Genomic DNA, 515,691 nt, shown 5'->3' with positions numbered 1-515,691 from the left:
GGGATTCACCCGAGACCCAGGACATGGCTGTCCTCTCACCCCAGTTTTCCTGCCACATCATCAGGGAGGGAAAAGCAAACCTCCCCTATGTCCCCTTAGAAAAAAAGTGTTTTCTTTTTCTAAGGAGGTAGCTTATGTGCTGGAGGGGGCATTGCTGGACATTCTGGAAATTATGCTGGTTATCCATCACACACAAAGAACAACCCAGGACAAAGATAATTGCAGCATGGGTTGACTTGTGTCCCTGCAAAGGATGTATTCAAGTCCTAACCCCCAGTCCCTGTGAATGTGACCTTATTTGGAAACAGGGTCTTTGCAGACGTGATCAAGTTAAAGTGAGGTCCTACTGAATGAGGGTGGGCATAGTCCAACGTGACTGTCGTCCGTGTGAGAAAAGGAGAAAGAGTCACTCGCAGGGAATGCCAGTGATGATGGAGGCAGAGGCTGGAGGGCTGCAGCTGCCAGGCAGGGCACACCTGGAGCCACCAGAAGCTGAGGAGACAGGAAGGATTCTTCCCGGAGGCTTCAGAGGGAGTGTGGCCCTGCTGACCCCTTGATTTTGGACTTCTGGCCTCCAGGACTCTGAGACAACAAATTTCTGTCATTCTAAGCCACTAGTTTGTGGGACTTGGTTATAGCAGCCCCGGGAACCTAACAGACATAATATTTAAATATCTAGGCCCTCGTAGGGACATCAAGGGGTTGTCTGTACCCTCCTCTGGGCTCCGGGCATCAGGTAGGAGGGCAATCAGGTGGAATTCGTCTTTACCCCAGGCCAAGATCACGAGCAACCCTCGGGGAGGGGCAATAGAGTGTAGACATTAAGTGCCTGGACTCTGGAGCCTGAATTCAAACTCCTTCTCTGTCCCTTCCTGGCTGTGTGACCTCAGGAAAGTCACTTAACCTCTCTGTGCAGCAGTAGCCTCATCTGTAGAAAGGAGATAAGATTGGGTTGTTCTGAGGGGTAAATGAGTTCACAGACATAAAATGCCTCGGCGATATCGGGCACACGGTAAGTGTTTGCTGAGGATAGTTGTCCTCTCCTCCCACGTCTTGTCTGTCCCCTTGTTTACAGCATGGCTACGAGGGGTCACCTAATGGCCTGTATTGAAGTGAAAGTGGGGGGACTCAGGGCCAGAAGGAACAGGCCAGTACCTGGAGTTATGGCACGGTCAGGAGTCGTGTGCAGAGTGAGGACAAGGAAAAGCAACATGCCGAAATGCCAGCGGACGGCTGGCACTCAGATGCAGGGAGACAAAACAGGTGGCTGCCAGTCCTGGCATGCGGGCCCTGGAATTGGGAGGAGGGGGAGCTCCTGGGTGGAGGATGAGAAAGGAGGTGCTGGAGACCCAAGGCAGCCCTGGGTGGAGATGGGTGCACAAGGAGACCCCTGACAAGCAGGGGTGGCGAGGGGACCACTGCCTACAAGGTGCCTGTGTAAGATGTGGCACCATTTGTCCCACAAACTGGGAAGCGGACACTGGAAAGGAAGAGGAGCTTGCCTGGGTTCACAGGGCCGTGGGCCACAGGGATGTGAGTGCCATGCAGCGCCTGTGACTGGCTCCCGGGTGACCAGCTCTTCTGCCTCTGTGCTCGGCAAGATCTGGCCCAGCGCCTCCCAGGTGCTCGCCAGGCCACAGCCTTGCAGGAAGGTGCTGGGGCCTGGGGACAGCCAGCTTGGCCCTCGGAGGGCAGCTAAAGCTGTGCCCAGGCTTACTTTCCCCGACCTGAGCAAGCAAGAAAGAGAAGGTAAACATGCCCTTGGGCAAAAGGGCTAATTTGAGAAGCTAAACCACATCTAATTTGTGAAGATACACACAGCTTTGTGATGGTTACAGCAAGACAAACAGGCCCAGAAAAATTTCTAGCAACCTCTAATAGCTCAAGGAAACATAAAAACTTGTGTAAATGCCTCCGGAAGCAAATGGCAAAGGAAAAAAACAAAACAGCACAAAACTGTCCAGAGGCGATAGGGCAGCCAACCCCACACCCCAACCCCAGGGATTCTGGGTTAAATGACGTCTGTGACATAGTTCTGCAGTTTGGGCCTTGTTTCCATCCTAAAAAAAGAATCCATTCGTTCACCATCACAACTCTTGGCAGTATGCTGATATCTTTACTTCTTCATTTGTCATTTTTAGACAACCTCTACTGATTCTACAACTCTTAAAAATGAGAATTTTACCTTTAACCCCACCTCCTCCAAATCATGATTTTTTATTTGTCATATTTGTTACATTTGCAGCTATATATATATATAGCCTTGAAATGCACTGCTTTTCCGTCCACTGTAGGCAGTGTTGAGTTTTCACCACATAACAGAGGCCACGGCAACCCTGCTCTTTCCTCCACCTCCCTTCCTTGTTGCTCCCTCATCAGCTGGGTTTTCCTTTTACGGCATCAAAGATTTATAACATTTTGTTTGAAAGCCATAATTAAGTTTTCTGTTCTTTGTTAAGTTTTATCTAGGTATTGAAAACAAGTAAACAACATTGGCATTTTTACAACTCTGTAAACTATTCACAATATTGTTGATTGAGGAAAAAAAAAAGCACAACCTGAAAGCTGAGAATTATGTTTTATTTGGGGCATTACTGAGAACTATAGCCTGGGATGACAGCCTCTCAGGTCCCTCTGAGGGACTCTTCTATTACTGCTAATCACAAAAAACAGACATCTCAAGTTAATGATCTAATGCTTTTTTTTTATGTTTGGGAAGACCCGAGAGTCTGGACTCATTGAATTTATTCCTTTGATATACACCTTAACTACTTAGGGCCAGTATCCTGTTTTTCTCCATCCCGAATCCCCACAGGGCACATGGTGTGGGGCAGCTGCAGTGCTGGTGGCTTTAGGCTTGGTGGCCACAGCGACATCCTCTGTTTACTGAAATGGCAGGTGACATTCTCTGTCCACAGCAGTTACGTGGTTTCCTTCTCTATAGGTTGATGGCTTTCCCAAGTCACACAAAGGAGGACGATTTTAGCCTCAAGGCCGAAGGATTCTTCCACACATTCATCTTGCTCAAAATCCGGCCACATGTTCAGTTAAGAAGAACAGAATGCTCTGGACATATTTCAGAATGGCTACTTTTCTTGCTTTTTTTTTTTTTTTTTTTTGGCTGTGCTGCACAGCATGCCGGATCTCAGTTCACCAACCAGGGATCGAACCCGTGCCCCTGCAGTGGACGTGCACAGTCCTAACCACTGGACCACCAGGGAAGTCCCCAGAATGGCTACTTTTCTAATCCCCCTGTTGGAAGCACAAGGGAAGATTGTGCTCTGATCTTCCCTGTAGGTAAAACTCATGAAAGTGTGGGCCCCCCACCTAAGGCTGGAGCCCCCTCAGATGGTCCACACCAGGGCTCCAGCCCTCGAGGGACAGTTTGGGTCTTTCTTCCCTGGCGCTGGTCCACAGAGGCTTTTGTTTCTGGGCTTCGCCTCCAGTAAGCTGTGATTCTCCATACCTACCTGTCTGTCTCTCCAATATTTGGGGCAGTGGTTTACCTGTGACCCCAGTTCTGTAGATCTAAAAGGAGTTGTTGATTTTCAGTTGGTTCAGCTTTTTTCTTGTTGTGAAGATGAGAGCGATAACTTCCAAGCTCCTTACATGTCAGACCAGAGACTGTGAGTTGCTTTCAATATGTCTTAAAGCAAGTTCCTGATTTCAACCCCCTCTGTTGGAAATATCTAGAGTTTCTGCTTTCCTGACTGGACACTGGCCGATACACTATCCTGCCGCACTGAGTCTTCCCTGCCTGGGGACGCCCATCCCAGGGCCTCCTGAAGGCTCACATCCTGACCCAGGGGCCCCAGGCCGGGGCATCCGTGTCATCTGGGGACTTCCCTCCACCTTCAGGGTAGAGCGTCTGTTTCTTGGATTCCGTCCTTCTTGGTTTTTCTCCTTGTTTTGCTGGAGTACTTCCTCAGGAAACTCTATAAGAAAAGGTGGCAGAATTTCTAAGTTTCCAGATGTCTGGAAACTGCATTCGTCCAAATCCTTTTGAGAATTGTTTCACTGGGTATAGAATTTGTTTTTTTATACATTTGTTTTATTTATTTTTGGCTGTGTTGGGTCTTCGTTGCTGCGTGCGGGCTTTCTCTAGTTGCGGCGAACGGGGGCTACTCTTGGTTGCAGTGCGTGGGCTTCTCATTGCTTCCCTCAGTATCCTCTGCTTGTTCTGCAGCTGTAACAGTCAAATGTTGGACATCCTGACTTGAACTGCTATTTCTCTTTTTTTCCCTCTCTCTCATGTTTTTGGTTTCTTTCTCATTTTTGCCCTACCATCTGGGAAGCTTCCTAATTTTCTTTTATTGAAAGTTTTATTTAAAAAATCATACTTTTAATTTCTAAGATTTCTTCTTGATTATGCAATTATGTCCTTTTCATAGCATCAGTTTTTGTTTTACAGATTTAATAACTTCTCATATCCTTCTGAGGATATGAGAATTTTTAGGAATTATCTTGTGATCCCTGCATTGTTTCTTTTTCCTATAGGGTTGGTTGTTTTGCTTGCTAATCTTCATATTTCTCATTCACATGGCTGGTCTCCCTTATGTGCCTGGGGACCCTTGGTCCTCCTTTCATATTTGAGAGTGAAGCTCCAGGCCAATGGTCCTGGGTGCCTGCTATGTTGTTCCCCTGTGGTTGTAGTCAGTCTGTACCCCATGAGGCCTCTCCCTTAATGGGGAGGGTGACAGTGAGATCTGATTAAGTGCACAGGGCTTGTGGCCTAGAAGCTTCACTGTGGGATGAGCAATTGGGCTGATGGCTGGTACATGCTAAATAGGAAGGCCTTATTCTAGACCAGTGGTTCTCCATCCTGGCTGGACCTGGTGAAGGTCTTAAAATCCTGATGCCTGGGCCACATGCAGAACCCATGAGGTCAGAATCTCTGGGGGATGGGGCCCCAGGCATCAGCATTTTCTAAAGTGATTTCAGTATGCAGCCTAGGTTGAGAAGTTCTGTTCTAGATCAGGGACTCTCAGCCTTCAGTGTAGCCTCCATCTCCTGGAGGAATGGTTAAAACATGGATGGATGGGCCCCAAGGCCAAGAGCTTCCGATTCAGCAGGTCTGGGGTGGGCCTGGGAATGTGCATTTCTAACAAGTTCCCAGGTGATGCTGCTGCTGCTGGTGAGGAACATATTTTGAGAAGCACAGCTTTAGAGTAGATTCTTCCACATTGGAAGTCTAGTTCGTCTTGGGAAGTTTGTTCAGTTTCTCTAAAAAAGAGCCCCTTTTTTGGCTTGAGGTTTTCATTGTTCTGTGCCTTGGTGCAGGGGGGCCTTAGACTGAGCCACTTCATAAACAGATTTCCTATCAGTCCTGCACTTTTCAGCGCTCCTATCCCTCCCCCTCCACACCTGCCAGCTCGCAGCCTGTGCCCCTCTGGGTTCGGGTAGGGACTGGCCTGCCCCTGCAGCCTCCCTCTGACAATGTTCTGAGAGGCAGACTCTGCCTTTCTTTCTCCTCCGTTCATACCCATCCATTTGCTTTCCAGCTTACAGAATCATTTTTTGTTGGTTTTTTTCCCCAAATCTTTTGACTGCTGATGCCCCTGCCTCCAGGCTGGCCTGGACCACGGCAGCCAGTTCATCCTCTACCGCTGGCTCCTGTGTGCGGCCCTGGATGCTTCCCGCTTGGCCCAGACAACACTTCTTTCCAGCTGGTGGTCATGGCTGTATCTCTAGCACGTTTGTTGTTGGCTTACCATGTTCAGGCACCACACTTCACGGACAGGGTCTACAGTGATCTCTGAATACTGTGAGGTAGATACTATTATTTTCTCCATTTAGAAATGATGGGCATGAGGACTTCCCTGGTGGCGCAGTGGTTAAGAATCCGCCTGCCAGTGCACACGGTGCGAGCCCTGGTCCAGGAAGATCCCACATGCCATGGAGCAACTAAGCCTGGGTGCCACAACTACTGAGCCTGCGCTCTAGAGCCCGTGAGCCACAACTACTGAGCCCACATGGCACAACTACTGAAGCCCACACGCCTAGAGCAACAAGAGAAGCCACAGCAACGAGAAGCCCGCGCACCACAACGAATAGTAGCCCCCACTCACCTTGCCGCAACTAGAGAAATCCAGGCACAGCAACGAAGATCCAATGCAGCCAAAAATAAATAAATAAGTAAATAAATTTATTTTAAAAAAAAAAGAAGAAGAAATGAGGGGCATGAGAAGCAGAGAGGCCGCACAGCTGGGGACCTGTGACTCCCACGCAGGCTCGTGGGCTACTGGCTGCAACTTACAACAGGCTCCGCCAACGGGAAGTGGCCCCAGGACGCAGTGATGCCCCACCTGGGCCAAGCCGGAATTGCAATTTGTGACTGTGACCCCCTTCTCCCTGTTTAAAAAAAAAAAAGGTGTGTTTTTTTTTTAATGTATCTATTTTAAAAAGACCATTTCTAAATTAAAGTAAATTGAAGTTCATTTTACTCTGAGAGCTTCACAGCTCTTGAGATAAAATGGATTTCAATTAGTTTAGCTTTGAGAAGATCTCAATAGCTTTTAGGATATATATAACTGTCACGGGGTCTCACAAATTTAGGTGAGGAATCTCCAGCCCAAGCTGGAGAAAGATAATGTCTTGTCTTCCACCGATGCTTCCGTAGGCTCCTGGCCAGGGAGAGGAGATCCCAGCTAGGGGCCAGGCAGCACCTGCCCTTTCCTCCGAATTTCCCGACATTTCTATGGAGACCTTCAGTGGTTTCATTCCCAAACTCCAGCCAAGGAATGAGAGAGCTAGAGAAAGTCATTGCCTCGTGGTTCCTCCATAGTGCCCGTTTGGGGCCAGATCCACTGAAGTGTCCACAGCTGAGTCCACATAAAGCTGTGGTTTCAGGGATACTGTTCCAAGGTGTGTGGTTATGACCCGATGCCACGCGGACACGGTAACACCCAGCGCAACCCCAGCTCCCAGGAGCCCCGGGCTCCATGCCCCCCAAGGACGGCGCCTCTGCACCCCTTCTCCCTGCGGGGAGGCCGCGCAGCTTCCGGGGCCGAGGTCGCTATCTGAGCTTAATCCTCTTTCCTGAGCTTCACAACGAGCCTCCAAAAGAAAACCCACACGTCTCACACGAACCCTGATGTGGATGAAGAGCAAACAAGAGGATGGCTTAGAAGTCCCAACGCGACGGCATGGCGATGCCCCAGCCACGGGCCCCAAGAGTGGGAGCGCGCACCCCAGATGTGAGAGGGAGGAGGGGTGCGCCCTGGCCGCACACATCTGACCCAGCGCCTGAGTGATGGATGTCCAGCGAGAGAGAGAGAGAGAGAGAGAGAGAGAGAGAGAGAGAGAGAGAGAGAGAGAGAGAGAGAGAGAGAGAGAGACTGTGCGCGCGCAGGGGCAGGGAGTGAAGAAGAGGAGAGAGAACAGGAGCTTTGACACATCCAGCTGCTCCATAGCCAGGGAGGCAAGTGCAGTGACAGAGCGGTTGGAGCCAAAGTCACTCAGGGACCGAAAGGCAATTACTTAAATATTTAAAGCAGACGCCCTGCAAGCGGCTGCGGAGGCAGCTCTTTGTTAATATTTAACAGGATCTGGGCAGTCACTGGGAAAACAGCTGTTTACAGGAGAGATGAACAAACAGCCCTGATTGCTCAAAGCCAGTGGGAGGCTTTAGGGGACTAGCAACTGCCAGGGATTCCAGATCCAGCGGCTCTAGATCCAGGAGGCCCACAGCTGTCCCAGGGGCACAGTGAAAACCATAAACACGCATCATCGGCTTGGCGGCCCTGCTCCAGAATCGTGGTTTGCAGGAAACCCAGCCCTGAAGCTGGGCCTGGGAGGTGGCTCCTGGCTGGTCAGCTGGCCTCTCGTGTGGGCAGTTGCACCCTGCAGCCCTGGCTGGGCCCTCCTTCTGGCCTCATGCACTGTCCCGGGGGGGATTCCTTGCAGAACTCCCTGCGCACAGCCGGGGACAGGTGCTCGCAAGTGGAGAGGCTCTAATTTGTGGAAAGAATCACAAGGTTGCTTGAAAATCCTCCAGCTCACACTTGGGCCTTTAGGGACGCCAGACCAGACTGCTTCCCGGAAACGACAAGCTAGCCTGTTTTCAGGAGTGTTCTCAGGATCGCTCCCACCTTCTGTGTGCCCGGCCTCCGTGAGCCTGGTTCTCTTTACCGAGTCTGGATAAATCAGGCCAGGAGTGAAGGATCATGCACTCACCTCCAGCCTTACTCCCCCTGGGCCTATTTTCCATCACCCCTAACGCCCTCCCACAGGGACCTCCTGGAGCCCGTACACACGGGTCGCTCTTGGGGTCACCTGGATGTGAAATTCCAGCTCAGGACCAAGGGCTGCTGCCATAAGCCCCATTTCATCATCCAGGGCATCGATTGTGGAGTTGCCCAACTGTAGACCCATAACCCTGGGTACCTCCCGGCAAGCCACTGCCCACCCCGCCCAAACCACGGCTGACCTTGACCCCCGGACAGCTCTCTGACGGCCGTTTACACAGCTGGGCATTTATTGCAAAGGATGAGGCGCTGAGCAGTGTCCCATTGTGACACATCTGTACGTGGACTGGGGCCCGCACATCAATCTTTGTTAAAATAACTTTTCGTTTGTTAGAGCCAGCGTTTGCATGGATATTTACTCCTGGGTTTCAGGGAATTAATACATTTTTATACTCTGAGAAAAAGGCACAAGACTGTCTAAGGTGCTGGAAGAAACTTTTCTGTGTGTACAGCACGGTTCTGACAACTGGAAATCTGAAAGAACACTGGCAGGGGTACGAAGAATCAAAATAACAGCAATCACTCCACTTCAGCAACAGAGGGGCCCATAGGGTCTAGAAATATCCAGGACCACTGAGCCATTGCTGGTCATTTTTGTTTTATGGTTGTCCAGCATCAGAATGGCCTTCTCACCTCTGGGGAATCAGCCATTCTAGTGGGAGGCAAGACCCTGCCTCCCTCTACGAAAACCTAGAAGGCCAGAATGTGCTCTCCTTGAGCCCTGCAAGGGAGTGCAGGGCTAGGCAGGAGTCCCAGCAGGGCCCTGGGCACAGACAGCAGCGGCCCAGTTACACATCGGGTGGGATCTGGGCTGAGGTTGTGGTCACCCATTACCTCTGGGTTCCTGATCATTTTCCCCAAGTGATTCTCCAGCCACTTGGTCTCCCTTTAATAAGTGCCTCTCCTTACCATCACCCAGGGCTGTTCTGCAGCCAGGAGCCCTGATGGGCGTCGTCGTCGCCTTCAGCCCTATGCTGCTGCAGAGGACCCCCCTTCTGTCCTGGCAGCTCCAGGTCAAAGCCGCCAACAGCCTGCTCAACGGAACCCTCAGCTTCTCACCTTTGCCTTTGCCTGCCCTGCCCTCCTCACCACCCCCTCCTCACCCCTGCGCTGCCCCCACCCCCTCCTCACCCGCTGTCCCCACCCCCTCCTCACCCCTGAGCTGCCCCACCCCCCTCCTCACCCCTGCACTGCCCCCACCCCCTCCTCACCCCTGCGCTTTCCCTCCCCCCACCACCTGGGCGTTCTGACGGACTCAGTTTTTCCCCAAACTGCACACATCAACCAAAATTTGGGAACATGCTGGTGAGGGCTGGGTGGCACCCCCTATCTGTCTGTCTCGCTGGTTGGAAACGGGATTGCAAGCCTGGAAGGGCTCCAACAAAGTCCTGTTTTCGCCACTGTATACACACGGCTCCGAAGGCCGAGTCAGGGTCAAAGGTCAGGCTGCCTGGCTGGGAAGCAGTGGTCCTCAGGCTTAGCTGAGTGACTAAGCACGGTCACGTTACCCAGGGCAACTCTGCCCCCGTTGGGCCTCGGGGAGCAGAGTGGCCATTCTCACGCTCCTGAGTCTGGGAGTGAGGTTTATCCCACCAGGCTCCTTGAATGGAAGCATCCTGTCATTTTTCCAGGCCAAGAGAGCTTGCCCGCTTTTCCCTCCCCATCATTCACTCTCACCCAACAGAAACGCGCTGAGCACCTACTGCACGCATGAGCCTGGCTGTGGGCCCCCGCACCCAGCAGGGGCATAAGCTGGCCATGGCCGTGGGTGTGGGGGGAGGGGTGGCCGCGTGGCCAGCAAGGCGGGGACGGGTTTCAGATGCAGCCGAGCAGAGGAGAAGGGGACCCCGGGACAGTGCTTTGGGAACTGGAGTTTGGAAGGGCTGGTGGCTCTGCCGGCGTGGGGAAGCCCCTGCCCTCGGAAAAGCGGTTCCTGAGATAATCCCGTCTCTTGACCTGCCAGCCACTCCTTCCCTGGCCAGGATGTGGGTGTCATTCTGTGGACCGTGCAGAGGTCACCGTCTGCCCCACACCGCAGCCCTTTGGCTCATCTATCTGTTTATCCTAGTAGACTGAATGTGTGTCCTTTTATTGGTATCTGTCCTGTCCGTGTATATAACAGTGTTGTTTTCATTACCTTCATTAGATTTTATTTTTTTGTAGTAAAATATATCTAACATAAAATTTACCATTTTAACTATTTTTAAGTGGACAGTTCAGGGGCATTAAGTACATTCACATGGTTGTGCCATCATCACCACCATCCATCCACAGAGCTCTTTTCATCCTCCCCAAATGACACCCTGCGCCCATTAACACTAATTCCCTACTCACCCGTCCTCCAGCTCCTGGCACCCACTATCTGCTTTCTGTCTTTGGGAATCTGACTCCTCTGGGGACCTCACATGAGTGGAGTCACACAATATTTGTTCTTTTGTGACCAGCTTATTTCACAGAACACAATGTCTGAGGGTTCATCCACATTGTAGCTGGTGTCAGAGTTTCCTTCCTTTCTAGGGCTGAGGAGACCACATTTTGTTATCCACTCATCTGTTGACACACAGTTTCATATTTTTAATTTAATTTAATTACTCTGTTGGCCTTGTTTGTTTTCTTATTTCCACTCAGCACCATCACCATGATTCATTCCTGTTCTGTGTGCATCTAGGCCTTTGCTTCTAACAGGGGTCTGGAGTCCCAGGCACACCCCTCACAGTTGGCTCATCCCCCAGCCCCAGACCATCCCCTCCCCACTGCACGCAATCCTACCAAAACCATCTGTGTGCAGGTCCCATCTACCATTACTCTTCTTTCCATGGTTATAGTTTCCACCCTTTGGTTGTTTTTATGACTCCTTGTTTCTGTTTAATTATTGATACGCTCCCTTGCCTGAGAATATTTATTGTACTTATTTTAAATTCTGGATCTGGGGACTTCCCTGGTGGCACAGTGGTTAAGAATCCACCTGCCAACGCAGGGGACACGGGTTCGAGCCCTGGTCTAGGAAGATCCCACATGCCGTGGAGCAACTAAGCCCGTGCGCCACAACTACTGAGCCTGTGCTCTAAAGCCCATGAGCCACAACTACTGAGCCTGCACTCTAGAGCCCGTGCTCCACAAAAAGAGAAGCCACCGCAGTGAGAAGCCTGAACACCACAACGAAGAGTAGCCCCCGCTCACCGCAAACAGAGAAAGCAGGTGCGCAGCAATGAAGACCCAACGCAGCCAAAAATAAAATAAATAAAATAAATTTATAAAAAAAGAATTCTGGATCTGCCTGAAAATTCTGCTTCCCGAGGTGACTGTGGTCCAGGGCATACTCTCCATATGAGCTGCTGTACTCCTGGGTCTTCTGTTCGCCCTTGGCTCGTGGACTCCTGTCCTCCTGGGGCTGTTGTCACCCTGTTTGGGGACAGGTAATGGGGGACTAGGTGAAGCCCAGGCCTGACCTGGGTTTCTGTGTCCCTCCTGGAGGGGCTGACGGGAGAGAGGGATGAGCCCTGAGACCACAGAATTACTGCCAAGCACCCTCTTTGCTGTTGCTCCACCAGAATTTTCCTTAAACTCACAGATGTCAGTGGCCCCAGGAGGAGGTTGGCTTTCCAGGTTGCAGCCCACCAGCCCTGGGGAGCAGAAGGGGAGGCAAGGAGAGGGTGTTGGAGGGAAGCCGATCTGGCAGGGCCGCTTCCATCAGCTCCTCACCTGGCAGGACTGGGCCACCCCAAGCAGACCCTCTCCGATAAGAGGCTGTGGGATGGGCTGCTGGTCTCTTTCTGGGAGAACAGGCAGAGACAGCAACAGAATTTCCCAGCTCTCCTCTGCCTCCTGCCCTAGTAGTGGTCCCCTCACCTCCACGGTCCCAGCTCCCCCATCACCACCCCCAGTGTTCCCACCAGCCTGGGGTCTCCACAGGACTTTGCAGTTTTGTGTCCCTCCCTCTCCTGCAAGGCCTCCAAGGTTGCTGCTGGTGGGGGTGAGGGCAGCCCTTGCTTGTTCTCTGTCTTGTCCGGACCCAGAAGCCTGTCATCCATCCTTCTACCCTCCCCCAAGGCCCGCTGGATTCCAAGCCCTGGCAGATGCACACAAACATGGCTGGATGAATTCATGGATGAAGCTGTGGATGGCCACCCTGGAGCCCACCTTCAGCGCTCCTTTGTGGACGTCTCGTAATGAGCCTCTTCACTCCCCCAGCCCTGGCTCTGCCCTCTCTGGAGAGCACACTTCCCCCGTCAGTCCCTACTGGACCTGGATAAAGTCACTTTAAATCCACTGAGAGGGAAACCATAGGTCACAGTCAATAGTGGAAAAAGGGGGCTTGGTTGGAACCTTCTTTAAAAATTTAATAGGGCATCCCTGGTGGCACAGTGGTTAAGAATCCGTCTGCCAATGCAGGGGACACGGGTTCAAGCTCTGGTCTGGGAAGATCCCACATGCCACAGAGCAACTAAGCCTGTGCACCACAGCTACTGAGCCTGCCCTCTAGAGCCTGAGCGCCACAACTACTAAAGCCCCCGTGCCTAGAGCCCGTGTTCCGCAACAAGAGAAGTCACCACGATGAGAAGCCTGTGCACCACAACGAAGGGTAGCCCCCGCTCGCTGCAACTAGAGAAAGCCCATGCGCAGCAACGAAGACCCAATGCATCCAAAAATAAATAAATAAAATAAATTTATTAAAAAAACAATGAAATAAAATTGTGAAAATGTGTAAATATTCACACATGTGAAGTTCATTTTGTCCTATAATTTAAAAAAATTACCTGATATGCAACCATAAACTACCTCTTAGAGAGATGAAGGAATCTATTGTTAGGTTGGGGGCATAATTTCATATGCTTGACAATATTAATAGCAAACATTTCTATAGCGTTTACTAAGTGCCAGGCACTGTTCTGAACTATAGACGTGTGTATGTATTTAATGTTCACAATCATGAGAAAAACAACATTACTATCCCCCTTTGACAGATGAGAAGACAGAGGTGCAGAGAGTTGAAGCGACTTGCCAGCCGCATGGCCTGTGCTGTAGGGCCACAGTCCCGTCCCCTCCCCACTGGGCTCGGTGCGTGTCCCTCACTTCCTGTGTGACGTCTGCATCCTGGTCAGGGGGATGGTTGGCCTTGCAAAAGCCCGAGGGCCTCCTGAATGCTGTGTCTTTGGAGACTTTCTCTTTGGAAGTGGTTGTTGGACCATCCACTGTGTTTGTCAGTTCTCTCCTCATCTGTGAGAGCGGGCCCACCTCACAGCCCTCACTGTGGACGGTTCTGTGTGACTCAGGAGGTCAGCACACCCCGAACTTTGCTCTTCAGGGCACCCACCCTGAGCTGCATGGTACTTTTCCACATGTGCGACCCGATGGCTCCATCCTATGGGGTTGGGCAGGGGGAGGCCGGCGACACTGCTGTGGGGCTGACATTCTGAGCTGTTCACTCCCTGGCAGAGGGAGGTTTTGTGTCCAGCCCGGATCTGGGCCCTGGGGATGCAGGGTGGGCAAAACAGACACAATACCTGCTCTGTTTTTATGGAGTGGACATTCTGTTACAGCCTAATGGGGAAGGCAGATGTAAACAGGACAGTTAAATAAAATACACACAGAGAGAAATGTGATAAGGAGGAAAATGAAGCAGGAAAAGAGGACAGGAAGTGATCCCCAGGGAAGCTGCAATTTAAATAAGTGTGTGTGCTGGGGTGTCTCCAAGATGGTGAGATCTGAGCACACCCAGGAGGACTGAGGGGGAGGCGCAGGCAGCCCTGGCAGGGACAGCTCGGCCCTGAGATCAGGAAGAGGGGGATACATCGGGCGGGGAGGTGTGGGCAGAGGTGCCGTCACCATCACCAGGGAGCAGGGCTGGGTCAAGGGGGCCTCCTTCACTGCAGGGGCTTTGGCTCTGTCTCTGCGTGAGGCTGGAGGGGACCCCGTTGGCCTCTGTCTGAAAGGGTCACTCTTTTATGTATTGAGGCGAGACTGCAGGGGCCACGCAGGGACTCAGGAGGGGGTTGTTTGCAATAATCCAGAGGCAGTGATGACAGGGACCAGGGTCATGCAGTCATGGTGGGAACGGTGGCCCCCAATAGGTGCTCTTCCAAGTAATAGGGTACAGAAGGAGGGGAGTCCAAGGGACTCGGATGTGTGGCCTGTGCTGTGGGGCTGCCACTTCCTGGCGGTTAAGACTGGGGAGGCGCAGGGCACTGGGACGCTCCGTGCTGACACGCTGGGCTCAAGCTGCTTTTAGACTTGGTGCTGAGAACCGGCAGCCCGGGCCGTGCAGGAGAGGCGGGTGGGAAACGTGTGTTTGGGGGTCCTGACATTTAAGGCCAGGAGACCAACAGGCCATCAAGGAGGATGCGCTGGTGGGAAGGGGCTCAGGACGGAACCCCGGCCTTCCCTGGGGAGGTGAGGGTGTCTAGCCGTGGAGGCGGGGCAGGAAGCCCAGGGGAGGCCGTGAAGAAGGTGCTGCGGAAGAAGCCGGACAGCCTTGGAGAGGGAATGGCAGAGGAATTGGAGACAGCGAGTGTCGACAGCTCGCTGATAAGTTTCCTGGAAAGGGAAAGAGAAATGCGCAGTAGCCGGAGGGAAAGTGGGTTACGGAAGGATTTTTTTGTTTGGTGTTGGTTGGAGGACATGATCCAGGAGGGAGATAACCTTGCTGGGGCTGGACCAGGAGGTGCTTAGGACGGTGTCCCGGCGCAGCCGAGATGCAGTGGGTGCGGGGTGGAGTGCAGGGCCGCGCATCTCGGACGCGGTAGCCGAGGTAGAGCCGCGCCGGGACTGAGAGTGAGGGTCTTGGCCCAGCACCCGGCTCTCAGCCCCACACACCACGCTCTGTCCCGTTGCCGTGCTGCCCATGACAGGCTCTCCCTGGGGCTGAGCTGTGACGGGGCAGACCTGCCCTGCGCTGAGCAGCGGGTGAAGGGGCGGATGGTGCCCGCGCGGAGGTGTCTCCTGCGGGGGACAGGAATGTAGGTGTCGCAGCGGCGGTGGGAGGGGCGGCGGGTCCCGTGGCGCCAGTGCTATGACCCTGCACGGTACAGCAGGCGCCCCCACGGGATAGTGGCTCCGAGGCCTGGGCCCAGGGCCACGTGGCACGGCAGCTGCTCCACTCCCTGGATCCCAAAGTCATTCTCTCCTGCTCCCACCCCAGCTCCGGAAGGTAACGGGATCGTTGCTCTGTGTTAAAGACACTGTCTGCGGATGCCCTGCTTGCATATCTGCATGGGCTGGGGTCAGGTTTGAAATCTGCAGACTTGCTTTCTCGCCGGCCGCCGGTTGTTTCCAGAACATTCCATCAATCGGGCCTCCTTTCATGCTGGTCCCACCTGTGCCCCTGAGACAGCAGCTCTAGACTGTACCTCCATCCCCACCACCAGGGGAGCCTGACAGTCCGGAGGGGGCTTCTGAGGGGCTGCCTTCAATGACATTTAAATGGGGGAAGGGGTTTTCTCTTCACTTTCTCTGTCACATTTATGGTGTTCCTTCCCTTTACAGGACGTTTCCTCTAAGCTTGGCTTCAACTTCAATGGATAGCTTCCGATCCTATTTAAACTTTTAAAAAAGGGACTCAAACTCGACACACAAATGAGGAATGTAGCTAAAAATGAGAGATGTGAAGAGAAACTTTTTTTGACTCAGTGCAAATATTTTCGGAATTTAATTTTCCTGAGAAAAAAACGATTTGCAGACAGAAAGTGCATCCTGTGTTTGAGCACCAGTGGCCTCTGGTGTCTTTGTTTGTAAACATTAACATGGTGATATATGACTCCACAAACCACGCTTCCCTCCCAGGAAAATTAGAACGATTATAACAACCCTTTCCCTCTTCCTCCCTCTCTTTTCTTCTCCTTTATCTTCTTGGATGATTGTGGACAAATAAGACAACACCTCCTAGAAAACAGAGCTGTCAGACAAGGAGAGTGTATAAAGCAAGATGCTTCCACGTCACTACGAAGCGTATTTCAGCAGAAGCCTCTGACAGTGATGCAGACAAGTGCACATGCCGTCCTCTGTGAGAAAGCAGAGCAACGTGGAGAGTGAGCACGAAAAGGGAACAGGAAGGACGATGTCAGTGTGTATGCTCAGCCTCCAGGCACGCTGTCACATGTCATAGATGTTCACGTGGTGACAGAGATGTAAATCCTCTTTCCGAGCCATTCGAGCCAACCTGAGGATGGTACCCCCGTGGCTGAGGGGCCCCTCTCCATTCATAACCACTGCTTCTCTGCCTGCCCCGAGAAGTCGAGAACAGCCCCTTTGACCATGTGACAGAAGGAAACCCCAGACAACTCTCCAGCCCCCAGCCTTCTGGTCTTGCAGCTGAGGCCCCAACATCACGGAGCAGAGGCCAAACATCCCCACTAGGTCCAAATTCCTTCCATGATCCACAGAATAATAAAGGACTGCTTTACGCCACTAAGTTTTGGGGGTAATTTGTTACACAGCTGTTTTAGTCTGTTCAGGCTGGTATAACATTAACTGGCTGGCTTATAAACACATTTATTTCTACATTTCTGGAGGCTGGGAAGTCCAAGGTCAAGGCACTGGCAGAGTCAGTGTGTGGTGAGAGCTTCCTGGGGCACAGACGGCACCTTCTCACTGGGTCCTCACATGGTGGAAGAGGTGGGGAGCTCTGGGGTCTCTTTGATGAGGGCACCGATCCCAGCATGAGGGCTCCACCCTCATGACCTCATCACCCCAAAGCCCCCACCTCCTGATACCATCACGTTGGGGATTAGGTTTCAACATATGAATGTGAGTGGACAAGAACATTCAGACCATAGCAGAAGCTGTCATAACCAGAAATGCAGGCTCACGTGTATGTGTGTGACTGGCGGCAATTTCTGAATATCTGAAGAGAGGAATTGGAGCTGCCATTCATTTATTGTTTTCCCATATTTTCTAATGTTTGTACAGTAAGTTAGTATATTGTTCAAACTATGAAAATAAAACTTAAAACGATACGGGGTAAGCTGGGACGAAGTGAGAGAGTGGCATGGACACATATACACTACCACATGTAAAATAGATAGCTAGTGGGAAGCAGCCACATAGCACAGGGAGATCAGCTCGGTGCTTTGTGTCCACCTAGAGGGGTGGGATAGGGAGGACATATGGGGATATATGTATATGTACAGCTGATTCACTTTGTTATAAAGCATAAACTAACACATCATCGTAAAGCAATTATACTCCAATAAAGATGTTAAAAAAACAAACAAACAAAACCGATACGGATGAATCCCTCAGACGGAAGGAAACAGGACCACAGCGAGTGTTCAAGTGTACTGTGCCGGGTCAGCCGGGGGCCGGGGTGGGTCGGTGGGAGGGTAGAAAGGGCTCCGGTGGAGGGGTGCTGCTGCTCCCACACAGGTAGCTTCGGCACCTGTGTTTCTGGGTGGGCAGGGCAGTGGTCAGCCTGCAGTGGACGGGATTGTGTGCTCGGAGGCCATGGGAGGGGCCCCTCCCGGGCCAGTCATGCATTTCTGGCTAAACTTTTCCTCCCCAAAATCTAGTTCATCAAGGGGCCTCACCTCAAACGCTTCATCTAAGAACAGTTTTAAAAGATTCATCTACACACCCACATTCTGAGTTTTAGGAATGCAAAATGGCCAGGTGATGAGACACACAGACTTCAACACAAAGACAGTGGGTTCAGCGCATCTCTGCTGTGGAATAACCACTCGAGGCCAGGGCCTGCCCTGCAGCGTCTGCAGAAGGAAGGGGGCAGGGGGACCCTTGCCCTTTTTCTAGGGAAGATGTTGCATACCATTTCTTTCCCCTCCCCCCAGAGCATCCGTCTATGTTCAGAGTTTGTTCCAAAATCACTGCTGCTTCAAAGTTTGTTCTTCCTTTTTTTATGGTCCATACCTCAGTAGAAAAAGGGAAGTTAAGCCTTTCTTTTCTCCCCCTTTTTCTACCCTGCATTATTTATTTGCCATGGCTTGACTTTCCAGGGAACCTGAACCAATCCATGTGGGCTTTGTTCTTGATATAAACACCTGGTTTGAAACATGGAGTCCCGGAGGGTCCTCTTACTGTTGGTTCCACTGAGGCTCCCAAGGCAGACTTCAGGGACTGACGCTGGGGTTCGCGGGAGGCAGTGAGGGCTCAAGGGGGCACCTTCCAGCGGGGCAGCTGCCCCGACTGCTGTTCATGAAGGACCAGTGGGGGCAGAGGGGAGAGGCCAAGCAAGGGTCACGGCTCCGCAACACAGAGGGCAAGAGCTGGGACTGTCAGGGGCTGGCCTGCAGCGGATGAGATCTTGCCTCGGGAGGGGCAGTGTCAGGACCAGCCTGGGGGCAGGAACACAGCCGCTGCTGAGCCACGAGAGGCCAGCTCGGGGGCTGGGGGCCAGATCCAAGCAGGCCTGGATCTGGGGTGGCTGTGCTACTCCTCGGACGGAAACTGGAAAACCAGAGTGGACCAGAACAGGGTTGGCCTGCCAGGGGAGGGCCAGGGGAGGGCAGAGAGGGGAGAAGGGTTTCAGGGACAGCTGGAGGACCAGCTGATGGGGGACGGCCCACCAGCGGCTACCTGCTCAGAACTGGAATTCCAGGACCCTTGTATCCCACAGAAGTCCAGTGGCTCCGACGGGGGAGCTCCCAGGGCATCCCGAGAGCCCACCAACAGTCTAAGGAAGCAGCCAGGGGTCTCTTGGGACAGACTGGGTGAGAACCCCAGGATCCAGGCTGCTCTTTGGGAACGAAGAGCCTGCTGGAGGGGCGTTTCCCTGGCACGGAGAGACCGCTGGACCCTCGTGGGGCCTCGAGGCTGAGGAGCAGGGAGGACAGAGAGAGGCACAGGAAGAGGCAGGCTTGCGCAGGGCTGGGTGTCTCTGAGAAAAGACCGCCTAGATGCGCTGGGGCCCCTCCCCAGGACAGGACTGGGCAGGGTTTTCCCTGCTCGTGTACGGTCACCTGTGGCATTTGGAGTCCCCCTCCAAGTCCCCTGTGAGGGACCACCAGCCCCACCCAGTCCCCATCGATAGGCCCACTGGGCTCAGTGCGGTGTGAGGCCCGCTCCCAGGATGCGAGCACCGTGTCCTGAGAACACCTGCCCTCCCCCTTGGTTGGGATCGCGGCTTCCTGTACCCTGTGGGGGAGCATCTGGCAGGTGCAGGAGGAACAGGCCAGTTCCTAGCCAAAGAGCCGAGGCTCCAAGTCCTGCCCGTTGCCATCGGTTCCCCTGCATCCATTTACCCAGCACCTCCTCTGCCTGTCCACCAGGCCAGGCTTAGCCCAGGACAAACCTGCCCGCTCAAGTCAAAGTCACCTCCACCCCGCTGTCACATTTTCTGTTTCTCATTCTTGTGGCCCTTCCCACGCTCTGGAATCCTCTGGTCCACCTGTCTGGTCCACGTGTCCACTGTCGTCTGTCTCCACTCTGGGATGTCGGGTTGGCGAAGACGGGGACCCGCTGGCAGGGTCGCTGCCTGCCTATCGGGCTCAGTGCCTGCAGCCTGGCAGGGCTCAGGCCGCCCTTGTGCAGGGGGCAGGGGAGCGAGTGGGTGACCCAGGCTCCCGGCTCTGGGGGGGGTGCTGGGGACGGGGGATGAATAACACACAGTCACAAAGCCTTAAAGGGCTTGGATAACTGACAGCAGCACCGAGGGGCCTGAGGAGTCCCAGCCAGATTACTGGGCCTCGGGGGAGGGGAAAGTGCCCACCTGGGCCGGGCGCAGGGGAGGCTGAGGCTAGCTGCCGTGTTCTGGCTTATCTGGGCCTCCTTCCTTCCATCGCTGTTTTCCCCGCACACCCCCAGGCCCCTTTTATGTCCCCATTCTCCTCCCAGGCCCCCTCCCTGTCCCTCCTGACCCCCTCCCTTCTGCCAGGCCCTGGGCCCTTGCCTAGACCCCTGAGGGCTGCCCCCGTACAGGACCAGGTGGGCACAGACCCCATACCTATGACCCCTGGGTTTGTGCCCCGTCTGCTGCCATCAGCCCTGGGGCCCGACCGTGGTCCTTATCCCCACACACGGCCCAGCATCCCAACCCCACCCCCAATAGTGCTCTCCCCACCCTTCCTCCACCCTGCCCAGCACCCAAAACTGGAGCCCTGGGCTGGGGAGGCCAACTTGGGCCAAAGCCCAATGTGGTGTTTGCGATGACGGCAGGGTATGGGCATGGGGTCTGGTCGGCACCTGCCTTGGCCGGGCTCTGTCTCTGTCCTGCAGGGCCCAGAGTCTTTCCTCCAGGTGCAGGCCAGGCTCATCCACATCTGGGGTGTGTCTGGGAGCCGTGGGCAATCGAAGGGGGTGGCTCTGGCCTCTGGGGAGACTCCGTGAGCCAGCCCTTCCTCCAGTCCACGACGCAGACTCATACACGTGTGCGCGGTTGGGGGAATGGGTCCCCTTGCCAGAGCCCGGGGTCCTTGCCTTGAACAGTAGACCTCCTAGGACCTGCAGCCGGGGCCGAGGGGCAAATGTCTGCCAGTTGGTCCAGGGGGTTCTGGAAGCTGGAGGTGGAGGACGGGGCAGCTTAGGACTGCAGGGCCAGTGTTGCTGGGGCCCCAGGGCCGGGGGCCTGGAGGGACTGGCCCTCCTCACCCGCCCCTCCCTCTGCTCCCAGGAGCAGCCTCCTGGTCCGGCCTCAGTGGCGCCTCCGTGTTGGTCCTGCCTGCAGACTCCCTCCATCGGCTCCCCTCCTCCCGCCTCTGGAGCAAATCAAGTGTGACATTCATTATTCACAATGAAGAAGCAAAATCCTAGCAGCAGCTCAGGCTTCTGGAGCACATCTCGTGTGCTGGGCCCTTCTCCTTGCAGCAAGGGCAGAGCCGGTGTCGCCCTTGTACAGGAGAGGCGCTGAGGCCGAGAAGGCAGCTGGGGCTCAGGCCCACTCACCAACCCCACTCCACACTCCCGAGAACTTCGCGTTTGGTATTTCTTATTTTGCTCAAAAAAGGAAACGGTCTAGAGGTCATGACTAGTAGCCTTTGTAGTTTCATGAAGTCCCAGGGGGTCTTCCCTCCCCAACCCCGGAGCCCCCAGCAGCACAGCCAGGATTCGGTGTCCAATAAGAACGGAGGATTATAACCATCACTTGGGGCCCGGAACCTGCGGGCAGGGGAAAGCTCCCATTCACGCCCCTGTCCCTGGAGAACAGGGAAGGAGTCTCTTTAGAGAGTTTCCACAGCCACGTCTGAAGCCGGAAGCAGCTCCAAGGACATTCTCAGCTGATGTGAACGTGTCACCGCCCAGGGGCCCACATCCCCTCCCCCACTAGACCTGCAGGCCTCGTCCATCCATCATCTACCCAGGCCACCACCCCAGCTCGGCCTGAGTTCCCAAGTGATTGCCACGCAGGGTGAGAATGGGTGACACAGAACCTTCTCCACTTCCTGATGCCCTGCAGTCTCCACCCCCACCCCCTGCCCGTCCACAGGACCCAGGGGCATCTGTGCTGCTTGCACGGCTTGGCCACTGGGGCCAGAGGACCCCCTGCCCACCACACCAGGACCATCTGGACGGACAGTTTCAAGCACCACGTGTGTGGGTGGAAGGGAGTCTGCGGCGAAAGCTAGTCTCCAAATAACAATATGGAAAAAATGTTAAAGAGCTGAACTAACGTGGGATGGCTGCAAGCCTCATTCATTAAAGTAAAAAATAAGGAAAACTGGCATGAAAGTTAGGAAAATTACAGGGTATTTCCTACAAAGAATATATGGGACATCCTTGGAAATTTCTTGAGGCATGATAAGTTTACTGTTTCTCTTCTTTAAAAAAATATCTTGCTGTGATTCACCTGTCCCCCTGCTCCCCCCTCCGCAGGAAAAGCAGTTATTTATGGCTGTAAAAGAGCCCCCGTTTAGAGCAACGTCAGAGAACAAACACTGCTCTTGGAGCCTCCGTAGCAGCGAAGAATCTGGCACTGGCTCCGCATCTGAGGTTGAGTGTCTGCTTGCAGCCATTAATTGCTGTATAAAACCTTTGAAAAAAAGCCCTGGGTCTGGAGTCTCAGCCATAAAAGCCCATTTAGAGCCAGTGGGAAGCTGGTCTTCAAGTTCTCATTGACAGAAAGTCTAGTTTCCAAGCAGGAACTCCCAATTACTCACTGACTGGATGGACATCTGAGGGCCACCTGGGGGATCAATTAACTGTGAAAATCCCTCCTGGAACCCAGCACCATGGGCTGCCCAGATCTTATCCTGGAACTGCCGCCTATGTGACCACAAGGGAGCCCAGAGAGAACTGGTGTGGGATTGAGGAGAACAGGAAGGTTTTCTTCTCCCCTCCTAAAATGAGCATGCTTGGCCCACTCCTTTATTTTATTTATTTATTTTTAAAAATAAAGTTATTTTATTTTTATTTATTTTTGGCTGCATTGGGTCTTCGTTGCTGTGTGCAGGCTTTATCTAGTTGCGGTGAGCAGGGGCTACTCTTCGTTGCGGTGCATGGGCTTCTCATTGCGGTGGCTTCTCTTGTTGCAGAGCACGGGCTCTAGGTGCGCGGGCTTCAGTAGTTGTGGCTCGCAGGCTCTAGAGTGCAGGCTCAGTAGATGTGGCGCATGGGCTTAGTTGTTCCGCGGCATGTGGGATCTTTCTGGACCAGGACTTGAATCCGTGTCCCCTGCATTGGCAGGCGGATTCTTAACCACTGTGCCACCAGGGAAGCCCTCACCCCCTTATTTTAAAAATGACTAATTAAATGCCCAAGTCCCGTTGCTTTGGCCCATGCCAGGGAAGTTATTTAGAAAGCAAACACCTATGCCCAAACACAAACCCTTCTCTGCTGCAGAAGATGACACCTACGTGCTCTTCACATGAGAGCAACCGTGAGGGCTGGGGTTTTCGAGACAGTAGATCCCAGGAGGGCTGCCCGGCACACAATGTAGCCAGGAGTACAATGATTTGCAAAAGCAACACTCTCATTTGCCCGTTGTGACAATGGCCACTGAAATGGAAAGAACAGTGGACACCGGAGTGGCTGTCCGTTCCGAGCTTGGGCATCTCTCTTTTCCACGGGACTGTGAACTCTGACCATGCTTCTCCCTTCGTGACTGCATTTGTTACAGAGCCCTCACCACCTCACGGCCCAAACGGCTTAAGTAGGAAGTGGCTCCCACCAGTCGGGAAACTGATGTTGGAGTCTTTAAAAAGGAGCCAGCACTGATAGTTTGGAGCTCTTTTAATTGATCGGGTCACTGGGTGAACTTGTGACAGAGATACTGCTGTCCACAAACTCATCCACAGCTGTGTCTTCCTTTCCCATCCACCAGATCTGTTCAGCAATGTTCAATATACATGATCCAAGTGAAGGTTTACACTGAAAACATTCTTTAGAGTAAATATAAATGGCCAATAAGCATAAGAAACAAGGCTCTACCTCACTAGGGATCAAAGAAAGGCGAAAACTTAAACTCCACACCATCCAAAAGGTTTATACTGAAAAGATAAAAAGATAAGTTCTCTGGTAGAGATGGCGACACCCAGTAGTGTATGATGTGGGGAAACGGGCTCCCTTGTCCACAACTAAGAGCAAAGATTGCTACCTTTCTGGAAGGCATTTTCTCAATATTTTCCTTCACAATGTCCAACATTCAATCAAAAATGACCAGGTGTGAAAAAATAACAAGATTGGACCAAGAGAAAAAAATTGGACAATAGAAGCTGAGCCACTGGAGATTCTGATATTGGTGTTGTCAGGCTCTTAAGAACTTTAAAATACTAGAGTCATATGTTCCAGAAATTAAATGACAAGATGAATATTTTCACTAGCAACCTGGAAGCAATAAATGGACATTGTAGAACTTTAAAATACAGTAACTAAAATTAAGGCACTGATTTTAACTAAAATGAAGTTCAACTACAGATTATACAAGGTGAAGAAAATAAGTAATCATGAAGGCAGATTAGAAAAATATATCCAGACTGAAGCAAGAAGAGAAAAAAATTAAACAGTTAATTAAGAATCCCCCTGCCAATGCAGGGGACACGGGTTCGAGCCCTGGTCCAGGGAGACCCCACATGCTGCGGAGCAACTAAGCCTGTTCACCACAACTACTGAGCCTGTGTTCTAGAGCCCATAAGCCACAACTACTGAGCCTGCATGCCACAGCTACTGAAGCCCAAGCGCCTAGAGCCCATGCTCCGCAACGAGAGAAGCCACCGCAATGAGAAGCCCGCGCACTGCAATGAAGAGTAGCCCCCGCTGGCCACAACTAGAGAAAGCCCATGCGCAGCAACGAAGACCCAATGCAGCCAAGAATAAATAAATAAATAAACAAATAAGTTTTAGAAAAATACAAAAAGAATGTAAAAGAAATGTATGTGATTAGAGTCCCAGAAGGAGAAAGAGAGAACGGGGGCAAAAAGTAATATTTGAAGAGACAATGGCTGAGAATTGTCCAGAAATGATGGAAGACAGAATGCCTCAGATTTAAGAAGAGTTATAAAGCCCAAGAGGTATCATTGAAAAAAAAAAACACATCCAGACAGAGCCTGGTAAAACTGCTGAAAACCAAAGAGAATATCTGAAAAGCAGCCACAGAAAAAATTAGAGGGCTTGGAATATGAGGCTTGGATTCACTGAATTTGGTGCCTGAGCTAGAAATGTGTGCTTTCCATCCAGCATAGGGCTGTCAGATAAGATACGGGACGCCTGGGTAAATCTGAATTTGAGATAAACAACAAATATTTGTTTTGTATAAGTATGGAAACATGCATTATTTGGACCATACTTACACTAAAAAATTATTCATCATTTATCTGAAATTCAATCCAAAGCAAATTTAACTGGGTATCCTGTTCTGTCCTTGTTTTTTTCTTTCCCTAAATCTGGCGACCCTGTTCTTTGGGGATGCTAACGTCACCTCTTGTCAGTTCCCCCGGGGAAGAAAAAGCCCACCTGCCCTGGAGGCACCAGGAGGCCACTCGGACTTGACCTTTTTGTACTTCCTGTGTGCCCCTGCCTGATGGATGGCGACCCGAGATCTGAGGGCCCATGACAGCTCTCTCTGGAGGCTGTGGCCAGGGAGACCTGCTTCCCTTCCACGGCCACGGGTGGGAGGCTGCTGAGAAACCTCCCGTGAGACTGAATCAGACTCATCTCCCCCAAGAGATGGCGGCGGAGTCACTCAGCCCCCACTTCCTTTTTAAATGGAGGCCTCAGTGCACACCTAGCAGCTGTCACAAGTGCAGTTTGGGGTCTGTAAGTCCACAGAGCCACGTCTGGTTCCACGGAAGATGCGCTAAGCTGGACAAAATGGCAGCCCAAGCCCCTGCCTCCATGGTCGGGGCATCCACACCTGACCCAGCTCAACAGCTGCAATGGAGGGTTCCCTAACCCTTCACAAACACTGTGGATTAAACACCAAGTAGGCCAGCTCAGTGTTATAAACAGCAACTCCCCAGAAAGTTCCGGGTCTCTGGTAAGGTTTCAAAGTTGTCTTTAAATAAATAAATAAGCAAACAAACAAACAAATAAATGGAGAAAGCTCACAGTTCTCACTGACTTGTGTTACTCATGAGAATTAACCTTGACTTTTAAATCACTGCTCTCAGTCTCGGTTTCCTCATCTGCCCAGTGAGGATAATAGTACCTGCCTCATGGATTTGGGGCTGGGTTAAATGAGATAACACCTGTAAAGTGCTTCGTTCAAACTGACAATAACAACTACTCGATAAATGGTAGCTAATGTCATGTGGTGGACAGAGTAATGCCCACCCCGCCGAGATGTCCACACCCCCATCCCTGGAACTTGTATGTTCTGTCACAGGGCAGACAGGATTTTGCAGGTGTGATTAAGGTGAAGGACCTTGAGATGGGGAGATTATCCTGAATTTTCCAGGGGGACCCAATGTAATCACACAAACCCTTAGAATCAAAGCAGCTTTTCCAATGTAAATTGGTGCAGCCATTATGGAAAACAGCATGGAGGGTCCTCAAAAAACTAAAAATAGAGTTGCCATATAATCCAGCAATCCCACTGCTGGGCATGTATCAGCAAAAACTATAATTAGAAAAGATACATGCACCCCAATGTTCATAGCAGCACTATTCACAGTAGCCAAGACATGGAAGCAACTTAAGTGTCTATCAACAGAGGAATGGATAAAGAAGATGGGGTACCTATATACAGTGGGATATTACTCAGCCATAAAAAAGAATGAAATAATGCCATTTGCAGTAACACGGATGGACCTAGAGATTATCATACTAAATACCATATGATATCACTTATATGTGGAATCTAAAATATGACACAAATGAACTTATTTACAAAACAGAAACAGACTCACAGACATAGAAAACAAACTTATGGTGACCAAAGGGGAAAGGTGTGGGGGAGGGATATATTAGGAAGTTGGGATTAACATGTACACACTACTGTGTATAAAATAGATAACCAACAAGGACCTATCATATAGCACAGGGAACTATGTTCAATATCCTGGAATAAACCATAATGGAAAAGAAAAATAAAGAAACTTTCCCAGTTGTAATCAGAGGAAGAAGTGGCTATGGGTGGGGGGTGCAGAGAAACACAGCACTGCTGGCTTTGAAGGTGGAGGAAGGGGCCATAAGCCAAGGACTGTGGACAGACTCTCAAAGCTGGAAGAGGCCAGGTAGTGGATTATACCCTAGAACCTCCAGAAAGGAATACAGCCTGCCGAGACCTTGGTTTTCATGCATTGAGACCCATGTCAGACTTCTGATCTACAGAACTATAAGATAATAAATTTGTGCTGTCTTAAGCCACTATGTGTGTGGTAATTTGTTACACCATCAACAGGAAACTAATACGATCAAAATGATTGTTAATAGGATTGTGTCTCCTTTGAGATCAGAGCCACATATATGTCTTTTGGGTCTTCCAAGGACCATGGGCATCCGTAAATATTTGTCTGCCTGAAAAACAATCAGCTTCATAGCACAGTGGTCGGGGCTGCAGTGGTGCCAGGAAAACAGTGAAATAATCAGAGTGTTTACGAGAAGATCAATTTTAGAAATATTACAGGAAAGAACAGACTGATTGTCAATGGCAAAAGAATTTTCCATTTAAATGCCCAACAATAGAGTACTTGATCAATTGTAATAATCCAGAAAATTGAATACTGTGCAATGGCAAAGGCATTGAAGAATATTTAATTAACATGGAATTTTCACCCTATTGAGTGAAGGAAACAAAATACATGACTGTACGCTGAGAATAAGCTCTTTTTTCTTAAAAAAAAAAAAGTACCTGTATAATATGTACCTGGGAATAATCTCTGGAAGGATAAATATCAATGCAAGGTTCCCACTGGCAGAGCCCTGGGCCCTTCAGGAATAGAGGTGTCTGGTTTCCAGCCACCGAATCTCCACAGTGTAAACCTTCCTTCATTCCACTGCTTAGCCAAGCCTGCTCTACAAGCAGGGACCCCCGTGGGTGAGGGAGGTCAGACAGAGGAGCTGGACTTCACGTCCTGGGCCTTGCAGGGCAGAGGGAAGGACAGGCCTACAGGGTACAGGAGGGATCACAGGTCAGGGTCAGGAGATGGGGACCCCGTGAGAAAGCAGGTGCAGACACAGCATCCTGAGGAGAGTGTGGGGTGGGGGCACAGGTTATGTGGGGAATCTCAAAGGACAGGGTGACCTCAGCTGACACTCAGGCTTCACAGAAGAATGCACTAGGTGCTTCAGGCATAACTCTATGCCCAGGGAGTCTGAGGGGCTCCTTCCAAAGCACGGTGTCAGAGGAGCTGACGGGTCCAGGGAGTCAAGAGGGAGCAGGTGGGGGTCTGGGGTGGCGGGGGGAGCAGATGGGGGGTCAAGGGGGTGGGGGGAGTTGGTGGGGGGGTTGTGAGGCAGTGGGGCATGAAGGCTCTCACATCATGGGCACCTCCTGAGTGGCATATAGTCCCATCAGGTGGGCGTGCAGCCTGCACGGGAGGATGGGGATAAGGGCAGGTGTAGACAAGTGATTGGGTTGAATCAGCGTATACAAGTCATTTGTGAAAGGCCTTGAGTTCCCTGCTGAGATACTTGGACTTTGTCCTGAACTTTCCGGCCAAAGGGTGGGAGTGTGATCTGATCAGTGCTCAAAAACCAAACCAAACCAGACGCCTCTGGCAGCGAGCGGAGGACTCCATGGCCGGGTTTATGTCAGCAGCCCGTGAGGCAACGTGTCAATTTTCTCCCAGATCCTCACTTCCCCAGCTTTGGAAACCACAAGGAGTGGAAACTGAAATGACTAAAATGCCTATGGGTTTAAATTATTGGATTTTGCATGCCATTTGCAATTCTTCTCCTCCTAGGAAGTATTTACACTTGAAAGAGGAACTTCAGTCTTATGTCACAGCAGCTGGTCCTACAAGAGGTTGTCAAGAACTAGTGAACTAGCAAGTGTGTTGACTGGACAAGCCCAGCTTTCACTGTGAGGAAGCAGCAGGAATTTCCAGGACGAGCAATGAGGGCAGAGTGCCTCCATTCCAGGAAGGGCCGGGGAGCTGGGGCTTGGCCAAGGAGGAAACCTGATTTTGGATCATGAAGAGCCCCCCACTAATATTTGAAATGGGAGCATGTTCCTAACTGGATTGGGTTACCCATGAACATTACAAGTGTAAGGATGCTGCGGAGGGCTGACAAATGCTCATACCTGGAAAGAACAAGACAGACGCTCGCAGCTCAGCTGTGGAGGGAAGCATGTCCTGTGCACAGAAGCAGGCTGAGAGATGTGTGGCTGAAGCCCACTGGCGCTCCCCTCACTCATCTTGAAGTCTCTCGGGTTCCCTGGGTAGATGGGTCACTCTGCCGGTGTGTTGTTCTGTTAGGGAACCTTGACCAAAACCGCCCGCTTTGGCCAGGCACGATGATGATAACCGCTTGCCTGAGTTGTCTCACAACAGTTAGTCCTGATAAAGGACACAGTGCTGCCACCGAAAACTAACGGGGAGAATTCGGGAGGGGCCGAAAGGAGGAGAGAAGAGACGCCAGCCCATAATATGTCCTGAAAACCTCCCAGAGTCCTTTGCGCTGGAATCTGTCTTGGTTGAGTGATGCGCGCACCACCAGGAAGGACCCTGAGTCACCAAATATGGGCCACGCAAGATGATTGGCCAGAGACAACCAGAAACTAACCCCGTCTCCATAAACCCTGAGACTGCGAGCCACGTGTACAGCAGTTCTCCTGGGTTCCCTTACCTTCCTGCTCTCCGCCCGGGCACCCCTTCCCAATAAAGTCTCCTGCTTTGTCAACACGTGTGTCTCCTTGGACAATCATTTCGAAGTGTTAGACAAGAACTCACTCTTGGGCCCTGGAAGGGTTCCCCCTTCCTGCTACAGTTCTGTGAAAGGGCTTTGCTGCTCCTCGATGTACAGAAGGTCCATTCACACACCCCAATGCAGCCACCTGGGTTCTCTGTGGATGTCTCTTTCAGATGCAGCATCTTCTCCCTGGCTCTGCTACAGGCTCTGGACTCATGACCAGAAGCCAGGTCCTCAACTACACAGAGAAAGCATTAGTTCTAGCAGGTGGAGGGGGTCCTTTCAGACTTGAAGCAACAAAGTCCGGGCTGGGCAGACCCTCTTTTCCCAGCTGCCTATTAAAGAGCTGTAGCAACTTTCATTGAGGAACCAGCAGTCAGATGTCTTCAGCTTTAAAAATATTCATCCTCCCTGAATGTTGCCATGGCACAAGAAAGAAGAAAGGAGAAAACCGTAATTCAAGAAGATATGTGCACCCCAATGTTCATAGAAGCACTATTTACAATAGCCAAGATGTGGAAGCAACCTAAATGTCCACTGACAGATGAATGGATAAAGATGTGGCCCATATATACACAAGGGAATATTAGCCATAAAAAAGAATGAAATAATGCCATTTGCAGCAACATGGATTGACCTAGAGATTATCATACTAAGTGAAGTAAGTCAGACAGAGAAAGACAAATATCATATGATATCGCTTATATGTGGAATCTAAAAGAAAAAAAGACATAAATGAGCTTATTTCCAAGACAGAAACAGACTCACAGTCATAGAAAAGAAACTTATAGTGACCACAGGGGATAGTGGGGGGGGGGCGGGGGGGAATTAGGAGGCTGGGATTAACATATACACACTACTCTGTATAAAACAGATAACCAACAAGGTCCTACTGTAGAGCACAGGGAACCATACTCAGTATTTTGGATAACCTATAAGGGAAAAGAATATAAAAGATACATATATATATATATGTCTGAATCTCCGTGCTGTATACCTGAAACTTACACAATATTGTAAATCAACTATACTTCAATAAAAAAAAATTCATCCTCCCTGAATGTTGCCATGGCACAAGAAGCCAACTTTTCCAGGATTATACTAGTGACCATCAAGGATAAATATGCTCTCTCGTGGGCACATGAGGGATGCTGCAAACACAGATTCTTTCATCCTAGTGGAGCCCCATGAGTTAGGCAGGAAATGGTTAGGGTTTACTTCAGGTGCACTGCAGTTTTTATTTATTCACTGCAACTCTTCAGAAAGAGCTGTCTGGTCTGATTCAGCCAACCAACCAGCTATTTTTGAAAACCACGTAACAAGTGATGGCGATGTGTCACTTGTTTCCGTGGGCACACCAACAGGTGGGAGCAGATGAGGGCACCCCTGTCAGCCTCTATGGAAATATTCCCTGGAGTGTTTGAACTTCAGCTAAGACCCCAAAGCCGAGGACAACAGCAAAGAAGCACCTGCCACATTGTCAGAAGAGCACCAGCAGAAATCCATTCTGGGCTTTGCTAAGAAGTCTAAACCGGTTCTGAGGCCCTTACCCCAGTGGCCCCTGACAACCCACTGTAGAAACTCGAGACGGATGGGGTCAAGTGGGAGTTCTGTAGAATCAGTGGGGTCACTGCCCAGCGGGGAGCACTCAAACCAGGTGAAGTGGGGCCCAGAGACCCCTTTAGAGATGGGGCGCCCCCCAGAAGGGATACTGGGCATCAAATTTGCACTTGTCTGCAGTTTGCTCCTTTTCATTTCTGGATAGTGTACCCTTGCATGGATGTACCTTTGTTTATCCATTCTCTGTGGAAGGACATTTTGTTTCTATTTTGGGGTGATTATGAATAATGGGGCTATAAATGTTCATATACAGATCTTCGTGTGGACATATGTTTTCATTTCTCTTAGGCAAGTATCTAGGAGTGGAAGAGCTGAGTCATATGGTAAGTGTGTGTTTAACATTGTGAGAAGCTGGCAAAATTTTCCAAAGTGCTTGTAACGTTTTGCATCCTCGCTGGAAGTGTACAAGAGTCCCACTTCCTCCACATGCTTACCAGGACTTAGTATTGGAAGTCTTCTGAATTTCATCCAATCTATTACGTGTGCAGAGGTATCTCGGGGGGTTTTAATTTTATTTCCCTAACGACTGGTGCTACTGAGAGTCTTTTTATGTGCTCATTTGCTGTCTATATATCTTTGGTGAAGTGTCTATTCAAATATTTTGCCAATTTTTAATTATTTTTAATCTTCTTATCAGTTAAAAGAAGAGCACATTCTTTATGTAATCTGAATAACACAAGTGCTTTGTCAGATATGTACTTTGCAAGTATTTTCTTCCAGACTATGGCTTGTCTTTCCATTTTTTAAACGGTCTTTTGAAGAATGAAAGTTTTAAAACTTTGATGAAGTCCCATTTATCAATTTTTTTTCTTTTATACTGGGTGCTTTTTGTGTTGTAACTTGTAAATCTTTGCCTAACACAAGTGCACATAGATGTTCTCCTATCTTTTCTTCTCAAAGTTGCACAGTGTTAACTCTTACATTTAGGACTATGATCCACTTCAAGTTAATGCTATAATGTGGCATGAGGTAAGGGCTGAGGGTCATTCCACACGGAGATCCAAGTGTTACAGCACCGCTTGTTGAAAAGAACAAAGAGAGTTTTTTTTACTGAAGTATAAAATACTTGCAGAAACATGTATGTCCGTGTACAGCTCAAGGAGGTTTTGCAAACTGAGCACCTCCGTGTTATCAGCCCCAGATTAGGAAACAGACCCTTTCCTGCCATTCAGACACTCATACTCCCCGTCTGCCCCACCCCACCCTTGATAACCATTACCTGGACTTCTAACAGCTGAGAGGAGTTTTGCCTGCTTTTAAACTTTCTGTAAATGGAATCATATAGTGTGTCTTCTTTCAACTCTCTGTTCTTTCACTCAACATTATATTTGTAAGAGTTGTACGTTGCATTTCCATGTAGACCACTGCTCCTCACTGCTGCACCACGATTCACTGATTTGTTCAGTTGTTAATACGTATGTGTGCCATGTTCAGTTTGGGGCTGTACCTGTCTTTTCGTGATCATTGGGTGCTTTCCTGGGAGTGGTACTGCTGGAGCATCAGGTGTGTGTATCTTCAATGTCAGTGGACACACCAAGGACCTTTTCGAAACGCTCACACCCCTTCCCCCTCCCCCAGCAGCATGTGGGAGTCCAGGTTGCCCCGCAGCCTAGCCAGCACTTGGTATTGTCCATGACTTCCCCTTCCGCCACACGAGTGAGTGTGCGGCCATATCTCTGATGACCAACAAGATCGACCCCTTTCTGTCTGTTTATGAAACTTATGAAAGAGGATATTTTGATTTGTTCTTTTGAGACGTGCCTATTCAAGTCTTTTGTCCATTTTCATGTTATCTTTCTCTTGTTGGCATGTAGGAGTTCTGTGTATATTCTTTGTGCATGGCCTTTGTCAGACTTACACATTGTCGATAAGTGTTTTTGACATGGAACTCTATGTGCTGCCTTTTGACGAATTTTTCTTTAACTTTTATTTTTCCTTTTTTTTTTTTTTTTGCCCCTCCATGCAGCTTGCGGGATCTTAGTTCCCTGACTAGGGATTGAACCTGGGCCCTGGGCAGTGAAAGCACAGAGTTGTAACCACTAGACTGCCAGGGAATTCCCTGAAGAATTTTTCTGAAGGTGCTACTTCAGGTGGATGTCAAGGCTCTTGGGGACTAACAACATCAGAGAGCCATTCCCGCTCCAAGGACAGAGGTCAAGGGGACAGTGTCGCCTGGTGCTGGGAGGCGGGGTGGCCCAGCTCCCACCCTCCTGTCTCCGGCCAGGGCCTCCATGGGCGGAACCCGGAGATCAGTGAGCAAGGAAGCCCTGGAGGCACAGTCCAGAGGGTTCAGGCTCTGGGGGCACAGAGAAAGAGAAGGGGGGGGCAAGGAGATGAAGACGCTGGGGGGCGGGGAGACGGGGTGCAGCGGAGATGAACCAGAAAGGAAGGATGTGTTGCGAGAGATTATGCAAAGAATGTATCTCCCAGGTTAAGAAACTCTGTAGTCTGCATGGCCCCAGGGGGTCTCCAAAGAATCCACAAAATGTGGACCTTGAGAGGGGCAGCATTTGGAGGATTGCCAAGTGAGGGCGACAGCCACAGGACTACTTAAGTTAAAAAGAAAAAAGATGTTCTGCTCCCTGCCTCTAATCTCCCATGCCCTCGCCCCAGAGAGGAAGGGAAGAGTGAGAGAACCAGGAAAAGGAAAGGGGCGCGAAGCCCCTCCTCCATCACTGGCTCAGCCACAGGGCCTGCCTGCAAGTTTGGCTTGGATGTAAGAGTGGATGTGAGATTCGAATTTCGATTGAGACTGGATTGGACTCCTTAATGCCTGGAAGTGAGTCATATTTATAGAAATGGGGCTTGTTCTTGTAGTTAAAACTGCCCCATGTGCTAAGGGGAGCTGGCTTGCTGAGATGTTGTCAAGGGGCAGAGAAGGAGATGTGGAAGAACTTATTTGAAGCCCAGGGTTGGAGGAAGATCAAGCCATTTCCTGTTTGTTCCTCACTTGTTCAGACTGTTCAACAAACCAGTTGTAAATAACTCAAATCTCTCTCTCTTTTTCAGTAGACACGGGGCTACATGCTTTTAATGCACTGTCTTGTAACACTCACAACCACTCTATGGGTCAGGACTGTTATTATCCCTGCTTTACAGATGTGGAAACTGAGGCACAGAGAGGTTAGGTAACTTGTCAGAGGCCACATTAGCCTGGTTTCAAGTTCAGCAAATCTGATTCCATAGTCGGAGCAAGATTCTTTTTTTTTTTTTATAAGACTTTTTTTTTTTTTTGAGTGGTTTCAAGTTCACAGCAAATTAAGAAGGTATAGAGGGCTCCCCTGGTGGTGCAGTGGTTAGGAATCCACCTGCCGGTGCAGGGGACGTAGGTTCGATCCCCGGCCCAGGAAGATCCCACATGCCGTGGAGCAGCTGGGCCTGTGTGCCACAACTGCTGAGCCTGTGCTCTAGAGTCTGTGCTCTGCAACAAGAGAGGCCACGACAATGAGAGGCCCGTGCACTGAAACAAGGAGTAGCCCCCACTTGCCTCAACTAGAGAGAGCCCATGAGCAGCAGCAAAGACCCAACATAGCCAAAAATTAAAAAAAACAAAAACAAATAAACAAATTAAAAAAGAAAGGTATAGAGATTTCCAAGTACCCCTGCCCCCTCCCACCCCCCACATATAGCCTACCTCACTATCAACATCCCCCCAGCAGATTGGAACATTCGTTACAACTGAGGGACCTACACTGACACATCATTATCACCCAAGGTCCAACAGGGTTCACTCTTGGTGTACATTCTATGGATTTGGACAAATGTATAATGACAGGTATCTGCTGTCATAGATTCACACAGAGTATTTTAACTGCCCTAAAAGCTCTCTGTGCTCCACCTGTTCATCCCTCTCTCCCCTTAACCCCTGGCAACCACTGATCTTTTTACTTTCTCCATAGTTTTGCCTTTTCCAAAATGTCACACAGTTGGAATCACACAGTATGTAGCCTTTGCAGATTGGATTTTTTTTTCACTTAATCACATGCTTTTAAGATTCCTCCATGTCTTTTCATGGCTTGACAGCTCATTTCTTTTTAGCACTGAGTAATACTCCATTGTTTGGTTTTTTCCACAGTTTACTTAGCCATCCACCTATTAAAGGACTTCTTGGTTGCTTCCAAGTTTGGGCAATTATGAATGAAGCTGCTATAAATGTCTGTGTGAGGGTTTTTGTATAGACATAAATTTTCAATTTTTTGGTTAATTAAATACCAAAGAGCATGATTGCTGGATTATAGTAAGAGTATGTTTAGTTTTGTAAGAAACCACCAAACTGTCTTCCAAAGTGGCTGCACCATTTTGCATTCCCACCAGCAACAGAGGAGAGTTCCTGTTGCACCACATCCTCACCAGCATTTGGTGGTGTCAGTGTTCTGGAGTTTAGCCATTCTAATAGGTGCATAGTGATATCTCATTGTTGTTTTAATTTGCATTTCCCTGATGACGTATGATGTGGAGCCTCTTTTCATATACTTCTTTGCCATCTGTATGTCTTTTTTGGTGAGGTTTTAAGGCCTTTGGCCCAGTTTTTAATTGGGTTGTTTCTTTTCTTATTGTTGAGTTTGAAGAGTTATTTGAGTTTCTTATTGTTAAGTTTGAAGAGTTCATTTATCAGATGTTTCTTTTGCAAATATTTTCTTCCAGTCCATGGCTTGTGTCCTCACTCTGTTGACATTGTCTTTCACAGAGCAGAAGTCTTTAATTTCAGTGAAGTCCAGCTTATCAATTATTTTGTTCATTGATCATGTCTTTGGTGCTGTATCTAAAAAGTCATCACCATACTAAGTCATCACGTCATACTAAGTTTTCTCCTATGTTATCTTCCAGGAGTTTTATAGTTTTATGTTTTACCTTTAGGTTTATGATCCATTTTGAGTTAATCTTTGTGAAGGGTATAAAATATGGGTCTGGATTCATTTTTCACATGTGGATGTACAGTTGTTCCAGGACCATTTGTTGAAAAGACTACCTTTGCTCCATTGCATTGTCTTTGTTTTTTGTCAAAGATCAGTTGACTATATTTATGTGGGTATATTTCTGGACTCTCTGTTCTATAGCACTGACATAATTGTTCTTTCACTGATACCATGCTATCTTGATTACTTTAGCTTTATATTAAGCCTTAAAGTTGGGTGTGTCAGTCCTCCAACTTTGTTCTTCTTCTTCAATATTGTGTTGGCTATTCTGTCCTTTTGCCTCTCCATTTAAACTTTAGAATCAGCTTGTAAATATTTAAAAAATAACTTGCTGGGATTTTGATTAGGATTGTATTGAATCTATAGATCAAACTGGAAAGAACTGACATCTTGACAGTATTGAGTCTTCCTATCCATGAACATGGAACATCTCTCCATTTATTTAACGCCTTGATTTCCTTCACCAGCATTTTGTAGTCTTCTTCATATAGATTTTGTATGTATTTTGTTAGATTTATAACTAAGGATTTTATTTTTCAATGGTATTGTGTTTTTAATTTCAAATTCCACTTGTTCACTGATGGTATGTAGAAAAGTGAATAACTTTTGTATATTAACTTTGTACCCTGCAATGTTGTGGTAATCATTTATTAGTTCCTGGAGTTTTTTAGTTAATGCTTTGTATTTTTCTACATAGATGATCACGTCATCTGCAAACAAAGGTTGTTTTATTTCTTCCTTCTCAATCTGTATTACATAAAAAATTTTTTTTCTTGTATTATTGCATTAGCTTGGACTTTCAGTACAATGTTAAAAAGGGGTGGTGAGAAGGAATATCCTTGCCTTGTTCCTGATCTTTGCAGGACAGTTTTGAGATTCTCACCATTAAATACGATGTTAGCTGTAGGGTTTTTTTTTTGTAGATATTCTTTATCAGGTTGAGGAGGTTCCCCTCTATTCCTAGTTTGCTGAGGGTTTTATCATTAATGGGTGCTGGATTTTGTCAGATGTTTTTCTACATCTATTGATATGACCATGTGACTTTTCTTTTATAGTCTGTTGATGTGGTGGATTATATTAATTAATTTTAAAATGTTGAGGCTTCCATATCTGGGATAAATCCCACTTGGTTGTGGTATATTTCTTTTTGAACATTGTTGGATTCAATTTGCTAATATTTTGTTGAGAATTTTTGCATCTGTGTTCATGAAAGTTATTGGTCTATAGTTTTCTTTTCTGGCAAAGTTTTTGTCTGTTTTTAGTATTAGGGAAATACTGGCCTCAGAAAACAAGTTAGAAAGTATTTCCTCTGCTTCTATCCTCTGAAAGAGATTGTAGAGAATTGGTATAAATTCTTCCTTAAATGTTTGGTAGAATTCACCAGTGAGCCCATCTGGGCCTAGTGCTTTCTGTTTGGAAGGTTATTAACTATTGATTCAATTTCCTTAATAGATATAGGTCTATTCAGACTACCTATTTCTTCTTGAGTGAGTTTTGATAGATTGTTTCCTTTAAGGAATTGGTCCATTTCATCTAGGTTCTCAAATTTGTGGGCATAGAGTTGTTCATAGTACTCCTTTTTAAAATCTTTTAATGTCCATAAGATCTGTAGTGGTGTTCCTTCTTTCATTTCTGATATTAGTACTTTGTGTCCTATCTCTTTTTTTCTTGGTTAGCCTGGCTAGAGGCTTATCAATTTTATTGATCTTTTCAAAGAACTAGCTTTTGGTTTCATTGATTTTCTCTATTGATTTCCTGTTTTCAACTTCACTGATTTCTGCTCTAATTATTACTTTCCTTCTGCTCATTTTCAATTTAATTTGCTCATTTTCTAGTTTCCTAAGGCGAAAGCTTATTGATTTTAGATACATTCAATGCTGTAAAATTTCCTCTAAGCACTGATTTCGTTGCATCCCACAAATTTTGATGAGTTGTGTTTTTATTTTCATTTCATTCAAACTACTTTTAAATTTCTCTTGAGATTTCTTCCTTGACCCGCATGTTATTTAGAAATGTGTTGTTTAATCTCCATGTGTTTTGGGATTTTCCAGGTTACTTTCTGTTATTGATTTCTTGTTTAATTCCACTGTGGTCTGAGACCAGACACTGCTTTATCCCTATTTTTTTCACATTTGTTAAAGGGTGTTTTATGCCCCAGAATGTGGTATGGCTTGGTGAATATTACATGTGAGTTTGAGAAAAATATGTATTCTACTGTTACTGGAAGAAGTAGTCTAGAGATGTTAGTTAAATCCAGTTGATTGATGGTGTTATTAAGGTCAACTATGCTCTTACTGATTTTCTGACAGATTTGTCCATTTATTATAGAGGGGTGTCAAAAGCTCCATCTATGATAGTGGAGTCAACTATTTCTTCTTGCAGTTCTATTAGTTTTTGTCTTGTGTAGTTTGACACTCTGTTGTTAGGTACGTGCATACTAAGAATTGTTATGTCTTCTTGGAGAATTCTCTTTATCATTATGTAATGCTCTTCTTTATCCGTGATAACTTTCCTTGCTCTGCCTGAAATTAATATAGCTACACCCACTTTTTTTTTTGATTAGTGTTAACATAATATATTTTTACCTCTATCCTTTTAGTTTTAATCTATATGTATCTTTACATTTAAAGCGGGTTTCTTGTAGACAACAAATAATTGGGTCTTGTGTTTTAATCCACTCTAACAAATTCTTTTAATTGGTGCATTTAAGCTATTGACATTGAAAGTGATTATTGGTATGGTTAGATTAATATCTACCATTTGCTACTATTTTCTGTTTGTTGCCCTTGTTCGTTGTGTCTATTTTTGTCTTCCACTCTTTCTGCCTTTGTTGTTTTTAGTGAGCATTTTATAATTCCATTTTCTCTACTTTGTTAGTATATCAGTTAGACTTCTTTTTATGCTTTTTATTAGTGGTTGCCCTAGAGTTTGTCATATACATTTACAACTAATCTAATTCATTTCAAATAACACTATACCTCTTCACAGGTAGTGTGAGTACATTATAATTTTTGCTTCTCTATGGATATGATGTTTCTTCCCCTCTGGCTTCTATCAGGATTTTTTTTTTTAATCTTTGATTTTCTGTATTTTGAAAATAATATGCCAGGATATAGTTTTGTTTTTGTTTTGTTTTGCAGGGTAGGACTGATGTTTTGTTTTGAGGGTGTTTTTGTGTGTGGTGTAGGGTGTTTTTTGTTTTTTGGTGTTTTTGTTTTGTTTTGTTTTTTGCATTTATCCTGCTTAGTGTTCTCTGAGCTTCCTGGATCTGTGGTTTGGTGTCTGACATTAACTTGGGGAATTTCTCCATCGTGATGGTTTCAAACATTTCTTTTCTTCTTTTCTCCCTTTCTTCTCTTTCTGGTGTTCCCATTCTGCATATGTTACACCTTTTGTACTTGTCCCACTGTTTTGGATATTCTGTTTTCCTTTTCTTCAATCTTTGTTCTCTTTGTTTTTTGGTTTTTGAGAATTCTGTTGATATATCCCCTAGCTCAGAGATTCGTTCCCAGCTGTGTCTAGTCTACTAACAAGCCCATCAAAGACATTCTTCTTTTCTGTTACAGTATTCTTGATCTCTAGCATTTCTTTTTGGGTTTTCTTGGGATTTCCATCTCTCTGCTTACATTGTCTATCTTTTCTGCAAGCTGCCTACTTTATCTCTTACAGCCCTTAGCACCTTAATCATAGTTACTTTAAATTCTCAGGCTACTAATTCCAACATCCCTGCTATGTTTCATTCTGAAGCTTGCTCTGTCACTTCAAATTGTGGGTTTTGTTTGTTTGGGGTTTTTCGTTTGTTTTGTTGTTTTATTTTACTTTTTGATATGCCTTGTAATTTTTTTTAACAGTTTTATTGGAGTATAATTGCTTTACAATGGTGTGTTAGTTTCTGCTTTATAACAAAGTGAATCAGCTATACATATACATATATCCACATATCTCCTCCCTCTTGCATCTCCCTCCCACCTTCCCTATCCCACCCCTCTAGGTGGTCACAAAGCACCAAGCTGATCTCCCTGTGCTATGCAGCTGCTTCCCACTAGCTAGCTATTTTAATTTGGTACTATATATAAGTACATGCCACTCTCTCACTTTGTTCCAGCTTGCCCTTCCCCCTCCCCGTGTCCTCAAGTCCATTCTCTATGTCTGCGCCTTTATTCCTGTCCTGCCCCTACGTTCTTCAAAACTTTTTTTTTTTCCTTAGAGTCCATATATATGTGTTAGCATATGGTATTTGTTTTCCTCTTTCTGACTTCACTCTGTATGACAGACTCTAGATCCATCCACCTCAATACAAATAACTCAATTTTGTTTCTTTTTAGGCCTGAGTAATACTCCATTGTGTATATGTGCCACATCTTTATCCATTCATCTGTCGATGGACACTTAGGTTGCTTCCATGTCCTGGCTATTGTAAATAGAGCTGTAGTGAACATTGTGGTACATGACTCTTTTTGAATTATGGTTTTCTCAGGGTATATGCCCAGTAATGGGAATGCTGGGTCATACGGTAGTTCTGTTTTTAGTTTTTTAAGGAACCTCCATGCTGGTCTCCATAATGGCTGTATCAATTTACATTCCCACCAACAGTGCAGGAGGGTCCCCTTTTCTCCACACCCTCTCCAGCATTTATTTTTTGTAGATTTTTTGATGATGGCCATTATGACTGGTGTGAGGTGATATCTCACTGTAGTTTTGATTTGCATTTCTCTAATGATTAGTGATGTTGAGCATCCTTTCATGTGTTTGTTGGCAATCTGTATATCTTCTTTGGAGAAATGTCTATTTAGGTCTTCTGCCCATTTTTGGATTCGGTTGTTTTTTTGATATTGAGCTGCATGAGCTGCTTGTAAATTTTGCAGATTAATCCTTTGTCAGTTGCTTCATTTACAAATATTTTCTCCCATTCTGAGGGTTGTCTTTTGGTCTTGTTTATGGTTTCCTTTGCCGTACAAAAGCTTTTAAGTTTCACTAGGTCCCATTTGTTTATTTTTGTTTTTATTTCCATTTCTCTAGGAGGTATGTCAAAAAGGGTCTTGCTCTGATTTATGTCATAGAGTGTTCTGCCTATGTTTTCCTCTAAGAGTTTTATAGTGTCTGGCCTTACCTTTAACCCATTTTGAGTTTATTTTTGTGTATGGTGTATGGAGTGTTCAAATTTCATTCTTTTACATGTAGCTGTCCAGTTTTCCTAGCACCATGTACTGAAGAGGCTGTCTTCTCTCCATTGTATATTCTTGCCTCCTTTATGAAATATAAGGTGACTATATGTGCATGGATTTCTCTCTGGGCTTTCTATCCTGTTCCATTGATCTATCTTTCTGTTTTGGTGCCAATACCATACTGTCTTGATTACTGTAGCTTTGTAGTATAGTCTGAAGTGCAGGAGCCTGATTCCTCCAGCTCCGTTTTTCTTTCTCAAGATTGCTTTGGCTATTCTGGGTCTTTTGTGTTTCCATACAAATTGTAAAATTTTTTGTTCTACTTCTGTGAAAAATGCCATTGGTAGTTTGATAGGGATTGCACTGAATCTGTAGATTGCTTTGGGTAGTAGAGTCACTTTCACAATGTTGATTCTTCCAATCCAAGAACATGATATATCTCTCCATCTGTTTGTAACATCTTTAATTCCTTTCATCACTGTCTTATAGTTTTCTGCATACAGGTCTTTTGTCTCCTTAGGTAGGTTTATTCCTAGGTATTTTATTCTTTTTGTTGCAGTGGTAAATGGGAGTGTTTCCTTAATTTCTCTTTCAGATTTTTCATCATTAGTGTATAGGAATGCAAGAGATTTCTGTGCATTAATTTTGTATCCTGCTACTTTACCAAATTCATTGATTAACTCTAGTAGTTTTCTGGTAGCTATTTTAGGATTCTCTATGTATAGTATCATGTCACCTGCAAACAGTGACAGCTTTAATTCTTCTTTTCCGATTTGGATTCCTTTTATTTCTTTTTCTTCTCTGATTGCGGTGGCTAAAACTTCCAAAACTATGTTGAATAATAGTGGTGAGAGCGGACAACCTTGTCTTGTTTCTGATCTTAGAGGAAATGGTTTCAGTTTTTCACCATTGAGAATGATGTTGACTGTGGGTTTGTCACATATGGCCTTTATTATGTTGAGGTAAGTTCCCTCTATGCCTACTTTCTGGAGGATTTTTATCATAAATCGCTGTTGAATTTTGTCAAAAGCCTTTTCTGCATCTATTGAGATGATCATATGGTTTTTCTCCTTTAGTTTGTTAACATGGTGTATCACATTGATTGATTTGCGTATATTGAAGAATCCTTGCATTCCTGGGATAAACCCCACTTGATCATGGTGTATGATCCTTTTAATATGCTAGTATTTTTGTTTGCTAGTATTTTGTTGAGGATTTTTGCATGTATATTAATCAGTGATACTGGCCTGTAGTTTTCGTTTTTTGTGACATCTTTGTCTGGTTTTGGTATCAGGGTGATGGTGGCCTCATAGAATGAGTTTGGGAGTATTTCTCCCTCTGCTGTATTTTGGAAGAGTTTGAGAAGGACAGGTGTTAGCTGTTCTCTAAATGTTTGACAGAATTCGCCTGTGAAGCCATCTGGTCTTGGGCTTTTGTTTGTTGGAAGATTTTTAATCACAGTCTCAATTTCAGTGCTTGTGATTTGTCTGTTTATATTTTCTATTTCTTCCTGGTTCAGTCTCGGTAGGTTTGCTTTTCTAAAGATTTGTCCATTTCTTCCAGGTTGTGTATTTTACTGGCATATAGTTGTTTGTAGTAATCTCTCATGATCCTTTGTATTTCTGCAGTGTCATTCGTTACTTCTCTTTTTCCATGTCTAATTTTATTGATTTGAGTCTTCTCCCTTTTTTTCTTGATGAATCTGGCTAATGGTTTATCAATTTTGTTTATCTTCTCAAAGAACCAGCTTTCAGTTTTATTGATCTTTCTATTGTTTCCATAATTTCTTTTTCATTTATTTCTTATCTGATCTTTAAGATTTCTTTCCTTCTGCTAACTTTGGGGGTTTTTTTGTTCTTCTTTCTCTAATTGCTTTAGGTGTAAGCTTAGGTTGTTTATTTGAGATGTGTCTTGTTTCTTGAGGTAGGATTGTATTGCTATAAAATTCCCTCTTAGAACTGCTTTTGCTGCATCCATGGGTTTTGGGTTGTCGTGTTTTCATTGTCATTTGTTTCTAGGTATTTTTTGACTTCCTCTTTGATTTCTTCAGTGATGTCTTTGTTATTTAGTAGTGTATTGTTTAGCCTCCATGTGTTTGTACTTCTTACAGATTTTTTCCCTGAAATTGATATCTAGTCTCATAGCATTGTTGTTGGAAAAGATACTTGATATGATTTCAATTTTCTTAAATTTACCAAGGCTTGATTTGTGACCCAAGATATGATCTACTCTGGAGAACTTTCCATGTGCGCTTGAGAAGAAAGTGTTATTCTTCTGTTTTCGGGGGAATGTCCTGTAAACATCAATTAAGTCTATCTGCTCTATTGTGTCATTTAAAGCTTGTGTTTCCTTATTTATTTTCTGTTTGGATGATCTGTCTATTGGTGTAAGTGGGGTGTTAAAGTCCCCCACTATTATTGTGTTACTGTCGATTTCCCCTTTTATGGCTGTTAGCATTTGCCTTATGTATTGAGGTGCTCCCATTTTGGGTGCATAAATATTTATAATTGTTATGTTTTCTTCTTGGCTTGATCCCTTGATAATTATGTAGTGTCCTTCCTTATCTCTTGTCACAGTCTTTATTATAAAGTCTATTTTATCTGATATGAGTATTGCTACTCCAGCATTCTTGTGATTTCCATTTGCATGGAATATCTTTTTCCATCCCCTCATTTTCAGTCTGTATGTGTCCCTACATCTGAAGTGGGTCTCTTGTAGACAGCATATATATGGATCTAATTGGTTTTGGATCCATTCAGCCAATCTGTGTCTTTTAGTTGGAGCTTTTAATCCATTTACATTCAAGGTGATTATCGACATGTATGTTCCTATTACCATTATCTTAATTGTTTTGAGTTTGTTGTAGGTCTTTTCCTTCTCTTGTGTTTCCTGCCTACAGAAGTTCCTTTAGCATTTGTTGTAAAGCTGGTTTGGTGTGCTGAATTCTCTTAGCTTTCGCTTGTCTGTAAAGGTTTTAATTTCTCCATCAAATCTGAATGAGAGCCTTGCTGGGTAGAGTAATCTTGGTTGTATAGGTTTTTCCCTTTTATTACTTTAAATATGTCCTGCCACTCCCTTCTGGCTTGCAGAGTTCCTGCTAAAAGATCAGTTGTTAACCTTATGGGGATTCCCTTGTATGTTATTTGTTGTTTTGCCCTTGCTGCTTTTAATATTTTTTCTTTGTATTTAATTTTTGGTAGTTTGATTAATGTGTGTCTTGGTGTGTTTCTCCTTGGATTTATCCTGTATGGGACTCTCTGTGCTTCCTGGACTTGATTGACTATTTTCTTTCCCATATTAGGGAAGTTTTTAACTATAATCTCTTCAAATATTTTCTCAGTCCCTTTCTTTTTGTCTTCTTCTTCTGGGACCCCTATAATTCGAATGTTGGTGTGTTTAATGTTGTCCCAGAGGTCTCTAAGACTGTCCTCGATTGTTTTTATTCTTTTTTCTTTATTCTGCTCTGTGGTAGTTATTTCCACTATTTTATCTTCCAGGTAACTTATCCGTTCTTCTGCCTCAGTTATTCTGCTATTGATTCCTTCTAGAGAATTTTAAATTTCATCTATTGTGTTGTTCATCATTGTTTCTTTGCTCTTTAGTTATTCTAGGTCCTTGTTAAACATTTCTTGTATTTTCTCTATTCTATTTCCAAGATTTTGGATCATCTTTACTATCATTACTCTGAATTCTTTTTTAGGTAGACTGCCTATTTTCTCTTCATTTGTTTGTTCTGGTGGGTTTTTACCTTGCTCCTTTATCTGCTGTGTGTTTCTCTGTCTTCTCATTTTGCTTAACTTAGTGTGTTTGGGGTCTCCTTTTCACAGGCTGCTGGTTCATAGTTCCCATTGTTTTTGGTGTCTGCCCCCAGTGGCTAAGATTGGTTCAGTGGGTTGTGTAGGCTTCCTGGTGGAGGGGACTAGTGCCTGTGTTCTGGTGGATGAGGCTGAATCTTGTCTTTCTGGTGGACAGGACTGCATCTGCTGGTGTGTTTTGGGGTGTCTGTTACCGTATTATGATTTTAGACAGCCTCTCTGCCAATGGGTGGGGTTGTGTTCCTGTCTTGCTAGTTGCTTGGAATAGGGTGTCCTGCACGTAGCTTGTTGGTCGTTGAGTGGAGCTGGGTCTTAGCATTGAGATGGAGATCTCTGGGAGAGCTTTCGCCATGTGATGTTACGTGGAGCTGGGAGGTCTCTGGTGGACCCATGTCCTGAACTTGGCTCTCCCACTTCAGAGGCACAGGCCTGACACCCACCCAGAGCACCAAGATCCTGTTCGCCACATGGCTGAAGGAGCAGAGAAGGTGAAGCCTAAGCAAGAATGCCTCCTCAGTGCTTCTTAGGAGATTTCTGCAAAAGCATAAGCATCAAATCTTTCACCAATGCTATTTAGGAAGGATCTGCTCGTTTTGGAGGGTCTCCTGCAGAGGCAGGGTATGGCTGTGGCTCACCGCCTTGTAATTTTTTTTCATGACAGCCAGACTCGATGTACTGGGTGAAAGAAATTGCTATAACAGGCCTTTATTAACGTGGAGGTGAGCTGTCGCGGGAGGGGAGGTATTCTACAGCCGATGATCAGGTCTCAATACTTAGTGAGCCTGTGCCTCTGGGCAGTGACCCTCACAAGTGTCTTAGTTTGTTTTCCCGCTTATGTGGAATGGGATGGCAAGAGTGGCGTGGAACTGAGTGTTTCCCTTTCCTCAGGTCAGTGAGGCTCTGATAATACCCCAGCATGCTAGGTCTGCTTAACTAGTTTCCCCCCCAGAGCAGGTTTTGTTGAGAGCAGAATGTTCTGCACATATTTCAGAATGATTCCTCCCCCGCTATCCCCAGAAGCAGGAGGGGATGTTTTTCTGTTATTTACTGTGAGATCCTGGTCGAGCTCCTGTAGGCAGATTTCACAAAGTTGTGGAGAACCTCCCGTGACTGGGTCCCCTGGAGCTTTTAACTCTCAGAGTTGTCGGCATCAAGCCTCCAACAAGTCATCAATTACACTCCAGGTTTTCCCGCCCTGGCCCAGGCTCTGCAGCAGCTTCCAGCCCTGCATCTCTGCTCTGGGAAGCTGCCTGTCTCTCCAATCTTGGGGGCAGTGGTTGGCCATATGCCCTCCCCTCTCTCGGGGACCCAAGAAGAGTTATTGACTTCTCAGGCTGTTCAGCTTTTTACTTGTTAGGACAGAGTGGCAACTTCCAAGCTCCTTACGTGCAGAACTGGAGAAATCCCTACGCTGAACTCTGTGCCTCATTCAGCAGCCTGAGAGGGTTAGTCTATCTGGTTAGAAGCTGTACAGGCTGGTCTGGTCACCAAAGTTCTTTCAGGCTGGGGGAGAAGCTGGGCAAGCAGGGGCTGGCTAATGCATCAGACCTGGGCTAATCGAGGGGCAGGGGAGGCCCCACATCCCCAAGGGGCTTGGGAGGGAAGACAGATGGCAGCCTCTTCATACAAGCATCTCCACAGAAGCAAAACCACTCCTCCAGCCAATGCTTCCAGTCCTGGGGTCCAGGAACCCCAGGGACTGACCCATGGAACCCTGTCTGGACCCTGTCACAGTGCAGGCTATGCCTGCGAAACTGCGGGTCAGGACAGGGAACAGGTGCAAAAATTCTGGGGTTGTGCCACCCAATGTGGTGGGGATGGGAGAGCAGACAGAGGAATCATTATTAGATGATTAGGCCATAGAGGCTCCATTGCAAGGAAACTGGAATGTGAAAACAGACATGATGGTGGAAGCCAGAGAGGCAGGCGGTGAGTGGACTGGAGGGCAAAGGAGCAGTGCACATGGTGTGGGCCATGGCAATGGGGAGGTCGCTGCCCCTCGCCTGTCACAGGGTGGCATTTGCTGCCCTAGATTTCCAAGCACAGGCCAGCTTTCCCTTCCTTAGGATGTGGTTGTCTGATGGTGCAGAGCTCCACCCTGGTGGGAGACGTCCGCTAATGGCTTTATCACTTGGATCAGCTCCCTGAGGGCCACACCACATTCTCCACTCACGTGGGCCAGCACTCCACTGAAGAGGCAAATTTTCTTACACCCGAGTTGCCAGTCACCTAGAGAGCCTGGTCATGTGTCATCCATTTTTGAACCCAGTCCAGAACCTGGTCTTGGTCGACCTTGCCTTCTCATGCAGCTGGTCATCTCTGGACCGCCAATCTCCCAAGACATCCCTGGATGACTTCCTGCCACTCTGCCTCATCTTTGCCCCAGAGGCCCTGATACCAGGCAACCCACACGCAGAGCTCTCCTATCTTGGGGTGTGACTATGCATCCCACAGTGAGGCCACCTACCCACAATGTGTCTCTATCCTGTTCACAAAAGAGTACAAACGCACGATTGCAATGACGTGACCATAGGTTCACTGGGGAAACGGCCTTCCCCTGGGGCCCCTCTCTTCCTGCTTTCCATCTGGTTACTGGAGTCCCTCAGATGCGGCTGGGGATGGAAGGCTCGAGTTTCTGGAGCCCACTTTCCCCTCTGTTTTGAGAAGTGGATAACATTTGCTCTGCTGCAGGCATTCACTCCACCTCCTATCTGCCAGGATTCTCCTCAAGAATCAAGAAAAAGTGTCATGTGTCACTTCAGAAAGTTCTCAGAAAAGCAGATCAAAGCCACAGGGACACCCCTTCACAGCTTTCTGGTGTGGCTGTGGAGAAATGGGAACCCTCGTACGTCACTGGCAGGAGTATGAAATGACGCAGCCACTGTGGAAAACAATTCGGCAGTTCTGCATAAACACAGAGTTACCACGTGACCCAGCAATTCCATGATTAGGTATAGACCCAAGAGAACTGAAACACCACATCTTTTGGGGTGATGAGCACATTTTGGAATGAGACAGAGGTGATGGTTGCATAACACTGTGAATGTACTAAATGCCGTTGAATTGTTCACTTTCAAATGGTTAATTTTATGTTATATAAATTTCACCTAAAATTTAAAAAATTTCCAGTAGTGGGTTGACTCTGGAGATCTCAGGTCATCTGGAACCTCTAGGTGTTCCTTTATCATCCTTTCCTCCTTTAAGCTACTAATCGGGTGCTTGACTAGATTTCTCCATTCCTGTCTTTCCAATGGGCCCCTCTCAGGATGCCATGGAGGGACCACTGCATCTGTAGTCTAAATTCCACAGTCTCTGGAGCATGTATTGCCAGCTCATTTTGCACACAGGGGAGAAGAGGGCTGAAGTGGCTTGCCCAAGGCCATTGTCTGGGTGACAACGGGGCTGATTGTCAGCTTGTCCAGCCCCGCTGACTTGCCCTCACCACCTGCTTTGCTCCCAGCAGCTATGATACAGAAGAACAGTGAATATACAATGGTGTGAGAAACTCACGCTCCCATCCAGCAGGGAGACAGAGCTAGACTCAGCCAACAGAACCTGAGGGATGAAGTTGCTTCAGCAAGGATTCTTGCCTTCTTGATATCGTCTGGTTTGCCCAGACACCCCACTTCTCCCCTCTGCTACTCTTTTCTGAAAATTATTTTCTTTACTTCCAAGAGAATGGCCGTTTGGTGCACTCTGGCTCTGTTCCTGTCAGAAGTGGGCAGCTGACCCTGCCTGGGTCCACCCATCCCTTTCCTAAGGAGGATGGAAATGGGACTTAAGACCCCTCTGGGGCCTGGACTCCAAGGTAAAGTTCTGAAGCTTCTGGAGGCTGTGTTACCTGTAGGTAGCAGCAAGGCAGAGAGAGGCAGAGGAAACATGGAGACAGAATTTTCTCACTTCTCCAGTGTCCAGTGCCAGCCCTTTTGCTGAGGCCAGCTCTTTCCTGCCCAGGAATGTCCTGCACACTGCTACCCCTCCTGCCCAGTAATTCGAGGGTGGGAAGCTAAAGCCTACATTTCCCAGACTCCATCGCAGCAAAGGCTTCATGTGTGACCGAGATCCCACTAGCCACACATCTGCAGGACACTGGCAGGTGGAAATGAGCCCACACTCAGGGAAACTTGGCTTCTTCCAGGCAGGACGGACCCAGTGCTTGGCTCCCCCACCTAAGCAGCTGCGGTGGAGCGTCTGTTGTCCCGGCCCTCAGCTGTGGGCTGGGGCCAAAGTCACTGTGGGGTTTTCAGAAGATGAGTCCTGTAGTCTGACAGGTGTCTCTCTGGCTGTAGGATCTAAGTGTGTGTCCTTGACCTACCCAGAAATTCTATAAACCACATAACACGTTGTAATAAATTCCTTTCTCTGAAACAAACTGGAGTGGATTCTGTTGTCTGCAACAAAGAATCCTAATTTATACACATGACAATAAATTACTCTTGTGGATGGTTTCACTTGGGTGTTTGTCACTTGCAAACAAAACTGTCTTAATCAATATAATAGCCAACTGATCATTCAAATTGTCTGTTAAAAAAAATACAACTCTCTAAAATGGATTAAAAAAACCTTTTTTATCCAAATAACAGATGTCTCCATTTTCAGGCAGTTCTGACAGTACCCTCGAGGGTGAGGCATCAAGACATGAAATTTCATTTTTATGGAATGAGAAATGTGTGAACATTATAAGTTAACTGGCTTGTGAGGAACAGTGAACAGTTGAAATTTTGTCTTATAAGAGATTTTAAATTAAGATGCTCACCTTTGTTGCTGTTGTTCCAAGTTCCTCTGTTACTGCCTTCTTTTGTGTTAAATCGATATCTTATAATGTGCCATTTTAATTTTCATGTTATTTGTTTACTACAATTTTTGAGTTATTTTCTAAGTGGAGACACTGAGAATCACCATTAATAATGTAATTTACAGGAATCTAGTTCATATTAATTCTCATCTTCATTGGGTCATTGGTTCTAATTCCTCCTAGAGTTCTGAGGACATAAGGTCCGAGTGTCACTCAGTAGACACCTGAATAACAGGACTGGAACCAGAAGCCACATCCCTTGACACTGGTCTGGTCTCTCCGCCCCAGCACAGTATCTTTGGAGGCAAAGATTTCAGAGCTTGTGACTTGGTCAGAAACGACAGAGGAAGACAAGAGAACGGGGCCTCACATATTTTTCATTTATGACCATACCAGCAGAATTAAAAGTCAGAAGGTCGGAGTTGTGAGAGATGTATTTGGCTGAATCCTTGATTGTGATTCCCTCTCTACAGGGAGCTATCAATTCACAGGGGAAGAGTGTGGGTTCCTGGCCCGCCCCACCTTCTTGCCTGCCACCTGCATTGCCCTCACCGATTCTTCAAGCAGCCTGCACACAGATTGGACTAATGTGTCTAATGGGCTCAGGAAGTTTCTGCCAAAAGAAGCTTTGCTTCTTCCCCAAAGACACTCATTCCAATAGAGGTTTCCCTCTCTCTCTCTAACAAAGCAGGGGAAGAGTCTGCAGCAACTGTCATAAAGCAAGCGATTGTCATGGCAGGAAAGGGGCTGCTGAAATGGATGGGGAGACTGAAGTCACTGCTGGCCTCGCCATGCTGCCTCTGGGAAGCGGTGTAGACACAGGGGAGAAGACTGCCTCTGGGCATCTGCCAGGTGCTTCCAGGAACTTCAGTGTAAGGAGGTCAGCCACCAGCCAGAAAGAGTGACCATTCCTGGTGCAAATGCCATTGAAAATTCACTTGGAAGACAGGCAAGAGCCTTCCCCAGAGTAGAAGGAAAAAAAGAAACAATGACTTTGACTTGGGCAAATCACTGGAAAATGAGAAGAGCTGCTTTGTTCCCAGTGTCTTCTAGAGACAGTACTTCATGGAGTCAACCAAACAGGAATTGAATCCATGTTTGGAAGAGCAGTAGCTACAGAAGATTTTTCTTATTTCTCTCCACACTCAAGAACAATAACAACGTCAGCATCTGGGAGATGGAAGTTCTTCGTCATGTGTGAGGAATCACACCAAGAGGCCGTGAAACTGGACGCTTTAAAAGCAGTGGATCGCACAGCTGAATGCAAACCATAACCACCCATTTCTCTTTGCCAGAAAGACCCAGGGTTGCAGAAACTAAAAGCTTTGCCTGGGACATCCTTTCTTAAGAGGATGCTGGCAGCATGGCCCGACCATTTCTCCCTGATGTGAGGATGGACGCATCTGAACTTCTGCCCCCAGAGGATGGATGCGCTTTCCCCCAGGACTAGACCACCCTTGGCCAGCAGGCTGAGAAGGTACCTGCGTGCTGGGTGGGAAAGCTGGGGCGTGGCCGGGAACCACCAGAGCCACCACAAAGGCCACCAGCAGAGAGCCCCACCGTCTGTGCAACCATGAACACTGCTCCTAAGGGCAGAGTGAGCCTGAGGTGCAGAAGGAACATGTAACAACAGCAGCAGGGTTTGCCGCATGAAGAACAATGGAAGGCAGAGCAGAAGGGGCAGAGAAACAGGACTGCGAGCAGGGCTGAGAGGCCTGAGGCTCCTCAGGGCGGAAATGTCCCCGGAGCGGAAAGGCTCGCAGGCAAACCAAGTTTCTCAAATCCTTCTGGTATTGAACGAATTTAAAGCATATGGAGATGAGCCAGGGGAAGAAGAGATGGGGAAGGGTAACAGGCTTAGGACAGGGTGGGGGAAGGGGGCGGGCAGGGGCAAACCGGGCGGAAGAGCCATACCCCCAACTCCCGGGGATGCAGCATCCCCAGGTCTGAGCCTCTCTGCGCCTCGGCCTTGCTGCTAACAGAGGTGGTGAGAACCATACTTGAAGGCGGGCGGGGGGCTCAGCCGAGGGAAGGTCCTGAGCCAGTGCCCCTCCCTCTGTCAGAGAGAATGCCGGGGAAGGACGCCGGCCGGGCCTCAGAGGAAGCCCGCCCGTGACCGTGGAGCAGTCTACACTGCATATCTCAGGTAACCAAATACCCTACACGGGGCAGCTTCAGAAGAAATGTATTTTTCTCACAGGTCTGGAGGCTGGACATCCAAGTTCAAGGTGCCAGCAGAGTGGGTTCCCTCTGAAGGAAACAGGAAAGGGTCTGTTTCAGGCCAGAATCATCACACTATTGTTTAAAAAAAACAAAAAATCAAGAAACAAGAAAAAAAAACTCTTGGAAATTACAAATACAGTAGCAGAAATTAAAAACTCAACAGAAGGCTTGAAGGGTCAAGTGGAGAAATATTTCAAGAAAAATAAAAGTAGAGAAGCAGCACACGGGAACATGTGGCCGATTGCAAAGACAGCCACCATGCTCCATGCTCCCTGCGTCCACGCTGCCTCTGTCAGCTCGGGCCACTATAGCCAAAATGCCACAGGCTGGGCAGCTTAACAACACTTACTCCCCACAGTTCTAGAGGCTGGACATCCAAGACCAAGGTCCCAGCAGATCTGGTGTCTGGTGAGGACCCACTTCCTGGTTCGTAGATGGATGTCTTCTCCTTGTGTCCTCACGTGGCAGAGACAAAGCTGAATCAAGATTCCTCATGTCTCTTTCTATTAGAGCACTAACCCCATCATGAGAGCTCCACTCTCATGACCTAATCACCTCTCCAAAGGCCCATTTCTAAATGCCATCACTTTTGGGGATTAGGGTTTCAACATATGAATTTTTAGGAGGATACAAACATTCAGGGCAAAGCACATGCCCTATGCAATGAGACTGCAGCTCCAGCCTACAAAGGTGGCATCTCTTCCCCCTCCCCTTGAATCGGGCTGGCCTTGGAATTTGCTTTAGCCAGTAGAATGTGGCAGAAGTGACATACAAGCCTTGTACACTCCTCCTTGTTTCCCCCGACCCCTACGTGGCTGCCATGTGAACAGCCCCAGACTCACCGTCTTGAAGACTAGAGAGGATGTGGGGGAGGAGCTGTCCTAGTTGAGACCATCTGACACCAGCCAACCACCAGCAAGCCCAGAAGCTGACCATAGACGCATGAATGAGCCCAGCCAAGATGAGAGAGACTGCCCAGCGAGGCCCACACCGAACTGCTGACCTCCAGAATCTTCAGCTAAATTAGTGATGGTTGTTTCACACCACTACATTTGGGGGTAGTTTACTACACAGCTAACTGACACAGAGCATCAATCCAGGAAGTCTAAAACCTCAGTAATTAACGCATCAAGAAGTAAGAATAAAGGAGAAAAAGAGGAGGAAACTGCCAAAGACATAGTACAGAAAAATTTCCCAGACTTAGAAGATGAGCCTCCAGATAAAAAGTTTTCACTAAATTTTCACTATAATAAATGGGAAAAATACTACACTAGGGACATCACTGGGAAATATCAGAATACTATGGGAAAAGAGAAGTTTTTATAAACTTTCAAAGATGAAAAAAATGGTCACATAAAAAGAATCCGGAATAAAAATGACACTGGACTTCTCAGTGGCAACACTGGAAGGTAGAAGGCAATGGAGAAAATGCCTTCAAAATTCTGAGGGAACAGTTTCCACCTGATAAGTCTATACTCAAACTATCAACCAAGGGTAAGGGTACAATAAAGGCATTTGCAAATATTCAAGGTCCCCAAAATGTGCTGCTATTCATCCTTTCTCAGGAAGCTGCTGAAGGATGTACCTTATCAAAATGAATAAGTGTATACTTACACTTACTTGCAGGTCAAGTATACTTGGGTTAGTATACCTATACTTACACAAAAGAATAAAAAAACATACATCCACACAAAAACTTGCACACAAATTTCATAGCAGCATTATTCACAATAGTCAAAAAGTGGAAACAATCCCAACGCCATTCCACTGATGAATGGGTGAACCAAATGTGCTATATCAATTCAATGCAGTATTATTCAGCTATATAAGGAATGAGATACTGATCCATGCTACAATATAGATGAACCTCAAAAACATGCTACGTGAAAGAAGCCAGACAAAAAAGGCCACATATTGTATGGCTCTATTTATTTGAAATGTCCAGAATAAGCAAATCCACAGAGACAGAAAGTGGATTAGTGGTTTCCAGGGTCTGGAGGGAGAAAGGAAAGGGGAATGACTGCTGACGGGTGTGGGGTTTATTTTGGGGGTGATGAAAATATGCTGGAATTAGACAGAGGCACGGTTCTGTGAATATAATAAAACACTGAATTGTACACTTCAAAAGGGTGAATTTTATGGTATATGAACTATATTTCAATTAAAAAGGGATATGTAAGTTGAGAACATAGATTTCTGGAGATTCAGAAAACAGAAGCTTCAACATAAGAGAGAGTCAAAGGGAACGCACAGGATGATATTAAAGCCCCAGGATGACAGCTGTGCAGCGGCTGGCGGTGACAAGGCCAGATTAGAGCAGCAGACAGGGCCTCTGAGAAAGATGTCGCCAGTTTGAGAATGGAGCTGGCGTGGACGGTCTGAACATATTCGAAAGAATTTTATAATCATTTTGGTGATAAATTGGTGATTACTATATAGAGAACAAATGCGAAAGCAAATGGAAACATTCAAAAAATTTTAAGAGCTTCCCTGGTGCAGCAGTGGTTAAGAATCTGCCTGCCAATTCAGGGGACACGGGTTCGAGCCCTGGTCCAGGAAGATCCCACATGCCGCAGAGCAACTAAGCCCGTGCACCACAACTACTGAGCCTGCGCTCTAGAGTGCGCGTGTCACAACTACTGAAGCCCGAGCGCCTAGAGCCTGTGCTCTGCAACAAGAGAAGCCACTGCAATGAGAAGCCTGCATACCACAACGAAGAGTAGCCCCTGCTCGCCGCAACTAGAGAAAGCCCAGGCGCAGCAATGAGGACCCAGTGCAGCCATAAATAAATAAATAAATTTATTTAAAAAAATTTTTTTAATCTAGAAAGAAAGCTCAGCAAAGAACAAACAAGTAAGCATAGAACAGTACATGACTCGTTGTGAATAACAGTTGCAGGTTCATAATGTGAATATAAATATACACATATCTAGAAACTGATATCACAATATTGACATGTGTGTCTGTGGACAAGGAGTGGAGAAGGATTAATTATCAATAAAAAAAATCTAAAACTAAATACTCAAGAAATAGCAGTATGATCAAGTTGTATAGAAATATGGATATAAATGCCAGGAAAAAAAAAAAGTAAGAGTTAAAAACATTTGCCTCAGAGGAGTGAAAATTAGAAGTTTCACAGATGAGGCAGGAAAAGGCTGTTTTTCATTATTAGCCTAAGTAAACTTTTTGATTAAAAAAATATGCGTAGTATTTTGTTAGAAAAGTGAGAATTATCCCATGGTCATATAAAAGAATGCATAATCTTTATTCAAAGAATCTCAGGTTCTCTCTCATGCTCTCTATCACTCTATAATCAAGTTCAGGTATAGTACTTGTCAAAAAACAATACCAGAGAGTGTCCTAGAGTTATAGGAGACAAGAGTTCGGGGTGAAACAGCTGAATACCCGGTTATCCAGGGGTGAGTCTCACCACAGAGCTCTCTGAAGCCAGCTCAGGAAAATTAAATCAAAAGGCCTAAGGGCATTTGTTCCTCTTGAAGAGTCACCCCCCAAATTTTCAGACTGAAACAGTTTAACCACCGGTAACAAGAAGGGTGCCCCTTCACCCTTGAGGGTATGTGCACAGCAGGGCTTTTCTCCTTCCGAGGCACGGATGCACTGTGTGGGGGTCAAGCTCAATGTCCCCTCCCCCAAAGGAGCCGGGGTCAAGCTTTCACAACAAGAGCAGACACATGCGAGCAGTGAGACCTGGTGCTCTGACCACAGACAGTGCAGGCCCTCGTGGGCCTGAGGTAGAACCTTATGTTCCTCAGTTTGAAAACAGAAAACTCTTCCCACTGAGCAATGCCATCCTCTGTTCCTGTTAAGGGTACAGAGATGGGGCAGATGAATTAACAGTGATGCACTTACCACTGAATTGGTTCTGGGTCTCTATTATCTGTCTGTCTGCATATATGTCTATATATACCTCTCATCCAAGAAAATCATGTTATGTTAATCACTTCATTGTTTAAAGAATAAAAACTCAAGAGAAATGCTTATAAACATTTTGGGTTGCTTTGCATGGTTTTGAGATGATTGGTATCAGAATCTTAAATTTTTATATTTGAAAATATGTAATAAAAATTGAAAAAATAAAAGAAGAAATGGCCTGTTACTCGACAGCCATTCCTCCCTCTTTCTTCTTTAGACCAAATCATTATTCCTTTTTTTTTTTTTTTTGTCTTTATGTTCCTCTGTGCAGCCCCAGCCCCAGAGACTGGCTCTGTATTGGTCTAATTCAATCCTGCTAATTCTCATCACAGGCACAAGGAGAGGCATGTGACCCGATTCTAGCCGATGAGATACAGGAAAAATCTCCCAGGAGGGAGTCTGTGATGGATTTCTTAGTTCTTAAAATAAGACACAAGGATAAGAGTGTCCCTCTCCTGCTCTGAACACTGCAGGGCAAGGGGTTGCCTGGAGTCACTGCAGCCCTTTTGACGTGTCGAGGTCAGCAGAGAGAGAAGATGGAGTGAAGATGGGGCCCTGATGAGCCAACTCTGGAACTGCCCCACTTTGGGACGCGTTATTATATGAGCCAGTACATATCCTTACCTTTCAAGTTGCCGTGTGTTGGAAGCCCTATTCAGGGAACTGAAAGCATCCTGAATGATACAAAGATGCATACCTAACCACACATGATGAATTATTAGAATAGCCAGGATCAAGAGAAAATCCCAAAAAGCTTCCAGAGGGGAAAAAGAGATGGTCCTCAAAGGAATGAGAGCCAGGCAAGCAGTGGCCTGGCAGCCCTGCAGGATGCTGGAATACCACGGAGCAAAGCCTGCCGACACTGAGGGAAAACGGCTTCAGTCTAAAAGTCCAGCCAAAGTGACCCTCCAGTGGGAGGACGCACCAAAGAAATTTCTAGATACCCGTGAACAAAAAGTTAAGCTCTCATTCATTTTTTCCTTAGGAAATAATAAAAGAGAATACTCCAGCAAAATAAGAGAAGGAATCAAGAAAAGGGAAAACAGAGACTCCAGGAAACAAGGGGTCCAAACCCAGAATTGCAGTCAGGAGAAGCCCCAGGACCACATTTGAGCAGTGAGCTCTAGGCTGGAGCAGGTCAGAGGCTCTGGGAGGGAGGACCCGGGAAGAATGGGCACTGCACACCCAGACACTGGAGCTGTGACAAGGGTACAGCATGTGAGGCGGGAGCAGAGGGGCATCCAGGTGCTCCACGGATGGCCAAAGGGTGGAGAGTTGCAATCTACATATGAAGCACCTGATTCAAATTAGCATAGGATTCAGGTAGGGCTCGAGGATAAGGATGAAATGGACTAAGCCAAACAGAAGTGTAGGAAGCTGGAAACTGCAGGCGTTTGTTGAATGAGGCGGATGTGTCTTCTTTCCAAAAGAAAAACAAACTGAACATAAAAGATATGATCCAAATATGAAACAGACCAAAATATCTATCATGATTTCGAGTAACTCATAGCGTGAAACACAGTCCATGTGAAACTTGTTCTTTCAAAGACCCGAGGATACCAACAGTAGACCGCTAAAGAAGGAAACATAATTCTGGCACATTACTTGGCTTGGTGTTTTTGCTTGTCTGTTGGTTTTAACCTCTGAGAATCAATCTACAAACAAAGCAACAGATAATCTTTATCAATCTTGACAGTGTAAGTGGAGAGACGCACTGACAGAGGCTGGGAAGCAGAACTGGGTGTAAGCAGAGGTGTGACATCCTCTTTTCAGAGTAAGGGATCCAGAAACACAGGTTACGTTTGCTAGAACAAGAAATGATATAGATGAGGTAATGATGTCACTTAAATTTCTGGTTCTGATTTTAATGAGAATGCTTACAAAGTGTCACTACTGAATATGTTTGCTGTGGCTTGGTTTTTTATTTTATATGTTTTAAAATTTTTAAGCTGTTTTAATTTTTACAGAAAGAAAACTGAGTGGAAAGTACAGAGAGTTCCCACAAACCCCTCGCTCTCCACCAATTCCTGTATTTTTAACATTTTGCATTAGTGTGGGGAACATCTGTGACAATTGATGTGGCTTTTTTTTAGGTTGAGGAAGTTTCATTGTATTATTAGCTTACTGAGAATTTTGATCAGGTTAGGTGTCAGGTTTTTTAATTTAAGAAATGTACCAAGGGCTTCCCTGGTGGCAGAGTGGTTGAGAGTCTGCCTGCCAATGCAGGGGATACGGGTTTGAGCCCTTGTCCTGGAGGATCCCACATGCTGCAGAGCGGCTGGGCCCGTGCACCACATCTACTGAGGCTGCACTCTGGAGCTCGCGAGTCACAACTGCTGAGGCCCACGCGCCTAGAGCCTGTGTTCCACAGCGGGAGGGACCGCCACAATGAGAGGCCTGCGCACCGCAGCTGAGAGTGGCCCCCGCTGGCCGCAACTGGAGGAAGCCCATGCACAGCAACAAAGACACAATGCAGCCGAAAATAAATTAAAAATGAAATAAGTAAATTTTAAAAAAAAGAATTAAGCCTTTAAAAAAAAGAAGAAATGTACCAAGATAAATATGTATCTTCCCCTTCATAAGATAGTAAATTTTTACATTAATAGAATTCCAATATTGAATAACAGTGAGAAGAAATGGACTCATCAATAGTGTTCAGATGTTTTGTAGAAAAAATAGCTTTGATCCCTACCTCACACACCATACCCCAAAGTAAATTCCAGATAGATTAAAACTCTACATGAAGAAATCAAAACCACAAAAGAATCAGAGGAAAGTATATTTTTATAATCTTGGGATTGGGAAGGACTTCCTAACCAAGAGCCAAAACTCAGGATTCACAAAAAGAAAAGATGGAGAGATTTATATATCGAAATATAAATCCGTTTACTACCCCAAAAACCCTGTCACTAACAAAAAGAAAAAGATAAGAGACAGGCTGAGAGAAAATATTTGCCATATGCAGTAGACAAAGGGTTAATGCCCATAACATATAAAGAGGCTCTGGGTATCGCCAAAGAAGAAACAGCTCACTACAAGATGGAGAAAGGGTATAAACAGGCAATTCACAAAAGATCTCCAACTGCTTATAAATGCATGAAAAGAATCTCAGCATCAAAATGTAAGTGAAACTCCAGACACTCATCAGATGGAAAAACCGAAATGGGCGGTGGGACTGGAGGGCGACAGAAAGGGTGGGACAGCCAAGGAGAGACCCTCAGAAATGAAATGGGAGCTGAAGGGCTCATCTGGCTGCTCTGCCAGCTCAGCACCGGGCGGCAGGGCTGGCGAGAAGCAGGCCTGCATGGCTCTAAGCCTTCCGGCGAGGAAGGCTGGCAGCAGGCTCAGGTGGCAGGACCAGGGGTAGGGGGGCAAGTGGGGTGGATGCTTAGGACAAAAGTCGTCAGTCCTGCTTCCTTCCCAACCCTCCCCACTCCATCCTTAACCACCCTGCTCCGGAGGCAGAGAATCCCCATCCTCCAGCTGTGTCCCAGCTCTCCTGACCCTGACCCGGACCCCCCTCACCCAGACACACACGCCTCCCACAGAGCACCAGCAGGTGGACCCAACAGGGATAGGGCAGTAACAACAGCACCATTTCTCCCCACCACATCTTGCCCTGCAAAAACTTTTTTAAAAAATCAGACAGTGTAAATTCACCAGGAAGAAAAAAATTAACAACAAATGGAAAAATGATGGACGAATTTAATCATCTATAATTAACCATAGGAGAACAGCAAGTGAAACCATTTCCATTTCATTTTATTTGAGGGCTTATCTATTCAAATTATGCATGGCTGGGCTTATTCCCAGCCCCAGAGCTGACCTCTAACCAGCAGCTGGCAGAGAACCATCCCGAGCACAGACAACGCCTCTGTCTTCATTATCCTGGTCCAGCCCCTGGCTGCACCATGGGGGGGCGCTGCAGACCCACGTCTCCTTGCTCCCAGCACCCACCCAGGTCCTTCCACGAACCCTTCCTCCCTGGCCTGAACAAGTCCTGTTCGGTGGGAAATCATCTCCCCTCTGCCCTCAATCCTTTCTCCTCAGCCTCCTTCCACTCCTAGGCCTAAACAAGCCCGAGGTCTCCCCAAGATCTCCACACTGCACTGTCTTCTTGGATGGGGGCTGCTGTCTCCTCCAAGTTCAAGGGCAGGAGGAAGGGGCAGCCCACATCCTGGGGCTGCACCCAGAACATGGTTCACGGTCATCTCTCCAGAACTGCTCTCTTTGAAAGGCTGCACCATCTACCTTTCCCCGTCAGCATCACCCAAGGCGCCGCCAAACCCGCCTGGATTCTTGCTCGTATGTGGTCCTTCAGAGCTCCGAGTCCTCTGAAATAGTTCTTTCCCTCAAGTTTAATGGCTTCTGCATCGTCCTTTGTGTGACCCCACGACAGGGCTCAGGTGTAATCACAGAAAACACCCTCACAGGTTGACACAGAGGGGAGTTCAGAGGGTGTCAGGAGAGCACAGAACCCTCTGGGCTAGAGGCGTGGCTTTGGGGTTCATTCTCCCCGCGGAACTGGACGCCAGGTGAGCTCCACCTCTGGCACCATCGCCATCAGGAAGTTGGGGAGGGGGAGGAAGCCCACGTGCCGCTCGGCTCTCAGCCACGACCACACCAGCTCCGCGGATGCCCTCTGCCTACCTCTTGCAAGCATGAGGCCATTGCTTCCACCGATGCAGAAAACCCAAATGCCTCTTGTACTGTGCTCACCAGCAGATCAGAACGGAAGCAGCAGCAGCCGGGCCTCAGCCTCACCTTCCTTTCCAGGTGTCATGCACTGAATTGCCACACCCTTACTGACCATCAGAAGCAAGTGAGCCTGAGAAATGCATCCCCAAGAGGCTGCGATGAAGAGGAGGCAAAGGACATGTGCCACTGCCCCACAGTGCCCACCCTGTCATCAGCGGCTGCCCCCCTTCCTCACCACCATCCACTTCTTTGAATCTATAAGTAATTTTGTACGATGCCCTCCCCCTCCCAAGTGTGTGTACGTGTGTGTGTGCGCGCGCACACACACGCACACGCGCACAGGGTGGGGGGAGGGGGGAAGGAGAGCGGGAAGGAGAAGTCGTACTGGTCATAATAACTAGTAACTTGTCCTTGAAGACAGGGACAGATGCGCTTTCCTGTTCAGGTGTGAGCCTCGGTTACTTTGCTGAGCGATGCAGAAGCCACAGGGGCCCTACAACATTAAGCACACAGGAGTGCATCAGCGTGGAAGAACTTTGGGGGGAACCCAAGGACACAAGAAGCCCCAACGCAGGGAAGGGAGCTGACGGTCATAGACTACAGACAGCCTCGTGTCACTTCATTTCTCACCTCACTCCCGCACATCTCCAGGGTAGGCAGCTCGTTTTATATAAGAGAAAACTGAGGGGGGTGGGGGGTCAGGAAAGATCGCCCTTGTGCGGTGCTGGCAAGGTGTGCGGTAGCAGGGCTGAGAAGTGGCCGCCAGCCCTTCAAATGCCGCCCCAGGGGGGCGGGGGCCAATGTTGATGCCCTGGGGACATCAGTATCCAAAGGACTCTTTCAGTTGCAAGAGACAATACCAATTCCAAATACCTTTCAAGGTTAAAAGGGGGCAGGTGGGGAGCTTACTGGCTTGTGTAGCAGGGCTTCGGTGGGGCATCTAGCTTTGGGCACAGTTGCACCAGGGGATTTGCAGCCTGAAGCCCAGCACCTCCCACCAAGGCCAGCATTTGGCCCAGCTTCCTTGCCCCGCCCCTTACACAGGGCTGAGTCCTCTGATTGGCTGGGCCTGGGTCACGTGTCAGACCCGCAGCCCCAGGGTGGGCCTCCCCGCCCCACCAGGAAGAAGGATCCCGGGTAGCGTCCTCCACTGAGCCGGCAGATGAAGCGTCTGCACCTGCAGCCGCAGTCCACACACAACTTAGTCCCCAAACTGGCTGACACCACGAAGGGAGAGGAGCTGTCTCCGAGGCTGCAGATCCCCCCCATGAGGCAGAGGACTCCTCTCCGTAACCTGACCGTAAGGCCTGGCAAGTCCGCGGGGGCACATTAAAGGATAAATGCCACAGAAACAAAATTGAAAATAAAATTTATGACCCTTTTTCGAACCAATATCCTAAAGCTGGCCGAGACAGCCAACCAGACGTGGTCCCTGAATTGCAGGAGAAATCTAACGGGCACTTATACTATTAAACCACACGTGCGGGATGAACCTGGCCGTTTTCTAGCTCCCTGGGGGACGGATGAAGAATGAAGGAGGGAAGGCGGACTTGCCAACAATCAGCTCGCGCCGTCCTCATGCTGCTCATCTCACGGATGCTCATCCGTCACACGGTCCTCAGGCCACCTCACAGGCCCCTTATTGCTGCATAACCTTTCTGAGGAGCCGGAAGCATCTGTCTCTTCGGCTGAGAGATGCAGGTGATGGGCAAATATCTGGGCCAGAGGTCGGGCCGAGGAAGCCCCAGACACCCCATTTTCATTTGATGGAAACACTCTCATTGGCTGGATGGATAAGGGGCTGTGGTTGGGCCTGCCCACCAGGCCCAGCACCCCCCAGCCCCCTTGGAGAGGTGCTTCCAGGCTGGAGAGCCAAACCTGGAGCAGCACAGAAGCCCAGAACATTCCATGGGCCAGGGGCCAGCTTTCCACCATAGCAGCCTGCTGCTGGGCCATCCAACATCCCTCTCCATCCTTCCTTGCTAACTGAGTTCCAGCTGTTCCTGGGTGGCGATGGGCCCAGCAACAGGGAGTGAATCACGAGTCCGTCTACTGGTCATCAGTGGTAGAGGCAGGCATGTGACCAGTTCTGGCCAAAGAAACAAAAAAGCCCACTAGGAAATTGTGTGATCATTTTCCTTCTCAATTAGCAAAGGACATGCAAGGGAAAAGTTCCCTGTTTGCTATCCCCTTTTCTTTGCTTTGCACACATGGTATCGGGTAGTGTTGCCCTGAGTTGCTGGGACTGACTTAGGGAATTTCAGAAAGGCCAACTGAGCGCTGGTGACCCGCCTTGCAGCTGCCCACCTCCCTGCTTCCTGTTGGATTAGGTAACAATACTTGTGTCAATGAGATGGTGTCATATTCTGTCACTTGCTACTCAAAGCAACCAACTACTATATTCACAGTCACCTAGTGGGCTTGAGACAGAACCAGGATAACATGCCAGGCCAGTGCCCATCATACTTAACTTGGAATCCCACTTGTAAAGGTTTTCCACACCTGTTTGGAGCATGCAGCAGGTAACTGATACACACTCACACTGGGTCACATCTGGAATTCTCAGGGAGAATTCCTACTGTCAGCCAGTGGCCTTGTGTCTAACATGGTTTAGCCTTATGAATTTGCATTCTTCTTGCTTTTCAGAAATTAAACTTTTAAATTTGAGATAACTGCAGGTTCATCTGCAGCTTTAAGAATAATACAGAGAGATGGTGGGAATGTAAGTTGGTGCAGCCACTATGGAAAACAGTATGGAGGCTCCTTAAAAAAAAACTAAAAATAGGTTTACCATATGATCCAGCAATTCTACTCCCAGGCATATATCTAAACAAAATTATAATTCGAAGATATACATGTACCCCAATATTCATTGCAGCCCTATTTACAATAGCCAAGACAGATAGATGGATAAAGATGTGGTACATATATACAATGGAATGTTGCTCAGCCATGAAAAACCATGTAATAAGCCATTTGCAGCAATATGGATGGACCCAGAGGTGATCATACTAAGTGATGGAAGTCAAAGACAAATACCACATAATATCACTTACACATGGAATCTAAGATATGACACAAATGACCTTATTTATGAAGCAGTTCTCCTGGGTTCCTTTACCTGCTGCTCTCCGCCCGGGTGCCCCTTCCCAATAAAGTCTCTTGCTTTGTCAGCATGTGTGTCTCCTCTGACAATCATTTCCAAGTGTTAGACAAGAGCCCACTCTTGGGCCCTGGAAGGGATCCACCTTCCTGCTACAGTTCTGGGAAAAGCCTTTGCTGCTCCTTGAGATGCAGAAGGCCCATTTAGGGGCCCCAATGCTGCCATCTGGGTTCTGAGTGGATGCCTCTTTGAGAGGCAACATCTTCTCCCCAGATCTGCCACAGGCTCTGGGCTCATGACCAGAAGCCAGGTCCTCAGCTACACAGAGAAAGCATTAGTTCTAGCAAGGTGGGTGTTGGGGGTGGGGCGGGGGCGTGGTCCTTTCAGGCTTGAAGCAACGAAGTCCAGGCTGGGCAGATTCTCTCTTCCCAGCTGCCTATTAAAGAGCTGTAGCAACTTACATTGAGGAACCAGCAGTCAGATGTCTTCAGCTTTAAAAATATTCATCCTCCCTGAATGTTGCCATGGCACAAGAAAGAAAGGAGAAAATGACAATTTGAAAAGATACGTGCACCCCAATGTTCATAGCAGCACTACTTACAGTAGCCAAGACATGGAAGCAATCTAAACGTCCATTGACAGAGGAATGGGTAAAGAAGAGGTGGTCTGTATATACAGTGGAATATTACTCAGCCATAAAAAAGGATGAAATAATGCCATTTGCAGCAACATGGATGGACCTAGAGATTATCATGCTAAGTGAAGTAAGTCAGACAGAGAAAGACAAATATCATATGATATCACTTATATGTGGTACCTAAAAGAAAAAAGACACAAATGAACTTATTTCCAAAACAGAAACAGACTCACAGAAATAGAAAACAAACTTATAGTTACCAATGGGGAAATGGGGTGGTAGAGCGATAAATCAGGAGTTTGGGACTAGCAGATGCAAACAATTATATACAAAATAGATAAACAACAAGGTCCTATTATAGAGCCAGAGAACTATATTCAATGTCCTGTAATAAACCATAAAGAAAAAGAATATATATAAGTGAATCACTTTGCTGTACAGCAGAAATTAACACAGCATTGTAAATCGACTATACTTCAATTAAAAAAAATGAAGATTGAGCTAAGTTTCTGTAGTCCCTGTCACCTTCCTCAAAAATAGTGATAATAATAATACGGAGACACAATGTATCCTTTACACAGTTTTCCCCAATAGTATAATATCACAACCAGAAAATTGACATCGATCCAGTCACGATTAGAACTTTTCCATCACTACAAGGACTGGTCCAGTGGCCCCTTTATAGTCACAGCCACTTCCCTCATGCCTCCCACCCCCAGTCCTTCACCCCTGGCAACTGCTAATCCATTGTATATCCACCATTCATATAATTTTGCCATCAAGAATGTCATGTAGGGCTTCCTTGGTGGCACAGTGGTTGAGAGTCTGCCTGCCAATGCAGGGGACACGGGTTTGTGCCCCGGTCTGGGAAGATCCCACATGCCATGGAGTGGCTAAGCCCATGAGCCATGGCCGCTGAGCCTGCGTGTCCAGAGCCTGTGCTCCGCAACGGGAGAGGCCACAACAGTGAGAGGCCCGTGTACCGCAAAAAAAAAAAAAAAAGAATGTCATGTAAATGAACTCATACCAGTAGGTAACCACTATGTTTTTCCATTGAGCATAATTCCCTGGAGAAACATCCTAGTTGTACATGTATCAGCAGTTCCTTCATTTTATTGCCAAGCAGCATTCCATAGGATGCATGTTCTGTTTACCTGTTGCTCACAGAACATCTGGATGGTTTCCAGTTTTTCGCTATTATGAATAAAGCTTCTATGAACATTCTTGTACAAGTTATTGTGTGAACCTAAGTCTTGATTTCAGGATAATTGCCCAGGAACACAATTACTGAGTTGTATGGTAGTTGCATGTTTATCTCAAGAAACTGCCAAACTGTTTCCCAGAGTGGCTGTTCCATTTACATTCCTGCCAGCAATATATAAGTGAAGTGATCCAATTACTCTGCATCCTTGATAACACTTGGTGTTGTCACTATTTTTCATTTTAACCATTCTGATAGGTGTGCAGTAATATCTCATTGTAGTTTCAACTTGCATTTCCCTAGTGACTAATGATATTGAATACCTTTTCATGCATTTATCTGCCACCTATATACCCCCTTTGGTGGAATGTCTGTTCATGTCTTTTGCCCATTTTATAAATGAATTGTTTATTTTTTACTGTTAAGTTTCAAAAGTTGTTTGATTACAGATACTACTTCTTTGTTATTTACGTGGTTTGCAGTGTTTTCTGCCACTGTAGAAGCTTTCATCCCTTAACAAGGTCTTTCATAGGACAAAAGGCTTTAATTTTGATTAAGTCAAATCTATTGATCTTTCCTTTATGGATTGTGCTTTTGGTGTTAAGTTCAAGCTCTTTGCCTAGCTCTAAATCCCAAAGATTTTCTCCTATGATATTTTTCTTAAAAAAATTTATAGTTTTACACTTCACATTTTTAAAAAAATATACTTTACATTTATATATGAGCTATTTTGACTTTTTTTTTCATAAGGTATGAGGTTTAGGTAGGTGCATATTTTTTCCTACAGATGTGTAGTTTCTCCAGCACCTTCTATTGAAAAGGTTATCCTCCCCTTGTTGAATTCTTTTGCACCTTTGTCAAAAATCAGTTGGGCATATTTGTGTGGGTCTATTTCTAGGTTCTCTTTCCTGTTCCATTGATCTTTGTGTCTGTCCCACCACCGATACCACAGGGTCTTGACTCCTTTAGCTATAGTAAGTCTTGAAATTGGATAGACTGATTCTCCCAATTTATTTTTCTTTCTCAAAATTGTTTTAGTTCTTCTAGTTCTGTTGTCTTTCCATAAATCTTAGAATATCTGTATCTACAAAAACCTCCTGGGATTTTGATAGGAACTGCATTTAACCAATAGATGAATTTGGAGAGAACTGGTATCTTTACTATATTGTGTCTTCCAATCCATGAGTAAGGTATATCTCACTATTTATCTAGAGCTTCTCTGAATTCTATTATCACTGTTTTGTAGTTTTTGGCCATACAAGTTCTGTACATGGTTTGTTAAATATACACATAAGTTTTTCTTTTTCTTTTTTTAGCAATTTTAAATGATATTGTATTTCAAATGTTGGCATCCATGTGTTTATTAATATTATAGAGAAATACAATTGATTTCTGTATGTTGATCTTCTTGTGGCTTTGTATGCATTTACTAGTTCTATCATTTGGGGAGTAGATTTCTTGGGATATTTTACATAGACAATCATACTACCTGCAAATAGGGACACTTTTAGTTCTTCTTTTTAGAGTTGTATAATTTTTTAATTTATTATAATTAATTTATTCATTTATTTTTAATGCGTTGGGTCTTTGTTGCTGCACGTGGGCTTTCTCTAGTTGCGGTGAGTGGGAGCTACTCTTTGTTGTGGGGCTCAGGCTTCTAATTGCAGTGGCTTCTCTTGTTACAGAGCATGGGCTCTAGGAGCGTGGGTTTCAGTAGTTGTGGCTCGTGGGCTCTAGATCACAGGCTCAGTAGTTGTGGCGCACAGGCTTAGTTGCTCTGCAGCATGTGGGATCTTCCCGGACCAGGGCTCAAACCCGTGTCCCGTGCATTAGCCGGCAGATTCTTAACCATTGTGCCACCAGGAAAGCCCCTTCTTGGGAATTTTTAAACAAACAAACAAAAACTCCTAGAACCAATAAGCAACTGAGCAAGGTTCAAGATACAAGGTTACTATACAAAAAAATCAATTGCTTTCTTATATACGAGTAATGAACTGTTGGAATTTGAATTAAAAACAGCACCATTTACATTAGCACCAAAAAATGAAATACTTAGACATAAATCTAATAAAATATGTATAAGATATATATGAGGGAAATTATATATCTTTAATGAAAGGAATAAAAGAAGACTAAATAAGTGGAGAAGTATTCCATGTTCACGTATAGGAAGACTTAATGTTGTTAAGATGTTAATTCTTCCCAACTGTAGTTGATGTGTAGACTCAATACAATCCTAATCTAAATCCTAGCAAGGTATTTTGTGAATACAGACAAACTGATTCTAAAGTTTACACAGAAAGCTAAAGACCCAGAATAGCCAATACAATATTGAAGAAAAAGAACAGAGTCAGAGGACTGTCACCATCCAATTTCAAGATTTACTATCAAGATACAGTAGTCAAAGTGTATGGTATTGGTGAAAGAATATACAAATAGATCAATGGAACAGAATGGAGAACTCAGAAATAAATACACACAAATACAGCCAATTGTTCTTTGACAAAGGATAGCAAAGGCAATTAAATGGAGGAGGAAGTCTTTTGAACAAATAGTGTTACGTAAACTGCATACATGCAAAAAAATAAATAAATAAAATAAATGAATCTAGACAAAGACCTTTTATCTTTCAAAAAGTTAACTCAGAATTATCTCAAGCCTAAATGTTAAGACACAGAACAATGAAACTTCTAGGCTATAACATGAGAGAAAATGTTTGTGACCTTGGGCTTGGCAATGACTTTTCAGATATCACTCCAAAAACATAACCGTGAATGAAAATACTGATGAGATGGAGTTCATTAAGATAAAAGAACTTATCTGTGAATGGCATTATTAAGAGAATAAAAAGATAAGCCACAGACTAGGAGAAAATATTTGCAAAATATATAACTGACAGAGGAATTGTATCCAAAATATACAAAGAACGTTTAAAACTCAACAATAAGAAAACAACCCAATTGTTTGCCCAAAGAGGGGCAGAAAACCTGAACAGGCACCTCACCAAAGATGATATACTTATGGCAAATAAGCATATGTAAAGATGCTCAACATCACATATCATTAATTTCAAATTAAAACAACAATGAAAAAAAACCCACAACAGTGAGGTACCAATACACACCTATAATCCGAAACACTGACAATACCAAATGCTGATGAGGATGTGGAGCACTGGGAAGTCCCATTCATTGCTGGTGGAATGCAAAATACTGCAGCCACTTTGGAAGACAGTTTGGCCATTTCTTAGAAAGCTACACAGTCTTATCATTCACTCCAGCAATTACACCTCAAATGAATTGAAGACATGTCCACACGAAAACCTGCATAAGGATGTCTATTGCAGCTTCATTCATAATTGCGAAGACTTGGAAACAACTAAGATATCCTTCAGTATGTTAATGGATACATAAATTGGGGTATATTCATATAATAAAATATTATTCAGCACTAAAAAGAAATGAGCTATCAAGTCATGAAAAGACATGGAGGAAATGTAAATGCACATTACTAAGTGAAAGAAGCCAATCTGAAAAGACTACATACTGTATGATTCCAACTATAGGACATTTTGGAAAAGGCAAAACTACGGAGACAGTAAAAAGATCAGTGATTTCCAGGGGTCATGGGGAGGGAGGGATGAATAGGCAGAGCACAGATGATTTTTAGGGGAGTGAAACTATTCTGTGTGATACTATAATGGTGGATACATGTCATTATACATTTGTCCAAACCCATGGAATGTACAGTGCCAAGAGTGAACCTTTATGTAAATTATGGTCTTTGGATGATAATAATGTACCATCTAGTGTGGGATGTTCATAGTGGAGGAGACCAAGTGTGTGCAGGCAGAGGGTAAATGGGAACTCTCTGTACTTTGTGATCAATTTTGCAGTGAACCTAAAACTTCTCTAAAAATGAAAGTGTACTTAAAAAAAACCCCGTAAAACTGAATAACACAAAGAGTGAGCCCTAATGTAAATTATGGGATTTAGTCAATAATAATGTATTGATATTGGTTCACCAATTGTAACATACATATCACACTAATGCAAGATGCTAATAATGGGGGAAACTGGGAGCAGAGAGGAGTAAATGGAAACTCTCTGTACTTCCTGCTCAATTTTTCTGTAAACCTAAAACTGCTGTAAAAATGTAAGACTGTTAATCTTTAAAAATTCAATTTCCTTAATAGTTATAGGGCTATTCAAATTACCTAATTAATATTGGGTGAATTGTGGTAGTAGTTGGTACATTTCAAGTAACTGGTCTGTTTCATCTTAGTTGTCTAAGTTATGTGTATAGTTGTTTGTAATATTTTTTAATTCTCTATTTATCTACAGAATCTGTAGCAATATCAACTGTTTCTATCCTGATATTGGTAATTTGTGTTTTCCCTTTCATTTTTATTTTGTCAGTCTTGCTAAAAGTTTGTCAGTTTTATAGATCTTTTATTGATTTGGGGGGATACATTTTATTGACTATTTTATTGATTCTTTGAGATGCATTTTATTGATCTTTTCAAAGAAACAGCTTTTTGTTTGACTTTTTTCTATACTTTTTCTGTTTTCAATGTCATTGATTTCTGCTCTTATCTTTATTATTCCTTCCTTTTATATGCTTTGACTTTATTTTGCTCTTCTTTTTCTAGATTCTGAAGTGGGAGCTTAGATGATATATTTGAGACATTTGCTGTTTTCTGATGTAAATATTCAGTGCTATATATTTACCTGTTAGCACTTATTTAGCTACATCCCACAAATTCTGATATGTTGTATTTTCATTTTCATTCAGTTCAACCTTTGAAAAAAATTTTTCCATGGTAACTTCTTCTGTGACCCAAGGATTATTTAGAAGTATGTTGTTCAGTTTCCAAGTGTCTAGAGATTTTCCTGTTTTATGTTGTTGATTTCTAGTTTGATTCCACTATGGAAAGAAAAAATACTTGGTATGATTTCAATTCTTTTAAATTTGCTGAGTGTTTATTGTAATGCGCCAGGATATGATCTATGTTGGTATATGTTCTGTGGGCACTGGAAGAGTATGCACTCTGCTGTTGCTGGGTGGGAAGCTCTATAAGTGTTGATGAGGTCCTGTTGACTGATGGTTTCAGGACTTCCCTGGTGGTGTGGTGGTTAAGACTCCACGCTTCCAAAGCAGGGGGTGAGGTTTCGATCCCTGGTTGGGGAACTAAGATCCTACTTGCCAGCACGGTGTGGCCAAAGAAAAGAAAAAGAAGTTACAGTCAATGATTGATGGTGTTGCTGAGTTCCTCCATATCTTTCCTGATGTCCTCTATAGTTGTCCTGTCAATTGTTGAAATACGGGTGTTGAAGTCTCCAACTATAATTGTGAGTTTGTCTATTTCACCTTTCAGTTCTATCAGTTTTTGCTTCACGCATTTTTACAGCTCTGCTGTCTGGTGCATTCATGTTTAATTTGCTATGACTTTTTGGTGGACTGACCCTTTTATCACCATAATTTCCCTGTCTTTAATAATTTTCTCTTTGAAGTCTATTTTACTTGATATTAATATAGCTACTTGTGCTTTCTTCTTATTAATGTTGTCTGGAATATTTTTCCCTATCCTTTAACTTTCAACCTACCTATACAATTGTATTTGAAGTGAATTTATTTTAGCATATATTTGGGTCATGTTTTCTAATACACTTTGCAAATTTCTATCCTTTACTCAGTGTATGTGTAACATTTACCTTTAATGTGATTGTTGATATGTTTAAGTCAGTCATTTTATTTTGTTTTCTGTTACCTCTGCTTTTGGTTTCTCTGTTTTCTTTTTCCTGTTTTCCTGTGGGTTACTTAAATGTTTTTTTTAGAATTCCATTTTGATTTATAGTGATTTTGAGTGAATCTCTTTGTATACCTTTTTTAGTGCCTGTAAATCATATATACATAACTTATCAATCTACTGATGTCAACATTTTACCATTTTGAATGAAGCATAGAAATCTTATCTTCCCTTACATCCCTTTTCCTCCTACTGTTTATAGTACTATAATTGTCTTAAATATGTCTTCTACATACATGTAGGACTTCATCAAACAATGTTATGATTTTTATTTCAACTCTCAAGCATAACTGAGAAAACTCAAGAGGTGAAGCAAAATGTATTATATTTAAGCTTATCTTGACTCATTCCATTGTTCTTTCTTTATTCTTGATGTTTCAGGATTCCTTCTTTTATAATTTTCTTCCTGTTATAGATATTCCTTTAGCCATTCTTTTAGAGTAGGCCTGCTGACAACAAATTCTCTTAGCTTTTCTTCATCTGAGAAAGACTCGATTTCCTCCTTCATTCCTGAAGAACATTTTCTCTGGATACGGAATTCTCGGTGGACAGTCCGACAGTTCTTTTTCAGCATTAGAAAGTGTTGTGCCACTTCCTTCTGGCCTCCATGGTTTCTAAAGAGAAATTTGCTGTCATTTGAATTGATTTTTGCCCTATAGGTGAAATTTTGTTTCTCTCTTACTGCTTTCAAGATTTTTCCTCTCTTTGGTTTTCATGTTTGACTATGATGTAATATGTATAAATATTATAAATATTTATAAATATATTGATATAAAGTTATATATTTATATTAAATATAAAATGTTAAATACTATAATTATATAAATATTAAAAATCTTGGCATGATTTCATTAGATTCATCCTATTTGGAATTCATTCAGCTTCTTGAATCTGTAGGTTTATTTCTTTTGCCAAATTTGAGGTGTTTCCAGCTATTATTTATTCAAATCCTGCCCTTTTCCCCTCTCTTTCTGGGGCTCCAATGACACAAATCTTAGTTCTTTTGTTATAGTCCCACGGGTCCCTGATACTCTGCTCATTTTTTTTTTTAAGTCTATTTTGTCTCTCTAGTTTAGACTGGGTGATTTTTACTGCTCTACCTTCAAGTTCACTGATTCTTCCTTCCTCTCCATTCTGCTGTTGGGGTCACCCAGTGAGCTTTTTATTTCCATTACCGTATTTTTCAGTTCTAAAAGTTGCATTTTTCATCTATATATCTTTTATTTCTTTCCTGAGATTTTCCATTTCTTTTCTGAGACTTTCTATTTTTCATTTGTTTCAAATCTGTTCATAATTCATTGAAGCATTTTTATCAAGACTGCCTTAAAATTATTGTTAGATAATTCTAACATCTCTGTCATCTCAGCGTTAACATGTATTGATTGTCTTTTTCATTCAAGTTGAAATTTTCCAGGTCCTTGGTATAACAAGCGTTTTTTGATTAGAACTAGGACATTTGGATATGATGTTTTGAGACTGGATACTATTCAACCTTCTGTTTGAGCTGGTTCCATGATACTACTCTGGCAGGCGAACAGAAGGCACTGCTTTGTTACTGCCAAGGGGATCGACGCCCAGGTTCCCCACTTGGCCTCCACTGACATGAAGGAAGGGAACGACCCCTTGTGGCTGGTGGACGGGATGGCAATTCTGGGGTGCTTCACTGCTGTCCCCACGTGACCTCTACTGAAAGAGGTCAGGATGTGTGGTGCCTCATAACTGCCTGGCGTCGATTAAAGTCCCAGCCCCCTGCTCAGCCTTCTCTGACATTGTTCCATCAGGGAAGCTGGGATACCCTGCTACACAGCCTGGCGAGGGTGGAAAGCGAGGCTCACCTACTTGCAAGGGTAGGGATAGTGCCATGGTTTTTCTGGGGTGTCTAGCTGGAGTAGAGCAGTTACTGACTAAATGTTTTCTGTCTTCCTGGCCCTTTGGCTAGAGATAGCAGGCTTCTGTAGGGACTTTTGTTTGCGCGTATTAGTGTTTTGCCTGCCTTTTCAGCTCTAAGTCTGGGCTACGTGAGGCAAAAAGAATACTCAGGGAACTCATCCCCATGTAGCTCCTTGGGTCCTGAGGTGCCTAGCCAGTCTGCCGCCTTCTCTCAATTTATCAGAGCCTTCTTTATTTCTTTTATTTTTGGCCGTGTTGGGTCTTCGTTGCTGCACACAGGCTTTCTCTAGTTGCGGCGAGTGGGGGCTACTCTTCATTGCAGTGCACGGGCTTCTCATTGTGGTGGCTTCTCTTGTTGTGGAGCATGGGCTCTAGGCATGTGGGCTTCAGTAGTTGTGATGCACGGGCTTAGTTGCTCCATGGCATGTGGGATCTTCCTGGACCAGGGATTGAACCTGTGTCCCTTGCATTGGCAGGTGGATTCTTAACCACTGTGCCACCAGGGAAGTCCCAATCAGAGCCTTCTTATATTGCTTTAATATATAAGGTCCAGTGTTTTAATTGTACTGAGAGAAATAGAGGAAGTGTGTATATGCCATATTCCTGGACAATGTGCATTTTTAGGTGAAAATTTTCCTTCATTTACCTAGGATCAGGAACCTAAGTTGATTTACCATAGTACAAAGAGGCTACCCTATCCCCCTTTCCCCTTTGGTAACCATAAGTTTGTTTTCTATGTCTCGGAGTCTATTTCTGTTTTGAAAATAAGGAGGGATAAATTAGGAGTTTGGGATTGACAGATACACACTCCTATATATAAAATAGATAACCAACAGGGACCTACTATACAGCACAGGGGACTATACTAAATATCTTGTAATAACCTATAAGGGAAAAGAATCTGAAAAAGAATATATGTGTGTATGTTTGTGTGTGTGTGTATGTGTATAACCGAATCACTGTGCTGTACACCTGAAACTAACACATTGTAAATCAACTATACTTCAATTTAAAAAAAGAGTCTACCCTCCAAATACTCTGCAAATCTCCAAGGGCACATTATATTGCTCTGCTTCTGAGTCGAATGTACAAGACAGAATGATCCTAATTCTGTTGTGGAGTTAGGATGCAGTACAATGGTGTAAAGCCCATGAAAACGTTAAGACAATTTACTGAGGATTTCAGGATATTAATTAGCTTTTTGTGACTTGGCCCTTACACAAATCTGAGACTAAATAGCTTTATTTTATTGTTATTATTATTGGACACTGAGGCAATGCCAGTCACCCTGCATATCCAGATCCCCCACCAGCATGGGCCCTTCTAGGATCCCTAGAAGGGATCCTAGCCATGTTCACATGGTTGCACATTTTATAAAATTTTCGGGACTAAGGGATTTTAACTGTAATTGGCCCCGAGCAGTCTCTGTCTCCACTCTGATTTCCCCGCCACTATATGTCCCCTCTTATTGGGTTTTGGGGGTGCCTATGGACATTTTGGGGTGGTTACAGATATGAAGAGGAAGTGAGCTGAGGATATATTAAGTCTGAGTTTTGTGGGATATATTTATGTGATTCAGAGTGGCTTTGGTGTATAATTAAATTATTGGAAGTCATCTGGTATAGGAATGTCTTCCAAAAATTTGCTTACTGTGCACTGTGTCAACTCACCTGGCAAGTGACAAGAAAATATTGACTAACTGCATAATGAATGTTATCAACTGAAAGAATATTTGATTGTCCATTGCACAAGAAAACTTGAAATGCCTTGTAATCTCACAGCTCACATATGACAGGTACTTGATAAAGATTTCCTCAAATTGGAAATAATCCAGAATTTTACATGACATTTCATTAATGACAAGTTGTAAAGTTGAAAATAACTTTTCTAAACTATCAATAGGAAAATCAAATTTTAATCAACAGTGCTAAAGGAAAGCTTCATTTCTCTTTCGATTCTCTTTACAGAAAATGCCATTACAAAGTTACTGTAAAAAAAAAAAAATATATATATATATATATATATATGGCAATGAAGTAACCTAGAGGTATGGTAGGGCATAAAATTAATTTTTAAAATTATGTTATTTTTCAGAATGCTGTGATGTTTAAATTTTTACTTTCTTGTGATTTTTTTTCTCATTAAATATTCACCTTTGTACTTAGTTTTGTTTGCATAATTTTATGTTCTTCTTCATAAAGTGGACTCCCAATTAGATAATCTTTGAGTCCATATTTCTGACCCATGACCACGCACAAAACCACTCAGTTTGGTTGAGGTGGGAGAGGGTTTATTGGTGGGTGTGAGAAGTCTCACAGCACCTTTCAGGAAGAGTGAAGAATTCGACTCGGGCTGAGCTCCCAGAACCTGAGTGCCGGACTTGCTGACCCGATGCCACCCTGCCTTCACCGTGCTGGGGCTGGGGGGTGCCCCCAACGTCCCTGCCCCTGCTCCCACATGCTTCATGCAGAGGCCACCTTGCCTGAGGCTTCCTGGGCCCTCTCCTCAGTCACACGTGTTTGGCGTCTCATGGGAGAGGAAGTCAGTGTGGAAGGTAGGATCCACAAGGTAGGGGATGGTGAAAATGTCCAGGAGGTACTGAAAAGACTATGGGCATCCACAGTGACCGATGTCCACTCCCTCTGCTGCAGGACAAAGACCCAAGGGGTTCCAGATGCAGACAGGTAAATAAGGCTGGGCCCCGACTTCCAGGACTCCCTGGAAAGTGGGGGAGAGACTGGTGTCCTAACACCCCAAAGCAGAGTGTAAGGCTCTGGTCACAGGCGCCCTTAATAGTTAATTTCCTAAGAAGGGAGGACCACTGACCTTGACAACCCCCTAAGTGGCTTGTTCAGAGGGAGCAGCGCCAAGGCTGACCCCTGACACCCTGAGACAGACAATCTCCTGCTTAGTTTATGTGTTGCTGCTGCTGCCTCAGGAATTCTAAGCTGCTAATAAATGTTAATCTCATCACATTACCAAAAAAAATGAAAGGAAGTTTAACAACCTAAAAATATAATATAAACCAAACAGTTTCTTCTTCCCTCACCCACACAGTTAAAGAATGTAAATTAAGGTGTTCTTTTAGTTTCTAAATTTCCATGTAACAACAGGATCAAAAAAAATGAAAGGATAACTAATATTTCAAAACATAATCCTCCAGCAGATGAAATGTAAAACATTTGTTTGCATCACTGCTTCTATAGTCCAGGATGCGGAAAGGTGTCCTGGGACTAGACAATAGTAACAATTATTTCAAACATAAAGACCACAAGGAAGTCCGAGAGGGCAACATAGGAAGATCCTGAACTCACCTCCTCCCAGGGACACACCAAATCTACAGCCACATATGGAACAATTCCCTCTTCGGCTGCCCCACCAAAGCCGGCAGCCACGCACTGACGACACAGGTGACTCTCCTTGATCACCTGGCTCTGGTGGCCAGAGGGCCTTGCATCCCTGAGTCCCGTGGGACTGTAAAAATCGGGGAGACAGTTCCTGGCAGGCTACCTCCCCAGAGCACCACACAGACAGCAGACTAAAACACACCCCCAGTCTCCCTGTGAAAAGGTCCTATTTACTTGTCCTGGAGCTTCAGCCTGAGGGCAGGACTCAGGTTTGCCACATGCTGGAGGTTCCAGAGGTGCTCTGAAGGAGCACAGAGTGGGGACACCAGCTTCGTGCTCTGTCTAGGCCTTAGTGCCACTTGCCAGTACCTCCCAGAATAAGCTTTTACACTCACTCATCTGGAGCCCCAGTTTCTGCAACTGTCACCCAGAGGACAACCCCAGATCCCCTGGTCTGGAGGCCAGAAGATTTATGGGTTTATAATTGCAATCCCACAGGACTGTACATATTTGCATACTTTAAAAGCTGCAACCTGAGAGTCTGGCTTCCAATCAGCCTAAAACCTGGTGCTGACTGAGATCCCTCTCTCTAGAATGCTGGCAAGTCTCAGCACACCCTCAATGACCAGGACCTGTCATGGATAAATCAGGCTGCTTAGACAATCACAAAGATTCAAGAGACAATTCTAGGACAAGGTTGAAGGACAAGGTTCATCCCCTACACAGGCTACTCCTTCAACCGGAAGAGGTAGCTGTTTCTGAATACATGAACAGAGAGATTCAAGCAAAATGAGGAAACAGAACAGTATGTTCGAAACAACAGAGCAAGATAAAAACTCACAGAGAAACTTTAATGAAAGAGACAAATAATTCACTTGATAAAGAATTCAAAGCCATGGTCATAAATATTCTTACCAAACTTAAGAAAACAATGAATGAACACATTGAGAACTTCAACGAAGAGACAGAAATTATAGGAAAGTACCAGGCAGAAGTCACAAAGCCAAATAACACAATAACTTAACTAAAAAATACATTAGAGGGGTTCAACAGAGACTAGATGAAGCAAAGAAAGGATCCGTGAGCAGGAAGACAGGGCAGTGGAACTCACCCAAACAGAAAAGCAAAAAGAAAAAGTAATTAAAAAAAAGGGAAGATAGGGCTTCCCTGGTGGCACAGTGGTTGAGAATCTGCCTGCTAATGCAGGGGACACGGGTTCGAGCCCTGGTCTGGGAGGATCCCACATGCCACGGAGCAACTAGGCCCGTGAGCCACAACTACTGAGCCTGCGTGTCTGGAGCCTATGCTCCGCAACAAAAGAGGCTGTGACAGTGAGAGGCCCGCGCACCATGATGAAGAGTGGCCCCTGCTTGCCACAACTAGAGAAAGCCCTCACACAGAAATGAAGACCCAACACAGCAAAAATAAATAAAAATAAATTAATGTCAGATGCAGGCTTAAAAAAAAAAAAGGGAAGATAGTTTAAGGGACCTGTGGGACAACATCAAGCAGATAACATTCAAATTACAGGGGTCCCAGAATAAGAGAAGGAGAAAGGGACAGAAAACTTAAGAAATAATGGCGGGACTTCCCTGGTGGTGCAGTGGTTAAGAATCCACCTGCCAATGCAGGGGACATGGGTTCGATCCCTGGTCCGGGAAGATCCCACATGTCACAGAGCAACAAAGCTTGTGAGCCCCAACTACTGAGCCTGCGTGCCACAACTACTGAAGCCCGCGTGCCTAGAGCCCGTGCTCCACAACAAGAGAAGCCACTGCGATGAGAAGCCTGCACACCGCAACAAAGAGTAGCCTCCACTCACTGCAACTAAAGAAAGCCCACATGCAGCAACGTGGACCCAATGCAGCCAAAAATAAATAAATAAATAAATTTATTTTTTAAAAAAAGAAAGAAAGAGATAATGGCTGAAAGCTTCCCTAACCTGGGGAAGGAAAGAGACATCCAGGTCCAGGAATTCCCAGAGAGCTCCAAAGAAGATGAAGCCAAAGAGATCCACACCAGGACACATTATAATTAAAATGTCAAAAGTTAAAGATAAAGAGAGAAACTTAAATGCAGCAAGACGAAAACGACTTGTTATCTATAAGGGAATCTGCATAAGACTATCAGCATATTTTTCAGTAGAAACTTTACAGGGCAGAAGGAAGTGCATGATATATTTAAAGTGCTGAAAGGAAGAAACTTCCAATTAAGAATATTCTACTCAGCAAGGTTATTACTCAGAATTAAGAGAGAGAGAGAGACTTCCCTGGTGGTGCAGTGGTTAAGAATCCACCTGCCAATGCAGGGGACACGGGTTCAAGCCCTGGTCCAGGAAGATCCCACGTGCCGTGGAGCAACTAAGCCCATGTGCCACAACTACTGAGCCTGCGAGCCACAAATACTGAGCCCATGTGCCACAACTACTGAAGCCCACACGCCTAGAGACCGTGCTGCGCAACAAGAGAAGCCACCACAGTGAGAAGCCCACGCACCGCATCAAAGAGTAGCCCCCTCTCGCCACAACTAGAGAAAGCCTGCGCGCAGCAATGACAACCCAACGCAGCCATAAATAAATAGATAGATAAGATAGAAGGAAGGAAAGAAAGAAAGAAATAAACAGAATTAAGAGAGAGAAAGAATTTCCAAAAATCAAAAGCTAAAGTAGTTCATCACCAATAAATCAGCCTTACAATAAATGTTAAAGGGACTTCTTTAAGCTTAAAAGAAAGGGCACTAAATAGTAACAAAAACATATGAAAGTATAAGTATCACTAGTAAAGGTAAATATATAGAAAATGTAGTGAATTGATCACTTATAAAGCTAGCAGGAAGGTGAAAAGACAACAGTAGTAAAAATGACCATAACTATAACAATTAGTTAAGGAATACACAAAATAAAAAAAACATAAAATGTAGTGGGTAGGGAAATTTTAGAATGTGTTCAAATTTAAGCTGCTATCAATTTAAAATAGATTGGTACCCATACTTATATCTGATAAAATACTTTAAAACAAAGACTGTAATAGAAGACAAAGGGCATTACATAATGGTAAAGTGGTCAGTCCAACAAGAGGATACAAAATTTGTAAATATTTATGTGCCCAACATAGGAGCACCTAAATATACACAGCAAATATTAACAGAACTAAAGAGAGAAATTGATAGCAACACAATAATAGTAAGGGACTTTCCCCACTTACATAATGGACAGGTTATCCAGTCAAAATCAATAAGGAAACACTGGCTTTAAATGACACATTAGACTAAATGAACTAAACAAGATATCTCAAACAAACAATCTCGCTTTACACCTAAAGGAATTAGAAAAAGAAAAAACAAATCCCAAAGTTAGTAGAAGAAAGGAAATAACAAAGATCAGAGTGGAAATAGAGACTAAAAAGACATAGAAAAGATCAATAAAACTGTTTTTTTGAAAAGATAAACAAAACTGACAAACCTTTAGCTAAACTCACCAAGAAAAAAAAGAGGAATCAATAAATAAAATCAGAAATGAAAGAGATGTTATAACTGATACCACAGAAATACAAAGGATCATAAAAGGTTACTATGAACAATTATACAGCTACTGGACTTCCCTGGTGGTGCAGTGGTTAAGACTCCAAGCTCCCAATGCAGGGGGCCCAGGTTCAATCCCTGATCAGGGAACTAGATCCCACATGCATGCTGCAACTAAGAGTTCACATGCCACAATTAAGGAGCCCATGTGCTCCAACTAAGGAGTCAGAGAGCCGCAACTAACGAGACTGCAAGCCACAACTAAGGAGCTCACGTGCCACAACTAAGGAGCCTGAGAGCTGCAACTAAGGAGCCCACCTGCCACAACTAAGACCCGGCACAACCAAATAAATAATAATTTTTAAAATAATAAAAAATAAATGTCAGCTCTCAAGCCTTTAAAAAAAACTGTACAGCAACAAGTTGGACAACCGAGAAATGGAAAAATTCCTAGAAACATATAATCTTCCAAGACTGAATCATGAACGAAATCTGAATAGACCAATTACTAATAGGGATATGGAATCAGTAATCAAAAACCTCTCAACAACAACCAAAAAAAGCCCAGGACCAGAGGTTTTACTGCTAAAGTCTACCAAACATTTAAAGAAGAGTTAATACCTATTCTTCTCAAAACTTTCCAGAAAATTGAAGAGGAGGAAACACTTCCAAACTCAATTTACAAGGCCAGCATTATCCTGATATGAAAACCAGAAAAAGATACCACAAAAAGAAAATTACACGCCAATATTCCTGATGAACATACATACAAAAATCCTCAACTACATATTAGCAAACTGAATTCAACAATACATTTAAAAGATCATACATCAAAGTCAAGTGGGATTTATCCCAGGGATGCAAGGATGGTTCAACATCCACAAATCAATATGACACATCACACTGACAAAATAAAGGATAAAAATCACATGATAATCTCAAAAGATACAGAAAAAGCATGTGACAAAATTTAACATCCATTTATGATAAACACTCTCAACAAAGTGTATAGACAGAATGTATATCCCCATAATAAAAGTCATATATGACTAGCCATATATGACACCTAACATCATACTCAACGGTGAAAAGCTGAAAGCTTTTCAACTGAGATCAGGAATAAGATAAGGATGCCCACTCTTACCACTTTTATTCAACAAAGTATTGGAAGGCCTAGCCAGAGTAATTAGGCAAGAAAAAGAAATAAAAGGCATCCAAATTGGAAAGGAGGAGGTAAAACTGTCACTATTAGCAGACAACATGATTTTATATATAGAAAACCTGAAAGACTCCACCAGAAATCCGTTAGAACTAATAAAATGAATTCAGTAAAGTCACAGGGTACAAAATCAATATACGAAAAGCTGCTGTGTTTCTATACACTAAGAACTATCAGAAAGACAAATTAAGAAAACTATCCAATTTACAACGCATCAAAAAGAATAAAATGCCTAGGAATAAATTTAACCAAGGAGATGAAAGACCTGTACACTGAAAACTACATGACATTGATGAAATAAACTGGGGAAGACACAAATAAATGAAAAGATATTCCATGCTCATGGATTAGAATGTCCATATTACCTAAAGCATTCTATAGATTTATTGCAATCCCCATCAAAATTCCAATGGCATTTTTCACAGAAACAGAACAATCCTAAAATTTGTATGGAACCACAAAAGAGCCCAAACAGCCAAAGCAATCTTGAGAAAGAACAAAGCTGAAATCACTCCCTGATTTCAAACCACATTACAAAGCTATATAATCACAACAGTATGGTACTGGCATAAAAACAGACACATAAATCAATGGAACGAAATAGATGTCCCAGAAATAAATCCACACATATATGATCAATTAATTTACAACAAAGCAGGCAAGAATACACAATGGGGAAAGGACAGTCTGTTCAATAAATGATGCTGGGAAAACTGGACAGCCACATACAAAAGAATGAAAAATCTTACACCATTCACAAAAATTAACTCAAAATGGATTAAAGCCTTGAATGTAAGACTTGAAACCAGGGCTTCCCTGGTGGCGCAGTGGTTGAGAGTCCACCTGCCGATGCAGGGGACGTGGGTTCGTGCCCCGGTCCGGGAGGATCCCACATGCCGTGGAGTGGCTGGGCCCGTGAGCCATGGCCACTGAGCCTGTGCTCCGCAATGGAAGAGGCCACAACAGTGAGAGGCCCACGTACCACAAAAAAAAAAAAAAAAAAAGACTTGAAACCATAAAACTCCTAGAAGAAAACATAGGCAATAAGCTCTTGATATCTGTCTTGGCAATTATTTTTTTGGATCTGACTCTAAAAGCAAAGGCAACAAAAGCAAAAATAAACAAATGGAACTATATTGAACTAAAAAGCTTCTGTACAGCAAAAGAAACCATTGACAAAATAAAAAAGGCAACATACACAGTGGGAAAAATATTTGCAAATCATATATCTGATATGGGGTTACTATCCAAAATAATTAAAGAACTCAAACACCTCAACAGCCAAACAACAAATAATCCATCTAAAAAATGGGCAGATGATCTGAATAGGTATTTTTCCAAAGAAGACATACAGATGGCCAACAGGCACATGAAAAGATGCTCAACATGACTAATCATCAGGGAAATGCAAATTAAAACCACAATGACTTCAGACTATACTACAAAGCTACAGTAATCAAGACAGTATGGTACTGGCACAAAAACAGAAATATAGATCAACAGAACAGGATAGAAAGCCCAGAGATAAACGCACGCACATATGGTCACCTTATTTTTGATGAAGGAGGCAAGAATATACAATGGAGAAAAGACAGCCTCTTCAATAAGTGGTGCCAGGAAAACTGGACAGCTACATGTAAAAGAATGAAATTAGAATACTCCATACACCATACACAAAAATAAACTCAAAATGGATTAAAGACCTAAATGTAAAGCCAGACACTATAAAACTCATACAGGAAAACATAGGCAGAACACTCTATAATATAAATCACAGCAAGATCCTTTATGACCCACTTCCTAGAGAAATGGAAATAAAAGCAAAAATAAACAAATGGGACCTAACGAAACTTAAAAGCTTTTGCACAGCAAAGGAAACCATAAACAAGATGAAAAGACAACCCTCAGAATGGAAGAAAATACTGGCAAATGAAGCAACTGACAAAGGATTAATCTGCAAAATTTACAAGCAGCTCATGCAGCTCAATATAAAAAAAAAAAAACCCAATCCAAAAATGGTCAGAAGACCTAAATAGACATTTCTCCAAAGAAGATATACAGAGCGCAAACAAACACATGAAAGGATGCTCAACATCACTAATCATTAGAGAAATGTAAATCAAAACTACAATGAGGTATCACCTCACACCAGTCAGAATGGCCATCATCAAAAAATCTACAAACAACAAATGCTGGAGAGGGTGTGGAGAAAAGGGAACCCTCTTGCACTGTTGGTGGGAGTGTAAATTGATACAGCCACTATGGAGAACAGTATGGAGATTCCTCAAGAAACCAAAAATAGAACTACCATATGACCCAGAAATCCCACTACTGGGCATATACCCTGAAAAAACCATAATTCAAAGAGAGTCATGTACCACAATGTTCATTGCAGCTCTATTTACAATAGCCAGGACGTGGAAGCAACCTAAGTGTCCATCGACAGATGAATGGATAAAGAAGATGTGGCACATATACACAATGGCGTATTACTCAGCCATCAAAGGAAACGAAATTGAGTTATTTGTAGTGAGGTGGATGGACCTAGAGTCTGTCATACAGAGTGAAGTAAGTCAGAAAGAGAAAAACAAATACCATATGCCAGCACATATATATGGAATCTAAGGGAAAAAAAGGTTCTGAAGAACCTAGGGGCAGGACAGGAATAAAGACAGACGTAGAGAATGGACTTGAGGACATGTGGGGAGGGGGAAGTGTAAGCTGGAAAGAAGTGAGAGAATGGCATGGACTTATATATACTACCAAATGTAAAACAGATAGCTAGTGGGAAGCAGCCACATAGCACAGGGAGATCAGCTCGGTGCTTCGTGACCACCTAGAGGGGGTGGGATAGGGAGGGTGGGAGGGAGACGTAAGAGGGAGGAGATAAGGGATGTATGGTATATGCATAGCTGATTCACTTTGTTATAAAGCAGAAACTAACACACCATTGAAAAGCAATTATACTCCAATAAAGATGTTAAAAAAAAAAAGATGTCAATACTATTCAAAGTGATCTACAGATTCAATTCTATCTCTACCAAAAAAAACCCAACAACAAACCACAATGAGATATCACCTCCCACCTGTCAGAAAGGCCATCAAGCAAAAGACAAGAAATAACAAGTGTTGGTGAGGATGCAGAGAATAGGGAACACTTGTGCACCGTTGGTGGGAATGTAAATTGGACAGCCACTATGGAGAACAGTATGGAGGTACCTCAAATATTAAAGACAGAACTACCATATGATCAAGCAATTCCACTAGTAGGTATTTATCTAAATAAAATGAAAATACTAGTTCCACACGTTATTGCAGCATTTTTTACAATAGCCAAGATATGCAAATCTAAGTGTTCACTGATGGATGAATGACTAAAGATGTGGTATATATATGCAATGGAACAGTACCCAGCCAGAAAAAAGAAAGACATCTTGCCACTTGCAACAATATGAATGGACCTCAAGAGAATTACACTAAATGAGAAAAAGAAAATACTGTGTGATTTCACTTATATGTGGAATCTAAAAAAACAAAATAAATGAACAAACAAAACTCATAGATACAAAGAACATATTGGTGGTTGCTAGAGGGGAAGGGGGGTTGGAGGGTGGGGCAAATGGGTGAAGGGGGTCAACAGGCAGGCTCTCCGGCCTCCTCCAACCATCCACCTGTGGAAGGGCTAGGAGATGCAAAGCTGTGGATGAGGAAAGCTAATCGGCGTGGCCCTAAAAGGGACACGGCTAACCAGTCCTTAAAAACACAAAGTGGAAAGTCTACTAACAGAGACGCTTCTCAATATTGCAAACAAAGGAATAACTAGAAATTGTCCCCTCCTAGCCACAACGAATCAGGAACTAGCGAATTCTGAGGTGCTCTCAAGGGGCTCCAGGGTCACTGCAGCCAGCTGCCACACAACTTCCTTTCCTTCCCTTTTCCCTCATCTCTTGAACGACTTTGGAAATGAATTGCAGGAGATTATATTTTCTAAAAATGTCCACCGAAATATTTTAGTTTTACATGCTTTTCTCGTGAATCTCCCCACTCCCCTAATAAGAGCTGCATTTACGTCTGTCCCCCAGATGTTGAGGGGCCCCTGTCACTGACTCAGTGAGGGGACTGTGGTGGACATGATGCTGATGGCTTCAGAGCCAGGTCAGGACAGGGAACCCAGGTCCATGCGGCCAACCTCCACGCCGTAGGAAAGACCCCCAGAGACCACCCGGAGGGACTTGTGGAGAGGACCCACCAGGTGTGAGAACGAGCCCCCAGGTGGCTCTGGTCCCCACTCCTGAGTCCCACTGGCAGACAGGACAGACAAACCGTTCTGCTGTGCCTTGTCCAAATTCCCAATCCACAGTATCTGTTAAAGTAAGTGGTTGTTTTATGCCACTAAGCTCTGAAGTGATTAGTTACACACCCACAGAAGCTGGCACATTAAATAATCACAAAAATGTCTGTCATTATGTCCACATTGCAGAACTCAACAGCCCAGATAAACAGACCTAACACAAAGGAAAAATAAATCAGATCATAAGGTGTATTACAGTCCACAGGAGATACTATCCTAATTGGTTACAGACAGTTTATATAAATTTAAAAGAAGATGTCGGCATACGACCGACCTCAGAGATATTGCAGGTTCAATTCCAGACCACCGCAATGAAGCAAATATTGCAATAAAGCAAGTCACATGATTATTTGATTTCCCAGTGCACATAAAAGTTATGTTTACCCTCTACTGTAGTCTGTCAAGTGTGCAACAGCAGTATGTCTAAAAAAACAATGTACATACCTTAAAAATACTTCATTGCTAAAAAATGCTCACCATCATCTGATGACGCAGGGTTGCCAGAAACCTCCAATTTATTAAAAAATGCAGTAACTGCAAAGTGCACTAAAGCAAAGCACAATAAAATGAGGTCTGCCTGTAACTCAAGAATTTTCAAAGAGAAAAAAGTTAACCTTCTATATGTTTTTTTTGTGTGTGTGTGGTACGCGGGCCTCTCACTGTTATGGTCTCTCCCATTGCGGAGCACAGACTCCGGACACGCAGGCTCAGTGGCCATGGCTCACAGGCCCAGCGCTCCGCGGCATGTGGGATCTTCCTGGACCGGGGCACGAACCCGTGTCCCCTGCATCGGCAGGTGGACTCTCAACCACTGAGCCACCAGGGAAGCCCAACCTTCTATATGTTGACTCAAATTTTTTCAAACGGAAAAAAACTTAACTTTGATATTCATTAATAATGTTGGTTACTAGGTTACAAAATAAGAAAAGCAGATCATTCACAGCTTTTAGCTTCTAAATGTGGCTGGGAAACTCTTTGAAAGTCATTTTATAATTGGAAAAAAATTCATGCAATGTTCTTGATAAATGCAGATAAATGAAGGTGAGTTTGTAATTTTGATTTAAAACATCTAATTTCTGCTTCCATGTAGGAAGTAGAAAGCTGCAAATAACAATGAGAAAAATCTGGTGGTCTACAAAAATGATCATCTTTCTTGAATCTATTAGAGATGTGAGGTTGCGTGACAACCAAATACGGTGATTTCCAAAGGAGGGGCAGAGCCTCCAGGGGAAACGTGGCTGCTACCTGTTCCCTTATGTGAAGACCACGAGAAACACGGGGCTGCCTTGGGGGATGGAGATCTCAGCTAAAACGTTAGCAAATCTTTAAAGGCCAAGTGTGGGCTTGCATGTACGTTTGGAACAGCTGAGGAATCCAGCAAGAGTGCTTGCAACGGAAATACTAGGAGCAGGGCAGGAGCCGGGGAAGGATGGGCATGGACCCACCCCTTCCCTGGATCCATCCCTCCTATGAACTGAGGGAATGGCACCAAAGCCACCCACAGGGCACAGGTAAAAATCCATTGCTTTCGAAGACAGAGAGCTAAAACCCATCTGCCTCTGGGAGAGAAGTCAGAAACCTCTTGCCCCAAGGACACAGGGAAAGACCCATTACTACTGCGGGAGTAAAACGTCCTACTTCTGGGGAAAGACAAGAAACCATTTAGGGCCCAGGACCTTAGATCAATACCAGGCAGAGGGAGGAGGAGCAGGAAACTCCTGTCCAGAATCAACACAGATACAAGGCAGATTTGGGTTGCCATGGGAAAGAGGGGCAGGAAGCCCCACACTGAGATTTAGGATCTAAGAATGAGCTGGACCAAGACATCAGAGGAATCCCCCTCTCACCATAAACTTCATGCTGAGAAACAAGTAGTGGCCCGCTATCCCTGAAGAAGAGGCAAGTGCTCCCCTCGGTCGCACAGAAATTCAGGAACATCTACAGGTGAAGGAAGCATCAGAACCACTGAGAAAAACCACCTGGAACCTCAGCACCCCCGTAAGCACAAGGGAAAACCATCCACATTTAGAGAAAGTAGAAGCCTTAGCTGCACTGACAGTAGCAATGAAACAACAAAACCTAAATCCAGCTCAACCCCTAAATAAATTGACTCAACGTCACACACTAAAACCCAGACAGAAGAGGCATGCTAGCACAGGTGTAAATACAGTTTACCTCAGTCTGTACTGTCCTTGTACACATGAGGTCTAGCATACAATCAAAAAAATTACAATTTCAAGAAAGTAAAAAATAAGTATGAGAAAACAATCTAGAGATAAAGCAATCAATGGAAATAGATTTGATGACCCAGATAACTGAAACTGTTGGGAAATTTCACCAGAGAGATAAAAACTGTGAGAAAGAGTAAAACAGAAATGCTAGAAATGAACTATATGATGGCAGAAATGGAAAATTCTTGTGACAGGCACACGAGCAGAATGAATATCACTTTGGAAAAATCAACCAGCTTGAGCATGGGTCAATAGAAATTAAGTGAACTGAAACAAGGATAATGACGTGGCGAAAGCAAATCAGAGCACTCCAGGCCTGTAGGAACCGCCAGACGGTCTAACATACACATAACTGGAGTGACAGAAGAAGAGGGAGAATTTGAAGAGAAGAACTATTTGAAGAAGGTAACAGTCAAGAATTTTCCAAAAATAAGGATAAACATTAAACCACAGCTCTAAGAATACAGAGGACTCTAAAAGGAACAAGTACAAAAAATAAAAAGAAAAAAGAAAAAGAAAACTCAACACCAACCAAAAAAAGGCCCACATACACCTATACACATCATGGTCAACCTGCTGAAAGATGAGAAGAAAAGCTTTATAATGTGATGACTAGAAGTAACGTTGCTTACATTATAAGCGAAAGTTGCTAAGAGAGTAAATCCTGAGTCATCAATCACAAGAAAATTTTTTTCTTTTTCTTTTATTTTGTATTTATGTGAGATGATGGATGTTCACCATACTTATAGTGGTCATCATTTCATGGTGTGTGTGTAAGTCAAATCATTATTCCATATACCTTAAACTTATACAGTGCTATTTCTCTATTATATCTCAATAAAACTGGAGGAAAAAAACTGTTTTAAAGAAAACAGAAGGAAAAGCTTGAAGGCAGCCGGAGGAAAGAGGGAACATTACACACAGAGGAGCAAAGATAAGAGTTACAGGACACTTCTGATCAGAAACTGTGCAGGGCAAAGACAACAGAGTGGCTGAAAGGAAAACCCGTCAACTCAGAGTTCTACACTCAGTGCAAATATCTGTCAAAAATTACGGGAAAACAAAGACATTTTCAAACAAACAACAGCTTATAGAATTCACTGACAGCAGACCTGCATTACAAGATATGTTAACAGAGTCCTTGGGGCAGAAGGAGTGTCTGACAGTCACCCCACAGAGGTGGGAGAGCTGAGATGTTGAGACTCGTAAGGCCACGGGCACCAAGAAGATATGGGAAGATTTATTACCCATGAGCTTTCCTGAGGAGAGGAGGGCAGGGGCCAGCCAGCCAGGCCAAATGGCACGAGCAGTGCAGGGCTAGTGACGCTGGGCCGAGGAAAGGGCTCAGGTCCTCGGGCTGGGGCTCGCACACTGTGAACTTCCTGCTGGCACTTCTGGAGCAAGTAACCAGGTTTTCTCATCATTACCTTACTGGCTTTTCCTCAGATGTGGAGCCAAAAGGGAAGAAAGAGGAGTGGGGCTTGAAAGCTGGAGATAGCCCAACATCAAAAATGGAGACTTACTCTTTATTACATGGATATGATGACAGAGAGAAAATCAATCAACAAAGAAACGAGGGCCACCAGAAATGGCAAAAATGGAGGTTAACTACAGAAGACTTTTCTTACTTTAAGTCACAATGAAAGATAATCCACAGCTTCTGTGAATTCCAGACAAAATACACATTTCACCCTATTCCTCATACTGTCTGCAAATAAAACTCTCCACAGATACACAGAGCAGCTGGCAGAAGACTCTGAGGGGTGCAGAAGAGAAGGTGGGCGGCAGGGACCTTGACTTGAAGACCAAGCAGGCAGGGTGTTCCTCCTACAGATTCTCGCCCAAGAGTTGGAGGGGTCCACAACCCAGAAATGCCAGCAAGCACAGACCAACAAGCTCCAAGGAAAGCCTCTTCTCTCTGGCCCAAAGCCTTGATAAAGGGCAGCCCTGCAGGATGGAACCCACTCTACTCCAGATGAAACCTCAAAAAAGCTACTCCATCCCCCACCCCTACCCAACACTGTAGCCACAGGGACGGCAGGCAGAGCCCTGTGACCATCCCTGCCCTATGCTGACCAGGAGGCCCCCCTCCCCAGTGGGGCAGGGCTGTGGAAACTGAGGGGGAGCCCTGTGACCACCCCTGCTTTCCATTAGCACAGTGGGACTGTGGGCAGACTCTGGGGTGAACCCTGTCGACCATTCTGTCCCACACTAATATGAGCAGAGGCGCAGCTCCCACTCCATACCCCCCGCACTGCACACACTGTGGAGGGGTCCCCATTACCATTTCTGCTCTGCACTAAGCAAACGCCAGCACACAAGTAGTCTCCTCCCCACCAAGTAGCACATCAGCTGCAGAGACTGTGAGAGCCCCACGTGCACTAAGCAAACAGGAACAAGGAGGCAGCACCTGCTCCCCACCCCATCAGAGGGGGTGAGGATTACAGAGAGAACAGTGCAGGAGACAGGGATACTTAAATCTGTGCATGAAGTCCTGGGCAGACCCCCAAGCAGCCCATGCATGACCAACCAGAATGAACACATCAGAAGACTGGAGAACTGAACTCAAGGTCAAATGCTGCTCTCGTTTCAGGTTGGCCTCTGGGCAGCACATGGCTGGGCAGGACAGCACTACAAACCACACTGGCATCTGAAGCATGACCCACAGAAGTGTGCCAGGACATGTACTTGGAACCCAAAGAGGCTGAGAGCCTGCTGAAAGCAGACTGAAATGCAAACCAGAATCTCATAAACTCACACTCAATTTGTCCTGGCACATTCCACAATTACTCATCATACTGAGACCCAGAAAATCTCAACTCAAATGGGAAAAAACAATCAGCAGACATCAACATCAAGATGATACAGATGCTACAATTACCTGATGAGAATTTGATAGAAGCTCTCGTAAAAATGTTCCCAAACAGATACTAACACTGAGAAAAGAGAAAAAACAGAAACTCTAGGCAAAGAAATAGACTTAAGAAGAACCAATAAAAACTTGAGAAATGAAAAATAAGTGAAATTTAAAAACTCAATGAATGGGCTGAACAGCAGGTGGATATGACATCAGAAAGAATCAATGAACCTGAAGACAGAAAAATTGAAATTATCTGATTTCAACAGAGAGAGAATAGATTTTGAAAATGAATAGAATCTCAGAAACATGTGGGACAATAACAAAATAATCTAACATTCATGTCATCAGAGACCCAGCGGGAGAGAAGAATGAGTGTAATGCTGAAAAAGTATTTAAAGAAATAATGACTGAAATCTTACCAAATTTGAAGAAGCAAACCCTAAACAGGATAAACCCAAAGAAATCCATGCCTGGATACATCATAATTAAATTTCTGAAAACTAGAGACAAAGAAAAAATCTTGAAAGCCACCAGAAAAAAATGATGTGTTACCTGATGTGAACAGTAAAACTATTCCTATGACAGTATGTTTCTCATTAAAAATCATGAATGCGAGAAGGAAGCATTTTTCAAGTGTGAGAGAAAAAAGCTGTCACCCAGAATTCCATATTCAGCAAAACTGTGTTTCAGAAATGAAGGTGAAATTCTCAGATGAAGGAAACCTAAGAAATTTGTTGTCAGCAGACCTGCTCTAGTGAAAAAAAAAATGCTAAAGGAAGTTCTTCAGACAGAAAGGAAATGACAACGGAAGGAAACCTGGAACATGAGGAATGAGAAAGAGCAGAAAGGGCGTGTCAGTTTTCTGTGGCTGTAAATGTGGATAGTTTAAAACAACATACGTGGATCAGGAGTCTGGGGTGGCTTAGCTGCACACTCTGTTTCAGGCTCTCACCAGGCTGCAATCAAGTGCCAGTGGGGCTGTGCTCCTTTCTGGATCTTGGGGCCTTCTTCCAAACTCACATGGTTGTTGGAAGAATTCAATTCCTTGCAGTTATAGGACTGAGGCCCTCAGCTCCTACAGGCTGCCCACTGCTCCCTGCCACATGGCCCTCTACAGGTAGTTCGTATCACAGCAGCTTGTCCTACCAGGGGTCCTGGGATTAGGTTACATCCACCTGCAACGAGGCAATGAGCCAACACTCCACTGTCAGGGAGGAGTCAAAAAAGCCCTGCAGGAAGCTTTGCATGCACCCCGAGCTGGACCTGCACACCACACCCAGAAAGAAAAAGGATTTAAACAGGAAAAAGATCAAACAGGTCTTGCAACACAATACCAGAAATGCCCAGGGTACAAATTTACTTGCCACACCAAGAACTGGGGCAACCACAACCTGAATGAGAAAAGGTAATCAAAAGGCACCAACACTGAGATTACTTGGAGGTTGGAATTAACCTGACAAGGATTTAAAGCAGCCATGATAAAAATGCTTCAATGAGCAATTATGTACACTCTTAAATAAAGAATAGGAAGATTCCAACAAATAAATAGAAGATATAAAAAAAGAACAAAAGGGAAACTATATAACTAAAAAATATAATTGAAATTAAAAACTCACTGGACAGGCTCAACAGTAAACTGGAGATGGTAGAGGAAAGAATCAGTGAACGCAAAGACCAATCAATAGAAATTTCCAATCTGAACAACAGAGAGAAAATAGACTTAAAAAAAAAAAAAGGAGAAGAACAGTGCCTCAGGAACCTGTGGGACAATACCCAAAACATCTAACATTTGTATCACTGGAGTCTCAGAGAAAGAGGAGAAAGAGTATGAATCTGAAAAAATATTTGAGGAAAAATGGCTGAAAATAATTTTTTTTAATTCAACTAAGCCAAAAGTAGGCAGGAAAATATGAAAAAGAGGACAAGGAACAGATGGAACAAATGCAAACAACTAACAAACTGGTAGACTTAAATCCAATTCTATCACTAGTGATATTAAATGTAAATGGTCTAAAATCCCCAATTAAAAGGCAGAGATTGGGCTTTCCTGGTGGTGCAGTGGTTGAGAGTCCGCCTGCCGATGCAGGGGACATGGGTTCGTGCCCCAGTCTGGGAAGATCCCATGTGCCACGGAGCAGCTGGGCCTGTGAACCATGGCCGCTGAGCCTGCGTGTCCAGAGCCTGTACTCCACAATGGGAGAGGCCACAGCAGTGAGAGGCCCGCGTACCGCAAAAAAAAAAAAAAAAAAAAAAGGCAGAGATTGTCAGATTAGATGAAAAATCAAAACCCAACATATGCATCTAGAAGGAATTCAATTAAATATAAAGACATGGATATGTTATAAAAGTAAAAGGATGGAAGAAGATATACTAAGCAAACACTAATAATAAATAGTATAACATTAGTATAATAGTGGTTATATTCATATCAGAAAAGTAGACTTCAGAACAAAGAATATTACCAGGGATAAAGAGGAACATTTCATGATAATAAAGGAGTCAATTCATCAAGAAAACATCACACATTCCTCAAAAATTAGACATAGAACATATGATCCAACAATCTCACTTCTGGGCATATATCCAAAATAATTCAAACAGGGATTCAAACAGATGTCTGTATACTAGTGTTCACAGCAGCATTATTTACAACAGCCAAAAGGCATAAACAACCCAAATTTCCATCAACAGATGAATGGACAAGCAATGGACAGCCTTAAAAAAGAATGAATTCTGACACATGCTACAACATGGATGAACTTTGAAGACATAATGGTAAGTCACAAAAGGACAAATACTGTATGCTCCCTATTACATAAGGATAGAATGGTGTTTGGCAGGGAAGGGGGAGAATAAGGAGTTGTTTAATGGGCACAGAATTTCATTTTGGGAAGATGCAAAAGTTCTGGATTGTGGTGAGAGTTGCACAACAATGTATATGTACTTAATGCCACTGAACTGTACACTTAAAATGGTAAATTTTGTATTATGCATATTTTATGACACCTATAAAGTTATCACAATCCTAAATGCATATATGTAACAGCTAAGTATTAGAATACATAAGCAAAAATTGAGAGAATTGAAATGAGAAATACAAACCTATCATTATAGTTGGAGACTACAACACTCTTCTGTCACTTCTGACAGAACAAGTGGATAGAATATTTGTAAATATATAAAAATGCTGAAAAATACTACCAACCAACTTGATCTGACATTTATAAAACACATTACCTGGAACAGTACACACTTTTTTCAAGTACACATGATATTCAGCATGAAAGACCATATTTTGAGCCATAAAGCAAACTAACAAGTTTTTTAAAATTAAAATACAAATTTTATTCTCTGACCACAATGAAATTCAACTAGAAACTAATTACAAAAATATATCTTGAAAATTCCCGAATATTTGGAAGCTAAACAGTACATTTAAAAATGATCCTTGGGTCAAAGAGGAAGTTGAAAGAAGAATTATAAAATATTTTTAATTGTACACAATGGAATTCATGAGATGTACACAAGTTTAGAGGGAAATTTATAGCATTAAATACTTGTATTAGAAAAAGACAAGTGTCTCAAATCAATGACCCAAGCTTCCACCTTAAGAACCTGGGGGGTGAAAAGGTGGTAGGGAGGAGTATGGCTTGTATTCTGAGCATTTTTTATATTTAGAGGTTAAAAATCACAGCCTGGTTATTACTGGGGCCATTTTTCCCTTTCTGAGCATGACCTCACACTTGGTGCCCCATGTGTTTTGCTGTGAAATGAGTTCTTTGAGCAGAAGCAATCTTGTGTGAAGCAGTAAACAAGGCTAGGGAGACAAATCCACATCCAGAGTATGTGTCTATTCCATGAGGATGAATTAATATCCCTTCCATGAGAGAAGAGGTCCAATGGAATCAATAGCCTTGTACTTACACATTTAAACATAAGAATGGAAGCTCTGCAACAGGAAGAACTTGCTCCCTGCTCTATCTCCAGTGCCCAGAATGGTGCATGTCATATACTAACACCGCAGCATCTATTTGCTGAACAAAGGAATACGCTTATGTGCTCTATAGCACAAAAAATTTGCAGGGGCTTTTCTTCTATTTCCTGGGTCATGTTTTCTTCAAGATGGGCTCTTCCTCTTTTTTTGAAGCCTATGTTCCTTCCTCTATTTCTTCTGTATTCTCCCATTCCCCCTGCAATAGTATACACAGTTGCTGTGCCAATTGTTGAGCTTTATTGAGATAATTTACATACCATAAAGTTCACCAGCCTAAAATATACCTTTTTCACTTAGCATCAAGTTTTTGAGGTTTATCCATGTTTTAGCATGTATCAGTACTTCATTCCTTTCTACGACCGAATACTGTTATATTGTATTGATAGACCACATTTTGTTAACACATCAGTTGATGGATATCTGGCTTGTTTCCACTTTTGACTATTATGGATATTGCTGCTATAAACAAGTTTTTGTGTGTACATATATTTTCATTTTTCTTGGGCATATATCTAGAATTGCTGAGTCAAAAACAGTAATTCTATGTTTAAAAATTTTTAAGAACTGCCAGACTGTTTTCCAAAGTGGCTGCATCATTTTCCATTCCCACCAGCAGTGTATGAGGGTTCCGAGTTTTCCATATCCTAATTCTTGTTATTGTCTCTCTTTCCTGTTACAGTCATTCTGGTGGGTGTGAAGCACTGTCATTTCTTTTTATTGTGTTCTCTTATGTGGGCAACTTCATGATATCGGGTGAGCAAATTACCCTATTTATTTTTTCTCTCTGAGCAGTTTGAAAGCTGTTATTTTGCATCCTACTGAATGTTTGGGAGCGTGATAGCCAGAGGCGAGGCAGGGAAGAGCTCAACTATTTTTGCTAGAATATCTGGTCTCCGGCCTCTTCACTAAGGTTTTCAAAGTGACCTCAGCAATGTTTCCTGTCCCCTGGGTAGGAGGTGATGTCATGATCCCTGGGGGCCATCCTGGGCTCTGGATCCGTTCTCTGGCTCAGCGTGAAACCCCCACTTCCATCGGAGAGTCAGTCCTCTCATCAGTTTCTCCTCAACAGCCCTTTTCACACACCCTACCCCCTGAAGTAACTGGAAAAGATAAGGATATCCCTCTTCTCCCAACCAGTCACTCTTGTGAGTCAGAGTTCCTGGATTTTGCTGACTCACCAAGGCCATTTGCAGGAGTAGCCTGGCACACCTGAGCAATACTTTTTTTTTCTTGTCATTTTTGTATGTTTTTTATTTGGTTGCCTTTTTCCTTGTTTGCTGCTGGGCTTATTCATTTGTTTGCTTGTTTTCTGTGGCAAGGAGGCTCCAGTTTAACTACTGTGTTCATGTCACTGAGTGTTTGAAAAGGGAGATGTTGCGACCCAGCTGCTCTCTCCACTCTACCAGAAACTCTTAGCAATACGTTTAGGTCTTTAGCTTACTCCAGGAGATTCCCCATTATTCATTCATCAAACAGTCACTGTGCACCTACTGTGTGCCCACCTACTGTGGGCTCTCGCAGTTGGGGTACAGCAGAGAACCAGAGTCCTGCTCTCCTGGAGCCTCTTAGTAAATTACGCCCAAGTGTCTCAATCAAGGCTTCATTTCACATAAAAGCATGTTTATAGAAGTTAATTTCAATACTTTAAATCCAAGAATTTATACCAAATTGCAAACCCTCTAACATCCTTGTGACACTTCACACTCTGTAGCCTGGACAGAGGGGAAGCTTTAGAGCGTGAGTGAAGGAATCCGCCTGCATTTTAAAGCTCTCCTGATGTATTTGAAAAGTAGAGATTGTTTTCCACTCATTGCTTACGGGATGAATTAGAATCACTTGCAAATTCCTTACTTGATGATGTGCCAAAAATAAATAATATCAATTCTAGCACAAAGTATTTAAAAAGGATAGGGAAACAAAGTTGTGTGGCACAGAGAAGACAATTTTACATTTTTAAATCCTGAAGCACAAAACCTTTTAAAAATCTCTTTTTATAAGCACCATAAACCAGTTGCTGCCCAGCAATTTGCAGGAATCGGATTCACGTGGTGCTATGGCCAATATTTAGTTAGAGCCAATTTCTGTATATTACCACCCTGCAGCCACCTCAACTGCCAGGGCCCAGAATCCCACTCAGGTGCTTCAGTACCTGCAAGACTCTCATGGCATTAACTCACTCAGCAAATATGAGGGCCACTGTGTGCACAACACTGTGCTGGGGACGACGGGGGAGAAATAAATAACAGCACCTGCCCACCAGGAGTTACTGGGGCAAGTGGAAGAAGAAGGCTAACAAAGCAAGGCAGCCATTCATAAGACAAAGTAATGACACACAGCATGCTGCAGTGATAATTCTCAATTTCCAGAGAACCGTCAACAGAGCTTGGTGACTAATACGGTTCCCAGCCTGTGACGAGCTTCCCCATCTCACAGCCTCTGATCTGAGCTCCCAGCATACGGGAACAGAGCCTAAAGGTCAGACCCAAACAAGACAGTTTGCAGCCAGCAGAGGCTCATGGAACTGGCTAGAGATTACATCCACCTCTCTGGTGCCCTTTGAACATGTAGCTCTGTTACACTTCCTTTTAGGGACGCATGTATGAGTTCCTCACTCATAAATTTGGGAATCTCTTCATCTTCCTGCTAACTCTCTGAGGCCATCAGCTCCATCAAATCCTTGACAGGAAGAATCCCTGATTTGCTTACATCCTTTAGGTTCCAAAGACTATCCCCATATAAAAACTTTCTTAGGATTTAGGAACAAGTTCATCCATCTCCTCTTGTGGATTCAGAATCATTTCAGCTTTCGCCTTTCAAATGCTGGAGCTTCGTTTTTTAACTCAGCCCACAAAGCATACAGATGGTCAATGGTCAAGATACATACCTCTCCCATGAACACCAGGAACAGCCAGCAATTCCCATCACTCCCCCGCTCCTCCTTGTGTGGGAGCACAGCAGTGGAGATCCTCTTCTACGTGGAGCCGAGTACTGAGGGGATTCTGGGGAAATCTTTATTATAATTAGCAAAGGGGCTGCTTCCTGGCAGGAACAGGTCCTCCTCTAAAGAAATACCAGCTCAAGCCAAGAGTCTCATGTACCCATGTCGGGTAAGAAAGTGTGCTGTCTTTAGAAAAGAAAGTCCCGTGCAAACTGGGCTGCCCACCTGGAAGTGCAGCCCTGCTCTGTGCCCAGGGTCAAGTTCCGGGGTGGGGGGGCGGCGGGGGCGGACGACAAGTCAAGATTGGCTGTTTCTGGGAATATGATGGGAAAGCAACGGTAATGGGGATGCCCCACCTAGTGGCCAGAGCTGGAACTGCTATTCAACCAGACCAACACACCTGCACAGACAAGATTCTTTTTTCTTTTTTTTTGCGGTACACGGGCCTCTCACTGTTGTGGCCTCTCCCGTTGCGGAGCACAGCTTCCAGACGCACAGGCTCAGCAGCCACGGCTCACGGGCCCAGCCGCTCCGCGGCATCTCCCTGGACCGGGGCACGAACCCGTGTCCCCTGCATCAGCAGGCGGACTCTCAACCACTGCGCCACCAGGGAAGCCCCAGACAAGATTCTTGATTCCTAAAGGGCAAGTTATTGCACCAAATAATTCAGTTCCCTTTTCAGGTAAACTGTAATTTATTCTGGTGAAGAAACATGTTTTTGTCACCTGAGATTTATGGAGATATTCTCAAAAAATATTTTATAGCTAAAGATCTGATAGTCTGGTTAAGTCTGCTGGCTACTGACACAGATGTTTAAAAAGTAACACTCAGATATCCAATTTAAATGGAGAAATGCTAAAAATTTGTAAATGTTTCTAGGGAAATTGTTATTAAAACTCAAAAAGACCTACAAATCCAAAACAATAAAATGAAAATAACATACATACCAATAATAACCTTAAACGTAAAGGGACTAAATGTTCCAACCAAAAGAAATACACTGAATGGATACAGAAACAAGACCTGTATATATGCTGTCTATAAGAGACCCACTTCAGACCTAGAGACACATACAACTGAAAGTGAGGGGATGGAAAAAGGTATTCCATGCAAATGGAAATCACAAGAATGCTGGAGTAGCAATACTCATATCAGACAAAATAGACTTTAAAATACTGTTACAAGAGACAAGGAAGGACACTACATAATGATCAAGGGATCAATCCAAAAAGAAGATGTAACAATTGTAAGTACATATACAACCAACACAGGAGTACCTCAATAAAGCAAATGCTAACAGCCATGAAGGGAGAAACTGACAGTAACATAGTAATAGTGGGGGACTTTAACACCCCACTTTCATCAATGGACAGAAAATCAATAAGGAAACACAGGCCTTAAATGACACATTAGACCAGATGGACGTAACTGATATTTATAGAGCACTCCACCAAAAACCAAGAGAATACACATTCTTTTCAACTGCACACGGAACATTCTCCAGGACAGATCACATACTGAGTCACAAAGCAAGTCTCGGTAAATTCAAGAAAATTGAATATCAACCATCTTTTCTGACCACAATGCTACAAGGCTAGAACTCAAGCACAAGAAAAAGCTTGCAAAAAACACAAACACATGGAGGCTAAACAATATGCTACTAAACAACCAGTGGATCACTGAAGAAATCAAAGAGGAAATCAAAAAACACCTAGAGGCACACAAAAACGAAACCACAATAATCCAAAACCTATGAGACACAGCAAAAGCAGTTCTAACAGGGAAGTTTATAGTGTTACAAGCTTATCTCAGGAAACAAGAAAAACTCAAGTAAATAACCTAACCTTACACCCAAAGCAACTGGAGAAAGAAAAACAAAACCCAAACTTAGTAAAAGAAATCATAAAGATCAGAGCAGAAATAAATGAAATACAAATTTAAAAAAAGAAAAGATCAACAAAACTAAAACCTGCTTCTTTGAAAAGAGAAACAAAATTGATGAACCTTTAGCTAGACTCATCAAGAAAAAAGGGAGAGGGCCCATATTAATAAAATCAAAAACAAAAAAGGAGAAAAGTTACAACTGACACCACAGAAATACAAACGATCATGAGAGACTACTACAAACAACTATATGTCAATAAAATGGACAACCTAGAAGAAATGAGCAAATTCTTAGAAAGGTACAACCTCCCAAGACTGAACCAGGAAGAAATAGAAAATATGAATGGCCCAATCACAAGTACTGAAATTGAATCTGTGATTTAAAAACTCCCAACAAACAGAAGTCCAGGACTAGATGGCTTCACAGGTGAATTATATCAAACATTTAGAGAAGAGTTAACACCTATCTTTCTGAAACTATTCCAAAAAATTGCAGAGGAAGGAACACAACCAAACACATTATATGAGGCCAACATCACCCTGATACCAAAACCAAAGATACTACACACACAAAAAAAATTACAGGCCGGTATCACTGATGAACATAGATGTAAAAATCCTTAACAAAATACTAGCAAAAAGAATTCAACAACATATTAAAAAGCATGATACAACATGATCAAGTGGGATTCATCCCTCAGATGCAAGGATTTTTCAATACCCACAAATCAGTCAACGTGATACACCCTATTAACAAACTGAAGAATAAAAAACATGATCTCAATAGATGCAAAAAAGCTTTTGACAAAATTCAACATCCATTTATTATGATAACTCTCCAGAAAGTGGGTATAGAGGGAACATACCTCAACATAATAAAGGCCATATATGACAAACACACAGCTAACATCATTCTCAATGGCGAAAAACTGAAAGCATTCCCTCTAAGATCAGGAACAAGACAAGGATGTCCACTCTCACTACTTTTATTCAACACAGTTTTGGAAGTTCTCACCACAGTAATCAGAGAAGAAGAAGAAATAAAAGGAATCCAAATCAGAAAAGAAGGAAAACTGTCACTGTTTGCAAATGACATGATCTATATACAGAAAATTCTAAAGATGCTACCAGAAAACTACTATAGCTCATCAATAAGTTTGGTAAAGATACAAAATCAATACACAGAAATCTGTTGCATTTCCATACACTAACAATGAAATATCAGAAAGAAAAATTCAGCAAACAATCCCACTTATCATCACATCAAAAAGAATAAAATACCTAGGAATAAACCTACCTAAGGAGGCAAAAGACCCATACTCTGAAAACTGTAAGATGCTGATGAAATAAATGGAAGACCACACAAACAGATGAAAAGATATACCATGTTCTTGGATTAGAAGAATCAATACTGTCGAAATGACTATACTACCCAAGGCAATCTATACATTCAATGAAATCCCTATCAAATCACCAATGGCATTTTTCACAGAACTAGAACAAGTAGCCAAAACAATCTTAAGAAAGAAGAATGGAGCTGGAGGAATCACGCTCCCTGACTTGCTACAAAGCTACAGTCATTAAAACAGTATGGTAATGAACACAAAAACAGACACATAGATCAGTGGAACAGGATAGAGAGCCCAGAAATAAACCCCTGCACTTATGGTCAGTTAATCTACAACAAAGGAGGCAAAAATATACAATGGAAAAAAAAGACAGTCTCTTCAATAAGTGGTCCTGGGAAAACTGGAGAGCTACATGTAAAAGAATGAAATCAGAACATTCTCCAACACCATATACAAAAAATAAACTCAAAATGGATTAAAGACCTAAATGAACTATAAAACTCCTAGAGGAAAACATAGGCAGAACACTCTTTGACATAAATTGTAGCAATATTTTTTTGGAATTACTCCTAAAGTAATGGAAGCAAAAGCAAAAATAAACAAAAGGGACCTAATTAAACTTAAAAACTTTTGCACAGCAAAGGAAACCATAAACAAAATCAAAAGGCAACCTATGGACTGGGAGAAAATATTTGTAAAGGATGCAACCAACAAGGTATATATTTTCCACAATATACAAACAGCTTATACAGTTCAATGTCAAAAAATCAAACAACCCAATCAAAAAAAATGGGCAGAAGTCCTAAATAGTCATTTCTCCAAAGAAGACATACAGATGGCCAACAGGCACATAAAAAGATTCTCAACATCACTAATTATTAGAGAAATGCAAATGAAAACTACAATGACGTATCACCTCACACCGGTCAGAATGGATATCATCAAAAAGTCTACAAATAATAAATGCTGGAGAGGGTGTGGAGAAAAGAGAACCCTCTTGCACTGTTGGTGGGGATATAAATTGGTGCAGCCACTATGGAGAACAGTATGGAGCATCCTTAAAAAACTAAAAAGAGTTACCATATGATCCAGCAATCTCACTCCTGGGCATATAACCAGAAAAGATGAAAACCCTGATTCGGAAAGATACATGTACCCCAATGTCCACAGCAGCACTATATACAATAGCCAAGTTCATAGCAGCACTACTTACAATAGCTAAGTGTCCATTGACGGAGGAAGGGATAAAGAAGATGTGGTACATATATACAGTGGGATATTACTCAGCCATAAAAAAGAATGAAATAATGCCATTTGCAGCCACATGGACTGACCTAGAGATTATCATTCTAAGTGAAGTCAGAGAAAGACAAAAATCATACGATATCACTTATATGTGGAATCTTAAAAAAAACATACAAACGAACTTATTTACAAAACAGAAATAGACTCACAGACATAGAAAACAAACTTATGGTTACCAAAGCAGAAAGGTGGGGAGAGATAAATTGGGAATTTGGAATTAACATATACACACTACTATATATAAAATAGATAACTAACAAGGACCTACTGTACAGCACAGCGAACTATATTCAATATCTTGTAACCTACAATGGAAAAGAATCTGAAAAAATACACACACATATATGTGTATACATATACACATATAAACATAACTGAATCAGTCTGAAATACTGTAAATCAACTATACTTGAATAAAAAAAAGTTAATTAAAAAAATTTTGGATTAATAAATGTTTTTATTTCCAAGAAAGGGTCTACAACAGATCTTACAAAGACTCAAAACCATTTATCACACCAACACATTTTTTAACACTTCCAGTGTGTTAATGAGCCAGCCAATTATATCTATTAGAATGGAGTAATGCCCTGAAAAATAAATATTATACTTCTTAATAATAAAAGTTGCTAGGATTATTCAAGATTATGTTTTAATATAAAAAACATAACAGGAAGAAGTCTGCAAAATTTTTAAAGTAACTTGTAGTTTTATTAATTCTCCAGTACTCTTGCAACATTTTATATTACTAACAAAATTCCAATCACAGGAACCAGACACAAAATTTCTGCAGTTTACTTCAAACAGTCATATATGAAGACCAGACTCCATAGACATTACACTGCAAAGCTCAGAGACGACTGAAAATTTAGGTAATCTTATTTAGCTAAAGAATAAAAACATTTCCCACTTTCTGCAATTATAGTTGAAAAGCTCTTTACGGCAGATGACACTCAGGCTGGAGATACATGTGGCACAGTTTGAGGTAAGCAATATAAAACTCAAGTCTACGAATTGAACAGATTTTCAGTCGCTGCACAGGTTGTTCTTCTAGTTTAAGTATGTTTAAATTTTTTCACGGAAAAAAAAATAGACTTCAGGCAAATAAAAACAAATTCCAGATAAACACAGTTCAGTGTTTTTTATTTTACCTTCATCAAGGCAGGCAAAGTACAGATGCTGTACATTAAAAACATACACATACACCATTCACAGCACATGGACTCCTACAGGGAAGAGGCTGTTTTCTAAGCACTGCTCCCCTCTGAAGCGCGCAACTGCAGCTAAATGTACAAAGAGCCATCTGCTGGTCCCACGTAGCCGACTCCAATGAGCAGGACGTCGAGCAGCGTCCATATTCCCAGGCCCCCAAAGCTGAAGAGCTTGCCGAGGCCTTCCCGCCACTGGCCCAGGTAGAAGCGGTCCGCTCCAAACCCACCAAGGGTGATGCTGCAACAGCAAACAGGCCTGGAGTCCATCAACGGCCCCCCGACTGCGCCTGCATTACTGCGCCTCAGTAACCGCTAACTCACATGTGGGAAAGGGCCTCAAATCACCAGATCCCTTAATCAGGACACAGTGACTATCTCACAAACGTACAACACTAAACAATCATGGGCAACAAGACCGTTTAATTGTCAAAAGTAAACACTTTTTAGCTGTAATGAAATCTAATGGTTCTCTTTTCAAGAAAATCGAGCTTGTTGCTTTTTTAACCTTGAAATGGCACATCCAGGAGAGCAAAGTGCGGCTAGTCCTACAGACAGTGCAGGAACATGGTGGTCGAAGGTGGCATCGCCAGGCAGCCAACACCGCATGGCCGCCCAGATCAAGTCGTGAACATTGTCAGTCACCCATCTTTAAAAATTTCATGTTCAGAATAAATGACTTTTAAGGTTCCTTCAAATTCTAAAATCTAACAATATTCGGACAACTTCTCATTGTATTTCTTTTAAAGCTTTTATTATGAAAAATTCCAAACATATAAAAGTAAAAAGAAGAGAACAGCACCCATGACCCAGCTCCAATAGTTATCAACATGTGTCCATCCCTGGTTCATCTACACCCTTCCAATCCCCCACCCCGAGTACCAAGAAGCAAACACCAGGCATTATCACATTCACCGTGAATATTCTCAAAAAAACCATGCTGAGCCCAGAGAAGGAAATTATTCTTATTTTTAAAAAATCAGCTATTAAATGTGCCACGGTAATTTAAGATGTCAACAATGTGGGGGAAGCTGGGTGAAGGGTGTACAGGAAATCTCTAGCTTTGCAACTTTTTTTTAAATCTAAAATTATTCCAAAATAAAAAGTTTATTGAAAAGCAGAAAGTCAGCTGTTAGTCTGAATGTGAACCACTGCTGACAAAGACGCTGGGTGTCACCAAATCTGTCGTTGCATCTAATTTTCTATCGTGGACCCGTCTTTCACTTTCCAGCTGTGCTTTCCTGCCAGCAGGATCCTCCTCTTCCCCAGCCCAAACCCTGATGCAGTGGTTCCCGACAAGGGGCCACCTGGCCACCCCTGGAGGCATTTTTGATTCTCACAGCTTCAGTGGGGGTTGGGGAGACTGCTAACACGCAGTAAATGGAGTCCAGAGATGCTGCTGAACATCCTGCTCTGCAGAGGACGCCCCACAGCAGAGTTCCTGGCCCAAATGTCAACAATGACAAGGCTGAGAAGCCCTGCCCGCGTCTCACCACAGGCCACCTCAGACTCTTACCCTAAACCTCCAACAGCAGATGCCTACCTTCCTAATCACAGAATCATTTAACCAGCACCCCACCTGCCCTTCCCTCCGGTGGGAAGAACTGGTACAATTTTCTTTTCAAACTGTTGAAAAGTTTAACTAATACAAGCAAATTTTTATGTAAAAATTGTAAGTCTATAAGTATGTTTGAATGGTGGAATTATAAGTGATTTTCAATGTTTCTCTTTGTCATTTTCATTTTTTTCCAGTTTTCAGTACTGAGCATGTATTATTTTTTGTAATAAAGAAGAAAATTACTGAAAATTAAAGATATACATCATAAACCTACCGACTTTAATTAGTATATGGCATTTTACTAATTCAGGGTACACTCAGGATGGGAAGCACTGACTGGTTCTAATGATCTCTAGTAATGACTACAGTCACCTCTAGAATGTGCAGGTCATCTCGGGAGGAAAACCAGCAACGGGCCATTAAATTCCACGAGGGTACTGGTCTGACCACCTAAATAACCTCCCACAGTGCTGTCCCTATGGTCTACTGAACACACGGCGGGATCTGAGTGGATGGAGGAGGAGCTTGGAAGAGCCCACCAACCCCAACGAAATCCAAATGGCAACCGACTTACTAGAAACAGAGCTTACCTCAGAGCCAGAGCAGTAGACCACTTATAACCGCCAGTCCAGTTGCAGTACAGCATTTTCGGAAAAGTACGGTTACCTTAAAAAAGGGAAAACACTCCACATAAAAACACGGGTATAAAAATACACTCACACAGAGACTGAATTATAACTAGGGGCCTTGTGATTTACAATGTAAAAAGCCAACTTTCTTTACAAAAGTAAATGTTCACTACAATGAATGGTAAAAAGAAAGCCCTGACTGTCTATGAGCACAGACTCGACATTTAAATCAGTTTTGTAAGGATCACAGCTTGAAGAAGGTAAAACACCCCACCTGCTGTGAAAACGTGGGTAACGTGGGGCTGAGACAGACAAACCAGGCACCGGGAAGGGAGCGGGCCCACAGACCGCCCGGGAGTCCTGGGACACTGGGCTGTCCCAGCCAGAAAAAGTGAGACTGAATCCACCTTACACCATGTACCAAACCAACCCCAGGGGACTAGAGACCTAAACGTGAAAGGCCACATTTACAACTTTTAAAAGAACGTACAGGAAATTATGAATCTGGAGTAGGGAAAGATTTCTTACAACAAAAAAGGGCTAACTCTGAAAGACTAAACACTTCAACTAACTAAAAATTTAAAGTTCTGTTCAAAAGATACCAAAAGAAAGGGGTTGTGGGGGGAGTTAAAATCTGGGAGAGGATGTTAGGGACACCAAAAAATTACTACCCAAAATATAAAAGAATTCCTAGAAGTCTGTAAGAAAAAAAAACAAAACGTAGGGATAACAAGTATTGGAGAGGATGTGGATCATCACGAACAGTTGTGTAACCACTGGTGGGAATGTAAACGGATACAACCGTCCTGGAAAATAACACATGCAAGAGTGTATGCCAGACAAACATGTGCAACCAGGAGACACGGACATGTGCAACCAGGAGACATGGACAAAAGCTTTAACAGCAGCGCAATTTGTAAGGAAAAAAACTGTAAATAATCCAAATACAGTGGAGAAAGGATAAACTATGACACAATCTTACAAGTTATTATATAGAAGTAAAAAAAATTGTAATAAGAGAAGACAAATGGAAGAATCTTAGAGCCATGATGTTGAAAGATGGTCTCAGAAGACCATAAACAGTCTATATTATACAATTCTAAAACATGCACTACTGAATAATTTACCACACTATATTCTAGTACATTCATGTGATAGAACTACAAAAAATTTAAAGAAAAGGAAGTGAGATGATAAGAAAATCCAAAAGGGTGGTTACCTCTGAAGAAGAGGCAGGGTAACTGCGTGCAGGAAACACACTCTGGTAGTTTCAATGGCATCACGCTGCTTTAGTTGTTAATTTGGGTGAAACTCAATTATACACTATGCTTTATACCTTACACATTTTTTGTTTTATCAAATATTACATTTTAAAATAGAACTGGCATAACTAAAAATAGTGCTAATAAATATTTCTGACGAAACAATTAAAATTTAATTCTTAAGTTTCTGGTTACAGTTCCATAAATAAGCGTAGAAAAAATATCTTGCTCACAGATTTCCTTAACGCCGACCTACCCAGGCAGTGGACGTGGTCCCGCACGGTGCAGTTGGCCGTGTAGCGCTGCCGCGGGCAGGACACCGCCATGCAGCTGGTGGAGCTGGAGCACTCGTAGTCGGTTTCTGGAAGCTGCCAGCAGAACCTGCAAGTCATGTTGAGGACAAAGCTCTTTCGGGATTTGAAGTCTTGATCCTACGTACCAAAGGACACAGAACTATTCAATCATAATACAGTAGTTTGTTAATAGGTCAATAAAACTACAGTCATATGGCACCAAGTGTCTAAAATACTTTATGACCTAGGAGGAAGTGGCAGAAAAACAGGCATCAAACCAATATGTACACAATACAAATGTGTATGCTATGATCCTATGATCATGAATATACAACCAAAAATATATACCTAACAAAAAATATCTAGATAAATGCACATCAAAGTAACAAAGATTATTTCAGAATAAGATTATTTCATCACTGTTACTTTGGCTAAATTTTTAATAATGCACATGTGTACTTTTATAACACAGAAAAAAGGAAAATGTACTTTATAAAGCCTCGGAGTCACAGAGAGTTCAAAGGGCAGATGAGTCCCTCTGCTCAAGGTCACGGAGCTGCAAGACAGTGCAGAACGCAGGAGCCCTGTTCCTGGAGGAACAGCCTGGCCACCGGGTCTCAACTCTTCCCTAGGAGCCATCCTGCGAGTGGCCCAGAGCCCCAGGGCTGTCACTGCTGTGACACACCCACGAGCACCCAGCAGGACCGACCCATAGGCAGCCCCAGAAAACCACTCCCAACTTAGAAAGAACTGCATAGAGAGGCTGATGAGCAAGTGTTCACTGTGGGCCCTGAACTTTCAGACCAGAGATTTTTTTCATTTCAATTTTAAATGTCCTTATTTTGTTTTCTGCCTATAAGAGCAGTCCATCTTCTTATATGTTGCACATTTGGAAATTACAGAAAAAACCTGTAACCTCTCCAGAGACAAGCACTTTTAACCTTCTTTCATTTTTCCTTCCTATAGTACAGATTTACATACGTGGAATTACACTGAAAACATTTTGTATCCACTTGACATTATATTGTCATAAATATTTTTCAAAATCATATTTAAATGGTAACACAATCACCTCTGGAAGTATTATATTGATTAACTTTTTTGATTAATGCAAAACTCCTATTATGGACAGTATTTGAAACTGAGTAAGGCACTGCATGAGTTAAGCAATATTGTTTTAAATGTCTGCATATTTCTAGTGATGCATCCATAACACGTTTCTTATCAATTGTTTTTTAAAACTAGGTAATAAGTTTACGTGGTACAAACTCCTGGAGACAACAGGAGAGTGAGGAGAAGGCTGGTGCAGCCCAGCCCTCAGCAGCACTGCCCTCCCCAGCACCAAGCACTGCTCACCCACTCTGGCCTTCCAGGGAGTCTGTTCTATGCATGGGCACGTTTACATCACATACGTTTCTTTTTTTTTTTTTTAATTTAATGTTCCCACTGATATTTACTTTTCACTTAATTCTATAGATATCGATAAATATCCCTAGAGCTGCCTAGTTCTTCTCAATGGCTGCAATGTATTTATTTCACTACACAGTGGACCATAAATTAAACTGTTCTCTTTTGTACATTCGGCTTGTTTCCAATCTTGCCTGTGTGAACAAAGCAGCTAAGAATATCCTTAGGCATATTTATTTGCATACACGTGCAATATGTAATATCTGTAAGATAAATTCCTAAATATGAAATTGCTGGGTCAAAGCTTATGTGCATCTATAAGTTTCAAAGATAAGACAAAGTGCTCACAAGAGGCTGACTAACCTACCCGCCTGCTAACAAGATACAGGAGTGTTTGTCCCTTACACCCTTAAGAACTCAGTGTTAAACTTTTTGATTGTTTTGCCAATCTGATAGTTTAAAAAATGCATTGGGCTTCCCTGGTGGCACAGTGGTTGGGGGTCCGCCTGCTGATGCAGGGGACGCGGGTTCGTGCCCCGGTCCAGGAGGATCCCACATGCCGCAGAGCGGCTGGGCCCATGGGCCATGGCCGCTGGGCCTGCGTGTCCGGAGCCTGTCCTCCGCAGCGGGGGAGGCAGCAGCGGTGAGAGGCCCGCGTACCGCAAAACAAAACAAAACAAAACGCATTGATTTGTACTTAATCATGAGAAAAATTAAACTTTTTTCATGCATTGAAAGTTCAATTGTATTTCCTTTCCTATGAACCCTCTGTTCATGTCCTAAAACCATTTCTCTATAGGACTGTCATCTTTTTCTTATTGGCTTTTTGGAAGTCTTTATATATTATGGATATTAGTGTATTATTTGTCACGTGTGTTAGAAATACTTTTTCCTCGTTTGTCATTTATCGTTGGCCTTTATGCTTTTTTTTTAGGTCATGCAGAAATCTCTAATTTTTAGTAGTCAAATCTATCAATTCCTTCTTTTATGGCTTCTAAATTTTATTTCATACTTAGAAAAATATTCCCTACTTTGAGATTATAACAAAACTATCTCATGCTTTCTCTGGTACTTTGTGGTTTCACTTTTTCACATTAAATCTTTGATCTGGAATTTACTTTGGATAAAACAGGATTCCACTTTTTTCCATATAGCTACACAGGCACCCCAGCATTTACTGAATCCATTTTCACACCACAAAAAAGTATAGAATCCCAAAAAAGCTCATCTGTAGTAAAAAGATTTGTTACCTTTCCCTTTGTGAAACAGCTGTCATTAGTAAGGATACAGAACCTATCTGAAGGAATTAAACTTGCTTCAAATACACTAGCAGACTGAGCTCTTCTCCAAGGAACAGAAAGCAGCGTTTCTATCAAGCACATTTCCAGCTGAGGTAACTGGCTTGATAGTTCCCATCATAGCTGGAGCAGGAGTTAGCTGATATGAAAGGGGTTGGAGGATTTTTGCATTAATTTCTATTTATATACTTAACAGGACCATTATAAAACAATTTCTTTGACTAGTGTAATCCAGGTAAGGTTCCCTTGCTCTGAGTCCCTATGCAGTATGCATTAGAAGGACAAGAAGAGTTTCTTTCTTTCCATTAATATGAAGTTCAAAATAAGGTGCAGGAGAGAGGGAGAGAGCTGAGTGCAGCACAGCGAAAGGATGAGCATTTGCATGTGCACCTGCATATGCAGATGGTCACAGCTTATTTCTTCCTGAAATGCTAACTTATTTAGCGAGACAGGATCCTACAGGTGGTCATTAAACAAACAAGGGAAGAATGCATGGCCTGCCCCAGATCACCTGGCCGCAGCAGTCCTGGGGCCCGTGGCTCCTGACAGCCAATTATTTGACTGCTCTTCATTTTTAAGAAGAAACAGACCACCAGACACTCCTGAGGCTGCCTTCAAATGCCACACTTGCAGGCTGGGCATCTGCTACTTTACAGGATTCGCGATGACTGGCTAGTCAGGAAGCAGGTGAGGTGAAAGCACCTCGGGAGGAGAAGGGAAGGAACCCATCCAGGGCACATCTCAGCCAAGGGGTGAGGATGCACCAGGGACCAGCACCCAGGAATTCAGAAACTTCCCTAAGCTTTGTAATTTCTCCTATTCTCTGCTATTTTCCGCTAAATGAAACTACTTGTTTTTGGAACACCTAAAGAAGGAAGAAATTGAGAACTATGTTTCATTCAGGAACCAGCTGTGAGAGATGAATGTCAGACACTGAGGCAAACAAAGGAGGCTAATTCTGGAAAAGCTCTCCTCAGCCATCAGTTTTCTCATTTTTCACAAGGTACCTACTATCTGCCAGACCAATGAAGTACGCAATTTCAAAAGCCTTCAAACAGGTTTCGCCATTAGGTAAGTAGGGAGAAAATTCTATGTAAGATACAGCAACAGAGACTAACTGATAATCCAAGGGCAGTCATGAAGATTACCCAGCAACTAGTTCAATTTTCCAGCACACTTTAAAGGGTAACTCTGATATAAGAAAATGACAAATACTGACAGTTACAAACACTATGTCCAGACACTGAGAACACATAAAATCTCATTTCCCCTTTGGAGTGAAGCCTCCCTCATGCCCTCACCTGATACTAGACCTCAGGAGAAATAGAGAAAGAGCCTGGGGGGTGGAAGGAACTTTCTAATCTAGCCCTCTGCAGACCAAGTTCCAAAGAACCGACGGGGAAAGGTATCTTGTTCAAGTAAGTTAGAATCGCTGGGTCAAAGGGAATCTGCAAAAGAGAATATGGTGGGCTTCCCTTGGTGGCGCAGTGGTTAAGAATCCGCCTGCCAATGCAGGGGACAGGGGTTCAAGCCCTGGTATGGGAAGATCCCACATGCCGTGGAGCAACTAAACCCGTGCGCCACAACTACTGAGCCTGCACTCTAGAGCCCACGAGCCACAACTACTGAAGCCCATGTACCACAACTACCAAAGCCTGAGCACCTAGAGCCCATGCTCCGCAACAAGAGAAGCCACCGCAAGGAGAAGCCTGCACACCGCAACGAAGAGTAACCTCCGATCGCAACTAGAGAAAGTCTGTGCGCAGCAACGAAGACCCAACGCAGCCAAAGATAAATAAATTAATAAATTAATTAAAAGAAAAATCTTACTTCCTACTGCTTCCCTTAAAAAAAAGAAAAAAGACAGAGATAGAGAATATGGTATGGAATCTATGTTTTCCTCCTCAACCATCTCCCACAAAGAGGGCACCATGGAAACACTTTAGGAAAGCTGTTCTGGGCCCATCTCCTGATTTAACAAGAGACAGATGACTAAATCACAGAGCTAGTCATGGCAGGTCCAAGAGTAAAACACTGCCTCATTATTCATTTCTACTCTCTATCTCACCCACATGCTGGGACTACAATGAAGTTTGCAGTAACTTCCCTGGTCCAACGGTTCAAAAATGCAGATACACGAGTCTCCCTGCCCTTGTCACATTCAACAGGTGTGGGGCTGCCGCCAGGAGACTGTGGCTCTGAAGCAGGTATCCCAAGAGCATGCTAAGGAACACCAACTGTGGAAGCCTTTGTAGGCTCCTTCCTGGCTGTCAACATATCAGAGATGGGCTGCAGGAGTGACCACTGTAACAGGGTCATTTCTAATGGGCAACAGTTGGTGCGTTTGAGCTTTTACTTCCTACTTTTTGTAAGAAGTCTGACAATTGCTTCAATTTATCCTCATGTCAAAAAATTGCTATCTGAACCCTTGCAACCAAACCTTACTTGGAGATGGAAGTTTCCATCTTCTGATAAAGGTGACTTTATTCCTCAAATCTTACTTTTAAAATGCAGAGCACTTTCTGAATTTCCTCCATAGTCAAGTCTAAACTCTACTTATAACTCGAGCTTTACGATCAGTTTATTAAGAATAAGTAAGCTGCAGTACTTACAACACAGGTAACAGAAGGTTTGACTGTGCAGTCAAAAGTGACAGGCTTCCCATAGACACAGGAGAAATTGGTCTTGCACTCTATACAGTCTGCGGGAAGTCTGCTACACAAACCATTGCTCGGACACTTCATCATATAAGGTGGGATATCGGTGCTTTCTGTGAGAGGTGAGAGAGAAGCTTATTCTCTTGGAATACTGATTACAATAACAGAGGAAAGCAATTTTCTAAGCTTAAGGAACACAATCATGAACATAACATATATACAGTACTAGGAATAAATTAGGACCTCAAAAAGTCTATCATGTTACAAGATGAAAAAAACGAAGGCTTACAGATGATAAAGTTCGTTCAAGATCACAGAGGGAGGGCAAAACTGGAACCAGAGCCCAAACCTCTCAGTTTCCAATCCAATGTTCTTTTCACTTGAATTCACGAATTTGTAAGTGAAGCCCCTAACCCTCTAAGTGAATCAATCGGTACAACAAGGTACCAACCCTAGAAAAACGTCCTGTCATTATTCCACTTTGGTACTTCAACAAGCCACCATCTGCAAGTAACATTTACAATTTTACAGTACCAAAGTTCAAAATAGTTCTTTATATTAGTAACTTATTCAGTGGGTTGCAGTAAGTTTCTCCAGCCAGCCTAGCTGGGAGTATAATATATTACTATCACTTAAGAGAGGATCAAAATTGCAACCAGTATTCTCAGGAAGAGAAGCTTTCAAAAACGTCCAAGAGAGTAAAAAATTCTTGTGCTTTCTCTATAAAATAATCTGTTTTAAACTCAAGTATGCTGCTGTCTTCTAGTAGTCTTTTATAGAATCAGTAAAATATGTCTGCCAGTTTCAATTTACTGAAGTAATGGAACTCTAAAGGGATGAAACTACAGAGACCAAAGTTCCATTTAGCAAAACACACTAATACTCATTTAAATCTGGTCCTAAAGTCACTATTAAGTGGGCAATTCTACAAAATACCTACAAAAGGGTATACTTACAAAAGGGTATAACTCCTATTATACCCTTTTGTAATAGGAACAAAAGAAAAGAAAATTTTCTTTTCTTTTGTTCCTATTACTACCGTGGCTGGAGGATGGGCACTTAGAATCACAAAGCCAAGAATTTACAGGGCCAGGACAACCCCACGACCTTAAAAAGATGAGAAAACGGAAACCCAAAAAGGTGAATATTTTGCTCCAGCTCCCAGCAGCACCACCAGAGATAGATGCCAGGTCTGTACCAGTCCTTCTGCAATCCCTCCATTTCACACAGCCCTGGGGGAGCCTTTAATAATATCCAACATCAGGAACAGGGTTCCAAAAGCACAAGAAATTTTCTGAAGGGAAAGAAGCGTTGGTTGAAGGTTATCTTGATGGATGAAGCGGAAAAAAGAAAAAACTTGAAATAAAGAAATGGAAATGAGGAGCCTGGGACTGGAAAAAGATGAGACAGGAATGTCAAAAGTATTGAAATACCAAGACTGTCTACAGAAAAGGTATCCATCTGCCTTCAGTTCACATATCTAAAATGCAATCAATAAAATGTTCAAAACATGAAAACTGATGTCATATTCTACAAGAAATTTTATCCAAAAAGAAACGAAAGAGACCACTAGATACAAATATACACGTTTACTAGAAGAGAAAACGTCTAGTACCTGCTGCCCTGGGCACTACTGTGAACGTACGTGTGGGGCCCGGATCCTTGTCGGACTGAGCCAGCGGCTGCGAAGGCTCTACACTGAAGGATCCTATGATTAGAGAAACGAAGACCTCAGGCTATGTGTGTATCGCGCCAGGCCCACAGCTGCTCGGGCAAACATCTCGGCCTGACCGCCGGGAAACTGAACATGAAACCCAATGGGGTCGACACCAATTTAGGTCTGCGGGCAACTGGAGACGACGCGCGGTGCCGAGACCCAGCTCCGCGTCCGAGGCCGAGCCCCCAGGCCCACAGTTCGAGGCTCGCGGCTCCGGCTCCCTGAGCCGAGGGGCGGCGGCAGGACGAGCCGGACTCGGCTGTAGCAACCCGCGCCCTCCGCCCGCACTCAGCCTCCGCCCAAGGGCCCAGGCCGACGGTCCCCGCGGTCCTGGGTTCCCCAGCCCTCAGCCCGGCCCGGCGCAGACCCCTGCCCCCAACTCACCGCCGCCCGAGAGGATGTAGAACTGCGAAAGGAATAGCAGCACTCGACACAGGCAACGTAGGTTCCACAACAGGACCCCAGCACGCGCCATCTTGCCAGAGGAAACACTTCCGGGCCGCGGGGCACGCCGGGCCGAGAGGAGTTGGGGGGGCCAGGGGTCCACGGCGCAGGCGCGGCCCCTCCTCCCGAGTTCCCCGCGCCCCGCCTCCTAGGGCTGCCAGCGCCTGTGACAAGGCGTTCACCTCTCCCCCGGCGGATGGAGACACGGAAAGGTCACCTGGACCCCGAAAGTCACACCTGAGGGATCGAGAGCAGAGGCGGGGAAATGTGGGAAGTTGGCCGCTGTATACCTGTGGCCGGATCTGTACGTTTAGAGACAAAAACTGCTGCTGTGCTCTTGGTACCGTGCGGAGGTTTGACGACGTTACGTTTTTGTCAGACTAAAAAGCCTCTTGTTTACAGATGAGGAAACTGGCCCAGACTGCTCGGTAAGGACCCCAGGTGTGCCAGGTGGCCCCCAAGGACCCACTCCCCGCGACCATCTCTCCAGGCCCGCCCTGCTCGGATGTCTAACCAGTCCTCAGAGACGCTCCTCGAAGGCGGGGAGAAGCCGGACTGAAGTGCGGCCGCGGGTATCAGGCCCCCAGACCCCCCCTGGAGGAGGCCCGCCCCGGGAAGGAGCTGCTCCCAGGCCGCGGCTCCCTGCGGCCGGCACAGCGATCCGCACCTGTTCCCACCGCAGCAACATTCGTGCTGGGCTGAGCACGGGCTTCCCTCTCTCCGCCCACCCAACACAAGGTTGTCTGGGGTGGGGATGGGGAGTCTTCTGACGCCCCCTGCCTCACTAGCACGTTTGGTGAATTCAAGGAATGTATCGAATAGTGCTTGGCCTCAATTAAAGTTAGCTTAAACAGGTACATCACACAATCTGCACCTTCCATCACACAGGCCTGACCCTTGAACAACTTTGGGGTGAGGGGCGCAGTGTAACTTAGAGCGGGTCCTCCTCATTCGGTTCTTCCCTATCGGTGACTCCACCTCCTTAGATTCCACCAACTGCGGGTAGGACTGTGTATACTCTAGTATTTGCTATTGAAAAAAACCCACGGGTAAGTGGACCCGTGCAGTTCAGTCCTGTTGTTCACGGTCAGCCCTGCTGGTTTGTCTTCCAACTCTTCAGGAAGCTAAATGATAAGCGTGTACAGAAAAGAGAAAAGGTCTTAAATTTATTTTGAATTCCACAGCACATAACCAAATAAACACAAAAAATACTGCTTGATTGGTAGCTAAATTCACTACTGACATAAAGCCATTTTAATTGTTTTGAGCAGTAAGGTATTCCTCTCAGTTAAAATCAGAAATCCACTTGAGTCTGTAAATCAGTGGAATGTCATCCCATCAGAAGAGTAATTTAACTCTAGGGGAGCAAATTATTATGGTATAAACCTATAGGTGAAACCCTGGAAGCACTACATAACACATTTTATTTGAGAGTTTATTTTTTCTAAAGATAAATAAGGTTCAATTGTCATTTAGAAGCATTAAAATGGCAACTCTTATCCTATAGTGGAAACTACAGAAGATTGCACAACACTGAATTTCTTTGAGTTCAGAATCCTTTGTTAGTAATCCAATATTTAGTACTAGCTTCTTCTTTTGTGATTGTTGGTTAGTTAAAACAAATTGATTCTGATTTTGAAAATAAAGTTTCAGGACCTCCCTAGTGGTCCAGAGGTTAAGACTCCACTTTTCCACTTCAGGGGGCATGGGTTCGATCCCTGATAAGGGAAGTTCCACATGCTGTGGGGTGTAGCCAAAAATAAGAAAAATAAAGCTTCAGTGCGAACTTTAGTAAAACTTCAGTTAAAAAATACCTGAGGCATAATGTTATTAGAAAATAAGATATCACCCCATATTCAAAAAGCTTTGCAGACTTTTGAAACTTATCTTTTGAAAATCAGAATTCTTAACAGTAACATCTCATAATGCTCATTTCCTAGTATTTCCCTCTTTTTTTTTTTTTTTATTTCCCTCTTTGATGAACGACATTTTCCCATTGAAGTCTCTCAAGATACTTGGGAAATTTAAAATTTCCCACACTTGTCCTCTCATTGTCCGCAGACACATTAGTGAATCAGATTTTGTGCATATCAGCCACTCATTCCCCGTCTCACTTCTCACTGTGCCCATCAGTGGACCAGATAGTGGGTCCTAAGTTCTCAGAAGTATGAATGGTAATTAAGGAAAATGCATGTTCAGGGTTCAGAACAAGGTTACACAGATGTGAGCACAAGGAAAGGACTTCAGAATTCTTCCTCAGCATTCAGGGTACGTGATTTCTTGAGATTCTTCAATTTATCAATGGCAGAAGTTACTGAAATCTCTCCATGAATTTTGTTGTCTCTTGTTCGAACATTTACGGCATTATTTGTCTTTTCCTTTTCTCCAACCACTGTAGAAAACAAAGGGAAATATATTTACAATCAACAATTTACTAAATATTAAGTCAGCAGTCATATGGCATGTGTCTTATTAAGTTTTCTTCTTAGTACTAATCACCAAATATCAATCTAATGTCCATTTGGTCATCCTCTTAAGAGTAAATTTCTTGAGACAAGGAATGACTTCTAATCCCATCTCTCTATTGTCCATTTTCGAGAACACCTGTGGTGGTCATGGGGTACCGGTGGGAGGAGGGAGTTCCTAAAGACCCCCTGACTCCACCTGGCACACTTGATGAATCAAGAGGCGGGCACCAGACACGTGCCCAACCGGCCAACAGAATTTTCTGGAATATATGTAAAAGGTTTGTTCTCACTAATGACCCATACTGTGAGATGATGCAGAATTCTGCCGCCATGTTTCTTGCTGTCTGGAACGAAGATACTGGCCAGCAAGTAAGGGGAATAAAGTAGATCAAGAGAAGCATAAAGAAGCAGATCAAAACAGGGAACAGAAATGGGGAGAAATGGTCCTGGTAAGGGTTGAGTTCCCCTTCCAGTTACTTTTCTAATGATTTGGCTACTTAATTCTACCTTCCATGGCACGAGATACTCTAACTCCCTTCCAATACATTCCATCGTGTCTAAGCTAATTTGAAATTTCTGCCACCACAAGAAGGCTGATTGAAGCATCACAGTACCTACTACAAACACTTTTGATGACAAATTGCTCATAGGACAGCCCTGTGCATATTTATTTTGCCTTCTACACAAACTTTCAACTTATAGGACATAACCATATCATGCCTGCAGGCATATAAATAAGTTTCCCTTGATTTTGAATCATTTTTACAGTCAAAATTTTAGATTCTGCATCTAATTACTCATGTTCCTCAAGGACGTTTTATTTTTTCACTTAATTCTTTTCTTTTGATCATCTTAAATTTGGAACATCTCCTAGTCATTAGTTTAATCCTAAAGATTTCTAATAAACCAGAAAAGCAAAGGAGATTATTTCAGGCCTATCACATGACTGAAACATATGGAGTATAATTCTACTAAGATCATTTTCCACTGTCGGTTTGAGTTATTAATTCTTCCTAGTAATACTACACCACAGGATCCATGTGAAACTTCATAACTCTTCTTTTCTGGCAAATAACAAAAAGTATCTAGCCAGGAACATCACAGACTCTTCTTTGTGTATAAGTATTCAACAGCTATTTGTCATAATCAAGCCGTTATACCATATTCTTTATTTTGTTTTTTGGGGTTTTTTGGAATTAAGGTGAAAAAACAAGCATTTGGGAAAAATATATACAAATTTAGATTACCCAAAATAAAATTATACTGATCCAGCTGTGCATTTCGTATTTTCTTATTTAGTGTACAACTATGATCTAAGTCAACATCAGCCATGAATCCTTCTTCAAAAAATTCAGTGGATACCTATAAGAGAATGAGACACTTTCATTAATACATTGTGTATGGTAATGCGGTGGCCAGCCTCCAAGATGACCCCCAGGGTCCCACCCCCCGGTATTCACACCCTTGTGTGTCCCCTCCACCTTGTACCAGGTTGGTCTCTGTGACCACAGTGGAGGGAGAGTGATGGCACCCCACTTCTGAGATGAGGTTAAAGTGCTGAGTCACTCCCCCTGCCTCGACCTCTGAGAAGCCTCACCAGGCACCCGAGCCAGAGTCCCCAGCCAAGTTGTCCCAGATTCTGACTCACAGAAACTGAGATAATAAATGCTTATTGTTCTAAGCTGCCAAGTTTTGGGGTAATTTGTTACACAGCAACAGATAATATAAGTATTCTTCCTAATAGAGCCACAAGGAAAAGAATAACTATGAGATGTTTTAAAACACCAATTTCTCAAAAACATTAAGAAATAAAATAGTTCTGATACAGCTACATAGACACGACTCAGGTGTTACTGAAAACATTTATTTTGAAAACATGAGGTGGTAAATTAATGTATTAGTTATGCAATATTTTAAGGTGCGAATTCCAAATCAATGACGTTCACAGACCACATGCCAAGATTATGTACTTTAAATGTCTCTAATTTTACCTGAAGTGCATATTTTTCACAAGTTGGCTCCACAGGGATGACCATTACCTGACGAGGAGACAGCCAGAAAGGCCTGAAAAATATAATACGTATTTTTAAAATGACCATTTATTACAAGATTAAAAAACAACCAAAGACTCTTTTTTCTTTTTAAGTAAGACTTCACAAGAGAGCAGGTTCAGTAGAGGGGTGTGGAAATAAAGCAAACTGTATTAAAAGGCAATAGAGGAGACAAAAGGGGAAACTGGGCATTTTGGTTGGAAAGGGAGGGAAAACAGGTTGGCAGCTAGATGAAAGGGCTAAACATCACTGACCATACAACCCAGCAACCGCTCTCCTGGGTATTTATCCCAGAGAAATGGAAACATGTTCACACAAAAACCTGCACACTAACATTTATAGCAGCTTTACGTATAATAGCCCCAAACTGGAAATATCCGAAATGCCCTTCAGCGAGTGAATGCTCAAACTGTGCATCACACTACAGAACACCATCAGTAGTGCAAGGGAGCCAACGACTGGTACTTGAGATGCCTCAGATGCATCTCAAGGCAACTCCATCCAAGGAGTGAAAAAAGTCAGTCTCCAACGGCTGCACGCTGTGATTCCATTTATGTAACATTATGGAAATGACAAAATTATGAAGATGGAGACCAGATGAGTGGCTGCCGGAGGATGGTGACAGGGATGGGGTAGGAGGTGTGTGGCCATAAAATAAACGGCAGCATGAGGGATCCTTATAAGTAATGGAACTGTCCTGTACCTTGACTGGCGGGTACACGAATCTACAACGTGTGCACAAATGCAAGACCTGAATGAGGTTGGTGGATTGTCACTCCCCAGTTATGTTGTACACAGTTCTGCAAGATGTTACCATTGGGGAAAACTGGTAAAAGGTGGGCTGGACCTCTTTGTAAATGATTCTACAGTTACCTCAAAATGAAAATGTTCTAAAAGATGGAAAGGTGGGTATAAGCAATGTTTGATGTGGGAAATGTTTGCCTTTTTCTTCAGCATGTTTAGTTTGAAGGTGGAAGGAAATGCACGGGGACTATTACCAGACGGCACTTCGTGCATATAGGTTTTTACATACTTATTCTTAAATTACAAAAGCAAAATAATACATGTGACAAATGTAATTATATACATGATGAAATACAGATTATAAAATGAAAAGTAAATGCACCTTTTTGAGCTCTGTTCTCACCCCTGCTTCAGCCCTACCAACTCAAGAGAGCCACATTTTAAACATTTCTATTTTTATTTCTCAGGGAGATTTCCACCACAACTTGGTAGGTGTCCAAAGGCTTGCTGTGTAAACTGTGGAGGGTGGTACTGTGTCTCCACAGGGAGGTGTGCCCACACCATCTCCTGATCCCCTAGTTCTACTGCTCTCTTGCGAAACCCACCATCTCTCACTATGTTAACTATTTACAACAGAATCAACTGGAGAGAAATATAAACATGTTAATTCACACACACACATATTCATATCTACAGTTTTGGATTCTCTGTACCTGTAATAGATTGGACACCCCCATGACACCTCAGTATACTTCTCTAGGATTGCAAATAAAATCTAAGGGACAGACACAGACTCGGGCAATACCATCCCCATGGCCCATTCTGAGCGACCATCCACATACCAAATCTACTTGTCATCTGGTTTCCAACCTAATTATCTCTTAAGTCTCTGACCCTGTGGCCAAAGCAATAACCAGATCCCACGCATCAATGTAACCCACATCTGGCCACTTTTCCCTCTGGGCACAGACGGTGACCAGACGTACCACTCAAAAGCCTGCACTTAGGGCATTCACCTTCCCCCTCCATCCCTGGAGGGGGATGCCACTGCAGCGGTTCTCTTTGGCTTTGGGGCCATGTGTGAACCAGGCTTACATGTTTCCTCCTAAGTCTGTGGTCACGGGGCTGTGAGGTCAACAGCATAGCGGAAGGAAGGAGGGCAGTACAGCTAGAGATGGTGCCCTGAGAGTGTGGGCCATATATGTTCCAGCGGCTAGATCTTTGAGGGGTTTGTTTGACACAGGTGAAAAGATTACTTTTTACTTTTACTGAGATCCCAAAAAGGTAAATGGTAGTGTTATGCCACGCTGCCTTTGTTTTCGTTTTGTTTTCTGGTCTGGCCGATGCCACAAAAATTTTTATTTGCTGTTTGGATACTTGCTAATTATAAGGCAAGAGCCACCAATTTTTTCATATTAATTTCATCTTTTAGACATGATTTCTAAGAACAGTAGACATATAGCTTTTCTTTTCCATATCACTTACCATTTTCCTCCATAGTTTTCTGAGAGAATGGCTATCATTCTTTCCACTGACCCCAAAATGGCTCGATGAATGATCACAGGGTTCTTCTTATCATCCCCATCCTTACTAAAAAAACGAAAATTATACATTTAATTATTCTCTTAAGATTCATAAATAACTTTATCTTCTTACCTTATATTTAAAAGGTATTTTCCCAAACTAGGTAAAACAACAGATTACTCATAAATTATCTTTAAACATAAATGTGCCATTAATTAGAAATAAAGGTTTTTTTCTTTCAAATTATGGTATCTTTTATTTTTTTAAAGAGATTTTGCATTATGTTTCTTATTTTTTTAATAGTTTAGTATTTTTAAAATTTATTTATTTTTGGCTGCATTAGGTCTTTGTTGCTGCATGTGGGCTTTCTCTAGTTGCAGCGAGTGGGGGCTACTCTTCGTTGCGGTGCACGGGCTTCTCATTGTGGTGGCTTCTCTTGTTGCAGAGCATGAGCTCTAAGCGCTCAGGCTTCAGTAGTTGTGGCGCACAGGCTTAGTTGCTCCGCGGCATGTAGGATCTTCCCGGACCAGGGCTTGAACCCGTGTCCCCTGCATTGGCAGGTGGATTCTTAACCACTGCGCCACCAGGGAAGCCCTATGGTATCTTTTATAAACCAAAGGGAAGTAAAATATATCATCTAGGAAAAAGCAACATGATATTAGATCACTATCTCTATTACAAATCTACTGATTATTCTAAACTACCAGTTTTATTCGAAACTACCAGTTTACTCATATTGAGAGGCAATTTTACAAATCATATTTTTTAAATTAACTTTATTTTGAACTATGGCTTACTTCACCACTAATTTATTGAACAATTATCAAAGACATTGCAAAAATAAAGAAAATGGGTTTCTGTAGTCTGTAATAGAGTATGTTGGTATTCTATTAGTTTGGGTTAATGGTATGACCACGGTGGCTGGCAAAAAATTTACCAACCTTAGTTAGTTAGTTAGTAGTTATTAGAGAATATTGAAAACATATACAAAAGTAGAGAGAATAGTATAATGAACTCCCACATAACCCTTTCTCAGCATCAGCAAATGTCAACTCACAGCCAACCTGGTTTGGTCCAAATGCACCCATTCCTGACACCATCCACTGTAAACACACTGCCATATTGTAAACACTATGCCCCCATACTACTGATATATTTCAAAATGTTCCTGATACTTGTTCCAGAAGTCCACTGGTCAAATTCCGTTTACAGACCTGAAACCTTCATGACATTCTCCTTACATTTGAGAATTCTCTCCTCCCTTTCAAAAAAAGATGTAAAAAGCAAATTACAACTGTTAATTGTAATAAAGTCAGGCACTCCAAGATCTGTGCACACTTTTCCCAGAAAGATAAATTTCACATTACTGCAACAAATGTAATAATATGTGATGCTTACAAAGTTCTTAGGACAAATTTTTATCTAAACGTTGTACCAGCTATTTACTACTAAAACACATATACACACAGGGCAAACAGACAAATAAAAACAGACTCATTCATTAAACTCACTTCAAAAGAGTTTTCATTGGACATCGTCATTGCCAATCATTTCTGCTAAAAGCCACGGCAGACTGACTGCAGGCCAAATCCTCTGTCAATCCTACAGAAGCTTTGGGGTGGGGCTGGGGGGCCTGAGTCCAGTCCTGCTCAGATATGTGAAGAAATAATTCATTCTACAAACTGGAAACAGCATGGTATATTCCTGAATGTCGCATAATGTTGCCTGTGTAGGGAATGAAAGAGAAGCAGCATGATCCTTTCACAGGCCCCTGGGTACCAGAAATTTCTGTCCCATCATTTATTTTAAAAGAATTAAAATCAGGTCTAGTCTTAAGAAGGGCAAAGAGTGACCTAAACTATGCTTACACATCTATACTTTCAGGTAAACATTAGAATTAATGACAAGTTCCCCCAAACAATCCTCGTGGATTTAGTTGGAATTACATTAGATTTAGAGATACATTTGAAGAGAATTCGTATCTTCACAATATTGATTCTTCCCAGTCCAACAGTGGTGTGAATCTTCATTTAAACAACTGGTTTTTCTTGCCTTTGATAAAGTTTTATGGTATATATTTCAAATAAATATTATATATTTATATTCCTTGTTAAGTTTATTCCTAGATATTTTGCTTGTGTTTTTTTTTTTTAATTTATTTTATTTATTTATTTTTGGCTGTGTTGGGTCTTCATTGCTTTGCGCGGGCTTTCTCTAGTTGTGGCGAGCATGGGCTACTCTTCATTGAGGTGCGCAGGCTTCTCATTGTGGTGGCTTCTCTTGTTGCGGAGCACAGGCTCTAGGCACGTGGGCTTCAGTAGTTGTGGCACACAGGCTCAATAGTTGTGGCACACAGGATTAGCTGCTTCGCTGCATGTGGGATCTTCCCAGGCCCCTGCATTGGCAGGAGGATTCTTAACCACTGCACCACTGGGGAAGCCCCTCTGCTTGGTTTTTGTTATTGTTGCTGTTACTGTTTCTGAAATTTTTTTTCCATTGCACTTCTTAGCAGGTTGTCGCTAATATATATGAAAGCAAATTGATGTTTGCATTTTGACCTTATTGCTAGGTACCTTACTTTATTATCAGTTTTAATTTTTCTCCATCTGATTCTATTGGATTTCTAGACATCTTAGCATCTACATACAATGAAAATTTGGCTCTTTATTTCAATATGTCTACGTATCCCAGAACAATGTGAGTAAGAGTACAAATAGGCTAGTCACCTTCTTCTCAACTAAGTAGAGATGTTATTGTTGTTTTCTAATAAATACTCCTTACCATTACAGGAAAATTTATTTCTGTTCCTCTCACAGGAATGAATGTTACAGTTTATCCAATGCCTTTCAGCGCTGTTGAAGGTAATGGGTGACAATACACTTCATAATGTTAAACTACCCCTGCTTTCTTTTTTTTTTTTTTAATATTTATTTATTTGGCTGCACCTAGGTCTTAGCTGAGGTTGCTGTGTGCGGGATCTTCCTGGCGGCATGTGGAATCTTTAGTTGCAGCATGCGGGATCTAGTTTCCTGATCAGGGATCAAACCCAGGCCCCCTGCATTGGGAGTGTGGAGTCTTAAGCACTGGACCACCAGGGAAGTCCAAAACCACCCCTGCTTTCTTGGGTAAAAAACTTACTTGATCAAGGTGATGAACTCGCTGCTCCTGCCCTCTTCTCCCCTCATATCTAAGCCACAAACAGATCACATTGGTTCTACCTCCAAAATATACCCCAAATACCTCCACTTTTCTCATCTCTATGTATCACTGCCACCATGTTCTGTCATCATCTCTTACCTGGCCTACAGACCACTGCTTCCACTTCTGCTTTCCAGTCCCCACTGTCCACACAACACCTAGGACGATGGATGGATGGATGGATGGCTGGATGGATGGATGGATGGATGGGTGGATGGGTGGATGGATGGGTGGGTGGGTGGGTGGATGAGTGGATGGGTGGATGGGTGGGTGGATGAGTGGATGGGTGGATGGGTGGATGGGTGGACGGATGGGTGGAAGGATGGGTGGATGGGTGGGTGGATGGGTGGATGGATGGAAGGGTGGATGGGTGGACGGATGGGTGGATGGATGGATGGGTGGATGGGTGGATGGGTGGATGGGTGGGTGGTGGGTGGATGGATGGATGGGTGGATGGATGGATGGATGGGTGGATGGATGGATGGATGGATGGGTGGATGGGTGGATGGATGGGTGGATGGGTGGATGGGTGGATGGATGGGTGGATGGATGGATGGATGGATGGGTGGATGGGTGGATGGATGGGTGGATGGGTGGATGGGTGGGTGGATGGGTGGGTGGATGGATGGGTGGATGGGTGGGTGGATGGGTGGATGGGTGGGTGGATTGGTGGGTGGGTGGGTGGATCGGTGGGTGGGTGGGTGGATGGATGGAAGGATGGATGGGTGGATGGGTGGGTGGATCGGTGGGTGGGTGGGTGGATGGGTGGATGGATGGATGGGTGGATGGGTAGATGGGTGGATGGGTAGATGGGTGGATGGGTGGATGGGTAGATGGATGGATGGGTGGATGGCTTGCCTGATCTACTGCTCCTCCACATCCCCCTTGGATGGCTAGTAGTGTTCAAATTTTGTTGCACTAGTTGGGTCATTTTTGCATAAAGTCCCCCTACCCCTAATTCCTTTTGTTCATTTTGGTAGGTTACTGGGGAAAGATGATTTTGCAAATATGAACTTAAGACACCATCTTTTCCAAAAGGCCTGAATTTATTCTTGAAAGTTCCGTGCTTTCCCCTTTAACCTTTGAGAATTTTTATTATTCTCATGTCCTGATGTAACTCCTTGTATGAACACTTCAACTATTCTTCAGCTCTTTACCTTCTCACAGGATGTAACTCTCAGTGTAGCTCTATAACCATTAATCAAAACACAAGTTGGAGAATCCGAAATAAAATTTTTGTTGGTTGAACATAAATTGAGATCACTGCATAAAATCCTACACTCTGCGAAATTGGTGGTTGTTCATTTATTATAAGAATCTTATTAGGAAAATATTCTATTAAAAATTATTAGACTTAAAATATGCCAATAATTTTTCCTTTTTAAATTAATTTTTTAAATTAATAATCTTGAGTGAAAGAGATCTCAACACATTATCTAATCAACACCACATGTCTAAAACAGGACATGGTGAGAAGGGGAGAGTTTAAAGAAATGATGTTGTGATTTTTGTCTAATTCAAGTCAGTGGAAGGGTCTTTAAAAAGAAGCTGCTTCCAGGCAGAATGAAGTAAGCATGCCACACCTGACTCTCTCTCTGAACGCAGACGTGGACCCTGGAGAGAACATGAAGAACAGCCAGCCACCCGAGGGCTGGGAGGAGTGCCGGGGGATTGCCGAAGAAGACCAGAATCTGAAGTGCCACCAAACTGCACTTAGTTTTTTGTAATTTTGTCTTCCAGTTTGTGTGGCCTGGACTCAGAGACAGCCCACAAGCAAGCATACATACCAGGTGCAGACAGGAAAAGCTTCAGGAGATATCCTCACTTTCTGACAAGAGCCAGAAAATAACTGCTAAGTTTCAGAAAAAGTGGGGGTGGGGGACATCCTGGAGTTTTCTTCTGTTTCTTTTTTCTCCTCTCTTCCTCCAGCCCCCAGCATTCCCACAGTGGCACAGAGACTAAACAGGCACCTAAAACTCCAAGGAAGGGGATCCTTCTCTCCAACCCGAACAGCTGTGATCCCAAGCGTACGTGAATCCCTGTGCTCTCTCTCTCTGGATGGCCTCCTGATGCCTGGTCTCTGAAACAGATAGCCCTGGAAACAGCATGCGGAGCAGAGAAGCTAAAGCCCAGCGTTCTGGCCACAGGACTACAGAAAGGGACTTCAGGGAACTAAAAAGTGTCAGGAAAATACAGAGAGCAGGGGGCACAGAAGAGCTGCCCCATAAAGGGGTGTATGAGCTCGCTGGCCTCACCTCTCATCGCACATGCTTGGATCCGACCCTAACAGCACATAAAAGGCTTGAGAATTGGACTGTGGGACTTTGCCCCTGGGTGGTGCACACAGGACAGAAGGCCTCGTTGAGGCCAAGATCCACAGACGCTCATATCCCTTATATACAATGGCTGGTACAGTGAGCCCAGTCGGCCCTCCATATCCATGGGCTTCACAGATACGGATACAGATATGGATACAGAGGGTCGACTGTATAGGCTCAGAAAACTGAGCTGACGCTGGAACCACAGAAGGCGGGTTAGAAATTACAGCCTGAACCTGCCCAGGCAGAATGACTGCTAAAAAGTCAACAATCCCCTTAGGATTTAAACAAGATCCAGCATCTCACAATATAATATTAACAATGTCTGGGATGCAATTCAAACCTACTCAGCATATTCATCACCAGGAAAATCTCAATTCCAAAAAACAGATTATGGAAAGGGAATTAACAGTAACTGCAGTGGGGAAATCTGGCAAACTTTATTTTAACCAAGTGATGGAGGTTACATCACTGCTGACAAGTCACATTGATGCCATGCACACCCTTGACAGGAAGAGCCACCCTCAAAAGGTGATATACAGTATGATACCACTTCTGTGGAATTCTGGGAAACTGATGGAGAGGAGGTCAGAGGCTGCCCAGGGCTGGGTGGGAGGAGAGTGTGACTGTAAAGGAACAGCACAGGAATTTGCTTGCCTGATGGAATCACAATCGTGGTGGTGGGCACACCACTCTATATGATGTTTAAAACTTACAGAACTGTACACACACACACATATACACACAAAGTCAACTTTACTGTGAGTTAAGAAAAAAATTTTTAAAGGAGTTGTTGGTTTGCAGTGATGAAACTGCCTTTTTTCTTCTGCTTTCCCTGGTAAATACCATCCTTAAGCCACAGACCCAGGGTCAGCCCTTTATGAAGTCTCCCCCTCTGCCTCAGGGAGATTTCTCTGTTTGGGTCATGTTTCCACGTCCTTTGTTCATAGCTCTAACCAGAAAACTAAAGCTGACCTCCAACTAGATTACAAGCAGGTAAACAAATACATACTGAGTATCTTGCACACAGACAGACATTCACTGACACTTGTTTCTGTACTGCTAATGCTCAAATGACAATAATTAAGATATGAGTCCTACATTATTTATCACATTCAATCACTCACCTAACATATGTAAGATTAAATCTTACAGGCAGTTGGAAGTCCAGCTGAATTGTAGCACACTGATGGTATCTGCCAATAGCATCCTTGATTTTTATATCAATCTGTAAATTAAATGATGTTTTCTTAGAGACAGGTTTTATTTTTCTGTTAAATTCTACTTTTTTTGAAGCATATGGCCTACTTACTTTAGGACCATAAAATGCTCCATCTCCCGGGTTCATCTTCCATGGTTTCCCAAATTCCATCAAGCTATTCTGTAGTTGCTATTTTTTTAATAAGAAGAGAACATTACTTACAGTTAATCACCATATACTTATTGAACCTCTTCTACATTCAATAAACTACCGAGCAACGACTACGCAAAGAAAATTAAGATGGTACTTACTCTCAAGAAACATACACATTTTAACTGGGGGAGAAAAAAGATAACTTACTAAACTGTTCCACTGAATTCCAGGTAAGTGATAGAGGGGTACTTTGGGCACTTCCGCCGTGCAGGCTCCCTCTGCCCTACTCTCTCTAGCTCCTTTCAGGAGGCGCCTCCACACCATAAAAGGCAAGAAAGTGGGGCCTTGTTCCTCGTGCACTCTGTGCTCAGAAGACCGGGGGACAGGCCTAGCACTTGCTCTTGCTTCTCCCCCACCTCTGTGCCTGCAGCTGGTGGGCAGGGCCCCTTGGGACACAGAGGCTGTGGAAGCGTGAGGCCCACTCTGGTCTCCAGACTAAGCCACGTAAAGTCACCTAAGTTAGCTCACAGTGAGGCCGCTCCACACTGACGGTGACGGGGCGTGCACACGAGTATTAGTGATAGGGCTCTTTGAGTCTTCTGGCCACTCCCTGTGAAAATGGCTACTCTGGGAAGCACCCAGGCATCCCTAAGGCCCTGGCCAGAAGAATGTCAGAACAGCAGCCAGACTCCTGTCATCACCCCAGCGCACTGGAGCCGTGAGGGGGGTGACATTTGGGAGTGAAGCGCCCGACAGGGAAGGAAAGCAGTGGTGGTGTCCTGGGCCAGGCCAGCATCACCCAGAAAGCCTCCTCCAGGGCCTCAATCAGAGCAGGTCAGAAGCTGCTCCTGGCCAGACCCCAGGGGGTCCCTCAGGGACCCAACCCTCCTGCAGAGGCTTCCCTTGTGCTCAGGGCTGGGAAGGCCACCTGCACAGATGCACTTCACAAGCTGGAGCTGCCCTCCCCCGACTTTGTTTCTGAAGGGAGAAGAGACTGTGAAACCATGTTCTCAGACAAAACAAGGCCCTGCTACAGCAGGTAACAGCGATTGTAGGGACTCCCAGGGAATTAAAAGCAAAAGAAAGGCCAGGTTTGGGGGAAGAGCATACAGCAGAGGTCACTGCGTCCACTGCTCTGTCCTCTCCCTGGGGACACCGGGATAGGAAGGCCTGATGGGAGGGGCCAAGGCCAAGAAAGCTTCCGGTTGACACGAGGTCTGGGGAGAGGGGACGTCTGGGCAGTGCTGGAATTGCCGCTCCCAGGACTGGCCTGGGGACACTACCCGGCACCTCTTCTCCCTGCTGTCTGTCCTGCCCCACGCATGCCAGGTCTCTGGCTCCCAAGAGCACTAGGGTCTAGACTGTGGGATGTGCTGGGTTTCGGACACATCAGTTTGCTTGTGCTTATGTGGGAGGGGCTGGAATGTTCTTAAGGATCTAATGACTCACTGCAACTCTGGGAAAGTGGGACCCAAGAGAGGTTTTTTTTTTAAAATTATTTATTTATTTATTTATTTATTTATTTATTGTTTCATTGGGTCTTCGTTGCTGCACAAGGGCTTTCTCTAGCTGTGGTGAGCAGGGGCTACTCTTCATTGCGGTGCGTGGGCTTCTAATTGTGGTGGCTTCTCTTGTTGTGGAGCACGGGCTCTAGACACATGGGCTTCAGTAGTTGTGGCTCATGGGCTCTAGGTGTGTGGGCTTCAGTAGTTGTGGTGCATGGGCTTAGTTGCTCCGTGGCATGTGGGATCTTCCCGGACCAGGGTTCGGACGCATGTCCCCTGCACTGGCAGGCGGGTTCGTAAACACTGGGCCACCAGGGAAGCCCCCAAGAGAGGTTTGAGGTTAATCCAGCTCCAAGGAGCTGATGGACGTACATCAGTTCCAGTGGCAGAGGCCAAACCAGAGCTGCTGAAGAAGGAGCCAGAGAACTTCTTTAAAAGCTTATGAAATTGGTTATTAGTGACCAGCACTGAAAAGAGTATAAATGAAAACCTGGTATAAACTAAGGTGTGAAGCAAATATAAGGTACTGCTCTTAGCATTGTTTTGAAGAAAACTGGATTAACAAAATTCTACAATGGGCACGTTTATCCCAGAACTTCCAATTTTAAATTTCCATTGCAAAGCATCGCATCCTCATGCAAGGTACTTTCCATATTCACAAAAATGAAGGGTAACACTATGTTTCTCCCTACCTTTTCAGCTTCATCCCATATCTCAACCTCCCCTAGAAAGTTTTCAGGTCTTGTTGACAAATTTAATTGAAAGGAGAAGCCAAATGTTGAGTAAACGGATTGCAAAAACTGCAAACACCCTTTTATTTCTTCTTCAATCTGAAATCAGAGCAAATGAAAAACCTTAAATAACACCAAATTTAAACCTATTTATGGCATTAAAAAACATTCTTCTTGTCAGATAGAAATAAAGCGTGCTTTTACTATAGTCAGTAGCACTGTTCGGGTTGTTGTCTTTTCCTCACTCAAATATTCACGGGACGCCCGCCAGGTGCCAATGCACACAGGCTGCTGGAGGCCCCCATGATCCAGCGCAGGGCTGGGCGAAGACCCAGGCGAGGGTACCTCTCCGTGCACAATGCCACACAGGAGGAAGGGCGGCTGTCCAGAGGAAGTGATGGCCAAGCTGCAGCCAGAGGAGAGGTTAAGCGTTCTCCACGGAGGCAGGGCAGGAGCTCCCGGAGCAGAGGAAACACTGAGGGTGAAGACCCACAGGATGGAGGAGTGGGCCAGGGCAGGACAGCTGTGGGAAGCTGCACGTGACGGGACAGACGGCACAGAGGGAGCATGGCAGACAGTCAGGATAGAGGCAGGCCGGGGCCAGAGAAAATGCAGTGCTTTCAAAGCCAGGGTAATGTCTGCACTTTTTAGCCTGAGAGCAATGGAGAACCAGTGGAGGTTTCAGCAGGGGACTAACACAGTTCAATGTGATTGTTTGAAGTACGGGAAAAAGACTGGCAAGACGAGAAGAGCAGCCCGTTAGGAAGCTGTTGGGATCCTTCAGGAGCAAGAGGATGGCAGCTTGAAACAGAAGCGGCTGGAATGCAGGGAATCAGAGGCGTTTGCAGGATACCTGTCCTTTCGTTCACTAACAGATAGTAATTGCCTACATTGTCAGCACTGTGCTGGATGCTGGGAATTCAGGAATGAATGAACTTATTCAAGAATAATATATTTAAGAAGAGTGAATAGGGCTTGTGATAAACTAGACATGAGAAGTGAAAACCAAAGGACACCTGGGTTCCTGGCCTGGGCCATGGAGAGGGTGCTGGTGCATCGCTGAGAGGAGGAGGATGTGGTGTGAAAGGCAGAAGAGGGGCCGACGCTGGGTCTGGCCAATGAGAGGGTGTTTGTGATGGCCAAGCAGACACGTCCCCCAGCCCCGGCAGGGCTTGGAGCTCACGGGGGACAGCTGAGACCCAGCAGAGGTTAGGAGAGGGACCAATGCCAGAGAGCGCAGGGTGAGAAAAGCAGGGCCCGGGCTGGGAGGCTGAGAGACAGCATCCTTAACAGGGAGAAAGACAAGCACATCTAAATGCAGACGAGATGGGGCAGCAAAAACAGAGACGTAGAGAGAGGGGACAAGTAAGGATCTGCATGTCACCAGGGATTAGGTTTTGGGATTTTCATCAGTGGAATCATGCAGCCCTTTCTCTTTTTTCTGTCTGGCTTTTTCCACTCAGTAGAATTATTTCAAGATTCATTCATACTGTTGTGTGCATCAATAATAGGTCATTCTTTTTTCTTGCTGAGTGGTTTTCCACTGTATGGATATACCACTGTTCCTTTATACACTCACCTGTTATTGGGCTGTTTCTATATTTCGGCTATTTCAAATAAAGTTGCTATGAACACGTGTGGACAAGTCTTTGTATGGACATGTACTTTCTTTTTCTCTTGGAAAAGGAAAAGGAGTGGTAAGATGGCTGGGACATATGGTAGGTTTGTGCTTTAAAGAAAAAAATTATTTATTTACTTATTTGGCTGCGCTGGGTCTTAGTTGCGGCGCACAGGATCTTCGTTGCTGCATGTGTGATCTGCGTTGCTGCATGTGTGATCTTCGTTGGGGTGTGCGGGATCTTTAGTTGCGGCGTGCATGTGGGATACAGTTCCCTGACCAGGGATCGAACACGTGCCCCCTGCTTTGGAAGCGTGGAGTCTTAACCACTGAGCCACCAGGGAAGTCTCTGCTTCACTTTTTAAGAAACTGCCAAACTGGTTTCCAAAGTGACTGTGCTGTCTTCCATTTCCACAACCAGTGAGTGAGAAGTCCATCCCCTCCACACTCCCAACACGTGTCAGAGTCAGCCTTTTACATCTGAACCATTCTAGTTGGTGTAGAGGCAACTCCTCATGGTTTCAATCTTCATCTCCTTAGTGACTGATCACCTTGCACCCCTTATTCATGTCCTTCTTTGCCATCTGTGTATCTCCTTAGATATGTATCTTCGACCATTTGAATGGTCAAATCTTTTTGCCCATTTTTTAAAGTTTAACTTTTTGAGATTCACATGCATTTGTAAGAAATAAAACCGTTGTACCATTTACTCAGGTTTCCCCAGTGGTGATATAATTTTTGCTTCAACCGTCAAACACAACTCAGAAAACTGTGAGTTTTTCACAACTCTGAAAACTCTGAGAGAAAGGAAAAGGAAAAGGAATATTTATTGTATTTAACCATGTTTTACTTTTACAGTTGTTCTTTCTTTCTTCCTAACATTCCAAGACTCTTCCTTTTATCATTTCCTTTCTCTTCAGAGAAATTCCTATAGCCATTCTTCTAAGGTAGGTCTAATGTCTTGATTTCACCTTCATTCCATAAAGACATTTTCTCTGGATATAGAATTTTGGGTTAACAGTTATTTCAGCATTTGGAAAATGCTGTGCCGCTTCCTTCTGGCCTCTGTTTTGTTTTGTTTTTGATAAGAAAACTGTTGTTTTTTTAAAAAAATATTTTTTTCCTTAATGGTAAGGTATCATTTCTTTCTCACTGCTTTCAAATTTTTTTCTTTTTCTTTAGCTTTCAGAAGTTTGGCTATAACGTGTCTTGGTGTGAATTTCTTTGGGTTTATCCTGTGTGGACTTTCTCAGCTACTTGAATCTGTAAGCTTATGTTTTTTGCCAAATTTGGCCAGTTTTCAGCCATTACCTCTTTGAGTACTTTTTCACCTCCACCCTACATTTCCAGAACTATTTCCAGAACTATTCCAGAACGTTGGTGACATAAATATTAGGCATTCTGTTATAGTCCCACTGGTCTCTGAGGTTCTGTTCATTTTTCTTTCAGTCTCTTTTCTGTTTTTCACACAGTGTCATTTCTACTGGTGTCTTCAAGTTCACTGATTCTTTTCTCTGTCTCCTCCATTCTGCTCAGGAATCCATCCACTGAATATTTTGGTTATTACATTTTTCAGTTCTAAAATTTCCATTTGGTTCTTCTTTATATCTTCTATTTCCTGAAACTATTTTTTTATTTTTTCTAAATGTGCTTGTTAAAGCATTTTTATGATGGTTTCTTTAAGATCCTCATCAGATAATTCTAATATCCCTGCCATGTCCACATCAGTGCTCCTACACTGCCCTTTGTCATTCAAGTTGAGATTTTCCTTGTTCTTGATGTGATGATTGATTTTTGATTTCTGAAATCTAGATATTTTGGATATTATGTTATAAGACTTTGGATTTTATTTAAACTCTTCATTTTAGCTGGCTTCCACTGACTCTGCTCCAACAGGGAGGGAGCAGTACTGCCTGGTTATTGCAAAGTAGGAGCAGATGTCTGGGTTTCCCACTGGGGACCGCAAGGGAGGCAGAGGCTCCTCATTACTGCTGGGTAAGTAGGAGTTCTGCACCTTAGTAGGTTTCCTCTGATAACACCTCAGCTGGGAGAGGCAGGGGTATCTTGGCACTGCTCCTCATGTGGCCTTTAGCAACCTCCAGGGTGCACGGCCTCATTACCATGGAGTGGTGGTAGAAGTTTTGTCTCTCCACTCAAGCAGGAAGTGGAAGAGGCACCTTGTGACTGCCAGGTGAGGGTGGAAGTAAAGGCTCCCACTTAGTCTCCATTGACATTACGGGGTGGGTGCAGGGAGATCCCTGTTATTGCCTGGCAGGGATGAGTAGAATTGGTATGATTTCTTCTTTAAGTGTTTGGTAGAATTCACTAGTGATTCCTTCTGGGCCTGGAGTTTTCTTTGTGGAAATGTTGTTAACTATAAATTCAATTTCTTTAATAAACACAGGGCTACTCAGATTATCTATTTCTCCTTGAGTAAAGTTTGGTAGTTTGTGTTTTTCAAAGAATTTGTCCATTTCATCTAATTTGTCCAATTTACTGGCATAAGCTTGTTCATAATATTGCCTTATTACCCTTTTAATATCTATAGGGTCTGTAGTAATGTCACTTCTATCAGTCCTAATATGTTTTTCTTTTTCTTTCCTTTTTTTCGGCTGGGCCATGCAGCTTGTGGGATCTTAGTTCCCCGACCAGGGATCAAACCCAGGCCCCATGCAGTGAGAGTGCAGAATCCTAACCACTGGACCACCAGGGAAGTCCCCAGTCCTAACGTTTTTAATTAGTATCTTCTCTTTTTTCTCCAACAAAACTAAAGGCTTATGAATTTTATTGATCTTCTAGGAGAACCAGCCTTTGGTTTTTATTTATATTGTTGTGTTGTTCAAGGGTTAACTGGACAATATTTTCTAATTTCCCTTTGATTTCTTATTTGACACATGGGTTATTTAGAAGTGTATGATTCACCTTCCAAATATTTGGAGATTTTCCAGATAGCTTTCTGTTATTGATTTCTACTTCAATTTCATTGTGGCCAGAGAACATATTTGGTACGAATTGAATCCCTTTAAATTTACTGAGACTCATTTTATGGCCCAGAATATGGTCTACCTTGGTAAATGTTTTGTGTGCACTTTCAAAGAATGTGTACTCTGCTGTTATTGATTGGAGGGTTCTATAACTGTCTATTAGGTCAAACCATTTGATAGTGGTCCTTTGCAAGACAATTTTAATTTGAATTAACATGAAAACCTGAAAAAGTAAACACTAACTTCTAGGCAATACTGAAAAAGAAACACATCCAAAATTCCACCAACCCCCTTAAAACAGTCCACTTAATGTGCTTAAGTTAATAAAATTGGAGGAAACTTAAAAAAATAATAATAAATTTCATGGCAAGAAAAACAAACAACCTAATCAAAAAATGGCAGAAGACCTAAATAGACATTTCTCCAAAGAAGACATACAGATGGCCAGCAGGCACACGAAAAGATGCTCAACATCACTAATTATTAGAGAAATGAAAATCAAAACTACAATGAGGTATCACCTCACACCAGTCAGAATGGCCATCATCAAGAAGTCAACAAAATAATAAGTGCTAGAGAGGGTGTGGAGAAAATGGAAGCCTCCATAACCATTGGCAGGAATGTAAACTGGTGCAGTCACTATGGAGAACAGTATGAAGCTTCCTTAAAAAGCTAAAAATAGAGTTGCTATATGATTCAGCAATCCCACTCCTGGACAAATATCCAGAAAAGATGAAAACTCTAATTCCAAAAGATACATGCACCCCAATGTTCACAGCAGCACTATTTACAACAGCCAAGGCATGTAAGCAACATATGTATCCATGGACAGATGAATGGATAAAGAAGATGTGGTGTGTGTGTGTGTGTGTGTGTGTGTATATATATATATATATATATGTATACATATATATGTACATATATATATACATATATATACATATATGTATATATATATACACATATATGTGTGTATATATATATGTATATATATATACACATATATATGTGTATATATATATGTATATATATATACACACACACACACACACACACACATATACACACACACACACACACACAATAGAATAGTACCCAGCTATAAAAGAGAAGGAAATATTGCTATTTGCAGCAACATTGATGAACCTAGAGTTTATCATACTAAGTGAAGTAAGTCAGATAAAGACAAAAATCATGATATCATTTATATGTGGAATCTAAAAAATGATACAAATGAACTTACTTACAAAACAGAAACAGACTCACAGACATAGAAAATAACTTATGGTTACCAAAGGGGAAAGGGAAGGGGGAGAATAAATTAGGAGTTCAGGATTAACAGACACACACTACTTTACAGATAGATAAAATAGATAAACAACAATGTGATTTATGTTCCAATGTATAATAATAAAACTGTCTTTACTTTTGATTTCTGTCAGTGACTGATTGTTAAAAATTTTTAAATAGCATCAAACAGAACTTTGAATTTTCAGAGAATCATGTTCCTTTATAATAAAATAAATTATGTTTGAAAAAAACTTTTTCATGTCATGAGATTACTGATCTATGACCCAAATTAGAGAATCACAAAATGTTGGAGCTGATGGGCCCTCAGAGACTAGACTGAACAACACATTTCACAGTGACCCTGAAAGACTCAGCGATCTGTCCAAGGTAGCACACCGGACCTGTGCTGACCACGCCTCCCCTGTGTCCCCGTTTACCTGCTCCACAGTGCAGAAGATGTGAGCGTCATCCTGCTGGAAGCGCCTGACGTGGGTCAAGCCATGTAAAGTTCCTGACGGCTCATTCCTGTGAAGAGCTCCGAAGTCAGCAAATCTAATAGGCATTTCCCTCCAAGATCGTGGACGATGGGCAAACATCAGACTAGAAAAGAAACAATGGCACACAGCTTTTCCTTAGCATGGAAAAGATTATGTAATGATCTAGATGTTAATAAGGTACAGTTAAATGCCTCAGGATTTGTAAACACCTTATTCTGGTTCTTAGATCACCAATTTTACAGAAATTCTTCTCCCATGAATTAGTGAACCTTGAACTTACATCACTGCACACTCTGAGAAAGAACCCTCTTATCTTCTCCAGAATGCTGTTCCCTACTCTCATTCACCCAGGGAATATCCACTTACCGTTTACAATCCATTTCAAAGGCTACTTCTTAAGTGAAGCAGCCCTGGACACTCCCCCAGAAGGGCTAGTCAGGCTTGCCTCAGCCTCCAAGAACAGCTGGAATTGCCACAGTTTTGACACTGGTCTTGCTATTTTTATAACTGACTGTCTATATATCTGTTCCTTCCCCAATCTGCTCATGAGCTCCGGGGGGAAATGGATTGCGTCTGAATCACCTCTGCATTTCCAGCTCCCAGCACTGGAAACACTCGGCTAATGTTCTCTGTTGAATAAAAGGCCTCTCTTCTGCAGGAAGCACCCCTGGCTCCCAAATCCCATCACCACTAGGCCACTGTGGTCCTGCTCTTCCTTGTTCTGAGACATGAAAATACAAAATTACATTCTCTACTTGTGTTCAGCTTTCTTCTAATTCTATTGAAATCACAGCTTCAACTGGTACCCAATGGGAAACTGAGTTAAGAAGTTGTTAATACAGGTGTTTTAGAGAATGCAAAGCACAAGGTTAGCCTCCATCTTCTGTTTTTATTTTTTATTTATTTATTTATTTTTTTGCAGTACGCAGGCCTCTCACTGTTGTGGCCTCTCCCGTTGCAGAGCACAGGCTCCAGACGCGCAGGCTCAGCGGCCATGGCTCACAGGCCTAGCCGCTCTGCGGCATGTGGGATCTTCCCGGACTGGGGCACGAACCTGCGTCCCCTGCATCGGCAGGCGGACTCTCAACCACTGCGCCACCAGGGAAGCCCCACTTTCTGTTTTTAAAACGAGGTTATAGAATATTTACATACAAGTTTTTAGAAAATTAAAGATAAATATATATTTTTTACATGCTGTCATCATAAAGTTGAACTTCTTTCATTCTTTACTGAAAAGGGCAAAGAGCTTTCTTCAATGTTCAGAGGTTTGTTTTAAGTAGTTACCTTCTAAAGTAAATTTACCTGAAACTATGTAGTTGATGATACAAAGCTACAATAGTTGGGATATTTTTTTGTGGAGAATTGTATCTGTTCACTTCCAGTTGTAAAATCTGCTACTCTTACAAGGTTGTATTTGCATACCATGCAACTTTATGATAATTACATTCTTTCACAGACTCTAAGACAACCTTGATTGTAAGATGTACCATTATTTTATACATCACTAAGAAAGAAAATAACCATTAATTAAATTATGGTATAATGTTAAGATACCAATTATAAGATGTGTCCCAATTTCAGGGGTAAAGCCATCTTAGAATCAATGAAATCCAGTCATTTATTTTGACCTCACTGTTCTTGTTACAATCAACCCAAATAGTATGTAAGAACTAGATGTTCTGCAAATATGTATATTTGAAGTGTATTACTATTAGGAAGAGAAATATTACAATAATTTATAAAGTTGATATATAACATTATCCTCTGAGAAGCACAAAATACTAAATGGTTTCCAGCTACCATCCCACACCTGTCAAAGAGCAAACATATTTTAAAAAGTAGATTTATTCTCCAGAATGAAATAACTTGGTAAAGATGATTTCTAACCACCAGTCTTCAGATTAAAGGAATCACTTAGTTCCAAAAAGCAAAATAATATTAAAGACTAATTGTGAGGAAGTCTGCTATGAGTTTATAGGCACAGATCTGCTTCACTTTTAATACTCACCAGTGCCCCGGACAATTCATGGGCTTAAGGGCAAAAGTGTCCTTGTCAATGTCAAAGGTGAACATGTTGTCACTGTAATGCTGCCAGTGTCCAGAGGTTTCCCAGAGCTTATTGCTGTACACGTTGGGGGAGAGCACCTCCATGAAGCTGCGTCGGTGGTACTCCTCCTAAAAGAGATGCACACGCAAAGTTAAAATCTGCTGGGACAGGTCACAATTCCAGGCAAATAACTCTATGAACACAGATTTTTAAATTCAGGATTATGTCTTACATTAATTCATGGTTAATATGCCCTTGGCTTTAAGGGTGGTAATTTATGGATCATGAAAGAAAGATTAATGTATGCTCAGTATAATTTTCACATTAAGTATATTTATTTTACAGTATAATAGTATATAGTGTATAGTATTTTAATTCTTTGAGAATTAGTAATTGAAATACTATATATATAAACTTTTTGTAACTACAAACTCCCAAATCCTTGTACATTCCAGATAAACAGCAGGAGTTTTTTTTTGTTTGTTTTTTTTTTTGTGGTACGCGGGCCTCTCACTGTTGTGGCCTCTCCCGTTGCGGAGCACTGGCTCTGGATGCGCAGGCTCAGCGGCCATGGCTCACGGGCCCAGCCGCCCCGCGGCATGTGGGATCCTCCCCGACCGGGGCACGAACCCGTGTCCCTGCATCGGCAGGCGGACTCTCAACCACTGCGCCACCAGAGAAGCCCAGGAGTTTATTTTCTATTACTTAAGAGGTAGAATAATTTTATAACTCAATATGCCTCTGAGTGCCATGTTATTTACAGTTTTGACCCATTTAGTTTTAAATAGAACTAAAGCTGGGAATTTGAATTTGTAATATTTTAAGTGGTTGTTATCTACTGAGTCAGGAGCTGGCTTTGCTCCCTCCCTATCAATTAACAGCTTCCCTCATTCCATCACTGGGGTCAGGAAAAGAGAGTCTTGTTTTCAAGCAGAGTTCTTCTTTTACTTTAACTTTGCTTTCTTTTTCTTCATCAATCTGATGATCTTTGTTCAGTGTTTCTTAGAGTTTCAACATTTGTTAATCATTTAATGGGCATCTGGCACAAACCTAGATCACCATATTTTAGCTAGGTAAAAATATATTTTTATACAATTAAAAAAATATAAAACATACTATTTCAAAATTACTACAAAGAACAGTTTTGCATCACTGACAGGGATATATTATTTGTCGCTCTTCAGCTGAGCATCTTTTCAGTCCAGTTGTGAAGAGCCTGGGTCTCAGCTATCCATTAAGCTTCTTTACTTAACCTTTGTTTTTACCAAATAGGAAAATTTCAACAAAATTATAGGTCACTATGAATGGCAGTAATTATTCAGTGGTAAGTCAGATGGCTCCATATACTCAGATTAAACAATGTCCCAGCTACTTCCCTGGTGGCGCAGTGGTTAAGAATCTACCTGCCAATGTAGGGGACACGAGTTCGAGCCCTGGTCCGGGAAGATCCCACATGCCACGGAGCAACTAAGCCTGTGCACCACAACTACTGAGCCTGTGTGCCACAACTACTGAAACCCACGCGCCTAGAGCCCGTGCTCTGCAACAAGACAAGCCACCACAATGAGAAGCCTGCGCACCGCAACAAAGAGTAGCCCTCGCTCACCACAACTAGAAAAAGCCCGTGTGCAACAATGAAAATCCAACACAGTTCAAAATCAAATAAATAAATAAATAAATTTAAAACAAAAAACAAAAAACAAGGTCCCAGAAATTAAAGGGGTTTTTGTGTTTTGGTTTCTTTTTACTAGAGGTTACTTTTAAAGCTAAGCTCAGGAGATAGTAATTGATAGATTTTTTTTAACCCACTCTGGACACAATCATGTTAGGAATTTGTTTTGTTGAGGTGTTTGGAAACGATTTTTAACTATGCCCTATGAGGGCCAGTGTCATTATGTTTGCAACTTATTTTATGCAGTTTAGCAAAAAACAACTGCTACATTTATACCTAAAATGTACACATATATTGCATGTATACCACCTTATCTCTGTATATTATATGTGTGTAATATATATATATATTGTTTTGTCTCTCTCACATGCACATACATGTCAGAGAGAGAGAGAAAGCAAATTGGCAAACTTAACAATTGATGAATCTAGATGAAGGACACATGTATGCTCACTGCACTGCTCTTTAACTTTTCTGTAGATTTGAACTTTTCGAAAGAAAAAGTTGAGGAAAAATATATCTGAATCCATATCATCAATTTCTTTCTCTAAAGAGTAAAGAAAATCAAGTCTGAGAAAGAGCAAAGTCATGATGACTGACCAGTCTATAGCTCAGTATGATCTGAAGAAATCCTGAAGGCTTATTCTGAAGATTAAAAAGCATATTTCATCCCTGAAGTAATAACTTCATACCGTAGAAGGTACTGAATCTCCACCTGCACCTGTGATTTGGCCACTGGAAATAGCACCTAAATATCAGTGCATAGAGAAATTCTCTTAAGTAATTTTTCATTATAAACAGTAAAGTGATTCCACTTAAACAGATCCTTTCCAAAATCACACTAAAATACCAGAGTTTTAATAAAAGCATAAATCTACAAGGCCAAAGAGAAAAAGGAGAGGAGACGACAGCTATACACTTATGAATCTGGAAAGCAGATGAGCAACAGCCTCAGCAGATCTGGGAAAGCTGAAGCTTTACGGGAGAATCCCAGAAGCAAGACTACTCTGGCTGGATATAGATTTCTTGGTTTCACATTTTTAAGGTATTGCTCCTGTCTTCTATATTTTAGGGTTTCCATTGAAAATTTCATTTCTTTTAAGACTAATGATGTTGAGCATGTTTTGTGTTTTTTCTGCTGTTTCCATTAACAAAATCAAATATCTAGGGATAAATCTGATGAAAGATGTGTTAAGACCTCTAAAGTAGCAATAACAAAATATTGCTGAGGGAAAATAAAGATCTAAATGAATTGACAAGATTTACACATGGATTGTTAAACTCAATATTGTTGTCATTATCTGCAAATTAATCTATAGATTGAATGTAATTCCAATCAAAATCTCAGCAGTGTTTTTTTCCTTTTTTAGGAAATTGACAAGCTTCTTGTAAAAGTTATATGGAAATGCAAAGAATAGCCAAAATAATCCTGAACAAAAATAATAAAATTAATGAACTTAAACTACTGACACCAAGACTTAAAATACAGTTACAGTAATCAAAGCGGTGTGGTACTGACGCAAGGCCAGACAACAAAGGGATCAGAAGAACGGAATAAATACCCGGAAAAAATATATATGCGATGATTTGGCTTGGGACAAAGATTCTGCTATAGTAATAAACGGTACAGAAGTTACTGGATAAGCACAGAACCTCAAAATGAATCCAAGGTAAATCATAGCCTTAAGAGTGAAAGCAAACAAGTTTTTAAACAGAACAAAGAAAAATAGCTTCATGACTCTGAAGTCGGCCAAAGATTTCTTAAACAGGATGTGAAAAACACTAAGGAGAAAAGAAAAAGTAATAAACTGGACTTCATTAAATATAAAAAGTGTTGGTCCAAAGACATCATTAAAAAATAAATCAAGAAGCCACAGACTGAAAGAATATATTTATTACATATATTTAACTAAGGACTCAGATTCAGAATATAGAAAAAAATTCCTACAAATCAATAATAAAAAGACAACCCAAACTTTTAAATGGGCAAAATATTTAAACAGGAGCTTCACAAAAGAGAACATCCAAGTGGCTAATAAGCATATGAAAAGATTCTCAACATCACTATCCATCAGGGATATGCAAAATAGTGCCATTATACCAAGTGTTAAAAAAGAAATAACAAGCCTCAAATGGGGTCACTTACCCCCAGGACAGAAAACCAAGACAGTTTCAACCCCACCCCCACAGAGATGTGACCTTTACAACAGCCCATCTGAAATGTCCTGATCAGCACTGGTGAGGTAACTACCTGAGAAAGACCCTGCTGTTCCTCCCCCAGTAGAAGACAGCCTGCCTAAAATAATCCTTTCTTTTCATTTGCTAACACCTTCTCGCCCCCTCCCCTCCTTCTACCTATAAAAGCCCTCCATTTCGTACAACCCCTCCTACTGCTGCTGATTCTTGAATTTCTGAATAAAGCCAATTAGTTCTTCAAATTTACTTGGTTGAATTTTGTTTTTAACAGTGTAGAAGAATTACATAGTCATATAATCCTAGAAGGAGTAGTAAGTGGTTCAACTACATAAAAACTGGTCAGCATTTTCTTTAAAAGTTTGTCATTACTTCCCCAGGACCTAGCAATTCTATTCCCAAGTAAATACCCAAGAGAAGTGGGTTCTTGGGAGCACCAAAGACATGATCAAGAATGTTCACAGTAGCTTCATATGTAATAGCCCCAAACTGGAAACAACCTACATGTGCGTCTACAGGAGAATAAATAAACAGATTGTACTATAGTAATAAGATGGGATAAATCAAAATACACACAACTTGGATGAATCTCACACATTAAGTTGAACAAAAGAAGCCAGAAACACAATAGTGAATACTACGATTCCATGTTATGAAGTTTAAAACCAGGGGCAATTTATCTATGGTAACCAAAATCAGCATAGAGATGATCTCAGGGGAGGGAAGGGGAGGCAGGTACCATCCGGGAAGAGACCCAAGAGGACACACGACAAGATGGAAGGTTCTTGGTCTTGATTTGAGTGTGGCTGGTAGATGTGCACATGTGAAATGCTCCAGATTTGTCCACTTTAATGAATGTAACTTATATTTCAATCAGTAGCCTCCCTCCGAATACAATAATATTGTTAGGGAACCGTTGACCGAAACTGCCCGCCTTGGCCAGGCACTATGATAAGCGCCTGCCTGTGTTGTCTCACAGCAGGAGGTCCTGATAAAGAACATGGTGCTGCCACTGAAAACTAACGGGGAGAATTCAGGAGGGGCTGAAAGGAGAAGGGAGGAGACGTCAGCCCATAATATGTCCTGCCAACCTCCCAGAAACCCTCGTGTTGGAATCCATCTTAGCTGAGAGATGCGCATGCCACCAGGAAGGACCCTGAGCCACCAAATATGGGCCAAGCAAGATGATTGGCCAGAGACAACCTGAAACTAACCCCATCACCATGGAACCCGAGACTTCGAGCCACGTAGACAGCAGTCCTCCTGGGTTCACTTACCCTACTGCTCTCTGCCCGGGCGCCCCTTCCCAATAAAGTCTCCTGCTTTGTCAGCACATGTGTCTTCTTGGACAATTCATTTCCAAGCGTTAGCCAAGAGCCCACTCTTGGGCTCTGGAAGGGGTTCCCCTTCCTGCAACAACATAAGGGACCTAATGCAAGAACCACCCCAATGAGCCTAACACTTGGAACCATGAAAGAGAAGTTTTAATCAGCAGTTTTAAGCTACTCAGTTTCAGGATGGTTTTCTAGGCTGCGATAGAACAGACAACCAGGACAGAATGTGCACTGGCCATGGGTGCTGCTGTACCAGTAACCCTAAAACAGGGGGCTGTGGCTTTAGGGCCAAGTGGTGGGCAGAGCTAGAAGGGCCTTAAAGAAACTGTCTGTGATGAGCTGAACACTAACAGGGAGGAAAATGTTACTGGAAGTTGAAGAAAAGAGGACCCTTGTTAGGTGGTGCCAGAGATTTGGTAACCCTGTCACCCCAGGTAACACGGAAAACAGAAAGAGTCCCCAAAGAACTCACAGACTTAGCTGGGGGTGTCCGGGCAGAATGTGGAAAGGGACAGCCAACTTCTAACTGCCTGTGACAAAATACAAGAAGACAGAAACTAGAGAGAGCACTATTACGTTTCTGAGACAAATTTAGAGGAAATACAAAGGTGGCAGGACCGACCGGATTCAAAAATAAAACTTTCTCACCCTCAGACCTTCTCAGCAAAAGAGTCACAAGACTCTTGAGGACAAAGGTAAAATCTTAAGGGTGCAGCTGTCTGCCCTTTGCAAAGACCTCGGAATGAGCTGAGTACCCTATGGGGCTTTAAGAGTCTTAGGACTGCTCTTTGTACACTCAGTTAAAGATGAGGCTTTTACATTTTTAAGTGTCATTTCCCAGCAGCCTGCCAGGCAGCCCTGGGTAGGGAAGAATCTGTCCCAGAAAGAGACGCAGGGATGGCTTTTATCTAAGCATTGATTATAAACACTGTATGTAAAAGTGCTCCCCGCCCCCCAACTCTTAAAGGAACTGTACTAGCTGGGATTGAAAGGGACAGAGACAGCACGAGAAGAAATGAGGTCTCTGGACCCCAACCTTCACAGAAGGAATCAGGCCGGGGACACTGAGAAAGCTGCTCAGAGGTCCACACAGGCAGGGAGGCTGACTCTGAACCAGGGCCCAGAGGGAAGAGAACTGAGTCCTGAAAAACAAGCGTTTTCTGACCTTGGAGCTGGGAAGACGGGTGGGAATCAGGGTTTCGACAGATCACCGACCCCAGCACCTCCTTCTGCGCCCATCCCTTCCTGAGTGGGAATGTCCCCGGCCTCCTACTCCTCCATCATCATTTTATTTTTTTTTTATTTTTTTTTCATCATCATTTTATAATGTGGTGGGGTGGGGGGAGTGGGGTGGCCCACAGGTAACCTGTCTCTTTAGTCCACAGGTCTTACACTGACGGGAACTCTACCTGAGGGGCTACACCTGAGAAGCCTCCTCTGCACCGAGATGAGTTACTACCTTCTGCGCTGATGTGGTAACCAGAGGAGACTCGGCAGACCTTTTACTCAGCACTCAAAACACATTCAAAGGGCAGAGCTGATTATCCTCCAGCCTTTGGGGGCTGAAGACATAAAGAGCCACCAGACGCTCAGCTGGAAGCCCCGGGGGCCAGGCCCCAGACACAAGGGCAGCCTGTGTCCCATCCAAATGCAAGCCCAGCCTTGACTGAGCTCAGTCTCCGCACTGAGGGCTTCTTCTTCCATCTAGGCGATGGGTAACTGCTCAAGTGGGAGAAAACGTCACCTGGAGCCTCTGCAGGTATGTTTACATACAATATCCAGCATAGAATAGAAAATGATCAGCTGTGGAAAGAGGCAAGACTGCATACCAGGAAACCAGGAGAAGGCAGTCTCTGAGAGGTTTTTCTTTTTTGCATGGAAAGGCCGATTTCCTCAGACACGGATATCTGGGGGTTCAGAGTTCTTCACCTCATCTGTGTCTGCCAACCATTCCCCTTCGAAGCCTCAGAGACCCCCATCCTTCCCACCAATGCCCTTACCTCAGCAGAAGAGACCACTGGGCTTACGTATGTAAACGACTGTACAGTACTACAACCCATACGATCAGGCCTTGGGCCTGATCATCAGCCATGTCTGTCTTGCATCTATAAAAGATAAAAGATTCTTTTAAAGCCACCATAGAGGCATCCTGTTTATTCTCCACACATTCCACCTCCAACCCAGGGAGTTCAAGGTGCCAGGGGCTGTGCTGATTTTCCAGCAAAGACAGCACACCCCAAACAGCAGCTGTGATGGCCATTACCACCTGGTGAAGTCTGACACCCTTCAAAGACTCTTCAGGTCTTACCTCCCTGCTCTCTGATCTCCTCCCATGGCTAAGCAGTGGTCAATCCCTGTGGAAGGCATGCAGCCCACAGAGGTCAGCCTCCAGGCGCACAGCCGAGAAGAAAAGGAAGGAAAGCGAGTCGGACAGTAACCAGTACAGGCCGCGTACCTTCTCAGGAAGGCACTGCAGAAGGTGGTCCCCCCAACGAGAGGGACAAGCAAGGAAGAGGAAGACATGGGTCAGGGGAGAGGGGACTCAGCACAGGAAAGACAGGAGGGGAGTAGCCAGGGCGATGACGAAAAGAAGTCCTAAGACATCAGTTGTCAAGAATCTTAGCAGCAAGTCAATTCTGGAGGGAGAGGATCAAATTTGAAGAAAAAAAATTTACTTAGAGATTACCTGAATCATCAGAATACACTGCAAGGAGTTTCAGAGTTCTGATATAAAGTTGAGGATGAATTAGTGATGGGCACATAGAAAAGTGAGGAAATGAAAGTTTTAGGTAATTATTAATTACAGGAAAGACACAGAAAGTACAGAAAGGAAAAGTAATCCTAGTAGTCTGCCTGGGTCACCTCTGCACAACATCTACATAGTCCTAATGAAGACTTTCTACTCTATGAACTTGTCCTATTGTACAAGTAGCTATTTTACAAAATTGTTTTTTCACTCTTTGCTCTGGAGCTGCCAAATCACCTAGGAGTCACATAATAAACAATGGCAGGGGGCACCAGTGGTCCAGGGAGCACATCCTGAGAAGCAATGATACTTCACAGTTTAGTGTTCTGTGCCACACAGAACCCTTCCTCCTTCCTTCTCTCAGGGGGAGTTCCACACTTGGTCTGAAGTTTATCTTAGTATCCTACGTGTTCCAGAAACTTACATGGACAAGAGGTACATTTAATGAAGTCCAAGTATAAATGTAAATATTTAGGGAAAATACAAATTGTTTCAATGTTTTTAGTTGAAGGTACAATGTGGCATTTCTCTTTGAGGTTCAAAATTCTTAGTATTATTAAAATAAAATTAATGGAAATGCTTGGCCATTTTACGATGAGAGAAAATAGTAAAATGTAAAATGGAGTTGAATAAGTATAGAATATTTTAAAAATTAACTTACTCGTATGAAATCCATAAGTGTATTATAAACGAAGGCTCCTCTGGGAAGAAAGAAACAGCTTCCAGGACTCAGATCATGGAAGAAGAAAAGTTCTTGTTCCTAGATTAAAACAATAATTGCATTTCATTTTCACTGTCGCTGCATAACATTTACTGTATACAAATGATACACTAGGAATAAAACATATACTTAGTTATTTCTGATTCTAATATTGACATTCCAAAGTCCCTCAACACTGTACTTGAATCTAACTACATGTAACAGCACATGTAAAATTACAACTCATATTTATGGTTACTTAGCTTTGAACTTGGCTTTTATTTCACCTAGTATTTACTGCTGATTTCCTCCTCGGCACCTTGGAGTACGGATCTCATAGGGAGACATGGCTGGAGGTGGGCTCTGAGTGACGTGACATCAGCATGGCCGTCATGCTGAGAGCCCACCCTGGTGGCCACCAACACCCAGTGTCCGTCCTCATGCCACTTTGCACGCTACCCAGCAGAGCCGAGGACATGGAGCTCCACAGCGAGTGCCTGGCCTGTCATGTAACAGCTCCTACGTGGCAGGACTGAGCTCCTACGTGGCAGGACTGAGTTAAACCCAGGTCTGCCTTCTTGCAGATCTTCTTTGTTTCTGCTCTGCTTCCCAAATACAAAGTATATTATCAAGTATACACAATTTTTTTTAAAAGGTTATTTTTATATCATGATAAAAATGAAAGGTGCAATTGTTTAAATCTAATACAAAATACAAGAAGGAAAGAGGTTAGAAGACATTGGGGTAGGAGCGTGAAAGAACTCAGCAGCAAACCATGAGCACCAGCAAAACAGAAGACAGGAGAGGAGGAGAAGAAGAAATGTTAGTTTTAAGACACCCTAGTTCTGAGACGCGGTCGCAGGCCAGCTCAGCAGCGCTCAGCGCGGCGCACCTTCCCAATCCTCCTGTGATCCTGGGTCTTGGTCTCCTGCAGCTTCTCCCAGGCTGTCATCATCTGGTCATCAGGAAAGGATATCCCGTAGACCCTCTGCAGCGTTTCCATTTCAGGGTTACCCTCCCAATATGCTGAGGAATTCTAAACATCAGATGAGATTTGGGTAAACACACCAAACTCTTGGTTACAAATAAAACTGCTCTGAAATATGTACAGCTGGTTCATACCAGGGGCCTGAGCTACCGTGGACTTTGGTATCAGCCGGGTATCCTGGAACCACTGTCCCGTGGATGCCAAGGGATGACTGTACACAATTCCTCACCCTAACATCAGCATAGCTTACTTAAAGATGAGTTTTTGTAGACTTGGAATCTTAAATTGTTTCTAACTAAACCTTCCCAGCCCAAATTATACCATTAATCAGTAAATTATGTACTCAGTCTGCTGTGGATTCTAGGGATGAAAAGTGAGAAAGAAAGTGTGGAACTGAGGGAAGGCCAAGCACCGAGTGCATCACCCAGGAGAGGGCAGTGGAGGAAGAGGTGTGGGGACATGAAGGCCAGCCTTGCTGACTGTCATCACCCTTCCTCCACCTGTAAGAAAACCAAGGCCTGGGAAGGGCAGGACGGTGATGTCAGTCTCATGCCTCTTGATTCCAGAGTGTGTTTTCTGCATCATACCACTCTATCCCTTTATTTTCTCCTTTTCCTACAGTACGTTATTCTTACATGCAGATAAACATTCTTGTTCACATTAGGGCAATTCAAGAAAACAATAGTATGCAGAACAATATTGTAATATAGATGAAAAAGAAATGCACTGTAACATGTATAGTAAGGTTAAATGATAAACAATTAAAGGCTACATATAATGTTCTAATTACCAAAATTCTAAAAAATTATATTATTTTTAGAAGCCCACATAAAAATCAAATATGGATGTAGTGTTTCTAAGAGGCATGGTGTTCAGGTTATAAAAGATATTATTGAATATCTAGTTCATCTTAAGTTTACTATATTAAGAAAAAAATCAATACTTACCTTGAAAATTTTTATCTCTTTAATTTTTCCAGTGTGTCTTACATGGGGGCCTTTACAAAGGTCAACTAGTGGACCACACCTGTAATAAAATATTTAAAACATGCCCAGGCACAGTTATAGCTTTTGGGACTATTCATTAGAAACCATGTTCTATGTTTTGGGGCAATGTTTAATTTAGGAACAACTTAATTTAAATGAATTTTTAATTTAAGGAGCAAGAAAGAGGCGATTCACCTAGTCTCAGATCCCAGCCTTCCCTCCTTCGCTCACATTCAAAAGCCACAGAATCCTTGGAAAGAAACTGTGCAGACAGAGACACAACTTTTCATTGTCACACCCTAAGGCTCCTAAAAACCTTCACTGTCTTAAAATCAGATAGCCATTTCCCTGCTCTACACTAATTTTCAAAACCAAAATTATATGACAGTTATAAAAAATGCGTTAAGTTGATCTTTTACATTAAAAATAAGCTTCACCAAACCCACAGAATGCACACCAACAGTGAAGCGCGCTATAAGCATCGGTGTAGATGGATTGTAACTCATTTCCCACCTCTGGTGGGTAATCTTGCCCATGGGGAAGTTGTGCATATATGGGGGCAAGGGTGTATGGGAACTCTCTGCATCTTCTTCTAAATTTTGCTGCGAACCTAAACGGCTCTAAAAAATAGTCTACTTAAAAAGTAAATAAATTCAAGGGTTTTTGTTTGTTTTAAGGCCCTCTGATTTCATGACAAAATGTCTAATTGTCTCTTGGTTTAGAAAAACAGCATACTGACTTAACAACGTAAATCTCAGGCAAAGGTTTAGATCAGAGACGACACCGCTATTAAAGCACACGGGGCTGCAGGTGGGGACTCGCCTGCACCTATAATGAACAAGGGACCACTAAACCCTAACAAGCGCAGACTTTTCTCCAAGTACAGAAACATTAGCAGAGTTAAGATACCAATAATGTGGGTCTGAGGGAAGGTGACTTAACGTCAACCAATTTAAGGAAAATTTAGTAAAGAAAAAAAGTTGTTCCTTAACTATTCCAACCAATTTTAAGTATTTTTAAAGTTCATTGGTTAAAAAGTTAAAAATTACAATGAATACATAAAGGGACTGGATTATTCACCAAAGTACAATGAAGCTTTAAACATGAAAACATCATTTCTCTGAATGACCAGGCTTTTATGTATTGTTCTCTGTCCAAGATGGAGGTTGTAAGTCAATGCTCAGAGAAATGGAAAAAAATGCCTGATTAGCATGAAAGACTTTAATAAGCTAATCTTTAAATAATTCCATAGAAAAAAGCCATTTATTTTCAAAAAATTAAATACAAGCCATTCCAATTGATAGAATAAGCATCAATGTTGACCTAAGTTAAAAAAAAAAACAAAATGTCAAGTATTAAAAGTCAGAAATTTAAAACTTAGCATACCTTTTCAATTTCTTCATTTATTTATTTATTTATTTTTTTTGTGGTACACGGGCCTCTCACTGTTGTGGCCTCTCCCGTTGCGGAGCACAGGCTCCGGACGCGCAGGCTCAGCGGCCATGGCTCACAGGCCTAGCCGCTCCGCGGCATGTGGGATCTTCCCGGACCGGGGCACGAACCCGTGTCCCCTACCTCGGCAGGCAGACTCTCAACCACTGCGCCACCAGGGAAGCCCTCTTCATTTATTTTTAAACTTTAAAATGATTATACTGACACTTTTTTGTATTATAGGTAATAAATAACAAAATCTTATCAGGTCATTGGAGAGCAGCAAAAATAAGATAAGCATGGTATCCACATTCAGCATAAAATGGCCATGTGTTCATATTATCATTTAAGAAATGCACTGTGGGGACTTCCCTAGTGGTGCAGTGATTGAGAATCCGCCTGCCAATGCAGGGGACACGGGTTTGAGCCCTGGTCCGGGAAGATCCCACATGCCACGGAGCAACTAAGCCCGTGCACCACAACTACTGAGCCTGCACTCTAGAGTCTGTGAGCCACAACTACTGAGCTTGCGTGCCACAACTACTGAAGCCCACGTGCCTAGAGCCCGTGCTCCGCAACAAGAGAAGCCACCACAGTGAGAAGTTCACGCATGGCAACGAAGAGTAGCCCCTGCTCACTGCAACTAGAGAACGCCCACGTGCAGCAATGAAGACCAAACACAGCCAAAAATAAATAAATACAATAAATAAATTAATTTTTTTAAAAAAAGAAATGCGGGCTTCCCTGGTGGCGCAGTGGTTGAGAGTCCGCCTGCCGATGCAGGGGATGCGGGTTCGTGCCCCGGTCCGGGAAGATCCCACATGCCGCGGAGCGGCTGGGCCCGTGAGCCATGGCCGCTGAGCCTGCGTGTCCGGAGCCGCAATGGAAGAGGCAACAACAGTGAGAGGGCAGCGAACCGCCAAAAAAAAAAAAAAAAGAAATGCACTGTGCACAGCTGTGCATAAAGGGGGTATAATTTTACTCACAGTACAATTAAGTCAGAGAACCATAGTACTTGAGTGTGGAAAGGAAGTTCCCTGTGGAGGATATTTGTGGTCGTACTTATACAGGGACCAGGTCTTCTCCGATGGGACCGTGAAGGTCACAGGCAGCCAGAGAGCAGGACACACAGGAACAGAGACGAGCAGTACGCACAAGGCAGCTGAACAAGTGGCCAGTAAAAGGGGTTGGGAGCCTAATGCCCAGCAAAACTAAGTGGTTTGGGTAGGGGCACCCACTGGTCTCTGCTTCCCACCACTTCTTGTCTCACTGTGAGTCCAGCTGACGCCTGGAGGGTAATGCTCTTGGACCCCAAGCAGTGGAGAGCGTGGTAAGAGGCAAAGAATCACTGCCCGAGGAGATGGCCCATGACAGCTCCCACCACCCCTCAATAAGAATGTGGGAGGACAAACAGAATTCCTTTCCCTAACAGTCCCCCAAAATGTGAGGCCCTGAGAACACAGTCTTAACCACAGGGAGAAAGAGGCTGCTACAGCTAACATCCAGAAAACAGAATGTGGGTTTTTAGTACCATCCTAATAAATACAAATGAGAAAATAACAATTCCCTTTTGGTGATAACATTTCAGAGTCCCCACCTACAGTAGTACTATACCAACCATGCAAATTTATAAACAGACCACCCACCAAAGACAGACTTGCTACTGTTAATGCCTTCAGATGTACCACTGAGCAGTGTTTAAAATTCACACACACTTTACCTGTAAACTGTGGTCGTTGGCGTGTTAATATTCTCCTTCAGGATGCGGCATTTAAATTTATTGTACTACAAAGAAAAATACATTTACATATTATCACACAAAATGTTTAACTGGGAAAAAATGTTAACTTTTTTCAACACACCCTGAATGGGCATCTGCTATGTTCTAGGTGCTGAGACTGTGGGGATACAAAGAGCTGACAGCCCAGAGCTGTGCCATGCAGGACGGGAGCCTACTGAGCATTTGAAATGCAACTGATCTGAAATGAGGTGTACCACAAGGGCAAAACACTGGATTTCAGAGGCATAATGTGAAAAGAAGAAAATAAAATAGCTCACTAATTACTTTTTATGTTGGTTACATGTTGAAGCAATATTTTTGATTTATTGGGTTAAATAAAATGTTATAAAAATTAATTCCATCTTTCTTTTACTTTTAAAAGGTGGCTACCAGAAAATTTAAGATGACATATGTGGCTCAGATTTGTGGATCTCATTATTGGACAGCACTGCTCTCGAAGATTCCAATTTTAACTACATGAAGTAAATAAAATTCTGAGGACACGTAAAAATTAAAAACGGGAACCCTCCTGCACTGTTGGTGGGAATGTAAACTGATACAGCCACTATGGAGAACAGTATGGAGGTTCCTTAAGAAACTAAAAATAGAACTACCACATGACCCAGCAATCCCGCTCCTGGGCATATACCCAGAGAAAATCATAATTCAAAAAGATACATGTACCAAAATGTTCACTGCAGCACTATTTACAATAGCCAGGACATGGAAGCACCTAAATGTCCATTGACAGATGAATGGATAAAGAAGATGTGGCACATATATACAGTGGAATATTACTCAGCCATAAAAAAGAACGAAATTGAGTTATTTGTAGTGAGGTGGATGGACCTAGAATCTGTCATACAGAGTGAAGTAAGTCAGAAAGAGAAAAACAAATACCGTATGCTAATGCTTATATATGGAATTTTAAAAAGTGGTACTGATGAACCTAGTGGCAGGGCAAGAATAAAGACACAGGTGTAGAGAATGGACTTGAGGGCACAGCGGGGGGCAGGCGGAAGCTGGGATAAAGTAAGAGAGTGACATGGACATATATACACTACCAAATGTAAAATGGTTGGCTAGTGGGAAGCTGCTGCATAGCACAGGGAGATCAGCTGAGTGCTTTGTGATGACCTAGAGGGGTGGGATAGGGAGGGTGGGAGGGAGGCTCAAGAGGGAGGGGATATGGGGATATCTGTTTACATACAGCTGATTCACTTTGTTGAACAGTAGAAACTAACACAACATTGTAAAGCATTTTTACTCCAATAAAGATGTGAAAAAAAAATTAGCAGAAAACCCCAAACGAAAGAGGAAAACCCAGAATTTTATATGGTATTATACATATTGTTGAATTCAATAGCCGGAGTACTAACAACACTCAGAATTAATCAGATTTATAAAACACACATATGAAACTATTCCCCTGGCCCTTCACCTACCTATGTCTGCATTAAAAATTCAACCAACCCGTTTGGAACAATTTGGTGAGCAGTGGCCAATTATTTGTTAAAACCAGTCGTCTGTGTTAAATATTGTTCACGTTCCCGGCACGAACTCACCTTAAACAGGTCCAGCAGGGCCTCCTTGCTGACTTCCAACCTTTCGAAAGGCTGCTGCTCTTTGATGATGGCCTTGCACGTGCTCTCCAGCGCTGGCAGCTCTGTGCTGGACACGGCCCTGCAGGGAAAAGCAGCGAGAATCAGCACAGATTGATCAGACATGACCTTAGACCTGTGGCCTTTGTCACCAGCTGACTAGCCTTCTACATTGAGGAACGTGGTTCTTTACTGTCCAGGACTTCAGAGGGTCAGTCATCCTTTCACAAGGCAGGTAACCCTACTTCTCAAAGAGGGAGACAGAGGCGTCAGCTGATGAACTGCCCTCGGTTCTCTGAACAGCCCCGTTGGACACTCCCCAGCTGGACCACAAGCTCCTCCGGGGCCTGATCATCTGGGCAGTCTTCCTCATTCTTCACATGTTTACGTTTTTGTTCAAAAGCGTAGTGTGGAGCGTGCGCCATGCCCCTGCCCTAGACCAGGAGATCCAGGCTGGGAGGAAGCTCTGAGAGTGTGAACTACAGGTCAGCCGGCCTCCGCTGGGCAGTCCTGGCTCCTCTCAGGAACCCCTGTCTGTGCTCACACCCCTCCAGCCCTGTGGGCCACCTGCATTCCTCAAACAAGCCACACACACCCCGACCCAGGGCTGTCCCACAGAGGCCTGGGACATTCTTCCCCCACCAGCCTCAGAGCTCGCTCCCTCTCTCCCTCCGTCCCACCCCTGCTTCAAGGTCACTGAGCTCTCAGCTGACCGGCTGCCTGCTCAGGCCCCCACCTCCCCTTCACAGCCCTCACCACCTCATCACCTCCGACAGCAGACGGCTGCGTGTCTGTCTATGTCTGTCTCCCCCATCCAGACTGCTGAGCCCACGAGGACAGGCTGATCTGTCCAGTGCAGAGTCAGCAGCACCAAACCCAGAGCACACAGGGGCGTCAACACGTCCTGCGGAATGACTCCGGGGGGGACTACGCTGGACAGGCTGGGAGCAGGAGCTGCAGAGTGCCGGGCGCTCGGTTAGGGAGGGGTCACTTTGACAGCGTGGAGGTGGCAGATGGCGGGAAAATGTACCACGGTCGTCGAGGCAAGGACGCTGGGTGTCTATGTTAAGGCAGAAGGTGGGGGAGAACTACTTAGGGGATAAGACTGGCAGAACTGGATGGAGTGACTGGGGGGGGGTAGGGGTGGCAAGGAGCAGGGTGGGCTTGGGAAGACCCTCAGGTTTTGATTTGAGAGCTGGTGGTTTCCTTAAGGGCGACGAGGGATATGGAGAAGGAGGTGGGCCAGGGCTGGGCCTGCTGCTTGTGATTTCAAGCACAGATCTACTTGAGGAACATGAGGCCGCTGCGAACCAGCACCTCTGGCACCAGCTGTGGGACATGTGTGGCTAGGGTGGACAGCGCCCTTGACCATCACGGCACAGAGCTGAACTATGTGCTCTCCAGGGATTAACCCTACAACTCTGGTCCGGATTAGTAGTTTGCCCTAGCCAAGTCTCAGGTTACATAAATAGTGTATCACATCCTTCTCAAGAAAAGAAAGAAAACAATTTGAGAAGTTACCCTTGAATCTAAACTCATAAAAAATAATACTGTTCATAAATGGTGACCTAATCTATAATCACATTCTGCAATAGGTATTCACTACACTAATGTGTAACCACTATAAACACATGCACTCAGAGGCGTTACCTGTCTTTGAGGAACATGTCGTAGTAGAACCCGCAGTCGGTAGGTGGCCCGCAGCACAGGAGGCCCCCGTAGTGGAGCTCCAGGGCTTCCCCGAGGACGTGGGCACTGGAGTGCCAGTACACCTGCAGGCAGGACAGAGGCCGCGGCCACGACCACGGGTCACGGGAAGCCATCAGGCAGACAAGAGGACAAGCAAGCACGTGGATACAGTGTAAGGGGACAGACACTGGGACACAAGGCAGCATCAATCTCTGGCGACTGCTGACGAGAGATGCTTCCTGAGCCCTGTCTGGAATCCCTGGCAGCCGGCTGCTTGGTTCTAACGTGCAGCTGCTGCTCTGTGTGGCACTGAAGCCCAGCTCCTAAACCACTTCCTTCTGTGCCTTGACCACCGAGCAGAGCAGCCGCCCAGAGCCGGTCCAGGCCCAGCGCAGAGGAACGCCAGGGAGTGCTGGGCATGGGCCCCTTTCCTCCTCCTCCAGGCAGCCTCTCTGAATCAGATTCGAGGCCACAGCGGCTGCTCATGACATCACTCACGTTAACAAGATTCTGCGTCTACACAGCAGTCTTCACGCGCTGAATAGCATGTGGCTGTGGAAGTCTGAAAGATAACTCAAGACAGAGGGGTCACTGAGGACTGTCTGCTGGCTGCCGGGGTCCCCTGGGCAGGGTGTACATTTGTTAATTCACTGCAGTCCAAGGGCCAGTCATTAGCTCTACAAGTTCAGAAAGTTGATTGGGTTTTGAATTACCAAGGAATCAACGGTTTATGGATACATTAAAACTAACCAGTCAGCAAATATCAATAAATATAGATGCCAAAGGAACAAGACAATCGAGTCCTCTGGCAGCACTTTCCTCAGTTACATAGGAAACAAACTGCAATTAGAAAGCTGTCTGAGATAATAAACCGGAGTAGAGGGAGTTAGCTGGCTGAGCAGGCTCCGTGCAATCCCGACCCGCGGCGCCAGGCCTAGAGGCAGAACCCTCTGCTTGGGATGGTACAGGATGGCAGGCTGGCTGCCAGCGTCAGCCCAAGTACCTTCTTCAGTGCATTGTGCACACCTGGAAATCGCCTGAGCCAAACACTGTGTTAGGTGCTGGAGACACAGGAGAGAAAGAAATGCGAGCCACTGGCCTCAGGCAGTTTGCAGCCTAGTGGGGAGAGGGCAGGCAACAAACCTCTAAGTGCATCATAGCAAGACAAGAAGCATATTTAAAAGAAGATGAGGGCTTCTCTGGTGGCGCAGTGGTTGAGAGTCTGCCTGCCGATGCAGGGTACACGGGTTCGTGCCCCGGTCCGGGAAGATCCCACATGCCGCGGAGCGGCTGGGCCCGTGAGCCATGCCCGCTGAGCCTGCGCGTCCGGAGCCTGTGCTCCGCAACGGAAGAGGCCACAACAGTGAGAGGCCCACATACCGCAAAAAAAAAAAAAAAAAAAAGAAGATGAACAGGGTGCTGTAATTAAGAATCACGGCGGACGCCCTGTATTCACAGCGTGGTTAGGGTTGGGGGGATGTACCACAAAGCAGCTTGTGGAAGGGTGACAGGTAAGAACAGGCCAGCGACCATACAGGCCTTGGAGAGGGATTTGAGCTTTATTCTAATGCAGTGGGATGTATTAAAAGGTTTTAAGCAGAAAAGAAATGATTGAATTTACATTTAAAACATAGGGCATCACAGAACTAGCAGCTTGGGTTCTTACATATATCTGGTTTTGTTTACACCTCAGATAAGTACCTTGTTTACACCTCAGATAAGTACCTATGCTTCCTGAGCATGAGGTCCCAGCAGCACATCGCTGACTGCTCCTGGGACTTCCGCAAAGATTTAGAGCAGAACGAATACCCACATACATTCTCCTGCTGGACAGCATGCTTGCAAAAGGAAATATCTATTAGATATATTTTAGACTTGAAAGCTCTACCATTTTATAAAATGCTCCTTGTTTCTGGTGTGCGTACTTATCAACTTTACATTAACATTCTTGCTGTCACTTTCAACATGAATTTACCTAGAGGGTGAGGACTATTTACTTTCCTATGTTACATCATGCACTAAATAGTCTTGTAAATAGAAGCATCTTTTAAAATAGAAGTTTAAGAGTTTGCTATACAAAGGAGATGGATTTTTCTGTAAAGTAAAAAATGCTTTACAAAATCATTAATTTTATCATCTTGTAGATCTGAGTTTTCTAGATTTGCTTTTCTAGGATTTCTTTTTCATGGATATGCATTAAATATTCATAAATGGGTTTATGCTCAAAATCTTAATATGTTCATAGTAACAGGAAAATAAAATCCAAGAACAAAAAAAAACCTCTCTGTTACTAAATTACACTAAAAGAAGCATTGAGGGTTTGGAAAAGTTACTGAAGCATCCTGAGCCTGTGTACTATTAACACGGTACCTGTGTGAAAAGGTAAGTGCAGACTCAGGGAGATAATGTACACAAGGGGCTGGGGCTGGTGCCTGGCACGGAACATTCTCATTTTCATAAACAACCACAAGTATTTCGGAAGCCATGCAATGTGACACCATGTGCCATGTTAGTATCAGGGTAGGCAGAGGGGCGGGCTGATGAGACACTCCAGAAACATTCCCCAAGATAATATGATAAATAAGTTTTCTCTTTCATGATGTCACTAAACACAGGGGGAAAGAACTCCAAAGAGGTCGACCCCTCCATGGAACATTAAGTTTGGTAGCTCCCCCGGCCCCCCAACCAAACACCTGACAGTCTGAAAGCCTGCAGCAGCCCACTGTTAAAGAATCTGTTAGAGAACAGTGTCTGCAGGTCAACCAAGAGCCAGCTAGTGTGGGAAAGTGCTCAGGTCTCGGCAGGATTCCGCCCTCAGGAGAGGGCTAAAACTAACTGCCGGGCCAGCTACCATGGCTGCTCCTACTTGCTTCTCTGGAGGCTGACACCACCCGAAAGTGTCTAGTCGTTTATTCCCTTGCTCACTACCCCTCCCACCAGTGAACTCTCTGTAGCAGGAGCCTCTGCCGCCCCACAAGGTCTGGCATGTGCACCCAACAGCTTAGATACTGGTCAGCTGACTGAGGGAATCAATACGTGTTCACAAGTTCTGGGGTGACAGCTGGCATATAGTTAGGTGACAGCTGTTTGGGTTAGATCTTAAGTGAGAAAAACTAAATAATACATATAAGCTATGTATTTCATTTAAAACCTGCTCTTTCTGAATCACTTTTAAATATGGTGTTATTAATATTATATTTATTAAACACCAACAAATGCATTTTAAACCTTAGAAGGCCACAAAACCCATCATTCTTGACTTCGGTATGTGGCGTCATAATTACATAATGTAACTGACAACATAAATAGCCGAAGTACGGTGGGTTGGTCTTTAAACACTTACAGTTTGGGCTTCCTTGTCCTCAAACGTGAGCAGCTCTAGGGTGGTGTCCCCTTCCAGCGGACGGTCCAGGTCCCACAGCTCCCCATTCACTTTGGCTATCACTGTGCTTTCTGCCAGCTCCTGACTGGTGAGAGAACAGTCACGTGGGCGTTAACGCACCACAGGCTAAAACAAAAGATGGAAATGATTTCCAGGGTTTCTTTCTTTAGTGGAAAGTACAAATGTAAACTAATAGATTTTTTTAAAATTCTGTAACACTTATTTTAAGTACAAAAGTAATAAGATACGTTCACTGTAAAAACTCAGAAAACAGAGAATGCACAGAATAAAATAAAAATCACATAAATCTCACCATCCAGATATCACCACTCATATAACATTCTGGCACATGTTTTTCCAGTCTTTATCTATACCCGCCCCTCCTTCACACACTCACCCCCCACACACACACAGGCACACACCCCCATCATAAAAAAACATAGTTGCCTACATAATTTTCTTCACAACCATGCCATCAGACAGACTCCCAGAACATTCTGGAAGGACCACACTGATTAAGGACGCCTCCTCCTGCACACCAGGTCGTTGTGTGCTATCAGAGCGTACACTGCACAGACATCCGTGCACAGGCGGCTTTGTTCTTTGGTGACTTTTCTGGGAATAGGCCTTTGGAAGTAAAACTGTCAGGTCAAAGAGCATGTACCTCTGAAGGACTGCTGATAAATATTGTTTGAATGTACCACTTCCACGCACCCCGATTTTTTCAAACTTTGCCAATGTGATGTTGGAAATGGTTGTTTTAATTTGGTTTATTGGATTATAAATGTTTACTGGCCAGTTTACTTTTATGAACTGTCCGTGTCCTTTGCCTATTTTCTACTGAGGTGTTGATCCTTTTCCTTTGTGTGTGTGTGTGTGTGTGTGTGTGTGTGTGTGTGTGTGTGTCTTTTCATTAACATTTATTGTTTGAAAATTACTGACAAAAATAACATGTCAAGAGGAGAGACCTAGAAAGCACAGAAAAGCACAAAGAAAAAAAATCACCCTCTGGACTTCCCTGACGGTCTAGTGGTTATGACTTCATGCTTCCAACGCAGGGGGGTACAGGTTCGATCTCTGGTTGGGGAACTAAGATCCCACGTGTGCAGCCAAAAAAAAGATTCACCCTCAATCCAGTCACTCAGAAATTACTGTTAACATTTGCTGTCCGTCTTTCCACTTTTTTGGATAAATACATACACCAATGTAAAAATTTTAATAGTATTACTCTTTATGTTATATGATAACCTACTTTTTAAACTTAACAATAAACCATGACATTTTCCCCAACAGCAAACAGACTTGTAAAACGTGCTATTTGACAGCTGCAGTAGAACTAAGATTTGCTTAATGAACCCACTATTGCTGGGATTTGGGTTATTTCTTTGTGGGTTTTGGTTTTTCTTGTTTTATTTTGACAATGACAAATAAAGCTGCAATGGACATTCTTGAACATACATCTCAGTTCCTGATTATTTTCTCAGGAAAAATTCTAGAAGTAAAACTACTGAGTCAAGGGATAAGCACTTTTAATGACTTTAATTGGACTATATTACCAAATTTTCCTATCAGAAGAGGGTCCCAAAATACCTTTCTCTGTGCTCTCACCTTCAGGAGTACAAAATTGTGTCATCTTGACAATGTAACGTTTTCATTTGCATTTCTGTGAGTAACTTGAGCAGGGGCACAGCACTGTGGTTAACAGCACACACTCTAGGGTCAGGCCAACCTGGGGTTAAACACTGGACAATTTACTCAGCTTTTCTAAGCCTCGGTTTCCTCGTCAGCAAGATGGGAATTACAGGACCTTCCTCATATATTTATCCTAAGGATTAAATAAGGTGTACTCATAATAAGAACTTAATACACATTCAGTATTGTTATCAGTGGAGTAGAATTTTATCTTCACCTTCGCTGGCCATGCCAGGCTGCTAAGGGCTCCTCAAGCCCATTCTCTCTGTCCTCTACAATCAGTGCCTGGCCATCCTTGCAGCAGGAGGCAGCCACGTGGCTTAGGTGGAGGCAGAAGCGGTGTCCAGCACTCCCATATCTCAGCCTTAACACCACGCAGGGCACCTGTCCATCCGGCCCTCTGTAGATGGAGCACACATGCTACGACTTTTGGGCCATACGGACAAAGGAACACTGTACCAGACCACCCAACAGCCAGATGGAAGGAATTTAGGTCCCCAAATAAACATATGGAGAAGCGCTGCCTGCCAACCTGGACCCTGCACCCCCAGACTGCTGTCAGAGAGGCTCTAGTCGTATTTAAGGCACTAAGTTTTCTGTGGCCTGTTGCAGCAGCTTAGCCTGTGCCTTAACTAACGCAGAAATAAGGGCCTGCAAGTGAGTAACAAAAACAAATCATCTGGCATTGGCTTAGCGGATGGGCGGTGGGTTACACAGAAAGAGGTACTCAGACGTGGAAAGCCAATAACCCTGTTACAGCATAACAAAGTGTCTCCTAAGACTTGCAGGCAAATAATGTGCTTACGATGCCTGTAGCACATGAGTAAACGGTTATACAAAGGCAAACGCTGGGATACACTGGGTAACTCTCGTGGCTTTTAACAAAATACTACCAGGCCAAGGTAAGCTCAGACGGTATTTGTCCCCTTGCGAGGGAGGCTCTCTCCGCACGCGGCCTGTAAGCCGAACTGAATGGGAGTTCAGAAGTGTGAGGCTGTGCAAGATGCAAAAACAATCTTCTGTCCCAAAGAGCAGGAGGAACAGCCCTTCTCAAAGGCCGCACAGAGACAGACAACACAGGCTGGTCCAGCTACAAGGATCAGAGCCCGCAACCTACAGTTTTGTCTGATCTTGGCCCATTTAACTGAGGGAGGGAGGAACAAGCAAAGGACAAAGGCCAGGGAGTAAAAGGGTGAGAAGTCTCTGTCTAGGAGAAATCTTCAGTATGGTTACTTTCACGGGAAACTGACTAGAAGCTTCTAGTTAATTGCTTGAGGGAATTGTTTTGCCAAACAAACTACAAGCCCAGCTTACAAGTACCTGTCACTGATCCTCAGGAGCCCTGAGCCCCACATGTGCACCAGCAGGAGCCGCACCAGCAAACCCCGCGGCCTCCACCATGAACAACTGCCCGCACTTCAGATGCGGCAAGTGAAGGCCAGGGACAACGACAAGCCCTCCAAATTGCAAAATCAGGGCCGACAGAGGGCGGTGGACAAGAGAGCTGCTCCCAGAGGACAAAGGGTGGCCAGATGGTTTGACCCGAGCCCCACCCACGGCCAGGCTGCAGACAAGATCTGGGGGCTCCTGAATACCACTGTCTGCCGCATCACTCCTCTTTTTTCCAAATGACACTTTAATCGTGATTGTGTTTATCCCACCACCATATACACGTGGCATGGGCAGCCTCGTCTATCAGTTTACTTGCTGCTAGAGCACGAGCAGCCAGCCGATGGGGGTGTTGTGTGCTTCACCTGAAAATCCTGGGCTTTCTACTGCCAGGGGCTGGAGTCGTCTCACCGGGAGAGTGAGGGAGTGTGGGGGATGATGCACGGCGGATGCTCACAGGTGTCTGGAGGTCCCAGCAGCACGCCGTGGCGGACGCTGTCCCCAAGACCATCCTTCCTCTCTCCTGTGGTGAGAGTGCCTGGGCTGGACACGTGGCCAGCCAGCAGGAGCTACGTTTCCATTCTCTTACAGGCGGCGTGGCTGTGTGACTAAGCGTGAGCTAACAGGCTGTAGGTGGGAATTAAAACATGCTGCTCCAGGGTCTTGGCCTCAAAGCACCCTTGCTCTCCAGCCGCTCTTCCCCTGCCTGCAAGCAGGTCCATGGGTGTGACCCAGCCTCCACCCCTAGATGTGGACAAACCCTACCTAAGGGGACGGCAGAGCGACAAGATGCAGGGATCTTGGGCCCATGAAGGACTGCCTAGACCAGAGACGCCCACCAGTCTGGCCACCACGAGTCTGTCAGGGGAGAATGTGGCATCTGCCTTATTTAAGCCATGATCTCTAGGGACTCTTTCCTGCAGCAGTTTAGTCAGAAGCCCCTGGGGGGCTCCTGGAAACACAGATGACTAACTGATTCAGCAAGTGTGGGATGGGGCCCAAGAATCTGCTCTTCCATCAAGTTCCCAGGTGATGCTAATGCTGCTGGTTTGGGGACCACATTCCAAGAACTACTCTTCAGTGAACTACTATGAACTGTCCTTTGCTCATTTTTTCTGCTGGGGTATTTCCTTGGGATAAATGGCTATGTATAGAATGACTGGATCCAAGGGTTGGGGTTTGCACATTTAAGAAAGAGACTGCGCCTCTGCATCCACCCTCCAGCAGTGCCATTTCCCCAAAATCATATCAATATTAACCATTATTCATAAATCTTTGACAGACCAATAGATAATACACAATTACTTTAATTTGCATTTCTAAGATTATCTTTTCCTCCTTTTTATGCGTCATTTTTACACATAGCCATTTTTCCTAAGTGTTTTTGACTCTGTCCATCTTTTCCTTAACGATTTGTACCTTACATGTTACACTTCGGAAGGCCGACACTCCCTCAGAGCAGGGAAAATCATCCATGGAATCAAGTCTCAGTAAACCAAGGGAACAGTCAGTATAATTTAATAAAACTATTATTTTTAACTTTATTTTTATAACTGTACACCTTGCTGCACCCTTACTTATTTTAATAGTTTTTCAGTTAATACTCTTCTCTAATTCACTTTTTTAGTTTCCTCCTAGTTTAATTGTTCTTTTTCTAACTGCCTGAGTTGAATTCTTAGTCATTTCATTTTTTTTATTCAATAATAAAAGCCTTCAACACTATAAATCTGTTCCTGATCACCACTTCAGATGTATTACATAGATTTTGAAATATATTCTCTTCATTAGAAGTATTTTCTAAGAATACTCCTTTTTTACTCTTTTTATTTCCAAAAATACTTGTTTTTATTTCTTTTCACCTGAGTATTTTGAAGTTTTTTTAATTTCCTAGCTTTGTTTTGTCTTGTTGTCATTTAATGCTTACTGAGTTCACAACGGATTTCACTTTGCTCACAGAATGCTAACTGTGTGTTTCTGTATTTTATTAAGATTCTGAGGAACCGAAAGCACAACCACAGGTGCCAAGAGAGGAGGCACCATCTGGGCCACAGCACAGAGATCAGGGACTAGCCACAAAGCCTACCTTAGAGTGTTGTTATTCAGACCATGTAATCTTAATTTTGGGCTATTTGATCAAAAACTGAGAAAGGCATGTTAAAGTCTGCCACTCTTGAGTTCCTATAATCTTGTATTTCTGGTTTGATGCTACGTTATATAACTCATAAAGGTGCGTGACAAATTGGGAATTATACTGTTCTTCTATTTTAAAAATAAGCCTCAGTCTCCCATTCAATGATTCTGTCTAATGATTTAGACAGCCCTAAATTCTGCTGTCTGACGGTAACATTAAGACCACTGCTTTCTTCTTATCAGGTTTGCCTGATATAGCTTTGCCCATGCTTTAGTTTTGGACAATTTTACTTTTTAGACACTCCTGTAACCCCTCTGTCATAAAACTCGAGGGTGGTTTTAAACTAGTACCTGTGGGAATGCAAGTCACTGTACAATGAGAACACGTCCTATAATGAAATGACCTTGTTTCCCAAGCTTGGACAGTCTCTTCAGTGCAGGACGGCTCAGACTTCAATCCACCAACATGCAAATGACTCTCCACGAGGAAACATAAACTTATTTTTGCCTCAAAGCCCGTTCCCAGCACATCTATTCCTCTCTCCTGGAAAGCACAGGAACAGGTTGGGAGGGGCCTTTAGGGTGTATGATATAATAGGATGAAAAATACAATCTTAACCATATTTTTCAAAGGAAATCTGAAGATTTTAATTGTTGAATAGTTTGCTTTTTAAATAATAAGTTTATTTACATGGCAGTTTTGAGCTATAGCTTCCACAGAATTTTATTTAATGCCAGGAATTAACATTAGTCAAAACAACACAACTTCACTGAAGTATCTAATTTCTAGGAAGGTCAAAGCTTCCAGGGCTGATCATAGCTCTAACACATACATCTTCAATCTATAATTAATAGGCCTTTTTGTACATTTCTAGAGTTGCTTTCATTTTCAGAGTATCTCTCATATATAGTATTTTATTTAATCTTTACAATCTCGTAAGGTAAACGATAAAAGTATTATTATTTCCACTTAAGATTTAAGAAAACAGGCTTGGAGGGATCTGCCCACATTGGTCCAAAGACCCACCCACAGTTATTTACTGGTGGAACAATGGCTTGGAGTCAAGCCCAACAAAAGACCTGTAAAATCTCATGGAAATAACTTGATAATGAACCGGGTCAATGTAATGTCCCCTGTCAAGGATTACACATTTTTCTCTACTATATATTTTTACTAGAACTCTAAAAATTGGACCCTTGAAAGAGAAGGAGATTGTGTTCTGATATTCAATTACGTATTAAATGGCCCCTTTAGAAGCCAAGAGGTAAATAATTACCTAATTACATTTAATTTATTCAATTGAGTAAGAAAAGAATACCTTAGCAGTCCCTAAGAACACATTTTCACCAAGCTCTAGCCCAACACTTAGTACTGATCATCTGCTCCACACTACGGTTTACCTAATTTCAGCAGCCACTTGGCAAGGTGTTGTTTTCCAAGCTTCCCCTTCCACTGTTTTCCCATCAGCCACTCTTACTGTGATCACATTGCTTGTATTCCCCTTTTTTCCATAAATGGCAAGTAAGAGCTGATGATCTTTCTTCAGTATTTCAAAAAGCTTCAATCTTTCCTTCACAAAATTTGGTGGATTCTTCACCTGAAAACCATTAGAATACAGGAGGGTTAACAGACACAGTCCACTTTTTTCTAACTGCTCAGCTCTAAATAAGCCCCACCCCTTCTCAGCACGCTCAGGTCACGGCCCCCACAAGCCCCTATGACTCTGCGTTCACTCTCACCCCCTGGAGACTCCCCTCCCAGGGTCTAACTCCCTCCTAGCTCTCAGGGTCCTGCGCAAAGCCCTCCTCTTCCAACTACCACACCCACTGGCATCGCCCTTCTCTACAGGTTTAACATGCTCGTGCACAGAGCCACACAACTCAGCCTTTACTGATACACCATCTGACTTTGTTCTCTAGTTGTTTCTCCCGTTTGTCTGAACTCCTCAACCCGATGGATCCCTGAAGCCAAGATCCCTCTGCTCCTACCAAATGTTGATGTGCCTGATCAATTCTGGTTGTTTTAATGATTTATATTTAAAAAGCAAAGAAGCCGGTTTCCTTAACACAAAAGAAGAGCTCTGCTTTCTCAACTTAAATAGACTAAGGAGCCCTTTACAGCTGTGGGGCTGGCTCATCTCTAAGTTAAGACATCTTGTATCTAAGGCTAACAAAATTTTAAACACACTCCTGTGGCCCAAGCCGTAATTTACAGCAACTGTTTTAATTAAAACCCCTGGGCAATTAACTACATAAGCATATTTAAATTATAGGTAGTATTTTATATTATTTCCACAGCAATGACTTACCTCACTGTCAGGCCCGCTTTCCTTCTTCTTTTTAATGTCCTTTCCTTGGCTCTGACTAGGAGGAGGCTGAGAAATAAAGGGAAATAATAAACAACTCATCCCAATGACAACAAAGAGCAACATATCTGAAGCCCGAAGCAGGAGAGGGACAGGCCAGCAGGCAGCAAGCGTCCCATGTTTAGAGGCTCACGGCTGGGGCTCTCCTGACCATTACCTACAACCTTCAACAGGTAAGCCGTTTTCTGGGGTTCAGTCCTTCCTGAATGTGCACTTTCACATTCTTGCTAAGTACACTTAATATATTTTGCTCTTTAAAGTTTTCCCCCCCTAAATTTTAAACAAATAATGTCCCTGGATTAATGGTTGCATAGCTGCTCCCAGAGACTTTAAATGCACTGTTTCAAGAAGGTGTTGCCCAGGAGCACCACAGTCCGCTGGTACAAGGACTGAGAACACCCACAGTCTGAGAAGGCCTTCAGAACTTAGAAATGCATTACGTTAGAAGGTAAGTGAACCAAAACATTAAAATACGCTATTAAATGACAATATTAAATACGCAAATCTCAAGATAGACCTCCAAAACAAGGCAACAACTAAACACCCCAAACCACCTGTCATAAACAGCTCAGACCAGCCATTCACCAGGGGAAAGGGAAATGTTTCTACATGGAGCTGTTGGTCTTCCTGCCCAAGAAAATAAGTGTGAATTTTAAACACTGCAGCATTTTTTTCAGACAGGAAAATGCTATTTCTGCCACTGAAGAAAATGTGCGCCGAGCAATTTACGGGAAGAGTTGAGACATTACAGCGTTAGGTCAGCCTGGCGATCGCTGGAGACGCAGCGGCCCCGGCGTCTCCAGTCTGTCGCGGGCTCCCGGCCCGAGTGAGAGCGCGGGGCAGGGTGCCGGGAGGGCAGGCCCCGCCCCCGCCCCCGCAGCGCACCTGCCGCCCCAGGGCTCTCAGCGCACGAGCTCCGCCACGCCCTGCGGACAGGCCCCAGCCCGGTACCTGAGCGCCCGCAGCCTCGCGCCCAGCCTCCTGCCGCAGCGCGCTCTCCCGCCGCGCCTGGTGGCTCAGCTCCTCCGCGAGGCACAGCCGCAGGCGGTACAGGCGGTGGCGCAGCTCGCGGTTCTCGGCCCGCAGCTGCGCCACCTCGCGCGTGAGGCACGGCCCCTCGGCCTGGCAGCGGTCGGGCGCGTTCAGCTGCTCGTCTCTCAGGCGGTGGACCTCCGTCCACAGCCAGCGGATGTCCTCCTCCTGCCGCGCCAGGCGCGACGCCACGGCATCCGCCGCCAGGGCCTCGGCCGCCATAGCGTCCGCCTCGCCTCACACAGGTACCGGCGCCCCGTGGGACACAGTCGCCAGCTAAGGGGCGCACTGCGGTGTCCGGGCGGCGGCCCGACGCTATATAAATAGCGGGGCGGGTGGGGGGAAACGGGGTGACGGGGCGGGGCGGGGCTAGCTGTACCGTGTAGGGGTGGGAAGATAGGAGCTGAGGAGGGCGGAGATATGGGGTGGGGCTATAGGAACTGTAGGGGCGGGGTGATGGGGAGGGGTGGGGCCGGCTTGCACTGCAGGGACGGGCTATAGGAACTGTAGGGGGCGGAGTGAAGGGGAGAGACTGAGCGATAGGAACTGTAGGGAGGGACGATGGGGAGGGGTGGGGCCGGCTGTGCACTGCAGAGGCTGTGCTATTGGAACTGTAGAGGGCGGGGCAAAGGAGAGGGGTGAGGCTGGCTGTGCACTGCAGGGGCAGGGCTGTAGGAACGGGGCGGGGGGAGAAGGGTTGGGGCGGGGCTGGTGTACCCACATTGGACACGCTTCGGGGCTGGGGACCAAGACAGGTAGAGTGACCTGGAGAGTGGAGTGGGCCCTAAACAGGCTCACTGTGCCTTCAAAGCTACGAGTAGGTCGCCAAAATGCATATTGTCCAAAACCATCTCCCTTCCCAGAATGGCTCCTGTTTTCTCTCTCGTGAATCCTGGAAGTTACCATTCTTTTAACTTGCCACCAGGTTCTAAAAAGTGGCCACTGAGAATTGACCTTCTTTGGGCTCATGCCAAGGCTGCCCAAATGCAAAGGTTGCTGCACTAGGGCACGCAGATTGCTACAAAAATTTAAATCTGATGGCAAGAAATTGCTAGTTCCTCGAGGGTAGGACAAATGCCACATAGGTCTTTGTATCCCTTATAACCATAAGCACACACCTTCCCGTAGTAGGAACACAAGTTGGTTTTTATTAACATTCTTAGGACTTAGAATGTGGCAAACCTTGTTCTAAATTCTTTACACAGATATTAACTCCTTTAATACTTATAGCGAGAGACACTATTGTTATAGCCGTTTATAGATGGAGAAACTGAAACACAGAGAGGCTAAGTGTTCAAGGTCACACCACCTCTGCATGGCACATCTGAGTTTCAAGCTTCGACCTCCGAGGCATGTTTACGTGCTCAGCACTAGGCTGCCTTTCGACCGCGGTGAAGTTTAACTGAACAGGTAGCCTGGTGAGATGCAGGCCATGAATGTCATCGTGGTTCCAAAATGGGAGAGCTTCGTTTGGACTGGTGCAGTTGGGAAGGGAGCAGATGCTCTGGAAAAGAAAGGTTGGCAGGTGTTAGGAAGGAGGAGAGGTGGATGAATGCCTCTGTAGGAGGTGAGGGGGCGAGCTGATTGGAGTCACACACAGCTCCCAGAAGGAGGTTCCATAAGTATGACACTAATACCAGTGCGTCTTTGTTATTCCCTCCCCTGATCAGCTTCTGGACGGAGTTACACAGACTCACAGGCTCCACAGCCTTCCCATTCTCTTCCCCACTTCCCCCCATCTGATTTCTGCTCCTCCCGTTCTGGCGTGACTTACGCACTGTCAGATGCCGTGGCCTTTGTAATTTGTCTCTCTTAGGCCCCATCGCCAACCCCCAGGAAACGACTGATCTGCTTTCTGTCACTATAGGTTAGTTTACATTTTCTGTAGTTTTCTATAAATGGAATCATATGGTATGTACTCCTTTTATTCGGCTTCTTACGCTCAGCATAGTAATTTTGAGATTTACCCATGTTGTTGGGTATATCAATTCTTTCTTTCTCTCCTTCTTTCCTTACTTCCTTCCACCTCCCTCTCTACCTCCCCCCCTTTCCTTCTTTCTTTCTCCTTATTTTTCATTATTTTTATTGGAGTATAATCGTTTTACAATGTTGTGTTAGTTTCTGCCGTACAGCAAAGTGAATCAGCCATACGCATATGCACATCCCCTCCCTCTTGGACCTCCCTCCCCACCCCATCCCACGCAACTAGGCCATCACAGAGCACCAAGCTGAGATCCCTGTGCTATACAGCAGGTTCCCACTAGCCATCTATTTTACACATGGTAGTGTATTTATGTCAAACCTAATCTCCCAATTCATCCCACCCTCCCCTTCCTCCCGTGTCCACACGTCCATTCTCTACGTCTACATCTCTATTCCTGCCCTGCAAATAGGTTCATCTGTACCATTTTTCTAGATTCCACATATATGCATTAATATACAATATTTGCTTTTCTCTTTCTGACGTACTTCACTCTGTATGACAGATTCTAGGTCCATCTACATCTCTACAAATGACCCAATTTCATTTCTTTCTATGGCGGAGTAATATTCTATTATATATATGTACTACATCTTCTTTATCCATTCATCTGCCAGTGGACATTTAGGTTGTTTCCATGTCCTGGCTATTGTAAATAGTGCTGCAATGAACATTGGGGTACATGTGTCTTTTTGAATTATGGTTTTCTCAGGGTATATGCCCAGTAGTAGGATTGCTGAGTCATATGGTAGTTCAGTTTTTAGTTTTTTAAGGAACCTCCATACTGTTCTCCATAGTGGCTATATCAATTTACATTCCCACCAACAGTGCAAGAGGGTTCCCTTTTCTCCGCACCCTCTCCAGCATTTACTGTTTGTAGATTTTCTGATGATAGCCATTCTGACCAGTGTGAGGTGGTACCTCATTGTAGTTTTGATTTGCATTTCACTAATAATTAGTGCTATTGAGCATCTTTTCATGTGCCTCTTGGCCATCTGTATGTCTTCTTTGCTGAAATTTCTACTTAGGTCTTCCACCCATTTTTTGATTGGGTTGTTTGGTTTTTTTGATATTGAGCTACATGAACTGTTCATATATTTTGGAGATTAATCCTTTGCCTGTTGCTTCATTTACCAATATTTTCTCCTATTCTGTGGGTTGTCTTTTTGTCTTGTTTATGGTTTCTTTTGATGTGCAAAAGCTGTTAAGTTTCATTAGGTCCCATTTGTTTATTTTTGGGTTTGTTTTCATTACTCTAGGAGGTGGGTCAAAAAACATCTTGCTGTGATTTATGTCAAATAGTGTTTTCCCTATGTTTCCCTCTAAGAGTTTTATAGTGTCCGATCTTAGATTTAGGTCTTTAATCCATTTTGAGTTTATTATTGTGACTGGTGTTAGGTAGCATTCTAATTTCATTCTTTTACATGTAGTTGTCCGGTTTTCCCAGAACCATTTATTGAAGAGACTGTCTTGTCTCCATTGCATATTCTTGCCTCCTTTGTCATAGATTAGGTGACCATAGGTGTGTGGGTTTATCTCTGGGCTTTCTATCCTGTACCATTGACCTATATTTCTGTTTTTGTGCCAGTACCATACTGTCTTGATTACTGTAACTTTGTAGTATAGTCTGAAGTCAGGGAGCCTGATTCCTCCAGCTCCATTTTTCTTTCTCAAAATTGCCTTAGATATTCAGGGTCTTTTGTGTTTCCATACAAATTGTATACTTTTTTGTTCTAATTCTGTGAAAAATGCCATTGGTAATTTGATAGGGATTGCAATGAACCTGTAGATTGCTTTGGTTAGTATAGTCATTTTCACAATATTGATTCTTCCAATCCAGGAGCATGGTATATCTCTCCATCTGTTTGTGTCATCTTTGATTTCTTTTATCAGTGTTTTATAGTTTTCTGAGTACGGGTCTTTTGCCTCCTTAGGTAGATTTATTCCTAGGTATTTTATTCTTTTTGTTGCGGTGGTAAAAAGGATTGTTTCCTTAATTTCTCTTTCTGATCTTTTGCTGTTAGTGTATAGGAATGCAAGAGATTTCTGTGCATTAATTTTGTATCCTGCAACCTTACCGGATTCATTGATTAGTTCTAGTAGTTTTCTAGTGGCATCTTTAGGATTTTCTATGTATAGTATCATGTCATCCGCAAACAGTGACAATTTTACTTCTTCTTTTCCAATTTGTATTCCCTTTATTTCTTTCTGTTCTCTGATTGCCGTGGCTAGGACTTCCAATACTATGTTGAATAAGAGTAGTAAGAGTGGACATCCTTGTCTTATTCCTGATTTTAGAGGAAATGCTTTCAGTTTTTCACCATTGAGAATGATGTTTGCTGTGAGTTTGTCATATACAGACTTTATTATGCTGAGGCAGGTTCCCTCTATGCCCACTTTCTGTAGAGTTTTTATCATAAATGGGTGTTGAATTTTGTCAAAAGCTTTTTCTGCAGGTATTGAGATGATCATATGGTTTTTATTCTTCAATTTGTTAAAATGGTGTATCACATTGATTGATTTGTGTATATTGAAGAATCTTTGCATCCCTAGGATAAATCCCACTTGATCATGGTGTATGATCTTTTTAATGTGTTGTTGGATTATGTTTGCTAGTACTTTGTGGAGGATTTTTGCATCTATGTTTATCAGTGGTATTGGTCTGCAGTTTTCTTTTTTTGTGATATCTTTGTCTGGTTTTGGTATCAGGGTGATGGTGCCCTCGTAGAATGAGTTTGGGAGTGTTCCTCCATCTGCAATTTTTTGGAAGAGTTTGAGAAGGGTAGGTTTTAACTCTTCTCTAAATGTTTGATAGAATTCGCCTGTGAAGCCATCAGGTCCTGCACTTTTGTTTGTTAGGAAGATTTTTAATTACAGTTTCAATCTCATTACCTGTGATTGGTCTGTTTATATTTTCTAATTCTTCCTGGTTTGGTCTTGGAAAGTTGTACCTTTCCAAGAATTTGTCCATTTCTTCCAGGTTGTCCATTTTATTGGCATATAGTTGCTTGTAGTAGTCACTTATGATCTTTTGTATTTCTGTGGTGTCAGCTGTAATCTCTCATTTTTCATTTCTAATTTTATTGATTTGAGTCCTCTCCCTTTTTCTTGATGAGTCTGGGTAAAGGTTTATCTCTTCAAAGAACAAGCTTTTAGTTTTATTGATCTTTGCTATTGTTTTCTTCATTTCTATTTCATTTATTTCTGCTCTGATCTTTATGATTTCTTTCCTTCTGCGAACTTTGGGTTTTCTTTGTTCTTCTTCTTCTAGTTGCTTTAGGTGTAAGGTTAGATTGTTTGAGATTTTTCTTGTTTCTTGAGGTGAGCTTGTATTGCTATAAACTTCCCTCTTAGAACTGCTTTTGCTGCATCCCATAGGTTTTGGATCGTTGTGTTTTCATTGTCATTCGTTTCTAGGTATTCTTTTATTTCTTCTTTGATTTCTTCAGTGATCTGTTGGTTATTTAGCAGTGCACTGTTTAACCTCAATGTGTTTGTGTTTTTTACAATTTTTTCCATGTAATTGATTTTTAATCTCATAGCATTGTGGTCAGAAAAGATGCTTGATACAATTTCAATTTTCTTAAATTTCCAAGCTTTATTTGTGACCCAAGTTGTGATCTATTCTGGAGAACTTTCCATGTGCACTTGAGAAGAAAGTGTATTCTTTGGCTTTCAGGTGGAATGTCCTATAAATATCAATTAAGTCTATCTGGTCTATTGTGTCATTTAAAGCTTGTGTTTCCTTATTTATTTTCTGTCTGGATGATCTGTCTATTGGTGTAAGTGGGGTGTTAAAGTCCTCCACTATTATTGTGTTACTGTCGATTTCCCCTTTTATGGCTGTTAGCATTTGCCTTATGGATTGAGGTGCTCCTATTTTGGGTGCATAAATATTTATAATTGTTATGTTTTCTTCTTGGTTTGATCCCTTGATCATTATGTAGTGTCCTTCCTTATCTCTTGTCACAGTCTTTATTTTAAAGTCTATTTTATCTGACATGAGTATTGCTACTCCAGCATTCTTGTGATTTCCATTTGCATGGAATATCTTTTTCCATCCCCTCACTTTCAGTCTGTATGTGTCCCTAGGTCTGAAGTGGGTCCCTTGTAGACAGCACATATATGAGCCTTGTTTTTCTATCCATTCAGCCAGTCTGTGTCTTTTGGTTAGAGCATTTAATCCATTCTACATTCAAGGTAATTATCAATATGTATGTTCCTATTACCATTTTCTTAATTGTTTGGCCTTGTTTTTGTGGCTCTTTTTCTTCTTTTGTGTTTCCTGCTTAGAGAAGTTTTTCAGCATTTGTTGTAAAGCTGGTTTGGTGGTGCTAAATTCTCATAGTGTTTGCTTGTCTGTAAAGCTTTTGATTTCTCCGTTGAATCTGAATGAGATCCTTGCTGGGTAGAGTAATCTTGGTTGTAGATTTTTCTCTTTCATCACTTTAAATATACCCTGTCACTCCCTCCTGGCCTGCAGAGTTTCTGCTGAGAAATCAGCTGATAATCTTATGGGGATCCCCTTGTATGTTATTTGTTGTTTTTCCCTTGCTGCTTTTAATATTTTTTCTTTGAATTTAATTTTTGTTAGTTCGATTAATATGTGTCTTGGTGTGTTTCTCCTAGGGTTTATCCTGTATGGGACTCTCTGCGCTTCCTGGACTTGGATGGCTATTTCCTTTCCCTTGTTAGGGAAGTTTTTGACCATAATCTCTTCGTATTTTCTCAGACCCTTGTCTTTCTCTTCTTCTTCTGGGACCCCTATAATGCAAATGTTGGTTCATTTAATGTTGTCCCAGAGGTCTCTGAGATTGTCCTCAGTTCTTTTCATTCTTTTTTCTTTATTCTGCTCCCTGGCAGTTATTCCCACCACTTTATCTTCCAGCTCACTTATCCATTCTTCTGCCTCAGTTATTCTACTATTGATTCCTTCTGGAGTATTTTTAATTTCAGTTATTTGTTGTTCATCACTGTTTGTTTGCTCTTTAGTTCTTCTAGATCCTTGTTAAACGTTTCTTGTATTTTCTCCATTCTGTTTCCGAGATTTTGGATCATCTTTATTATCATTACTCTGAATTATTTTTCACGTACGTTGCTTATTTCCTCTTCATTTATTTGGTCTTGTAGGTTTTTACCTTGCTCCTTCGTCTGTAACATATTTTTTGTCGTCTCAGTTTCTTGATGGGTGGGGTTGTGTTCCTGTGTTACTGGTTGTTTGACCTGAGGGGTCCTGCACTGGCGTTTGCAGGCAGCTGGGTAGAGCTGGGACTTGGTGCCCAGATAAAGACCTCTGGGTGACCTCACTCCAATTAATATTCCCTGGGGTGTGAGGTTCTCTGTTAGTGCAGCAGTTTGGACTCAGCACTCCCACTACAGGAGCTCAGGCCTGACTCCTGGCCTGGGAACCAAGATTCTGTGAGGCATGCAGCATGGCAAAGGAAAAAAAAAAGGAGCAGTAGAATAACAAAGAATAAAAAATAAAATAAAATTAGAAAGATAAAAAATATATTACATATATAAAATATATATTTAAAATATATAAATATATACATTTGTATATGTTTATATATTTATATATAAATATATTAAGAAAAATAAAAATATAATTGAAACAACTACAACAAGGTAAAACAGAACCACAACAGAAGAAAGAAAGAAAGAAAAATGCGAATACGCCAAAAGGAGAACAATAACAAAGTACAAAGAATAAAATAAAATTAGAAAAATAAAAGATTTATTAGAAAAAATAAAAATATAAATGAATGAACAACAAGGTAAAACAGAACCACACCCTAAAAGAAGAAGAAGAAAACAAAAAAGGTGGTTAAAGGCCTTGGCTGGGGGGGGCGGAGCTTAGGCGGGGGTGGGGTTTAGGGTGGGGGCAGGGCCTACGCTTAGGACCTGCCTGGCAGGGAAAAGGCAGCACGGCCAGAGGGGGGTGCCTGAGAATGTGGGGTTCCAGAGTTTGTTGGTAAGGCCTTAGGTGAGGGTGTGTGAACAGGGTTTAGGCCCAGTGCAGTTGGAGGGGTCTCAGAGGGGGTCTCCGAGTGCCACCTGTAGAGGTAAGGCCCTGGGTGTGGGGGTGGGGGCCGGGCTCTGCGCTCCCAGAGGGAGCCTCTGAGGGCTGGGGATTAGACCTGGGAGCCTAAGAGGCTCCCCAGTGCCCAAGTGGGCAGGGAAAGCACTGGCCACTCTCCTTTCTGTTCCTCTGCCCTCCCAAGGGTCTCTGCCATTGCTGCTGAACCCCTAACTATGGGTGGGCCCCACTGGGTATGATAAATCCTCCCCTCTCCCAGCTGCCCCTCAGGGGTGCAGGTCCCATCGGTCAGGCCTTTACTTTTCCTCCCCCCTCCCTCCCTCCTACTCCCTCAGGACCCACACAGCTGGTGGGGGCCTCAGTGGGCAGAGGATCAGGCCTGGGTCTCAGCAGGCTCCCCGGGGCCCGTGTGGACAGCGGAAATGCTGGCCATGCTCCCTTCTGATCCTCTGCCCTCCCAACGGTAGCCCTCTTTCCCCCTCCAGACGTGGGATCCCTTCCCCTCCCCCAGCTGCCCCTCAGGGGTGCCAGTCCTGTCCTGTCTCCACTTCTTCTCCCCCTTTGCTCCCCCCCACACCCTACCCGGTCACTGGGGGTTCCTCCTGTCCCCTTAGGTGTCCATGGTCCCCCACCAGTGCCCGGTAGATGCCCTAGTTTTGCGGAGTCGGGAACTCCTCGTCCTTCTAGTCCACCATCTTGACTCCGCCCCTTTCTTTCTTTCTCTTGAGTAGTAGTATTCCATTGTACGCCTATACCACGATTCATTTATCCATTTATCTGTTGTTGGACATTTGGATTGTGTCCGGGTTTGGTCTGGGACCTATCAACGCATGCTCATCCATTCCCCAAACCCACACTGTGCTCATTTGCCCAGTTTCAGAAAGCAGAGTTTGCATAGACATATTCAGCAACTGGCAGAATCCCTGCAGTGGTTCCTTGACCCACGGACTTAAGGATATTCTAGTAAGAAAGGCCAAGTGGGAGCCACTCGAATTCTCTCAACCTTCAAAAATCGTAAACCAAAGCAAACACCGCATTCCTGGAGGAATTGCAGAGATGACTACCACCCTCCAGGACTCGAACAGTGCAGGTGTGGAGATTCTCATCACACCTGCGTTTACCTCCCCTATTTTGCTTGTGTACATGACAGATATGTGTTGAGGAACTACAGTGGATTATCATACATTTAATTAGATGGTGACTTTAGTTGCAGCTGCTCTTCCCAATATGCTATGATTGGTGGAGTGTATCAACATCATCCCTGACACCTTATATGCAGCTATTGGTCGGGCTAATGCCTTTTTCTCTCTACCTGTTCATTAAAGGCCATCAAAAGCAGTTTTCTTTCAGCCGGAACGACTAGCAATATCTTCACATTCTTACCCCAGGGCTACATAAACTCTCTAGCTTTATGTCATAATCTAGTCCACAAGAAATATTATAACTTATATGAAGAAAACCTTAAAACACTTTTGAAAGCCACAGAGGTAGACTTGAACTGATGGTATAATGTCTTTGTTCTTGGTTAGGACACCTCAACATCCTTTAGAGGTCAGCCCTCCTTACTGTACTTAGAAATTTAATATGATCCCCATAAAAATTCCAAAGAGCTTTTTTATGAACCTAGAAAAGTTGATCCTAAAGTTCACATGGAAAAGTAAGCACATAATAATAGCTAGGAAAACACTGAAGAGAAAGAGCTATAAGGCCAGCCCTACTGGATATTAAAACATATGACAAAAGCTCTATAATTAAGAATATGGACAAATATCATCTGATATCACTTATGTGTGGAATCTAAAAAATGATAGGAATCAACTTATTTACAAAACAGAAATAAACTCACAGACATAGAAAACAAATTTATGGTTACCAGAGGGGAAAGTTGTGGGGGAAGGATAAATTAGGATCTTGGGATTAGCAGATACAAACGACCATATATAAAATAGTTAAACAACAAGGGACCTACTGTATAGTATAGGGAACTACATTACATATCTTGTAATAACCTATAATGGAAAAGAATCTGAAAAAGGATATATATACATATATAACTGAATCACTTTGCTGTGCATCTGAAACATTGTAAATCAACTGTACTTCAATTTAAAAAAAGAGATTATCTCCATTCTTAGTAAAAGCAAGCTGAAGAATTTAGGGGTAAAGGGTCATGATGTATATAACTTACACCCAAATAGTTCAGAAAGAGGTATTGTAGAGGGATAGAGAACAAATGATAAAGCAAAGGGTAAAAAAAGTGTTACCAGCCTCAAACGTGAGGCTTCTGAAAATTAACACTAGTTCTGAAAACTTCCATCAGATGATATCTCTCCTCCAGGTAAAGCCTTCAGGAGCTTTCTACTGCAAGGGGAGGAAAATCCAAATTTCTTTCTTTTTTAAAAAAATTTATTTATTTATTTTTGGCTGCATTGTGTCTTCGTTGCTGCACGCAGGCTTCTCGTTGTGGTGGCTTCTCTTGTTGCGGAGCACGGGCTCTAGGAGCACGTGCCCTAGGCGCATGGGCTTCAGTAGTTGTGGCACGTGGGCTCAGTAGCTGTGGCTCGCGGGCTCTAGAGCGCAGGCTCAGTAGCTGTGGTGCACGGGCTTAGTTGCTCCGCGACATGTGGGATCTTCCCAGACCAGGGACCCCTGCATTGGCAGGTGGATTCTTAACCACTGTGCCACGAGGGAAGCCTCAAATTTCTTATCAGGACCTAGCAGGCTGGCAAGATTGACCTCCTGACGGCCTTTCCATCATCGCTCCCTGACCCCACGTGGTCCAACCCCACATGCTGGTTCGTGGAGCCCTCAGATGCCCAATGACTCCCACGCTCTCCTGCTCTGGGATTTTACACATTCTGAGTCTCTGCCTGCTCATAGCTTCCATCCACTCTTAACATCTGACTTCTTTTCATCCTGGCAGTTTTAGCTCGTGTGCCACCTCTCCACTCTATTTAAGGTATCCCTATGCCCATTTCCTCTCAGCATCTTTTTCAACAATATTGTAACTATTTTATTTATTTGTTACCTGGCTTTTTTCTCTCCCTACCTGGACCTTTTCTCTGGGTAGGGAAGTTGTCTGTCTTGCTCACCATTATTTTGTATCATGCTCAGCACAAGGTGGGCAACAAAATAAAGAAAATCTTAGAGTAGAAATGGCCTGTGACAAAAATTTGGAGGCAGGAAAATGATCAGTGGGTGCCAGATGTTAGAGGGGAGGGAGGGATGACTGGTGGAGCAAGGAGGATTTTAGGGCAATGGAACTACATCTGATGCAATAATGATGGATACATGTTATTACACATTTGTCCAAACCCACAGAATGTAAACCACCAACAGTGAACTGTGGACTCTGGGTGATAATTATGTGTCAATGTAGGTTCATCATTGTAACAGATGTACCCCTCTGGTGGAGGTGTTGATGATAGGGAGGCTGTGGGCGTGTGGGAGCAGGGGTATATGGGAACTCTCTGTACTTTCTGTTCAACTGGTGTGAGCCTAAAACTGCTCTAAAAAAATAAGGTCTGTTAAGAAAAAGAAATGGCCTGAGAGACTCTAAAAACACCACAAGATGGCACTAATTCCCTTAGAAGTTGCAATGTGGGGGCACATGATCTTTGCTGCTGGTGCAGAAGAATGTAGCTAGGGTTAGGGGTTCTGTGACCTCCAGTTCTTACGACACTCAAAGTGCTTCACAGCATTATCACAGCTCAGCCCCAGCTTTGTACTTTCAGTGGATGTTTTAAAGTGTCGAGTTTATTGCTACTCAGGCAGGGCGAGGCCAACAGATCAGGAGACCACGGCCACTGAAAAGATGGTTTGTCATTTACAGTTCCCAAGAGAAGGGGGGGCTCCGTGCCAAGCAGGGGCACATGGGGGAGCACCGGAGGTCCATCAGGAGGCAGGAAGAGCAGGGGGGAGGTGTGGGGCTCGTGATTTCTGCAGGAAGGAACAGGTGAGGCAGTGTAAGCAGGCTTACGATGGGCTAGTTTGAATTCTTTCAGCGGGCTGTGGGACAGAGGGGCTGTCCCTAGTTGTCTGATACCTGGCCCTGGGGTCATTAGGGCAGGTAGAGAGTGGCCCCAAGTGTAAGGGTCCCATAAAGGAGGTGTTTGGGGGTGTGGACTCCGGACTGGTGACTTGCCTACGAAAGATGTGCTTGCAGGCGAGTTCTTTGCTGTCTCTAGGAACTGGCCAGTCCTGGGGGCGGGGCGGGGAGGGGGGCAATCTCTTCGGAGTCAGCAAGGCCCCAAGATGTCAAAACATCAGAAATACGTGGTTAACACAAAGGAGTGTGATGACATAGAATTATTTTCTCAAGGTCACACACGAGGTCAGAAGCAAAGCCAGGAAAAGCACCATCACCAGAATACCCCAAGGGAGTTTGGCTTTCTGAAAAGCAAATCTTCCACCCAGATACTGTAGAGTAATATCTAATTGCTTCTATAAATGGAACTGGCGAGCATATTACGAGAATTGCAGATCTTTTCATCAGTTTCCTAACTGGAAAGCAGTTTATAAAAATTGGGCTTTTTTAAATCATTTCTCTTCACCTGCGAATGATCTGTGTTTTTTTTTTTTTTCTAATTTTATTGGATTGTAGTTGATTTACAGTGTTGTGAGTTTCAGGTGTACAGTAAAGTGATTCAGTTATACATATACATACATCCATTCTTTTTCAGATTTTTTTTCCCGTATAGGTTATCACAGAATATTGAGCAGAGCTTCCAGTGCTATACAGTAGGTCCTTGTTGGGTGAATGATCCTAGGGTGACTTTTAGAGAGAAGACACAGTAATGTGAGTGGGAGAAAGACCCCAAGGCTATACTTCCATCTCATGGGCAGAGGGAGAGGGACAGGCCAGAGAAGAACAGGTCACCTGCAGACGCAGCCAGGGAGCATCCTGAGGTGAGTCAGGCCTGGCAGCTCCAGCAGGTGGAGCGAGCAATCATCCTGCATCTGCGTGGTGCGTAGTGAGGCATGGCTCGTGGCAGAGGCCTCCCCTGACCCGGCAATAACTCCATTAAATGGACACCAGGGTTGGATCAGAGAAGGGGGGTCATCTGTGGGACTGAGTCATTTAACCAAACCATCACACAGAAGTGTACCAATTTCTGAAAGAAAAAGAACCATGCCCTAAGAAACAGCACTTAGCAGACAGTTTGGGAAAATCAAAATGCTCTGTTGAACAGCTGGCTTTGGCCAAGTCTCCGCGTGTCCGCAGCCAGGCTGGCTGTCAAGCCATGTCCAACCCCCGACGACAGGGGAGAGAAGGCCAGAGAGATGAGTAGTCGGGTCCTGACACAGCTTCCAGCGTCACAAGGAGACCCTTCAGTATAGACCATGAGCCTGTTACATTTGTGATGCTGAAAATAATCGTTTGGGGGGATGCAGGGGTCGCCTGGGGAAGTGCTCACTTGGGGACGAATTTCAGCTGAAGGGGATTCAGCCAGGCTGCGTCTTGTTCATCTTTGCAAGTTCACCACTGCAAGGGGCTCACGGGTGCAGGGCAATCCTCTTAGGCCACGACGGCCAGCACTGCAGGTTTAATCCGAGGCCCCCCCACCCCTCCCCGAAGACCTGCAATCTCTCCAGACGGTGGGATGAGTCGGCCTGCAGATGCCTGTGCGGTGTGGATGATGCCCACGGAGGCCGCGGAGCTGCCTGGACCGGGAGGGAGCCCTTTCCCGGGCCCTCCACGTGCCAGGACAGCAGAGACAGGGGCCGGGTCTTGGTTCTATCACTGCGAGCCAACGACTCGGAGAGAAAAGGAGAGGAGGACCGAGCAGCTCTCGGAGATCCCCAGGAGTTACAAAGAGAGGATCCTGAGGGGCTTGGACGTGAGCTGGGTGCTCCCACACTTGGTGTACGATGGTGTGTTCTCCTTGCAGGAATGCAACCAGATCCTCTCCCGGGATGACTCTTTGGAGAGAGTGGACTCTTTTTTCTTGAAGCTGTGCTCCAAAGGGCCAAAGGCTTTCTGTGCTTTCTGCTCTCATCTGGAGGAATTCTGCCCTTACCTGCTCACCTGCTTTTTTCTTTACCTTCAAGGTAAGAACATGGTTTGCTCTGAGAAGTGTTAAGATTAATGATGGTCTAATCAAAATATCTGGCACTACAACCACACTCTTTAAGAATGCGCTCCAATGCAGCATTGATTTTTATTTTAATAAAAAGATCCAATACTTCTCTCGAAAGTCTCATGATACAGAAGTAAATGCTTATGGTGTCACATAAAATCTTACACAACACAGCCTAGGGGATGACTTCAGTTGTCTCATAGAATGATTTGCACCTTTCTGATTTTAACAAGGACTTTTAATTGCAAGACATAAACTATTAATAGATTAAGTTTCAGTTAATAGAAGCTGGCCTGAGCTTTCATTTTATAGGTAAAGGCACAAAAATTGCCATGGTTCCTCAAAATGTAAGAGTTACCATGTGACCCAGGATTCCACTGCTTGGTATACTCCCAAGAGAAATGAAAACATGTCCACAGAAAAAACCTGTGTGAGAATGTTCACAGCAGCATTATTCATAATAGCCAAGAAACAATGACCCGAATGTCCATCAAGTGATGAATGGATAAACAAAATGTGGTATATCCATGCAATGGAATATTACTCTGCCATAAAAAGTAATGAAGGCCTGAAACATGCTACAACATGGATGAACCTTGAAAACCTTATGCTAAAAGAAATAAGCCAGTTACAAAATGCCACATATTGTGTGATTCCATTCATATGAAATGTCCAGAGTAGATAAATCCATTGAGACAGAAAGTAGATTCGTGGTTGCCCAGGGCTAGAGGTAAGGGGATTGGGAGAGACTGCTATTGGGTACCGTGTTTCTTTGTGGGGTGATGGAAACGTTCTGAAATTAGGTAGTGGTGATAAGCTGAGTATGTCTATGACATACTAAAACCCACTGGATTGCATTACTTTCAAAGGATGCATTTTATGGTACATATGTTATATCTCCAAAAAAGCTGTTATTTCCAAAAATTAGCGTGGGAGTCTTCTTAGCTGTTTCTCATCTGCTAGCCTTCCAAAGAGAGCCCTGTAATTGCCAGTTCCAATTTCCCTACCTCCTTCCTTCTAAAGAGAAAGGGTTTGGGTTCGTCAATACCAGTACGTTAAAGGAATGAAGAGTGGGGGAAGGGAAGGTGAGCGTGGGAGAGAAAAGCAACACAGAGCTGGACAGAGGAGGTGGGTTTGGGAAAAGCAATGACAGCAGATGTTCTGGGGCAGTTGTAGGGCTATGGGAACAGAGGCAAACGAAGGAGATCCCTATCGTGATTCTGTGGCCTGAGTACATGTGTACCACTCAAGTCTTCGAGAATTGCAGAAAGTGTTTGGTTGTTGGTCTTCATTTGCCTGAACCATAAGAATCCCAGCTTTACAATAGTTACATGTATTTTAAGATTTGTCTCAGGGGAAAAATTATTTTTGGTTTTTAAGATAGTCGTGAATTATAATGTTCAGTAAAATGGTCCATCCATGGCCCAGGTCAAGATGGTGAAAGTGGATATTTATAAATGGCTTCTTATTTATACATTATTTAGGCTATCGTGTAATATAAATAATTTATACATATTTCAGGTTGTAATTAATATAAATTTATCAGAGGAGTATTTGTTCATCCATTCATTTATTGACTCTATACAACTTTATACAGTACTGTGGTAAACAAGAACAATGCAGTCCTTTATTTTTTATTGCCAAGTCCTTTATTGCTATTAAATATCTATCATACAGTAAAAAAAAGAAAACCCCTTTGGTAAATGTTTTTTACAATGTAATTTAAAATGTTGATAAGTCAAAAATGGCCTGAATATCTATTACAGTAATCATTTAACTTTTTAGGTAAGGGTCAATTACACAGTGAGTTTTGTTTATTTGTTGCTTAATTTTTTTCTTATAAAGAAATAACCTTGGCTGAAAAGGAAGAGGGAGAGGGAAAAGGATCAGGTGGAGTATTAGTTGTATCTTTAACATTTTAATTCTTTAAAAAATTTTGAAGCATATCCTGGGCATATATCCAGAGAAAACCATAACTTGAAAAGATACATGTACCCCAATGTTCATTGCCACACTATTTACCATAGCCAAGACATGGAAACAACCTAAGTATCCATTAACAGATGAATGGATAGGAAGATGTGGTATATATATACAATGGAATAATACTCAGTTATAAAAAGAATGAAATAATGCCATTTGCATCACCATGTATGGACCTAGAGATCATCATACTAAGTGAAGTAAGCCAGACAAAGACAAATATCATATGATATCACTTATTTGTGGAATCTAAGAAAAAAAAGATACAAATAAACTTATCTACAAAACAGAAATAGACCCATAGGCATAGAAAACAAACTTATGGTTACCAAAGGCGGAAGGGGGTGGAGGAATAATTTAGGAGTTTGGGATTAACAGATACACACTACTATATATAAAATAGATAACCAACAAGGACCTTCAGTATAGCACAGGGAACTATACTCAATACTTTGTAATAACCCATATAGGAAAATAATCTGAAAAAGAATATATATATATATATATATATATATACACACACACATATATATAACTGAATCACTTTGCCAGACACTTGAAACTAACACAACATTGTAAATCAACTAAAATTAAAAAAGTAACAAAAAAATTCTGAAGCATATGTATGAAAATGTTAACACTTGTTAAATACAGAGTTAGAAACATGGCTATTTCTTATATTTCTTATATTATTTTCTATACTTTTCTGCATATTTGAACATGTTCCTCAGCAAAAATAAAAATAGAAGTATTTGAATTGTAAAAGAAATAATCTGATTGTGGTGGTGGTTACACAAATCTGTACTGACGACAGCATTTTATAGAACTATACAAGAACCACAAAAAACCCACAAAAAAATGAATGCATGTAAAAACTAGCACAATCTGAATAACGTCTATAGGTTAGTACTGTGCCAATATCAGTTTTCTGGTTTGAATGGTTGATTCATTATTCAATACATAACTAGGATTATGTAAAACATTATCATTGGAGGAAGCAGAGTGAAGGGTACATGGGAGCTCTCTGTATTACATTTACAACTTCTACTCGAGCCTAAAACTGCTTGAAAATTAAAAGTTGTAAAAAAAAAAATGTAGCAATAGCATCATCAGAATTTAACTGGAGAGATTATTTTTCAAAAATCAAATTCTAAAATGTTCAACTTCTTTTGCTACCTGAATTTCATGTCAACAGTCAGAATTTAGAGTTTTAAAGTAATTTTTGTAGGTGATTCCATAGGTATAATTCTGGGCTATTCTGGGCTATTCTGTAAATTCTTTGCAGAGGTTCACTTCCTTCCAGCATGGGGTGACCCACCTGTGCTCCATGGGGCTCACCCTTTGTAGGTGCCCAGAAGGGGCTGCTTTATGATGGGCTATCACGACACCTCCCTTCAGAAGGAAATCCATCTCCTCTCGCTGTATGGGGGTAGAATCAGCCTGTGTAAATGCCTAGGAGGTCTTGCCATCCTTAGAATACACACAAGGCCAGCTGCCATCACTAGACATACATACTATAAACAAATATGTCCCAGGGTGACCACACGGGAAAGGATCCAAGTTAGCAGTTATGCTTCGCAGCATCTGCGAAGGCAAAACGATCTAATTGGTATAAAGGTGGAGGCATGAAGTTACTGTATTTCACTCAGTATCAACAGCTAATGAGATCCCAGGGCCCAGGAGCACTACAGTGTCCTATGTTTTATGGCTGTATTTTATATATATATATATGTATATATAAAATATATTTATTTATTTATCGGCGGCATCAGATCTTAGCTGTGGCACGTGGGATCCTTATTGCGGTGTGAGGGCTCTTTGCAGTGTGCGGGCTTCTCTCTAGTTGAGGCACCCGGGCTCCAGAACGTGTGAGCTCTGTAGTTGTGGCGCCTGGGCTCAGTAGTTGCAGTGCACGGGCTCAGCTGCCCCGAGGCATGTAGGATCTTAGTTCCCTGACCAGGGATAGGACCCGCGTCCCCTGCACTGGAAGGCGGATTCTTTACCACAGGGCCACCAGGGAAGTCCCTGTGTCCACATTTTAATGTTCTTTGCGGAAGCACTAGTTGTTACAACAGGTAATTTGTGCCCATAGAGATGAAAAGAGTGCCTGACACCCCTAACTACGGGGGAGAACCCCACACACAGGGCGAGAGGCTCATTCCTACGGCCCCTTAAGGCGGGCACTGCATTTCTCCTATTCCCACCCTTGTGCACTGGGAGGACAGGCAGGATCTAGAACTGGAAGGACCATGTAAGTGTGAGCAGAGTCAGCCTCTCGCTCAGCCCGGTTCTTGGGTGGGCCCTTCCACCGCGATGCGATTCCTTGTGGCCACACAGATCACGACATGCCTGCACCTGGCAGGTGTGTGACCAGCACTGGGTGTGCGCCAGGAGGATGCGGGCTGCCTTCCAGGAGCGGGAGGGGGAGGGGGACATGACAAAGCTGGAGCACCGGTGCAGGCGGGGGGTGGGCAGAGAGGTCGGCAGGTGGCCTTGGATGCTGAAGGGGCCCCACGGAGGGTGTTAACTGGGTGTCATCAGCTCTTTGCTAGGGAAGATGGCTTCTTGTGACGGAGGGGAGGTGGGACAAAGAGGCTTGTAGGGAACAAAGTCTCAGAGGCTTTGAATCGGTCGTGCGGTAAAGCTGCTGCCCCAAATCACAGTCGGGTCCCAGAGAGGAAGAAGATGAGCTTCCCTGGCGAACCTGACGTGCCTCTGCCTCCCAAACCCACACAGGCCGTGGGGGTCCTGGGTCAGCAGCTCAGGAGAAGCCACATTTGAAAGGGATCCTGGCTCCTCCTTTTCCTTCTGCCCTGTTTGCATGAAACCCATTTGTACGTATCGCAAGGAATGTGAGTATTTATTTACTCCAAAGCCCTGTGCTCAGAAAAATACCGACATGGGCTTTTGAAAAACGGCCCTTTCTTCCCAGCCCCAAGGAGCAATTGAAGGACTTATAATCATCCGTATTTCAATGAACTAACAGGCGTTTGTTTAGAAAAGTGTGGCCTGAATCCTGTTTGCCCTTCTCTGCCCTATTGAAACGGCCATGTCTCCAGCAAGAGATGACTTTAGCGAAGGGAAGCAAGGCAGGGATGAGTGGGAGAGCGTCTTGCCAGAACTGTGATTCCTGTTTATGTTACAATGCAGAGCAGACCCGCAGGATCCTGCAAGATGTAGCTGCTGCAGAGGAAAGAGCAAGGGTTGGAACTCAGCCCGAAGCTAGCAGTGTCCTTGAGACTGAGGATCGAGAAAGTCTTCAATTATTTAACAAGTATGTTCACATTCTGCGTGTGTTTGCAGCTTTTGAAAAGTCCTATGTTTTTCTTTTCTGCTTTCTTCCTCCCTGCGTAGCTCTGATTTCACCCTGACCCCTGACCATTTACAAATCGTTTTGCTGATGCACATATCTTCGAGGATGTGCCCAGGCCACTGTGTGGCTTCTTGGGTTGTTCCACGGTATAGAAAAATGGTTCTTGGAGAGCACATGAATCTCAGACCCTGGATGCCATGGAAGCACGCTCCTAATTGCCCCGGGGTTTTGTTCCTTATTGGGGCCCCAAACTGCACTTTCAGAGCCTCCCGGATAACTCTGCATTTCAGTGGTAAAATTCTAACATCTGAATGTCCTGGATGCAGTGGGGAGTTCCCTGGTGGCCTAGTGGGAAGGATTCCGGGCTTTCACTGCTGTGGCCTGGGATCAATCCCTGGTCAGGGAACTGAGATCCCACAAACCACACAGCACAGCCAAAAAAAAAAAAAAAAAAAGAATCGTGCAGTGATCCACTAAAATGTGTTCTAATGCTTTCCCCCTCAAAAAAACCCTGAATATTGAACTTTTTATGGGACGTTCTGGAAGTATTCTAATATGAGTGGCCTTCGTCTGCTTCTCCGGCTCACAGGTTACGTATGTTATGCGCTACAATGAAACTTGGACTGTGCTCAGCCTTCACGGCTATTTCTTGCTGATACAGACCCTGATGGGAAGGATTTGAATAAACCGAGAACCGAAAGCAACTGTCAAAATGGTTTCTACTCCAGCCAAAATCCTTCCCCCTCCAAAAGACATGAAAAATGTAAACCATCCGTTTTCTTTAATTTGCTTATGGCTTGCTTATAAATAGCTACATTGTGATAATTAGTAAGCATTGTGGGAAAAGTACACAGGCCAACATTTAATGTATTTAATTAGCGTATGTAATCGATTTTTCCATTCATAGGGCTTATTAACTTAAATATGTACTTGGGGCCTCATTATCATAGTCTATTCACTTGGAAGGTATACATCCTGCTTTTGATCCTTTTTCTGGCTGCGTGGAGAACCCATTTAGTCTTGGGGCAAAGCTCTCAGGGGTCCCTGAGGCTGACCTGGGTGGGCTTGGGTTCCCTGTGATGAACACTCCTCCTGCAGGTGAGCCCCCTCTGTGGAGAGTGCAGTGTCCTCCCAGCTGTGTCCAGCAGGCCCAAGGCCGGCCCCCAGGCATCCCAGCCCTTCCCAGAACAGAATCCAGAGCGGCAGGTGCCTGCAGCGTTTGTCAAAGAGGTGATTTTTGTTTCTTTCCCCATCTACTTCTTGTTTTCAGTAAGGAGAAAGGATACACACACGCGCGTGCACACACACACACACACACACACCCCTACGGAGGAAGAGAGAGAGAAATTTATTTTAAGGAATTGGCTTGTGCATTTGTGGGAGCTGGCAAGTCCAAAACCCACAGGGCAAGCCCTAGCAGGGTGGGAATCCAGATCAGACTTGATGTTGAGGCTTGAGTCGGAATTCCACAGGGCAGCAGGCTGGAAACCCTGGCAGGTTTCTATGTTGCAGTCTTAAGGAGAATTACTTCTATTTCAGGAAGGCTTTGTCTTTATTCTTTATTCATGTGATTGGGTGAGGCTCACCCACACTACGGAAGGGTAACCTGCTTTACTCAAAGTCCACTGGTTTAGATGTTAATCACACCTAAGAAATATCCTTACAGCCACGTCTAGACTGGTGTTTGACGAAACACCTGGGCACCGCAGCCTAGACAAGTTCACACATAAAAATAAGCATCGCCAAGTATTGTGTAGCCCTGGGCAAGCTGTTTAACCTCTCCATCCCTGAGTTTCTCTTGTGGAAAACGAGAATAATAAACAGTAGCTGGCTCATCAAGTACTGGGGGGAGAGAGGGTTAAATGCACAAAAATGCGTGAAGCAGCCTCTCCTGACCCATTCTTCCCTCTTTGTGCCCAGACTACTCTGTGCCCGGCATGTTGTTGGCGCTCAACTCATGCTAAGGCTCGGCCGCCTGCTCACTGCGTCCTCCTCTTGGCTTCTCTTTCCGATTAAGACAACGGTCCAGTCCGGGGCTGCCGGCATCTCCTCTGTGCCTCTGGCCACGCACACCGGGCCTGCGGCCACTTCTGCGCCCTCAGTCCCCCTGGGCCTGAGGCCCATGCACTGAGTTAATACGATCAGTAGAACATCCTGGTTTCGACTTTCTGTCTTGTGTGCAAACACAGCGTCTCGATTATGGTTTCTTGACCCCTCCTGCCTTTCCCTGAGGCCTAGATCCTTCTTTCTTGTCTCCCTTTCCTTTTTTGCCCCCAGACCCCCACCCAGGGATAATGTAAGGATGGAAAGAAGGTCCTTGGGTCATAACTTTTTGTCAGACCCCAAGAGAGCGGGAGCTCTGAGCTCCAAAGCAGCCAGGTAGCATGCTTTCTTTGAGCTTCTAAGGCTTTGGCTTTTCCTGATTCCTGGGGAGGCTCAACACCTTCTCTTTTTCCTCCATTCCCCAGGGCCACGTCTGTGTGGATACAGGGTGAGACGTGCCCTGGAGTGGTCTAGGTGCGTCTCCCCCTGCCCCCAGCCTCAGGCCCTTCTGAGCTGAAGACTAAGCTCATGACTTTAGCCATTTCCCGAGGAAAAGTTGCGGCCGACCCCACCCATATCTCTAGATTGGCCCTTCTCTCCAGAGCCGTGACCTATGCTCTCACCAGCCTCCCCTGACCTGTTCTTCCCTTCTGCGCATTGCTTGTCTTCTCTCTGACCTCACTGTCCTTTCCTAGCCTGAAATTCTAAACGGGGTACCCCCAACCCTCCTGGAGAGCATGTGGAGAACCTTCCCCGCTGGGCCATCACTGGACATTCTGTCTGTGTTGGTTTATCATTTTATCATCACTCCCTCTGTGTTCACTGTTTATTGCTAACAATTTCTGCAGACTCCCAACTGTATCTTGCCATGATTTAAAGAGTTAAAATGGCCCTACATATTGGATAAACATGCTCTACATTCTAGAACAATAGTTATGTCTGTTAGGTTAACCTGCAAAGTGCATAACCTAAATCCTATTTGCGTTAGAAAACAACCTATAATATGTCGATTTTTCTGCATCTGTGAAACACTGGTCTAAAATAATAATTGATCATCTCCTACTCATGTTGAATAGAGTCCTGTGAAAAATACACCTCATTAGGTTATTTCATCACAATAGTGATGACAGTAGGTATTATTAAGCACCTGTATGGCCAGCTCCTAAATATGCCTCTTGAGAAGGGCAGTAATATGATCATTCCTCTCCCCAAATTTATATCCAGGTTCTGTGAATTAATGAATAAGTTAGAGATGCACTATGTGATTTTATTAGGTGGGGAGAGTGTCTTTCCTGTCTGAGTCTTGCCACACTAGCAGCAAAATCAACTTGGGTTCCACCAACTGTTAGAAGACATTTCATCCACGCGTACGTCTGCTGCACAGAGGTCGTGGCGAAGGGCCTGCTCTGTGCCCAGTGGGGTCACCGTTCTCCCCTCACCCTCCTGCTCACCTTCGGCAGAGGAGGCTGGAGCAGGACCTCTACCCCAGCGCAGAAGTCAGGCTGGAGTGGAGGCCCTGGAAGTGGGTCCTCCCACGCAGCCCTGGGACCTGATTTCAGAAAAAGTACCCCGCATGCTTCGTGATGTTTCTCTCTCCCTTCCGTGAAGGGCTAGAGAGAGGGGATTGACTTGGACACAGCAAGTGTGTGCTTTTCTCCTTTTTCTGTTCATTCACCTGCCAAAAAAAGAACACCCCTTGCTCACAGACGCATATACTGAAGAAAAAGACAACGAAAGAGAGAGGATGTCTTAATTTTAAGCCTCAGCAGGGATAACCTCAATGTTTAAGAGCAGAGACTAAATCAGAGATTCTTCCCCCCCTACCCACACACAGCACTGTGAATTCACCAAGGCAACAGTATCCAGGACCTGCGGCTCCACCCGTGAGAAGGCAGCAGCAGTCCTGAGGACGCCCAGATGGCATCCCAGACACAGGCAGCAGGCAGGCTGCATCTGGATGAGGGAGGCGGGGAGGAGCCCAGCTGACACTGTGTTTCTGTTTACAACCATTAAATGCATTGAAAAGGGACAATGAGGGATGAACGGAAAGGAATGCTGGGCGTGTCCTATACCTAAATATTTCACTCATGAGGGACAAGCCTCACCTCTGGCGTCAGGTCATAATTCTCAGGTGGGTCTGGATGCTCCCGCGGAGTTCTGAGGACACTCTCGTCACACACCCACAAGCCCCCTCGGGGCACAGTCGTTTTCCATGCGTTATCTTAACTCCTCTCCCCACACCTCAAAGTGCGATTATCCCCAAGTGGCAGGTTTAGGAGCTGAGGCTCAGGGCTGAAGGCACTGGCTCCAGGCCCCTGGTTCTGTGCCCTTTCCAGAGGCCCACGGCTTCCAAGGACCTGGCGCTCCTCCTTCACAGGGTGTGTGCGGGATGCAAGCCCCAAGACTCGGCCGGCCTGCTTCTTAGCACACCTACCGATGGAAGGAAACACCTACACCTACAGATGGAAGGTCTCCTGCCCACCAGGCCTCACTGTGGATTGGGAACGGCCAAACCACCCATGTGGGGTCCACACTTTTTCGTTGATCAAGCCCTTGGGAATCTCACTCTAAAATTTCCTCCACTGTCCAGCAACACACCTGGGCAGCCAGGATGGGACCCTCCCCGGGGATGGGACCCTCAGCTCTGTTTCCACACACTCTGGCCCCTATTTTCATGCTTCTCAGAGTAGATGGGTTGTTTCCCCTCACACCTCTCCTGCCCCCCGGCCCCCCAGCACACACGCTCACAAGAAGGAATCTTTTACATCCACGTTTTCCTTCTCAAAGCCCAGCACAGCCTGGGACGGAGCTCGCGGCTTGGCCTGCAGTGAGGTGAAAGCTTGCCCATCCTGGGCCCAGGTCTCCACGCACCCGGCTTGGCTTCCTCACCGCCCCCACCCCACCCCGGTTCCTCTTGAACCTATTCTGCAGCCCGCTACCCTCCCCCTGCCCCTCCCAAAAAGATCCCCCCCCTCCATCCCTGGCCTTCGCCTCGGCTGTTCCCGGATGCGCTCCCCCCTCCCACCCCACTCTTCCTGCTCCCCCGCGGGATCCCGGTCCTGGTGGCTCTCTTGATGACCTTGTGGGCCTCTACCCATCACTCCCCAACTGGCATCTCCTCCCTGAAGCCCAGTCCGATCCGCTGCCTCCAGCCTAAGAGACAACCCAAACGATGCTAGCCAAGCACCTGGGAACCGGCCCCTGCCAAGTGCCACGCCCACGACTGCTTAGGGCTCAGCAAATGGCACTTCTGTCCAAAGTCTTTGGACGGTCGCCCTGGCTTCCCTTCCCCTCATCCCACGTCCCAGCCCCAGCTGTTCCCGGGATCTGACTGCTCCTCACCACGTGGCCAAGTCCAACCACCCGCACCTGGAGGCTGTGGGGCTTCCTAACCCGCCCTGCTTGGTCCTGGACCCACAACCCATGGTGCCACAGCGGAGAGAGACAGATTATAAACGCGTCAATCAGTCACTTTACTGCCTGGCTTAAAGGCCCCTAGGGGCCTCCATGACACCAAGATAAAGTCCTTGCTCCTCAAAATGGCCTTGGAGGCCCTGGCCCTGGCCCCTGGATACCTACCTCCCTTCCTTCCCCCAGGGCTGCAGGCTCATCAGCCTTTGGCTGGTTCTCCTCCTGGCTCAGGACTCCACCCTCCTGTCTTCCCTGGAACAGCCGCCAACACCCGCTACGCAGCAGATGGGTGGGGCGGCTTCTTTCTGACCCTCACGTACCTGTACCTCTCGGGAGGACTTTCCTAGCACTCCTTCTAGAACTGTGCCACTCCCACCTCTAGAAGTATCCATCCCTCATTCTGCCTTATTTTCTTCAAGCACTCCCTGATGCATTGCATGTTTTGTTTCTTTGTTCGTTTGTTTTCTCCCAGTAGAATGCAAGCTCTGTGAGGATAGAGATTTTATTTTGTTCACGGCTGTATCCCTAGTTCTTAGAGCAGTGCCTGGAGCACAGTAGGTGCTCAATAAATATGTGTTATAATAAATAATAAAAAATATTGAACAGAGGTTTAATAAGATGCATCAAAATACCGATTTCCCCACTGATGATAGAGATCAAGGTTAGTGAAGTATGGCAGTGGACCAAATCCAACCCGCTGCCTGTTTTTGTAAATAAAACTTTATTGGAAAACAGGCACATCTGCTCATTTGCATAAAGTTTATGGCTGCTTTCATGCTGCCACTAAAGTTGAGTAGTTGTGAGAAAGACTGCACTTAGCCGCTCTTTTACAAAAGCATTCACTATTTAAACACTGTAACCTGTTCTCATCTTTTCTTTTTAAGGAAATTAAGATTGAATGTGAGAATTTCTCTCACACTCAATAAATCACATCACTGTATGGTATAAGTTATATCTCCATAATACACATGAAGGTTGTTTAAAGATTTGTTAAGTCAGTAAGCAAAATAGAATAGACAACATTGTGAATTTTAAAAATAATTTCAGGCCTAGTCATTAACATTTTTTCTTCAGACCCTTTATTGTTGAGAAGGACATCTAATAGATTAAATTAGGTTTACCCATGCCAAACAAATCAATGGCTCTTTTATAAAACAAGGCTTGAAGCAAGAGAAAAATGATAGATTCACATTGGATCTTGTCTATGTTTAAAATACAGTGAGCCCTATATGTCTGAAAACGTGCTTATAATTAGAAATATTGGTAAACTAAGTGTAAGTGCCTTGTTATATCTGAATTTGATCAGAAAGTGTCCAAATTACCCATAATACTCTCAGCTATGCCCTCAAGTTGTCATAGAAACAACTATCCCTTTAAACATTTTTTTCACCCTCCATAAATCTCATTAAATAAAGATAATTGTGGCACCTACCATGTCAAAAGCATTTGATTTTCAGATTGCACTTGAAGAAATGCACAAATTACACTTGTTCAGAGTAAGAAAAAAACAAAGCAGTACTCAATATTCTGTGGTATAACTCAAGACAGATAAGACAGATTGCAGTAATTATTGTGAGAAAAGTAACCACAGTACTTGTTCAATATCCTAAAACAAAATTTACTGAGAATCCATATTGGACATGTCTGAGACCCTGGAACATTTTAAAATTTCATATAAGCTACTGGAACCTGCTTACCTTATCTATATTAATGCACTTCATCACTCTAAACAAATTTTGAGTGATAAAAGATGCCTTTCTCCTTTCACCTTTTTGATAGTTTACAGTCATGGTGTGTGTCATCCACTATGGATCTGGATTTGCCAATTTCAGGCTGAGGTAAACCAGTCCTCCTTTAACACCAGGATGGAGCTATATCATCACCACTAGGTGGTGCTCTGCAATAGTTAGTAAATTCCACAGTGTTTAAACTTGGCATTGACAGTGATTCTTTTCTTCAAGGAATGAATCACTCTTAATGCGTTTTTGCCATTCTCATCAGCACTATCTACTGCTCTCCTAACTTTAATTTGCTAAATCACCCTATTTTGAAGCAATGATGGCCTTTGACTCATACTGAAATCTCTGATGTAAAGTTCTTTAGGTTAAATAACGTGTGGGCTTCTGAGAAGTGCTATTAATTCTCTCTTTTCTTTCACAATTAACTTCAAGTGAAACAATATTGTAAAGGAATGTGAACGACACTTTTTGCAGCCAACTAAGCAATTAAAAGCAAAGACAAATGAGCATTAACAAAAACCGAAATTCACCGTTCTTCTTCGTGGTATCTGTAGTTGACATCTAAAGCTTTTGTTTATTTTCATTGCTAAGTCTTGTATGGCAAGTATGTTTTTGGTAGAGAGGATGAATTTTGTCTTTATCAGTGTGGTACAAGCAACCAGGCTCTGGTTAATACACTGTTTAATGGAAGCCGTTCCTAGGAGCCTCTCTGATGGACGTTAGTACTGGGCTCTGTCACCCAGGAGAACACAGTGGTTTAGCTCCAGAGAGCTTTTGAAGGCAACTTCACTCTGGGCTGCTACATTTTTTCATGTTTCATTGGGAAAAAAATTCTGCACCATTATGTGTGAAGGTCATTCTGGTGTTGATCTGTAATAGGTACATATAGTTCCTCTCATTTGTGGTCAACCAGTAAGAACGATGGTTCTCTAAAGCCTGAGTCGTTTTACCTCAGTAACTCCATTAGAACAAATTTCTCCCCTGCAAACAACTCAGCATATAAATAGTCTGCGTGAGGACAGATAGCAAAATAATATAGACAGAATCTGTTAAATAGGAAATACATTGAATTGGCATATTGCAAAGTTAAGTAACTGAAAAGTTATGTTTAAATTTTACCTCTTTCTATATTTCCTTCATGAAAAAGCATGTCCCAGTATTAATTAATCATTTAGTTCAAAACCTTGAGAAAGAATTCTTGAGTAATTTATAGATATCTATATGTCTTTATCCATTTGGGTTGTTATAACAAAATACCCTCAGCTAGGTGGCGTATAAAGAACAAAAGTTTATTTTTCACAATTCTGGAGAATGGGACGCCCAAGATCAAGGTGTTGGCAGACTCAGTGTCTGGTGAGAGCTTCTTGATTCATAGATAGCTGTTTTCTCTCTGTCTCCTCATGTGGCAGAAGGGACGAGGAAGCTCTCTGGGGTCCCTTTTGTAAGGGTACCTAATCACCTCCCTAAGGCTCTACCTCCTAATACCCTCAGGTATTAGGAGGTAGAATTTCAACATAGAATTGGTGGGAGAAACTTAAGCATTCAGACCACAGGAATATATATATATATATATATATATATATATATATATATATATATATATATATATAAAATTAAAGAATACAGGCAAGTTTTTCTTTGTGTTGTTTTTGGCTGTGTTAGGTCTTCACTACTGTGCACGGGTTTTCTCTAGTTGCGGTGAGCAGGGGCTACTCTTCGTTGCAGTGCATGGGCTTCTCATTGTGGTGGCTTCTCTTGTTGCGGAGCACGGGCTCTAGGCGCGTGGACTTCAGTAGTTGCGGCATGCGGGCTCAGTAGTTGTGGATTGCGGGCTCTACAGCGCAGGCTCAGTAGTTGTGGTGCACGGGCTTAGTTGCTCCACAGCATGTGGTATCTTCCCAGACCAGAGATTGAACCTGTGTCCCCTGCGTTGGCAGGCAGAGTCTCAACCATTGCACCACCAGGGAAGTCCCCAGGCAAGTTTTAATAAGGAAATACTTGATCATTTTCTAAAAAAACATTTTGAACAAATGTGTACTGAGCACCATAGTGCTAAGTGTTGGGAGGGATGCAAAGAAGTAAAAGATGGTCCCTACCCTCAAAAACACAGATCCATATATCCTTATTGAAGAAACCAAACATGATGGTTTGAAACAGTACGAGGCCCCAGACACTTAGACAGCAGATTGGAAGTCAGCAATGTGGAGGGTGTTGGATAAAAGAAAACTCTTCCAGAGCCGGCACAGAGAAACTCCTGGAGGGGAAGTGACTTATGCGGTTCATAAATCACTGGTTCACACGGCTGGCTGTGTGTTGGAATCACGTGGTGAACTCACAACAGAGATTCTGCTTTAGTGGACCTGTATGCTCCCCAGGTGAATCTAATGAACCATTGCCCTAGTGTTGGTCCCAGGGCTGGCTGCTGCTCTAAGAATCCAGCTTGAATCAGAATGTAAATCAACTACATCACCCAGCACAATGTTTAGTTCTGCTGCCCTCCTTCTTATGAGGATAACATAACATGACAATCTTGATGAAAGAAGCAGCAGGTGGATTTACCCCTGGTAAAAGGTCTGCATCTTCCTGGGCCCATGTTTTGAGCAGTGCTGCTAAATCATGAGTGGAATTTACATAGGTTTGGAGGGATAGAGGGAAGCAAGCATTCATGGAAAGAGCAAAAACAAAGGTATAGAAGTGGGAAGAAACAAGATATCTCAGAGCAATTTTGTCTATAGATCTGATGACAGTATCATTAGTATTCCTCCTAAGCATACATATCTGTGGCAAATTATAAACGACACTAAGGGGTTGTTAATGAATAACAATTTAAGATATTAATAATGGTCAGCATTTCTTTCCACATTTCCCCCTTTCAAGGCACTTAATGTTTGTAAGTAAAAATTCCATCTTTAATTGACTTTTTGTATCTGCAGCCTTGTCTGCCTGGGCCGTGTCATTTAGCTTAGGGTCTCGTACAGAATATGTGTTCAGCAGATAATTTTTCAGTGCCTTATTATGGAAAAGTTTGCGCATATTCAAAGTAAACATAATAATGTAATGAGCCTCTGTGCACCAATTACCCAGTTTCAAGAATTATCCACATTCTGCCATTTCTGCTTCTTTTGTAAACCCACCCACTCCCTGTCCTGACTTAATATTATTTTTTAGTTTTATTGGAGGTAAAATTTACATCTATCAAAATGACTTAGTGACAGAACCACAAAGCTGGCTGTACGATTTTGGCAAATGAATACACCTGTGGTGCCCCAACCCTGTGACAGAGAACATCTCCATCTGTCCAGAAAGTTCCTTCACATCTCTGGTCAGACAATCCCTCACCAACCAGAGGCAACTAGTAGGATTTTTTTTCACTTTACTGAACTTTGCCTATTCTAAAATGCCATCTAAAGGAAGTGCACAGCATTTAGTCTTTCGTATTCAGATTCTTTTGCTTCACATAATGTCTGTGGGGTTCACCCATTCAATAAATATTTTTTATTTTTTTATCCTTTTTTTTTTATTCTTTATTTTTATTTTTTTTGAGATTGTTTTTTTGGTGTGGACCATTTTTAAAGTCTTTATTGAACTTGTTACAATATTGCTTCTGTTTTATGTTTTGATTTCTTGGCCGTGAGGCATGTGGGATCTTAGCTCCACGACCAGGGATCAAACCCACACCCCTGCATTGGAAGGCAAAGTCTTAACCACTGGACCACCAGGGAAGTCCCACTAAATATTTTGTAAAGTAAAGAATTCTGGACTAGAAAGTGGCGGGAGCAGAGGGCTCAGGATGAGGACAGATTGGGAGGGTGGCTGGCATCCATCCATCTGCGGCAATCCTTGGAAGCCAGGAAAAGGAACTTTTACTCTGTTTTCATGGCTCCAAGTCAACGATCTGCTTCGTCATTGCTGAGAGGGCCCGGGGCCTGGTTCTGACACCACACCCCACTCCCCAGTGCTTGGTGAGTCACTGTGGTGCCACTGAGTGGCCGGGCCTGGTGCCAAACTCTCCGTGAAGCTGCTGCATTCACACCTCCCCCGAAGAGCTGGCCCTTCCATAAGTCCCATCCCACCCCCCTGGACAGACAGGAAGAAGGAGCTCAGAACTTGGCACAGGCCTTTGAAAGACTGTGTGAGCCTTGTAAGGCAGCGGGGCTGCGAAGGCCAGTGATATGAAAAGCTTGAGCAGAGCAGTCAGGGAGCCATGCACCAGGGCTGGGCACTGGGAGCTAGTCGGGGGCCTGGCAGTGTACTGCCCGGGCGGGGAATCAGGCCATCCTGCACGGCTGCTAAGGAGGTTTGATCTGTGTGGGTGTCGTACGAGGACAAGAACACCGCAGACCAACCATCAAATGCAGCAGCGATAAAAGATCTGCTGACCAGGTCAGGCCGAGAACCCCAGCAACCCCAGGCTCTGGAGTTGGAATCCAGGTCAAGGATGAAGAAGAAGACAGTCTGGACTCAAGCTAAGTTTTGGAACATAGAAAGTCCAAGGCAGAATAGCAAGGAAGGCAAAAAGCTGGACAAGTGGTTGTCCAGCAGAGGAAAGAGTGCCTGGAGGCTGATACGGAGTGATCTTTTCCTTCCTAAGCATTATCTTCCTCCCCAGTATCTTCCCTCAGATTCCAGAGAAGCATAAATTTAGGGGCCTTGAGAAAAGGGCGGGAGAACTTCTACATGCCTTATTGTAATCGATAGGATCAAAGATAGCCCCAAGTGTTGGAACCTAGGTGTATTAATTATCTGTTGCTGCAAAACAAATTACCCCCAAATCACCCCAAAGTGTGTGGCTTAAAAAACACAGTTATCATCTCATCGTTTCTGTGGGCCAGGAATCAGGGCACAGTTTAGCTGGGTTACACAGCTCAGGGGTTCTCACAGGCTGTAATCAAGGTGTCAGCTGGGGCTGTGGTCTCATCTGAAGTTTCCAAAGGAGAACAATGAAATCCCAGATCACTCCTATGGTTGTTGGCAGGATTCAGCTCCTTGTGAGATGTTAGGATGAGGCTCTGTCTTCTTTACTGGCAGTTAGTCGGAGGTTGCCCAGAGTTTCTTGCCATGTGACCTTCTCCACTTTATCAGAGCAAATGTGTGAGGAGGGTCAGAAAGACAGAGTATATGAAAAAGAGGGAAGTCACAGTCTTTTATAACCTCCTCTCAAAAGTGACACCCCATTACCTCTGCTGTATTTTGTTCATCAAAATCAAGTCACTGGTCCAGCCCATACACACAAAGTCATGAATACCAGTAGGTGGGTGTCACTGGCGGCCGTGTGGGCAGCTCCTAACTCCCTAGGGGACTGGAGGAGTGGAAACATCAGGGACCACAATACGGCAGCTGGGATGGAGGTCACATGGACCCAGATGATAGGCTGAGTTGTATTCCCAGTAGGTGTCCCAAAACCTCAGCCCACACCCATGTGAGTCGTGGGAGAGCTCATAGATTGGGAAGCACCCTGTTTTGACCACCTGTAGGACATGTATACTTCATTTCATTGCACAATGAACTGGTCTGTCATCTGGACAACCAGCTCTGTCCTTGAGAAGTCTAAGGGACTGCTCCTGGGCGTGTCCATTCTTCAGCAATTTCCTCCTGATTCCCAGAGAACTGATATGAGACTGACCTTGGCTATGATGTGGAACCACAGAGGCAAAAGAAGCCCCTTTTTTTTTCTTTTTTTCTTTTTTTTTGGAGACAGAATAAGGCCTGGAAATTGTTTTGCCTTCATTGCGGTTGTTACCTTTCTAGAAACGGTCTCTTCCTATTTTAGACAAGGATGTAAAGTCTGCCTGTTCTAACTCACAAAGCTCTTGTGGGAGCCAAATGAGATAGTGCTCATAAATGCATTTTGAAACTTTTTTTAAAAGGACAGATGTCAGATATTCAAACCACATATTGTTATGTTTGTCGCTGTTCTTTAAACAGTTGTTTATCAGAGAAGCTGAAAGCTTTCAGGATAAGCTCTGGCTCCTTCCACTCCTTCTGCTTCTCCATGCCCAGAGGAGCCTCCTTTTGGTGACTGAGGTTCACAGTGTCACCTCCCTCCCAGATCCCTGCCTGAGGTCACCCCTGCTCTCCTCGGGCCGGGGGCACACACGGCCCTCGTAGCAGCCTCTCTGTGCCCCTTAGCTTTGCCAGGTCTTCCCTCTGCCACACTCTGGTCACCAAGCTGGCTGCTGTGTAAAGTACAGAGCTCTCAGCCTACACTGGGGCCTCTGATCGCCGCCCCGTTGTCCTCACGACCATCCTCACCCCACCAGCCCCAGGCCCTCTGCCCAGGCCCTTGCCCCCTGTCCGAGGCCTTGCCTCTGTGCTCCGTGGCCCCTGCATGGAAACAGAGGGTCCAGTCTGTTCCCTGGTGCCGGGCACCCCCGAGGACCACTCTCTGTTGCCTTCCCTCCGCACTTTTGACATGGATCTCTTTCAGTCATCATGTTGCTCTGCAGAATAGAAGATGGGGGTTACCGTATCTTCTGAAGCTCAGGCCTTCACAGGCAGTAAAGGGCAGAGCTAGTATCCAAACCCAGGCCCACCAGCTCCCTCCTCCCCGGGCGCCTGTGACGTCCCCCCATCAGGTCAGGAGACACCGTTCTTCAAGTCTTCAGATTCCCAACAGCAACTGGGGATTCTGCCCCAAGGTAAAAAACAGTGATCTGGGCAAACTCCTGACACACGTATATATTTCTGCCATAATTTATTAAATCCATATTTAATACATTTCATTGGATAAAAAGATTAACTTGTATTTTGTAAATAAAAAAGAAAAAAATTGATGAAAATGTTGTAGCCCTGGTAACAATGTGTGTCTACATCAAATACAAAATTTCCCATTTCTGGTTCTTTCAAGTCGACTCTATGCCATTAAATATCTATATTAAATGAAGTACCACACTGCCTTAAGATTTATTCATTTGTAGGAAGAGACTGCAGGGTGTCACCCTTAAATCTATAAAAAGTACTAACTAAAAGTAACTGTTACCATGGCAACACACTGCCTTCATTAGGAGCCTCCAAAAGCAAAGCGCTTTGGAAATGAGCATTTACAGGTGCTCCAGAATCACTGAAACTCCATGGAATGGATTTTTAATCACTGTTAACACTTGCAGCTTCATTCTTAGGTTCGAAAGGAGATCTCAGAGCTTGCCCCATACATACACTCTTTTAAAATTAAAGGAGCGTATTTCATTAGTATTGCCAATTTTAGATAGATAGATAGATATGTATGTTTGAGGAACTCACAAAATGGATTTTAAAATGCATGTAGATGGGTAGGGTCCATGAATGGCTAAGACACTTTGGCAAAAGAAGAGCCAGGGGTTGCAGGGCACAACCCCCATATGAAGTCACACCACAGAGTCGTAGCAAGAAGGCAGCGTGCTCCAGCAGAGGAAAAGCAAAGAGGTGGATGCAGCCCGTGAGAGAGCCACGGACCAACAAGTCACACGCAGGCCTGGGACAGGCTCAGGAGAGCAGCAGCACTCCAGACCAGCGGGGAGAAGACCCATGTGTTTGCAGCGGTGATGGGGAGACCTGTCTCAGTAAATGGATTCCTCCCTCCCACTGTGTAAAGGAGGCAAAGTCCTGTTGGATTCAATACCTTAATAGGTAAAGTATGGATGGACCTAGAGATTGCCATACTGAGTGAAGTCAGACAAAGACAAATTATCATATGATATCGCTTATATGTGGAATCAAAAAAAAAAAGGGTACAGGGCTTCCCTGGTGGCGCAGTGGTTGAGAATCTGCCTGCTAATGCAGGGGACACGGGTTCAAGCCCTGGACTGGGAGGATCCCACATGCCGCGGAGCAACTAGGCCCGTGAGCCACAACTACTGAGCCTGCGTGTCTGGAGCCTGTGCTCCACAACAAGAGAGGCCGCGATAGTGAGAGGCCCGCGCACCGCGATGAAGAGTGGCCTGCGCTTGCCACAACTAGAGAAAGCCCTCGCACAGAAACGAAGACCCAACACAGCAAAAATAAATAAATTAATTAATAAACTCCTACCCCCAACATCTTAAAAAAAGAAGGGTACAAATGAACTTATTTACAAAGCAGAAACAGAGTCACACATGTAGAAAACAAACTTATGATTAGCAGGGGGGAAGGGGAGGGAGGAATAAATTGGGAGTTTGGGATTGACATACACACACTACTGTGTATAAAATAGGTAACCAACAAGGACCTACTGTACAGCACAGGAAACTCTACTCAGTACTCTGTAATGACTTATACAGGAAAAGAATCTAAAAAGAATAGATATGTGTATATGCATAACTGATTCACTTTGCTGTACACCTGAAACTGTCACAGCAGTGTAAATCAACTACACTCCAATACAAATTAAAAAAAAAAAATAGGAAAAGTAAAACCATATAACAGATGCAAAAAGGTCAAAGGAAATGTCTTGGCGACCTCAGGGAGGAGACTATTCAAACAAGACCCTCAATGCACCAACGACAGGGCAAAATAGGAGGGATAAGACCATCTGAAAACTCTACCTGTGGTTCAGTGAAGTCGTCTTAGTCAAAGTTAGCAGAAAACAATAATCTGGAAGAAGATTTGAAATGAATAAAATTGACAAGGGGTTCATAGATACAACCACTCTGTCTGAGAAGATTTGTCGCACTCACGGGAATGTTCCAGGTCTGTGCTGGCCACAAGCCACTGGCAGCTAATGAGCACTTGAAATGCAGCCAGTGTGACTGAGCAGCTGGATTTTAGTTAATTGTCATTCTAACAGGCGCATGGGACCAGTGGCTACCTCACTGGAGAGCACAGACCTGGAATATACAAGGAACTCCTACAAGTCAATAAGGAAAGTGAGAAAACTCAAAATATGAATAGGCAAAAAGAAAAACGTGGCCTCAACTTTTTACCTTCATTCTCCTCCATCTCCATTTCTTTGCTTATTTTATTTTTATTTTATAATTGTATGTATGTATTCATACGATGAACCCCAAATCCCTTTCCGGCAGTGAGATTTCGCATACGGAGCTGACCATGGTCCTCTCCTGGGACCAGCTGGGACTGGCCTCCCCGGGCCTCTGAGCTTCTATGAGATGGGCCGGCATCAGCCGTGGAGAAGCTGCACATTCTCCTACGATGTGCTCAGACCCAGGCTTTGTGGCAACTCATCTGTTCCAGTTCATTTGAAAGAAGACACATTTATCAGCTGCAAAGATTCTAAGACAGTAAACAAAGAGGTCAGTGATGTTTCCAGCTCCAAACAGTCTAAGTTTGGGTGCACACGCCACATTCTTTTTGCTATTTACATAATGGAGAAGAAAGGTTAAAGTTGGGTAAAGCTTTTAGCCAAAGAGAAAATGGAAGAAATTGTGATTTATTACTTAAGGTAACAGGAACAATATTTCACGTTTTTCTTGTCACTGCACCCTCAGAAAAAGTTCATCACAGTGGAGCTGCCCAGAGGAAGGGCACTTGTCACACAAAGGGCAGGAGCTCCCTAGGAAGGCAGGAGAGAATCTGGTCCTCCTGTGATGGTGCCACACGTGTCACTGAAGAGGAAACAGGCATCAAACAAGCATTGTTTGGCTCACAAAAGTTCTTTGACGAAGGAACCATTTGTTCCCTGAATTGGGCAACAAAAGCAGGTCGTTTACTCCTCCAGAAGTATGAAAGTGAAGGATGTGAAACTCTCCTTTTTGCAGGACAAAAATAACCATCAAAAACAGCAACTTTGTGTGGTTCAGTCACGCAGCCCTCAATCAGAAAAGGCAGCCAAACCTCCCTGGGGGCCGACAGGAGAGGCTGCCCAGTCAAGGTTCTGGGGCCACAAGACAGACGAGTTTCAGGTCCCAGATGGTGTGAATGAAGAGGCAAGAACCAGAGCTGCAGCTGAGGATCTGCGGGAGAACTGGCAACGGAGAGAGAGCTGGGCCGCGCACAGAGCCCTCGGGCATCCGTACCACAATCAATCAATCAGTCAATCAATAGGATCTGGGAAAGTCCCAAGGATCTATCCCAACAATAGATGCCACTGATCTTCAAAACCCCAAGCCAAGCACTGAGGTTTTAATGTATTTTTGTTCACTTGATAAATCCTTAGAGTAGGTGAAGGCAGTCATGGCAACAAGCCCCAGTATTTTCAACACCTCCATGGAAGATGATGCCTCTCCCTGGGGCGTGTTCCTGGTGTGTTCTTGGCCGGATCAGGCAGGCAGCACCCCCGTAGCTGGTGGTCCAGGGTGCTCAGAGGCCAGCAGAAGCCTGCAGAAGGGAACGGCTTTGACATATCATCATGTGGGGGAAAGTGCAAGAGGATCCAGTTCTAAACTCTGGTTTGATTGGCTGTGAAATCTCCTGTTTTACATTTTATAATGAATAATAATAGTTCATGTTTCCTTTCATTAGAAATGCATCATAGAGAAATAACCCGTTCAGTCCTGAAACATCTTTAAGTGATTTAATAACTGCGTATGGTAAAACATAATGTAAGCATTCAATGAGGCTGCCTTTGATGTTAAACTTGTTATGTAGTCATTTGACTGAATTTCCCAAACAAGTCCTTTAGGCTGCTTGTTAATTTTATTGTGAGGATCAACCCTTTTGTTGCAGGAAGGGGAACCCAAGAGTGGGCGCTTGTCAAACACTCGGAAATGAATTGTCGGAGGAGACACACGTGCTGACAAAGCAGGAGACTTTATTGGGAAGGGGCGCCTGGGCGGAGAGCAACAGGTAAGGGAGGCCGGTAGTACGGCTCTCCACGTGGCTTGCAGTCTCAGGGTTTTATGGTGATGGGATTAGCTTCCGGGTTGTCTCTGGCCAATCACTCTAACTCAGGGTCCTTCCTGGTGGCTCGCACATGGCTCAGCCAAGATGGATTCCAGTGAGGAGGATTCTGGACATATCTTCTTCTCCCTCCCTCCTTTCGGCCCCTCCCGAATTCTCCCAGTTTGTTTTCGGTGGCAGCACTGAGTTCTTTATCGGGACGTCCTATTGTGAGAAAACTCAGGCAAACGGTTATCATCATGCCTGGCCAAGGCAAGTGGTTACGGTCAACGGTTCCCTAACCCTTTCTTTTAGAAATTATGATGTAATTCAAAGCTTTGAGTCAGACAGAGCTGGGGTGAAGCGCAGTCTCCAGCAAGGCTCTTCACCTCCGTGCACCTGTTTCCTCATCGGTAGTGTGGCCTGCTTTGAAAATAAGTGAGTGAACCTCTCAACGTCTGTTCTCTGCTCCCGGCTTTGCCCTCCCTATCTTACGCTGCTACGGAATATCAGGGTCTACGATGTGATGCCCACATGCAGGGGAGGAATTCAGCCTAGAGTTGGCATCACAAGCCCATTCTTGGGCCCAAATCATTTCTGATAGAATCATCTAGGAGAAGAGCAGGGAAGTGAGGCCAAGGGCAGGTATGCAATCCCCCGGGCCTTCCCTCAACCTGCAGCCCTCACCAAGACCCCAGCCGACCACGCCAGGGCGCTCTGTTCTTGGATCCCCACTGTCCCCAGAACCCAGCTGCGGTGGTGACTGGAGAGTTCTTCATTTTCATGGCCTGAGTGCCAAGGCCCCGGCGACTGTGGAGAGGTGAGAAAGGGAGAGTTCTGCCCTTGCTAAGGGCTCTTCTGAAAGTCAAGAGGAGAATTACACTTTAAAATTATTTCAGAGCAGTATGGGGTTTTTTGTTTGTTTTATTTTTTTTTCAATTTTTTCTTCCTTCCTTCCTTCCTTCCTTCCTTCCTTCCTTCCTTCCTTCCTTCCTTCCTTTCTTTCTTTCTTTCTTTCTTTCCTTCCCCCCTCCCTCCCTCCCTCCCTTCCTTCCTTCCTCCCTCCCTACTTTCTTTCTTTCCTTCCTTCCTTCCTTCCTTCTTTCTTTTTTCTTTTTCTTTTTCTTTCTTTCTTTCTTTCTTTCTTTCTTTCTTTCTTTCTTTCTTTCTTTCTTTCTTTCCTTCTTTCTTTCTTTCCTTCATTCCTTTTCTTTCCTTTCTTCTCTCTTTCTTTCTTTCTTTCTTTCATGGGAAGACATGCTATATTACATACGTTTTGTATAATAAGAATGAGAAACAAGAATATTAAGCAAAACTGTTATACAATCTTTATAATTAGAGTTGTTTGAGGATCAAATTCTCTATGATAATAATGGGTTTTTACATAAGTCAGTAAAGCATAGAGGGTGTCAGGGATCAAACCCGGGCCCCCTGCATTGGGAGCACAGAGTTTTACCTACTGGACCACCAGGGACATCCCTGTTTTCAATTTTTCTATTGTGGTAAAAAATATACATAACATAAAATTTACCATCTTATGTGGTACGTATATACAATGGAATACTACTCAGCCATAAAAAAGAATGAAATAATGCCATTTGCAGCAACATGGATGGACCTAGAGATTATCATACTAAGCGAAGTAAGTCAGACAGAGAAAGACAAATATCATATGATATCACTTATATGTGGAATCTAAAAAAAAATGGTACAAATGAACATATTTACAAAACAGAAACAGACTCACAGACATAGAAAACAGACTTATGTTTGCCGAGGGGGTGGGGAGGGGATGGATTGGGAGGTTGGGATTAGCAGGTGCAAACTATTATATGTAGAATGGGTAAACAACAAGGTCCTACTGTATAGCACAGGGAACAATATTCAATATCCTGTGATAAGCCATAATGGAAAAGAATATGAAAAAGAATATATATATATGTATAACTGAATCACTTTGCTGTACAGCAGAAATTAACACATTGTAAATCAACTATACTTCAATAAAATAAAAATAAATAATAAATAAAGAGTACTCTGACAAAAAGAAAAAAATTACCATCTTAACTATTTTTGTACTGGAGTATAATTGATTTACAACACTATATTAATTTCAGTGTACAACATACTGGTTCAATATTTTTATAGATTATACTCCATTTAAAGTTATTATAAAATATAACTCTGCTATACAATATAGCCTTGTAGTTTATTTATACATAGTAGTTCGTAACTCTTAATCCCCTACCTCTACCTTGCCCCTCCCCTCTTTCTTCTCCCCACTGGTAACCACTAATTTGTTCTCTATATCTGTGAGTCTGTTTCTGTTTTGTTACATTCATTTATTTGTTTTATTTTTTAGATTCCATATATAAGTGATAGCATTCTCCTTCTCTGTCTGACTTATTTCACTAAGCATAATATACTCCAAGTCCATCCTAGTCTGCAAAGTTACAAATTTAATTCTTTTTTATGGCCACGTAGTATCCCATTGTATATTGATATATATATATATATGTAAATATATATGTATATATATATGTGTGTGTGTGTGTGTGTGTGTGTATATATATATATATATGTATATAAAAGACACATCTTCTTTATCCATTCATCTGTTGATAGACACTTAGGTTGATTGGTTCCAAATCTTGGCTATTATAAATAGTGCTGCTATGAACATTAGGATGCATGCATCTTTTTGAATTAGTGTTTTCATTTTCTTCTGATATATTCCCAGGGTGGAATTGCTGGATCATATAGTAGTTCTCTTTTAGTTTTCTGAGGGACCTCCATACTGTTTTCCATAGTGGCTGCAACAATTTACATTCCCACCAACAGTGTAGGGGTTTCTCCACATCCTCACCAACATTTGTTGTTTGTGGCCTTTTTGATGATAGCCATTCTGGCAGATGTGAGGTGATATCTCATTGTGGTTTTGATTTGCTTTTCTCTGATGATTAGTGATGTTGAGTATCTTTTCCTGTGCCTGTTAGCCATCTGTATGTCCTCTCTGGAAAAATGTCTCGTCAGGTTTTCTGCCCATTTTTTAACTGGGTTCTTTTAATAAAGTTCTTTCAAAACTTTAATTTTGGGTTTTTTTAATATTGAGTTGTGTGAACTGTTTGTATATTTTGGATATTAACCCCTTATTGGTCATACCATTTGCAAATATTTTCTCTCATTCAGAAGGTTGTCTTTTCATTTTGTTTATGGTTTCCTTTGCTTTGCAAAAGCTTTTATTTTACTCAGGTCCCATTGTTTATTTTTGCTTTTGTTTCCTTTGCCTTAGATGACAGATCCAAAACAAATATTGCTTTGATTTATGTCAAGGATTGCTCTGCCTATGCTTTATTCTAGGAGTTTTATGGTTTCTGATGTTACATTTAGATCTTTGATCCATTTTGAGTTTATTTTTGTATATGGTGTGAGAAAATGGTCTAATTTCATTCTTTTAAATATAGCTGTTTCGTTTTCCCAGCACCACTTATTGAAGAGAATGTTTTTCATTAATTGTATATTCTTGCCTCCTTCATCATAGATTAATTGATCATAAGTGTGTAGGTTTATTTCTGGGCTCTCTATGCTGTTCCATTAATCTATGTGTCTGTTTTTGTGCCAGTACCATATTGTTTTGATTACCGTAGCTTTGTAGTATAGTCTGAAGTCAGGGACCATGATGTCTCCAAGCTTTGTTCTTTTTTCTCAAGATTGCTTTGGCAATTCAGGGTGTTTTGTGGTTCCATATAAATTTTAGGATTATTTGTTCTAGTTCTGTGGAAAATGTCATGGGTAGTTTGATAGGGATTGGTTTAAATCTGTAGATTGTTTTGTGTAGTATGGACATTTTAACAATATTAATTCTTCCTGTCCATGAACACAGAATATCTTTCCATTTCTTTGTATCATCTTCAATTTCCTTCATCAATGTCTTATAGTTTTCAGAGTATAGGTCTTTTACCTCCTTGTCTAAATTTATTCTTAGGTATTTTATTCTCTGATGCAATTTTAAAAGGGATTGTTTTCTTGCTTTCTCTTTCTGATATTTCATTATTAGTTATAGAAAAGCAACAGATTTCTGTATATTAATCTTGTATCCTGCAACTTTACTGAATTCATGGATTGGTTCTAATAGTTTTTTTGGTGGAGACTTTCTATATATAGTATCATGTCATCTGCAAATAGTGACAGTTGATACCAACTTTGATAAGAATTTTTTTCATGAATGGATGTTCAATTTTGTCAATGCTTTTTGTGCATCAATTGAGATAATCATGTGATTTTTATCCTTCCTTGTTAATGTTGTGTATCACACTGATTGATTTGCAGATATCAAACCATCCTTGCCTCCCTGATATAAATCCTACTTGATCATGGTGTATGATCCTTTTTATATTTCCATCTTAACCATTTCTAAAGTGTACAGTTCAGTGGTGTTAAATGCATTCATAATGTTGTGCAACCATCAACATCATCCATGTCCAGAACTCTTTTCATTTTGCAAAACTGAAACTCTGCACCCATTAAAGAATAACTGCCCATAACCTTCTTTCCTAGCTCCTGACAGCCACCATTCTACTTTCTGTCTCTGTGAATTTGACTGCTCTAGGGACATTACATGAGTGAAGTAATACAGTATGTGTGTTTCTGTGACTGGCTTATTTTACTCAGCATAATGTTCTCCAGGTGCATCCATGTTGTTACTTGTGTCAGAAGTTCCTTCCTTTTTTTTTTTTTTTGAAAGAATATATCTCTATTGTTGGCACACTATATATATTTTTTTTAATTTTTATTTATTTAATTATTTATGGCTGTGTTGGGTCTTCGTTTCTGTGCAAGGGCTTTCTCTAGTTGTGGCAAGTGGGGGCCACTCTTCATCGCAGCACGCAGGCCTCTCACTATTGCGGCCTCTCTTTTTGCGGAGCACAGGTTCTAGACGCGCAGGCTCAGTAATTGTGGCTCACGGACCCAGTTGCTCGGCGGCATGTGGGATCTTCCCAGACCAGGGCTTGAACCCGTGTCCCCTGCATTGGCAGGCAGATTCTCAACCACTGTGCCACCAGGGAAGCCCCAGAATTTCCTTCCTTTTTAAGGCTGAATAATATTCCATTGTATGGAGAGAGCACAATGTGCACAGCAGTGTTTTTCATGTGCTTACTCTTTCTTTGTCTGTGGGAAGAAAATTTCTTCTAAAAAGTCTTAAATTTTTTTGCTTAGTCTGTTTACAGTAATATTTTCAGGTAAATGATTTTCTTCAGCATGCAGTACAAAATAATGTCAAAGAAGTTGTTGATGCTTAGATTCAATAATCCACTCACAATGTAGTAACTTTCCCTTCTGGTCTGTTATCTGCTTGGAGATAAAAATAGATAGAGATTTCAACCTCAGAGCAAAGAGTTGCTTACTGTATTTATTTAGTGTGTTATAATTAAAACTGTTGAGAGAAAAAAAAAACTGTTGAGAATTCTGCAGCTGCATTTTGCAGAGGCTGATAAAACCTTGTTTCAGTTTGGTTCAAGTAAATTCACACTTCTTTTTTTTTTTTTTTTTTTGCGGTACGTGGGCCTCTCACTGTTGTGGCCTCTCCCGCTGCGGAGCACAGGCTCCCGACGCACAGGCCCAGCGGCTATGGCTCACGGGCCCAGCTGCTCTGCGGCATGTGGGATCTTCCTGGACTGGGGCACGAACCCGTGTCCCCTGCATCGGCAGGCGGACTCTCAACCACTGCGCCACCAGGGAAGTCCTCACACTTCTTGAACTCCGTTTTGTGCTTTAGGATCTAAAAACGAATCTAGGATTAAAAACAAAAGGCAACAACACCACTGTGGCAGAAACAGAAGGGTATGTGCAACACATAGCATGTGTCCAAATGACACACTCACAGACTCCATTGTAGCTCTGGGACTAAATTTGAATCCAACGATGTTATTGCTCACATGTATCTTTTTCCTAACTTTTGATTAACGTCAGCTCCCTGACGCCATCATCAACTCTACTCTCATCTTTTGGATTAAATTCTCTTTAAATTAATTGAAGGCTTAATTAAAAAAGAAAGAAAGAAAACTTTCCAGAGGCAGGAGATGACTAAAGGTTATTCATTGCATTTGCCACCAGAGTTTTGGAGATGGCAGGAGCCTTAGAGATTGGGGGAATCTTTGCCATTTAGGGGTCCCTAGCATAGCACCCTAATGTTCATCTTGGGGAATCTTCCATCAGATGAGGGGCACCAGGTCGTTTTCTCCTGCCCTAGTGGAGCCTGGAGGCTACATGTTGGCTCCTGGGCCACTGAATCTTGAGGAACTGAGCAGGGTCAAATGTTAGAGGTCATACTGTCATGGTGGCAGCAGCCTTAGTGACAGCAGTTGTATCCCAGTGGGGCTTTTCCTGCCCTTTCCTACTTGCTGACCATCTAGAGATTCCTGGTCCCGCCAGTCTGGAGGGCAGCCTGGGCCCTCATTACACGTTTGTGGGTACAAGTGCCTTGATCTGAGCAGCCTGGGGTTTGGAGGAATGTCAGGGAAAGTAACCTTGATGTAGAAGCAAACTTTGGTCAGATTCCAGTTCTGCCTCTTACAAGATGAGTGGCCTTGGACAAGCACTTTCCCCCACTGTGTTTTCCTTCCCTCACTTGTGCAGTGGGGCATAGGCCTTGCCTTGCACAGTTACTCTCAAACAAGACCTGAATGTGAGACTACTTTTTAAACCATAACATACTATACATCAGAGAGATGATTTTACTGTTGTAAACCAAAAGCTTGCAAGCCACACCAGAGTTGGACTTGAAATGGCTTCACATTTACATGTATAGCTCCAATGTCACTGCTTTCTGACTCTAACCTAGTCGACTAGACCCTCCGTCCTACACCTGGAAGGACTTCAGTAGAACAGCCTTCAGGAATGGCTTAATCCAAGCACTCCAGTTCCTCCAAGGCCATGCCTGTAGTGTCACGTCATCTTCATTTCTCTACATAGGGATGAGCAAGGGAAGTGAGGAAGATTCCCTTCCATAGCTCTCTCAAAAGGAAATGACATGTACACACTAGTATATTTAAAAGAGATAAGGACCTACTGTATAGCACAGGGAACTCTGCTCAATATTCTATAATAACCTAAATGGGAAAAGAACCTGAAAAAAAACATATATGTGTATATATACATAGCTCAATCACTTTGCTGTACACCTGAAACTAGCACAACATTGTTAATCAACTATGCTCCAATATAAAATAAAAAATTAAATAAAAGAATAAATAAAACAAATGAATTTTAACATTTTAAAAAAATCATAGCATTAAAAAAAAAAAAGAAATGAACCTACTGGAAAACATAGGTAGAATAACACTGTTCGGCATAAATCACAGCAATATCTTTTTAAATCCCTGTCCTAGAGTAATTGAAATAAAAGCAAAAATAAACATATGGGACCTAATTAAGCTTAAAAGCTTTTGAACAGCAAAGGAAACCATAAACAAAATGAAAAGACAACCTACTGAATGGGAGAAAATATTTGCAAATAATGCTACCAACAAGGGATTAATTTCCAAAATATACAAACATGTCACACAACTCAATAACAAAAAACAAAACAAAACAAAAACCCAAACAACCCAATCAAAAAATGGGCAGCTAGGGCTTCCCTGGTGGCGCAGTGGTTGAGAATCTGCCTGCCGATGCAGGGGACACGGGTTCAAGCCCTGGTCTGGGAGGATCCCACATGCCGCGGAGCAACTGGGCCCGTGAGCCACAACTACTGAGCCTGCGTGTCTGGAGCCTGTGCTCCGCAACAAGAGAGGCTGCGACAGTGAGAGGCCCGTGCACGGCGATGAAGAGTGGCCCCCGCTCGCCGCAACTAGAGAAAACCCTCGCACAGAAACGAAGACCCAACACAGCCCTAAATAAATAAATAAATTAATTAATTAATTAATTAAAAAAAAAAAGGGCAGCTATACATATACATATATCCCCATATCTCCTCCCTCTTGCGTCTCCCTCCCACCCTCCCTATCCCACCCCTCTAGGTGGTCACAGAGCACCGAGCTGATCTCCCTGTGCTATGTGGCTGCTTCCCACTAGCTATCTATTTTACATTTGTTAGTGTATATAAGTCCATGCCACTCTCTCACTTCATCCCAGCTTACCCTTCCCCCTCCCTATGTCCTCAAGTCCATTCTCTATGTCTGCGTCTTTATTCCTGTCCTTACCCAAGGTTCTTCAAAACCATTTTTTTTGGGGGGGGGAAGATATGAGGATATATGTATATGTATAGCTGATTCACTTTGTTATAAAGCAGAAACTAACACACGATTGTAAAGCAGTTATACTCCAATAAAGATGTTAAAAAATATAAAATGGGCAGAAGACCTAAATAGACATTTCTCCAAGGAAGACATACAGATGGCCAGCAGCAGACAAATATCATATGATATCACTGATATGTGGAATCTGAAATATGACACAGGGACTTCCCTGGTGGTCCAGTGGTTGAGAATCTGCCTTCCAATGCAGGGCACGCGGGTTCAATCCCTGGTCGGGGAACTAAGATCTCACATGCCATGGGGCAACTAAGCCTGCATGCCACAACTACAGAGCCCACGCTCTGGAGCCCGCGTGCCACAACTAGAGAGAAGCTCACGCGCTGCAAGGAAGAGCCCGCACACTGCAAGGAAAGATCCTGCATGCCGCAACTAAGACCCGATGCAGCCAAAAATAAGTAAGTAAATAAATAAATTTAAAAATTTTTTTAATTGAGAAAATGTCTGAAAGGTAATTCTGTAAAAAAATAAATACAAATAAAAAATTAAAAAATATGACACAAATGAACTTATTTACAAAACAGAAACAGACTCACAGACATAGAGAATAGGCTTGTGGTTGCTGGGGTGGGGGAGGGATAAATTGGGAGTTGGGGATTAGCAGATACACACTACTGTATGTAAAATAAGCAACAAAACCTACTGTATAGCACAGGGAACTATATTCAATATCCTGTGATAAACCATAATGGGAATGAAAAACACTGTCATAGACGGTAAGAGGAATATTTGAGATCACCTGATAATCTGGCTTTCTCACAATTATAAGAGAGCTTAGTTGATGTGGTTGGAGCCCAAGCTGGTGAGGAGCACAGTGGGTCTTTGGTAGAGTCGTTGCTGCTCCCATCACAATGGCAAAGTGCAAATGGGAAGCGTTTAATACCATTTGGGGTTGGGATCGAAATCATCTGTGCCACTGAGTGGGGAAAAGTCTAACTATAAGAGCGGTCACAAGACTGTCCAGGGTATTCTCTAAAGCACTGCATCTCAAAATTTAAAGTGCGTATGGATTCAGTGGCAATCTTGTCTAAAATACGGTTTTTAATCCAGTAGCTTTTGCATTTCTAACAAGCTCTAATGAGCTGCTCCTGTGGGGACACACTTCACACAGAAAGGCTCTAAACAACTAAGGGCCGACAGCGGGAGACTCGCACGATTCTGGCTGGATCTGGTCGTTCTACCAACTCACTGGAAGTTTAAAAATGTAGCTTTTGATCTAAAGAATTGATTACAAACATGAAATTCTAACTAAACAAAGTGCTCTGAAATCATTCATTCATACTCTTTAGGACAGAGCTAACGGATCTCAGTTGGAGGAGAGACCACCTCCAAGGGGGCATTTGGAAATGTGTCGGGGTCATCATGGTTGCCATGATAACATGGAAATTCTACTTGGTGCCTGAAGGCCCAGGACGCTAACTGTCTGATAATGTGTGCGATAGTTCTGAACAAAGAATCGTCCCACCCCAAATGCCAAGAGAGCCCCTCGAAGATACCTGACAAACCCCAGTGGAGACAGATGCTGTGCCCATGCCTGAGACCTCAGCCAATCAGTTCTTTGAACGTCTTTTTTAATTTATGGTTTGGAACAGTTGGCCTTTCCCATGTGTTTTAGCTTATCTTTTTAGAATTTTGGCTGCTTTTGGAATTTTCCAGTGAGAAGAGAGGCCCACATGTGGTACCATAATTTGATGAAGTCGTGGCTCAACAGAGGATGAGCTCAACAGGAAAGACTTCAGGAAGTCCTACAGAGTCTGGATCATTGATATTCTGAAAGAAAAATCAGAAAAGGGGATGTCCAGGGTCCCCCTTGAGATGGCATTTTCCAGTGCTACTGTTGGGGTCACCTTGCTCCAAAAATGTCGCTATGACCAGTGTGCCCGACTCCAAACACAAACAACTCCACGGCTTAGGGTCTATCAAACTCCCAGCACATTCTTGAGAATTCCCTGGTGGTCCAGTGGTTGGGACTCTGCACTTCCACTGCAGGGGGCTCGGGTTTGATCCCTGGTTGGGAAACTAAGATCCCACAAGTTGCATGGTGCGGCCAGAAAAACAAAAACAAAAACAAAAAAACCTCCCAGCACATTCTTCTTCCACAAAAGGAAGAATCCCACAGTCCTCAATTTGCTGGCCATCGCAAGCTTTCCTAACGTCAAACAGATTCTGACCTCTGATCCCAACAGATAACGTCAAACTTTAAAATGAGCATATTAGAAATTCTTCTGGTGTCTGAGCTGAGATAAAAATAGATGTAGATAAGAGAAATAAAATGGGGGAAAAGGGAGTGACAGGGCAGGGGTAGAGAAGAATGATGCAGTGAGACATTTTTGAAGGTAAGGAAAACCCAAATCCACACAGTGTGGTAGGAAAGAGGCCTTCACAGCTGTTGTTTCAGAGACTAGTAAAAAAAAAAAAAAAAAAAAAAGATGAAATACTGGATACAGAGATAAGTATATTCAATACAATAAAGGGAAAATAATGTGTAGCTTTTCAAACTTCCTTATTAAGTTCAAGGGTTGGGAAACTTCGGAAAGTGTTTGGGAGGGTCAGTGTGATTCAGTGTTCATCCTGGCGTGGTCTGAGGGAAGATAGGAAGATGGGAAACATCTTCAGCTCCCCAGGGGAGCAATTTCACTGTGCTGAGACCCCCAAGACCCCCTCACCGCATTGTGATGCCCTGAAGGAGACAGTCTGTCACCCACTGCTATGCTCTGACAACTCTAAGATGGGTAAACGCTTAATCTGACAAAAATTAGTTACAGAAGTAAAATCATGTGTGTGTAACACCCATAATCATGTGTTTGAAGATGCTGATTCTCAAGCGGCTGACCAGCTCCCAGACACAGGGTTCCTGGAATGCTGGAAGCGGGCAGTGGTTCAGGGCCTTGAGCACAGCAGGACTTTCTTCCTCTGGAGGAGAACTGGCCATGCTGATGCTGACTTGGCTTCAAGGACCAGGAGCTTCCTGTGTTGGTAAATCCTCTCTTAAAATGGTGTATGGGGAACTCTGCTCAATATTCTGTAATAACCTAAATGGGAAAAGAACTTGAAAAAGAATAGATACATGTATATATATATAAGTGAATCACTTTGCTGTACACCTGAAGTTAGAACATTGTAAATCAACTACAGTGCAGTATAAAATGAAAAAATTTTCAAAAAAGAACAAAGAGGAGTTAAGGACTTGGTTGTGGTGATGTTTTCACAGATGCATACCTATCTCCAAACTCGTCAGTTTGCATATATTAAATATAGAGCTTTTTGTAAATCAGTCATACATCAGTAAAGTGGTTTTAAAAAGAAGAAAAAACATGGTGTGTGGACGTTCTTCTGAAAAGGTGCCGCAAGCCCCGGTATAAAAGACTGAGCAAGGATGTCCAGGACTCCTCCTGCAGCAAGGCAGCTGTGAGCCCCTCACACTCACTCCCTTAAGCTCCGTTCCTGAGTTACAGCAAGTGTGAGTGTATGTGCACTCACATGTGCTTCCTTCAACCTATAACCTACCTGCAGCGACACTTGCCACAGCTGGGATGTGTGGAGAAAATGTTTCTCGTTGTGTTTACACAAATTTCCTGCCTTCCTCAAGTACCTGTTTGCAGGGAAGCAGAGCAAACAAACCAACAGAACCCAACTAAGTGGCCCATGAGGTTTAAGTTCTAGAGGCAAATGATTCTTTAATCGGTTGCTTGGGCACTGGCCAGCCTCCCCTGTTTCCATCTGTTCTAGTGTCCTCTTGCGAGATGGTCCTCCTCCGGGTCCTGGTGATACTCCTGGCTGTGTGGGCACCGGGCTCCCTGCTGGCTTCCGAGCTGAGGGCTGTGGCTGCTCATTCCTGGGGGGGACCTGCAGGTTCCCACCTGGGAGGCATGGCCCCCGATGGACCCAGCATCTCTTCCATCTCACTGGCTGAGCCCCTCCAAGAGCTTGCATTGTCTTCCCTGCAGCTCCTTCGGGGCCCCTGCAGCCTGGCCTCGCCCCACCACCAGGACTCAGGGTGGCCCGGCGGCTCTCAGCTCAGGGCCTTGCTGGTGGGGATTGGAAAACTCTCGCTGAGCTCTGGGCTCTGTGCTCTTCAGGAGGCTGGGCCCGCTCATGTCAGCTCAGGGGACCCCACCCAGCAGCCTCTTGCGGAGCCCGTGCGTTCTACACCCCTTCCTGCTGGAGCTTCGTGAGGACCACTCGGCACCGACATCAGACTGACCCGTAGCTGGACCCTTCTTGCTCTCTCCTACCCCCATCTCTCAGAGGGGAGGAGCTGGGCTTCCCTTTACATCGCTTCTGCGAGAGTTTCCTTGTACCAGGTTGAAGAAAGCCCTGAGGCCCAGCAGAGATAGATAAAAGGACCCTCTTCTCTCTTCACTTTAGGAGATGGTTTAAGCTCCAAGTCAGGTCTAGGCCGTTTGAATGGCCATTCAGTGAATCGACCAAATGCACAAAGCCTGGATTTCAAGCCTAGCATCATGCGAAAGAGGGCGCATACACGCTCTCTGCCCCGGGCAGTAAGCCTCTTGACTCTACCTCAAGATGAGATGACAGAGGTTGAAATGAAATATGGCTTAAGGACAAAATGCACTGGTTTTGTATAGATACAAAGCCTAGCATCATGCGAAAGAGGGCGCATACACGCTCTCTGCCCCGGGCAGTAAGCCTCTTGACTCTACCTCAAGATGAGATGACAGAGGTTGAAATGAAATATGGCTTAAGGACAAAATGCACTGGTTTTGTATTTGTAAAATACTGCTTTCATTACAACTGTTTTATAGGGTCTTTCAGGGGAAAACAAGACCAAGCAACAAAGAAATATGTAATTCAGTAGCTTTAATGGGTAAAGAGAACCATTATTAACACAAGGCTTTCTGCATCATAAATTAGACATGAATCATATTTTGCATATGACCTGTGTGTTTGACCATGCCTGTACAGCTAGAATACTGGTTGTTACTGGCCCATGCATTTGCATTTTCCAGTTATTCCCGTGTCCTCTTCTCAACCTCCCACAACGAATTTACGTTAACCTTCAAAAAAAGAAAATGAGTACTTGAATGTCAGGCCAAGTGACTTGCATTCTAGGATGTATTGTAACTTCCAGAGCACTGAGTCAGCAATCTAACGGTTTAGCCTGCATCCTCCTGACAGCTGTTTCTTTCTTTCAGTGTAATTTCAGAGAAAAGTATCCAGAAGAGATTTGCTGCCCTAGATCTATCAGGAAACATATTTAAGATATTCTGTAGTTTCATAACACAAAAATCTAACACTAAATAATTATATCATAAAAGGGTTACAACTTCAATAATAGTTTAGCTGAACTCAGGCAAAAAGGTGTTAAAAGCACACAACAGATACCTTGTTTCGTACCAGATTCAAAGAGTTGATGCGTGGGAACAGCAGAAGGTGAGAAATATTTCAAATACTATTTTAAGGCAATCGGGGAATAAAAGAATTAGAAAGAACCTTTCAGTATTGTCTGATTCAGACCCCCACTTCAGCACCTATAAAGGAGCTTCCTTACTGATTTCTGGCAGGCGAGTAGAGCTGCTCAAAACTCAGAAAGCCTTGGAATCACAGTCAGTGACTGCAAGAAGAGCCAGGTCAAAAGGTCTGATTCCATCAGGCTCAGCCTGAAGTCCAGGACTTGGGCAACAGGCCAAATTGGGACTGAAAAGCAAACCAATTCCCAGAGAGGAAGAGTGATCCAGATCAGCTTCCAGAAGCCGGTGGCTCCAGCAGGCAGGAGAGCGTGGACGGCAGTTTGCATTCACGTGGTAACTCTGACGGGTCTCCTGACACCAATTCTAATCCCCTCAGTAGTAATTGCTTCAGATGTAAAGCAGCTACTAAGAAGATCACTAAAACCAAAAATAATCCAAAAGTCGACAAAAGAATGAAAATGATACACAAGGAAATATCTACTTACTACAAAAAAGGCAGTAGAGGAGGAATAGAGGAACAAAACATAGAGTTGTATAGAAAACAAATGTCCAGATGGCAGAGATAGTTCCAACTAGATAAATAAAAACATTAAATGTGAGTGGATTAAACACTCCAATCAAAAGTCAGAGATTGTCAGGCTGGATTTAAAAAAAAAAACAACAACTATGATCCACTTTAGATTCAAAGAGGTTGAAAGTAAAAGGTTGGGAAAGATATATCGTGCAAACAGCAACTGTAAGAGGGCCAGAGTGGCATATTAATACAAGACAAAATATACTGGAAGAAAAAAAGTTATTAAAAGAGGAGGGACTTAACATTTAAAAAAAACTAATGTCCATAGTTTACATTAGCATTCACTTTCTCTGTTTTGTACAGTTCTGTGTGTTCTGACAAACTCATATTGTGTATGCACCATTACAGCATCACACAGAATAGTCTCACCACCCCAAAAAGTCCAGTACTCAACCTATTAATCTCTCTCCTCTTCCCCCAAACCCGGGGCAATGACTGAGCTTTTTACTGTCTCTCTTTATATTTTCTAACTCTTTGTTAAAACCCTCTAACTTCTCCCTCTGTTCATGAGTTTTTTTCTTGAGTTCTTTGATTATCTTTATGATCATTATCTTGAACTCTTTCTCAGGTAGACTGCCTGTCTCCATTTCACTTAGTTCTGGGATTTTATCTTGTTCCTTCATTTGGAACATGTTCCCTGGTTGCGTTCTAAGACATATTGTAACTTCCAGAGCACTGAGTCAGCAATCTAACAGCCTCATTTTACCTAACTTGCTGTTTTTATTTCTGTGTATCTAGGAGCTTGCTTACATATATAATGCCCTTTCTTTCTTCATGTAGATCAAAGTTTCTGACCTATCAATTTCTTTATCTCTGAAGATCTATTTTTTAACATTTCTTGCAAAGCATGTCTACTGGCAACAAATTACCTCAATTTTTTTTTCTTCTGAGAAAGTCTTTCTTCCTCCTTCATTTTTGAAGGATACTTTTTCTGGATATGAAATTCTAGATTGGTATTGTTTTTCTTTCTGTACTTTAAATATTTCATTCCACTATCTTCTTGCTTACATGGTTTCTGAGATGAAGTTAGATGTAATTCTCATCTTTGCTCCTCTATAGTTAAAAGTGTTTTTCCTCCTTGTCTCTGGTAATTTTCTTTCTTCTGAAGTACACTTTGTTTTATATAAATAAAGCCACTCTAGGAAAAGATGACTCCAATGGCGTTCAAACTGTTCTAAAGCACAGAGGAGGAAGGGAGCCTTCCTAATTTATTTCCTAAGTTACGGTATTATGGCTTCTAAAAGCTGATGCAGGTGGCTCTCACACAGATATGCACACTCACAAAGCATCCCTATTTTAAAGTCTTACTTATGAACTTAGTTACAAGTCTCCAACATATACTTAAAGAAAATGTATCTCAAGAAACACACAGTATTACTAAGCAAGGCTTAATTTAAGAATGAAAAAATCCTTTGATTTAGGAACTCCATTCATTAATAAGAATGAAAACCTTACGATTACCTTAATTCTACAAAGCCATTTGAAAAATTTACATTATTTGAAAAGACTTTCAAATACTGTAGCAGAAAGACTAATTTATTTTTAAATACGTAGTACCAAGGTATGTTTAATGATGGAATAGTCTCTCTGTTTTCAAAAATATTTTGATTGGAAGGCAAAGCCCTGAGGGAGTGGCTTGCCCTGGAATGCCCAACAAGAAAATAATAGCACTATTTGGCACAAAAACTAAGCAGAAGTTCAGGGAAGGGTGAAAAAAGCTGGGAGGGAAGCAGAATATAGTATATATGTTTGAGCAAACTGGGTAGAAGCCTGAGACTCCTGGAGGAATATGCCAGTTAGAAATTCCCAACTGTGTGAGTTGACCAAAGAACTTTACTATTCAATTGATGTGGCAGCAGGGAAGCTCCACCTCCCACCCCGACCCTATAGAGAGATCTGCATGTGAGGGGCTTTCTACCAAAGAAAAAGGGTAGGTTGAGTTTCTCATCTGGCTGAGGGAACAGAGAGCAGAATACGGTGAGGATTGAGGGAAACAAAGGAGCTCAATGATTCAGCCAGAGCAGAGAATCAGACTAAACTGTGGGGCCCACAGAAATCTTGGAAAGGGGTTTGGGCTTCCCTCCAGGTGTGCAATGGGGATTTGGGTCAAATTTTTTGTAAATCTCAAAATACAGAGTGACCTCAACTGAAATATGCATTATGTTAAGAATATACATTATCTATCTGTGATTCTTACTGTGTCAAAATACGCATTCATATGCAAATTTAGTGTACTAATTTCAGATGGATTAAAGATGAGAGTTCTACAATGAGAATCTATAAGAAGGAAACAGGGGTAAATATTTTATATAATACTTTATAGGTAAGAAGTTTCCAAGGATGACATCAGACTCAAGAAGCCAAGTAGGAAAAGATTGATAAATCCAAGGACATAAAAATTAAGCTCCTTTGCACAGAAAAAGAAAAGTACAATAAAAGCTACAAAAGATAAATTTGGGCAAAATATTGGCCCAAGTGGCCAATGATGATCAATGGTTACATGTTCCTAATAAACAAAGAAGTGTTTTAAATCTGAAAAGAAAAGAATAAACATCCCAATAGAAAAAGAGGCAAGCATCTCACAGAAAAACAAAGTGCAAATATAAACACATGAAAAGATGCATAATTTCATTCTAAGGTAGGAGATGAAAAATAGAAATAATAATGGTGGATGACAGGTTTTTAAAAATGCATTATACCTGCTGGTGGTGAGGATGAGGGGAAACAGTCACTCCTATGTATAATTCATTGGACAATATGTCAGAATAATCTTCCTGGAGGACAATTTTCCTTCTCACAAGAGTACACAGAGGGGTAGGATAGTTTGAGTGTGCCAAAGCAGGAGAGCAGTGAGTTAGGCACTCAGGCTCTGGAATCAGCCTGCCAGGGATCAGATGTCACCTCAGCAACTTTCTAGCCGTGTGACTGTGACAAGTTACCTTACCCACCTGAGCCTCATCTGTGAGGCGGAGATGATGTAGTCAGCTCATGGAACTGTTGTGAAGGTTAGGTATATTTATACAGACTAGAAGAATGCTTAGTACGTAGGTAGCAATCATTGCAACATTAGTATAAAGAAAACCTCCAACTGCTTCTCAGCAGCGAGCTGTTGAAGGAAAACACGGTACAGAAGCTCAGTGGGCACCATGTTCCATTCACGGGATGGAGCCAACCTCTTTGACTAGGAGACTAGTGTCTCCACTCCATTAAATCCTGGATACCACAACTTTCCACATCACTTCATTTATTGTGGCAGCATTCTAGTAAGAATTCTTATCTGGGAGTAAGACAAATGGCAATTACAAAGACAGATATTTTCTTACACCGTGGCCATTGAGAGTTGGCTCTTTTCTTGTGCTTTCTGCCTTGGAGCTGGGTTTCTCAACAGTGGCACCATTGACATTTTGGGGGCCATCATTTTTTGTTGGGGGGCTGTGCTGTTCATTTTAGCATGTTTAGCAATATCCTTGTCTTCTCCCCACTCTATACCTGTAGAAGCCCCAAGATCTGACAACCAAAAAGTCCCCTAGATATTGTCAAAGGTCCCTTTGTGAGGGCTGTGAAACCACCCTTGGTTGAGGATCAGTGCTTCAGAGGCTGGCAGTGGAAGAAGGGGCCTGTCGCCTCTCTGCCTAGTCACGAAAACAATCCTCCCATCAGAAGAACTTAGGGAAATTAACGTTCGGTGAGTGTGTGTGTGTGTGTGTGTGGTGTGGTGTGTGTGTGTGTGATATTATTTGACACAAACAATACATGCCCAGTTATCCATTGGGCCCTTGGGTGAATAAGTAAGCATAGTGTCCATTTAATCTGGAGCAAAGTCCTTGAAAGGGTCTAGATTTGGAGTCCCCAAGTCCCACTTGCGTCTGAAAGTCCATTTTTATTTTTAACAGGTTTTTTGGGGGGGGACCATGCCACACAGCATGTGGGATCTTCCCCGACCAGGGATCGAACCCATGCCCCCTGCATTGGGAGCGCAGAGTCTTAACCACTGGACCGCCAGGGAAGTCTGAAAGTCCATTTTTATTTTTATTTCATTAATTTTTCTTTGAATCAGCAATATATTCATGTGGTTCAAAATTTTAAAGGTATAAATAAGTGTAGAGTGAAAATTTTACTTCTTGTAAACTTGTCTCCAGACACCTGGTTATTTCCCATGAGGCAGCCACATGAACGGTTTCTTATTTACACTTCCAAATATATTTTATGCATACATGAATATATTTCTCTCTCTCTTTCCCCCATCTCTTTTTTGTTTTCTTTTGCCTATTCAAGTTTTTATTTTGTTTTGTTTTGTTTTTACATCTTTATTGGAGTATAATTGCTTTACAATGGTGTGTTAGTTTCTGCTTTATAACAAAGTGAATCAGTTATACATATACATATGTTCCCATATCTCCTCCCTCTTGCGTCTCCCCTCCTCCCACCCTCCCTATCCCACCCATCTAGGTGGTCACAAAGCACCGAGCTGATCTCCCTGTGCTATGCGGCTGCTTCCCACTAGCTATATACCTTACGTTTGGTAGTGTATATATGTCCATGTCACTCTCTCACTTTGTCACATCTTACCCTTCCCCCTCCCCATATCCTCAAGTCCATTCTCTAGTAGGTCTGTGTCTTTATTCCCATCTTACCCCTAGGTTCTTCATGACATTTTTTTTTTCTTAGATTCCATATATATGTGTTAGCATATGGTATTTGTCTTTCTCTTTCTGACTTACTTCACTGTGTATGACAGACTCTAGGTCCATCCACCTCACTACAAATAACTCAATTTCATTTCTTTTTATGGCTGAGTAATATTCCATTGTATATATGTGCCACATCTTTATCCATTCATCCGATGATGGACACTTAGGTTGCTTCCATGTCCTGACTATTGTAAATAGAGCTGCAGTGAACATTGTGGTACATGACTCTTTTTGAATTATGGTTTTCTCAGGGTATATGCCCAGTAGTGGGATTGCTGGGTTGTATGGTAGTTCTATTTGTAGTTTTTTAAGGAACCTCCATACTGTTCTCCATAGTGGCTGTACTAATTCACATTCCCACCAGCAGTGCAAGAGTGTTCCCTTTTCTCCACACTCTCTCCAGCATTTATTGTTTCTAGATTTTTTGATGATGGCCATTCTGACCGGTGTGAGATGATATCTCATTGTAGTTTTGATTTGCATTTCTCTAATGATTAATGATGTTGAGCATTCTTTCATGTGTTTGTTGGCAGTCTGTATCTCTTCTTTGGAGAAATGTCTATTTAGGTCTTCTGCCCATTTTTGGATTGGGTTGTTTGTTTTTTTGTTATTGAGCTGCATGAGCTGCTTGTAAATTTTGGAGATTAATCCTTTGTCAGTTGCTTCATTTGCAAATATTTTCTCCCATTCTGAGGGTTGTCTTTTGGTCTTGTTTATGGTTTCCTTTGCTGTGCAAAAGCTTTTAAGTTTCATTAGGTCCCATTTGTTTATTTTTGTTTTTATTTCCATTTCTCTAGGAGCCCCCACATCTTTTTTTAACAAAAACTGGCAACATGCTGGACATGCTGTTCTACGCCTTCCTCCTTCTGCACCTTCTGTGCATACATGGCACTCATTCACTGCTTCCTCCTTCCTAACAGAGCTCTGATTTTGTGCAGTTCTCTTCCCCCAACCCCTACCATGGGACCCCCCCCACCCCCACCCCATGTGCCTTAGTGGAAGTAGATTCCACCTCCAGACCTGGGAGGTGGTTGGTCAGAGGGTGACCCATACTCATTGCCCTAAGTCCGTTCAGAAATGGGCATGAGACCCAATTCAGGTCAACGAGAAAGCTGAGAAGTTTGCCAGGCCCTCCAGGAAAGATCTTCATTTTCTTTTTTTTCTTTTCTCTGTCAGTCTGACTTACTTCACTTAGTATGGTAATCTCTAGGTCCATCCATGTTGCTGTAAATGGCATTATTTCATTCTTTTTATGGCTGAGTAGTATTCCATTTTATATATGTACCACATCTTCTTTACCCATTTCTCTGTTGATAGACATTTAGGTTGCGTCCATGTCTTGGCTACTGTAAATAGTGCTCCTATGAACACTGGGGTGCATCTGTTTTTTTGAACCATGCTTTTCTCTGGGTATATGTCCAGGAGTGGGATTGCTGGGTCATGTGGTAGTTCTATTTTTAGTTTCTTAAGGAACCTCCATACTGTTCTCCATAGTGGCTGTATCAATTTACATTCCCACCAACAGTGCAGGAGGGTTCCATTTTCTCCACACCCTCTCCAACATTTATTGTTTGTAGACTTTTTGAGGATGGCCATTCTGACCAGTGTGATGTGATACCTCATTGTAGTTTTGATTTGCATTTTTGTAATAATTAGCGATGTTGAGCATTTTTTCATGTGCCTGTTGGCCACCCGTATGTATGACACTTTAATATAGTCCATGGCCAGGCCCAGAGTCGTGCTGAGCCAGCTTATATTTTAGGATGAATTCTGGATAAAGTCATTTTCTCAGGAGCTACACTGCCTGGTGTTGTCCACCTTTCCCATTTGTTGTTGTTGTTATTTTATTTCTAGCCAGGAATTTTTGCAAGTGTAGAGAAGACACTACTATAACATACACCCACGTCTGTTTTCTGTTATCTGCAGCAATAAAAATCCAAAAGGCCCCAAGACCACGAGCATCCAAAGGAGACAAATGAATGGGGGATTGTCCTCTGGGCGGCCAGCAGGGCTCTAGCATAAAAGGCCACTTGTACCAGCCCCGTTCACAATCAGCTGACTCCGCTGTACACTCTGAGCAACAGTAGCTCTTGAACCTGCCTGCTCCTGTCTGCAACAGGCTCAGCAGGGAACTCAGACCAATTAAACGTCCAGAGACACCCTGGGTACCAGTCTGCCTGGGACCAAGTGCACTTCACTTCTTTGCTGATTATACCGACTGACCTCAGACTTGTCCAGAAGTTTGTAAATATTTAGCAGGTTGCTAACAAAGACAATGATGGGCAATCCCAGCAAATTCAACCCAGGTTTATTCTTTTTTCCTTCAAATCTCAGATTTTAGCTTCCTAGAAATCTACTTTGCCTATTTAGATGAATTATTGGGCTTTTTTTGGAAAGACCATTTTCTTATTATGGTAAAATCCATATAGCAAAGTTTACTATTTTAGTCATTTTAAAGTATATGATTCAGAGACATTTAGTCCATTCACATTGTTGTACAACCATCGCCACTAACTAGTTTCAGAATCAATTTTGAAAAAGATTTCTGCAATTCCAACAATCTTCTACCCTCTATTATATATTTAGGAAAATTAATTTTTCCTCACTTTTTTGTGTTCAACTAGAACACATTTGAGTTACCTAATTTTGAAGATCTTTTCATGTCATTGATGCACTAAATATGAAAGGTGAATGTAGGGAAATATCTGAAAATATCTTCAAACAAAATGTATGCAAATGACTATTTTTCATTTCATTGATAGTCCACATTATTTCTTTATTATTACATATACACATTATTTTTCCTATATATAGCCTTTTCACTAAGCCTGAAAAAGACTAAGCAAGTATGATACAGACAGAAGAGGAAAGTCATTAATTATATATGTGTTATTCTTCATAAATTCAAAGCAACTGTCCCGCTTATTTAATGTTTTAAAAGACATCATACAACAATGAATATTTTTTAAAGTCCTTAACTGTGTGGTGAGATAAATACTTTGCTCCTTTCATATATCCTCAAATGTATTTCTATTTATAAAACAAACACACATACACACATACATTTTTAAAGCTTTCTGACTTTATTAGGAGGCTAATACTTGGAGGCAAAAGACCAAAATATTAGCACCAAAAAATTGTTGTCAAGAAAATGTAGGGTTGTTGTCTTAATACTATAGGACGTGATTAAGGCTTTTTGTGACCCCTGGTTGGGGGTTGATAAGGCTGTGATTAAGTTCTCTGTCTTTTTATTGGTCATAGCTTTTCATTATTCTTATCTTTTTACAGCCACCTTCCCTAACTAGTGAAAGCTTCACCCTAATTTTGGGTCTGAGGCATCTTACATAAGCACCACCCATGGGGAGAAATGATTCTTCAACCAGTCATACAGGCTCCTATTTTTCATTTGGCACAAAAAGCATCAAGCAGAGTTTGTCTTATCTGGGTAATTTTTTTTTTCATCAGTTGTAACAGAACAGTAAACTTTACCTTCAGCTTTTCTCAGAATTTGTGTATTAATGGTCCCCACTTGTATCACCCACTGAATACTAATTATAGAAATGGTTCAGTTAGATAATTATTTTGGTTAAGAGTGAATAACTTATGAAAAAGTTGGGGGCTTCCCTGGTGGCGCAGTGGTTGGGAGTCCGCCTGCCGATGCAGGGGACGCGGGTTCGTGCCCCGGACCGGGAGGATCCCACGTGCTGCGGAGCGGCTGGGCCCGTGAGCCATGGCCGCTGGGCCTGCGCGTCTGGAGCCTGTGCTCTGCAACGGGAGAGGCCACGGTGGTGAGAGGCCCGCGTATCGCAAGAGAAAAAAAAAAGTTGGGACAAGATAAATTTCAAGCACTGTATTTCCACAAGATCAAACCGAAGTTTAAGCCAGGCCAGTGTGTCAGACACTTAACAGTAAACAGCCCATTTGTTTGCATTGTCAGATATTTTAAAGCTTTTAATGATCTGTTACTTTCCTCTCTTCTTAAATACAGTAACTGGGCAAAATTCATTCTATGAGTTATATATTATACAGGCAAACACATGTTTGGGAAATCATGACTTGAGACAGACAAGTAAAGAAGTTGGGAGATGTCGAGCCTTGAACTGAGAATACCTAAATCTGAATGAAAGCCGTATTTGGTAGGAGTTTGGGATTAACATATACACGCTACTGTATATAAAATAGATAATCAACAAGGACCTACTGTATAGCACAGGAAACTCTACTCAATACCCTGTAATAACCTAGATGGGAAAATAATCTGGAAAAGAATAGATACATGTATATATAAGTGAATCACTTTGCTGTATACCGGAAACTAACAACATTGTAAATCAACTATACCGCCCCAATGTAAAATAAAAATTAAATTAAAAAAAAGAACAATTACAAAAAAAAAAAAAGAAAGAAAGAAAAGAAAGCCATATTTGGAAGGGAGTTGGCTCCAGACAGCAGATCTCTGACCCTGGGAGGACTCACAGAAAGGCAGTGTTGGCCTCACAAATGAAAGACTGCTCTAGATTTTAGAGTTGCTCAGCAATGGGACAGGTCGCCTCTGAGGTGGCTTGTCTCTCAAAATGTCCAAGAAAATACAGATAGGGATGTTGTAAAAGCAGTCTTTTATTTTTAAAGGCATTTTTAAAAAATATGTATTTATTTATTAATATTTGGCTGTGCCAGGTCTTAGTTGCAGGCAGACAGCATCTTCGTTGCGGCATTCAGGATCTTTAGTTGTGGCACGTAGGACCTAGTTCCTGACCAGGGATTGAACCCGGGCCCCTGCTTTGGTATCATGGAGTTTTAGCCACTGGACCACCAGGGAAGTCCCGTAAAAGCAGTCTTGCGTCGATTAGTTTTGTCTTAACCTCCTTCTGCCTACCTTGGCTTAATTAGCCAGTTTGCTAAGGAGGTAGTTTGAACATCAGGTTTATTGCTGGATACAGAATAGAAATGGCCTCAGAGAGCATTTGGGTTCGTGATCTTTTTCCTTCTATCTGTGGGATAGGTTGTTTCTAAAGATGGTCACAGCAATCTGTCCCATTCTGTATACCCTTCTGCAATGTGACTTTACCAAAAAAGAAATGAAATTTCTTCCTTTGAATCTGAACTGGACCAGTGGGATGCAGTGCAAGTTACACTGTGTGACTTCTCGGCCTAGGCCTTTAGAGGCCTTGCAGATTCTGTTTCTGCCTCTTGGAAGCCAAGTGCCAGGTACAGAAATCTAGACGACCCTCTTGGAGAGGCCACATAGACAGAAAGAGGGCCTGGATAATAAGAGGCCCCACAGAGGAGAACCAAGGAACCCAAGCTGACAGCCAGCACCAGCAGGCAGAAGCTGGGATCTTCCGGCCTCATCTGCCCCAGCTGACCCCACTAGAGCCGAGGAGAACTGCTCCCACCAACCCTTGCCCAAGTTCCTAGCCCACAGAATTGTGAGCAATAAAAGTGACATTGATTTAAGCTACTAAATGCTGGGCTGGTTTATTACACAGAAACAGATAACTGAAACAGAAATTGGTATCTGGGAGGAAGGTGCTGCCATTATAAAAACTGAAGATATCTGTAATAGGGGCAGGGCAGGTGCACAGCCTTTACTGCGAGACTGTTACCGCCAGACCCTAAGTGCAAGACCTGCAGCCCGGCTGTTAGAGGTCCTGCTCCGCCAGTGGTCAGCGTAGCCATGTCCCTTGTGGCAGAGAGTGAGGTGAGAGGCAGACCATGGCCTTCTCCCCAGGGCCCTCCAGGCCCTCCGACCTCGGGCTGATGGGTGAGCTGGGGGCCCGGGGACAGGCTGGGGGCTTGTGTCCTTCAGAGCTCCAGAGCCCTTGCCATGGCCACCCAACAGCTGGGCCCAGCCAGGCCTTGAAGCAGCGGCGAACCTCTTTCCCATCCCTTCCTCCGAGACCTAATGGAGGTGACGGTCTCCATGGGTCGCAGTCCCTGGAGGCCTCGGCAACTGGAACATATGGACACGGCCATTAAGGTAACAGCTCAGGGACTAGTGGTTAAGAATTCGCCTTCCAGTGCAGGGGGTGTGGGTTCGATCCCTGGTCGGGGAGCTAAGATCCCATATGCCTCGCGGCCAATAAACATAAAACAGGAGGAATATTGTAACAAATTCAATAAAGACAAAAAAAAAGAGAAAGGTAACAGCTCAACCAGCTCTCGTTTCTCCATTCAAGTTTCAAAACTTGGTACAGCTTGGATCGGTTGTCCACCTGTAGGAGGTGGCCAGAGGTCAGTGTTAAGTTGCAAGGACACTGTACATCGTTAACTTCAGGTCCACCTGTGTGGCTGGGGCTTTTCTCTAAGAAGGGCGATTGCTGTGAGCTGGGAATTAACGTGATGGGTATTTGCTACCATATTTATTCCTATGGATCCTATACAACTGATTCTCTCCAGTTTAAATGAGAAGCCTGAGGGCTGGCTGTGTCCTGGGCGCTGGGCAGGGTCTGGGGACCTGGCCCTGAGGGCGCTGTCAGCTGAGATCTGCCTCTTCAGCCAGGCCTGGGCACTGGTGTGAGGACCCAGATTGGGTGTCAGAAGAGCGCTCCGGGGCAGGGTACCCGGCCCCTGCAGGGACCCCCTCCTCTTAGCCAGGCCTGGACCTTGGAGGGCGAAAGTTGAGCCTTGGGACCTTGCCCTTGCTTGTCAGAACAGATAATAACATTTGTGTTGGTGGAGGTTTACAGGAAGATGGTGACCTGACCATGACCTGACCTCAGGAACAACGGATCTGACACCAAGAAGTTTGCAACAACTAACCACATCCCTCTCTCACCTATTGTATAAAAGGACTTTGCTGAAAGCTTTCGGGGAGTTCAGGGTTTTTAAAGCGTGAGCCACCTGTCTTCTTGCGTGGCCCTGCAATAATCCTTTCTCTGCTCCAAACTCCCACATTTTGGTGGTGTTTGGCCTCACTGTGCGTTGGGCACACAGACTTTTGTTCAGTAACATCATTAGTTTTGACACTGGGAACAGAGGCCGAAGGAGCAGCAAGAAAACCGTCAGGGAAGCCTGGAATAGTAGTGAGAAAATTGCTATTGGAGGCTCAAGAAAAGGGTGACCTGTGTTACACCTGGTGGAATTTTTGGCCACACCGTATCATGGAAGATAGAAAACTGCAGCTAATGAACTTGCTGATCTGGATAAGGAGATTTCCAGGCAAAATACTGAAAGTGCAGGCAACCTAAGGAGTGGGAAAAAGTATTTTCAAATTATCTCTGATAAGGGATTAATATCCAAAATATATAAGGAACTCATACAATTCAGTAGCAAAAAAACAAAACAATCAGGTTAAAAAGTGGGCAGAGGATCTGAATAAACATTTTTTACAAAGAAGACATACAGATGGGCCAAAAAGTACATGAAAAGGTACTCAACATCACTCATCATCAGGGGATTGCAAATGAAAATCACAATGAGATATCACCACACACCTCTTAGACTGGCTATCATCAAAAAGACAAGAAATAAGAAGCGTTGGTGAGAATGTGAAGAAAAGGGAACACTTGTGCACTGTTGGTAGGAATGCAAATTGGTGCAGCCACTATGGAAAACAGTTATGGAGGTGCTGGAAAAAATTAAAACTAGAACTACCATATGATCCAGTAATTCCATTTCTTGATATTTGTCTGAAGAAAACAAAAACATTAACTTGAAAAGATATCTGCACCCCTATGTTCATTGCATCATTATTTGCAATAGCCAAGATATGAAAACAACCTAAGTGTCCATCAATGTGTGAATGGACTTCAAAATGTGGTCTATACACAGGGAGATCAGCTCGGTGCTTTGTGACCACCTAGAGGGGTGGGATAGGGAGGGTGGGAGGGAGATTCAAGAGGGAGGAGATATGGGGATACATGTATACATATAGCTGACTCACTTTGTTATACAGCAGAAACTAACACAACATTGTAAAGCAATTATACTCCAATAAAGATGTTTAAAAAAAAAATGTGGTCTGTATACACAATGGAATATTATTCAGCCACCAAAAAAGAAGGAAATCTTGCCTTTTGCACCAACATGGAAGGACCTAGAGGGTGTTATGCTGAGTGAAATAAGTCAGACAGAGAAAGACAAATGCTGTTTCATCTCACTTTTATGTGGAATCTAAAAAAAAAAGCTCACGGATACAGAGAACAGATTGACGGTTGACAGAGGGTGGGAGGTGGGGGTGGGAGAAATGGGTGAAGTGGATAAAAAGGTACAGCTTTCATGAGGGTGTAATGTACAGCATGGTGACTATAGTTAATAATAGTGTACTGTATAGTTGAAAGTTGCTAAGATCTTAAAAATTCTTACCATGAGGAAAAAAGATTATATAACTATGTATGGCAATGGGTGTTAACTAGACTTATTGTGGTGATTATTTTACAATATATATAAATATCTATATACAAATATCAAATTATGTTGTACGTCTGAAGCTAATGTTATATGTCAATTATACCTCAATAAAAAAAATAAGTGCACATATTATAAAAAAGAAAGTGCAACTGGCTTCTTTTAGCTGCATTTATAAAATGCAAGAAGAAAGAGATTAAAGAAGGAAGTATTTCGTTTTTAGGCAGGATAAAGAAGAAATATAGGGCTTCCCTGGTGGCGCAGTGGTTGAGAGTCCGCCTGCCGATGCAAGGGACACGGGTTCGTGCCCCGGTCCGGGAAGATCCCACATGCCGCAGAGCGGCTGGGCCTGTGAGCCACGGCCGCTGAGCCTGCGCGTCCGGAGCCTGTGCTCCGCAACGGAGAGGCCACAACAGTGAGAGGCCCGCGTACTGCAAAAAAAAAAAAAAAAAGCAGAGAAACATGAGTGATAAATCAAGGGGAAAAAATAGATAATAAAACAGACCCACAAATACCCTAGCTATTTGAGTTGGTAAAAAAAAAAAGGATGTTAAATAACTGGTACGAGCATATTAAAGAATGTAGAGGAAAATATGGATTAAGTGAATGAAAACATGTCTTTTTCTCCCAGTTTTATTGAGATATAATTGACATATAACATTGTATAAGTTTAAGGTGCACAACACAATGATTTGATATATGTATATATTACAAAATGATTACTACAATAAGTTTAGTTAACATCCATCACCTCACAGTTACAATTTTTTTCTCATGATGAGAACCTTTAAGGTCTACTCTCTTAGCAACTTCCAAATATATTGTTAACTATAGTCACCATACTGCACATTATATCCCAAGAACTAATTTATCTCATAACTGGAAGTGTTACCTTTTGACCACCTTCACTCATTCTCCCCCCACCAGCTCCCACTTCTGGTAACCACCAAATTGTTCTCTGTTTCTTTCTTTCTTTTTTTAATAGTTATTTATTTATTTTATTTTTGCCTGCGTCGGGTTTTAGTTGTGGCACTCGGGATCTTCATTGTGGCATGCGGGATCTTTCGTTGTGGCCTGAGGGCTCTCTAGTTGTGGCTCTCATGCTCAGTAGCTGTGGCGCACAGGCCTAGTTGCCCCATGGCATGTGGGATCTTAGTTTCCCTACCAGGGATTGGACCTGCATCCCCTGCATTGGAAGGCAAATTCTTAACCACTGGACCACCAGGGAAGTCCCATGCTCTCTGTTTCTATGAGTTTAGTTGTTTTTGATTCCACATATAAGTGAGATTATACAGTATTTGTCTTTGTCTGACTTATTTCACTTAGCATAATGCCCTCCAGGTCCATCCGTATTGTCACAAATGGCAGAATTTCCTTCTTTCTCATGGCTGAAATAATAATTTCCTTGTGTGTGTGTATAAATATAAATATACACATCTTTATCCACTCATCCATCAGTGGACACTTAGGTTGTTTCCTAAGTCTTGGCTATTATAAATAATGATGCAGTGAACATAGGAGTGCAGATTTCTCTTCAAGATCATGATTTCATTTCCTTCAGGAATATACCCAGAAGTGGAACTACTGGATCATATTATAGTTCTATTTCTAATTTCTTCAGGAACGTCCACACTGTTTTCTGTAGTGGCTGCACCAATTTACATTCCCACCAACAATGTACAAGTGTTCCCTTTTCTCCATCTCCTCACCAGCACTTGTTTCTTGTCTTCTTGATAATTACCATTCTTTTGGTATGAGGTGATAATTCATTGTGGTTTGAATTTGCATTCCCCTGATGATTAGTGATGTTGAGCACCTTTTCATATACCTGCTGTCCATTTGAATATCTTCTTTGGAAAAAAAAAATGTCTATTCCAGTCCTCTGCCCATTTTTTAATTGGATGATTTGTTTTTTGCTATTGAGTTGCATATATTTTAGATATTAACCCCTTATCAGATAGATGATTTGAACAGATTTTCTCCCATTCCATAGGTTGCCTTTTCATTTTGTTGATTGTTTCTCTTGCTGTGAAGAGCTTTTTAGTTTGATGTAGTTCTACTTGTTTATTTTTGCTTTTGTTGCTTGTTCTTTAGGTGACATATCAAAAAATCATTGGAGTTTTATGGTTTCAGGTCTTACATTAAGTCTTTAATTGATTTTGAGTTAATTTTGGTGAAAGGTGTAATATAAGGGTCCAGTCATTCTCTTACATGTGCATATCCAATTTCCCCAGCACCATTTATTGAAGAGACTGTCTTTTCTCTACTGAGTATTCTTGGCTCCCTTATCAAATATTAGTTGACTATAAATGTGAAGGTTTTTTTCTGGGCTCTCAGTTCTGTTCCATTTGTCTAATGTGTCTGTTTCTATGCCAGTACTATATTGTTTTAATTACTATAGCTTTGTAATATAGTTTGAAATCAGGAAGTTTTATGCCTCCAGCTTCATTTTTATTTCTAAGGATTGCTTTGGCTATTTGAGGTCTTGTGGTTCCAAATGAATTTTAGGATTACTTTTTCTTTTCTGTTTTTAAAATGCCATTGGAATCTTGACAGGAATTGCATGAATCTATAGAATTGCTGTGGCTTTTTGTACACTAATTTTGTATCCCACAACTTTACTGAATTTGTTGATTAGTTCTAACAGGTTTTTTGGTAGAGTTTCTAGGATTTTCTATATAAAAAATCATGTCACCTACAAACAGACAATTTAAATTCTTCCTTTCCAACTCAGATGCCTTTTACTTCTTTTTCTTGCCTAATTACTCTGGCTAGGAGTCACAGTACTATTTCAAATGGAAGTGGTGGGAGTGGGCACCTTTTTCTTGTTCCTGATCAACCTTTCAACATTGAATATGATGTTAGCTGTAGGCTTGTCATGTATGGCCTTTATCATGTTGAGGTAGGTTCCTTCTATACCCGATTTATCGAGAGTTTTGTCATGAAAGGATGTTGAATTTTATAGAATGCTTTTTATTCATCTATTGAGATGATCTTATGATTTTTATCTTTAATTCTATTAAGTGATGTATCACATTTACTGATTTGCATATATTGAGCCATCTTTGCATTCCAGGGATAATTCCCACTTGATCATGGTGTATGATCCTTTTAATGTGCTGCTGAATTCAATTTGCTAGTACTTTGTTGAAAATTTTTGCATCTATATTCATTAAGGATATTGGCCTATTTTTTTCTTGTAGTGTCTTTACCTAGATTTGGTATCAGGGTACTAGGCCTTGTAAAATAAATTTGGGAGCATTCCCTCCCCTTCAATGTTTTGGATGAGTTTGAAAAGAACTGGAGTTAATTCTGCTTTAAATATTTGGTTAAATTCACCAGTGAAACCATCTGACCCTGGACTTTCCTTTGTTGGGACTTTTTAAATAAGTGATTCAATCTCCTTACTCATTTTTGGTCTGTTCAGGTTTTCCATTTTCTCCTGATTCAGTCTTGGTAGGTTGTATATTTCTGCGAATTATTCCATTTATTTTATGTTATCCAATTTGTTGGTATATAATTGTTCAAGTAGTCTCTTCTGATCTTTTGTATTTTTGTGGTATCAGGTTATAATGTTTCCTCTTTCATTTCTGATTTTATTTACCTGGGTTATTCTCTTTTTTCTTAGTCTAGTTAAAGGTTTACCAATTTTTTTTTTTTTTCAAAAAACACCCCAGCTCTTGGTTTCCTTGATTTTTTTCTATTATTTTTCTGGTCTCTATTTCTGCGCTGATTTTTGTTATTTCCTTCCTTATGTTAACTTTAGGCTTAGTTTTTCTTATTTTTCTAATTCTTTGAGGTGTAAAGTTAGGTATTTCATTTGAGATCATCCTCTTTCCTTAATGTAAATTTTATTGATGTAAATTTCCCTCTTAGAACTACTTTTGCTGGATCCCATGTTTCAGTATGTTGTGTTTCCATTTTCATTTGTCTCAAGGTATTTTTTGATTTCTTCTTTGACCCACTGGTTGTTCAGGACTGTATTGTTTAACTTCCACATACTTGCGAATTTTCCAATTTTCCTTTTGTTATTGATTTCTAGTTTCACATCATCATGGTTGGAAAAGATATTTGGTATGATTTCAGTCTTCTTAAATTTGCTAAGACTTGTTTTGTGACCTCTCCTGTGATCTATCCTGGATAATATTCCTTATGTACTTGAGAAGAATGTATATTCTGCTGTTGTTGGATGGAATATTCTGTAGTTGTCTGTTGATTCATTTGATCAAAGTATAGTTCAAGTCCAATGTCTCCTTATTGATTTTCTGTCTAAATGCTTTATCCATTGTTCAGAGTGCAGTATTGAAGTCACCTATTATTATTGTATTGTTGTCTATTTCTCCCTTCAGATCTGCTAATATTTGCTTAATATATTTAGGTACTCCAATGCTGGGTACGTCATGCATATTTACAATTATTATATCCTCTTGATGCATTGAATCCTTTATAATTATATAATGACTTTCTTTGTCTCTTGTTACAGGTTTTTAGTTAAAAATCTATTTTGTCTGATATAAGTATAGCTACCCCTTATCTCTTTTAGTTTCCACTTGCATGGAATACCTTTTTTCATCCTTTCACTTGGAACCTATATGTGGAGCCCCACTGACCCTACTGCTAGGAATGAGGATCTTTCTTCAAGTACCCTAATGGTTGACCCACAGCTTACTCCTACTTCTGTTATTGGTTAACTCTGTGTTTGGGGCTTTTACTATCCTAATTGGGCTTTTGTGCACAGAAAGGAATCCTTCTAATTAACATGCTTTAATTCATATTGTATTATTATAACTACAAAGGTAAAAATCTTGTTTTCCTTAAACATTTACAGCTTTTACTTCATTTACAAATTTTATAATTTTAATCAAAAATAAGAACAATCATTTTCACTTGTGCTTTTTCAGTTAATTCCTACATGTAACATATTTAGATATTTAACTTTAATCAAATTCCCTTGGCTATTTCAAAGTCCAATTTTAACACAATTGACTCTCTCAAACATTTCAAATACACTAAGAGAGGATTACAAATGTAAGAAACAAAATCTTCCTAAGCATTTAAGCCACTCTTGTCAATCTACTAAATCAGCCTTATAAATTTTGTAGATAAAATCCTTTTAAGCCTTTCAAACATCATTAAGAAAATTAACAGAATATGTACAGGATATCATAATGGTTATATTTAAACACACTTACATAAGAGTACACTGAGTTTTAGAGATTATAAATTATTCATCCAACTAATGAATGATGAAGCAAGCATGTCATACCAACTGGTGTTCCAAGGTCAAAAGCTCAGGACAGTGGCCTGAGTTCCAAGTGAAACATACTGGAAACCCAAGGGGCATAGGACCCCCAGCAGCTCTGGATTGAACACCTTCTTATAGGCAGATTTTCTCTACCATAGCATCAGCAGCTTCTCTAAATTCATGACTTTCAAAGATTTGACCAAATGTATCAATTAGTCAGCTGAAATTAACCTATTTCATTTTTTGACAATCCAGTGATTTTTTTCCTCTCAAAAAATGACCTGCGGGTTTTCCCTGGTGGCGCAGTGGTTGGGAGTCCGCCTGCCGATGCAGGGGACGCGGGTTCGTACCCCGGTCCGGGAGGATCCCACATGCTGCGGAGCGGCTGGGCCCGTGAGCCATGGCCACTGAGCCTGCGCGTCCGGAGCCTGTGCTCCGCAATGGGAGAGGCCACAACGGTGAGAGGCCCGTGTATCGCAGAAGAGAAAAAAAAAAAAAAAATGACCTGCCCTTAAATTAATGAGTGCTCTCCAGGTCTTGGTTTTAAATTTCATTTTCTGTAACTCTTGTGTCAACTTCTGCACTAAAGCTGAGAATATTCTCATGGAATTTTGAGCCACTCACTCAGCTGTAACCTATTAAAACTTTTTATCTTTCAATCAGAATAGTTGACAATCTAGGACACCTTATTTCTATATTATGCCATATAAGGAACTTGTATTTCTTTTCTTTATTCATTAAGATAGTCTAATTTGTATGTGTCAAAATCTCATGTTTACAATGAAGAAGCCTGAGTCTTCTGAGAATTTCTAATTTAATTTTGTGTGGCTAAAAGAGAATTACAAAATGTCCAAGCTCAGTTTCTGCTATTAATTTTCCAGTAGGCTTTCTAGGATTATTAGTCTGTGGAAGTTGAATTCAGATTACTCATCTCAGTTTTCTGCTGTCCATTACAGACTTTCAATATATCTTTATCTCTGAATGTCTACATTTAAAAATTCTCATTTGAATCTGTAGGAACAAGCACAATGCTTGGCAAATAGTACGTACTGAACAATTGGTGATTGAATGAAATGGTTGATAAATAGATCAATTATTATCTTTAGTCACTTGTACCACAGCATCCAGATTATTTTTAGGAGGAAGTTAACATGTATGAAATGGTAGGCAAAGAATGAGCATACAAGAAACGTTTCTTTAACTGCCTCTCTGGTTGTCTTTTTGAAACTTAATACTTCATATCAGCCATGGCATCAATAAAACTCACACCCTGACCTTCCAACTACTGATGTTTAATTTAACACAGTTTTATCAGAATCCTACAGTGGACTTTTTATTGCAGGGAGCAAGTGTTATAACCAAGGGGTTTTTTAATTACCAAGTGATTTGTGACACTAACCTGTTCCCGAACCTGCCCCTTCCCAGCTCCTGATTACTCAGACGAAACCAGCTGTGGTTTTGGGTCAAAAGCGGAAAACACCAGATGGTATCATACCTACTTAGAGATACAGGAAAAACAAATGAGGTTCATTTGTTGAGGGGAGAATATCAAATGGACTGTATGACATTAAAACCCTGGATGTGAAAGCTGGAGTCTGTGTAAATTTCAATAACTTACCTACAGACTTTGAAGAGAAACATAAAAATCTTGAAGAAACAATTAACACTTGTGGGGAAAAAATGATAACACTGCAGCAGATTTCAGGCTGCTTACCCAATATGTTATCTCCCTTTCTTCCTTAGTAACATAACTCAGATTTTGTTCAGAGGGTCAGTGTGCCAAGCTAAAAAACTTTACTTCCCAGCCTCCCTTGCAGTTAAGGGAGTATTCATTGAAATTTAAGTAGAAGTCTTGGGTTAGTGTTTCCTGAAACTCTCTTTAAAGGGGGCCTGACTTGGACAAGAGAAGAGCCTGTTTGCCCCCTGTATTTCCCTTTCTATTTTTCCTAATATGCAGATGCGCTGGTTGAAGCTCTGGGCAGCCATTTTGTGACTTTGAAGATGGAAACAACATACCAAAGGATGCAAAGCAGAAATTAAAAAGTGCCTGCGTCTCTCATGACTTTGTGGAACCACCTTACCAACTCCAGACTGGCAGACCAATGGCATTTTTTACATGAGAGGAAAAAAATTGTCCTTTGTTCAAGCCACTACAACAGGTTCTCGGTACTAGTACCAACACCATTCCTAACTGATACATCCTAAAACTCTGCACGTTTATTATCTAATAATCTGAAGATCCATTCACTCATAAGACAAACATTTACCAACCACCTACTATGTGTAAGAAACTGGGAAAGTTTCTCTGTAGGGAGCTCAGGAATGGATCAGACAAGGATCCTGTCTGCCACAAAGTCACTGTCTACTGAAAGAGCTAAGACACGTCCCCCTTCAGTAGTGATATAGGATAGAAAGGGAAAAGGATCAGAGGACAGCTGGGAATAAGACATCAGTTTAGGAGAGCTTCCTGAAGAAGGTGAGGTGTGCAGGTTTTAAACCAAGCAAGCTTGGAAAAAAAAATGCCACACAGACTATAGAAGAGAAGAAGAAAATGGTACATTTCCTTGAGAGAGAGAGGAATATGATCGATAACTCCTTCTTTCTGTTTTCTACATAATTCAGCTGAATATAAGAGCCACTGGAGGTCAAAACTGAAGGATGCCATTAGGAGGTTTGCCAACTCTTGAGTATTCCCATGGAAAAAATTCCTCATCTCATGTCAGTGGAAGGAAACTATTAAAGCAATATGACAGATGTTACTTCCACTAAGTGGTAGCTGAACAATTTAGCCCTGGGACTGATAAGAGCCAGAATAGATTGCCTGGCCGCTCATCAAATCCACCAACGTGAGAAGTGAGCAGACCACTCCCCAGAATCCCTGGGTTCTTCTCCTACACTCAGTTGCTGTTTTTATAATACAGAGACATTTTTTTCCCTGTTATTGTGTATGAAAATAGTCCACAGCCTCTCCCAAACTTACTGTAGATTTTATAAGTTTGGCCAATCTGATAGGATTGTAGGGGGTCTCATTGTGGTTTTAAGGTACATTTCTATGAATACAAATTAGGCTAAACACCTTTGATGTGTTTATTACACATTTGGAATTCCTTTTTGAAAAGCTGCCTGTTCAGATCCTTTGTGCATTTTTCTATTGTTATCTGCCTTTTTCTCATTGGTAGGCATTTAAAAATTTATATGTTCTTGATATGAGTCCTTTGTCCATTATATTCATTCATTACAAGTATCTTTTTCTAGTCTTGGGTCTTTTGATAATGTGGAAGATACCTTCTGATGATGAGATATGAAGTTCTTGATTTTAATGTTGTCTTATTTATTAATCTTTTTCTTTATGGTTAAATGCTTTTTATGTACTATTTAAGAAATCCTTCCAGGTCTTAAAGATATCCTCCTATAGGGGCTTCCCTGGTGGCGCAGTGGTTGAGAGTCCGCCTGCCGATGCAGGGGATATGGGTTCGTGCCCCGGTACGGGAAGATCCCACATGCCGCGGAGCGGCTGGGCCCGTGAGCCATGGCCGCTGAGCCTGCGCGTCTGGAGCCTGTGCTCCGCAACGGGAGAGGCCACAACAGTGAGAGGCCCACGTACAGCAAAAAAAAAAAAAAAAAAGATATCCTCCTATATTATCTATTGAAAGGATTATAGTTTTGCTTTTCCCATATATTTGCTTTTAACTGATTTTTGTGTGTAATGCAAGGTACAGGACCATATTCAGGGTTTTTCTCTTATGAAATCCCAGTTGTTCTGGGACCAGTTAATGAAAAGCCATCCTTTTGTCACTTATTTGCAATGGCAGCTCTGTCGTCTAACAAGTGGCCACATGTGTGTAGGTTTATTTCTGTGTGCTTCCTCTGGCCCATTGATCTAATTGTCTGTCCCTGAGCCAATACACAGCTTCTTAATTGTTACAGTGTTGTTTTAAGTCTTGACATCTTACAGGGCAAATATTCCCACCTTGTTTGTTTCAGCTTTCTAGGCCCTTTCCTGTTCCATATAAACTTTAGAATGTTTGTCAGTTTTAACAACCACTTAAACTATTGTTTTGTTTTTTACAAAGAGAGTCTTTATTTATTTAGTTAGTTAGTTATTTTTGGCTGCATTTGGTCTTCGTTGCTGCACACAGGCTTTCTCTAGTTGCGGCGAGCAGGGGCTACTCTTTGTTGAGGTGCACAGGCTTCTTATTGTGGTGGCTTCTCGTTGCAGAGCATGAGCTCTAGGAGCACGGGCTTCAGTAGTTGTAGCACGTGGGCTCAGTAGTTGTGGCACACGGGCTTAGTTGCTCCGAGGCATGTGGGATCTTCCCGAACCAGAGCTTGAACCCATGTCCCCTACATTGGCAGGTGGATTCTTAACCACTGAACCACCAGGGAAGTCCCCTAAACTACTGTTTTTATTGCAATTACATTGAATCCATATATTAATTTGGGGAAAACTGATATATTTATAATATTCAAGCTTCCAATCCATAAGTTTGTTATATTTCTCTATATCTTCTTTGATATCTCTCAGTACAATTTTATAATTTTCTCTATAACATCTTTTGTTAGATTTCCTTCCTAGGTACTTTGTATATTTTGGTACTGTTGTAAATAGTATCTTTTATTTCATTTTGCAATTTTTTGATGCTGGTGTATAGAAATGCAGTTGACTTTTTTTGTATCCAGTAAACTTGTTCATCTCTCTTATTAATTCTAATAAAATATTATTTAGTTTTATTTTGAATTATTATATAAACATTATTTTCTAATAATAACAGTTTTGTTCTTTCCTTTCCAGTTCTTGCATAACTTTTTTTCTTTTTACTTTCTTACGTTATTGGCTAGGACCACCACTACAACGTCAAATAGACTTGATGATAGTAGAAATTTTTGTCTTGTCCTGATCTCAAAATATCACCATTAAGAATATTTTCTGTACCCCAATGTTCATTGAAGCACTATTTACAATAGCCAGGTCATGGAAGCAACCTAAATGCCCATCAACAGATGAATGGATAAAGAATATGTGGTACATATATACAATGGAATATTACTCAGCCATAAAAAGGAACAAAATTGGGTCATTTTTAGAGATGTGGATGGACCTAGAGACTGTCATACAGACTGAAGTAAGTCAGAAAGAGAAAAACAAATATTGTATATTAACGCATATATGTGGAATCTAGAAAAATGGTACAGATGAACTGGTTTGCAAGGCAGAAATAAGAGACAGATATAGAGAACAAATGTATGGACACCAAGGGGTGAAAGCAGGGGCAGGGTGCAGTGGTGGGATGAATTGGGAGATTGGGATTGACATATATATACTAATATGTATAAAATAGATAACTAACAAGAACCTGCTGTATAAAAAAATTAAATTAAATTAAACCAATGAAAAAAAGAATATTTGCTATATGATTTTTGAAGATAACTTTCACCAAGGACATTCCCTTTCATTCTCACTTTGGGAATAATTTTTTAAAATCGTGAATGTATGTTGAATTTTATCAAATGCTTTTTCTACATTTAGTGAGAAGATGTTATGATTTTCTTCTTTAATATGGTAACATGGTGGATTATATTAATTCATTTGCTAAATGTAAAACAACCTTGAATTCCTGGGATATAACCAACTTGGTCATGAGGTAGTATCCTTTCATATACTGCTAGATTCAGTTTGCAGACATTTGGTTAGGATTTTTGCATCTGTGTTCATGCATGAGATTGCCTGTAATTTTCTTCTCATGCACTGTCTTTGCCAGATTTCAGTATCAAGGTTATACTAGTCTCAGGAGTTGGTGTTTCCTCTTTTTCTATTTTCTGAAAGAGTCTAACATTAAAATGATTTCTTTCATGAATGTTTGGTAGAATTTGCTGGTGAATTTGAGCCTGGAACTATTTCAGCAGGAACATTTTGGACTATGGATTTTGTTTCTCTAATTAGTGTAAGTAGGAAGGATGAACATATGGCTTACCCTCCAAAATGGAACACTTTTGAGAATTAAAAGCGTCATTAAAATAATTAATGGATATTAATCTATAATGGGCATAAACTGGGACTGTCCTGGGCAAAATGGAATTTATGGATACTACAGTTGTAAGATTTCCTATTTCTTACTATAGATTTCCTATTTCTTCCTGAATAAATTTTTTAAGTTATATATTTTTAAAAACCTGTCCACTTTGTCTAAATTTTTCAAGTGTATTTGTATGAAGATTTCACGTCAATCTTCTTTTTCTTTTATTTAACGTGTTCCTCCCCCCCCCAACTTTATTGTATTGTCTTTTTAATAATTTGTAACATCTGTAAGTATGTCTCCTTTTTGTTTCTGGATATTAGTTATTTGTGCCTTAGTTTCTTGATCACTACTGACAGAGATATTGTAACTTGTTAAAATCAAGAAGCAACTTTTGGCTTTGTTGAACATCTCCATTATGTAATTGTTTTCTATTTTTAAAGTTTCTCCTTTTATCTTATTTTCTTCTTGCTGGTATAGCTCTAACTTCTTCGAATGAATGTTTAGTTAATTAAGTTTCAGACTGTCTGAATATACACACTTTGAGGTTGTGAATTTCCCTTTCTGTACGGAATTCATAAATTTTGATATGCAATATTTTGTTATTGTTCTGTTTGAAATATTTTAAAATATTTTTATAATTTTGTTTTGATGCATGATTGTTTTATGTCTGTAACATCTGGGGTATTTTTTCGTTTTCGAATTTTTGCTGATTTCTAGTTTGTCTTATGGTCCAAGCACATGGTTTTAAACCATTGAAATATATTAAGACTTGCTTTATGGTTCATTTATATTTAGTAAATGTTCTGTATGCTTGAAAAAATATGTATTCTGCAGTAGTTAGGTGGTAATCTCAGTATGTCAATTTTATTATCTTACTCAAATCTTTTCATGTCTTTACTCATTTTTTGTTTGTTTTTTCTGTTAATAACTGAGAGAAGTAGTACCAAAAACAACACTCCTTCCTTGTTTATAGATTTGTCTATTTCTCCTTGAAGTTCTATCAGTGGTTGCCTTACATATCTTGAGGGTATATATTGGGAATATACAAATTAAAAATTGTCACATGTTCAGCAAATGGAACCTTTCATCAACATGAATCGACCTTCTTTACTCCTGTAATTTTATTTTCCTTAAAGATATTTTTTTCCTTATTATAGCTACACTAGTTTTCTTTGGTTTAGAATGTGTTGGTAAGTCTTATTTAATCATTTCCCTTTCAAGTTTTCTGTATCCTTAATCGTTGTATTTCTAAGACATGTTTCTCATAAAAGCATAGGGGGAGAATTTGTCTTTACCAAGTCTGAAAATCTTTGTCTTTTAACTGGAGCATTTAGTTCATTTACATAAAATTTAATTATTAATGCCATGACATTGCACCATTTTAGAGGCACAATTCACACTCTGTATATATTTGGGTTTAAATCTGCAAACATATTTTGTGCTTTCTACTTGTCATACCTGTTGCATATTTTTTCTCCTTTTTTACTTTAGTTTGTATTTACTGACTATTTTAGTTATTCCAATGTTGTCTTCTCTAAGTAGTTTAAAAGTTATGCATTATGTTCAATTCTTTTAGTAGTTGTCCTAGAAATTATAATATGCTTACTTAATAAAGTCTAAATTAATCCCTTAACTTCCTCCTGCATTAATAAAAGAAACTTAGAACACTTCCCAACTTACGAATCATTTTTCCACGTATTTTAACTATTCTTGTTTAACCCTTTAAGACATTATTATTATTGTTTTATTAATCAGTACTTGCTTAGATTCATCTACATTTTCACCACTTTCTTTACTCTTCATCCCTTGTTTCTCACACCTTCCATCTAGGAAAACTTTTGTTCTGACAAACATGTATCATTTCAATTTTCTCTATTGAGAGTCTGCTGGGGACGACCTCCATTTTTGTTTGACTGAAAATGTTTTTGTTTCACCATCATTCTTAAAAGGCATTTTCAGTGGCTGTAGAGCTCGACTTTGACTATTGTTTTCTTTCAGTTCATTGATTCTCCTCCCACTGGCTCCCGGCTCCCATTACCGCTGTTGAGAGACCAGCTTCAGTTTAATTGTTGTTTCTTTAAATGTAAGCATTCTTTATTTTCTGGCCTATTTTCAGATTTTCTTTTTCTTTAGAGTTCTGCAATTTCACTATGATGTATTTTGGTGGGGATTTCTGTTTATTGATCCTGCCTGGGATTCACTGGGCTTCCGGAAATGTGAACTGGGCCTTCCATCGGTTCTAGAGTATACTCATGAACACCTCTCCGCATGCTGCTTCCTGCCCCCTTTCTCCCCTTCCCCACCTTCAGTGCTGCTCTACTTACGTTGGACATCTCACTGCAACTTTCAAGTCTCTTAATCACTGTTTCATATTCTCCATCATTTTGTCTCTGTGCCTACTTCTGGTAAGCACTGTGTCTACTTCTAGTTTACTAACTCTCTAGCTACATCTGATCTTCTGTTAAACTCATCCATTTCTTTTTTATTTCAATTTTTTAAAAAAAAATAGGAATAGAAAAAAGTTTTACTTGAGCCAAACTGAGGACTGTAGACGGGAAGACAGCCTCTCAGGTAACTCTGAGGAACTGTTCTGGAGAAGCATAGTTTTCAGCACAAAACAAAGAGCATCAAACAAGTCAGGAACACATTCCTTCAAGGTTTCAAAAAAAAACAGACCAGCACGTACACAGTGAGCCAGTATGGTCTTGGCACCTGGGAAGGGAGTCTTTTTTTAAAATTAATTTTTATTGGCGTATAGTTGCTTTACAATGTTGTGTTGGTTTCTGCTGTACAGCAAAGTGAATCAGCTATATGTATACATATATCCCCTCTTTTTTGGATTTCCTTCCCATTTAGGTCACCACAGAGCACTGAGTAGAGTTCCCTGTGCTATACAGTAGAGTCTTATTGGTTATCTATCTATCTATCTATATATATATGTATATTTTTTTTTTTTGTGGTACGCGGGCCTCTCACTGTTGTGGCCTCTCCCGTTGCGGAGCACAGCTGCGGACGCGCAGGCTCAGCGGCCGTGGCTCACGGGCCCAGCCGCTCCGCGGCATGTGGGATCCTCCCGGACCGGGGCACGCCCATGTCCCCTGCATGGGCAGGCGACTCTCAACCACTGCACCACCAGGGAAGCCCTTATTGGTTATCTATTTTATACATAGTAGTGTATATATGTCAATCCCAATCTCCCAGTTCATCCCACCCCCACTGGTATCCGTAAGTTTGTTCTCTATGTCTGTGTCTCTATTTCTGCTTTGCAAGTAAGTTCATCTGTATTGTTTTCCTAGATTCCACATATAAGTGATATTATATGATATTCCTCTTTCGCTTTCTGTCTTACTTCACTCTTACTTCATCTTCTTTGGAGAAATGTCTATTTAGATTTCCTGCCCATTTTTCGATTGGGTTGTTTGCTTTTTTGTTATTGAGTTGTATGAGCTGTTTGTATATTTTGGAAATTAAGCTTTGTCTGTTGCATAATTTGCAAATATTTTCTCCCAGTCCGTAAGTTGTCCTTTCATTTTGTTTATGGTTTCCTTTGCTGTGGAAAACAGTGTTGCAGTTCCTCATAAAGTTAAAAATAGGATTACCATATGATCCAGTGATTCCACTTCTGGGTATAGACCCAAAAGACTGGAAAGCAGGGTCTCAAAGAGATATTTGTTTACCTATATTCACAGTAGCATTATACACAATAGTTAAAACATGGAAGGAATCCATGTCCATCAATGGATGAATGGATAAGCAAACTATGATATATACATAATATAATATGTATATAATAATAATTATTCAGCCTTAAAAAATGAAGGTGATACTAACATATGCTATGAGGTGGATGTATCTTGAGGACATCATGCTAAGTGAAATAAGCCAGTCACAAAAAGACAAATACTGTATGATTCCACTTATATGAAGCACTTAGAGTAGTCAAATCATGGAGACAGAAAGTAGAATGGTGGTTGCCAGTTCTGGAGGCCAGAGTTATTGTTTAATGGGTATAGAGTTTCAATTTTACAAGATGAGAGGAGTTCTGGAGATGGATGGTGGTGACGGCTGCACATAATGAGTGTATTTAACGTCGCTGAACTGTACATTTAAAAATGGTTAAGATGGTAAATTTTATGTTATGTGTACTTTACCAGCATTTAAAAATTGGGGGAAAAATGCAGAAAATGATTTATGAAGGATATTCTACAAAACAATGGACCTGTACTATTCAAAATTGTCAGTGTTATAAAAAACAAAGAACGGCCACAGAATTGCTCCAGATTAAAGGAGATAAAGGAAGTAAAAATAAAGTTACTATGAAAGATAGTATTGGGATAATTGTCAAAATTTTCATATGAACTATATATTAGATAATAGTATCATATCAATGTTAAGATTTCTTAATTTGATAAAATTTCTTAATTTGATAACAAATTTGACAATAAAAGTAATAAAAATGACAAGATGTATTTGAAATACAACCAAATAAAACTTGTAAAAACAAGAAATTAAAAATTGAAACAGGTCAGGGATTCCCCCCTCCGCGGGGGCCCCTGCCAAAACCAAAACCAAACTCATGCTCATGCAGCTCAATATCAAAAAAAACAAAACAAAAAAACTACCCAATCAAAAATTGGGCAAAAGTCTTAAATAGACATTTCACCAAAGAAGACATACAGATGGCCAACAGACACAAGAAAAGATGCTCCACATCACTAACTATTAGAGAAATGCAAATCAAAACTACAATGAGGTACCACTTCACACCAATCAGAATGGCTGTCATCAAAAAGTCTACAAATAATAAAAGCTGGAGAGGGTGTGGAGAAAAGGGAACCCTTGTACACTGTTGGTGGGAATGTAAATTGGTGCAGCCACTATGGAGAACAGTATGGAGGTTCCTTATAAAACTGAATATAGAGTTACCATATGATCCTGCAATCCCACTCCTGGGCATGTATCTGGAGAAATTCTAATTCGAAAAGATACATGCACCCCAATGTTCATTGCAGCACTATTCACAATAGTCAAGACATGGAAGCAACCTAAATGTCCATCAACAGATGAATGGATGACAAAGATGTGGTATATATGTACAGTGGAATACTACTCAGCCATAAAAGAATGAAATAATGCCGTTTACAGCAACACGGATGGACCTAGAGACTGTCATACTAAGTGAAGTAAGTCAGACAAAGGAAGACAAATGTATGATATCACTTATATGTGGAATCTAAAATATGACACAAATGAACTTATCTACAAAACAGAAACAGACTCACAGACAGAGAACAGACTTGTGGTTGCCAGTGGGGTAGCGTGGGGGAAGGATGGATTGAGAGTTTGGGATTAGCAGATGCAAACTATTATATATAGAATGGATCAACCAAAAGGTCCTACTGTAGAGCACAGGGAGCTGTATTCAATATCCTGAGATAAACCATAATGGAAAAGAATATGAAAAAGAATATATTGGGTTGGCCAAAAAGTGCCTTTGGTTTTTAACTAAAAATAAAAGACACATTTTTCATTTTCACCGAGAACTTTATTGACAATGTATTCACCCTTTTGTTCCACTACCTTCTGCCATTTTTCAGGCAACTTCATAATTTCATTTTCCCAAAATTTTTTTATCTTTTTGAGCAAAGAACTGTTCCAGGTGCCTTTTATAGTCTTCCAGGGAATTGAAATTTTTTCCATTAAGAGAATTTTGTAAAAGCCGAGATAAATAGAAATCTCAAGGTAATAATAAATAGAAATAAACAGAAATCTGGTGAATACAGCAGATGAATCAGAACCTCCCAGCCAAGCTATAACAGTTTTTGCCTGGTCATTAAAGAAACATGCAGTCTTGCATTATCCTGATGGAAGATTACACATTTTCTGTTGACTAATTCTGGACGCTTTTCGTCGAGTGCTGCTTTCAGTTGGTCTAATTGGGAGCAGTACTTGTTGGAATTAATCGTTTGGTTTTCCGGAAGGAGTTCATAATAGAGGACTCCCTTCCAATCGCACCATGTACAAAACATCACCTTCTTTGGATGAAGACCAGCCTTTGGTGTGGTTGGTGGTGGTTCATTTCTCTTGCTCCATGATCTTTTCCATTCCACATTATTGTACCGTATCCACTTTTCATTGCCTGTCACAATTTGTTTTAAAACCGGAACGTTTTTGTTACGTTTAAGTAAAGAATCGCATGCGGAAATATGGTCAAGAAGGTTTTCTCGCTTAACTTATGTGGAACCCAAACATCAAAGTGATTCACATAACCAAGCTGGTGCAAATGTTTTCAACGCTTGATTTGGATATTTTGAGTATGTCGTCTATCTCCCGTGTGGTATGCCATTGATTGTTCCCAATTGATGTCTCGATTTGGTTGCTATCAACTTCAACTGGTCTATCCAACTGTGGAGCATCGTCCAGCGAGAAATCTCTGGCACAAAACTTTGCAAACCACTTTTGACACATTTGATCAGTCACACACCTTCTCCATACACTGCACAAATCTTTTTTTGTGTATTGGTTGCATTTTTATCTTTCTTGAAATAATAAAGCATAATATGCCCACAATGTTGCTTTTTTTCTTCCATCTTCAATATTAAAATGACTACACAAAAATTCATCAAATTTGATAAGTCTTTTTTTAAATACATGCTGATATGACAGCTGTCACATACAATCTAACAAAATTGTTTCGAATGAAGTTAAAGACAACTAAGTGCTACTAGAGCCATCTTACGGAAAAAAAAAGAACGAAACTTTTGGCCAAACCAATATATATATGTATAACTGAATCACTTTGCTGTACAGCAGAAATCAACACAACATTGTAAATCAACTATACTTCAATAAATTAAAAAAATTTTTTTAAATGTGCTTCTTACTGGAGGTGGACCCTCCACCTCCCCTCAGGACCCTCAGGACCCTGTCTGAGAGGAAGGTGGGCAACAGGTATAGGTGCTATAATCCCCAGCGACTTGCTTGCTGGAAGATTTCCCGTGGGTCTTGCACAGTGTCATTGTAGCAGCCCCCTCATTTTCCTTTGAAGCATTGGCTATCCTCTGAGAACTAATAGCGCATTTTTATTTCTTTGACTTTGTAAAACGATGTCAGCTTTCCAGCTGTAATGTTTACCTACACTGCATGCAAAACTATACGGGTAGTTTGTCTCATTTGTTAGGAAAATGATACATTTTATGAAAAGTCATGGAATCTTTCATTTTGCATTCATGCCCTCACTCAAGTTCAACAAATATTTATTGAGTGCCTACTGTATACCAGACCCTGTTCTCGGGACTAGAGATAGAACAGCGAACAACACTGACATCAACCCTTTCCCCTGGACCTGGGCTTTGCATGGTGGGAAGTTTTTTAATTCAGTCTTTTTACTTGTTATAGTTCTATTCACATTTTCTGTTTGTTCTTGAGTCAGTTTCAGCAGTTTGGTCTTTCTAGGAATTTCCCCATTTCATCTAGGTTATTTAATTTGTTGGCATACAACTACTCATAGTAGTCCCTTAAAATCTTTTTATTCCTGTAAGATTGGTGGTGATGTCCTCTCTTTCATCCCAAATTTTAGTAATTTGAGTTTTCTCCCTTTTCTCCTTGGTGTCCAGCTAAAGGTTTGTCAATTTTATTATCTCTTCTAAGAACCAACTTTTGGTTTTGTTAATTTTTCTCTATTTTTTTCTATTCTCTATTTTGTTTATTTCCACTCTAATATTTATTATTTCCTTCCTTCTGCTTGCTTTGGGTTTAGTATGTTCTTCTTTTCTAATTTGTTAAGGGGGAAGGTTAGGCTATAAATTTTAACTCTTTCATCTTTTAAAATATTGGGATCACAATTATAAATTTCCTTCATAGCACTGCTTTAGCTGCATCCAAGTCCTATGTTATGCTTTTTGTCTCAGTCATAATTTTTTCTAATTTTTCTTATGATTTCTTCTTTGTTCCATTCGTTATTTAGGTTTAGGGGTGTTTTGTTTAATTTTCACATATTTTTGAATTCCCCAAATTTCCTTCTGTAACTGGTTTTTGATTTAATTCCATTGTGGTTGGAGAACATACTTTGTATGGTTTCAATACTTTTAAATGTATCGAGGGCTTGTTTTGTGGTCTGATATATGATTTATCCTGAAGAATGTTCCATGTGCACTTGAAAAGAATGTGTATTCTACTGTGTTGGATGCAAATGATCCACAAATGTGTTGGGTCTAGTTGGGTTTTGTTCAAGACTTTGGTATTGTTCAAGACTTCTTTTTCCTTGTTGATCATCTGCCTTGTTCTATCCATTACGAAAAGTGGGGATATTGAAATCTCCGATTATTATTGTTGAATTGTCTGCTTTTCCCCTTCAGTTCCGTCAGATTTTGCTATTTGGGGGTTCTGCTGTTATGTGCAATGCATTTCTTAAATGTTATGTTTTCTTGATGGATTGACGCTTTTGTCAGTATAAAATGTTTTTCTTTGTTTCTAGGAACAATTTATCTCTGAAAGTCTATTTTGTCTGATATTAGTATAGCCACTTCATCTTTGTTTTTACATGGTACATGTCTTTCCATCCTTTTACTTTCAACCCATTTGTGACTTTAAAGTATGTCTCTTGTAGATAGCATATAGTTGGATCATGTTTTTATGTCTATTCTATCTCTGTCTTTTGCTTGGAATATTTAGTATATTTACATTTAATGAAATTACTGATAAGGAAGGATTTATGGCTGCCATTTTGCTATTTGTTTTCTACATATCTTATGTCTTTTTGTTCCTCTGTTTCTCTATTACTGCCTTCGTTTTTGCTGTATATTTTCTAGTGTAGTATTTTAATTTCCTTGTTGTTTCTTTTACTATATTTTAAAAAGTTGCTTTTTTAATGGTTGTCTTGGGGATTACAATTAACTTCTTAACTTAAAATAATCTAGGTAAAATTAATACTAATTTAATTTCTATAGGACACCAAAACTAGGCCCCAATAGTGCCCCATTCTCTCCCTTCTTCTTTGTGCTGTTATTATCATTCAAATTACATATAAATACATAAATATGTATATGTACATGCACACATTATAAGCCCATCAATACAGTTTATAATTGTTGCTTTATGTATTTGTCTTTTAAATCAGATAAAAGAGTTTCAAATAAAAATATTTTTAATTAAAAGATTTTAAAAATTAAAATTTTTTAAATATTTTATACTCTCTTTTATATTCGATAGTTATTTTTTATAAATGTTCTATATTTCTTCATGTGGCTTCAAGTTACTCTTTAGTATCCTTCATCTCAGCCTGAAGGAGTCTTTTGGTATTTCTTAAAGTGCATGTATGCTAGGCATGATTCTCAGTTTTAGTTTATCTGGGAATGCCTTAATTTCTCCTTCATTTTTGAAGTATACTGTTGCTGGCTGTAGAATTCTCAGATGATAGTCTTTTTCTTTCAGCCCTTTAAATGTCTTCATTCTGCCTTCTGACCTCCATTTCTGATGAGAAGTCAGATGTTAATCTTATTGAGGATCCCTTATATGTGATAAGTTGCTTTTCTCTTGCTGCTTTAAGATTCTCTTATTGTTTTTGGCTTTCAACAGTTTGACTATTAGCCTAGGTGTGGACTGCTGTATTTTTTTTTGTTCTTTTAAAGATTTTATTTTTATTTATTTAGTTTTGGCTGCACTAGGTCTTGGTTGCGGCACACAGGATCTTTTAGTTGCAGCATGCGGACTTTTTAATTGCCACATGCGTGCTTCTTAGTTGTGGCATGCATGCGGGATCTAGTTCCCCGACCAGAGTTCGGACCTGGGCCCCCTGCATTGGGAGTGTGGAGTCTTACCCATTGTAGCACCAGGGAAGTCCCTGGACTGCTTTGAGTATATTCTACTTGGAGTTCTTTGTACTCCTTGAATGTCCTTGAATGCAGATTAATATATTTCACAACATTTGGGAAGTTTTTAGTTATTATTTCTTCAAATATACTTTGGGTCCTTTCTCTCTCTCCTTTCCTTTGGGACTTTATGCATATATTGGTATGTTTAATGTTTTTTCATAGGTCTCTGAATCTGTTTGTTTTTCTTCATTCTTTTCCCTTTCTATTCATCAGACTGGATAAACTCAGTTGATTTATACTAGAGTTCACTGACTGTTACTCTGCCAGTTCAAATATGTTGTTGAATTTTTAATTTCACTTATTGTGTTTTTCAAAACTCCAGGTTTCTATTTTTTTTAAATTTCTGTTTATTGATATTATCTATTTGGTGAGATATTCTTATCATACTTTCCTTAATTCTTAGCACATGGTTTCCTTTAGTGAACATATTTATAATAGCTGATTTAAAGTCTTTGTCCGGTAAGTCCAATGCCTGGGCTTCCTCAAGAACAGTTTCTGTTAACAACTTTTTCCCCTATATATGGACTGTATTTTTCTGTTGCTTTGCATGTCCTGTAATTTTTTGTTGTTGTTGTAGTGTGGACATTTTGAATAACAAAATGTGGCCATTCTAGAAATAATATCCCTCCTCCTACCCCAAGGTTCATTGTTGTTGCTTGTCTAGTGATTTTTCCAGACTAATTCTGTAAAGTCTGTATTCGTTGTCACCTGTGGCCACTGACGTCCCTGATCTGGTAGTTTAGTGGTCAGCTAATTATTGGACAGAGGTTTACTTAAATGCTTTGAACCAGTAAATCTCCTAGCCTTTGCTGAGAGGCTGTGTGTGTGTTGGGGCATGCCTTCAATATTCTGGTAGGTAAGTTATGACTCTTCTTTAGCCTTCACTTTCTGCTTGCACTGAACCTCGAAGTCAACCAGAAGTGAGAGATTAGGGCCTTCTCAGGTGTTTCCTGAGTGTGTGCACAGTCCTGCACTGTGCATGGCATTCTGGATTCCCAGGAATATGTCAGAGCTTTCAAGGCACACTATGGACTCTCATTCCCCATTTTTGCATTTTTTTGGTTAACCTCTTGTTAGCCCCAACTGGTTTCACCACCTCAGGCAGCTGTGATGTTAAACAACTGCTGCTGATTGTTTTTGACAAATGCCCTGAGGATAGGGCTGGTTGCACAGAGTGAATTCTGAGGCAGGTCAAATAAAAACAAGCCTTGTGAGCGGAGTTGCCAACAGGTCAAATAATGACAGTTCTCTGGAGATAAGGCTTTTGGGGACCTCTAAACCCATTCTTCCCTTCCAGTGGCTGCTAGTCTACTGGGTTTCAAAGCTATTGTAGTTATGAGGCTATTAGTTTCCAAGGCTACCACAGGGCTGGGTAGAAGGGGTTGGGAAGTGGGCAAGTTAAAATCCCATAAGGCTCACTGTTCTTATCAAGATTCAGTCATTTTTCGTGAAAAACAATCTTGGGATTGTTGCAAGCCTTTGGTTGATTTCTGGGGTTCTGAAAAGGTTGATTTGACAATTTAAGCCAGCACTCTCTTTTTATGGAGAAGCAGATTTTTCTGCCATGCTGGATGGTGCTTCTGCCAGATTTGTTTTTATCCCTTGTTATCCTGAATAGATCCCCTCAACCTCCAGTTATCTAAATCCTTGAGTACAGTGCAGTATTTTCATCAAATACCTTACAACAGTATAGCAAGGTGATGCAAAAGGATGAGCACATCTAAGAAATGGTGAATAGATAAGTACAGACTCTGATGTCTTTTAAAAGTACTGCTCCCAGTACCTTTTAAAAGGTCCTCTCCCAGTTATGAATATACATTTGCAGTGTGAAAGATCTGCCAACTCCTTATTTTATGTGAGAGCTAAAACCTCTGAATAAACAAAAGTGAAATAGATTTAGACCTGCTTTTCTACCGAAGTGACTGTGAAATCATGTTGAGAGCCTAAACCAGCAGGAGACTGTTTTTTTTCTAATTCTCCTGTGTGCTAATTAATTTGAAAATGAAGTGTTTAAGTAGATGTACAGGAGGGATGCATTGTAGTGGGAGTGGGTTGACATTTGATCATTCTGCCTGGTGGGTGCATAGGCACTTGTTATCTGTGCTCTTCACATACACATACAGTATACACCTGCTTCCAGGCCGCCCTTGCTTTGCAGGTTCAGATATGCCTGATGTCAGCTACCACGGTTTAATTAAATAATACCAGCTGCTCAACAATATGGGTGAAATTTCAGTTCTCATGGCATACTGTGAGTAAATACATCCAGTACCAATACATATAGTACAAACTTGACGCCAGCTCTTTAGTCCAGAAATCACCACATAACATGTGCATCACGATCAGTGACAGCAGTTCTTTCAAAGTTGTCAGTATTTGGTCTCTGAGCATTTTTTAGCTTAGCCACTGACAGCAAAGTGTGCCGTTGTGTTGCCTCCTTTTCTCCCAGTGATATACTCACAGAGCCTTGTTAAAAAACAAAAACAGAAAAAGGGTAACTGAAAGAGGAAATTGGGCAACAAAGATGGAAGTGCAGCAAAGAAACAAAAAACGATAAAGATGGAAGTGGCATGAAATATGAATGGAATGTAATTGGAGTTATAAAAAAATAGGCAACTGTGGGAATGCAGATGTTGCCACCTTTCCAGAGCCTTTAGATGCGCCGCTGGGGGAATCGCACGGAATGTAAACTTGAATGAAGAAAGCGGCTGTGACAAAAGGATGGGGACGTCCCAGAGGACATAGCATTAAAGGAACTCGGACACACTCCGCGATGGAGAACGCCCAGAGGATAGAACGTTGAAAGTGACCCAAACAGGACGCTTTGCCAAGACACAGAAAAGGTGCTTTCTCGGCATATAACGACTCTCAGGAAAAGACAAGCACTGTTCAAGCCACTCTTGTTAAGTTTTTCCTACACAGAAATAAAACACTTCAAGTCTCCATGTTTGTAATGCTTTACAGCATAACAAATGATTGGTTTGCTTTTTTTTTTTTCGTTTCCCTACACATTTATAACCATGAATGAACAGCTAGGCATGTTTGGACATTTTTAAAGGTCGTGGAACAATGTTGATTTTCCCCTTGATGAAGATGGTTTTGCACGGTTCAGGGTCCTGTCCACCGCCTGCCTGCCCGCCAGTGAGGCCCGCACGTGTACACACGCAGTATCCACACGTACAGCACACAGACACGCGTGTATTTTATATACAGCACGCGTCCACACACTTCAGGGTAGAGCATAAGTGACGGTGACAGCTATTCGGGGGTAATTATAAATACAAAATAGTAATTTTTCCCTTTCTGGAAGGTTGTGGTTGGGATTCTGTGGGAGTGAGGTGGTGGAAAGCGAGCTCCCGCCAAGCGCTGAGGGGAGCGAGGCCGCGGGGGCGGGGCGGAGGACGGGATGGGCGGGTCGGGGGGGGGGCAATGCGGGGCGGTACCGGCCTCGCCCGCCGTTCCGGACCAGAGCCCCGCCAGCCGGTGCGCAGCGCGGGGACGACGGGGCGCGGGCCACGCACGGCGGCGGCGGCGGGAGCGGCGGGCACGCACGCACGCGGGCGCGGGACCCGGCACGCACGGCCGGACGCACGGCGGCGGCGGTGGCGGCGGCGGCGGCGGCGGCGGCGGCGGCGGCGGCTGCAGGGGCGCGGGGTGGTAGGTGCGGGCGGCGGCGGATGGCCCAGGGCTGACCTATGCGGCGCCTGGAGGGGCTGTGCCGGCGGCGGCGGCGGCGGCGGCGGGGTCCGGGCCGCGAGCGGAGCGGGGACAAGATGAAGTACCAGAAGTACCTGACGGTGCTGCAGATGGCCATCGGCGTCACGCCGTCCAACCGTGGCAGCCTTCTGCCGCTCAGGAGGAGGCTGTGGTGAGGGCGGGGCCCGGGGGCGGGGGTCGGCGGGGGGCAACGGGCCGGGGGCCGGGGGCCGGGCCGTGGGCACTAGCAACCCCCTCGGTCACCAGAGAGCGCGCGGCCGGGCGGGGCGGGGACCGCGGCCGAGGGAGACGCCGCGCCGGCAGGTTCTGGCTCCGAACGTCCCGCCGGGCTCGCCGTGCGTTTCCTGCGGCGCCTCGGATCCATCGGCCGCCGATCCGGGTCGGGACGTCCGCGGCCGGCGGGGTCATCCTCGCGGGGTCGGTGACTGGGCTTTACCTGTAGGCCGTCTGGTGCTCCCACCTGGAAACCGCTCTCGGGGTAACGGGAAGAACGCCCCTAAAGAAAGGTGTCTAGGGTCACCTGGAAACGGTGTGGACACCGGATCATCTATCGGATTGTATCGCGTTTTATTAGCATGTAAACATGTCACAGGGAATCCCAGTGGCGACCCAGGCGTTCCATCCACTTGGGACTTAGGTGTGCGGTTCTGTCACAAGAGGAATGGTCCAGTAAAGGGGTGGTGACTGTAGAAAGGGGTGCCGGTGATTGTGGTATTCAGTGGTTATTACAATTAAAAAATGCGTGGTTAATATAGTTTATAGAGGTTGATTCAATTCAACTGAACATAGTTCAGTTTAATTTTAAGGTTATAGGGAGAGGAAGTGAGGCTGTATCTAAGCATTGGGAAGAGTAATGTCTGCTATGTAAGGCAAAATGGAATAACGATCTAAGGAACATAAGGATTGAGCAGCCAGGAAAAAGCTTAAAAGAAAACTGTCAATAGTGGAGAATTTTGGAGGTAAGACCAAAAATTATGAGCAGCAGAGTCCAAATTTCAGCTGTGCCACTTATTGTGTGACCATAGACAAGTTGCTGGAGAATCTGTTTCTTCATCTGTAAAATGGGAACAATGTTGTCTACCTCATGGGGCCATGTGTAGACCAACTTTGATGGTCAATACAAAGTGCTGGCCACTCTCCCCCGCTGCATAGTAGGTGCTGAGTAAATATTATTGTCTTCCTCCACCCCCCCACCCCCCACTCCCGCCCAGTTGTTAAAAAAAGATAAATTTATTCTGCAAAATATTTTAATTTGATGAACATCAAGTGACAACACCTGGAAGACTAGGCTGGTAAAAGTTGACAGTGATTGAATTAAGAAATGTCCATGGAAGAAAGTTTTAGCAAATACATCAAGAATATGTCATTATTCTGAAGCAAGAAGCGGTAACATTTGAAGTTGACTTTTCAGATGGATGGTTTACAGAAAAAAAAAAAAAAAAAAAGAAGAGGTCAGCACCAACAGTCTTACCTGCCACCCAGATTTTCTCCTGAGTGCTTATCAGTATCGAACACACTGCCTATTTTACTTAATTTTCATATATATCGCTTCTCCCCCCGCCCTAGAATGTTAAGCAGCATGGGGCCGGGGCTTTAGTCTGTTTAGTTGATTACTAAATTCCCTTCAAGCAGTGTCTGGTACAAAATAAGTTCGCAAAAGATAACTGCTGAATAAATGAATTCTTAATGCATAATTGGAAAAGAAAGTTAAGGAATTTTTTTTTTTTTTTTGGCTGCGCTGAACGACTTGCAGGATCTTAGTTTCCTGACCAGGGATTGAACCTGCATGCTTGGCAGTGAAAGCGCAGAGTCCTAACCACTGGACCGCCAAGGAATTCTCAAGGAAATTTTCTTCATGTTACACTTAAAAACCAAGATGTGGAAATAAGGTTTGAGGAGCTGTTAGGCATGAATATTAGCAGCAATTGGTCACAAGGTCAAGAAGCTTGGTTTATTCTTTCTTATCATTGGAGTGCTGCTTCTGAAACTAGTTTCCCGAGTATAGAGTTTGTGAAGAGAGAACACAAGGAAATAAAATCCCGGTAACATTTGTACTCTAGAGATTCACGTCTGAGGCAGGCAGTGACCTGGGACCAGCATTAAGAACCGTCTTATGAAGAGACAGCCTGGAAAGAGGGGGATTTCATTGAGCTTTCCCACAATCTTAAATGAGCATTTCAGGACTCAGTGGTAAGCGGATTTGCAAATGTTCATCTACTTTCTCCAGTGGCAAAGTGAAGAGCACACTCTACAAAACTCGGCACTGAGTGGTACTTTGGGACATAGATGTATAGTCTTTTGTTGTTGTTGTTGGAGAATATTGTGCTGCCTGGTTAATCTATCTCTTACGTCTCTGGAATTTATTTTCTAGATAACATTTCATTTTGCCAGTGCCCTAGCAACTGCATGTGGAGAATTTGAGATGGATGGGGCCATTATTTGGCTAGAAGATGAGAGGACGGGGTCTGTCTCCAGAGTGGTTGGTGGGAACCCACAGGCGACATCAATAGTGCATTCAGACCTTGGGGTGCACCAGCTTATGTCCATTTACAAGATGTGAGGACATACCACAGTCATTGTTCATGGCTTATATAAAGGTTTATGTGAAGACGTTTAGGAAGATGTGTAGGCTCCCTGTGTTTCTCTCTCTTTTAACTATTACAGTCTGTATGGGAAGACTGCATACCTGCAAAGCTTATGCCTGTCTAAGTGAAGGTTACGGTTGAATGGACCAGTGCTTTGGCCCCACACTCGTATGTAGTTTGGCCACTTGTGCTCATCCGCTTTCCTCTTTGCAATATCTTTCTGTCTTTCTAACTGGCTCTACAAATCCTTTAAGGAGTAGAGCACTTGCAGGCCATTTTACATGGAAACTGAAGCGGACACACCTGCATCAGTGGAGCCTGCAGGAGCCCTCTTCTCCTTGACTCCTTCTCTAAGTTTAGTAAGTAGGAGTGTTTGCAGTGTTTGGTTCTGAATCATTACTGTTCACGAACCTGGAACTCAGGCCTGTTACCCGAGGGAGATGTGAGTTTGTGCGGCTGCTGCCTGCTCTGAGGACCTCAGATAATGGTTCAGATGGACAGAACCAGTACCAGTGCTGGACAGAAGCAGTAGAGCACGGTATTTCCTAGATCTGCTGTAACAGATCACTGAAAGCAACAGGAATTTCTTCTCCCCCAGTTCTGGAGGCCAGAGTCTGAAATAAAAGCATCGGCAGGGCCACGCTCCCCCAAGAGCTCTGGGGAGAATCCTTCCTGCCTCCTCTAGTGTCTGTGGCCCCAGTGTTCCTTGGGTTCCTCTTCAGTCTCTCTCAGCACCCTCATGTGGTCTTGTCTGTGTGTCTCTTATAAGACCACTTATAAGACCACTTGTCATCGGAGTTAGGGTCCAGCTGGGTAATCCAGGGTGAGCTCATCTCGAGATGCTCACCATAGTAACCTCTGTGAAGACACTTTCTCTAAACAGGGTCACATCCACTGGGTTGTTAGGAGGTGGGGGGAGGAGGGGCACAGTTCAGTCCATTGCGGGAACCATGGCCGGCTCCTTGCTGTTCAGCGGGTGTGAGGCCCAAATAGCTGTTACTCCTGTCTATTTTAGGTGAAATGCAAAAATTATTTTCATAATAAGTTTATTGTTGTCAGAGCCTTGATTTTTTTTTAACATCTTATTGGGGTATAATTGCTTTACAATGGTGTGTTAATTTCTGCTTTATAACAAAGTGAATCAGTTATACATATACATACATCCCAGTATCTCCTCCCTCTTGTGTCTCCCTCCCACCCTCCCTATCCCACCCCTCTAGCTGGTCATAAAGCACCGAGCTAATCTCCCTGTGCTATGTGGCTGCTTCTCACTAGCTATCTGTTTTACATTTAGTAGTGTATATATGTCCATGCCACACTCTCACTTCGTCCCAGCTTACCCTTCCCCCTTCCCGTGTCCTCAAGTCCATTCTCTACATCTGTGTCTCTATTCCTGTCCCACCCCTAGGTTCTTCGGAACCATTTTTTTTTTAACATTCCATATACATGTGTTAGCATACGGTATTTGTTTTTCTCTTTCTGACTTACTTCACTCTGTATGACAGACTCTAGGTCCATCCACCTCACTACAAATAACTCAATTTCGTTTCTTTTTATGGCCGAGTAATATTCCATTGTATATATGTGCCACACCTTCTTTATCCATTCATCTCTCGATGGACACTTAGGTTGCTTCCATGTCCTGGCTATTGTAAATAGAGCTGCAGTGAACATTGTGGTACATGACTCTTTGAATTATGGTTTTCTCAGGGTATATGCCCAGTAGTGGGATTGCTGGGTTGTACGGTAGTTCTATTTTTAGTTTTTTAAGGAACCTCCATACTGTTCTCCATAGTATCAATTTTCATTCCCACCAACAGTGCAAGAGGGTTCCCTTTTCTCCACACCCTCTCCAGCATTTACTGTTAGTAGATTTTTTGATGATGGCCATTCTGACTGCTGTGAGGTGATACCTCATTGTAGTTTTGGTTTGCATTTCTCTAATGATTAGTGATGTTGAGCATCCTTTCATGTGTTTGTTGACAGTCTGTATATCTTCTTTGGAGAAATGTCTATTTAGGTCTTCTGCCCATTTTTGGATTGGGTTGTTTGTATTTTTGATATTGAGCTGCATGAGCTGCTTGTAAATTTTGGAGATTAATCCTTTGTCAGTTGCTTCATTTGCAAATATTTTCTCACATTCTGAGGGTTGTCTTTTCATCTTGTTTATGTTTTCCTTTGCTGTGCAAAAGCTTTTAGGTTTCATTAAGTCCCATTTGTTTATTTTTATTTCCATTTCTCTAGGAAATGGGTTAAAAAGGATCTTGCTGTGATTTATGTTATAGAGTGTTCTGCCTCTAAGAGTTTTGTAGTGTCTGTCCTTACATTTAGCTCTTTAATCCATTTTGAGTTTATTTTTGTGTATGGTGTTAGGGAGTGTTCTAATTTCATTCTTTTACATGTAGCTGTCCAGTTTTCCCAGCACCACTTATTGAAGAGACTGTCTCTCTTATTGAAGAGACTGTCTTCAATAAGAGACTTACTGAAGGACTGTCTATCCTTGCCTCCTTTGTCATAGATAAGTTGACCATAGGTGCGTGGGTTTATCTCTGGGCTTTCTATCCTGTTCCATTGATCTATATTTCTGTTTTTTGCCAGTACCATATTGTCTTGATTACTGTAGCTTTTGTAGTATAGTCTGAAGTCAGGGAGTCTGATTCCTCCAGCTACGTTTTTTTCCCTCAAGACTGCTTTGGCTATTTGGAGTCTTTTGTGTCTCCATACAAATTTTAAGATTTTTTTGTTCTAGTTTTGTGGAAAATGTCATTGGTAGTTTCACAGGGATTGCATTGAATCTGTAGATTGCTTTGGGTAGTATAGTCATTTTCACAATGTTAATTATTCCAATCCAAGAACATGGTATATCTCTCCATCTGTTTATATCACCTTTAATTTCTCTCATCAGCGTCTTATAGTTTTCTGCATACAGGTCTTCTGTCTCCTTATGTAGGTTTATAGCTAGGTATTTTATTCTTTTTGTTGTAGTGGTAAATGGGAGTGTTTCCTTAACTTCTCTTTCAGATTTTTCATTGTTAGTGTATAGGAATGCAAGAGATTTCTGTGCATTAATTTTGTATCCTGTTAGTTTACCGAATTCATTGATTAGCTCTAGTAGTTTTCTGGTAGCATATTTAGGATTCTCTATGTATAGTATCATGTCATCTGCAAACAGTAACAGCATTACTTCTTCTTTTCCGATTTGGATTCCTTTTATTTCCTTTTCTTGTCTGATTGCTGTGGCTAAAACTTCCAAAACTATGTTGAATAACAGTGGTGAGAGTGGACAACCTTGTCTTGTTCCTGATCTTAGAGGAAATGGTTTCAGTTTTTCACCTTTGAGAACGATGTTGGCTGTGGGTTTGTCATATATGGCCTTTATTATGTTGAGGTAAGTTCCCTCTATGCCTACTTTCTGGAGGGTTTTTATCATAAATGGATGTTGAATTTTGTCGAAAGCTTTCTCTGCATCTATTGACATGATCATATGGTTTTTCTCCTTCAATTTGTTAATATGGTGTATCACGTTGATTGATTTGCATATATTGAAGAATCCTTGCATTCCTGGAATAAACCCCACTTGATCATGGTGTATGATCCTTTTAATGTGCTGCTGGATTCTGTTTGCTAGTATTTTGTTGAGGATTTTTGCATCTATGTTCATCAGTGATATTGGCCGGTAGTTTTCGTTTTTTGTGACATCTTTGTCTGGTTTTGGTATCAGGGTGATGGTGGCCTCGTAGAATGAGTTTGGGAGTGTTCCTCCCTCTGCTGTATTTTGGAAGAGTATTTTGGGAGTGTTCCTCCCTCTGCTGTATTTGCTGAAGGGTAGGTGTTAGCTCTTCTCTAAATGTTTGATAGAATTCGCCTGTGAAGCCATCTGGTCCTGGGCTTTTGTTTGTTGGAAGATTTTTAAATCACAGTATCAATTTCAGTGCTTGTGATTGGTCTGTTTATATTTTCTGTTTCTTCCTGGTTCAGTCTTGGAAGGTTGTGCTTTTCTATGAGTTTGTCCATTTCTTCCAGGTTGTCCATTTTATTGGCATAGAGTTGCTTGTAGTAATCTCCCATGATCCTTTATATTCTGCAGTGTCAGTTGTTACTTCTCCTTTTTCATTTCTAATTCTATTGATTTGGGTCTTTTCCCCATTTTTGTTGATGAGTCTGGCTAATGGTTTATCAATTTTGTTTATCTTTTCAAAGAACCAGCTTTTAGTTTTATTGATCTTTGCTATTGTTTCCTTCATTTCTTTTTCATTTATTTCTGATCTGATCTTTATGATTTCTTTCCTTCTGCTAACTTTGGAGGTTTTTTGTTGTTCTTTCTCTAATTGCTTTAGGTGTAAGGTTAGGTTGTTTATTTGAGATGTTTCTTGTTCCTTTAGGTAGGATTGTATTGCTATAAACTTCCCTCTTAGAATTGCTTTCGCTGTATCCCATAGGTTTTGCTTCGTCGTGTTTTCATTATCATTTGTTTCTAGGTATTTTTTGACTTCCTCTTTGATTTCTTCAGTGATCTCTTGGTTATTTAGTAGTTTATTGTTTAGCCTCCATGTGTTTGCATTTTTTACAGATTTTTTCCTGTAATTGATATCTAGTCTCATAGCATTGTGATCAGAGAAGATGCTTAATACAATTTCAGTTTTCTTAAATTTCCAAGCTTTATTTGTGACCCAAGTTGTGATCTGTTCTGGAGAACTTTCCATGTGCAGTCGAGAAGAAAGTGTATTCTTCCGCTTTCGGGTGGAATGTCCTATAAATATCAATTAAGTCTATCTGGTCTGTTGTGTCATTTAAAGCTTGTGTTTCCTTATTTATTTTCTGTCTGGATGATCTGTCTATTGGTGTAAGTGGGGTGTTAAAGTCCCCCGCTATTATTGTGTTACTGTCGATTTCCCCTTTTATGGCTGTTAGCATTTGCCTTATGTATTGAGGTGCTCCTATTTTGGGTGCATAAATATTTATAATTGTTATGTTTTCTTCTTGGCTTGATCCCTTGATCATTATGTAGTGTCCTTCCTTATTTCTTGTCACAGTCTTTATTATAAAGTCTATTTTATCTGACATGAGTATTGCTACTCCAGCATTCTTGTGATTTCCATTTGCATGGAATATCTTTTTCCATCCCCTCACTTTCAGTCTGTATGTGTCCCTAGGTCTGAAGTGGGTCCCTTGTAGACAGCACATATATGAGCCTTGTTTTTCTATCCATTCAGCCAGTCTCTGTCTTTTGGTTGGAGCATTTAATCCATTTACTTTAAAGTTAGTTATCGATATGTATGTTCCTTAATTTTCTTAAGTGTTTTGGGTTTGTTATTGTAGGTCTTTTCCTTCTCTTGTGTTTCCTGCTTACAGAAATTCCTTTAGCATTTGTTGTAAAGCTTGTTTGGTGGTGCTGAAGTCTCTTAGCTTTTGCTTGTCTGTAAAGGTTTTAATTTCCCCATTGAATCTGAATGAGATCCTTGGTGGGTAGAGTAATCATGGTGGTAGGTTTTTCCCTTTCATCACTTTAAATATGTCCTTTCATTATTGATTGTTCCACATGTAGAACATATTTCATTTATTGTTTTCTTCATCATTGTTTGTTTGCTCTTTAGTTCTTCTACGTCCTTCTTAAAGGTTTCTTGTATTTTCTCCATTCTGTTTCCAAGATTTTGGATCACTTTACTATCATTACTCTGAATTCTTTTTCAGGTAGACTGCCTGTTTCCTCTTCATTTGTTTGGTCTGGTGGGGTTTTACCTTGCTCCTTCATCTACCATGTGTTTCTCTGTCTTCTCATTTTGCTTAACTTAGTGTGTTTGGGGTCTCCTTTTAGCAGGCTGCGGGTTCGTAGTTCCCTTTGTTTTTGGTGTCTGCCCCCAGTGGCTAAGGTTGGTTCAGTGAGTTGTGTAGGCTTCCTGGTGGAGGGGACTGGTGCCTGTGTTCTGGTGGATCAGGCTGGATCTTGTCTTTCTGGTGGACAGGACTGCGTCCGCTGGTTTGTTTTGGGGTGTCTGTGACCTTATTATGATTTTAGGCAGCCTCTCTGCTAATGGGTGGGTTTGTGTTCCTGTCTTGCTAGTTTGGCATAGGGTGTCTAGCAGTGTAGCTTGCTGGTCGTTGAGTGTAGCTGGGTCTTAGCGTTGAGATGGGAGATCTCTGGGAGAGCTTTCGCCATTTGATATTACGTGGAGCCGGGAGGTCTCTGGTAGACCGGTGTCCTGAACTCGGCTCTCCCACCTCAGAGACACAGGCCTGACACCCGGCCAGGGCACCAAGACCCTGTCAGCCACATGGCTCAGAAGAAAAGGGAGAAAAAAAGAAAGAAAGAAAGAAAAAAATAAAGTTATTAAAAAATAAAAAAATTATTAAAAATGAAAAAGTAATAAAAATAAAAGAAAGAAGAGAGCAACCAAACCAGAAAACAAATCCATCAATCATAACAATTGTTAAAAACGATACTAAAAAATCCCCCAACCAAACAAACAAAAAAACCAGACAGACAGACCCCCAGGACAAATGTTAAAAGCAAAGGTCTACAGACAAAATCACACAAAGTCCACTGCCTCAATTTTGGGATGAATCGTTGTCTATTCAGGTATTCCAGAGGTGCAGGGTACATCAAGTTGATTGTGGAGATTTAATCTGCTGCTCCTGAGGCTACTGGGAGAAATTTCCCTTTCTTTTTGTTCGCCCAGCTCCTGGGGTTCAGCTTTGGATTTGACCCCGCCTCTGCGTGTAGGTCGCCTGAGGGCGTCTGTTCTTCGTGGAGGCAGAGGCTGGCATGACGTTGCAACAGCCTGAGGCACGCCATGTGTTCTCCCCAGGAAGTTGTCCCTGGATCATGGTGCGCTGGCAGTGGCGGGCTGCACAGTCTCCCGGCAGGGGAGGTGTGGATAGTGACCTGTGCTTGCACACAGGCTTCTTGGTGGCGGCAGCAGCAACCTCAGCGTCTCATGCCCGTCTCTGGGGTCCGCGCTGATAGCCGCAGCTTGCGCCTGTCTCTGGAGCTCATTTAGGCGGTGCTCTGAATCCCCTCTCCTCACGCACCCTGAAACAATGGTCTCTTGCCTCTTCGGCAGGTCCAGACTTTTTCCCGGACTCCCTCCCGTCTAGCTGTGGCGCAGTAGCCCCCTTCAGGCTGTGTTCACGCAGGCATCCCCAGTCCTCTCCCTGGGATCTGAACTCCGAAGCCAGAGCCTCAGCTCCCAGCCCCCGCCCTTCCTGGTGGGTGAGCAGACAAGCCTCTTGGGCTGGTGAGTGCTGGTCGGCACCGATCCTCTGTGCGGGAATCTCTCCGCTTTGCCCTCTGCACCCCTGTTGCTGCGCTGTCCTCCGTGGCTCCAAAGCTTGCCCCCAACCCCGTCTCCACCGGTGAAGGGGCTTCCTAGTGTGTGGAAACCTTTCCTCCTTCACAGCTCCCTCCCAGTGGTGCAGGTCCCGTCCCTATTCTTTTGTCTCTGTTTTTTCTTTTGCCCTACCCAGGTACGTGAGGAGTTTCTTGCCTTTTGGGAAGTCTGAGCTCTTCTGCCAGCGTTCAGTAGGTGTTCTGGAGGAGTTGTTCCACACGTAGATGTATTTCTGATGTGTTTGTGGGGAGGAAGGTGATCTCCACATCTTACTCCTCCGCCATCTTGAATGTCTCCCCAGAGCCTTGATTTTTGCATTGAGTGCTTTCAGGAGCATTTACACGGATCTTAGGGGAAAAGAGTGTCATATCATTTTCTTCATGCTTCTAAGTCTGTTTCTCCCAGTTGAGTCAGTAAGTATTGAAGGCCTTGCAGTATCCATTCGTCCACTGAAGTTGTCATCTAATAGTCAGATTCCAGAAATAAGAAGAGCTGCTGTTCATTGAGCTTGTTCCGTGCTGGGCCCTATATCCCTCTGTGAGGTGGGGGCTGTATCTCCCCAACTTTACAGATGAGGTCATTGGCTTGCCCAGAGTCACACCTCAGGTTTTTTGCCAGTTCTTGGGGTTAAAAACATATTTGAGCGAGGACGTGCCAGTCCAGAAAGAGAGACGGACTGAAGACAGGAACAAAAGGACGGGAATGTCCCTTATAGGATGTTGTTTCTCCCAGGGTGACCTGTGGCCCATTCACGGCTCACAGAGTTCCCTGATTGGATGGGACCAATATCCAAGTCCTTCCTTGGTTTCTTTAATGAGCAAACTGTAGGCAGTTACACACATTATTATTTATAAGTACAACTAAGGGCCATTAATATGAACCTTTTCAGTGAGCTATTAAGGTTTCCGAAGTCTGGTACTCGTAAACAAAAATTAGCATTTTGCTAGCACTACTGAAGAATCCTTCAGAAGTACTCAGTATCCTTATAAAGTCAGCTGCCCTGCTATACTTAGCAGTATCTCAAGGCTCCTGTTCTCACACTCTTGTTTGGAATTCCCCTCATTTGGGGGAAGGATGCTTTGCTCTCTCTCATAAGTGTTATCTTGACTTGGTTGTAGCTGTCAGTTGCTTATATTTTATAATTAATATATTGTAGAAGGATTATTAGATATTTTGATAGTTCTTGTATAACCGCTTTGTTTTTACGATCTTCATTATTTTTGCCCAATTATTCGTTATTCTTGAGTTCTTTTCCACTAGAAATTAGAAATGAGTGTGGTAGATGAGCTTGGGAGCTGTTTGTCCCAAGTGAACTGTGGTCAAAACTGGTCGTGAGCCAAATCTGCTGAGTTATAACAAAATGAGAGGATGGACTCCGGGTTTCTGCCTTTTAAGCCTGTCAGCCAAGGCTGCAAATAAAAACATGACGCTGTTAGAGAAGTTATGAAGTGAGTGGAGAGAGGCAGACATTTTCTCCCCAGTTACCCCCTAGGGATGATTAAATGGAATTAAGAATTAGGAAAAGAAAAACTTCACTGTAGGCCAAGTATTGATTTCTCCAGAGTTCAAGGGAAAGCATCCAAGCTGCTTACAGCTCACTTCCTAACTTTATTTCCCTGTCGTCAAAGGCTGTTCTCCTAAATATTTGGGGAATGATCTCCACAGTCTGAGGTATTCAGTGGGGGAATACCTCAGGCTGGGGGAGAGCGGTGCCTCGGGGTGACAGAGGCTCCTTTTACTCCACATCACGAGTACGCAAAGGCAGTACTCCCCATGTGAGTTGTAGATGCACCTCTGTATTCTTGTGCATGTCTAGCAGAGAACTATTTGAACACACGTATTTCCACCCCAGGACAAATACTAATTCTCGAGAAATATTAAAACAAAAGAGAAGTGACATTTAAAATTCCCTTATATCTCGACTCCTTCTGCATAATAATCTGGTCCATTATTATCTGGACCTGTTTATTCCTTTTCTTTATCTCCCATCAAAGAAAGGGGGACCATGACTGAGCCATATGCTTTTTAACAGTTGACCTTTTAGCTTCACAGAGATCTGGTCTGAGCTTCAAAGTTACTAAAATTACTCTCTAGGAGCTGGTTCAGTTCTTGGACAAGACACCATCCTCCCTGTGAGTCTGTGGGTAGGGCGGGTACCGACCTGATATTCACCTGGTATATGCCAGCTCATCCCTCCTGGTTATTAAAGGTTTTTATTATGATCCTGGTAGGGAGGGGGAGAGTCCATTCTTCTAGTTATATTTAGGATCTTTCTTTTCTCTTTTACTTCATTACTGGATTTAATATTACATTGTGTTAAGTCTGATAAATTTCTTGGCTTTTAGTCATTTATAAAATTTGGTGGATATAAATACTTATTGCAGACTTTAGGTTTTAGGCTTTTAGGTTTGGAAAAAATGAAAATAGTGATGCCTGTCTAAGTCAGATGAGAGGAAAATCTTTTGAAAATTTTCTTTGTGGAGAAAAGTTTATATTACATTTGTGTTAATTTCTTATAAATGATCAAACCATATAAGCAGTGCTATCAACATGAAATGAGAGAGAGGAAATAAAGAAAATTTAAGCCTTGTATATTGTTTTACCATTCTGTTTTTCTTTCCCACGTGCCCTCTTCTTTTTTTTCTTAAATTGGAGTATAGTTGATTTACAATGTTGTGTTAGTTTTTGCTGTACAGCAAAGTGAGCCAGTTATACATACATATATATCCACTCTTTTAGATTCTATTCCCATATAGGTCATTATAGAGTATTGTGCTAACCTGTACTATACAGTAGGTTCTTATTAGTTATCTCTTTTATACATAGTAGTGTGTATATGTCAATCCCAATCTCCCAATTTATTCCTCCCCCTGCTTTCCCCCCAGTAACCACAAGTTTGCTTTCTACATCTGTGACCGGACTTCTGTTTTGTAAATAGGTTCATTTGTACCATTTCTTTAGATTCCAATAAGCGATGTCATATGATATCCGTCTTTCTCTGACTTACTTCACTCAGTATGACAATCTCTAGGTCCATCCATGTCGCTGCAAATGGCATTATTTTGTTCTTTTTTATAGATGAGTAATATTCCATTGTGTATGTGTACCACATCTTTTTTTTTTTTTAAATAAATTTATTTATTTATTTTTTGGCTGCATTGGGTCCTTGTTGCTGTGCGGGGGCTTTCTCTAGTTGCGGTGAGCAGGGGCTACTCTTCATTGCGCTGTGCAGGCTTCTCACTGCAGTGGCTTCTCTTATTGCGGAGCATGGGCTGTAGGCGGGTAGGCTTCAGTAGTTGTGGCACGTGGGCCCAGTATTTGTGGCTCATGGGCTCTAGAGCACGGGCTCAGTAGTTGTGGCGCATGGGCTTAGTTGCTCCATGGCATGTGGGATCTTCCTGGACCAGGGCTCGAACCCGTGTCCCCTGCATTGGCAGGCGGGTTCTTAACCACTGCACCCACCAGGGAGGCCCCTGTGCCACATTTTCTTTATTCATTCCTCTGTTGATGGACATTTAGGTTGCTTCCATGTCTTGGCTATTGTAAATAGTGCTGCTATGAACATTGGGGTGCATGTATCCTTTCGAATTATGGTTTTCTCCAGATATATATGCAGGAGAGGGATTGCTGGATCATATGGTAGCTCTGTTTTTAGTGTAGAGTGTAGGAGGGATCCCAACGATGTAGCAGGGTTCCTTTCCTCCACACTCTCTCTAGCATCTGTTGTTTGTAGGTGATGGCCATTCTGACCGGTGTGAGGTGATACCTCATTGTAGTTTTGATTTGCATTTCTCTAATAATTAGTGACCATATGCCCTCTTCTTGAACAGAGTTTTTCATTATTTTTATGGAATCTTTTACCCTGCAGAGAGGAGAACAAAACTGTACAGGGTGCTGCTCTTTGTGTTAAGAATAATGAAAGTGGCATCACCCAAATTTTACTCTGGGAGATGACTTGAAAGGTAGACTCATTGGAACCCAATGAAATAACAAAAATATAAATTTAAAAAGCTACAACAAAAATAGTAACAGTCTGAGTAAACAATAAAAAATACCATCGATGGACCAGCATTCTTGAGGAATGTCTGAGAAGTAGTTAGTAGATAGGGACAGATCTACTGAGAGAAATACCTTGCAGAAACCATTGTCCGGAAAATGTGCAGAAGATTCCTGCAAAGTTAAGGGTGGGAGGCTTGAAGCAGCATCAAGGGATAGAAGGAGCAGGGGATGTGGGGGGGGGGTTCATCAGATCTGACTCCCTCATCCTCACTGATGTGTGACACGGAGGGGACAGCAGTGTTGCTTTCTCACTGAGGCAGTGATGTGGGCACTAGAGCCAGGGAGACAGGGCTGAAACTGAGATGTCCACTGCATCCCTTGACACAGAAGAGAAGCTGCCTCACAGACCTCCCAGCAGTGTGTCCTGTCTCTGCCAGAGCTGCCAAAGGCAGGCCACCTTAAGCACTACTGTGGGGAAACAGACGTTCTCTAATAGAAATATAAATAGACTTTAAAAATCACACAACAAGTGGAAAAAGCCAGTATTAAGAGAATACCACATTCAACAAACAGAGGAACTAATCTCTAAGAAAAAGGAAAAACTTTGGATTAACATGGTTTTCAGAAAGATGCAAGAGAATATTCTACTAATAAAAAAGCATACTAGACACTTTACAGATTTAAAATGTACTCATTGGAGTAAAAGAATGGCTGAATTGACAAAATTGAAAAACAAATTAGTAATCTGGAGAAGTAAGCTAAAGACTCACAAAAGAAAGGGATGAAAAGAAAGAGAAGTTAGGAACTCTCAAAAGAAATCAAAGATGACACATATAGATGGAGAGATATACCATGTTCTTGGATTGGAAGAATCAACATTGTGAAAATGACTATATTACCCAAAGCAATCTACAGATTCAATGCAATCCCTATCAAATTACCAGTGGCATTTTTTACAGGACTAGAACAAAAAATCTTAAACTTTGTATGGAGACACAAAAGACCCTGAATAGCCAAAGCAGTCTTGAGGGAAAAAAACGTAGCTGGAGGAATCAGACTCCCTGACTTCAGACTATACTACAAAGCTACAGTAATCAAGACAATATGGTACTGGCAAAAAACAGAAATATAGATCAATGGAACAGGATAGAAAGCCCAGAGATAAACCCACGCACCTATGGTCAACTAATCTATGACAAAGGAGGTAAGGATATACAATGGAGAAAAGACAGTCTCTTCAATAAGTGGTGCTGGGAAAACTGGACAGCTACATGTAAAAGAATGAAATTAGAACACTCTCTAACACCATACACAAAAATAAACTCAAAATGGATTAGAGACCTAAATGTAAGACCGGACACTATAAAACTCTTAGAGGAAAACATAGGAAGAACACTCTTTGACATAGATCACAGCAAGATCTTTTTTGTTCCACCTCCTAGAGAAATGGAAATAAAAACTAAAATAAACAAATGGGACCTAATGAAACTTAAAAGCTTTTGCAAAGCAAGGGAAACAACAAACAAGACGAAAAGACAGCCCACAGAGTGGGAGAAAATATTTGCCAACGAATCAGCCAACAAAGGATTAATCTCCAAAATATATAAACAGCTAATGAAGCTCAATATTAAACAAACAACCCAATCCAAAAATGGGCAGAAGACCTAAATAGACATTTCTCCAAAGAAGACTTACAGATGGCCAAGAAGCACATGAAAAGCTGCTCAACATCACTAATTATTAGAGAAATGAAAATCAAAACTACAAACTACAAAACTACAAAACTACAACTCACACCAGTTAGAATGGGCATCATCAGAAAATCTACAAACAACAAATGCCAGTGAGGGTGTGGAGAAAAGGGAACCCTCTTGCACTGTTGGTGGGAATGTAAATTGATACAGCCACTATGGAGAACAGTATGGAGGTTCCTTAAGAAACTAAAAATAGAACTATCACATGACCCAGCAATCCCACTACTGGGCATATACCCAGGGAAAACCATAATTCAAAAAGAATTGAACATTGTACCCCAATGTTCATTGCAGCACTGTTTACAATAGCCAGGTCATGGAAGCAACCTAAATGCCTATCAACAGACAAATGGATAAAGAAGATATAGTATATATATATACAGTGGAATATTACTCAGCCATAAAAAGCGAAATTGAGTCATTTGTAGAGACGTGGATGGATCTAGAGACTGTCATACAGAGTGAAGTAAGTCAGAAAGAGAAAAACAAATATCGTATATTAACACATATAAGTGGAACCTAGAAAAATGGGACCGATCAACCAGTTTGCAGGGCAGAAATAGAGACACAGATGTAGAGAACAAACGTATGGACACCGAGGGGGGAAAGTGGTGGGGGCAGGGGTGGGTGGTGGTGGTGGGATGAATTGGGAGATAGGGATTGACATATATACACTAATATGTATAAAGTAGATAAGTACTAAGAACCTGCTGTATAAAAAAAAATAAAATAAAATTCAAAAATTCAAAAAAAAAAAATGTCCAAGAGGGGGTTGGACTTTTGGCAGGGATGTGGTGGTGCTGGCAAAGAAGGAAAATGAAGATGTATTAATGTCATTTCTTGTGTAAGAGGAGGTAAGAAAACCAATGAACCAGAGATGCTGATAGAAAAATATGAGTTTAAACACGTATGTATGTGTATGTATGTATATTTACATATACATGTATGTGTATATACATATAAATACATAAATATATGCATATAGTTAGTTAGCTAGAGTTAGAGTTGCCCTTATAAAATGTACAACTTTCAAACTAATTGGAAGGGCGGAAGAGTCTGCGGGCTGGCGGGGCAAAGAAAACTCAATCATACTGAAAAGGCAGAAAAAAAACCAAAGTATTTAAATTTAAAAACACACACACAAACCATAAAACAAAGATGATAGGAATAAATCTAAACATATGAGTAAAGAGTACTTTGAATGGATTAAGGTTCTCTCAAAAAATACTGAATTCCAGATTGGGTAAAAAAGAAAAGGAATACAGCTACATGCTGTTTACCAGGAGTTAAAGGTACAGCTAAAAAGAGAGAGATAGACAGACACTTGGAATACAGCTACATGCTGTTTACCAGGAGTTAAAGGTACAGCTAAAAAGAGAGAGATAGACAGACACTTGGAAAGGTGAAAAATACAAGCACAGAAAAAGATAAGCCAGGAAAAGTTTAATGTAAAAATATAGATGGAAAACATTATCAGACAAAATAGCATTTAGGGTAAAATCTTGAATTGGCACAGAGACTTTTCATATGCTAAAGGGTTAAATCCCTAAGAAGATCTGAGTTACAAACATTAAGGCATCTAATAAAACAGATTTGAGACATATAAAGGAAAAACTAATGATATACAAAGATCAACTGACAAATCCATATTCACGCTGGGGAGCTCGATACTAGTCTCTTTTTTTTTTTTTTTTTTTTTTTGCGGTATGCGGGCCTCTCACTGTTGTGGTCTCTCCCGTTGCGGAGCACAGGCTCCGGACGCGCAGGCCCAGCGGCCGTGGCTCACGGGCCCAGCCGCTCCGCGGCATGTGGGATCCTTCTGGACCGGGGCACGAACCCGCATCCCCTGTATTGGCAGGCGGACTCTTAACCACTGCACCACCAGGGAAGCCCCCGATACTAGTCTCTTTTATAGAAATCAACTCAGCAAGACAAATACAATGAAGGACACGGAGAAGTTGAGTTTTAACTAATAAGATAAAATGGTAAAATTGTCCTTGTATTTAAGGACCGCCAAATGGGCATTGTTATACTGTTGATGGAAGCGTAAGTTGGTAAGGTCTTTTTGAAAGGCAATACTTAGCAACTTCTAGTAACTTTTCCTAAGTAAATACTACATTTGTACCCAAAGATGTTGTCCAAAAAAAGGTGTTCATTGCTTTGTGGTTTGATAGCAAACATTTGAAAACTAAACTAAATGCCCATCACAGGGGAATGATTGAATAAATTGTCGTACACCTATGCTATGGAATAGTGGTTAGCCATTAAAAAAAACAATGAAATAGATCTGTATGGGTTATTATGGGGAGAGTGTCAAGATAGGTAATTAAGTGAAAAATATAAGATGCAGGACAATATAAACAATTTGGTGCCTTGCCTTAAAAGTTTCAAAAGGAGATTAACACATACATAGATAAACATGAGCATTTGTCTGCAAGGTTATACAAAGAACTGTTGTCAATGATTGTCCTTAGGAAGAGGGATGGGGATTTGGGATGAGGGGGAGGGGGGAGGCTTTTACTTGTTGTTTCTGTATCTTTCTGTACTCTTCAAATATTCTGACTATATGGATGGAGTACTTTTAAGCTGTAGATGTACCTAAACTAGTCTATTTTATGGTATTTACTTCTACCTTATTTTTGTTGTCAAATTAATTTTGCTAGTAGTCCATCCTTTGTGTCCTTTTCAAGCAACAAGAGACATTTTATTTTATTTTTAAATGTATTTATTTTATTCATTTATTTTTGGTTGTGTTGGGTCTTCGTTGCTGTGCGCAGGCCTTCTCTCGTTGCAGTGAGCGGGGGCCACTCTTCGTTGCAGTGCGCGTGCTTCTCACTGCAGTGGCCTCTCTTGTTGCATAGCACCGGCTCTAGATGTGTGGACTTCAGTAGTTGTGGCATGCGGGCTCAGTAGTTATGGCTCGTGGGCTCAGTAGTTGTAGCTTGCGGGCTCTAGAGCACAGGCTCAGTAGTTGTGGTGCATGGGCTTTGTTGTTCTGCGGCATGTGGGATCTCCCAGGAGCAGAGATAGAACTGGTGTCCCCTGCATTGGCAGGCGGATTCTTAACCACTGCACCACCAGGGAAATCCCTCAGACAACATTTTAAATACCAAAAATTAAATAGGTCATGAAGGTTAATAAATATATGGACATGGAATGTATTACAAATAGGAGATCTGATCATAAAATAAGGATTATGTTTTTCACAAACCACACAGCCACACTTACAAATCAGCCTCATTACTTTATAATCTTTTTTATCTCTAAAACCATAATCCACTGAGCAGTGTCCTCCCAGGTTCCCAAGGCACCTTGTTCCAAGGCTGCCACCAGCAGTGGCACAGAAATAGGAGGACACATGGCAGTCTAGAGTGTGTGTGTGTATGTGTGAACACGTTGCCCAGGGTGCGTTCTGTAGATGGCTTAGTTTGTGTGCTGTTTCTTATCTGAATTTTCTTGGTTCCATAGTAATACTGAATTAAGTGTCGACTGTCATGCTTAAATTTTTTTTTAACATCTTTATTGGAGTATAATTGCTTTACAATGTTGTGTTAGTTTCTGTTGTATAACAGAGTGAATCGGCTATATGTATACATACATCCCCATATCCCCACCCTCTTGCATCTCCCTCCCACCCTCTCTATCCCACCCATCTCTATCCCACCCCTCTAGGTGGTCACAAAGCACCGAGCTGATCTCCCTGTGCTACGCAGCTGCTTCCCACTAGCTATCTGTTTTATATTTGGTAGTGTATATATGTCAGTGCTACTCTCTCACTTCGTCCCAGCTTACCCTTCCCCGCCTCCCCGTGTCCTCAAGTCCATGCTACGTCTCATGCTTAAATTTTTAAAGGCTATTTTCATGCTTAACAGAATCCTCCTGAACAGTTTCTGTGGTTGGGGACAGTGATGGCTGCTGTGCACTGGTGTGCCAGGCACCAGGCTGAGCACTAGATAAATAACCACCCAGAGGGAAGCAGTGCCTCTCAGTTACCTAGGAAACTTCAGTCTGGTCTTGGTTGCTTTTCTGATGGTTACAGAGTTGACTTTTAGTGAATCTTAATGTTGGAATATTTGAACTGTCACGAAAAATTTCTAAACTAGCAAGCTGCTAAGAAATATTTAGAAAGGTATCTGGTAGAATGTAGCTCCACTGTGATTCTTAGCTTTTTGGTTGAAAAAGGAGTATGAGATCTCCAAAGCTATTCTCAAGTAAATGCTTACCTCATACTTGAGAAAAGTATTCACCTGTAAACCAGTCTTCTTAAGAATTTTCCTCTTCTTGCAGGGTAACACCATCCTCTGAAAATCCTAATGGTGCTACTTCTAGTGTCAGCCAAGGAAAACCTTCTCTAAGACGAATTAAAGGGAGACTACACAGAAGCAAAAGCCTTGATAGCATCGATTTCTGTGAACTCACTGTAAGTGGATTGTTTAACGCTTTTCTTCCTTTTCAAAGAAAATGAAAATTTTGATTTTTAAATATTTTCATTAAAATGCAACAGGCTTATTTTGTGGTAAGCATTTTTTGGTAAAAACTGGTTTATCCAACAGGTTACCGACCAGCATAACTTTCTTAACCGATATCCATAAATACATTTATGATAAGCGGTTCATAATGATGATTCTGGTTCAAAGACCAAAATAAACAAATGTTTCCTGAACTCTACAACAAAAATTGAATTAAGGGGCTTCCCTGGTGGCACAGTGGTTGAGAGTCCGCCTGCCGATGCAGGGAACGCGGGTTCGTGCCCCGGTCCGGGAAGATCCCACATGCCACGGAGCGGCTGGGCCCGTGAGCCATGGCCACTGAGCCTGTGTGTCCGGAGCCTGTGCTCCTCAATGGGAGAGGCCACAACAGTGAGAGGCCCGCGTACTGTAAAAAAAAAAAAAAAAAAAATTGAATTAAGTTCAGTGGATAATGTAAATTTCTCGGAAAATCACAAATCCACATATCAATGTAAGTACAGACCTAAGTATTTGATGAACCCCAAACACCCAACTTCCTTGTAGTTCCAGAAAATAGAGGTGCTCTCTTATTATTAGGACAGATCCCAGTTCAGTTAATGATGGGGTTTTCTTCTCATTCTAAGTGATTAACATTAGTGACCTTTTTTTCCCCAGGCCTAGTGACAGGTTTTCACATGGGTATATGGTAAATTCATGCATGTTTTTAAAGGAACACTGGCCCTTTCAGGCCCCACTGTCCTTTCCTATTAATTGTGTTGTCCTGGAAGAGCTACTGTAATGCCATAAAGGAAACACTAGAATTTTCCTAGCTATAAGAAGGTCTTATTCACATTTATGTGTTGTAGCATTCACTGGCAAATTAATGGATGTTCGGGATGCTCAGACTAGATGTGTTCATTTCTCCCTTGAGCGCTGAAGAATTCAGAATTGTAAAAGTACCATTGATCATTATTGTTTCAAAAGGTGGTAACAGTGTGAAAGTAAAGCCTATCTTTTTTGAGGATATGACTGCTGCATCTTTTTTTTTTTTTTTTTTTTTTGCGGTATGCGGGCCTCTCACTGCTGTGGCCTCTCCCGTTGTGGAGCACAGGCTCCAGATGCGCAGGCTCAGCGGCCATGGCTCACAGGCCCAGCCACTCCGCGGCATGTGGGATCTTCCCGGACTGGGGCACGAACCTGTGTCCCCTGCATTGGCAGGTGGACTCTCAACCACTGCGCCACCAGGGAAGCCCTACTGCGTCTTTTGCCTATAATTGATGAAAACAAAAGTTCAGTAATTGTGAATACTCTATATTTTTAGTTTTCAAAAATTTTAGTAATTATTTTTATTAAAATAATTTTACCCAATTATTTTACTTAAAACTATGCTTGACCATATAAGACAAGAAGGTGAAACGTGACCTATCAGAAGACATTTAAGCAATAACTGAAAAAAGGGGTTAAAAGACAGTAAATTCATGCTAAGTAGACTTAAAGTGACAGAAGAAAGTATAAGTCTGGCTTAAAATAAAGCAAATTGCTTTTCAAAAGTGGAACACTGAATTAATTGAGAAACAAATTTGAATTATTGGTTAGAACATAAAAATGGGAGTTGAAATTTTATCACGTTATTTTATATGATGTTAAATATTATCATTACTGAAGCATAATCAGGTAACTAATTTGCATGTCATAAAATATGTTTACTTGCTTAAATAGAATTATTGTGGAGGGGGAAGATATTAAAATTTTTCTAGAATATGACAGAAGAAGAGCTTAACTTCACATAAGGTTGCCTTCAGTTTCTCAGAAATAGAAATAGATTATTTCAGCTGTGAGGAAAAGTTGGTGAATAGAGTTATCTTTTTATTGTGATGAACATGTCTAAATATTATTGATAGTAAATTTCCTGTTTCATTCCATGAAAGAGTTGATTTGGCTGAAGTTAGTGTACAGTACAAGCAAGGAAAAAAATAACACTAGCCAGGTGCAGAATTAACTTATTTCTTTTTGATGATCTTTCCTGTTTGACTTTATGTCAAAAGTGAAATGTTTAAGCATCTCTGGAGGGAAGAGGTTTTGACATTGAGGTTCAAAGAGAGGTAAAGCTGAGGTAGGGGAAGTGGATTCCTGGGAAGAGCTGTGGGTTCTGGTGTGGGGTGTGCTCGGCTGCATGAGCTGTGCTGTGTGTGACTTTGGTGTTCTACTTTCTGCAGAGTGCATTGAAAGGCCATGTACTGATAGTTCATCTACTTGTCAGTAATGGGAATGTATTAACGAAATGTAATTACTGCAATCAATTTGGGTTTTTTGCAATTTGAGTTCATTTTCTGTCTCAGGTTCTTATAGTCATGGTTGGTGGGGCAGCAATTTAGTGTTTTGTTCTTTGAACATTTTTAGATTGTCAGAAATTTTTACAATGAACATGTTCTGTTTTTAGCAAAGCAATAAACTGATTTTCTGAAAAATAAAATAATAGAAATAAGACTCTCCCAGCTTGGCTATTCCCACTTTCTACCATAAGCTATGGTCAGAAAATACTATAATATTCAGAATGTATAGGGACATGGAGTATCTTTGGTATGGGGCTGAAAAAGGACATTTTCCCTCTACCTTTTTTTAAAAATTTATTTATTTGTTTTTATTTTTGGCTGTGTTGGGTCTTCGTTACTGCGCGCGGGCTTTCTCTAGTTGCGGCGAGCCAGGGCTACTCTTCATTACGGTACGCGGGCTTCTCATTGTGGTGGCTTCTCTGGTTGCGGAACACAGGCTCTAGGCGTGCGGGTTTCGGTAGTTGTGGAACGTGGTCTCAGTAGTTGTGGCTCACGGACTCCACAGTGCAGGCTCAGCAGTTGTGGTGCACAGGCTTAGTTGTTCTGCAGCATGTGGGATCTTCCTGGTCCAGGGCTCGAACCCGTGTCCCCTGCATTGGCAGGTGGGTTCCTAACCACTGAGCCACCAGGGAATCCCTTTCCCTCCACTTCTAAAATTTTATCTTCTTTTTTTTAAAAAAGGGAGTACTCCGCTTTTTAAAAATGTGGTTTAGAAAAGGGTTTCATGGGAGGTAAAAAGTGTTCAGATTTGTTTCTCTAATGCAGTTGGCTGTGCCATATAATCGTGGAGAACCAAACTTTAAAATCTTTGCCACAAAGTTTAAAGGGAAGAAGATCCTTGGGAAAGGGTCCGTAATGACTTCTAATTGTATAGGAATACATAACCCTTATTCTCTTCAGGAAATAGCTTAGCCATTGTATGTATCTCTTCATAAATGTTCTTCTAGTGCAAAAAGACTGAAAATTTTGTCATATTGTACACTTTTTTAAATTGTAAAAATTCTTATTAAATGTATGGCTTCCTTTAACCACCAAAGTAAACAGAAAACCTTAAAATAGAAAGACTGAAACTTAGTTCATGGTCTCCTGTCATGTACATATATATCAAATTTGCATGACCAACAGAGTAACATTTATATTTTTACATTTTGCTTTTAACTTTGCCTGAGAAAAAATGCAATTTTCATTGCTTTTGGAAGAACTTAGCAAGTGGAGCAGGAGGTCCACTTGCCATGGTTTCAAGGTCCCAGTTTCTGGCCGATAAGCCTCAGGTTCCAGCTGAGACTGTTGGCTTTGGTCCCAGCATCAGATCGATGCCATTTCACCCCTGGGGAGAGTTGTTTCAGTTTTCTCTGTGGGGATTAAATGGGATGGGCTTTCTAGTTCATTCTGTAAACACTGCAGCGTAATTGATTGACAGCCTGGTTTACTGAGGGGTCCTGGAATCCATCCACTCTCCCTAGGTCCTTGAGACAGTGTCCCAGGGATACTTGGTACAGTTTTCTTAGGCGAGGCCTGGAATGGACAAGTCTGTTATGATGATGTGTTTTGCCTAGAAAACCTGAGCCTTTCTTCAACACTTTAATGAGTAAAATGCTATATAAACCATGTGACAAGTTCTGTTTCTTCCTTCGGGTGAAGGAGGGATGTATTGATAATCAGTATGAAGAAAAGCAACCATTTGTCTTTAGATTTAGCTAATGATGTTTCCGTTCTCAGCTCTTCCATATCACTGTGGTGTCATTGCCATCAGGTTTAGAGTCATCAGGTTGCATTTTCACTTCTGTCCCTTCCTCTCTCTCAGATTCTAAATGTGTTATCAAAGAATTTTAAGTGGTAATTTAAAAATTCAGCAGATTGCTTGAAATTTTACAGCTTCTCTTGATTATACCTCCTACCTAAAATAGGAGGATAGAGCCAGTTGAGTGGGATTCCTTCAGTTTGGGAATGCTGTCCTTAACGTGAACTTAAGTAATTTATTTCTTGCTTTGTGGGTGTAAACCTAGATTGTCAGTTTTCTCTTTCTGCCAGCAGAAATACTACAAAGAAGTTCTATATACAATAAATAGGAACAATGAACTAATTAATAATTTATGTCTCTGTTCCTTTAGCCTTGAGTAAAAAGGATTCAGTCATCACTGAGAACCATCAGGCAAAATGATACATTTTTCAAAACCCTTCCAGGAGTTTTTGTCATGGGAGGGAAAATATGTGAAGATATTATTTGGAGTGTTACCTTTTGGGGCTAATATGCCACATTTCACTGCTGCCTGAATAATAGTTCTGTGGTTTTTTAATGATCAGCAGTTTTTCACATTTGAAAAGAAACTTTTTTCTCCTGGTAAAGAGGCATCTGTGTAGGCCACTGGAGGATCTATGCAACCCTGTCGGGATATTAGTGATGGAAATTTTCTCGTTCTTTCTCTACCCAAGACCTCCTACTATGAGATGTGTGGGATGCTGAGACCCCAGAGGCCTGTTTTAAAACTAAATATCCCTTTGACTTTGACCATATGTCAAGTTTGCTTTCTTGGTGCCTGACTGATGAGTAAGGAGCTGGCACTGAAGGTGCTGAGTCAGTAGAGGGAGAAGACGTGAAGGACACACTGAACACCAGCTTACCCTGCTTCCTGGTTTGGTGGGAAGGGCCAGCCACTCCCTGCTCATTGCTCTTCTCTGATGACCACCACCCGCCTCACCGGAGGAGAGCTTAGAAGAAACAGCAGTGAGCATCGTGGATGCCCTCTGCTCTTCTCACCCTGAGCTCTAGTGACTTGGCATCTTTCTGTCCACTTTAGGTATCTCCGTGTCATTGTGGGTGCTGACCCCAGGCCACCTACACATCTCCTCACTGCACCTTCGCCTCTTAGTGTGTGTTCTGTTCTCCATTGATGATGTGTTTCAGCTCCTCAAAGGCAGGGAGCCTGTCTTTTGTATTTCCCAGTGCTAAGCATGTCAGGTCTATGCTCATTAAGTATTTGCTGGTTTATTGTTGGTTGACTTACTGCTCCAATAACTTTGGTAGCTGAGTAGAAGAAAGCTGAACTACCATTAAATGTTAAAGTGGTGGGGCTGAGAAGCAAGAGGACATGTAAAATCATGTCACTCACTTGACACACAGGAAAAGGAAGCAACTTCATGTATTGACTTCTCTTATGGTGAACATGCCTGAGCATGAAGAAGTAAGGGGGACATTTTTTTGAATAGCCAGAGTAGATGTGGTGGTACTGATGGAGGTAGTGGAGGTAACTGGTGGAGGTGGAGGTGATGGTGGGGTGATGGAGGTAGAGATCATCGTGGAGGGGATTTAGGTAATGTTGGTGGTGGGGGTGGAGGAGGTAGAGGTAGTGGTATTGGTGGTGTTGGAGGTGGAGGTGAAGGTGGTGGTGGTGATGGTGATGATGACGGTGGAGTAGTATTGGTGAGAGTGGAGGTGGTGGTAGAGGCGGTGGTGGTGGTGATGGTGGTGTTAATGGAGGTGGTTGTGGTAGAGGTGGAGGTGATGGTGGTAGAGGTGGTGATGGTGGTGATGGCAGTGGTGATGGTGAAGGTGATGGCGATGACGGTGGTGATGGAGGTGGTGATGGAGATGGTAGCTGGGGTGGTGATGGTGGTGTTGATGGAGAGGGTGGTGGTGATGGTGGTGGTGATAGAGGTGGTGATGGTAATGGTGATGGAGGTGATGCTGGTTTAGGTGATGATGGTGGAGGTGGTGGTGGTGATGCAGGTAGAGGTGGAGGAGATGATTGTGGCAGCTTCTGTTCTCACAGTGGCCAGGTCCTTCACATTTTGAGGTAGTGAGAATGTTCCTGATTGCATGTTACAAAACGCTGACTCAGAGTGACCTGAATATTAAGGATGTTTATCAGGTCACATTCCTAGAGGTCTAGAAGTCTACTAGGGTGATCTTCATGCCTGATTTAATCCAGTTCTATTTTCCTGGGAATCTTAGGTCTACTCTCCTCTCTGCATAGACCTCATCAGTAGACTTGTCACGTGGTGAGTGTGGCAGTTCTGGGCCTCACATCCACATGGATAAAGTCAGGAAGGAAGGGGAGTCTCTCTCTTACAAGCATGGAAACCCTTCCCTGAAGCCCCCTTTGCTTCTTCCCATTTCTCTCGCTGGGCCTTTTCCTGGACCAGGATCTGGCCTGGTGGATCACGTGTATTGATTTGCTTAGCTGGGTTCTTTGACCAAAAAAGTGCCCCAACCCCCCCAAATCCATAAATAACAGCTATATGAATGTAAGAGTTGGCTGATTGAATTATAGTCATTTAAAATGAACTGCCAGGAATTTTTTCTCAGTGGGAGTCTCAGGGTAGACAGTCGTTGGTACAGCAGCTCTGTGATGAGACCTAGTTTTCTCTTTTCCAGGCTGCCCTCAGTTTGCAGGCCTGGGTCCTCATGCTGGTCTTCTGTGGTCTCTACGTGTCTGCTGTGGGTCTGCCCTCATATTTTGGGTCTCCAGCGAGGAGAAGGCGGCAGAGTAAAGGCACAGACTTTGTCCTAGGGAAGCTTTGTCCGGTTATTTCAGAGGAGATTATGCCCGCTTAGGGACATCTTCCTACATCTCTTTGGCAAGAACTGTGTCATGTTGTCATCTCCAGTTCTAAGGGAGGTTGAAAAATGGGAAATTTTGGTAGCACAGGGCTGCAGGGGATAAAAATGGGGTTCTGCTGGTGAGGAAGAAGAAGGAAATGGACATTTCATCAGTAACTAGAAAAGTCCACTTACATACCCTAGCAGGTCTGGAACTCGCCACTGTACAGACCAGAAAGTTAATGCCCCAGTAAAAGCCAAATCATAAATGGGTTAAATTACAATTGATATGGCATTTTATGAAAGATGCATGTTGCCCCAGCATCAGTGGGGTGCCCCAGTAAAAGATGTGTGCTTCTGAGGCCTCTGCATATTCAAAATTCATACAATTGTAAGACCCATTTTCCCAGAGGACTCACAAAATATGGTGGCTTATTTCTGTTTTCCAGATAAAGTGGTCTGGTTAGAGTTCGTAGGCTATAGGTCACTCAGCCTGCTGGTTTGAAGTTATGCAATTCTCACTGGTCACTCTTAATTTGGGGCATTTGCATAATTTCAGATTTGTGTATGAAATGAGACCATTAATATTTTATGTTGCATGATTGAGATTTGCACAACTAAAATTTGCTTAACATATCAAATTATGTTCGGTTTAAGGCAGGAAAGTTTATAATACATTTTAGAAAAATATATATAAACTGATGGTTAAAATACAAAAAGATTTTGTGCCTGAAGTGGTACTTTCAGCTAATTCTATGAAAACTTATCTATCCAGAACAAATTGTTCCTCAGGTTTTCCTTCATTCCATCAAGTCTTCGTTTTTTCAGTACAGCCTTACAAGGATCTCTTATATCATCATTTATGTCTATACATTGCCTCACCAGTTTCAAAGACGGATCATGTGTCATTAAACTACATAGCTTCCTAATGCCTAGCATGTTAAGGACTTAGAGGAGCTCAGGATAAATATTTGTTGAATGAACGAAGAGATTTTATTAGGTGAATCAATGCCCTCCCTGGCAGGTAGACCGGGAGGAGGCACTGTGAATGGCAATGGAAACCACAATTTGCAAAACATACTTACGGTTCTGTGTGGACAGCTTCCTTGTTGGCTGCAGCAAGTTCACGACCTCACTCTGTTTGACTACAGGCATGTCTGGGGGTCTTTGGCTGGTGGGCTTTGTCAGATGTAAGGAAAGGAGAAGATAAAAAGTACTAGAATGAACAATAGGGGGAATTTTAAAATGTAATTCTGAAATATTTTTAAACTTAAAGAAAAATTGTAAGAACAGTACAGAGAACTGCCATAACCCCACTCTCCCAAATTTCCCAACTGCTAACATTTCATAGCGTTTGCTCCACTGCCCACTCTCTCTGTGTAGAGATGTGTATGTGCGTGTGTGAATACACCCTTTGTTATTAGTCTTTTGCTGAACTCTTGAGAGCAAGCTGTAGATATGGTGTCCCACAGCCCCTAAACTTTTTTGGGTTTAGTTCCCCCAAACAAGGGCAGTTTCTACTTAATCATGATATAACCCGTGTAACCAAGGCAGGAAGTCAACGTTGGCACAGCAGTTCTGTCCAGTCCACACATCCCATGCGAACTGCACTGCTGTCCCAGCAGTGTCTTGTTTCCCTTCTGGTGCAGGATCCCGCCCAGGAACATGCATTGCTTCTAGGTGTCATATCTCCTCCTTGGCAGTTTTAAAGAATCCTCAGCCCGGGGCTGTTCTGTGTTTCCCCATGACCAGACTCAGGTTATGTGCTCCGAGCAGTAGCTGAGGGGCTGTCCTCACTAGTCCCAGCTCACTGAGGTCTGGCCTCATCACTGGACACCGGAGTGGCCCAGTCCCAACCCTCTGTGGGGAGAGGCATGGCTGTAGGGTACAGGGATCTGCCAGAATTACCACCCTCATCAGTTTTCCAGAGTGAGCAGAGTCAGGTAGGGAGAACAAAAAAATCGGGCTATTTATGTCACTTTAGGGCAGCCAGAGACCAGTTGGAATGCAGTTTGCCAGTTGACAACCAATTAGTAGGAGCTGCTTTGCCCATAATGGTTACTTCTTCATTAAACTGTGAATGTCCAGATATCTCTAAGGGACTTTTACAGACAGCCTTACAAGGACATTTGTTTTTTTAAATGGTTAATAAACACAACGGCTACAAGTACTCTTCCTGTCAGCCTCCGTCTTTTGTATTGTTTCAGGAGCTCAGAATTTTGTCTCCATCTTGGACCTATGCTCACATTGCTTATCTCTTTAGAGTTTCTTTTCACTAACAACTGCTAGTTGGGAACTTTGTTGGCTCTGATTTTAGGCAGGATTTTATTCATCAGAACTGAGTAGAAAACACAGGGCTTTTAGAATTTAGGTCTTAAGGAAAAGAATATTGAAAATAGGATTACCAAGAAGAGAACGAGAAGCCTTTAGTTTTCTGCCTTAATTTGTATCTCATAGTCTCTTGGGAAGGCTGCCCTGGATTTTGCCTGACCATCTCTTTCTCTAGGGCTTCGATTCCTTTTGTTGTCTGGGCTGGAGACCAGCGGCTGCTTTCCCCTCCAGCTCCCAGTCACTGCCCGCCCACGGCCTCACTTCTCTTCATGCGGGACACCAGCCCACAGCAGAACATGCCTGAGCCTCATGTTCGGTTCACCTGGGACCCCTCTTCCCCACATCTTTCTCTCTCATGCACACACACCACCACCACCACCACCGTCTCGCCTGCCTCTAAAATGGTCTCAGTTTAATAGAGAAGGCAGAAATGTAAACACACCACACCATGGACAGTAGTAGAGGCAGTGCAGGGTACCCCTGGGGAATACGGGTGCTCATCGCCCCCCTGGTGCAGAAGAGAGTCACGAAGAAGGTGACTCTTTCACTGGACCTGAAGGATGCATCTGACTTTGTGGGGGAGGGAGCGGGGAGGATGTCCCCAGGTTGAGGGAGCAGGGCAGGGAGTGGGGATGAGCTGAGAGCTGCCAGGGCTGTGGGAGGGACCACAGGTTGTTCTGACCCCAAGGGGCAGGGTCAGTCTTGAGCCCCCACCCCGCCTCCTGTCTGGAGCTCCGCATTTATCTGTTCCGCTGCAGGAGGGCAGGGAGATGTGCACCATTTCACTTACAAAGAAGGATTCCGCCATGATGATGCTTCTGTGAACTAAGAGGGCTAATGCTAGAACCAGAGGACATGGCCAGTTCAGGGGTGGGCAGCAGGAGGGGAGCGAGCAGGGGAGTTCATTCGTGGGTGATGGAGCAGCTGAGGAGGGCAGTTTCCAGAAGGGAGTGAGTGACCAGCAGATACGTGCAGCCTCAGATAGTGGGGGAGGGCAAAGGCGACTTGGACCTTCCAGCGGTCAGAGAAGGTCACTTAAGGAGTGGGAATTAGAGTTTATCTTTTCTTTTACTTTTTATCTTGAGAGGAGGAATAATGTAATTTTTCATACAGTCACAGAACAAAGAGAGCCATCACTGCTTCAAAATCTACAGAGCTGATGTCATGGGCTCTGACAGTTCCATCACCTCTCTGACAGCCCCTCCCCCAGGGCTATGAAGGGGGCACATGGCAGTGGAACTCACCCTCCAGGTGCTGTGCTTACAGTGGTGAGCGGGGTGGGGGGCTTTTGGAGGTGGCTGGTGACATTAGCCAAGGGCAGTGGGGTGACAGGCAGGCAGGCCAAAGGAGGTTGAAATTCCAGAAATAAAAAGAATATTTTCCTGTGTGCTGAATGAGTAAGTCTGTGGACATAATTGTTTTTTATCTAAAATGGATCTGCTTCAGGTTTTCAGAGGTGATCTTATATTATTTCATTACTTTTAACTCAAGAAACTGAATCGTTTGATTTCCATATTTGTTACTGAACAGAATAAATAATCTCTGGGGAACATAACAAATAATGTACTTACCTGTGTCAGTATGCACACACACTATAATTTCAAGGATATGTAGAAATTAGTTATATTTGTCTTTGGAGCAGATATTCTGTTCTTGCTAGTCTAAGTAAAAGCATTTTATTTGGTTATTCTGTGACTTCTGAGCATTAGGATGACAAATGGAAGATTCAGAATGTGTAGTTTTCTATCTCTATGCTGTCTTCTATCTTAGAGAAGCCCAACATTTTGTGGTAACCAGATAGTGGTGAGGGCTGGCTGTGGGCCTGGTGCAGACGGGGTGCAGGCATGCTCAGCGGGGTGCCAGCTCTTGGCCTGAGCTGGGGCGGCCCTGAGAGAAGACACCAGGCGGAGGGAAGCCTTTGGTGTCCTCAGTGCTTTACTGTGTTCTTTCCTGTGGCAAGTGGGGGAGGGTAATACTATAGTCATTTCGCTTCAGTGGTGACATCGTAGCTTGTAGGAGGGCTTGTTCTTCAGAGCCTGATCTGGGTGCGGGCACAAGACCCAGTCCTCCCCAGATCTCGGTGTGGCCTGTTTGTTCTGGGAGTCCCACTCTGACTTCCAGAACAAACAGGCTCAGAACTTGAAAGTCCAGGTTGGCTGAATCCCCTCGAGGGCCCCTCTGTGAGGCACTTGCAGGTCCGGCAGCTGTTTTCCTTCTGGTCAGGTACCTGCGCGCGTTCACATGGTCCAGGAAACCGGGCCTGAGCCTGGGAAGGGAGAGTGTCTTCGTAGGAGGACAGCCCGGGTGGCCTTCTCCCTTCATCCCTGGGCAGGGCAGCTGGTGGCCACTTGGGGGCAGGGCTCCCCAGCAAGTGACCTGCCGCCCAGGCGGGGACAGCCGCTGGGGCCTGGCTGCCTAACAGCTTCATTCTTCGTATTTCTCGACAGCCACATCTCTGCTTAAATTTGTGATTGATGGACTTTAATGTGGAATGAAAGTGGAAGGCCTTTCCAATTTGAAGTTGTTTTGGTTGTTTGAATTTCTGGAAGCTGTTGATATTTAGAAGGTGCTGCTTAGGGCGGAGTAGAATTTGGAGCCACCTGAGCTTGTCTGAAGGTGATTTAAATTCCAGGGCCTTTTGATGATTGGAGGATAACTGGTAGCAGCATGACAACAGTGACTGTTTTCCTCTTTGCAATGAAAAATGAAAGTGCTTCCACCCTTCTTTAAGGACTCTGTGCTGCCAGAAAGAAGTCAAGCTTTTTTGTTGATTTTTTTAAAAAAGTAACTTAGTTGAAATTCTTTAAAACTAGCTATATACCTGTACTCCAAACATGACTTTAGCTTTTGATTGTTTTAAAAATCATGTTTTGATAGTCACTTCCATATTTTAATGTAACATGAACCATCTTTGTATGCATTTATTAACTTTGTTTCTCTATTGTGTATTCAATTTTGAAAGATTTATTATAATTAGAATGAAAATCATGAACTAGCTTTTTAAATATTTTACATTTTTCCTTTTGATCTAACTATATACTTTGAGTTACTGCATTTTATTTCAGTAACTCATAATCACTGGCATTTTCCTACTATTTGGCATGAAAATTCATTTTCAACATTTTGGATATTATATAATTCAGTATATTGTTACTACTGTTCATATTTTTAAAATCTGTTTAACCTTTGGCTTCCACATAAATGTTATTCTTTTTACATGTCAAGTAAAATAAGCACACTGTGTGTTCTGTGTGCACAGCAGAATGTTTAATGGACTGTGTAATTTTAAATGGTTCAAATGTTTATTTTTTCCGCCTTGAAATTGTTAGTGAGGTACATTGAGACTGGCAAGACTTGCTAATGCTTTGAGGCAGGGCCATATTTTATTTCATCTAAATTTTGTTTTCGTGTAACACTTGGATTTAGCATCTGATAATTAGATTTCTTTCTAGTGAAGAGAAATGCTTTTCCTTGTACTTTCTCATATTTAAGTGCATTTTGACCAGGGCAAAAGAAGAGCTTTACTGAAGCTTCTGAGTTATCAAGACCATCCTTTAGGAAAGTGTCAGAGTCATGCCATTGCCTTTCCTGACTTACTCTCAGGAAGATGGTGTGTTCAGTGTGAGTTTGCATGTCATTTTGTGTCTTGGACAGGGTCAGTGTTGTCTGTTTTAGGTTGTATACTTGTTATTTCCTTTGTATGTCCTGTGCAGATGGTATCTGATAACTGCTTTTTAAAAAAATTAATTAATTAATTATTTAACGTTTTTGGCTGTGTTGGGTCTTTGTTGCTGCATGCAGGCTTTCTCTAGTTGCAGTGAGTGAGGGCTGCTCTTCGTTGCGGTGCACGGGCTTCTCACGCGGTGGCTTCTCTTGTTGCAGAGCATGGGTTCTAGGTGCGCGGGCTTCAATAGTTGTGGCACACAGGCTCAGTAGTTGTGGCTCGAGAGCTCTAGAGTGCAGGCTCAGTAGTTGTGGCGCACGGGCTTAGTTGCTCCGCGGCATGTGGGATCTTCCGGGACCAGGGCTTGAACCCATGTCCCCTGCATTGGCAGGCAGATTCTTAACCACTGCACTACTAGGGAAGTCCCTGATAACTGCTTTTTGAAGCTATTAAATTCTGCTTTGTGGATCATGAAAAAGTACGGTAGTGCCACTGGGTTTTAGCATGCTGGCTTTTTCTTCGTTTTCATTTCAGAATATACAATACATAAAATTTTTCTGATTTCTCAGATTTATTTTGGATCATTTTTTTAAAAACATAATATCAATTCCTTTGTTTGGATGGTATAAGATGAGACAGTCAAGAAATAATCCAGTAGAAACCAATACACTTGTAAGTCTAAGGATCCCTAAATCTTTGTTCAAGATTTGATTTTCCAGTATGTGACCACCTGATATTAACCTTTTCTTTTTTGTTTTTGACTGACTGAACAGTTTCACATATACTGTACTCTTAAAATGATGATCTTCTCTGACATAAATCCTAGAGCATTCACGTTATATATAATATATGATTATGAAATATAACAGAGTCTGTAATAGTGTTGTTTGCTGACCGCTAAAAGAGTAGATTAAAAGTAATGTAGATTTCAGAATTTGTTTATAACACTTACCACAACTTAAAATAAGTAGTGAGTGAAATGACCACCTGTTGTGGCATGGGTGTTTGCCCATGATTTGATGAGAGATGGGTTGGAGATCAGTAGAAAATGAGAGGAAATTGCAAGCAAGGGAGCCAGGGGTGAGGCGACCAGCAGCCATGTAGCTGGACTCCAGCAGCGCAGCCAGGGTCCTGAATGCAGAGTCTAACTGTCAACCCAGGGTAGAGCAGTTTAAAGGCCAGGGTTTTTTTCAGCTAAGTATAGTGATGTGAAATTGAGAGTGAAGGGACCCCTAATAATTCCTGGGCTTAAGAGGAAATCAGGACCCTCAGCAGAAAAAAGCTGATCCTTTGCCTGGACATTGGTTGGAAATGAGTGCAGTAACTGGGGGTCCAGGGTCATACTGCAGTCCCAGCAGGTACCTGGAGTCCAAGCTGAAACCAAGCCGGGAGTTGAGTGATCAGAGTTGCAGGTGTGAGAAAGAAACGCTCAATTTGGAGAGCCAGTGGGTGGCCCTCGAGATCCCACAGGAAGGCTGGACGCTTGGTCAGCAGCTTAGGAACTTGCTGGAGCCAAAGCAACAGGGATGAGCATCAGTGTCTACAGTAAAGACCAGGGGAGCCAGGTATTGACAACACAGATAAAATAATACAGTGAAGAGTGAGCAGACCACTGTATTTAGTGAGAGTTAAACATACTCTATAGAAGTTTGTCATTTTCAATATATGCTATTATTTTTAAATGGTAGAGTATTGAGCATCTTTATATGCCTGGTGGAACCTTCAGAGATACCAGAGGGAGCAGGGACAGAGATGGAGGGCTGCCGCTGTGGGAACGGGGTGTGGGGGACAGTGGTGGATGGAATTCACAGCTCAGAGTAAGGACCCCACCCCCCCAGAGAGGAGGAACTGAATGAATAGTTGTGTATAGAGGTAAGGTGGGGCTGGGAGGGAGTTTCATTTTCTAAGAGGGCATTGAGATTGCCAGTTGAGGGAGAAGGAGTAGGTAAGATTTCTAGAGGGACAAAGAGAGAGGAAATGACTGGGGACATGAGTAGGGACTGCCGGGCATGGTTGAAGGACCCCAGAGGTCTGAGACCATGACCGCATGGGGCGAGCCTGTGTGATTCTCTCCAGAAGGGCTCCAAAGCCTGGGGGGCGCAGTGGAAAGAGGTCTGGCCAGTTCAGAAGGGAGTGTGCAGTGAAGGACCGGGGGGAATTGAGATTAAAGGTGAGAGGATGACGGAGATGATGGCCCCTGGGACCAGGACGTGAAATCAGAAGGGATTGGGCGGCTGGGGCCTTGGTGCAGAATTCAAGAGCTTTGGCTTGAGTTCTGCGCGTAGAAGTTTAAGAAGTTGTCAGGGGAGTAGTGGCGACTGAGACCAGGTGTCGCTTTGGGAGTGGACAGTTGGAATGGAGTGGGGGTCAGGGTCCTCCCAGAGCTGGTCAAGTCATTTGGAGTGAGGGGCCGCGGGCGGTGAAATGGCAATTCCTCACTGTCCTTCCCTGGTCGTGTTGACACTGCTCTGGGCGACTCTTGTCAAGCCACCAGCACCTTACTGGAGACACAAGAATTTTAAGAAAATGCCTGACAGTAATTGCTGAAAGCGATAGGGGCTTAGAGAGTCGAGTACTTGCTCCTCTGATTGGAGCAGAGGAGGTGACTAAAATGTTTAGAAGGTAAATATAAAGAGTTTAAAATTGAACAAAATTTGAGAAATTTGAGGATAAGGAACCTCTGAAGGAAGAGAGAAGAAATGGTTTGTGGAGTGGTATCAACTAACTGGAGAGTTAAATGCTGAGTGTTAGGAGATGCACAGGTGTTGCGAGGGGCACGTGTAGGTAAACAGAAGAAGCATGCGTGGCAGGTGGGAGGATGTGGGTACTTTGTGACTTCATTTCGAAGATCATTCTGCAGACACTTCTGAGAGTTTCCCTCTAGTGGCGTGGATTTGATATTACCTCAGAGACCTCCACCCTTAGCTGACTAATTTATCTTATCCTATAGGAAGATGACAGCTATTTCAGAAATTAGAATTATTGAACATTTTGTAAATCCACAGTCAAATGAAAATCTGTGCAAACTTTATTTACTTCCTCAGATCACATCAACTCTTCACACCCTCCTTGTAATAAAGGTAATTAGCTTTTGCCTCTAATAAATGTTTGTATTTGAAGTTGAAACCACTTTAGAAGTTCAAGATACTTCAGTCATAAGCTTAGAAGATATACACTTAGAAGATAAATGTTCTTTTTAAAATTTTATTATGCATGAATTTTAGATCTTATTTTTTAAGGAGTAATTAAAGAGGTCAGCGTTCTTGTTTCTCCAGTTCATTGGGTTTATGGCATGGGGGTGTCTTCATTAGTGTTTTAACTTGGTGTCATTCAAGGTGGGGCGAGGTGAGGAGGGATGTAGAGGATGTGGAGGGAGCTGGGAAGGTCACAGCCCCAGCCGTGCGTCCCTGTTACCTACAGAGAACCGTGAGTCATCACATTCCTGCTACAATCACAGATATTTAGGAAAACATGGGTTGGGTTATTCCACCTTGAATTGTTTTGCTTTTAATTTTGTATCTTAAACTAGCAATTATGCAGTTGACCAGGTAGCACAGAAACATTCATTACGTGTAGCATTCTCCAGTCGTCTGGATAGATACTGTCAAAAAATAATATTAAATAAATCAGGACTTTTCCTTCTTTTAAGGAAATAAGAGCTTGTCAGTCATTTGTGTCAGTGGTTAGCTAGTTTTAAAAATCCCCCTTAGCATCAGTATTTATGAAGTTTCTCTCAAATCTTGGTTCTCCTGCCATGAGTGACTTGAAGCAAAGACATGAGGGTTTGTTTTTCTTCTTTTGTATTTCTAGTATTCTGTCTGATACAGCAGCTTGGTGGGGATGCGTCTTGATTCAAATAGACTTTTGTCCCATGCCAGATTTTAGTGGTAAAATGACCAAGTTTACCTGGCTTGAGGCTCTCCTCCCGTCTGTCATCAGCTTGGGAACAGCTCTGTGGTGACACGGATCCTTTTCTCCCGCTGCCCTCGGGCCTCTGGGTCCTCCTTTTCTCTCTCTTCCTGCATCCGCAGTCTCTCAGTGGATTGGGTTAAACTTCTGCTGATTTGTCACCTTCGCTTCCTGCCTGATTTGCTGACTGTGAAGTCCACACACACATCTTTATCTCCTGTTTTCTTCACATCCTTGTAATCTGATATTTTCACCATGGCCCTCTTGGATGCCTTTTCTTCACTCATTCTCCTGAACTTCTTTGCAGGATCTGGCATTTGAGCAGTATCCTCTTCTTGAAATTCTTCCACAATATCCTGCTTCTCGTCCTAACCTCTCCGATTTTGCCTTCTGTTTGTCCAGGAGTTCTTTAACCCACCATCTTAATGTGGTCCTTATCCCAGTGTTAAGCCTTCACTCCTGTTACAGTTCCTTCCTCCGAGAGAGGTTTTAACTCCTGTTGCTCTAAGAAGACCTCCTGAGTCAGCTTGCATCTCCTGCTGATTGATGGGTGTCATCACTTGAAATGACCTGCCCTCACTTCAGACCCAACTTGTCATGCATGTTAGGTTAATGTATACATTACAGTGTAATGTATGGATACATGTCTGTATACATTAATACAAACAAAGTCTAGAAAAAAATTCCAAAATATTAACAAGGATGTGTGTGTGCATGAAGGATTATTAATGATTTTTATGTTTTTCTATATTTGTTTCTTTTCCATTTAATTTTAACATTTTAATTATTTAATATTTCAAATGTATATTTTAATACCTTTATAAAATTTCTACAATTATGAGTTATTTTATAATCATAAAAATAGTTAAAATACATTACTTTTAATATATTTTTAATGGTTCTAATACTATTCAAATCAGTTTTAGAATTCTATGTTGGAAATGACAGTAAGAGAAAAAGAATACTCTCAGAGAAGCTAAATATTCATTTTTCAAAATGGAAGCAAAAAAATGGAGACGTTTCACACTTGTAAAAATAGCTAAGTTATTTGGAGAGAAGGTTGATTATTGATTTGTAGGAATTCCTTGTATGTTGTAGTTATTAGTCCTCTAATGGTAATATGCATTGCAAATATCTTCTTGTCTGTGGTTTACCTTTCTATTTCGTGTTCATAGTTTTAATGTAGGAATGTTTATTGGTCTTTTCCTTTATGATTTTTATTCTTTTAATGTCTTGTTTAAAAACCCCTTTCTTTCTCTAAGCCATAAAGATGTTCTCCCTTATATCTTTAAAAATATTTTAATGTTTGCTTTTCACATTTGAGTCTTTAATCCTGAAATTTACTTTTTGGGTGTGGTGAAAGGTAGAGATTGTCTTATTATTTTCAGTATGGATACTATACATGGAATGTTATATCATTTCATACTGATCTGTAATACCTTGTCTGTCAAACAGAAAGTTCCCACGTATGTGTGGATCTGTTTCTCCCTTTCCTTTTCCATTGGTCTGTTTACCTAGTTGTGTGTTAAAACCACACTGTGTTAATTACTATAACTTACCAACTAATCTTGAAAACTGGTAGGTGCCTTCCCACCTCACCCTACTTATTTAAAGTTGCTTTGGCTATGCTTGGCCCTTCGACCTTCCTTACACATTTTATAATCAATCTATCAAATTCCACACAAAACACCCATGGGAGTTTGATTGGAATTACATTGAATATATAGAATTAGAATGGGGGAGAATTAATCTCTTATAGTTTGGACTCTTATTATACTTGAATAGAGCACATCTATCTATTCTAAAATGGTTTTCAATAAAGTTGTATCTTGTATGACTTGTTAGATTTGTTACAGAGTTTTTGGTCATTGTAAATGGCTTAAATTTTATTTTCACTTTCTAACTTTGCTGATGTATAGATGTGTAATCAACTTGTATATTTTCGTGTTATAATCAGCAGCCTGTCATTTTAATTCTAATAGTGTCTGGATTTCTTGGTGATTCTCTGTATACTCTGCTGCTTCCTGTGTGTTGTGACGAGTTTGTCTGGTCCCAGTCCTCATGCCACCATGCCGTCTTCCGTCTGTGCCGGGCATTCCAGTGCACGGCTGGATGGGGGCCATGATAATGACCCCTTAGCTTCTAATGCTTCGTCCATAAGGGTGGCATTTGCTGTATATTTTTGTAGATCACCTTCATCAGATTAGAGAACTCCTCATCTCAGTTTTCTAAGAATTTGTGTCATGAATGAGTGTTAAATTTTGAAGAGTACTTTTTCTATACCTATTAAGATAATGCAGTGTTTCTCCCCTGATCTTAATTGACACGTTCATATCAATGTGGTGAATTACAAAATTCTACTATTGTAATTTCTAGTATGAAACTGTTTTTGTGTTACTTGGATAAATTATACTTGAAAATGTTGTTGTTATTTAAGACTTTGCAAAATTGGGTTTCCTAACATTTTTAGAAAGATTTTTACATCTGTTAGAAACTGAGATGTTGGTGCTGTTCTTATGTGTTTTGTTTCTGGGTTTTCCTATCTTCATTATATGAGTTGGGAATGATTCCTTCTCTTCTTCTTTGGAGTAGTTTGTGTAGAGATTTTTCTGCATCTTGGATGTTTGATATAACTTGCCTGAAGTATCATCGAGAGCTGATTTTTGTTTGTTTCTTTCTAGTATGTTTTGAGGAGTAGATATTGAACTGCTGATTCAATTTCTTGAGTTAATTTCGATGTTATATTTTTCTTAAAAACTATCCATTCTCCCTCAAAATTTCACTTGTATTTGCAAAAAGTTGTTTACTGTATTCTGTCTTTTTTTTTTTAGTGTCAGCTGTATGTGTAGTTGTGACCCTTTTTTTCATTCCTGATATTGCTTCTTTATACCTTCTATATTTTTCTTTAGTAAAAGAGCCAGCTTTTGATTGTGTTGCTTCTTGTTATGGTTTGTTTTTAGTTTCATCATTCTGCTCATACCCTCTTACTCTCTGCTCATTCTTCCTCTCATGTTTGAGTTGCACATTTAGCTCAGTGGTTTTCAGTCTTCTTTTCTAATATACACTTAAAACACCAGATTTCTAAGTAGTGATTTAGCTGAGTCCTATATATTTCAATATTTAGTTCTTTCATTGTCATTAAAGTTTTAAGTTATTTTCTAATATCGTTTATGGTTTCTTCTCTGACCTATGATTATTTGGAGCTGTGTCCATAAATTTCCAAGAAGAAGGGCACAAATTGGTTACCTTTTTGCCCCAGATTTCTGATTTCATTGTTGTAAGATAATGTGGTCTGTGTGATAATTATTCTATGATAATTGTTGAAATGTGCATTATTGCCTAATAAAGTCAGTTTTTAAAAAATGCCTGTGGGTTGAAAATAATGAGTTCTCTAATCTCTTTACATTAGGCTTATTAGTTGCTATTCAGATTTTCTCTACTTGATCAATTAATTTACTGAAATAAGCGTGTTAACTCCTGCTACTGTGGTAGGTGGGGTTATCCATTTTTTCCTTCCAGTGATCAAGTTTTGCTGTTAGAAGTTTACTTGTGTAAGTTCCTTGGTGTATATGTGTGTGTGTATCTGCTGGTTGTATAACCTAGATGTAGAATTACTATATATTAGCTTGTGCATGTGTTCAGTTTTATGAGATGACACTACACAGTTTTCTAAAGTGGTTTAAACAGTTTTTAATCTCACGAGTGCTACATGAGAGTTCCCGTTACACTATTTTTAGCAGCACTTGGTGTTGTCAGGTTTTTAATTTTAGCCATCGTAGTTGGGGTGTGATAGTAGCACATTGTGGTTTTAGTGTGCGTGTCTGTAATAACTAATGAGATTGAGCCTCTTTTCATATGTTTCTTGGTTCTCCTTTGCAGTTGCCAACTCTCTGTCTGAACAGCCTTGTCTTTTATCTTGTTGAACACAATAACAAAGTTATTTTACACTTTGTGTCTCACTCTCTAATATTCAGAGTGATTGTGTGAGTATTCTATTGCTTGTGAGGTCTTTTCCATAGAGTCTTGTCTTTTTGTATGTCCAGTTATTTTTTATTGAGTGAGTGCCAGAAAGATTTAAAAAATTAAAAATAAATTGAGGTCTAGTCTTCTTCCACAATGCAGTTGTGTGTGTTTCTGCCAGGCGCTTGGAATCTGTTGCAACTCCTGGGTCCAATTCCAAGGACTTAGGTGGTTCAGAACTGAACCTGTAAAGTGCCTGTGAAGACCTGGTTGTTTCCTTATTTGGAGGGAGCACTCCTTCAGAATCCCATCCCAAATTAAGGAGGATTTCCCAGGCACTCTGACTTGGTGGACCATGGACTCCAGTTTCTGTCCCTTGATTCCTGGATGGAGTCACAGAGCTGCTCAGCCACACCCCAGAATCAGAGGACACCCGCAGGGGAGAGTGGCCCCCGTGTGCTTGGCTCACCTTCCCAGACCTCCATTCTCGCAGGATTTGGCTTGGCCATTCTTTGCTATCTGGTTGGTTCTGTGATTCCTTCAAGAAAATGTTCTTTATGTTTTTCCAGTTATGTTCAGAGGGAGGCTTAATCTGAATTACCCAGACCACCATTCCCAGAATCTCAATTCCTCCCATAGATGTATTTTTTCCTCTTTTTATTCTTAACCTCTCTGTCTCTGTATGTGTCTCTGTGGATTTTGTGGGGTTTATTTTTCTTTTTACAGAATCTAAATTTTTATCCACTTTAATAGACCCATTTCATTTATTTATACTTACCGTGATTTATGATGTATTTAGAGAGAGTTCTATCGTGTTTCCCTACGCTTTGTTTTTACCCTGCTTCTTCTGGGATTTTCATTTCTTTGGGCCTTTCATTGTCCATCACACATGTGAATTCATTCCTTATACTGTAAATAACTCATTCCTTATACAGTAAATAATTCTTTACTATTTGATGGGTCCCTATGGTCATTTGTGAGATTTTAATTATTTGTAGGAATAAGGGCAAAGATTATGCAAAAAGCTCTTTTTAAAAAACTCAGCTTTTGCTTATAAACTCTCAACTTGCTCTCTATACTTTAAAAGTATACAAAAGTGTTTATTTCTTTCACTTGCTTTTTATCCTTGTTTTTCTGGTGTTCAATAAGATCATGTATTCTGAGCCTAGAGTTTGTTCCCTCGTGGGGAGTGTTGGGGTCACGGCATAGTGAGCCAAGCCTGCTGCCCTGGCTTAGGGCTCCCTCCCAGGCTTGTGGCCCCCAAGGGGCTGAAGATGGCAAGGGGTTACATGGAGCACCCAGGAAAACAGAGCAGAGGAGGGGAAGACGAAGATGCCGGCTGAGAACACACTTTTATTATCTTCCACTCTATGCTGGTCAGGATCTGCCTGTAAATAATAAAGACCACTGAACTTTACCCTTTCGATGGGTGAATTTTATGATATGTGAGATATACCTCAATCAAGCTGTAAAAGAGGAAGATCTGCCGGTCAGAGAGAGAAAGGAGAATGCATCAGAAACTGCTGACTCACCTGCTCGTGAATTCCAGAAGCCCAGACTCAGTGTGACAGTTATTTCCAAGTACAATAGGTACAAGCAGGAAGAGGGGTGTGTGTGTGTGTGTGTGTGTGTGTGTGTGTGTATGTATGTGTGTGTGTGTGTGTGTGTGTGTGTGTGTGTGTTTATAGGAATGACTTCCTGGGCTGTTGGTGAATGCCATGGTTTACAGGTTGTAATTATTATGTCCACAGCAGCAAGTGGGTATCTCTGTTTCTAAATGTTGTATTTTTTAATAGAAAAGGAGGTAGCACAGAAGAGGGACGAGCAGTACTGTTAGATGAGAGCCTTCAGTGAGGCGCACGTTGTGTCCCCGTGTTGCGTCTCTGGAGGTGCTGAGTGACTGGCTTTAATGACCAGGACAGGAGAGGACACAGCCTGGTTTCAGGGACCGGACGGCCTCCCTCTCTCCATCCCCACGCGCCAGCGGCAGGTCTGCTCTGTTCTCAAAGATCCAGTGCTCTCGGAGAAGGGTGCTTAGCTGGGGAGGCTGAGAAGATTCCCCTTCACAGTTCATGGCACTTCTCCCTGTTTCTGCTGTGCTGCTTCTCTTCCCAGGACAGGAGGAAGCTGAAGGGAGATGCGCGCAGCCCGGGATGTCCAGGGCCTGAGGGTCCGACCACAACCCTGGGCGAGAGTGCACAATCCGCTCAGCCCACAGGACGTGTGGCTGAACCCACGGCCCATGCTTTAGACCAGTGGATAGAAAGCTTCGCTGGCCTGGACTCTAGGTGTAGCAGAATTGGCTCTTGGATTATTTTCTGTGGTTGGAGCAGGTTAAACGAGAGGATGCTGCAGGGAGCTGCTGGCACAGGTGGATTCTAACCAGCAGTGCTCCCAGGGGGTGAGCTTTGCTGTTTCCAACCAGCCGTCTAGTGCTGGGAGACTCCCGGCCCTGCCTTCCAGTGAACGCTGAGAACACAACATTCAAGTGTAGCAAGTGTCAGGGCAGAGGCGGAGACCCTGGCAGCATTCCTCAGATAATTGCAGGCCCAGCCAACGGGTCAGGCCTCTGCAGTTCAGGGGAGCAGCCGGGTTGAATCTCATGGTCTCAGTTGCACATTTCCGGGGAAGGGTCCCTGACTGCCCATCCCGCCCCCAGATCAGCCCCTGTCCCTGTGGCAAGGCAGTGTGGTCACACTACACAAGCACGGTGGTGCTAGGGCTGGGGGGCTGGCACGTGTAATGTACGTAACAGGGAGCACACTGTCTATACTCTTTGTGTTCCACTTTTTTTAATATTCGATATTCTTTGAAGACATTTTAATGACTTTTTGCTATTCCTTATATGTGCGTATTACAGTTTATTGATTCTTCGATTGTTAAACATTTAGATTGCTTGCATTTTTTTCCCAAATTAAAAAATTACTTCTTTGAATATAAGTCTCTAAATTTATATTTCCTTAAGATAGATTTCTAAAAGAGAATATTTGAATCAATGGATGAGAAGTGTTATTTTACCTCTTGGGATGTCTTGTCAGAGGGCTTTCTAGAAAGGTGGAGTAACAGATGAGCATAGAGCTGGCTTGTTGCATACAGATGGTGAAACTCACAGATATACTAGAATAAACAAATAAGGCATATTCAGCTGTAAGGATAAGAGTACTGAGGTGGGGGCTTCCCTGGTGGCACAGTGGTTGACAGTCTGCCTGCCGATGCAGGGGGCACGGGTTCGTGCCCCGGTCCGGGAAGATCCCACATGCTGTGGAGCAGCTGGGCCTGTGGGCCATGGCCGCTGAGCCTGCACGTCCAGAGCCTGTGCTCCGCAACGGGAGAGGCCACAACAGTGAGAGGCCTGCGTACCACAAACAAAAAACAAACAAAAAAAGAGTACTGAGGTGGTAACGGGGCATTGCAAAGATATTCAGCATATGGGAGAACTTGTTTTTTTTTAATACATTTATTGCGATATAATACATGTCACACAAGTCACCCATTTAAAATGTATGATTCAGCAGCTTGTAGTATATTTGTAAAGTTGTGCATCCATCATCACAATCAACTTTAGAATATTTTCATTCCCCCCCCAGTCCCCACTCCCTTTAGCCATCACTCCCCTATTCCCCCATTCCAAACCCTCCGCCCCAGCCCTGGACATTTCATACACTATGTGGCCCTTTGTGTCTGGCTTTTTTCACTTAGCGTGATGTTTTCAATGGTTTTCCATGTTGTAGTATGTGTTAGTACTTTATTCCTTTCTATTGCTGATAGGAGATCTTTGGTCAGCTCAGGAGAAGGACCTGTAAGTCTGTGTGGTCAGAGGGAGTGTGTAGGGGCCCCATTTGGGAGGAATGGTCATGAATTTATGGCACTAAGTTTCTTTGTTAACGTGACTTTCTCCGACATCTGTATGTTTTTATGGCTGTAGCAGTAGTCCTTTTCATGGATGTACCATAGTTTATTTACCCTATCCATTGTTTGTGGATATTTGAGTATTTCCTAGTTTTCACTCTTTTGAACACTGCTTCGTATATATCTTTGAATATTTATGTGATTGTCTTCTATGGGTAAATTTCTAGAAGTAGATTTGGTGGTTGAAAGGATATGGCCAATTTACATTTTGGCCATTTATGCTTTTTTATTTCAAATATATAAGGTTGGAAGTTTATAAGTAAAAGTTTAGAATTTTTATATAGTCAAGTATTTCAGTATTTCCTTCCACTGCTTTATGTTTAATTGAAATTGTAGTGATATCTTTTTATTACTGTTAATTATCATTTTTCTAATGTTAACCTGTTTATTATTCCATTATCCTTTTCTTTGACTGTTCTATTACCATTTCCTTTCCACTACTTTTCCTGTGGCTTTTAATAAGCATTTAATGTCTTTTAAAATGCCACCTTCAGTGTTACTCTTCAAAATATTTATTCTTCTCAAGATACAAGAAACCTACAACCCTCAATTAGACATTTTCCCACACGGCTAACCCTTGTATTTTCACACCAATTAATTCTTCTTACTTTAATTTTAGAAGACTCTAAACTGGTAACTGAAGATTTTCTTAGAAACTTAAAAGCATGGCCCTTTACAAATACACTGTGTATGTATAGCCTCAGGGTTAATCTCTTAGTTTACAAACCAAAATTACTAAATATCAACTTAATAGACTGTAACTTTTGCTGACTTCTGCATTAATTTCCCATATTTCTGAATGGCTTCTTTTTTTAGTTTCTCTACTACTCTCTTCATTTTTCTGAATTTCCCTCTTTCCCCTCTTTGGAATGAGGGAAAAGTTGCATTCTTTTTATGCTCCCTAGAAAATCTTCCTTTCTTAATGAGGTTTGTTATTTTTTTTTTTTTTAATTTATTTTTTGGCTGTGTTGGGCCTTCATTGCTGTGTGCAGGCTTTCTCTAGTTATGGCGAGCGGGGGCTGCTCTTGGTTGTGGTGCGTGGGCTTCTCATTGCAGTGGCTTCTGTTGTTGCGGAGCACGGGCTCTAGGCGTGTGGGCTTCAGTAGTTGTGGCTCACGGTCTCTAGAGCACAGGCTCAGTAGTTGTGGCGCATGGGCTTAGTTGCTCTGCGACCTGTGGGATCTTCCCAGAACAGGGCTTGAACCTGTGTCCCCTGCATTGGCAGGCAGATTTTCAACCACTGCGCCACCAGGAAAGTCCGAAAATCTTCCTTTTTATTTCACGCGTTACTTTATCATGAGTAGTCATGGTGAAAATAGCCTATCTCCATCTCTGAATGATAATTCTGGAACTTTCCAGTTGTGAAGCCAATAGGTAATAGCTGAATAAAGAGATGACTAAGAATATTACATAGAGGTTTAGTATAAAGAAGCTAGTAGAACACAAATACAAAACTTTCTAAGTACCAAAAGAAATACTAGAAAAGGAAAAACAGAGCAAAGAAAACAGACCTCACAGTATATATTGAGTATTATTACGGAAATCTGTCATAATGATAAATGTATATAGACCTAAGTTGCTATTAAAAGTTAAAGAGTCTCCGATTGGTAAAGTAAAATCTAACTCTTTGCTGTGTACAGAGACACACTTAAAGCTATTGAGAAGTGTTAGAAATAAAGGATTGGGAAAGATGTTCCAGGAAAATATATGTAAAAAGAAAGTCTTGATATCAGACAAAGTAGAATTTAGGCCAAAAAAGATCACATGAGACAGAGATACTGTATAATGCAAAAAGCTATGATTTCCAATGAAAAAAATGACAGTTTTTAATATCTATTCTTTTAATAGCACAGAAACAATGTTCCTAAAGCAGGAGCTCTTGCTGCAAGGAGGAATAGCACATGCTGATAAGTAGGGGCGTTTAACGTGCTCTCTGATTACACAGATCAAGTGCAAAAGCGTGTGAGGGTGTAGATGCCTAAGTAGGTGATCAGCTAGGAGACCTGTAGACACATGCTGAACTACGTACCCCAGGGATGGGGACTGTACCTTGATTTCACGTGCACGTGGATCATTGATACCAGTTGACCTTATATTAGTTGTTTTTAAAAAACTTCATATAATTTTGAAAAAAAGAAATAAATCAACATATTCTGAATAAAATTAGAAATTAATAGAAAAAGAAGACTAGTTTCACAGTGTGAATGTACTTGACACTACTGAATTATACCTTAAAAATGGTATAGTAAATTTCATGTTATGTGTATTTTACCACAATATTTTTTAAGGCCTGTCTTCAAAGAAGATACTAACATGATTGTCAAGAGGGAAATGCAAAAAGTGGTCACAAGAGTCTCCAAATTCCTCTGCTTTAAAATTCAAGAACAGGTGAGGAGTAGCATATTACTTGAGCGCCAATTTATTCCAAATAGAAAATGGAAGTAATTATCACTCCCAGTGAAGCTATAGAACTTAGACCTAGAATAAACCTTGGAGTCGATGCCCTACTTAAACAGAGGATGATATTGAAGCCCAGAGAGGTTAGTTGTAGACTAACAAGTCTTACAGCTGGTTAGTGATGGAGCCATGGTTTGACTTTGTTTTGTGTCAGGAGTATACATCAGAAGCATCACATCTTTGGAGTAAAACTAATAGGACCAGAAGAAGAGGGATAACCACACACAAAGAAAAAGATAAAGCAAGTAAAAATAAAAGCAAAACTTCCTTTACGTGGCAATTTTTCGAGTGGAGTAAGAATGTCCATTTGCTCCAAGGTGCAGTCTTAAATAACAGTCATTTATTTATTGAAAAAAGAAGACTCTTCAATCTGGAACATTTAAAACTTTATTAAATAATTCTTGGATCAAAAGGGAAACATGAACAGAATTCTGAGAAAACAGCAATATTAAAAGCATGCTGTATCAGAGTAAATGTGGATGAAACAATGTTTAGGAAGATTCATAGCATAAATAGCCACATAAACAAAAATCAAAACAAAAAATGAACAAAATGAACTAAGCAAAACTCTGGTGTAATAAACAACAAAGTAAAAAAAAAAAAACCAGAAAGAAGGCATTAGTAATATAAAAACTGAAATTAACTGATTAGTAAACAGAAAAACAGAAGAATGACTAAATCAAGAATCTGGTTCTCAAGGTGAAGCTCAAGAAAAGATAAAAACTGGGACTTCCCTTGTGGTCCAGTGGTTAAGAATCCGCCTTCCAATGCAGGTGATGCAGGTTCGATTCCTGGTCGGGGAACTCAGATTCCCACATGCCACGGGGCAACTAAGCCCGAGTGCCACAGCTGCTGAGCCAGTTTGCTCTAGAGCCTGAGTGCCACAACTAGAGAGCCCACACACTGCAACTACTGAACCCACATGCTGCAACTAAGACCCGACACAGCCAAATAAATAAATAAATACTTAAAAAAAAATGATAAAAACTACTAGCCCCCCTAATATAAAAAAAGTGGGGGTAGAAAACAACGTGTATCCAAATAAGATATGACAAGGGAGAAATAACCATCAAAACAGAAGAAATTTAAAACAGGAGATTACTTTGCACAGTTCCATTCAAATATATTTGAAAACCTAGATGAAATGGACAATGTTTTATGAAGATATAATTTACTAGAACTTATCACAGTAGAAACAGAGAATCTAAAGAGCCCAGCAATACATGAAGTAGGAAAAACTGTAGAAGAACTTAAGTACCATGCCCAGATGGTCTCACAGGGGAATTCTTTCAAAGCTTCAAAGCCCAGATAATCTCAATACTACTTAAACTGTTCCAGAGCACAGAAAAAGAAGGAAAATTTCCAAATTCTTTTTTTTTTTTTAATAACGATAGCATTTTATTGTGCCCTGAAAAGCGCTTTATGCAGACTCGTGTAACAACCCACTGAGGTCTATACTACTAGCCCCATTTTACAAAGAAGGAAACAGGTGCTCAGAGAGGATAAATTACCTGCCCAAGGACACACAGCTAGCTGATAATTGGCCCGGTCAGGGCTAGAGTTGTTCAGCCTCCCAGAGCCATTACCTTCTATGTTTCTCATCAACAAGAAAATCACTTTCCCCCAGGGTTTTTCCCACCCCTAGCTGAAACAAAGCCTCTCTCAGCCACAGCCTCTCACTCAAGGGGAGGGGCTCCCGAGTAGCAGGGGGCACTCACATCCAGGCCTGTCTCTCCCCAGCCCCCAGGATTTTGTCCCCGCAGCCTCCTGGGGACTACGAGCAGCTGGTGACCGTCGGCTTCGAGGAGCCGTAGCACATGCTGGCCACCGACCTGCTGGTGCAGATCCTCACGGGCCAGGCAGGCACGGCCTGGCCCCCGAGCGCCGCCGCAGCTCCGCCTCGCCTTCCAAGGGGCCAGGCCGAGCTAGCCTGTCTGCACTGGGTCCGGCCTGGCCGCGGGGCCCTGCGGGTGGACACACCGGTTTTATGTTAAATAAAAGAAAGAAAAAGGTCACAGGCTCAGCGTCTGCTCAGATCGCCGCTCCCCTCCCCTTTCCAAATTCTTTTAATGAAGTGAATATAACATTAATACTAAAGTCTGATAGAGACTTTAAAAATGTTAAGTAAAATGCTAACAAATATAATCTGATGGTACATAAAAAAGATAGATCATGATCAAGTACAGTTTATTCCAGGAATTCAAATGTGATTTATTAATCCATTCATATAGTTTATCAGATTAGGTTAGTAGATTTAAGGAAAAAAAGTAATTACGTGATCATCTTCATAGATGCCAAAAAAGCATTTAACAACATTCAACACTCATCCTTTAAAAAATGCTCAGTTTTAAAATAGGACTCAGTGCGTAGTAGCCTGCCATGATTAAACGTTCTCACGTGCATGCATACACACACACCCCAAAGTTAGCACCTTACTTAGTGGGGAAAAACTAGAGGCCTTCCTTTTAAAGTCAGGAATGTGAGAAGCCTACAACTTGGAAAGAAAGAGTTAAAAATCTTCTGTTTTGGCAGATCTTAAATAAAACCCCTGTGATGTGAAATCTCAATTGGAAATATCAGTGTGAACTGATTTTTTTTTTTTTTGTGATATGCGGGCCTCTCACTGTTGTGGCCTCTCCCGTTGCGGAGCACAGGCTCTGGACGCGCAGGCTCAGCGGCCATGGCTCACGGGCCCAGCCGCTCCACGGCATGTGGGATCTTCCCGGACCGGGGCACGAACCCGTGTCCCCTGCATCGGCAGGCGGACTTTCAACCACTGCGCCACCAGGGAAGCCCCGAACTGATTTTTTTAAATTAAAATTATTTCTCCTACCTCTCTTTACACAACAGTCCTAGAAGTGGTGATAACTGTAGCAGTGAACACATCCATCACCCAGACTGTAGCATCTAGCCAGGGCTCCTTGGAGGAGTGGCCAGTTCTGGTTTGGGCAGGAAATATTCAGGATGAGCCTGGAACATTTTATTGTGCCAGAAAGCCAAGAAGTTACTAAAGACTAACGGGGTCATGTCAAGAGACATAGGACCCAACATGAAGGAGCTCTCATCGGACAAAGATGGGGCAGTTTGGGAGTCACACACATAAAAATGCAATTAATTAAAACAAAGAATATGTAAAATCCTGTGAGTTTATAAGAATACTTTAAAAAAGAGAGAAAGTCAAACAACTCATTGGGCCCTATTGGATTATTTCAGAATTAGGGTCGTAGTCTTACTCTGAAAGTTAGTAAGTAAAAGGAAAGAATTGTGCCCTTGTCCTGCCTTTTGTGTTATGAACTGTAATACAGGTAAATAACTGTAACTCACAAGGGAAAGTTGTTCTTTGTAGAAGAATTCCAGCTCTGAGCTGTGGAAAGGATGGTAGACTTAGAAAATCGTCACTGTACGACCCTTGGTGAGGTAACAGATGGAGGTAGTGAAAGCACTGGGTGAAAGGTTGAGGGGGCTTCACGGTGCAGAGTCCAGGCCATCACCAGCTCAGTCCACTGCTGGATCCTAGGATAGGTGCCTGCAACACTGCAGGCCTTCCGATCAGATGCAGGAGGAAGCACAGTGCGCTGCCCGAGAATCATACATGCCAAACACTGTACCCTGAGTTTAATCGTGCTGCTGGAGCTAAATTCTATTTGCAGAAGACATGGAGAGAAAGGAATAAATTAAACAAATGACACGGTGAGGAAACAAGCAGAGAAGTCCAGGTCAGCTGGAACAAATGCAATGAATTAATGGCATTAAATGAACAAAGATGGTGGGGGGCGGGGGTGACTCCTGGGTTACAGAGGCCCTAAGAGACCTAAGAGACCTGCAGCTACAGGGAACAAATACGGGGACCCTGCTTGGATCCTGCTTAAAACCTGTTTGGGTAAAAAGACATTTTTCAGACAATCAGGATATTTTTATTGTGGACTAAGTATTATATGCTAGCAAGAAGTTATGTTTAATTTTGTTATATGTGATAGTGACATTGTGGTATGTTTTTCAAATTCCACTTTTTAGAGGCATATCGAAAAGCTGAGAGTTCCTTTAAAGTACTTCAGCAAAGAATGAAAAGAAAAAGAAAAATGAGATAGTGAAGCAAATATGTCAAAATCTTTTTTTTTTTAATTTATTTTTGGCTGCATTGGGTCTTCGTTGCTGTGCGTGGGCTTTCCCTAGTTGTGGCGAGCGGGAACTACTCTTCATTGTGGTGTGCGGGCTTCTCACTGCGGTGGCTTTTCTTGTTGCAGAGCACGGGCTCTAGGCGCACGGGCTTCAGCAGTTGTGCCAAGTGGGCTCAGTAGTTGTGGCTTGCGGGCTCTAGAGCACAGGCTCAGTAGTTGTGGCACACGGGCTTAGTTGCTCTGTGGCATGTGGGATCTTCCCAGACCAGGGCTTGAACCCATGTCCCCTGCATTGGCAGGTGGATTCTTAACCGCTGCAGCACCAGGGAAGTCCCTGTCAAAATCTTGATGTTGCTGAGTTTGAGGGATGCATTTAATCATACATTTCTTTCTACTTTTGAGTATATTTTAAATATTTCATAATAAAAAGTGTTGAAGCAGTTGAGAGGCATGCTCTATCAAAATGAGAGTAAAGTAAGCTCTCCTGGAAGATATGGACCATGGAAAAGAGGAGGTCCACCACAGGAGAGGCAAGTGTGCCCCGGGGCCTGCCGGGGGCCAAGGGTGAGGGTGGGAGCTGGGTCCCCCCCCCCCCCCCCGGCCCTGTCCCCGCTTGAACAGCTTGCTGGACGTCTGGCTGCTCAGCTCCAGAGAAGCTCCCCAGAGGCAGAGCTGTTTAGGTTTTTTCCTGCCTCTGCATCCCTAGTACCTAACAGTGCCTGGCCCTGCTTGTTTTCAGGGAAGTTGCTGAGGGAGCTGATAAGAGTGTGCGTGGCTGGTTAATGATCCACGGGGTCTCTGCTGGGCATGGAAGAAAGAGAAATTGTGGAGAAAGGCGGGGTTGGGGCCCTCAGCCTCTTCCTGAGGCGGCGCGGGTGAGGACAGTGAGCTGGAATGAGAGGAATTTGGTCTGAAGAAGCAGCATCGTCTTTACAGGCAGCGCTGCTCTGCGTGAGGATAAGGTCTGTGAGCTGAGGGAGCCCCCCAGGTATTGAGGGTCACAAAGCTGGACGCCAGATTGTTGAGTTAATCATTCACATGGATGTTGAAATTATTCAGGGCGAGCCACCCCCAAGATTTTATCATGAAGAATCTCAAAAATACACTGATGATGAAAGCATGTTACAGTGGATACTCATACGTCCGATACCTGGTTTCTACCTTGATCATTTTACTTGTTTTGTTACATATCCATCCCTCCATCCATCCCTCCATCCATTCACCCATCCATCCATCCATTTTACTTTTTTGACTTATTTCAGATAAATTGCAGACACCATTGTGCTTCTCTCAGGCAGGAGTTTTGAGGATTAAATGTGAAAGTACTGTTTAACTGTGAGATGCTGTAGAAATACAGGATGTTTTAAACCTGGCTAAGAAGTTGCCTGACTTCAGGTTGCAAATGACGACTCAGTTCTTGAGTCAGCTCCGGGAGCTGTGCCAGACCCAGGTGGAGACAGGCCACCCCACTTTCCTTGCTCAGCAGGGCCTGCTGCTGACTCCACGTGTGGGCCTGGGCGGCCCCTCCCATCCTGCACCCTCGGATGCTCTCAGGATCCAGGATGGGACTGCAGCCCGCAGGCAGGGAGAGAAGGGGAGCGGGAAGTTTGGAAGGCCAGGGTGCTGGGCTCCAGGAGGGACTTGGGTGATGCTGGTGATCCAAACGTTGACACATCTTTCTTCTTCCAGGTTGTCCTTTTTCCATCCTGTAGCATTTTTTTTTTCTTTCCTGAATCGTAGTTATTTCTTATCTGAGGTGGAGTTAAGTCTAGCCTAGTTCTGGTACCTGTCTCTTACCATGGGTAGCGAGAAAACGACAAGTCAAGGAGAAGTTCCCGGAGGAGCAGAGTTACAGCTTCTTAAACGCTGAACTGGGAGCTCTTTTGTTCTCGTGAGCCACTTACAGCTTCAGCCTTATTTTTACCTGGGTGGAGAAAATGAAGAGTAATGGGAAGACGGTGTGGACTGGTCTCTGATGCAGGTTTATGTTGTCGTCTGGGCTCTGTAGCCGTGTTCTGTGAGCTGGGGCGAGTTCCTTGCCTGGCAGGGCCTCAGTCTCTGGTCTGTAGAGGAAGATGGTGGTACCTGCTCTGCCCTCCCTGGCTTGTGGAAACACACATAAAAGGCTACGGAAGTAGAGGGTGGCAGGTTGCCTAGACCCATTTGGGCCTGGACTTACCGCTTTAGACTTAACTGCTCGTGTCCTTTCTGTCCGGGGTTCCATCTCCCTTGCAAGGTCCCCACAGCATGGGGAGGGAACAGAGGATCAGCCTGGCAGGGCCCAGATGTGTGGTGACTAGGGTCACTTAGCCTGGTCCCTGGGCTCCAGGCAGAGCTTCCCAGAGAATCGGGAAGAGCTGAGATGGCTGGGGACAAGTGGGAAACCTTGTCCTTGGTGGGAGCAGGTGGTCCTGGCATCCCCCTAACTGACTGCTCATCGACCCCCAGACCTCTGTCCACTGGGTCACACTCTGTCCCCCATCCTGCTCGTTTACCTCAGCTCTTTACCTAACGGGGTATGTTTGTTTGTTAGTTGCCCCTTCCCCCTTGGAATGAAAGTTCCGGGAGAAGGAGAGCTCTTTCTGTCCCCCGACAGACAGCCCTGGCAGAGGAGACCCTCAGGAACGTGACCGAGGGACGTGGGAGGCCTCCACACCCTGCTCTGACCACTGTGCTCTGGGGTTGCCAGCTCCTCTGCCTCTCTGATGTGAACCAGGCCCTTCGTGCCTCTTTCCTGGTTGGTGGTTTGCTTAGTTATGGAATTCTAGCTTGAAAAGTGTTTTCCTCTGAACCTGAAAATCATTGTTCTACTCTGGTCTGGCTTGAGTGGTGGTGTTGAGACCTCTGATTCTGTTCCATTTCCTAAGCCTTGATGTGACATGCTATTTTCCGTGAAAGCTTTTAGCATCTTCTCTTTATTCTTGCTGCATTTCATTGTGATGTGCCTCAAACGGTGTATTTTCATCTTGGCCGGGCTCTTAGAAAGCCCTTTGGCATTTTCTAATTTTGAGAAAGGTCTTCTTTTTTTTCTTGATAAACACCTTTCTTCTCTATTAATTTGACGTTGGAAAATATTGATTCCTCTCTTTTGTCTGCAACGTTTGATCTTTTTATACAACCATGCTAAAATTTTATTTGTACTATTTTAAATGTTCAAGACTCCTTTCTCATTTCTTTTGGTTTCTGTCTTTAATGTTGGAAAGTTTTACTGAAACTTGTCTAATCCTTAGTTATAAGTTTATATGAAGGAGTGAGTCACTAACAAGCAGATTGAAGCCGTTGAGCGGGCCGGGCGGGGGCGGGGGGACCTGGGGATCCAAGTCCTCACATCTCGGCCTTCATGGACTCCCTGGTCTTCATCCTGTCCCCCTGCCCTGTGGTTGGTCCGGGTGCCCAGACCCCGGAGCCTTTCCTGGGTCTCAAGGCAAACTGGAGGCCCAGGGCTGATGACTCTGCTTTTTCTTGTTCTTCCACAATGTGTGGCTGTCTCCCACTCATTTGGATCTGTTTTCCTTGTGGCTTTATCTCTTCTTGCGGCGGGGTGGGGGGGGGGCGGGGAGCAGTGATTCAGGAGAGAGAAGAGATAACATACATGGACTATCTACCTTTTAAATTAGAAGTCGGCATAGCTATTTTTTAATAGCTGTAATGATATAATTATGGATATACCACTTTAATCTCTTTAATCTACTCACATACAAATGAAAATTCAAAGTGCTTATTTCAGCCAGCTCTTCAGTTGATATTATTGTCCACATCAGCACAGCCGTCCCCTGGGAGCCTGCTAAACCCAGGCTCTGCTGAGTGACAGGCCCCGCAAGGCAGCGTCTGTTCATCACAGCTGAGTGACAGCTCTGTGTCCTGATAAGCATGGGACGTTCCTTAAAGGAGACAGAAAACAGCAGTAACAACAATGATACCTTTATAGAGCTGAGTCCTAAACGTCTTTTTGTCAATTATCTAAAGAGTGTTGAAAAATACTTCCAAGGTTATCCGAAGAAATTAACATTAATTTGGCTAAATTTATTTGCTGTACAGAAGAAATTAACACAACATTGTAAATCAACTACACTTCAATAAAAATTTTTTTAAAATCTGGCTAAGTTTAAGCCATAAATATATCCATGAAAGATTGGTGTGTGTTGCCATGAAAAATTGGTGGTGGTGGGGGATCTGTGTGATGTGTATGTCTTTGTGTGCTGTGTGTGTGTGTGTAGTAGCTGCTGGAAAGGTGGACTAAGGGCTTAAAAGGAACATGTGCATGACATCATCACTCACTGTTTGTTGTTGGTTTCAAAATGCTTTATACCAGCGGTCCCCAGCCTTTTTGGCACCAGGGACCAGTTTCATGGAAGACAATTTTTCCACAGATGGGGGGGATGATGGTTCAGGCAGTAATGCAAGCGATGGGGAGCGGCAGATGAAGCTTTGCTTGCTGGCCTGCCCACTGCTTACCTCCTGCTGTGTGGCCCAGTTCCTAACAGGCCACGGACTGGTACCGGTCCGTGGCCTGGGGGTTGGAGACCCCTACTTTATACCAGTTGCTTAATAGATGCTGTAGACTGATACACTAAAATTAAGTAGTGAGGTCATTTCAAAACTAACTTATGATGGCCGTATATTAACATTTTTTAGGTACATCTGCCCTTTTAATTGTGATCCTTAAAAAGGAATCTCATCTTTGAATTGACAAGAGCCATTGTAAAGCAGACCCCTCAGGTCTGCAGGAGCTTACGTGTAAAAAACTTGGGCAGCACTTTGAAGACCGGAGAAAAATGAGTTTGTGTAACAGCATTTGTGTATGGTTTAAAATTCACAGGACTCTGTAGTTTCCATTTGGGCTGCCTATCACTTGAAGTAAATTTTTTTTAATAATACCACTCTTTTCTTTTTTAATTAAGGATGACGTTCGTTGGCCTCCAGTGGATTAAATTTAAGAGATCCCATTAACCAGTCAGGAAATCCAGTTCTAGCTTCTCAAGTCGCTCTGTTACATTGAATCCTGTGTGTTAAGACAGTCCAGAGCATTCCACAGTGCTCTTGAGATCTTACAAATATGCTAGAAGTATACTGAATAATTAAATTGGTGTTTAAACACATTATGAAGAGCTACTGAATAGCTGCTATTCCCTAGTAATCTTTTTATAACATGGATTTTTTTTTTTTCGGTATAGTTGTTTTACAATGTTGTGTTAGTTTCTACTGCACAGCGAAGTGGAGTTCCCTGTGCTATACATCAGGTTCTTATCAGTTATCTATTTTATACATATTAGTGTATATATGTCAGTCCCAATCTCCCAATTCATCCCACCACCGCACACCCCCTTTTCTCCCTTGGTGTTCATGTTTGTTCTCTACATCTGTGTCTCTGTTTCTGCCTTGCAAAGTCATTCACCTGTACCATTTTTCTAGATTCCACATATATGCATTAATATACGATATTTGAATAACATGGATTTTAAAGCATCAGTTTTTAAAGGAAGACAGCTTCTCCAACTAAATGTTTCAAAAAACATGAGCAAGGCAATTGTTCAATAAAATGACAGGTTGCTTATCAGATTTCATTTCAGTAGTTGCAACTTGAATGTTTTTGTTACTGTATAGTATCTCAGATTGAAATATATCAAAACAAAGTAAGTAATCACAATTTTTGCATGGACAAATTAATTTTAAAAGGTTTTTTAAAGATAATCTTCAATATTTAAAATTCTGTAACTGGAATACAAATAATAATAAGCACTAAGAAACTGCTTTGATAGACTTCTTCATATATTTATTCAGTTTATCAATCCTGTTCTAAGTTTTATGAAATCATATTAGATAAGGTTAAGGAAGGTTTGGCAGTGGTTAAGGTTTAAGTTTTAATATAAAATCCTTTTTTTTTTTTTTCTTTTTTTCTTTTTTTTTTGCGGTACGCGGGCCTCTCACTGCTGTGGCCTCTCCCGCTGCGGAGCACAGGCTCCGGACGCGCAGGCCCAGTGGCCATGGCCCACGGGCCCAGCCGCTCCGCGGCACGTGGGATCCTCCCGGACCGGGACACGAACCCATGTCCCCCGCATCGGCAGGCGGACTCTCAACCACTGCGCCACCAGGGAAGCCCTAAAATCCTTTTTATCGAGTAAAGCTAAACGCAGAGCACAGTAAATGAGATTGCATGGTTTGCAAATCATCTTTGGTACAGTCTGGTAACAGGGCCAAGGATTTTCCAGTTGAAAGGGAGAGCAGCTGGTCATGTGGGCTGGGGTGAATCCCTGCAGAAGAGGAATTGGAGGGACCTCCCTGGTGGTCCAGTGGCTGACTCCATGCTCGCGATGCAGGGGGCCCGAGTTTGATCCCTGGTCAGGGAACTAGATCCTGCATGCTGCAACTAAGACCAGATGCAGCCAAATAAATAAATAAATTAATTAATAATAATAAAAGGAAGAGGAATTGGAGAATTGCTAGGTTTTTGGTTAATTCCTATGGTAGTTGGCCAGCAAATTGCAAAAAATGTTGAGCAGAAAATCATAAAAAAAAGTTCCATATGCTCCTTAAACATTTTATATTAATTAAGTACCTATAAATGCACATTTATTTACCAGTTTTTGGATGTAGCTCCCAGGCCTTTTGTTTGAATATAGATTTGCTTAGTTCTGCCTCTTTGTTTTTCCGTGAAGCACAGCCATAGTGCAGGTGGGTTTTCTTTAAAGTGGAAAGACCTTGATAGGCTTCATGACTTTTAATAATTTCCCTTCCTCCTTTTTACAGTTAATCTCTTCCATGCTAAATTTGACAGCATTTTTTCTTTTTTTTAGTAATTTGCGTTCATCAGGTGCTTCCAAAGCATTCATTGAACAATTCTTTTTGTACCCGTTCATCAGTTACAGTAATAAGTACAAATGGAACAGTGAAGTCGGCTAAGGTTGTATTCATAGAGCTCGGCTGCTAAGAGTGGAAGTGTGTGTGCCTGCGTGTGTCTGTGTGTGTGTGTGCAGGCATGCTTGGTGTGCATGTGTGTTGCAGGCGGCGGGGGAGGGTGCTGTGGGCCACGGTCCTGGGCGGGTGTGATTCTTCACCGAGGAGGTGAGGGCGGTGGTGGATCTGCTGAGCTGCTGCGTGGAGTCTGGGTAGGAGGGCCCTGCTGTCTAGTGTGGATGTGAGCGTTTGGGAGCCGCACTCGCTCCCCGAGGTCTCCTTTCTTGGCCCCTCTCAGCTCCACGTGGCAGCTGGCTCCTTCCAGGGGCAGCCTTCCCTGGCCTCCCAACCAGGCAGGCTCTTCCTCCGGGGCCTGCCCTGCGTGGCTGAGCCTGAGTCCACAAGCAGAGAGCCCCTGGCACCGTTGTGCGTTCTGACACTGTCAGGGTGTCTGCCCATCAGTGCCTGTCTGTTTAACACAGACTCGCTGGCCTTTGCCTTTTAGCTTTCTCCAGGCTTCCCGAGGCTGCGCTTTCTGGACCCTCGGTCCTGGGAGGTGGGTCAGACAGAGCAAACAGAGCCGTTTGGGCAGTTCTCTATAAAGCAGCCTCTTCCAGACTATGGGCACAGGAGCCTCTGAGGGCAGGGGAGGCTCTTAAATGTAGGGATGGCCAGAACGCTAAATCAGGGCCTCGGAGGGGCCTGCAGCCTTGGGTACCTGAAAGGCCTCCCGCTTCTGGCTGGGGATGGTCTGATTTGCCCAGAACGGGAGCAGACTGGGTGGCACATGGGCCAGATGGTGGGCTCTGTCACTCGCATTTGCCCTGTTCTGAGGAAGCCTGGCTCAGAGCAGAAGATCACAAACTTTTCTGGGGGCACAGACCATGAGGAAACTATGGACTCTTTGCAGGAAAAAATACACATAGACCTGCAGCCTTTTCACGCAGTTTCAGGCCCTTCCAGGACTCCAGGGTAAGGGAAGGCACCCCTTCCCAAAGCCGTTCTCCGTCCCTTTCTCATCCCTCCGCGGCCCACCCCGCTTTACCCTGCTCCCTCTCCCTCCTCCTCTTCTGCTGGAACCTTGTGTCCGGACACGGCTGCCTGACCCTTGCTTACTCCTTTAGCACTCAGGGCTAAAGTGTTTTTTTGGCTCTAGATCTACATTTTCCCTGGCATGTGCCAAAAAACTGCCTGATAAACAAGCTGTTCGGTGGTAAAGAGGAGGCGTCAGCAGAGGTGACAGTGAAGCCCAGCGGTTCTCAGAGGGCCAGCCCTGAACCAGCAGCAGCAGCACCGGGAGCTGGTTAGCAATGCAGGATCTCGGATGCGCCCACACCTGCTGTATCGGAAACCCACCCCTCCAGGTGACGTTGACTCCGGCTGAAGTTTGAGAACCGCTCATAGAGTGAACGCGGGCTCCACTCCCCCAGTTTTAATGAGTGTTTCCCAGGCCATGTGAAGCTCTCTGTAAATTGGCTTCAAACTCCTTTGCAGCCAGACTGTGTGGCCCCTGAGGGCCTCCTTGAGAGAAAGTGGGGGCCTGGGTCAGCGGGTGCAGTGGCAGGAGGTGCGCTTCAGTGCTGGCCCTGAGCGCGGCGTTGTGACAGCGGGAGACCCGCTGGCGAGGTCTCCATGGTGGGCGGTGGGGTGGGGGGGAGTGAGGGTGAGGGAAACAGTGTGCTTACTCCTGCCTCTTCTGCTGCGTCTTCTCTTACAGCCCTTGACTTACAGGTTTTCAAACAGCAGAGCCAGTTCAGAGGTAGTGGAATCAGAAAAAGTCACAGAAGAATCGTTTCTTTAAGAACAGTCGGGAAGGAAATCTGTGGGACCAGTTTCCTTGACTGTCCCGGAGATCAAAGTTTGTGGTGCTCTAACCCCACCACCTCCTGCCAGACCCACAGGCGGGTTTTCTCTGTTGTCTTTCTAGATATACTGGTTTTTTCTGCTAGTCCTCACCCCGCTCTTTCTCTCCCTACCACCTATTTCTTAGACCAGTGGCTTTCAGACTCCTGCGAACAAGAAACATGTGGGGGTGACTGTACCATTTGGACTCCCCACCCCACTGCAGGGATTCTGACTTATGAGTCTAGGTGGGGGCCCAGGAATCTGCATTTTAAACAAGCACACCTGGACCTTTTGGCTCCATGGTCCTTGGACCACTTTGCTGGCTCCTGTAATGGAACACATATTAGGCCAGTATGGGGTTATTTTACAGTTGGAATTCTTCCATGTCTTACTTATGTAACAAAAGCAGATAGCTTTGAAATTGGTTTCTAAATCCATAGAAATTTTTGTTTTACTTAGAAATTGAAAAGCTAGAGGTGAGAAATTACATTGTTCTGGACCCAACTTTGAGCACCTGCTGTGTGTCAGTGACTATTTTAACTTTGGAGGTTGGGATACAGAGAAGGGGACACAAAAGGGCCTTAAGGGTATGCTTAACAAAGGTTTACTAAAGACGTGAATTTGTTTCATCATACATGGTATGTGTACAAAAACAAGGGTGAACCTATACTCATTCAAGGGGTAATCCACACTGGAGAGTCAAATCCCTAATTTGTGAAAACCTCAAGTAATACAAAAAGTTTTTACATTTGAAAAAAAATTAACTCTCTGGACTGCTGTCTTTAGCTTACTTTACTTACGTATGCTAAATTCGTTGCCATCTCCCTGAGGTTTCCTGATGCCATGAGAATACGGAAAGAGAAACCACTCTGGAAAAGACTTTGAAGATTGTTTTCTCATCTGCTTTTTATTTTTATATGCAAACAGAGTCTTCTGCAGTTCATCTTATCTCTGTCTTTAGCCAGAAATACTTTGGCCCATAAAAATGGGCCAAAACCTCCAGCTAAGTGAAAATATTAAGTATTTGATTCTTTGAAGTGAAATTGTTATTATTTTTGTTCTTAGTGTAACGACACCCCCTCTGTTCCTCTCCTCCTCACACTTTCCGAATCACTGAGCTAGAATCTTTAGGATCTTTACTGTCATCGTTAAATTCTCCTCTCACTCTCGCCCACTAGCTGATTGCAGGTCCAGAAATGCAGTCTTTACAAAGAGTCTCATGAATTTACTCTGTTCTCTGCACACATACTGCTCCTTCCCCATCACTGTGCACGTGAGTGTTAACTAGTTCTTCACCTTTTTTGAGATTGTGACCCCTTGAGTATCTGATGAAAGCATAGACCCTCTTCCTGAGAACGCACGTATACTCACGCGTGTACACACATACAAACACACTCACACACACACAATTTTTCAGTCATCTCGAGAGATTCGCAGACCTTGGTTGAGAAAACCTCGTCAGGGCCATTTTCCTGTCTCTGATAGCTCCTGCAACACATAAATCCTCCATATTTTCACCAAGGCTATCTTTCCAAAGTAGATGTAATAATGTCCCTCCCCTGCTTAAAAACTTGACTGTCTTTGTAGAATAATTTCTGGTCTCTTCCTCATGGTCTGTAGGGAACTCCATCACCTAATTCTGTCCCATTTTTTTGGCTTCCCTGCTTTCACGAACTTTCTCCTGCCTGACATACTGTGAGTTTGCATAGCTTTTTGCCAACTCATTGAAGTTCCTGTACCTAGAATGCTTACCTACTTACCCTCCCCTTCTCCGTCTGTTTAAAGCATCTACTTTTTCAAAGCTCTGATGACATGATTGTCACTCACAAGATCGTCTTTTTTTTTTAATGAGTTCTTTTTAAAAATTAATTAATTAATTAATTTGGCTGTGTTGGGTCTTCGTTGCTGTGTGTGCGCTTTCTCTAGTTGCAGCGAGCGGGGGCTACTCTTCATTGCGGTGCGCGGGCTTCTCATTGCGGTGGCTTCTCTTATTGCGGAGCATGGGCTCTAGGTGCGCAGGCTTCAGTAGTTCTGGCACACAGGGTCAGTAGTTGTGGCTCACAGGCTCAGTAGTTGTGGCTCATGGGCTCTAGAGCTCAGGCTCAGTAGTTGTGGCATACGGGCCTAGTTGCTACGCGGCATGTGGGATCTTCCCGGACCAGGGCTTGAACCCATGTCCCCTGCATTGGCAGGCGGATTCTTAACTACTGCAGGAGATACCTCCGCAGGGGAAGGAATTAGAGAGAGAGTGTCCCCTCATCTTCACTCTGTCTGCCTCCGTGCTCCTTGAGATCCTCATGGCCTGGCTTACTTGCCCCATGTGCTCTGAGAGCAGCAGAGCCACCTGGGGCTGCAGGTGGCAGCCAGCGACCAGTCCTGGGCACCCCTGCTCTCAGGTGTCCCTCCCACCGATCCGGGCACAGGGCATGTCTTGCTCTCCTTTCGTGCAACCTGTTACACATCACTGAGGATGTGGTGTCTGTGTCTCCTGCTTATGTTTGCAGGAGAGGAGCTGATGAGTCTCATGTCTTCAGAGCCGTTGGGATGGGGGTTGATGTTGGTCATTATACATATCAGGACTTCTAAAAACAGACTCATAAGTCCATTTGTGTCACTAGCATTACTAGCAGGGTTGTTAGAGCTGTATACTACGATGTATGTCTTTTCGACTTTAATAAAATATTATAGAACATCTACATGCAGGTAGTAAGCATGAGCTCCATTGCTTGATTTAATTAAAATGCTTTCTTTCATACGAACAGTGGTTAAAATATAAAAGTAAACAAAATATCAGAAAATATTTTTAAAGTGGAAAGGTTAAGGGAGTGGTAAAAGTGTTCAAAAACAGGGCTGCATGTAGGGTGTCCAAGCGAGAGGCCGGGCGCTTTGGCACACATTCAGGTAACGGTAGCAATGAACCTGGGTGGAGTGAACATAGTAAGGTCAGTCTTTCCACTGCAGTATTTAGCAATGTAAGCAGGCTTTGATGTTAAAGAGAAAGTGAGTGGACAGAAAATAAGTCCCATTATCTATATCGTGTCAGGTTTCTATGACATTATAACATTTCTTACTATGAAAGGCTCTGTCCCCACTGCCTGCTATTGTTTTGCGAGGAAAGTGGGTATTAGATATCAATTTAGATTTGGGGAGGTGAGTAAAAGTTCAGATTGTGTTTCCAGATAAGGCGTTTTCTCCATTGGTTTCTAGTAGTACAAACAAACAAATATCACGTTGCTCTTAGAGCATTTTCCGATTTCAGTGCAGATATCTCAGCCCTTTGTGGAGCATGAATCTGGATCCTTCTAGAAACTCTGCTTTGACAGACATAAACGATGAAGACTTAAAGAACTCTTAAAGAGCTTACTTAATTTCCCACCTCTGCCTGCTACACCGTAACCCATGGATGGGTTCCCTGTGAAGCCCAGGCCTCCCCGGGCCCTGACAGCCGTGGCTAGCCCTGGAAGGGTTCAGCCACTGCACCCCTTGGGGACCTGGGTTCTAATCTGCAGACTCGAGCTTGGCGCCAGTGCACAGAGACATTATGCTTGGTGGGAAGGGGCGCCCAGCTCCCCTCAGAATGTTATGTGTGCGTGGTGTGCAAGTGGGAGTTGCCCGGGCCCAGTGTCCTGGGAGCAGCAGCAGCCCGTGTACGGCGGAGGCCAGTCTTACACCCAGAGCTGCTGAGATTCTCGGCACCAGGAAGGATGATTTTGGTTTTGACTCCTAACCAGTTTGTCCCTAAATTGGTTTGAAGAGCATCAGAATCTCTTCTCTCTGAAATATCACCTTTTTTTTTTAATAAGTTTTTGTTTATTTATTTATTTTTGGCTGTGTTGGGTCTTTGTTGCTGTGCACGGGCTTTCTCTAGTTGCAGCAAATGGGGGCTGCTCTTCATTGCGGTGCGAGGGCTTCTCATTGTGGTGGCTTCTCTTGTTGCGGAGCATGGGCTCTACAGCGGAGGCTCAGTAGTTGTGGTGCACAGGCTTAGTTGCTCCGCGGCGTGTGGGATCTTCCTGGACCAGGGCTCGAACCCGTGTCCCCTGCATTGGCAAGTGGATTCTTAACCACTGCGCCACCAGGGAAGCTCTGAAATATCTCTTTTAAATTATCTAGTCTTTTTTTTAAAAAGTTAACACCTATATAAAGCAGTCACTTGTTTTTATTTGTGAATGAATAAATGAGTTTCCCACTACCAGATAGCCAAATCCAGGTCTTTGAGGTTTAAAGGGGAGGAGGATGGCAGGGGAAGGGAGACTTTGGAGGAGAAGGAGAGTGGCCTGGAGAGGCCCAGCTCAGCGGGCTTGGCTCAGATGGATGCTGAGGTTCCCCAAAGGCAGAGGAAGGAAGGCCTGGAGAACAGAGGATCCCAAGGACAAGCTGCTTTTTGTTTGTTTGTTTTGTTTTTTTGTGGTTTTTTTTTGTTTGTTTTATTGCAGTACATGGGCCTGTCACTGTTGTGGCCTCTCCCGTTGCAGAGCACAGACTCCGGACGCACAGGCTCAGTGGCCATGGCTCACAGGCCCAGCCGCTCCGCGGCATGTGGGATCCTCCCGGATCGGGGCACGAACCCGCGTCCCCTGCATCGGCAGGCGGACTCTCAACCACTGCGCCACCAGGGAAGCCCCAAGCTGCTTTTTTTACTTTACCTTTGGCCAACTGCAGCCACAAGGGGACTACTGGACATTTGTTTTGAAGAATGTGGAATTAAATGAAAAGTCTCAAGAAGGCTCCTTTTCTGCATCCTTGTTCAGAAGCGAGGCCTGCATTCCCTGCCCCACCCACCCCAGGTATGCTCCCTGCCGTGAGTGCTCACTGGCCATCAGCAGTGTTGCCACAGCTGTGGTCCTCCACCCTTGGGTGGGCCTTCATACACATGCCACAGAACCCTCCAGTGATTAGGCTGATGAGGTTTACTCTCTTTTCCTTTAAAAAATTAATTTAGCAAAGTAACTATTCTGTACCAGGCCTAACTGGGTCTCCTGCCATTCCATTCAGGAATTAACCACCCAGAATTAGCACAGACCCCACAAGTTACAGGACCTGGTAGCCAAAAAGATTTCCAATACTTCAGATGCCACCTGCACTTCTGACCAAGTGGCTATAAGTGAGAGGGTTCCCATGATCCCTTCAGGCTAGATAACTTACCAGAACAATGCTTAAAACTCAGGAAAGCACTGTAGTTATGATTGCAGTCTTATTAAAAAGAGGACCAGCCCAATGAAGAGATGCATAGGCTGACGTCTGGGAAGGAATGCAGAACTTCTGCGCCGTTCCTCATGGAGTCAGCGAGCATCACACTCCCGGCACATCTGTGTGTTCACCAACCAGGAAGCTCTGCTGAGTTTTATGGTCCAGATATTTTACTGGGGTTTCATTACAGAAGCGCAATTGACTGAATCATGGGCCACGTGATTGAAATCAGCCTTCAGCCCTCTCCTCCTTCCGTGGAGGTCAGGCAGCAGAAAGTCCCGCCAGCCCTCTCATCACAGAGTTGGTCTTCCTGGTGCCCAGCCCTCAGCCGGAAGCCATCCCCATCCAGGGAGTTACCACGTGAGCGTAACAGAGACACTCCTGTCATTCAGGAGATGCTAAGGGTTGTGCACGCTCCATGCCAGAAACCCGGGACGAAGACCAGACAGGTTCTTTATTACACTACGGTAATATAGTCATATGGTTTAATACGTTACAGAGTACTACAGGATTAAATATCTTCAACTTTCAGAAACATTCAAAGATTAAATACCTTTAACTTTTCTGTGGAACTTACCTCCACGTTTTAGGTAACGTGCTTGTTGCCACGTCTCTTGTGTGACTACGTTAGACATTCTCTGCTGCCATTCTCTTGTGGAAGATGAGGGGGAAGCCCCCTCCCTGTGCTCCCCTCCCTCTTCTAACTTCCCTCTCAGAATTCTGACACTATATAGTGTGACTATATAAATATTACTCACTGCTGACCAAGTAGAGTATTATGACCATTTTCTCCTTTCTTGTGCAAATTTTTGTTTTCCTTGGACTTAAAAATTCCCTCATCTTTTTATTTGCTTTATTTCCTATGCAGCTATTATTATGTCTTTTTAAACTGGTAAGCAAATTACGGAGTCCTCCTTAATGTTATTTTTCATGTGGTCACAAACTGCACATCTGTGGGTTTTCCCTGGGGACCCTGCTTGGAGCCCGTCCTCTGGCTCCAGTCACATGTATTATCCCTAGGCCTTTGCACGGCTGTTTTCCTTGGGCGTCATTTCACTGTCATTCCAGGGGTTTCCCTCACCTCTCCTGTTCCTGGCTCCAGTGAGGCTACCACCATTGGCGTTCTGGGGACAGAATGGGGACATCTCAGTTTATGATGCTTTCAGCTACAGGTAGGAGCCAACTGCAAGTGACTAAACAGGAAGGACATTTACTATATCAGATAAGTCAGGAGCTAGACTGGTGCAGGGTCAGCTTAGTGATATCTTCAAACATAGATTCTTTCAAACGTTCAACTCTTTGGGCTTCTGTGTGAGGATTTGGGCTCATGGACCAGCTCCGAGGTGCCTGCCATGTTTCAAGTGTCATATGTAGACAATATCCAGAAGCGAAAAATGAACCATTTTCTCTGCTGAGCCTCTTTTTAAAGGCCAGAAAATCCTTTTCTCAAAACCTCTTCGCCAACTTTAGTTCACATCTCAGGCCATAGCACAGGGAATGGAATCGCCATAACTGGTTTCTAGGAAGGATTCGCCTTCCTGGGGCCAATGCCCCCCTTCCTGCAAAACAGACGACCACTTAATAGAGGAATAAAGTCAGGGTTTGTTAGCAAGAACGGAGGAGGATGGTTGTTGAGTAGGCCGTCAGCTGCTGTCGTGTCAAAGGATTTGGTAAACTGAACGTTCGAGAATGTCCCTGTCACCCACCCACTGGATGGTTGCTGGGGGTACCATTCCAGGGCAGAGGTCACTTCCCCCTCATTCTGCAGCCTTCCAGTTTCCAGTCTTGTCCCTAAATGGAGTTTTCATCTTCAACCCTTTGGGTGTTCCTGTTCCTCCCTCTTTTGTGGAAATTTTTAGGAAATTCTCTTTATCCCCAGTATTCTGATGTGCTGTGAAGTAGGTCTTTTTTTTATTCATTGTGATGGGCACTTGAAACTTCCAAGTAGAAACTTGAAACCAGAAAATATCTTCCAGACTTTGGGAAGTTGTTTAGTGGTGTTTTCTTCCTCTCTTGTTGGTTCTGTTGGACTATCTTTTAATTTCTCTCTCTTTTTATCTCTATTTCCCACCTCCCTTATCCTTTTATTTTTTCTGCTTTCTGAGATAATTTCACAACTTTATCTTCCAAATTTCCATTGATTCCTTTTCCCCTTCTCCCATATTTTTAGTTTTCAAGAGCACTTTTGTTCTCAGTTCTATTTTTAAAGAGCAGTAAGTGACAGAGGAATGGAAGATAGAGCGGGTGAATATTCCAGGAAACTTCGTTGTGCAAGCGAGGGAATCAGAGGTTGTTCATACTCCATGGATTTCAGCATCCCTGAAGAGGTAGGCAGGCTGCTTAGTAGAAGAAAAGGAGTTTAAAGGACGTTTGTTTTTTCTCAGATTAATGTTCTTAGGTTTCTTAGACCCCTGCATTGGTTATTACTTGTAAATGACATTAACTCTACATTCCTGACTATGAAAGTAATACATGTTTATTGTAGAAATTTTGGAGAATACAAGAAATCACAAAGAAAAACATAAAAATCGTGTGAATCCCACCACTCAGAGATAACCATTATTAATATTTGAGTGTTCTCTGTGTTATCTCTAATAGTACATGAATATATATATTCCTTCTAAAAACAAAATTAGAATCTGACTGTAGGTCGTTTCTATATTCTTTTTCCAGTTAACAATGCATCACATATTTTGAATATTCTTCGCTTTAAATATTTTTTCAAGATCATTTTTTCTTTCAAATTAAAAAAAAATTAATAGACTTTATTTTTTAGAGCAGCTTTACGTTCACAGCAAAATTGAGCAGAAAGTGCAGAGTTTTCCCATATGCTCCCTGTCCCCACGTGTGTTCACGACCCCACTATCAACAGCCACACCAGGGTACTACATTTCTTAAAATTGGTGAACTGACATTGATAACTCATTATCACCCCAGATCCATAGTTTACATTAGTATTTACTTTGGGGTTTTTTAAAAAATTATTTATTTATTTATTTTTGGCGGCATTGGGTCTTCGTTGCTGTGTGCAGATTTTCTCTAGTTGCAGCGAGTGGGGGCTACTCTTCGCGGCGGTGCACGGGCTTCTCATTGTGGTGGCTTCTCTTGTTGCGGAGCCCGGGCTCTAGGCACGCGGGCTTCAGTAGCTGTGGTGCGCGGGCTCTAGAGTGCAGGCTCAGTAGTTGTGGTGCACAGGCTTAGTTGCTCCATGGCATGTGGGATCTTCCGGGACCAGGGCTCAAACCCGTGTGCCCTGCATTGGCAGGCAGATTCTTAACCACTGCGCCACCAGGGAAGTTCCAGGATTCACTCTTTGTGTTGTTCATTCTGTAGGTTTGGGCAAGGTGTAATGACATGTACCCACCATTACAGTATCATACAGAATAGTTCCCCACTCTAAAAATGTCCTGTGCTCCACTCCACCTTTTAATCTCTCTCCCCAACCCCCTAACCCCTGGTAACCACTGATCTTTTTGCTATCTCTGAAATTTTGCCTTTTCTAGAATGTCATATAGTTGGAATCATATACTATGTAGCCTTTTTTGGACTGGCTTCTTTCACTTAGTAATATGCATTTAAGCTTCCTTCATGTCTTTCTGTGGCTTGATAGTGCATTTCTTTTTCTTTTTCTTTCTTTTTTTTTTTTTTTTTGCTGAATAATATTCCATTGTCCGGATGTACCAAAGCTTATCCGTTCACCTGCTGAAGGACGTCTTGGTTGCTTCCAAGTTTTGGCAATTATGAATAAAGCTGCTGTAAACATCCATGTGCAGGTTTTTGTGTGGACCTAAGTTTTCGGCTCATTTGGGTAAATTCTAATGAGTGTGATTGCTGGATTGTATGGTAAGAATATGTTTAGTTTTGTAAGAAACTACCAAACTGTCTTCCAATCAAGATCCGTTTCAATAGCAACGTGATACTTCATTGTAAGTTTACACCATAGTTTACTTGACTAATTCCAAATTTTTGAACATTTATATTCTTTCCAACTGTAACCCTGGGATGAACATTCTTCTTTTTAAATCTTTGCACACATTGCTAATTATTTGCTGAATATAAATCTCTCAAATTGGATTCCTGGTCCAAGAGATCTGATCATTTAGAACTGTGTAAGCACTGTGACATGGTCTTTCTCAAAGGTTGTACCTCGGACTTAGGCTCTGCCAATGGGGAACGAGACTTGACTGCCTCCCACACTCTCGGTAACATCATATATTACGGTACTGGTTTCCCAGGGCTGCAGTAGCACAATTTTGGGGGCTTTAAACAACAGAAATTTATTCTCTCACAGTTCTGGAGACTAGAAGTCAGAATAAGGTGTCAGCAGGCCTGTGCTCCTTCTGAAGGCTCTGGGGAAGGATTCTCCCTTGCTGCTTCTTACTTCTGATGCTCTGACAGTCCTGGTTAGTCATTGGCTTACAGCTGCATCACTCTAGTCTAGCCTCCATTGTCACATGGCCTCTCCCATGCTTTTGTATCTCTGTGTGTCCTCTCCTCTTCCTAGAAGGACCCCAGCCATTGAGTTTAGGGCCCACCTAATCTACTATGATCTCATCTTAAGTCATTACATATGCAAAGACCCTGTTCCAAATAAGGTCACTCTCTGAGGTTCCTGGTGGACATGAATTTGGGGAATACTATCCATACCACTACGATTATCTTTAAATTTCTTTTCTAATCAGAGCAGGGGGGGAAGCATCCTTTTTTTTTTTTTTTCTAATTTGTATTTATATAGTGCAATTCGTATTACTAGTGATGTTGAAATCTTTTGGTATGGTTATTTGCATGTATATCTTGTTTTGTAAATTGTTTGTAGCCCTTACCTAGTTTTCAATTCAATGGTTTACCTTAACTCATCGAACAATCTGGAATTTATTTTTATTTATGAAAAGAGGTAAAGATGTACCTTTGTCTTCCTCTTACATCTTGCATCTTCCCCTCTAATTATATCCTGGATCTGATCACTTCTCACCCCTCCTCTACTGCCTGTGAGGTCCACGCCATCCTTTTGTTTCTCCACCCAGTTTGATCTCAACCAGCAGCCAGAACAGTCCTTTTCAAATGTAAATCAGACCCTGTGGCTCTTCTGCTCAAAGCCCTTCAATGGATCTGCTCACATTTGGAACAAAAGCCTGAGGCCCGCTTGTGGTCCTGGGGTCTGAACCTCCTCCCCCTCCTCTCCTGCCCCTCTGCCCCAGCCCTCCCTCCTGTTTGCAGATACAGGCCTTCAGGCAACTCTGCTGAAATCTGCTCTGCGTATTTTAGGCCTCAGACCCAGCTCGGAGAGGTCAAAGAATTGATAACAAATGGAGCTGCTCCCGAGCGGGCCTGTTCCCCAGCTCTGCAGCTCATTTTGTTTGAGCGTGGTATTTTGCCTTCAGGTTGCCTACTGCAAATACATGTCTTCATTTGGAGTTTTAAAAGTTAAATTCCCATAAAGGAATTTCCCATTGCTATGATCTGCTTAGACTGCTGCTTTTCACAAAAGTTCTACTCCGATTCCTGAGAAAGAAAGGACAAATATCTCCAAGACTGCAAAGGGAAATTTTCTGATTTTTTAGTATTTTGAAACTTGGTAAGATTAAACATGTCAGAGTGAACACTTAATAATTTCTCAATGAGTAAGGCTTTAATCTTTATCTACTGTTTTACCAAATGCTAAGGAGATCCTTCTAGGTAAATATTACACAATATTATAAGTACATTTGATCCTGGAAGGAAAGTAAATATTAAATTTGTGGTATGCGTGTTGTGCCTTTGTAAAGTATTCATCTCGAGCTTCATATAGAGCTTGGGGAAGATGACACATAGATGAGTTGGAAAGTTTTGCTTCATTCAGGCTCACCCTCCTCGGAGTGTATGAAGACGGGAGATGGGTGTGAGAGCGGTGGAGGGGACCGGGCAGGTGTGTTTGTGAGAAGCCTGGCCTTGTTCACTGAGGCTTGGCTTGCCTGTAAATCACTCAGGTCAAGACCTGGCCTGTGAGATAGAAAACGTACTTTTCTTAAATAGGGTTGGCAGTTGTGTTGTTTTTTTCCTTGGAAGTGAATGGCATGTAACTGTTGTTAACTTGCTGAACTGTTGGTTTCCACATTCTCTAGCTCTTATCAGTTTCTTTTGGATCAAACTAATTCCTTTAGGGCAGGGCAAATGGTACTTTAGTGCAATTTATTGAGTAGAGAAGTTCTGTCTTAACAGAATTGCTTCATGGTCAAAAAGGAGCATTAATGAAGAAGATTCCCATATTCCTGGTCATTTTTAAAAGGTGTTTATATATGGGACTAGGAATCTACCCCCGTAAACCTACATGAGTATTGTGACTGGATAGAAAGTTTCTTTTTCTTTACTTTATTTTTAAATTTATTTTTTATTAAAAACTTTTTTTTAAATTGAGGTAACATTGATTTTTAACATTCTGGAAAGGTTTTTTTTTAATATATATATATTTTTAAATTAATTAATTAATTTATTTATTTTTGGCAGTGTTGGGTCTTCATTTCTGTGCGAGGGCTTTCTCCAGTTGGGGCGAGCAGGGGCCGCTCTTCATCGCAGTGCGCGGGCCTCTCACTGTCGCGGCCTCTCGTTGCGGAGCACAGGCTCCAGACACGCAGGCTCAGTAGTTTTGGCTCACGGGCCCAGTTGCTCCGCGGCATGTGGAATCCTCCTAGACCAGGGCTCGAACCCGTGTCCCCCGCATCGGCAGGCGGACTCTCAACCACTGCGCCACCAGGGAAGCCCTGGAAAGGTTCTTTTTAAAATTAAGCCTGACCCTTGATTGTTTTTACCTGTTTTGTTTGTTTGTTTGTTTGTTTTTAGCTGTTTTTAACTGTAATTAACTGAGTTTGTTTTACCCTCACTTTACTAATGATTTCTTCTACTGTTTGTGCTGTTAGAACAAAATACAAACTAATGACACTGAAGTATTAACTTAATTTCTCAAGCAGTTGAACCTGTAACTTTCAAATAACCAGCAAGGGAAAAAATATAATGTTGCATTTCTTTCAGTGAAAAGGTTTTTTAAAATTGCGTCTCTTTATAGTCTGTTTTTGTTTGTTTCCCATTTTACGATTTTCTCACAAAATAAAATTTCAAAGATCTCCATGATTTAATTAAAGAACCAAATGTGATATTTTAAAATTTTCATTTACTATCTGGATTTTCTTTTCCTATTTATCTTCCAACCTTTGGAAATAGAGTTGTTTTGGGGGTGGGTGGCATGAACTAGAGGGTTAATACAGAAATTCGTGGTTTATTTTTCCATATTATTTAAAATGTTTGTAGTCCTTTTGTGTTACTAAGAAGAATCAGATTAAGTACAGAATTATAGGCTGGTACTTAATATGTGAACAGTATAAAAAGATCTGACTATTTACAATAGCCAAGAAGACATGGCAGCAACCTAAATGTCCATCAACAGATGAATGGATAAAAAAGATGTGGTAGATATATACAATAGAATATTACTAAGCCATAAAAAAGAATGAAGTAATGCCATTTGCAGCAACATGGATGGGCCTAGAGATTATCCTACTAAGTGAAGTAAGTCAGGCAGAGAAAGACAATATCATTAGATATCACTTATATGTGGAATCTAAAAAAATGATACAAATGAACTTGGTTATAAAACAGAAACAGACTCACGGACATAGCAAGGAAATTTATGGTTACCAAAGGGGAGGAAAAGGAGAGGGAGAGGGATAAATTAGGACTATGGGATTAACAGATACAAACTATATTATATATAAAATAGATAAACAACAAGGCCCTACTGTATAGCACAGGAAACTATATTCAATATCCTGTAACAAACCATAATGGAAAAGAATATGAATGTATATATGTATAACTGGAAAAAATATCTGAATTATGATTGACCATGAAGCAAACATATCACCAATTGAGAAATGTTATTAAAAGTGACACTAGGACTTCCCTGGTGGCACAGTGGTTGAGTCCACCTGCTGATGCAGGGGACACGGGTTCGTGCCCCAGTCCGGGAAGATCCCACACGCCGCGGAGCGGCTGGGCCCGCGAGCCATAGTTGCTGAGCCTGCACGTCCAGAGCCTGTGCTCCGCAATGGGAGAGGCCACAACAGTGAGAGGCCTGCGTACCGCAAAAAAAAAAAAAGTGACACTAGTTCATGGCTGAGGATCAGAGTGCGCAAGGGGCTTCTGTGGTTGTTGGAAGCTATGGGAAGAGGAAGCCCAAGCGGTGTGGATCAGGGACCTCCTCCTCAGACAGCTGTAGTTCTGCAGAGTTTTGCTCTGGAGGTCTGAAATGCAGAGTTATGCTGCCGGCTAGCATTGGCTGAACCCAGCTATGATTATGAAAGCAAGAGTGGTCAAACCAAACAGCAGCTATGTGCCGGTCAAGGATCGTTCAGAGGGACCTGTGTCTGTGTTGTGATCTCCAGGACGGGTGACCGGCACTGTTGCACTGTGACACATAAAGGGGAGATGGCCTGTCCTCAGCGGTAGACGCTCAACGTCCTGTCCCTCTCTACAGCCTTTCCCCAGGTGTGCCAGTTCTCATCCCTTCTCCTCTGTGAAGGCCGCTCACTGCTCTGCTGACACCTCTTCTCGGAAGCCCTCCTAGACATCCTCGCCTTCCCAGCCTGACTTCGGTATCTTATGCGCATTCCTGTGACAGATGTTGACCCTTGTGCTACTGAGGAAGGTTTCTTTCTTTCACTAGATTGTGAACTTCTGGAGGGTGGATTCCACATCTTCTCCGTTTGTATCTCTGGACCAGCAGACTCAGCACCAGGCACAGAGCAGACATTCAGTAGGTTTCGCTGATTTGAACCCAAATCTAACTTGAGGGCCCACTGTGCCCGGCATCAGGCTGTGTGCTGACCTGTGCTCATTACTCATCTAATCCTCAGAGTCAGAAATTACATCACAGGTGCAGGCTGTGCAGCTTGGAAGCAGAGCCTGAATCCTGACTCTGCAAAGCATTACGCCTACTAAAGAGTGGGGATGGTAAGGTGATAATGCACTTGAAAACTCGCAGGGTTCAGGTCATGTCAACGTCTAACAGCGCAAAGAGCAATTTTATTTAAGCAGAAAAGATTTATTTGGGAATAGCAGAGGAATTGCCATTCGGGACAAGCAAACTGGTGGCCCCTAGGCTAATCCAGTGAACAGAGGAGAACGTTCTTTGTGGAGGAAAGGAGGAGGCTGGCAGAAGATGTTTGGAATAAAAGTCACTGGAGGAAAACGAAAGCGCAGAATGGTGGCGGCTTCCCGGTGGCTGCAGGCAAGGACCCTGCAGCTTGTGGTGTCGTCCGGAGACCCTCCTCCTTCTTGCTGGGCCCTGCGGGGCCTCCTTCCCAGCTTCCCGCCTCCAGTTCTGAGTCATGTTTCCTTCACACATGTTCACAGTCAAGATAGTACATCCTTGACTTTATCGTCGCAAAGCGATTTGGCCAAAATCTGACGGATTTTGCACAATAACCTCTAAGGTCCGACTGTAGCACCTGCCTGAGTCAGTATCTCTTTTGTCTTCTGGACGGGGCAGTTGTGTATATAGTTATCAGTTTCTCCAAATTACCTGTGGTTACTCACAGCCTGGAATATAGACATTTAAAATAGATTGTATTAGTAAAAAGGGAGTTTGTTTAATACAGTCCCTTTATTCCTCCTCTGTGCATTAAACATAGCTAATCACAGTATGAATATGGATCAAAGTGAACATGTTTCTAATATATTTTGTGATGAGTGTACTGTGCAGACTCACTTTGTTGTTCTAGATCATGGGTCAGCAAGCCTTTGTAATGACCAGACAGCAAATATTTTAGGCTTTGTGGACCAAATATGGTGTCCGTTGTATATTCTTTTTTTGTTTGTTTGTTAACCCTTTAAAATAATAAAAACCATTCTTAGCTCTGTTTGGCTCTCAGGCTGTAGTTTGCTGACCCCTGTTCTAGATTAAATGAGCACTTTAATTAAGCTATCATCTCTTAAAGGTTATAGGAAAAAAAGCCAGGGAAATGGATCATAGAAAAGTAACAAATAATGAAAATTATTCAGAGTTTTAAAAATTGGGATTATTTAACATAGAGTCGGTTAGAGATTTGATTACTGTTTTTTATGTAGCAGCTTTATTGAGATATTCACATAAAATACAATTCATCCATTTAAAGTATACATTTCAGTGGTTTTTAATATATTAACAGTTATGCAGCTGTCACCACAATCTAATTTTAAAACTTTTTCATCACCACAAAGAAATCCTGGGCTTAGTCACTGCCCGTTCCCTCCCTCATCCCCTCCACCAGCCCTAGAGAACCACTAATCTATTTTCTGTCTCTACGGTAGATTTGCCAGTTCTGGGCATTTCATATTAATGGAATAATATATTCTTCTTTCACTTAGTGTGATGTTTTCAAGGTTCGTTCATATTGTAGCACGTATCAGTACTTCATTCCTTTTTGTTGCCTAATAATATTTTATCATATGGATGTGCCACGTTTTATTTATTCATGTATCAATTGATCGACATTTGGGCTGTTTCTATTTTTGTGGCTATTTTGAGTAATGTTGTTGTGAACATTTGTGTACGGATGTATGTTTTGTGGCTGTGTAGGCATATGTTTTCATTTCTCTTGGATATAAACCTAGGAGGAGAATTGCTAAGTCATCTGACAGTTCTGTGCCTTGCTGAATGGCGGCTGCACTGTTTCCATTTTCACCAGCCATGTCTGAGGGCTCAGGTCCTCCACGCCCTCACCAGCGCTCCTTACTGTTCATCTTTTGATTATAGCCAGTCTGGTGGCTGAGAATTAGAATTCCCTTGTGGTTTCGAGTTGTATCTCCCCAGTGGTTAATCTTGCTGAGCATCTTTTTGTGAGATTTTGGGCCATTTGTATGTCTTCTTTGGATAAATGTTTATTCACATCTTTTGCCAATTTTTCAGTTGGGTTATTTATTTTTTTATTATGGAGTTATAGGCATTTTTTATATACTTTGGATAGAAGTCGCTTATCAGATATATTATTTGCAAATATTTCTCTCTCACTGCGTCGGTTGTCTTTTCACTTGATTGATGCTGTCCTTTGAAACACAAAACTGTAAAAATCCTTTTGAGGTCTAATTTATTTGCTTTTTCTTTTGTTGATTGTTCTTTTGGTGTCATATCTGAGAAACCATTGCTAAATCTGAGGTCACAAAGATTCACTCCTCTGTTTTCTACCAAGAGTTTTCTAGTTTTAGCTCTTACATTTAAAGTTGGTGACTCACTTTGAGTTAGTTTGTAGATGGTGTGAGGTAGGAGTCCAGATTCATACTTTTGCATGTTATTATCCAGTTGTTCTGCATCAGTTGTTGAAATTGTTGAATTGTCCTGGCACCTTTGTTGAAAATCCATTGACAATAAATACATTTTTGTTTGTACAGTTTGTTTTTGGACTCTAGCTTCTATTCCATTCATCTGTGTATCCCTCTTTAGGCCAGAGCCACTCTGTGCAGTAAGTTTTGAAATTGGGAAATGTCAATCCTCCCACTTTTTTTTTCTTTTTCAAGATTGTTTTAGCTATTCTGGGTCCACTGTATGTTCATATGGGTTTTAGGATGAGCTTGTCAATTCCTTTTTTTTAAAAAGGCAGTTGGGACTTTGTTTTTTGGCCATGCCACACAGCATGTGGGAACTTAGTTCCCTGACCAAGGATGGAACCCGTACACTAGGCAGTGGAAGTGCAGAGTCTTAACCACTGGACCGCCAGGGAAGTCCGACAGCTGGGAGTTGGATGGAGCTGCGCTAAGTCTGTAGAGCGATTGGTACGATGCTGCCAACTCCACAGTATTAAGGCCTCCAGTTCTTGAACATTGGATGTCTTTCCTTTTAGTTCAGCCCTTTTAAATTTCTTTCAAGGATGTTTTGTAATTTTTAGTATACAAATCTTGTGCTTGTTTTGTTAAATTTATTCCTAAGTATCGTACTCTTTTTGGGTTTTTTTTGTTTTTGTTTTTGTTTTTTTTGTGGTACGCGGGCCTCTCACTGTTGTGGCCTCTCCCGTTGCAGAGAACAGGCTCCGGACATGCAGGCTCAGCGGCCATGGCTCACGGGCCCAGCCGCTCCGCAGCATGTGGGATCTTCCCGGACTGGGGCACGAACCCGTGTCCCCTGCATCGGCAGGCGGACTCTCAACCACTGTGCCACCAGGGAAGCCCCTCCTTTTGATGCTATTGTAAATGGAATTATTTTCTTACTGACTACTATTTAAAAAAAAAAAATTTATTTATTTATTTATTTTTGGCTGTGTCGGGTCTTGGCTGCGGCACGTGGGATCTTTTGTGTGGCTCACAGGCTCTCGAGTTGTGGGGCGTGGGCTCCAGAGCATGTGGGCTCTATAGTCGCAGCATGCGGGATCTCTAGTTGTGGCATGCAGGCTTAGTTGCCCCATGGCATGTGGGATCTTAGTTCCCTGACCAGGGATCAAACCCGTGTCCCTTGCCCTGGAAGGCGGATTCCTAACCATTGGACCACCAGGGAAGTCCCTTGACTACTGTTTTTAAGAATATAAAACGTTAACAGATTTTTGTCCATGTTAGAGAGATACAGAATATTTTTTCCCAGTTTATAGAGGACCAAATACAAGGAAATGGTGTTAAAAACTAAAACAGGAGATGTTTAATTGGAAACAAGGAAGTCTTGTGTGAGAATTAAGAGCAAAGGAGGCTTTGGAGTTCTGAGGCTCCACAGTTCGGACAGGAGTCAGCACTGGAGCCTAGAAGAGTCGGCTGTGTCCCAGTCTCTTTCCTATCCACTTGAATCAGGCGCTTGTCTCCACTGCTCCCCTGAAACTGCTCTCCTGGGAAGTCACCAGTGGCTTATTAGCAGACCTTCGTGCTGCCAAGGTCACAGTCGTGTTGGTCAGCCAGCCTCCACCTCCTGGACTGTCCTCGGCACAAATGAAACCCTGTCTCCCTGGGAGCATGTCCCCAGGACCCACACGCCTCTGGTTCTCCTTTTGCCCCACATCTCAGTGTTGGCCCCGGGCCTGGTTCCTGGGCTTCCCCTTCGCTCTGGACTCATTCCCCTGCTGGCCTTAGCCGGCCTCATGGCTTACCTAGTACATCCAAATGCTAATAGGGACCTCTTTCCTGGACTCCAGAATCACACAGAACCTCGCTTCAAACAGTCCAAAACCAAGATCTGACTCCTCCCCTACCTGCTATCTCAGTTAGTGGTGACCTCGTCCTTGCTCTTGCTCAGGCCAGAGACGCTGGGCTCATCCTTGCCCCCTTTCTCTCGTGCTCGGCTGTGTTCAGTCCATCAGCAGGGCTCTCCTGGCCACACCTCAGAGTTGATGCCCCGTGACTGCCTCTCCCCGCCTGCATTTGCCACCCGCGCCTGAGCTGGCACTACCTTTCACCTGGGTTGGTGCAGTGGCTCATTGGCAACTTCCTGTTCTCATGCTGCCCTCCTGCAGTCAGTTTTCCTAGCACACTCTTCAGAGGACCTCAGGATCCTGTGAAAAGGGAAGCTGTGGGTGTCACTCCTCCGCACAGAGCTCCGCCAGGGCTCTCGTCTCACGCTGGGTAAAGCCCGTGGCTGTCCCTTCTTGTCTGCCCACCTTCCCTTGCCCTGGTGTCTGCTGCGGCTGCCCCGGCCGTCCGGACATGCACCGCTGTGCCAGGCCCTTGCAGCCGCTCGGCCTGTCTGCATAGCTGCATGACCGGGATGCTCAGTGCTTCAGTCTTGCTTTAGTGTCACCTGTGCCGGAACCCCCGTTACAGTCACACTTCCCGTCCCCTCTCACTTTCCCCCGCCTTATTTTTTTCCTCAAAGCCCCCAGCACCGTTTATGTATGTTTTACATATTTTTTTATTGGAATATAGTTGATTTACAGTGTTGTGTTAGCTTCTGCTGTACAGCAAAGTGATTCAGTTATACATAGACATATATCTACTCTTTTTTAGTTTCTTTTCCCGTATAGGTCATTAAAGAATGTTGACTAGAGTTCCCTGTGCTTACATATTTATTTTGTCAGTTGTGTTTTCCCTACTGGGATATAAACTGCAGGAGAGCTGGGCTTTGTGCCTGTTCCCTGCTGTATCCTCAGTACCTGTGACAGCATCTGGCACAGAACAAATATTTAAGGCATATTTGGTGAAGAAATGAATTCGCTGGTCCAGTTCCCTGCTATTATATCTTTGAGGATGGGATCCTCTTGGCTGTATGATTTTCTTCAAGGACTGTAGCTTGATCAGGAGGAAAAGAGAAACCCCACCTTTTCAACGAATTTATTATGATAATTGAACTGCTTATGTGCCTTCCAGTGGCTTTAAACCTCCCCGGCAGACCTGTGCTGCTGCAGACGTGGCAGTGGCCATCGTACCCAGAGGCTTAGCCGGTTTCTGGAACCACATGTCTGGCCGGACAGGCCTGGGCTCCCCATCGGACAAGGCCTCCTATACCCTGCGAGAATTCGTGGTGGGAATAATTCTTCCAGTTTAAGAATTATTATATTAGCATTATGTAACAAACGTGCTGTATTTCTTTTATTGGATAGATTTTATTTGAAACATTCTGAAATGTATTCATTAAATAGAACTATTGATTGAAACGAAAGAACTTTTGCTTTCAGAACATATCTGAAGAGATTCTGTATAGCTGTGCCCTGTGTTCAGATTCCTTTATGTACAGACTTTTATGCACTTGGAGTCTCTTCTAACCACCACCTGTCAGTTGTGTGGACACAGCACATCCTTCAATATGTGTCCCTCGGGTGACGTCATTGTTGTCCACCTGGCCCCAGACACATCGTTAATGAGACCATCCGTGGAAAACTTGCTTCTCAAGACATGGTCACATAGGAATCCTCCCCCCGACCTCCCTTTTTTTTTTTTTTACAAAAATCTACTTATTGCATAAATGTGGCTTCATAGAATCTGATTAAAACAGAGAGGAAAATGGGCAGGGACGGTGCAGAGGATGACTTTATGACTGTTTTCACAGAGAACAAGTATAATAAACCAGTTATTTCAGAAGCTTTTGTTTTTATAGTTGGCTTTATGAAATGGGAAGAATAGAAAATCAAATTTGTGTTCAGAGAATCCTCTTTTTTCCAGTTGTTCACATTTTAAATTTTAACTGTAATGAAAAGATTATAGCCAAAGAGGATCTGAGTCAAGAGTTTCTGATTCCAAACTCTGGTCACAGGATCTCAGATTTAGAGTTCCAGACCACAGAGGTCTGGTCTAAGACCCTCGGGGTTTTCTCAGGGTGGTGCCTGGCACTCTGTCCAGTTCACCTCATACCTGTTGGCATTGGGTCCTCACCATCAACCTGCAAGGCTTACTCTCACCCTTAATAGGAGGACGGAAGCCAGGGAGGGTTTCAAGTTGAGGAGTGAACGCCAGGCTTCGGACTCTAGATGTGCATCCGGCCACAGAAAGCATCCTTTCCCAGGATGCTGCCCCAGCACGATGTTGGTCCTGCACCGAGGCAGGCAGTGTAGAGGGGAGGGGGTGAACTTGGGCTGGGAGCCGCGCCCTTGCACCCCCCAGGCAGGGCTCACGTGCATGGAGGCCTGGATTGCAGGCTTGAGAGGGAGGGCTGCAGTGGAACAGGCAGACGTTTCCCCTGGCAGTGTCTCTCCTCGTTCATGGCCTTTGCACTCTTCTGTGGTATCAGTTTTCTAGGGATTCTGCTTTTTTGACAGTAGATGAGGGAATAGTAGAGGAGGATTCTCTTTCCTCCTTTAGCAGTTGTGTAGAGATTTACTATCACATCAAGTTCTCTGTGAAGGGCTGTGGGGGGGGTGTCTAATAATTTTTTTAATGCATTTTGTATTGAACATACTGTATATACTATTCCTTTCACAGCAGAACATTGGTTTGTCTGTTCTAGAATTTTGTTAGAGATCAATGTCATATTTACCAGTTTGCAATTTACGTATTTTTACTCTTTGCTCTTTTCTGAAAACTGGGAAAATATTCCTCTGGTTTCCATTTCTTGACAGCTGTCCATTTTTTCCATTAGGAAACCACACCAACAGTGGCTCTGTTGGTGTAACATATGTAATTGCTTTTCATTGCAGTGGGAGTGATTCACCTGGGTTTTGAGCTTGTTTAGAATGCCCATCCCCATTTCCAGCTTTTCTAGTCTTTTTAAAATTTTTATTGAAGTATAGTTCATTTATAGTGTTTCAGATGTACAGTAAAGTAATTCATTTTTACATATATATATCTATTCTTTTTCAGATTATTTTTCATTATAGATTATTACAAGGTATTGAATATAGTTCCCTGTGCTATACAGTAGGTCCTTGTTGTTTATCTGTTTTATACATAGTAGTGTGTATCTGTTAATCCCAAACTCCTAATTTATCTCCCCCACCCCGCTATCCCCTTTGGTAACCAAAATTTGGTTTTCTAAGTCTGTAAGTCTGTTTCTGTTTTGTAACTAAGTTCATTTGTATCACTTTTTTAGATTCCACGAAAGAGTGATATATATTTGTCTTTCTCTGTCTGACTTACTTCTCTTAGTATGATAATCTCTAGGCCCATCCATATTGCTTCAAATGGCAATATTTCATTCTTTTTTATAGCTGAGTAATATTCCATTGTATATATGTACCACATCTTCTTTATCCATTCATCTGTTGATGGACATTTAGGTTGTTTCCATATCTTGGGTATTGTGAATAGTGCTGCGGTGAACACTGGGGTACATGTATCTTTTCAAATTAGAGTTTAGTCTTTTCTGAATATATGCCCAGGAGTGGGATTACAGGATCATATGGTAGTTCTTCATTTATTTTTTTAAGGAACTCCATACTGTTCTCCATAATGGTTGTACCAATTTCCATTCCCACCAACAGTGTACAAGAGTTCCCTTTTCTCCACACCCTCTCCAGCATTATTTTCCATTATAGGTTATTACAAGCCTACAGGTTGTAGACTTTTTGATGATGGCCTTTCTGACCAGTGTGAGGTGGTACCTCACTGTAGTTTTGATTTGCATTTCTCTCATGATTAGCCAAGTTGAGCATCTTTTCATGTGCCTGTTGGCCATCTGTATGTCTTCTTTGGAGAAATGTCTATTGAGGTCTTCTGCCCATTTTTTGATTGGATTGTTGGGGGGTATTTTTGATATTGAGCTGTATAAGATGTTGGTATATTTTGGAAATTAAGCCCTTGTTGGTTGCCTCATTTGCAAATATTTTCTCCCAGTTCGTAGGTTGTCTTTTCATTTTGTTTATAGTTTCCTTTGTAAGTTTAATTAGATCCCACTTGTTTATTTTTACTTTTCTTGCCATTACTCTAAGAGACGGATCAAAAAAAAAAATACTGTTGTGATTTATGTCAAAGAGTGTTCTGCCTGTGTTTTCCTCTAGGAGTTTTATAGTATCCGGTCTTACATTTAGGACTTTAATCCATTTTGAGTTTATTTTTGTATATGGTGTTAAAGAATCTTCTGATTTCATTCTTTTACATGTAGCTGTCCAGTTTTCCCAGCACCACTTATTGAAGGGACTGTCTTTTCTCCATTGTATCTTCTTGCCTCCTTTGTCTTAGATTAATTGACTGTAGGTGCATGGGTTTATTTCTGGGCTTTCTGTCCTGTTCCATTGATCTATATGTCTGTTTTCGTGCCAGTACCAAACTGTTTTGATGACTGTAGCTTTGTAGTATATTCTGAAGTCAGGGAGCCTGGTTTCTGCAGCTCCGTTCTTCTTTCTTAAGACTGTTTTGGCTATTTGGGGGTTTTTGTGTTTCCATGCAAATTAAAAAAAATTTTGTCCTAGTTCTGTGAGAAATGCCATTAGTAATGTGATAGGGATTGCATTGAATCTGTAGATTGCCTTGGGTAGCATAAAGATCTAACTGATGGCGTTGCAAAATAGTGGAGTGGCTGTATTTCTATTCCCTTATGATGGCCTGTATCCCCTTAACTCTCGTTTTGTTTCAACTGGCTTATCATAGTGATTTTATTTTAAATGATATAAGAAAAATCTCATTTCCTTGGCAGTGGGATCCTATCTTACCCAGTTTTGTTGGGCTTTTACACTGGAGTGGTGGACTCAGGGTGGGTGGGGGAGCCACTGTCTGGCCACTGTGGAACTTTTGTTCTCCTGAGTGGGGCATGCAGGTGAGGGTCAGAACTGTATCTGAAGAGAGGTGTGGGAGAGGCCAAAAGAGTTAATGAAACTGGTAGGAAAGAGAATTTTTGAGCAGAAGAAAGGAGATATCTAATGGAAGAAATTAAAATTTTTTGGTATGTGGAAAAAGTATTAATTTTGCTGACCTTTTCCCCGTGAAATCTTTAGTAAAATGACTATGACTTGATAATGCCTTTTGGCGTTGGGTCTCCCTGGAGGGTGAGATGAATGACTTAGTGTGACCTCAGAGTGGGAGAAGGCTGTGGAGGGGCTGGGGCCTGGCTAGCCTTCACAGGAAGTCTCCCGTGGCTGCAGGAGAGGCTGGGGAGGAGTAAGTGATAGGTCACAATGTCCAGAGGGACTGCTGTCCTTACAAAGGACATTTGTAGTTACTTGTTTTTAAAAATGGTGTTCAGTTTGTGGAGGTTTTACTTTTAAAAAGCTAATTTTCCTTTTCCTTTTCAGTTTACAAATCTTATTTTTTATTAATGAATCTAATTATTTTGCATAAAATTAGACTAATTGTTGATTAATTTTAGTTAATTGGATTTTCCTCCAACATTTTAAACTACATTTATGGGTTTAGTATATTCTATTTTTAAGCCTTTAAAATGTGTGAGAGGCAAATTTACAATCCCAATAGAAAAAAAAAGTCTCAAACAAACAAAATATAGTAAACTATTAGTACAGTAATCAAGTTATCTCAAACATAACAGTATTATTTATAAACAATACATTTCTGGTACATCTTTCAGCTTACAGATGACAAGACCATTCTGACAGGTCTTCTAAAATATTAAACACTTTAAATGACAGTCACTCAAAGATTATCTTGCACTTAACGCTGAAACCATATACATGGATCTGTTCTACGAGTCTGATTTACTTTGAGGCCTCTCGTCTCATTTCCTTCCCGGGATTGGTTACCCAGCCAGGGGAGTGGATTTGCCACCTCTTGGTCCCGCGGAGCAGGAGTCCTTGGGTTCCGTGGAGCACATTTTCTGGGCATTTGTCAGCTCGAGCGTTTGGTGAGATCCAGTCTGTCTGCTGCCTCCCTGGGTTCCTCATTCTCCTATTTTCTTGCCAGGCTTTCAGCCCCATGTTTAGTCCTTTTAATAGCATCCCACTGCATTCGGCATTCTTCTTGTGCTTCTGTTGGGGTGTCACTGTAGTGACAGGAGTGAAAATGAGTGGAGATGCCCTTGTAGTTCTGGGCACGCTGGGCCAGAGCCATTCCTTACGGAATGTAGTTTTAGGATGTACGCTAGTGGAGGCAGAAACAAAAAAGAACTTTCATGAGAATGTTTGTGTGTTATTCACCCATTTCAGGAGACTAATGAATTGTATTTAAGGTTTAAATGATTTGTTGTTTTAAATATAAGGACTATTTAATAATACATTTAATTCATAATGGGGTATTTTTTTAATGACTTTATTTTGGTGAAAAATTTGGGACTTAAGGATGCTCTGGGATTAATTATAATATTACCCTTCAAAATGAATGGTAATACAGATCTTCCTCGACTTAAGGTGGGGGTTACATCCTGATAAACTCATCTTAAGTTGAAAATATTCTAAGTTGAAAATGCATTTAATACACACTAACCTACCAGACATCGTAGCTCAGCCCAGCCTGCCTTGAACGTGTTCAGAACACTCACATTAGCCTGTAGTTGGGCAAAATCATCCAACTCAGAGCCCATTTATTTTATACTAAAGTGTTGAATAGCTTATGTTTTGAATAGTTTGTTGAATACTGTGCTGAAAGTGAAAAACAGAATGGTTCTGTGAATCCAGGATGGTTGTAAGTATATCAGCTGTTTACCCCCATGATTGCATGGCTGACTGGGGGCTGCTGCCCAGTTTCACAGGAGAGGATCACACTGCACACCCCTGGCCTGGGAAAAGACCAAAATTCAAATTCCAAGTACAGTTCAGCTGAATGCGTGTTGCTTTTGCCCCGTCGTAAAGGTGAAAAATCGTTAAGTTGAACCCTGGTAAGTCAGGGTACTACATTAATGTACTTTTGGCCTTATGCTTTGTTTTTTTAACAAATTAAAGGCATTAAACAGGTGATGGGTGTGTGTATTATATATAATGTTTATATAAAATATATATAAATGTATATATAGTACATTATATATGTACACATATATAATGAGTATATATAGTGTTTGAATAAATATTTTAATGAAATAGTTTAGTATTTTATACATAAATCTAGGTTTAAAAAATAAAGTTATGTTCCTCATTGAATATGCAATTAGTACCTAGGCTTTTTCTTTAACATTATAAAACTTAAATATTATTGCACATTGTTCCAAAGCATCGTTTTTAAAGGCTGCACAGTTAATTGTTCTTTAATGCTTTTTTAGATTGTCTCTAGTTCTTTTCCATGTGATGAGCATCTTTGTGCATAGAGAGTATTTATTATATGTGATTGTTTCCTTAGGCTTGATTCCCAGAAGTGGAATTACTGGATCATGGATACGAATATATTTAAGATTCCAATTACATGTGTTGCCAAATTACCTTCCCAAAAGTTTATCCTAGTTTACCATGGTACTAGCAAATCTAATACAAATGTTATAACTCTATTTATTGCAGAGCTATTAGTCTTGATAATCATTTCTAACTGCAAATATTTTTTGCAGTTTGGTGTTTCTTTTCCAGAAGTTTTAGATATCCAATATATTTTTCTACCTTAAAGCTTTTTCTTATTAAACTCTTTAATTCATGTGGAATTTATTTCAGTATATGGAATTGGATGAGTGGCCTTTTTTTCTTTTTGAATTGCTACCAAGTTGGCTCAATCTTTCCCCCATTTTATTTGATTGATTTGTGATATCTTTTTTTTTTTTTTTTTGCGGTACACGGGCCTCTCACTGTTGTGGCCTCTCCCGTTGCGGAGCACAGGCTCCGGACGAGCAGGCTCAGCGGCCATGGCTCATGCACCCAGCTGCTCCGCAGCATGTGGATCCTCCCGGACCGGGGCACGAACCCGTGTCCCCTGCATCGGCAGGCAGACTCTCAACCACTGCGCCACCAGGGAAGCCATGTGATATCTTTTTAATATGAGTAGGTTTTATTTCTTCGTTGTCTCTAGTTGTTCTGCTTATCTGTGTTTCTGCCAGGGCCACCCTGTTTAAATAATTTAGTATCTGATAGGGCTAACCCCCTTCAGGATTCTTCTGCAAATTTTCTTTGTGATTCTTTCCTGTTTGTTTTTTCAGAGGAACTTTGGAATACTTATGTTGAATTTACAAATTATTTTGAGAAAACTGGCCACTTAAAAATGTTTAGTCTTCTTAATCAAGCACATGGCATGGACTGTGCATTTAACTCAAATCTTATTTTTTGTATTTCCCACCAAAATTTCCAATTTTCTTTAAATAGGTCCTTTCATTTCTCATTATGTTTATTATTATTTATTTTAGATTGTGTTTCAGTCTCATTTCATCATATTTTCAGACTGATACTTGGTATTTTAATTTTGTGTATCTTGTATTCACTCACTTTTAAATTAATTCTAATAGTTTCCCATTTGATTCCTAGAAACACATGCAAAAATGATCTTCTTTCTTAATATTTAAGTTTTTGTTTCTTTCTCATGTCTTACTATTGACCTGATTTCCTGAAAAAATTTTTAAAAATAGGAACTTTTTAAAAAGCCAAATAGTAAAATTTTATTATTTTTATTGTATAGTTGATTTACAATATTATTAGTTTCAGGTGTATAGCATAGTGATTCAATATTTTTATAGCTTATATTTCATTTAAAATTATTTAAAAACATTGGCTACATTCCCTGTGCTATATAATAGATGCTTATAGCTTATTTATTTTATACATAGTAGTTTGTACCTCTTAATCTCCTACCCCTATCTTGCGCCTCCTCCCTTCCCTCTCAGTACTGGTAGCCACTTGTTTGTTCTCTGTATCTGTAAGTTTGTTTCTGTTTTTATTTTTATTTGTTTTTTTTTTAGATTCCACATATAAGTGATATGATAGTGTGTGTCTTTCTCTGTCTCGCTTATTTCACTTAGTATGGTAATCTCTAGGTCCATCCATGTTGTTGCAAACGGCGAAATTTTATTATTTTTATGGTTGAGTAATATTATATATATAGTCCACATCTTCCTTATCCATTCATCTGTTGATGGACATTTAGGTTGCTTTCATGTCTTGGCACTTGTAAATAATGCTGCTATGAACATTGGGGTGCATGTATCTTTTTGAATTATAGTTTTGTCCTGATATATGCCCAAGAGTGGGATTGCAGGATCATATGGTAGCTCTATTTTTAGTTTTTTGAGGAACCTCCATACTGTTCTTCATAGTAGCTGCACCTATTTACAGTCCCACCAACAGTGTACAAGAGTTCCCTTTTCTCTGCATCCTTGCCAACATTTGTGTCTTGTGGAGACACTCCATAAGAACTTTATTAAACAGTATGTTTTGACATAAACTGGTTTTCCTGCACTGCTGATGTTTAAATTTATTTACAGCACACTATATTTTAAAATCAGCCTCTCGTCCAGCTTGGTTCTCTTGGCTCAGGGAACAGTTTTGTAACCTGGATTACAGTTGATGAGGGGTTTTCAGATCTGAACTTGTGCTTGTTGTCCTGAGAAGCTCCGATGCTTCTGCTCTTTTCCCTGCTCTTCATGAGCCCCCTTCCGCGCCCTCTTTGAATCTCTGAGCTGTGGTTTACATTTCTCAGCCTGAACTCACTTCTAAGTACTACAGATGGGGCCACCTGGACCAGCCACTAGTCCAAGGCTAAATAAATAAAATAAAATACGTAAAACATATTTTTCATAATCTGAATTTATTCTACTTAAAGAATTGCTCTCTATTAAAATAGTGACTTTCCTATTTGTATAAAATAGGAAATATTTCCCCAAATATTCTTAGATGGCAAAATAAAAGGTTGACAATTCTAGGTCAGCTTTCTGTTTTCCTCCCCTCACTTTTTTATTTTAAATTTTATTTATTTTTGGCTGCTTTGGGTCTTTGTTGCTGTGTGCGGGCTTTCTCTAATTGTGGCGAGCAGGGACTCCTCTTCGTTGCGGTGCACGGGCTTCTCATTGCGGTGGCTTCTCTTGTTGGGGAGCACGGGCTCTAGGTGCACGGGCTCAGTAGTTGTGACTCTTGGGCTCTAGAGTGCAGGCTCAGTAGTTGTGGCGCACGGGCTTAGTTGCTCCGTGGCATGTGGGATCTTCCCGGACCAGGGCTTAAACCTGTGTCTTCTGCATTGGCAGCTGGATTCTTTTTTTTTTTTTAAGTGAGTGAGGTTTTTCTTTTTTTTTTTCAATTTATTTATTTATTCATTTTTGGCCGTGCTAGGTCTTCGTTTCTGTGCGAGGGCCTTCTCCAGTTGCGGCGAGTCGGGGCCAGTCCTCATCGCGGCGCGTGCGGGCCTCTCACTGTCCCGGCCTCTCTTGTTGTGGAGCACAGGCTCCAGACACACAGACTCCAGATGCACAGGTTCCAGACGCACGCGCAGGCTCAGCTGTTGTGGCTCACAGGCCCAGTTGCTCCGCATGTGGGATCCTCCCAGACCAGGGCTCGAACCCGTCTCCCCTGCATTGGCAGGCAGACTCTCAAGCACTGCGCCACCAGGGAAGCCCCGGCACGTGGATTCTTAACCACTGCCCACCAGGGAAGTCCCCTGCTCACTTCTTTTTTTAATTTACTGGCCCAAAGCAGGAAAGAAATCTGATTGTTTATCAGTTTTTGTTGTTATTGTTCTAAAGCTGAAAAACACAAGGGCAGTAGTCTCCTGCCTGTGCTCAGTAAATGCCTGGGGGCGTTTACTGATCAAGGAGAAGGAAGAGGAAACAAAGCCTCAAGGCCTGAAGCTGGTCCCCACGGCCTTCAGAAGTGCTGCTAGGGTTTCCCTTTCCCCTCAGGAATGCTGTCTCAGGGAGCCCCTTACAGCCAGATCTTAAAGAGAACTGGGAGGTTGGGGGAGCACAGCTTGAGAGGCAGGACATCTAAACCCAAGCCTGCAGGCCGCTCCTTCAGGGAGCGGGGCCCCAGGGAAGGGGCCAGTCCCCTCTGAGCCTGGGTTCACATCATAAAAGAATGTAAGACACTGGTGAATATGGGGGCTCCCTACAGAACTGGGGGTGTGGGGAGGGCAGGGTCCAGATCTTCCCTAGAGTCTGAGAAGAGGACAGTCTGAGGAGTCAGGGAGAGCAGTCCCACGGGGCAGCCTGGCAGCCTGGGGGAGACGCCACCCCCGTGTACAGGGACGGTCTTGTTCCCCACCCCATCCTATTCCGTTCAGTTGGAGCACTTCTGTATAAAGGCTGTAGCCGCCCACGATGTCCACACTGGGCAGCGCATGAGACGGTAAGCTGAGTTCTCCCTGCCCCTCCTGTCCTTGCTTGCCTATCCTTCCTGCCCGTCTGGGCTTTACCCAGCCCCAGCAGTGAGAGCACGGAGTCCTAACCACTGGACTGCCAGGGAATTCCCTGAAGTCTTTCTTGATCACCTGAACCAGGAGGAGGGCTAGTTACTTAGAAGCCTTGGATCCCTTTAGTTAGCCTACTCCTGTTGTGTTTGTTGCAGGCTACCTTGAATCCTACCTCTTTGTGTAAATGTCTTATCTCTGCTCAACTGTAAGCTCCCTGAGGGCACTTCTGTAGCCCCTACTGCTGTGACAGTGATGCCTGTGTAGTGTGGGCATTCAGTAAAGTTTGTGGAATAGAAGAATGAATGAGAAAAACCCACGATGTCACTGTGAGACAGTTGGTTCTACCTTCTTGGACAACCCGGATTAGAGTTTCTGTGTTTGAAAAGGGACTAGGAAAACAGAGGTACTGTAGAGAAGAATGAAATAAGGTGCTTATTAAAATTGTAGGTGTCTGGGCTCTACCTTCCAAGATTTGTCAGGCCTAGCTGCAGGGCTGAGCCGTGTGAGTACAGCAGCCCTGCTCCAATACATTATAGTAGTGGCCCATGGTTGTGATAATTTCACCACCAAGCACATGAGGCTGTCAGGCTCCGTGTATAGCTTGTCTATTCCTTCATTTCATTGAGTTGTAAATATTTTATGAGTAGAATATATCCACAGATTATAAAAGATTTATTAAAAGTTAGCATTCATTAAAATGCTGTTCTTTTATCACTAGAATTTTTTCTCTGAAAAAAAAAAAGAAAAAACCCTATCCTTATAATTAAAGCCAGAAATGAAACCCTTTCTCAAAATACCTCTTTTTCTCCTTTATCATTTGGTCATTTTATTCAATGGCATTGATAGAATAAATGATGTCAGGATTAAAAGGGAAATAAAAACATCATTTCACCACTAAAAAGTTGTGGGCAGGGGTTGGGGGGTGACGCAGTAAGGAGATGGTTGCTGCATTGAGTGTGTGAGATGATTGTATCATTTTACGCCTCAGTCACATACACAAGTCATCTTGAATTGAGGAGTAAATATAGGTTATTTAGCAAGTATAAACAATTCAGAGTGAGAGAGAACACAGAACATTCTGCATTCTCTGCATTCTCTGGGCATTGTGCACAGAAGCCCCGAGCCTTGCCCTAAAGGCCTCCCTCACAGGCTTTCCAAGGCTGCAGGAAGTGGACCCAGTGTTAACGCTAAGCCCCAAGGCAAGCCTACAACTTGAAAGAAATGTTTTCTTTTATTAGATTCCAAGTTAAATTTCTTTGACTGTAGTCACAGGAAGCAGATAGATCGCCAGTGGGCTGCAAACTGTATACAGCCAAACAGGGGTCTCTGCATTTTAGCACAGAAAGAAGATTTACTAGACTTTCTTTTCCAGCAGAAGTAATAGTCGTGGAACTCAAATTGAGGCATCTTTTTTTTTCATTAATTATATTAGTTCTTTCAAACAGCCATTTTTAAATAATTTTAAGTGCTTTAGCCATGTTTGTAGTCCTCCCATGTAGAAGTCCTGGGAGTGGCAGAATCGGAAGGGGCAGTAGGAAGGCCACAGACAAAAGTGAGACGGCATTCCACAGTGATGAAGTCACCACCAAGACCAAGTGAGCAAGCAGCCCATTCGTCAGATCGTGGGTCTGTTTCGCTTCTTCTAGTGACTCTCAAAATCGCCCTCCACCAGATTGATCTAAAGGTGGCGGTGGTGTTGTTTTTGTTGTTTTAACGATTATTGATCACCCTGGATTGGACCCATGACTGTGAATTTGGGGAAGGCTGTTAGGGAGGGACTTTGTTGCTCATGCAGGGACGGTTGCTCTTCATTTGTAATCCGGCCACCTAAGTCTCTTAGGGATTTTGTACTTAAACCTAGTTACAGATTTAACTGTGGTCCCTGTTCCCTCTTCTCTGCGTGATATCATGTGCCTCCTGGTCATTTTGTGGCCCATTTTCTGCAGTCTGTTGAATGAGTTGTTTGTCTAACGATTTAGAATGAAAGTCACAAAGTCATTTTAGAAAGGTCTCTCAGATCTCCAAGTGTTATCAGGAAGTCTTTTATCGTCAATACTGGTGATGGGGGCATGAGAGTCATTTTCATATTTAAGGTCTGCTCCGTGGTATAGCTTTGAGCCCGCTGACACCTCTTTTCCCCTTCCCCAAACTGAGACACAGACAAGTAAAACATATGGTAAGAATTCTGCCTGATGCTTGGTGATGGGGAAACTGTGCTATTGAGGGGCTCGCTAGGTCTCCCTGGTCAGTGCACTGGGGCAGTTTAAGGCCAGATTGGGATGAGGCAAGGACATCAGACTTTATTGTCCAGAAACACTTTTTAAAATTTCATTGACTTGAGTATCTGGGAATTACTACTAAATATCCACAAAGCTTCCTGAGTAGGGGTGAAAAGTATCCCAATTGTGGGTCAAATTTGAATCTGTCACAACAGGAGATGAACATTAATTGGATAAGTCTTTGTAGATGCAATCCTGTGTCTCTCAGTTAATGTTACCCCAGATTAGGGGAGAAGGAAACCAGGCAGAAAGAGTCAGTTACTTGCCCTCGGCTAAACAGTGATACTGGAAGGATTTGCACTCAGGTAATGAAGCTATAAGCTTTACCTCCTTACCCGCTTCACTGGACTACCTGCCTGCAAAGGATGCAACAGACCACAAGAGCATTAATGTTTTATTATTACTATTATTATTATTGCTTTGTTTTTAGAGACAAAACAAATAACAAAGAAACAAAAATCCCTGCATGTACCTAACACAGAGATAAATGGTTGAATCAATTGTCGCAATAAATTGCACCAGGAAAGAAATTAGTGAGGATATGGTGAAGACAAAAGCAATAAATGTAGTAAAAGCTTGTGTAACTTTGAAATTAACTCTATATTAATGAGAAGCAATTGTTTTCTTAAAATAATACTCAACATGTTTCAAAGTAGCTAGCAAGATGAAGATATTTTTAATACATGAGTTAACACTGTCACTTGGTCCAAACCACGTGTGGAAGAGTGCGCATCTGACATCAGGGTCCTGTTACTAACATACCAGAGGTCAGAGGACTGGAGTTGATGCTGATGACAAGATGGCGTTTCCTAGAAACTGAGACTTAGTTTTAAACCACTAAAACTGACCCGATGAAATCATAAATGTAGCATTAGAAATACACACCTAAGGAAATATTCAAGGGAGGAAAAAAGGCAGTGGGGAATCTGGCCTGATGCGTGGGCCCTGGGGAGGCAGTGAGTCCTGGAGACGCCTGGGGGGCAGGGCGGGCGGAGAGCAGGAGGGGACAGCAAACTGACCTCGAGGTTTAGCCTTCCGCCTTTCTGAGAGTTGCTGCCCCACTAACGCTGTCTTTGCTGTTCTCTTTATCCTGCTTTAACCCCTTGTGTAGGAATGTCGGGGGGGGGAGGGGTGCTGGGGGAGGGGACATTAATTAACTTGCAGGTCACCTTTTCTCCTGAGCACGTGTCCCAGGCCAGCCCTGCCTCCCACACCAGCTTCCCTGCTGGTCCAGGCAGAATGGGAATGTTGTACAAGCAAATGTGGAAACGGGCACATACAAAAGGGAAATTGTTTTTCATTTCAGCTGCTTACGTGCGCGATTAGAAACTATACAAAGCTGTGGGGCTCTAGAATTGTGGGGACACCTTTCAAAGGATGCTTCTAGAGACTTCCTTTTATTGCTCATTTGTATTCTAAGGACAGATGGTGGCTGTAGACTGAACTATGGCCTGTTTCCTAAAATGAGAGTATGTCAGAATGATCCGACATAAAATGAAGTACTTTTTGGAGCATATATCGACTCCTTGAAGGAATTCATGGTTCTGGGGAAGTCCAGAGGCTGCCCATGAAGACCAAGTCAGTGTACATTGCACTTGATTAACCAGCTCTTAAAAAACTATACTTTACTTTTAGAGAAAACAGGCAAATTTTAATTTAAAAAGTCAAAGTATTTGTTTTTAAAAGAAATAATCTTCCATTTTTATGTCCTAGAGTCAAATGTTAATCTTCTAAAATCTTTTACATCTATTATTGCTTTACAAGAAATTATAAAAACAGTGAGCCTCAATTAATGTAAGGTCCTGAATTAGTTAAGGTTAGGTGTAGAGGGTGCCACACTAAAGCAGGAAAGGAAACTGATGTGCTGTACAGAAAATTGACAGAAGTGAGGAAAACCCAAATTAACCTTAACTTTGAATGAACTGAAACTCTTCCATTTTGTGGGCATGCTCGCTCCTTAGGCCTCACTGTGTTCTCATGAATGTGTGGGGTGAGTGCTTCAGGGGTGGTACTGACCCCTCAGGAGCAGGTGTGGGAGGACTTCCGACTTCTGAGCAGAGTGTGCTGATCCCTCAGGTTTGTATCCACAGGGCTGCTGGGGGTCATGGTGCCCCCAAATTCTCTGGAGGCCGTGGGTATGTCTAGTTGTGTGTGTCCTGGTGGACAGTGTCATGTATTAATTAGCCAGAAGTCCACAGGCATCTCCCGGCACGAAGACCAGTGCTGCCCAGGAGGCTTTCCGGCACTCTCCGTGTGGCCGTGCTGGTGAACATGACTGTGGGTCACTTGAAATCTGGCTTTAGTGTGTAGGAGGAACATAATTTCTAGTTTTATGTACTTTGAATGACTTTAAATAGCCACATGTGGCTGGAGGTCACCACGTTAGACAGCAAAGGTGTCAAGTTTTGGCTGAAGTAACAACTACATTTGGTCACTGAAGATGTGGCCTGTAGTGAAGAAGGTGACACTTTCCTCCTGCGGGGAGACCCAAACCCACAACCTGTGCTTGGGGGTTATTCATAGACTTGAACACTGCATCTCCAGGAGAAGTTAGTCCTCAGATAACTTGCACAAATGATTTGTTTTAGGAATTCATATAGAATTATAGGTGGAAAAGAGGACTCGAAGTTGACGATAATAAAGTCAGCTGTAGTTTTCAACTGCAACAAGGTACTTGAGTAGAATAAAATCAAACCAATGAAAACGAGGTGGAAATCACTCTTTAAAAAGCCTCTCGGGGGCTTCCCTGGTGGCGCAGTGGTTGAGAGTCCGCCTGCCGATGCAGGGAACACGGGTTCATGCCCCGGTCTGGGAGGATCCCACATGCCACGGAGCGGCTGGGCCCGTGAGCCACGGCCGCTGAGCCTGTACGTCCGGAGCCTGTGCTCCGCAACGGGGGAGGCCATAACGGTAAGAGGCCCGCGTACCGCAAAAAAAAAAAAAAAAAAAAAGCCTCTCGGGTATTGATTGAGAAGTTCATACTAGAGGCTTGCCTCACACTTTGTCTGCAGATGGTCACGGTGCCCCTGTGGCTGCACACTTACTGGGACAGAGTGGAAGGTTGCCTTCAAGTCTGCAGTGGCTGCCAGACTTAGACTTGGGGAGGGGCCTCCATTTAAAGTAGGAGTTCCTTATGTAATGGATTTCATCCTTCAGCCAAGTCAGGTGTTTGCTGCTACAGCCCCAGTAACATGTAAATAGCAGTAAATGCTACTTTCTACTGAGGAAGAGAGTGAAAATCTAACACCCTGTAAAAGTCGTTTTTGTTTTTCTTGTTTTCTGTGTGTGTGTGTGTGTGTGTGTGTGTGTGTGTGTGTGTGTGTTTTGCGGACGCGGACCTCTCACTGCTGTGACCTATCCCGTTGCGGAGCACAGGCTCTGGACGCGCAGGCTCAGCGCCCATGGCTCACGGGCCCAGCTGCTCTGCGGCATGTGGGATCTTCCCAGACCAGGGCACGAACCCGTGTCCCCTGCATCGGCAGGCGGACTCTCAACCCCTGCGCCACCAGGGAAGCCCTAAAAGTCGTTTTAATGGGTGTTATTTGCTTCTTGTAATCATGAACTCGATCTTTATCCAAATGGTCCTATTTTATACATATGCATGTCCAAATCAATTAGGTATCACTATTTACATGATATCTGTGTGTGTGTATATATATGAATAGGCATCATTAGAAGCACCATGAATATTAGTAGTTGTAATATTGATACAGCAATGCATTAAGTTGTATTTAAAAGCTACTCCTTGTTAAATAAGGAGCTGAATTAGACTTTTCATCTCAAAAGCTCATGACCGTGTTTGCAAACAAATAAGAATTTTTAATTCTAAATTTGTTTAAAAGGATGATTTTGCTAGTTTTTACTTGTTTTAGGAAATTTCATTAACGTGGATTTTGAGGGACTAGCCACCCCTGGCTCATTGTAAAGCCGTTTTATCAGCTCAGAAAGAGCATAGACAACGATTTGCTGAGGTTTCTCCTCTTTCATAATAGGGTGCATTCCTGCTTTACCCGGGGCATTGTCTCTGGCTGCATCACTGCAGGCTGGTTTCAGGGCTGCCAACGCCAGTCCCGATTGTGCCCCGTGACTGAGATGTGTGGGTGAGGTTGCCCTCCCTACCCTGCACCCCGCCACCCACTGCTCTGCAACCAACTTCTAACAAGCTGAGCACCTAATTGATTCCGACAGTGCACAGTGGGGACTTCGCAGGGCTCTGCAGCCCCGTCGGTGACACGTGCCCCACCGTCCCCCTGAGGGCCGTTCTCACCCTGTCACCTTCCTTCTCAGAGAGAGAGGAACCAGGACACGGGCCCCACCGCGTGGCCTCAGAACAGGCCCTTCTTGTTTTACTCATGTGGCCGCACCCTGTCATTGTTGCTGCTGTGATGGTGGTGACGGCTGTAAACCGGGACCCGAGGAGAGCGTGGCATGTCATCTCTGTGCACTAAAGTGTGTGACCAGGAAACCCCCCAAGGGTGGGTGGTGCATTTGCGGGGAGAGGAGGAGGTAGAAGAGGGGGAGGTGGGCGACAGAAAACTGCTTTCTTTTCTGTTCCTTGTTTTGTTTTAATGTGGACTTTGAGCCTCTGGGGTGGGAGCTTGTCTAATGCTGTGCTCTGTGCAGTATCGAATGCACTTTTGTCCTCAGCAAAATGTGGACTAATGAACAGCAGTTGCATTTACACCGTAAGATTTCTAGGTTTATCTGGAGCAGCATACCTGTGTGGTCTGTCCCCTAGGAAACCACCAGGCCACAAAGCCCAGGGCCTCACTGGGCAGGTGGAGCTGCCTTCACACCCCCGCTGAGCCGTGCTTGACAGCTACTCAATGAGAACATGAAAACATGACACTGAAAAAGAGTATCAAGCGTAGCCAAAAATTGCCTCGATCATACGTGAATAGACCTCTGTCTTTTCTTTACGTTTCTGATTTGATTCAGAAAGGGACCAGCTCATCCCGAGGAGCAGTTTGCTCCTACACGGGAGGGGTGGCAGCCCCTGGGCCCTGGGAGCGGGTCCGCCTGGTCACCCCTCTTCCCCCAGGTGTTTCCCGCATCTGGATTAGGTTTTAACGGCAAGGGATGTCACCTTTGAATTTGGGAACAACTAATATCCAGAATTAAGTTTTTAAACCTGAAAGATCCGGAAAATGTCTCAGAAGTGTTTAGTATATTTGGCAAAACACGGTGAGTTGGTCTGTTTAAAAAGAAATTCTTTTGCCAAACAGACATCAAAAGAAACGCTCAGAACTGCTTGAAGTTCCTGAGCTCGGAGCTTTGCCCGTCACCACCTGAGGCCCCTGCTGTGTGTGCCTTTCACATGAACACCTGCTCTTGCACAACTTTCTTCCAAATCCCACTCGTCCCGTGAGGCCCGTTTCAGTGCCGCTCTGAGACGCAGAAATGACTTGGCCGAAGTGACTGGTGGACACATCTGGTTGTTAAGGATGAGGTACCCCTGGAACTTGATCTCCTATCGCAAAGTACCAGCTTTCTCCAGGATCTGAAACATGTTTTGGTTATACTATCCTTGAATTGTGTTTTGTTTGCTTTTTTATTTTCTGTTCTAGTCTGTGCTTTCATCTTTGTTTTATATTTTAAACTTGAACGCGAGTTCAAGGCACTTCATAATCATCTTTGAAGTACAATAAGATTTAAGTCTAAAAAAAGAGATATAAATCTGGAGAAAGTACAGAATAAAGATTTTGCCACATAATTTGACAGTACGAGCACATTTATGCTCACAGTATAAATACCTCTGCAACCCTAGACCATTCTAGAGTTTGTAAGAGAAATAACCGGCAGGGCTGAATTTGTTTCCGATTGAAAGTCAAGTATTGTCCTGAGTCCTTCAGCTGCCAGCCTCCTGCCTGTGCCCCTGTGGTCACCATCCTTCTCTCCCTACCCCACAGTACGTCCTGTCAGCTCCTGGCCATCTTTCCCCTGCTGGCGCTGCTGTGTGTTCACACCTGCGCCCCTTCAAAAGACCCCAAAATAGAGAAGCATTTCTAAGGCCTTCCATTCAAAGAAGCAGCATAAGAGCGCAGTCATCGTTTATTAACCTTTTATTAACCTTTCACGCCTTACAGCATGAAATCTACTTCAGTACTTTCCACACTGTGGTTAGCTAATGTTTTATTATCTGTTGTTGAATAGGAAACGACCCCAGAACTCGGTGGCTTGTCTCTCGTTCTCTGTCTCGGTTCTCACCAGGGTCTGTCCTGGGCTGGCGCTCTGATGGGGTGGGGACTGGGCTCCTGTGATGTGGGCTGGACGTCCAGGGCGGCCTCTTGGGTGCCTGCTGGGGGCTGAGGGCCTCCCTCTCCGGGCTGTGCCCCCTCGTAAGCAGCGCGCTTCGCCCCACAGCAGGCCTCCCCAGAGATGGAAGCTGTGAGATGTCTTAGGAATCCAGTCTCAGAAGGCACACAGCTCTGCCTCGCTGCCTTCAGGGGCAGGGGGCCACACGGAGGTGAATACAGGGGGTTCTACCTGTGGGCATGGTGGGGGTTGGGGCTGGGTGTCATCCTTGGAGATTGGCTACAATAGCCAGAAAACCAACAATAGACATTTCCACATTTTATAATGCTTCCTACGACATTAAAGTCTTCTCATTTTATTGTCACTCTCACAAGATTTGAAGTATCTCTCTTTGACTCCATTTCCTGCTTTGCGTACTTTTTTAGAACTGTCTGGGAAGTAATCCCAAAGTTGGTTAAAGTGAGCCTTGAGTTGCAGCCAGAGACTTCAGTTACCAGCTCTGAGTGAGTGGTCAGTATCTTGTTTGGAGGAGCCTCTTTGCTTTGCTTTGTCAAGTGAAAACACTGCGAGGTATTCAGAGGTACCTCGTGGACATGCCCCCTCCCTGCCGCTGAGCCTGCCTTCGAGGTGGCCGGAGAAGGCCTGGCTGGGGGGAGGACCAGCCCTGCTGCCCCCGAGGTCCCTTATGACCTGGGGCAGGTGGTCACACACTCACGGCCCTGGTTTCCTCTCTTTGAATACATCAGTCAGTAAACTTGTTCATTGTGTTAATTTCCTCATCCTTCCTTATCCTTCTCTTTTTGCCCTCAATTTAAAGTTGTTCTTGCCGGTCCGCAAGCGGGTGTACACAGCTTCTGGTGGGTGGCAGGCTCTTGGGAGCACAGGCTGTTGCTGAGGCTGGAGGGTTTGCCTTCCTCATGTCCCTGCGAGGGACAGTCCCGGATGGGAGTTGATAAGGGCACACGTTATGTAAAATCTGGAGGGCAAGCCTTTCCCTTTTAGGTCAACATTCTGCCGCCAGCTAGGAGGGCTAATCAACAGCAGCATTTTCTGTTCTCATTCCAGAGAGTTTCCCGGGGGCACGATAAATCTAGCTGCCTGTTTACAGGAGCTTGGTTATTTAACAAGCTCGTCTCCAAAGCTTGAGGGTCTTTGGTTTCATCCCGTCTAACCCAACCTGCTTGCTCCATTTGTAAGATCATTACTGTCTACTCATGTTGCTCTGTTATTGTAAGGTAATTTTGCATACTCAATATAAAAGTCGTTTTTACACACAAGACTCAGGTTAAATTCATTAGAGAACTATTCTAAAATTTTCTCTCTTTTTAACCTTTCACCTGTGTTTCAGCCCTGTCTCTAATCTGCCATTAGCTAACTTACCTCATTGACACGTTCACTCATTCATTTGTTCATTCATTCCACAAATGTTATTTTGCACACCTACTATGGGCTATATAATATTAGGTATACTAATATTGGAGCCTGGTGAGATGTATGCCCAGGGCATCCCGGGACCATCGGGGAGGGTACCGAGCCGTGTCTGAGGGACGTGGGGCTGAACCTGAGCGCAGTTCCTCACCTGGAGACAGCACTGCTGCTTCTGCAACCTTGACCTTAGAACGGACCTTGGATCAGGGGAGTATATTTGTCGGGTAAATTCTTTGTGGTCCAGGGATTGCTGAGATACATGTTTTCTAAATTTGGATAAACATTGCCACATTCCCCAGAAACATTACATTTAATATATACTCCCCTCAGGGGTGTCTCAGTGCGTTATTCCAGGCTCTCCCCACCATTTTGCAGTGTGATGGGTAAAATAAACAGTATCTCATTATTTATTTGATCTTACCTCTTTAAATATGTGTGAAGTTGAGCATCTTCTTACGATTTTTGTTTTGCTTTTGAGATGTGTGTTTCTCTTCCTGTGAATTTTCTGATGTCTTCCCCATTATTCCGTTGGTTTATTTATTTTTTGTTTGTATGATCACTTTCTTTTTTTTTAAATTTTATTTATTTTGTTTATTTTTTTTGGCTGCGTCGGGTCTTAGTTGCGGCATGTGGGATTTTTGTTGAGGCACGTGGGATCTTTCGTTGAGGTGGGAGAACTCAGTAGTTGTGGCCTGCAGGCTTAGTTGCCGCATGGCATGTGGGATCTTAGTTCCCCGACCAGGGATGGAACCTGCGTCCCCTGCATTGGAAGGCGGGTCCTTTACCACTGGACCAGCAGGGAAGTCCCCATATGAGCACTTTCTAGATTAAGGAGGTTACCCTTTGTATCTGTGTTGCAAATGTTTTCCCTATTTGTTTGATTCTGAGGTTATGTCCTGCATGGAAAGAGACCATCCTTCCCATCTTGAGATGATACACATATTCACTGTTCTCCCTGGCTTTCTCTTATGGCTTCATGTTTACATCAGAAACTTTGATTCATCTGAAATTAATTTTGATATAAAGCATGAGAGGAATCTGGCTTTACTTTTTCCAGATAGCTACCTGGTTACATTTAAACACATTGATTAAGTGATCTCTTTTCTTGAAATGCTATGTTATAGTAATATAATATACATTTGTAGTAAGTTAAATTCTCTTATATATTTTAATCTTTTTTGTGATCCAGTCATCTGTCTTGTTTATTTCTTCTTGTTTATTTCTTCTAAACTGTATTGATATTGAAGCTTCATGTTTTATTATCAGCTAGGGCTAGCTTCTACTCATTCCTTTTTTTTTTTTTCCTTCAGATTTTCTTTCCATGGTGAAAACTTTTCTTTTTGCAAAGTTTGTTAGCAGTAGCAAAATCTTTCGCTTAGGTCCTCAGAACCAGTCTATAAAGGAAGTTTGAAAAAAACTTAAATTTGGGCTATTTTCCTTAGGGGGTTCATTTTCTCAACAAATATTGGGAAGCTAGTGTCTGCCAATGCCAGACACAGTTTCATTCTCTTGATTTGTTTTTCCTGCCTTCTCTCCCTCGGTGTTTGTTGCGTGTTGCTCTGTATGGACACTGAACTTGGCTGGGGACGGAGAGGAGGACCAGCCTCGGATTCACGGAGAGCACCTCGAGCTTGGCCTCGTCCTTGGGCCTGGGCCACACACAGGGCCCGGTCTCAGAGCTCATTTAGAGTCCGGATCACCAGAAAAGGCAAAAAAGGGAACGAAGCCTCCTCAGCAACTGTTCCTGCATCTTATCCTAAGCCTTTGTACAACCACAGGCAGGACTAGCAACCTTATAACTGACCAGTGATTTTTAATGCCTGGAAAATTACAGAGAAGGAATTAGGAGCTGTTGCTCTAATCCTCAGCTAATTCTACTTAGAAATGTTTTCAAAATATAATTTTTACTCACTGAGACAGTTTACAAGGGAATACACACACCCTCTCTTTCTCCTGGAAAGAGTGGAGAGCTGCATTCGGAGCCCCCATGTCGTGGAAGGGAAGGAAATGCTTTTCTCCTTCCCTGAGCAAGTGGGCTGAGTCGGGTGTGAGGCAGCAAGGTAGGTCCCCTTTCTACAGGGATGCCTGCTTGGACTCTCCAACAAACAGGTTTACAGTTTTGCCGTCACCTCTTGTGATGGCCATCACGTAGGTCATTCATCTTTTTTAGTTGATTTCTTGTTTATCCATTGCCCGTGGCTTTTACAGTTAAAGACCAAGTTCTAATATTGGCCATGAACAGACGGTGTATCTGATCTGGGCGTTGGTCAGCTTGGATGGGGTGGAGTTTCTTGTGTCCAGGGCAGCTCTGGTGCTGGCCAGAAATTGCTCTTTTCACTTCTTACAGTCTATATAGTACATGATTGATCTTATTTGTTCTGAATAAATGTCTTGAGTCCAGTTCGCTTGGTCTTGCAGGAAGACCTAGGGAGCACAGAAGCAACGAGAAGCACAGGCAGCTCTGGGCCCCTACACGGACGGGACAGGACCTGAGTGACCATGCGTCTGGGCTCAGTTTGAGCATTCCTCCCCTCCCCCTCCCCTTCCCCCTCGAGAGGCTGGGGGCTCCTGATGCCAGCTCCCTGCGGTCTCTGTGCCCCTGGCCGTCCGCCTCCCAGGCCAGCTGGGGTGAGGGTGGCTGCTGAAGGAGGCCCACGGGAGGCCTCACCTCCTTTCTCAGCCTCCTGACAGCTCACTCCCAACCAGAAGACGTCTTTATTTTTATTAAACATGCCTTTCCCCTTCAGTTAATTTGTTGTTGTGAAGAGCACGTTATATTTTTCAATGGATCCAAAGCATTAGAATGCTTTCCAAGCATTCCAGACTACTATTTTCTGATGTGACATTTGACTTCTATAAAAGCAGCCTTTTTTTTTTTTTGTCCTGCAGAAAACATACACTAAGGACAGCTTTTGTAATATAGTAAATAAGATCCCACACAAATTCCACATGGCCTGCTCTGTGGGGAGTTCACATAATAAGATGAAGAATGCTGCCTGTTTGTTTTCTGACCAGGGTGGAGATTTCATCCCACCGGACATTTGTCAAAGCTGTGTTCCAATACAGAGTGATGTATTTACAAGTACTGATTGAAAATGGACACTTTTTCTTCATAAACAAACAGAACCATTATCGCAGCTAGTCTTTATGTCTCAGTAAGGGTGAAGGCAAGCTCTAAATATAGTTAATGACTTAAGCTAATGCTACATTTTTGAGGGAAAATGTGTTGAAATTTAGGAGGGTGTTACCAGAAGGAACAGGAATGTGGGGGGCAGGACTAGGTGACATGGGGATAAAGTCATGCCTGACAGAAACGTAGATTTCAAGGAGAAGATTTAACAGAGAATTAATACACTGCTAGTTTTGAAAAGGAGAAGGTGTCAGATCACCAAAAGAAAAAGAAAAAATGCTTAAAGCTGTGTTTACATTGAAATTTATGTCAGCTCTCTGTGTTTCCTTTCTTCCAAGGGCCTGTGATGGAAGTATGCTTTTGCAGTTGTTATCTGCAAATTTTTTTCTGTCTCATTACTGGTCAAGGGCAGAAGGCTTCTCTCAGTAGAGACATTGTGTCCCCTAGTTCCTAGGCAGAACCTGGAGATGAGAATTCATCCTGGACGAGACTGGATCCCTGTTTCTCTTCAACACTCCACTTCTGCCTTTTTAGCTTTCTGTTTGTCTCTCTAATTCACTCCCTCACTTCTTTTCTACATTCTCCAACAGCTATTAGGGCTCTGAAGGGCCAGATCCATTCCCTGCTTGGCATTGGTGATGATATCTGGCTCAGACCTCACGAGAGATGTTGCCAGGTGTGTGAACATCTTCACCAGCCCTCTTTGCTGACGAGGCCCTGTGTATCTGGATCAGTCTTCCTCTGGGTGTGTGCCAGTGGCTTCCAGATGTTTCACCACTTTATGCACCTTCATTCATTCATGTATTTGCCAAATATCTATTAAGATAATTTTTACAAATAAAAAAATGCACTTCTGAAGATGATCATATTATGAAAATCCCCCAAGTTCTTATGGATATCACAGATTTCTTTCCACATAAAAATCACTCTGAAGTTGAAGGAAGTTGCAGCCCCATTCTTTGTGGAAAACTGTATTTTGAGGTTGCACCAGACCTGGCAGAGTAAAATTTTCAACAAGACGGAGTGGAATGAACTACAGAGCTTACGTTACCATTTGTAAGAATCGTCTGCTTCATTCCACATGCACTGAGGCTTTAAATGGACGCTCTTTGTTAACATCTTACCGTTTGCTGCTGTCAGTAACTGCTAAAAGAGTAATTCTTATCCTGTCAGAGGGATTGGTGTTGACTTGTGCAGCTAAAACCAAGAACAGCCATCTAATCTTGTCCTTGAATAGTTTCCTGGTCTTGTTACATATTGCTTATCCTGTTAAAATTCACTTGTAGATTCCCACTCCAACTATGAAGATCTTGGCTCACATGAGCTTTCATGGTTTCCTGAATCTTCAAATTACAGAGTTGGAAGAGCCCTCTTATGTCGCTCCTGGAGAAGGAGATAAAAAGGTTATTTTAAGCCTTCTAAATTTAGCGTAATGTTTGCTTTCTAGCATATAACTTTTGTTTTGATTTTAGAAAAGAGATTTACAAACAAAATACAGGTGTTTGAAAGCAAAAAGTTAAAAGGATTAATAAATAGTCTACAAATGTTTACCACTCAGTACCCAGTAAGACAGAGACAGAGGGGCCAGGTGTAAAGGGTCTGTTGGAGAGAAAGTGCCCACAGAGGCAACTGATGAGAAAGGTGGGGATGGTGATAAGGCAGCAGGACTCAGAGACACAGTCCCACAGAAAAGAGCTGGAGACCCTCAGGGTCAGATGCCAGGTTCCTTCCTCCACAGCCTTTATTCCCCTCATTCGGATGAGAGCCCTGTGGACTTGAACCTGGCCCAGAGGCCTGCAGGCGAATGGAGCCAAAAAGAGCTTGCAGATAACTGTCCTGACAGTAGGAGTCTTGTACAGTTCTCAACAGTAACCACCGCCTGTGCTCTGGGACCTCATTAAGCTCCCAGGTTACTGAACTGAATGAGGTGCACGGTCCCTCCCCTTAAGGAACTTACGCTCTAAAAGAAGGACATGCATGAGCAGACTTCAGAAGAGAACAGACTGTTCTGTCGAAACTAGGGTACACCCTTTCATCTTGAGAGAGAGAACTCTTCTGAGAGATATCAATTGAAGACAGATGAAAGTAAAGTAGATACCCTATCACTGGCCAGCACCAGCATCTCCGGACAGCCTTGGAAAAGTTGAAATCTGTAGTCCCCAGGGAACTGGAAGGTGGGAACTTTCCACAGCTTTCCGTCATAAAACTTCAGCAGGAAAAAAACCCCACGGTTGACAAGCCATTTTGAAAGACTTCATGCATTCTTATTCTTGACACGGGAGGCCAGGAGCCAGCAGTGCAAACGATTTAGAGTGGTGAGTTCAGCAGAGGTTTTGCCATCCTCCCGGGAGCAGGGTGGGTGGGTGCGTGAGGCGCACCCAAGTCCAGGGGTCAGCCTCACCCCGCGGTCCTTCACCCGCACAGGGCGGCAGCCGCTTTCTCAGCTACCCTGGGGCTCTGCTGCAGCTTCTTGCTCTCGCATCATCGCCACCTTAGTCTAGGCCCAGGTTGTGAACTGAAAGGCCTACAGGGCTGGGCTGGCTGCATCCCTGGTTGCTCCTGCTGGGCAGGCCTGAGGAGGGAGTGCTGGGTTCCAGCACCCCAGGGAGATCTTGCACCCCCTCCTCCCCAGCAGGCATTTGAGTTCAAGATGGTTTAAAGATGCTGTTCTAGCCAAACAAGGCTTATCTGCCGGCCGTATCAGAAAACTGGTTGTGGGCTGAGGACTGTGCTTTGGGCCCTCGTCAGGAGCTGTTACAGGATCTCCTGAAGCCTTCCTCCCGGCCCTGCTGCCTGGGACCCGCCATCCCTGTCGCCAGCCGCTGATTCCTGGTGTCTGGTGGAGTCACTTCCCTGCGGAAACACAGTGCTCCCTGCTGCCCGGGCTTCAGCCCGGAGCACAGAGCCTCGTCTGCTATCACTCCCTGTCCTGTTGGCCCTGGTTTAAGACCCCACTGCTCCGGTGACTGTGTGTGCTTCCCGCAGCACTTCAGCCTAAAGGTTTCATAAGTGAGCTTTCTTCTGCTGGAGTGACCCTCACCAGTGAATCTTAGCTTAAATCACCAGACAGTTACTTAATCAGCCCCTTCCCTGCGATCTCATGCCACTTTGTATATTTCTGTGCTTATTCCTGAATTATGATGTTTCTATTCCGACATTGTGATGTTTGCCTTCCTCACCAGACTTTGAAATTCTAAAATGTGGGAACCAACTTCTCTTTTTTTCTGTAACTTCCTTTATTCCAAATACAGAGCAGTTTTACCTCAATCTCTCTGAGCCTAAAATTTCTTATCTATGAAATGAAGATACTGGAAGTGTTGGGCTAGAATTTGGTGGTTCTTAACTGCAGGTGCACGTCAAAGTCACCTGGAGTCCAACCCGTGGTGCTAGACAACACGATGGACATCCCATGCAGAGTCATGAAGTTAGGGCCCTGTTTCACTCCAAACACTGAAATTGACTCAAAGTGGATTATAGACCTAAATATAAGAACTAAACTATAAAACTCATAAGAAGAGAACCCAGGAGTAAACCTTCATGACATTGGAATAAGCAATGGTTCTTCGGTCACTTGTGACCAAAGGAAAAATAGGTACCTTAGACCTCATCAATATTATAAACTTCTGTGCTTCAAAGGACACCATTAGTAAAGTGAAAAGACAACTCAAAAAATGGGAGAAAATACTTGCAAATCATACATCTCATAAGGGTCTAGTATCCAGAATATATAAAGGACTCTTACAAGTCACCTATTAAAAGGCAACTCAATTTTTTAAATGGCAAAGGACTTGAATATACAGTTCTCCAAAGAAAATATTCAAATGGCCAATAAGCATGTGAAAAGATGCTCAGCATCATTGGTTGTCAGGGAAACACAAATCAAAATCACATTGAGATACCACTTCATACCCACTAGGTTGGCTATAATCAAGATGAACAGTAACAAGTGTTAACTAGAAAGTGGAGAAATTGGAGCCCTCATGGATGCTGGTGTGAATGGAAAATGGTGCCACTGCTGAGGAAAAAAGGTTTCATTTCCTAAAAATGTTAAACATATAGTTAGCATATATGCAATTCCATTCCTAGGGGTATATACATAAAAGAACTGAAAACATTTGTCCACACAAAAACTCATATATAAACATTCGTAGCAGCATTATTTCATAATAACCGCAATGTCCATCAGCTGATAAATGGATAAACAAGTTGTGGTATATCCATATGATAGAATCTTGTTCAGCCATAAAAATAAAAGAAGTACTGACACATGCTACAACATCGGTGAACCTTGAAAACATTGTGCCAAGTGAAAGAAGGCAGTCACAAAGGGCCACATATTATATCATTCCATTTATATGAAATGTTCAGAGTAAGCAAGTTCATAGAGACAGAAAATAGGTTAATAGTTGCCAGGGACTAGGAGGTTGGGGAGGGGAGCACGTTGGGGAGTGACTGCTACTTGGAATGAGGTTCTTAATGGGGTCCTGAAAATGTTCTGGATTTAGATACTGGTGATAGTTGTACAGCTTTGTGAATTTGTACACTTTCACGTGACTGAATTTGTACACTTTAAGAAGGTGACTTTTTGGTATTTGAATTATATCTCAAGAAAGCTGTTATTTTTTTTTTTTAATCCCTTTGAGAGCTTTTCTAAAGTATACACGTACCATCTTCTGTCCTGTTGTCTTGGTTCAGATTCAGTAGGACTGGAACACGTCTAGGGCTCCATCTGCAATACTCATGATGATGTTATAAACCAGGAGTTCTGACTAGCAATGCACAGACTTGGGTTACCTTAGAGCAAGCATGAAGTGTTTTCTAGGTATGTAAGTATAACTGTGCAAATCTGAGGGTGCCCTGGATGACTTGAGGAGGGAGTGGAAAGCAGAGCTGTCCTGTGATTCTATTCTGCTGTCTGGAACCAGGCAGCAGGAGGGAGGGAGGGAGGCAGAATGGTACACAGGACTCCCAGGAAGAGTGAGGGCAAGGAGCCCGCCCTCCTGAGGCCAGAGCGTGGGATGTAGTCCCCAGGGCAAGGATGTGGTGTGGACAGCAGGTCTAAGATCGTCATCCCCTTGACAGTGATGTGGAGGCAGCGCTCTGTGGGGAGCAGAGCAGGGGAGACAGGGCCTGCCTGCGGGACATGTGTGCCTGTGGCTTCACTTGGTTGGTGGAAAATGTATCTTTGAAGATGTCCTGCAATCAATTTTTCTCCGTAAGATATTTTCTTGGCAAGTTATAAAATCATTATAGCACAGGGAGCTATACTCAATATTTTGTGAAAACCTATAAGGGAAAAGAATCTTTAAAAGAATAAATATATATGTATTATATATATGTGTGTGTATGTATATATATATACACACACACATAACTGAATCACTTTGGATTTTTAAAAAATTAATTTATGTATTTATTTATTTTGGGCTGCTTTGAGTCTTCGTTGCTGTGTGCGGGCTTTCTCTAGTTGCAGCGAGCAGGGGCTGCTCTTGGTTGCAGTGCACGGGCTTCTCATTGTGGTGGCTTCTCTTGTTGCGGAGCACGGGCTCTAGGTGCACAGGCTTCAGTAGTTGCAGTGCATGGGCTCAGTAGTTGTGGCACGTGGGCTCTAGAGTGCAGGCTCAGTAGTTGTGGCGCACAGGCTCAGTTGCTCCGCGGCACGTGAGATCTTCCCAGACCGGGGCTCACATCTGTGTCCCCTGCATTGGCAGGTGGATTCTTAACCACTGTGCCACCAGGGAAGCCCCACATAACTAAATCACTTTGCTATACGGTGGAAACTAACAAAACGTAAATCAACTATACTTCATTTAAAAAGTCATAAAATCATTGAGCATAAATGTAAAAATAAAAACCAACCAAAAAATTCATTTAATTTCCAACATAGGGAGAAATGTATGGCACAAAACAGTTTGCTCTCTAAATTAGATGGTCCTATAAACAAGATAGACCCATGAACAAGACCATCCAATAGCAATTTGACATCCTTTCAGATGTGACGTTAGAGCTGATCTTACTGGTTGCACTTTAAGAAAATGACACCGTTTCTCATTCTTATCTTAAAAATCAAACAGTCCACCTCACAGCCACTCAGGCTGTACCTCACTTGTTTTTCCTTCCAGATTTTAGGGATACTGTGATGTTTTAGGGATCCTAAAACTTAAGCATGAAAATTGAAAAATCTTGCTGGCTCTGAAACTGTTTTAATTTTTATTGGCCACCATGGTTTGTCATTGCAGAAACAATGCCAGAGCGTCTCGGCCTTGAGTGTATTTCCTGTCCTTTAAAGTTGTTTTTCACACTCTCAGAATCTTTCAAACAGCTCTTATGGAAACTAAGTGGACTTATTATAATCTGTGTATATTTGTTTCCACCTGAAATGTTAAAATTTGAATGTTAATACAGAAACACTGGGCAAAAAAACAAAGGCGTAAACACTGTTCACTTGAAGATTTTATAAAAATAAAGCCATCGTTGTTAACAGAACACTTTCTAGTAATAATAATCTTGGAAACAAAGCAACATTTGTTAAGAGCCACTGACTGGAAATACAGGCTTGTTTGAGAGTACCTAGTGTCTCCCAGCTCCTGAAGGCAGGATGCATGTTGGCTGGGGAACGGCTGGAGCAGGAACTTGAACGCCATCAGCATTCAGTTCCCCATAGTTGGTGTCTTCCCTCCCACACGAATCTTTTCTTCTTCTTGTTTGTCTGCAGAAAGGCCTCCTCTGCTTTTCTTGTCCTTGTGGCAGAAAAACATGACCAAGGCCCAAGGTGGATCCATGTGATATAAGAGGCAGACCAGCAGGTGTTGACTATACTGGCCTTTTAAAAAATGTAAATAGAAACCACCTTTTTTTATAATCCAACAGTATCCATTCAGGAAGTCTCTTTTGTTGTAAAAGTTTGTGAATTTTATAAACTTAAGTCTATCCATCCTTTATAATTTCTTTAATCCATGCTGTGCTTAGAGTGACCCATCCCAATTAAAGATTATTGAAATATTCTTCTTATATTATTATTATTTTAAATTATTATTATTTTTTGTGTGGTACGCGGGCCTTTCACTGTTTTGGCCTCTCCTGTTGCGGAGCACAGGCTCCGGACTTGCAGGCTCAGCGGCCATGGCTCACGGGCCCAGCCGCTCCGCGGCATGTGGGATCCTCCCGGACCGGGGCATGAACCCGTGTCCCCTGCATCAGCAGGTGGACTCTCAACCACTGCGCCACCAGGGAAGACCGATTTTTTATTTTTAAGTCTTTATTCTAACTGAAATTTATTTCATGACGTGGTACAAGGTAAAAATAAAACTTTATAATGCCAGAACATTTTCATCATCCCCAAAAGAACCTCATGCTAATTAGCAGTCACCCCCCAGTTCCCCTCCTACAAGTCTCTGGCAACCACCATCTACTTTCTGTCTCTGTGGATTTGCCTATTCTGAACATTTCATATAAATAGAATAATGCAATATATGGCCTTTTGTGTCTGGCTTCTTTCACTTAACATAATGTTTTCACGGTTTACTCATATTGTAGCAGTAGTTCATTCCTTTTTATGGCTGAACAATATTCTGTTGCATGAATAGACCACATTGTGTTCATTCATCAGTTGATGGACATTTGGGCTGTTTCTACTCTTTGGCTATTGTGACATAATGCTGCTATGAATGTTTGTTTACAAATTTTTATAGGGATATATGTTTTCAATTCTCTTGGGTGTGGAATTGCTGGTAACTCTGTATTTAACATTTTGAGGAACTGCCAGACTGTTCTCTAAAGCAGCTGAACCATTTTACATCTCCACTAGTGATATATGGAAGTTCAATTCCTCTGCATCCTCTTGTACTTGTTTTTGTCCGTCTTTTTGATTATAGCCATCCTAGTGGTTGTGAAGGGTTGTCTCCTTATGGTTTTCATTTGCATTTTCCTAATGACTACTAATGTTGAACATCTTTTTATGGGCTTATTGGCCATTTGTATATCTTCTTGGGAGAAACGTCTATTCACATCCTTTGTCCATTTTAAAATTGGGTTGTCTTTTTATTTGGATTGTAGGATTTCTTCATGCTCTTTTTTTTTATATGTTTATTAATATTTTTCTTCCATTTTCTCTTTTTTTCTCATGTACTTTTTACTCTGAGTGAACTTATTAGATATTGAGGATATTAATCCTTTTTCTGACTTATTTATTGCAAATATTTGCTCCAGCTTGTCTTTTTTTTTTTTTTCAGTCTAAAAAGTTTGGCTTTGTAAGAGTTATCCATCTTTTTCCTCTTGGCTTATCCCACTGCATTTAAAAGTCCTTCCCTTTTCATCTCTTAACCCCCCCTCCCCCACCCCCACCCCATTGCCTCCAGATCTGGTCCATTTTCTCTTCGTTCTGGCTTGTTGTTTAATTTTTAACATTTAAATCTTCAGTTCATTTGTAGTTTATTGTCATATACAGTATGATACAAGGATATGAATCCTTCCCTACCCCCACTCCACCCAGCTGCTAGCCCAGTGTCCTTATAAAGCTTATTGATTTGATATTTTCTCTCCTGTTGCTGGCTTTACCATAGATTACTTCTCTTACATAACAAGATTTATTTCTCTGTTATCTGTTCTGCTTCATTTAGCTTCATCCTTATGTTTTGTTAGTTATACCTTTATATTATGTCTAATATCTAGCAGATCTTGTTATCATCATATCTGTTAGTTTACCTTATAGATCTTTTCTTTATCACTAGATTTTTGCACCCTTTGCACTTTGGAGTCATTTAAATTCCTTTGAAAAATATATTTGGGACTTTTTTTGCATTGTGTCAAACAAACTTGAGACTAACTTGCATCTTACAGTGTTTAGTCCTCCACTCAGCAGCTGGGTGTGTCCCACTTCTTGACTTGAAGAAATAAACAAGTATAAATAATAATTAATAAAATAATAATTAACTTTTTTGTTTCTTTGTTTTCATATAGGTCCATGCAAAGTTGGTTGAAGTTATTCCTTGATACTCTGTTTTATATTTTCACACTTTTGTGAGCTAGAGTCCTAAGGTATTCCTGAGACCTATTTTATACTGAATTTGAAAGATAGTGATTTTCATGTGTTGCTTTGATTGGCAGGTGTGTGGATTGTATTCCCTGGTAAAGGGAGTGTATTAGTTTTCTGTGGCTGCTGTAACAAATTACCACACAGTTTTGGAGGCTAGAAGTCCAAAATCTGGCAGGGCTGTACTCCCTCCAGGAGACCAGGAGAGAATCTGACCCTTGTCTCTTCCAGTTTGGGTGGCTGCCCAGCATCCCTGGGTGCTCCTGGGCTAGCGACCCCTGCTCTCCAGTCTCTGCCTTGTCTTCACATCCCTTCTCCCCTGTTTCTGTCAGATCTCCCTCTGCCTCCCTCTTGTAAGGACACTTACTGGATTTATGGCCCAATAATAATCTAGATGGTCTCCTGTCTCAGAATCCTTAATTTACATCTGTAAAGACCCTTTTTCTAAATAAGGTCACATTTTACAGATTCTGGGGACTAGGGTATGAACCTATCTGGTTGGGGGCACCATCTACCCTACTACAGGAGCCATTCTGCAGTTGCCAGTACATAGACTGTCTCTGTTGTTTATAGTTTTTTGGTACTTCTCTATCTTTTTTGTATTTCTATATTTTCTATATGGTATATAAAATATTACTTTTTTTTTTTTTTTTTTTTTTGCGGTATGCGGGCCTCTCACTGCTGTGGCCTCTCCCGTTGCAGAGCACAGTCTCCGGATGCACAGGCTCAGCGACCATGGCTCACGGGCCCAGCCGCTCCACGGCATGTGGGATCCTCCTGGACCGGGTCACAAACCCGTGTCCCCTGCATCGGCAGGCGGACTCTCAACCACTGTGCCACCGGGGAAGCCCAGGAAATATTTTTTTTTCAAAAAGTTAGTGTACTGAAGGCATCCTAAAACCTTAAACAGGATCCTGGACATGTAAGCCTACCAAACAGACAAATAAATATGCAAATCTGCCCCATGCTCTGGGGCTGGCACTGGATGCCGGACACTGGAGGGAGAGTGTCCTAGTCCAGAAGAGTCTCTGAGGTCATATAAAAAAAGAATACCATATAGCAGTAGGTCAGTATTAAATACAGGTCACTGAACTTTCATAACTTGTCTTATAGGCTGAAAAAGTTGTGTACATCTGACTTGTGGAGATAGTCCCGCCCACCGCCCCAGCTATCCCAGCCCGTCAGTGCACAGACATGTGTGAGTGATGGGAACCCATGCCCACAAGGAGCAGGGAGGGCAGGGAAGAGAGGAGACGTTTCTCAAGGGTTATCCCCAATCCTGAACCCCCAGTAGGAGCCTGCTGTTGCCCAGGCTGCTGCGTCCCCTTCCCATCTTTGGTCTTTTAAACCAAAGACAGGGTCTGGGGGGTGGGGACCTGGGTAGTTCTAGAGAGTAAACATCACTGGCCCCCCCACCCCCCTAAATCATCATCTGAGCAGCCGCCAGAGAGTAGGATGGTCAGTCACACAGTGACCTACTTAGAATGGCTAATTAAATAGGGGACTACAGTCAAGATACCGAATATTTCCAGCACCACCAGAATCTCTCATGTTGCCTTTTTATAATCACACGCAACTTTCTCCCTTCCCCTGGCACGTCCCTAACCCCTGACAACAACTAATTATTCTCTGTTTCTAAAATTTTATCATTTCAAAATGTTATATAAATGGAATCAAGCATTCAGTACAGACTGAACCTTTTGGGATTGGCTTATTTCACTGACATGATTTCCTGGCGATTCATCCAAGTTGTTGCATATGTAAATTGTTTATTCCTTTTTATTACGAAATAATATTCCGTGGTATAGCTAGACCACAACTTGTTTAACTCACCCGCTGAAGAACATCTGGACTGATTCTAGTTTGGGGCTATTATAAGTAAAGCTGCTATGAACATTCATGTACAAGTTTTTGTGTGAGAATAAATTTTCATTTTGCTGAGATAAATGCCCAAGAGTGCAATTTCTCGGTATACTAGTTGCATGTTTACTTTTATAAGAAACTGCCAAACTGTTTTTTAGAGAGGCTTGACCATACCGCGTTCCCACCAGCGATGTATGAGTGACTTTCGAGTGGCTTGACCATACCGCGTTCCCACCAGCGACGTATGAGTGACTTTCGAGTGGCTTGACCATACCGCGTTCCCACCAGCGGCGTATGAGTGACTTTCGAGTGGCTTGACCATACCGCGTTCCCACCAGCGGCGTATGAGTGACTTTCGAGTGGCTTGACCATACCGCGTTCCCATCAGCGGCGTATGAGTGACTTTCGAGTGGCTTGACCATACCGCGTTCCCACCAGCGGTGTATGAGTGACTTTCGAGTGGCTTGACCATACCGCGTTCCCACCAGCGATGTATGAGTGACCCAGTTTTTCCACGTCCTCTCTGGCATTCGGTGTTGTCACCAAATAGGTTTGTAAATGATAGATGGGCAGTGATACCTCATTGCATAATTTCCCTGAGGGATAAGGACGTTGAACATCTTTTCATGCTAATAACCATCTGAATATCCCCTTCAATGAAACGTCTTTTCCTTATATATTTTAGTCTTTCCGTCAGATACGTGGTTTGCAAATATTTTCTTCCAGTCTGTGGCTTGTCTTTTCATCCCCTTAACAGGGTCTTTGGCAGAGGAAAAATTTTTAAGTTTGACGGTGTGCAATTCTTCAGTATTTCCTTTTGGGGATTGTCCTTTTGGTGTTGTGTCTAGGAAATCTTTGCCTACTCCTAGATCCTGAAGATTTTCTCTTTTTTTTCCCTAAAGGTTTTACAGTTTTACATTTAAGTATCTGATTGATTTTGAATTAGTTTTTGTGTAAGATGTGAGATTCAGGTCCGGGTTCATTTTTTGCTCATGAATGTCTGATTGCTGCAGCACTGTTTGTTCAAAAGGCTATCCTTCCATTGAATTGCCTTTTGCACCTTTGTTAAAAATGAGTCAGACATATTTGTGTGGATTGCACTGATCTTTGTCCATACCACACAGTCTTGATTACTATAGATGTATAATAAGTCTTGAAATCTCACAGACTTGATTCCTCCCATTTTATTTATTTATTGTTTCAAAATGAATTTAGCTATTCTAATTTCTTTGCCTTTCCATATATACTATTTTTTTAACCACTCTTTAAAAAAATTTTATTTTATATTGGAGCATAGTTGATTAACAATGTTGTGTTGTGTTACTTTCAGGTGTACAGCAAAGTGATTCAGTTATACATATACCTGTATCTATTCTTTTTCAAATTCTTTTCCCATTTAGGAATGTAACCACTTATGGGTTTGTTGAGGACTGGCTTACAGTGGAACAACTCTTTCTAAAATGCACAGTGAAACAATGGAAGATGTCTAATTTCTTGCACACTAGGCTTCTCACATCACAAACGGTTTTAAGAATTAGGCAAATGATTATACACAAACCCTAACATGCTGTACAAGGAAAAAGCACTTTGGAGTCAGAGACATCTGAATTCATATCCATATATACTTTGGAATAATCTTGCCTATATCTATAAATATCTTGCAGGGATTTTGATGGGTGTTTAATTCTTACTTAAATGTTTGGTAGAAATCCCTAGTGAATCCTTCTGGCCCTGGAAATTTATCTTTTGGAAACTTTAAAGTTAGATATTCAGTTTTTTTAAAAAGTGATAAGACTATTCAGATTGACTGTTTCCTCTTGGTTGAGTTTTGGTAGTTTGTGGTTTTTGAGGTATTGGTCCATTTCCTCTGAGTTTTCAAATTTCTGAGTATAAAGTTGTTCATAGCATTCCCTTGTAATCTTATCGCTGACTGTGGGATCTGTAGTGATGTCCCATATTTCATTCCTGATAATGTTTTTTTTGTGTTTTCTCTCTTTTTGTTTTTGTCAGTCTCACTAGAGGTTTGTCAATTTTATATTGATTCCCCCTCCCCCAAGAACCAGCCTTTTGTTTTTTGCTTTTCTCTTTTGTTTTTCTGTTTTTAATTTTACTAGTTTTTGCTCTTTATTACTTTCTTTTGTTCACTTTGGGCTGATTTTGCTCTCTTCTTCCCACCCCCCACCCCACCCCTAGTTTCTTGAGGTAGGAAGTTAGGTTATTAATTTGAGACCTTTCTGCATTTTTTTTTTTTTTTTTTTTTTGCGGCACAGGCTCTGGATGCGCAGGCTCAGCAGCCATGGCTCGTGGGCCCAGCCGCTCTGCGGCATGTGGGATCTTCCCGGACCGGGGCACGAACCTGTGTCCCCTGCATAGGCAGGCAGACTCTCAACCACTGCGCCACCAGGGAAGCCCTGCATTTTTCATTTAAGTATTTAGTGCTATAAGTTTTCCTCTTGGTTACTGCTATTGCTGCACCCCATATATTTGATACAATGTGTTTTCATTTTCATTTAGTTCTATGTATTTTTAAAATTTCTTTGTGACTTCCTCTTTGACAGATTGATTATTTATAAGTGTTGTTTTATTTCCACATGATTAGATATTTTCTTGTCTATTATCATTTTCTAGTTTGATTTCATTATGGCAGATAGCACATTTGCATGATTGCAATTATTTTAAATTTTGGGGGGCATGGATTATGGCCCAACATATGGTCCGTCAGTGAATGTTCCTAGAGTGCTTGAAAATAATTTGTATTCTGCTGAGGTTGGGTTAGTGTTCTACATATGTCAGTAAGATCCTGTGAGATTGTGTGGATCTTCTCTGTTCTTACTGATTTTCTGTCTAGTAGTTCTCGGTTGCTGAGGGGAGCCTGCAGTTCCTAACTACAAATGTGGACTTATCCATTTCTCTTTTCAGCTTTATCAGTTTCTGCTTAAGGCGTTTTGAGGCTCTGTTGTTTGGTGTATAGATTGTTTGTTGGAATGTTTGGAATAGATTCCAGGGTCTGTTTAAAGTTTTAGGGGAGAGGGCAAGGAAGGAGACACTTCCTGACCTATGCTGTCTCTTTGTCCTTATGCGTTTATAACTTACTGTCATTTTAGTGAGATTTAGTAAAGAGATAAATTCATATGTAAATCTTGTGTTTAATTGTAAGACCTTATTAAAACATTACAAACTGGTTTAACATACCTTTTTATGAGGATTTTGGGGTATCCCTTTGCTCAGTTCTCTGCTCTTAGCCTGGTGACAGCATTTGACATGGTTCACAGTTGATCAGCCCCTCCTCCTTCAAACATCATCTTCACTTGGCTTCTAAGACACTGTCCTCTGTCTTGTTGGTTTCTCATTCTTAGTAACCTGGGCTGCTTCTCCCTGACCTCTGGCCCTGGCATGCTTGGTCTTGGGTCCTGGGTCTCTTTTCTGCATGTACACCCACTCCTCTATGAGCTCACCCACCTGTGGCTTCAGGGACCATCTCACATTGATGATCACTGCATCCAACTGGACATCAGGTCCAGTCACGTTTCCCGCTGCCTACCCAACATTTCTCCTTGGATGTCCACACAAGTCTCATGTTCAGCACGTCCAAAACTAGCTCCTGATGTCAGCCTCCAAAACCTGTTTTTTTCCACACAGTTTATGATCTTATTTTATGGTAGTTGCACACTTTCAGTAGCTCAGATCAAAAATCTTAGACTCCTCTCTTCCAGTGTACCCTGCATCTCCTCTCTCAGCACACCCTATGGGCTCTACCATCAGACCCCACATGGAATTCACGGACAGCACCGCCACTGATGTGGGTCCAGGCCCCTGTGGGTGCCCCTGGCTGGCTTCCCTGCCTCCCCTGTTGCTCTCTCCCTTCGTTCTCTGCACAGCAGCAGAGCATTTCTGTCAAACAGTGGTTCCATTGTCACCCCATCAGATTCCTGCACAGGCCTGCATCCAACACAGGGAAAGCCTGCTGGCCAGCATGCCCCACCCTTCACTTCCCTGTCGGCTCCGTCTGCTCTCCTCTGCTCCAGCCACTGGCCTCCTGCTGCTTCTGACACACTGAGTCCCCTCCCGTCCTTCCGCAGAGACCTTGCAGTGCCACCCCTTCCACCTGGAGGGTCTTCCACAGTGTGCGCAGGGCTCACTCCCCGTGCTCAGGTGTCGCCTTCTTCATGAGACCTTCCTGAATCCACAGATCCAGCTGTCCCCTGCCTTCCTCATGGATTCCCCAGTCTTCTTCACTTGCATTTACTATGTCTAACATTTTGCATATTTTTCTTATTTATCTGTTTCTGTTTCTCCACTGCAGTAGAAGCTATGTGGGGGAAGGACTTCTTGTCTGCTGTCCATGGCTGAGTCCTCAGCATGTAGAGCATAACAGATGGTTGATCACTGAACTGGGTCTAGAAAATAACTCGTGTCATCCTTAGAATGGTTGCTTGACTCTTCTAACTTTACACTGATACAAAAATGAAAAATAAGAACATCAGTAAATAGCAAGTAGCATGTCAAAATTAAAAACAAAGCAAAGAATAATTCTTAAAAAAATGAGCAGATGTTTATTGAGTGCCTGTGGACGCTCTCATACATGAGCTCATTTAATCCTTCCTCATGGCATCAGCTTTTAAAAAGCAGTGACTATTACCACCTTTATTGAGAAGAACACTGTGGCTTAGAGAAGTTGGGCAATTTGTCCACACATACACAGCATGTGTCTGGCAAAGCCAGGACCGTTATGCAACTTTGCTCGCTGGAAACCACACATTAATTTAGCATTTCAGAAGTGAAATTTTCTTCTCACACATGGCAGAGAAATGTGTGACTTAAGAAAACTGATTATTCTTTTTGCTGTGGGCAGCAGGTGTTAAGGGAACAGCAGAGTGGTTCTTCCTAACTTCCTTGTCAGAGATTTGCACTTGTGATCATGCATTCAGTCTCCCTTCTATACTTATGTTGGGAAGCTACAACTTGCTAAAATTTTCATCCCTCTCTCAAAATAAAATAACCTAAAGTTGGGCTTCCCAGTTAAAAGTTTACCAGAAGATCAGAAAACCTTGCTTTATACCCTCCACCTCTAGAAATGTCCTTATTTATGGGAACTCTTAATGGGTCTCTGGGCTTTGGAAGCCCCAGATGAACCCAACTTTATTATGTACAGTGCATTCTGGACATTATAAGACAGAGACCACAAACTCAAATTTGATTCTCAGTCATAGCTAAGTTGAGGTCAAGAAGAATATAGATTGTATTTTTGATGATAAATAATTATTTTCCCAAGAGCTTACAGTCATTTAAAATTAGTAAAGAAAATTTGACCTTTTTAAAAAATCTGAAGAATTTACTAATCCTGCTACTTCTGGCTGGAAAGTTGAAAGACAAGTCAGGACTTTACAGCTTATACATGACAAAACATCACTAAGTCAGACTAATTGAGCACAGAGAAAGTTGGAATTAGTCAAGAAAGTAAAATTATAGCATATAAAGAAATGCAGCCTTTTTCTATTTTGCTGATACTGTAACTCCAACTTAATGTTAACTAAGTGTTGCAAAGTATAGGTCCTGAAGGGTGGACCTCCTTTTGATGAGCAGTTAAGGATCAATTTTAATCAGCAGGTTGTTTGTACACAGATATAAATTATTTTCAGTGAGTTAAATAGTTTTGCTGAAATATTTTCCCTCTGCCCTTCTGCTTGGTAAGCTTTTTGTCATGGACTCGCCAGACTCAACTTCAGCCCAGACTGGGGCTCAGCCCCTGACCATCACGGTGGAAACCCAGCCTTCCAGGCTGGTGGGGTCGGTGCCAGGCTTACTTCCCCTTCTTGTCAATCATAGGCAGTCACATCTACCCTTGGTGGGTTCTTCTTGCTGCTCACGGGAAATGCCAGTGTCCTGTTTTTAGAAGAGCAGCCCTCAAACCGGTGGTACCCTTTGAAGGGTACTTCAGGGACTTTGAAATGCAGGAACTCTTATTCTTGGGTCCATGGTTTTCTGTTTCACATGTTTACCCTCCCCCTCAAGCCATCTCCTAGGGACGCCTTCCCCGAAGCCTCCACCCAAGCAAACCTCCCCTCTCTTCTCTGCTTCCCTTGCCCCGACCTGCTCTTAGCCCTCGCTCTCTGGTTCTTATCTCTTATAGAGTCTCCTTCTCTAGACTGTAGATTCTTTCTTGTATCCCAAACATGTAGAGTAGTGAATGGCACCTAATAAGGAAACATTAGTGGATGATGGAGAAGGCTGCTTTGTATTCACGATGGGGCTACTGCGTGCGACTTTTCTCTGTGCATTGAGTAGAAATGTCTGGAGGAGTCTGCACACTGCGCCTTCCAAGTTTATAGTTTGCCCCTCTGATCTCTGCCTCTTCCTTTCTGGGACCAGTTTTAACTTCTGGACTAAGAATGAAGTGGGGATGTGGCTGAGAAGGAGGAAGAGAAGGAGACATGCCCATTTATCTGCTCTCTGAAACCTCTCCCCCGGTCCTCTACGATGAGCACAGGAAAGGTCTGACTGGAGCCAGTGAGCGGGGCCGTCCTGGTCTAGGGCCCTCTAGAAGGCTCTTCTACAGTATCGGTGGGGGGACTAACTGACTTCCTTAGCGAGGAGTGTCCTACTTCTAGCACTGAAGATCCTGTGTCCCACGAAACGACTCCCTGGGACACGAAACACCCCGGCTTCTGGTGATGGGTACTGAAGGTTGGGGAAAAGTACAAAGCCCATAAGGTGGCCCCCCAAATATGGGCTGGAAACAATGCCATTTTAGTGTCTCTTGGGTCCTGCATGGATTATTTGCCTTCTGCGGTTGTTGTCACCCTTTTTACCCTGACCTCTGATGGCATCCATGATTTGCAGGTCACAGTAAAGCATTACCCATTGTTTCCTCACCGAGCAAGGAGACTTAAGTGTGTAATTAAGGCCATTGCAACCACGAGCGTTAAAGAATCCGGCTTTGACTCGGACTGTTGTCTGACTGTTGTGCTTTGTGTCAAGATAGGGATGGTTAAAATGTTAACATTGTGAACATTCTGATCATGTTTTCTAAGGATTCAGATAATTAAGATGAATACGATTACAATAGCAATGACAGTTTGGCCCAGACCTCACTGAAAAAGAAGGCTGAATGACTGTGATGTTTTAACGACAGATGGAGGGATGCATCAGGATCAGGAGGACTGGATCAGGGAGCAGGATGATCAAACAGAGGTAATGTGCAATACACAGAGCAGAATTGGAATAGGGCATCAGGAGGGGCAGGGTGAGAACACAGGGACACCGGATCTCATGAACTTGGGCTGAGATAGGCAAGTATATACATATATATATTTCTGAATCAATCAAAAGTTTTTTCATCTCCCTCAAAGACACCAATACTCAAATGAAAATAACTGGCATGGAATAATCTTGGGCATGCCATAGGAATGCATCATGGCTTTATTCCCCTGTTACTCTGTGGAACTGAGTAAAGTTATATTTCCTGATTCAGAGGTTGCAATAAAGTGCCATGTGGGCCAAAAAAAAAAAGAGGAAATCTTGATTCCAGATGTGTTGGGCCCTTATGGCGTAGAGCTGATTCTGTCAGGGCTCATCCACCATCCTGCGTCTACAGTATGTCAAGTGATGCATCAGATCAGGGCAGCAAAAATGTTCTGCCAGCTATTAGGTGTTTTGATTGGAAAATTGAAGTTTCAGATCATCTTCATTTCTATGAAGGTTTTAATGAGATCTCAGTAAACAGACTGTACAAGATTGTTGATATCTTGTCCTACTTTGCTTATCCATCTGCCTATTCAGCAGGCAGTGCAAATGTAAATTTTGGAAATCCCAGTTAGTCTATAAACTTATTACCAAAGAAACTGAAATGATCTTACCTAGTAAATGCCTGCACGCCTCATACACAGCACTCTGAGGAAGCTGAAGAGCGACCAAACACTTCTATTATGAGAGTATCGCAGGTAAATCTTTTTAAGAGTGTTGTGTATGAGGTAAAAAAGATTTACCTGCGATACTCTCATAATACAAGTGTTTGGTCGCTCTTCAGCTTCCTCAAAATGTTTAGAAGCACTTAATGAGATGTTTGAATTTATAGAAATGGAAGGAGATAGCCTCCTTAGCACATGTGCTGCCTACAAAATGGCTATCGTAGTTCTCAGCCATCAAATGATGTTAAAATATTGCCCTGTCATAAAATCGTATTTTCAAAGTGTAGGACAGAAAGAATGTCCTTCTCTAATTTGGAAATACATTGAAGATGAGAATGGAGAAAAGAGGTGCAGTAAAACAGACATTTGTATGCTCTTTCTTTAGAACTGCTTAATGGTCTTTGATGATGTATAAGAAGCCTAGAAAAGGATGGAGCGACTGTACCTGAGTTGTTTGCTGTTATGTTTAGTTGAGGCAAAAACTCGTATGGTGAGAAAATGACTCGTTTTTTGAAATGATTGCTTAAAAGTTTTTTATAAGTCATCAGAAAAGGGCAACTTTCTCAACTAAACTAAAACTTTGATCTCACAAGTTCAAATTACATCTTTGCTTTAGAACTATTTTCTCTGAGAGAGAGGTGTAACTTGTCCATTCAGATGGTTTAAAAATGATAGACAAGCTTAAATGTAAAATGTAAAACTATAGAATTTCTAGAAAACAACATAAAAGAAAATCTTCAGGACTTAGAACAGGGCTGAGGACACCAAAAGCGTGATCCATAAGGCTGAAAAGACAAGCTATTTACTGGGAAAAAATATTTGCAAACCATACATCCAACAAACTGCTTGTATCTAGACTGTATGAGGAACTCTCAAAACAACAGTAAAAAAACAATTTGATGAGAAAATGGGGGAATTTCCTGGAGGTCCAGTGGTTAGGACTCCTTGCTTTCACTTCCGAGGGCCCGGTTCAACTCCTGGTCAGGAATTAAGATCCCACAAGCTGCATGATGCGACCAAAAAAGGAAAAGGCAAGTGAGGGACTTCCCTGGTGGCCCAGTGGTTAAGAATCTTCCTTCTGATGCAAGGGATGCAGGTTCGATTCCTGGTCAGGGAACTAAGATCCCACATGCTGCTGGGCAATTAAGCCTGCGCGCTCTAGAGCCTGCGCGCCCCAACTACTGAGCCTGTGCGCTCTGGAGCCCGTGTGCCGCAATGAAAGATCCTGTATGCCACAATGAAAGATCCCACATGCCACAAGGAAGATCCTGCAGCTAAGACCGAATGCAGCCAAATAAGTAAATAAAAATTTAAATTTAAAAAAGCACATGAAAAGCTGTTCAGCATCATTAGCCATTAGGGAAACGCAAATTAAAACCACATGAGATATCATCACACACCTATCAGAATGGCTAAAATGAAACGTAGTGATAACATCAAGGATGAAGAGACACTGGAGCCCTCATTCATCGCTGGGAGGAATGTAACATGGTACAGCTTCTCTGGAAAATAGTTGGGCAGTTCCTTTCAAAACTAAAAGTGGATTCACCATAGAGACTCAGCATTTGAATTCTTGGGCATTTATCCCAGAGAAATGAAGAGTTATTTTCATGCAGGGATTGGTACAAAGATACTCATAGCAGTTTTATCCATGACAGCCAAGAATTGGAAATTCCTCAGATGTCCTTCAGTGGGTGATGGTTGAACAGACTGTGATCCATCCATACAGTGGGACAGTGCTCAGCACTAAGAAGGGAGGAGCCCTTGGTACATGCAACAGCTTGTAGAAACCTCAGGGAAATCGTGCCGAGTGAAAAAAGCCAATTCCAAAAGGTTACATACTATGTTATTCCGTTTATCTAATATTCATGAAGTAATGTAATTACAGAGATGGAGAACAGATTAGTAGTTGCCAGGTTAGGGGATGGGGGAACTGGACGGGCGTGGCTATAAAGGGCTGACAGGAGGGAGCCTTGTGGGGAAGACAGGGTGTGAGTGGGGGCTGCTGTGTGTGGTTATACAAGTGGTGTAGAGCTGCGTGCAGGCACGCGTGCACGAGCGTACGTACAGCTCGTGAAATCTAAATACAGTCTTTGGATTGTCCCAGTGTGCATTTTTGGTATCAGAGTGATACTGAGTTGTATTCATTGCTGACCTCAGGGAAGGCTGGGTGAAGGGAACATGGGGCTTCCCTGTACATTTCTTTGCAGCTTCTTTTGAATCTATAATTATTTCAAAATGAAGAGTTTTATAAAACAGTGGATCTTTTAGACGTAGCTTATTTGATGAAGTTATAGGTGCAGACGACCTGATTAACAAACCAGCCTGTAGATACAAAGTGGATGGATGGTTTTGGAAGGGTTGAAATGAATTCCCACAAGTCTAAAAACCTGCTCTTGCTAGTAAATAAAATTGTAACTACTCCACACTGAAATGTTTTTGTTGAGAGGATGTTTAGCTTGATACCATCGCACTGGACTGACACCAGGCATCATTGTCCTGTGGGCCTGACAAAGGCAGAGCGGCAAGTCAGAGTGAATTTTTCATGTGACTGTGTTCATTGTTGCCACCACAGGAAGAGAAGAGGGGTATCTCAGCAGCTGCAGGCAGTTCAGACAGGTATTATGGGGAAAGGAAACAGAAAGAGTAAAAATACCCTACTGTATCATGGAGCAGAAAGGAACAGGATATTTCTGTGTGTGGTGGTGGTGGTTAAATATAAGTAATATCTGTTTAGCCTTGTATTTATATTTTCCTTTTAAGAAGTCTTACATTCGTATATCTTAAAAGTACACAGTATAAAGCCTACAAAATTTAAATATCTAATAAATAATTTAAAAAGAGTTACAGTGCTGTATCAGAGGACAGAAACATTAAAAAATATTGTTATATTTTCTCACACATTATTTAATTAGTCCTATTAATTACTACTGATTAACACTATTACCTAGTTCTAGTGTTGTTTTATTTAAATAATAACATTTATGTAATAGAAAGGGAAATAATGCAGAATAATACAATTTCCATCAGCACCTAATTTTTTATGTTAAAGCAGTAACATGTGTATAGTTACTTATTATATATTATATTATTATGTCTTTTGTCTGTATTGCTGTGTCCTGGGTTGACTCTCTAAAAGTTGGTCGTCCCAAGAATAACTTCTCTTAACAATAGTGGAAGAAGCATAAGTAAGTCCAGCCAGGACTGTAGTTCCCTTGAGGGGGGATAGTAGAGTGTACCAAACTACTCAAGAATCCTCCTGATACCGCAGCATGAGGGGCTGACCCAGGGGTGTGTGTTTTCCCTCAGTAAGAGAGCATTGTGATTTTAGTACCACATTTTAAATGTCTTCTTTTTTAAAAAATATTATTTGTTTGTACAGCAATCAACACAACATTGTAAATCAACCGTACTTCAATTGTAAATGTATTCTTTTTTTAAAATATTTATTTATTTGTATATTTATTTATTGGCTGAGTTGGGTCTGGAGTGCGGCATGCGGATCTTTCTTTGCGATGCACGGGCTTCTCTCTAGTTGTGGCTCGTGGGCTGTAGAGCATGCAGTCTCAGTAGTTGCAGTGCATGGACTTTCTAGTTGTGGCGTGTGGGCTTAGTTACCCCTCGGCATCTTAGTTCCCTGACCAGGGATCGAACCTGCTTCCCCTGATTGGAAGGTGGATTCTTAACCAGTGGACCACCAGGGAAGTCCCATTAAATGTATTCTTGAGTAATCTGAATATGGCATCATACCTAACAAAAGCAGAAGTGAGAGTAAAGGAGTATGAAAAAGAAAAATTGGGAAAAACATTAGAAGACATTGTTTCTGGCATATACTAAGAGATGTATAAATGTTTGTAAAAAATAAAGAGATGTATAAATATTTGTTGAATAGATGTGAGTTAATGAATGAATGAGTGAATGAGTGAAAAGCATGCAAAGTGTTGCTAAATTTTCCAATCCGGTTTATTGTGTAGACCAGCGGTCCCCAACCTTTTTGGCACCAGGGACCAGTTTCGTGGAAGGTAATTTTTCCATGGAAGGGGTGTGGGGGGGTGGTTCGGGGGTAATGCGACTGATGGGGAGCGGCAGATGAAGCTTCCCTTGCTTGCCTGCCGCTCACCTCCTGCTGTGCAGCCGGGTTCCTAACAGGCCAAGGACCCATACCTGTCTGCAGCTCAGAGGTTGGGGACCCCTGGTGTAGACTATCTCTAGAAAGGAACTAGGAGAATACAGATTAGAAATCTTTTTAAAATCACAGTTCTCAGTTGACTTAAATTGATTATATGTATAGGAATATGGTCTTTTGTGCTATTTTAGGTGCCAGTTCCGTTGCTGCCTTCAGGATATCAGAGAAGTGAATTTGGCTTTGTCAGAATGTTTCCAAACAATCCAGTCAGGAAGCCACACCCTTTCAAAACATACACACTCTCGCACACAGATTTAAGTTAAGCTGGATTTTTACATGTTTTTTAATTTGCCCAGCTTTTATAAAACTTTTCATTTTCATAAAGGTACTCTCATGGAAATATTAATCACATTTAAAATTAAACTTGTTTAAAGTTAGCTTTTCATAGAAACAAATTATATGGTTTTATAATATGTATCTTTCCAAAACTTGTAAGACCTACGAATAACCACATCCCACAGTGGCCTCATAGCTTCAGGGATGAAAAAGATCTTCAGCTTTCGACTCTTCAGATCACTGAAAGTTATGGCTGGAAAGGGTCTGAGAATTAACCCAGCCCATCCCCACCCACACATCAATCCCTCCGGGTTACCCCACCCCTAACGGCCCTCCCCCACTATTGTGTAGATGAGGAAACTTTAGTCCCAGAAGACCTTTCCCAGATATTTCCATCGTGTTCTTTCTGATGCCTTCACCATGTGTGTCCACACTTTGTTAACCAAAGAGAACATTTATTTTGGTTTTCAGTAGAAAGATAATGAATCTAACGGCTTTTCCTAGCTCTGTGTGTGGTCCTTTCAAAAAGAGAAGGTAGAACTGCCAGGAGCAGGAGCTCAGAAGCGCTCCCTCAAGTGAGGGATCAGCCTGCTACCCTTTGTTTCTGTTGTACCTTCAGCTCAGCCTCAAGTTTTCATTTGTCCCCTTTAAGTTTAGTTCCACAAATAATGAAGCTGCCACCAATTTATTTACTTATTTATTTTTTAGTTTTTAAAGTCCATTCTTCCCCAATACCATCTTTTTGTATCATTAAACCTTGTTGAATAATGTTAATTCCAAGCCCATAGTCCAAAAAGGCTTTTGCAACATTTACTAAATAATAGTTTGCTAATTCAAAATAGTATAAAATATGGTCATTTACTTATAAGATTCTTGTGCTTTAAAAAATGTACTTACGAAAAATTATACTGCACCTTGAAAAATATAAATGAAGAGACTGGATAAATTAGCATGTAAATGTGGGTGGCATTTGTGCGAAAAGTAATTCTAATGTACTGAAAGTAGCCATATTCATCAAAAGTTAAAGTATCAAATTAACTTTCAAATATTTCCAAATAAATAGCTAGTATTATGGAGAAATATTTAACTATGTTGAATTTTTCTTTTACAAGTACAGTATTTTGCTAATGATACTAAGATGAGCTACAGAATCCTTGCAAAGATTATTTTAAAGCTATGTTGATCAGCTAAATTGATCAGTCAATTTAAAATCCTTTAATATTTTGTTTTAGTGAAAAAATACCTTAGCTAAAACATCACTATGCACCTCAGTGACTTTGGTTTAGTTTGTCTGTGGCACCCTAAACACTCTCTAATTAATCCTTATGTCTGAATCCAGCATCTGCTGGCGAACATCTGTCGTAAAGAGGAAACATGATTTGTTTAGGGTCCTTAGGGTCATGTTTGTCCTTAGGGTCCACAGGGTGAAATATGCCCTGTTGGAAAGTGTCCCAGATGTGTTCCTGGGTGCAGGGTAGCCCCAGCGCGGCCCTTAGGGGAGAGCGGGTCAGCCAGACTCTGACAGGAGAGTGTATGCTCTCTCTATGTACTGGCTACTTGGGTTGCAGAATTGTGTCAGAGGAGACAGGCGGGGCCGTCTGCCAGCAGTCCCAAAGGCTATTGTGTAGTGTCTGATCATAGGTGACCGGGGGCAGAGACAGACCTTTTTAGTCCTTAGAAGAAAAAAGAAAGTTCTACGTTTATCGGTCATACCTGCCTTTATCAGTGGAGAGACTGCTTGGTTTTATAGCCCTTATTATACATACAAAAGGAGGCAGTCTACCTAAGCCTTCTTGCCTTTAGAGCAGTTTCTATATATATTATTTTCTAGCGATGTGGAATTCCCATTCAGATACACTTACAGAGCACATGCCACGTACCCCACAGTACTAAGAAGCTAATCTTTTTCATATGTTTGTGTAGTACTCCTATAGGTTTAGCCTTACATATCAGTTTGTCCTTGCAGTGTAACAAACCACCCCAATACTAAGCATCTTTAAAAATCATCATGGTTCTAGGGCTTCCCTGCTGGCACAGTGGTTGAGAGTCCGCCTGCCGATGCAGGGGACACAGGTTCGTGCCCCGGTCCGGGAGGATCCCACATGCCACGGAGCGGCTGGGCCCGTGAGCTGTGGCCGCTGAGCCTGCGCGTCCGGAGCCTGTGCTCCGCAACGGGAGAGGCCACAGCAGTGAGAGGTCCGTGTACCGCAAAAAAAAAAAAAAAAAAAAAAAAAAATCATCATGGTTCTATGGGCTGGCAGTTTGGGCTCGGGTCAGCTAAGTGGTTCTTTTGCTAGACTTGCCTGGGCTCACTTAGGTTGGTGCCGTCAGTTTGTGGCTTGGCTGGGACTGGATGGTCTAGAATTCCCTTGCTCATGTCTCTGGAGGTTGGCAGACTTTCAGCCAGAGCATCTTGTTTCCTTTCCATGTGACCTCTCCAGCAGGCTAACCTGGGCTTCTTCCCCTGGAGGTTGCAGGGTCCTCAGCAGCAAGAGACAGCAAGCCCTGATGCCCAAGTGCTTTTCAGGCTTCTGCTTGTGTCATGTTTGCCCTTTAAAACAAGTCATGCTGCTACCCAGATTCAGGAGGTTGAAAAGAAAGACTCTACCTCTTGTTGAGAAGAGCTGCTCTGTCACATTGCAATGGGGCATCCAAACAGGGATGGCAAGAATTTCTGACAATTATTTGTCATCTCCCTACCTTTGCTGATGGGAATATTTCTGTTTTTATTGATTTCCATGATAACAAATTTCAAATGTACACCAACATTCAAACATACCCTAAAGTAAAAAAAATGATACATTAAACCTCTTATATGCCCATCACCTGGATTCAACAATTTTCAATATTTTGCTGCTTTTTTTTTTGCCTGTATTTTTAAATTTTTCTCTTTGCTGAAGTATTTTAAAGCAAGTCCCAAACATGGTGCTGTTTCAGCTCTGCATGTTTCAATACGCATCTCCTCAAAAAGGATACCTTACTTATGTGGCCACATGCCATGATCATATCTTGGTATCATCTAGCACTTAGTCCATAATTAAATTTCCCCAATTGTCTCAAAAATGTCTTTTTACAATAGGTAGATTTGAAAAGGATTCCATCCACATAAGGTCCATAGCAGTCCCAACTTTCTTTTCTTTTCTTTTTTCCTATTAATTTGTTTTGAAAACTGGCTGAGTTTTCCTATATACTATAGGAATAGTATAGTATAGTTCTATATAGTATATAGAACCTCCCACATTCTGCGTTTGTCTGTCTGCTTCCTCGTGGAGTCACTTAAGGTGCATCTCCAGCTCTTGTATTTCTGTTTGTGGAAGTCTCCCTATAGGTGAATTTCATTCAGGTGCCACTCTTGGGGCAGGTGTCCTTTGTAGAGAGGGTTGTGTGCTTCCAGTCGCATCACACAGAGGCATCAGTGTTGGCTTGTCTTGCTTTCAATAATGCTATAACACTGATGGGTGGGTTGATCCTTTGATGATCAGTACCCGAATCTGTTATTTCAGTGTTACAAGACGATGATTTCCGAATTCCGTCATTCCTTCCAGATTTATTAGGTGGAGTTTCTTTCATAAGGAACTTTCCCTCATCAGTTAGAGTCATTTGGTTATCTGCAATAATATTCAGACAGAATATATATTCTTTCCTTTTAATTGACAGCTTAGAGAATAAGGAGTTGGTACCTGAGTTATAGCTAGAGCTACTCAATACGTAGTTGTTTGGGGGCCTCTCTTGCTTATTTACTCTCTTTTTTGATATTACAGCTAGACCTCAGAGATATGGCAGGTTCTAATCCAGACCACTGCAATAAAGCAAGTATCACACTAGAGCAAGTCAAATGAATTTTTTTGATTTCCCAATGCATGTAAAAATTATGTTTGCACTATACTGTAGTCTGTTAATGTGCAATAATAACATTATGTCTGAAAAAAGAATGTGCATACTTTAATTAAAAAATGCTTGATTGATAAAAAATGCTAACCATCTGACAATGGAGGGTTGCCACAGACCTTCAATGCAGGGTTGCCACAGACCTTCAATTTATAAAAAAATGTAATACCTGCAAAGTATAATAACACGAGGTATGCTTGTATTATGAATTCATGGGTTTTAAATATTCAGTGTGTTTCAATCGCATTTTTTTTTTTTTGAGGCTCAAATTGTTTCATCTTTGGCCAGTGGAAGCTACTTGGTCGCTTCTTTCACCTTTTGATCCATTATTCTTTGAGAATTTCCTTGCTTTCTGGCACAGTATATCCCAGGATTATCTTGTATGTTTCTTGCTCCAGACCTGTAATCAGCCATTCCTGGCTGGAGATTACAGTATGGGCACTGGTTGGGCTCAATGCTATTGAGTTTTTATTATTTCTAGTCCTTTCGATGGCAAGAGCTGGGAAACATATATATATGTGTGTATATATATATATATATAGTCAGCCCTCTGTATCTGTGGACTCTGCACCTATGGATTCAACAAACTGCAGATTGAAAATATTCGGAAAAAAAATTCCAGAAATTTCCAAAAAGCAAAACTTGAATTTGCTGCACACTGGCAACTATTTACATAGCAGTTACATTGTATTAGGTATTATAAGTAATCTGGAGATGGTTTCAAGTGTATGGGAAGATGTGCATAGGTTATATGCAAATACTACATAAGGGACTTGAGCATCCTCGAATTTTGGTATCTCCAAGGGTCCTGGAACATATAGATACATATATATGTTTCTTTTTCTCTTAAGTATATTTTTAAAGTTGTTATACTGAGTTTTTAACTTAAATTAGAATTGCAAAATTTTTATTTAACTTCTTCAATTTTATGCTTTTTTGTCTTTTCAGTGGAAAATTTTGGTTCCTAACTGTGTTAACATACACTAATATATATTGATATATTAACTAATATATAACTAGTGTGAAAACATATATTATAATTTAGCATTACTAGCATATACTAATGCTAATAATATTAACATTATTACTTTGAAACTTTTGTATATTTACATTTAACTTTGAAACTGTTATACACATAATGTGATAATGCTAATATTGTAAATTATTGTATGTTAATAATACTAATAAATATTAAATATACTAATGTATTAATACATATATAAAACAGCTAATTACTATATATTAGTTAATACACTAATGAGTATGTCAGTTTTATATTAATGTGCACACACACGTAGATAAAAGTTTCAAAATAATAATGTTGATATTATTACTAACAGACTACTGGATGAAATTTAAGATTTCTCTGCAGTGCCCTTTTCCTTAGAAGATATTCCACTGAGAATACAGTCAAAGCACTTTGGACAAGTCATTGGGAACAGTTCTTTTCTTTGTATGGTTAGGGCACGAAAGTAGTGTTTATTTTCTCACCCCAGTATTTACAGATGCCTTTTTTCTTCTTGATTTCATTTTTTTAAAAATATGCAAAACATTTTTGTTTCCAAAGTCAAAACTATAATATCGAGTCTGTCTAGAAAAGTCTCAGATTATTGATGTCTCTCCCTCCTCTAAAGGCAATTCCTTTTATTTGTTTATTTTGCAAATATATGTATATATTTTACTCCCTTTTAAAATTATGTTAAATATAAAAATATATTTACCTCTTTTTCAGTGGAGTTCCACTAACTTTTCTACATTTTATGTTTATTATTTGTTTTAAAAGACTACTATTATAAAGGTTTTACACATGCATAAACTGTAAACAAAATCCAAACATTGTACTTTGGGAGACCAGACTGTTTAGCTTCTGTTAAGGAATATATCTGGTTGTTTTTTTTTAATCCAATGAGTTTGGTACTCCCTGCCATCTGGGAAAGACAGATGCCAAACTAAAGTGGGATAGAAAGATTTCTTCTGATCTCCATTTATTGTTTGAGGCTGAGAAAATATCTCACAGAAGTTCTTTTACAATGATGAGTCTGAGAAAATAAATTCCTTGAGTATAATAAGAACCATGAAACTCCAGGTGTGCCCTGAGTGTTGTCCTTTGTGATTTTTTTTTTTTGCAGTACGCAGGCCTCTCACTGTTGTGGCCTCTCCCGTTGCGGAGCACAGGCTCCGGACGCACAGGCCCAGCCGCTCCGTGGCATGTGGGATCTTCCCGGACCGGGGCACGAACCCGTGTCCCCTGCATTGGCAAGCAGACTCTCAACCACTGCGCCACCAGGGAAGCCCCTCTGTGACTTTTTAATTTACCCTCTGCCTCATTCATAGTCATGTTCACAGACTTGAACTTAAGAAATTCTAGAGGCTCAAAATGGACATGGCCAAAATAGTTTTCATAAGATTTGGAAAGGAGGAGGCTTGGCAAAATTGGAAGAATATCAGAGAAATTAAAGAGAGAAAACGGGCAGAACTTGATGTACTTCTGTTAATAATGTTGTAACATTGTTAATTTTTTTGGTTTTTAACAAATCTACCATAGTTATATAAAATGTTGACATTAGGGGAACCTGGGTGAAAAGTATAAAGGAAGTCTTTGTACTATCTTTTCAACTCTTCTGTAAAGCTAAAATTATTCCAAAAGAAATTTTATTTCGTATACACATACACACTCACACACACAGGCAGCAGACTAAAAAGTCTTAGAATGCATTAAATACAAAGGGATCCTTAGAGAACTTCAACAAAGCAGTAAGATAAATAACCTAACAGAAAAAAGGGGGTAAATGAATAAATGTCAAGTAATATACTGTTTTTGTCTGCCAGACAGGCAAAAATGTATAAGATTAATATCAAGCGTTCATATGGGTGGGGGAAACAGGATAGGTTGATCTAATATTCTTGGTTGGCAAGTCAACAGTATCAGCTTAGCATTTTTATTTTAAATAAGCATATACTTCAATCAAAAAAAGCCATTTGGGTCTTTCCTGGTGGCGCAGTGGTTGAGAGTCCGCTTGCCGATGCAGGGGACACGGGTTTGGCCCCGGTCCAGGAAGATCCCAGATGCCGCGGAGCGGCTGGGCCCGTGAGCCATGGCCGCTGAGCCTGCGCGTCCGGAGCCTGTGCTCCGCAATGGGAGAGGCCACAACAGTGAGAGGCCCGCGTACCGAAAAAAAAAAAGGCCATTTGGATATCACTCTCTAGTTAGATTTAAATACCAGTATTCCTGGGTAGTGGAAATGGGGGATGTAGGCCAGTTGGACTTTTAAAAAATACCTATTGCTTGAGTCTTTTACAGAAGGAATGTACCCCTGTATTAGTTGTGAAATTAAGGGGGAAAAGAAAGAATGCCAAGAGCCCAGGGCAGGCATTGACAACAGAGAGACCCAGAGGTGAGAGAACTCTCGGGAAGCTCATCATGAACCGGTAGAACACTGTCTAGAGGGGCTGGACTCGAAGCTGCCTGTGCCACTTGTGGGATCCAGTGCAGAATGAAAATGTGGAACCCTTTGCTCAAAAAGCAGAAAAAAGTGTCATTAACAGTACATATAATTTTTCCATTTGTTTTTGTATCAGGCTAGTTTTTTTTTTTTTTTTTTTTTTTGCGGTACGCGGGCCTCTCACTGCTGTGGCCTCTACCGTTGCGGAGCACAGGCTCCGGACGCGCAGGCTCAGCGGCCATGGCTCACGGGCCCAGCCGCTCCACGGCATGTGTGATCCTCCTGGACTGGGGCACGAACCCACGTCCCCTGCATCCGCAGGCGGACTCTCAACCACTGCGCCACCAGGAAAGCCCTCAGGCTAGTTTTAAATGCAAAGATCAGAACATTTAACTCGTATGAGGAATTAGTTGAATTATACAATTGATATTTCATGGCTTTTCCCTGGAGTTGTCCCTCAAGCCAGCCAGAAGAGACAAGCACAAGCAAACTCAGAAAGGTTGGGAGGAGAGAGGACCCCACTCCCAAGCAGAGACCCACAGGCAGGGGGAGCACCCCTGGGCCTGGGATAATCACAACCAGAAGACCCTCCAAGGCCCTGGGGGTCCCACTTGCCTGCTGGGCCTAGCAGAACCCCCTTCTCACAAGCTGCCTGACCAAGATGCCCTAGCTGGGCACAGGGTCTGGGGGGATTGAGCTCCTGGCCTGCTGTTGCAGCCCACAGCAGACGGCAACCACCAGGGATCCTTAAACCTCCAGGCCGCGAAGGCTTGGTACCCGAGTGGGAGCTGAGAGAGAGGCTCCCCCTACCAAGGTGGGAAACAGCACTGCCTGTCTGGACTCTTGCCCCACCCAGGATGCTGTGGTACCCAGCCCTCGCCCATCCCTGTCAGGGAGGGAGGAACAGGCCAGTCTTCAGGAGTCCTGGGAGCAGGCAGCCTGGAGCCCCGCCCCAGAGGCCACAGGAGCCAGGACCAGTTTGAGCTGAGACCACAGGACCCCAGCGTGCGCTCTATCCACCTTCACTTACAAAATACAAATCCAAAGCGAAAATCATTCAGATTCAGAGCATTAAACCCCAAGTGCAGAGGCTTCTGAGCGCCGGGTTGTACAGCTGCACTGCTGGCACACCTTTGAAGGTAGCCTGGGTGGAGTCAGGGGCTTTTGTTTTTGTTTTTTCCCTCCGTTTTTAAGACGGGAGAAACTAGGAGAAGCTTGAATTCTGAGAGGTAGAATCCTTTAGCTGAGAGAGGACAAAGATGATGGCCAGAGAACTTGGCTGATAGGGCCAGGCCCCCAGATGGGATTCCCTGCCCAGGGGGGAGGGAAAGAGAAGAAAAGCCAATGTTAGGATAGGTGTGTCATATTTGGCAGGAAGGGAAGGGAGTTTCCATTCCTCAATTTCTGTTTTCTCTATGGATTATCTGCTTGGGCTGGGGAGGAGGTCTCTGAGGGGTCATTAGGAGAGTGTAGAAGTGGGAAACAGGAGCTGTGAAGGAGGGGCAGACTGCTCCCTCCAGTCCAGCTGGAGTCATGGATTCCACGGAATTATGAACTTTCTAGTCAGCCTGGTTGTGTGACATTCACGACCCTAAAAAGAGAAAGCTCTACCTTGCCATGGTCAGAGGAAGGATGGCGCCACTCTTCCTTAGGAGGAACTCTTAGGAAGGACTGTTCTTTATTTTGAACTGAATAAAAAATGACTTGTTTTTAGTGTTTCTACGTTCTTTAAAAAAACGAAATGATGTTGGTAATAAGTAGCATTCTTTTGGTATTTTTTTTATTCTGGCAAAAATCTATATAAAATGTACCATTTTAAACATCTTTAAGTGTGTACAGTTCATAATGTTTGTTTTTAAATGTTCTTTACTTTGCAAAATAAAATAAGATTAAAAGTTGGTCATTCTGTATTGTTCCCCTAAAGTGGGTTTTTTTGTTTCTTTTGTTTTTGTGAAATTTTACTGGTCTTTGAAATCTAGAAACTTTATGAGCCTTAAAAAACTTTTTCCTATTTAACAGTGTTATATGACTCTTATCGGCAGAGGAAAACTTGGAAGCAGTTTATAGAATGTTTAAAAATATGGCATAAGAGTGAGATTAGGATTACTTATTTTATTTTGTTGTTACAGTGCTCTGATAAAGTTCTCCTAATTCCAGTATTTTGTATATATGTCTCTTTTGTGACATTATCAAGACTGTCTCACTTTCTGCCACAGTGCCATACTTCCCCTTTATAGTTCATGTGTAAATTCACAGCTCATACTAAAAATAGCTATGTTTTTCTAAGGATTTTTTTGGTAACAGAAAGATAAATATACATATGTAAAATGTGGGTGTGGTTATAGTTGTTCATTTGGTCAAAGCTGTTTTAATAAATGGTTCTAAGATTTATAAAGATTTCGCATACATGCTGTTTTTTCATTCTGAGCCACAGACACCAAAAGTCCCACAGGAAGTTGTCTTTGAAAGTGTTGTGGTTTTTTAGTTTCCTGTTCAGTTTGCATTAGATGATCAGAAATAGTCTGTGCTAGCGAAAGAGATTCTTGGTTAAACTTTATTGTAATTCTAAATGAGAATCTCAAATTTGCTTGTATTTCTTCCCATATAATTGATCTAGAGGAGCTATAATCACATCCATATGTAGGCATTAAAGTTGTGGTATAATGTGAACCTTTTTTTGATGTTGAAAGGATAAACTCTTCATTGTTAAAGGGGCAACTATCTGAGATTATGCTTTATGCTTTCCACTTCTTATCAAACCATCTCCCCGGAAATAAACTGTAGGAATGGATATGTGCTTTTAATTCTTGACAACTAACTTTTACCTTTATTTTTACAAATGACAAAAACTTTCTCTTGATTCTTTAGAGAAAAGGAGATACATTAAAAAAAAATTGTACAGCTTAATTAATTTTTTAACATCTTTATAGGAGTATAATTGCTTTACAATGGTGTGTTAGTTTCTGCTTTATAACAGAGTGAGTCAGCTATACATACACATGTATCCCCATTATCTCCTTCCTCTTGCATCTCCCTGCCATCCTCCCTATCCCACCCCTCTAGGTGGTCACAAAGCACCGAGCTGATCTCTCTGTACTTTGTGGCTGCTTCCCACTAGCTATCTATTCCACATTTGGTAGTGTATATATGTCCATGCCACTCTCTCACTTCGTCCCAGCTTACCCTTCCCCCTTCCCGTGTTCCCAAGGCCATTCTCTACATCTGCGTCTTTATTCCTGTCCTACCCCTAGGTTCTTCAGAACCGTTTTTTTTTTTTTTTTTTTTTTTTTAAGATTCCATATATATGTGTTAGCATCCGGTATTTGTTTTTCTCTTTCTGACTTACTTCACTCTGTATGACAGACTCTAGGTCCATCCACCTCACTACAAATAACTCAATTTTGTTTCTTTTTATGGCTGAGTAATATTCCATTGTATATATGTGCCACATCTTATTTATCCATTCATCTGTCGATGGACACTTAGGTTGCTTCCATGTCCTGGCTATTGTAAATAGAGCTGCAATGAACATTGCGGTACATGACTCTTTGAATTATGGTTTTCTCAGGGTATATGCCCAGTAGTGGGATTGCTGGGTCATATGGTAGTTCTATTTTTAGTTTTTTAAAGAACCTCCGTACTGTTCTCCATAGTGGCTGTATTAATTTACATTCCCACCAACAGTGCAAGAGGGTTCCTTTTTCTCCACACCCTCTCCAGCATTTATTGTTTGCAGATTTTTTGATGATGGCCATTCTGACTGGTGTGAGGTGATACCTCATTGTAGTTTGGATTTGCATTTCTCTGATGATTAGTGATGTTGAGCATCCTTTCATGTGTTTGTTGGCAATCTGTAAGTCTTCTTTGGAGAAATGTCTATTTAGGTCTTCTGCCCATTTTTGGATTGGGTTGTTTGGTTTTTTGATATTGAGCTGCATGAGCTGCTTGTAAATTTTAGAGATTGATCCTTTGTCAGTTGCTTCATTTGCAGATATTTTCTCCCATTCGTACAGCTTAATTTAGATATTATAACTACCATTGAAAAAAATTTAAAGTATACTATTATTCATTGAAATATTTTTATCAATGTAATTTTTAAAGCATAGTATTCTCAAGGTTAAATTTCTTGCTTGATTTCATTATTTTTAAAACCATGCCAAAAGGAAAATAAACTAAAATTGCCATCAGATGTATTAGATCTTTGACAGATCATTATGTAATCTAGCATTTAACTTATATACGGTAGGCTTGATGAAGAGTGACAAATGAGGAAAGAGGAAAGGTCTCAGTGCATTTGTAGATAACATTTCTAGGTTTAGGTCTGTTAAAGGTACGATGTCTAGTTCTAGGCAGGTCATGCTGATTGCACATCTTATTAAATGGGACGACTAATAAAGATAATGTGGAAGGTCTTCCACAGCCACCTTTTCAAATAAAAAAATATCACCACAATTTAAAAAAAATAGCATTTGTTCATAAGGAAATTTTAATTACAGTTCCTAAAAGAATAAATAATACTTTGTCCAAAAACAAAAGTCACATCCAACATGACTTTAAAACAAAAGAGACTGTAACCATTTCTGTGCATGGGGAAAAAAAAGGAAAGAATAAGGGTTTGATTTGCAGAATGTTTTTTCTAGTTCCATAGCTTCAGGTTGCAAAATGTATGGTATTTTACTTTGAAATTTTAATTGATATTTATGTATGATATACAGATATTTCTTGGTTACGGTAAATTAGGTCTCTTCATACAGTTTGAATTCTAGAGAAAACCATCGTTTAAAACCTGATGTTTCTGCTTTTTTCTGTTTCTCGTGTACCTTTTATGGCACTATACTAGGTACTTTTAAGGAGCTTACCATTTAATGTTACTAAGAATTCCTGACATTTGTGAAGAGCTTTACATTTTACAGAGTGTAGAATAATGAGGGCGGGAAAGGTTTCTTAAATACTCCTTGGTGTCTAGCGAGGGCGTTTGCACTGCGGGCTGATCAGCCGGACCGTGGACCGAACGTCCTCGCAGCCTTTTCTGCTGGGCGCCTCCCCTTCTCTCGCCACTAAGAATTTCAACATTTTTTATGCCAAAAATATGCTTTTGGGATCCCTGTCTGTACTGGCTGCAGAAGGGGGTGTTGGGTCTATATCGAGGCCTCGTGTGCGTGAGCCCCCTGGTGCCCGTGACCAGTGTCCGCGGGGCAGTCGATCCGTCCACAACGACAGCCAGGACGCACTTCACAGCGAGGCCTAGGCAGGCGAGCGGCAGGGGCCGCGGCCAGGTGTGTTTCTGTTCAAGTCGCAAAGGCTGGATACACGGAGGCTCGCTCCTGGGGGCCGCTTTCCGCCGGACCCGTGATGCGAACAAACAGGAAACTCCGTCTCCAAGCTACTTCGGAAACTGGGCTTTTCCTTCCGCAACAGGGGTCGCGTCCGGACAGGAAGCTGACCAGCCGCTCGCCCCTCGCCCTCGTGGCCCCGCCCCCGCCTCGGCCCCGCCTCCCGCGCTTGGCCCTGCCCTTGCCCTGGCCCCGCCCCCCGACCGGGCATGCTCAGTGGGCCGGGTCGGGTTGGCAGGTTTGCGTGGCCGTCCGTGGTTGCCGGCGCCGGCTCAGCCCGCCGACGCCACGTCCCGTCGTTGCGGCTCGTTCCTGGGAAGTTACATGCGGAAGCGGCTCGCAGGGAGCCGGCGGGCGGGCCGCGGAGGGCTCGGTGCTGCCGCGCGTTGAGCGGGCGGGCCCGTGCCGGTGGCGGGGCTGCGGCCGCCGCGCTCGGAGGGAGGTGCCGGCCGGGCGCGCCCCGCGGGGAGCCCCGGGCGGGGCTGGCGCGGCGCGGACTTTTGTCCTAGTTGAGTCCCCTCCCCGTGGGCCGGGCCTCTCCGGCGCCCCCGCCCCGCTCGCTCCCGGGAGATGTTTATCTGGGCAGCTGCGTGAGGAGCCGGTGACTGGCGGCGAGGAGTCTCGGGTCCGAGGAGCGTCTTGTGGCACCGGAGAGACAAGATGTCCGCCAGGGCCGCGGCCGCCAAGGTGAGCGCTTCGGGGGCCCGTCCCGCCGGGGGCCCGTCTCCCTCCTCCCGCGGGCTGGCTGCCGGGCCGGGGCCCGAGGAGCGGGCGGCTGGCCGGGGGTGGGGACGGCTGGGGCCCAGGCAGGTGCATCGCGGCGGCGTCGCTGGCAGTCCCCGGCTCATGCCTGCTCGGGGAGGGAGCAGGGCGGGCGGGAACGCGCAACAGGTCCCGCCGGGAAGCCGGGCGCGGGGAGCGGAGGTCGGGCCGGAGCCACCCCGGTGGGCGGCGGCTGCTGTCTTTGCGGGAGTGGTTGGTCCCTGGCGAAACCGTGTGGTTTCGATCTGATGTCACTGTCGCTGGTATGCGCGCGCCCGCGACAAGACATTGGGACGGCAAACACTCAGCCCGTGTGGAGTAGACTGGATTTTTGTTGTTTTAACTCTGTTTTATTTACTTACGGAAACATTGAAAAAACTAATCTCTTAACAGTTTTTAATAGTTTAGTTTGAATTAAACTTTCAGAAGTACCACAAAATAACCTTAAAAATGGACAATTAGATGAACTCTAAACAATAAAAATTGGCAAAGACGTGTGGTTTCCTCAAAAAAGTAACACTTTTTCCTATCAATTTTTCCATGTGCTTTGAAGTATTATGCCATTTTCTCAGTGCTTTCAAACCAATTCGTATATGACATCAAAAAGCTGAAGTTCTTTTTTTTTAAATACATTTATTTATTTCTTTAAATTTTTGACTGCATTGGGTCTTTGTTGCGGTGCGCGGGCTTCTCATTGCGGTGGATTCTCTGGTTAGGGAGCACAGGCTCTAGGCACGTGGGCTCAGTAGTTGTGGCTTGCAGGCTCTAGAGCGCAGGCTCAGTAGTTGTGACCCACGGGCTTAATTGCCTCGCGGCATGTGGGATCTTCCCGGACCAGGGCTCAAACCCGTGTCCCCTGCATTGGTAGGCAGATTCTTAACCACTGAACCACCAAGGAAGTTCCCTGAAGTTCTTAAAAATCAGTTAATATTCTCCTCTCCTTTTGTACATTTTAACCTTTTTCACCATAAAATAGTACCTGCTCTTTTAAACGATTGCGGGAATACAGAAATGTGAAGAGTAAAAATCTTCTCCCTTAAAAATCAATTCATTGCTTCAAACAGTATCAAAGTGCTTACGCAGGTACTGGTTTGATTTTTTTTGTTTGTTTTTCTGTTTGAAATGTTTATTCATAGTATCTCGGACCAAGTATAATAAGGCCCTGGAGTTTCTGATCTCAAGACCTTGTTTTCTGGCTGGCAGAAGTTAGCGGATACATTTAGTAGTGAATAAATTCTTCTAAGGAATTCAGTGTTCTCTCTTTAAGAAAACTTGCATGTGTACAAGAAAACTTTCATGTGTACCTTTTTGACCGTACACTGATTCAGCACAATCTAAAGATTTAGAATAAAAGGCAGAATTTTGCATGATTTTAAAATAAGCTTTCATTATTTACTTTTCTTGGGAGGAAAGGCTTTGTTGCCGTATTACAGAGCATGTCACTGTGTTTCCTGCACTGTGATCTCTGGCACTTAATATACAAGACCACACACTCTAAAAAGGTTATTTCATGTATGGAGAGAAGTAAGTTTTCAATAGATTGCCATGGTAAAATGATGATTTAGAAGGAGTCGTACATTTTCTCCTGAATCATGGTGTTGAGATTTTATGGCATATTGAAAAATATCCCTAGTTAAACACTACATTTTAGGGACGTTTGCATTCTTAAATATTTATGAGTAGAAGATCAGTTGAAGCTTACTTTTCTGAAATGCTGTGTTATGGAGCCACCATTAAATCTTATGTAGAGCAAGGCAGGCTGTAAAAGATAGATGAAATGAAATAGTATTCAACCAACCAAGTCACGTTTAATTTTGTAAGGTGATTAAAATGCTTAATAAGAACCAGGCTGTGTACTCAATACTGTATGTATATTTTTGTTTCCTCCACTTCCCAGTTAAAAAGTGAAGACATTAATTTTGTAGCTTGCTTTTATTGCTTTTAGCATAATAGTTTGTAGAACTCTTCTCGAAACCAGTACCTTTGCTTCTATATTCTTTGTAATGGTTGAATATTCTTCCATCCCATGAATATGCTGCAGGTCATTATTGCCTTACTGATAGACATTTAATTTGTTTCCAGGATTTTATTGTAATAAGTAGCCTTATATTTATATATCTGCATTTATATAGTATTACTGTATGTCATATTCTTAAAAGTGGAATTTCTGGGTCAAAGGGTATGTGCATTTAAAATTCTGATATACGCCACTAAATCTTTCTCCAAAACGGTTGTACCTAGGAATAAATATAACTATTGTTGGTAACTTACCTAATTTTAAAGGACATAAAACCTCAGTAAATGAGATGAGAAAATATACTCTCTGACTGGGGGAGAGTGACTCTTGTAGAATATACCAAATTTCCTAGAGTTGGTGTATAAATGTTAACACAATTCCAAATAGAATTCCAGTGCAGTATTGTAGAAAACTTGACATACTGATGAGAAAGTTTATCTGATAAAATAAATGGATGATAGCCATGAAATTTTTGGAAAAAGAATACTTTATTAGAAAACCTAATGTGTTATAAATTCAAAGTAATTTGAGGCAGTCTTTTAGCTCAGGAATAGACATTGGAATCACAGAGTCCAGAAACATCTGTGTGTTTATGAGGTTTTAGTGATTATGATCGTCAGCATTTAATGTGTGTCAGCTATTGTTCTAAGTGCTTAACATGAATTAACTGATGTAGTTCTCAGTATCGATATGAAGTGAGTACTACTGTTATTCCCCAGTTTATGGATGAGGAGATTGAAACACAGAGAGATAAAGTAACTTGCCTAAATTCACCTAGCCAGCAAGAGGGAGAATTGAGACTGCATGATAAAAATAACATGGAAGATTACTGGAGAAAGGATGGATTATTCAATAAATAGTGCTGGGACTGTTGGTTATCCTCTTTAAAAAAAAAAAAAGAAATTTTTAGGCCCCCCTCCCCCAAAAAAAGTCCAAATGAAATGTTTGAAAAAGTGCAAAGAAGATAAATCATAAAATACTAGAAGAAAGTATAGGATGCTTTTAAAAAATAAATACTTAAATTGGAAAGGGCTTCTCAGTGCATGATATTAACTTAAGTAATAAAGGAAAAGTTCAGATATACATCTGAATTTGCAAACAGAATTAACTAGTGTACCTGATATGAAATGATTCAAAAGTTGAAAACAGGAATTTGAGGGCGGTTCTCTGTCTCACCAAGGAATTGTTTAGTTATGTAAGAAAATGATATGAATAATTGGGAACATTTCCATTTGTTGAATCACAGAAAGTGGCTGAAGCAAGTACAGTGGCTTCTGGATTTTTAAGCTGTTTCACTTCAGAGGAAGCAATAAAATATAACATTGTACTGTATGCTTATTTGATTTTGCTGCTTAAAAGTTTCCATTTTGTCTCAGGAACAGAATTTTTTTCGCCTGGTTGATTATTTTTAAAATTATAATGTAGTTTAGTATGGAAATTATTTACAGCACTTCTTAGGAATTGATTTATAGTTATCAAATAAGGCACAATGAACTTTCCTTAACAGCTTAACATTTGAAAGTTAAAAACTGTAGAATAAAGCTAAATGAACAAAACTAATTACAAAATTAGTCCTTATAGATAGGAATTGTGTCCTCAGTGGCTGTTATGACGTAGTTTTAATTTTGGTACTTAGTGATTGGTATTCACTTCATACTGCTTTAAAGGTAAATTAAAAACTCACTGTGCTTTATGAGAATTCACTAATTGTGTGTGCCAGCGTTTATTGGGCTTCACTGTAGTAATATTTTTCTTTACCTGCCAAATTTGTACAATGTTTTTCACTAGAAATATTTTTATAGTATTTAAGGTAAAGACTTAATTTTTTATGTTAGTATGTTTGACATGGTAGATGCTTGTGGTTAAACCTGTCATTTATGTGCTTGGTTGATAATCCTGACTGCATTTATAACTCTTAAGTTCATTTTAGGACAGCTCCATTAGACAGGTACTTTTCAAATCTACAGTGCTTACCCACTAGTGAGTGATAGTGGAGGTCAGCCATCCACACCAACAAATAATGAGGTTAAAACCAATCTGTGGCTTTGAGAGCTGTAATGTAGTATATATAGTACTGTTTCCTGTTTGGTTTGAAGGAGAAAGATTACAGTAGTTTCACTGCTTTTTTCTTTTTTCTTTTTCCAATCCTGGTAACAATGTACTGGCTTTGACTTTTACTTGCTCTTTAATCTTTTCTCTATTTAGAGACCAAATGTAAACTCAGTACAGTTCTAAGAATAAAACTGAGTATAAACAAGACAGATTACCAAGCTGCTAAGGAAAGTGTCATTAAAAATAATAATTTTGGTGACAAAATTGGAAGTGTAATTCTGTTTATTGACATAGTTCTGACATGATAAAAATTCAATCTAATGAAAGACCACGAGTCCCGCTGTAAATCCACGTGTGGTGCCACTGGTCCCTGGCCGCCCAGCCACAGCTCACTGCAGGCTCCGTGCCAATCACGCACTCAGGATCGAGCACTGATGGAGCGTGGTAGGGCTGGAGACCAGCCATGGGACAAGCAGAGTTATTTTTTATTTGTAGAGTTTTTGATCAAATGTTAAATAAGATTAAAAGATAGTTTATGTCTAGTGTGATATTTCTGAAATATTTGACTAGAACTTGCTTTGTATCTCTGAATTTTGAAAGACAATCTTGAAAAACCTCCTTAGCTTAACTTTTAATCTTGTAGAAAGAGACACGTTAGAACAGTTTACCAAGTTTTGAATTTAATCTAAAATTGGTCTGTTTCAGTATAGTATTTCTAATATAAGCCAGCAATAAAAATAGGCCTTTTGCTACTGCTGACCTAGAGTGCTTCCTAATTTATTTATTGCAGAGAAGAGTGGCTTCAGGTTGCTTCTTTATGGGTTAGCCAGGTGCTTGATTTCTGTGCCTTCCTAAACAGATACATTCTTAATAATGAGAAGTATGCGATGAGTTCATATGTAGGGAATTTCATGTTATATCCTAAAAATGTGTGAAAATAATGGACTCTGAATGATCGACTATCCCACAGAGTACTGTTTTAATATGAGGAAACCAATGTTTCCAAAATTCGTACCACAAAATACCGTTACATATGTAGTGTTGATACTGAATCACAGAAAGCCCTTAACTTTGGGATAGATCAAAAGGTATGTTTTAATTTGTGTTGTAGGTGCATTTCAGTATATATTAGAACAGTCTTAACTCTTTCATGCTGGTAGAATGCTGGGAAGTGAGTTGATTGGTGAGTGACCTCATTCTAGTTTATCATGCCCAGAAGAGAGGTGAAAACTGGAATGAATATTACTTTGCAGGGATGCTAATTAGGAACATAAGATTAGCATATTCCTGGCTTGATTAAAAAATTTTTTTTTGATTTGCTGAAGTATTTTTTTTGTTTTTTTTAAAATAGTGTACATTCCCAAAGAGTGAAAGTTCATTTTTTTCTTGGTTATTTTAGGAATTTTCACTCTTTCGAATTGTTGCTAGTAACCTTTTGGGTTTGTACACAGTTTTTGATAACTGAATTAAACTTAATTTATGATCTCTTAATTCAGTACATAATGCTAAAATTCAGGAGGTTATCAGTAATGAGATTCTTTTTGTTAGTTCAGCAAGTATTTATTGAGCACACTTTGATTTGGATCCCTGTCCTCTAAAGGCTTATAGGTTTTAGCTGCCCTGTATTGTAATAATCTGTTGTGAAATGTGTAATTCATTTTTAAGATCCAAAGAATTTGAGTTTTTATTCTTAAATATGAGCACACTTCAGGTCATCTTATAAGAGCATAGCACTCTGCTGTGCTTTTTTGGTTGGGGAAGGTGGTAGAATCCCATCTAGAGCCTGGGCTTACTGTAACACATGAGTTTCTGCATTTTCCCTTGTTAATTAAAAAAAAAAAGTTTCAGTTGAATCTGGATACATTCACGCATTTGGTAAACGTCTAAATAGAGAAGAAGGTTAAGAATTATAAAGTAATTAGAATTTATTTACATACTTACAACTCCTTGAATATACTGACATGGAAAATGGACAGTAAGCTGGCTGTTACTATTATACTTAGGGTCTAGCCAGTTGTTAAATATGTAACAATTTGGATTTTTGAAGCTGTATTCTATATTTAACAGATACTCACTGCTGGCCTAGTATGAACCAGGCAGTGTTCTAGGTGCTAGAAATAGAGCAGTGAACATATCACTATGCTGTACTTGTGGACCATTTTAATGGTGTGGGCAGAAAGCAACAAATAAAATACTGTAAATAAAATGATGATGAGCACCTAGAATCCCTAACAGGCCATTTCTGGATCATAACTTGCTTTCCCCAAAGATTATAAGTATCTTGTCTTCTATATTACTTATTTTCTAGTTTTTCTGTGTAATTTTGCCACTTACGCATTCCGTAAACACTGGTTTTGCCTGTGAACTTTACACAAACAGGATCTTCTGGTGTGGACTCTTGTATATGGCTTCTCTTGCTCAGTGTTGTGTCTGTGAGACGATGGACATCGTGGGTGACTAGTTCATTAGCTGTCATTATATTCGTGGGTGAAATTCGTAGTCTTCCATTTTAGGAGGGCTTACTGTCAGATTGGCTTCTGGAAAAAGTAGTTTGAATTAGACTTTTGTGGGTTTTGGGGGAAAAATGTTGTATACTTGTCTGAGGGGCAAGAATTAGATAAGTGTATTGGCTAGGCGTTGGGACGCTAACAGCTATGTGAAAAATAGGGAGCTGCTTTTGGTGTTCATATGATGTTTACCTTGAAAAGTCAGTTTTAATTTTGAGGGCTTTTTATGACTGAGGTCTTACAATCCATTATCTTAAAGTGTATTTTCATAGGTATCTATTTACCTGACGCTGATCAGACCAGTGAAAGCCCTGATAGGGAGAAATTTGTGGTTCGGCAAAAACAAGTAAACACAAGTGTACTTTTCAAAGTATAATTGTAAGAAATCTTTCCCAGTGGTGTCATGTAAAGGAACTTTGGAAGATTTATTTACTGTTTTTCTTTTAAAATAAATTTATTTATTTATTTTTGGCTGTGTTGGGTCTTTGTTGCTGTGCGAGTTGTAGCGAGCGGGGGCTACTCTTCATTATGGTGCGGGCTTCTCATTGCGGTGGCTTCTCTTGTTGCGGAGCACGGGCTCTAGGTGCATGGGCTCTAGGTGCATGGGCTTCAGTAGTTGTGGCTCGTGGGCTCTAGAGCGCAGGCTTAGTAGTTGTGGTGCATGGGCTTAGTTGCTCTGAGACATGTGGGATCTTCCCAGACCAGGGCTCGAACCCGTGTTCCCTGCATTGGCAGGCAGATTCTTAACCACTGCACCACCAGCAAGCCCCTATTGTTTTTCTTTTTTAAACAGTGATACATGTTGGAGTATTTAATTAAACATATACCAACCCATATTTTGATGCTGTATTTCCTGTAAAGTCAGAAGACTCTGGCCATGGCAAGCAGATTTACATCCTAGTTGTAAATATGAGAAATGTGTATTAATAATAAACAATAGCCTCCTAATACTGAGTGCTGATTCTGTGACGATACTAAGCTAGCTGTTTTATGTGCATTGTCTCATCTGGTCTTAACAATTGTGGTAGGTACTCTTGTGACCTCTGTTTCGTAGGTGAGGATTCTGAGGTTAAATTTACTGCTCTGGCTAATGACACACTTGCTTCTAGGCTTTATAATTCACACATGCGCATGCTTTTACGTTCATGTGCTGTAAGGAGTGTCAAGGAGACGAGTATGGAATGGTGTTAGGTGTCAGGCGAGTCGTGACTCCTGAGAGCAGGAAGAGAGGGTGCTGTGGGGTCAGAGAGCACGAGTTCCTCTGAAGGAGGCCAAGATTGCCCCGCCCCAGCTGATTGTTGCTGGTGGTGAAGACAGCAGGCTGGATCTTCCCGTTTTTTTCCAGAACTGGTTGTAAATCCAGATTTTATGTAAATTACCTTGATTTACTTGTTGGGAGCTGACTTCATTTTTTATACCTTTTTATTGTGAAACGTAACACCTATGTAAAAGAGCAGAAAGCACATGTACATTAATGAATTATCACAAAGTGAACACCCATGTAAACACCACCCAGGTCAAGAAGTAGAATCTTGGCAGCTCTTCAGCTTCCTTCATTGCCCTCTACCTGATAACCTTATCCTGCCAGTGAGCCACTGTCCCGACAGTAAGGCCCATGCGTTAGGATCTTCCTGCCAGCACCATTCTTTCCCCAAGACAGCCACTATTCTGACTTTATGTTTTTAAAATTCGTGTGTTGTTGCATCATGAATTCATTCATCTTCATTGCTGTTGAGTATTTTATTGTGTGAATGTACTACAGTTTATTTATTCTACCATTGATGGGCATTTGGGTTGTTTACTACTTTGGGCTATTAAGAATAATGCTTCCACTATTAAGGTGAACACTTGTTCATCTCGGTGAACATGTGCACGTTTTTCTCTAAGATGTATTTGGGGACGGAATTGCTGCTGGATTGTTTAGTGTGTCTTCACTTTCAGTAGACGATGTCTTCTGCAAAGAGATGATACCAAGTTACACTTGTCATCATCAGTGAATGAGGGTTTCTGTTGCTCTGCATTTTGACCAATACTTGGTATTAGCAGATACTTTTAGCCCTTTCTGGTTGGTCTTTAGTGAATCTCATTGGAGATTTTAATTTGCATTTTTTGACTAGATGAAGTTGAGCAACTTTGCATGTTTATGCCCTGTTTGAGTCTATTGTCTATTTTTCTTTGGGATTATCTTCTTATTGATTTGCTTTGTATTTTTTTTTTTTGGATAAAAGCTAGTTGATTATATATATTGTAGGTATATTTTCCAATGTGGTAGTTCTCTTAATGGTCTTTTGATGAATACAAGCTCTTCATTTGAATGTGGTCTGAGTGTAGTGACACAAGAGAAAGGCCAGCAAGGGAATAGAGAGTTTCCAGAGAGGGACCTGCCTGTTGGTAGGCCAGACCCTGCACAGAGAGAGGTCAAGCAATATAAGAATTGAAAAGTTTTATCATTGAATAACCCTAAGTCTTTGTTACTTTATTACGTGAGTTTAGGCTCTGTAATCTGCATCTTGAGTCTACCAGTTAATACTGTGTTGTCATCTGTACAGCTCAGATGATCACAGTACACTCAGGGACCCGTCTCAGGGTGGTTGTACACTCAGCACAGTGCCCCAGGGTGAGCTGTTATGTTGGCTGTATCTTTTAATAAAAACATTCTAAGTGAAGCCCACCTTAATATCAGGGAAGAGGTGTATAGGAATTATGGTATTTCTGTGAATGTGCACTCTTAAAACATTTACTTACTTTACATATTTAGGTATGTATGTATTTATTTGATACTGGACAAAGGGTTAGTTGAGTCCCAGACCAGCAAGATGTGTTGTGGTGTCAGAGAAAGTCCTTGAGCTCCCGAGATACTTTTGAAAATTTTATTACGGTAGTATTAAGTAAGAGAGGCACTCTTTTGTCTGACGAATTAGGGAATAGAGACTAAAGACTACTCCTACTCCAGTGTACCTGGTTCAGTTGGGCTACATATCTGGTAGGGTGAATGACCTGACCGATTAGCAGATTCTGTTCAGTTCTTAACTCCTGAGCACCTCATATCTTTCCACTCGTTCCATGGGTACTTTCTACCATTTACATCCCCCCTCCCTCCAAAACAGATATATACACACATACACACATTCTGTTCTTCTCTTTGTACTCCTGTAATAGCCTCCTAAGTATTATCATACCCCTTCTTGTCCCTTACAGTCTGTCTTTTTGAAACGATCTTCTCAAAATTCAAGTTTGATTAGTACCCCCTCTTTCCCTGTGCCCCAGTACACATGCTCATTCTGAAACTCCTAGGCTTCTTAATTGACTTCAGAAGTAAAAGACCAAAATCCATAATATGATCAGTAAACTGCTACAGGATTATTTGACCCCTATCTACTGCTCTAGCCTCACCTTGCATCTTTTCCCCCCTCTTGGTCTCTGTTCTCAACCTGTGCTGTCCTCATTTTAGTTCCTAGCGGGTACTGAACTTCCTGCCAGGTTTGTCTTTGAGTTCCTCTCACGGCACTCATTCTTTTCTTTGTAGTATTTATTTAAGCCTGTGGTAATATATTCAGTTGTGACATTTTTTGATCATCCATTTCTGTCATTAGACTGTAAGCTCCATGAGAACAAAGGTCATCTTGGTGTGTCCTGTCATCGCAGAGCTTAACAGAGTGTCTAGCTTATAATAAACTCAAGTATTGTTTGAATTAACGTGGAAAGTGCTTTCCTACGCCAGGGCTCTTGCACATGCTGTTTTCTCTACCTGGAAAGCTTCCCCACTTCTGTCCCTCATTCACCCAGCATCTGTGCCAATTTTCTTTTTTTTGACAAGTGCTTATCAACTTATTAAAAGTTGATTTCAGCATTTGCAGTGGTGACTTCAGCCCTGACTCCTGGCTCAGTGTTGATGGAGGTAATCTGCTTAACCATCTCAGGACTGTGCAAGTCTGTGAGTCGCTGTGGAGCCTCTTCTGAAAACCATCCCAAGTCTTAGAACCTTCACCACCAGGAATTTTCCTTGTAGCTATTCTCAGAGTCTTGGTATATACATCTGAACTGGTCCTTTCACTTTGAGATGCTTTTCCTTTGTGCCTCTGGTCAAGTCAGTGTTGAGGCTGGTGAAGATGATTGTAATTCCCTGAACTGCCAAGTCTGGTCCCACAGGTCCTTCCCACAGGTCCTTCCCGCATTTTGCTGCGGCTGCAACCGGGCTTCCTGCCCGCCTTGTTCCTCAGCCAGAGCAGGCAGAGCTCTGAGGACCTGTCTTCCTCAGATAGCCATGTCCCAATACTAAACCTCGAGAACCTTGTCCTGAGCCCAGAAAACAGTTCAGAACTCTGCTTTAAGCTCCCTGTGCTTTACCTGTATTTCACCGTACAACAACTTGTACTTATTTGCTGCTTATTTGATTAAAATCTGACGTCCTTCCTGGACCAGAGGCACTGTTTTCACTCTGTTGCTCACTTACTGGTAATAGACCAGGTTACATTCAGCCAAGAAATTCCCAGAGGTCCTAGTGCATCTCCAGGACCTGCTGCACTTATCTTTCCTGGAAGGGGAGGCAGCTGCTGAGGAGCCAGCCCATGGAAACTTTGCATAATGGCCTGGCATCTTGGTCGTAGGATTCTTAGTTTGGGTCTTTTCTAGATTCAATAATTAACTTGTAGTCCCCTCAATTGCCTTCCTTTTTTTTAAGTGGAAAAAGTTCGAGCCCATACAGAAGTATACAAGGCGTGTAATGAATCCGCATGCTAGCCTCACAGGTCCAGTTGTCAGTTTACAGCCAGTCTTGTTCCATCTATACTTCTACCCATTGTATTCTTTCTCCCTCGTTATTCTGAAGCAAACACCAGACATGTCTTTTCATCTAATATTTGAGTATATATCTCTAGAAGATAAGAACTCTTTTAAAAAAATAACTATATTACTATTATCACACTTTAAAAACAAATTGTAAATTAAAAAATCCACCATTTAGTCAATGGAGTTTCTAATTATCTTAAGTATCAACTTCTGTTTTCAATATATTTAAGAAAAAACAGGATCCAAATAAAGTCCTCCCATTGTGATTGTTTGGTGTGTCTCCTAAGTCTTTTTTTTTTTTAAGAGCCGCGGGATCCTCCCGGACCGGGGCACGAACCCGTGTCCCCTGCATCAGCAGGCGGACTCTCAACCACTGCACCACCAGGGAAGCCCATCCTAAGTCTTTTAGACTGTAGGATTCTCCCATCTGGCCCTGGCCCTGGCCCTGGCCTCCCCACCCACGGTGCAGTTTTATTGGTGAAGAACAGAATTGTTTGTCCTATGCAATTTCTTGGTCTGGATTTTCCCTGTCATAGTTACAATGTTTCTTGCCCTCTGTACTTCCTGAAAATTGGTGATTAGAGCCAGTGCAGTTCTGTCTAATAGAAATATCATATGAGCCACATACATGATTTAAATTTTGTTAACCACATCAAAAAGTTTAACAGGTGAAAATAATTTTAATATTTTATTTGTGCATATATCCAATATATTATCATTTTAACTGTGACAGCCCTTCCGGGTTTCTCAGTCTTCTCCTGTCTTTTATGACTTGGACACTTTCAGTGAACGCCGGTCAGTTATTTTTTAGAATGTTTCCATTTGGGTTTGTCTGATGTTGTCTCATGATTGGATTGAGGTTATGCATCAGATTAGGAAAGGGTATGTGATATTTATGTTTTATTACTGGTGTGATAACCTTGAACATTTGGTGAGGTACTTACTGTTTTTCCCTTTGTAATTGATAAATATCTTGGGCAAGATACTTTGAGATTGTTTCTCTTCAAACTTTTGCCCACTGGTTATGCTCTTTGATCTTGCCTGCAGCAGTTATTACAATGTTTTTTCCCTAAAATAGTGATCTTGTATTTCTCTCATTTCTTCCACATTCCTTTGTAAGGAAGAACTGCCTCTTCTTCCTCATGTATCTAGTTATCTGTATGTGTATGTTTTAAACCATGGGTTTATATGGATGCCATGATTCCTATCCAGCACTCTTCATTCTAGCCTTCACTCTTTCTTGTAACTTCTTTCTCTGACAGTGAGAAATCAGCTCATTGTCTACAGTATATTCAGTTATTTGTTTAATCCTCATGTACCTGTCCAGTAGTTAGCAGATTGTTAACCCATCCTATCCTTCTGAGAAACAGATTGACTTAACTCGAGTACAGTGTTTGTGTACAGTTCTTTGTGTCTTTAACATTACAGTATCCAGTCAGCATAGTGTTTTCCACAGTTACTTAGCTGAGTGTTTTTCTACCCATCCTCTTCGCTTGTGGTATTCATTTGTAATAGATAGGTTTATCTGTTACTGTTTGTATTCCATTTTGGTTCCCACCACCTCATCCTGGTTAATTTTAATTATTTATTTGTTATTTTGGGGTATGTGATACGTTACTGTAGTTCAGTGTTGCAAAGAAATATCATTCCTTCCTCAGTCCTACCACCCTCTCCCTTCCACCCCTTTCCTACTTAATCTGTAAGCAATTTCTTTAGTTTCTGGTTTATCATTTCTATATTTCTTTTGCACAAATGAGCAGATACATGTATATAATCTTATATTCCCTTCTTTCCTTCATGAAGGATGGAATACTATTGATATGTGTGCACTTTGCTTTATTCTTTTAAAGGTCTGTCTTTGAAATTGCTCCATGTCGGTTCATAGAGATCTTCCATTTTTCATGACTGCATAGTACTCCGCTCTGTGATGTAATGTAATTTATTCATCCGTTCTCCCAAGTTTGGTCATACAGGTTGTTCCCAGTATTGTAGTTACAACATTGCTACCATGAATACCTGGTACATATGTATAGTCACATTTTTGGAGGTTTATCTTCAGGACAGATTTCCTAAGAGTGGGATCTCTGGGTCAGAAGGTTAGGTACACATTCAGTTTTGTTAGGTATTGCCAGATTTACTTTTTTTTTGCGGTACACGGGCCTCTCACTGTTGTGGCCTCTCCCGTTGAGGAGCACAGGCTCCGGACGTGCAGGCTCAGCAGCCATGGCTCATGGGCCCAGCCACTCCGCGGCATGTGGGATCTTCCTGGACTGGGGCACGAACCTGTGTCCCCTGCATCGGCAGGCGGACTCTCAACCACTGCACCACCAGGGAAGCCCCAGTATTGCCAGATATACCTCCAGAAAGGCAGGATGAATTTGCATTTCCCCTGGAAATATTTGTGAGTGAATATAGCGTCACAGTCTTGCCCTCAGACTGCTTTGGCAGGTGAGAAATGGCATCTTGGTGTTATATTAATTTGCATTTCTCTAATTATGACTGAGTTTGAACATTTTTTCAAATCTTAATATCCTTTTTGTGATGTATTTTTTTCCCCATTTTTCTGCTGAATTTTTTCTGCAGTTTTTGATTTCTTTATGTTTTAGAGATACTGGCTCTCATGGTGTATCTTGCACTTTTCTTAAGACTTTGTTTATGGTGTTTTGTATTTGTGTTTCGTTTTTTGGTCAAGCAGACATTTAAAATTTTTTACATACTTTGTTTTATTTCCGTTAGATTTTGAGTTATGCTTAGAAAGTCTTTCCCTACACCAGCATTAAAGAGGAATTCACCCAGGTTTTCTCTAGTACTCGTATGGTTTTGTTTTTTACATTTAGATTCCTAAATTCATTCGAGTTTATTCTTGTGTGTGGTGAGATATAGATCTAATATATGTTTTTTCCAAATGACAGCCCAGATGTTCTAGCCACATTTATTAAAAAGTGCATCTTTACCTTAGTAATTTGAAATGTTACCTTTCTCATACACTGATTTTTCCAGTGATTTGAAGGTCTGTTTATGAATTTTCCCATTTTATTCCACTGGTCTATTTGCTCGTGCCCCAGTATCACATTTTTAATTGTAGATGCCTTATAGTATGTCTTAATTAAGAGGCCATACTTGATAGGGCTAGTTCCCCGCTAGTAGTTTTTCTTTTGCAGTGTTTTTTTCAGTTTTACCTGTTATTAAACTTAAAGGGAAACATATTCTTATGTCTGGCTTCTTTTGTTCAACACTGATCAGCGTTCATCCATATTGATTTGTGTAGTTAGAGTTTATTCATTTCATGGCTCTGTAATTTTCCATTGAGTGAATGTTGCATTGTTTTCACTTTTATGATTGGTGGACATCTAGATTGTTTTTGGTTTTTGGCTGTTAAGAATAGTGCTTTTGGGCTTCCCTGGTGGCGCAGTGGTTGAGAGTCCGTCTGCCCATGCAGGGAACACGGGTTCATGCCCCAGTCCGGGAAGATCCCACATGCCGCGGAGCGGCTGGGCTCGTGAGCCATGGCTGCTGAGCCTGTGCGTCCAGAGCCTGTGCTCCGCAACAGGAGAGGCCACAACAGTGAGAGGCCCGCGTACCGCAAAAAAAAAACAAAAAAAAAGAATAGTGCTTTTGTGAACATTCTTGTAAATATATGTTACATTTCTGTTGATTGATCATACAGTATGCTTATTTTACCCAGCTTTCCAAAGCAGTGATACCAATTTACACTCCTACTAGTGGTGAGGTTTTTTTTCTTTTTATAAATTTATTTATTTATGGCCCTGTCGGATCTTCGTTGCTACGTGTGGGCTTTCTCTAGTTGCAGCGAGCGGGGGCTACTCTTTGTTTCGGTGCATGGGCTTCTCATTGAGGTGACTTCTCATTGAGGGGGCTTCTCTTTGTTGCGGAGCACGGGCTGTGGGTGTGCAGGCTTCAGTAGTTGTGGCACTTGGGCTCAGTAGTTGTGGCGCACGGGCTTAGTTGCTCCTTGGCATCTTCCCGAACCAGGGCTCCAACCCGTGTCCCCTACATTGGCAGGTGGATTCTTAACCACTGCGCCACCAGGGAAGTCCACTAGTGGTGCATTTTGATTAGAGTGTTCATTATTATTTTCTTTTAGCTTATTGTATGGTTGTGTAGTAGCCTTTAATTGTGTTTTTAATTTGTATTGCCCTGTTGAATAAGGAAGTTGTGCACTTTCCCACGTGTTTACTGTCCTCTTGCTTGAAGCGCTTCCTCAAGCCCTCAGCCCATCTTTTCTGTTAGGTGCTTTGTCTTTATTGATTTTCTGGCTGTGAATACTAGATTCGTTAGATAGATATTAGCAGGTTAACTTTAAAAGCCCAGATTTACATGAAAATAAGTGATACTGCTTCTTTGTTTGTATGGAAGAAGTTCTAAGTTTTAATAACCAAACAGCTTGCATTCAGACTGGTATATTTACTTCTTACCGAACCTTGATCTATCGCAACTTCCACCGTAATAGTGAAGTTTTCAGCCTCAAGGTGCCTGGTCTGGGAACCAGGAAGCTGCCTGGTGGAGTGTGCCCAAGTGGGGCTTAGCAGTTGAAACACAGCTTGTTACTTTACCTTAGACATTTTGTGATTTGTTTAAAATAGTTTTAGGGTTGAGGTGAAGTAAGGAGGCTGGTTTTAAAGAAATGTGGCCTGTCGAGTGTACAAATTTGCTGTTTTCCATTGAGTGCTTTGTTAGAGAAGTATCATGGTTTTTCATATATTTTATTATTTAGAAATTGAAAAGACTTCCTAAAACTTTTTAGTTTTTTTTCTTTTTTTTTGAAAATCAGATAGTGATTTAGTAAGGAGGAGGAATAACCAAAGAAACTCCAAAACCAGATGTGTTAACTACCCATTCAGGTTCCTTTAATAGGTTAATTATATTCTTCATTTTAGCAGCTAAAGAAAGAATGTTCTTGATTTTGATAAGAATTTGATGAATTTGCTCATATATGATAGTTCAGAATATGACTTAGATGTTCTACTGCCCAAGGCAAATGTGGTCAAGATGGCATTCTTTTGTACCTAGCAATTTTCAGCTCCTTATTAATCTTATCATTACCATTCCTTTTTTGTTTTGCTCTGTGAATATTTATTTATTTTTATTTTAACTGTAGTGATTTACAAGATCGTGTTCCAAGTGTACAGCTTCAGATTCTTTTCCATTATAGGTTATTATAAGCTATTGAATATATAGTTCTCTGTACTATACAATAAATCCTTGTTGTTTATCTATTTTATATATAGTGGTATATATCTGTTAATCCCTTCATATATACCCAGGAATGGGATTGCAGGATCATATGGTAGCTCTATTTTTAGTTTTTTAAAGAACCTCCATACTGTTTTCCATAGTGGCTGCACCAATTTTCATTCCCATCAACAACGTACAGGAGTTCCTTTTCTCCACTCCCTCTCCAGCATTTATTATTTGTAGACTTTCTGATGATAGCCATTCGACAGGTTCGTGAGGTGATACCTCATTGTAGTTTCGATTTGCATTTCTCTAATAATTAGTGATGTTGAGCATCCTTTCGTGTGCCTCTTGGCTATCTGTATGTCCTCCTTGGAGAGAGATCTATTTAGGTCTTCTGCCCATTTTTTGATTGGGTTGTTTTTTTGATACTGAGGTTTATGAGCTGTCTGTGTATTTTAGAAATTAAGCCCTTATCGGTTACATCATTTGCAAATACTTTCTCTTAGTCTGTAAGTTGTCTTTTTGTTTTGTGTTTGGAAAAACTTTTAAATTTTGAGTTAATGTTAGAGAAAAGTTGCAAAAATATTAGAGTTCTCTTATATCTTTCATTCCACTCCCCTTACGTTTTACATAACTGCAACTGTAGAACAGTTATCAAGGATAAGAAATGAACAATGATCCAATAATAAGTAAATTACCCACCACATTTGAATTTTGCTAGTTCTTCCTTTTTCTCTTCCAGGATTCCACTTTGCATTAAGTTGTTACTTCTTTTTGGTGTCTGACTCTGTAACAGATCCTCAGTTTTCCCATTGTCTTTTATAACTTTTTGAAGAGGATTGGTTATTTTTTAGAATGCCCTTCAACTTGGTTTGTCTGATGTTTTTTCATCATTGGAATGAGGTCGTGCATTTTTGGCAAGAATACTACAAAAACCATGTTGTTCATCATCTCAAGGGGTTCATGATATTGATCTGTCTTATTATTGGTAATGTTTACCTTGGTTAAGATGGTATTTCTCCACTGTAAAGTTACTGTGTTTCTGTAATTTATAAATATTTTGGAGGAGATAATTTGGGGCTGTGCTTAATTTAACTGTTAGTCCTCAAACATTCACCCACTAGTTTTATCATCTGTGGGTGGATCTTTATCTGGAACAGTTTCTGGAGTTTGGCTGATGGTAATTCTGTTTTCCCATTTCCTTTCACATTTAATTGAAATTCCACTCTAATGAAGAGCTGTCCCTTTCCCATTTATTTGTTTGATTACATCAGTATGGACTCAAGGGTTATTATTCTGTGGGTTAAAGTCTAATATTATTTTGTTGCTCACATTATTCCAGCTTTGGCCTTTAGAAGCTCTTTCAAGCTGGTGTTCTCTTGACAAACCCCCATAATGTTTTGAGCAGTACCTTCATTTCTAGTGCCACATGATATTCCAGGTTCATGCTGCATTTTCCTGACCCAGCCCTGCAACCAACCCCTTCTCTGAGAAATTCTGGTTTGTTTTATTAAAGGCTCGTATTTAGAAATTAAGATCTCCATGCTAGCTGTGCTCATTGCAGTCTTTCTTTCTTCTAGGCTCTCAGCAGACAGAGCTAGGAATCCTGTAGGCATATGCATATCTACAAGACTCTTTATTTCTGTATCTATCTGCATGTATATTGAAAACCATGGGTTTATACTGACCTCAGATTCCGATCTCACATCATAGAGTTCAGTTTAGCCTCCCTCCTTTTCTTATTTATAGTTTTTTCCTCCAGCAATAGAAACCCAGCTCTCATTATCTATTATTTCTTCACTTCTAGTATACGCATAAAACAGTTTAAATTTTTTACCCATTTCTCCCCTCACCCCTGGAGAAAGACTTTTGTATATATGGAGGATAATATATCATGGAACAATACTGCTACACAAAAAGATACACTCAGAAATATCACTTCCTCATCTATGCTACCCCATTTCCTTTCCCCTTTCTACCTGGAAAAAATTTGAAAGGTCTTTTATCCACTTTCAGCCATTAGAAAATGTCAACCTAAAAAGTTTTATTTTTGATAACTGGAAAGCACTAAGTTTTCGAGGTTATCTAACTGTCCCTGATGAGAATTTCTCAAGGTTTAATGGTAACTTATTTAAGCTGATATTCTTTTGTAACAGGGAAGAGCTAAATCGGACTCCACGTTGGATCTGTTTCTTGGACTTTAACCTTTGCTTTTTGTTGCCTTTGTTATTATAATCACACATAATGGCCTGCCTCAGGGAACTCTGCCCACCTGTCAGTTGGCTGCAAGAAAAAAGAAACTAACACATCCCCTCAATGGGGCTGGTCATTCCAGGAGATGTTTTGCAAGACTGATGGCCCTTTTACTTTACTTCCTCACTGCTTCTCCTTCTCTGATTCTATAAAAGAAACTGGCATCCAGACCCCGATAAGATGGTTTTTCAGAGACACTAGTCTGCCATCTTCTCGGTCTGCCGGCTTTCCGAATATTCCTTTGCCTCAATACCTCGTCTCCGATTCATTGGCCTGTCATGTGGCGAGCGGAGCGAGCTTGGACTTGGTAACACTTTCACTTTGATCTTAGGACATTGGCAAATATAGCAATTTATCTGTGAAGTTACTTAAGCAAATCTCTAGCTTTGATCAACCAAAAAAATTCTAGGCCCACCTGTGTCCTTCTTCCAGCTCTTAATATTTTCTAATCCTATCCATCTCATCATCTGTCTCCTGAATTGTCAGCCAAGGAGTGAACACACAATAAAGTATTTGAAAATTTAACTGGTGATGAGAATAGTGGGATGTCAGATGCTCGATTTACTTACTTTCTGTTGAGGCTGTCATCCCACAGTTGCTGCAGTGTTACTTTGATCATTATTTTTAGTTCTTATGCTTAGTGAGTTCTTATCCTGTTTGTGAGATTTGTTGAATTCCCTGAGTGTCTCCAAGACCACTCTTCATTTGACTTCAGATTTATCTTTTTTATTCTGTCTTGGACAGGACATCTCCATTTTGAGAGTTTACTTGACAGCGCTTCAGATCAATCCAAATGTATATTTTCCCCACCTTTTAGCACATACACTAGTCTCTTTCTTTGTACTTTATTTGCATAGCAGTGATCACATTTGAAATTAAATGCTTAACTGAAAGGTCAAAGAGGGGCAGGGGTCATTTGTTTTATTCACTAAAACTTAGGTTGTACTTCTTAAGTTCCTGGCTCAACCTTATCTCAGTAGGTAATCTTGCTTTCTATTTTGGATGGAAAGCAAAAAAACAAAAAACAAAACACTTTGGAGGGCAGGAGAATTCAGAAACAATTCAGCATAACAACTTTGCATAGAGAAGAAAAACTCAGAGCCACCAGTGTTACCTCTGTGTTTGCTACTTGATATTCCTAGTGGAGGACCACAAGTCATCAGGAAGGAGCTCAGTGTGCTTTATTTAAGAGATAGTACTGAATAAACTATTTAAAGTATATATTTGATATGTAAGGGTCCAACAATTTAAAAAACATGAAAATTTTATTATTTTATGGTATCTTCCATTTTTATATTTTGTTTTGGTGTATTCTCTGGACAATAAATGACATTTTTATATTAGTTCCTCACTGGCTGTGCCTTTTCAAGTTCCTTAGGTTCTTCCTTTTTTCCCCTCAGAATATTTGTGGTGCACAGGGTCATCTTAGTCCTTTGGTAATTGGATCTTTTCTCTTGGATTCAATACTACTTTGTTGATTACTCCTAGATCCTTATCTGTGCCAGATCTCCTATATCCACCTGCCTACTGCCTATATCTCTGCTTCAGTATTTCCACAGGCACCTTAAATTAAAGGTGACTAAAACTGAATTTGTAATCTCTTTTTCTGCTGGCTTTTTCACGCAGATGGTCAATTCAGAACCTGTAACAGCCATCTTTAGCTCCTCCCCCCTCTTTATTTCCACTTTCTAACTGGTCTCCCTGCCTCAACTTCCTCTTCCACATCACAGCCATCAGAATGAGTCCTGACTATGGAATATGACAGCCTAAAGTTCCTTAGTGTCTTCCCATTGAGTTTACAGTCCTTAGCGTTACATTTGTTACAAGGCCTGTTGGGATGTACTTCTGCAGCTTCTCTTTTTATTTTACCCTTTCCCTATTCCACAAATGGTACTGTTCAGCCACATCAAAGCCAGCTTTATGTGCAGCATCAACAGCCTTGCTGATACCCTGTTTCTTCTCTGGAAACATCTTTCCCCACTTTCTTTCCTGGTCATCCTTCAAGCTTGAACTCAGATGTTTCTTTCTCGGGGACTCAGTCTCCCATCTTCTCAGCAAGCAGCGTCTTCTCCATCCCCCGTGGCACCTTGTACACACATTTATCTAGTGTTATAAGCCTCTCCTTGAATCCTTAAAGAGGAAGAAGGACCTATTTTTGACCTCTACAAAACTTAGCATAAATGTCTGGATTGAATAAATGAATGGATTGTTTTTAAAATTACAGCCATAAGGATGGTAAATTTTAACTGGCTATATACCCAGTGAATATTGAGGAGTTAAGATTTTCCTTCATTTGGAGAACAGTGGCTTTATTCCGTCTTGGATTTGGTCTTCTCCCAGTTACAGGTTCATCCCTTCTTGTCCGTTCTTGTGTTCTCCTGTCTTTTCCCCACTTGATGTGTAATCAGCCCTAAAGGACAGTGAAACTGCCTAGAATTAGGATCTTAAGTTTTGGCAGGAAGCCCTTCAGAGTTGGTGATCTGAGTAGTGTCTTTGCCAGCTGGAGCTTAGAACAAAGAAACCAAACAAACTCTTGGCACTCTCTGAAATGCAGCTTTTTGCTTTTTCAGAAATTGTGATTCTGGTCAGTTGACACTGACTTAGAAGTGTATGTAGAACTCAGAGTCCAGTGGCCACGATTACAGTTCCTCTGGATGCCTACAGTGCTTCACTAATTATTGAATTTGCAGCCTGTTTGGAATTGAAATTACAGTCTAATAGAATTTTGGAGCTGGACAGGACTTTTTACTTGAGATAATGTCATACCATTCCCTAAATGAGGAACACTAAGTTTACTTACCTAGTTAATGGCAGATTTGGGCTGTGATCTTGATATTTCTGGCTTAGTTCATTTTCTGTTTAACAGCATCTTTCATAGTTATAGGGAATGATAGTGCTGTAATCATTCTTAGAGGAGTGACACTTTTTTACTTGCGGTCTCCCCACAAGCCTAAATGTTTTGGGAATGAGACTATTCATTTACCAGAAAATCCTTCTGCCAGTTATGCGTTCTGCTTTTTTTTACCAGTAAGAAAAATGACAAGTAAGCAATTTTACAATAAGGATGATGTTTCAAAAATTATTTGAGTAAGTGGTAGATGAACATAATAGAACATTACAAAAGGGCTCACAGTGAAAATGTAAGATTCCCTACCTCCCTGCCCCAATTTCTCTTTCTCCACCCCAGAGGCCACTTGTTTTTTTAGGTATTCTATCAAAGGAAATCCCCTTTCTCCTTTTTCTAAAGTATCAAAATTTTAGCATTAAAATCTAAAGTATCAAATTTCGAAAGTATCACATTTAGTAGTACTAAAAGTTTTTTATATCCATTTTAGCCTTCAGTTTCTGAGTGATTTAATAAGAATCTCCTCTCACCACCTCCCAACATTTTATGTTCACTTTCAAACATAGCAAAGTTGAAAGAATTACAGTGGGTACTTGAATCCCGTCAAGTAAGATTCTACTATTATATTTTACTGTATTTGTATTCTCAGTTCCTTCAGAACTCCTCATAAAGTCTGCCTAGTTATATAAACAGCCATGGATAGAATTTTGCTGCTTTTGCCACTGAAGGAAACCAAAGGCCTGAGAGTGGAGAGAGATGGAATGGTCCATGGTTTAAACTAGTAACACTTTTTTCTCTGTGTGTGTGTTTTAAGTGATTAGGATCATCAAGGCATAACAACTTATTTACATTATGGATTCAATTGCTTTAGAGCACAGGTTAAGAGCCTAACTGACCACCCTTTTTGATGTTTCGTTCTCTCGGCTTCTTTCTTGCACATTGGTCTCCCTTCTGATAAATCAAGCTAATAAGGCTGTGTTTGGCTTTAATAGAGAAGGGAGCTATTGTATTACCCATTTGGGGGAAGCCATTGAGTTGGTTGAGTTGTGTACTTTTCTGAAGAAACATTAATTTTGATTGGAATGCTGAGAACAATTGTTTTAGTATTTTTATTTTTCCCCTTATATAAACAAAATAATCTAAATTTCTCTTATTGTACTCCTAGAAGCTTGTACATTAAGACCTTATTCTATAAATCCCTTACTAACAGGATACTTTTTTATAATTAACAATAAAACATAAAAGAATCTTAAATATTACTTGATTTTTCCTAAAAGCAAAGTTAAAAATAGATATTTGAAGTTTCAAGTGGGATTTGATGAATGTGGCTTAAAATATTTTGGCAGTTTATTCTGACTGGGAATGGAGAAAGGAAAGCAAAAAAAAAACACCTAATGAAAAAATATTACCCATAATCCCTTCAGTTTGAGGATGATTTGTGTTAACATTTTGTATATCCTTTTAGCCTTTCTTTTCATATTCACGTTTAAACAAAGGATAACAATATACAAGCCATTTCATAATCTGCTTTTCCTCCCTTCGCATTAAATGAATTTTCTCATTTTGATTCATATTCTTTTACTAAATGGTAAATTGTGTGGCCATTAAAACCATATGGAGGATGATAAATTTTCGTTCCAAAGAATATGTTATGGAGGTCCTCTCTGGTTATCAGATCACTTTCAGTTTGCACTGATAGGAAAGGAATTAAAAGGGTAGTGAAGCAGTGCTGCTGGTTTAAGAAATAGATCAGGGCTTCCCTGGTGGCGCAGTGGTTGAGAGTCCGCCTGCTGATGCAGGGGACACGGGTTCATGCCCTGGTCCAGGAAGATCCCACATGCCGCAGAGCGGCTCGGCCTGTGAGCCGCGGCCGCTGAGCCTGTGCGTCCGGAGCCTGTGCTCCACAACGGGAGAGGCCACAACAGTAAGAGGCCCACGTACCGCCAAAAAAAAAAAAAAAAAAAAAAAAAAAGAAATAGATCAAGGCAAGACAAGCTTAAAGCCATGCAAGCAGTTCTCATTTTTAATAAGTCAGCTAAGATTGGACAAACTGGCAATTGCAGATATTTTTATCCTGTATATTTTAGTAGGACTCTTGATGTTTAGCAGAATTACTCATATCATCACTGTGTCACATTGATGGAGGTATATTTTAAAATACATAAATGCTGGTCAATTTTTTTAAAAAACAAAACAGCTTTGTTTCCAGCAGAGGTCTCATTAAAAGGAGGTTTTGCTGCACTTGACTGAAAGATTGAAACAAAACGCTGGTTGACAGTTCTTATCTATGGGAGTGAACAGAGGGATCCTTTCTCCCTCTCTTATTCATCTGGCAGGAAAGTTAATCTAGTTGCTTTGTATTTAGGGAAGCAGGCTTTCTTTATAGGGATTCCTTTTCTAAAGTGGCATTAATGTTCGATTAAAGTTGCTGTGGGAAAGGAGAAATGGGCCCAGGGCCCCTTGGTGGACATGTTCTCATGATGGTAGTGACAGCAGTGCAGTAGAAAACAAACCTTATTTGTGGAATAGACATTGATAAGGCTGGGTGACAAGTGATGTCCTGGAAGCATCGTGCTCAGCATTCTCACTTCTACCTTACCTTGTGATACCTCTGAAAAAGCCTTTAAACAAATTGTAGATATATATGTTCAGGAACCCCAATTACAGAAAATGGTAACATTAAAAGAGATTGAATTACTTTAAGCCTCCAAGAGCAATTAACCCAATTTATAAGAAATTTACTTTGAATTCTTTAGTGTCTGTCTGTTAGATAGTGATTTATTTCTCTCTTCAGTAAAAAGTTCTTGACAGGAGAAGAACCTGAACTACACTGACATTTGAGCACCTCTGTTGGAGCTTGCATCACTTTTATTTTAAGGCAGTTCTTTGGGGCAGGGAGTTTGGAATTGTTTATTTGTTTTTCCTTTTTGTTTCTTTTGTGTGTGGCATGGGCATGTGTGCATGATATGTATGTTAGAAAAGCCTTTTTTTTTCTTCAGGGTTATAAACAAAGCTTGAAGATAATTCTGTAGTAAAATTGAAACTAGGTGGAGCAGTAATGTTTTAACTGATACTGAAGCAGCCATTGACCAAACCTATCAAATGGTCTTATCTGTTTTCCTGTGATACGTGTATTTATAATTACTGAGTTCAGAGGTATTTGACATTTCCTTCCTTTGCGCAACATTAAGGAATACTTTTAAATGTTTTATGTGTTGTTCGTTAGATATTTTAAAATACTATTCCAACTTCTGTTCATTTCTATCTGATGTTAAGTATAAAGTTGCAGAATTAGCTTGAACACTGATTTCAGCTGGCATGAAATGAATATAGAGTGGCATCTGTCCAAATTAAGTTAAAAACAAAGGAAGTTCCTGTGTGTAATTTCCTGTCTCTTACAACAAAAACAAAAGCAAGCAAAAAACCTTCAATAATTATTAAGCTCTTTTTAGAGTATCTAATATTGAAAGTATGAATTTTGTTTTTTTACTGTGCTAAATTGTTTGCTGGCTGTTCTCATTCACTTTATTAGACATTTTCTTAAAAGATAATTATTGTTTTTCTTTTTCTTTATCAGAACACAGCAATGGAGGAAACAGCTATATGGGAACAACACACGGTGACACTTCACAGGGTGAGTTCTGTTGAAGTAAATAATCTGTGTGTAGGTCAGGATACTGGCAGCTTTTGAAAACAATAGAGGAAAGCCAGATGTCAGGAAGCCAGAAGAAAGGGGAAGAACTTTTCTATATTCCTTTGTTTAAAATTAGAGTTGCAATAAATTCTTTATTAAGGTCAAAAGTGAACATGATTACTTTTTCATATATCCTTTTGGTTGTTATTTGTATATTGCTGTTTTTAATCATGACTTAAGAAATTAAGTGGTTTATTTTTAAAAATTTGATCAGATAAAAGTCACCGTATTTTCGTGTAAATTGTAAACTGTTTCAGCTTTTCTGAGTAATATGTATGTATTGTAGGCTTGGGGTTTAAAATTGAACAGGGTCATGCGAGTAATAAAATCTTAAAAGATACTCCTTGATTTGAAACATGCAGAGCCAAGCTCTTGCTTAAGCAATTGCAGATGGGCAGAGAGCAAATCGCAGTGAGCTGGGTAAGAGTAAGAGATTTTTTGGACTTCCCTGGCTATCCAGTGGTTAAGACTCCGCGCTTCCAATGCAGGGGGGAGTGGGTTTGATCCCTGGTTGGGAAACTAAGATCCCGCATGCCACATGGCACTAGAAATAGATGGAAAATTCTGGAATAAGAATTAAATAAATAATAGCTTTAAAAAAAAAAAGAGCTTTGTCTGAAATGAGACTGCCCTGAATTTGAATCCTACTGCTGCCTGCTTCCTTTTAGAAATGAGCAAGTGACCAAACCGCCTTTAAAGCATTGGTTTTCAGTGTTAAAAATGGGGCTTATGCCACCTCATGCTTGACATAATGTAGTGCCTCCCATAAATCTCTCCTATCCTCCCTTTGAAGAGAGCTGAATCTACTGATTACCCTTCTCCTTAGAGAATGTACAGAAAGAGATTAGAGAATATTTAAATATTTTACACTTACTATTTCTACCAGCTATATCCATTACTAGGAAAATGGAAAGGGGGAAAATCATGTTCCTGAACCACCCTGCACGTGACTGTCTCGTGAATCTTTGAATCTACACATAATAGACAGTGGGTAAATTAATTATTAAAAAACAGTGATTTCAGATAAGACTTTTTTGTGTCTCCCTAAATGGTGAAAGAAATCATTAATAATACTAACCTTAACTTTTAATTTATAAAGCTAAGGTATGGCTTGAATTTATTTGAAATGTGCTGATAGCATATTTAAATCAGATTAAACATATGCCATCGTACCTTATAAATGTTTAATTGGCTGGTTTTTATAGAATAATTTGGTGTTTTGCCACATTACATTTATTTTCTTAATACCTTTATTATTTTTATTGGTATAATTTACACACAGTAAGATTCATCCTTAGTGTACAGTTCTGAGTTTGACAAATGCATTTAGTCATGTAAGTCATATAACCACCACTACAGACAATATAGAACAATTCCATCGCCCTGCAATTTTCCCTTCTGCCATTTGTAGTCAACCCCGTCCGCTTACCCTGAGCACTGAGTAACCACTGATGTGTTTTGTTCCTATATGCCTGCTTTTTCTCTCATGTAGGTGAACTCATACAATACATAGCCTTTTGAGACTGGTTTCTTACACTTAGCCTAATGCACTTGAGATTTCTCCGTGATGTACTTATATCAGTAGTTCTTATTGCTGAATAGTATTCCATTGTATGAATGTAGAATAATTTGCTTATTCATTCTCCAGTCTTGGTACCCTGGGGTGGTTTCCAGTTTTTGGTGATTGTGAATAAATCTCTAGTGTACAGGTTTTTGAATGAACATAGCTTTTCATTTCTCTTGGGTAAATTCCTAGGAATGGAATTGTTCTTAGTTTGTAGTTCTCTAAAGACTAATGATTTTGAATATCTGTTTATGCGCTTATTTGTCATCCATTATTTTCTTTGGTAAAATGTGTCCAAATCTTTTACCCATTTTTAATTAGGTTTTTTGTTTTCTTATATTGACCTTAAAAATGGGTTTACTTGGGATCAACAAAGAATTGCAATTCAGAGTCTGCAGCTACTGCAAGACACAGTGCAAGACCCCAGCAAAAATAGAACTCTTTTATAGAGGGGAAAAGGAAGTTGGGAGGGCTGTAGTAAACAGAGTCCATTGGAGGAATTGAGAGTCCAGAGTGTAGTGGTTTTTCATTGGCTGAATTGTGACAGTCTGTCATTGGCTGAGTTCTTGGCAGGCAAGAAGAGGAAGTCTTTCTTCTTGCTAGGCTCTGCTAACAGCACAGTGCATGAGTGCTCCCTCTTCTGGCCTCCCAACTCTATTTTTTTTTTTCTTCACTTTTCTTTTTTTTTGCAGTTCGCGGGCCTCACTTTTCTTTTTTTTGCGGTTGCGGAGCACAGGCTCCGGACGCGCAGGCTCAGGGGCCGTGGCTGACGGGCCCAGCCGCTCCACGGCATGTGGGATCCTCCCGGACTGGGACACGAACCCGCGTCCCCCACATCGGCAGGCGGACTCAACCACTGCGCCACCAGGGAGGCCCCCAACTCTATTTTAATTGAGGTTTCTGTTTATTAATTTTTATACTTACTGTTTTTTTTAAACTGTGGTAAAATACACATAACAAAATTTGCCATCTGTCCAGTTCCTTTGTCCATTTTTAAATTGGGTTTTATCTGTTGAATTGTAGGAGTTTTTATATATTCTGGTCATTAACCCCTTATCAGATAATATGACTCATAAATGTTTTTTTTCCCATTCCATGGATTACCTTTGTACTCTGTTAATTGTGTCCCTTGTTGCACAGAAGTTGTTACTGAGTTTTGAGAGTCTTGAATATCTTCTGGATACAAGTTCTTTAATAGGTATTGTTTTGCAAATATTTTTCCCAGTCTGTGGCTTGCCTTTTTCCTTCTCTTAACAGTGTCTTTTGCACAGTATAAGTTTCAAATTTTGATAAAGTCGTTTTTGCTTTTATTGATTTTGCTTTTGGTTTTGTATCTGAGAAGTCTGCCAAACCTAAGGTCCCAAATATCTTTCCTGTTGTTTTCTTCTGGAAGGTTTTGTTTTGTTTTTGTTTTGTTTTAATTAAAATTTGTATGTATTAAGATTTCTTTTTAGGAGATTTTTTTTAATACGGATGTCCAATTTTTTGAACAACCATTTATGAAAAGGTTATCCTTTCTTCATTTAATTGCTTTCTCCCTTTGTCAAAAATCAGTGACCATATGTGTGTAGGCCTTTCCCTAGTCTCTTCTATTGATCGGTGTGTCTGTCCTTTGCCAGTTACTTCTGCCTTGATTATTGTAGCTTTATATTAAGTTGGAAATCAGGTAGTGTGAATCCTCCAAACTTACTATTATTATTTTTAATTATTTTGACTAGTTCCTTTGTCTCTGTATATAAACTTTAGAATAAGTTTGTCAAATTAAAAAAAATCTGCCAGGATTTTTCATTGGGATTGCATTGAATCTACAGATTAATTTGGGGAGAATTGACACTTTAAGGGTATTGAGTATTCCAAACTGAATGTGATGTATCTCTTCATTACGGTTTTGTAGTTTTCGGCATACAGATTCTACACATGTTTTGTTAGATTTCCACTCAAGTATATTTTTTATGTTTCCTCATGCTATTGTAAACGGTATTTTTTTAAATTTCAGTTTTTGATTGTCTATTAATATGTAGAAATACAATTGATTTTTCTTTTTTTTTTAACTAGTGAACTTTAAGTTTTCTAGGAACTCCTTTGGTAGATTCTTTGGCCTTTTTCTATGCAGTCATCTCATCTGTGAAGAGAGGCAGTTTTATTTCTTCGTTTTTGATCTATATGCTGTTCATTTCTTTTTTTTGCCTTATTGTACTTGCTAGGACTTCCAGGATGTTGTTGAATAGGGACAGTAAGCAGGCATCCTTGCCTTATTCCAAATTTTAAATGAAAGCATTCTTTCACTGTTATGTATGATGTTAGCAGTAAGGTTTTTGTAGATGCCCTTTATGAGGTTAAGGAAGTTCCCTTGTATTTCTGTTTTGCTATTTACTAGGTTGAGGAAGTTCCCTTTTATACTTAACTTTGCTAAGAGGCTTTTTTTTTTTTTTTTAAATCATGAATAGATGTTGGATTTTGCCAGTGCTTTTTTGGTAAGTATTGATTGAGGTTATCATACGAGTTTTCTTTTTAGTCTGTTGGTATGGTCAGTTTCTTGCTTTTTGGATGTTGAAGAGCCTTTCATTCCCAAGATAAATTTTACCTAGTTGTGATGTATTATTCATTTTATATATTGCCGGATTGATTTGCTAATGTATTATGAAGATATTTGTTTCTGTGTTCATGAGGAATATTGGTTAGTACTTTTTCCTTGTGTTTTTATTGGTTTTGGAGTAAGGAAAGCTACCAGTCTCAAAACAAGCAGCTGGGAAGTATTCTTCCCTATTGTGTTCTGTGGTAGAGTTTGTGTACAACTGAAGGTATTTCTCCCTTAAATGTTTGGTAGAATTCACCAGTGTAGCCATCTGGTTCTGGAGTTTTCTTTGTGAGAAAGCTTTTAACTATAAATTTATTTTCTTTAATTTTATATAGGACTATTCAGGTTATGTATTTTTTCTTTGTTAGCTTTTGGAGATTTATTTGGTAACTTTGGTAGTTTGTATCTTTCAAAGTATTAGTTCCTTTTATCTAAGTTGTCAAATTTATAGACATAAAATTGTTCATGGCATTCTCTTATCTTAATATTTTAGGATCTGTAATGGTGGCCCATTTTCATTTATAATATTGGTAATTTGTGTCTTCTCTTATTTCTTGGTCAACCTGGCTAGAGGTTTAACAATTTTTTTTTTTTTTTTTGCGGTACGTGGGCCTCTCAGTGTTGTGGTCTCTCCCGTTGCGGAGCACAGGCTCCGGACGCTCAGGCTCAGTGGCCATGGCTCACGGGCCTAGTCACTCCGCGGCATGTGGGATCTTCCCGGACTGGGGCACGAACCCGTGTCCTCTGCATCGGCAGGCGGACTCTCAACCACTATGCCACCAGGGAAGCCCGAGGTTTAACAATTTTATTGACCTTTTCAAAATACCAGCTTTTCTTTTCATTGATATTTTTTATTTTCTGCTTTGTATTTCACTGATTTCTGCTCTTATTTTAATGTTTCTTCTGCTTACATTGGGTTTAAGTTGCTCTTCTTTTTATGATTTCTTAAGGTAGAAGCTAGATCATTTGGGACCATAGGTGTAATTTGACTGTATCACATTACATTTGTTTTTTCCTAATACCTTCTTAGTTTTTAAATAAGGAAAATAAAATAAGACACTTAAATTAGCTAAAGTACGTTTCTCCTTTCTACAATTTTGCCTGGTTTTGTCAGTTGTGGGGAAATGTTAGGTTATTTAATACAGAACTTAGGCAAAGTAGGAAAAGATTCTGAATGTTGAGAAAACAGAATCTGATTTTTTGAATGTGTTAAAAGTGTCACACCAACTCATCGTGGTAGTTGTAATACTCAGGCAAGTCTGGAACTCCTGTCTAGAAAGAAGGTCAGTGTAAACTCCACTCTGTAGCTGGGCTCTTCTTGTGCTTCAGTTTTCTTTTACCCTGAGGGAGGGGGGTACTAGCCCAGAAAAATGTCATCAAAAGATACATGGAGATAAGATGAGTATATAGTTCATAATTCTTTGGTTTTCAAACATGTTAACTATTGTGCTGGAAACACAGAGCTGTGTTGCCTCTGGGCCTCATCAGAGAGGGACTATGACAGAATGGAAGTCCTCAACAACCATCCCTCCAGGAATCGTTTTTGAAGGTTTTTAAAAATAGACCTGTCATTGTAAGCCCAGAAACTTATGCCAAAGCATAATTCAGTTGACTTCATTTTCCGAGGCTGCAGAACTGTACTTTCAGGTATCTTTCCTTTGGTATTCTGAGTTGTTACAGAATAAAATTTAGACTGTCTAGAGCACTGTCAGCAAACTTTTGCTGTAAAGAACCAGATGATAAATAAATACTTCAGGCCTTGCGGGCCATAAATCTCTGTCACAGCTTCTCAACTCTGTAGCTGTATTGCAGAAGCAGCTGTAGAGAGTAGGTTAACAAATGGGTGTGGCTATATTCCAGTAAAACTTTATTTACAACAATGGGCAGCTAGCTGGATTTAGCCTGCAGGCCATAGTTTGCTGACGGCTGATCTAGAGTAGTAGCTCTCAAGGTTTATTGTAAAGAGGAATCAACTGGATCATACCCAACTACCAGAGATTCTGATTCGTTTGGTCTGGGATGGGACCCGTAATATGTATGTTTAAAAATGCATGTTTGAAATGGAGGGCCATGTCCTCTGGCATCACATTTTTAAGAAACGCTGACAAAGGAATGAGAGAAAGTTATTCTCCTTGAGGTGAGCCAAATGAGCTTTTGGAATAGTAGTAAGTGACCGAGATAATTTGAGACTATATGCTTTTGGCAATAACCTGGAGTTACAGATATTGTGTCTTGCCAGATAAGGGCTTAGTGTACTTAGTTATGCCCAGTAAAACTTATTTTCACAGGAGGCCAATCTATTCAACAAAGTCTTAGGAGATCAAATAGCAGCATTGTCTAGTAGCAATATAATGCAAACCACAATGTAATTAAAATTTTCCTAGTCTTCACATTGAAAAACGTAAAATATGGGTGAATTTTATGATAGATCTCATTTAACTCAGTATATCCAAAATGTTGTCATTTTCAACATGTAATATTTAAAAATTGGTATACCATACTTTGCTTTTTTTACCCATACTGAGTCTTAAAAAACTGATGTACATCTTGTAATTTCAGCACCTTTCAGGTAAGACTAGCCACATTTTAAGTGCTCAGTAGTTGTGTGTATAGTGGCTGTAGTATTGGCAAGTGCAGGTCTGCAGCTTGAGATGGTAGTTGCATCCAGAGGGTCTTGTGTTCCACTCCTCCCACCCATTACATACCCACAACTTTCTTTAGTTTCAGATGTTCTCCCTTAGAAAATGCACATATTTTTATAATTCTCTGAGAAATGAATACTCAGGAATGAGTTGGTCATCTCTATTTTTCTATTTTCTGAAAAAAATTACATGAAAGATTAAGTGAATATTTCTGTATTAAAGAATTAAAGGGTTGAGAGAAGTTAGAGGCTTGGCCAAGATGGCAGAGTAGGAAGACCCTGAGCTCACCTCTTTTCACGGTACACCAAAATTAACAACTGTTTATGGAGCAATTATTGATGAGCAAGACTGGAGGCATAAAGATCTACAGCTAAAGATAGTAAGAAGGAACCACAGTGAGATGGGTAGGATGGGTGGAGTCATGGTCAAGATCCATACCCCCAGGTAGGCGACCCACAAATGGGAGGATAATTACAATTGCAGAGGTTCTCCCCAAGGAGTGAGGGGTCTGAGCCCCACATCAGGCTCCCCAGCCCAGGGGTCCTGCACCGGGAAGACGTGTCCCCAGAATGTTTGGCTTTGAAGGCCAGCAGGGCTCACTTTCTGAAGACCCAGAGGACTATGAGAAATAGACACTCCACTCTTAAAGGTTGCACATAAAATTTCACATCCTTTGGGACCCAAGGCAGAAGCAGTAATTTGAAAGGAACCTGTATCAGACCCATCATCTGATCTTGGAGAGCCTCCTAGAGAGGCAGGAGACAACTGGAGTGCACCCGAGGAACATAGACATTGGCAGCAGACATTAGGGGAGCTCATTCTACCACATGGACACTGGTGCTGGCAAGAGTCATTGTGGAACCCTCCCTCTAGCTCATCAGCACCAGGACCCACAGGGCCCTGCAGCCAGACACCCTAGGACCTGGCTTCACCCACTTGTGAGTTGGCACTAGCCCTGGGGCCAGCTTCACACACCAGTGGGCATGCACCAGTCCCAGCACCTCCTGGGCCTCAGCCCCATTCACCAGTGGTTCCACACCAGCTCTGGGACTCCTGGGCTCTGCAGCCAGAGACCCCAGGACCTGCCTTTGCCCACCAGTTGGCCAATACTAGCCCTAGAACCTGGCTTCACTCACTGGTGGGTGGGCATCAGCCCCGGGATCCCCTGGGCCCCATCCCCACCCACCGTGTGACACCAGCCCCAGGACTCCTTGGACCCCTCAGAATGGCTATCATCAAAAAGTCTGCAAATAACAAGTGTTGGTGAGGATGTGGAGAAATACGGGAACCCTAGTACACTGGTGAGAATGTAAATTAGGGCAGGCACTATGGAAAAGAGTATGGAGGTTCCTCAAAAAACTAAAAATAGAACTGCCATATGATCAAGCAGTTCCACTTCTGGGTATATATTCGAAGAAAACAAAAACACTAATTTGTAAAGATACATGCACCCCAGTGTTCATAGCAGCATTATTTACAATAACCAAGATATGAAAGCAACCTAAGTGTTGATCAACAGATGAATGGATAAAGAAGATGTGGTACATATATATATAATGGAATATTACTCAGCCATATAGAAGAATAAAATAAGGTCATTTGCAGCAACATGGGTGGACCTAGAGGGTATTATGCTTATTAGACAGAAAAAGACAATGTATGTTATCATGGATATGCAGAATTTAAAAAAATAAACTAGTGAATATAACAAAAAAGAAACAGACTCACAGATATAGAGAACAAACTAGTAGTTACCAGTGGGGAGAGGGAAGGGGGGAGGTTCAGGATAGGGGTAGGGGGTTAAGAGATACAAACTACTATTTATAAAATAAATAAGCTACAGGGATATATTATATAGGACAGGGGAATATAGCCAATATTTTATAGTAACTATAAAAGGAGTATAATCTATAAAAACTTGTATCACTATGTTGTATACCTGAAACTAATATTGTATTATAAATCAACTATACTAAACAATATGTTGTACACCTAAAACTAAAAAAAAAAAAAAAATCAAATGGTGAAAGTATGTTGAAAGCAAGGAATCTAGTCAAGAGATCATCTAAGGGCAAGCAGCTAAGTGTTTCAAATAGGGAGGGGATTCAGTAGGAAGTAAACTTGGAACAAGGGTGCCAAGACAATGCAGTGAGGGAAAGAGTATTCTTAACTGATGGTACTGGGACAACTGGTCAACAGCGTGGAAAGTAATGAATTTTGACTCCTACTTCACACCAAGAACAAAAATTAACCTAAGATGGATCATAGACCTAAATGTAAGTGCTAAAACTGTAAAACTTTTAGAAGAAAACACAGGAATAAATCTTTATGACCTTGGGTTGGGCAATGGTTTCTTAGATACAATCTTGAAAATAAAAGCAACAGAAGAGAAAACAGGTAAAATTGGACCACATCAAAATTTAAAACTTTTGTGTTTCAAAGGAAACCAAGAAACTCTCAATAAGAAAGTGAAAGGATAACCCACAGAATGAGAAAGTATTTGCAAGTTACATATCTGATAAGGGACTTGTATCCAGAATATAGAAATTTAGTAGTAAAAAAGCAAATAATTCAGTTTTTTAAATGGACTGAAGATTTGAAAAACATTTCTCCAAAGATGATACAGAACTGTTTAGTAAACATATGAAAAGATGCTCAACAGTACTGACCATCAGGGAAATATATGTCAAAAACGACAGTGAGATACCCTGTCACACCCTCTAGAATGGCTGTAATCATAAAAGCAGGCAATAATAGGTGTTGATGAGGATGTGGATGTTGGCTGGTGGAGCCAACTGTGGTACACTAAGTAAGGTATTCCTCAAAAGGTAAACATATGTAGAATTACCACATGGCCCAGCAGTTCCACTCGTAGGCATATACCCAAGAGAAGTGGAGACAAATACCGACATAATAACTTATTAAACATGGTTGTTCATAGCAGCATGACTCATGATAGCCTGAAAGTGTAAAGAACCCACATGCCCATTAACTGATGAATGATGAATAAGCAAAATGTGGTATATCCATATAATGGAATATTGTTCAACAGTGAAAAGAAATGAAGTACTGATACATGCCGTGACATGGATGAACCTTGAAAACGTTACCCTAACTCGAAGAAGGCAGTCACAAAGGACCATTATTGTATAATTCCATTTATATGAAGTGGTCAGAACAGGTGAATAGACAGAAAGATTAGTGGTTTTTAGGATGTGGGAATTCAGGGATGATGGCTAAAGGGTAGGGAATTTCATTTCAGGGTGATGAAAATTTTATGCAGTTGATTGTGATGATGGTTGCACAACTCTGAACATACGAAAAACGTAGAATTGTACATTTTGAAGAGTGAATTTACTATAGGTAATTTACATGTCAATAAAGCTATTCTAAGAAAAGGGGCCAGGGAAGGGGAATCCTACATATCTGTTTTGTAGCTCCAGGCAAGTGTATGGTGGGTAGAAGGTAAGCATGTAAGCTAAGCTAGGCTTGTTTTATCTGGTTGAAGGCCATTGTGTACATTTATAGAGTGTATTATGAATGTTTCAAATTCTTTATTTTATTTAATTCTCTGTGAAATAGGGGTTAATAACCACATGGAATAAACTGAGTCTCAGAAAGGTCTAGTGAAATGTCCCAAAGAGGTACATCTTGAACGCAGGTCTCTGGACTCATCATATAATGCTCTTTTCACTTACATGTAAAATTTAATTTTAAATATTAGAAATACTTATGGAATATAATATCTGAAATTCAGAACTCGTAATTCTACCACATAAACTACATATATATGTAATAAAATTAATAAAAAGTAGTAACCTTGTTAAGGAAAGAGCCAGAATTTTGGCTTTTTGTCTGTTTTTTTTTCTGTTTGTTTTTTTTAAGTTTAGAACATTGGTGGTGAGGTCAGTTTTTTGGCGAAAATGACAGTTTGGAGAAGGGCAATTGGAGGTGTCCTTTAAGAAGCTGGGAATAGGAAAGTGGAATAAGAATTAGAAATGAAAGCTATAATTTTGGAAACAGAGCCACAAGAGCGAGTAACCAACGGGCTGATGAAAGACGCAGAGGTAAAAAAGAACCAGTCTAACAGTTGTAGACATTTAAAGAACATTTTGAGAACTACCAAGGTACAGTGGAAAAACTGTAGGGGTCTTGTGACTTCTGAACTAGTTTGGGCTTACCAGTAACTGATTTTGAACAGGCCTTTCAGATCTCTTGGGACCTCATAGAATTAAAATGTTACCAGAGGTGATAAAATCCTAATCTCTCTGACCAAGTCCACAGAGAAGTCCTACATAAGGTCTAGTTGGCAGGTAGTGGAGTGGCACATAGGATTCCAGGCCTTCTGAGTTCATTTGTAGAAAGGAAGTTGAACAAATGATTGCCGAGGAACCATTTGAAAAAATTGGATCCATTCATTTAAAAAAAATTTTGATCGCCGTGTTCACTGTGAAAACACATGACTAGAACAGTTTCCATAGAATGTTGAGGGTAGATTGGAAGAAGAAGGGGAGAGGAGTCAAACTTCAAAAACTATAGGAGTAAAACTGTATAAGGTGAGAAAAGTTAGAATTAAGTTAGTTGGTTGTAGAAATTTGGCATGAAAAACAGGAGAAAAAAAGGCAGCGGGGAGAATCTTTAACTAGAGAATTGGGCATATTTGAAGGAAACAGAAAAATCTTTGGAGGAGAGGTTATTCATATTATGTAGTTATATTTCTGCAAATGAATCAACAGTCAACCTTCAGGAATTTTTTTCCCTTTGTAAAAAATCTTTTAAGGAATCAAGAAATACTATAACAGATAAGTGGGCAAACCTTTTCTGTAAAAGGTCAGATAGTAAATAGTTTCAGCTTTGTTGACCATATGTTCCCTGTTGCAAGTACTCAGTGCAAAAGCAGTTACAATGAAATGTAAAGGAATGGGCATGGCTAGTGTCCAGTGAAACTGGGCAAATAACTGAACAGATTCCAGGCCTCTTGTTTATCATAAACTCAGTTTCACTACCAGGCACAGGTAGAAATACATATTATTGTTGCTTATGGCTGCCTGTGATGTCGAAAGGACAAAATATGATGAAAGTAAAATTCTTTGATGCATTTAATTCCATCCAAAAGCTATAATCATGTGTGTGTGTGCACATACAGGTCAATGAGATCATATTATACTGCTTTAAACTACTTCTCCCATCACCATAATAAAAACCATTATCTTGGACATTTTCTCATGTAAACATATAAAAATCAACTATATTTTGACACACCTACAATTTTCTTATGGTAAAGATATATGAGAAAAATGGATTATTTTCCATTTCTTTTGAAAATCCCTCTGAAAAGCACCATGTTAGTCTTTTGTAAATCCAGTACAGAGCATACGATTGCCTCAATAATAATAATTCTACTACTGTCAATTTTGATTACTGGAAACAATGTTAAAATTTTTTAACTATTCCTCTATTCTATCCTGTTCCTCTCCCCATTTAAAGAAATGGTTTTACTCTGTGTAGACCATATAGCTATTATATAATTTAACCTTTCTCCCTTTAATCCACATTTAATCCTGTAAGTAGGTGTATATTTAATGCTGTAAGTAGGTGTATATTTAATGCTTATCACCAGTCCTTTCCATGTGCCTCTTGTCATTTTGATTGTCAGAAAGTTATTTTCTATTAGGAAAGGATCATGAAAAACAGTGTTCCCTGTGTTTTTCTTATATGTTTATTAGCTTTTCTGTGCCCTTTTATACTTGAAGATTAGCTTTACTGGATATAAAATCCATGGCTCATTGTTTCCCTTGAGTATCTTAACGATGTTATTTTTGGCATAATGTGTTGCTACCCAAGTGTGATGATAATCTAATTTATATTTCTTTTAAAATTATAGCTCTTTTTGCCTAGATGCCAAAGAATCTTCTGCCTTAAAATCTAGTCATTTTATTTGAATATATTTTGGCATTTCCTCTGAATTGATATTCTCAGGTATCTACAGTGATTTGTGTCCTTTGAGTATACAGTTTCAATTATATATATAAATATATGGAAGGATATATAAAATACATATATCAGGAAAGTTCTTTATTTAATTTTAGTTTTACTATTTTTTTTCTCCTACTTCAATTTAGTCTTCAGGTATTCCTACTATCCGTATGTTGTATCTCTTGCCTGTCTTCATTATTTGTAATTTTCTCTCAAATCCTTTTTAAAAAATCTCCTGAAACATTTCTTTTTTGTTTTATAAAAGATTTATCTTTTTTACTTTCTGTTTCTTTCATGGTATTATGTTTATTTGTGTTCCTGTCTAAAATGGCTTTTTAAAATTTCTAATTAACTCTTGAATTCTGTCAGCCTCATTTCTGAATTCTTAAAATTCTTTTTTTTTCATTTTTTGAGTTTTTGAGTTTTATTTTTTATACATCAGGTTATTAGTTATCTGTTTATACATATTAGTGTATACATGTCAATCCCAATCTCCCAATTCATCCCACCACCACCACCACCACTTTCCCCCCTTGCTGTCCATATGTTTGTTCTCTACATCTGTGTCTCTATTTCTGCCCTGCAAACCAGTTTATCTGTACCATTTTATTAGATTCCACATATATGCGTTAATATACGATATTTGTTTTTCTCTTTCTGACTTACTTCACTCTGTATGACAGTCTCTAGATCCATCCACGTCTCTACAAATGACCCAATTTCATTCCTTTTTATGGCTGAGTAATATTCCATTGTCTATATGTACCACATCTTCTTTATCCATTCGTCTGTTAATGGGCATTTAGGTGGTTTCCATGACCTGGCTATTGTAAATAGTGCTGCAGTGAACATTGGGGTGCATGTGTCTTTTTCAATTTTGGTTTTCTCTGGGTATATGCCCAGTAGTGGGATGGCTGGGTCATACGGTAATTCTATTTTAGCTTTTTAAGGAATGTCCATACTGTTCTCCATAGTGGCTGTATCAATTTACATTCCCACCAACAGTGCAAGAGGGTTCCCTGTTCTCCACACCCTCTCCAGCATTTGTTGCTTGTAGATTTTCTTATGATGCCCGTTCTAACTGGTGTGAGGTGATACCTCATTGTAGTTTAGACTTGCATTTCTTAATAATTAGTGATGTTGAGCAGCTTTTCACATGCTTCTTGGCCATCTGTATGTCTTCTTTGGAGAAATGTCTATTTAGGTCTCCCCATTTCTTGATTGGGTTGTTTGTTTTTTTAATATTGAGCTGCATGAGCTGTTTATATATTTTGGAGATTAATCCTTTGTCCGTTGATTCGTTTGCAAATATTTTCTCCCATTCTGAGGGTTGTCTTTTCATCTTGTTTGTAGTTTCCTTTGCTTTGCAAAAGCTTTGAAGTTTCATTAGGTCCCATTTGTTTATTTTTGTTTTTATTTCTGTTACTCTAGGAGGTGGATCAAAAAGGATCTTGCTGTGATTTATGTCAAAGAGAGTTCTTCCTATGTTTTCCTCTAAGAGTTTTATAGTGTCCAGTCTTACATTTAGGTCTCTAATCCATTTTTAGTTTATTTTTATATATGGTGTTAGGGAGTGTCCTAATTTCATTCTTTTACATGTAGCTGTCCAATTTTCCCAGCACCACTTATTGAAGAGGCTGTCTTTTCTCCATTGTATATCCTTGCCTCCTTTGTCATAGATTAGTTGACCATAGGTGCATGGGTTTATCTCTGGGCTTTCTATCCTGTTCCACTGATCTATATTTCTGTTTATTTGCCAGTACCATATTATATATTTTTTTAATTTTTTAATTTAATTTAATTTATTTATTTATGGCTGCGTTGGGTCTTCATTGCTGCGTGAGGGCTTTCTCTAGTTGTGGCGAGTGGGGTCCACTCTTCATTGCAGTGCACGGGCTTCTCGTTGCGGTGGCTTCTCTTGTTGTGGAGCATGGGCTTGAGGTGTGCGGGCTCAGTAGCTGTGGCTCGTGGGCTCTAGAGCGCAGGCTCTGTAGTTGTGGTGGGCATCGGCTTAGTTGCTCCTTAGCATGTGGGATCTTCCTGGACCAGGGCTCGAACCCGTGTCCCCTGCAATGGCAGGTGGATTCTTAACCACTGTGCCACCAGGGAAGCCCCCATATTGTCTTGATTACTGTAGCTTTGTAGTATAGTCTGAAGTCAGGGAGTCTGATTCCTCCAGCTCTGATTTTTTTCCTCAAGACTGCTTTGGCTCTTCGGGGTCTTTTGTGTCTACATACAAATTTTAAGATTTTTGTTCTAGTTCTGTAAAAAATGCCACTGGTAATTTGATAGGGATTGCATTGAATCTGTGGATTGCTTTGGGTAGTATAGTCATTTTCACAATATTGATTCTTCCAGTCCAAGAACATGGTATATCTCTCCATCTGTTTGTGTCATCTTTGATTTCTTTCATCAGTGTGTTACATTTTTCTGAGTACAGGTAGTTTACCTCCTTAGGTAGGTTTATTCCTAGGTATTTTATTCTTTTTGTTGCAATGGTGAATGGGATTGTTTCCTTAATTTCTCTTTCTAATCTTTTGTTGTTAGTGTATAGAAATGCAAGAGATTTCTGTACATTAATTTTGTATCCTGCAACTTTACCAAATTCATTGATTAGCTCTAGTAGTTTTCTGGTGGCATCTTCAGGATTCTCTATGTATAGTATCATGTCATCTGCAAACAGTGACAGTTTTACTTCTTCTTTTCCAATTTGTATTGCTTTTCTTTCTTTTTCTTCTCTGATTGCCATGGGTAAGACTTCCAAAACTGTTGAATAATAGTGGCGAGAGTGGACATCCTTGTCTTGTTCCTGATCTAGAGGAAATGATTTCAGTTTTTCACCATTGAGAATGATGTTTGCTGTGAGTTTGTCATATATGGCCTTTATTATGTTGAGGTAGGTTCCCTCTATACCCACTTTCTGGAGTGTTTTTATCATAAATGGGTGTTGAATTTTGTCAGAAGCTTTCTCTGCATCTATTGAGATGATCATATGGTTTTTATTCTTCAGTTTGTTCATATGGTGTATCACATTGATTGATTTGCATATATTGAAGAATCCTTGCATCCCTGGGATAAAATCCACCTTGATCATGGTATATGATCCTGTTTGCTAGTATTTTGTTGAGAAGTTTTGCGTCTATATTCATCAGTGATATTTGTCTATAATTTTCTTTTTTTGTGGTATCTTTGTCTGGTTTTGGTATAAGTGTGATGGTGGCCTCATAGAATGAGTTTGGGAGTGTTCCTTCCTCTGCAATTTTTTGGAAGAGTTTGAGAAGAATGGGTGTTAGCTCTTCTCTAAATGTTTGATAGAATTCATCTGTGAAGACATCTGGTCCTGGACTTTTGTTTGTTGGAAGATTTTTAATCACGGTTTCAATTTCATTACTTGTGATTGGTCTGTTCATATTTTCTATTTCTTCCTGGTTCAGTCTTGGAAGGTTATACCTTTCTAAGAATTTGTCTATTTCTTCCAGGTTGTCCATTTTATTGGCATAGAGTTGCTTGTAGTACTCTCTTGGGATGCTTTGTATTTCTGCAGAATCTGTTGTAACTTTTCCTTTTTCATTTCTAATTTTATTGATTTGAGTCCTCTCCCTCTTTTTCTTGATGAGTCTGGCTAAAGGTTTATCAATTTTGTTTATCTTCTCAAAGAACCAGCTTTTAGTTTTATTGATCTTTGCTCTTGTTTTCTTTGTTTCTATTTCATTTATTTCTGATCTGATCTTTATGATTTCTTTCCTTCTGCTAAATTTGGTTTTGTTTGTTTTTCTTTCTCTAGTTCCTTTAAGTGTAGGGTTAGGTTGTTTATTTGAGATGTTTCTTGTTTCTTGAGGTAGGCTTGTATAGCTATAAACTTCCCTCTTAGAACTGCTTTTGCTGCATCCCATAGGTTGTGGATTGTCGTGTTTTCATTGTCATTTGTCTCGAGGTATTTTTTGATTTTCTCTTTGATTTCTTCAGTGATCTCTTTGTTATTTAATAATGTATTGTTTAGCCTCCATGTGTTTGTGTTTTTTATGTTTTTTTTCCCTTGTAATTCTTTTCTAATCTCATAGTGTTGTGGTCAGAAAAGATGCTTGATATGATTTCAGTTTTCTTAACTTTACTGAGACTTGATTTTTGATCCAAGATGTGATCTATCCTGGAGAATGTTCCGTGCGCACTTGAGAAGAAAGTGTAATCTGCTGTTTTTGGATGGAATATCCTATAAATATCAATTAAATCTATTTGGTCTACTGTGTCATTTAAAGCTTCTGTTTCCTTATTTATTTTCATTTTGGATGATCTGTCCATTGGTGTGAGGTCTTAAAGTCCCCCACTATTATTGTGTTACTGTCGATTTCCTCTTTTATAGCTGTTAGCAGTTGCCTTATGTATTGAGGTGCTCCTATGTTGGGTGCATATATATTTTTAATTGTTATATCTTCTTCTTGGATTGATCCCTTGATCATTATGTAGTGTCCCTTCTTGTTTCTTGTAACATTCTTTATTTTAAAGTCTGTTTTATCTGATATGAGTATTGCTACTCCAGCTTTCTTTTTTTTTCATTTCAGTTATTGTATTGTTCATCTCTGTTCTTTAATTCTTCCAGGTGTTTGTTCTTTAATTCTTCTAGGTCTTTGTCAGACATTTCTTGCATCTTCTCGATCTTTGCCACCAGTCTTTTTCTGAGGTTCTGGATCATCTTCACTGTCATTATTCTGAATTCTTTTTCTGGAAGGTTGCCTATCTCCACTTCATTTAGTTGTTTTTATGGTGTTTTATCTTGTTCCTTCATCTGGTACAAAGTCCTCTGCCTTTTCATTTTGTCTATCTTTCTGTGATTGTCTAAAATTCTTATTTATATTCTTTCATGTCCTGTGTATTTTTGTAATGCCTTTTCACTTGTTTTATAATAGTAACAGTTTTGATCCTTTATTTTTCTTTTTTTGAGTACTCTTTTTGGCATGCTTTCATTTTCTGTAGGGATATTCTGCTACTCATTGTGTTCTATAGTAATTTTCTAAGGGATTTGATCATAATCCCTTTTTTGCTCAATTTTATGGGAAATTACCTTTCTTGAGCTTCTAGAAATTGGCTTAGTTTTCTTGTATGTGTGCATGCACTAAAGAAACGTAACTGCTGCTTTCTGACATTTCCTAGGCTCATGCCTTTTGTACCCTTTCATCTTTTGCTGTTCCTGTCCCTCTCTAGTCTGAATCCACTGGCAGGTCTGTGTTGAGAATTCCTAGGGGTTACACTGCTCTAGCCCATTCACGCCCTACTGCAGGCTCCTTGCTCTCACTGACAACTGGAGAGGCAAAATCCCTCCCAGTTTCAGCTGTTGTTCTAAAATTGCCCTGCCGTTCTTTCCAGTAAATACCTGTTAGTTATTTGGGAGGTTCTTCAGGTCTAAGGTGTGTCAGATGCCTTGTGGCTTTCTTTCCAAGTAGGTTTTGGGAACACACAAGTCTCATAGGTGTTGCTCATCCCCATCTGCTTCCTCAGGAGGGTACATTGGTTGCCTGTGGGGTTTTTTTTTTTTTTTTGCTGTATATACGGTTTTTGGTTTGCTGTATAGTTGCCCTGCTTGTTTTTATTTGGAAATTCAAGAAATTCCAAATCCACGCTAGTACTCTGGCTGCTAATGAGGTTTTAGTGCTCAAATTAGTGTGAGTTTTAAAAGACAACTCTATAAAGGGAAATTGAGTTAAAATTAAATTGAATAATTAGCTAGATACTTGTTTTAGTGCCCTAACATTGATGAGCCACTTTGTGTTAGGCCCTTGCAGGGTTGTACTCAGGTGGGATATGTAGAAGAATATGTAAACCCCTCCCAAACGAACCTCTGATACCCAGGCTATTTACAGTGCTGTGTGTTAAGTAGCAGAAGTGTGTCTATGTGGCCGGAGAGCCTACAGGATGGGCCACTTGTGCCTGTGAAAAGCTAGGTTGGTTTTATGAAGGAGGTGTCGTTGAACCTGGATGTTGAAGGGTGTGATGCTAAAGGAGTCCTAGGCAGAGAAGAAATGTGAAAGCTTGGAACTTGATGATGCATGGCATGGTTAAGCAGGGGTCAGTAGTTAAGTGTGTTTAGGGTAAAGACTGGGGTGCTGGGAAGCAAGTTGGCGTTGCATTTCAGGATATTGCATGTTAAGGAACTTGGACCTCTGGGCAATGGAATGACAGAATTGGGTTTGTTTTAGAATAATAATCCTTTGAACACGATGGAGGGTAAATTGTAGTGCAGTGGAGGTAAGAAATCTGTTGAAAAGGCCAAAAATGGGACCGTGTGGAGATCTAAGCCTAAAAAGGTTTCGGAGAGAAACCTTCCCTGAGAGGGAAGGGAAGGTGTGAGATAGTCGAACCTTTTATAGTTTTTGATGATCACCCTGGTCTTAAATTCACAAAGCTTTTAAGGCTAGGGTTCTCAGCCCTGGCTGCCCATTAGAATCACTTAGGAGATTTTTTTTTTTTTAAACGCCTGCCATCTGCCCTCCTCCAGTTTTATTTAATGGTTGTGGGGTGGGGGGTTTGGAAATCATCAAGCAGTTTTGAGACTGATCCCAAATGATTTTCATCTGTAGACAGGGTTGGGAATCACAGACTTCCTGGGTAGTCATTAAATGAACTGCAGCCAGCGCTGATCCAGCAGGATGACATGCCCCACAGAGTGCTGGCACTGCATGGAAGCAGTATGTTCTGCCTGGGTTTGATGCCTGGCTCATGCAGCCAAGACTGTACTTACTTGTTCACAAGCAAATCTTAGGAAGTATCTACTCACCTCCGCCTTCCTTATTGAAAGGTCCTTATGTTTTTGGCATTTCTTTAATATTTTTGTATTATGTTTTTAATTTTTAAATAAAAGAATTACCAAGCAAGATATAAATGCACAGTTTAAAAGTATACAGAATAAAAGATTAGTGCTAGCCTCCTCCAAGGACGGAAAAAGAGCCAGAGAATAACACACCCCTCCCCAAACTGCCTTGGAGGTAACCCTTGGGTGTTTTAGGTTTTTTCCAGTATTTGCAGTTACAATCTGCAGTGAATAACTATGTACATATGTATTTTCTTATTTTTGGAGCTGTATATGTAATCTTCAGTGTACATTGCTAGAAACTGGTTCACTCTGTTGAAAGATAAAGTGCTTTTGAGGACTTCCCTGGTGGCCCATTGGTTAAGTAGCCACCTTCCAACGCACGGGACATGGGTTGGGTTTGATCCCTAGTCGGGGAACTAAGATCCCACAGGCTGTGCCGCAACTGCTTGAGCCCCTGTGCCACAACTAGAGAGCCCGTGTGCCACAACAACAGAGCCCACGCTCTGGAGCCCGCGTGCCACAACTAAGACGCAGCCAAAAATACAGATAAGTAAATGCATACATACATACATACATACATAAATGCTTTTGTAATTTTGTTAGGATTGCCAAATTCCTCTCCTAAAGAATTGTAGCAGTTTGCATGCCCATTAGCAGTGGTGCCTATTTTTCTACAGCCGCCTCAACAAAATGTGTTGTTGTACTTTAATTTTTACCATTCTCTGTGCGGTTTTAATTTGCGTTTCTTATGAGTTTTAACATTTCATATCTTTTGTAAATTGCTTCGTTGGGTTTTTTGTTTGTTTGTTTTGGGTTTTTTTTGGTTTTCTTCTTTTTTCAGTGGTTTTTAATATCAATGTATGGGCTGAGGACCCCAAAAGACCTCTGAAATCTTTTTATGCTTAGGACGAACTATTTTCATAACAGCACAGAAATGTTATTTGTCTTTTTCACTGTGTTGATAGTTGTAGTGAAGGTACAAAAGCAGTGGTATGAGGTAAAACTGGCCTCATAGCCCCAAACCATCCTAATAGTTCCTGGACTTACTCAGAGTTTGTAAGAACAATCCCAGTTTTGCTGCAGAATAACTCAAAGCAGTAAAAATTACTAATTTTACCACATGTCAGCTTTTGAATAGACATTTAACAAATAATCTGTATATTGAAATGGGAAATATGCATAAGGTATTTCTGCTTTATACTGAAGTACTTGCATGATTGTTTGAATTGGAAGCTCAACCAGCTGTGTATTTGTGTGTGTAACACCACTTTTACTTGAAGGAATGGTTATCCAGACTGGAATATTTGACAAACATTTTTCTCAAGTGATGAGTACCTGTTGCTTCAAGGAAAACAACTCTGATAATAGTTGTTGCCAATGAAGAAAATTGAATTTTAAAACAGAAATTAAAATTTGGAAAACATTTATCTGCCACCATGAGATGAGCTCAGTACTTTTCACTACTTAAAGACTTTGATTGCCTTGGTGGTGATATTAATTAAAGTATGATTTTTAAAAAATATTGTATAGTGAAATGTGTCATCATTTGAAAGATTTACCTAAATATTTTCCAAATGACCAAGAAATGTATTATAAAATCACATTGGATAAAATAATCCATTCAAAGTGCAAAATAGGCCAGTGGATGGGTATTCATGTAACAGAGTAAGTACAAAAAGTCCACTGATACGGTTTTAGGTTGCACATTGTAGCCACCCATTAAGAAACTATCACTTACCGGTATAAAATCAAACAGGAGTATCCATAATCATCTAAAAGGTTTACTAAAATCACTCTTCTCCTTTTCAACTATGTGTGTGGGTAAGGTTCTTCATGTACTTTAACATAAAATGAAATATTAAAACAGATTGAAAGTATTTTCTTGAATTTTTCTTTCCCTTGGTCGTGAATGTTGGATTTTGTCAAAGGCCTTTCCAGGGTCTATGGATATAATCTCTGAATTTTTTTCTCTACGTTTATTAATAGGGTCTCCTATATAGTGGCTTTCCTAATACAACAGTCTTGGAAATAAATCACCTTGTCATGGAATATTTGTATGGTGTTGGCCTTTATAAATGATGTTAGGCTTTAGTATTTGGAGGGGGGCTCTGTCTTTTTAAAATTAATTAATTTGTTTTTTTAAATTTTTGGCTGTGATGGGTCTTTGTTGCTGCGTGTGGGCTTTCTCTAGTTGCAGTAAGCAGGGGCTACTCTTGTTGCGGTGCTTGGGCTTCTCATTGTGGTGGCTTCTCTTGTTGCGGAGCATGGGCTCTAGGCGTGCGGTCTTCAGTAGTTACGGTGTGTGGGCTCTAGAGCACAGGCTCAGTAGTTGTGGTGCACGGGCTTAGTTGCTCCGTGGCATGTGAGATCTTCCCAGACCAGGGCTCGAACCCGTGTCCCCTGCATTGGCAGGTGGGTTCTTAACCACTGTGCCACCAGGGAAGCCCTGTCTTTATTGTGGATAGTGATGATCAGATTTAGATATCAATATTATAATTGCTTCTTGAAAAGAGTTAGAAGCTTTCCTTCATTTTAGGATGCTCTGGAACAATTTATGGAGCATTGAGGCTATCTGGATATTGATGTTTTGGTAGAATTCCCTGTGAAATCATCTGTGCCTGGTGTTTTTTGTGGGATAATTCTCTCATAACTATCTCTGTTTCCTCTTCAGCGATGGGGTTGCTTAAGTCTTTATTTCTAATAGAGTCAATTTCAATAATCTGTATTTCCCTATAAAATTATCTGTTTTATCTAAGTTTTCAAATTTATTTGAACTTGTTCTGTAGTCTCTTAAGTTTTCTAATTATGTGCTAATAGTTTTCTTTCTAATCATTTCTTTATTTTTGAAATTTTAGGCCTACTTCTAGCTATTTTGAGATTTGCATATTCTCTGGTTTTGAGCTATATTAAGGCTATGGTTTTGTGTAGTGATCTGTTTTGTATTATTTTGGAGACACAGATTCAGGCAGTTGCCATTATCTTCTGCCACCCAGATGTTTTCCTGTTTATTTGTTTTTTCACATTAACCTTTTCTGGGGGGTATTAGCTTTATTGCAGTATAATTCACAGACCATACAATTCACCATTTAAATGTACAATTTAGTGATTTTTAGTATATTCACAGATCTGTAAGACCATCACCAGAGTCACTTTTTAAGCATTCCATCACCCGAAAAAGAATAATGTTACTCATAAACCATCCCTCCCCAATGTCTCCATCCCTTTCCACACCCTGGCCGTCGACAATCACCAGTCTATTTTCTGTTTCATACAGATTGGTCTTTTCTGAACGTTTCATCTAAGAGGAATGGTATGTGTGTGGTCTTTTATGGTTGGCTTCTTTTAGATAGCATCATGTTTTCTGTGTTCCCCATTTTGTAGCATGTATCAGTACTTCACTCCTTTCTATTGCAGATAATTCATTTAATGGATATACCATATTTTATTTATCCATTCATCAGTGGATAGACATTTGGGTTGTTTGCAGTTTTTGGCTATTAATAAATGCTGCTGTGTATGGGTATAAATCTCTGCACACGTTTTCATTTCTTTTTGGTATATACCTAGGCGTGGAATTGCTGGTGTTTATTCTTTTTTAATAAGAGTTTTTTTCTTTTCTTCTTCTTTGGCTATTTCAGTAGACTTTGGGGTAGAAGGGGAGGTCATGATGTATCCCCTGTCCATGGTGGGCGTGGTCTTTGTGGATGGGACAGTAGTGGAAGGAAGTTGTTACCTTTGTCCTCAGGTGGTTTGGATTGTAGAGCATAGTGTAGTACAACGTTATATGAAAACATAGCCTCTGATTTTTTGATTCTGGAGCCCTAGGAGAATATTGGCTGTTTCTTTTAGACTACTCTGAATACTTCATTTCCTTTCTAGGGAGTGGTGTGGATTTCTTTGAGATTAGGTAATTTTTATTTTTATTTATTTTTATTTAATTATTTTTTTAGAGTGAAAACTTCTATATTTAGAATTAGCCAGCTGGACTCAGTTTAGGTGATCCCAATTTTGTTGGCAACATCCAAAGAATCATAGTCAGGAGCCAGTCGAACATATGCCTTCTTCTCTCCATCAGGCCTGATCAGGGTGTTGACCTTAGCCACGTCAGTGTCATAGAGCTTCTTCACGGCCTGTTTAATCTGATGCTTGTTGGCCTTGACATCCACAGTGAACACTAGTGTGGTGCTGTCTTCTGTCTTCTTCATGGCTGACTCGGTGGTGAGGGGGAACTTGATGATGGCATAGTGGTCAAGCTTGTTTCTCCTAGGGGCGCTCTTCCGAGGATATGTGGGCTGCCTCCTGAGCCGCAGTGTTTTGGGCCGTCGGAAGGTGGGTGACGTCCACATCTTCTTTTTTGTGGCTGTGTACGCCTTTCAGCACTGCTTTCTTGGCCTTCAAAGCCTTTGCTTTGGCTTCGGCTTTGGGAGGGGCAGGGGCTTCCTTCTTCACCTTTGGCGCCATCTTCGTGAAAAAAGCGAGATTAGGTAATTTTTAAATAACTTGGTAGTATTTTGATTGTTTCTGTGCTGGGCTGTCCTTAGTCACCATGGTAAAGATTCTCAGCTCATTTAGAAGTATATAATTAATTATGATTTTGTTTAATTAACAATGTACGTAATTAAAAAATGCTTGATATGATTAATGTATACTTTCTATTGTATGCAGTGTGTATAAGACATTATAGTGTATTACTTCAGTAGAGATTTTTACGGTAAGTGAAGGAAGTTGATTTTCACAGCTGTTGATATTTTATTATATAAAATGGCACCCGGTTTATATGCTCATTAAATCTGTCATTCTGCAAATCAGTTGCCAGTGTTTGTGATGATCACGGCTGGGGGGGGGGGTGGGGGGCACTGCCAATTCCCTCAGGAACCCTTCTGATAAGCAAAAATGAATTCAGGATTTCAGTGTTCAGAATTTTTAAATGTGTTTTAGTTCTTAAAGAACATTCATGTAATTGACAGTTTTCGATATTCTGTTATGCCCAGCATTAAATTTATTAAAGCCTGCATTCCCATACCAGGATAGGTCATTCTGATGTGTTTCCATACAAGTGAGTGAGCATTTTGTAATAGGATTGTAATTTTTATATTTGAACTTTTTTAGATTGTAGAGTATGACATCATAACATTTTACTATAATTGTTACTTTAGGCTCCTGGATTTGGATTTGGAATTGCAATATCTGGTGGAAGAGATAATCCTCATTTCCAGAGTGGGGAAACCTCGATAGTGATTTCAGATGTGCTTAAAGGAGGACCCGCAGAAGGGCAGCTGCAGTAAGCATGTTTCCTACCCTCAGCCATTGGCATGTCATGCTAGTGATTTTTCTAAATTAATATACGTTTATGCTTATCTCTGTCATATATGGGAAGCTAGTATCACTTAACTTAAATAGAAGGTCACTGTAAAAAATAAAGATAGTGAAAAGAAAACTTGTTACTCAGTTTGGGGTAGAATCTAGCCTTCAGGAGCCTCTCACCCTGAGTCTTAGTGTTTTTGTTCAACAAGAAGATTAGCAAGATAAAAGAGAGGCAAAAGGTACACTAGCAAAAAAATGAGAGTATGAGTAGAGGACTGAAAGAAAATTAGAAGGAGAAAGACTTTCTCTTTAAAGAAGGAATAACTTTTTCCAGCCTTATGACTTAGTATCATTGAATGCCTGTAACTGTACCACCAGAAGTCATTATGTGTATTGTGGTACCTGTTCAGTCCTTTTGGGAAACATTGTGTTAATAGTTAAAAAATTAATGACCTGTGGTTAGTTACAAGTGCTAAACATTTTTTGTGGGGGATTTGAAAATTAAATAGCTGGACATTATTTTATCATTGATCTGAAGACAGGTTAATTAGCCCATAATTAGAATATCTTTTTTAAAGATCCTATCTTAAAAATATCTTTATAAACTTATTTGTATGGTTTCGTCTAACTTGTTATTATTTTGGTCACTTTTTTTCCTTAGGGAAAATGACCGAGTCGCGATGGTTAATGGCGTTTCAATGGATAATGTTGAACATGCTTTTGCTGTTCAGCAACTAAGGAAAAGTGGAAAAAATGCAAAAATTGTAAGTGTTTTTTACCTTTAATTTTATAAAGATACCAACTTTACTGTTGGTATGTTTTTGGTGTTTGAATTCATTCTTCCCATTTAAGAAAATAAAATCTGGAACAGTAGTTCTAAAGTTAGTTGTTTACAAGTAAGAATGTTTCTTTCTTCTAATACCGGTGGTATGTTTTGTCACTGGTGTGTATTTTCTCAAAGCTCAGATACCAGGATTTTTTTTTGATTGAAAAAGAAAGGAAGGAGCTCCTGGTTGAATGGTTACCTCTTTATGGCTTAATGCTTCCTCTTTAAAAAAATACTTACATTAGACTGAATCTTGGCGTATAATCAGTTTAAAGTATTTTCTGTTATAGGTTTTGTTCAGTGGACAAATTTTATGTTGTCCCTTGAACACGTATATTGTTGCTACTTTGTTACTGCGATATAGTTTGAGGAAAGAGAGAGTGGTAAGGGTTTATTTTTTTGGTTGTTCTGTGTGTTTTGTTTTTTTTCTGTTTTTTGTTTTATAGAGTTGTTCAGGGTTCATATGTTTTTTAGTGTATTGCTAGACTCTTCTGTTTCATTTAAAACTAGGCACATGTAGCAGAGAATGGATTTAACGTTAAAATCCTACGTAAAATTGTATCTACATAGGGACTTCCCTGGCGGTCCAGCGATTAGTACTCTGTGCTTCCACTGCAGGAATCACAGGTTTGATCCCTGGTCGGGGAACTAGGATCCCACATGCCATGAGGCCAAAAAAATATATATATATACGTATATCTATCAATGCATAGAGGAGCACGTTAACCACTTTGCTGCCCCTGTTTCTGCCTTATCTAGACTCTGAAAGGCCTAATTAAGGTACCGCTTGAGGCGTTAACTCAGGTGTATAGAGTAGGAGGAAGAGGCTGGCGGCTACATGGTTTGTCCTGCCTTGTCCACTGAGAACCTTTCTACTTTGCAGCAGACAGTCAGAGCCACAGTGGACCCAACAGAAAGGAGAGGGCTGGAGTGAGGAGGCCTGCATGGTGTTTTGACCTCTGGGAGCTATGGTGAGAGCCAGAAGGGGTATTTCCTGAGACTGTATACCCACAGTTGGAGGCCCTCTCACATTGTGTAGGCTGCTGTGCCGTATGGCTCATCTCCGCACCAGTGTCCTTGCTGGTTAAGTGAGTTTTCTCATGTGGCAGTAGACCCAGAGTTTAGTTACTGCATTCCAGATGACAGGCATCTTCTACTGTGCATGTGTTTTCACAGCTTTTTGTTGTAACTGTATTTTTACATTTGGAACTCTAGTGTTGTTTTAAATTGCAGTTCGTGTACAGACTGGCTAGTTGATGGTACAATTTTTAAACAGTTTTTATAACATGAGATTGTAGCATTTACAGAAGCAAATTGCTAATTTTTATATTTGTTGGTTTTTATAAATTGAATAAGTGTTCTTCAGATGAGTCACTGCATATTCCAAGGTGAGCACCATAGGTAAATTGGATTTTTCTCCCTGTGTCTGAGGTTGTGAGCTTCACCCATAGCTCCAGCTTCATTCTTTGGAATATTGAACTGTTGTGTTTTTCCATGCAAAATGTTTAGTACACATGCCCCACATCAATAATACAACCAAGAAAGTTGTACTCCTACACTTCAGACTTTTCTAACCATAGAAATGATTTTGTAAGAAACAGTCCAAAACCTGTTATGTATTTGAAATAGCACATGTAAGAAGGATGAGTTTTCCTCTCACTGTGCTTCGCTACATCATTTGGAAAGGTGGAACTCAGGAAGGTTGGGCAAGTAGTTTGCTCTTCAGGGAGAAGCTGTAGGAGGGTTGGGTGGAAGCATGTTCAGTCAGCAGAGGGTAGCTGTTCATTCCTGCGTCTGAAGAGAGTGGGTTACGTCATCAACATACGCTAAGTTTTCATCATTGAGAATAAAACCGTAGTGTCTTAAAATGTGGCCTTTCATTGTAGGATGTCTTCCTTAACTCATCTCCTGCCATAACCAGAACCTCAGGTCACTATATATGTTTTTTTTCCCCCCAGTTCTGAGTAGCTAGCTCCTTCCCTCCCCGGCCCTGGGCTCTTATATTTTGATGGTTCTTAGTTTATATCTTCCCATAAACTAAGATCCCTTGGGCATTAGGCTCAATAAATTTCTTTTCCGTTGAATTAAAATGTTAGAACTCCTTTGATAATATAACTACCATAAATGTGCTTAATTTTGTTTAACAGTAGGTGAAGAGAAGATAGTAAAAGATTGTTTATAACATAGTGAACATGTGTAGTTTTTACTAAAATTCTGAACATACTAAAAAAGCATTATGAAGCGAATGGGCGAAAACACCTTCCTAGAGATAAACTCTGAACACTTTAGTATTTACCCACATGGCTGCATAGCATTTCAGTGTGTGTGCACACTTCCTCAATGCATTCACTGATGGGCATTTCAATGTCCAGTTTCCACAAGTATTTTTTTAAAAATTAAGATTATTTTAAAATAATCTTATTAAAATTATTTTTAATAAGATTATTTTTTAAATAATCTTTATTATTTTAAAAATAATAAAAATCATCGTATTTCTATCTACTTGTTCAGTTACTTTTTAAGAATAACTTCTTAGGAGTAGCTTTTTAGAGTCAGATGACATGAACGACTTTTGATACATGGATTGCCAATTTGCCCATTAGAAAACCAATAAGCTACTGAGAGAGTACAATTTCATCAACGCTTACATCTCTGCCAAACTGATGGACTAAACATAGTATTTCAAATTACAAGTGGGTTTGATCTTCACCTGGTATGTATACTTCCCGTTATGGTTCTTTGCCTGTTCCTATTCTTATGTTGATGACTGTCACACTAGTGTTGTGTGTATTAAGATGATTATCCTTTTGTGGTATACACTGCATATATTGTTTTTCCATTTTCTTTGTGAGTGTGTGTAAGTTGTTTACAGTGTTTTTTTTGTTTGCTTTTATATCATTTTATTTCATCATCATGGGAATGTTTTCATTTTTATCCTGTCATATCTGTCAGACTTTCACTTGATTGGCTCTGCCTTTGGTGTCATGCTTACAAAAGTCTTTACCTTACCAGAGTTATAAAAACATATATCTTATATTTTATTCTAGTACTTACATAATTTCATTGTTTTGTTTTATATTTGAACGTTTAATTCAGCTGACCTGTTTTGAAGTAGGCATTTTTTCCCAAAATTTTTGTTTCACAATTTTCAGTGTTAAAATCAAGTATGATTACCAAGCCTGAGTGGGTTTATAGTACTTAACTCATAATATAAATGGGGAATCATAGCAGGATTGGATATTTTTCAATGAGTTAAACACTTACTACGTGCAAATACTTCATTACAGGTACAGTTAAAATGACCTGGCCAGGACCTTCTCCTCAGGGAACTTGAATTTCAGTAGGCTTGATGGGTACACACAGTCACAGCCATCATGCAAATCATCTGAGATGGAGGGTGCTTCAGGTGCAGATTTCAGACAGGTGGTGCTCACTCTCTTAGGGGAGTGACGGGGAAAGCTTTGAGGACTCAACTGGTTATTTTGTTTATACCTTACTAGGGAGCGATTGAAGATCGAAGTGCTAACACAAAGAATTGCTTCTAATACAACATGTTGGAGATGGAAATAGAGGTGAGAGTAAGACTCAGGGAGGCAGTGAGGGGTGCTTTACAGTAAATGTTGCCCGAGAAGGGCCTCAGCCATGAGGCACCAAGAGTAACAAGGCAGGCAGCCTTTTCTTCATTCATAACAGGGCCTTGGCTGCCTGTCCTTTCCACATGCTGGCCTCTTGCTGCTTGTTGACCTTTAGCTTCGATGTGTCCTCAGAGAGGCCTTCTCTGATCACTCTTGGTGGTAAGAAGCTGCGGTATTAAGTGTGGAGCAGCCCTTTGAAGAAAGTGAGTCACAAAAGGAAGAGAAAAGATGATAGCTTGGAAATGAGTAGCGAGATGGGAATCAAAGATGAGTTTGCAGATTAGTAGGCAGAGGACAGACTGGAGGTAAATAGGGAGAGATTATAGTTGTTGGTATCTGGCTTGCAGGGGGGTGGTAATTGATGAGGAAAGGTCTTGGAGGTGGGGTGGGATGAGAATAAGCCCCTCTGAAAGGGTGTTGTTCATGCAGGAAGAGGATTGAATTGTCTGAGACCAGGAAGGAAGACCAAATAAATGAGACACTGAAAGCATGTGGGAGTGGGGATGTGAAGTGGCACTGATCTCTATAAATCAGGCCTAGTGACTGGCATCTCAGAGAACGGTTTCGGGATACCTGTGTTAGCACATTCCATGGAATTTGAGGCAACAAGAGGTAGATGAAAGGATTGCTGAATAAATGAAAGAATTCTTTCAAGTAAAATGAATTTATAGAGGAGAACCTAACCAGCCGGTGTGGGGATGCAGCCATCTGAAGGGGAAGATAATACAGGACAGGGTTTGACCTGGCACAGGACCAACGGGTCAAGAGAAAGTAACTTCCCCCCACCTTACTGAGATACAGTTGACATACGGCACTGTGTAAGTTTAAGGTGTGCAGCATGGTGATTTGACTTCATGAAATTGTGACATCCATCATCTCATATAGATACAAAGTTAAAGAAATAGAAAAAAACATTTTTTCCTTGTGATGAGAACTCTTAGGATTTACTCTCTTAGCAACTTTAATTATATTTACCATGTTGTACATTATGTCCTTAGTACTTATTTATCTTATGAAGGGAAGTCTGCACTTTAAAAAAAAAAAATTTTATTTTTGACTGCATTGGGTCTTTGTTGCTGTGCGTGGTCTTTCTCTGGTTGCGGGGGCTACTCTTCATTGTGGTGCGCAGGCTTCTCATTGCGGTGGCATCACTCGTTGCGGAGCACAGGCTTTAGACACGCCGGCTTCAGTAGTTGTGGCTCGCGGGCTCTAGAGCGCAGGCTCAGTAGTTGTGGCACGCGGGCTTAGTTGCTCTGCGGCATGTGGGATCTTCCCGGACTAGGGATCGAACCTGTGTCCCCTGCCTTGGCAGGCAGATTCTCAACCACTGTGCCACCAGGGAAGCCCCAATTTGCACTTTTGATTGCCCTCATCCAATCCCCCCAGCCCCCATCACCTCTGTAGCTACAAATCTGACCTCTTTTTCTATAAATTTGTTTGTTTTTGAAGTATAATTGACCTACAACACTGTTAGTTCCTGTTACACAACATGGTGATTCTATATTTCTCTACATTTCAAAATGGTCACCAGGATAAATCTAGTTGCGATATGTCACCATACAAAGATACTAGGTAGTTACTGTGTTTCCTACACCGTACATTTCATACCCATGACTCATTTATTTTGCAACTGGAAGTTTGTTTGATCTGTCTCACCTGTTCCTTTCCCTCTGGCAGCCGCCTGTTCTCTGTATCTGTAACTCCATTTCTGTTTTGTTATGTTCGTTCATTTGTTGTTTAGATTCCACATATAAGTGAAATCATACAGTAGTTGTCTTTCTCTGTCTGACTTATTTCACTTAGTGTAATACCCTCCAGGTCCATCTGTGTTGTTGCAGATGGCAAGATGTTACTCTTTCTCATGGCTGAGTAGTATTCGTGTGTGTGTGTGTGTGTGTGTGTGTGTGTGTGTGTGTATGTATCAAATCTTCTTTATCCGTTCATCTGTTGATGGGCACTTGCTTTGCTTCCATATCTTGGATATCATAAATAATGCTGCAATGAACAGAGACATGCAAATGTCTTTTCCTTTTCCTTTCTTCCCTCCCCTCCTTCTTTTTTTTTTTTTTTGGCCTCGTGGCATGCAGGATCTTAGTTCCCCGTCCAGGGATTGCACCCATGCCCCTTGCAGTGGAAGTGCAGAGTCCTAACCACTGGACCACCAGGGGATTCCCATAAATGTCTTTTCTAATTAGTGTTTTTATTTTCTCTGGGTGAATAGGAGTGGAATTTGCTGGATCATATGGTAGTTCTATTTTTAATTTTTTGAGAAGTTTCCATACTGTTTTGCGTAGTGGCTGGACTAATTTACATTCCCACCAACAGAGCATGAGTGTTCCCTTTTCTCCACATCCTTGTCAGTGCTTGTTATTTGTTTTCTTTTTCATAATTGCCATTCTGACAGGTGGGAGGTGATATCTCATTGTGGTTTTGATTTGCATTTCACTGATGATTAGTGATATTGAGCATCTTGTCATGTGCCCTTTGGCCATCTGTATGTCTTCTTTGGAAAAATGTCTATTCAGATCCTCTGCCCAGTTTTTAATTGAGTTGTGTGTTTATTTTTTGACGTTGAGTTGTGTAAGTTCTTTGTATATTTTGGATATTAATCCCTTGTGGGTCATATTGTTTGCAAATATCTTCTCCCATTGCGTCTGCGGCCTTTTTGTTTTGTTGATAGTTAACTTCACTGTGTAAAAGCTTTTTTAGTTGAATGTAGTCCTGTTTGTGCTTTTGTTTCCCTTGCCTGAGGAGGCATATCCAAAAAATATTTTTAAGACTGATGTCAAATAGTGTACTGCCTATGTTTTCTTCTAGGAGTTTTATGGTTTCAGGGCTTATATTTAAATCTTGTATCCATTTTGAATTTATTTTTGTGCATGATATGAGAGAGTAGTCCAGTATGATTCTTCTGTATGTAATTGTCCTGTTTTCCCAGCACAATTTATTGAAGAGGCTGTTTTTTCCCCATTGTACATTCTTGCCTCCTTTGTCATAGATTAATTGCCCATGTAAGTGTGGATTCATCTTCTGGGCCTTCTGTTCCGTTCCATTGATTTATGTGTCTGGTTTTGTGCTAGTACCATGCTGTTTTGATGACTGTAACCATATAGTATAGTTTGAAATCTGGGTGCATGATGCCTCCAGCTTTGTTCTTCATTCTCAAGATTGTTTTTGTTTGTTCGTTTTTTGCTATTTGGGGTCCTTTGTGTTTCCATATAAATTTTAGAATTACTTGTTCTAGTTCTGTGAAAAATGCCATTGGCATTTTGATAGGGATTGCATTGGATATTTAGACTGCTTTGGATAGTATGGTGATTTTAGCAATATTAAGTTTTCCAGTCCATGAACTTCGTATGTCTTTACATCTGTTCCCGTTGTCTTCAGTTTCTTGCATTGGTGTCGTTATATTTCCGAGTATAGGTGTTTTACCTCCTTAGTTAGATTTATTCCCAGGGATTTTAATTAATTAATTAATTTATTTATTTTTTGCGGTACGTGGGCCTCTCACTGTTGTGGCCTCTCCTGTTGCGGAGCACAGGCTCCGGACGCGCAGGCTCAGCAGCCATGGCTCATGGGCCCATCCGCTCCGCGGCATGTGGGATCTTCCCGGACCGGAGCGCGAACCTGTGTGCCCTGCATCAGCAGGCGGGCTCTCAATCACTGCGCCACCAGGGAAGCCCCCAGGGATTTTATTTTTTGATGCGATTTGTAAATGGGATTGTTTTCTTAATTTCTCTTTCTGATAGTTCGTTGTTAGTGTATAGAAATACAACAGATTTCTTTGTATTAATTTTGTATCCTGCAACTTTGCCGAATTTATTGATGAGCTCTTAGCAGTTTATTCATGATGCCTTTAGGATTTTCTATAGAGTATCATGTCATCCTCAAACAGTAACAGTTGTACTTCTTCCTTTCCAATTTGGATTCCTTTTCTTTTTCTTGTCTGATTGCTGGGGCTAGGACTTCCAACACTAAGTTCAATAAAAGAGCGACAGTGGGCATCCTTGTCTTGTTCCTGATCTTAGAGAAAATGCTCTCACCTTTATACCACTGAGCCCACCATGTTAGCTGTGGGCTTATATATGACCTTTTTTATGTTGAGGTATGTTCCCTCTATATGCACTTTGTTGAGTTTTTTTAATCATACATAGATGTTGAATTTTATTAAAAGCTTTTTCAACATTTATTGAGACGATCATAAAATTTTTCTTCCTCAGTTTGTTAATGTGGTATATATCACATCGATTTGTGGATATTGAACCATCCTTACATCCATGGGGTAAATCCCACTTGATCATGGTGTATGATCCTTTAAATGTATTGTTGAATTCAGTTTGCTAATATTTTGTTGAGTAATTTTGCATCTATGTTTATCATTGATATTGGCCTGTAATTTTCTTTTCTCTTCTCTTTGTCTGGTTTTGCTCTCAGGGTGATGCTGGCCTCATAGAATGAGTTCAGAAGCATTCCTTCCTCTGCAATGTTTTGGAAGAGTTTCAGAAGGATACATGTTAACTCTTCTGTAAATGTTTGGTAGAATTCACTTGTGAAGCCATATGGTCTTGGACTTCTGTTTGTTGGGAGTTTTAAAATTATTGATTCAGTTTCATTACTGATAATTGGTCTGTTCGTATTTTCTATTTCTTCCTGGTTCAGTCTTGGGAGGTTGTACATTTCTAGGAATTTGTCCATTTCTTCTAGGTTGTCCATTTTATTTGTGTATAATGGTTCACAGTAATCTCTTGTGATCTTTTGTATTTCAGTGCTGTCAGTTGTAACTTCTGCTTTTTCATTTCTGATATTATTGATTTGGGCCCTCTCTCTCTAGTGCTGGCCCACTGGTGGGTAGACCTGGGTGGCTGGTTGTGCGGCCAGGGGTCCTAGTGTAGGCTTGCTGGTGAGCAGGCTGGTTTCAGACATCACTGGCTGCAGGGTTCGGGGTGTTCCAAAGCTTTGTAAGCCTACTGGTGAGTGGGGCTGGATCCCAGAGTGGCTGGCTGATGGGTCCAAGGTGTTTCAGAGCTAGTATCAGCCTACTGGTGGACAGGGTCAGGGTCCTATGTGTCCCAGGGCTAGTGCCCAGCGTAGGCAGGCTGGTCATGGAGTCTCTGGCTGCAGGGCCCTGGGGGTCCAGGGGCTGGTGCCAGCCTACTGGGGTGGGCTGGGTCCTGACTCAGCAGGTACAGGGCTGTGGTATCCCGGGGCTAGAGAAAATCATTTAAATATCGAAGCATGACAACTCATCAAACTTGGGAGGAAGACAGTTGAAACCAGGAGGGAATTGATGGACTAGGAGAATAGGAGGGCATGGAGGAGTCAGACATAAGATGGACATGGAGAAGTTTCAGTAGATCAGGGTGTCAGAAGTAGAAGACAAGGAGTGTTACTCAAGAAGATCTTGCAGATCTCTGATGAGATCAAATGTATACTGGTGTGAGAAGACAGAGTACAGTCCAGGGATTAAGAGGCCACTCAGTCAGAAGGCAACGCAAATAGATCTTGATCTTACAGAAAGTAAAGGAAATAAGTGAACAGGGAAAATTGAACCAGTATCAGAGTCAATTGAGTAAAGAAAGCCAGAAGAAGGAATTTATGCATAGACCATAAATTACAAATTTTGGAGAGAGAGAAACAAAGTTTGTATTGGTGGAGTATCATGGAGTTATTAGCTCCAACACAACACTAAGTTCAGTGTTAGTGTGGCAGTACAATAAATTTCTCTCTTAGAGTTCCAGTAGGACAGTTGTGGGCCTTGATACTCATGGATTCTGAAATTTTTAAGGAATCAAGTTGGGCCTGCAAGTTTGCTCTGGTTTGGTAACAACTACAGTATATTTGATTGTATTAGAGTACAGTGCTCCCTCCTTTATTCAAACCACCAGTAATTATTAGTTTTCCTGTAAGCTTGTAATTATTACACATAGAAGATCTTCTGAATTAATTAAGAACTTTATTAGGCCCTCTATTCCAAATTTGCTTCTTAACCAGATCTGTTTACCAGGAGAGCAGAAAATATAACCAATATAGAAAAGTATTCCTTATTAATTTGTTATATTTGTGTATTATATCTCTTATTCATAATGAGTATGAGACCAGAAAAATGTGATCTTCCTCTCTTAAGAACTGAAAGTACGTATATGAAAATCAGCTCATATTCTAATCCTTCTTATTTGTAGACTATTCGAAGGAAAAAGAAAGTTCAGATACCAGTAAGTCGTCCTGATCCTGAACCAGTATCTGAGAATGAAGAAGATAGTTATGATGAGGAAGTACACGACCCGAGAAGTGGCCGTGGGGGCATGGTTAACAGGAGGAGTGAGAAGAGCTGGGCCAGGGATAGAAGTGCAAGTCGAGAGAGGAGTCTGTCTCCGCGATCTGATAGGCGATCTGTGGCTTCCAGTCAACCTGCCAGACCCACCAAAGTCACACTGGTGAAATCCCGGAAAAACGAAGGTATTTTCTACCAACTCGTTTATCATTTTCACATGAAAATTTTAAGACTAATTTTAATGAGAAGTAAGTTTGCCATCACTTTATATCTTTGCTTTGTTGTCTTCTGTTATCTTCGTTTTTGTGTCCTGTTGCTTTAAATCAAATCCTGTGATGTCAGGCTTCAGGGGTCATCTGTTTCCTCTTCTTGAATCATTTTGTTGTAGCAGATAGTACTTCACATAAATTGTCCAGTAGTTGGATTTTGGATTACTTCTTGTGAGTAGAATAGGCTAATACAAGAAATGTCACGCCATCACCAAGTTGCAATTCAGTGTTTTACTTAGCTGTCAGGATCAGTAGTACCTACATCTGGGTAGAAATCATTGGATTCAGAGGGAGGGCAGGCTGCCTTTTCTAAATGGAGAGTCGGAGGGAGAGGACCCGCCACAGGATATTGCTCTAAAAGCAAAGGACTTGTTTGTCAAAAAATTTTGAAACTGAAGCCTAGCTGCCTCCCCTCAGGTAATCACATTTGATACAAATGAGTCTGATTGTGGCTTCTTGCTGCCATGGGCGTGTCTCTCCCATGCAGGAAAGCGTTGATGACTGATCATTTTGATAAAAAGGTGTAAGAGTATTTGAAGGCTGGCTCTGATCCGCTTTACTGAAACCTGACATGTCTCCTGGTTTTGCTCCCCTCTGCCCTCATCCATACCAACTTCTCAGTCAGACTGTCTGTGTTCAGAGCTGTTTCTCCTTGTTCACCACTCACTCTTCAGCCCTCTCTCTCTGGTATCTGCTCCTAGAACTGGTCATACTAAATCCGGTAGACATTTCTAGTCTTTATCTTACTTGCCTTTTCAGTACCATTTCACATAGTTAACCACTCCCTGTTTTTTTTGAATTTTATTTATTTTTTATACAGCAGGTTCTTATTAGTTATCTGTTTTATACATATTAGTGTATATATGTCAATCCCAGTCTCCCCGTTCATCCCATCCCACCCCCACCCCCACCACCCCCAGTTTCCCCCCTTGGTGTCCATACGTTTGTTCTCTACATCTGTGTCTCTATTTCTGCCCTGCAAACCGGTTCATCTATACTGTTTTTCTAGGTTTCACATATATATGTTAATATACCATATTTGTTTCTCTCTTTCTGACTTACTTCACTCTGTATGACAGTCTCTAGGTCCATCCACATCTCTACAAATGACTCAGTTTCATTTCTTTTTATGGCTAAGTAATATTCCATTGTATATATGTACCACATCTTTATCCATTCATCTGTTGATGGGCATTTAGGTTGCTTCCATGACCTGGCTATTGTAAATAGTGCTGCAGTGAACATTGGGGTGCATGTGTCTTTTTGAATTATGGTTTTCTCTGGGTATATACCCAGTAGTGGGATTGCTGGGTCATACTGTAATTCTATTTTAGTTTTTTAAGGAACGTCCCTACTGTTCTCCATAGTGGCTGTATCAATTTACATTCCCACCAACAGTTCAAGAGGGTTCCCTTTTCTCCACACCCTCTCCAGCATTTGTTGCTTGTAGATTTTCTGATGATGCCCGTTCTAACTGGTGTGAGGTGATACCTCATTGTAGTTTTGATTTGCATTTTTCTAATAATTAACCACTCCCTGTTTTTTGAAATAATGTTTTCTCTTGGCTCCTGTAATGCTGTGGGTTTCAAGGGTTCCTCCCTCTTTCTTTTCTGTATCCTTGGCAATCTCTTTGTCCTCATTCTACCTTTCAGTGTTCTGTGGATTTCTGTTCTAGAATCTCTTTTCTACTTCATATAACATCTTTAGGAAATCTCATGTCTCTCAGTGTCGTGGGCTGCTCATGATGGCACAGCTCCTTCCCTAGGTCCAGTGTGTGTACCCTGGTGCCCCAGCTGACTCATAGGCATGTACACTTAGGTGTTCGTCTGCATCCCTCAGATACAGCACATCTCCCTCGTGGAATGTTTCTTATGGAATATCCCATTGCATATATTCCTGTCTACCCGGTCTCTCAAGCCAGCCGGGGGCAGCATGGTATAGTTTTCCGTGACATCTTTTTTCCCCTGCTTTCCTATGCCCGGTTAACACCTTCTAACTTCCTAAACACCACACTTTACTGTCCTACTCCTCCTTTCTCCACCACCACCACCCTCATCCAAGCTACCAGCATCTTTTTTTTTCTTCCATCTTTATTGAGGTGTAATTGACATTGTATATTAATATGTAAAGTTGTTATGTATTTAAGGTGTACAGTGTGATGGTTTGAGGTATGTATACACTAGGAAACGATCACCACAATCAAGTTAATCAACACATCGTTACTTTTTCCTTTTTTGTGTTGTGGGGCACGGCGGGTGAGGAGCACCACACCACTGTCTATTAAGTGACTCACCCAGCCTCATGATCCAGTCTCTGGATCTCCCTGGTCCATTCTGTGGACTGCTCCACATGGTTACAGGGTCCTCTGGGCTGCTTCTCTGTCTGACTCTTGCCCTGCACTTACGACTTCATCAAACCTGTCTTGTCTTTCCTTCATACCTTCTGGTGCACTTGTTTTTAACCATTCTGTCTTGACCAGTGTGCACACGCACGCACACACCCACACCCACGCGCATGCGCGCGCGCACACACACACACACACACACACCACCACCCCCACCCAACCTCATTTCTCAGGTTTATATTCTTTTTTTTTTTTTTTAAACCCACATTTGTTTATTTATTTATTTTTGCTGTGTTGGGTCTTCGTTTCTGTGCGAGGGCTTTCTCTAGTTGTGGCAAGCAGGGGCCACTCTTCATCGCGGTGCGCGGGCCTCTCACTATCACAGCCTCTCTTGTTGCGGAGCATAGGCTCCAGACATGCAGGCTCAGTAGTTGTGGCTCACGTGCCTAGTTGCTCCGCGGCATGTGGGATCTTCCCAGACCAGGTCTCGAACCTGTGTCCCCTGCATTGGCAGGTGGATTCTCAACCACTGCGCCACCAGGGAAGTCCATTTCTCAGGTTTAGTGTTAGTATTTCTTAGGTAGAGTTTCAGCTTTAGCATTTGCTTCTCAGGGAGGCCTTCTCTGACCCCCACTAGGCACAGAATCATGTATTGCTCCATCTGAACTCTTCATCACACAGGTAATTGTGGTAACGTCTTTTTCCCTACTGACTAGGGAAGCTGCCAGAGCGCAGGGACTGTCTCAATTGCTGGTTTTTATCTCTAGTGCCTACCACCTAGTTAATATTTACTAAGGAAATACTTAGAATAAACGAATACATTAATATACAAGGAATATTTTAGAGTCATCTCTGTATTTTGGTCATTTATAATTTTTAAGTCTTAAATAAGGACAGTCTTTTAATCAATACTTTCTTTCTGTGAGATACAGTCACCATTTCTAAAGCACACATAGTTGACTGCCTAGATTCCTTAGAAGGTCATTTTCTTTTTTTTAACCCTGATTCTATTCCTGCTTGTGAACACTCTTTGTATATTTGCCTTAAGTTGAACTGTAACTGATGTAACTTTTAAAAGCTTGAGTAGCAGGTCTGCTAACTTATCCCATCTTAAAAACAGTTTTGTTTCCCTTCTGGTTTTTGTTTTGTTTTTCTTTCCCAGTAAGACTCAGTCCTACTCTTTCTCCTAACACAACCGGGGCAGTCCTGTTCCTATTGACATTATACTGTTAGTTGTAGTCATTGTACAGCTTTGCAGGCCCCCTGGACAGTTTTCTGGACTCTCCTGGTAACTTCTTTAACTCTGACCACTCCCTCACCCACAGGTGCAATTAATGTTGCCACGCTCCTGGGCACTTTGTCGGTTGTTGGAAGGACTGGCATCTTTAACTCCTCCCCACATCTGCTTGGCTTGTTTTAAGCCCTCGTTTGAGTGGTGCACACTGATGCTCTGTGTATGTCTCTCAGAGAGGTGTTCAAGTCATCAACAAAATCGTAAAGGATTCCAGAGTTTTCCTTTTCAGAATTTTATTCTTTAAACCTTCTGAGAAGCTAGTGCATCAGCATGACACCATCAGAGAGAAATGGTTATCTCTTTGGATTTTTCTCTCTTTCAGTACAGTGAGAGCACGATGTGTCAATCTTTTGTTTGAACCACGCACTTTCCCTTTGCTTTCACACTGACAGTGAAGACTTTCTGATGATTAGAGGAAATGTCTTCTTTGCAGGGAGGCCAAGAATAATTTCTTATTACTGATTGTACTTAAAAACTCTATGCGGTGATTATTAGTTTCATACTTTTAAACTCTATTTAAGAGTCTTGGGATTTTACTCTTGGGATTTTACACTAAAGACATTTAAATATATTATTTCAGAATATGGTCTTCGATTGGCCAGCCATATATTTGTAAAGGAAATTTCACAAGATAGTTTGGCAGCAAGAGATGGCAATATTCAAGAAGGCGATGTTGTATTGAAGGTATAGTCATATTCTTACATTTTGATGAACTGCAGTAGAAAACAAGTTCTAGTATGACCACATAGCTCCTGTTCATGCTTGAAGCGATTTTGCCAAAAAGAATTAAAAATCAGTATTTGGGGACTAGATAGTTTGCCACTGGCTATTATTACATGTCAACACTGACGCTTTTCTTTTGGCATAGAGTCATCCTGGAGAATTAATAGCGCCAAATGTGTATTTTTCACTAATAGGAGTTACTTTTGTAGATAGATTTGTTTGTTGTTCCACATTAAGTGGTTTTGATAACTCCTCCGGATATTATTGATGTGTTTTGTTAGTTTGCCCATGAGTAATAGAAAGTGATGGGGAGGAGGTAGAAGATGCTAATTTGGGCTTTTCTGGCAGAGCAGCAGTGTAGTACAGATTTTATTATTTCAGTAAGGAGGAGTACTTTGATAGTTTAGGAAAAGTGTAAAGGGAATATTTTGGTTCTCAGAGCAAGCCCAGGAGTAGTCTAGATATTCCTGTTCATGTCAGACTAAGTTAACGTTTGTATTTTTGTCATTTACCTTCAACCTATAGTTTCTTTTCTGTTGCAGATAAATGGTACCGTGACGGAAAATATGTCATTGACAGATGCAAAGACATTGATAGAGAGGTCTAAAGGCAAGTTAAAGATGGTAGTTCAGAGAGATGAGCGGGCTACCCTGCTGAATGTCCCTGATCTTTCTGACAGTATCCACTCTGCTAATGCCTCTGAGAGAGATGGTGAGTGTGGCTCTGTTTGCAGAGACCCTTTAAGTGACCTGTTTCTTAAAGTGGGAAGATTTGACATTTTAGAATGAAATGATAATTTTCTATAAGCCAGACACCTTCAAAATATAAGAATTCAAAAAAAATTTTTTCTGTTGACAGCTCACCAATATCGAATAGTAGCTGATTAAGTTAATGCTTAAATCAACCATTTTATATGAATTTATATTTAGTAACTTATTTCCATTATTATTGGAGTACCTTATATTTTACTGTAGTCATTTCATGGGAAAATAAACAGCACTCTTTTGTTTAACAGACATTTCAGAAATTCAGTCACTGGCATCAGATCATTCTGGTCGATCACACGACCGGCCTCCCCGTCACAGCCGATCACGATCTCCTGACCAGCGGTCAGAGCCTTCTGACCATTCTAGACAGTCTCCACAGCAGCCCAGCAATGGCAGGTAATCATGCTCTGTTGTTTAAAATAAAACAGGTGTGTGTGCTTGGTACATGTTTCTGGTTTTGCTTAGAAATAAAATTAGAAGATAGGTTGTCTTTGGATTACCTAAATTAGGTTCGTGTTTCTTTATCAATTTAGGTATTTCTTATCTAGAATAACAGAGGTCAAACTGTTTCATAAAAGGCCAAAGAGTAAGTATTTTAGGCATGTGAGCCAAGTCTTGTCACTACTCAGCTCTGTCTTTGTGGCACAAAACTAACTGTAGACAGTATGTAAATAAATGGGCATGGCTGTTTTCCAATAAAACTTTATTTTTAAAAAGTTGGCTCTCAGCTGCAATTTGCTGACCCACTGCATTAGAAGATGCTAGCAAGCTTTAGGACAAGTTAACTGTGTACAGTAGAAGTCCTTTAGTGGAGAGATTAACCTGGACTTTATTTTCTGCTTTAAAGTACACTGTCTGGTATTTATGCCAAAGGGTCTGCTATGCTAGTAGTATATGACTTACCTGAGTTTATAGTCTCTGGGGTCACATATACATTTGAGAATATGAGGAAAATTATGACTCTTCTTTCCAGAAAAATGCACATGTACACATACGTGTAGCACTTTACATAAGAATTCTGGACATTCCCCGGGGCTCTGTAGGCCACCTAGGGGTGGACCTAGGGTTTAACAGCAATCCATATGGAGATCTTCTGTAGACACTTGAAATTTCAGGTCCAGAGCTGACCAGTTTCAGATTCAAGGTGGTGATTTGGGACTTACTGCATGAGGGTGTTAGCTGAAGCCATAGAAGTCACTAAAAGTGCCAAGAGAAACAATATAGATAGAACGCCCAGAGGTGGACCACAGGGAGTGTTCCCTGAGGAAGCTGAGGAGGCAAGGGAGAAGTCCCTCCCTGGGAGAGAGCTGTCCTCAAGATTGTCAGAAATCATACAGATAACAGTTGTTATGCACCCCTGAGTTTAGATATTTGTGAGGCTGATTCTCTCTGAATTTCAGATTTTAGACATATAAATTGTATTAACCCTGATCTTTGTAATTAATGTTATAATTTTTTTAAGGAATATTATAGTATGTCACATGCAAAATGGACTTATAGTCGATTATTAGTTTTAACTGCTGCAGGTTAACATATTAATTCTAAAAATCTCCCTGACACAGTACAGACCTTATCTGGAAAAGGACAGCTGCTGCAACATGTACACAGTGACAGAGCTAACATCCCTGATGAGTCACGGGGAGTGGCTGTAATTGTAACACAGTTCTCTCACCTAGAAGCTAGGCTGGCATCAAGCAATTTGGACATGATTTTCCTTTAAAAAGAAAGAAAGAAATGCTCATCAAAATTTTGGCCATTTGTATTTATTGTAATCAAATTCTAAACCTTAGAAAGTTCTTTCTGATACTTACTTTTTTCCATTTAGATTTCCTAAACACTTGACATCTGTAACTTTAAAAGTTGAAGAGGATTTTAAAAATTTTTTAACTATCTTCATATTATATTGGGTTGCTTTACTCTCTTGGGAACCTCAAGTATTCTTTATGGGTAACACCAGTTATATGAGATCTTTTAAAAATACAGAATCCTGGGCCTGCTTCTCAGTTCATCTGAGGTGGAGGCAGGGAATACTTTTTTAAAGTTCCTGATAGCATTCTCTTCTATACATTACCAGATTTGGGAACTTCTGGTTAGAACATGTAGCATATACTAAGGAAAAGATAGTACTTTGAGTACAGAAGACAAAAAGTCTTCAGATTCTTTTCCAGACGTTTGTACTGAGAATATAATTCCTGAAAATTAAGTGGCCTGTCAAAAGACAGGATGTAAAGTAGTACCAGTTGCTTAAAGATTTCATTTTCATTTCCCCCCTAAAGTTAATATTAAAATCCAGATAACTGGGGGAGTTTTAGTATAGAGGGTGCCTTGCATTTTGAGAAACAACTTAGATATAGTAAGAGAGTAAAATCCTAGTATTAAAAAACACATGGGACATTTTCTTTTTGTTATTTAATTTTGTACAGATGTCTTTGTTTTACAAATGTTCTTTAAATGCTCTTGTTTAAAAAGTGAAACAAAAAAGACTGGTGAGAAAAGTTTCAGTTTAGTGTGTAAAACACTAGCCCCACCTTTTTCTCTTCCTAGATTTCTGAGTATTTTCGTATGTTTGTAAGACTGCAGTTATCTGCTGAGAATAGTAACTTTCATTTTGTCAGAGGCAATAGAATATAGTGATTTCTTTGGGCTTTGAAGCAAGTTTTCCTGGGTTTAAGTCCCACCCTGCCATTGGTTACTTGCGCAACCTTGAAACCTCTCTGCACTTTAGTTTTCTCATTTGCTGTAAAAAAAGGCATCATACATTACAAAGTTGTGAAAGTTAAATTAGTTATTAGAACACCTGGCGCAAATATTGGCTGCTCTCATTAGTATGGTGATTACTAGTAGTAGTAATAGTATCATCAGTTAGAGTTTCCAAAAGTGCTTTCACATCTGCTCATATTAAACCATTTCTAAGAAGATTTGCTCGTTTTGTAGGCAAGTCAGCTTAAGCTGAGTGGTTGTGATAAAGTCCAGGGTTATGTAGTTGACAAGAGATTAGAGCCAGGATTAAAGCTCTTGGCCTTTTGACTTAAGTGTTTGACCTTATGGGTGTAGAGAAAGAAAAAAGTGGAAGGTTACTTAAGGGAGCAGAAATCTATAAAGCATTCCATTGTGTTCCATTGTTGTCATGACCTACTTATGTTCCTCTGTGTGATGTTCTTTTCTTGGAGAACAAATGTTATATGGTCTGAGTTCTGAGAAAAACACGTGAGCGTGTTTCTTCATAATAATTGGATGAGCAGTGTACCCTTACTGTTGTCTTGAACATGGGCTGGCAAACTACAGCCTGTGGGCCAAATCCAGACTGCTGCCTGGTTTTGCAAATAAAGTTTTACTGGAACTCATCCTAATTAAGTTGTGGCAGAGACTGCATGGCCCACAGAGCCATTTACAGAAAAAGTCTGCCAGTCCTTCCCTGGTCTAGGATATTAAAATAGTTTTGTTTTTAAATTGAAAAATAATACATGTATAGAGAATTATTACAGTGATTTTGTTATAGCTTGATGCTGTTGCTAAGTTTGTTTTGTATATTTTATTCGGTGTTTTTTCAGTGCCCACTCTGGGCCGAGACTCCCTCTCTAGGAGGGAGCTGGGCATACTGAGAGTCCTTGGCTGGTGGCACTGCCTCATGGCGATTGTCAGGGGCTGTCAATGAGAAGACTCTTTCACTGATTTCACTGCAGTCCCTCCATGACTAGAGAGTATTGGATTTGCAGAGTGTGTTCTAAGCCTCTGTTTGGTTATATTGTACTCTCCCTAGTATTTACAGTTAATTTAACAGATCCATTTTATGCGTTTTCTCTCTAGAGGAGCAACATATGTTTACGTTTTTGGTTCTGTTCTATAAACTATTTTAATAAAAGTGACTCTCATGCTACTGATTAATCATAAGCCGTCGCATTGTTGAAAAAATTCTATTACAGTAAAAGCTCAGACTAGTTAGGATAAGGTTCAACTGTAGAAAATTTGCATTGTAAAGGTTTGTATTTCTTATACTCAGTCATTCCATAAACTGACAAGGTGCATCTGAGAATAAGCTGTTTAAGGTTTTTAGGGAATTGTATATTTTAACAAACAGGAAAAAGTCTGATTTATATTTAGCATATCTATTTCATAAAAATGATTGCTTCTGCAGTACTTGAAAGCAGTCTAGGGATTAAAACTGTAGAAGTTTAAAATACTTGTTTCATTGTTTGTTTCTCTTGAGAGAAATGTCTGCACTGAATTCTGAAGTTAGTGGGTGTCAGTATTGATACTGCTTATGGTGTAACAAATACATGATGATTAAATTTGTTCTTATGAATGCGAATTTCTAGCCTAAATCCGAGCATTGAGCCAAGTTAAATAATCAAGTTAAATAATGGGATCAAAAATCCTTTAACTATACAGTCCACCTATATCATCAGGGTTGAATGCAGGTTCATGCCTTTGTTCTCTCAGAGTGCCAGGTGAGTCCTCATACACATGCATGTAGGGCATATGGTGTTTCTGCTTAAATACCTTAGAGAAGCCTTGGCTTTTAAATTAAAGATCTAGTTTTTTTATTTATACACCTTATATGTCACCTTCCATAGTTGTTTTCTTTGAGTTTAGAGAGCTGTAAATATTCTTTTGCCCTAGTATATATCGTTTGTTAGATATTGTGTAGTTCTGTCTGGAACATACATAGAACTTTGCCAATAGGCTAAAAATTATTGTGGAAACATCCATATACATAAGCTGAACATTTCTTTTTACTGTTTCAAAATGTAGAGAAGTATAACCTTCTTCTGACTGGTGAATTTCAGGTTTTTTTCCCCTGATCCTTGGTTTTAGTCCTTTGTCTTAGGTAGAAAAGATTTTATTACCTCCAATTTGAAAGATGCTTGATTCAAAACAAGATTTATATGTGATACTGTTGGTAATTAATTTGGTGCAGGTACTATTACATTTTCTTTTTCAGACATGCTGTGGAGTCCTGCATCCTTTTTTCCCTCCCGCTTTCACCTCAAAGATAGTCAGGTAGAGAGATTCAGTTTATTAAATCTCAGTGAATTTAATCAACAATTGATACCTCCTTTTCTATGGCTCCTGTGCTGTGCACAGTTGATGGTGAGTGAACAGCAGTCAGCACAGTGAGTGTTCTTCAGTGAAGGTTGAAAGATTTTTTCCTTCACCAGTAATTTTGACATTACCCTGCTCATTTTTCCTTTATGAAGTTTTGTTTTGTTTTTTTCGGTACGTGGGCCTCTCACTGTTGTGGCCTCTCCCGTTGTGGAGTACAGGCTCCGGACGCGCAGGCTCAGCGGCCATGGCTCACGGGCCCAGCCGCTCCGCGGCATGTGGGATCCTCCCGGACTTGGGCACGAACCTGTGTCCCCTGCATCGGCAGGTGGACTCTCAACCACTGCACCACCAGGGAAACCCCTATGAAGTATTTTTTGATAATGCACATGTTGTCAGTGTATGATTATAAATTATGCCCTCAACAATCTAGGCAAGATCCCTTGTACCATAGAGCTTATATCCAAGTGAATAAAACTGATAAATGCGTTTGAAATATGAAACAGTAATTTGCATTAGCGGTAAAGAAAATCAGGGTGATGTGACAGTGCAGGAAGAGGGGGCAGTATTAGAGACATGCTTGGGCAGAAAGAAGGCTTCTCTACGGTCAACTTATCTTGATATGAGTGAGTGAGAAGGAGCCAGCCAAAGGAAGATCATTCCAGAATAAGACAGAGATGGAGATACATTCAGCTTATTGGAAGAACAGCAAGGTGACTCGTGTGGCTGGACCACAAGGGCAACATAGCCAGGGATTTGGAGTTCTTAAACGTTTTTTTTTTTTTCCTGTTTTGGAAAATTGGTTAGGGAGAATGTGAAACTTCAAAGTTTATCACTTGGATTGTTACTAAATCTTTTTAAAATAAGATTCTTTGTCTAACCTTTGAAAGTGAGTGGAATATTAAAGACCCATCCTGAACTTCTGTTATTCAGATAAGAGCCAACTGTTACTTTCAATCCTTGGGAATTTTCGGTTACAGGATTAAAACTCCAAACTGAGGTTTTGTTTTCATATGCTTTGTAAGGGGAAGGGCTGAGGGAGGACCATAGCTGATACATTTCTCTAGTTAATATAGACCAAGGTCTCGTAGTGTTGTGCTCAGTGATTGGTGATGGATTTTAACCCCTAAGAGGAGTTCATGGACCTAATGACAGCAAGGCAAGCTTAAATATTATACTTTATAGTCACTATTTTTAAAGTAAAAGTGTACATTTTATTTACTCCATCAGCTGAGAACTATTTTCTTGTACAATATAAAACATAAAATATTATAAAAACAGACTTCCACTCACGTGTAAAAGTAGTAAGTATATGAAAAATCTTATTTCTAGTTTAAATAACGTAGGACAATTCTTTATTGCCTTTGAGAGAATGTTAATAAAAAATGAAGAGTATGGTAACACTGGTCTCTTGTTATAAAATCAGCCAAACATACTGCACAATCAAGGCTTGTTTTACTCTAAATATTAATCTAAGTATGTAATAATCATACCACCAGTGAAGCCCTGATGATGCTGTTGTCCCTTAAGTGAAAGAAGGGTCCTTCTTAGTCTTTCCCCAGTTGTTCCTTACTAAAAATTGATCATTTTTTCAATTATACTTGTTGAACAACAGATCTGTTTTCTAATTCAGATGGACTAGGTTAGTCATTATCATCATAAAGGAACATGCAAGATGAGAATCTCTGTACAAGCTGATAGGCTTCATATAAATATGTAGCTAGGTTATTGCCAGAAAGCCATTTGTCAAAGTGAGCAATACAGACACTCATATTTTTTCAAAAACGTACACCACACATATATATATTTTTGAAAATAGATTACAATGTATAAAGAACAAATTTAAATTGTGAGAACTTTGCTTGCAAATGTAGCCAAGTAGATATAAGGTAATTATTCCCCCTGCTTTCTCAGCATACTCCCTGGGCAGCTCTTCACTTCTCTGCCCAAGTACCAGCCCAGAATCTCCACATCTCTCTGCCTTTTTCATCCCTATAATCGTCTGTGTGCCATGCTGTAATTTTTGAATTGCTGTCGAGGAGGAACTGCAGTATGTAAATATCTGTTTCCATATGAAATTTAGAAGATTAGCAATGGCTGCAATATTCTGAGAAGTCAGACTTGAGTGTGCCTTAGTTTTTCTTTCTCATATGTATTAGGAGCCCTCCATGCCGAACTGTCCCTGCCAGTGGAGAAGAACTTTGGAGTCTGGTTAAGTTACTTTCTAAGTTTCTATCTTTATTGATAATTGGGGCTGAGATAGTCCAGTGGCCTTTAAAGGGTACCTAGTTGCTGTGTTCATCCTAAGCTGTGTAGATCTTGCCTACCTTTTTGCAATAAATGAGTTTCTGAAAAGAAATTATAAATTGGCTTATGTAGGATGAGTCATTTATTATGTAAGAGGAAATTAGCTTTATAAAAGGATTTTTTATTACAGTGAACATTCAGCCTCAGTTTATTTCCTGTATTAAGATTAGTTTTAAATAAGATGTAACCAGTCAGATGGGGAGGTGTTTGAGAACTAGAAATCAGAAATAAAACTCCTTGAAGAATTGGCAGTCTGACATATTTCATCAGCGTCTAAAAGACAGAAAGCACAGTTTCTTGTGAACAGAGCGAATTTAATACAAAGAGATTAAATATAACGAGATTGGAGTGACAAGGGATTCGCCAGTAATAAAGAGAACTGAAAAATATAAGAATCAGATGTAAGGAGCAGGTCCTTCCCCTGGTGCTGAGATGGATTTGCCAAAGGAAGAAGCTTCCCCACCTGTCCTCACACACCTGAGGCTCACTGCATGGCAGAGAATTCACTGTGGTGTCACTGGATGAACTTGCAGGAAATCTGCCCTCCAAGGGGCTTGGGAAAGCCAATCTTGAGGAGGTGTCTTGTCAGAGACCGCGCACTGTAAAACCAACCTAGGAAGTGTCTGGGGAAAGCTGCTGGCCACTGAGTGCTTCTGGCCCCTGTGTCCTGCAGGGGCTGCCGAGGGGACGGAGGAGAGCCCCTTCCTCCTGCAGTGTCTCTCCAGGTCCCTCTCCTGACCTCGCTGCCTGCCCTCTGCCTGCACTAAGTGGTCCCAAACAGCTGTGACTTTACACCTGAAGTTTTGCACTTAATCTGTTACCCTTTGCTGATCTGGTTGAATGTGTGTTAATCTGCTACTGTACTTACAGAGTTGACTGGATACAATTTAAGGCTCTGTTTACAATGAGCCCATTTATGTGACTGTAAAAACTCTCTTTCAGAGACTTTGTCTTAACAACTGTTCCGCAGAGCTTTTAACCAGCCCAAAGTCTCTAGATTAATGGATCATTACCGTTAGATTAATATGTACAAGTGAAAAATCTGAAAAACAAAACCTATCTGCTTACCCTCCAGGGGAAAAACAAAAACACCCTTCAGAGGGTCTCAAGGTCCCCTAGAATGCCTGGAGTTTCTTTCTAGGCTACTAGGAGCCAGAGTGTGGTAGATAAACATGAGTCCAACTCAGGACAAAGATGGTTTTTGTATAAAGCTGGCTTGACTCATAATAGCAAAAGTTGTTTTTTACTAAAGCTTAAATATTACATGGGAGCCATTAGGGTAGAACTATGTAAGGAAGGTTTGGGGAAAATATATTTTCCTTTTTTATGGCTTCATTTTCAATAACTGCCCCTGATTGTAGGCTGATTCTGTGTGTCTAAATTCTATTCTTTGTCTTATAATAGACTTAATGGTCATACATGCTCATAGTAGAATATTTTAAATGTTTGGAAAAGTTGATTATTTTGTTCTATACTGTTACTCTAGATCTTCATTGCCCAACACCATTGCCACTAGCCACATGTGGCTGTGGAGCCTTTGAAATGTGGCCAGTTTAAATAGAGACGTAAGTGTGAACCTACACACTGGAGTTTGATGACTGAGTACACAAAAAAGAATGTGTAAAATACCTCATTAATCATTTATATTGATTACTTAAATAATATTGTGGGTATACTGAGTTAAATAAAATGTATTAATTGATTTCACCTCATTTATTTAATATGGATTCTAGAAAATTATAAATTACATAAATGACTTGCTTCACAATTCCATTAACAGCACGGCTCCAAATCTGCATGTATTGAATAATGCTTCCATCTTTTGGTAGATAATGGAAATACACTAAAAATGAACAGTGATTTTTCCAAATATTAATTGTATGAAAAATTTAATAGAATGATGTGCGTTCCACCCATCTGCAATGTTAAGTCATAATAATTATATTAAAGAAAGGTGGTATAGAGTATGAAAATTAGCCAGCTCTACTAGCGGGAGTTCCGTGTGATGTACGGAGCAAGAGCCCTATTGCACGACAGTCCTGGTTATCACTGGGGAGGACGTTCAGATTAAAATATTATCATTGATTCTTAGTTATCATTAATGTCACTTGGTCACATTCTAAGTTTAGAATTTTTAAGTTACAAGAAACAAGAAAATCAATTGGAAACGTTTGTTTTTTGATCTTTTTTAAGCAAATAGTCTTTAAAGTCTGTTGCAGAGCAACAAAATCTGTAGAACTACTAAAATTATGTAGTTCTTTAATCTCATTCTCTTCAAAATGTTCATACTTTACATCATTTGCATTTTTCAGTGCAAAGAATGCAAGGAGAATTTATTATTTTGTATTTCCCTTTATATTCTGAGGTGCCTAGAGCAGTTTAGGGATAGAGTTTAACTGTATTTATTTATACTTAGACTAATTGTATGTAAGATTTTATTACATAAGCAGTGGCTAAAAATTTTAACCTTTTATGATTTAGAAAGTTCATTCTGGTTTGAGCTAGACGATATCTTGGCTTTACTTTCTGAAAGACTGTTTTACTTACATGCAGCTCATTTAATACATATAATTTAAAACTGGAATACACCCCCACTGAGTAGTTAAATGAACATGAAAATAGAAACTCTGAAAAGTGCTTATGTTTTATTTTTTCAAGAGGATAACGGGAAGAAATTTTTTCCTGGTACGAGACTGCTAATAATATGCAGTAATAGAATCAAATTCATTGTTTAAAATTAGACTTAATTCCATTTTTAAATAATGAACATTATTTTAAAATATTTAAAAACATTTCAGTCTTTACTTCATAAGTACTATATAAATATTTTCTTATGAAAACTGAAACAGTGGAGATAAATCTCAGATTTCCCTGGGCTGCTGTTTTGTCTGCTCCCCACTCCGAGAACCTCTGTCGTCTCTGTCCGTCTGGGTCTTTCTGCATGTGGCGTCGACATGTGTTTGTGTAGCTGTGGAGAGTTTTCTTTAATACCTTAGTGATGTCACACCACGTATATTCTGCAGTTTGTTCTTCACATTTTATTTTGGGGCTATTTTCATGTCTCCAGATATAACTCTATTTCATTGTAACTTTAATATTTTAATTTTTAATCTTCAATTATGAAAGCATTGTATGCTCGTTAGAACGTTCTAGGTGAAATAGGCCAAATCTGCCAACTCCACCTCATCCCAGATCTCCTTCTTGAATTAAGCTTTCCTCCGTACTCGTGCAAACATTTTAGCATCATAGAGTTTCTGTGTGTTTTAAAAATAATTTGAAAAGATCAGGCTCTGCACATATTCCTCAGATAGTAGTTTGTTTCACTTAACACAGGTGAGCATCCTTCCAGCTTATTCCTTTGATGAGAAATTTTCCATATTATGGGAAGTCTGTTTCTAGGTTTTTTTCATTTTTGTTTTTTTTAGATGTTGGGGGTAGGAGTTTATTAATTAATTTATTTATTTTTGCTGTGTTGGGTCTTTGTTTCTGTGCGAGGGCTTTCTCTAGTTGTGGCGAGCGGGGGCCACTCTTCAACGCGGTGCGCGGGCCTCTCACTATCGCGGCCTCTCTTGTTGTGGAGCACAGGCTCCAGACGCGCAGGCTCAGTAGTTGTGGCTCATGGGCCTAGTTGCTCCGCGGCATGTGGGATCCTCCCAGACCAGGACTCGAACCCATGTCCCCTGCATTAGCAGGCAGATTCTCAACCACTGTGCCACCAGGGAAGCCCAAGGTCTTTTTCATTTTTGTCCATGAGTTCACATATTGGCTCTTTTTATTCTAAAATAATTAAAAAGTGTGTTTGCATATGTTCTAAATATCAAATTCTTATTATATGTATTGTTAGATCAATATATAGTCTTAAAATTGAACTCCTGTTACATTTGTTTGGTCAAATTGCTAATGTTCAGTTGTTTGAACTTAAAAAAAATTCATTTGGTTCAACCTAAGACATATTTTTTCAAATTATTTTCACACCTTTTTAAACTTTTTATGTATTCACTTCATTTTGTGCATTGAATCTTACTTTAAGAGTCCTCTGTTTTTGATAAGATTTTTAAAATATATTTTATGTTTAAGACTTTATCTGAAATTTATACTTATGTCATTGATATGCATAGAGATCTAATTTTTCTAAATTTGTGGACAGTTGTTCTAAACACTGTTTATTAAACAGTGTGTTCTCTTCCAGCAGTTTTGGGCTGCTGCTTCCGTAATAAACTTTGGTACTGTGGATATATTTCTTCATTTTCTGTTTTGTTACATGGATCTATTTATCTGTTTCTGTGGCAGTAGCACTCTAGTTTTAATTACTAAGTTTTTACAATATTTTGTTATCTTTTAGAGCAAGTCCCTTGTCACCCTTTTTTGACATTGTCTTGGCATGCTCATAAGTTTTTATTTTACTGATGTATAGTCTCCGGAGCAGAGAGGAAGAGAGAATTTCTAAACCCGGGGCTGTCTCAACTCCTGTAAAGCATGCAGATGATCACACACCTAAAACAGTGGAAGAAGTTACAGTTGAAAGAAATGAGAAACAAACACCCAGTCTTCCAGGTAAGCCTAGCCTAGAGTGCAGGAAACATTTTCATTCAGACTAAATTGTTTCACAATTTACAGAATTATATTTACAGAAAATATAAAGATGCAATTATTATTACTACTACTATTGCTGCTACCTACTACCCATGTGTGAATTTTTCTGTACTTCCAGCATTTTCTTTGTAAGTGGGAGGTTGCCATATATCAGTAAACGTTCGTGAATGTTTTTCAGATTTTCCAGATAGAAGTTATTTGTGGTTCACAGCTGTTCACACTGAGTGAGGTTGTTTTCCAGTACTGCTCATTAAGGGAAACATTAGATTGGCTTTAGACACTGTTTAAAGTTCTCTTGTCTATTGAAAGTGTTTTCAGAAACACTTTATGAAGTATACCTTGCTGACCTGTATACAAGACCACACATAAGAATCTGCAAGGTTCTGAGATCCAGTTGTTTGACAGGCCTGGAGGTCCTGGTTCTACTGTCTCTCAGGTCCTTCTCTCAAAACCTGTTTCTGCTCTGATTATTTAGTGGCAGGAATGTGGAAATTTAAAAATAAATTGTATCACAGTGAAGAAAGAAGGCTACTTTGACAGTCTTAACAGAGAAATGTAGGGATTCTCTCTTCTTATATTCTTCTTCCTCTGTTATTCTTCCCTAAAAAGTATATTTTTCAGACTGTAACAGCTGGAGCTGTAGAAAGCATAGGTGACCATGTAACGTGCATACATGCTATATAAAGATCCCAGAAGTTATAACTAAAATGTACCCTGATATATGCATATGTAGTATATATGTTCCTGATCAGGTTCTCTGAACTTACATTTTTGCTGTATTTTGCAGACTTTTTATTGTTTGGTTATTTCAGTGGTTGCTTGCTTTGTTATTCCATTTTGTAAAGTGATTCCTGCATAATTTAAATTTTCTTTTCTTTTAGAACCAAAGCCTGTGTATGCTCAGGTTGGACAGCCAGACGTGGATTTACCTGTCAGTCCATCGGATGGGATCCTGCCTAATGCAACTCATGAAGATGGGATTCTTCGGTAATGTGGTTTTAAACTTGTGTTGTCTTCTCTGCCCGTTACTAAGGATTATTTAAATTGAGAATTCAATTGCGAACCATATTATATATGCTTTTAAAGACAGTGTATACTATTAAATGCTATGGTTAGTGTTTGTTTTGGTTTTTAAAATTATTTATATGATAGAATAGTTAGAGATTAGAGAACAACAAAGAAACATTTAAGATGTTTACTTCTTTCTCACCACTGTTTTTTTCTCTACCTAGTTTTTAGATTAGGAATTACAAAACTAGAAAATTGCTTTCTATTTAAACATCAGAATTTTCACAGGCATTCTAAAGCCCTATCATTTTAAAAACAAATCAGTGTTCCTCCATCTCAGCGCTGTTGACATTTGGGGCCAGATAATTGTTTATTGTGGTGGACTGTCCTTTACATGGTGGATGCTTAGTAGCGTCCCTGGCCACTGGCTGCTAGTAGCACACACATACACACCCAGTTGTGACAACTAAAAATATCTCTAGGCTCTGACAGATGTTCCCTGCAGGCAAAATCACCTCCGGTTGAGAAACCTGTTCTAGATTAGTTAGCAACTCAAAAGTAAGTTTTTGATATTCACAACTTTTATTACTTTATATTTTATACATTGAGATTGAGATGTAGATTTTATGTCCAGATTTCAAACTATCATGATCATCAGATTAGTTTTTGTTGCCTCTCTGGTAAAAGAGACATGACATGAATAATGGAAAATTACCAGATTTCCTAAAGTAGATTAGATGTAGACCTCTGCTCTCATCTGTTTTCTCTGCTAAAGAAAATTGGGTTATTACCATAAGACCTAGCTTGGTAGAGAGAAATCGCTCCTGAAATAGGTGAAAGTATCACAAGTTTAAAATTATACATTTTGGGGACTTCCCTGGTGGAGCAGTGGTTAAGAATCCACCTGCTGGGCTTCCCTGGTGGCGCAGTGGTTGAGAGTCCGCCTGCCGATGCAGGGGACACGGGTTCGTGCCCCGGTCCGGGAAGATCCCACATGCCGCACAGCGGCTGTGCCCGTGAGCCATGGCCGCTGAGCCTGCGCGTCCGGAGCCTGTTGCTCCGCAACGGGAGAGGCCACAACAGTGAGAGGCCCACGTACCACAAAAACAAAACAAAACAAAAAAACAAAAAGAATCCACCTGCCAATGCAGGGGACACGGGTTTGAGCCCTGGTCCGGGAAGATCCCACATGCCGTGGAGGAACTAAGCCCGTGCGCCACAACTACTGAGCCCGCGTGCCTAGAGCCCATGCTCCGCAACAAGAGAAGCCATCGCAATGAGAGGCCTGCCCACCACAACTAGAGAAAAAGCCCGTGGGCAGTAGCATACACCCAGTGCAGCCAAAAAAAAAAGAGAGAATGGCCTGAGAGCTTTACTAACTCTGTAAGTTTTACGAAAACTTTAATAACTAGATTCCAGAGACCTGTTTCCCTGAGGGAGCACTGAAGGACAGATACCAAAGAGAACTGAGAATGTGGGCAGGATTTGTAGCTTAGCCAGGAAAGGTTTAGTTATTCATTCAGATTCAGTGACTGGATTTGAGGCAGAAGGATTTTTGCTATTGCATGTGGTTGACATAACACAGGGCAGAGTATAAAATATTAGGCATGTAGGGCACATGACCCTAAGATGGGGCCTAGAGCTGTCCTTGAACAGTGGTTTTATCAATAAAAAGCCAGGTTTTACTAAAGGATGCAGACTACAATCAGCTATTTTACTTTTTGAGGTGCACTAGATGGGTCAGTGTTAGGAGAGGACTTGAGGGACCTGGCGCCTTAAGGACTTTAAGGAAATGTTTAAAAGAGCTGTCTGTACAGTTGGTTTGGGAGAGGAGTCTGTCAGAAGGCTCTTGATGCAGTTGGAAAAGTAGGATCCATCACAGCTGAGGGACTCACACCCTCCATGGTAAAGCCAGTAAATGGATTTGGGGCACTGAGGGTACCACCAGCCCTGGCAGTAAGTGACCTCATCTGACCTACAGACTCTCAGGTTTCCATCTAGCTAATGTTAGTTCTACATGAAGAAACAAGGTCAAATGTGACTACCTTGTACGTTCTGAAAGCTAAGGTGGTCTTTAGTTGGTTTTAAAGAATGAGGCATCTCTCTTCCCTCAACTCATTCATTCGTTTGATTTGTGTTTTTTTCGTTACTACTAGTTTCTAATTATTTGCTCATTGTTACTTAGTAAATTAAGAGGAAAAGGACTTTTTCCCACACATCGTGTCAGAATAGGTAGAATTGTGTGTCTTCTTGGCTTGGAATGTGGGATGGTTATAGAAACCTAGAAGGGAAATTTGTAATTATGTATGTAATTTGTAATTAATTACCCAAAAGGGTAATGCTTAGTTACAATGTGTTTCTGTCTAGCCATTCTTCTAAGGCATTCTTTGGTGTTTTAGGAGTGTCACAGAGCTTTGACACTACACTGATAGTAGAGGAATGTGCCTGCATTAATTCCTTTCCATTCTCTCTAGCAAGAAGGGGGCAGAGCTTAAATATGGGGCTAATCCCAAAAGGCTGAATGATGATAAGCTTTTTGTTTAAAATTCAAAGGGGCTGCAGAGTAAGTGATCTGTGTGAACTACTGAAGGAGTCCCCTAACTGCAAAGTTTCAAAACCACTGACTGTTGGGTATAGAGATTACAGTGCTTAGAGCCTGTTTTTGACTCTCTGGCATTAGGGGAATTTGTCAGTTTATGCTCAGTTTCTACCTTCGTACAATAGTGCTTCTTAGTTATTCAGTAGAGATGATATGGTATGAATTGGGGTGGGAGAAATGGAAGATTTTTTAGCCATTGTTAATGTACCACATAAATCTAAGACTCAGAGTTGGGAAAGCATTGTTATGAAGTAATTTTATAATTATTATGTAAAACAGTACTTACATATTGAATTTGGATATTTCGAAACTTATTTTGTTAATCAAAAATTAAAAGAAAGTGCTATTAAATCTGGTTTGGTATTCTAATGATAAATTTTATTCAGTAAATTAGAGGTGTAGGGCAAATTTTAGAGATGATGGTCCTTTGTTTTATTCTAAATATGGTTTTTATTGTAGTAGTTTGCTATAACTCTTCAAGCTTCTCTTAACTGTTTCAAATGAAATATTTGTCTTAACAGGCCCAGCATGAAATTAGTAAAATTCAGGAAAGGAGATAGTGTGGGTTTGCGGCTGGCTGGTGGAAATGATGTTGGAATATTTGTAGCTGGCGTTCTTGAAGATAGCCCTGCTGCCAAAGAAGGCTTGGAAGAGGGTGATCAGATTCTCAGGGTATGTCAGTGGTCAACTTATGTGGTTTCAAAGTACTTAGATCTTTAGAAAAAGGCATCAGACACAGGAGACTCACTATCGCAGTTAGCTTGTAATCTGTTGTAGCGTCTAGAACCAATTTAGCATGCAGATTGAGAATCCATCAGGTCTCTCATTCCTGCCTTTGCTCTTATTCACTGCTGTGTTGTTACTACACAGTGTGGTGCTTTGGTCTCGTGTTAATCACTCATGTTCATAGAACCTAAAAAAAATAAGTCTTAGAGCCCCATAATATCCACCAGTTATTTTAAGTTCAATTAAACATTCAGGCTGGCTAGACTCTGCCGTGGGCCACAACTTGCCACTAGGGCAGCGGCGGGTGTTCCTCTTCAGTGGGAGTAGTCTTTGCAGCAGCCCACAGAGCCCTGTAGGACCTTCTTCACTACAGGTGATGGCTCAGGTGTGCAGACATGGGGTTTCCATCAGGCACATGTGTAAGCTGCCTGGGCTCTGAAGCTTCATACCCCACAAGAGGGGAGAGTCCAGGAAAGCCTAGTTTAGATGCAGGGTGCCAATCGGGTCTTTTTCTTTTGTTTTTTGTTTGTGTATGTTTTTGTTTCTTTTCCATAAGCAATGCCGCCTAGTAACGTAGTACCATCTTTATTTCTCTCCTCTTTTTAAAATATCCAAACTTTCTGCCAGATGCACTATGTGCTGTTTTAATCGGAAGATCAGATCTCTCAAGTGGGAGTTCCTACATCTGCTCTACTCCTCTTGCCAGAGGAGATTGCCTCAGATTGTCGTTGCCACCTCTGTTCTGGTCTCTTCCTGCATTCAGGCTGCCTCCTGCCCATGTCGTGCATTCGTTCTCCTCCTGCCCCAGAATATGGCTGCTTTGTTCATGTTTTCCTCTTTCCCTATCCTTTGGTTCTTCATCAGCCTTCCATCGTCTGTCTTTTCTCCTTTGGCTGTTGAACTTGTTGAAGGTTTGGTTGAGTCCCTTCCCTGCTTGCTTTTCAGTCCTTGTGTCATAAAGTTGTGTAGTCTGCCTTCCACCTTAACCACGACTGAATGTGAATTTTCATGAGGCATTGCCAACCTAATGTCATCTTCAGCCCTCATTTTCCTGTATTTCTTACTAGTGTTTTGACCTTCTTAACAAGTCCTTTTTGAAGTGCTTTCTTCCTTGGATTCCATAACACTGCTTTTCTGGTGCTCCTCTAATCATTTCAGTTCTTTTCCTACCTTCTTTAATCATTCTTCCTAAAACTTGGGATGTGTCAGCGGCCCCCTGCTTCTATCTTGCTTTCGTATCTCTATCTTGGGTTTGGTCGCTTTTGGCAGCAACCCGCGGTCAGAAGCTGCCCTCTGAGCCCTCTGCAAGCCCCTTCAGACTGTGCTGGCTGCCTATGGCCACTCCCGTCCTCCTCCTCCCCCTTCAGACTTACATGTCAGAAAGTCAGGGCATTGTCTCCTGACTCACTGGTTTCCACCTGACTTTGTGTTATGATTCCTCCAGATGATGTCTACATTTTCTCAAATACAACATGGATAATTAAACAGACCTGTTATTCTCTTACCTACCCCATATCCTGTTTGAAGTAATCATACATCATTCAAAAAATATTTCTTAATAGTTTTTTTGTTGTTTCATATCATAAAGGTAGTACATGTAGAAAAAAATTTTTTTAATGCGGAAAATTTCCAGAAGATGAGTAGAAGAAAATCTACCTGTAATCCTGCACATAGTCACTGGGGACATTTTGATAAGTTACATTTTGGTCCTTAGGAGCGTCTAATATTAAACATTGATTTGGCAGACACTGAGCTTACACCATACAGATGCTCTTACAGAGATGGCACAATGCATGCACTCTTTCTTTTTAATCTTGTTTCCTTTTGATTTCTTTTTCAGAGCCTAGTAAAAAGTAGGGCTCTATTATACATTCATAGAACTTATAATTTAAAATTTTAAATCCCGAGATTTTGCAATAATAATAAACAGTTGGAATTAGAAGTTGTCTTTTTTGGTGTGAATTGGTTGGATTTTGCAGTGCATGATCTCTAATGTCGGGATGCATTGTGACTACTCTTTAAGTGACTTTATACCTGCACTCACTTTATTTACTTGGTTCCTGCTTGTTTTAAATTAGGGTATATTCTTTTCTCCAAAGTAAAATGAAAATTTTCACTTTTGAAGATGTGATATTTTCAAATTAGATAAACTCTGGATATATTTGTTTCCTGCATAGATAAATGTTTTTATAATCTTAAAATATGACCAGTAGTAATTTGTGAAATGTATTTTAACAGGTAAACAATGTAGACTTCACAAATATCATAAGAGAAGAAGCTGTCCTTTTTCTACTTGACCTCCCAAAGGGAGAAGAAGTGACCATATTGGCTCAGAAGAAGAAGGATGGTGAGATACTGTCAGAATATTGAGAAAATAAACCCGGAGAAGTTTGAGGACTTAAATAGGAATTTTAATTGTAATGTTTTTAATAAATCAAAGTTAAGTGATAAATGAATTTGTTAATCTCACAGATTTTGTTTATTTTGTCATTGAGGGGCACACAGTCTTACACTGTGCTTGTTAACACAGCACAGTAATAGGACCAGCCAACCTTTCTGGCGTTCTATTGAAGTAGAGTGCCATCTGCACGGAAAAATCCTATAGTATTCCACACAAAAGTGCATATGGGTAGCTTCTGAATTTTGTATTCATGTTTTCTAAGCAATATACTCTGATGTTTGTTAGCATTAATGCAAGGGAATGCCTGATTTTCTCTGTGATTAAGCAGATACATTTTCATTTAGAACAGGGTTTCTCAAGCTTGTCACTGTTGATGTTTTGAACCAAATAATTCTTTGTTGTAAAGGCTATCCCGTGTGTTTTAGGCTGTTTAAAAGCATCCTTCCCTCTGCTCAGTAAGTGTCCGTAGCACACACACCTCCTTTCAACACACAATTGCAACTATCAAAAATGTCTCCATGTATGGCAGCTCTTCCCTGGGGGGAACAGAATTGCCCTCATTTGAGAACCACTCATTTAGAAAATGGGACATAGATGAGGTTTGCAGGGGCTGCAGCGAAATTAAGTTAGATGATTTAAATAGAAAGCATGTGTGGCTTTGGACAAGTTGCTTGATCTGTATCTGCAGTAGTTTCCTCATTTGTGAAATGGAAGTGCTAAGAGTTCCCATTTTGTGAGATAATGATGATGTCCACAAGACAGAATACTTAGTAATTAGTAAGGAGCCACCGTTTGTTGGAAACTGTTGTTTTTGTTATTGTTGATATTATCAATAGAATCTTCACGTAATGTATTCTCTTCAGATTAATATCTTTTCCCACTAGTTACTGATAATTTTTTGTTTTGATTCCTTTTAGTTTATCGTCGCATCGTAGAATCAGATGTAGGAGATTCTTTCTATATTAGAACTCATTTTGAATATGAAAAGGAATCTCCCTATGGACTTAGTTTTAACAAAGGAGAGGTGTTCCGTGTTGTGGATACTTTGTACAACGGAAAACTGGGCTCTTGGCTTGCTATTCGAATTGGCAAAAATCATAAGGAGGTAGAACGAGGCATCATCCCTAATAAGAACAGGTATGAATGTTTGGATACTTCTTACAGAACAAATTAAGGAAATGATGACAATATTTCAGTCCCACTGGGAAATTTTGGTAACGTAAAGAATTAATTTTCACTGTATTTACCATATCTAAAACTGACTTAGTTGTATAAACTCCTTTATTTTAGTTTAACCATTAAGATTTAAACTGCATGTGAAGTTCTATCCAGTGTTTTGACATTTTGTTTCACTATAAGTCTTTCTCCATTTTGTTTTTAAAATACCCTTATTTTTATTTTTGTCTTTTCTTGTCCAGAGCTGAGCAGTTAGCCAGTGTACAGTACACACTTCCAAAGACGGCAGGAGGAGACCGCGCCGACTTCTGGAGATTCCGAGGTCTGCGTAGCTCCAAGAGAAATCTGCGCAAGAGCAGAGAAGATTTGTCAGCCCAGCCGGTTCAGACAAAGTTCCCAGCATATGAGAGAGTTGTTCTTCGAGAAGGTAGTCTGTTTTCTACAGATGAACCTAATACCTTTTAATGTCAGTTTGCCTAAGAAAGAAGAAGTATAAACTGTGCTATTTTTCATTTGAATCTCCCCAGCTGGATTTCTGAGGCCTGTAACCATCTTTGGACCAATAGCTGATGTTGCCAGAGAAAAGCTGGCCAGAGAAGAACCAGATATTTATCAGATTGCAAGTAAGTAGTCTCCATACGGACTTCAGATGAGATTGAGCGTGTTTCTTTACTAATTACTTCTCTAAAGGGTGGGTCTGATCCATTCACTTAATAGAAATAACACTTTTTGTAAGTGAACATTTGCAATTGACCCCATGAGGGAAACCTGAGTGACTGTGTCTGTGCTCTGCCAGTTCCCTTTCATAAGAAAAAGAATCACCATTTATGAGAATCTCTTAGCACACAGTCTTGTTTAATCCTGACAGTATCCCATGGGGCGGGTGTCAGAATGTCCAGCTGAAGCTGGGCGAGTTGAGCTGTAGGGTGGTTGTGACGGAGACCACCGCCCCGCCTCTTTAGTTGGGGTGTCATGATGACACCCAGCTAATGAGTCACACACTTGGCTCTGAACCCAGCTTTCTGGCTCCAGCCCAGTGCTTTCAGTCATTAAGCAAACAAATACTCAGATATGTCAGAAGAGTAATAAAAGCATGATTCATGCTATTGCTTATTGCAGACAGATATAGTAGGTTAGTATTCAATATAAATATCGAGGAAGTAGTGCTTTAAATGCTTACAGATTTTGCTTGCAGATTCTTTCATTGTTTCATTATTTTAGCTATTATGGTAGTTTAAATACACAGACTTAGTTATCACTTAGGCTTGCTTTAAGTTATTTGTATCGTCCGTTTCAAATTTATATTTTACTAATACAAAGGGTGCAGAAATCTGTCCATATTTTGTTTGCTTTGTCTGTCCATATTACGCTTTGCTTTTGTTCTGCAAAGGATTTAAATACTCAAGAATATAGCTTTTTCCATATATATGCTGAATTTCTTAGACAGAATTACCAAAGATAGGAAGGAATGACCCAAGACACGAGCACTCCTGGCTGCTGCTGTGTAACTTTGGCTGCTTCCAGAGGGTTGTGCAGCTGTTGTTCCTGCTGGCACTATAAACTCCCAAGTGCTGATTTAATATTATATATATTGCTTTTCATTTGGTTGCTGGTGAAGTTGAATGAGGATATTTTCTGAAACTCAGAAGATTTGCAGACAAATGATAGTAAAATTTGGGCAATTTAGAAAATGTTCATTTCTGATTCATCACTCAGTTTGTTAGTCTTTTCAGAAGAGATCTTTTTTTGGTCATTGCTTATAGATAACATTTTGCCTGAAGAAGTTGATACGTATAGATACCACCTGTAACCAAACTTAGGGCTTTTAAATTTAGGAAAAGCAAGTGTGAAGACTTAGAAAGCTCTGTCTTAAGGACTAATTGGTTGATTAATTGGGTTTACTCTACAACCAGACTCTTACGAAAGGGATTCAGATCGCTTAGTTATGTATCCTATTTGAATCTAATGAGAGTATTTTGAGTTTAGAGACTAGTAGCATTTTCTCCACCCAGAACCTCCCAGTGGATCTCCCTCCGTCGTTCTCCCATGTCCACCAGATTGGAGATTGGCCCTGCTGTCTCGCGATGGCCTTGTTCTCCCAGATCGTCCCCTTGTCCCTCAGCCTGACCTCTGAACTTCCATGTCTCTGTCTTTGTCTGATCTGAACAACCAGAGCTCTAACTTCTGAGCTTTCCTGTGACCAGAGTCTCAGACATCGCTGTGCCTTTTCGGTGAAAGCCTTCATGTCAGTGGACCTCTGAGACGCGTGGTTAGAAATCAGCCCAAGCTGCCTTGGCGTGTTCTGCGCCAGGAGGGAGGCACAGGTTGCCAGTGTGAGAGCACAGGCTGTGTCATAGTCACAAGTTACAGCCTTCTCTGCTCCCAAGTCCCCTTCTGCTGATGTGAAAAGAGGTCCCTAACCCAGGACTCCCCAGCCAGTCTGCTGTAGTTGTTGCTGCTGAGTGTGGGCCTGCCCGGGTATTGAGCAGCCGTCTGCGGCCGGGCGGGCCCTGCTGTGGGGAGGCCTCCTCAGGGTATCTGTGTGCCATACAGACAGAACCATTGCCACTCACATGCCACATGGAAAAAGGTTTGCAGACAGTGCCATGCCAGGCCACACTGGAGCAAAAGAAAAAGGGAAATCCCTATATACATGTTTTTATATATATATTATATATATATTTTTAATGGCTGTTTTTTCCAGAACATGAAAATAGTTGGAAAATTTTTGAAGACATGAGTATTAAAACTGACATTATTTTAAATTTAAATATTTTATTTAGACCAAACACATAACTTATAATTTTACCTTTCTGGTTTTAATGGAAGCAAATTTATCAATATTATTTTGTAAATCTACATTTTTTAAGCTTATTTTCAATTGAGAGAATTGCCATATTTGGCTGTTTCTCTTGACCAAGTGACAGTCCTAAATAATTTTTGCTCACGTTCCACTTACTGATTCTTTTCTTTTAAATAATTAATTAATTAATTAATTAGTCAGGCTGCATCAGGTTTTAGTTGCATCACGCGAGCTTTTCGTTGTGGCATGCCGGCTTCTCTCTAGTTGGGGCATGCAGGCTCTAGAGCACGCAGGCTTAGTTGCCCCGTGGCATGTGGGATCTTAGTTCCCCAACCAGGGATTGAACCCACGTCCCCTACATTGCAGGGCGGATTCTTAACCACTGGACCATCAGGGAAGTCCCTCCACTTACTGATTCTATTTAAAATGTTCATTTTGAAGTATTTATTTTGCTTTTGTGAACATATTGCATCCAAATATTATTGGACTTCTGAGGTTTGGGGGCACTCCCTTGAATTTTGCACCGGGGTGAGTGGCCCACTTGCTTTTAAAAAAAAAAAAAAAAACTATTTATTTACTTACTTACCTACCTACCTACTTATTCATTTATCTGTGCTGGGTCTTAGTTGTGGCATGCAGAATCTTCATTGTGACATGTAGGATCTTTAGTTGGGGCATGTGGGCTCTTAGTTGCGTCATGCATGTGGGATCTAGTTCCCTGACCAGGGATTAAACCTGGGCCCCCTGCATCAAGAGCACAGAGTCTTAGCCACTGGACCACCAGGGAAGTTCTCCCCCTTGCCGTCTGATCCCAGCAGTGTTGGAAGCATTGATGTAACCCGGGGTTCTCAGCCAGGGTAGGTCTGTCCCAGAGACGACATTTGGCCACACTTCTGTTTGTCGCCGTGGGAGCAAAAGGGAGGTGGGGGGCTGCTACTGACATCCAGTGGGTGGAGGCCAGAAATGCTGCTCAATAGGCCATGGTGCACGGGAAGCCCCCACAACTACACGTCATGGAGCCCAGCGTGTCATTATGCCCAGCAGTTGAGAAACTGACCTAACCAGTGGAAATTTGGTGTTTTGTTTTTGTCCTGACTGCACGACTAGAAAGTGAACCTCGAGATGCTGGAACTGACCAACGGAGCTCTGGTATTATTCGCCTTCATACAATAAAGCAAATAATAGATCAAGTAAGTTATTAGAAATTGACCCGTTTCATTGTAAGCTGTGAATTTTGTGTTTCTCAGTGGGATGGGTTTGGTTAAACTGAAAGTAGAAGGTAGTTTTTCTAAAGTTATTACTGGTATACCGTAAGTAAATTACCGAGACATTAAAATAATCACTTTCAATGGAACGGTAGTACGTGCCTGAAAAGATGAGCTTTCATTACCACAAAAGAGTATACAGTGTTCACATATGTCGATAGACTTGATACCGCATCAGGACAATTCAGGTTGCACTTTGATATTTATATGTTAGGAATGTGTTGCTACTCACAAGGCCATATCAGGAACATTAAATTGTTACACTTATTTTCACTCTCTGCTTGCAAGTATTTGGGCTATCTTAAAAGTGAGCTAGTTAAAACTTTTTTTTAAATTGGACTAGAAGTTAATATTGCATTAACTTCTGAGTACACCTTTTTCTAATGTGTGCTCCTGAGACATTTTGGAGCACAGTTAAACGTCCATTCCCATTGGAATGTAGTCTCAGCTGTGACTTTCTGAAGGTGATGCTTCTTAGTTACCGTGTCTTGCGTCCTTGTTTATTTTTTTCTTGTGTCTTCAGGATAAACATGCTTTATTGGATGTAACACCAAATGCAGTTGATCGTCTGAATTATGCCCAGTGGTATCCAATTGTAGTGTTCCTTAACCCTGATTCTAAGCAAGGTGTGAAAACAATGAGGATGAGGTTATGTCCAGAATCTAGGAAAAGCGCCAGGAAATTATATGAGCGGTCTCATAAACTTCGTAAAAATAATCACCATCTTTTTACAAGTGAGTATATTAAAGGCCTTCTTTCAGCTTACAGTGTCTGTACAACAATATGTGGGCAAAAATGTTGTGTTGTTCAAATATTAAAACTCATATAACCTTTGCCTGTTATGCTTGTTGTTGTGTTAATGGCTGCTGTTGATTGAAAGAAATGGTTCAGTGCCAAAATAGACATTTCCAGAGGTGTGTCCTCAATACTATCTGTCAGATAACTCAGTAGTGGTGACTGAACTCTAAGCAATGGTTGAGTGAATTCTGACTTTTGCCGTGTTGTAATCATAGAACAATGTTATCTATTTGCAGCTACAATTAATTTAAATTCAATGAATGACGGTTGGTATGGTGCATTGAAAGAAGCAATTCAGCAACAACAGAACCAGTTGGTGTGGGTTTCTGAGGGAAAGGTAAGAAATTTCCTGTTTTTAACCCATTTGATAAATTATATAACTAATCAGAGAAGCCTTTGAGTCACCATTGTTTTCTAATTGGATCAACTTATTAAAGTAGTTTGGGGCATTAGCTTTTAGGTTTTTATAATTTGTAACGGTTATGAAAGTTGTTTTTGATAGTAGAAGATTCTGAAGTTTCTCTCCCCACTGAATTACCATTCAGTGGTATTCTCAGAGAATTCTCAGAGGGTAACTTAAAAGAGCAGGGTTGAGTTCTGACTCTGCCCCTGTCTGACTGAGGAATGACTTTGAACCTGGCTTCTGTTTCTTCCTCTGGAAACAAGGGGAATGGGTGGGCTAGATGAGTGGTCCCCAAAGTGCTGTGCTCAGCATGTGAGATCCAGGACTGGCCCGAAGAAGAGGTACTCTGAAGGCAAGGAATGGTTGGGGACCACCATGCTGCAAACCAAGCACCCTGGAGCAGCACAGTACCCACCAGCGTGGTGATGGCTCTGAGAGGTCTGAAGTAAAGGACTTACTTTGCTACTTTAAGCATTTCTCTAAATCCTTACCTAAGGAATTTTTTTTCACTCAGCACCTGTTAACATTCTTAAAACGTACTGAAAATGTTAGACAAAGCAATACATCCTTTTGGCTTTGAATTTTTATTTTATAAAGATTAAAATAACTACTTTCTGTTGTTAAGTCTTTCTGGTCTTTTAGCAGTTCTTGATGGGAAAGTCCTGTTTATTTTGTTGGGAGAGATAATAATTTTCTCAAAGTATACAGTTAAAAGAATCTTTTGTTTTAAATGTCTTTTACCTTCAGATCAACACAATATTAATATATTTTAGTTGCTAGGGAAGATTGAGAATATCTGTTCTCTTATTTTGTTTTTTTGTATTTCCTTGTCGGCTTGGTTTTTGTTGTGTTTTGCCCCTGCATGGCCCCTCCTTTCCTCTGCCTGGCTATGGCCCCAGGTGCTGTGGCCGTGCATGCTGCATGCTTAGAACCCCCGTGCCCCTCACCCAGAAAACACAACCTCTGCCAAGAAGAGATGTTGAAATGCTGACATCTAGAGGTAGTGTCTGCTGCTCCCACCTGTGGTCCTGTGTCAGAACCATGCCTTTTCTCCTCAGTACCACTCTGGGTGGTGAACCGTACACATGAGAACCTGAGACCACTTTGAGTAACTGACATATCAGCCGGGACGCTTTATAGACAGAGGCAGGTAGAATAAGCTCACTACACCACTTTATACGACACACTGTTACTAATTCTTAACTCTTGTGGCATTTGATTAAAAGGATTACCGTCCTCTCCATGCTAATCTTCTATGACAACACAGTTCTGCCAGCAGCCTTGGTCAGGTAGAATGTTAATAGCTTTCACTGGTGATTTTTCTTTTTTCTTTTTTTGCGGTATCACTGGTGATTTTTGAAATAATATTAGTTTATAAATGCACAAGGTATACATGTCTACCTATCTGAGAGGTTTTTTAAATCCACAAATCTTAATTTTCTGTGATTTCTTTGATACTATTGTGTGCTTCCTTTCTTTGCTTGGATTTTAAAATGAAGGTCTAGCTCTCCCAGCTTTTTGTGTGAGGAAAATAGGTCATCTCAATTAATTTTATTAACTTTATTAATAGGTCTAATAGGTCATTTACTATTAGAATAGATTGATGCATTTTGTAAATCAGAAAAAGTGTTACAATTTAAATCAAGTTTGATTCATGCCCCCCTTCCATTCAAGTATATTTTCTCCAAATAGATTCTTAAACTAAAACCACTTCATTTCACATCGACTCTCCTGAGCTAACTACTTTGATCTGATTGCTAGGAAGAGTTCCTTTTTGCAGTTTCTGTGACAGGCTTGTATGTTCCCTATGAAACCAAGAAAAATCTTCCAGAGGCTTTCTTAACATGTAAGCATATGTCATTTCTGGTTCCGAGCACTCCTGGTTCTTGCTCACTTCTGCGTTTCATACCACTGCAAAAGCTGCGTTTCATACCACTGCAAAAGCTGCGTTTCATACCACTGCAAAAGCTGCGTTTCATACCACTGCAAAAGCTGCGTTTCATACCACTGCAAAAGCTGAGCAGGTTAGTGAGTTGAGTTGTTCTTCCCCAGGGCCTTAAATACTTCCCTGGCTGGCTCCTGGGTTATAGTCTTCCAGACCCCGCGAGTCAGAGATCAAAGTAGATAGCAAGAAGGTTTCAAGCCATTTAGATTTCAGTGGGAGAGACTCTGCCGGAACATAGAGCATAGCCCTAGTGCGCTCACTCTCCAAACCAGGCAGGTGATCTGTTGAAAGCCTGTTGAAAGCCAGAGTCACGGAAGGCTGGTCTTTCCCATTAAGGGAGGGCTCAGGGTCAGGCTGTTGCAGAGCCAGGATTGGGACTGTGGGGGAAGCACCATTCAGGCGGCTCGAGCCTTGTTTATCCTTCAGTCCATGCCGTCAGAATTCTGGGTTCTGGATCCTCCAGCTCTCGTGCCTCTCTGGGCGCAGGGTCCAGGCATGGTCTTCCAGGACTGTTGTGTGTAATACGGGCACTAGCTTCAAATTAGTATCCATGACAGCCTGTTGACTGCAGCACTGTACTTCCCTTTCCCTCAAATACTTCTGTTCTTTCTGGTCTGCTCAGAAGATAATCAGTGCAGACTGAAGGCTAACTCAGCTCTTAATAGTCTGTAAAAGAGAGTCATAACTGCATTTCCCTCTCTGCATCCATCTGTGAAGAATAATTTTTAAAAGTTCTTAGTTTAATTAGGCAACCAGCACTTAGATGATGCTTTTCCGTTGTGTTTTATAAAGCTCTAGGGCCAAATACCAAGTTTTTTAAGAAGCTGTTTTCTTAATATATAGATTTTATATATACATAAGCTCTTGTTCAGCTTGAACTGTGGCGTTTATTTTCCTGGTTATTCTCACGTGCGCTGTTCTGTCAGTCACTGTGTCTTTGTTTCTGTGAGCTTGGTCTGGCAGCACTCTCCCTCTTCACCCTCCTCTGGGCTGACAAGCTAGTGACTGACTAGGTTTCAAAATCAGAGTGGGGCCAGGGCTCCTTCGCTGTCTTCTGGGGCTTTGTCACGGCCGGCCAGCCGACGTTCCACTCATCCAAGCCCTTCAGATCTCAAAGGATGCTCTCTGTGTCTGCATGTGTGCTTGTACTATCTTCTTGACCTTTCTTCACCAGAAGTTTCAAGAAACAGATGTGATTTCTGCAAAGAAAAGTATCCTTTTCAGTCTCCCTTGTAAAATAAAGGCCATCTCTTAAAGAACTACTGAATAAATTTTTAATTTACTTCTATTTGACCCAGGCGGATGGTGCTACAAGTGATGACCTTGATTTGCATGATGATCGTCTGTCCTACCTGTCAGCCCCAGGTAGTGAATACTCAATGTATAGCACGGACAGTAGACATACTTCTGACTATGAAGATACAGATACAGAAGGCGGGGCCTACACTGATCAAGAACTAGATGAGACTCTTAATGATGAGGTGGGGACTCCCCCGGAGTCTGCCATTACACGGTCCTCTGAGCCTGTCAGAGAGGACTCCTCTGGAATGCATCATGACCACCAGACATATCCTACTTACTCACCACAAGCGCAGCCACAGCCAGTTCATAGAATAGACTCCCCTGGACTTAAGACAGCCTCTCAACAGGTAAGCAGCAAGCATTCAACGTTTTGCAGTTAGAGGTGCATTGTTAAAGTCTAGGATATGGTGATTGAATTAAAAATATATTGTCCTTTCTCCAGATTAAGAATTAATCTTTAATTTCAACTTGAGAATACCAAGGACTTAATTCTAAACTTTGTGTGTTTATCTTAGACAGCAGTATATTGAAATTTAAAAAATTCAGGACATGAGGTCATAGTTTTGTTATTCAGCACACTTAAAATGTATGTCTATCAACCACTATAAATGGAAGTGGGAAGTTAGCAGTAAACAGAAACACTATATTTAAAATATTTTAAACACTTCACAGAAAGCAGAAGCCTCATCTCCAGGCCCTTACCTTTCGCCTGAAACAAACCCAGCATCATCAACCTCTGCTGTTAATCCTAATGTAAACTTAACTAATGTCAGACTGGAGGAGCCCACCCCAGCTCCTTTCACCTCTGACTCACCACAAGCTGATTCTTTAAGAGCACCACGCACTGAGGCAGCTCACATAATGCTAAGAGGTCAAGAGCCATCATTGTCGTCGCATGTAGATCCAGCAAAGGTACCTGTGCTGCAGTGTTGCGCTAATCTGTTGCTCTCCATCAGTCTAGCACATGATTGTGTTTGCTTTGCCCTTTACGTGTTCCTTTTGCTTTTTACTGTGGGCTTATGCACCATACTGTTTTCAAATCAGTACAAATCATTTCGGTTCTATAATTTGCATGGCTTCCAGTGATATACTGATTATTTTAAAATAGGCCTTTTAATTGGGATTGGTACTTAATATTTTTATTATTTTTTAATGTTTGGCTTTCAGAATCTTCCAGAATTTCTTTCTTTCTTTTTTATTTTTATTTTTTTAAACATCTTTATTGGAGTATAATTGCTTTACAATGTTGTATTAGTTTCTGCTGTATAACAAAGTGAATCAGCTATATGTATATATATATATATCCCCATATCCCCTCCCTCTTGCGTCTCCCTCCCACCCTCCCTATCCCACCCCTCTAGGTGGTCAGAATTTCTTAATCTATAGTTCAGACCCATTTTAAACTTCTTTATGTTTTATAAATTATGGTGTCCATAAATTTTCTTTCTGATTTTATTTTCAGTGTCCAAATCAAGTGGAATCAACAGTTCAGTGCATTAATTTTCTACTAAACTTAATAATTAAAAAGTTAAAATATCTTTAACTCACTTTTCATTTAGTATGCTGGAAAGTAAAAGCCCCCACTTGCATTGTAAAGTTTGAGCTTCACTTAAACTGGCTTTCTCCACTAATCTGTTTCTGTCCTGGTAATAAATGGTAGAACATGCCATTTTTACATATTAAATCATAGTTTGTCTTAAAATAGACTAGAATTTGAAACAAGCCTGTGTCCTTACGCGTGGATTCTTTATACAGGTATATAGGAAGGATCCCTATCCTGAGGAAGTGATGAGACAGAACCATGTTTTGAAGCAGCCAGCTGTTGCTCACCCAGGGCAGAGGCTAGACAAGGAGCCCAGTCTGAGCTATGAGCCGCAGCCCCCATACGCAGAGAGACAGGCCAGCAGGGACCTGGAGCAGCCTGCCTACAGATATGACTCCTCAAACTACACGGACCAGTTTCCTCGAAACTACGACCATCGTCTGCGCTATGACGACCGCATCCCTGCGTATGAGGAGCAGTGGTCCTATTATGATGACAAGCAGCCGTACCAGCCCCGGCCTTCTTTTGATAATCAGCACCCGCGAGACCTGGACTCCAGACCGCATCCCGAGGAGTCCTCAGAACGAGGGTATTTCCCACGTTTTGAGGAGCCAACCCCTCTGTCCTATGAAAGCCGACCGCGCTACGACCCGCCACTCAGGACCTCCACCCTGCGGCACGAAGAGCAGCCCGCTCCTGGGTTCGACGTGCACGGGAGGTACAGGCCAGACGCGCAGCCCTACTCCTCCACAGGCCCCAAGGCGTCCGAGCCTAAGCAGTATTTTGACCAGTACTCACGGAGTTATGAGCAGGTCCCGCCACAAGGCTTCACCTCCAAAGCAGGCCCGGGCCACTACGAGCCTCTCCACAGTGCTGCCCTTGTCCCGCCTCAGCACAAGCCGGAAGTGCCGCCCGCAAGTACCAAACCACTGCCTCCACCCCCAGCTCTGGTCGAGGAAGAGGAAGACCCAGCGATGAAGCCACAGTCAGTGCTCACCAGAGTGAAAATGTTTGAAAACAAAAGGTCTGCATCAGTGGAGAGCAAGAAGGATGAAAACCATAACTCTGGTTTCAAGGTAAATACGTGATTGTGTCTCCTGCCTCACGTTCAGAGCACATTCAGTGACTGTTGTGCGTAACGCTTCATAATGTTCCCTCCCCCTTAAACGAAGCCTGTTTTCTCATGATCTCTCCCTGAGGCTCATGTGTCTTACTTTTCTGCAGCCTCCAGAGGTCACGTCTAAACCTGCAGGTGCTCCCGTCCTAGGTCCTAAAGCCCCTGCTCAGAATCAGCTCATTGAACACGACAGAACACTGCACAGGTGGGTGCTTTGCGGGCTTGTGGCCTACAACTGACAGGGAGTGTGGCCCTCTTACTAGAGAGGAGGCGGGGAAGGCAGAGGTCTCCCTTGTCCTTAGGTGAACTCCTCCAGCTTTTGCAGTTAAAACAGTGGTTGTAGAAGGAAAAGTAAACAGCTTTACGTATTATACCTTCTGTAACACATCTTTGTTATTCTTTCAGTTAACAAATCTTTCGAACACATATTTCTCTAGCAAATGGCTAAAGTACAGTTTTTAAAGCCCTAATAACTTTTGGACTGTGTTTTTTAGTTTAATAGTGCTTTTGGACATGCAAACTGTTAGTTTTTAGGGGTGAGGAAACAGACTCAGATAGCTATGAGATAACTAAACTTAATCCTTTAGAAAGCGCGAGGAGGGATGAAGTTGAGGCTGACAGGAGTTGCTGGGAGAGGAACCCGCCAGCTGTGCTCTTAGTTGTGGCCTGATTTGGCTGCTGCTAAGTTGATGGGCTGCATTTGAATACAGTTCTTTGGCCTAGTATGTTTCATTCGCTTATATTTGTGCTTGTAATAAAGAGGAACTACTGTCTAACATGTACATTTTCCTCTGATTTTAATGTCTGTTGCTCTTCATGAAAATGTAAACTACTGTGATGTCTCCTTTAGCTGGGATCACTAGCAAATAAGCTCTTCTACACAGAGTAAACATGTAATAACTGAAAGCTTAGACCCCTCTTCTTGGTGTGAAACGTATTTAAGTTTATCCATTTTTGATGCGGAGTTTCTGAAATTTGCTAACTAGGGCCTATGTAACAGTGCCTTAATTTGCTGATAATGTACTTTCTTCGCCACGTGCTTCCTGTGTCCTCTGGAACTTTGGACATGTCGAGCTCTTTCCTTATATGAGGATCATTTATTGATCCTGCTGTAAAGTTCTTCAGCTCTCGGTTTTTATTGTTGCTGACGATGATGGTGCATGTACTTGAGGAAGCCCTCCACTGTCTGGCTTACTTTTCTTTTTCTGATGAGCTGCTTCTAACGAGGTCACTATCAAGCTCAGTAGATAGGTTGTGTTTAGGACTCACAGGCCAGGAGAGTGTTGCCATCGAGTATAATGTATGAGGACACGGGACTGGGAATGTCCACCTTGACTGCTGCACTGCTCAGCCAGATCCTGAGTAATCACAGCAGTCAGTGGAAGGTCAAGGTGAAACTTACGTATTCCATTTTATTTGTCAAATTAACTTCTCAAAAGTTGTTCCATTTATCATTCATTATCAGGATCCCCGAACCGCAAAAACCTCAGATGAAGCCGCCTGAAGACATTGTTCGGTCAAATCATTATGATCCTGAGGAAGATGAAGAATACTATCGAAAACAGCTCTCCTACTTTGATCGAAGAAGTTTTGAGAGCAAGCCTTCTGCACATGTCCCTGCCAGCCACCTCTCAGAGCCCGCCAAGCCGGTTCATTCTCAGAGTCAGCCACAGTTTTCTAGTTACTCTTCCAAGTGAGTTATTTTGTTTAAGACAAAATAATTAAAAATAAGATGAAACATAAAGTGCAGTTAATCACACAAAGTTCAGTGTGTGTGTGCACACGTGTGTGTGTGTGTGTGTGTGTGTGTATTGTTTTGTTTTTTGGCCTTGCTGCTTGGCATGCGAAATTTTAGTTCCCTGACCAGGGATCAAACCCTTGCCCCTGCAGTGGAAGTGCAGAGTCCTAACCACTGGACTGCCAGGGAAGTCCTAAGTTCAGTATATTTTGAAGGAAAATAGTTAGCTATGTAATACATTACTTCTGTAGGCTCTTAGCATTTCAGCAGTGTGTGTTCTATCTAACTCTGGGATGTGTGTTTTTTGTTCTTAAACTCTAGCGTCAGATATGTAAATTTTTTGCATTAAAATATATGTTAAAATCAAAGGATTTTGAAATCAAAGCGTTTTGAGGTAAGAGAGGGTAAACGGTTAAGACCCTGATTTTTAAGAGTCTCTCCCTGCTGTGCAGCACACATTCTCGTCCTTCTTTTCTGTTTGTTTTTTAAAAATGAAAGTAGGGTTAGGGCTTCCGTGGTGGCGCAGCAGTTGAGAGTCCACCTGCCGATGCAGGGGACACGGGTTCGTGCCCTGGTCCGGGAGGATCCCACATGCCGCGGGCCCTTGAGGCCATGGCCCTTGAGCCATGGCCGCTGAGCCTGCGTGTCCGGAGCCTGTGCTCCGCAATGGGAGAGGCCACAACAGTGAGAGGCCCGCGTACTGAAAAAAAAAAAAAAAAAAAGTAGGGTTGTGTTGGGGAGTGACATTGAGGGACGATACTAAAGAGTTTAAAAAATTTTTTTTCCAAGTCAAGAGAAAACTTGTCGTTTATTATTGTTTGAGCTTGAGGAGACTTTAGACATTTCTGGTCTAGCTGTAAACATGAGGAACCCAAGCTCCAGCGAGGGGCCGTGACAGGGGCAGAGCTAGGAGTGAGCCCCAGGTTCCTGCTGTCTTTTTCCTGTCTGTGCTGCTCCCTTCTGTTTGCTTGTCTACTGGGTTTTTTGTTTTTCTTTCCTTGTGTGTTTTGTTGGGGTACAAACAAACCCACATGTGCCCGTGTGAGTTTGTATCCCGTTCTGGTTCTGCCACTGGTTGAACCCTGACTAATGGTGAATTTGGTTCTGAGAGTGGAGTATAAACACACACAGGCACAGGTGGGTTCATACTTGAGCAGAACAGGCCCACAGGAATGGAAGTAGATGTGGATTTATTACCAGGGATTCGTTTACACAGTTGTGGGGCCAGGCTGAGCAAGTCCTAAGTCTGCAGGGCAGGAAGGGAAATGCCTAGTGGTCTGGGAGCTCAGGGAAGCTGTTAAGTCCTCTTGAGAAGGGCCCATCTAGATAATCTCCCTGGGGATACCCGTTTTAGTGTTTGAGTGAATAACTGGGACTGTAGTTCTGCGTAGCCAAGATGAGACATTAAAAAGCAACCACAAATCACTTTTGTGCCTAAGTTTAAAATCATGAAGATTTTTACCGAATTAGATGCTTTGGACTGTCTGAACATATCATTTGTCACTTGCTGATCGTGAAAATTCTTTTAGAATATACTTTAAAACCTCTAATATTAAAAGCCTACTTAAAAAATAAATTTATTTATTTATGGCTGTATTGGGTCATCGTTGCTGCGCGCGAGCTCTCTCTAGTTGCGGCGAGCGGGGGCTACTCTTTATTGCAGTGCGTCGGCTTCTCATTGCGGTGGCTTCTCTTGTTGCGGAGCACAGGCTCTAGGTGCGCAGGCTCAGTAGTTGTGGATTGCAGGGTCTAGAGCACAGACTCAGTAGTTGTGGTGCACGGGCTTAGTTGCTCCGTGGCATGTGGGCTTTTCCCGGACCAGGGCTCGGACCCATGTCCCCTGCATTTGCAGGCGGATTCTTAACCACTGCACCACCAGGGAAGTCCCTAAAAACCTACTTTCAATTACCACTTGCCTTCTAAGACATCATTTAAAGTGAAGATTTAAAACCTTTTCCACTGTTATCCATTTAAATCTTTGTCTATGGAAGAAAGCAGTTTATGAGAAACACAGCTGCGAACTGTGAGTGGTGCAGTTCGGGCTCTGTTTGAAGCAGACAGTCTTGCACGAGTGTTGTGAGCCTCCCCTAACACAAGCCTAGAGAGGTGCCCAGTGCATCTGGAGAGAGTCCAGACCAGGATGAGCTGGGCGTGGAGCCTGAGAAGCTCACCTTCCATGAGATGGAAGGGCGTCACCACTTTTACTGAAGCTGTTTAAACATATTCATTCCTCTCAGAAGGGAGTCCAGTTTAAAGAGAGATTTTATTTATCCTTTTACATACTTGGTAAATAGAATACAGCCTTAACAGGATACATTTAGGTCTAAAAAGTAAATTAAAAGTTTTGCTAGGGAATCAGATGACAAGGTATTTTTTGGTTTTGTGTGAATCTTGTTCTCTGGAGAGAAGACTCAATAATATATCTATGACGTATAGCTTTCAGACATGGTCTAGAACACTGCCGAGCACTTGGCGGTGGAGGGGCTCAGTCATTCCATGTGGAGTGACCAAGGCTCAGCACAGGCCCCGGCGCACTCCTCCTCACGTCCACAGCCCTGGGAGGAACCAGTGTTTGCTGGGCAGAGGTCCCATGAGAAAGAGATCATGTCTGTCTCTGTAGATTCACTGCGGACTCGGTTTGGTATTACTGTTTACTGTTGGTAGTGTTATGGGGTGAGAAAGTCTAACTTGAGATGGATACTAGGATGCCTTTCCTTCCTTTGTATATGAAAGTAATGCTGCATTTTCCCATATAATAAGGTTTTTAAAAAAAAATAATTTTTGGCTGCGTTGGGTCTTCCTTGCTGCATGCGGGCTTTCTCTATTTGCGGCGAGTGGGGGCTACTCTTTGTTACAGTGCGTGGGCTTCTCATTGCCGTCTTGTTGCAGAGCATGGGCTCCAGGTGCATGGGCTTCAGTGGTTCTGGCTCGCAGGCTTTAGAGCACAGGCTCAGTCATTGTGGCTCACAGGCTTAGTTGCTCCACGGCATGTGGGATCTTCCCGGGCCAGGGCTCGAACCCATGTCCCCTGCATTGGCAGGTGGATTCTTAACCACTGCACCACCAGGGAAGCCCTCCCATATAGGTTTTTAATGGTTAGAGAATTGGAAAGGAGACTCGAGTGTCCTAGAAGATGACTCAGCAGGAAGTTGTTTCTATGCCTTCCCTTTCTAATGCTGTTTTACTCTTTTGCCCAATTAATACAACTTTAATAATTGGAAAATAGTTTAAAATATGGGGCCCTCTTTGTCTTACATTTCAAAACTATTTACTGTTTGTCACCAATAGATTGCCTACAGGCCTTATTCTCTAAAGTAAAACATAGAAATAACAAAGTTACCGTCTTCCAGATAATGCGTGCTTTTGTTCCACTTAAAAGCACACCTTAAAAATGGAGGGAATTAGAGCAGGGAGAAGTCTTTGATAGCACAGGATAAGTGCCCCAGAAGCAGGCAGCTGTCACCCAGTCTTACAGTCCGTTGAGCCACATTGATGCTGGAGAGGTGAGGAGACAGCAGCCCCGACATCACCTCCAAAGCAAGTTAGGGGTTGCCAGGATTCCAGGCCAGGGCTAGAAGAGCAGGCTCCATCTGGGTCTGTGCACGTGCTGCAGCTCAGAGATTGAGTTGTCTCCTTCAGGGCATCTAATGTGATTTCTGTCACTGGAATATCTACCTCTGAAGACGCAGCCTACCGTGAGACTTCCAGGTCTCAAGATAAATGTTGGTGGTTTTCAGCTTACAAGAATTAAGCATAAGATTGGCGTTAGGTGGTTTTGTGTGCATGTGGCATTATTAGATGAGAGAGGTAGAGACCAAGGGAGTCAGCGTGGCAGCTCTGCCCACCTCGGGGCTCAGCGTCAGGCTCAGGGAGCACGTGTTGATCATGTATCCGTACCGTGCTAGCTGTGGTGCTGCATCACTTCTGTGTTTTCACTCTGGACTTCTGTGCCTAGCCCCCTTTCTTTCAACAGAGCACTCACCCCCACTTCTTCAGAACCCGCTGCTTTATTTCATTTCTTTGTTCAGCACCAGGAGTGGGCAGCGGGCCAAGGAGTGAAGCTTAGCCACACCGCTGCCCACCACAGCCCCATGTGTGTGGAGGGTGGGCGGGCGGGGCCTAGCTGCGTTCCACGTCTCCACCAGCTGCTGGTGTCCCAAGCTAAATGAGAGCCAGTGGTGGTTTCTTTTATAGACTGAAGTGTGCTGAAATGGTGGATGTGTGTTTTTTGGTTGATGCTTTAAAATGACATTTGAGTTCTGTTTGCTGCAAACTTAGATTGATCGTTTTCTTTAATTTTTCTGTTGCGCTTGCTTTGCCATCACCCAGATTTCTTGGCTCTTATACTAGCTCTGACTACTTGGAAAGGAGCTTCATGTGGTAAGACGGGGCACTGGTGTGAGGCTGTGACGTGAGGGTCCCTCGCTGTGGCACTGGCATTACGTGCACTTGCAGGTGTTAACGTCGTCTTCAGTGCTTAGTCCAGACACCCAAAATGAGATAATGGCGCGGCTTTAAAGCTGATCATGACTAGACTCTGCGACAGTAGTCTTCTGTGAACGTACATTCCAAGCGTCTGTGTGACTGCGTGTGCACGTAAAGCCGGTGTACAGCTTTGGCTCTGCAGAGCTCAGAGGGCAGCGTTGCAATTATGGGTCCTGTTTTAAAGATTTCTTTTTTGTGAATTTTACGTGTTCTATATTAACAATTGGCAATCTGAAAAAATAAGCATACATTCACAATTTGATTTAAATGAGCCTTAAAAATCAAGCAGTATTTGCTACTCTAGCAATTGCTAAACAAAAAATGGATCTGGTAAATCCAGGATAAATTTTGAAGTAAAAAAATGTCCAGTGTTACTGGAACACAGCAGTACCCTTTGATTTACAAGCTGTTTTTGGCTGCTTTGGGGCAGAGTTTGAATAGCTGTGACAGAGGCCGTATGGCCAAGAAGCTGATAGCATTTCTTGTCAGCCCTTGACTAAGGGCTTGCCAGCCCCTGGCCCGTGACGTCACCTTCTGTGGTGCCTAGCCTGCACCAGAAGCTGGTGCTTCATGCCTTCTTAGGCACTACACCAGAAGGGAATCTAATGAGGATTTGGGCCAATAAATATTTTTCAGAATATTTGGACGACTTCATTAAACCTACCAGCCATTACTATTTTTTGTAGACCACAGTGTTGAATAGTACAAGTATACCCCGAATTTCATCTGCCTTTTGGTTGCCATCTTTTGGATGCTTTACTAATATTCTTAAAATACCTGTGCTGCCTTTACACCTCTTGTGCTGGTGACTGGTTGGACTTGTTTGTGTGTTTTGGTAGAGTACCCACACTCATAAGGGTAAACTGTGAAATTCTCAAAAAAAAACCTCAGGGATACTTAGAAGAAGGGGAACTTGTTTTGTAAATGTGGATCCGTCTGTAGGTGTTGGCATTTCCTCATTTTTCCACAGGGGGAAGTCTGCCGAGGCTGAAGCTGTGGACAGGCCGTTTGGGGAGAAGCGCTATGACCCACTGCAGGCCACACCACCCCCTCCGCCGCCGCCCACCCAGTACAGCCAGGCCGCCCAGCCCGGCCCCAGCACCACCCTCAGCCTCCACTCACACACCAAGGGGACACTCGGCGAAGGTAGGCGGCTCAGGAGTTGGCAGGACCACTGTAATAGACTCACACTTACAAGATGAAAAGTACGTGCTAGAAACCTCTGGGCTGAGAACAGCGAAAAATAAGGGGCTTTGTTAAAAGTACCTCTTCTTTTTTATGATAATGACAGTTATATCGGACAAGCCTTTTAGCTAGATTTTAGATTTTAGATTTAGATTTTAACCTGCCTCCTTAACATAGCTTAATTTCTGAAAGTAGTTTTTGTTTACCAGTATGCCCAAAACTAAATGTTTGAATGGTGGTTCGTAAAAATTATGGTGATGTCCGTCTTCGCATGTGGATATAGGGCGGCCGTAGAGTTTCACATAATACGTGTCCCTGAGCACCTCGTCTTTGCATTTGTGTTCTGTGGCGGAGGCTCATCAAGATAGATCCCATCAGCTCCAGAGCGCTCACCTCAGGGTGGCGTCCCTGTGTGTGCACCCACGTCTTCTCCTTCACATCTCTGAGCAGTAACTGCCTCTCTTCCCGGGCCACTGGCCCAGCTCCTCTCCCCGATGTCCTGCTTCCTTCATCTTCCTCTCCCCTTCCCCATAATCCTTCCCTTTGCCTTCCAGTAAGTGCCACTGCCTCATGCCACCTTCCCAGCTCCACAGCCATTAGACGTCCTGGAAGGGACTGTTGCCTCCACCCTCCCAACATCTCTCTTCTCATTTGGTGCTTTCAAAGGATACACCGCAGTTCACCCATCTCCTGGTGATGTTTTGCTCCTAGAGACAGTGCTCCTCTGTATTTATGTAGGAGTCCAATCCCAGGGGTATAATTTGATATTACTTTATGTTAGGATTTTCTTTACACACTATCATGTCTGCCGATAAAGTTTAAATTTTTACTCTCCAAACCTTATGCCATTTTTGCACTGGCTGAGACATCATAGTAAAATGTTGAGTTGAAATGATGGTGGCAGACATCTTTTGCTAGTTCCCCATTGTGGGGAGAAACGATTGAATGTTTCACCGTTACAATGTTAGCTGTAGGGGTTTTTGTAGGTGCCTTTTATTATGTTTAGAATGTTCTCTTCTAGTTTGCTGAAAGCATTTTGTCAACTGTTTTTTTCTTGTATGTACATTGTCCCTCAGTATCCGCAGGGGACTGATCCCAGGACCCCACCACCACCACCACTTCACCCCCATCCCACCATGCACACTGAAATCTGCGGATACACATGTCCCCTGTGTAACTGGTGTAGTACAGTCGACCCTCTGTGTCCATGGGCTCTGCATCCGCAGATACAGAGGGCCAAACGCACGAAGACGATCCTAAGATTTGTCTCCTTCATTCTGTTTCTGTAATAAGTTATCTTACTATGTTCACAAGGAGCTTTGGTTTATAATTTCCTTATAATGTCCTTGTCTGGTTTTGGTATCAAAGTTGTGCTAGAGTCATGAAAGAGAGCTGGGACGTGTTCCCTCTTTCTCTCATTTCTGGAAGAGTTTGTATAGCACTGATATGATTTTTTCCTTAATTATTTCATAGAATTCAGTTGGTGCTATTTTGCACTGCCACCAGCGGTACAGAGGGTCCCTGACTTATGACGGTTTGACTTTACATGGTGCAGAAGCGATGCACATTCACTAGAAACTACTTCGAATTTCGATCTTTTCTCAGGTTAGCAATAAGCAATACAATCTCTCGTGAAGCTGGGCAGCGGCTGTGAGAAGAGCCCCCAGTCAGACGCTGCATCACGGGGGTGAATAACTGACACACTTTGAACTGTCCTGGACCCAGAGAGCCAGTCTTGTTTTTTACTTACAGGACAGTATTCAATAGATCACATGAGATATTTAAAACTTTATTATAATATTTTGTGTTAGATGATCTTGCCCAACTGTAGGCTAGTGAGAGTATTCTGAGCACGTTCAGGGAGACTGGGCTGAGCTACGATTCTGGTAGATCCCGTGTATTAAGCACATTTTTGACTTTGAACCTCCCCTGGGAAGTCGAGGAAGATCTGTACATGGAAATTTCTGTTATTCCACATCTTTGCCAATGCTTGGCATTACCAAACTTGTAAGTTTTGCCAATTTAATGGATGTGAAATGATGTTTTTTGTTTTTGTTTTGCATTTTCCTAATTAATAGTGATGTTGAGTATCTTATTGTATGATTACTGGTTAGTCTAGTCTTCACTTGCGTTTTTGCTTGTTCAGGTCTTTGCCTATTTTCCTATTGGTTGATTCTTTCTTATGGATGTATAGGTATTCATAGGTTTTGGATACTAATTTTTTTTTAAATCAGTTATATGTGTTGTACATCGCTTCTGCCAATCTGTGACTTTTCTTTTTTAACTTTAATTATGGTGAGTTTTGTAGTACTGATTTTTTTTTTTTTAACATGGCCAGTTTTGTCATTCTGTTTCTAATTTATTGTGGACACTGGAGCAGGGTCACTCTGATACCAGTCTCTGGAGGCCAGGACTCCCAGCCACATGACCCTGACTCCAGGCAGCAGGTACATGAACACTGTCCCAGGTGTCCCTGCTACCTCCTGGCCCCTCAGCATCACACACAGCCACTAGGGGTCAAGAGTGTCCTCAGACTGCTGACCCAGACCCAGTCATTGACTCTGACACCAGGACAGGTTAAGATGAGAGGGACATCAGATGACTGTTAGAACTTGTGTCAGGAAGGGCGTTTTGGTTTTTGTTTTCTGTATGGATGAAAAGTTGTTTCAAGGTTTATTCCTAAAAACTTAGTTTAACATGGTCACCACGGTCTCCCACAGAATCACTTGTTGATACTTTCATGAATGAATTACTCATCTGGCTAGATTTTATTCTTGACCCATTATAACATCTTTTCCATCTCATAAACCATTACAGTCAGTTAGAGATGGGTTTGTAATGCTTTTTTTGTTCAAGCCACCGAATGTACTTTATTGTTTTTCTTATTGAAGTATAGTTGACTTATAATATTAGTTTTGATGTACAACATAGTAATTCAGTAGCTGTTTTCAGGAAGTTTTTGAAATACTTATATGTGTGTGTTTTACAGGTAATTCCATGTCATTGGATTTTCAGAGCTCTTTAGTGTCCAAACCAGACCCACCTCCATCTCAGAATAAGCCAGCAGCTTACAGACCAGCCAACCGAGAAGACGCTGCCCAGTCTGCTTTCTATCCCCAGAAAAGTTTCCCAGATAAAGCCCCAGCAGCTAACGGGGCCGAACAGACTCAGAAAACGATCACTCCAGCATACAATCGATTCACACCAAAACCATATACAAGTTCTGCGCGGCCATTTGAACGCAAGTTTGAAAGTCCTAAATTCAGTCACAATCTCCTGACGAGCGAAACTGCACATAAACCTGACTTGTCTTCCAAAGCCCCCACTTCTCCGAAAACTCTGGTGAAAGCACACAGTTCCACGCAGCCTCCGGAGTTTGACAGTGGAGTTGAGACGTTCTCTGTCCACGCAGATAATAAGCCTAAATATCAAGTAAACAGCATCAGCACAGGGCCTAAAGCTGTGCCCGTGAGGTAAGATTTTCTTGGCCTGGTGATGTCTCTCGCATGAGTTGGGTGTAGTTTTGGGAACCTGACTGATGATTTCAACTCAAACTTTAAGCTGAATGGTGTTGTCCAAAATGTTGGAATGACTAAAGGTTCTGCAAGAGGCACTAAAGCTGGTGCTCATTATCTCCATTGTGTAAGAACCCAGGCTGAGAGGCACTGTATTTCACTCAGGGTCACACAGCCATGCTCAGGGAGCCTAGACCCAGCCACTGGTCTGACTTCTGACCTCAGAGCCAGACTCCTAACAAGCCCTGGCTTCCCATGACCTCTGACCTCCAGCTGGGGCAGCACGTTTGGAGAATATCTCAAAAATAATAGAGTATCTGTATTCCTCATCCACTGTTTATTCAGCAGTGAGTTTGAAAAGAAGTAAAGATGTAATAACCTCAAAATGGTTGTTTAAAAAAGAGCTTTCTTAATAGTTTTGGTCAGATGGCTGAGCAAATGAGATGAACCCAGCCTGCCTGGAGCCACACTCCCTACACCCCTCCCCTCATCTGCACAGTGACCGACAAGACCTGTGCTGGCCATGCAGAAACCTCCCTAAGCCACTGACGCAGAAAGTACTCGCGGGCCACCGGCAGGCTGCCTCCCGAGCAGAAGGGACAGGCCAGCCAGGGGATGTGGAGGAGCGGCCCCCTCACAGGGGCCCCACGGTACCATTGCCCCGGGGAGCCCATGCCCACCGCTCTGGCCCCGGAGGAGTGAAGCCACAGCTCCTTGCACTCACTTTCATTTTGTTGGCCCATCTTTCTGCTCACATTTAGTCCCGGCTGAAAATTTTGCTTCAACAAGTCCTGAGGGGAAAAAAAAAGGAAGTCCTGAGAGCCTGCACTTTTGAAGGAGATTTGGTACCACATCCCCTCTGCCTCAGGCGTCTTATGGACCATCTCCTCTCCATGAGCGATTGCCCATACCAGAGTCTTTATTACCTCATGGAATTGGGCGTCTGTGCTTAGGGAGTGGGGAGGGAAGGCCATAGTATGCACACCAGAAATCCTCAGGAGAGAGCGAGCCTAATTAGTGTATTTTATCAGGTCTAAGATGCCATCAGTTGTGAGATGCACCACTGTCTTACGTATCACTAAGAAGGAAAAAACATGCTACCAATTAAACCATGATGTGCCATCAGTTTTAAAACACCAGTTTCATGGCTGTAAAATATTGGGTGAGCACTGTATCAGGCCTTGCATGTTCTGATCGCAAAAATCAGTAATGAAGGAAACGTGACTATTACCTTTAAAAATGACATTGACTTCTCGAGGAAGAATATGCTTAGTTATCCCTGTGAGTAAAGTCTGTCAGTCACTGAAAACTTATTAAAGTAAGTAACTGCTTGATTATATGGAGAGAGAAAAAGAGAATGAAACCACCGACTAGACTAGCAGTGAAAGCTCCTGTATGTCACTAGGAATGTACTCACTGGCCATTTCTGAACTCTCAGTCCCTCAGCTGTAGAAGAGGATGAAGATGAGGATGGTCACACTGTGGTGGCCACCGCCCGCGGCGTATTTAACAGCAACGGCGGGGTGCTGAGCTCCATAGAGACCGGCGTTAGTATTATTATCCCACAAGGAGCCATTCCCGAGGGAGTTGAGCAGGAAATCTATTTCAAGGTCTGCCGAGACAACAGCATCCTCCCGCCTTTGGATAAGGAGAAAGGTGAGTGTGTGATTTCCTGCTTAGTTTCAATAACTCGAGTTGCCCTGTATGCTTTTCAAAGCTTATTGTGCTCAGTAGACGGGATACCCTAGATCTCTGTTCTCCCCCCACCCTGTCTGCCCTCAAGTTCCTTCTACTAGGGAGGGCCTCTCGAATGAGCACTGTGGAGAGGGGAACCTGTGCTACCTTCACTGTGACGGTGACAATAGGGGATGGGTCATTGGGCACTCCTGTACCTGCCAGCCAGTCTTAGCCGACCTCACCAGATTTTTGTCTTTGAGTCGTTCCTTCCTGCCTTGCAGCTCTAGAGATGGATTAGGTAACACCCACTCCAAAGGCCTTGCTCTGTGCTGCCACCTGCTGGTGGAATGCAAGGCTCTCGGGTCAGATCTTCCTCACTGCGCAGACCTAGCACAAGTAAACACGCCGCAGAGGAGGAAGCATCCCCATCGGCTGTCGCGGTGTGTGTTTCTGAGCTGCTTCAGGAATCTAGGAATGCTCTTATTTTTCACAGTCTTCCAGATCTGTCAGGATGAAATGATAATGAACCATGTTGCAACGTCTTTTAGAATATTTTAGCGGTGCTTTGCTTCCTTAAATACATTATTTTAGCTCATTTTCGTACATTTTGCCAGAATACTAACATGTTGGCCCTCCTGCATGAATCTCTTAAACCAAGGCTGTAGCAAATACAACATTAAAAACACAAGATATAAGTAACATTTGTAAAATGTCTGAGTATGTCTTATACCATAAGACTGCTGTGATTGAATGAAGTAGCCACCAGCAACGCTGTGGCTGTTTAGCACTTGAATTGTGGCTGTTTTAATTGAAACGGGCTAGAAGTGTAAAATACACACCAGTTTCAAAGATTCAGTGTATTGCTCACATGTTGAAATAATGTTTTGGATATATTGGGTTATATAAAATATTAAAATTGACTTCAACTGTTCCTTTTTAATGTGGCTACTGGAAAATATTAAGTTACATCTGTGGCTCCTGTTACATTTTTCTTGGTCAGTGCTACTACAGAGAACTAACCCTCTTTGGCTTTAAAGCATATGGTTAGAAGGAGGGTGAGGAGGGTGTGGGTCTAGAAGGAAGCCAGCCGTCTAACCTCTCTCCCCCTGCCCCAGGTGAGACCCTGCTGAGCCCCTTAGTGATGTGCGGGCCCCATGGCCTCAAGTTCCTGAAGCCCGTGGAGCTGCGCTTACCACACTGTGCGTCCATGACTCCTGACGGTTGGTCTTTTGCTCTAAAATCATCCGACTCCTCGTCGGGTATGCTGTCTTCACTCTGTCCTTTGGGGGCTTTGGGTACTGTCGTTGATTGACCCGTGGGCTGACGGAGCTACCCGTGCTGTCTGTGCACAGATCCTCCCTCTGTTCCTGTGGCCTTGTAGGCATCACCAGTGTTTTGGAGTTTATTTGTGGTACATATATTGTAAATGAAAACTGGAAGGTAGAGAAGCTTCTGCCTTGTAAACATTGATGATTTGGCCAAAGGTTGACTGTTTCTTGGTGTTCAACAAAATTATTCTGTCAAAATTTTTAAGATGAGGTGGAAGAATTGATATTGTCCTACATATATATGCATTTTCATCTTTATACTAAAATGATTTGATTCCTTTATGTAATAATTTCTATTTTTGGTTACTATTTCTCAGTCTACAAAGTATATATATACTTTGTAGGTGTGTGTGTGTGTGTATACACACACACACACTAGAGAAACTTGAAAGATAAAAGACCTTACACTGTGATCATACTTGGCCATGGCTTTTCCATGTAAAACTCAAAATAACTTCTGTAATACACTTTTAAAATGGCTTATTGCTGTCAAGATCATAATTTCAAAGCTTCCATTGCATTTTCACATTTCTCACTTCCTTGGGTGACTAAGTCAGTTAGACCAAAGTCAGAACTTTCTATATTTATGGCATAGAACACTTTAATTGAACCTGATGTAGAAAAAAAGAATTTAAAGTTCTTCTGAATTTTTGATAAATCAGATGAGCATTATACAGTTTTAGTTTGGTACAGTATGAAATAGAGTTTTATGGTGTAAAGAACATATTTTAATATTACCCAACATAAAATATTACATATATTCATTCACAACTACCCCATTTTCTGGGAAAAGTTCTTCAGGAACTCCACTGAGAAACACTTTATTAGCCTAGTTTGAACTAATGAATTAAAATTAATAAGACTGCATTTAAAACATATATTCCAAGAGTCAGGTTTTAGTGTGGGCTGTGATCGTCCTCTAACCCAAAATAGGTTGAGGGTCCTTAAAGTAACTATCTGTTGTTACTTGTTTTATAAGCGATTTTTTTCCAGATACGAAAAAAATCAGTATGCTTCGTATAATTTGTTTTGTGCCACAGAACATGTTATTTTGTTAGATTGAAACAACTTACTTTTTCCTGTGTTAAATTTGAGTATGTACACCTAGAAGAGAAATGTAATTTTATGTAATTCTGTGTGGCTTCGGAATGCTTTGCTACTATAAATTTCTGTTTTAAAAAGTCAAGGTAGATTTTGATAGCTACTGACTTAATTCCTTAATTCCAAGAAGCATTTATTAGTATATTGGAAAGAATTTTGAACCTAAAGATACAGTTTTTCCCAAGAGTTGTCATAACTATCTCATTGCCTAAACAATTTATCTGCAGTATTGCACAAGCCCACATGTACCTGTGAAGTTAAACCCCTCTGTTTTAAACTGCTGAGCCCACCATGACTCAGATGTCGCTTAGGTAACGGACAGCTTACAGTCTGCAGTGCTTCTCAGCCTTGGCCCTGTGGGGTGTTTAGCAGCCTCCCTGGCCTCCACCCGCTAGATGCCAGTTGTGACAAGCAAAATTGCCTCCAGACATTGTCCCCTGAGGGGCAGAACTGCTCCTGGTGGAGAACTGTTGCTTTACAGGCAGCAGCTTTGACTGTCACTTACCATGGACACAAGAGATGTATGGCTGTCCCAGCCTTCTTTACGTTGAGTCCACTGCCAGGGCTCCTTAGCTGTAGCTGCAAATCTCAAATCACCTGGTTAAAAGCTGGTTAAAAACTCCAAAGCCCAGGCCCTGCTTCAGTCTTACTCAGTTCAGTGACTTTGGAAGCATCATGAATGGTTTTGTTGTACAGCAGGATCAGGGCTAAGAATCTCTGGCCCAGTCTCAATGATTTTTTTTTTTTTTTTTTTTGTAAAGGGGAGGAGGCTCCTTAACCGAATTCTGCAGTGTTGAGGGTTTCATTTGGTCTGTCAAGTGTGAGAAATGTGTTCTCATACTCAGCTCAAATGGGGTAATCATATAATTATTGTCTAAACTTTTGAAAGTGAAAGAAGGGTACTCTTTTTTTTCTTTTTTTTTTTGCGGTACGCGGGCCTCTCACTGTTGTGGCCTCTCCCGTTGCTGAGCACAGGCTCAGCGGCCATGGCTCACGGGCCCAGCCGCTCCGCAGCATGTGGGATCTTCCCGGACCGGGGCACGAACCCGCGTCCCCTGCATCGGCAGGCGGACTCTCTCAACCACTGCGCCACCGGGGAAGCCCAAGAAGGGTACTCTTAATAATAATACTCAGGGGCAAACTGGAACTGTCCCAGGCACATGATCACCCTAACTTTTATTCATTTTTTAAAAGGCTCGAACTTGAAAACATAAAAAATAAACGAGAAATCTGCAACAGCTTTTGGATCATTAGATTCCAGTGGGTCTCCAATGAAGTATATGTATAGCACTAAGAGTTTTGGTACAAGTGCGGTATGCTGAAGAAATAGAGGAAAACTGTATCTAAATATATATGTTTGTGTTTGTCCCATGATTGCAAAGCATTACAGATAGCAGTTTAACCAACCAGAAATGACATGAACTTTTTTTTCTCTCGTAGGCGATCCTAAAACCTGGCAAAACAAGTGTCTTCCTGGAGATCCAAATTATCTTGTTGGAGCAAACTGTGTTTCTGTCTTGATTGACCACTTTTAATTCTTAAAATACAGGAACTTGATTAAATAATGTGAAACTGGGTTGAACTTACTAAATCTAAATGGAACCACTCCATCAAGTATTATATACTTTTCCTATAATTGACACTGCAGTGTTAGTATCACACGCTTTGTTTGAACTGGAGAGGCTGAGTGAACATCCCCTGAACCGTGCTTGGGAAACATGCTGCCTGCTGCATGTTGGGGGTCGGTGTTGGCTACAGGCTCCAAGATGTGATGCTTTGTAATGAGTTTTGTACTTTTATATGGTCACTGCTTAACTTCACATATTGATTTCCGTTAAAATACCAGCCAGTAAATGGGGTGCATTTGAGTTTTGTTCTTTCCAAAGTACACTGTTCCAGACTTTATTATGGCCCTGGCCTGGCATACACATTTTTATTATGCATGAGGTAATCACACGTTTTTAAAAAGCACCTCAAATGTATAACCAGTGTAGTGGATTTAACAGAAATGTACAGCAGGAGGAATTTATAGCTTTTTTTTTTGGCGGGGCGGGGCAAGTGCAGACAATTACCTACTGTCTATGGAAACCCATTTTCTTAGGGAAGGACACCAAAGCATGTGAGACTGCTTCTGTGGCCACTCTGGATCTATAAGTTAACCATATCACCACAGACATACTAACCAGCAGGAATGCCTTACCCTTGTGTTTTTAATTCTTAGATCGTTCTGTGTATTACTAAGTTTTTACGGCTTTTGTGCACATCTAGATACTGTATCATGAAAAGATTGAGTGAATTGTGGATTTGGTGGTTTCAGAAATGTGTAATCACCCAGAAGAAAATAATGGTGTGATTTGGGGTGGGGTTTTTTTTGTTTTGTTTGTTTGGCAAGGGGCAGTGGTTGTTTTCTCTCTCTCTCTTTTTTTTTTTTTTTAGGCTATGCATTTAAAAACTTTTGATGTTTTAAGGATGCTTGTACATAAGGCGTGCATACCACTTTGTTCTTGGTTTGTAAATTAACTTTTATAAACTTTACCTTTTTTATACATAAACAAAACCAAGTTTCTTAAGGCTACCTTTGTATTCTCTCCTGTACCTCTTGAGCCTTGAACTTTGACCTCTGCAGCAATAAAGCAGCATTTCTATGACACACACAAGGTCAGTTTTTTAAGAAAAAGAATGCACAGAGTTGTTACATTTTTAAATGCTGCATTCAAAAGATAGTTACTCAGAATTCTCTAGTTTGAATAAATTCTTGCAAAGTATCCCTATTGTAATTTGTGATATGATGCTGTGCCCTAAAGTGTATTTTTTTACTAATAGACAATTTATTGTGGCACATCAGCACAATTTCTGTTTAGATAATACACCACTACATTCTGTTAATCAGTAGGTGTGACTGAATTTCTTGTGCAGTTATTAAAAAATCTCAAATTTCTAAATCTGCAGAATAAAACTTTTTAAAATAAAGTGCTGGTTTGGTCTGTTTGCCCACTATTTCTAATATTGTTTAACTTCATAATCCTAGTTTAAAATCCTGCACACTGATCCTCATCACCCAGTTGCCTGCTGCCGCGTTGGTCCTGGTGGGGGTGGGGGATTTGGAGTGAGCCCCTGTTGCCAGTGCATCCTGGCAGAAGACAGAGCAGGAGAAGGGGGGGAAGGCGGAGTCTTCCCTCTGTGCCTGTAAGTGTATGTGGATGTATGTGTTTATTCGTGTTCCTTAGGGCCAACTTGTATATGGTTTTGTCTCCTCCCTTATAGTTTTAGAAAAACATAACATGGGCCGATTATGGGGATTTAATCTGCAGTTTGTGCAGATGCCACCAGAAAATTACCAGAGCTAATCAATGAATTTAGTAAAGTCGCAAGATACAAAATTAACAAACAGAAATCTCTTGCATTCCTATACACTAACAATGAAAGATCAGAAAGAGAAATTAAGGGAACACTCCCATTTACCACTGCAACAGAAAGAATAAAATATCTAGGAATAAACATACCTAAGGAGGCAAAAGACTTGTATGCAGCAAAGTATAAGATACGGATGAAATAAATCAAAGATGACACAAACAGATGGAGAGATATACCATGTTCTTGGACTGGAAGAACCAATGTTGTGAAAATGACTGTACTACCCAAAGCAATCCACAGATTCAGTGTACTCCCCATCAAATTACCAGTGGCATTTTTCACAGAATTAGAACAAAGAATTTTACAATTTGTATGGAAACACCTTGAGTAGCCAAAGCAATCTTGGTGGGGCCGGCGGGGGTGGGGGAATGGAGCTGGAGGTATCAGGGTCCCTGACTTCACACTATACTACTACTACAAAGCTACAGTAATCAAGACACTATGGTACTCCTACAAAAACAAATACAGATCAATGGAACAGGATAGAAAGCCCAGAGATAAACCCGTACACCTGTGGTCACTGAATCTATAACAGAAGGCGAGGATATACAATGAAGCAAAGACAGCCTCTACAATAAGTGGTGCTAGAAAAACTGAGCAGCTACGTGTAAAGAATGAAATCAGAACACTCCCTAACACCATACACAAAAATAAACTCCAGATGGATTGAAGACCTAAATGTAAGGCCAGACACCATAAAACTCTTAGAGGAAAACATAGGCAGGGCTTCCCTGGTGGCGCAGTGGTTGAGAGTCCGCCTGCTGATACAGGGGACACGGGTTCGTGCCCCGGTCTGGGAAGATCCCACATGCCGCGGAGCGGCTGGGCCCGTGAGCCATGGCCGCTGAGCCTGTGCGTCCGGAGCCTGTGCTCTGCAACGCGAGAGGCCACGACAGTGAGAGGCCCGCGTACAGGAAAATAAAAAAACATAGGCAAAACACTGACATAAATCACACCAAAATCTTTTTTGACCCACCTCCTAAAGTAATGAGAAAAGCAAAAATAAACAAATGAGACCTAATTAAACTGAAAAGCTTTTAGCACAGCAAAGGAAACCGTAAACAAGACGAAAAGTCTTAGGAATGGGAGAAAATATTTGCAAATGAATCAACGGACAAAGGATTAATCTCCAAAATATACAAACAGCTCATGCAGCTCAATATAAAACAACCCAATAAAAAAGGCAGAAAACCTAAATTGACATTTCTCCAAAGAAGACGTATAGGCCAACAAACACATGAAAATATGCTCAACATCCCTAATTATTAGAAAAATGCAAATCAGTACTCTAATGAGGTATCACCTCACGCTGTTCAGAAGGGCCATCATCAAAAAGTACAAACAAATGGTGTAGAGGGTGTGGAGTAAAGGAAACCCTCCTACACTGTTGGTGTGAATGTAAACTGGTACAGCCACTATGGAGAATAGTATGGAAGTTCCTTAAAAAACTAAAAATACAGCTACCATATGATCTAGTAATCACACTTGGGCATACATAAGGAGAAAACCATTAATTCCAAAAGATGCATGCACCCTAATGTCCATTGAGCACTATTTAAAATAGCAAACACATGGAAGAAACCTAAGTACCCATCAACAGATGAATGGATAAAGAAGTGCACATACACAAAGGAATACTATTCAGCCATAACAGAATGAAATAATGCCATTTGCAGCAACATGAATGGACCTAGAGATAAGTATACTAATTGAAGTGAGTTAGAAAATGACATATCATATGATACCACTTATATTTGGAATCTAAAAAATGATACAAATGAACTTATTTACAAAAAAGAAACAGTCACAGACCTCAAAAACAAACTCAGGCATTTGTGTTAGCCATTTGTGGAAATCCACTTACTCTTTATTAATTTCTAGTTTTTTATCTTCAATAAATATACCTGAATTAAAAACAAAAAACAAACTTACGGTTTCCAAAGGGGAAAGGGGAGGGGAGGGATGAATTAGGAGGCTGGATTAACATATACTCACTACTGTATATAAAATAATCAACAAGGATCTACTGTATAGTGCAGGGAACTCTACTCAATATTGTGTAGTAACCTATATGGGAAAAGAATCTGAAAATGAATAGATATTTGTATATTTATAACTGAATCACATAACTGGGCACCTGCCAGGCACTGGTGGGGGACAACGAACACCTAAGGGGATGGGATGAACCCCTGAGCGACCAGGTAGGACGTGGGAGGGGGGCGGACAGGGGAGGAGAAGTGGAGGCAGGATGGGACCAGTGCCCTGGAGGGGCGGCTGGGGGACAGGAGGGGTTCCCATGCCCAGAGGGGCCCACCCATGGTGAGGGGAGCAACGGGTACGGGGAGATACCCTAGGGACATGGGAGGATCGGAAGGGAATGCGGCTGGCATTTCCCCTGCCCACTTGGGCCCTGGGACCCTGCTGCGGTCCCGGGCCTGATCCTCTGTACTCAGAGGGCCCCTCCAGGTGCGCTGAGCCTAAGCCCTGTCCACGTACCCCCACCCAGGGCCTAACTTCTACACTCCACACTCCAACGACCCCTCCAGCCATGCTGCCATTGCCAGTGGCACAAGTCCTTAGTGTAGGTCCCTGCCCCCGCCTAAGCCCCACCCCCACAGTTAAGGCCTTTTC

General features: G+C 42.1%; 3 protein-coding genes and 1 pseudogene across 11 annotated transcripts; 1 reads left to right on the top strand and 3 right to left on the bottom strand.

The window, feature by feature from the left end:
• Positions 1-102,958: 102,958 nt before the first annotated feature.
• Positions 102,959-114,728, bottom strand: TM2D3 (TM2 domain containing 3). Its single transcript, XM_082855636.1, has 6 exons — positions 114,630-114,728; positions 114,144-114,236; positions 112,484-112,641; positions 107,130-107,304; positions 105,573-105,648; positions 102,959-103,665 (listed from the first exon to the last, which is right to left on the bottom strand). The coding sequence occupies exons 1-6, from the start codon at positions 114,718-114,720 to the stop codon at positions 103,500-103,502; spliced, it is 759 nt and encodes a 252-aa protein (XP_082711762.1). The 5' UTR covers positions 114,721-114,728; the 3' UTR covers positions 102,959-103,499.
• Positions 114,729-116,839: 2,111 nt separating this feature from the next.
• On the bottom strand, positions 116,840-168,361 carry TARS3 (threonyl-tRNA synthetase 3). The gene is made up of 19 exons (XM_082851553.1): positions 168,049-168,361; positions 167,041-167,106; positions 166,133-166,329; positions 159,482-159,605; positions 156,100-156,221; positions 154,414-154,531; positions 152,789-152,853; positions 149,599-149,677; positions 148,556-148,699; positions 147,625-147,723; positions 138,980-139,146; positions 136,912-137,074; positions 130,544-130,681; positions 128,305-128,382; positions 128,120-128,220; positions 121,438-121,542; positions 119,149-119,221; positions 118,405-118,519; positions 116,840-117,081 (listed from the first exon to the last, which is right to left on the bottom strand). Exons 1-19 carry the CDS (start codon positions 168,349-168,351, stop codon positions 116,933-116,935), a joined length of 2,406 nt encoding a protein of 801 aa, XP_082707679.1. The 5' UTR covers positions 168,352-168,361; the 3' UTR covers positions 116,840-116,932.
• An 89,273-nt stretch (positions 168,362-257,634) lies between these two features.
• On the top strand, positions 257,635-512,589 carry TJP1 (tight junction protein 1; the record flags this gene model as incomplete). Of its 8 annotated transcripts, none has more annotated exons than XM_082851457.1 (29): positions 257,635-257,807; positions 277,610-277,742; positions 422,474-422,530; positions 447,312-447,436; positions 448,121-448,223; positions 458,100-458,376; positions 462,679-462,782; positions 463,364-463,532; positions 463,837-463,984; positions 475,353-475,492; positions 476,413-476,518; positions 479,660-479,810; positions 482,103-482,211; positions 483,183-483,402; positions 483,684-483,868; positions 483,969-484,064; positions 487,352-487,434; positions 488,033-488,243; positions 488,544-488,644; positions 491,954-492,304; positions 492,630-492,869; positions 493,713-494,576; positions 494,725-494,822; positions 496,083-496,310; positions 501,811-501,986; positions 505,015-505,498; positions 506,979-507,196; positions 508,333-508,416; positions 511,087-512,589. In XM_082851457.1, the coding sequence occupies 29 exons, from the start codon at positions 257,635-257,637 to the stop codon at positions 511,179-511,181; spliced, it is 5,529 nt and encodes a 1,842-aa protein (XP_082707583.1). In that variant the 3' UTR covers positions 511,182-512,589. The 8 variants fall into 8 exon arrangements, with proteins under 8 accessions (XP_082707583.1, XP_082707582.1, XP_082707586.1 ...); XM_082851456.1 differs by having other exon boundaries at positions 508,333-508,476; XM_082851460.1 differs by lacking the exons at positions 257,635-257,807; positions 277,610-277,742 and adding an exon at positions 397,008-397,160.
• On the bottom strand, positions 445,664-446,616 carry LOC309969727 (large ribosomal subunit protein uL23-like; annotated as a pseudogene). The gene has a single exon. The product of its transcript is annotated as a large ribosomal subunit protein uL23-like (transcript).
• Positions 512,590-515,691: the final 3,102 nt, after the last annotated feature.

Source organism: Leucopleurus acutus, assembly GCF_964270905.1.
Source record: "Leucopleurus acutus genome assembly, chromosome: 1".
Taxonomy (NCBI): domain Eukaryota; kingdom Metazoa; phylum Chordata; class Mammalia; order Artiodactyla; family Delphinidae; genus Leucopleurus; species Leucopleurus acutus.
Note: the sequence above shows the minus strand (reverse complement) of the source record. Positions and strands in the feature narration are given on the sequence as shown.

Excerpts from the sequence above, each read along its gene's own strand:
- TARS3 (XM_082851553.1), bottom strand. The coding sequence starts at position 168,351 with ATGGCGGCCGAGGCCCTGGCGGCGGATGCCGTGGCGTCGCGCCTGGCG. Across the intron at positions 148,700-149,598 it reads AAGAGATAAAAATTTTCAAG|AATTCCTCAGCATATTGGGA; the intron begins GTAAGTATTGAT and ends TCTGATGTTTAG. Across the intron at positions 128,383-130,543 it reads TATGGGATGAAGCTGAAAAG|CAACTACAGAATAGCTTGAT; the intron begins GTAGGGAGAAAC and ends TTAAAAAAATAG.
- TM2D3 (XM_082855636.1), bottom strand. The coding sequence starts at position 114,720 with ATGGCGCGTGCTGGGGTCCTGTTGTGGAACCTACGTTGCCTGTGTCGA. Across the intron at positions 114,237-114,629 it reads CTACATCCTCTCGGGCGGCG|GATCCTTCAGTGTAGAGCCT; the intron begins GTGAGTTGGGGG and ends CTCTAATCATAG. Across the intron at positions 103,666-105,572 it reads TCTACTGCTCTGGCTCTGAG|CATCACCCTTGGTGGGTTTG; the intron begins GTAAGCTCTGTT and ends TTGCTGTTGCAG.